General features: G+C 40.8%; 1 protein-coding gene and 3 pseudogenes across 2 annotated transcripts; all 4 read left to right on the forward strand.

Annotated features, from left to right (window-relative positions):
- Positions 1-43,742: 43,742 nt before the first annotated feature.
- Positions 43,743-44,322, forward strand: LOC149177455 (gamma-glutamyl peptidase 1 pseudogene; annotated as a pseudogene). Its single transcript, XR_016258397.1, has 2 exons — positions 43,743-43,820; positions 43,911-44,322. The product of XR_016258397.1 is annotated as a gamma-glutamyl peptidase 1 pseudogene (transcript).
- Positions 44,323-47,329: 3,007 nt separating this feature from the next.
- On the forward strand, positions 47,330-443,674 carry LOC149177456 (gamma-glutamyl peptidase 5-like). Its single transcript, XM_089423412.1, has 5 exons — positions 47,330-47,348; positions 47,440-47,782; positions 189,393-189,548; positions 394,152-394,319; positions 443,240-443,674. Exons 2-5 carry the CDS (start codon positions 47,468-47,470, stop codon positions 443,336-443,338), a joined length of 738 nt encoding a protein of 245 aa, XP_089279538.1. The 5' UTR covers positions 47,330-47,348; positions 47,440-47,467; the 3' UTR covers positions 443,339-443,674.
- On the forward strand, positions 143,459-147,179 carry LOC149177457 (putative sugar phosphate/phosphate translocator At1g12500 pseudogene; annotated as a pseudogene).
- Positions 443,675-503,345: 59,671 nt separating the features above from the next.
- LOC149177458 (lycopene epsilon cyclase, chloroplastic pseudogene) lies at positions 503,346-504,693 on the forward strand (annotated as a pseudogene).
- Positions 504,694-540,198: the final 35,505 nt, after the last annotated feature.

Here is a 540,198-nt window from a genome sequence, read left to right on the forward strand (position 1 = left end):
CAGAATAGAGAATTAGGCTACAGTTCTTTCATAGAGAAAAGACAAGAACCACTCTAATTAATTCTTTTAACACATACTAGGTAACCATTATATCTCTAGAAATACGAATTTCAAAGTAACAATTAACTGTCAGAATTATCATTAACAAAACCTTTAAAACCCTCGGCACTGTTACATACATGAGGAAATGCCTTGTAGCAGAATAATTGTACAATCCGAAGAACTAGAATCATTTGGGTTAAGAAACATTCTATTCATATTCTTGAGGGTTTCGTCACAGTAAGGCAAAGAATTACCCTCATAAACATAATAATTTCTAGGTAATCCACGTTGTTAAACCATGGCCTAACATCTAGGAGAAATCGAGAAATAAGTCGGTGTCGAAAGACCCAGTTGGACCAAAATTTATAAAAAAAAATATAGAGAAACAACTCTTAAAAAACTAGTTCGAACTAGTAATGCCAACAAAATAGTTTTCATTACAACAAGAGGCCATTCAATACAAGAAAAGTGAGCTTAAGAATATTACAAGCTGGAATTACTAGCTTCAACTGAAGATTCAGATGGAATAATTAACCCTCTCATCTAACACTAAACCCCAAGAGGGTATCACAGCTTGAGCGATGCACATTACTCGACAACCAAGCATGGTTGTAATCTGCGAGGCTCGATATACCAAATGGAAAACTTGAACCCCAACATTCATTCCAAATAAGAAAGGGCGATGAAACCCTTCAGCAATACCTAAGCAAGAAATAGAGAAAAATCATAACAGGAAACTTAACAGAGAAAGCAGATAAGCATATTCATTGAGAGTGTAACTCTGTACCTGGTATTGATTAGCCGATTAGTCGCTACCTTCCGGAGATGAGAGCTAGGAAAGGAATTCAGAAAACCTGTAGAAGGGAGCAGAACCCTGAAATTCGTCACAACAGTCAATTATGGAAGCCATAGGAAAGTGGTAAGTGTAAACCCTACCTCGACGAAGGACTTGGAGCTCTAGACTGAAGACGATTACCCCTAACGAAAATGGTAAAATTCCAGGGGAATGTTGGAGCTGGAGACCATCGGGAGAAGTAATTCCACTGTCTGATGTGTATGCTCTCAGGAGTTTCGTGGATGAGGAACTCATATCGAGACCAATACGCACAGCTGTGCAACACTCTGAAAGCTCCAGAACCTTGTTACCGCTAAACCTAGGGGCAACCATAACCTTACGGTTAGAGCTTAAGTTATTTTAGTGCCCAAAGTTGAGTCAAACGAATAACAGTCGAACCATAATGTTGGATGCTCAGAAAATTAAATGACTATAAGTTGAATGGTACTGAAAGATGCTTTAATACTATGTGCTCAAATATTTACATGACAGAAGAATTGTGTGATACCAAAAAGGTTATATCATACAGATATAAAGAAATCAAAATTGCATAAAAATGTTTTTACAAAGTAAAAAGGAAAAGAAATGTTCCTTTATTATGAGTCTACACCATTTTGGTGTGTAAAGTAATAAATTGACTATATTATATTTTATTTTGTTTTTGTCTTTTGTTTTGTTTTTTACTTAGGCATATTAACGTGGGTTTGTGACAAGTGGTATCAGAGTGCTCAGGTTGCAAAGTTGATATCTGTAGAGAATGAATGAATAACAACATTTGTGATGTGCACAGAGAAAGAAAAGTAGCCAGCATGAGGAGGACTATATTTACACCACATAGACCCGTGACAAAAATAGGACCAGCATCCTTTCCAGAAGCCAATCCCGAGGTGTGGGTACAATTGGGGGAGGAGCCACACATTACTAACATTGCCATTTTGGAAACTGTAAAAGAGATAAAGGATGAGATGGATAGGTTATGGGCAGACAACGAAAGGATGATGCAGGAACAGGAGAAGATCATGAAGAGTTTTTCTGATAGACAGAATCAATGACAACCAATTCCCAGTCCTGAACACGGAAACATGATTGGCGATCAAGGATTCAGAACTAAGAATCTAGAAACAGAAGGTGACAAAGACAATCAAGAGGAAGAGTCTGACAATGTATTAGATCACAAAACATAGAAACAACAGAAAATTGAGTTACAAGGAGAATTTCGGAAAATAAAACCTCCCCTCTTTGATGGTGAATAAGAGGAGGCTTCTGAAGCCTGGCTTATCAATATGAATAAGTATTTTTAGTTGTATGAATGCAATCACAATCTAAAGGCTCACTTAGCCATGTTTCAGTTGCAAGGAAAAACCACCTTATGGTGGGAGGAGGTGAAAACGGTAAGTGGAGTAAATGAGCAGAACATAACTTGGGAAAATTTTCAAAAGTATTTTAAGGAGAAATATTTTACGATGAGAAGGCAAAAAAGTTTCATGACCTTCGACTGGGTCAGTTGTCTATGGATGAATTCATAACGAAATTCACATCCTTGCTACGATATGTCCCCTACATACGGGAAGAAAAAGAAAAAGTGCAAAGATTTATCAGCAGTTTGTCATTGTTCATGAAAGAACGTCTCGAATTTGACAATCCAAAGACCATGGATGAAGTTATACGAAAGGCTCGTCTATGCTATCAAAAAAATAGGCAAAAGGGAGATGGAGGAAAGAGATGGACTAATAAAAAGGGAATTAAGTTTACCTCTAGCAGCAAAGGAAATAAGACTATTGTCAACAAAGGACCCCATAAAGGTCAACCAAACAAAAATATGAACATAAATCAGCCTAGATTCAAATTTCCAAGTGAGTCCAAGACAAATGAGCAATATGGTAGGAGTGAAGTGGAAATAGCAGCTAGACCTCCAGTACAGTGTTGGGGATGTGGAGGACCACACTATGTCAAAAATTGTTTGTATAGTAAGGGAGTTGATCAAGTTGCGTAGATTCAAGAAGCATCAACTGTGGGAGAAGTGGCAAGGAGTATTCCTAAAATCAACGTTGCCCTTGAAGATCATCAGGCAAAATACCAACCAACAATGGTGGAATTCAAAGGTAAGATCTTTGACCGAACTATATCTATTTTGATTGATCCAGGAGCTACTTTGAGTTATATTAGTCCCAAAGTGGTTGAACAATGTTGCTTACAAGATGTCAAGTTTAAGAACCCTTGGTTAGTACAACTCACCACGGGAGAAAAGAGAAGGGTGTTGGCTAAGGTCAGTAATTTCCCTTTAAAGCTAGCAGGTCAGCCTATTATGGAATACTTGAATGTCTTACCTTTAGGATCATACAATTTCCTAATAAGTGTTATAGCTCCAAATCTCACTCTTATGGTTTGTGATGCTGCACTCATGGCCTAGGGCAACCCCTCCTTCCAGACCTGGTCCAAAAATTTAAAAAACAGTGTTTTATTCCCTATACGCGACATTGCCCTGAGTTAAACGCGTGTACACGCGGGTCTGTTATACCCAACCCGCGTGTATCTATTAAAACACTTAAAAAATATTAAATTCCTCTTTTTCGGGCGGAGATCGCGGGTTTTACCTGCTGGATCACCTGTTATTGCCCGTGGCCCAACTGTTCTCAACTAACTCCTAACTAAAAAACTACTTTGGAGAGGGTATAAAAAGACATCAAAGGGAAGGCCAAGGGGGGAGAAGAGAGCAAGATCATTATGCTGAGATTTTTCCCTTAGACCAGGTCTGAAGTCCTTGGTGTTTTCTGCACTTCCCCCATCTTGCATAGGAAACCCTTGTTTCCATGTGTCTTGGTGATCATCCATCCTTGATATCATCATTTGAGTAGGACTTGGAAGGAGCTCTTGTCGGAGGCTTGAGGCTGGAACGAATCCGGGAGGAAGCTTTGCTTGGAGCCTGCTGAAGGTGTTCAGGTGATATCTTTCCGATATATGTACTTTATTTGCCTTTATTTATAAAGAAACACGTCTTTGTTCCCGAAACAATCTTTCTTTATGCTTATGAGATTCTTGTCTTGAATTCTTATGCAAGTGGTTACTTAAAGATTTTTTATAACTAACTTTATGGCATAAAGATGATTTATACATAAGTATCTATACATGTACTGTTGTGTTCTTTGATTTGTTTGTCTTGCAGGTCGAAGGGGTACTTTCCCTTCAACCAATAAGTATGGTCTGGTTGGAGAAACGTTGGTCCCTCATTAACTGTAAAGACAAAACTATTAACTACATGGATGAAGAAGGAATAAGGAAGGAAATTTAGGGTATACTAAGACCATTGAAATTAAGACCAGTAACAACCTCTCAATTAGAAAATTGTATCAGAAAAGGATGTCAAATTTATGCAATATAGGTAAGGTATACTAATTCAAAGGAAAAATCTATTTCTTTAGAAAATATGCCTGTGGTATTGTTATCACCCCAAGAAACTCTTCTAGGTTGTATATCAGAGATGCTCGAGAACATTACAAACTCAACAAAAATGTTGGATAAATGGTGGATGAATGAAAGAAATGCTGCATATTCAAGCCAGATAACCACTTCTACTGTGTTTGACCCCAGACATGGGTGAACACCCCAAGACTACAAGGCTTTAAACCACCAATTACTTACAGTTTGAGGATAAGGTGATAATGGAGAAGACTCACCACACCAACAGATGCATAGGACCCTGTGATGGCCGGCTGCAACCAATTAATAGGTTTGTAAATCTGTTTTCTAATACACAGACAGGGTGACAGCTCTCTGGCATTAAAATAACAGAAACCTATAAACAAATTCAATGATACATGCTAAATCCTAACACAGAGGTGGGATGACAGCACCTCTAATGCTAAACATTAAGAGAACATGAATAAATGCAAAACAGGCACAGCCTGGAACAAGAAGAAGTGAACAGTGAGCAATTAAAAACAAAAGAAGCTTGCATTAGCTGAAAATGAAGACCAGACGTTGTAGGTATCACAGCAGTTACAATCTCCGGAAATTGAACCTTACAGCAAAATAACACTCATCAACCTATTACATCGTGTTTCTGGGTATATATAGAATCTGTTTACAAGAATTGCTCTACTGCTAAGCGTGGAGGGGTCATAATGGACCACCAACCACATTTACAGTTAGATATGGGTCTCTGATAACAGTTTGATTGTTTTTAATGGACAAAAATGACATTTACTAGTACTTTGCTATCCCTCCTGAACAGGTGAAGTATGATTTGAATGCATTTCCATAACTGCTAAATGGTTGAATTGCTCGAGGGTGTCCTTTATGTCCTTCCACCATTTTGTCTTTAAATGCAGATGGTTGCAGATTAAATGCGCTGAGTATTTAACCATGAGCTCCTTTTTTCTTCGGGTGCACAGGACTGTTATAAACATGAAAATTACATTGGAAACTGGCAGGAGGCAATGAAAGACACGGAGGCGGATTAAACAGCAAAACAAATCCCAGTCGTCGGATGATAAAAATCAACGGCGGAAATTCCGCAAGAGGAGATATCGGGCAGGTAGGCGAAAATGAGGATCGTGGGTCGTCCGATCGCGGGATGGATGATCGGACGGCTATCGGACAGCGGAGGTGAACACATGTTAACGAACGAGGAACCATACCGGAAGAGCGGTAAGCGGTTTCCCCGCACCTCTTTAGGGGCAAAGGCGATTTCCGTATGAGGGCAAGCGATGCAATGAAATAATGACACGTGGCTGGCGGGAAACCACTTCCCCACGGGTTATATAACGTGCAGGTTCACAGAGTAGGGGAAACGTTGATCATTGGATCTGCGGGAGACGATCGGACAGTCACGGAATTAAAGCATGTGCTTCGGCGTTGATATGACAGTTAAAGCCGCGGGTTATTATTTTTTTTATTATATGCGCGGTTATAAGTGTTATCGGGGTTTATAAAGGGTTTTGAACGTATTATGAGGGTTTTATTAGAATTATAAACAAAAAGCGTCGAGAAGCCAATTTAAAGGTTTATGCGGGGCTTTAAAGGTTTTAAACAAAAAGAAGCCTGAGAGCCCGAAAAAGGGTTTATGAGGGGTTTTGAGACAAAAACAGGGATAAAGGGGTTTAAAGGGAAATAAGGGGAACTTATGGGGAAGGAGGAAATGGAGGTGGCGGGAGCTATAAGGGAATAATGCAAATGAAGGGGAAGGATAAAATAAACAACTGCAAACCCTCTGCAACCCAAACCAGCACTGTCTGACCTGATTTAATCCATCAAATGTTGCAAACTGTAGCAGAGCTAACACTGGCTCCTTCTAGGGATGAGATCCTCCCTGTGAGGTCTCAAGAACCTGCAAACCATTGCCTTTCCAGCTGAAAACAAATTAGCCAAAATTCCTAGTGTTCCATTGGGCATGGAGTCTACTGCATCTATACTAAAACTGATAAAAACACAATATTTACAACCTTTAAGGCCAAAGACCTTAAACAACATAAACTTTCAAAAACCGCCCATTAACTGGGCCATCAAAAACTGTCTCTCCTCCCATACTTTTTAGTATGAAGGTGTTGTTCCCTTGAACCTGTGAAATGATGAAAGGCCCTGTCCAGAAAGCATCAAATTTCCCATGGTTGCCTTTCTTTTCCTTTAGTGCATCCCATTTCAAAACCAAGTCTCCAACCTGAAAATTATTTGTTTTTGCCTTCTTGTCAAAGGTTTCCTTGATCCTTTTCTAATGTGCTGCAGCCTTTTCAACCAGCTGTTCTCTAATCTGATGTATTTATGCTAAATCAATGATCCTCTTTGCCATTTCCTCTTCCTCATCCTGCTCTGTTTGAAGGAATTTTGCCACAGGGAGAGTTAGCTGAATTGGAAATACAACATCAGTGCCATATACCAGCTTGAAAGGAGAATTTCCTATGGATTTTTTAATGGTCACTCTGTCAGCCCACAATGCATACTTGAGCTTTGAATCCCAATTCTTTTTATTGTCTTCTAATAGATTTTTAATTATCCTTATCAGACTCTTATTAGAGGATTCTGCCAGACCATTTCCTTGAGGATAATGTGAGGTGGAATGAACAAGTTTAATACCCATTGAATCACACATTTCCACCAATTCTTTTGCCCTGAAGGCCGCTGCATTATCTGTTATTAATTTATGTGGACAACCAAATCTGCTGAAGATATTTTATGTCAAAAACTTCATAACCACATTATGATCATCCTTCCTTGTAGGGACTGCTTCATTCCACTTTGTGAAATAATCAGTGGCTACTAATATCCACTTGTGCTGGCCACTGGAATGTGGATTAATTTCTCCAATAAAATCCAAGCTCCACTGCTGAAAAGGTCATTTTGCCTGAATTGGTTTTAGGGGCAGGGATTTCAACTGTTTTTTTCCTTCAAATCTTTGGCACCTGTCACAAGATTTAACAAAAGCAAACACATCAGAAAATAAAGTGGGCCAATAGTACCCAGCTCTGAGAATTTTATGCGCAGTAGTCTTCCAATAATGGTGCCCTCCACACATGCTGTTATGAAACTACTGCATAACTTCTTTTGATTGTTCCTTGTCCAGACACCTTAAAAATATTCCAGATGGATCCCTCTAGTAAAGTAGATTTTCATTGATGCAATACTCTGCTGCCCTAAGTTTCAAAGTTCTGGCTTGACTTTGAGTAAGTTCTGAAGGGATTTCTAGCTTCAACAAGAAATTAATTATTGTAGAATACCAACCACACAAAGCTAGATTCTCGGCCACTAACTGTTTTTTCTCTGTTTTAGCTACTTCCTCTCCTGCCTGACTATTTTCTGCAATTGTGCATAAGAAATCAATATGTAAAGATCTACAATTTTCTTCAGCTAATAGCTTGGCAAGCCCCTAACCTCTGACCAACTTGGTGGGCTTCAGCTCAATATTAAATTCTATCATTTTTGCAATCCATTTTGCCCTTCTTCCATCAACATCAGGTTGTGTCAAGACATCTTTAATTGTAGCAGAGGGTACATATGCAATTATTTTGGAATGAAGGATATAAACTCTAAAAGCTTTCAAGGATTTGATCAGAGCATATGCCTGTTTTTCTATAATATCATACCTTAGTTCAGCATCCCTCAAGTTCTTGCTGAAAAATGTTACTGGATGTTCTGAATCTTCTTCATATTACTGCAATAAAATTGTTGTAATGGTGTCTTCAGAGGCAAAAGAAAATATGTGGAACTCCTTGCTGTAGTCTAGACTTCTTAATGTGGGAGCCTCCATAATAGCCTTTTTAATAGACTCAAATGATTTTCTTGCTGTATGAGTCCATTTGATTTCTGCCCCTTTCTTCAACATGGAGGTAATATGCTTCACATATTCAGAAAAATTTGGAATAAACTTCCTTACAAAATTTATTTTGCCCAAAAAAGACTGAATATCCTTCTTTGATCTAGGGACAAACAAAGTCTGAATTTCTTTGACTCTTTCTGGGTCAATCTGAACACCTGCAGCAGACACAATATGTCCTAACAGCTTGCCTTCATTTAAAGCAAATTGAGATTTTTTGGGATTGACTGATATTCCAAACCTCCTGCACTTCAAGAACACTTTTTTCAAATGCTGCAAATGATTTTGATGGCTGCTGGAATAAACTGTTATATCATCAAGGTAGATAAGCACAAATTTGTCCTTCTCTCCCACAAATGCTATATCCATAGCTCTCTGAAAGGTGGCTCCAACATTCATCAATCCAAAAGGCATTTTGGCATACATAAAAGTGCCCCAAGGAGTGGTAAATGCAGTCTTTTCTTGATCATCTAGGTGCATAGCAATCTGATTAAAGCCTGAAAATCCATCCAAGAAAGACATTACTTTAGCTCCTGAGACTTTTTGTAGCAAATGCTCCATCTTTGGCAAAGGATAGTTGTCTTTCTTTGAGCATTTGTTCAAATTTCAGAAATCGACACATAGTCTGATTTCACCACTCTTCTTCCTCACCACCACTAGATTGGCTACCCATTTTGAATTTCTGAGAGGTACTATGATCTTGGCAGCTAGCAACTTTTTAATTTCTTTTTCAATCAGTGGAAGAAGCATAGGATTTATTGGTCTCAGCTTCTGTTTGAAAGGAATGGTGTCTTTCTCCAGAGGGATTTTATGCTGAATTATGTTCTTATCATACGTTTTCAGGTCACTATACTCCCAGGCAAACACATCAGCAAATTGCCTCATTAAATTGCAGTATTGAGCACTTTGATCAGTAGACAAATGAGTGGACAAATTCACATACCTAGGCTAACCCGGACTTCCTATATCATGCTTACAGACTGCAGATTGGTCATCTTTTTGGGCAGCTTTGTAAGGCACTTCATTCTGGTCAAACAGTCTTTCAAGAGGAATTAGACCCTTAGGAATATGGTTACTAGGAAGCTGGACAATGTTGTTTTTACCAATTTTATTTCTAAGCTGGGACTGGGGATTTTCTAACAAGATTTCATTCTCTTGGTCAATTTGCATTTTGGAAAACTCATCAATGACCTGAAGGAACCTATTCAATTCATCATCATCTTCAAAAACTTTCCAATGGTGGACATTATCGGGCAAGGATGGTCTATACTTCATTTGGACTTCATAAACTAGTTTGGGAGGCATGGGAGGCATAAATAGACTGGCAGAAACAACAAGGGAATCAGCAAGCTGATTTTGACCTCTAGGAATATATGAAATACAAAAATAATCAGAGGAATCTTTGATTCTCCATACCTCGTCTTTGTGTTCTTTCAACCTTGGGTGCTTTGCTTGAAATGTTTTATTGACTTGCTGAATAATCAAATCAGCATCTCCAAACACTTTCAGATTCTTGATTCCTCTATCTTTTGCTACATTAAGGCCCAATAGCAAAGCTTCATATTCTTCTATGTTGTTTGTGACTTGAAAAACCAGCTTAAAAGATAGCTGAATGCTTTCTTGTTGTGGAGATACTAGCACCACCCCTGCTCCTGCAGTCTCCCTGGAACATGCTCCATCAAAGAACATTTCCCAAATCTGACTTCCTTGCTCTTTCTTGGCCTGAACTATTGGTTTTCTGAGCTGCATTTTGGCCTTCTGAGACTCTTCTATTTGGAGAATGCATGCTCCAAAATCAGTGTCCACTGCATAAATGGGATGATTTGTAGGATTCTTCTCATCACTAATGATGTATGCCAACTGTGTTTCTCTGTACAATCTCCTGCTTTCTCCTCCAAACACTGGGACAGTGGCATAAGATAAGTCATTCTGTAATGTCCCAGCCAGTCTCTTAATCCACCCTCTGGACAGCAGCATGCCAAACTTAGGAGGGACATCTGCTACCACAATATCCATCATCATACTCTTCCTGGGCAGCTGAGTTAAGGTAATAGCCAGGCCTTTGATCAATCCTAGGCACTTCACTTTCCTTGAATCAAAAGAGAATAAATCATGATCAGGTCTAGTGATATCAAGGCCTAACTCTTCCATGACAGCTTTAGGCATCAAATTGTGGCTGGCCCCTGTGTCTAGCACGAAATTGTGGATGATTTTGTCATGAATGGTAAATGAGACATAAAAAGATGGAGAATTATTATCAACAGGTTCAATCATAGTGCTGAGCACAATGGCAGGCTTGTCATCTTGCAAATTAACAGAGTCAGTGGAGGTTTGTGTGGTTTCTAGTTCAAGGGCTTCAAGGATAGGCTTTCTAAATACTTCACTCTTTACCAACTCTACCAGAGGCACAAAGATTTTCAATTTCTGGACTTCTGACTCAAAGCTGAAAGAAGAAGATGATTTATCAAAACTTTTTACCTCTTGAACTGGAGATTTGAGGATGACTGGATCAGTTGCTGGTCTTTTCTGCTTGATATTTTGTGGTTTTATTTGGAGAACAGCTCTTTGTGCAGAATTTTCTTTGACATTCTTTGCATTTGACCTCATGTTATATCTCTGTTGTTGTTCAGTAGTTTGTAGAACAACTCCTCTGTCCCATTCTTGATTGTCTTGTTCCTGCAGCAATGATTGTTCATACTCAGCCAATGTAAAAAATGCAGCACTGCCTTTATCTTCCATGCAGTGAATTTCATCCTCATCTTCTTCAAATTGTTCTTCCTCCATAACTACATTTTGGAAAGGAGCTTTAACTTTCTGTTCTTCTTTTGATTCTTCACCCCTTTACATAATTTGTAACTGCTCATTTGCTCTTCTAAATGGAATAGGATTTCTTGGAACAAATGAGTTCTGTTGCCTTATTTTCCCTGAATTCCGCTCAACTTTTAGCTTAGAAATTTCAGCAGCCAATGACTCTATCATCTTAGTCATTTTGTCTAATTTAGGCTCTAAAGATGATGTAGAAGAAGTAGAAGCCTGACCTCTCTACCTCCTGTCAGCCTGATTTTTTAACTTCTCTGCAGCCATAGTATTAGACTCTACTTCTAGTGCTGCATCCTGCATATCAGCTAGAGTAGCACATTTTCTTTCTCTCAATAACAAGCAGAAATCAGAGTCAAAAGCATTGGCATAAGTGAGTTTGGCAGAGGTAGGAGTAGGCTTTACCTCAGCTGGTATCTTACTATACATTCGATTGAATCTTTAATTAAAATCAAGCAAAGATTCACCATTTTCCCTCTTCATATTATCAAACTCAGTATGATAATACAGCAAGTCTTTTTTTATCTCCCCATTGCTTCAAAAATGCATCATCTAATGCTTCAATATCTGTTATTGATCTCTGGGGTAATTCTCTAAACCACTTCCTAGCCTCTTCATCAAGGCTCTAGAAAAAAGCTCTCATCCACACATCATTTTCACTTATGTCTAAATTATCAGCATAACTGTAAAAAGCTTCTAGGTGTTCTTCTGCTGTTACTCCCTCTGTGCCAGTGAATTTAGGCATATATTTTTGATATTCTCCCACAGGCATAGGATTTAAAGGCACAGGCAATACCAATGGTCCATATCTGGCAGCTACAATTCTTTCTATCCTCGTAGGTGCTTGCTGTCCTGCCATGATTGGAATATTTGGAAGAATACTAGCAGATTGAATGGTAGGGAGTAATGTGATGGATGGCAGAGATAAAGGGATGTTTTGGACTGAATGGGAAGCTTTCTTTGGACTGAGATTCAAAGGGGAACTAACTACACAAGGGGCTGAACTAATCTCTGAAGGTTTTTCCTTATTAACAGTGTTGTGCTCTAAATCTTCAAACTGTAAATCTTCAGCAACAACTTTATCTTTCAGAGATGAATAAGATTTCTTAGGCTTACCTGATCTTGATGCCCCTTTCTGTGATGCTTTCTTCGATTTGACAGTCTTCTCAGGTTCAGGCACTGATTCAGCAGGTGATTTCTGAGGATTTCTTCGAGTATGTCTCACAAACTGAGCCAGAACTTCAATGTGGAGTCGCCAAAGGATGGTCTTCCTCCAATGGAGTCGCCAGATAGATGATTACAACCAAAAACTATGTTCAAACCTTGTCTATCATCAAAGCTTGAAGTTGTGTCATTCTCCCAGGGAAGCTGAACTTCTATTCTCCTCTCCCCGGCAACGGCGCCAATTAATGTTATCACCCCAAGAAACTCTCCTAGGTTGTATATCGAAGATGCTCGGGAACATTACAAACTCAACAAAAATGTTGGATAAATGGTGGATGAATGAAAGAAATGCTGCATATTCAAGCCAGATAACCACTTCTACTGTGCTTGACCCCAGACATGGGTGAACACCCCAGACTACAACGCTTTAGACCACCAATTACTCACAGTTTGAGGATAAGGTGATAATGGAGAAGACTCACCACACCAGCAGATGCAAAGGACCTTGTGATGGCCGGCTGCAACCAGTTAATAGGTCTGTAAATCTGTTTTCTAATACACAAATAGGATGATAGCTCTATGGCATTAAAATAATAGAAACCTATAAACAAATTCAATGATACATGCTAAATCCTAACACAGAGGTGGGATGATAGCCCCTCTAATGCTAAACATTAACAACACATGAATAAATGCAAAACAGGCACAGCCTGGAACAAGAAGAAGAAGTGGACAGTGAGCAATTAACAACAAAAGAAGCTTGCATTAGCTGAAAATGAAGACCAGACGCTGCAGGTATCACAACAATTACAATCTCCAGAAATTGAACCTTACAGCAAAATAACATTCATCAACCTATTACATCGTGTTTCTGGGGATATATAGAATCTGTTTACAAGAATTTCTCTGATGCTAAGCATGGAGGGGTCATAATGGACCACCAACCACATTTACAGTTAGATATGGGTCTCTGATAATAGTTTCATTGTTTTTAATGGACAAAAATGACATTTACTGGTACTTTGTTGTTCCTCCTGAACAAGTGAAGTTTGATTTGAATGCATTTCCATAACTACTAAATGGTTGAACTGCTCGAGGGTGTCCTTTCTGTCCTTCAGCCATTCTGTCTTTAAATGCAGTTGGTTGCAGATTAAATGCGCTGAGTATTTAACCATGAGCTCCTTTTTTCTTCGGGTGCACAGGACTGTTATAAACATGAAAATTACATTGGAAACTGGCGGGATGCGATGAAAGACACGGAGGCAGATTAAACAGCGGAACAAATCCCAGTCGTCGGATGATAAAAATCAACGGCAGAGATTGCGCAGGAGGAGATGTCGGGCGGGTAGGCAAAAAGGAGGATCGCGGGCCGTCCGATCGCGGGATGGATGATCGGACGGCTATCGAGCGGCGGAGGTGAACACGAGTTAACGAGCGGGGAACCGTACCGGAAGAGCGGTAATTGTTTTCCCCGCACCGCTTTACGGGCAAGGGCAGTTTCCGTATGAGGGCAAGTGATGCAATGAAATAATGACACGTGGCTGGCAGGAAACCACTTCCCCGCAGGTTATATAACGTGCAGGTTCATGGAGCAGGGGAAGCGTCGATCGTTGGATCTGCGGGAGATGATCAGACAATCACGGAATTAAAGCATGTGCTTCAGGGTTGATATGACAGTTAAAGCCGCGAGTTATGATTTTTTTATTATATGTGCGGTTATAAGTGTTATCGGGTTTTATAATGGGTTTTGAACGTATTATAAGGGTTTTATTAGAATTATAAACAAAAAGCGTCGAGAAGCCATTTTAAAGGTTTATGTAGGGCTTTAAAGGTTTTAAACGAAAAGAAGCCCGGGAGCCTGAAAAAGGGTTTATGAGGGGTTTTGAGACAAAAACATGGATAAAGGGGTTTAAAGGGAAATAAGGGGAACTTATGGGGTAGGAGAAAACAGAGGTGGCGGGAGATATAAGGGAATAATGCAAATGAAGGGGAAGGATAAAATAAACAGCTGCAAACCCTCTACAACCCAAACTAGCACTGTCTGACCTGACTTAATCCATCAAATGTTGCAAACTATAGCAAAGCTAATAGGTACAAAACTTTCTGGACGTATTTCCTGAAGAAATTTTGGGACTGCCTCCAAATAGGGATATAGATTTTACCATTGAGTTGATCCCGAGAGTTGCCCTAGTATCCCGAGCTCCTTATCGCATGAGAGTTCCAGAATTAACAGAATTAAAAATGCAGCTATAGGAACTTCTTGATAAAAAATATATCTACCCAAGTGTATCACCTTGGGGAGCTCCGGTGCTTTTCGTTAAGAAGAAGGATGGAACCTTGCGAATGTGCATGGATTATCGGCAACTACATAAATTGACAATCAAGAATAAATACCCTTTGCCTCATATTGATGAATTGTTTGACCAAGTGAAGGGAGTGACTGTGTTTTCAAAGATTGACCTTCGCTCGGGTTACTATCAGATTAGAGTAAAGGAAGAATATTATCCAAAACAACCTTTAGAACTTGCTATGGGCATTACGAGTTCGTTGTATTACCCTTCGGGCTAACTAATTCTCCCACGACCTTTATCTGTCTAATGAATAATGTTTTTCATCAATATTTGGATAAGTTTGTATTGATTTGTATTGATGATATATTAATCTACTCTTAGAATATATAAGAACACAAATAGCACCTATGTATTGTCCTGCAAACCTTGAGGGAGCATTAGTTGTATGCCAAGTATAGCAAATGTGATTTCTTTAAAGAGAAAATCTAGTATCTAGGACATATTATCACCAGGGATGGAATTGTTGTGGATCCAGAGAAAATAAAAACTATAATGGAATGGCCACTGCCAAAGAACGTGGCTGATATAAGATCATTGATGGGTCTGGCTGGACACTATAGGCGATTTTTTGAAGGCTTTTCCCGGGTGGCATGTCCCATTACCTCGCAAAAGACAGGAAAAAGTTTTAATTGGACCATGGATTGTCAAAGGAGTTTTGACTAGCTTAAACATTTACTTACCACCGCACCCATTTTGAGCATTGCAAACCCGAATAAAGATTATGTGGTTTGTACATATGCCAGCAAGGAAGGTGTAGGCGACGTACTAATTCAGGAGGGAAAAGTTATCGCCTATGAGTCTCAGAAACTTAAGGAGCATGAACAAAAGTATTCGACCTATGATTTGGAGCTAACAATAGTAATTCACGCATTAAAGATGTGGCAACACTACTTGATGGGTAAGAAATTATTATTAATGACAGATCATCATAGTTTAACTAACTATTTTAAGCAACCCACTCTGAATGTTAGGCAAGCCCATTGGGTCGCCTTCCTGAGTGAATTTGACTTTGAAATCAAGCACTTGAAAGGAAAGGAGAACCAAGTCACAGATGCCTTAAGTCGGAAAGTAAATTGTATTTATGAAGTCTCTTTTAGTGAAGTGCATACCACTTTTAAAGAGCAGATTAAAGAAGTAGCAATACAAGATCCTGAATATAAATTTTTATGGAAGCAAGCTAAAAATCTGAATAGTAATGAACAACAACTGGGGTATGAGGTAAATCAAGAAGGTATACTGATTTATAGAGGAAGAATGTATGTGCCTAACCAGAAAAATATTAAACAATTGATTTTAGATGAATATCATAAAATTCCTTATGCAGGCCATCCCGAATATCAGAAATTAATCACTGCACTCATAAAGGAATATTTCTGGCCTGGTATGAAGAAAGAAGTAGCTGAATATTTGGCTCATTGTTTGGAGTGTCAACAAGTGAAATAAGAACACCAGCACCCAGCTGGACTACTCCACCCATTGCCTATTTCGAAATGGAAGTGGGAAACTATTGCCATCGACTTTATTGCAGTACTACCTAAGTCTAAAAACCATAATGACTCAATAATGGTGGTAATGGATAAGTTAAGCAAGTCTTCTCACTTCATACCAGTATAGTCTACTTTCAAGGTTGTTCAAATTGCTAACATATTCATGAAAACTATTTTTAGATTATACGAAATACAAAAGGTTATAATTTTCAACCATGATGTAAAATTTACATCAGTTTTTTGGAAAGCATTCTTTGGAGGTTTAGGCACACAACTACATTTTATCACTTCCTATCACCCTCAGACAAGCGAGCAGACTGAGTGAGTGAATCAATAGTGGAAGATATGTTGCGAGCTTATGTAATGCAACAACCATCTAAATGGGAGGATTATATACATTTAGTGGAGTTTGCTTACAACAATAGATACCATACGTCTTTACAAATGAGTCTGTTTGAAGCATTATACGGACGCAAGTACAGGACATCCTTGAGTTGGGGCGACCTAGAAGACAAATTAATGCTGGGACCTGACATTTTAAAAGAAATGGAAGATACGGTTTAAAAAGTACGCTCCAATTTAAAGACCGCTCAGGACTGACAAAAGAATTTTGTTGACCGGAAGAGAAGTTTTCGGGAATTTCAAGTTGGAGATCATGTTTACGTTCGTGTGCAAGCCAAGAAGAGTACCCTACAATGGGGTGGGTGTGCTAAATTAGCACCCCGATTTTGTGGTCCTTTCCAAATCCTGGCTCGAATTGGACCGGTGGCTTATCAACTTGCTTTTCCCAGCCACATATGTGTGCATAATGTTTTTCATGTTTCTGTGTTAAAAATATATATACATGATCCTAACCATATAATCAATTGGAAGGATAGACAAGTAATTTAGATGATTCCTAAGGAACATAGTATATTATAAATAAATTGAAAGGGCTAACTAAAATTTCATATTGTGTGTAGGACGAACCGAAAGGCGATTTCTTGGTCGAAACCCTGGGTATACTCGATCGGAGAGAAGTAGTATTGTAGAGACGAGTTATCACCCAAGTTAAAGTGCAACGGCAACACTTTGGGCTAGAGGAGGCCACGTAGGAAGACAAATAGGTTATGAGGGAGGATTTTCCAAATCTATTTGCAGTAGAGAAACATCGGGATGATGTTTAATCTTGGGGGGAATATGTGATGTCCCCAGTAATTGTAAATATTTAATTACTGCAGTTAAACAAACTGAATAATATTATAAGTTATACATTTATTTATTTTGATTAAGCTATACATGAAGTGAATGTCGTAATGATGACAATCATGTATTTCTCACATGTCAGGTAGTTAGGGTAGGCGGTTACCTATCCCTAACTACTTCCTTGAAGATTTATTCTCAAGGAAGAGATCAAGAGGGTATGCGTACCTGAGATCAAGAAAAAGAAAGGTTGAACTGAGAATGAGAATACCGTGCTGATATGTCAGTCCGGTTCATGAAGCTAAATCTGGTTAGGAACAGATAGTTGTGGCATGTTAAGATTGATAGCCTTAAAGAAAATATCCTGCATGTGAGGAACAACTCAGGGGGAAACTCAGGCTGGTATAGCTGGTATCACGGTTGGGAGGAAATTGACAAGTGATTTAAGGTCTGGTATTAAGCAGATGACAAGAATTTATCAAAAATTCAGACAAGTATATACATGTGATGTATACGTAGAAGGTTTACTTTATAGTTGAAAGATTTAATGTACTGGATTGAAATAAAGGCTTGTTGTCTTACTAGAAGATTTATTATTAATACACTGTATAAAGAAAAGATTTACAAATTCATTTAAGAGAATTAAAGCACAATATAAATCCTTTAAAAAGGGATTGCAGAAAATTTAACTGATAAACATAAAAGGAAAGCAAACTCAAGAATTATTCCCTTCAGGGAAAGAGAGTAAAGGAAACTAAAAGCGTGCGATTAGTAATTTTTTTTAACAGAAACAAACCTTACAAAGAATATAGTTTATACAACTTAAATTATTACATTGTAAACATAATCGCAAGAATGAATAGGATTCAAAATAGAGAATTAGGTTATAGTTCTATCACAGAGAAAAGACAAGAACCACTCTAATTACTACTTTTAACACATACTAGGTAACCATTATATCTCTAAACGAATACGAATTGCAAAGTATCAATTAACTGTCAGAATTATCATTAACAAAACCTTTAAAACCCTCGGCACTGTTAATATACAGGAGGAAATTCCTTGTATCAAAATAACTATATAATCCGAAGAACCATAATCATTTGGATTAATAAAAAGTTCGTTCATATTCTCGAGGGTTTCGTCACAGTAAGGCAGGGAATTACCCTCATAAACATAATAATTTCTGGGTAATCCCACGTGGTTAAACCATACCCTAACACCCAGGATAAACTGAGAAATATATCAGTGTCGAAAGACCCAGATAGACCAAAATTTAAAAAAAAATATAGAGAGAGAAACAGCCCTTGAAAGACTAGTCCAAACCAATAATGCCGACAAAATAGTTTTCATTACAACAAGAGTCCATTCAATACAAGAAAAGCGAGCTTAAGAATATTACAAGCTAGAATTACTAGTTTCAAGTGAAGATTCAAATGGAATAATTAACCCCCTCATCTAACACTAAACCCTAAGAGGGTATCAAAGCTTGAGCAACGCACATTACCCGGAAACCAAGCATGGTTGTAGTCTGTAAGGCTCGGCATATCAAATGGCAAACTTCAACCCCAACATTCATTCCAGACAAGAAAGGGCGATGAAAACCTCTAATAGTACCTAAGCAAGAAATATAGCAAAATCTGAATAGGAAACTTAACAGAGAAACTAGATAAGCATATTCATTGAGAGCGTAACTTTATACCTAGGATTGATTAGCCGTTTAGTCGCCACCTTCCGGAGATGAGAGCTAGGCAAGGAATCTGGAAAACCTGTAGAAGGGAGAAGAATCTTGAAATTCGTCACAACAGTCAATTATGGAAGCTAGATGAAAGCGGTAAGTGTAAACCCTATCTGTGCAAAGGACTTGGAGCTTTGGACTGAAGACGATTACCCCAGCTGGAAACGAGAAAATGCCAAGGGAATGTTGCAGTTGGAGACCATAGGGAGACAAGACTCTATTTCCACTAATCGATGTGTACGCCCTTAGGAGTGTTGTGGATGAGGAACTCATACCAAGGCCAAGACGGACAACTGTACAACACTCTGAAAGCTCTGAAACCTTGTTACCGCTAAACCTAGGGGCAACCATAACCTTATAGTTAGAGCTTAAGGTATTTTAATGCCCAAATTTGAGTCAAACGAATAACAGTCGAACCATAATGTTGGATGCTCAGAAAATTAAATGATTGTAAGTTCAATGGTACCAAAAGATACTTTAATACTATGTGCTCAGATATTTACATGACAGAAGAATTATGTGATACCAAAAGGGTTATATCATACAAATATAAAGCAATCAAAATTGCATAATAATGTTTTTTTTTTTTTTTTTTAAACTGAAACGGGTATTTTTATTTATTAGAGGCCAAAGCCAAGCAAGTATTACAAATCACTTTCATTGTTTTCCTCTGTTTTCCTAGAGCTCCTAAGGAATGATTGCCATTTTCGGAGTCTTTGCATTTATGCTGATCATACTTTTTTCAAGATTGCATCCTACATTTGCTAACCTGTCTGCTTCAGTGTTTAAATCTCTGAGGATATGGAAAAGTTGTGCTGATGAGAATTCCTTCATTAATCTGTTTACTCTTGCTAGCTGCTTGTTTAGAACTAGATCTTTGAGGCTTTTCTTGTGTATTAGAGACCTTATCAGCAGTTCTGAATCTCCAAAAACTATAATTTCATTTGTGTTTCCTTTTCTGGTCAGTTGACAAGCTTTTAAAAGACTGAGTGCTTCCACTTGATTGTTGGTTTTTAGCCCAAGTCCCCAACTAAATTCCTCTTTTCTGCCATTCTGAAAGTAAATGACACCTCCTGCTCCTGACCTGCCTGGGTTTCCTTTCGAAGCCCCATCGAAGAAAATTGTACATTTACCTTGTGACTTCCACCAATTTTGAAAATTGTCCGAGTTGTCTCTGTACTGCCAGTTTTCCTTATGGTTTGGGCGGATGATGGCATATGTAGTTGGCATGGGTGTATAACCTTCCAACCACGTCTTTTCTGCATTTTTGAGGTTGATGTCTTTGACACTAGTTTGTCTCAGAGTTTCTAAGAGGAGATCCTTGGCCTGCCTGGCTACTGCTTCTGCCTTTATGTCTTTTTGATTGAAGACAGCTTCATTCCTGGAGAGCCACAACTTCCAACAAACATATTTCGGTGCAGCAATCCATAACTTGTGCCAAAGAGATTTTTCGTTGATGCTGTGGGGGTACCGAGTTTTCCATGTCAAAAACAATTCTGTGATCTGACAGCGTGTTGGGGGACTCACATTCAGCCCTATTAAGAAGCTGTTCCACACTTTCTGTGCATACTCACAGTCAATAAACAAGTGGACTGCAGTTTCTGAAGCGTTCTTGCAGAGGACACAACGATGCGGGCCTGCAAAGTTTCTTTTGCACAAATTGTCTCCGGTCAAGATTTTATTGTGGAATAAGGTCCAACTGAAGAAGTTGATCTTGGGGATGCTGAATTTTTCCCATATCTGTTTCCAAACTGATTCCGGGTACTGTGACTCATGTTTTTCTTGCATTTGAAAGTAGCCTTGTTTGACCGTGTACTCTCCTGTTTTTCCCCATCCCCATTGATCTTCCTCTTCCTTATGCACAGGTGTAAAATCTGTTATTGCCTCTAACAGAATTTTTGACTGTTCTTTTAAGTGGGTTGGGATGATTGGCAACGTCCAGCGCTGCCAGTTGCCATTGAGATCCCACTCTGCTATATCCTCAATTTTCCTTACTCCTTTAGAGATTAACCAGGCTCTCAACTCTGCTATTTCGTTGATGGTTGAGAGAGGGGAGTGATTCATGATTCGTTCTTTCCAAAGGAGCGAATTTTTGCCATTCCCAGGAATTTTGTATAAATGGTTTCAGAAGAATTCGATCCCTCTGCAACACAGCCTCCAGGCCTGCGTTCCTCTTGGAGATTGCGCTGGATTGAAAGATGTGATTGGTTGCTTTTTTAAATATTTGAGGTTCAACAACTGACTAATTGGGTGCGAAGGTTCTGTGATTAATTGCCACAGGAGTTTGCCTCCCAATGCCAGATTTGCATGTTGGGGGTCACGGATCTGAAGTCCGCCTTCAGTTATTGGCCGTTTCACAGTCTCCCATTTGATGAGATGGAAGTGATCTTTGTTTCCTTTCCCTCCGCTCCAGAGAAAGTTTCGAATGATGCTGGATATTTGGTCAGTGATTTGTTTTGGAGCCAGCAGCAGCGAGGCTTGATATATGGGCAGGGCAGAAAGCACGAATCGGATGAGGGTGAGTTTGCCTCCGGTGGTGAGCCAGACTCCGCCCCATGCTGTTATCTTATTTTTGAATTTAGATATCACTTCATCCCACAGTTGATTTCGGTTGGAGCCCCTCGTCAATGGTAAGCCAAGATATTTGATTTTTTCCCACAAAGCATATCCTTTGAACCCCAGAGCGTTGGCAATTCTGTCTGTAGTGTGCTGATCGATATTCCAACTGTATATTGTACTTTTCCTTTCACTGACTAATGCACCGGTGATGTTACAGTACTGTTGAAGAATGGTTTTAAAAGCGCTTGCAATTCTCATGGATGCGCCCCCCAACAGGATTGAATCATCTGCGAATAGCGCATGATTCACCGGAGCTATGCCTTGAACTATCCTTATCCCTGGAATGGTGCCGGCTTGTTTCTCTTGGGTTAGCTTGCGACTTAGAACGTCTGCCATTAAGATGTATAGGAAGGGCGAAAGGGGGCAGCCCTGCCTCAATCCCCTGGTTGCTTGAAAAAATTCCGTTGGTCTGCCATTCACCATTGGGGCGATCCAAACATTTTCTGTACAAGCCTTGATGAGGTTTATGAAATCCTGTTTAAAGCCAAAAGCTGCTAGAACCCTGAACAAAAAGGAGCGATTAACACGATCAAAGGCATTGCACATATCCAATTTAATGATCATACCTTGTTCTTTCCGGGTTAGGCTGGAATGGAGAGCTTCTTGAATCTGGATGACATTGTCCAGAATTTGTCTGCCTTTTACGAATCCTCCTTGTGCCTGAGAGATGAGCTTTGGGAGGAGAGGCTTGATTCTGTTGGCCAGCAGCTTGGCCACAATCTTATAAGATAAGTTGCAGAGAGAAATCGGCCTATATCTGTCAAAGGTCCTTGGGTTTGTTTCCTTGGGAATTAAGGCTAGGAAGGTAGAGTTTATTCCTCCTCCTACTTTTGCCTTCCTCAGGATTCCTCTTACCATTCTGAATAGGTCGTATTTGATGATTTCCCAACAGATTCTGTAGAAGTGAGCTGAGAACCCATCGGGTCCTGGAGCTTTATCCCGTTCCATGGACCAGACTACATTGGTTATCTCCTCATCCGCGACTGGGCTCATCAGAGAGTCATTGTCCTCCTCATTGACTAGGTTTGGGATGGTTGAGAGGAACTCCTCTGCGTCCTACTCATCTCCATTTCTTTCCGCACTTAAAAGATTCTGAAAATGAGTGACAGCTGCTTCTTTGATTTGTGAAAATCCATTATACACATGTCCGGTTGAGCTTGTTATCTCTGCTATGTGGTTACGGGAAACTCGTGCCCTGCATTGTCTATGAAAGTATTTGGTGTTCCTGTCTCCAGATTTGAGCCACAAACTTCTGGACTTTAAACGCCATTATTCTTCTTCAGTTTTGAAACAACAATATGCTTTCCTTTGGGCAGTTTTTTCTATGTCTAAATCTGTGGGAGAGGGATCTTTCTCCTCCATTTCGAATTGGACTCTTTCCAGCTGAAGAAATGCTTCTTTCCTTTGGCTAGTTGGGGTTTGCAAAGATTTTTTAATCCAACCTTTCAGAGCTTTTTTGGTGTTTTTTATTTTTTGTTCCCACACATAACTTGGGGATCCATAAACATCTATCCTCCAGGCCGTTTGAACAGTTTCATAGAATCCGTCTTTGCCTGCCCAGAGAGGGCTGAAGCGAAAAGGAAGAGGGCCGAGATCTTCTTCTTTTTTGATACAAAGTAGAACTGGCTTGTGATCCGATGTAAGCTTAGGGAGGATCTTAGAGAAAACCATTCTATTGTCCAACATTAATGTACTGCTGATGAGAAACCTGTCCAGCCTAGCTGAGATTTGATTTTCTCCTGATCTGTTGTTGGACCAGGTGTATTTGCCTTTTATAGGTTTGAAGTCAACTAAGTCCCACTGTAAAATCAGATTGCCCACAGTGTTGACAAAGGGGTCTCTAGAATATATCCCTCCTCTTTTTTCTTTGGGGTCTAGTATGATATTCAGATCTCCTCCAATGACTATGTTTGAAGGGTTGATCTGCTCTATATAGGCCATTAGTGTCCTCCAACACTCTCTCTTTTCTTCATAGTGGACGGGAACATACAAATTAAAAAGAGCCAAGGAGAGATTGCTTACCGTGTGTCGCAGGTCTGTGTGGATCCAGTGTTGGGTCTCTGTGGATCGTTCCAAGGTGAATGAGCTTTTTGACCAAAACGTGCCTATTCCACCGGCCGATCCCCTTGCACTAACAGCCTTTCCTGAATCAAATTTCCATTTCAACATACTGGTGTTTAGAAGGGTTTCCCCTTCTACTTTGGTCTCTTGGAGCATAAGGATGTCCGCGGACTCCATCTTCAATAAGTCTTTGATAGCCTCTGCCTTGTTGGGATTACCCAAACCCCTACAGTTCCAAGAGATCAACTGCATCATTTACCACTTAAAGGGATAGGCCCTCCTCCTTTGGAGGCCCTAGGCCTGATATTCCTCCCTAGTGTCTTTTCGATGGTAGCTTGACTGCCGAGGGTTTTTTGTCTTTCTGACTCCTCTTCTCTAGTTTCCTTGTTTGATCTTCGTCCAGCCCTTTTTGTTGTCCTTTCATATGTTTCATCATCTGATGATCCCATATTCTCTATGGTTTTCTTCTTTTTTTTTATTATATCTGCGTATGAAGGGGAAGAAAGATTGCTTGGGTTGGGGATTGGGTCATTACCTGGCTCTATGGTTTCAATATTCTCCTGCTGTGGTGGTTCTTCTTCCCCTGCTTCCGGAGGATCTGAAGGAGGCGTGAGGATTTCAAAGGGGTTTTTATCCCCCTCATTGCCTTTTGTTTCACTGCTTCCGGCATTTTGGTTACTTGTGCTTCCATTATCTACTTTGTTCTCTGCCCCTTTAGCCTTGTTTTTGTTGCTCTGTCTACTGAATGTTGTCTTCTTTGCCTGTTTCCATTGATCTTCTTTATCCTTCTCTGTTGTCTCCTCGTTTCTTTTTTTGCAGTATCTTGCAAAGTGCCCGTACTCATGACAGAATCGACACTTGAAAGGCAGTTGTTCGTAATCAAGCTCTTGTATGTGTGTCCAGTTTGCCACCGATAGCTGAATCGCTTCGGGTAATCCTGTTTCCAGATCGACCTCCACGCAGATCCGGGCACAAGAGTATTGATCCTTCCTTGGGGCCTGGTCTATGTATTTTCCAAGTGCGTTTCCTATGGATTGAAGTGAGCTTTGATTCCAGCAATGCAGGGGAAGATGCGGGAGGCGCACCCAAACAGGAACCGCCTTGGGCACGTCTTGCGCTGGATCAAAATCAGTAGACCATTTGTTCAAGTAGAGTCCTTGAGGCCCCATGAAGTATGGCCCGTTTCTGAAAATCAGGCCTCTGTCCTCTGTACTGTCGAACAAGAAAACGAAGAACCCTTTGCCTACAAAATAGATCTTGATTCCTTCATTTACCAAAGGTAGCCAATTCCTTTTAACCCATTCTTCGACTGCTCTCGAGGATGGCCACAACCCGGTGAACTGGCCGATCAGACCTTTTTCTGCTAGATTCAGCGCAGATCTATAGATTTCCTCCTTTGGTAAGGCCACCTTGGGTATATTGTCCAGTTTTTTGACGAATTTTTGCTGCAGGCCTGTGACCTGACGTTTTCCTGTTGCAGATACCAGAGCCTTGAAGGCTTCGATCTCCGGTGGAAAGGGGGGAGGGGCCGCAGGGCCGCCTCCAGGCTCCATGAGGGAAGAGCGCTAGCGGGGTCGCTCAGTAGGCGCGGCTAGGGTTGCAGCGCAGCAGCTTAGAGCGATTCAGCATTTGTAAATGTTTTGAATTAAAATTGCATAATATTTTTACAAAGTAAAAAGAAAAAGAATTTTTCCTTTATTATGAGTCTGCACCATTAGGGTGTGTAAAGTAATAAATTGACTATCGTATATTTTATTTTGTTTTTCTCTTTTGTTTTGTTTTTTGTTTTTACTTAGGCATATTAACGTGGGTTTGTGACAACACATTTTATTCCATCTTTAGCTCATGGGACCAAATAAGAAGGAGAAATTACAATGTCTAGTATGTGTGTGTGTGTGTGTGTGTGTGTGTGTGTGTGTCAATGGATGGTATCCCGGGTGGTTAGGAGGGTTTAATATTAACCTCCCCGCCTGGGTTCCAATCGCAGATGCGACACAATACGTTGTCGTCAGATGATGCAACCATGATGTAAAATGATGATATATGAACCATGTTTCTTCTAGGGGTTGTACCCCTTTTAAATAGATATAGATATAGATATATATATATACATATATATATACATATATATATACATATATATATACATATATATATATATATATATATATATATATATATATATATATATATATATATATATATATATATATATATATATATATATATATATATATATATATATATATATATATAAGCTAATTATTGTAACAAACTATTTATTTAACGTTAAATTTATACTCATCTTAATTTAGGGGTAAATAAATAATCTATGGTAGAATTTTTATGTCAAAAAAATCAAATTAATATGAAGTATTTTGTGTCATCTTAATCACGTGGCAAAGAATTCATATGTAATAAAATATCTAATATAAAAAATTATAATGTTTAGTATATTAAAATAAACAATTAAATTGGTTAGTATCCATGGTTAGTAAAAACTCAAAAAGTAATGGCAATTTTATTGGGGGAATATATATATAGCTAATTATTGTAACAAACTATTTAACGTTAAATTTATACTCATCTTAATTCAGGGGTAAATAAATAATCTATGGTAGAATTTCTATGTAAAAAAATCAAATTAATATGAAGTATCTTGTGTCATCTTAATCACGTGGCAAAGAATTCATATCTAATACAAAAAATTATAATGTTTAGTATATTAAAATAAAAAATTAAATTGGTTAGTTCCATGGTTAGTAAAAGCTCGAAAAGTAATGACAATTTTTTGGGGGGAAAATAAAATATTGATTACTATAAATTTGGAAAAAAATTGATAATTTTTTTTTTAAACAATTTTTAATTTTGAAAATTTGATATTATAAGGAAGTCATCAACCCCACCCTAGAAGATCAAAAGTATCTCTCTGTTTTAACTAGCTCAAAGAAGAAAATTAATATAGCCAAGATTAGAACGAACTCTCATGAGCTCCATAGTGAAACGGGTGGTTGGGCAATTCCTAAAACACCATGGATGGAAAGGTTCTGCCATCTCTGTGAGAATACGAACATCGAGGATGAAAATCACTTCCTCTTAGAGCGCCCCGCGTACAACCACATTAGATCTCAGTTTCAAAATCTGTATTGCAATACTGGCCTTCCTAGCCTTTTACGTTGTGAAAATTATAGTGAGCTCGAGAGGCTTCTCTCCAAGCTTTTTGAGCATAGGAATACAATCTTAAATCAAATTAAATAATTCATTTCTTTAGATCCGATAGACCAAAGTTTGGTCTCAGTAGATGTTAACCACCACCACCATCATCATCATCCACCAATTAAAAATAAATAAAAATTCAAAAAATAATTTTCAATTTAAAAAAAATAAGTTTAATATTTAATTTTACCAAAAATAATAAAAAATTTAATAAACTTTAGAAATAATTTTTTTAAATCTAAAAATTAATTAAAAATCAAAGCATTTTGACCCAAAATAATTACAATTACAATATACCCTTCAAAAATATAATAAATTATTTTATTTAATAAAAATAAAATAAATATTATTTATAAAAATAATAAAGAATTTATATAATAAATTATTTTATTTAACCAGAATAAAATAGATATATTTATAAAAATAAAAATAATAAGGAATTTACATATCCACGATATAAGGATGTGTGTGTCACGATATAATCATATTTGATCGGGAAATGACATCGATATGTTACATCGACTCGTGGACTATATCTAAAAATAATAATAAGGAATTTATATATCCACGATATAGTAAGGATGTGTGTCACGATTTTTATTTTTTATTTTTTTTTATTTTTAAGGGAAATGACATCAATATATTATATTGATGGTGAATTATATCTAGTTTTTTGGATGTTAAAATTTCATTTCATTATATCGGAATTAATCAAATTTATGTAGGAAATTATACATTTTTCTAGAATATATAGACACAAGCCTATCTTTCCTGCAACACAAAAATTTCCATAAATTATTTTTATCATTTATTGATCTCATGTAACCCATGTTAATATATAAATAAACTTGAACTTGTTTATATAATTTTTATAATTGTTATGTATTGTTTTTAATAAGCATTAAAATATTTGCTTTTATTTTATTATGGAGATTTTTAGGTTCAGTAAAGAGGTTTTGTTAGTTGGTGTTCGCTCTTATGAAAGTGCTAAACACTTATTCTTACTATGTCTTTTTTTCTAAGATTGTCTAGGGTTATCTTATTGCACATTTTCGAGTTCCAGATATGTCATTCTTCTCCTAGCTCATCTCTTGTTTTTCCTAGAGGGCCGTTGGAAAGGAAACAACAAAACTCTCCCTTTCTTTACTTTTTGGGAGATTTGAAAATCGAGGAACCAAATGATATTTGACAATATTGCTCCACTCTTATATAGAGTTTGTTCACACATTATTGTTTGGTTAGAATCTTCATGCAACTCTGCTCTAGCTACATCTCTGTCCAAGCACAATGAACCATCATTTCAGTTTCCTTTTCCAAAAAGTTTCTTTGATGGGGTTGCCCAAGCCTGAAAGTGTGGATGTGAGTTGTGACTTGGATTAGTCCCCATACCATATACCTACTTCAATGGAACAATGATGCTACTTGTAATCAATGTTGCGAACATCGGCATCGGGATAAAATCGGCAAGCATTCGGAAAACCAAAAAATCGTAAAAATCAGGAAAATATCTGTAAAAATTATTAAAACATCGGCAAAATCAAGATACCATCAAAATATTGGTAAAACTGGCAAACATTTGCTAGGCCAAAAAATCATGATTTCGAGATAAAATCGGGATGTTATCGAGATGTTCGCAACATTGGTTCCAATACTTCCGCTGAATTATTAGCTCTTTGGGGATTGCTACACTTTGCACAACATATTCATATTTGTCATATTGTGATATATGGGAATTGTAAAGTCATTACAGAGACGATAAATGGTCGTATTGTCTTTTCCGGTACCTCCATGTCCAATTGGCTGGAGCGCATCTTTATTTTTATAGAGTCATTAATGCAAATCACATTCTCACATATCTTCAGATATTGGAATGAGCCCACTGACTCCTTATCAAAGAAAGGTTTGAATGTTGCTCGTGGCATTATCCAATACCAATAGAAAGAGGGTAATGTGATCACTGATGAAGGGTTTGTCAATATTGAGTAATTAGAAACTTGGGATGATTATCCCTAGAGCTTTTTTTATTGTGTTATGTGGACCATTTTGTCTATTTTTTGGCAATATTTGCCACCATCTCTCTTTTCATATATACTAGTAAAAATGGTGGTCATTAGTTGTAATCAAATGAAGCATAAGGTTGAAGGCATGTACTTAGCAAGCAATAAAATATTTGAACTTATTTTGGATATATGTCCATGCCATATGTATTGGTATTTTATATAATAGAATCTAGTGTTCTTTTTCTTTGGAAAAAAAAATCGTAGGCCAATATCATTGCTTATCAATACCATATGTAAAAAAAAAAACACAAGTCACTTTATATAATACTTGTTCATATACGGTTTTTTTAAATTATTAATCAATGTAATTAAAAAGACAAACACGATATAACAATTTTGGAGATAAATATCAACTCTTAATTTTTATATATTAACATGAATATTTTATAGAAATTAAATTGTATTATCAACTTAATAATAATTTATAATTATATTAAAATTAAAACCAATTTTTAAATAAACAAACTTATATTTAAATAACTTGTACAATTTCTTCTAATTTCAGATAAAATTGACTTGAAAAGTGCCCGCATAGAAAAACCAACCATCTTCTAATGAATTCGAACATTCTTAACACAATACTTGTAAATTTGTATTCCAAGCATTACAACTGGTGTCCATGTCCTATTTGATGCCTTCAAATCTTTCATGCAACTTGTGATTTTAAGCCTTAGAAGTTGGCCTTTCTAGTTCTTATTGCCGTTAAGCCATACAATAATCTTTACCAATCATTACGCTTTGAAAGGTGATATTCAGTGATCACCACTCTTACTCAAAGGGTGGCACCTTCATAAAATTCGGAAAACTCTCGCAACCACGATGGCTGGCATCCCAAAACGTTTTGTTGTCTTCAAGGCAGGACACGCTACTGAATACATAGAGACCAAATATGGCGGCTATGGAGAAACGCTGGTGAATCTGATCAAGGACCCAGGGGAGGTCTGGGACATCTATGCAGTCATCGATGGGAAATTTCCATCATAGAAGGAATTGGATAGCTACGATGGCTTTGTTATAACTGGTAGCAGTGCTAATGCCCATGACAACAATGAATGGATCCAGAAGCTCTGTGATGTTATCAACTACTTGTATGACAGGCACAAGAAGGTTCTGGGCATCTGTTTTGGAAGGTTCTGGGCATCTGTTTTGGCCACCAGGTGTGCTATATAATACCCTTTTCTCTTAAATTGAATATTCGTGTATTTTTTATACCATTCCTGACCTAATTGCAAGAAGGGCAATTGTCCTTCTCTGTTACATTGAATATTCGTGTATTTTGATACTATTCCTGATCTAACTGCAAGAAGGCCAATTGTCTTGACTTCCTGGTCAGTGTCTTGTGCCTAAAATCTTAACAGTGTGTGATGTGTTTTTTTGAAAGAGAATGTTTCCATGTCTATCCTTTCTTTAAAGAAATTATTGCTCGAAATCTTGTTGTATTCTTTGCATTTCACAGAAAGTATCAGTATAAACCAGTCAGTACTGATCATGGAATTTTACCTCGTGGAGACATTAAGTGAGGTATGCAATAGAAGTAGCCAGCTACAGAATTGATCCCTAGTTGTTCTGCATGGAGTTCAAATCACTCAACCACTTGAGTTAGCTTAATTAAACAATATTAATAATTATCAATATGCAAATGAGATATCTTTTTTGTCCAAAGAAAACCTCATGAAAAACTCTTTGAGTACTTCCCCATAATCCACACTCAACCACTTGAGTTAACTTAATTAAACAATATTAATAAGTATCAATACAAATGAGATAATCCTTTTTGTCGAAGTACAACCTCATGAAAAACTCTTCGAGTACTTCCCCATAATCCATAGATAGTAAATGGCGTAAATTGTCTTCCCTAATTATGGAGCCTAACCCCATGGACATCAAGAGAGTGGAACATGTAACCTCTCCAACTTTAGAGGAGAGATCTCACCTCTAGCTCATGACCACTTGAACTAACCCTCAGAGTTATGTAGATGAGATAATGTGTGTATGTTTTTCTTTTTGTAATTGGGTTACTAGGGTAGGCTTTACCAACACTAGTCTCTAGGGTGGTAAAGCCTAAAAAGCTAGTTGATCTAACTACCACATCCAAGGAAAAAATGTCACAATGCCATTTGATGGGAATAAAAAAGTGCAAAGGTCCAAAATTTAATAGTGCCATCACATTGAATACAATCATGATAGAAATTGACCATTGTAAATGTGTTATCATAAATGGAAATAGGGGCTGAATGAGAAAATTTGCTAGAGGGTTTCAGTGGATAAGAAAAGTGAATCCACTATGTAATGTACCCAATACTTTTTGTGCACTGTGAGGACATGGGGTACCTTTGTTAACTACCCAAATTCAAATCGTCCACTAAGGAGTCGAAGTCATTGTTTTGTTATTAACTATTTACAATGAGCAGGCACAATACTATAGGACTATGCAACATAAAAGTAACCATTTAATTATTCATGAAACCATAATTCATAAATGCAAGTTAACGCAAGCATTTAGATGAACAAACTAGAAAATAAATTGACCTTGACATAGTCATAACATTTCATTGTTAAATTCAACACAATCCATAGATACATTTAGGAATGCTTAGCTGCCTGGAATTGTCCAACAAATAGCTATAGATGAGGGACATTCCACCAAATCATAGGCTCCTTGATGCACCAATTCTCTTTGAAGTAAAGGCCACCATTGAGTTGGAGGTATGAATCCACAAGGAACACACTCTTCCTATGATTGGCTCTAATTTCACTTTTCATAGCCCAATTCCCAGTTTTATAGTTACTAATTGAGCCTACAACAATTCCTAAACCACAAAAATTTTCCATCAACTAGCACAACCCAAGAAATGAGATCCCCTATTTCGCACATGAATCGTTCAGACTATCCCACTTCCCTCTAGGGTGCTATCATGGGGTGGCCAGGAATTTCATTTATGGGATTTTATGAAATTAACTGTAGCAAAATTTCCTTAGTTACAACAAATATAATTTCGTACAACCACAATTCTCTTTAACTTTGTGGCTTTAGATTTCACAATTCGAATTTAATATTCACGCATCAGTTCATTCTTGGGAAATTTCTTCAATTTTCCAAACAAAGAATAGTGCATAGTGTGATTTCTGATTTTTAGCAAGTTCATATCTCTAGTATTGAACAATAGTAATCTTCAACCTTTCCTCCCATACCTTCAAAACCATAATAATCATAATTGTTTTCTTGCATGGTAAAGGTGAAATTTAATTGCATGGCATGTAGGTGCCATGTATCCTTCATGGACTAATCCCTCCATAAGGGTTAATTTACAAGATTTTGTGTTAGCTTCTCGACTAAGTTCCCTTACTTATCCTACTAAACCCCTCTTTCCCCTCTTATGGAGTCATAGCCCCCCTTCTTTTTGTATTTCTCTTTTGTAGTTGATCACGTGCTATTTATTAATATTTAATGTTCAATTACAAATTACATTGTTTGGATTATAGTCATTCATCATGTATATAAACACTGAATTGGGGATCAAAACTAAGGTATTACATTCCTTTCTCCTTAGATTTTGTACTGTCCTTGGTGCACATCACCATTATATACAATTACAACAAAATTTTTCTTACATCAATTTTCAAAATAAATGGATTTGCCTCCCACATTGCATCCTCTAGATATGTTGCTTCATCATTCTTTAGTTGAATTTTCAATTTTGTTCTCTTTTTTGCAAATATGCATAGTTATTGGCTATCTTGTACATAATTCACTTGCATTAGCTTCTACTACCTTGATAACCTCCCAGGTCTTAGCATATTAGCATGTCTATTAATTATCAATACAAACAAGCTTGTTATAGCCAATTTTGTACAATAATATTGTTAATTTTAGGGCTAGATAGTTCTTTGTTGTAGATAATTGCATTTTTAAACATTTTTCACATTATATTCAGTGTTCACCCCATAAGCAAATACATAGAGGGAACATTAACATCAACAATGCAACGAAACAGTAAGGAATATTAGAAGAAAAACATGCACAATAGAGACACCAGGATTTTGATCAGAGACTAGGCAAAAACCCCACAAGGGAGGAAATCCATAATCATCTCTTCTTCTTTTATTAGTCAATCAATATTCAACTAAGATTCAAAGTGCATCTATAATGAGACACAAGTCTTTCAACAACAATCACAATATGCCTCTTAGGGCGAACACTGAATCATATAGGATCCTTATAAGATGGTAGCAGACAAGTCTATCAAGGAGTCCTCCACAAGACCTATGATAGGGCGGCCTCCATATCACTGAAGGTATCATATATCTATGTCATGATCATATCGATATCATTACAATTATAAGTATCATTATCATACTACCATACATCTTTCTCACAAGGTGTTAATTTTAGTTAACAATGGTATATTCTATGCGTTAGCATAATTACTTCAATGTCCTTTAAGCAAGCCAATGACAATTTCCAAATTAGTTTCCAATAGCAATCACATTAACCATAAATCAGATTGATAGTAACTCTAGACAAAACATGAACATTATAATCTATAAGACACACCAAGACAAGAGAACGCCAATTTTGGCTAATGCCAAGGAAAAAACCAAGATGGGGAAAATACTCTTATCAATTTTTTATTATTATATCAAATGTTCAACAAAGAGAGAGAGAGAGTACAATAAAGTCAAAATTGACTTTCCAAATGATGATTAAAGCAGCGCTGTCAAATCTGAAATTTTCTACAGCAATCAATAGCCCTAACCAAAAAGTCAACACTGGTCCAAGAAACAACAAACTGTCCTCTAAGCAGCTCGGTCATACCCAATCAAACTCAACCTTTTGATGTAGTCAAAGTCATCACGAAACACTCATGAAAACAGTGGTCAAACTTGGTCAAACTCTGTGGTCAACTCTATGGTTAGGCATGTTGACCACTAGAGTCTCACCTGATGATTATATGAAGACTCCATGCCTAAGGATGATCCAAAGGATACTTGTACCATCATATATCATCATTCAACAAAGTTTTTTAACTCTACTTCTACCTTCTCATCATATTTCTTGTACCCCAATTCCATACCCTGTGGGGAATTGTAATAAGTGATACTAGTAATGATGAGTTTTTGAGTCTGTAATAGACCTAGGATGTTGGGGCTCGATCATCAAATGAGTACAAATTGGAGTGTTTTTTTAATCTAGTTAATTATCCCTTCTTTTTCAAAGGCGGATAATTTTTTGGGTTTTTTCACTCACTTTTTACCCCAAAACTGGGGTGATGATTTGAAGGTTGAGCCACTAACACATCTTAGTGTCTAGAGTCGATGTATATTACCATACTAAATCACACAAAAAAAAATTTGGAATTTGGTTAGGTCTAGATAGTCATTTTTTAATTTTTTAGATTTCTCATAGATCAAAAATTGCAAATAAAATTGTACTTGTAATGTAATAAGTGATGTCTAGAGAAGTTGTATGGAGTATGAGTAATGCAATTTACACCTCTCACCCTCAACTCTCTATTATGACACACTTTTATGGGTTAAAAATGTGTTTTGAACCCTCAAAACCCACTTTTCTTAAGTTTAGTGGTAAATCTGACAATTAATTAAGCCATAAATTAAATAAATGGAGAAAAATAAATATCCACACATGCTAAATGTTGTGGAAATGAGGTGCAAAATTATGGGAGAGTTAAAGTGATGTGGACTACTAAAATCAAGGAAATGACATGTGCTCAAATAAAATCGAATTTTTGGCATTAAAGGAGAAAGTTGCTTACTAGGAAATTCGAATTTGTGAAGTTAATGCACATTTGGGAAGACTTGGGATAATATTTGGTGGAGATTTTTGTGGAAAATTGTCCCCACATGGGTTACCACCCATATACACTTGTTATTCTATCATAAAATTCGAATTTGGCACATAAGGGAAAAAGAAAATGATGTCCACTTGTCAGAATTCGATTTTTACACTTGGCATTGGAGCTCCATTCAACAAATTTGAATTTCTTTTTGGGATTGTCACCTCATGGCACTTGTTTAATCACTTCTACATTGGGATTGACTCCATTTCCATTTGTCATTGTCATTCTTCATTGGGGTTTGCTCCCAACTCTCTATATAATAGAGCCATGGGCTCTCACATTGTATCATGTAAGACGAGCTATTGTGCTTGAGGAGACTCTGCGGGATTGTATTCACTACTTGCAATATAATACAATAGTCTTAGGCGTAAAACATGATGGTGTTATTCTCCTTTCATGTGTGGTAAATTCTTGACTTATTGTTATGCTTCTATTTATTTCCTCGTGTCATTATTTCTTTCATGTTTGTTTCAAGTTGTATTAGTATGCAGCTATCTCATATTAGCATAAGCATTAATTATTTTATTTAGGAAAAGAAATCTTCTAGTGGGTAATAGATGTATCTCTAGGAATTCTTTCCACTGCACTTATTTAATTTCATGTCGATTTAATGATTTGTGGTGAAGTTTTGTAGATCAATCATTATTTGGTCAAGCTTTTCAAGAATGAGGGGAAATTCTTGGAGGAATCAACCCATTCTTGAAAAATACTCAAGGAGAACCCACATGTTTTGAATTCCAAAGTCTCATCTATATCTTATTTTTGTGTTGCAGGGATTCTTTCAAGTTTCTTAAAGCTTTTATTTCTTTCATCAAAATATCAAACTTGGAAAAATTTAATTTTACGTATTGTACTTCATTTATCAATATCTCGCTATTTCAAAGAGCTAAGTCATGGTTAGTAAAAAAGAAGTGTTTGTTCATAGTCTTTGGCCTAGCCTTTTGTAGATTATTTTTGTAACATACTTTATTGTCATCTTGGTCTAACATTTGATTATTTTTTTGTATCCTTTTGAGCAAGATAGTTTCCATGCTTTGATTTGTAGACTAATTAATCTTGAAAGCATTTATAATACCTTGTGCTAACAATTTAGTGCTTCACTTTTCAAGGTCATTTTGGCTTTCAATTTGAAAACACTTCAATTCATTTTAAGCAAAATACAATTTCATTTTTTAAAGAGAAAATACTTGGAAGGCGCTGATTGTTTATGTATTTCATGCTTATCTTATGATAGTTATTGCTCATATCATTTTTTTGCTTATAAATCTTAAAGAAATAATATATTTAACCCTAACAATTCTCCAAGAAACTCACATCCTTTTTAAATTAAATATTCATTAGGGACCACCCCCCTTAGTTAACCTAGGAGATAGCTCAAACAAAGAGAGTCGGGATTGGTGTGACAACCCCTTCTCTGAGTTTCGTGCCACGAACCACACATTGTGGGGCTGAGGGCTTTTCTCACTGACTTGTAGGTAGGTGTAGGCTACAATGTCAACATCTTTGGTGCCATTGCCGGGGACAAGTCTTCTTGTACCTGGGAGATACGACTAACTTTTGGTTTTTGCATGTTGGATTTTAGAGTTAGATTCTTGTTCAAGTGGCGACTCCACTTATTTCATTTTCTGCAAGGATTTCTGCTTGAATCTTTCTTCTTGTAGATTTCTTGTTAATCTTGGATAGGATCCTCTCTCTGGTATCCATTTGCTCTTTCAGGTTCAAGTGGGCATGACATAATGAATGATTTGTTCTCCCCTTGTGATTTGACTAACATTTCAGGCTATTCGAATTTCATTCCAGATGAAGCCATTGAGGCTATTGAAGAGTTGCCTAGCTTTCCAGGTAACAATGCCATCAGTACTAAAACTCACCTTAGGAATTTCCACCTTTGTGTGAACAAATGGTGCCATGATATTAACTATGGTGATGTTAAAATGAGACTTTTCATTCTTTCATTAGATGGAAATGTAATGGATTGGTTCATAGAAAAAGATGGAGATGAAAAAAGATCAAAGCAAAAGAAAATGAGAATAATAAGGATCTCATCAAGGGGTTGACTCAAATGATTAATGATATGAAACTCTAGCAAGTTCAAATCATTAAGACCATGGAGGTGAATCATGCACAAGCAATAAAGGCCATGGAAGTCAATCATTCTAATCAGATGACCTCTATTCAAAACAAGTTGCTCGCCATGAAGGGAAAACAAGTGCAATTAATCAACACCATGGAAACGAATCATGCCAAGGAAATAAGTGTTATGAAGGCTAATTAGGTCACTTTTCAGAATAAGTTGGATGAAATGGAAAGATTACAGGTACACAAATTCCAACTTACGTTAAATGACGAATGGGAAAAGAACAAAGAAACAAATCATAAACCTCCTAATCCACTGAAGCAATCTTCATCTCATTATGAGGAGGCCCTTTACTCCATTGAAAAACGGCTAATTGATGGAGAATTGGGTAGCAAGGAAATTGAGGGGAATCAGGTTTATACTTATGATATTGATCCATCACCCATGTCAGAGCATAAGCAGAATGGACAAAGGAAAGTCAAAGAAGTATTGGATACTTCGATTTTTCCATTAGAGCATCTTCAAAATCGGACAAAAAGGTCTACTTTGATCATCTCAACATCAACATCACAATCTATTAAGAAGAAAAGAAAAAACGGAAAGGTTCTGGTAAATTTGATGGTCATTTACAACACAGTGTTGGGATTGATCAAAGTCCTCAAATATTCAGAATTGGACAAGGCACATTAGAAAAGTAGCCCATGGATCTGCCTGAAAGTACGCAGGTTCTCAGCATGAACTTCATTAAGGACATCTGATGTTATGGGGCATCTTTTTGTATCATATTTCTAACCTTATACCTTGTCATTTTTGTTTAATTAGTTTTATTTCATGAATAAATCATCATTTATGCTCTTAGAATAAATTTCCATTTCTTCATTTCTGTACTTGATGTCATTTGATGATATTTTGAATGGATACTGCTAATATATGTATTTTGTCGAAGGATGCAGATTCCAGGTTCTTGCAAACTATCACGTTGTATCTAGCGTGCATCCCCATATGGAGCCAAATGTTGACCACTAAAGTGGCACTTGATGATTATATGAAGACTCCATGCCCAAAGATGATCCAGAGGACACTTGTACCATAAGATATCATCATTCAACAGAGTTTTTTTAACTCTAATTTTATCTTCTCATCATCTTTCTTGTACCGAGATTCCACACCCTGCGGGGAATTGTAATAAGTGATACTAGTAATGATGAATTTTTGAGTCTGTAACAGGCCTAGGATGTTGGGGCTCGATCATCAAATGAGTACACCTTGGATTGTTTTTCTTATCTAGTTAATTATCCCTTCTTTTTTAGAGGTGGATAATTTTCTGGGTTTTTTCACTCACTTTTTACTCCAAAGCCAGGGTGACGGTTTGAAGGTTGAGCCCCTAACACATCTTAATGTCTAGAGTCAATGTATACTACCATACTAGATCACACAAAAAAAATCGTGGAATCTGGTTAGGTCTAGGTAGTCATTTTTTAATTTTTTAGATTCCCCACACGTAAAAAAATTGCAAATAAAATTGTACTTCTAATGTAATAAGCAATGTCTAGAGAAGTTCTATGGGTATGAGAAATGAAATTTACACCTCTCACCCTCAACTTTCTATTATGACACACTTTGATGGGTTAAAAATGTGTTTTGAACCCTCAAAACCCACTTTTCCTAAGTTTAGTGGTAAATCTCGCAATTAATTAAGCCATAAATTAAATAAATGGAAAAAAATAAATATCCACACATGCTAAATGTTGTGGAAATGAGGTGAAAAATTATGGAGGAGTTAAAATGAAGCCCCAAAGTGATGTGGGCTCCTAAAATCAAGGAAATGACATGTGCTCAAATAAAATCGAATTTTTGGCATTAAAGGAGAAAGTTATTTACTTGGAAATTTGAATTTGTGAAGTTAATGCACATTTGGGACGATTTGGGAGAATATTTGGTGTAGATTTTTGTGGAAAATTATCCCCACATGGGTTACCACCCATATACACTTGCCATTCTATCATAAAATTCGAATTTAGCACATAAGGGAAGAAGAAAATGATGTCCACTTGCTAGAATTTGATTTTTACACTTGGTATTGGAGCTCCATTCAACAAATTCGAATTTCTCTTTGGGATTGTCACCTCATGCCACTTGTTTAATCACTTCTACATTGAGATTGACTCCAATGCCATTTTCCATAGTTATTCTTCATTGGGATTTGCTCCCAACTCTCTATATGATAGAGGCATGGGCTTTCACATTGTATCATGTAATACGAGCTATTGTGCTTGAGGAGACTTTGCGGGATTGTATTAACTACTTACAATATAATACAACAGTTTTTGGGGTAAAGCGTGATGATATTCTTCTACTTGCATGTGTGGTAAATTCTTCATTTGTTGTTATGCTTCTATTTATTTCTTCATGTTATTATTTCTTTCATGTTTGTTTCAAGTTATATTATTATGTAGCTATCTGATATTAGCATAAGAATTAATTATTTGCTTTACGAAAAGAAATCTTATAGTGAATAATAGATGTATCTTTAGGAATTCTTTCCACTGCACTTATTTAATTTCATGTTGATTTAATGATTTATGGCGAAGTTTTGTAGATGAACCATTATTTGGTCAAGCTTTTCAAGCGTGAAGGGAAATTCTCAGAGGAATCAACCCATTCTCGAAAAATATTCAAGGAGAACTTGCATGTTTTGAATTCCAAATTCTCATCTATATCTTATTTGTGTGTTGCAGGGATTCTTTCAAGTTTCTTGAAGCTTTTATTTCTTGCATCAAAATATCGAACTTGGAAATTTTTTTTTTTTTTTTTTTCCGTATTATACTTCATTTATCAATATTTGGCTATTTCGAAGAGCTAAGTCATGACAAGTCAAAGAGGAGAGTTTGGTCATACTTTTTGGCCTAGCCTTTTGTAGATTATTTTTGTAACATACTTTGTTGTCATATTGGTCTAACATTTGAGTTATTTTTGTATCTTTTTTAGCAAGATAGTTTCCATGCTTTGATTTGTAGACTTATTCATCTTGAAAGTATTTATAATATCATGTGCTAACAATTTAGTGTTTCATTTTTCAAGGTTATTTTGGCTTTCCATTTGAAATCATTTCACTTCATTTTAAGCAAAATGCAATTTCATTTTTTAAAGAGCAAATACATGGGAGGCACTAGTTGTTTATGTATTTCATGTTTATCTTATGATGGTTATTGCTCATATCAATTTTTTGCTTATAAATATTAAATAGATAATCCTATTTAACCCTAGCAATTCTCCTAAAAACTCACATTCTTTTTAAATTAACTTTTCGTTAGGGACCACCCCCCTTAGCTAACCTAGGAGATAGCTCAAACAGAGAGAGTCAGGATTAGAGTGACAAACCCTTCTCTAAGTTTCCTGCCACCAACCACACCTTGTGGGGTTAAAAGCTTTTCTCATTCACTTGTAGGTAGGTGTAAATGAAAAAAATTATAGGTTTTTTCATAATCCAAAATTAAAATAAGTGTAATGTCCAGCGTTGTTGCTTAGTACTTGTTTCTTATGCAAAAAATAATTGATCTTAAATAAATTCATAAATCTAATAACGAAACGCATTTGAATACGAAGAAGGGAAGTACCCAAAGTAATTTATTGATTAGATAACCTTGGAGAAAAATAGAGATAGGTGCATAGATAATTTTGGATGAAATATTAGCTCCAACGTCATTATTTGTTACAAAGGTTAAGAGTTCATTGAAATGTGTTTATGCACATTTTATTTCATCTTTAGCTGATGGAACCAAACAAGAGGGAGAAATTACAATGTCTCACACACACATATATGAGATATAAATAAAATAAATATTAAAAAAAACGCTAATTATTGTAACAAACTATTTATTTAACGTTAAATTTATACTCATCTTAATTCAGGGGCAAATAAATAATCTATAGTAGAATTTCTATGTAAAAAAAAAAATCAAATTAACATGAAGTATCGTGTGTCATCTTAATCACCTGGCAAAGAATTCATATGTAATAAAATATTTAATATAAAAAATTATAATGTTTAGTATATTAAAATAAAAAATTTAGTTACACAAAGGCTTAAGTGGTTGTTTAGAAGATTACTAATTTGTTATTTGTTATTTTTAAGTTATGATTAAAATTATGAAGGCAAAGGAGAAAATCTTATTTATTATAGCGTTGATTTAAATTTTATTTTTTTTATATTCTATCATGATTATTTATTTATTTATTTTTATTATCATAATTTAAAATAGAAGTGTGAAAATATATAAAGGTTTATTGAAGAAAATGATTGAGCCAAGTCCATTCAATTATAAAAAACACCCAGGGAAAAATTTGGAAAAGAAATATGATAATTAATTTATGAGGACACTTCACAATTAGAAGTTTTTTAATTTTTAATTATTTTTTTAAAGCAATTTTTAATTTTAAATATTTGATTTTAAAACACATAAAATTAGTCATCCACTCATTAAAAATTAGAAATTCGAATTTTTAAAATTCAAAAAATAATTTTCAATTCTTAAAAAAGTTTAAAATTAATTTTTTCCAAAACTTTAATAAATTTTAGAGATAGTTCATGAATATAAATTACAATAAGAAGAATTTTTTCAGAAGAAATCACATCGAAGAATATTTGTCAACGCGTTTTAAACCAACTAGTGTGGTTCACCGTAAGGACAAGATGAACCACACTGGTTGGTTTGAAAAGCATCGAAAAATATTCTCTGATGTGATTTCTTCCGAAAAAATTCTTCTTATAATGTAGATATGGATCACAGAAGCCTAAACTCGCTAATAAATTATAATATTCATCAATACAAATGACATCGATATATTACATCGGTATTTGTCAAACTTGTGTAGGAAATTATACACCCTTCCAGAATATACATACACAATCCTATTTTCCTTAAACCACCAAAATTTCCATAAATTATTTTTATCATTTCCTGATTTCGTGTATCCCATGTTAACATATAAATAAACTTTGACTTGTCTATATAATTTTTATAACTGTTTGTATTGTTTTTAATAAAATAATAATTATTTTTTTATAATTAAATTAGTATGATTATATAAATTAAATGGTTGGTAAATATTAATAAATATTAATTTCTAATTAGCATTAAAATATTTGATTTTATTTTATTATGAGATTAAGCATTAAAATATTTTCTTTTATTTTATTATGGAGATTCTTAATTTGTAAATGGCCTTTGTTAGTTGGTTTCGTTCTGTAAACGTGGTCCTGAAAGTATCAAGCACTTATTCCTACTATGTCATTTCTCTAAGGTTGTCTCCAGCTATCTTATTGCACATTTTTGAGTCCTTGCTCTGCCATATGTCCAAAAAAGCATAAATCACTTCATAAGTTCATATGATACTTGTTCATATGCGATTTTTTTAATTAATCAATTAATTAAAAAGACAAACATGATATAACAATTTTGGAGATAAATCTCAACCCTTAATTTCTACAATCCGCTTAACTTCTACAATCTCCCCAAGATTTCAGATAAAATTGAATTGAAAAAGTGCTTAAAAAAACCATCTTCTAATTGAATTCGAACATTCCTAGCACAATACTTTAAAAATTGTATTCCAAACATTCAACTGGTGTCCATGTCCTATACGATGCCTTCAAATCTTTCACGCAACTTGTGATTGAGCAGAGAGACTCATTCTATAATCCAGTATGAGGGAGATGTGTAAGTATGCCACGTCTCCAAAAAGATAATAAAAATATTTTTCGCTAATGTAAACCAAAAACAAAAAAAAACAAAAATTAAATAACCATATAAATAAATAATTAAAAATCACCAAGAGACTCATTCTATAATCCACTATGAGGGACATGTGTAAGTATGCCATGTCCTTAAAAAATAATAAAAATATTTTTAACTAATGTCAACCAAAACAAAAAAAATACAAATTAAATAACCATATAAATAAATAATTAAAAATAAAAGAGAGGCTCATTCTACAATCCAGTATGAGGGACATGTGTAAGTATGTAACATCCTCAAAAAATAATAAAAATATTTGTTACTAATGTCAACCAAAATAAAAATAAAAAATTAAATAACCATATAGATAAACAATTAAAAATTGCCTAGTGGCTCATTCTACAATGCATGTGTAAGTATGTCAAGTCCTCAAAAAATAATAAAAATAATTTTCTTTAACGTCAACCAAAACAAAAGACAAAAATTAAATAACCATATAAATAAACATAAAATTATTTTAGTTAATGCCAATGAAAACAAAAAGACAAAAAATAAAAAACCATATAAATAAATAATTAAAAATATAGGAGGCTCATTTTACAATCCATTATTTCACTTTCATTCTATTTGGTTCTTTGATATATATATATATATATATAACTTAAATAAATTGTTTGAATATCCATATTAATTAATATATTTCAGTATGAATTCTCTCTTTATTATTCGTATATTAGTGTTTATTTAGTAAAATGTTTCAATGCTAAAAAAGTAATTAAAGATAAAATAATGTAGTTATATGTTAATAAGAAAAAAATGTGTAACTCATTCAATTTTTAATATAAAATATTAATAATGATAAAATATTCAAAAACACTATATAAACAATGAAAAATTACTACTATAAATTTATTTTAATCACATATTTACCAAGCACCAAAAAAGATTAAACCTCTTGACAATTTTTTTTCAAGTTTAAAATTTGAATGCTAGGAAATCTATAATTAAAATAAATTTTATTTATTTATTTTTTCTCTCATACATTTAATACATTTAAACTTCTAATGCATAATAATTGTAACAGCATCTTTTGAAAAAAAATCCCTTAAATCACGAGAATCTCATCAAAGCGTTTCGTAGTTAATAAATCACATCAAAGAAAATCTCATCAAAGCGTTTCGAAGTTAATGAGCATTAATCCTTAAAAATAGACCTTTCTAATTCCTAGTACCATCAAGCCATGCAATAATCTTAATCAATCGTCACGCTTTGAAGGCCATGCAATAATCTTAATCATCGTCACGCTTTGAAAGGTGAGATTTAGCGATCACCACTCTTACTCAAAGGGTGGCACCTTCATAGAATTCGGAAAACTCTCCCAACCACGATGGCTGGCATCCCAAAACGTTTTGCTGTCTTCAAAGCAGGACACGCTACTGAATACATAGAGACCAAATATGGTGGCGATGGAGAAATGCTGGCGAATCTGTTCAAGGACCCAGGGGAGGTCTGGGACATCTATGCAGTCATCGATGGGAAATTCCCATCACAGAAGGAATTGGATGGCTACGATGGCTTTGTTATAACTGGTAGCAGTGCGAATGCCCATGACAATAATGAATGGATCCAGAAGCTCTGTGATGTTATCAACTACTTGTATGACAGGCACAAGAAGGTTCTGGGAATCTGTTTTGGCCACCAGGTGTGCTATATAATACCCTTTTCTCTTAAGTTGAATATTCGTGTATCTTTTATACCATTCCTGACCTAATTGCAAGAAGGGCAATTGTCCTTTTCTCGTGTATTTTGATACTATTCCTGATCTAACTGCAAGAAGGCCAATTGTCTTGACTTCCTGGTCAGTGTCTTGTGCCTAATATCTGAACAGTGCGTAATGTGTACTTTTTGGAAGGGAATGCTTCCATGTCTATCTTTTTTCCAAAGAAATTATCGCTCGAAATCTTCTTGTATTCTTTGCATTTCGCAGAAAGTATCAGTATAAACTAGTCAGTACTGATCATGGAATTTGACATCGCGGGGACGTTAAGTGAGGTATGCAACGGAAGTAGCCAACTGCAGGATTGATCCCTAGATTTTCAGGCACTCAACTAAATAATATTACTAAACTAAGTAATATTAATAATTATCAATATGCAAATGAGATAATTTTTCTGCCCAAAGAAAATCCCATGAAAAAATCTTTGAATACTTTCCCATGATCCATAGACGGTAAATGGGGTAAACTGTCTTCCCTAATTATGGAGCCTAACCCCATGGAAATCAAGAGAGTAGAACTTGTAACCTCTCCAACTTTAAAAGAAAAATCTCACTTCTAGCTCATAACCACTCGAACTAACCTTCAGAGTTATGCTGATGAGATAATGTGCGTATGTTTTTTTTTTTTTTTTTCTAATTGGGTTACTAGGGTAGGCTTTACCAGCACTAGTCTCTAGGGTGCTAAAGCCTAAAAAGCTAGCTGATCTAACTACCACATCCAAGACAAAAATGTCGCAATGCCATTTGATGGGAATAAAAAAGTACAAGGTCCAAAATTTAATAGTTCCATTCCACTGAATACAATCATGATAGAAATGGAAATAGGAGCTGAATGAGAAAATTGGCTGGAGGGTTTCAAGGATAAGAAAAGTGAATCCACTCTGTAATGTACCCAATATTTTTTGTGCACTGTGACGACATGGGGTACTTCTGTTAACTACCCAATTTCAAATCATTCACTAAGTAGTCGAAGTCACTGTTTTGTTATTAACTATTTACAATGAGCAGGCATGACACGTTAGGTTTATGCAACATAAAAGTAACTATTCAATTATTCATGAGACCATAATTCATAAATGCAGGTTAACACAAGCATTTAGATGAACAAACTAGAAAATAAATTAACCTTCGCATAGCCATAACATTTCATTGTTAAATTTAACAGAATTCATAGATACATTTAGGAATGCTTATCTGCCTGAAATTGTCTAAAAAATAGCTATAGATGAGGACATTCCACCAAATCATAAGCTTCTTGATGCACCTGCTCTCTTTGCAGTAAAGGCCACCATTGAGCTGGAGCTATGAATCCACAAGGAACACACTCTTCCTATGGCTGGTTCTAATTTCGCTTTTCATATTATAGTTACTAATTACACCTACAACAATTCCTAAACCATAGAAATTTTCCATCAACTAGGACAACCCAACGCTCAGGAATCCTTCAGACTATCCCATTTCCCTCTAGGGTGCCATCATGGGGTGGCCAGGAATTTCATTTATGGGATTTTAGGAAATTAACTGTAGCAAAATTTCCTTAGTCACAACGAAGTAATTTCGTACAACCACAATTCTCTTGAACTTTGTGGCTGTAGCTTTCACAATTCGAATTTAATATTCACGCATCAGTTCATTCTTGGGCAATTTCTTCAATTTTCCAAACAAAGAATAGTTCGCAGGGTGATTTCTGATTTTTGGCAAGTTCATATCTCTAGCATTGAACAACAGTAATCTTCAATCTTTCCTCCCAGACCTTCAAAACCATAATAATCATAATTGTTTGCTTGCATGGTAAAGGTGAAATTTAATTGCATGGCATGTAGGTGCCATGTATCCTTCATGGACTAATCCCTCCATAAGGTTTAATTAAACAATAAACTATAATTAGCTAATAATCAATGACATAATTACGTTTTACAAGACTTAGTGTTAGCTTCTCTACTAAGTTCCCTTAGCCTACTAAACCCCTCTTTCCCCTCTCATGGAGTCATAGCCCCCTTCTTTTTGTCTTTCTCTTTTGTAACTGATCACGTGTTTTTTATTAATATTTAATGTTCAGTTAGAAATTACATTTTTTGGATTATAGCCATTCATCATGTATATAAACATTGAATTTGTCAGGTTCCTTCCTAAATTAATTTGGAACAAGATTAATTTTTGTATTTTGGGGCCAATTTTGGAGATAGTGGGCCCTATTTGATTTTATTAGGAGATTAGACTTAGGAAAAATTATTTTTATTGTGGTTAAGTTTTGTCAGGTTCCTTCCTAAATTAATTTGGAACAAGATTAATTTTTGTATTTTGGGGCCAATTTTGGAGATAGTGGGCCCTATTTGATTTTATTAGGAGATTAGACTTAGGAAAAATTATTTTTATTGTGGTTAAGTTACACATGGGGGCCACCCACGCTAGGGGAATATGCACTCCCTAGTTCGATTTGCATGGAGGTGGTTAAGTGAGGGCCCATGACGAAGGTAAAATTGGAGGGAAAAGTGCTTCACGAAATCTATATAAGGAAGGCACCTCTCCTCATTGGAGGCATCTTTTTGGCATATTGATTTCTCTTTGGTTGCTCGAGTTGCTTAGTTGAGTCACTTGTTGTTTAGCACGAGTTCTTCAAGCGAAGAGCTCACCTTTTATTCGGGGGATTACGAGTGCCACCCTAGGAAGGTTTTCGTCATTCTTCAGGAGGAGGATTTCATTGTGATTTCCAGCAGTTACATTCATCTCTAGGTGGTGCTTATCACTGGAGGATGCAGTAAAGAGGAGGGATAGAAGGTTTATGGACTTTTAGTAAATCTATACTTAAAATATGGAGTATGGACTTTTAGTAAATCTATACTTAAAATATATTTTATTTATTTATTTTTTCTCTCATATTCATCTTTTGAAAAAAATCCCTTAAATCACGAGAATCTCATCAAAGCGTTTCGAAGTTAATGAGCATTAATCCTTAAAAATAGACCTTTCTAATTCCTAGTACCATCAAGCCATGCAATAATCTTAATCAATCGTCACGCTTTGAAGGCCATGCAATAATCTTAATCAGTCGTCACGCTTTGAAAGGTGAGATTTAGCGATCACCACTCTTACTCAAAGGGTGGCACCTCCATAGAATTCGGAAAACTCTCCCAACCACGATGGCTGGCATCCCAAAACGTTTTGCTGTCTTCAAGACAGGACACGCTACTGAATACATAGAGACCAAATATGGTGGCTATGGAGAAATGCTGGCGAATCTGTTCAAGGACCCAGGGGAGGTCTGGGACATCTATGCAGTCATCGATGGGAAATTCCCATCACAGAAGGAATTGGATAGCTACGATGGCTTCGTTATAACTGGTAGCAGCGCTAATGCCCATGACAATAATGAATGGATCCAGAAGCTCTGTGATGTTATCAACTACTTGTATGACAGGCACAAGAAGGTTCTGGGCATCTGTTTTGGCCACCAGGTGTGCTCTATAATACCCTTTTCTCTTAAATTGAATATTCGTGTATCTTTTATACCATTCCTGACCTAATTGCAAGAAGGGCAATTGTCCTTTTCTCGTGTATTTTGATACTATTCCTGATCTAACTGCAAGAAGGCCAATTGTCTTGACTTCCTGGTCAGTGTCTTGTGCCTAATATCTGAACAGTGCGTAATGTGTACTTTTTGGAAGGGAATGCTTCCATGTCTATCTTTTTTCCAAAGAAATTATCGCTCGAAATCTTCTTGTATTCTTTGCATTTCGCAGAAAGTATCAGTATAAACTAGTCAGTACTGATCATGGAATTTGACATCGCGGGGACGTTAAGTGAGGTATGCAACGGAAGTAGCCAACTGCAGGATTGATCCCTAGATTTTCAGGCACTCAACTAAATAATATTACTAAACTAAGTAATATTAATAATTATCAATATGCAAATGAGATAATTTTTCTGCCCAAAGAAAATCCCATGAAAAAATCTTTGAATACTTTCCCATGATCCATAGACGGTAAATGGGGTAAACTGTCTTCCCTAATTATGGAGCCTAACCCCATGGAAATCAAGAGAGTAGAACTTGTAACCTCTCCAACTTTAAAGGAAAAATCTCACTTCTAGCTCATAACCACTCGAACTAACCTTCAGAGTTATGCTGATGAGATAATGTGCGTATGTTTTTTTTTTTTTTCTAATTGGGTTACTAGGGTAGGCTTTACCAGCACTAGTCTCTAGGGTGCTAAAGCCTAAAAAGCTAGCTGATCTAACTACCACATCCAAGACAAAAATGTCGCAATGCCATTTGATGGGAATAAAAAAGTACAAGGTCCAAAATTTAATAGTTCCATTCCACTGAATACAATCATGATAGAAATGGAAATAGGAGCTGAATGAGAAAATTGGCTGGAGGGTTTCAAGGATAAGAAAAGTGAATCCACTCTGTAATGTACCCAATATTTTTTGTGCACTGTGACGACATGGGGTACTTCTGTTAACTACCCAATTTCAAATCATTCACTAAGTAGTCGAAGTCACTGTTTTGTTATTAACTATTTACAATGAGCAGGCATGACACGTTAGGTTTATGCAACATAAAAGTAACTATTCAATTATTCATGAGACCATAATTCATAAATGCAGGTTAACACAAGCATTTAGATGAACAAACTAGAAAATAAATTAACCTTCACATAGCCATAACATTTCATTGTTAAATTCAACAGAATTCATAGATACATTTAGGAATGCTTATCTGCCTGAAATTGTCCAAAAAATAGCTATAGATGAGGACATTCCACCAAATCATAAGCTTCTTGATGCACCTGCTCTCTTTGCAGTAAAGGCCACCATTGAGCTGGAGCTATGAATCCACAAGGAACACACTCTTCCTATGGCTGGTTCTAATTTGGCTTTTCATATTATAGTTACTAATTACACCTACAACAATTCCTAAACCACAGAATTTTTCCATCAACTAGCACAACCCAAGAAATGAGATCCCCGCTTTTGCTCAGGAATCCTTCAGACTATCCCACTTCCCTCTAGGGTGCCATCATGGGGTGGCCAGGAATTTCATTTATGGGATTTTAGGAAATTAACTGAAGCAAAATTTCCTTAGTCAGAACGAAATAATTTCGTACAACCACAATTCTCTTGAACTTTGTGGCTGTAGCTTTCACAATTCGAATTTAATATTCACGCATCAGTTCATTCTTGGGCAATTTCTTCAATTTTCCAAACAAAGAATAGTTTGTAGGGTGATTTCTGATTTTTGGCAAGTTCATATCTCTAGTATTGAACAAAGTAATCTTCAATCTTTCCTCCCAGACCTTCAAAACCATAATAATCATAATTGTTTGCTTGCATGGTAAAGGTGAAATTTAATTGCATGGCATGTAGGTGCCATGTATCCTTCATGGACTAATCCCTCCATAAGGTTTAATTAAACAATAAACTATAATTAGCTAATAATCAATGACATAATTGCGTTTTACAAGACTTTGTGTTAGCTTCTCTACTAAGTTCCCTTCCTTAGCCTACTAAACCCCTCTTTCCCCTCTCATGGAGTCATAGCCCCCCTTCTTTTTGTCTTTCTCTTTTGTAACTGATCACGTGCTTTTTGTTAATATTTAATGTTCAGTTAGAAATTACATTTTTTGGATTATAGCCATTCATCATGTATATAAACACTGAATTTGTCATGTCCCTTCTTAAATTAATTTGGAACAAGATTAATTTCTGTATTTTGGGGCCAATTTTGGAGATATTGGGGCCCATTCGATTTTATTAGGAGATTAGACTTAGGAAAAGTTATTTTTATTGTGGTTAAGTTACACATGGGGGCCACCCACACTAGGGGAATACGCACTCCCTAGTTCGATTTGCATGGAGGTGGTTAAGTGAGGGCCCACGATGGAGGTAAAATTGGAGGGAAAAGTGCTTCACGAAATCTATATAAGGAAGGAAGCTCTCCTCATTTGAGGCATCTTTTTGGCATATTGATTTCTCTTTGGTTGCTCGAGCTGGTTAGTCGAGTCACTTGTTGTTCAACACGAGTTCTTCAAGCGAAGAACTCACCTTTTATTTGGGGGACTACGAGTGCCACCCTAGGAAGGTTTTCGTCATTCTTCAGGAGGAGGATTTCATTGTGATTTCCAGTAGTTGCATTCATCTCTAGGTGGTGCTTATCACTGGAGGATGCAGTAAAGAGGAGGCCGAGTTTGCTTGTGGTGTCTTGCAGTGGAGTTTGGTCGAGAGATTTTCCAGAGAGGAGGCATAGGAGGTTTGTTGTCATTTTGGAGAGTTTGGGAGCTGGAGGAGTGTGCTTCTTTGCAGGGTGACTTTCGCACTTCTTGTGCCAACACAGAGGGAGCACTTGGTGCTCACATGGAGGGTAGAGTATCAATCTTTGAGGCTGGACTTTACCGGTGAGGTTAAGGGAAACATTGGGAGAGGAGATTGCTTCATTTTCGGAGCTTGGAGGAGGTTTTCGTTGGTGTTCCTTGCAGGTTGTATTCTTGAGCAGTTTGGAGGGCGTAGGGCATATTGGATGCTGAATTTGGGAGGTTGGATTCAGGCCAAACCTTTTCTGGGTTTTTGTGGGTTTTGGCCAAAGAGCTTGGGGCTAAAATTTCAGCATTGTTTGGGAACCGGAGACGGGTTTTCTTGTAGTTCCTTCCCAGCAAGCAGTGTAGTTTCTCGGGGACATGCAGAGCATTAGAGGAGTAGTCATTTTCCAGCTTTGAGATTATTTCTTATCACCTGGGTTCTGTCAAGATTTCCCTTAAGGAAAGCCCAGGTGTATTTCTCCATACTATTGTACTTGCTCCATTTCATTAATTAAATTGCTCAGTTCGTTCTTCCTTCTGGAGTTTATTGCGCATTTGCTGATTGTTTTAATTTTCTATGTTATAAATCGATTTTGCTTTACATATTACTGTTTCTTTAAGTTTGGAACATTACTGTGGCATCAAAGCTTAGATTCTGACTCAGCCATGGGAGAACTTTTCTATGTGTGAGAAGGATTGACAGAATATTACTTACAGGGGACAGAGGTACCGGAGCAGGGAAAGGGAGTTGGAGATTACTCCAGACACAGAGGACTGTGGGAAGACTGTGGTAGAAAAAGATATGTGTGAGCCCACGTGTAGGGAAGAGATGGCCTTCGACAGTCTCTTGAAGGATTTGAGTGTTTTGGCAAAAGAGCAGAAGGGGATGCTAAACGAGATCAAGATGCAGATCCGAGAATTTTTAGTTGGAGAGACTTCAGGGGCCTCTCAACAGTTCAATCACCTCTCACCTACTGCACAACGGCCATCCTCGATTGAGCCAACTCGAGCTACTTTACCCTCTTTTATACCTTTGGCACAGGGTGAAACTAGTGGAGGAGAGGATCCATCGTTGATGGGGGAGCATTTCCGGGAGTGGCAGTCCATGGGGGCAGACCTCAAAGAGGCTCTAACGTTCAAAGACTTTTGCAAGCTCAAACAGAATGAAAAGGGGAAGGGCTATGGTACGCAAAATTATGAGTTGCACCGCACTATTGGGAAAATGTATTTTCCCACTTATGATGGCACTACCAAGTGCACAACACGTGCTTGGATAGAGAAGCTGGACACATACTTCCAGCTCAATAGGATGACGGAGGTAGAAGCCATCAAGATGGATACATTGCATTTGGAGGGAGAGGCACACGATTGGTGGTTTCATGGCTTGTCCACTCTGGGGCATGCCAGTGTGACCTCCTATGAGGACTTCACATGGAAAGTGGTAGAGCGTTTTGATCGGAGGGATCCAGAGGCTCACTTTAGGGAATTGACTTAGCTCAGGCAGACAAGACAACCCGAGCATTATATTTCGGAGTTCTTGAAGGTCTCAGTCATGGTGCCAGATTTGTCAGATGCTAGGAGAGTATATACGTTTATGGAGGGGTTGACAAAGCCACTACGGGGACTGGTGAAGTCACACATACCATCTACTCTTCTGGAGGCAGTGACCTATACACGGGACTTGCAGGGGGCCATCCCCAAGGCTCGGGCACCATTTCCTCCACGCACTCCCTACATTTAGAAGGGAGGTGACACTAGAGCACTTGTAGTGTAGAGAGCAGCCCAAGGGCGAGGACAATTGGATGATGAGACCAGGAGGGACCTCAGGAGGAGGAAATTGTGTTTTACATGTCGAGAGCCTTGGGCACCAGGCCATCAATGCATAACGGGCAAGGCCCATTACATTGAGGTCTTCTCTGACAGTGATCAAGAGGACGATGAGGAGTTAGAGCTTGGTGGAGGAGACAATGTGGATGCAACAGGGAGGGCCCCACCACCACCACCACCTTAGGGAGGAGCATCTTTTGCACCAGCCGGGGGAGTCCTAGCTTCTTTGTGCGGGATCCCCAAATTTTTGACCATGAGGATCAGAGGTACGGTGCAAGGGCAGCATGTCTCATTTTTAGTAGACAATGAGGTCACCCACAATTTTATTGATGCTCAGATGGTCCATAGGAGGGGCATCACCACTACAGAGTTCGAGGGGTTTTTAGTCCTAATACTAGGAGACAGGACTATGCAGTGCACTCGATATGTTCCCGCTCTGACAGCGACCATAGGGAACTCTTCAATGATAGACCACTTTTTCATGGTGGATGTACCAGACACCAATGTGGTATTGGGAGTCCAACGGTTGTATTCCCTTGGTTGAGTTACCACCGATTGGAAGTACCTTGTGATGGAGTTTGCTGGGCCGGATGGCAAGCTAGTGGTTCTTCGGGGCATGCATTCGTACCCCCCTCAGACAGTTTCAGCCCACAGGATGGAGGTTGACTTGAGGCATGGAGGCATAGCATGGGTTGTAGAGCTGAGGATTTTAGAGGCTGGAGGGAAGGCCAAGCCACCACATCCAGACATACAGGCAGTACTGGATAGATATTCAGTAGTCTTTGGAGATATAATGTTGGGACAACCACCTGACAGGGGATTCAAGCACACTATAGAGCTAGAGCCTAGTGTGCAGGCAATCATTACTACACCCTATAGGCATCCCAAGACCTATAAGGATGAGATCGAGAGGGCCATCAGGGAGCTATTGGTGTTGGGTCACATTAGACTGAGTCCAGTCTGTTTACTTCTTCAGTTGTGTTGGTGAAGAAGAAGGACAAGACTCTCCGCATGTGTATTGACTACAGGGCCCTCAACAAGAAAACGCTGAAGAAAAAGTATCCCATTCCGCACATTGATGAGTTGATGGACGAACTTAGAGGAGCCAAGTACTTCTCTAAGATAGATTTGCGGTCGGGATATCATCAGATTCAGGTGAGGGAGTAGGACATCCCGAAGACAACTTTTAGATATCATTATGGGCATTTCGAGTTCCTGGTCATTCTTTTTGGTTTGACCAATGCCTTTTGGGTTGAGGAGGTTTGTACTAGTATTCTTTGATGACATTTTGATCTAAAATAGGACATGGGAGGAGCACCTGCAGTACCTAGAGACAGTCTTGCGTGTATTGGAGGAGAAATAGCTCTACGCCAAGATGTCCAAGTGTGAGTTTGGGTTGACAGAGATTCTTTATTTGGGGCACTTCGTAGGCGCAGATGGGGTCATGTAGAGAAGATTCGAGCCATCCTGGATTGGCTAGAGCCTCGAGATGTGACAACGTTGAGGGGATTTCTGGGCATCTGTACCTATTATTGAAAGTTCGTGAAGGGCTTCTCACAGTTGGCAGCACCCCTTACTGTTTTGACTAGGAGGGGGGATTTTGTATGCATATAGGGAGCTCCGGTAGCATTTGATTGCCTCAAGGAGGTGATGAGTTGTTGTCCAGTATTGGCACTTCCGGATTTTTCACAGCCTTTCACAGTGGAGTGCGATGCATCGGGTGTGGGGATTGGAGCAGTCTTGTCCCAAGGAGGGCACCCTATTTCTTTTGAGAGCCGGAAGCTCCTACCACATGAGATGTCGTATTCTATACACGACAAGGAGATGTTGGCCATAATGCATGCATTGTCCAAATTCACACAGTATTTGGTGGGGAATTGGTTTTGGGTGAAGATGGATCACAATAGTCTTCGCCACTTCATGGGGTAGCAGGGCTCAATGATAGGCAGTAGAGATGGGTCAGCAAGGTGCAGGCCTACGATTTTTATATTGAGTATGTGCGGGGGAAGCACAACGTAGTGGCGGATGCACTATCCAGGAGACCAACAGGACTTTCACTCATGAGCATTTGCCATGATTGGAAGGCTCAGTTATTAGTAGATTACTCCAAGGATCGTCGGGCATGCGAGATCTTGGAGGGGAGTTATGTAGATGAGTGCTACAGGGTGATGGATGAGGTCATCTATTACAAAGGGCACATATTTCTGGTTTCAGGATCCCAATTGAGGGAGTGTGTCCTTAGAGTAGCTCATGATTCTCCTTTGTTTGGACACCAGGGGTTCAGGAAGACTTATATGGTAGTGAGAGAGCACTTCACTTGGAAGGGCCTCAAAGGAGACGTGTTGAGGCATGTGCAGGAGTGCGAAGCTTGCCAGAGCAACAAAGGAGAATTGACCCATCCAACAGGATTGTTGTAGCCTTTTCCCATCCCTAATGGAAAATGGGAGAGTATCTCTATGGATTTCATCACTAGAGCTACCACCATGGAGCAGGATCCATAATAGCTTTCATGTGTCATGCCTCACGAGGGTGTTGGGACAGCAGGTTACAAAAGTTGTAGATTTGCCTCCACTTGATGATGAGGGGCATTTGATTTTAGAGTAGGAGGCGATCTTGGAGACTAGGGAGAGGAAGCTCAGAAGTAGGGTCATCAGAGAGTATTTGGTGTGTTGGAAGAGTTTACCAGATGAGGATGCCACTTGGGAAGGGGAGGACTTTCATGTCCCTTCCTAAATTAATTTGGAACAAGATTAATTTTTGTATTTTGGGGCCAATTTTGGAGATAGTGGGGCGCATTTGATTTTATTAGGAGATTAGACTTAGGAAAACTTTTTATTATGGTTAAGTTACACATGGGGGCCACCCACACTAGGGGAATACAAACTCCCTAGTTCGATTTGCATGGAGGTGGTTAAGTGAGGGCCCACGATGGAGGTAAAATTGGAGGGAAAAGTGCTCCACGAAATCTATATAAGGAAGGAAACTCTCCTCATTTGAGGCATCTTTTTGGCATATCAATTTCTCTTTTGTTGCTCGAGTTGCTTAGCCGAGTCACTTGTTGTTCAACACGATTTCTTCAAGTGAAGAGGTCACCCTTTCTTTGGGGCACTTAGAGTGCCACCCTAAGAAGGTTTTATTCATTCTTCAAGAGGAGGATTTCATTGTGATTTCTAGCAGTTGCATTCATCTCTAGGTGGTGCATATTACTTGAGGACACAGTGAAGAGGAGGTTGAGTTTGCTTGTGGTGTCTTGCAGTGAAGTTTGGTTGAGATATTTTCCGGAGAGGAGGCATAGGAGGTTTTCTGTCATTTTGGAGAGTTTTGGAGCTAGAGGAGTGTGCTTCTTTGCAGGGCGACTTTCGCACTTCCTGGGCCAACGCAGATCCTACACTTGTTGCTCATGTGGAGGGTAGAGTTTCAGTCTTTGAGGCTGAACTTTACCGGGTAGGTTAAGGGAAACATTAGGAGAGGAGATTCCTTCATTTTCGGAGCTTGGAGGAGGTTTTCGTTGGTGTTCCTTGCAGGCCGTATTCTTGAGTAGTTTGCAGGGCGTAGGGCATATTGGGGGCCGAATTTGGGAGGTTGGATTCAGGTCAAACAATTTTTGGGTTTTGTGGGTTTTGGCCAAAGAGATTGGTTCTTGCAGTTCCTTTCCAGCGAGCAGTGTAGTTTATGGGGGACATGCAAAGCATTAGAGGAGAAGTGATTTTCCAGCTTTGAGATTATTGTTTATCACCTGGGTTATGTCAAGCTTTCCCTTGAGGCAAGCCCAGGTGCATTTCTCCATACTATTGTACTTGCTCCATTCGATTAATAAAATGGCTCAGCTGGTTCTCACTTCTGGAGTTTATCGAGCATTTGTTGATTGTTTTAATTTTCTGTGTTATAAAGAGATTTTGCTTTGCATATCACTGTTTCTTTAAGTTTGGAACATTACAAAATTGGGGATCGAAACTAAGGTATTACATTCCCCTCTCCTTATATTTTACACAATCCTTGGTGCACATTGTAAAATTTTCTGTTTCCCACCCCGGTTTTCAGTTTCACCTTATTTCTCCCATATAGTTAAATGCCCATTCCCATAGCCATACATTTAACAGACTAAAAAAAATAAATATTGCTGAAAACACAAATTCTGGAAATTTTTCAGAGTGCTGGAAATTGCAGAAATAAAAAATCAGCAATTAAAACAGCCATTAAAACACATTTAAACTCAGTGATTTTTGGTCAACTTGACCCTGGAAAAACCCCCTACAACTCTTGGGGAAAACCAGTTTGAGAGCTCTTCTTTATTTCTGGAAAATGCCTTTTACAGAGAAAATTTTCAGCAAAAACAGAAATTTCCAGCAAGCAAAACTTATCTGTTTTCAGCCCAAACGACAATCTGAAAAATGTTGTAAGAGCTGTACGGACCGTACAGATGTACGGACGTACGGAAGTACGGACCTTACGGACTGTACGGACGGCCGTACGGACTTGTACGGACAGCCCTCGGAAAAAGTGCAGAAAATCGTCTCCTCGATATTCGTGCTGAAAAATAATTTTTCCACTATTTTGCTCACAAAAACTGCCTTTTTCTGCTTGTTCTTTATGCTGTTCGGATTTGCTGAAGTGCTGCCTTGGTGTGTGTGCCAAACTGCTGCCTCTTTCTCCTCCTTGTCCAGAAATCTCCCTTGCTCTCTTGCTCTCCTTCTCCCAATCTGCTCATGAAAGAATGAATGATCTTTTTCCTCCTTTTCCTCCCTTAACCCAACCCTAAATGACTTTTGGGTGATCCCTAAATCCAATGGCTGAAATAGATTTAGATCAATAGCTGAGATTAAATGCTCATTTAAATCTCACTTTCTATTTTTTAATTCACCCCACTTTAATAAAGACCCACTTAGTCATTTATTTCCAAAGTCACTTTTCCTTTCTAATTTTTCATTGACTTTATAAAGTCACTTTAAAATTAGACTTAGTAACTTTATCACTTAAAGTCACTTTTAAATTAGATTTAACTTTATAAAAATTATAAAGTTACTTTAGGAGAAAAATTAAATTCTTTTGGACACTTTTCCCTAGGCCAAAGATCAAAGCCTTAGGGAACCACCTGTCCTCCGGTACCAAATTTCAACACTCCCTCTTACCGAGGAAGGTGTTCCTCACCACACCCATCTTGTCTCTGAAGTAGACATGCTTGCCCCGTGGTAAGGCTTTGGTAAGAATATCTGCAACCTGCTCATCAGTGGAAATATACTCAAGCTTCACAGCTCCCTTCTGAACATAGTCTCTGATGAAATGATATTTGATCCCGATATGCTTTGACCTGTCATGAAATACTGGATTCTCCGTGAGTTTAATGCAACTCTGATTATCACAGTAAATCACTGAAGGTCTCAACGGCTGACCAAATAAGCCAAACAACATCTTGCGAAGCCAGATGGCCTCACAACTAGCTAGACTGGCTGCCATATACTCTGCTTCCGCTGAACTCAGTGCTACTGACTGCTGCTTCCGGCTGAATCATGACACTACTGCTGAACCCAACCCAAAACAACACCCTGAAGTGCTCTTCCTATCAGAAGCACAACCTGCCCAATCAGAATCAGTGTATCCTGCCAATCTCACTCCATCTCCCTGCCTGTAGTCCAGACCATAATCCACTGTCCCCTGCAAGTACCGCAAAATGTGTTTTGCAGCCACCCAGTGAACCTTCCTAGGCTCACACATAAACTGACTCATCGTGTTGACTGCAAAACAGATATCTGGTCTGGTGTTGACCAAATACATCAAGGAACCAATCAGCTGCCTGTACAATGTGGGATCCACCAACTCGGAATCCGAAGCATGAAGCTTCTTCCAGTTGGTGATCATCGGTGTCGACATGGGTCTACAATCCTCCATGTGGAATCTGCTAAGGATGTCCACAATATACTTCCCCTGCCCCAGGAAGAAATGCCCCTCCTCCTGCCACACCTCCAAACCCAAAAAGTAATGCATCAAGCCGATGTCCTTCATCTCAAACTCCGCCGCAAGATCTCTCTTGCAGTGCTCTATGAGTCTCTCTGTACCTGTAATGATCAAGTCATCCACATACAGCACCAGAATGAGAGGCTCCTCACCAATCACAATAAAGTAAAGGTTCGGATCTGCCTCACTCTTTGTGAAACCCATCCCTTGCAAGTATGCATCTATCCTGGAGTACCAAGCTCTGGGAGCTTGCTTCAGGCCATAAAGGGCCTTCTTCAATCTGCACACATGGGACTCCTTCCCATGCACCTCAAAGCCCTGTGGCTGCTCAATGTACACCTCCTCCTGTATGAAGCCATTGAGAAATGCGGTCTTCACATCCATCTGGTGGATCTTCCAACCCATCTCTGCTGCTATCGATATAATGGAGCGGATCGAAGTATATCGAGCCACGGGAGCGAAGGTCTCCTCATAATCAACTCCCTCTACCTGGGAGAACCCTCTAGCCACAAACCTCGCTTTGAATTTCTCAATGCTGCCATCTGCAGCATGCTTTACCTTGTAAAGCCATCTGGAAGTAACCACGGATTTGCCCTCAGGCCTCGGCACCACCTCCCAAACATCATTCTTCATGATAGAAGAATACTCCTCCTGCATGGCCTCTCTCCAGACCTGCTGGCTAGCTGCCTCCTCATAGCTAGAAGGCTCAGAGTCAAGGATGCTGGTAACCATCGCCATATAGCTACAAAACCTCTCAGGTGGTCTACTCTCTCTGACCGGCCTCTTCGGCTCAGCAACAGATGTGGCATCTCTCAAGGTGTCCTGAAGCCACTTGGGCTTCCTCTTCCCTGAGCATGCTTCTCCCATAGGAGAATGAAACTCCTCCTCCTCATCCCCATCAGTAGCCTGAACTCCTGACTGTCTGTCTGCTGTCCTCCTGCCTGCACCTGAACCTGTAGAAGCTGAGGTACTGTGTGAACTGTCCATCAGTGGACTCCCTAGTGAACTGCTCTGTGAGCTGCTCTGCATGCTGCCCGGAGCACCACCCCTCTGGCTCGGCGAGCCACTGCTCACTGATGGACCTGTCATCCTCATAGATGTACCTCCGGATCCTCCTGATCCCTGCCCACTGGATCCCTGCGACTGACTCAACTGCTGCTGAGGGTCTGGCTGATCCAGATACTCTAACTCCCGTGACCTCCTAAAGGCCCTGTCCTCCTCGAACTTCACATCCCGTCTGACAACAACTTTCCTCTGTGCAGGAATGTAAATCCGAAAGGCCTTTGAGGTCTCACTGTAGCCCACAAAGATACCCTTCTCTGCGGTGGGCTCTAGTTTGGTCCTCTCCTCCTTGGGTATATAGGAGTATGTAATGCATCCAAGAATATGAAGATGACCAAGATCAGGCTTCTTCCCAGAGAAAGCCTCCTCCGGAGTCATGTGCCCCAAGGCACGATGCAGACTCCTGTTCTGCAAGTAAACAACTGTGTTGCAGGCCTCTGCCCACAAGAACAATGGCAACCCCTGATCATGTAACATGGCTTTGGCAGCCCCTATGATGGATCTGTTCTTCCTCTCCGCAACCCCGTTCTGCTGGGGGTTGTAAGGAACAGTGAACTCCCTCCTAATGCCTGCCTCCGCACAATAGTCAACAAACTCTCCAAGGGTGTACTCTCCTCCATTGTCCGACCTCAGGGACTTGATCTTTCGACCTGTCTGAGTCTCCACAAGAGCTCTGAATTCCTGAAACCACTTGAAGACCTCACTCTTGGTCTTCAAGAAATAAATCCAGGTCCTCCTGGAGTGATCATCAATGAATAAGACATAGTACTCATATCCACTCAAGGAAACATGAGACATCCGACCGCTCACATCGGAATGAATCAAATCAAGTATCCCCGTCGCTCTGCTGTCACTGCTGGGAAAAGGGGATTTGGCAAACTTGCCCATCGCACAACCTCTGCAAGTATCGAAGTGATCAGTACTGAAATCTGGCACACCTGTGGTGATCTCCCGCAATGTCCTCAAGGCTCCATGATACATGTGTCCCATCCTGCGGTGCCAAATCTCACACAGCTCAGAACTGCTAGCTCTGCTGTCGGTACTACAGCTCAATGCCAAAGGGGGCTGGAATGCAAACTTGTACACCTTTGCATGGCGTACACCTATCACTCTAGCTGAATCAGCTGGAGAGCCCCTGGGATACATCAACACCTGTCCTTCCCTGAACAGTACCTCATATCCTCTGTCCTCCAAAGCTGAGACGGATATGAGGTTCTTCCTCATCCCTGGCACATAAAGAACCTCTGACACCTTCAAGGGAGGTTTGGACTCCCTCTGAAATGTCACTGTCCCCACCCCGACTGCTCTAACAACTCTGTCATCACCGAGTACTATCTCAATATCAGTGCCACTCTCTGAAAGCTCTGAGAAGTACTCCCGGACTCCTGTCATGTGACGTGAAGCCCCACTGTCCACATACCAGATACCTGTAGATGCTCCGCTAATCGAGGGAAAAGCATGCTCCCTCTGAACCTGTGTGGCAGGTGATCCTGCACTAGAGGACTCACATGTAGTGAACGCAAACTCCCGGTCAAAACGACCTGCAAAGTCCTCAATCTCAGCTGAAGCTGCCACATCCTGGTTCTTCCCCTTCTTCTTCTTCTTCTCCGGACACACAACTGCATAGTGTCCCATCTTCTGACAATTCCAACACTTCACTTTGGAATAGTCCTTTTGTGAGTTACCCTGTTTACCTTTACCTTTGCCTTTGCCTCCACCACCGCTTGTGGAAGCCTGCTTCTTCCCTTTGCCTTTCTTGCCTCCTGCCACCAGTGCTACGTCCTCATCCTGCTCAACTGGCTTGGCTGCCCCAAGCTGTCCTTTCCTGATCTCTGTCTGAATACAATCATCCCAAAACCTCTCCCATGTGGGAAGGGTCTCACGTGCACAAACCCCATCAGCAAAGTTCAACCATGAACGGGGGAGGCCATTCACTGCAATACGCACCAATTCAGTGGATGGAATGGCCTCTCCAATCGCTGCCAACTCATCTCTCACATTGGTAATCTTTGTGAGATATCCAGCTGCACTATCATTCCCCATCTTAATGTTCTTCAGCTTCTCCTTCAGGACCATCTTTCGGTTCTCATTGGTACTCTGGTAGAGATTGGACAATGCTGTCCACATCTCATGGGCATTGCTCTTTCCTCTCACATGAGGAATGCAATGGTCTTTGATTCCGTCTAGAATCAGCCTCTTACCCTTGTTGTTCTTTTTATTATAAGCTGCCAACTGAGTAGCATCAGTAGGCACAACAACAGGGTGCTGTGCTGTATGCACCATGATATCCCAGACTTCTGCCTCCTCAAAGATACTCTGCATTCTCTCCTTCCAAACGCTGTAATTTGTATGCCCATCCAACCTATCCTCCACCCTCAATCCCAATGACATCTTGCTGTCCTAAAACTGAAAAATAGCACTGCTGTGGTAAAGATAAACCTGCTGTTTATGAAAAATCAGCTTGCTGGAATTTTCTGAGTGAAAAAATCAGCAGCTGTATTTTTTCTCTTTTGTTGTCCCAAACTGCCCTTCAGCACTCAAGCTCTGATACCATGTAAAATTTTCTGTTTCCCACCCCGGTTTTCAGTTTCACCTTATTTCTCCCATATAGTTAAATGCCCATTCCCATAGCCATACATTTAACAGACTAAAAAAAATAAATATTGCTAAAAACACAAATTCTGGAAATTTTTCAGAGTGCTGGAAATTGCAGAAATAAAAAATCAGCAATTAAAACAGCCATTAAAACACATTTAAACTCAGTGATTTTTGGTCAACTTGACCCTGGAAAAACCCCCTACAACTCTTGGGGAAAACCAGTTTGAGAGCTCTTCTTTATTTCTGGAAAATGCCTTTTACAGAGAAAATTTTCAGCAAATAAATTTCAGCAAAAACAGAAATTTCCAGCAAGCAAAACTTATCTGTTTTCAGCCCAAACGACAATCTGAAAAATGCTGTAAGAGCTGTACGGACCGTACGGATGTACGGACTGTACGGAAGTACGGACCGTACGGACTGTACGGACGGCCGTACGGACTTGTACGGACATCCCTCGGAAAAAGTGCAGAAAATCGTCTCCTCGATATTCGTGCTGAAAAATAATTTTTCCACTATTTTGCTCACAAAACTGCCTTTTTCTGCTTGTTCTTTATGCTGTTCGGATTTGCTGAAGTGCTGCCTTGGTGTGTGTGCCAAATTGCTGCCTCTTTCTCCTCCTTGTCCAGAAATCTCCCTTGCTCTCTTGCTCTCCTTCTCCCAATCTGCTCATGAAAGAATGAATGATCTTTTTCCTCCTTTTCCTCCCTTAACCCAACCCTAAATGACTTTTGGGTGATCCCTAAATCCAATGGCTGAAATAGATTTAGATCAATGGCTGAGATTAAATGCTCATTTAAATCTCACTTTCTATTTTTTAATTCACCTCACTTTAATAAAGACCCACTTAGTCATTTATTTCCAAAGTCACTTTTCCTTTCTAATTTTTCATTGACTTTATAAAGTCACTTTAAAATTAGACTTAGTAACTTTATCACTTAAAGTCACTTTTAAATTAGATTTAACTTTATAAAAATTATAAAGTTACTTTAGGAGAAAAATTAAATTCTTTTGGACACTTTTCCCTAGGCCAAAGATCAAAGCCTTAGGGAACCACCTGTCCTCCGGTACCAAATTTCAACACACATCACCATTATATACAATTACAACAATATTTTTCTTACATCAAATTTCAAAATTTTCAAAATAAATAGATATGCCTCCCACATTCCATCCTCTAGCTTTGTTGCTTCATCATTCTTTAGTTGCATTTTCAATTTTGTTCTCTTTTTTTGCTAATATGCATAGCTATTGGCTATCTTATACATAATGCACTTGCATTAGCTTCCACTACCTTGATAACCTCCCAAGTCTTAGCATATTAGCATGTCTATTGATTATCAATACAAACAAGCTTGTTATAGCCAATTTTGTACAATAATATTGTTAATTTTAGGGCTAGATATTTCTTCATTGTAGATAATTGCATTTTAAAACATTTTCAACAATTTTCACATTATATTCAATGTTCACCCCATACCATCATAAGCAATTATATAGAGAGAACATTAACATCAACAATGCAGTGTAGCAGTAATGAATATTAGAAGAAAAACATTCACAATAGAGACACCAGGATTTTGGTCAAAGACCAGGGAAAAACCTCACAAGGGGGAAAATCCATAATCATTTCTTCTTTTATTAGTCAATCAATATTCAACTGAGATACAAAGTGCATCTATAATGAGACACAAGTCTTTCAACAACAATCACAATAGACCTCTTAGGGCGAACACTAGATCATATAGGATCCTCATAAGATGGAAGCATACAAATCTATCAAGGAGTCCTCCACTTTGATAGGGCGGCCTCCATATCATTGAAGGTAGCGTATATCTCTGTCATGATCATATTGCTATCATCACAATTATAAGTATTACTATAATATAGGATCCTCATAAGATGGAAGCATACAAATCTATCAAGGAGTCCTCCACTTTGATAGGGCGGCCTCCATATCACTGAATGTAGCATATATCTTTGTCATGATCATATTGCTATCATCACAATTATAAGTATCACTATCATACTGCCATACATCTCTATCACAAGGTGTTAATTTTAGTTAACAATGGTATGTTCTATACTTAGCACAATTACTTCAATGTCCTTTAAGCAACCCAATGAAAATTTCCAAATTAGTTTCCAATAGCAATCACATTGACCATAATTCACATTGACAGTAAGTGTAGATAGAACATGAACAATATAATGCAAAATATGGGCCAAGACAAGAGAACACTAGATTTGGCTAATGCCAGGGAAAAACCCCAAGATGGGGAAACCCCTTCAATCAAATTTTCTTATTATTATATCAAATGTTCAACACAGAGAGAGTACAATAAAGTCAAAATTGAATTTCCAAATGATGATTAAAGCAAACCTGTCAAATCTGAAAATTTCTGTAGCAGTGAATAGCCCTAACCAGAAAGTCAATGGTGGTCAAAGCAACAAGAAAGTGTCCTCTAAGTATCTTGTTCATACCCAATCAAACATGGCCTTTTAATATGGTCAAAGTCAACCCAAAACAGTGATGAAGACAATGGTCAAACTTGGTCAAACTATGTGGTCAACTCTGTGATTGGTCTGTGGTCAAAGTCAACAGAATGTCTCAGTTCCTATGCCAATAAATGTGGCTTTCCAAAAACGAAATTCTGACCCAAAAATCATAGTCAAATGTGATCAAAATACCCTTGGTCAACGTTGGTCAAACCTGAAACAAAGTCTAAAATTTTGTCCTTGTAATTCGTCCTTCTGCTGCGACACGTGTGAGAAAAAGAGATGCCCAATAAGTTGTACAAACCACTCAGATGAGGAGAGAGACGAATGTGGGAGTTGAGATGATGCCAAATGGGATTTGAGGTCTCTCATATTTATACAAGTCATTGAGGGTGAAGTGACATGTCTCTTGGGCTTCATGAGCCTACATGATGATGTGGTTGACCTTGACAATTTGCACGTGTGTGGGCATAAATTCAAAAACACATTTTTTCTTATCCAAATTGGATGATCTTTAGGTTGATTTTGATCCTCTCGAAAAGAGGAATTCAATGCAATAATCATCTCCATCAAATGAGTTGTCTAAAGTTGAATTTGTCCCTAGTTTCCAATTTTAACGCTTCCTCTCAACAAGGGAGAATTCCACCTGCCAATCCATCCATCATCATGCCATCCTGTCATCATGTACCATATTTGCATCTCGTCTCAACTCTACTGAACACTGATATAGATAATGAAGAAGAATCGATTGAGAGCGAGTCACAAGATCTTACCACTCTCCACTGACAAAAGTCAGTCTAGGGGTAGAACCCCAATCAGACTTGATCCCATATCAAGTTGTTGAACACCATGCATTCTAGACATAGGGAGTACGACAATACACGATGCGTCCATCTATAGTGCTATGGTCCCTATCCACTATTCCCAACTCATTGGCCAGATGAGAGGTACTTCCCATGAGTCCTAGACAACATGGTTAGGATGTAAGTTGGGGCATCTGCAGGAGAAGGTGAACCACTCATCATATGCATATATCATCAATTGTATGGGAAGGTGAACCACTCACCCTACACACGTGTCATCAATCGTAGGGGAAGGTGAACCACTCACCCTACACACATGTCAACCATCATGGTGTATCATAGGGGAAGGTGAACCACTCACCCTATGGTCGCTCGTAGCTCTAAGAAGTACTCCAAGCCCCCAAGAGCTCCCAGAGTTCAATGTCCAATTCAAGTGGGTCCCTCAAGGGAGGGTCCTTCCATGACTTCAAGTTTCTCTCAGAAGGCTAAGAATTTTACCTTCCCCATGGGCTTCGTGAGAATGTCAGCAATCTGCTCATTAGTCCCGATGTGTTGGAGCCTTATTGCTTCTCGTTGTACCATATGCCAGATAAAGTGGTCCCTGACATCAATGTGCTTGGAGCGGTTGCGGAACACGAGATTCTCTGAAAGGTGAATCCCACTTTGGTTATCGCAATATCTCACGGTGGTATCCAGCACGTGCTCAAATAACTCACTGAAGAGCTTCCTCAACCATATAGCTTCATAACAGGCCATACTAGCTGCAATATATTCGGCCTTGGTGGTGCTTAGAGAAACTGATTTGATTCGAATTTAAAAAGGAACACAACAAATTACAGATATAACCATAAATATAGAGATGCAACAGAAACCCTTCATTTCATTAATATCAAATATTGAAATATGCTTACAAACATAATGGAAATAAGACTAGCTCGGGCGATGGTAGCTTATCTCTGAGAAGAGATGTGGTGGCTACATGCCTTTGAACTTTGTTACAATGAGGCTCGAAGGGCTATTTATTATTGATAAACAATGGAAAACCCTAAACATCCAAAACCCTAACCCTAGGAGATGAAGCGCCAAAACTATGAGGCTCATTTGGGTAAATTGGTACATCAATTTACTGGGGTCGTAACTTTGGTATACGATCTTTGTTTGACGCGCACAATACCTCGTTAGAAAGATCTATCCGAGGACTACAACTTTGGACCGACCAAAACTGATCAACAACCTATGTCAGCCCCGATTTTCCCAAAAAAACATCGTTTAGAGCCTCAAAATGGTTACGGAAGTTCAAGACCTCAAAAACTGCCAAAAATAGTAAATTGTGCTACAATTAAGGAAATTGAAAAAATGAAAGAGACAGTGGTGGGGGTCCTAGTTGAATAGGCGGGTGGCCACCAACATCCACCTAGATCATTTCTCTCCCCTTAGGAAGAAATGGTCCCCATTGTGTTGAGTGTCTCCATGAGATGGGGAAACTTCTGCTGAACTTGGTCCTTGATGAGCCACTTTCCTTGGTGTAGGATTTGGCTAGCTTTGACAACTCGATATAGTTGGATCTTCTGTTGGCGAGTGTTCTTGACCTGTGTGTCCATAATCCGATCAGTTGTGGCTTGTTCCATGTAGTCTAAGTTTAACTCTGTTGGTATGAGCTGTTCTGCAATGCCTGATGTGTCCAGTAATGGTGGGAAGTATGGTCGAAGGCGGTCCACACTAAACACTGGGTGTAGGCCAAGGAATGGGGGAATGCTGAGCTCAAAAGAGTTGTCTCCCACAACCTTGGTAATGGTGCAAGTACCATATCAGAGTGGTCTAAGCTTCCGATGGGCTCTGGTAAGGCGTTCTTTCTGCAAATGCAACCAAACTTTGTCGCCCACCTGAAACTTTTTTGGCACTCGACGTTGATCATGTCGTTGCTTGTACTTGGCATTTTCCATAATGGAGCGACGATATATCAGTTTGTTGGGTAGAGGTGCTCCGACAGTCAGATCGAACGGATGCTTGACCTGACAGTGCAAGGGTACCCCTGTGGGTCAGGAGAAGATGTTCCTGTATTCTTCCACGACCGTATCCACCTGCTTCTACTGTGTGGAGAAACCCTTCCCGGGGGCCATGGATGTGGCTAGGCTCTTCCCCTTCCTTTGCGGGTGAACTAGAAAGAAAATAAATTTCTTAGTCTAGGAGATGATCTTACTGCATTGCTTAGTAGAGATCAAAGAGGTGGCAGTACGTGGAGCTACCTCTGGTATCCTATATAACGCATTACCCAAAGAATTAATAACAGAGCGAGGTTTCGACTCATATACAACATGTTGCTTCCATAAGTATGGTTGTCCTAATAATATATCACAAATGTCAAGAGGAGCAACATCACACAATACCTCATCGGTGAAGGGCTTGATGTTGTAGGGAATGTGACGGTGCTGGCTGACTCGGAGATCTCATCCTTGGTGAAGCCACTCGATGTTGTACAGTTGCAGGTATGGTGTGGTTGATAGGCCCAACCGCTTCACGACCTCTGCTGAAATGAGGTTCTTTTGGCTCCCACTATCGACAATGAATTGCAGTGGTGAACCTTTCACCCACATCTGTGAGTGGAGGAGACGCTCCCCCTCCTCTGGATATTTCGGCTCATTCTTTTGGATCTTGGTGGTGGAAATAGTGGTGTTGGGCTCCACATCAATAATTTGCTTCCCTTTGTCATTCCTCTTGCTGGGTTTTGACTCGGAGTCGGAAGGTGCATCTGATTCTGAAGCCTTCAACTCGGCCACCAGAGACCGCTTGGCCCCACACTCACTTGTGTTGTGAGTGGGGCTCTTATGGAACTCACACCACTTTCCTGTGTCCTTCTTCGACTTCATGGTGTTGTTCTTTTCTTGCGGCTTCGACGGGTTGTCTTGCGTCACCCCGCCTTGGCTTTTTCCTTTGTTCTCTGGTTTGGGGACGCCTTTCCCTTGCTTCAGATTCATAGATCCGAAGTCTCGCTTTTTCAGTTTAAACTTTTTCTCAATCTTGATAGTGTATCGGTACGCCGTGCTGAGCGAGGAGATGTCCAGGAACTCCATCTCATCCTCGATGTACCTGTGTAGGTTGCCGCGGTACTTGAGTACCAAATGTTTCTCAGAATCCTTGATACCCAAATTTGTGCGAAGGGTATGAAAAACATTTGTAAACTTCGGGACGTCTTAGTCCCTTCCCTGCCGCAGCGTGGTCCACTTTATCTATTTATCCTCATAGCTCTCGACAGGGTAGTACTGCTCCTTGATGGCATCCTGGAACGAATCCCAAGTGGGTGCTGCCAAGAATAGTGAGGGCGTACTTTCCCATCAGTACTTGACGTGGGGGGTGGCTTTGAGAAGAGCAAAAGTAATCGTTTCCCGACTTGAAAAATCATGAATAGAAAAATATCCTTCTAGCAGATTTAACCAATTATCTACGGCGTCCGCATCTATCTGACCCTCAAATATGGGAATGTCAAAGTTAACTTGTACCTTAAAGGGTGTGGTGCTTCCAGAGTAGCTGTTGGAAGTAGATGTGGCGCCCTTGGGTAGTCGTTGAAGGATCTGGGCAAAGTTGTCCTTCATCGCATCCTTTGTCGCTCGAGGGCTTCTTCAAGCAAGATTTTGAAAGGATCTCCTGCCCTCTCATCTTTTTTTTCCTTCCCCCATGGGAGGCCGTCGGGATTTGCGACGCTAGTTTTGCAAAGGTTCGACTAGATCAAGCCCTAACTCTTTATATCTCGATCACGTTGGGGGCATGCAAAGAAAAGCCGAGAAAGAGCAAAAAAATTTTGATACCATTTATCTGAATTTAAACAGGAACGCAACAAATTACAGATATAACCATAAATACAGAGATGCAACAGAAATAACACTTCATTTCATTAATATCAAATACTGAAATATGCTTACAAACATAATGGAAATAAGACTAGCTCGGGCGATGGTAGCTTATCTCTAAGAAGAGATGTGGCGGCTACATGCCTCTGAATTGTGTTACAATGAGGCTCGAAGGCCTATTTATTATTGAGAAATAATGGAAAACCCTAAACATCCAAAACCCTAACCCTAGGAGATGAAGCGCCAAAACTATGGGCCCCGTTTGGTTAAATTGGTACATCAATTTTCCGGGGTCGTAACTTTGGCATACAATCTCCGTTTGATGCGCACAATACCTCGTTAGAAAGATCTATCTGAGGACTACAACTTTTGACCGACCAACACTAGTGCACAACCTTTGTTGGCCCCAATTTTCCCAAAAAATGTCGTTTAGGGACTCAAAACGACTCCGGAAGTTCAGGACTCGAAAAACTGCCAAAAATAGTAAATTGTGCTACAATTAAGGAAACTGAAAAACTGAAAGAGACAGTGGTGGGGGTCCCATTGGAATAGGTGGGTGACCACCAACATCCACCTGGATCACGATTTCTGCTTCTTGCTCATCCAAGAAATCGAAGTGGACCCCAATGAGAAGCAACATCCAAATGTGCTCTTTCGATCCACCACACTGCCAGTGACTGCCCAGTCAACATCAGAATATTCATGAAGCCTCAAATTCCCGGCAGTGTATCTCAGCCCATAGTTGATTGTGCTATGGAGATATCTCAAGAGATTCTTAGAAGCAATCCAATGTATGTGATGAGGCTCAACCATAAATTGACTCAAAGTGTTCACAGCTAAGTATATGTCTGGACGAGAGTTTACCAAGAACATCAAGCCCCCCACAAGTTGTCGATACTGAGAAGGGTTTTCTAATTCGGGCCCTGTAACACTTCCACATAGCTTCTTGAAGTTGAGTTCCATCGGAGTAGACATAGACTTTCAATCCACCATCCCACATCTCTCTAGCAACTTCACAATGTATTTTCCTTGAGAAAGGAAAATCTCGCCTAGCTTTTTCCAGACCTCTAGGCCTAGGAAGTAGTGCATTAGTCCTAGGTCCTTCATCTCGAACTCAGAATTCAACTCCCTCTTGCATTGATAAATGAGAGGGTCCACACCAATAAAAAAGAGATCATCAACATAAAGGACCAAAATGAGAGGCATGTCCTTTTCAAACTTGAAGTATAGGTTAAGATCATCATAGCTCCTTGTAGATCCCAACTTCACGAGATAACTGTCAATCCTCTCATTCCAAGCCCTAGGGGCTTGCTTCAACTCATAAAGAGCTTTTTTCAACCTACATACATGTGTCCTTCGATCTTGTACTTCGAACCCCTGAGGTTGTTTCAAGTAGACTTCCTCCTTAAGCGAGCCATGTAAGAAAGAAGTCTTAACGTCCATTTGATGTAGGATCCATCCTTGATTGGCAGCTAGAGCAATAATAGATCGGATAGTGGTATATCGTGCAACCGGTGCAATTATCTTGTCATAGTCCACTCCTTCTTTTTGAGAGAAACCTCAAGCAATGAACCTGGACTTATATTTTTCAGTACTCCCATAAGCTCCATGTTTACTTTTGTAAAGCCATTTAGAAGTGACCACAGACTTGTCCTTGGGTCTAGGCACCACGTCCAAGATATCATTGTTCATGATCGATTTGTATTCCTCATTCATCGCATCCTTCCATACTTGGTGCTTTACGGCTTCTTCGAACGTGCATGGTTCAGGTTGAACAATAGTACTCATAGCAAACAAATATCCTTGGTACTTGTTCGGCTTCTTACTGTCACGAAATGTCCCCCTTGGAGCAATATGTCTTTCAGCATCTTCGAGAGTATCTTTGAGCCATAGAGGTTGTTTCCTTAAGGTAGAGGAATCACCAGGAGGTGGATCAATAGGATCAATCAGACCATCAATATCAGGCATAAGTTCATCTGTTGGAGGTTAATCCTGTTTTTCGGTAGCATCATCATTGTCCTTCCTTGGGATGGGGAGATCTTTGGCTTTCCCAAGGGCAATATCTTCATGAAAGGTGACATCATGCTTACTTCCACATCTCTTTTATCAGGCACATAGATTCTATATGCTTTCAATTTTTCACTGTAGCCAACAAATATACCTTTCTTCTCGGATGCTTCCAACTTGTTCCTTTTCTCTTTAGGCACATGAAAATACACGGGGCAACCAAATATTCTAAAATGACAAACATCAGGTTTCTTACCAGTGAATATCTCCTCGGGTGTCTTGAAATCCAATGCTTGATGCAGGCTCCTATTTTGAACATGCATGACAGCGTTGGTAGCTTCTCCCCATAAGAACTTCGGTAGACCTTGATCATGGAGCATGGCACGAGTGGCTTCCATGATTGTTCGATTCTTCCTTTTAACAATTCAGTTTTGCTCAAGAGTGTATGGAACAGTTGTCTCCCTCTTAATGCCAACCTCTCTGCAAAAGTCATTGAATTCATTTGATTCATATTCGGTTCCATTGTCGGTCTTCAATATCTTGATCTTCTTCCTTGTTTGATTTTCCACCAATGCTTTGAAAGAATGGAACCATTTGAACACTTCATCTTTCATTTTCAAGAAATAGATCCATGTTTTGCGAGAGTAGTCATCCACAAAGATTGCATAATATGAGTATCCTCCTAATGATGTTATGGGCAACATACCAGACAAGTCAGAATGGACCAATTGAAGAATATCGGTTGTCTTGCTTTCACTAGAAGGGAATGGTCCCTTAGTGTGTTTCCCAGCTATGCAACCTTGACAAACACCTTCATGATTCATGTTGAACTCGGGCATACCTGTGACCATCTTCCTTACCCTAGGTAAGGCTTTGTAATGTAAGTGGGAAAATCTTTGGTGCCATAGCTTAGATTGAAGAGAAGTATTGCTCGCCAAAGCTCCCAAAGGGATTCCTCCAACTTGATAGAGACCATCAACTCTAAATCCAAGAGTAAATGCATCTTTAGGGTTTCTTTGCCAAATATGTACCTTTCCATCAATGAATGCTACCTTGAAGCTTTTATCTTCCATCACAGAAATAGACACCAAGTTCTTCTTCAAATCGGGGACATACAACACTTCTTGTAGATGAATGGTTTGACCTTGATTCAAGTGAAGAGTGACAGTACCTATCCCTTTCATGGGGTAGGTGGCATTATCTCCAAGTATGATCTTCAAATTAGTCTTCTTTTCAACCAAATTTGAGAGGGCCTCCTTGTACCCAGTGAAGTGCCTTGAGGCTCCACTATCAATCAACCAATGATCCAAAGTATTCGGAGGAGAGGCAGTAGATAGAGTGGAAATAAGATAAAATTCATCTTGTTTTTCTACAACATTACTTTCATCATACTTGGCATTTCTTGTCCTTTTGGGAGGTCGACCATTTCCATTTCAAGTAGCGGGAGCATTCCTCTTTCCTTTGTTGTTGAACCTGTTGTTCCTTTGATTTCCATTGCCTTTGAAATTGTTGTTGTTGTTGTTGTCTTCATCCCTTGGAGAATTCTTCTTGTGAGGGAATTCTCTAGCCTAGTGACTGAACTTGTTGCGATTGTAGCACCTTCTTTTTCTTCCTTCTTTGAATCCCTTCTTGAATCCCTGACCTTTTTCTTTGGATCAACATTATTCTTCCTCTTTGCATGAGCAGATAAGGCAATAGGTTCATTTCCATTTGAGGGGTTATCTCTCTCCATCATCCTTGTCTCCTCTTGAGTGCATCTAGCCAAAAACTCATCGAAACCAAGTATCCTGTCATTGTTGAAAATAGTGGTGACAAATACATCCCAAGGTCTTGTGAGACTTCCAAGTGCAATGAGAGTGAGCTCCCTATCAACAATAACTTCTCCAATAAATAGTAGGTCATTCTTGATTTGTGTTATTCTCATGAAGTAGGATTGGACAAACTCCCGTTTATTCATCTTGATATCCTTCAACTTGTTTCTATGAAAGAGGATTTGATTTTCATTGTTCACTTTGAACATCCCAACCATCTTATCATACATCTCCTTAGATGTTCCCAAATCAGAAATATAGGCAACCAAATGCTTTTGAATGAAGTCAATGATAATTTTCTTAGCTTTGACCTCACCTTTCTTATACTTTGTCTTAGCAACAGCCGATGCATTTGAAGGAGGCTCCACCACTTTTCCCTACACATAGTCCATTGCATCATGCTCTTCCAAACTCAAGTCCAAAGTAATTTTCCATGCTTGATAGTCAGATTTGTCATTGAGCTTGTCCTCAGTCTTGAAGTAGGATGTAGAAGCCATGGAGACTTGTCCAATAGTCTTGTCCAACAAATCTCTCTTAGTGATTTCTTTTCTCTCTCTTGCTTGGGCTTTGTCTTCACTTGGGCTCTAATGCCATGTTAATTTTAGTTAACAATGGTATGTTTTATACTTAGCACAATTACTTCAATGTCCTTTAAGCAACCCAATCACAATTTCCAAAATAGTCTCCAATAGCGATCACATTAACCATAAATCACATTGATAGTAACTATAGATAGAACATGAACAGTATAATGTAGAAGATAGGCCAAGGCAAGAGAACACCAAATTTGGCTAATGCTAGGGAAAAAATCCAAGATGGGGAAAACCCTTTGATCAATTCTTCTTATTATTATATCAAATGTTCAACAGAGAGAGAGAGTACAATAAAGTCAAAATTGACTTGTCAAATGATGATTAACGCAGCCCTATATGGAATGCAGTTCCTAAGACCTATGTGAAATGCAAAGATCTTGGTTAAATTTAAATAAAATACCTTATCTAAGTAAGACCTTTGATCTTTATCTATATTGAGCCTAAACTCTGTAGTAAGTGGCAGAGAGAAGTCAATGTGAAGCACACGAAGGTGTGATTAACGGTCCCTCTCCTTGAAATATAACATACCCAGTGCCTCTGGCATTGCAAAGACTGTGGCTTTGATGACTGCAAGGTCACCATTTTAAATACTAGAAAGACTAGACTTCTCAAGCAAAGATGAAAATGTGTTCCTATCTCTCTATCAACCAAGCTTATGCTTGGAGGTAAGTTTTAAAATGCAATACTAGCTTAGGATGATATGCAAGGTAACATGAGTGATTTCTTTCTAAAGTGAGAATGTTGATGATTCAAATACTTTGATTATGGTTAATGGTAGGTACTTATTAAAAATGTTTAAAAGACAATCTCAACTATATAAGTGCCAATGGGTGCCAACCAAGAATAATGAAGATGAAAATTACTCAATCAATTTTCTTAGGGACAATTACCAATGAGAGATATTTAATTAATGAACCAGGAGTACTTAGATAAATTCCAATGTTCTTCCAATGGTGTACTAAACAAGAATCACAAAACCACCAACAATCAAAGTTCTTGCTTGCTTAGATACTAAGCCAATGAAACTCTTGCAAATGTTCTTAATCAAAATCCTTCAATAATTAATTTCCAAGCTAGACTTTAGGTGCCAAATATAGGTTGTCAACCAACAAGGATTTACAATCTGTTTTGATTAGATGGCAAACTAGAGCATAAGCAATTACCCAAACAAAAATTATATGCCAATGTCAATTATCTCAAAGGAAACAATTGGACTTTAAAAAATGCCCTTAGTATATCTCAATACCAAATGCCAATTAGATGTTGCAAACGAAGATAACAACATTGCTTATTCACTTAGATCTAATCAGCTATTAGATTCTGAGTCCAAATGCCAATGTAATATTATCCTTTAATTATTAGAGCTATACTAAGATTTCTCAACCGTATATCTTTTATCCGGTGCTAATAGCCTTATGAGTTATTCAGAGGACATGCAACAAACTTTGTATTTCAGACTTCAAAATGGCATAAGTGAATCCTTTTAGGACAGCAACAAACTACTCATGTTTCAGAGACCAAAGAGCAGTGAATTAGTTTTGGATTTATAACTGCAGTGAGAGCACTTTAAGATAATAGTTTGCCAAAACACTTTAGATGTTAATTTCAATGTATATATGTTTGCTTAGAAAAAAAAATCCCTCTATCAAATCAACTTAGCCACTGTGAAATTTCTGAAACTAACAGTATTATATCAGACCATGAAATGCATGCATGACAGTGATTAAAATCAAGATCTTAAACGGGCTATGTCAAATTTATCCACTTAACACATTGGTGCATGAAGAGATTTAAGAAGGGCCTTTTTTAGATTAATTTCCTTATATTTTGTTCACTGTTAAGGACTGATTTGCTTGCTGAAGGTAATCAGTGAGGAGATTGAAGTTTAGAAATCAGAACCTTGAGGCCCAAGGCCTAGGATGGTGGTAGAAACTTGCCCACGAAATTTTCTGAGGCTTGAGATACCTGCAAACACACAATTTACCCAAAGTTCACTAGAAACAATTGAAATATTGACTCAGAAAATTATGAGATTACCACAGTAATAAATGAAGTCCAAGGTAGGGCTTGGAAGTCATGTTAGGGCTTGGTAAAGGCTGCGTTGACCTTCTAAGGAGCAGCATTGAGGGATAAGGCAGCTGGGGAGAGCCTAAGGCTCACGGCCATCTGGGGCAAGGAGGAAAGAACCTGTGGAAGGCTGCGGCAGAGGTATGGGAGGCAGCTGGGAGGTGGATAGGGCTCACGGCAGGCTGGTAAGGGTTGTGGGGGAGAAATAGGCCCAACGACCAAGTTTAGGAGCCTACTACAGCCTATGGCTGGCCTGGAAAGGTAGTATGACAGCCTTGGGAGGAAGGATTAGGGCCACAACAGGGATTAAAAAGGGTTTTCAGGGGCAATGAAGCAGACGGCTAGGCATGAGGGCTATCCTTGGCTTGAAAGACCAAAATTTTCACCACAAACCCTTGCCAAAAAATTAAATTTTACTTCAGATTTAAATATTTGCCTCCAAACGATCACAAAAAATTCTTAAAATTTGATTTTTACTCCAGAAATTGAGCATTGAGTTTGGAGGTGTAGTAGAGAGTGGATCTTTCCTTCCTAGGCCTAGATCCACCTTTGGAAATCCTCTTAAAATTTCCCAAGGGCTGAAACCCTTGATATTTCTTCATATTTAGCTTTTTAATCCACCTGCAAAACAAAATTTTTGAAAACCCAGATCCCAACATATACAAAAAGTAATAATAAATCCCAAATCCAGAAAAAATCTAGCTGTAAACAAAGGTTAGAAAATTATTTACAAAAAAAATATTGTCAGATCTACACAAATAATATATAGATTTACTGGATCCGATTATGAGTACAACTCCGCTCTCAGATCAGTAGAAACAAGCTCTTATTAGCCGTATCTATCAAATAAGTGCAATATTATTGGAGATAAGAGATAAATGAGTAAAATAATGATTTTTTAATTTTAGGCCTTGATCAAGATTTTTGCAAAACAATCGTTAGGTGGACTTTAAAATTTAACAGTGTGACCTTAAATCTCTTGACTTGGAAGTTGGCTGGTCCAACCGAAAACTTCTCCTCATGCCCAAGATCTGAATCCTGATTAGATCTCTGCACACTTAAGATTAAATTTTTAGCTTCAAAAAGTTCATATACACATTAAAAGCTTCAAGATCTAGAGATACCTGCTAGATCAATCAAGTTAGAATGTTTTTCTAAAACCCAATACCTAATGCAATATACCTGTGAAAATAGATAATCCAACTGATGACTAATGAAACAAAAAAATTATAAAATTTAATTCAATAGAGCATTTAGGCACATGATTCAGAAAAAATATTACCAGTAGACAGAAGAGGAACACCACCATGAATAAATCCCAAAGTCTTTTCTATTAATTCTAGAAAAATATTACAATAGCAGAGCTTGACTCAGAGCTTTCTCAAAAAAAATTATGTAACTTGAGAAGCAAATGACTCCTAATTTATAGATAAATTCTCCAAACGGCTAGTTGGCTTGATCCTCGTCAAAATAATCTCGACCGTTGATAGATATTTGATCATCTTTTAATATTCACTGTAAAAAATCTTTATTTTTGAGGAATTCTTGAATTTCTCATTTAATCCATTTTTTATTAGTTCAAAATTAATTATTTTGAGCTAATTTCCTCAAAACATGGACTTTGACTTAAACACCAAGGCCTAAGGGTCCAGTTTTTCTCGAAATTTTCAATATTCCCTTGGTGGGGGACCTTCAAAAATAAATTTCTTTAAGATCCACGAATTTTTCCACCTAGAGAATTTAATTTCTCTAGGATTTTCATTTTGAGTCTAATTAATTAAATTTATGGCTTAAGATTTCAATTTATTTTTGCCAGAGAATTTAATTAATTGACACGAGGGGATTAATAATTTTTTCCACCCTCTAATATTTTAGCCATGGTTTCTAAGTATGAGGGACCATGCACGAAAATATTTTTTACATCAAAATATTACAATTTCGACTCTCAAAGGGGGCTTACCCATTTAATTTCGACTCTCAAAAGGGGCTTACCCATTTTTTTTAGACTCTCAATTTATTACCCAATTCTACGACTCAATATGATCTAGTAGACCAAGTGTTTTGTAATACAATAATTTAGTCAGTTAGCTTAAATTATTCCCAAATCACTTTTACAAAGACTCGACTAAAAACACTAGAACTCACCTAAGACTTTGACAAATTCCACCGTAGCTTTGGGGTGAGACTGGAGGGAAAAACTCTGTCGATCATCCGTGTTTAGAAAAACACAGATGAATCAGTGAGACAAAAACCCTTATAGGATGAAATTCATCACCAAAATAATAGACTTACCTAGGTTGTTACTTACATATATGGTCTTACTAGCATCATTTACATTAAAATTATCCAGAATGGGTTTACAACTTTGACAAACTGACGATTGATGATGATGAATCTAGGATAATCTGAGTGCTCGAACATGATGGAATTCCTTTGCAAAAATGTGTATTGCTATAGGGTAGTTGACACAAAGTGGTCAACAAGCCCTAGAGGCTTCCTTCCTTAGGTCGCAGGCCTAAAGGCCTTCCCTTTACCTTTGTCGCAGGCCCGATGGCCTTGTTTCCTTGAGCTGTGGGCTCTTTTCCCTTGCCGCTGCCTCTTGTGCCCTCTACCTTTGAGCTGCAGGTCCTTAGGGCCTCTAATTCCTTGACGACATCCCTATAGCAGTCTTCTTTGCCTTAACGTGGCCTTAATAGGCCTCCCTCCTCTCATTGCAGGCCTACAAGGCCTCTCTTCCTCCTTTGCTACCCTCTTGTAGCCCTAGCCTATTCCTTTAGCCCTCATCTGTGTCATCCCTTGGCTTGCATTGGTATTTTTACCTTTAACATTTGTTTTGCAGGTGATTCAAGGAGATTTTGGAGCTAACTTTGTGTTTGAAGAAGGAATTTTCATTGGAAGCCTAGTCACTCATCTACAAGGCCATTTGGACACTTGGTTTTCCTCTCTATCTCTCATTCTCATCACTGTTTTCATATATATTTCTGAAGCATTTTATGACAGTGTTATGTTAATGACATAAACACATCTCAAAAAATCTTAAACTCTCTAATATTTCACTTAAGGCTACAAACATTAGTCTTGTGGTTCTATTGATTGCATATAAGTGAAGTTTGAAAAACTGTGGGTAAATTTGAAGGTCTGATATAAACACCTACAGGAATCTTAAGTTACCTACAATAGTGACAAAAACAAATGACAGTGACTTAATAAGTAGTTTACAGTCATCTCTCTTCATTTGGAATATCATTTGCATTTATTAAGCTTGGATTACTTGGCTTCTCTTGTCATTTTTTGGAGGACTGTTGTGTAAATTTGAAGCCTGATATATGTATCATATGATTTGATATAAACATAATAGTGGTGTGAAAAGTAGTGGGCAGTCATTTCTTTCTATTGGGCATTCAATCCTAGCATATTTCGCATCTTGAGTAAGTGTCGTCTTGTATGATTGGATGTTTCTCTTACTGCTGTAATCATTAATCTCTTGGCTGCCATCTCTTGCATCCATTGCACTTTGCATACATTGCATTCTTCCATAAGCATTTCATAGTTTGCACCCTCATCTAATTGGAAAATATAAATAAGAACATAAGTGCTCTAAAAGGCTAATTGAATTGATAAGGTTGGCTTATTGATCTAAAGAATAATATTTTGGATTAATGCTCTCCTCTCATTGATAGCTAGCATTATTGTGACGTTGGTGTTTGAAGAAAATTCTTACTTTTCATTGCTATCTCATTGCTAAAGAATTGGTTATTGGATAAGTGGTCATATTGCTTTTGAAAGTACTAACATTGTATTTGAAAGTGAGCATCATATCTCAATTTACAATCTTGCAAATCATTTCACTTTTAAAAGAACTTGTCTAACCATTACATTGAGATAAGGGTAATCTTGAAATTTAAAGAATTGCTAATTTTGGTATCTTATTAAACATTGGCACCCTAATATTGTTAAGAAGAGCACTTTATATCTATTTTCATTTCATGAGCAATTGTCCATTGTGATATTGGTAATCTTGATAACATTTTTTGGCACCATCTATTTGGTTCATTGAGCACTTTCTTTTGGTGAAGATTGTCATTGTAAATTGTTAAGTATTTCTCTTCATTGCTCTAAATTGAATCTACTTAAAACATTTAACAACTTCACCTTAAGGATAATCACTCATATTTTGCATCCACATTCTAGGATTAGCCTTGCATTAATTAACTTACCTCCAAGCATAAGCTTGGTTGAAAGACTCTAAGACCACCTTTTTCATCTAGCTTGCGAAGTCTAGACCCTCTTTTGTGGTTAATATGGTGACCTTGCAGTGGTCAGAGCTGTAATATCTACAGCGCCTGAGGCATCGGGTGGTTAGAACTCCAGGGAAGGTATCATTAATATAGCCTTTGGTGTCTTTCTTTGGGTTTCTCTTCAGAGCCTACATTAGAGACTAGTTTCAAAACAACTAAGAGGAAGGATTCATTTATATCGGCATCTAACTTGAAATTTATCAAGATCCTGCATTTCACATTCTTGGATTAGCTTTGCATTAATTAACTTACCTCCAAGCATAAGTTTGGTTGAAAGACTCCGAGACCACCTTTTTCATCTAACTTGCGAAGTCTAGACCCTCTTTTGTGGTTAACAAGGTGACCTTTCAATGGTCAGAGCCACAATATTTGCATTGCCAGAGTTTTAATTTTAGGTATGTTCTATGCTTAGAGCAATTTATTTCAATTTTCACAGTTAGCTCAATATCTTTTCCAGATTAGCAATCACATCAACATTAAAGTAAATCGCAGATAGAACATACACATAGATCACAGAAGACAAGCAAAGACAAGAGGATACAAGATGTGGCGCTAGCTAGGTACAAAACCCAATGTGGGGAAACCCTTAAACTTACCTCAGAAATACACTATCCATACAACCCTTCCACGTTGTCTAGGGCAGCCTCCTAACCACGGTTCCAAGCCTCCTTCTCCATGCAGATTTCAGAGCTATACTTAGAGATATATTGCCACACATGGATGCGTAGAGTTGTCATAGGTTAGGGCTTGCTAGGATTGCGGCTAGGACTGCTAAGACCTCCTCCATAGCTGCGTAGATCCTCCTTCTTAGGACTGCGTTAGGGCTTGTAGAGACTGCGTCTAGGGCTTCATACTAGGGCTCCTTTACCTTCTGCGTTTTAGGGCTTCCTCTCTTATATTTCTCTTCCACTAAAACCCAGAACAAGTGGAGAGAAATCAAGAGTGCAGTGTGTGTAAAATGACTTTCAAGTGATCTCTTTTTATACTAAAACGTTGAGCACATGTGGAGTTTATTTGGTTGCTTGCCGACCTTGACGAATTGTCTATTAACATAAATAAATTCATAACTCCATGAATACTTATCGGAATCGGATGATATTTAGATCAATACTACACCTCTCGATGAGAGGGATCCAAGAAAAATATCAGCTACCATAGATAAGATGACCCACGTGGATTTTGGCCCTAGTTTCCAGTTTTAACACACCCTCTCAACTAGGGAGAACTCCATTTGCTGATCCATCTGCCATATTGTACTATCTCCGCCATCAGTGCCTTGCACTGTTCTACTGACCATGAAAAAGAAGAATTGATCGAGAATGTCTCATACCATCCTCTATTGACCCAAAGTCAGTTCCATATGAAGAGAGTGTGTCATACCACGTAATCACTCTTACTGACCTGAAGTCAGTTTCATTGATCCCAGATCAATATCATAAGAGAGTGTCTCAAAGCACTCATACTGATCCCAGATCAATGGAGGTCATCCTAGCATAGGGAGTACGGTAGATACAACAATGCGTCCATCCATAGTACTACTATGGTCCCTAACCCCATTTCCCTTCTCATTGGCCGGATGAGAGGTACTTCCCATGAGTCCTGTTGTAACATGATTAGTTTTGATAATTTAAATTTTTTTGATATAATAGGTTTTAGTAGTTTAGAAATAATAAATGGGTCAGAAAGAGTAAATGCGCCCTCAAAATCTAAATTTAAGTTTCATTCGCTGGTTGATTTAGTTAATCATGCATTTAAACATGATTAAATGATGTAATAAAGTAAATTCAAACATGGTTTACAAACAGATGAGAATGGATTTTAAGAAACTGAAAGAGGTTTTTGTTTCTAACATCCTCTTTTACAAAATCTCTCTCAGTTTTCTAACAACTGTTATGATTTGGGAGATGCTAATGATTCTTTAAAGGCATATTTTCTAGAAATTTCCTGTTTTAGTCACCGTTTTGCAGAGCATATTGTGGATAATCAGAAATGAATTATGGTAAACTGGAGGAGGTTTTTGTTCCTCATATTCTATTCTACAAAAACCTCTTTCAGTTTTGTAACAGAGGTTATGATTTGGGAGATATGTATGACTCTTTGTAGGTATGTTTTCCCGGATTTTCCTGTTTTTAGCCAGTATTTTCAAATGAGGTTTCCGAGCAGGTGGAAATGAATTTTCAAAAACTGAAAGAGGTTTTTGTTGCCAACATCATCACTTACAAAAACCTCTCAGTTTTCTAACGTCTATTATGGTTTGGAAGAAACAAAGGTATTACAGGACCCTATTTTTCAAAAATTTGGGAGGAAAAAGCTCAAAAACAGTTAGTGACTTGGAGGCCACCTCATCAAATATGAGTTGTAAACAAATTCGAATTGCTCTTCTTTAGCAATAGAAATCCTCAAGGATAGTACCAGAACTCTTCAAATAGTTTTAGTTACCTTTATTTGTTTTCTATTTTTGTAATACAGTTTTCAGATATTTGTAATAGCTCTTGATATTTTTATCAAGATATTTTGTAATAAATTGTATAAATACTTCATCAATTGAAGTAATATGGGTTGGCTTTTGATGCCAAGGCTCTTAAACTATGTAATAGCTTCTCTTGTAGAATTATAATGAAAGCCTTCTAGCTCCAGTTATGACAGAATTTTGTGTTTCTCATATGCCTTTCTAGTGTTTTCATAACTTGTTTCTACATATGTTCAAAGCAATTGTAGGAAGGTCTGGGTAAGGTAGATTAAGTCTTAATCTCTCTGTAATTCTCTGCAAAATCATAACCCTTAGAAAGAGAGTAGCTTATTGGACTGTTTGTCCAAGATAACTCCTCTTTGATTGGTTTTTGCTTTATGTTTTTTGATAGCCATTAAAAAAGATTAGCTTATTAGACTATCTGTCTGAAATAGCTCCTCTTGGAATCAGTTTCACTTTGGCCTTCTGTTACCTTTGAATATGTTTTTGTTGGGCTGTAGAAATCTTCTACATGCATCTAAATTTCCCTAGTTGTTAAGTAGTCAGTCTGACTGCTCAATTATTAGGAATCCCCTTACATTCTTCTACCATAATTCTTGAAAAAGCTAAGTCATTCTGTCAGGCTGGAAGTTGACACTTTTAGAAGGGACCCTGTGAGAGAGGCCTTTAATCATGATTAGGGATTATCATTGATCGCCAACCATCCCCATTAAAACCATAAATCTGGCCATTGTGCTTCAAAGGTTGTTGTTCAGTGACAGGTGAACAACGTTAAACAAAGCCTCGTAACAACTGAGGGAGCCCCCTTTGGTTCAAGGGCTAGCTTGAACCTAAAGGCTGGTTGAGTTGGTTTCCTAGCGTAGTTTTTGCAACCAAGGACTGCCTACGGGAAATAGGTACAACATTTGGTGCCGTTGTCGGGGAGCAAAGTAACGAAGATATCTTTCTCCGGGGAATGATAAAGATTAGATCTATTCCTTGCTGGTGAACAAGGAGTAGGCATTTATTATTGGTTGCATTTCTTTCACCTAGTGACTCCACTTTGTCATATGGCGATTCCACTGGGTAATCGATCCCATTGTTTCGAAATTTCAGCTGCCTTTACTGCTATGCAAGGTTCATTGATACTTGTAATCAACAATATATGTCTCTCCCTCTCAGCCATGGTCAGAAATCTAAAATGTCTACAGAGGATGCAACTTTTAAAGTACACCTGTGAGTATAAGTTTCCCATGGGATTTCATGTTCATATTGTATATATTATTCGGATTTTTAGCTGCTACCAACGTGGTTTATCAATAAATCCACTCTGCACTTGGTTACATTGGAAATCAGATTACACTTAAATAGTGTAAAGTTTTTCAGTTCAATTAGATAGAGGTGTGGGGATTGAATAGATATTCTGAGTTTTAGTATGCAGTAGATCAGCGTGTTCATTGTTTATGAGTGGTGTGATTTGAAGAGTATATGATAGATCAGCTTATATTTTCAGTCTCTAGAAATTTTCAGTTTTCAGATTTCAGTATGAAAGAGTATCTGAATTAGTGCAGGCATATGGTTGCATTTTACAGTTGTAGGTTGCAATGTGCAGTAGAAGAATATTCAAATGACAACACTGATCCATGGGGATTGGTTATATTTCTATATAAGATGGAAAATCAGTGGTTGATGGTTTTATGGTATGACTCCATGCCCAACATTAAAGGCAACTGGTCTACTAGTTCTCTGCATCCCACAGGGGGAAGTAGTCTCCATTGGAGCTGATCTTGTAACATAATTAGTTTTGATAATTTAAATTTTTTGATATAATAGGTTTTAGTAGTTTAGAAATAATAAATGGGTCTAAAAGAGTAAATGCGCCCTCAAAATGTAAATTTAAGTTTCATTAGTTGGTTGATTTAGTTAATCATGCATTTAAACATGATTAAATGATGTAATAAAGTAAATTCAAACATGGTTTACAAACAGATGAGAATGGATTTTCAGAAACTGAAAGAGGTTTTTGTTTCTAACATCCTCTTTTACAAAAACCTCTCTCAGTTTTCTAACAGTTGTTATGATTTGGGAGATGCTAATGATTCTTTAAAGACATATTTTCTAGAAATTTCCTGTTTCAGTCACCTTTTTGCAGAGCATATTGTGGATAATCAGAAATGAATTATGGTAAACTGGAGGAGGCTTTTGTTCCTCAGATTCTATTCTACAAAAACCTATTTTAGTTTTGTAACAGAGGTTAGGATTTGGGAGATACGTATGACTCTTTGCAGGCATGTTTTCCCGGATTTTCCTGTTTTTAGTCAGTATTTTCAAATGAGGTTTCCAAGCAGGTGGAAATGAATTTTCAAAAAATGAAAGAGGTTTTTGTTGCCAACATCATCACTTACAAAAACCTCTCTCCGTTTTCTAACATCTATTATGATTTGGAAGAAATAAAGGTATTACAAGACCCTATTTTTCAGAAATTCGGGAGGACAAAGCTAAAAAACAGTGAGTGACTTGGAGGCCACCTCATCAAATATGAGTTGTAAACAAATTCGAATTGCTCTTCTTTAGCAATAGAAATCCTCAAGGATAGTACCAGAACTCTTCAAATAGCTTTAGTTACCTTTATTTGTTTTCTATATTTGTAATACAGTTTTCAGATATTTGTAATAGCTCTTGATATTTTTATCAAGATATTTTGTAGTAAGTTGTATAAATACTTCATCAATTGAAGTAATATGGGTTGGATTTTGATGCCAAGGCTCTTAAACTATGTAATAACTTCTCTTGTAGAATTCTAATGAAAGCCTTCTGGCTCCAATTATGACAAAATTTTGTGTTTCTCGTATGTCTTTCTAGTGTTTTCATAACTTGTTTCTACATATGTTCAAAGCAATTGTAGGAAGGTCTGGGTAAGGTAGATTAAGTTTTAATATCTCTGTAATTCTCTGCAAAATCATAACCCTTAGAAAGAGATTATCTTATTGGATTTTTTGTCCAAGATAACTCCTCTTTGACTGGTTTTTTCTTTATGTTTTCTGATAGCCATTAAAAGAGATTAGCTTATTAGACTATCTGTCTGAAATAGCTCCTCTTGGAATCGGTTTCACTTTGGCCTTCTGTTACCTTTGAATATGTTTTTGTTGGGCTGTAGAAATCTTCTACACGCATCTAAATTTCCCTAGTTGTTAAGTAGTCAGTCTGACTGCTCAATTATTAGGAATCCCCTTACATTCTTCTACCATAATTCTTGAAAAAGCTAAGTCATTCTGTCAGGCTAGAAGCTGACACTTTCAGAAGGGACCCTGTGAGAGAGGCCTTTAATCATGATTAGGGATTATCATTGATCGCCAACCATCCCCATTAAAACCATAAATCTGGCCATTGTGCTTCAAAGGCTGTTGTTCAGTGATAGGTGAACAACGTTAAACAAAGCCTCGTAACAATTGAGGGAGCCCCCTCTGGTTCAAGGGCCAACTTGAACCTAAAGGTTGGTTGAGTTGGTTTCTTGGTGTAGTTTTTGCAGCCAAGGACTGCCTACGGGAAATAGGTACAACAAGTCCCAGACTGCATAGGTAGGATGCCTCGACAAGAGAACCACTCATCCTATCCCTAAGTCGCCATGGGGTATCACAGGGGAAGGCTGAGCCATTCACCCTGTACACAACGCACCATTAGGGGAGGGTGAGTCGCCCTATGGTCACTTGTTGCTCCAAGAAGTACCCCAAGCCCCTCAGAGCTCCCAGAGCTCAATGCATGCATCATGCAGGACCCTCATAAGAAGGTCTCTCAACGACTCCAAGTCGTTTGGGAAAGTCACAAATTTGACCTTTCCCCAGGGCTTTGACAGAATGTCTGCGACCTGTACATCAGTCTCAATGCGATGGAGCCTCCTCGCTCATCGACGTACCATATCCCAGATAAGGTAGTATCTGATGTCTATATGCTGGAGAAATCATAGAATACGAGATTCCTCAACAATCAAATCCCCCCCAGTTGACACAGAAGATCATGGTGGTATCCATCATGTGTACAAATAGCTCACTGAAGAGCTTCCACAACCAGGTAGCTTCATACGAGATCATACTCGTAGCTATGTATTCGGTCTCAGCGGTGCTTATAGTGTTAAGTTATGGTATGTTCTATGCTTATAACAATTTACTTCTTTTTCTTATTATATTCCACCGATTAGCAATCACATGTACATAAAGTAAAGTGCAGATAGAACATTAAACGATCGACAGAAAACAAGCCAAGACAAGAGACACAAGATGTGGCGGCTAGCCAGGGACAAACCCCACAATGTGTGGGGAAACCCTTTGATCAATTCTTCTTTTATCTTCAATAATTCAGCAGAGAGAAATAGTACAATAAATCTGATTCATATCAGCAGTAGCAAACCCTAGATCAGTAGCATCAGCATTAGCGGCTTCATTATCAAACTAGGGCAGACCATATCTCACAAACCGACAGTCGGATTGACTTCATTCCACCACCAAAAGTTTCGGCTTTCAAAGGAAGTTTAGATGAACCTATAGCGCAGTTCAGATGAGGAGATCTTCTAGGCCACGCAAGTCAATCTTTACTTCTGCAGTTGCAGCTTCAAATTCAACAGCTTCTGGCTTCACATGTGTGAGAGAGAGAGACCCATTTCAGCGCAGTAGAGAAGAGACTCATATCTGCGCAGTGGAGAGAGAGAGATGTCATGAGATGAGTGAGTCCAAATGAGGAAAAGTCCTCTTATATTTATACACAACATTGGTGGGTGAATAGATGCGACTGTTGGGCTTCTGAGCCTACATGAGTTGTAGGTCGGCTTGATAATAATTCCATAATCAAAATAAATTCATATCTCCATGAATACTTATCGGAATTGGATGATCTTTATATCAATCCTACACCTCTCGACGAGAGGAATCTAATAAAAATATTATTAGCCATGAATAAGATGACCCACATGAAGTTTTGCCCTGGTTGCCAATTTTAACACTCCCTCTCAACCATGGAGAACTTCATCTGCAATCTGTCTATTGGTCGTTACTATTCATCCATCAAATGCACTGCCTTGTACAGCCTGACCCTTGCCCTGCTTTGCTCTATTTTTCCTGTTCTGCTTTGTCTTGTTGTGCCCTGCGCTGATCTGTACTGTTTTGTTTTGTTCTGCTCTGCTCTTGCATTGTTCTGTTCTACTCTGCTTTTGTCCGAATTATGAAGAACAAGAAATGATCGAGGATGTATCATACTGACTCAAAGTCAGTCTCAGAGTATGTACCACTGGTCCGAGACCAGTCTCAACCAACCCAAAGTCAGCGTCATAGTGAGTACAACTCCAATGGTCCCAGACCAATATCATCCTCCACTGACTCAAAGTCAGTCTCAGAGTATGTACCACTGATCCCAGACCAGTCTCAACCGACCCGAAGTCAGCGTCATAGTATGGTACAACTCCTACCACTGGTCCCAGACGAGTATCATTGATCCCAGATTAATGGAGGTCATCCTAGCGTAGGGAGTACGGTAGTTACAACGATGCGTCCATCGGTACTACTATGGTCCCTAACTTCATTTCCCTGCTCATTGATCAGATAAGAGGTACTTCCCATGAGTCCCAGACTGCATGGGTAGGATGCCTCGACAGGAGAACTAATCAATCTTGTCCTCACAGGAGAACACATCAATCCTGCTACAATTTCCATGGAGAACACATCAATCCAGGCCTCACAGGAGAACACATCAATCCTGCTACAATTGCCATGGAGAACACATCAATCCAGGCTGCCATGGAGAACACATCAATCCAGGCCTCACAGGAGAACACATCAATCCTGCTACAATGTCGCCACGGGGTGTACATGTATACCACCAGGGGATAGTGAATAATCCTGTGGTCATATGCTGCTCCAAGAAGCACCCCGCACCCCCCTGGAGCTCTCAGAGCTCAATGCATCATACATGACTTTCATTGGAGGGTCTTTGAACAACTCCAAGTTGTTCACGGAAAGTCAGAAATTTTACTTTCCCAAGGGGTTTTGTCAGAATGTCAGCGACCTGTTCATCTGTACCGATATGATGGAGCCTTATAGCTCCCCGTTGCACCATATCTCGAATATAATGGTATCTGATATCAATATGCTTGGAGCGATCATGGAATACGGGATTCTCTGAAAAACGAATCCCACTTTGGTTGTCACAAAGGATCACAGTGGTATCCAATGTGAATCCAAACAACTCACTGAAGAGCTTTCGCAACCAAACTGCCTCACAAGAAGCCATGCTAGCAGCAATATACTCTGCTTCGGCGGTGCTCAAAGCCACCGACTTTTGTTTCCTGCTCATCCAGGATATCGAAGCAGATCCCAAGGAGAAACAACACCCGGAAGTGCTCTTACGGTCCTCCACATTGCCTGCCCAGTCAGCATCTGTGTATCCAAATAGTCTCACATCTCTGGCAATGTATCTTAACCCATAAGTGATAGTGCCACGAAGATATCTCAGCAGATTCTTGGCACCAATCCAGTGTATGTGGTGGGGTTCAACCATATGCTGGCTCAACGTGTTGACTACAAAGCATATATCTGGACGGGAGTTCACTAAGAACATTAATGCTCCGACGAGTTGCCAATACTCGGTAGAATTTCGTAAAATAGGTCCAGCAGCACTACCGCTTAACTTCTTGAAGTCAAGCTCCATCGGAGTAGTTACAGGCTTGCAGTCCACCATTCCGAATCTTTCCAATATCTTCACCACATATTTTCCTTGAGATAGGAAAATTTCTCCTGGATTTTGCCACACTTCAAGTCCTAGGAAGTAGTGCATCAGTCCTAGGTCTTTCATTTCAAATTCAGAGGCCAGCTCCCTCTTACATTTGTGAATGAGAGGGTCTGCACCTGTTAGAAAGAGGTCATCCACATACAACACTAGTATGAGAGGCTTGTCATCTTCAACCTTAAAGTAAAGGTTAGGATCGGCTTCACTCCTAGTGAATCGCAGCTTCATCAAGTAGCTATCGATCCTCTCATACCATGCTCGGGGTGCTTGCTTCAGCCCATAGAGAGCTTTCTTCAACCTGCATACATGAGATTTTCGATCATAAATCTCAAATCCTTCGAGTTGCTCCACGTAGACCTCTTCTTTGATCGAGCCATGCAAGAACGCAGTCTTGACATCCATCTGATGTAGGTTCCATCCTTGTGAAGCGGCAAGGGCTATGATCGAGCGGATGGTCGTATATCTGGCAACAGGTGCAAATATCTCATCATAGTCTATACCTTCCTTTTGGGAGAAACCTCGAGCAACAAAACGAGCCTTATACATTTCCGTGCTTCCATCTGCTGCATGTTTTATCTTGTAAAGCCATTTGGAAGTAACAACAGTCTTGTCCTGGGGTCTGGGAACTACTTCCCAAACATCATTCTTTATGATAGACTCATATTCTTCAGTCATAACATCCTTCCATACTGGATGCTTGACGGCATCTGAGAATGACGAAGGCTCATTTTGTATGATCGTGCTCATGATGGTCAGGTATCCTTGATACCTATTAGGTTTCTTACTTTCACGAAAGGTTCCTCTGGGTGCAGCATGTCCTTCAGCATCATCAAGTAACCCCTTAAGCCATGAAGGCCTCTTTCTAGAAGAGGAAGGCTCATATGGAGGAGGATCAATCGGATCCAAGGGTTCTTCTACATCAGGCATTGATTCATCATCCTTTTCTTTCGGTTCCCTGGTGTCGGCTTCTTGAGAGCTCCTCAAAGTCGGAAGATTGATCACCTTGCTGAGAGCCATATCTTCGTCAAAGGTGACATCATGACTAATTATGACTTCCCTTTGACCGGCTACATAGATTCTATAGCCTTTAGTATTTTCACCATAGTCCACGAAAATTCCCTTCTTTCCAGATGCTCCCAATTTATTTCTTTTCTCTTTCGGCACATGAAAGTATACAGGGCTTCCAAAAATTTTAAAATGAGAAACATCAGGTTTCTTACCGATGAATTTTTCTTCAGGAGGCTTGGAACCCAATGCTTGATGAGGGCATCGATTTTGTACATATACGGCAGTGTTTGCAGCTTCAGCCCATAGAAACTTAGGAAGACTTTGATCATGTAGCATGGCCCGGACAACTTCCATAATTGTGCGGTTCTTCCTTTTTGCCACACCATTTTGTTCAGGAGTATATGGTGTAGTAGTCTCCCTCTTGATGCCAGCCTCTTTACAAAAATCATGGAACTCATTAGATTCATATTCAGTCCCATTGTCAGTTCTTAAGATCTTGATATTCTTTTCGGTTTGATTCTCGATTAGGGCTTTGAAGTGTCGGAACCAAGGGAACACTTCATCCTTCTTTTTCAAGAAGTATATCCAGGTCTTTCGAGAATGGTCATCTGTAAAAGTGAGATAATATGAGTATCCTCCCAAGGAGTTCATAGGCATCATACCTGATATGTCTGAGTGAACTAATTGTAATATATCAGAGGTCTTGCTTTGACTTGAAGGGAATGGTCCCCTTTTGAGCTTTCCTTCGGCACATCCTGGACATACACCTTCTTTCTCTACTTGGAATTCAGGCATCCCTGTTACCATCTGTCTTACATCGGGTAGAGCTTTGTAATGAAGGTGGGCAAACCTCTGATGCCAAAGTTCGGACTGAAGCGTTGTGTCACAAGACATGACACCTAGCGGACTTCCACCGACTTGATATAAAGAATCAACTCGAAACCCAAGAGTGAAAGCATCTTTAACATTATTTTTCCATATGCGTACCTTACCATCGCTGAAGGTTACCTAATAGCCTTTGTCTTCCATTGCCGAGATGGATACCAGGTTCTTTTTGAGATCAGGTACATATAATACATCTTGTAAGTGAATCGTATTACCTTGATTCAGTTTAAGAGAAACATTGCCTACACCTTTCACTAGGTATTTCATGTCATCTCCAAGGACAATTTCCAGGTTAGTTTCTTTCTCTACCAGATTATAGAGTACTTCTTTGTAACTAGTGAAGTGTCTTGAGGCACCACTATCAATGAGCCAAATTCCCAATGAGTCCGAAGGAGCGGAGGTAGATAGAGAAGTTCGTAGATAATATTCAGCCTGCTTATCGTCAACAGTGTTAGATTCATACCTGGAATTTCTAGCTTTCTTGAATGGTTGCCCTCTTCCTTGATTTCCCGCATTCCTTTTTCCTTTGTTGTTGAATTTTCCATTCCTTCGATTACCATGAGAGGGATTTTGATCATCGTCACGGTGAGAGTCCTTTCTATCAGGGCATTCCCTTGCATAGTGACCTGATTTATTGCAAATGAAACATCGTCCTTTTCTTCCACCCTTAAATCCAGCCTTTCTTTTTGTTTTAGACCCAAAATTATTTCTTTTCTTAGCATGAGAAGAAAAAGCAGCAGGAGGACCTTTAGGCAAGGGCATTTCCTGCTCTTCTACCCTTGTTTGTTCTTGAATGCATCTAGCCATTAATTCCTCGAAACTAGGAATTACATTATTGTTCAGAAGAGTAGTCCTGAACACATACCATTCAGATGGTAATCCTCCGAGAGTTGTGAGTGCCATTTCTCTGTCAGTAATGGTTTCCCCAATAGATAGGAGATCGTTCTTGATCTCGGTGATTCTTAAGAAGTATGCTTGCATACTTTCATCTTTACCCTTCTTGATTTCCCTCAACTTATTTCTAAGAAACAAAACTTGATTTGCATCATTAACTTTAAATAAACTCACCAGTCTGTCGTATATTTCCTTGGAGGTGTCTAGATCAGAGATGTAGGCCACCAAGCGCTTGTCGATAGAGTCCCGGATGATCTTCTTTGTTTTGACTTCTCCATTTTTCCATTTGTTCCAGGCAGCAGCAGATGCATTTGATGAAGGCTCAACAATATTGCCTCTTACATGGTCCAGCACTCCTTGATCTTCAAGGGTTAGATCGATAAACATCTTCCATCCGTGATAGTCAGCTTTCTCACGGAGCTTGTCTTCGGCAGGAAAGAGTGTTGAGGACCCCATAGTTCTTTTAGGATAGCCTTGCCAATCTTCTCTTCAATGATTGCTCTTGCTCTTGCTCGGGCTTTGTCTTCACCTCAGCTCTGATACCATGTTAAGTTATGGTATGTTCTATGCTTATAACAGTTTACTTCTTTTTCTTATTATATTCCACCGATTAGCAATCACATGTACATAAAGTAAAGTGCAGATAGAACATTAAACAATCGACAGAAAACAAGCTAAGACAAGAGACACAAGATGTGGCGGCTAGCCAGGGACAAACCCCACAATGTGTGGGGAAACCCTTTGATCAAATCTTCTTTTATCTTCAATAATTCAGCAGAGAGAAATAGTACAATAAATCTGATTCATATCAGCAGTAGCAAACCCTAGATCAGTAGCATCAGCATTAGCGGCTTCATTATCAAACTAGGGCAGACCATATCTCACAAACCGACAGTCGGATTGACTTCATTCCACCACCAAAAGTTTCGGCTTTCAAAGGAGGTTCAGATGAACCTACAGCGCAGTTCAGATGAGGAGATCTTCTAGGCCACGCAAGTCAATCTTTACTTCTGCAGTTGCAGCTTCAAATTCAACAGCTTCCGGCTTCACATGTGTGAGAGAGAGAGACCCATTTCAGCGCAGTAGAGAAGAGACTCATATCTGCGCAGTAGAGAGAGAGAGATGTCATGAGATGAGTGAGTCCAAATGAGGAAAAGTCCTCTTATATTTATACACAACGTTGGTGGGTGAATAGATGCGACTGTTGGGCTTCTGAGCCTACATGAGTTGTAGGTCGGCTTGATAATAATTCCATAAAAATAAATTCATATCTCCATGAATACTTATCGGAATTGGATGATCTTTATATCAATCCTACACCTCTCGACGAGAGGAATCTAATAAAAATATTATTAGCCATGAATAAGATGACCCACATGAAGTTTTTCCCTGGTTGCCAATTTTAACATATAGCAACCGACGTTTGCTCATCCAGGATATCGAGAAGAACTCAAAGAGAATCAACACTCAGAATTGTTGACACCTAATCATAGGGATTGGGTGATCAATTGTAAATAATGTAAATAATTAATAAAAGAAAATGAAGAGTCATCGGGAGATGAAACTCAATGGTCACTCCCTCATGTATATAACTATGAACAACCACAATGAATAAACAAAATCTCATTTGAGGAGTTACCTCTTGACCTGACATGGTATCAGCGCCAACTCCATTTTTGGCATTGCAATCTGCCATTGTAACTCCCTTCTACCATTTTTCAGAAATTTGTCTTGCATTTCCTATAGTCTGCCATATTCTTCATATCAGTTCTCTGCCCTCCAGGTGATAATCTTGTGTAACGCTCCCAGCCAGTGTCTCTTGCTTACCAAATAGGTGCTCTCACTATTTGCAGCGTCTCTTGTAGCTCCATACCTCCCCTTGCATCTCCCATACCATAACACAGCCTCTGTTGCCTCTCTTGGCTGTATTGCATCTCAGAACCCAACGTTCCGTAGGGTCCCTTAAACCAGTAAAATTCTTGCATCACTGGATGTATTTTGGTTCTTTTGGCAGTTCAGGGGGTTTAGTTTGGTATTCAAGGGTGTATAATAATTGATCCTGTATGAATTAAATGATTCGAGTAATTTCTTACAGCGATTTCATTATGCATTCAGCTAATATGTATTTTTAAGTGTTGCCAGCATTCCGGTTGCTCATACCACTTTGCTTACATTTCTCCCTGTATATCAGCCACGTTTGCAACATTTATCCCTATTTTCAAACCAATAACGCCCAGATTCCACATCAAAACTTTTTATGTATTAGATCCATTTGTTATCGTTTTTTTCAATAAACAATAACAAACCAATAACGCCCAGATTTGAAATACGTTGCTGAGTATGTGGTATCAGTATGATGCTCCCTCCCATACACACGTAGGTTGCTGGAATACGCTGCACTACCTGTAAATGTTGCGCTGCTATATTCTTCTCCCCTCGTGTTCCCACCACTCGCTGCTCCATACAAATGCCCTGACTCTCCTTTAGATACACCCTCTGCCAGATATATCACCTCCCCCATAAAATATCTTTGCCCATATATTAAAGTGATTTTTTTTTTTCTAGTTTCACACTAGAACTGCATTTTTTTAACACTAGAGGTGAAATTTACACAGATTTTTAAAATGCATTCATTGATATCTATTGTGGGAGTGGTTCTCACCGGCAAGGAGAACTATCCAGAATGGTCGCGGAAAATCAAACACTCTCATTTTTAATGAGCTGTGGAAAGGAGTGTGTGTTGGAGATGGAGACAAAGAACCAGAACAACCTACCTCAGACAACGAATTCGCCATTTGGGAAAATAAGAATAGCAAGGCTTATGCCTTGATTTCAGCATCAGTAAATGAAGAGGTGAGTTGCCACATTTCGCCATTTTCAAATGCTTTCGAAGCCTTACAAAAATTGAAGGAACTCTATAACTCACACTTTGCACTTGAAGTTGTTCAACTCATGATTAAATTGTTCAGTCTTGAATTACAAAATGATGATCCTCTTGCTCTTGCATCAGAAGTAAAATCTATTATGCATGATATCAAAGTCACTAATGTTGAACTAGACATTCCTCTGATAGCTTTTGTCAAGGCACTTTATCCCACTTACTCAAATTATCTTGAGTCATTGCAAGCAAATGGAAATCTCAAAGAAATCACCTTCGACTCCCTTGTGAAAAAAATTGCTGAAAGAGAGAAATCTTTTGGGAAGAAGATAGCTCCTCGGTCTTCTGAAGACACTGTGTGTCTTGCACATAGAGAGAAGAATCTTGCTCAAGATTCTTCCAGAGGAAGAGGTGGTTGAAGAGGAAGAGGAAGAAGAAATTTCAGAGGCAGGGGGGGCAGACACTCTCAAGGAGAAAAGTCAGATTTGCATTGCATACGTTGCAAAAGAGATGGATCACATGATGCATCCACATGCAAGTTTCCTTGGGACATAATTGAGCAGGAAAGAAACCAACCCAAAGGTAAAAATAATGACAAAGAGAAAGGTAAAGCCCCTGAATCCGCTCACTATGTTGTGGCACATTGTAATATTGGAGTAAATGAAGACTTATTTAATGCTTCACTGGTTTCTTGGAAAAATGACTGGTTGCTTGATTCAGGAGCAACTTGCTACATGACCTTTAGAAGAGATTTTTTTTGAACAATTTACTGACAATATTGATGGAGCAGTATACTTTGCAGACAAATTAAAACTCAAGCCATCAGGGCTTGGCACATTCAACCTTAAATTGCCTGGTCTTCCAGACTTTCTTTTGCATCATGTTTTATATCTCCCACACCTGAGGAGAAACTTGTTATGCTTGGTCCACATCCGCCAGCAAGGACACTCTATTCACATGTTTGATGGCAAGGTTGAGGTACGAAAAGCATCAGACCACTCACTTGTCATGACGAGGATAGAAGAAGAAAGGCTTCTCAAGCTGTAGGGTACCTCTGCTCGTGCACAAAATTTCTCATACAATTATCATTGTGATGAAGGTACATTTCCATCAAGTTTATTATGGAATGCTAGATTTGGACACTTGACTTATGACAACCTCTGCTTGTTGAAGAAAAATGGTGTTACTGGTTTGCCTACAATTCCTAGGAAACTTAAGCAATGTGATGCTTGCATTCTTGGAAAGCATAGCAAACAGTGTTTTCATGATTCACATTCCAGAGCACATAGAAAACTTGAACTCATTCATTCAAATTTATGTGGTCCAATGATTGTTCCTTCCGCAAATGGAAATAAATATATGATGACATTTATTGATGACTACACCAGAATGTATTGGGTTTATTTATTGAAGAACAAATCTGATGCTTTTCAAACATTCAAGAACTTTCATACATGGATTGAAAATGATGCACAATCTCATATTGGCTCTATTCACATTGATAATGGAAAAGAACACTTCAAATGAATTTGAAAACTATCTTCGCCAACATGGGATCAAACATCAAACAATTGTGCCTTATAGTCCCCAACAGAATGGAGTAGCTGAAAGAATGAATAGGACAATCTTAAATATGGTTCGCTCCATGATGTTTTTAAGAATGTAAAATTGATGTTTTGGGCTGATGCAGTTCTATGTGCTGTATATGTAAAGAATAGATGTCCATCTAATGCATTTAGAAACAAGACTCCTTATGAAATGTGGTATGGGCACATTCCTTCGGTAAAGCATCTTAGGGTCTTTGGTTCCACATGTTATGCCTTGATACCAAAGGTACATAGAAACAAACTTGGTGCAAAGGAGTCGTAAGTGTATCTTCTTGGGGTATTCAAACACCTCCAAAGCATACCGTCTCTATGATGAAGTCAATAAAAAGTTTGTTATATCTAGAGATGTAATCTTTCTTGAATCATCCAACACTGACAATGTTGTTGAGCGACAACTTGATTGCTTGGATAGATTCGCAAATGCAAAATCATTTCAAGAATTTGATAATCAGATTCCACATCTTGATGGGGGGATTCCTATACTGGATCAACTTGTGGAATCTTCTTCTGAAGCACTTTCTCCCCCGCATGAAACTCCAACAACCGATGATACTTTTTGTGATGTGATTGACAAAATTGGGAGACTCAATCTTGATTCAGTCCCAACTCAATCAACTGAGCAGCTTGGACCATCTCAGAAAGGTCCCCCAAAGTCGCTGACAAAGACACTTGAAAGTGTTCATCCTGATGAGGTTGGAAAGACAGGAACTAGAAATTCAACTCGGCAAAATGGAGGTGATGTAGATGACTCTGATTCACTTGTTGATATGGATGTTTCTTATGATTGTGAATTGAATTTGTCTACATATTTTGAACCAACTCCCTTCAAAGAAGCGACTTATCATGATGGATGGAAAGAAGCAAAACAAAATGAGTATGATGTCATGATAAAGAATGGCACTTGGAGGCTGGTTGATCCTCCATTGGGAACCAAACTAATCGGCTGCAAGTGGGTCTACAAGAACAAGTATAAAGCTGATGGCTCACTTGACAAGCACAAAGCCAGGCTTATGGCAAAAAGTTTTGCACAGAAGGAAGGGGTCGATTATGAGGATACTTTTGCCCCCACAACAAAATGGGCTACCATCCGGACACTCTTTGCCCTAGCAACTCAGAACGGTTGGAAAGTCCATCAAATGGATGTAAAAACTGCTTTCTTGAATGGAGATCTAAAAGAGAATGTTTTTATGTCCCAGTCTGAAGGATTTGTTGTGAAAGGATATGAACATAAAGTATGCAAACTTGTGAAATCCTTGTATGGCCTCAAACAAGCACCACGAGCTTGGTATGAAAAACTAACTGAGCATCCTTTGAAACTCAATTTCAAACATTATGATCTTGATGATGCAACTTTGTTTGTCAAGAAAGTTGGCAAAACAATTGTATATCTTGTAGTATATGTAGATGATCTTTTGATGACAGGGAACAATGAGAGCTACATTGCATGCATAAAGAAGGAATTGAGGAAAGGTTTTGAAATCACTGATTTGGGCTATGTTCATTACTATTTTGGTATTGAAGTAACTCAACATTAGAATTCCATATTCCTTTCTCAAAAGAATTACATTGGAGATCTGTTGAACAGGTTTGGCATGGCTGAATGCAATCCTCTAACTACTCCAATGGAAAGCTCACATCCATTCAAGGAAAAGAATTTGAGGATGCAACAAAGTATAGAAAACTTGTAGGAAGTCTCAACTACCTGACTACTACTAGACCAAACATTTCATTTATTGTTGGAATCCTCTCCAGGTTTATGCAAAAGCCTTGTGATGGACATTGGTCTGTTGTAAAAAGAGTTCTAAAGTACTTGAAAGGAACTCAAGACTTTGGACTCAAGTATACACAGGTGGGCGACTTCAGCTTGATTGGATACTTTGATTCAGACTTTGATGGAGACAAAGAAACTGGGGTATCTACTTCTGATTATGCTATGAGTCTTGGATCAGTAGTTGTCTCCTGGAGATCATGCAAACAATCAGTTCCAATAGATTCAACAATAGAGGCAGAATATGTGGCAGCAGCTGAGGCAACAAAAGAAATTGTGTGGCTCAAGAAAATTTTGGAAGATTTGCAGGTAAAACAAGTACATTCGACTCCACTCATGATTGACAATACCTCTGCAATAAAGTTGGCCAAGAACCCAAAGTTCCATGATCGAACGAAGCACGTCAATACAAAATATCATTTGATTCGACATCATGTTGAGGCCAAAACAATCTATCTTCGCCATTGTTCCACTAATGAGCAGATTGCAGACATCTTCACCAAAGCACTTGGAAGAGAAAAACTTGAAAGATTCAAAACGATGCGTGGACTCACCAACATCCCTTCAGATTAAGGGGGGGAATGTCGACACCTAATCATAGGAATTGGGTGATCAATTGTAAATAATGTAAATAATTAATAAGAGAAAATGAAGAGTCATCGGGAGATGAAACTCAACAGTAACTCCCTCATGTATATAACTATGAACAACCACAATGAATAAATAGAATCTCATTTGAGGAGTTACCTCCTGGCCTGACAAGAAGTGCTCTTGAGATCCTCCACATTGCCTGCCCAGTCAGCATTCGAATAATCAAGCAGCTTCATATTTTCAGCAGTGTATCTCAATCCATGAGAGATTGTGCCTTGAAGATGTCTGAGAAGATTCTTGTCACCAATCTAGTGAGGCTCAACCATATATGAGCTCGCCATACTAACTGCAAAACATATATCCAGACGAGAGTTCACCAAGAACATCAATGCTAGTATGACTTTGTGAAACTCAGAGGCATTTCCCAAATCAGGTTTGGTATCCCTATCACATAACTTCTGAAATTTATGCTCCATCGAGGTAGTCGTGGGCTTGCTGCTCACCATTCTAAATCCGGAATCCAACTCCCTCTTACTTTTGCAAATGAGAGGGTCTGCACCTGTCAGAAAGAGGTCGTCCTCAGAAGGTGCCGGTATTTGAGGTCTATCATCCACAAGCTTCGAGCAATGGTTTGGATCGGCTTCACTCCTAGTGAATATCAACTTCATCAGACAACTATCAATCCTCTCATATTAAGCCCGGGGTGTTTTGCTTCAAGCCATAGAGGGCTTTCTTCCACCTGCATACATGAGATTCCCGATCATGAATCTCAAACAACTCGGGTTGTTCCAAACCTGTGGACTTGCTACATGAGGGGAATGGTCCCCTTGTAAGATTTTCCTTCGGTACATCTCGGACATGTACCTTCATGCTCTTCTTGAATTCAGGCATCCCTATCATCATCTAACTGACATCGGGTAGGGTCCCATAATAAGTAGACCTCCGGTGCTATAGATGAGATGTGACCACTGACATGGTCCCCAATGGACCATCCTGCAACTTGATACAAACTGCCAACCTTGAACTCAAAAGCATCTTTGAAAATTCCACTTTCAAACACATACCTTTCCATCGATGAATGACACCCTGTAACCTTTGACTTCCATTGCCAAAATGGACACCAGGTTCTTCTTGCGATCAGGTACATAAAAGAGATTCTTGTAAATGAATCGAGTTACCCTCATTCACTTGAGGTGTAACATTCCCTACACTGTTTCTGGGATAGGTGGCCTTGACTCCAAGTATAAGCTCACGATTGCTTCCATCTCTACTAGATTAGAGAGAGCACCCTTCTATCCGATGAAGTGCCTTGAAGCACTACAATCAATAAGCCAGATTCCCAAAGAGTCTGAAGGAGAGGGCCAATACAAGATAACAATTCTTATCTTATTAGAAGCAACATTTGATTATTCATACATGGGGTTCCTTGCTTTCTTTGAAGAGTCGGCTATTTCCTTGATGACCTGCATTCCTTCGATCATTGAAGATGTCCCTGGAATGATTGTTATCATCATCAAGTGATGTGTCCCTACCTTTCGAACACCCCTTCACATAATGGCCGAACTTATTATAAGCAAGGCATCTGCCTTTCTTTCCACCCTTAGATCCAGACTTCCCATTGAAGTGATCTTAAGGTAGACCATCAGAAGCTTCCACTGCGCATTCTGATATTGTTCTCTGCTTCGACTTCACCCTTGGTGAATTTGAAGAGGGATGAGGAATCCATTAATCCTTTTGTCCTTTCCCAACTGTCTTTGGTGATTGCTATTTCACTCTTGCTCGAGCTTTGTCTTCACCTCACCTTTGATACCATGTTAATTTTAGGTATGTTCTATGCTTAGAGAAATTTATTTCAATTTTCACAGTTAGCTCAATATCTTTTCCAGATTAGCAATCACATCAGCATTAAAGTAAATTGCAGATAGAACATAAACATAGATTGCAGAAGACAAGCCAAGACAAGAGGACACAAGATGTGGCGCTAGCCAGGGACAAACCCCAATGTGGGGAAACCCTTAAACTTACCTCAGAAATACGCTGTCCATACAACCCATCCATGCTGTCTAGGGCAGCCTCCTAACCACAGTTCCAAGCCTCCTTCTCCACGCAAATTTCAGAGCTATACTTAAAGATATATTGCCACACATGGATGCGTAGAGTTGTCATAGGTTAGGGCTTGCTAGGGTTGCGGCTAGGGCTGCTAAGACCTCCTCCATAGCTGCATAGATCCTCCTTCTTAGGACTGCGTTAGGGCTTGTAGAGACGGTGTCTAGGGCTTCATACTAGGGCTCCTTTACCTTCTATGTTTTAGGGCTTCCTCTCTTAGATTTATCTTCCACTAAAACCCAGAACAAGTGGAGAGAAATCAAGAGTGAAGTGTGTGTAAAATGATTCTCAAGTCATCTCCTTTTATACTAGAACGTTAAGCACATGTGGGGTTTATTTGGTTGCTAGTCGACCTTGACAAATTGTCTATTAACACAAATAAATTCATAACTCCATGAATACTTATCAAAATCGGATGATATTTAAATCAATCTTACACCTTTCGATGAGAGGTATCCAAGAAAAATATCAGCTGCCATAGATAAGATGACCCACATGGAGTTTGGCCCTAGTTGCCAATTTTAACAGAGAGGCATCGGGTGGTTAGAACTCCAGGAAGGTATTGTTAATATAGCCTTTGTTGTCTTTCTTTGGGTTTCTCTCCACAAGCTACACTAGAGACTAGTTTCAAAACGATTGAGAGGAAGGATTCATTTAGATAGGCATCTAACTTGAAATTTATCAAGATCCTGCATTTCACTTAGTTTTATGTGTCACATTTTACATAGGATAGTGAGAATCCTAAGCAGCCACTGTTCATCGAGTGACTGGGTAAATAATTTACATCAAGCAAGTATTTTGATTCCATTAGGGCACTGGTCTCTCAAATAATGTAATCTAATTGTGCTAATAACTGAACTTGCTAATCATAATTAACCAAGTTGCCAGGCCATTTAGTTGTGTCTCTTGAACTTGTCGGTTGTTGATAGGTCTTTCATCCTCACATTTCATAGGGACTATCCTCCATAAGATACTGTAGGGAGATAGCTAGAACGAAGAGGGCAGGGATTAGAGTGACAACCCTCGCTCTGAGTCATTGTCGCAATCACTCATACAATTTGGGCAACAACATTTTTCTGGTGCCATTGTCGGGGATAGTTTTATCTTGTTCTCGATGCTTTAACGACATTTTATCCATCTTTCATCATTTTGTACATCGTTCATCTTTTCATTTAAGCCAACAATGCCTCATTTTTCGGCTCTTTGACATATTTTCTTCTCATCCATCATTTTCTTATCCACACCATCACAACATTCTCTGGTTTCTATTTGCACCTGAACATTTGGGTTAGTTTCCTATTTGGGTGGTGACTCCATTGATTCATCACAAGAGCATATAGTAGAAGAAATCCTGGATTCCTGGTAGCTTGGTTAGCCCCGCTCTCGATCCTGAAAAGGCTCTAAGAGATTGATTAAACAAATTACATTCTAGTAAGCATTTAATATTTCTCGGATAGGAGGCTCTCCCTCATATTTGTGAAAATTCCACAACCGGAACATATTGTGTTGATTTTTGTGTAGCTTGGGAAGTACTCAAAGCCCTAGGGTTCAGGGATTGGAGGGCAAAGCGCCACAAGAGTCACTTGTGGGCTTGGAACCTAAGCTTGGAGTTTTGCACCCATCAGGATTTGGGCCAAAAGCATGAGCACATTTTGACATGTGATGGATGAGTATGATAGGTCTTGGTGAGACGAATCTAACGCAACGAGAATCATCCGATTCCGAGTTGTATAAATGGAGTTTTGAATTTTTGAAGGTTATGTTGGGTTTTGCACATGATGGTCTAGGTCGGCCTAAGGTTAGGAAGGCCTAATGACAGATGTTCAAGGCCCTAGAACATGATGTTTTGGAGCCCCTCTCTTTAGCATAAATAGAGGGTGAATATGAGAGCATTCTCTCATCCAATTGCAACATTTTCTCTAGAGAAGGACTCGGTGGAGGACAGGAAAACCTATGTGCTAGCCGCAAAAAGAGGAGGACACGTGCAGGTAGGCTAAAGGGATTGTTTTAGGGCTAGAACAGGGGTCCGAGTATTATTAGAGGAGGCTGAGGGAGACTGTTGGTAGGCCAAGCCCTTGAGGGCTAAAATGCTGCTAGTTTGAAGTTGATTAGGCACTGTTTTGGGGACTGGTTGCTATAGGTGTATTGTTGTGTTAGGCCACAGGCCATAGCACCACAACTGCGCTGCGTAGGAGGTGATCAAGGCTTGACGTCCATCCTAGGTTGCAGCGTGGCTAAGGAGGAGTCCTTCAAGGGTGTGTTGCAACCCTTTAGTGGACTGTTTGGGGACTGTCAAGGGAGTTTAGGGCTGCAACAAGTGCCCTAACCAGAACAACAACCAACAACAATATGCAAACAAAATTCTATGCAGTGTTTTGGAGGAGCATTGGGTCATTGTAGTGACCAGACTTTGATCGGTTGATGAGTAACTGTAGGAGGCCTTAGGCGCTGTTTGGAGGAGCCTAACGTGGATTGTTGGGAAGCCTACCAGACAGCCAAGGTGACAGCAAGCAAATCAGTCTAGAAGAGATGAGAGGTATGTATTAATGATGAGTTTGATGCTAGGGATGTAGTTTTTACACGTGTTGTATGACTGTGGCAGCTAGAAGAAAGGGTTCCTTAGTAGGCAGATGCTATAGTAGGAAGCACACATTCCTAGGCAAGAGGACAGTAGCAGAAGGAGTTGCAGATAGGTTAATGGTGTCCTAAGTAAGGACATATTATGTGCCTAGATTTGTGCAATAGCTCCTCTATAGTTGAACAAAGGGCGGTTGATGAGAAGTCTGTGGACGGCCATATGTAAGTGTCTCCTAGGTGTGAGGATGCCCTAGCTAGGTGCAGATGCTACATTGTGGACTTGGTTACTCATGGATTGTTGGAGGTCAGTGTGAGAGTGGACCAAGTGTGAATGTGGATTGGGCACTTATGGTCTGCTGGAGGACAACGTGATAATGTCCAAGTTGGAGCCCAGTGAGCAACACCTTGATGAACAAAGGTAGTTGCAAGAGACACAGTTGTTGAGCTCAAGGGTTTGATCGACCAGGAGTAGTTTGTGGATCCCGAGACTTGTGTGTGGAGAAGGAATTCTACAACATATGATGGACAATCCTCCTAGCCTGTGTTCATTGTGGGAGATGGACATCTTGCAGTGATAGGTAGCAGCCCTCCGTGCCCTATGTTGGTCTTCATCGGTGCAGCATAGGAAGATCATAGTGGGCTGAAGTCCCTAAGTAGTTGAGGAGAAACAATGGGTAGATTGAGAGTTGTTCACAAGTGAAGCTGTGAACAACTCGACAAGAGTATCAATGTGTTGTGTCCTTGACGGACTAAGGCACAACTAGAGATCAGATTGACATCCGAGGTTTAGTGGCTAGATGGAATTGGAGCATTGATAGAGGTAGGAGCTGTAGATCGGGAGCCGAAGGACCGGGCAGGTACAGGGTACGACTGAGGGGCGCTGAGAGAGTCGACTTCATTAGCCAGATGGTCAAAGTATCTTGTTGAGGGCAGATTGGTTGTTGATGGACTGACACCAAGCCCCAGTTTTGTATCTTGTACTAGTGGATGTATGAGGGTCATTATCCTTGGTACGAGAGCCCTAGACTGTTGTATTATATGTTGTTTAATATAACGAAGTTGGGTTGAAAATTGTAAAAGGTTGTCTATATTATGTGCATGTTTGATTTACGGCTATTTATATTCCGCTATGCAAAGTAGTATCATTGAGATTCTTGGTTTGGTAGCATCAGAGATTTTAAGATTCTAACCTAGACCCAAGATCGTGGAAATTCAACATGGTATCAGAGGGTATCTGAGCTACTTTGAGGGGAAGTGAATTAGAGTGTGCATAATGAAGCAACTCAGAGGGAGTTGTGGGTGTCTAGATCATGGAGCAGAGGGTTCAGTTCAAGACATGGATATGTGGTCTTGAATGGCTTGGCAGTGAGATTGGCTGGGAGTTCTGGTGGATTGGTGGTGAGCCTGGAGAACAACAGTTTGTTGTAGGGAAGATTGTTGATCATTGATTTTTGTTGACTTGCTATGGATGGTTGGGACAGCTCGAGGGTTTCTTTGGCTTGGATGAGATTAGGTTGATCAAGATGGCTTCATGTGATCGACTGGATATAGGCAGGCTAGAATCTTCATTGAATCGTGATGTTGTATATCCGAGATTGGTGGGATTTGCACAAGTGGTATTTGATCTAGGAGGATGAGTGCTTGCAGGACTGAGCCAGTGGAGATCGTGTAGGCTCAGAGGGAGTCTAGCCTCAGAGGGAGTAGCCCTATGGAGGTTCAGGACCATTAGGTTTGGATGTGATGAGGCGGAGGCACTACCGAGATTGTCGGGTTCATTCTACAGGGTATGTTGTAGTGATGGATGCCATATGGGCTAGTGTCGTCGGATGATGATGGTTACTTCCTAGTCTTGGAAGTACCTTCTTCGCTAAGAGGGAGTGTTGATTTTTGTGTAGCTTGGGAGGTACTCCAAGCCCTAGGGTTCGTGGATTGGAAGGCAAAGCGCCACAAGAGTCACTTGTGGGCTTGGAACCCAAGCTTGGGGGTTTTCACCCATTGGGATTTGGGCCAAAACCATGAGTACATTTCGACATGTGATGGATGTGGATGATATATCTCAGTGAGACGAATCTAACTCAACGAGAATCATCTGATTCTGAGTTGTAGAAATGGAGTCATGAATTTTTTAAGGTTATGTTGGGTTTTGCACATGATGGTCTAGGTCAGCCTAAGGTTAGGAAGGCCTAATAACAGTTGTTCAAGGCCCTAGAACATGACATTTTGGAGCTCCTCTCTTTAGTATAAATAGAGGGTGAATATGAGAGCATTGTCTCATCTAATTGTGCAACAGTTTCTCTAGAGAAGGACTCGGTGGGGGAAGGGACAACCTATGCCCTAGCCGCAGCAAGAGGAGGACACCTACAAGAAGGTCGAAGGGACTCTTTTAGGGCTAGAACAAGGGTCCGAGTATTGTTGGAGGAGGCCGAGGGAGACTGTTGGTAGGCTGAGCCCTTAAGGGCTAAAACGCTGCTAGTTTGAAGTTGATTATGCACTGTTTTGGGGACCGGTTGCTATAGGTGTCTTGTTGTGTTAGGCCGCAGGCCATAATACCACAGTGGGGTTGTGTAGGAGTTGATCAAGGCTTGATTTCCGTCCTAGCTTGCAGTGTGGCTAAGGAGGAGTCCGTCAAGGGTGTGTCACAACCCTCTAATGGACTGTCAAGGGAGTTTAGGGCTGCAACAAGTGCCCTAACCAGAACATCAACCAAAAACAATATGAAAATAGAATTATGAGCAGTGTTTTGGAGTAGTGTTGGTTCATTGTAGTGACCAGACTTGGATTGGTTGATGAGCAATTGTAGGAGGCCTTAGAAGCTGTTTGGAGGAGCCTAACGTGGACTGTTGGGAATCCTACCAGGCAGCCAAGGTGACATCAGGCACATCAATCCAGAAGAGATGAGAGGCATGTATTAATGATGAGTTTGATGTTAGGGATGTAGTGTTTACACGTGTTGGATGACTGTGGTAGCTAGAAGAAAGGGTTCCTCAGTAGGCAGATGCTACAGTCGGAAGCACACATTCCTAGGCAAGAGGAAAACAATAGAAGGAGTTGCAGATGGACTCTTGTATGATGGGTTGATGGTGTCCTAAGTAAGGACATATTGATGTGCCTAGATTTGTGCAATAGCTCCTCTATTGCAGAAAAAAGGGTGGTTGATGAGAAGTCTATGTGCAACCGTGTGTAAGGGTCTCATAGGTGTGAGGATTCCCTAGCTAGATGCAGATGCTACAACGTGGACTTATTCACTTGTGGGCTGTTGGAGGGTAGTGTGAGAGTGGACTAAGTGTGAATGTGGATTGGGCACTTATGGTCTGTTGGAGGACAATGTGATAGTGTCCAAGTTGGAGCCCAGTGAGAAACTCCTTGATGGACAAAGGTAGTTGCGAGAGAGGAAGTTGTTGAGCTCAAGAGTCTAATCAATGAGGAGTAGTTTGTGGAGCCCGAGACTCATGTGTGGAGAAGGACTTCTACAACAAATGATGCACAGTCCTCCTAGCTCGTGTTCATTGTGAGAGATGGACATCTTGCAGTGATAGGTGGCAGCCTTCCGTGCCCTATGTTGGTCTTCATCGGTGCAGCACAGGAAGACCATGGTGGGCTAAAGTCCCTAAGTAGCTGAGGAGCAACAATGGGCAGATTGAGAGTTGTTCACAATTGGAGCTGTGAAAAACTCGACAAGAGTCTTGATTTGTTGTGCCCTTGACAGACGAAGGCACAACTAGAGAGTAGATTGACAACCGAGGTTCAGTGGCCAAATGGACTTGCAGCATTGATAGAGGCAGGAGCTACAGATCAGGTGCTGAAGGACTGGGTAGGTACAGTGTACGACCGAGGGGAGCTGAGAGAGTAAGCCAGATGGTTAGAGTATCTTGTTGAGGGCAGATTGGTTGTCGATGGACTGATACCAAGCCCCAATTTTGTATCTTGTACTAGTGGATGTATGAGGGCCATTATCCTTGGTACGAGAGCTCTAGACTATTGTATTATATGTTGTTTAATATAAAGAAGTAGGGTTGAAAATTCTAAAAAGTGTCTATATTCTGTGCATGTGTGATTGACTGTTGTTTATATTCTGTTGTGCAAAGTAGTATCGTTAAGATTCTTGGTTTGGTGGTGTCAGAGATTTTAAGATTCTAACCTAGACCCAAGATCGTGGAAATTCAACATATTGCAACAAATGGAAATTATTCTCCTATTTTTTTTTTATTTAACAATTTATTTATTGTTTCCTACAGCAAATACTGAATAACTCGCACTGCAACCTACACGAATAAAACTGCGAAAGAATAAACGCTGAAAGAAATGATAGCACACACACATAAAATAACACAATTATTTTTGGACAAATGTCCCCGGAAAAACCCACAGTTATTTTTGGACAAGTGTCCCTAGAAAAACCCAACTTGGGAAAACCGATGCAGCAGCTGAGGGTTTTAATATTAAGCAGCAGAATAATTTGAGTACAACTCGATGCCGAATCTGGCAATCCTGCAGAGAAATATTGGCAAAAATCTAGAGAGAAATTTTCCTCACCCCACAGGTAATCTCTCAGCACAATTTGCCTTCAGAATTTCGGCCTTCTAAGGCTCTGTGACAACCTGGATGGATGGCTTGCCTCAGATTAGACTCTGATGAAGTCGTTCTTCCTTCACTAAAAATACGCTTCTCCGACACTCTGTGACTCCTTCCCGGCTTCTGGAACTGAAAACGTCAATCTCTCCCAACAAATTGACTTTGCCTCTAGAGGCTATTGTGTTGCTCTGTGTCAGCCTCTTTGTGGCTCTTCTGCGTCTCTGCAAATTCACTCACTGGATCTGGAATCCTTCCTCCAGCTTCATTGTCTCTGCCCCTCTCTCACTGTTTCAATCTCTCTATCTCTCTCTCCAGCAATTGACTACTGCTACTCTGGAATTCGATATGCTAAGAAATTGAACTACTGAAGTGTGTATCTGTTAACTTTCGGTATGTTCTATGCTAGAGCAATTTATTTAAATTTTCACAGTTAGCAATCACATCAGCATTATGATAAACTGCAGATAGAACATAAATATAAAACGCAGAAGACAAGCCAAGACAAGAGGACACAAGAGATGGCGCGAGCCAGGGACAAACCCTACAATGTGTGGGGAAACCCTTTGATCAAATCTTCTTTTATCTTCAAAATTCAGCAGAGAGAGAGAGAGTACATTTGCAACAGAAGTCAACACTTTGACTTTATCTAGATCTAAGCATAGATCATCTCCTATAACGATGAGATCAGTTGAAGACATTCTGCTTCAACTGATACCTATCATCGCGCTGCATCTCGTCCTTATATTGCCCCATGCTGCTGTCCAGGTCCATGATCTTTCTCAGACTAATGTGCATCATTATCATGCTGCTGCCCCTGCTAATGTATCATACTACTGCCCATGCACATGATCTCATAGTGCTACCCACCATGCTGTTGCCTCTGCCTTCTAGTTGCTTCATCATGCTGCAACAATGCATCATCATGCTGCTCATGATCTCATACATCACGATGTCCATGATCTACATCACACTGCCCATACATCATTGTGTCATCTAATTGGCAAACACAATGAGAAATCTGGGCCACTTCAATGAAATGCAAAATTGTTTTATCTTCTAGGCTACATGTGAATACAATATTGTCTCCTATTGAAAGCTTGCTACTAACTCTGTGATTTGGAAACTTGTTATGGGACTTGTTTTATCTCTGGTATTGTGGTCAAGGAGGAATAGTAAGCTACTACAGTGACATATTTCGACGCTGTTGGACAAGTGATATCTTCGGCCTGTTCAAGTGCTTCCACAATATCATTTCTTGGCTCCTTGCACAATGATACATTTCGCCTCTTGTAGGGTGATAACACAGTGATACACTCGACCTTTTTCTTAACAGTAAAGAGACTGTTCTTGACAAAGCTATTACAACAGTAACATCCAGCCTACACAGTACTATTGACATATTTGGCAGTGGATAGATAGATACAACAATAGATATATGTGACAGTCACCTTGAAAGTTACCTTGCAGTCTTTTCTATATGATGAGTTGCCTCTACGAAAAGTTCTGGGCATAAGAAATAAGTGCCTTATGAAACAACGTATCATGTTGAACTGCGTGTATGACTCTTCATAACTGTATAAACCCTTTATTAACAGCGTGTTAATAAGTCTTTATCAAAACTGCGGCTCACCTTAGTTACGTGGCACCCTTGCACTTAACTGCGGCCTTGCCTTTCCATCACTGCGGCTTTCTGCAGCTTGATTGTGGCTCTCTCCATATCACAGCAGCTGTGGTTACCCTTTATGACAACGGCTTCTTATATCACTATGGCTACCATGTGGACAGCGGCTAAGTGCTCCAGTTGTGCGTGTATAGACTACATTCCACATATGACTGCGGCTCTTCGTAGCTGTGTTTCTTTTGACATGCGTTCTTCTGCGTATACATGACATCGTTGAGTTTCCACGACCGTTATACTGTGTATACATAACAGCGTTGACCATGGCTGCGTTATTCTGCGTATACATGACATCGTATGAATGTTTCCGTCATTTCACATAGGGTCTTACTACGGCTTCATAAACTGTGTATAAAAGTTTCCATGGACAGCGTATAAGGTCCAGCGTATAAGATTTGTTTTCATCCTCATAAGCCTGCGGCTGGCTAGGGCATTACAGCAATTAGGGCATCAAAGCAGTTAGGGCACCATAGGCCAGCGTAATCCATAGTGTATCTCCTTCTCCAAAAACCCAAGACGTGGAGAGGAGATCACTTGAAGTGAGTTGCCAAATGACTTCAAATCCTCTTCTATTTATACTAACTTGTAGGGGTTGAATAGACACGTCGGTTGGGCTTCTAGAGCCTACATAAGTGTTGGTCGGCTTGATAATAATTACATAAACAAAATAAATTCATATCTCCATAAATACTTATCGGAATCGGATGATCTTTGGATCAATCCTACACCTCTCGACAAGAGGGATCCAATAAAAATATCAGCTGCCATAAATAAGCTGACCCACATGGAGTTTGGCCCTAGTTGCCAATTTAACACTCCCTCTCAACTAGGGAGAACTCCATCCGCTGATCCATATGTACGACTGTACTATCTCTGCCATTAGTGCCTTGCACTACTCTGCCTAGCCCTGCTGGCTCTACTCATCTCTGCTGGCTTTGCTCTGCTCTGCTCAGCTCTACTGGCTTTGCTCTGCTCTGCTCTGCTCATCTCCGTTGAACTATGAAGAAGAAGAATTGATCGAGAATGAGTCATATCATTCTCCACTGACCTGAAGTCAGTCTCAGAGTGCATACCACTAGTCCCAGACCAGTCTCAACTGACCCGAAGTCAGCTTCATAGTAATTACCACTCCTACCACTGGTCCCAGACCAGTATCGCAGTCTCAAAGAGTGTACCACTGGTCCCAGACCAATCTCAACCGACCCGAAGTCAGCGTCATAATATGTATCACTCTCACTGGTCCCAGACCAGTACTACACTGACACGAAGTCAGTCTCGGAGTATGTACCACTGGTCCCAGACCAGTCTCAGCCGACCCGAAGTCAGCGTCATAGCATGTACAACTCCTACCACTGGTCCCAGACCAGTATCATTGATCCCAGATCAATGGAGGACATCCTAGCGTAGGGAGTATGGTAGATACAACGATGCGTCCATCGGTACTACTATGGTCCCTAACTTCATTTCCCTGCTCATTGATCAGATGAGAGGTACTTCCCATGAGTCCCAGACTGCATGGGTAGGATGCCTCTACAGGAGAACTTAATCAATCTTGTCCTCACAGGAGAACACATCAATCCTGCTACAATCGCCATGGAGAACACATCAATCCAGGCTGCCATGGAGAACACATCAATCCAGGCCTCACAGGAGAACACATCAATCCTGCTACAATCACCATGGAGAACACTTCAATCCAGGCCTCACAGGAGAACACATCAATCCTGCTACAATCGCCATGGAGAACACTTCAATCCAGGCCTCACAGGAGAACACATCAATCCTACTACAATCGCCATGGAGAACACATCAATCTAGGCCTCACAGGAGAACACATCAATCCTGCTACAATCGCCATGGAGAACACATCAATCCAGGCCTCACAGAAGGCCATGCTATCAGCAATGTATTATGATCAGAGTCACCGACTTCTGCTTCCTGCTCATCCAGGATATCGAGGCAGATTCCAAAGAGAAACAGCACTGGGAAGTGCTCTAGTGATCCTCCATACTGCCTGCCCACTCATCATTCGAATAATCATGTGGTTTCATATTTCCGGCAGTGTATCTCAATTCATGAGATTGTGCCCTGAAGATATCTTAGAAGATTCTTGGCACCAATCTAGTGAGGCTCAACCAAATATGAGCTCACCATGCTAACTGCAACACAGATGTCCAGACGGAGGTTCTCCAAGAACATCAACGCGAATGAGTTTATGAAACTCAGAGGCATTTCCCAAATCTGGTCCAACATCATTACCATATAACTTCTGAAAGTTAAGATCCTTGAGGCAGTCACAAGCTTGCATCTTATCTTCCCACATTCAGAATCCAACTCCCTCTGTCTCCTATAAATGAGAGGGTCTGCACTTGTCAGACATAGGTGCCGGTACGAGAGGTTTATCATCCACAACCTTCGAGTAATGGTTTGGATCGGTTTCACTCCTAGTGAATCTCAGGTGCATTAGACAGCTATCAATCCTCTCATATTATGCCTGAGGTGTTTTTCTTCAAGCTATAGAGGGGTTTCTTCCACCTGTATACATGAGATTCCTTGATCATGATTCTCAAACTCCTCGGGTTGTTCCAAACCTGTGAACTTGCTGCATGAGGGGAATGGTACCCTTATAATATTTTCCTTTGGTACATTTCAGACACGTACCTTCATGCTTCCTTTTGAATTCAGGCATCCTAGTCACCATTTGACTCACAGACCTCTAGAGTTGAGTCAATGGACATGGTCCCCAGTGGACTTCCTGCAACTTGATACAACCCTGAACTCAAAAACGTCTTTAAAAGATCTATTTTCAAACACGTACCTTTCCATCGATAAGTGCCACCCTGCAACCTTTGACTTCCATTTCCGAGATGGACATCAGGTTCGATCAGGTACATAAAAGAGATTTTGGGGTTCCTTGCTTTCGTGGAAGAGTCGACCATTTCCTTGATGACCTGCATTATCAGTCATTCTTTTGATCATTGAAGATGTCCTAGGAATGATTGTTATCTTCATCAAGAGATGTGTCTCAGCCATTCGGACACTCCTTCGCATAACGGCCGAACTTATTTCAACAAGGCATCCGCCTTTCCTTCCACCCTTAGATCCGAACTTCCCAATGAAGTGATCTTAAGATGGACCATCATAATCTTCCGCTGCGCCATTCTGATAACATTCTCTGCTTTGACTTCACCCTAGGTGAATTATGAGGAACCCATTGATCCTTCTGTCTTGTCCCAACTGTCTTCGGTGATTGCTCTTTCACTCTTGCTTGGGCATTGTCTTCACCTCAGCTCTGATACCATGTTAACTTTCGGTATGTTCTATGCTAGAGCAATTTATTTAAATTTTCACAGTTAGCAATCACATCAGCATTATGATAAACTGCAGATAGAACATAAATATAAAACGCAGAAGACAAGCCAAGACAAGAGGACACAAGATATGGCGCGAGCCAGGGACAAACCCCACAATGTGTGGGGAAACCCTTTGATCAAATCTTCTTTTATCTTCAAAATTCAGCAGAGAGAGAGAGAGTACATTTGCAACAGAAGTCAACACTTTGACTTTATCTAGATCTAAGCATAGATCATCTCCTATAACGATGAGATCAGTTGAAGACATTCTGCTTCAACTGATACCTATCATCGCGCTGCATCTCGTCCTTATATTGCCCCATGCTGTTGTCCAGGTCCATGATCTTTCTCAGACTAATGTGCATCATTATCATGCTGCTGCCCCTGCTAATGTATCATACTACTGCCCATGCACATGATCTCATAGTGCTGCCCACCATGCTGTTGCCTCTGCCTTCTAGTTGCTTCATCATGCTGCAACAATGCATCATCATGCTGCTCATGATCTCATACATCACGATGTCCATGATCTACATCACACTGCCCATACATCATTGTGTCATCTAATTGGCAAACACAATGAGAAATCTGGGCCACTTCAATGAAATGCAAAATTGTTTTATCTTCTAGGCTACATGTGAATACAATATTGTCTCCTATTGAATGCTTGCTACTAACTCTGTGATTTGGAAACTTGTTATGGGACTTGTTTTATCTCTGGTATTGTGGTCAAGGAGGAATAGTAAGCTACTACAGTGACATATTTCGATGCTGTTGGACAAGTGATATCTTCGGCCTGTTCAAGTGCTTCCACAATATCATTTCTTGGCTCCTTGCACAATGATACATTTCACCTCTTGTAGGGTGATAACACAGTGATATACTCGACATTTTTCTTAACAGTAAAGAGACTGTTATTGACAAAGCTATTACAACAGTAACATCCAGCCTACACAGTACTATTGACATATTTGGCAGTGGATAGATAGATACAACAATAGATATATGTGACAGTCACCTTGAAAGTTACCTTGCAGTCTTTGCTATATGATGAGTTGCCTCTACGAAAAGTTCTGGGCATAAGAAATAAGTGCCTTATGAAACAGCGTATCATGTTGAACTGCGTGTATGACGCTTCATAACTGTATAAACCCTTTATTAACAGCGTGTTAATAAGTCTTTATCAAAACTGTGGCTCACCTTAGTTACGTGGCACCCTTGCACTTAACTGCGGCCTTGCCTTTCCATCACTGCGGCTTTCTGCGGCTTGATTGTGGCTCTCTCCATATCACAGCAGCTATGGTTACCCTTTATGACAACAACTTCTTATATCACTATGGCTACCATGTGGACAGCGGCTAAGTGCTCCAGCTGTGTGTGTATAGACTACGTTCCACATATGACTGCGGCTCTTCGTAGCTGCGTTGCTTTTGACATGCGTTCTTCTGCGTATACATGACATCGTTGAGTTTCCACGACCGTTATACTGCGTATACATAATAGCGTTGACCATGGCTGCGTTATTCTACGTATACATGACATCGTATGAATGTTTCCGTCATTTCACATAGGGTCTTACTACGGCTTCATAAACTGTGTATAAAAGTTTCCATGGACAGCGTATAAGGTTTGTTTTCATCCTCATAAGCCTGCGGCTGGCTAGGGCATTACAGCAATTAGGGCATCAAAGCAGTTAGGGCACCATAGGCCAGCGTAATCCATAGTGTATCTCCTTCTCCAAAAACCCAAGACGTGGAGAGGAGATCACTTGAAGTGAGTTGCCAAATGACTTCAAATCCTCTTCTATTTATACTAACTTGTAGGGGTTGAATAGACACATCGGTTGGGCTTCTAGAGCCTACATAAGTGCTGGTCGGCTTGATAATAATTACATAAACAAAATAAATTCATATCTCCATAAATACTTATCGGAATCGGATGATCTTTGGATCAATCCTACACCTCTCGACGAGAGGGATCCAATAAAAATATCAGCTGCCATAAATAAGCTGACCCACATGGAGTTTGGCCCTAGTTGCCAATTTAACAATATCTCCATAACCACATCGACCTCCTCTTATAATCCTCTGTTGGAGCACCAACGACCAAGATTAAAACATAATCGATGGCTAGGATCGTCTCTGGAGTGATCCGTGTGAGTTTCTAGATCATTCACGCCTTGACTTAATTAATACTCATTAATTAACCATATTCCCTAAGTTTAGACTTAGGAAATATTTAAAAACTAGTTAATAATCTAATGAAGTCATTTTTAGGCGAATTTCCAGAAACCATTTATGGGTTTTGGAGATCTCATGTATTTTAGCTTCTCCACAAAATTTTGTGGCTAGAACACATCTGATGCTGCAAAAACTAACAATATCCACTTGCTATTCCTTGATCCCATTAATCAAGACATCATGGATCTTTTTGCTCCATGCAACTTTTCCAATGTTCAGGAATATCCTCGTGCTCTTCCAGATTCCAGTTTTGATAAGATACCCATGTTTCAGGGGAACAATGTGATCAATGTAGAAACCCATCTCAGAAAGTTCACAACCTTCTTGGTAAAACATGCTAACAAAGTTGCATATAATATGAAGATGACGCATTGCAATGGTTCTTGGATAAGCCTGACAATTATTTCGATTTTCTACAAGCCATCATCAATGCATTTAAAGATAAATATGGGGATAAGAGAGAGGGAAGATATTTATTCAAAACTTTCAACAATATTAAGAAAAATGAAAATGAGATAGTGGAAGAATTCAATCAAAGGTTCAATGGCATTGTCAAAGAAATGATCCAAGACTTTAAGTCTCCTGACAAATCCTTGTTAGAGCAGTATCTTGAAGCATTTATTATTGATACCTCTTATGAGATAAGACGTACTAAACCAACCAATTTAGCTGTTGCTCAAGCCATAGCTGAAGAATTGGAAAAAGATAAGAAAGGTGTTGGTAAGTCTGAAATTCCTGGTTTTGAAAGAGTTCCGGTAATGATAATAATAATGCATGGCCGAGAAGGAATCCTACCATTGAGCAGAGACCGCCCCATCCGCTTGAATCCACCAATGTTTTCGATCAACCTATTCCTTTCTACAGACCTTGCAAAGGATTCCATGATGAAAACTCATGTGCCATTGCTAGAATAATCCTAAATGAGGGAACTAGTGAACAGATAAATAATATCAATCAAAATTCTCCAAAGGAAAGTCGTTGCACATATATGATCCTTTCATCTTTCACCATCAATAAGTTCAGTGATGAAAAAGATCCTATCACGTAGATGTATGGTAAAACACCATATTAAGAGCAAATTTTGGAAATTGTTAAAAGTAAAGGTTACACTTATCAAAAGGAAGGCAAAGATCAAAATCAAAATAAGCAATAGGTTGCGTCTAAGATATATCAATCAGGGCTAAAAATTGATTGGGATGGATAAAAAATGATAAAATCTCAGTCCTGGTCTTGGAACTTGTGAAGATTCCATCTCAAAGAGCTACATTCTTCAAGGCCTTAGGCATATCTTAGTAGGAGAAATCTGATGTGCACCATAAAGATGAAGAAATTGTTGATATGAAAAATGAAGATATTTAGCATTTCTTCTTGACCCTTGAAGTCAATGATCACTTGCTTCAAAAATGTATGCTGGATTCAGGGGCCTCAACTAATGTCATGACTAAGAAAGTTACGGATCAGTTGAATCTGAGAATCTCTAGGTCCTATCATAATATTTTCTCAATGGATTTGAAGAAGATTGAGGTCTTGGGTATAATCAAGGATTTGCAAGTGGATCTAGATAATTACCCATACATAATAATCACCATGGACATTGTTGATATAGATGTGTTGGATGTATGGGGATTGCTTTTATCTAGGAAGTTTGCACATGATCTGGGAGGATGTATTCAGTTGGATTTATGATATGCTACTATCCCTGTGGCAACAATTGGTATGGTCAGATTATACAGGGAAGTTGAAAGAAGATATCATGTTGAGAATTCGAAGAGGCCAGACAATGAAGAAGTTGAACCACAGGGGCATCCTTTAGAATATAATGTGGTGGTACCCGATTTCTTTCATCCTGTCCATCAGTTTCCTTCATCTCATCTCACAAGTAGGAAAAGGAAAAGAAACAGATATAAAAAGACCATGCAACATGACATTAAGATCTTGTATCAACTGAAAAGAATTAGGATTCAGCAAGGAACATTTGACAAGTAGCCTATGGACCTTCTTAAAATCAAACAAGTGTTCCAGATTGTGCCACATGGATGACATCTGATGCCATAGGACATCCTTTGCATTGTATTTCTAATCACAGACTCTTAGATAGAATTTTTATTTATTTATTTTTAATTATTTCACGCATTTATATTTTATGTCTTTTTTTTTGTTAAGCTTGGCAGGACCTTCTTTTTCTATTTATAAAACACAAGTTTACACCACATATATGAGATAGGTGGCCTCAACTTGCCCAGTGGGAAACCAAGTCTGTTGGCCACCTATCCTCGTTATAAGCCATCCAAAAACAATATAGTATCAGTCGATCTAACCAAGCTATATACGTATCAGTATCATGATAAGAGTCTATGTGTCTATCTATCATAAGCATGCATCAGTAAAAGTAAATGCTACCCGCAAGAAACAAAAAACATCCAAGAAACTAACTAATCTTGTTGTTCTTCTGAGGCAGACTCCACTGGGGCCGGGTCTTTGGCTGAGTCTCCAGGCATGTCAGCAAGCTCAATAATGCAAGGGATGTGCCTTTGGATTCGGTCAAGGCGAATGTCCTGCTTACACAGCTGAAATTGGATTGTCTGCAAGTCTTTTTTGTAATTGGGCATGTCCTGGAGGGTCATAGCCATCCCCACTGACATTTGCTCCATTGCCTTCCCCATGAGGCTCTTCATGAGCTAGTACAGATAGAGCATCTGTTTAAACTGGGTGAGTCTGCCCCTGGTATTCCCAGGATCCAGGATTACAGCCCGCCAATTCTCCATTTCCTCTTCGAACTCATCCTCTTGTTTTATCTTCTCCTCCCATTCGTCCAAAATCTTACGGATGCCTACATCCGTTCCTTCCTTGTAAGCTGTCGCTGCTTCGCTGATGAGGCGTTCTACAGGCTTCCTCCCACGCCTAGGTTCTGAAGTGCTCGGGTCTGCGGCTCGAGTTGACTCCCTCCCCCTTCTGCCGTGTCCTCTTCCATGTGCAGGTCAGGCCATCTCTTCTCTATTCTGTGCCTATTCACACACAAGATGAATTAGCTCTCGGGACATGGTCTCATGCCTCTCTGGATTGATGCAGGTTCCCCTCCCCTCACGCTTCCCATCACAATTGCCTCTGCCCAGGTACCCCTCTGCCCCAAGATGCAGTGCCTCTCCTCTGCCTGGTGTAGCTGTGCCACTCTTCTGCCACTCACTTTTCTTTCTCACCTGCCTTGCGATAGCCTCACCACCCCCATGGTTTTGCCAATGCTCTCGCCTACTCACAGGGGTGGTGTCATAGTGCTAGACCCAATTTACGCTTACGGCTCTCACAGCCAGCCCATCAAGCTAGGTTACCGTCACTCCCAATCGCATTGCCTTCCCTCGCCCCTCTGCCCAGTGCTGCTGCCTCACACCTCTGCCCAGAAGAGCTACCTCACTTCTCTGCTCCTCCTGTGGCCATTGCGCATGCTTAGCCTCAGTCTCCCCACCCTCATTGGTATACCAACTATCTCATTTGCTCACAGGAGGGTTCTCTAGATCCCAGCCCCAGTTTTCTCTCATGGCTCTCGCCTCCGGCCCAAACGCGATCACCATCCCCCCTAGCTTACGCTGGTCTCCCGACCATCCCCCCAATTTCCCTCCCCTGTCATCTCCCGCACCCCCCAGCCATGAATTAACATAGTTACCATAGTAATGGGCTTGTAAGGCCAGGATACATACCCGGAAACGCTTCGCAGAGGTCGTTGCTGGTAGCTCCACAGTCTTGTGCCCTCGCTCCTCCCTCCTCCCATAATCTCGACTATACTCCTCTCTCTGTCCCGACTTCTTTCATAATCCCATTCCACCTTGCTTTGTCGCATCACTCGTCTTGCCTTAACCGCCTAACCTCCTTCTCTGTCCTTGTCCTGCCTGCCACTTCTCCCATCTCTTCTATCAGGTATAATGCGGGAGGCCACCGCACCCATCACCATGAGCATGTGGGGGGTAGTGGGTGGTACCCTTCCCTTAAACGTCATAACTACCATGTCTAACCAGCGTCCTCTCCTGCCTCGAGCACGCACCCCAATTGGGGGTATTGTTGTTTGGATTCTCAGTTTCCTGGCTGTTTTGGGAATCTTGTCGAAGGATGTCCTCCAGGGCTTTAAGTCTATCATCCCTGGGCTGAATTGGCCATAATTGTTCCATTGGTCCATGTTGCTGATTGCAGCCCCAGTTGGCCAAGAAATCTGTTGCTTTGTTCCCTTCCCTTCTTACATGTCTAATTATTAGATAATTGAACTTGTGTATGAGCTCCCCTATCTCCTGGATAAGGCGAGTTGTCCTCCAAATTTGGCTTAGTTTGTCCCATGACGTGCCATTGTTAAGTTTCCTCATGGTGTTTATGACCAAGTTGGAGTCTCCTTCCACCTCCACATTTCTGTATCCCAATCTTACAGCTATTCGAAGCCCCTGTCCAGCTGCTGTGAATTCTGCTTCATTGTTACTTGCGATTCCACATGAGTCTACATATATGAGCCACGTGTTTGCTTGGTTATCTCTAAATATGCCACCTAATATTGCTACTCCCGAGTTCCCTTTTGAGGCCCTATCAAAATTCATCTTGATGAATCCTTCTCCGGGTAAAGTGAAATGCATTGGGGAATCGATATTCATCCTTCTCGCTTTCCAGGCATTAGGGGCTATCATTTCCATGGTTAAGTTAAGACGACGAAGTATTCTTGCTTCATGAGGAGGGACTTGCCAGTCTTCTGGACTCCATTGTTTTGCTAGAATCGTTTCCTTGATATTTTTTACTAATCCTTCCCACACCTGATCTTGTGTTGAGGTTTTGTTTTTGAAAATTCTGCAATTCCGTTCTTTCTAGATGGCCCAGAGGTTGAATCCCAGGGCCAGTCCCCACGCTCGATTCAGGACAAGGCTTGAGAAGATGTTGTTGCACCATATCAGGATTGTTTCCTTTATGCTTTGACAGTTCCTATCCATCCTTCCGAAGACTCCTTGTATTTGGCCCCACTTCTGGTTCGCAAACGGGCATGAGTTCATCATGTGCTCTATGTCCTCTCTATCTTGCCAGCACATCCAGCAGAAGGACGGGCCTTGCATTCCTTTCTTCTGTAACTAGTCCCAGGTAAGGATTCTCCCTTTACAAACTAGCCAGAGGAAATGTGCTACCTTAGGCCACCATCCTCCCTTCCATATTTTTTTCCAGAGCAGTGCTTGGCCATCTTGTTCTTGTTCTGCTTTTAGCTCGTAAGCTTCTTTGATGGTGAAGGTTCCTTTTGTTGAGTGTCCCCATCTCAGGATGTCCAGGCCCGTTCTAATCGTTATTTGTCTTGTTCTCATTTCTTTGTCGAACTCTGTCCCTTGCTCTGTCTCTATACCCTGACCCCATTCTTCTATCTTTTTCCATTTTCTCCAGTTTCCGGTCCCTTGCCCTTCGGTCCAAAATTGTTCTACATATTGAATGTTTCTGTCATTGGTGAATCGATAAATATCTCAGAGGTCTTGCTTGTCTATCAGTCTTTCTCTTTGCTGCCATGAATCCTGCTAGAATCTAGCTGTTCTTCCATTTCGAATTTCCCAGAAAGCATGCTGGGCAATGAGATCACGGTTTTGTCTTGCTAAGTTCCATATGGATGAGCCCTTGGGCAGATCTTTGTACTGAAGGATTTCCTCTGTTCTCTCTGGCATATTATACTTTCTTGTCCAAATTTGTTTCCATAGATCCCCTCCTCCCCCTAGCCATCTCCACCAAAGTTTTGCTCCCATTACTTGATTTAAGGTATAGGGGTCTCGTAGGCCGAGCCCTCCTTCCATCTTTTTCTTTGTCAATCCCTGCCAGGACATAAGAGCCCATTTTTTCTTCTGTTGTGCCCCTCCCCATAGGAATTTTTTAAAGATATCCACCATTTTGGTACATGTTAGTGTCAGTCTTTCCAGCCTTCCTCCAGTGATCAAATGTGCTCTTACAAAGTGATTTTGAAGGGTCAAGGTCAAATTTTGTCATTTCAGTGAGTCTTCAAGCAAAATTTGGTCACTAGGCATTAGGTCTAGGGTTTGTTTTCACTCTTTTCAAAGTTGTCCAAATGGCAGTCCATGTCATCATTCAGCTGAGTGTATCATGATTCAGAGGGTTGTCATCATCATGTCAAGTTCCATAGGGTCATTTTACAGCTTATCCATGCTTCAGTTGCGCCTAGGTAAGGTCATTTCCCTCTCCTAGGGTTTTGAAGGCAATTTCTCTTGGATGGTCAAATCATCGGCAAAACTTGTATCCTGATGTTCATACACCTTCCCCTATCCTTAAAGTACCTTATCAAATGCTTCCTATCACTGAGATTCCCCAAATTCCTCATTTTCGCACAAACCCTAGTTTCTAGCTACAACCTGGCAATTTTCTAGGTTTGGCCTGTGTTTTGCCCTTTTGGGCCCCTTCCCCTCGCTCAATTTCTGAGATTCCACTTTCCCCTGATTCCTAACATCCCTCCCCACTCCCAAAAATTTCCCCAAGAATTTAGAAGCCCCCTATCCCCTTCATTTCGCTTCATTTCCACGAAATTCCTTGTTTCACACATCGGGATCAGTTTCACTCAAAAGATGTTTCAGAGCAATCAAAGATGAATTTGGGAAAACTGAGAGAGGTTTTTGTCCACAACAGGCCAAGGAAGAAAAACCTCCTTCACTTTTTTCACAGGTGTCATGGTTTTAAAGAAATGTTAAAAATACAATCGCCAGATCCAAGGAGGTTGGCCAAGGCACTAAAACGACGAAAAAGGCCCGATCCACTCCAAATTTTGGCCAAAGCCTCTTTGACTAAGCATGGTACTTGATTGGGGACTCCCAGCCCAAATTTCAAGAAATTTGGAGAAAATTTTGTCATTTGTGAATTTTTTGTGCCAAACACAGGTTTTCTTCCCCAACAAGTCGCGCGCCGCGCGCGACCTATTCGATGGGCAACTCCATTTCGGGAAAACTCAGCATTTTTGGATTTGTCATGCAAAGATACACCTGATCCGCAATTACCAAGAGATTTCATCAAGTTTTGAGTCTCCAGAAGGTCAAAATTGACACACAGGAAGCAGTCTTGGAAGATTGCAATTTTGGAGGGGCAAATGACTACCAAATTCAGAAATTCCACTTGGGTTGGAAAGTATACATCCAGACCTTTCCAACAAGCCTGCTTTTGCCTCATTTGGACACCTAGAAGTGCCTCAAAAGCAGCTCCAAAGTTGCGCGACCTGTTCAGGATTAGGGCGCGACCTGTTGGGCAGTTTTTCACAGAAATCCACCTACAGCTCATCAAAACGCAGTTTTGACTGGATTTGACTTTTTTGAGTGAATTTTTATCCTCCTTGTTGTAAATGATGTAACTTTATGATATTTTGACACTTATTTATCTCTTCTAGAAGATTCATTCATGTGATAGGCAAAAATTTAATGAATGAATTGGTTTCCTAGTTTATAGAGGCAAGTTGTTTTGACTGCCTAGTTTTTAGTGCTCAGTTTAGAATTGGTTGAAACAGCTCCTAGGATAGTGAGCTCGACCCCTAGAGGCAAGGAAAGATGTTAGATTGCCTATATTATGTACTTTCTTGGTCATTTTCATGGTTGGACTCTTGAGGGAGAAAGCTCTATTGTATTACTCATTGTATCTCTGCAATTTTGGCAAAGGAAGAAAGACCAGGGTTTTGCAGTCCTTTTTGGGATTCCTGTGGTTATATGTATTGATGGTGTGTTTCTCTTTGTACTTGTAAGTTTGTTATGTGAATCATCTCCTTACTTTTCCTTCTGCAAATTAGGCAAATGAAGTGTTAAAGTAGAATTCATGATTGCCATGCTCTGCTTTTAAGTTTGCTTAATATTTATGTTTTCATCTGTCTAAAGAGAACTCTTGAAGGTTTCTTGCTCTCTTTAGCCCCTCACCGGTCATTCCTATCCATTCACTTAATTCAAAGGCATCAATACAGTCTCCTACCTTGCCCCAAAGAACCCCCTGCAAAAACTGCGTCCAATCCCCGCACCCAAAATTGCCTTTCCCCGATTTTCCACCAAAAATCCTAAAACTTCCCAATTCAAACCCTTTTATCAGTTTACTAGCCTAAAATCAGTGTTTCCTTATTGGTTATCTCGCCCGTTGAAGATCTTTACCGAGATAGACCGGAGAGAGCCCTCTCCTGCCCCGTAGGGCTAGCTACGAGGCTAAGTGGTTTGATGTTGCCTTGGAGTTTACCTTTTCAGCCTGAGGTGAAATTTCAAGCGCTAATAGTACAGACCCCCTTGGGGGCAGCGATACCTGACAGCTGGTAGATAGGAATTGATTGCAGTATTGCTTTTAGGAGGACTGTTCTGCCTGCTAGATTTAGGGATCGGAAGGCCCAGTTTCCCAACCTTCCCTGAATCTTTTGGATAGTTTGTTTCCATCCTACCAATTTTAGGGGGTTTTCCGAAAGGGGCATTCCCAGGTACTTCGTGGGGAGGTTACTTGTGTTGAATCCCATAATCCTGGCCAAATAGGATTTTACATTCCCTTGGGTATTGAAGAAGGTACAATATTTTTCGTTGTTGATTTGGGTTCCAGAGGCTTGCATAAAGGTGTTTAGGATTTCTTTCATTCTTTAGGCTTCTCTGAGAGAAACTTGGCAGAAGAGCATGATATCATCCACGAATTGTTGGTGTGTTATTGCAAGGTCATTCCCCCAGATCCTTAAGCCTTTGATTCTGGACTCCTGGGCTTCCTTCTTGATGTATCTGCCCAATCCCTCAGCAACAATAATAAACAGGAAAGGAGACAAGGGATCCCCTTGTCTCATACCCCGAGTGGGATTGAATGTACTGGTAGGGGTCCCGTTTAGAAGGATAGAAAATACATGGGTGGATATCATAGCGCTTATCTAGTTAATCCATCTAGGGTTAAAACCATAAGCCCTAAGGATACTCCTTAGGTACTCCCAGCTCAACCGATCATAGGCCTTTGAGAGATCCAACTTCACTAACATGCCTGCGACCTTCTTGACCTTGAGGGAATGGACCACTTCTTGGGAGGTGACCAGTCCGTCTAGGATTTGCCTCCCTTCAACAAAGCCTGTTTGTTCTGGGGAGATAATGTTAGGGAGAAGCGGCTTTAGTCATTTGACGATCAGAGTGGCTATAATTTTATAGATGACATTGCACAAGGCAATGGGTCTGAATCCTTGCGGGTCTTCCGAATTTGAGGTTTTAGGAATGAGAGTAATAAAAGTGGAGTTAAGTTTAGGGCATACCTTTTGATTTCGTCTTGATTCCTCCACAACCTCCAGGATGTCTTTTCCCATGAACGGCCAAGTGGCTTGGAAAAATTCAGCTGTGAACCCGTCCGGGCCTGGGGCCTTATTCTTTTTCATTCCTTTAACAATTTCTTCCACTTCCTCGAGCATTGCTGCTCTCATCAAGGCTAGATTCTGCTCTTGAGTGACCTTCTGGGGAATGTGCTGGGAGATTCTTTGCGTTGCTTCCGTTCTATCTTCTTGAGGTTTTGTTAGGAGATCTCTGAAGTGGTTTACGAGGATTCCCTCCATCTCCTCATGTTGCGTACTACGGTTCCCCTCATCATCTTTGAGTGAGAATATTCTGTTGCTCTGACGATGTTGGATCATGGCCTTGTGGAAGAACCAGGTGTTCCTCTCCCCTTCTCTTAACCAATTCACTCTCGACTTTTGTTTCCACAGAATCTCCTCTTGCTTGCGCCTTTCCTCCAGCTGACTGATGATTCGTCCCTCTTCTACTGCTGTCTCATCTGATCTCCCTTCCCATATTATTTTTTGTTGCACTTCCATCATCTTTTGATTTAATTGTTGTTGATCCTTCATAATGTGTCCGAAGTCTTCTTTGTTCCATTTCCTTTTTTTTTATTTCTTTGAGTTTTAGTTGGAACGTATGCATATAGTTCCTCCCCTGTTGTTCGCTCTGCATCCACCATAGCTCGATTTTTTTGATGAGGCTAGGGTCTCTGAGCCAAAAGGCTTCAAACCTGAAGGGGCGGTTTTTCGGGTTGGCTTTCAGGTCCACTTCCAGCCGGATCAGCCAGTGGTCTGAGCCCATTCCAGGAAGAATTGATGCTTCGACAAATATATCTCTACTCATTACTTGTTCCGAGATCAGGAATCTATCTAATCTGGATGCAATTTGGTGATTCCCTCCTCTTCTATTGTTCCAGGTGTGCACCTCGTTTATAGTTTGGATGTCGACTAGTCTTTGCTCTGCTATAGTGTCCCCAAAGAGTTCCATATCCATGTCCATTCTCCTCATGCCACCTCTTTTTTCCGCCAGTGAGGTGATCATGTTAAAATCCCCTCCCACCACCCATAAGTCCTCCGGGTACAGGCTTCTCATTTTTACTAGGTTCTGTAGAAAAGCCCTCCTTTCTCCTGGTATATGGGGACCGTATACTCCTATGAGTAACACCCAGTCGTTGGATCCAATGACCCTGAATCTCCCAGAGAGGATTCGTGGAATGCTAACCCAGTCTTCGAACCATATTTCTCCTGGGTTCCAAATAATGGCCAATCCTCCCGCGCTGCCATTTGCGTCCTGTCCTATGACTTGGTACTGGGGTTTATGGTTTTCCATAATCTCTTTCAACTTTTTTTTGTTGATTTTCGTTTCCTGTAGGATCATAATACTAGGTCTATCCTTTTTCAATCTCTCTTTGAGGTATCTCTGTTTGCCTCTGCTATTGAGGCCTCTTATATTCTAGGTTGTAATGATCATTTCAACAATTTTGGGGGTTGTTGGAATACCTCTGATAATGGCACCACTCTCCCTGAGTTTACTAATAGTTCCCCTACCATCTGTATGGACTCATTCATGGGTCTTCTTCCCCTTTTCTTTCCCCCTTTCCCAGTCCTCTTGGATCTTGCCCTTGTCCGCCTTGGGATCCTAAGTGTTCTGGTTGGACTATTATAGCCGATCCCTATTTTATCTTGTATTGCTGAAAGGTTTCTTTATAGAGTTGCTTTTGGTCCTCTGGGATGAAGCGTTCGTCCAGGTGTCTCCACTCCTGTAGCAGTCGTTTCATCACTTGCTCCTCCACACTAAAGTCTTCTTTCTGGGGGTCAATCTCCATTGGATTTTGCTCCACCATTTGCATGTTATTCTCCTCTCTTTATTTTTCATTTACTTCTTGTCTCTTTGGTTTACTGCCCTCATTTTCTTTCTGCTGAGTATCTGCCGTCTCCTTAGTGGCTTCCCCGCTCATCTCCCCCATCTCATCCGTTTGAAGGGTAGCAAATCTATTGAGGTTTTGTTGCTCTACCTCGTTTTGGTGCGCCTTTTGTGTCCCTGCTGGTTTCTGATTTCTTCTCCTTCTGTGCACTTCCTGGAAACTGTCTCCATCCTCTTTTCCGGTCGCCTCTCCTGTCTTCTTTCCTTGCGTTTGGTTGTCTGGGTTGTTTAGTGGGCAAGCTCGGTACAGGTGCCCGTATTCATGACATCTCCTACATCTGAAGGGGATATGCTCGTAATCCAGGGTTTGCTGCCATACCTCATCATGGTATTCAAGTTCTATGCAGTCCAGTGTTGAAAATATCGGTATCGGCAAAATATCGGCGAGGGTCCAGAAAATATCTTATCGGCAATATCGGCGAAAATATCGGCAAATATCGGCAAGCATAAAAAATATTTTTTTCAAATTTTTAAATATAGCCGATATTTTGCCGATATTTTCAAAACAGAAAATATCGCGATATTTTCTCGGCGATATATCGTTTTGCCGAAAATATCGCAATATTTCCGAATATCGCCGATATATCGCCGATATTATCAACAGTGATGCAGTCTGGCAACGACTTTGTGATATTCATGTAAACACAGATTCTTGCATAGGAAGTGTTGACCACTACGTGTCAACGACCCATAGCAGTACACCCCGTTTTTCGTAAAAGGGATAGCGCCTAATCGATGTGTTCCTGCCATCCAGCGGTCATCGTTAGCTTGAGGATCATGTTATAATGTAAACCCATTCTGCATGTGTATAATGTAAATAATCTCACTAAATCTGTGTCGTGTATGTAATCACCTAGGTAAACCTACTTTTCTAGTGATGATCTACATTCCGAGAGGTTTTTTGTTTCACAGATCCATTCTCGGATGGTCCGCAGAGTTTTCCTTCAGCCTTACCCCAAAGCCGGAGTGGATTTTGTCACTGCGATCTTAGGGGAGTCCTATTGTTATAGATCGAGTCTTTGTAAAAGTGGTTTGGGAATAATCCTAACTATTTGGTTAGGTTATTTTATTACAAATTGCTTAGTCTGTTGGATTATATTTGTGTCGCAGAAATGGGTAGTCTGTGAGGGTCTATTTCAAATGGGTTTTCCCCCTTGAGATGTAAATAATATAAAAATCATGATGTAAAGTGTCTTGAGGGTTAGAAAAATAATTTATCCCCTCATAGATTAACTAATTAAATTTTCGGACCAAAATTGATTAAAATCCTAAGCCAGAAATTTAATTGATTATAGGTCCTAGATAAATTTAAATTTTCCGAAGGCAAAATTCGTGGTTCCTTTAAAAATTTTAAAGAGGTCCAAGGACTAAGGTTAATTGATTATTTTGCTAAATTTTAAGCCTTTGGTCTCTGGGGTTATGTCAAAGTCAAAATTTTGAGGAAATTAATTAAAAAATTTAATTTTTGAATTAATTAAAAGGCAGTTAATTGAAAAATTCGAAATTTCCTCAATAATTTAAAATTTCGACGGATGAGATTAAAAGAAATTTTGATCCTCATCAACGGTCGAGATTGCTTTGACGAGGATCACTCGAACTAGCCGTTGGAAGATTTATCTTTAAATAGGAGGTCATTTGTTAGTTGAGATGATCCGATCTCTGGATCGTGTACTAAGCTCTCAAGCTCTCTTGTATACTTTTTTGAATTAATGCAAAAGTCTTTGGGGTTTCAACATGCTGTAGTGTTCCTCTTCACGAATTTATGGTAACATTGTTTTAATTTCTATTTAATATTATGTGAAAACTATCAATCAATAGCTCTCTTAGAATAATCTGAATACAGGTATCTTATTCAGTTTGTTGGATCTAGGGTAACATCTTTTATTTTGATTAAAGTAGCAGGTATCTCCATTTTTTCAGAATTTTATTATTGTTCTATTTCTCTACTTGACTTGATGGTTGATCTAGTGTTTGCAGAAGATCTCTCAGGTTCTCATTGAGCGTTTGGGGATAGTTCTTGGTTGGACCAACCAACTCTAAACACATATTTTCCGAAAAGTCTACTTCATATAAGCCTCAGGATTTATCTAACGATAATCTTTTTTTTGCAGGGTGTTTTTGGGCTAGTACTTCTCTAAAATTTCAAAATCTTTTAAATATTTTGTGGAAATTTTGATAGATCTGGCTATTAAGAGCCTTAGATTATCAGATCTGGGAGCGGAGTTGAACTCATACTCCTCAGATTTGATAGATCTGTAAATTATTTGTATAGATCTGTAAATTATTTGTATAGATCTGTTATTTACTTGTGTAGATTTGAAATTTTGTAACATAATTTTGAATTTTAACACTTGGGTTTTTGGGATTTTCTCTATTTTTGTACATATTGGGTATTGGGTTTTTCTCTTTTCACTTGTGCAGAAATAGATCTGAGAAATCAGCCAAGAAAATCTTCAGACTGAGCTAGATCTAGACCCTGGAGGGCAAGATCTGGGCTCAAAGATTGTTTGCAGGATTAGATCTGAGAAATTAGCCAAGAAAATTTTCAGATCTGAGCTAGATCTAGACCCTAGAGGGCAAAATCTGGGCTCAAAGATTGTTTGCAGGAATAGATCTGAGAAATCAGCCAAGTAAATCTTCAGATCTGAGCTAGATCTAGACCCTAGAGGGCAAGATCTGGGCTCAAAGATTGTTTGCAGGAATAGATATGAGAAATCAACCAAGTAAATCTTCAGATCTGAGATTTTTCAAGCAGATCTGGGGGTTTTGAGACAGATCTAGGTCTTGGAGGGCAATATCTTATCCCAAATCTTTTTACAAGGCCAGCCATTAAAGATTTTGCAATAAATCTGAAGATCTGAAGCAAAATAATTTTTTTCAGAACAAGGGTTTCAAGTTTTGGGGCTCCTAAGCCCAGATCTGCATTCTCCTAGCCCAACGCTAGTTCTATTGGGCCTAGTGTTAGCTCTCATTGGCCCTAGATTCCCTTGCTCCATTTCTGATTTGAATATTTGATTTTCTGAAGCTAATCATTGGTGGGTTTTTGCAGAAAATTTGGTAAAAGTTTGTGTTTCAGATATTTAAATTTTTTTGGCAACTTGGGCAAGTGATTTTCAAGGCCTAGGACCCAAGGGTTTGATCTCTAAACCATCTTTTTCCTCGCTGTTTGCTACAACAGTGATATACCTTTCTAATAGTGGTGAAAAACACATCTAAGTGGTTTGAAATTAACTAAAAAATTGTTAAATACATTAATAAGTCATTTAGATTTGATGTGTATCAAGAATTTGACCTAGATCTACATTTTGGGTCACTGTTATCTCTGAATAATTCTGTTTCTGAAGTCTGAAATATAACAGTGGAAAAATTTCATGTGGGTTAGCCTAAAATCAGTTCCTAAGTTGTCTAATACATTAAAGAATTAATTTCTTGAGTTGGGCATTCATCATTAGGCTTATTTCATGTTTTAATTGCTGGCTGTAATAAGTATATCAGATTTGATATAATTCCAGAAATCACATCACAACAAGCTGAAAATTTTTGATAATTCATGTGGGCAAGTTTGGAAAAATTTCGGTAAATTTTTGGCATAAAGATATCATTGATAGCTTACTGTTTTCATTGTCATATTGCTGTTGTCATAAAGTTTTTCTTACTATTGTCTTAAAAATTAATTTTTGAAAATTGAGTACTCTGTCATAGAATTGTGATAAAATGCATATCCTTTGTTTCATAAACTGAGTATTTTTTTTGAACATCTGTTGACATCAATATCGAATTGCAAAGTTGTTTTTTTTTCTCTTTGAGCTAAATTGTATCAAGAAGATTTGAAATAAGTTGGTGTTTTAACTATAGTATCTTCAAAAGTTTATTTTCTAAGTCTTCATCTAAAAAAAGACGAGCATTTCATTTGGGTAATTGAGGGCTTTTGCGGCATAAGTGTTTTCCCATTCTCGAGTCTAACTTCATCTCATCTTCCGGTGCATTTGCATATAACTTAACTTTGCATAGATAAAATTTACTTTGAAGCATAAGTTTGGTCGATAGACAAATAGATCTCCATCCGTCTTTTTTTGAGAAGCTTGTTTTAATAGTACTTAAAACGGTGACCTTGCAGTTGTCAAAGCCACAATTCTCTGTAGCGCCAGAGGCACTGGGTATGTTAGAATTTCAGGAGAGGTATCGTTAATCACACCTTAGTGTGCTTCTCCTGATCTTCTCTCTGCCAATTACTACGAAATCAGGCTCAACACAGAAAGGATTGAAGGGTTCACATTTAAATAGGCATTTAACTAAAATTAACCAAGATTCTTGCATCTCACATTAGTTTTAGGATCTGCATTTCATATAAAATAGTCATTCATCTAAGCAGTGGTTGGTATGTTGCCAGGAAACGTGGGTGCAGGGACGGGGACAAGGACGGGGACGGCATTTTTGGAAACAGGGTGCGTGGGTTCGTCGGGTAATATAATAATATTAAATTTTAAATTTTTATAGGGCATATAACCATAACATGGGATGTCCCCCAACTTTAAATTTTGCATCATGCAAACATCAGGTAGCAAGCCAAGGAGCATCTCGAGCTGTTCAGGACATTTCTGTACCTCCCCCCCCCCCGCCCCCCCCCCCCCCCCCCCCCGACAAATCCTGAATCCTAGATATAGGAGTTGCAAATAAAGTATGGAGCTTCTTGAAAAAAAATGTTAGCAATGGGTACTAATGCTAGTTTTAACTTTAACCTGCTTGCAATGAATACTCGGCAAATCCAAGTGTATCTTGAGGTAAAATTTGTTGACAATAGAACAGGATGGTTTTCCTGCTGTTGATACAAATGGCTATTGCTGTTAAGCCTAATTTTAACTACGATATATTGCCAGAAGACATGTCCCCAAAATTTGGACAAATCCCTCAGACCATAGGATGTGTTCCTCAATCCCAGGTATGCATCCTCCTACAACATGGCATAGAGAAAAATATGCTTAACAGAAATAGTCATTCACATCAATAGCAGGAAAACCATCCTGATGTGTTTCCAACAAAACATTATCTTGTGATACCCTACACACCACCATATTGGGTAAAAATGTAAAACTAGCATGTGTACCCCAAATGCCAACATTTTTTTCAAGAAGTTCCAAACCATAGCAGACAAGACTCTAGATACTAAAATGACAAGAAAAGTTTACAAAACTTTGAGAATTATCAAGCCTGTTTCAGACTCTCAGATATCTAGTGGGCTATGCCTGTCCATGAATGCACGTGAGAGACCAATAATATACAAGAAGGCAATGAAACAATCACAAAAGAACCTACACTCAAAATTCCATTCTGGAAAGAAGGAAAAGACTCACTAAGGATACCAAGGGGTGCAAAATTCTAGATGCGAGGAATAGCAGTTACTGAGGAATACGGTTCATCTATTCTTACTATTACAGATAATGCATTTACCAGATTGACTCAAGGTCTATTTCCTAGTGTCATGGAACACTGTGTTTTGATGATGGCTTTTGGTCTTGTTCCCATGGAACTGTAGTTGCATCTGGCTTAATCAATATGAAAGGGCTGCCCTGTGCGCGATTAGGAAGAAGTTTCCTTTCTTTCTCCGCTGGGTTATGTTTCAAAATTATAACCATCAGCTATCGGCATGTTGAAGGGATCACACAACTTTCAAGCAGAGCCCATTTTTCTGCAGGATTGTCCATAGGCATTGTTGCAGGTAACACCCCTTCATACAGAAGCCAGTTTTCCACAGAAGAATGGTGGTTGTTCAGTGACTCAGGGCCTCTCTGTGCAGTCACAAGTAGTATCAGCATTATAACATATCCTTTCAGAATTCAAGTATATCTTCTCACTGGAAAGCAAAACAACCTCACTTCAGAAACAACAAACAGTGTAGATTAGGGTGAAATTTGTGATCTATGATCTTCCTGATATATGTCATTCCCTTTCTAATCTTGATGACATTTTACAGGTCTGTATGAGCAGAAAGAATTCTCTCAGTGCTTAATCATTTTGAATTTTTATGGCTTCTCATGTTGGTCCCCATGTGAGTATCAGTTAATACTGCTTTCAAATTGTATAAAACAGATAGACAGGAGGACTGAACACAGAAGGTCTACATAAACCAGTTTTGCAGTGCTTCCTTTTGCTATTCATAAACAACTTGCACTGTGGGAATGTACTACCTGCAAGGTTGCGTTGTTTGTTTCATGAAAGGCTGGCCGCTAAATGGCATTGGGAGCCCAGTTGTTTACTTTCCAAGTTAGTCATTCCTATCAGATTTACTTTGGCTAAATATCGTAAGTTAACACCCCATCTTTTGTGTCATATGAAGTTGAAGTTGAATATTTAGAGTAATAATATTCTCCAAGCTTGTTTCTTTTGTTCAGCAAAATAGATTTCTAAGTTTATTGTTCTTTGTGTCACTGGCCCATAGTAAGGTTGCTTATTTAAATAATTTATTCAAATTATCATTTCTGTTATTAAACAAAAAATATTGTATAGCCCAGAATTGGGCCCACTGGAGTTCATTCCCCTGTTAGGTCAACATAAAACCTTTGTTGCATAGATCAATGGGCCATGCAACATTGGGCATATCATTTTTTAAATTTCAATAAAAAAAAATTATTTGAAAATTAAATTTTTAATATAGTTTTTTTATGAAGAACCCAAAGAACCCGAAGAACCCAAAGAACCCAACCCGAAGAACCCGAAGAACCCAAGAACCCAAGCACACGAAGAACCCGAAGAACCCGAAGAACCGAAGAACCCGAAGAACCCAAGAACCCGTTAAAGGAAAAGAACCCAAATTTTTTTTTTGAAGAACCCGGTTCTTCATGGAAGAACCCGGTTCTTCTGGGTTCGTCTGGGAAGAACCCGTACCCGAATCCGGTACTTGGGTGCAGGAACCCGGGACGGGTTCGAGAACCCCACCCCCGGGTGCGGGTACCCATGCAACACAGAGTGGTTGTTAATCGATTATTTGGTCGTAATTTCCCTAGCAAGATCGTTGACTCCATAAGGCACTGGTATCAATCGTTTAAAATCTAATCAAATCCTATAAGTCTTGCTAAATCTTAATCAAGTACTTGATCGCTTCACTGTGTCTCCAGAATTGTCTGGTTCCTAACTAGTTCTTCATTCCACTTTTCCATAGGGTCTACCCCCCTTACCCTATTGTAGGGAGATAACTTAAACGGAGAGATTGGGGATCAGGGTGACAATCCCCGATCTGAGCCGTTGTCTTGGTGCCTATACATTCTATGCGACAACAGGAAGTGTTGATCGAGTTGCGTATTCCTTCTAGTATTTCTGGGTCCCAGAAGTCCATTGGGAGGCCGAAGAGTTGAACCCAGATGGGTGCCGCCAGCATTTTCTCCTGATCTGGGTTATAACACTCCTCCCAGTGTCACATGAACATGCCTGCATTGTTGAAGAAATATGGTCCATCTTCAAAGATCCTCTCCTTGTCTTCTAGGTTAGAAAAAATAACCGAGAAGAACCCTTTCGCCCCCAACTTGAGGTCGATATGCCCCTTTGGCTGCCATCGTTGCTGAATCCATTTTATCAGTTCCTTCTCAGTTGGCCATGCCCCTATAAACTTACAAATCAGGGCATGGTCCTTCATATATCCTTTGTACTCCTCCAGCTTGTTATTAGGTATTACGAATCTGGGTTTTTTGGATGCTCTGGGCAAGCATTTTCCTCCCAGCCCAGCCTGCCATTTCGCTCCCAGTACAGGTAGACCCTTTCCGCGTTTCCCGTTTCCACCAGCTGATCCCTGGAGGCTCGTCTCACCTGCGGCGACACTTCAGTAGGAGGGGATCTCTCCCCCCTTCCGTCCCACTCATTCCTCTGTCAGTCTGTTCCTTTGTCGTTTGTCTCTTCCCTTTTGTTGTTCATGGAGGTGCAGAACCATCAGGCGATACTCGCGAGCCCGAACCTGAGCCCAAGCCCCAACCGTTCCTGCTTCCAGTGTTTGTAGGTCTGTCAGGTGCTGCTCGTGAGTGCAAACCCTAGCCACTCTCCATCCTTATGCTCTCCTCCGATCATTCCATTCTGAAATATTACAGTATTTTATGTCTTTTCATTTCATATGTTAGAATAGGATTATTATTCCAACATATGTTTTATGTATACATGATGATTTTGATTTTGAGTGGATATCTATTTGATGTACTTTTGTTTTCTTGGATACAAGATTTTGGATTCTCACATTCCTTCAGTGAAAAAACGTGTTCCCATGTGGAGCCAGATGTTGACCACACTTTGTCAACAGTCCGAGAAAGTAGTGTGCAAGGAAGTGGATTTTTTTTCAAAGATCAAAGTCATCAGACATCATGAATTCATCGTTGTAAACCCAATGTTTGCAAAGTCTATTGTAAATGATGCTAGTCTGACTATTTAATTATGTAACAACACCTAGGTAAGCCTATGATTTTGGCAAAGGATTTCATTGTAGGAATTTTTTTAACCTCCCCAAATTATGTGTGTTTGTAAATACGCATAATCAGTAGAGTTTTTCTTCTAGCTATAACCCCAAAGCTAGGGTGGATTTCATTGACAAGGTCTTAGGTGAGTCTTAGTGTTTATCGAGTCTATTGTAAAAGTGTGTTTAAGAACAATTCTAGTGCATGGTCCTTCATAATCAGAACACCATGGCTAAATTAGTTTATTATAAACACACTTGTATTCATACTAGATCATATTGTGTTGCAAAATTGGGTAATGTCTTGAGGGTCTAGTCTAAATGTGTATTTCCCCTTCTAAGGGCTGAATTAATTGTAATATTTTGATGTAAAAATATTTTAGTGCATGGTCCCTCCAATAAAAACCATGGCTAAAATATTTGAGAGTGAAAAAATAATTAAATCCCCTCTACAGTCAATTAATTTTTTTGGAAAAATTAAATAAAAATCCTAAGCCATGAAATTAATTAATTTTGAGTCAAAAAATAATTATAGAGAAAATAATTTCTCTCTAAGTGGAAAATAATAAAAAATTCGTCGTTCAAAAGGAAGTCAATTTTTGGAGGTCCTCCACCAAGGGAAAAATGGATATTTTAGGAAAATTTGAGCCCTTTGACCTTGGTGGTTAAGTCAAAATCAAACTTAAGAAATGGTTTTTAAGAGAAATTAGAATTTTTCTTCAAAAATAAAAGTTCGATGGTGGAGATTAAAAGATCATGTTATTTTCGATGGTTGAGATTAATTTTACAAGGATCAAGCCAAGTAGCTGTTAGTTTCCACTTAGAGGGGCTTTCTATATATAAAGAAATTATCTAGCTTCTATTTCCCATCTTTGGGTGGAGTAATTTTCTATTGATGTACTGAGCTTCTGCTTTGCTAGAATTATTTTTCTCATAATAGAAAGATTTTGGTGTTTTAGTTCATGGTGTTTTATCTGCTAATCTGTGGTGTGTGCTAGTTTATGTGTTTATATTGTATTGAATATTACAAACTGTTATTTCATTTGTTGGTGATAAGAACATTCTGTTGGTACTGTTACCCACCACTTCATGGGTGATATCCCTAGGAGGAATTTTTCTCCATGATGAACCTCAGCCGGCAGCCAACAACCCCTTGTAGCCTCCTACTAGCTCGTTGTGCCATTTCTCTGCCCCCTGAGCTAGCCATGTGGTCCCTCGCCCACCTGTATTGATTGTATGTTTGAAGGTGGGCCTCCTGAATCTAAAGGTATGTCTTGTCATTTGGTAATTGAGTATTGGGTTTACTTATCATGGATACTTCTAAGTATGGATTGATGGGGGGATTTGGCGGAAAGGGTGGGCTCAGTTTGTGCTCTTGTCCCCTTGATCTCTTTTGGATGCTATCCTTGGATCTTAGTTCTGTGGGATCTCCTTTATTGACCATTTGGTTCTAGGGTGGCACTACTTGGGAAACCCCGACTTTGGGTGCGTGGTCCTGCTCCTTTCTCCGCATATATTACTCCCTTTCCACTCACTATACCCCATTCATCATTTCTCCCACTTGGGTCCACATTTCCATTCTGGGTCCACATAGGGCTAGCCTCCCTATCCCCTTGCCCCCACCTTGGGTCAAGCCTGGAATGATGCCCCAGAGGTTGAAGTAGCTAAAAGAAGGAGAAAAAAGAATAATTGGCCACATTTAACAGGATATTGTACCACAAAATGCAAAAGATGGCCGGGCCAAAATAATTAGCACGTGGGCAAAATCCAATACATGAGCTCTACCCCAATCCATGGTCATCACCTTGGTTAAATAGGCCCTAGATGAACCTCTTTTATCATTCAGGAACCCATGATTGTCCCAACCCCTGGAGGACAATGAACTGCCTTACTTAAAATGGGGTAATCATTGTTATATCTTACACATCATGCTCTTTTCCTTTGAGCCCCAAGCAGTTCATTAAAAAAATTCATAAAAGGCAAAAGACATATAAAGAGGGGTTGAAAAATCAAAGCCAGGGCACCTCATGTACCACGATGGCTCCCTCCTACACAATACGTACCCAGGTGTGGGCTTCCCCTTATGCCCCAATATGTGGTCCAAGATTTCCCCTCTCATTCCCTACTCCATTCAACTTATTTATCACTTGCCATCCCCATTAGAGGGATGTACATTGGACATACTATCCCCTTTAAGGGCTAAAAGCACCTAATAACATACTTGGTTAACCCCATTTGGAGCTTGGAGAAACTAGCACATGCCAAAGCCCACTATGGAAGGGCATGCCATTATGAAGTGCCCACTTTGTTATCCATGATTTGTAAACTATTTTACCCGATTATTTTAATGATTGGTTGTACTGGAAGCCTAAGGGACGCATTGGATCTTATGTAATATTAAGTGAAAATGATCTAATCCATTGATTAGAATCTAATCTGGGTCGTTGATTGATCAACAAATGGATTATAAGAAGAGGCTTGATGGACATTTGGAAGATACATCGGGTGAGAGGATCAAAGATCGATTTTCTCAAGGGAGCAGTGCAACAGTTGTCAGAGAAGGTGATCAAGGAGATTTCTTGCAGTGAAGGTGATGAGCCCCAAAAATGGACAATTATTTGGGCTTATTCAACCTCCTAATTTGACTTAATCCACCATTCTCATTAGTTTATTGCATGTTTTTGATTATATTTATGTTAATAGAGTGAATTTGGTTAGTCATTATGCCAACAAGTCTAATGGGTGCTTTGTGTAGCCTTTTTGGTCAACTTGGAGACAAAATTGAAGGTCTTAATGAGCACTTGGCAGCCAAATTCGTGGGAGAACAAGCTAGAGGATTTGTAGGAAGGTGTTCCCTTCATTTATGGGCCCTTACCTCAAATTCTCCACCATCAGCTCGGAGTTCAAGGGCCACCGAATCAATCAGCACAAGGGCAGCCAAGCAAGTCAAGTAGGACTGCTGTTAACTCCAAGTTTTGGGCAGCCGAGTCCCTAAAGTTTAGGAGGACTGTTGGGTCCTCAATTTGTATAGATAAGAAGGCTTAGGGCCTCATTTTGGTTAGCCAGTGGATGTTAGCTAGTTAGCCAGTAGATAGTAGCTAGTAGTTAGTCATTTCATAGCCTTGTTGTAGTCATTTTGTAATTCGATTTGTATGCAATAGATTAGCTTTGCTTTCAGCTCATTCTCAAGCTCTCCTTGTGGACAGTTTTGATGTAACTCTTCATTCTTGATTAATAAAGATGAATTCAGCTTTGCACAAGCTCTAAATCTCTCTTGGGAGGCTGTAGCTCTTGGGGTTGGGCCCATCTCAAGCGCCCAGTACCTCCCCTGTTTATCTTTATGTGTGTTTGCTGCGTTCTTAAAATAAAATCTGCTCTTTAGATCTTGCTTTGTTATTTTGGTTGTTTTTGTTGGTTAAAGTAGCTTTTTATGTTTGGGAATCGATTGGTAGGAGTTTGTCATGCATTTAGATCTTTCGGAATGTTCTTGCTCACGTGATGTACATAGTTCTCTTTCCAAACGAGGCTGTTGTTTATTCATTTCATTGACAGTTAGATTAAGTTAGCTAGGACTTAGTTTGTTTGCAAGAATTCATTGATTCGGTTGAATGTGCATTGTGCAGGGCATCTCTATCACTCACTCACATGGTCAAGCTTCATCAGAGCCATCTGATTCATCCCATATCTAGGCTTCTCGCTTCACACCCATCCTCTTGCCCACGTAACCCTACCTTCTTCTCCATTGTTGTCTCAACTACCTTAAAGCCAAATCAGCCTTCCACATATCATCTCACCACTCCATCCATCAGTTCCTGGGTCACTTCAGACCCCCATCCTACCTCCATAACCATCCATGCATCTTCCATCAATCACCCATCCTCAAAAATCCCATTTCGAAACATCCTGTAGAAGAATTACAGAACATCCTGTAGAAACCCCTGCAGACTTCCTGTAGAAGTTCATAAACACGGTTGCATGGCATCCAGACTTTGTGAAACTCTCGGAAAGAATGTTAGGGATCCCTTAGACCCTCTCTGTACCTTCCTGACCTCTTCCATGCATTTCTCCTCCTTGATCCACCTCTGCACAGTGAAAAGCCAGTTAAAAGCACATGCATGATAATTCTAATAACTTAATCAAAAATACAAAAAGATGTTTTCTTCAGATAGTGATAACTTAGACACATGCATTTTACCTTCCTCGAAGTAATGGCATCTCTTTTCGTAGTTTGCATTCTCTCCTTTGCATCAGTAGGACTAGCTGGTAGAATTAGGGTTTGCGTTTCTTTTTGGCTTTCAGTTTCTTTTCGCAATTAGATTAGCTTCTTTCGAGTTAGCTTTCATCCATCAATTAAAAAGCTTTTTCTAAGAGCTCATAGAAGTTGGCTTAAGCTCCTAGCGGACTTGTGCCAGCTGACCAAGTGACAGCTGTGGCAAGAGCTAGTACTTGTGCATACAGCACCGTCGCTTCCAAGTTTGTTACGAACTACCGGGTTGATAAAATTAAAGAAGGGAGCTCCAGGCGTTGTAGCATTATTGCTACAATACTGGAGCCCATCATCTTTTTGGCGCCGTTGCCGGGGAAGTGTCAGAGTATTGGTGATTGTCGCTTTTCTTCTATTTTCCACTACAATCTTCTGCTAAGTAGTTTATTTCATTTCCATTATGCAATTTCGTTTATGCAAAAGTAGATTAGGATTTCCCGCTTTCATAGATTAGCATTTCTCGCTTTCATAGATTAGCATTTCAATTCTGCAATTTCATTTCTGCAAGCGTAGATTAGCATTTCAATTCTGCAAGCGTAGCCTAGCATTTCATTCCTGCAATTTCATTTGAGCAAAATAGATTAGTCATTTCCTGCTTTCATTTCAATTCCGCATTTTCATTTTAGCAAGGTAGTTAGTTATAGTTCAATCTATTTCAGTTTTGCAGGTAGAAGTAGAAAAAAGAAAAAAATCAACCAAAAAGATTTCATTTCATGCCTTGTAGGAGTAGAGATAAGTTAGAAAAATGATTGCACAACACCCCCACTGCTTCACACAACCAACATTCTCTCTTCGTCGATGGCTGTGATTAAAGAACCCCTGGGTGGACATCAAGGCATATTTAAAGAACCTCTAGGGAAGAAGAAGAAGAAGAAACCATTCCTCTGGAGCAAATGGCTACAAGCAGAAATGTTGGGAGCAGTACCTTGTCCCAACACGAATTTGCAAATCAGCTGGAAGATTTCAAGAGTGATATGAGGCAGTTTCTTGCCATGCAACTGGATACCTTGCGGATCCAAAAGAAGCAAGAAGAAGCCAAGAGGGCTTTGGCCATTTTTTGTACTAGGTGCACTAGAAAGCATCCTAGGAACGAATGTCCATTGTACTCCATAGAAGTGTGTTTTGTATGTGAAGAATACCATCCCACAGATCAATGCCTTTCCTTACCCAGAATCAAAGCTGCATATCAGAGAGCCAAAGGAGCCATTAAATCGCTCTATCATATGAACCAAAGGAAGCCGCCTGGACCTGAATCTTACCAGCAGGAACTGCAAGGGACACCTGAGACCTATTATGACCCCTACCAAGCCACTTTCATGCCTTCTTGGGGTCCCCATGCTCATCCTTCCTGGTTCACACCTCCTCCTTGTTCCTTCACAGATCCATATTATGCCCTACCAGTTGCTCATTCATTTCACTCTTATGCTCAGCCACAGCCTCAATGGAATGCACCTTATCAGGAGTGGAGGCCCCAGTACAACTCTCATCCCGCTCATTTTCCTCCACCACCTGCTCATCCACAACCATCGCCTCTTGCTCCACCAAGGCAACTCCAAATGCCTGCCCAACCACAATGCCATCCTCCTCCATCTCAATTACACACCTCCACTCAACTACCCGTACCACCATTTCCAAAACCATACAATGGAGCAGCTCAACCCAATTGCAAAGCTGAGGCACAACATATCCAAATGACTCCTCTTGAGCTCAATGATCTTCACCATGGCTCAGGAAAAGCATTGCAAAAAAGAGATCATCTTGAAAGCATTGAAGGATCACATCCGGAAAAACAAGATTCAAAAGAGGAGATCAAAGAACCATGGGCTGCACTTGATGAAGAGAATAGATCAGAATCAAAGATCGAGAGAGTTTCCTCATGGTTACCATCAAATCCTCCATGTACTCAAGAGAAAGATCAACAAAAAGAGGAAGATGAGAAAGTCATGTTAGAAGGTGACATGAAACATGATCCAGATCAACAAAAGAACCAAGGATATCAGAGCTATATTGAGACATGGTTCCAGACAGTCACTAAATTGCAGCAGTACTCTCTTCCTCAGCTATGTTTGATCCCTTCAAGGTCAGATCATTTGGTCTCTGAGATCTGGATACCTATCCAAGCATGCATTTCGAGCCTCCACATCATTTTGTCTCTAATCTCGATGTGCACATGGCTCCATTGGAAGTATTCTTATACTTGAGAACGATTTTGTTTTTCAAGTAGGGTAGGGTAGAAAAAAGAAAAAAAAAGAAAAAAAAAAAGAAAAAAAAGAAAAAGAAAAAAAATGAAAAAAGAGGAAAATAGAAATCTAAGGTGAAAACCTCCTCGGAGGCGCCTTAGATTGGCTCATTGATTTAAAACCTCCATGAGGCGGTCAATGGGTTGGAAAAAAAAGAGAAAAGAGAATAAGATCTTTGGGTGAAAACCTCCCTTGGAGGCGCCCAGGGCAGGCAATTAGGGTGAAAACCTCCATGAGGCGCCCTAGTTGTTTTTCAAAAAAAAAAAAGAGAAAAAGAAAAAGAAAAAGAAAACTAATTCCATTGGCTAATTGCAGGTTGCAAGAAGGACGTTTCATGACAGGAGGAGCACTCAAATCAAGGTTAAAGGAATTTTTCTTGTGCCTTCTACAGGAAGCTCTGTATTTCTACAGGAAACATCCTGTAGAACCTTTGGACGAGCCAAATCCAATTTCAAAAGTGAATCTAATGGTGGGAATCTGTTGATTAGACCTGCAAGCACTTGTGTGGCCATCCCTTGCCTTTCTCCATCATTTTTTCCACCTCCTTGTGCTTCTCATTGTGCTTCTACAGGAACTTCCTGTAGAAATTGTGGGAAACTAGACATGGATTTCAAAAAGTGGTTTGGCGCACATGGTAGCTTCCTCAAGGGTTCAGAAGTCCTCATGCAATCTTCCAAATCCTCCTCCATCATCTCCATACCTGCATCACAGCCCAAGCTCAGTTTTTCCTTCCATGCAAACATTTGCAAAAAGCCTTGAGGCAAAAATCCATAGAACAAAATTTGTTTTTGCCATAACTTGAAAACCATGCATCCATTTGACAAACCGTTTTATGGGGAATTGTACAAGGGTGATGGCAACATGCTTGAGCAGTTTCAGCCAATTCTGGTGCACGGTTTCCAAGAAATCAGCCTCCATCACCATCAGCCATTTTTGCATTTTCTCCATAACCGTGCATCCGTTTCAAAACCTGTTTCATGGGGATATGCATATGAGTGATGGTAACCTACCCAAGCAGTTTCAGCCGATTCCGATGCACGGTTTCCGAGAAATCGATCTCTGAAATCTTCAGCCATTTTCCATTTTTCTCGAAATCCGTGCATCCATTGATCACGATTTTGCTATGGGAGATGCATCATGATGATAGAAACATGCTCAGCAAGTTTCAGATCAATCCGCTTTACCGTTTGGGAGCAATGGCGAAAACAAGTTCTGGTTCTGTGACATTGCAGCAGCAGCAGCTTGAACGTGCAGATCTGAACGTGGAAACAAATGCATGCAGCTTAGATCTGGTCAGAGGACACCTGCACAAGGAAAAGCAATCAAAAATCATCAGCCAAGCCCTCATGCAACCAAAGGATCCAAGCATGCAGCAGCAGAACATGAGCATGCAGCAGCAAAAAGCTTCACAAGCAGCCGTTTGACTTTAGGTACGTGACTAAACCTTGTTCATCTATTGCATGAATCTAGTCTAAGCATTGCATGAACGAATGGAATGGTGAAATTAAGCCATGAATGTAGCAAGACACCCAGTTCTCTAGCACTCACGAGAAAATCACGCAGCATGCGTGGATAGTCATTCACGTGGAAGTTGAGAAACACAGGCAATGGAAGATTTGTTGAACTTCAGTGCACAGGGCATCAATTGATTAACAAATAGAAGAAGACATGCAGTTCATGATAGCACAACAGTTCATATGGGCCAGCACACGTTTTTGCCACCTCACTCCACCAAAAATCACGCAGAATTAATGAGCGCTCAGCCGAAACTCATAGACTGTTGTTAACTTGCACTTGCATCATGTTCAACTGAAGTATACATCCTCTGCTTCCTCAAAATGATTAACCTATCATCCTTCGCTGATTGTTTTGGCCTGTTCAAAATTCTCCAGCATACCAAGATCGTGCAGAGGCGCAGAGACATCCTATGGAATCCGGCTAGCATTCTACAGGAAGACGTTTTACAGGAAAATACAGCAGAGTCTTCCAGGGCAGAGTAAGCTGCTTGGTTTTCAGGCGGAACTGGGGTGGAGCTCTCTGATGAGATTTGTGTTTGCGCTCGCTTCTCATACACCTCAATCTCAATCTGAAGCTGTTCCCAATAGGAACTGATCTCTCTTTCATCTCTCAGCTCGAGGAGGCTAAAAAGATCACCAAGTTGCAGAGTTGGGGGAGGCTTATAATAACGAGACATCCACATCTGTTTTGGGTCCATCTGAGTCCTACACAGTATAGACAAGTACCCAGACGGTGCTCAGGTCTGGAAACCAATTGGGTCTTCCGAATATTGATCAGATCTGATTTTTCAAGCCCTCTTCAGCTATGGCCGAAACACAAACATGGACGAGGCGGGGCAGTAATCCAAAGCTTGAACAAGAAGTTATTGACATACCTCCAACTCCAACAGGAGAAGGAAAATATGGTGCATTTCCTGTGTCCCAGACTATTACAACAGCTCTCATTATTGCAGCTTGGTACTCTTCCAATATTGGTGTGCTATTGCTTAACAAATGCCTACTTAGTTTTTTGGATGCAGATACCCAATATTCCTCATGATGTTGCACATGTGTGCCTGTTCATTTTATGGTTTTCTGGCAATTTCATGGTTAGAGATTGTACCAATACAGTTCATCGTCTCCAGGAGACAGTTTCTTGAGATATTGGCACTGAGCTTCATTTTCTCCTTCTCGGTTGTTTGTGGCAATATTTCTCTGCGCTATTTGCCAGTCTCCTTCAATCAAACTATTGGGGCAACAACTCCCTTCTTCACAGCAATATTTTGCATTTATAATAACATGTAAGAGGGAGTCTTCTGTGGTTTATATGGCCTTGGTGCCTGTGGTATTTGGCATTGTTATTGCAAGCAACAGTGAGCCATTATTCCACCTTTTTGGTTTTTTGGTTTGCCTAGGATCAACTGCTGCCAGAGCATTGAAATCAGTTGTTCAGGGGCTCCTGCTTACCTCTGAGGCAGAGAAGCTTCACTCTATGAATTTGCTCATGTACATGGCACCAATTGCTGCGCTGTTATTGCTTCCTGTTACTCTTTTTGTGGAGGGTAATGTATTAGCTATTGCTATTGAAAAAGCCAGAGAAAACACCTTTATCATATTCCTATTGCTTGGAAACATGACCATGGCTTATCTTGTGAATTTAACCAACTTCCTTGTTACAAAACATACGAGTGCCCTCACGTTGCAGGTTTTAGGAAATGCCAAGGCCACTATTTCTTCCATATGATTGCATATACTGGCACACTCATAACAAGGCTGAGAATTCACTAGGAAAAGTAGCAGGCAGTGGGAAGAAGAAAAGAAGCATGGTTTCATGACAGTTAGAGGACTGTTTCTACAGGAAGCCAGCGAACTGTTTCTACAGGAAGTTTGAAAAGAGGGAAGCCAAAGGAGAAATCGGCCGAGATTTTAGCCAAGGAGGCCACCAGGGCCATCAAAGATGAGGAGAGAGATTGGTTGCTCAAAGGATGAGCAACACTTTCAGTAGGGGGGTGATGATGAGCCCCAAAAATGGACAATTATTTGGGCTCATTCAACCTCCTAATTTGTCTTAATCCACCATTCTCATTAGTTTATTGCATGTTTTTTATTATATTTATGTTAATAGAGTGAATTTGGTTAGTCATTATGCCAACAAGTCTAATGGGTGCTTTGTGTAGCCTTTTTGGTCAACTTGGAGACAAAATTGAAGGTCTTAATGAGCACTTGGCAGCCAAATTCGTGGGAGAACAAGCTAGAGGATTTGTAGGAAGGTGTCCACTTCATTTATGGGCCCTTACCTCGAATTCTCCACCATCATCTCGGAGTTCAAGGGCCACCGAATCAATCAGCACAAGGGCAGCCAAGCAAGTCAAGTAGGACTGCTGTTAACTCCATGTTTTGGGCAGCCGAGTCCCTAAAGTTTAGGAGGACTGTTGGGTCCTCAATTTGTATAAATAAGAAGGCTTAGGGCCTCATTTTGGTTAGCCAGTAGATAGTAGCTAGTAGTTAGTCATTTCATAGCCTTGTTGTAGTCATTTTGTAATTCGATTTGTATGCAATAGATTAGCTTTGCTTTCAGCTCATTCTCAAGCTCTCCTTGTGGACAGTTTTGATGTAACTCTTCATTCTTGATTAATAAAGATGAGTTCAGCTTTGCACTAGCTCTAAATCTCTCTTGGGAGGCTGTAGCTCTTGGGGTTGGGCCCATCTCAAGCGCCCAGTACCTCCCCTGTTTATCTTTATGTGTGTTTGCTGCGTTCTTAAAATAAAATCTGCTCTTTAGATCTTGCTTTGTTATTTTGGTTGTTTTTGTTGGTTAAAGTAGCTTTTTATGTTTGGGAATCGATTGGTAGGAGTTTGTCATGCATTTAGATCTTTCGGAATGTTCTTGCTCACGTGATGTACATAGTTCTCTTTCCAAACGAGGCTGTTGTTTATTCATTTCATTGACAGTTAGATTAAGTTAGCTAGGACTTAGTTTGTTTGCAAGAATTCATTGATTCGGTTGAATGTGCATTGTGCAGGGCATCTCTATCACTCACTCACATGGTCAAGCTTCATCAGAGCCATCTGATTCATCCCATATCTAGGCTTCTCGCTTCACACCCATCCTCTTGCCCACGTAACCCTACCTTCTTCTCCATTGTTGTCTCAACTACCTTAAAGCCAAATCAGCCTTCCACATATCATCTCACCACTCCATCCATCAGTTCCTGGGTCACTTCAGACCCCCATCCTACCTCCATAACCATCCATGCATCTTCCATCAATCACCCATCCTCAAAAATCCCATTTCGAAACATCCTGTAGAAGAATTACAGAACATCCTGTAGAAACCCCTGCAGACTTCCTGTAGAAGTTCATAAACACGGTTGCATGGCATCCAGACTTTGTGAAACTCTCGGAAAGAATGTTAGGGATCCCTTAGACCCTCTCTGTACCTTCCTGACCTCTTCCATGCATTTCTCCTCCTTGATCCACCTCTGCACAGTGAAAATCCAGTTAAAAGCACATGCATGATAATTTGAATAACTTAATCAAAAATACAAAAAGATGTTTTCTTCAGATAGTGATAACTTAGACACATGCATTTTACCTTCCTAGAAGTAATGGCATCTCATTTCGTAGATTGCATTCTCTCCTTTGCATCAGTAGGACTAGCTGGTAGAATTAGGGTTTGCTAGGGTTTGCGTTTCTTTTTGGCTTTCAGTTTCTTTTCGCAATTAGATTAGCTTCTTTCGAGTTAGCTTTCATCCATCAATTAAAAAGCTTCTTCTAAGAGCTCATAGAAGTTGGCTTAAGCTCCTAGCAGACTTGTGCCAGCTGACCAAGTGACAGCTGCGGCAAGAGCTAGTACTTGTGCATACAGCATCGTCGCTTCCAAGTTTGTTACGAACTACCGGGTTGATAAAATTAAAGAAGGGAGCTCCAGGAGTTGTAGCATTATTGCTACAATACTGGAGCCCACCAGAAGGGCAGGGATAATTTTCTAGAGGAATTTTTCCTGATACGGAGAGTTCAAGGCAGACAGGGCAAAGAGTAGTTCAGAGAGTCAACGTTGGGTCACGCAGAGGCAGCGTAGAGCTAGGCTTTAGCAACGCAAAGCTTTAGAGGCATCCCGTATTTCTGTTGGGGAACAGTCGGGATCTAGTGCCGGAGGCTAGAGGGTCGAAGTTTCCAGCGAGCAGAGGATCAAGAGGAGGTGCAACACAATCCCAGTAGTAGTGACGCAGTAATTGTGTGGGTGTTGTTGGAAAATAAAAAAGGCAGTAAAGATTTTTTCGGTCTTGATAATTACTTGTGATGTTTCTTATTATTACAATTCTTTATATTTCCTTTCTTTTGTTCATCAAGCAATTACCAAAAGCAGTAGTACATAAAACAATGGACACAAGATGTACGCACATGCCAGGGAAAACCCCCTCGAGTTGAAAACCCACTCAAAGTAATTCTTCCTTTCAATAGTATTCTTTGAGACTCTTCACCCTAGACCTTGACCAGACCTTCCCTCCACACCAAGTCAGCCTCTAGAAGATTGATCTCTTTCCAGCAACTTCGACTATGCAGCAACTTGCGGCAACTCACAGCTTCCGGTAGTAGTCCACCTTATGAGACTTCGTTCTCCCAATTTAGAGCACAAAACAGAGAGATACCACCACCAAAATTTCGATTTTCCTTGACTCCTTAGACTCACCCAAACTTGCATTCACTTCGGCTTCCCGACAACAGACTTTCCCGGCTTCCTACTACACACTTTTGCCTGGCAAACAGATTTTTGCACTTCTGCCCATAAGACAGAGAATGATAAGTGATACACCAAATGAATTCGTTGTCCTTCCTTTTATAGGCTTCTTGTGGGGTAGAATGGCTCCTTAGGCTGACATGGTATGGAGGTTCCATAATTCACAATTGACTCAATACTAAACCAAAAGCCCAAGAAGGGTCTCTTTAAATGTACAATAATTCTATAGACTCAAAATAAATCCTAGAAGTCCTCAATGGGGACTTTGACCTAAAACATGGTGACCTAAGCATGAAACCCATGCTTTAATAAGTCACAACAATAATAATAAAAGTTCTTTTCTTTATTCTTTTGACAAGTACATTACATAATGACTCAAGTACATTATTGAAGACCGAACATAGTTACTTTTTCCAACACTCCCTCTTAACTAGGGAGGTATTCATGCTTTAATAAGTCACAACAATAATAATAAAAATTATTTTCTTTATTCTTTTGACAAGTACATTACATAATGACTCAAGTACATTATTGAAGACTGAACGTAGTTACTTTTTCCAACACTCCCTCTTAACTAGGGAGGTATTCATAATGTACATATTATAATGGAATATCTCAAACTATATGAACATGAAGAACTTTAGGCATCGCAATGCCATGGACTAGATTCCTGACTAGGGCAATCTATCCAACCAGTCACTCAACAATTTAGGCACCGCACTACCATGGCCTAGATTCCAGACCAGGGTAATCTATCCAACCAGCCACAAAACAATTTAGGCACTACAATTCCATGGACTATATTCTTGACAAGGGAAATCTATCCAAATGGGACTAAGTTGGACTCAAGTTTTCACCTTTGGGTACCATCAGGCTTACTTCCTAACCACCAACCCAAAAATCCAGGTGTGTAATAGAGCTCAATAATCAACACCACCTTTCCAACATCGGGGACTCAGACATCAAGACAAAGTGTCATCCAGATGTCTCCCCAGGCAATGCTTCACTCGCAAAGCCTCAATACCCCTTGATCCAGAAGATCAAGAATAACCAATCTCTCCCAATCAAACTGATTGGTAACCAACATGCTTTCCTTAGAGAGATTCATATGTACAAACACAATCCCAATCTTTCACATGTACATAATCAAATACAAACTTCCGGGGTCTTACAGAAAACAGAGGTTGCTTCTCATTTTTCATAGTAGGACTATCAACTGAACCTTTGAGAGAATATTCCTTGATCATATGTTTCCCTTCTTACTTCAGATGCAACAACATATTCTTCAATCGGATCCCGCTTTCCTTTGTTCAGCAACACGACAAAATGCATTCTCCAATTTCCTTTTCCTTCTCATGGCCTTCACTCAGACTTACGACTGTTAGTTCTGGTCTAGTGCATGTCACATGGAGTAGAGAACCATATTTGTCACTCCCTCTAAACCAGGAAGCACCTCTTTATCCAGACTCCCTCTTAATATTAGGGTGATCTCTTCTATTCATGCTTCCTCCGGGAGATCAACTTCTTCCTTTTCAACATTGGAGAATATTTCGTGGCTTCCAACCATTTCATCAGAGTTATTATCATCCCCATCATGCTTATCACATCAATGAACATCTTCACCAAGTTGAAGATTGTGTACCAACACAACTTGCTTGTCACATCGAGCATCTTCATTAAGTTGAAGATTGGGTACCTGCACAACTTGCTTGTCATATCGAGCATCTTCACCAATTTGAAGATTTTGTACCTAGATAGCTTAGCTAGCAAGTACAACCAAAACTATAGAAGCATGATGTTAGCCATATAAGAATCACGTAAGCATTTCATATATATATCAATGTTCCACCAAGACTTCGGGACGGGGAGATGCGGGTGCAGGGAGGCGCAGAAGGGGGACATGTGGGAGTACCCTCAAATTTTAGAGAAATTTAGGGGGGATAGGGGGACGTCCGGGTATATAATATTTTTTCTTTTTTAATATATATATATATATATATATTTCAAATTCATATTCAATAATGAAAGCATAAATACAATGATACATACATAATTGAATTAAATAATGAAATACATTGATCCATACTCATCATCCTTACTAATACATATCCATAGACCACGAGTTTCAATAATAAAATACTCTGATCCATATTCATCTTTCATTATTGACCATTCTAGAATCTACATTGATTTAAAAATTAAATTCATCATTCATCATTATAGATACTAAATTGATTTAAAATTAAAATTCATCATTCTAGAATCTAATTAGTACTAAGCAAAATAGACTATAATAGATACTGAAATCTGAAGACTGGAATAGTAAATTGATATAACTAATACTCGAAAACAATGGAGTGATGAGTATAAAAGTCACTCTAAAGTACATAGAGGGCTTGGTGCTCTTGATTAAATACTAATTCCATATCCTTGTACATGACAAAATGCAATGGAAACATTGCAATCCTGAATTCCTGAAAAACTGTTAAGTCTGCTGGATTTTGAGTGAGATCTAAAATTCTACTTTCTCCATATGAAATCCAATGAGGTCAGAACCACTCTCAAACATCCTGAGTCATTTCATGGTAATGTTAAAAATTTAAGTAAAAGTCTTATTCTCCTTTATCTTTCATTTTCATTTTAAGAATTTAACATTACCATGAATTGCATAGCATTAGTAGGGAAATATGGTCAAATACTAGGTTTCCCCTGTCATAAATAATTATTTACAGGCAAATTTAAGGGGGGGACGCATAGTCCATTTTGAGGGGGGACGCCTAGGCATCCCCCTTTTGGGGAGTCGCACCCCCTACACTGGAGAAATTTCCCCCCTGCATCTCCCCACGTCTCCCCAAAAGGGGGACGTGGGGAAATGTTTCCCCAGATGTCCCCTCGTACCGGGTGCGTGGGGTGCGCGCACCCGACCCTCGAGGATGCGTCCCCATGGAACACTGATATATATCAGATACCAAGACTTAAAACAAGAGACATATACTCTTCAACATCTTGTTAAGGACTTTATACACTGTAGACTTCTTCATAACATCATTCATTCCATGCAGGGTTTCAATGTGGCTTCCAAAGGTATAACATAACTTACTACAACATATAACAAACCCTAGAAACCATTCACACAAATATGGATCTACAAACCATCTAAAAACCTTCCAAAATACATGTGTTAGACTTCTCACTAGGGATTCATACAAATCCTACATTTCAAAAGAATCAATCAATGTCAATCACAACATAGTCATTAACCTGACTAGCTTCCACTAGGGTTAGTTCCAAACCCCTAAATTTTCAATCAACCATCAATCAGTCACTAACATGACCAACTACTACTAAGGTTAGTTGCAAACCTTAGATTTCCAAGCAACCATCATACTCAACCGAAAATTCAAATTTCAACAATTTCTTCACAAATCTCAAATTATCATATATTCAACATACATCAGAGATTTTTACTTCGACTAAGGTTAGACTCCAAAACCCTAGAATTCCATTTACAAATTCAACAATCTTATACAAATCTCAAATCATCATATTCTAGAGATTTTACTTTGACTAAGGTTTAATTCCAAAACCTTAGATTTCCAATCTCAACAATCATTACATGCATAAATCTCAGATTGTTATATTTCACACTAGACAATGTCACTACTAGGGTTTAACTACCAAACCCTAGATTTTCATTTTCCAACAATCATCTAATAAATTTCAGATTGTTATGTCACACGTACTACACAACTTTTAACTTCATTAGGGTTTAGCTATAACACCCTAGATTTCCAAACATCAACATCCTAGAATTTCAGACAGGGATTTCATTAAATCCTAAGACTCATGACCATCAATGACTAGGTCATCACATATATCTAAGAATTCATAACTATGCATAAGCATATCATATGTCAATAACATATATACATCTAACCTATACCAAGCTAGGGATTCGGCCAAAAATGACATATCTCTATATGCATAGATTTCATCACCATTCAAATACATTTCATATCATGAGATAGTCAAACCCAACTTCACAAATATCAATAAGAGTTAGACACACCAACATATTGATTATACTAGGGATTGATTAGACAACACATGCATACCAAGTAAATCAATTCTAAGACAATATAAGGGTCTTTCTTACACATTCCACCAAAACCTAATGAGCTAGGGTTCCAATGTAGAACACACATTCCACCAAACCCCAATGAGCTAGGGTTCCAATGTAGAACACACATTCCACCAAAACCCAATGAGTTAGGGTTCCAATGTAGAACACACATTCCACCAAACCCCAATGAGCTAGGGTTCCAATGTAGAAACATAGCAAACCCTATATTACCAAAACTTCAAAGGTTCCAGTATTTTAGATCTTATCATTCCATCCTAACAAGTTAGGATTTCCTGATCATACCAAAAACCCAAACATGAAATCATCAATAAAGACTTCAACTAGCATTTCACAATATCTCTAATTAGTTTAGGGTTTTAGACATTCACAACAGAATACCCTTCAGTTAGGGTTTTCCAGAACCTGTTTAGGGTTCTACCAATTCAGATAAGAGTGGGGTGGGTAGATTTATCAAAAGATGAATCACCCAAACAAGAATCACTAGGATTCAATACTGCTAGTCATAACAAGGTTAGTAATAGATCATCAAATGAATAATCAATCAATGAATTCAAAGCATACCTTTGTTTCTTGACTAACCTTATCTTGAGAGATCCTCCTTCTTGCGGATGTTTTCCCTAATCAAGACAATAGAGGGAGAATGGTGATTAGTATTAACATAATTAGAACTAAATGAATGCATGAGCCCAAAACTGAAAAGACATGAGATACTTATTTTTTTTCAGAACAATCTCATCAATGGGCAAGAGATCATACTTGAGTCTAGCTATCTTCACAAAGAAGGTTTCCATTGTATCTTCTTTAGTCATCTTCGTAGTCCTCAACTCATTCTTCAAACTTGCTACTTGACCAATGTTCTTAATAGTGAACAACTTCGACAAGGCTTCATACATCTCCTTTTACCAAATCTAGCACTTTGTTCTTCTCGAGGATTAGGTCAATCCTCTTCTTCCAAGATCTGAAGTTAGATGCTCCTTCAAGCTTGTTCTCACCCTTGATAGAGTTAGAAATCCTCTTCGAATATAATAGATTCCTTCCTTGAGATAGTGCCTATGAATGGATTTGCCTTTTTCTTCTTTCTTCACCAAAGCTCTGATACCATGTTGGAAAATCAGAAAGGCAGTAAATATTTTCTCGATCTTGATAATTACTTGTGATGTTTCTTATTATTATGATTCTTTATATCTTCTTTCTTTAGTTCATCAAGCAATTACCAAAAGGAGCAGTACATAAAACAATGGACACAAGATGTAGGCACATGCTAGGGAAAAACCCCCTTGAGGGGAAAACCAAGTCAAAGTAATTCTTCCTTTCAATAGCATTCTTTGAGACTCTTCACCCTAGACCTTGACCAGACCTTCCCTCCACACCAAGTCAGCCTCCAGAAGATTGATCTCTTTCCAGCAACTTTGACTATGCAACAACTTGCGACAGTGCATGGATTCCAGCAATAGTCCACCTTGGGAGACTTTGTTCTCCCAATCCAAAGCACAAAACAGAGGGAGAAAACCACCAAAATTTCGATTTTCCTTGACTCCTTAGACTCCCCCAAACTCGCATTCACTTCGGCTTCCCGACAACAAACTTTCCCAGCTTCCTACTTCGCACTTTTGCTCGACAAACAAATTTTCGCACTTCTGCCCAGAAGAGAGAGAATGAGAAGTGATGCACCAAATGAGTTCGTAGTCCTTCCTTTTATAGGCTTCTTGTGGGGTAGAATGGGTCCTTAGGCTGACTTGATCTTCTCTTAGGCTGACATGGTGCGGAGGATCCATAATTCATATTTGACTCAATACTAAACTGATTTACATGATTCAAAAGCCCAAGAAGGGTCTCTTTAAATGTACAATAATTCTATAGACTCAGAATAAATCCTAGAAGTTCTCAATGGGGACTTTGACCTAAAACATGGTGACCCAAGCATGAAACCCATGCCTTAATAAGTCACAACAATAATAATAAAAATTATTTTCTTTATTCTTTTGATAAGTACACTACATAATGACTCAAGTACATTATTGAAGACTGAACATAGTTACTTTTTCCAATAGGTGTGATGCAGTACTGCGTAGATACTGTGCAAAGACAACGAAAGGCTCATCTCCAGCGCAAATCAAAATTATTTTCTTTATTCTTTTGATAAGTACACTACATAATGACTCAAGTACATTATTGAGGACCGAACATAGTTACTTTTTCCAATAGGTGTGATGCAGTATTGCGTAGATACTGTGCAGAGACAACGAAAGGCTCATCTCCAGCGCAAATTAGTTCCTGATTTCCCAGTGACAGGGTGAGATTGTCTCACTATCTTTTGCCTAGTTAGATCTCTCTATAGGATTGCCAGTGTGGGAATCCGAAGAATTGTACTTAGAAATTACTGCATAATAATACAAACCCTCATTTGTTGCACCGGTTTTCCCGCATTGGGTTTTTCCAGGGACATTTGTCCAAAAACAACGTTGTCACTTGTGTGTGCTATTTATTTCTTGCTTAGTTCTTGTTTCCACATATTATTTAAGTTGTGAAGGCTGCAATTGTATTTATTTCGATGTTTACCATATAATACTGTAAACAACTTGATTCAGTAGGAGAAATATAATCAGTTACTGTAGTTGTGATTCGGGGTTTGCCTGTAAAGAGCAGGGAGACTTAGCTGTGGTGACAATGGGCTAAGCCTCCACCGTTGCCCTTAACCTAGTAGTTGCCCTCTTAGGAACCCCTTTTAGGTCTCCTGCTAGTTTGAGTGGTAACATTTCTGGCGCCGTTGCCGGGGACATGAAACGTGTGTTTTTTTCCCCATACGACATATTGACATATCATTATTGGCGACTCCATTGGAAGAACGAAGCCCTAGTTCTTCATTGAACTTTAAGGTCGATGCTTGTAGGGTGAAGCAAGCATTTTTCTAGGCATCTTTAATTTCACCCTGGCGACTCCTACATATGTTTCATGTATACCTCAAATAGGTTGTCATTCTTTCATAAATTTCCCGCTTTGGACATTGCTAGCATCCCTGGACATCCTAATCATGTCGCGGGAAGGATGCTACGTGGGATGCTCGTGTTTGATGGTGATCCACTCTCTGCAATTAACCACGTAGAAATATTTAATGCACATGCTTCAAAAGAGAAGGTTGTCCACCAAGATGTCCTTATGTTATTAATCATGGGATTGCTTCAAAAGAGAAGGTTGTCCACCAAGATGTCCTTATGTTATTATTCATGGGATCTCTCGGTGGTCATAACTCATGGCTTCATGATCATGAACCTAGGAGCATTTCATCTATTGAAGAGTTCGTTGATGGCTTTCTTAGACATTTTCAAGTACACCCTGCATTAAGCATCCAAGAGGAAGCCCTCATCGAACATCATCAAGACATTAAGAATCTAGGTAATGAGCAAGAAGACAGGTCCTCCTTGGGTCTGCATGATGAAAATGATGATTTTGAGGACACATGCACTAGGAAGAATGAATTTATGGAAATTGAAATTGAGACCAACCTTACCTTTCTCAAGGAGATTACTCCCGATGAATCCTCTTTTGAAAATCTTGAGAGAGATGATCCCATTATCCCTTCGAAAGATGACATTGAAGATTATCTCCGCATTGAAAAGGAGAACTAGGAAATTATTGGTCCTCAATTTGATTGTGCTCCCATTTACGACACCGACAAGGAGTATGATGATGAGATTGGTCTTCCCTTCCCCTTAGGCACTATTTATGATGACATACCTATTGATACCCTTGGGAAGGAGAATCTTCATTTTTCTTTGCATAGAGAGGGGCATTTGGAAGTGATCAATTTGTTGAAATTTCTAAGTCTAACACGTCATAAATCCCTACTGCATTATTTGGTTTATTTTCTCCTACTTGTTTTTTTCATTAACAAGTTATTTATAAATATAAATACCGAAAATAAACACAAATGCAACATTAACACATATATAGATCAACAACTAAAATAATTGAGACAAACACATAGGGACATTGTTATTTTTGGACAATCGTCCCCAGAAAAACCCAATGCGGGGAAACCAGTTCAACAGATATGAGGGTTTTATTAGTATGCAGTTTCTGAATACAACTAGGGTGCTAGAAATGGCTCACCCAACGGAGAATGCCCTCGACAGTAGTATCTCTCCTCAGAGATAGATATTCCGGCTGATCAGTCACTGGATGAATGATCCCACAGCAACTGGGGAAGCTCCTTAGCTGGACAATGAAAGCTACTCCAAGCTTCTTTACTACTCTGCATCACTCTACAGGTACTGCATCACTTTGCAGGTACTGCGTCACCCTTCCCAGCTCTAGTCTGCCCCACGAAAAATCTCCAAGGCTGCCTCTTGGCCCTGTGTCAGCTCTGATAGCCTTTGCGCAGCTACTGATGCCTCTGCGTCAGCCTCTTGGCTCTTTGCGTCAGCCCTTTGGCCCTCTGCGTCACCCATGCTGGCCTCCTCAGCCTTTGCGTAAGTCCCAGCTGCCTCTGCATCAGCCTTCCTAGGGTTTGCGTTGTCTCTTTGCCACTATCTTTGCCTCTATACTATGTATTCTCGGCCTCATGTTGAACTGCCCCTCGCTGCAACATATCACTGGTTCGATTCTCTTGGCAAACCCCGCTCCAGAAAATCGAACTCACTGATCAATTTGGTGTATCTCCAACTGACGCTCAAGCTTCTTCTTATGCTTTTCCTGTTGCGTCTTCAACGGCCGAGATTAAGTCCCTAATCAACGACTAAGATTAGATTTTGGCTTGATCCTCGTCTCTTGGAACCCTCTAACCCAAAATTATATCAATACACATTAATATTTTAATTTTCCTAAGTTTATACATAGGACACCATTAAAAATATTAATTATTTTAATATCTCCTCATCCGGGCAGAATTTCTCCAAATGATTTCTGGGTTTTGGGGATCTCATGTGCTTTAGCCTCTCTACTATTTTTCATGGCTAGAGCACATCCGATGCTACCACAAATCAACGCTCCCTCTTAGCGAGGATTGTGCTCTAGTAATGCTTCACCATGGAAACATCACACTGATCCTCAACACCGGTACCTGTGCTGATGCTGGGCCTGATGCCCTACATCTACTGCACTGTTGCTTCTTGTATTGCTGCCCATGACACTGCCACTATCACTGCTACATCTATACTGCAACTCCCTCTCAATATGTTGCCTATGCTGCCCCTAGCACTGCCATTGCTAATTGTTGCATTGCAACTTAGTGACCGAGAAGTAAGTAACTGACTTCTCCCAAATACTGACATCCCGGTCAGTTTGGAAGCCTCGTGATGCTGAAGCTGCCTTTGTTGCTATCCTATGTTCCCTCTGCTGCCACTGTGCTCCCTCTACTGCCTCTCGCACTACTGCAACCTCCACTGCGCTACCTCAGATTTCTACACTCAAGCACTACCTTGCTACTCAACTACACTTTGCTCCATCCGACCTCTGTCATCTTGCTACTGTCGTTAAGGGCTCCTGTAGCTGGGTATGATCCAAGAGTTTGGGCACCTCATGGATCTTGCCCCTAGTATGTAGTCATCTTGACTACAACTCGATGTCTCCCCACCTCTTCTCCAGAGGTGCATGAGCACTCGTGACATAATCGTCATCAGTCTTGACCTCTTTCTCTGCCTTAGCTAGAGTTGCCTTAAAGTCGGAAGCTTCTTCCTTGTTTTTCTTCCTGGGACACTGGGATGCATAATGTCCCAGCTCCCCATAGTGGAAGCACTTCACCTTGGAGATGCCCTTCTCTTTCCTCTTCCCTTGCCGTCCCGCAGATGCTAGAGCCGCATCCTCCTCCTCTTTCTTGGTTCGACCTCCCTTGCCACTACTCCCTGCCTTGGTCATCCGCCAGATCTCTTCTCGGCGAAAAGCTTCCCACATCTCCTCCCATCCTGGAAGAGTAGCCCTACCCAAAATACTTTGGACATACGTCTTCCACTCCTTGGAGATTGCATTCAGGGCAGTCCTAACCATAAATTCTGAATCTGGTGTAGACCCCACAGAAGTGAGCTGGTTGCGAATCTCCTGCAACCTAAGAAGGAATGGATCTATCTTCTCTCCCTTCTGCATCTGATACGACCACAACTGATTCTCCAATAGCATCTTCTGCTGCACAGAAGTGCCCTGATACAAGGTCTTCAAAGTATCCCACATCTCCTTTGTTGTGTTCTTTTCAGCAATATGTGGTATGACATGATCTTTGACCCCATCTAGGATCATGCACTTTGCCCTTGCCATTGCATCCTCATACTTCTCATTCTCAGCTGGGTCGACTGGGATAGCCATGGTTCTCAAGGAAAAGTCCTTGATGCGATGTTGATCCAGGACTGCCAGGATCCTGTTCTTCCACATGACAAAGTTGGAAGCCCCGTCCAACTTGTCCTGATCCCTCATTCCGTTCACTGCCATTTCAACTCCTCTTCTGGACTCCCTCTGAGTTTCGACTTCCCTCCTGGAAATCTCCCTCTAAGTCCTGATTTCCGTCCCCGAAATCCTCTGGCCAGCTGTAGAACCGCTCGTCTCCAATCCTCCTTGCAGCTGCAACTCAGATCTGGATTTCTTGGCTAGAAATACGTCAAGGTAACGACTCCCTCTACCTTGGTTCCGTCTCCTTAGGTACTATTTTATTATGACATAAACAACGCCCCACCAGCTTCTCAATCACAATCTGCCCACAGCTCCCCAAGCCCCGACAATTGAAGAAACTGAGCCTTTCAGCCTCTGCGCAATCCCGACAACGGCAGAATCTGCTCCTCCTGGCCACAACGTCGATCCTTCCTGGCCGAGAAAGATGATCGGGAATTGCGTAGGTCTGTTCTGCCCCTCTGCCTCTGCGTTGACCCTCCTCCTGGCACAAAATGATGATGCAAGCCCTCTGTGTCACTTCTTCTCTACTGCTTCTGCTCTAGAACAATGTTGTCTCTTGGGACAGCTGCTACTGTTGCAAATTTCTGATTACTGCTGGTGCCTTCAGTCCTCCTGTGATCTACAATGCTCTGATACCATGTTGAAATTTCTAAACTTGACACGTGAGAAATCCCTACTGCATTATCTGGTTATTTTCTCCTACTTGTTCTTTTCATTAACAAGTTATTTATAAATATAAATACCGAAAATAAACACAAATGCAACCTTAACACATATACAGATCAGAAACTGAAATAACTGAGACAAACACACAAGGGACACTGTTATTTTTGGACAATCGTCCCTGGAAAAACCCAATGCGGGAAAATTGGTGCAGCAGATATGAGGGTTTTATTATTATGCAGTTTTTGAATACAACTAGGGTGCCAGAAATGGCTCACCCAATAGAGAATGCCCTCGGCAGTAGTACCTCTCCTCGGAGATAGATATTCCGGCTGATCAGTCACCGGATGAACGATCCCACAACAACTATGGTAGCTCCTTAGCTGGACAACGAAAGCTTCTCCAAGCTTCTCTACTGCTCTGCGTCACTTTGCAGGGATTGTGTCGCGCTTCCCTACACCAGTCTGCCCCATGAAAAATCTCCAGCACTGCCTCTTGGCCCCGTGTCAGCTCTGCTAGCCTCTGCGCAACCTCTTGGCTCTTTGCGTCAGCCTCTTGGCTCTCTGTGTCAGCCCTCTGGCCCTTTGCGTCACCCACGCTGGCCTCCTCAGCCTCTACGTAAGTCCCAACCGCCTATGCGCCATCCTTCCTAGGCTCTACACGGTCTCTCTAGCACTATCTCTACCTCTCTGCTATGTATTCTCGGCCTCGTGCCGAACTGCCCCTCGCTACAACAGATCACTGGTTTGATTATTTCAGAAAACCCCGCTCCAGAAAATCGAACTGACTGATCAATTTGGTGTATCTCCAACTGACCCTCAAGCCTCTTCTTATACTTTTATTGTTGAGTCTTCAACAGTCGAGATTAAGTCCCTAATCAACGTTTAATATTAGATTTGGCTTGATCCTCATCTCTTGGAACCTTCTAACCCAAAATTATATTAATACACATTAATATTTTAATTTTCCTAAGTTTATACTTAGGACCCCATTAAAAATATTAATTATTTTAATATCTCCTCATTCGGGCAAAATTTCTCCAAAATATTTCTGGGTTTTGGAGATCTCATGTGCTTTAGCCTCTCCACCAATTTTCATGGCTAAAGCACATCCAATGCTACCACAAATCAACACAATTTTCCTTTTAGGAGAGCCCTGATTGTTGAAATTGATAAGGCTCCCACTTCTCCTGAGTATGATTCTATGTTCAAATCACTTGTGCCTTTAGATTATGATTTTAGGAAGGCACAACCCATTGAATACAATATTTTTTTCTCACTCTTTCCTATTGGTCTTCACCCTGAGTCTTCGTCAAGTGATTCCTTCACCCTTGGTCATATGATGTCAAGTAACTGTGAGCCCTTTCCCCCGCCCGAGTATAGCGTCAAGGAAAATCCCTTCATTGATTATACTTTACCTCCTTGGACACACCCTCAGGGTTCCGATCACTCCATAGTGTCCCTTCTCCAGTGTAATCATCATATGCAACTTGTGTTTCTCCATCTCATCGACCCCCCTTTCCTACTAATCACAACTTGATGAAGGCCATAAATCATGACATAAAGGAAAATGTTGGAAGTAACATGCTAGAGGTTTCCATCCATCAAAATTTTATGAGCTTGGTTGTTGACATCTTTATATTTTGGTTGCAAGAGAAGATCTCATGGACTATATTACATCCTTTTCTTACCTCTTCTCACATAATCATCCATGTGTGGACATCATATTTTCCCACGCCCCGCCCGCAACATCCTCCATGTGTTTGGGTTTGTGTTTGCTTTGGGGATCGTTGCATGAGTAATCATATAGGTAGACATATTTATATTGGCTTGACGATATGTTGGTTGCATTGGCTTTATGATTACACTTAATAATAGCTTTGTCATATGCATGTTGGGGTAAGATGCATTGCATGATGATTTTTTCATTAGAACTAACAACATATGATGTTTCTCATGATAGATTAGATTGCATTTAGGTTTTAAAAAAAATTGCAAATTTTATTTTTTGTTGGTTTATGGGCTAACATTAAGCATGGGTGATCATAAGACACCGTGTAAAAATATGCTGCCCCGTGGCTTTGATCTTTGACATGTGCAGGGAATAGGTCTACAATGACCAAGAGATTGTTGGAGTTCTCTTGACCTCCCGTTCAAGCAGCCTCATCCACTTCGAGAGATCATGTCCCAGTTGGAGCCAGATGTTACCCTTCGCCTCGTGGGTGATATCCCCAGGAGAAAATTTTCTCCATGATGAACCTTAGTCGGAAGCCAGCAACCCCTTGTAGCCTCCTAGTAGCTCGTTGTGCCATTTCTTTGCCACTTGAGCCAACCATGTGGTCCCTCACTCACCTGTATTGATGGTATGTTTGAAGGTGGGCCTCCCGAATCTAAAGCTATGTCTTGTCATTTGGTAATTGAGTATTGGGTTTACTTATCATGGATACTTCTAGGTATGGATTGATGGGGGGATTTGGAGGAAAGGGTGGGCTTAGTTTGTGCTCTTGTCCCCTTGATCTCTTTTGGATGTTACCCTTGGATCTTAGTCCCGTGGAATCTCCTTTATTGACCATTTGGTTCTAGGGTGGTACTATTTGGGAAACCTCGACTTTGGGTGCGTGGTCTTGCTCCTTTATCTGCATATATTACTCCCTTTCCACTCACTATACCCCATTCATCATTTCTCCCACCTGGGTCCACATTTCCATTCTGGGTCCACATAGGGCCAACCTCCCTATCCCCTTGCCCCCACCTTGGGTCAGGCCTGGAATGATGCCTCGAAGGTTGAAGTAGCTAAAAGAAAAAGAAAAAAGCATAATTGTCCACATTTAATAGGAATTGTACCACAAAATGCGAAAGATCATCGGGACAAAATAATTAGCATGTTAACAAAAACCAATACATGAGCTCTACCCCAATCCATGGTCATCACCCTGGTTCCATAGGGCCCTAGATGAGCCTCCTTTATCATTCAGGAACCCACGATTGTCCCAACCCTTGCAGGGAAATGAACCGCCCTACCTAAAAGGGGGTAATTGTTGATTTGGGGTAGCATTGGATTTTGGTGGAGAGGCTAAAGCATATGAGATCTCCAATACCCAGAAATGGTTTGGTCATAATCTAACTAGTTTGGGAGACATTAAAATAATTAATATTTTTAATGGAGTCCCTAAGTCTAAACTTAGGGAAAATAAAATATTAATGTGAATTAATATAAAACTGAGTTAGAATGGTCCAAAAGTCATGGATCAAGCCAGATCTAATCTTAAGCCGTTGATTAGAAACTTAATCTCGACCGTTGAATTGTCAACGAGAAAAGTATAAGAGGAGGCTTGAGGGTTACTTGGAGAATACACTGAGTTGATCAAGAATTCAATTTTTTTGGGGTAGGGCTTGCTGAGGAAATCGAAGGAGTGATCAGAGTTGCAGTTGAGGGGCAGTGAATACAGAAGTAAAGAGGTAGAGAGGGTACCGGGAGCATCAGTGCAGAAGCCGAGAGAGGCTTGACGTAGAGCCAGCTAGAAGTCACGCAGAAGCAGCCAGAGGCCATGCAGAGGCAGCGAGGAGCTGCACAGTGCCAGAGAGAGCCAGCGTGGGTGACGCAGAGGCTCCAAAGGCTGACGCAGAGCGCCCAGAGGCTGATGTAGGGCTAGTTGGGTTGACGCTGGGCAGAGAGGCTGACGCAGACCCTAGAGGCTAACGCTGTGAGATTTTGTGGGGCAGATTGGAGCTGAGAGCTGTGGGATTGTTCATCTAGGGTTTTTAGCTAGAATATCTGTCTCTGACTAAGAGGTACTACTGCCAAGAGCATTCTCTGTTGGGTGAGCCATTTCTGGCACCCAGATTGTATTCTGAAACTGCTTAATAATAAAACCCTCAGATCGTTGCACCGGTTTTCCTGCATTGGGTTTTTCTGGGGACATTAGTCCAAAAATAACAGTGTCACTTGTGTTCTTGTTTTTCCTTCAGTTGATGATCTGTATGTGTTGAGCATGTACTTGTATTTCATTTCACTATTTACATGGTAAATAACTTGTTAATTAATAGAACAAGTAGGAAGAAATAAATCAGAAAGTACATGAAGGATTTCTAACATTTAGACTTAGAAATTCCAACTGTAATCACTACTATACCTTACACATCATGCACTTATCCTTTGAGCCTCGAGCAGTTAATTAAAGAAAACTCATAAAAGACAAAAGACATATGAAGAAGGGTTGAAAAATAAAGGCTACGGCACCTCATGTACCACGATTGCTCCCTCATACACATTACACACCCAGGTATGGGCTTCCCCTTATCTAGCTACCCCTATGCCCCAATATGTGGCCCAGATTGCCCCTCTCATTCCCTACTCCATTCTACTTATTTATCACTTGCCACCCCCATTAGAGGGATGTACCTTGGACATACTATCCCCTTCAAGCGTTGAAACCACCTAATAGCGTACCTGGTTAACCCCCTTTGGAGCTTGGAGACACTAGCACATGCCAAAGCCCACTACGGAAAGGCATGCAATTATGAAGTGCTCACTTTTTTATCTATGATTTGTAAACTCTTTTACCCGATTATTTTAATGACTAGTTGTACTGGAAGCATAGGGGATGCATTGGATCTTATGCAAGATTTCAAGTGGTTTCCATTTGGGTTTGGTTTCCCTATACAGGATCCTAACCCCCATAGGTATACATTGGCAGATATATCGTGTGCATCAAATGCCATTGGCCTCTACAGCAGCAGGCAACACTCCACGGATCTTCATTGATGCTCAGAGACTACTAGCGATCCGCTTTTGGGATGATGGTGATATGCTTGGTATCTTATGCCCAGTAGGCCCCCATAGGAGCCGCACACTCTTGGCAGGTGTCTCGGGACTTGTACGATTCCATGGCAGCATTCATTCCACCACTTGGACCCTTGTAGAGGATCTACAGGCATCTTTGATTCATATGGAAACCCATGGGGTCATTTATGTGCCCTCAGACACACTGGGAACCCCACAGGTCTACTACTTGGAGAACAAGGGGTCACCCTCGTGTCCATCATATTCTGAGGAATTTATTCCTCATTATGGCACTTTAGGACCTTATTAGGCCTTTGGAGGGCCCCATGACTTGTACTTACTATTTTTTTTGTTAAGCTTGGTAGGTCCTCTTTTTTTCTATTCATTTATAGGCAAATTTACACCACATAGATTGGCTAGGTGGCCTCAACTTGCCCATTGGGAAACCAAGTCTGTTGGCCACCTATCCGCATTGTATGCCATCCAAAAACAGTAAAGTTTTAGTCTTTCTAGCCAAGCTATATATGTCTTTGTTTCATGACCATACTCTAGATTTCTATCTATACATATACTTGCAAGACGAAAAGTAAATGCTATCCGCATAGAAAACAAAAATAAACATGGGTGATTATCTAGTCCTTCTGCTCCTCCGAGGCCGATTCCACTGGCGCAGGGTCCTTGACATTTGATCCAGGCATCTCAGACAGTTCCAGGATACATGGAATATGTCTCTCAATTCTGTCCAGCCTAATGTCTTGCTTATGGAGCTGAAATTGAATTTTCTGGAAGTCCTGTTTGTAGCTCGGCATACCTTGAAGAGAAACAACCATGCCCACTGAGATCTGTTCCATAGCTTTGCCCATCAGGCTTTTCATCAGCTAGTAGAGATACAGGGTTTGCTTGAATTGCGTTATCCTGCCTCGAGTGTTACCTGGGTCCGGGACAAGGGTCCTCCAGTTTTCCATGTCCTCCTCAGTCTCGCTGCCTTGCTTAACTTCCTCTTCCCATTCCTCTAAGATTTTTCAGATGCCTTCATCAGTACCCTCGCGATATGCCTTAGCAGCTTCACGGATAAGATGATCTACCGATTTTCTCCCCCACGAGGCTTGGACGTGCTCGGGTCCTTTTCATTTCTAGGCACCTATCCCCGTCTTCCACATCCACGACCTTTCGCGGGTCGAGCCATGGCGAAGGTGCCCAAAACCTGTTCACAGCAACAATTTGTTAACCAACAACTATTTAACATAGTATGGCATTGCTCCCATCCCTGAGTTGAGTTACCGATGCAATCCGCCTCACCATGCTCCTCCCCTTGCCCCTTGCTATCAGTACCCAGGCTGTCATGGTCAGAGATCCACTCCCCAGAAGGGGCCGACCTCCGTCCACCAGCAGTGAGCCCTCGTCTCCACACCCATCTCCTCACAACCACGATTAGGTTGTCTTCCCCTTGCCTAGGCCAAGCTAGCGAGCTCTGCCACTTCCCAACGGGAGGCCAGACATGAATTGCAGACCCATTCCCCTCTGCCCAAGATACCAATGCAAAGCCTTTGACAGTTTCGTGCCCGGTTTCCCACCCGAGAGTCCTAGTTGTTCCCTCTCCACGAAAAGTTCTAGCTATACCCCAACAATTGAAATGGCTTTGACAGTAGGGGCCTGCTCCTAGACAACATCTTAACTGACCCCTACTTCCCTTAGCATTTGGTGTGTAGCCTCTCCCTACATAACCTCTTCTGTCATCCCCGCTCAGTCCTCGACCCTCAGAACCTAGGGACCTAAAGCAAAACAACACAAGGCCAATACAAAAAGAGGCAGAGGCGATCGGATGTGCTCTAGCCAAGAAAATTGGTGGATAGGCTAAAGCACATGAGATCTCCAAGACCCAGAAATGGTTTGGACAGATTGTACCTGGTTTGGGAGATATTAAAATAACTAATATTTTTAATGGAGTTCCTAAGTCTAAACTTAGGAAAAATAAAATATTAATGGGTATTAATATAAAACTGGGTTAGAAGGTTCCAAAGGTCATGGATGAAGCCAAATCTAATCTTTAGCCGTTGATTAGAGATTTAATCTCGGTCGTTGAAGGACCAACGAGAAAAGTATAAGAAGAGGCTTGAGGGTCAGTTGGAGTATACACCAGAGTGATCAGTGATTCGATTTGCTAGAGCGGGGTTTCTTAGCAAAGTCGAATCAGTGATCAGCAACGAGGGGTAGTGAGTACTAGATAGAGAGGCACAGATAGTACCGAGAGACCAGTGCAGAGGCAGAGAGTGAGACGCAACAGCCAGAGCAGGCCACACAGAGCCCAACAGAGATAGCACAAAGGCTAGAGGGCCTTCGTCATCCACGCAGAGGGTCCCAGAGGCTGCGTAGTGCCTCAGAGGGCTAACGCAGAGAGTTCTGAGGCTGACGCAGAGGCCAGAAGGGCTAGCGCAATGCTTCAAAGTTGCTGGAGAGGGTTTCGTGGGATGGGTTTTCTGAATACCTATTTTCGAATAGAGAGGTATTATTGCCGATTATTTTTCTCTGTCGGGTGAGCCAATTTGGCACCCAAGTTGTACTCAAGGATATACTGCATAATAATATACCCTTAGAATAGCTGCATCGGTCTTCCTGCATTGGGTTTTTCCGTGGACATTTGTCCAAAAATATCAGCGTCACTTGTGTGTTTTTTTTCTTTTAGTTGTTGATCTATAGATGTTGTGACTGTATTGTGTTTATTTTGGGATTTAAATATTTTAAATATATTGTTCATAATTTACAAGTACAAGAAATAAACCAACAGAATACAAATTAATTTTCTAGCAGATAGACTTAGAAAATTCAACAGGGGAGGCCAACATTCACCTTAAAATGCCCAATGTTTGCCTTTTTACCACCTTTGACTTGGAACTTTGCACCTTAAATCTTACTATCCCCATGATTTAGCTAGAAGGGGTTGATTTTGCTTGTGTGGGCTTGAGAACTCCACCATTGATCTTTCTTTTGGCTTTGAGAGGCATGTAGAGGTGATAGAAATCTTTATGGTCCACAATGCACATGCAATATCCAATATGGCACATGTGACACTGATTTTCTTTGTCACCCTCATACTTAGAATAGATGCCCACATCCCCATTTTGAGATGAGATTCACCTTGAAATATCTTCCTTTTGGCAAAATTTCAATGTGGCAGGTCACATATGCCTTTTGTTGATCAAAATGTGCCCTTGTTGATTTTTGGAGTGGGGACCCTATGCATTGGGATTTGTGAAGTGCATTGGGAAACATGAAGGTGCCCAGAATCAGAATAAAAACAACCATGTCTCCAATCTGCCCTGCTCATCAAAATGCAAATGAAAGTGAAAATTTTACTATAGGTACCCCTGCTAGGAGGACGGGTAACACAGCCTAGGGGATCATCCTAGGCATGCCATATCATCACATGGTCTCAAGTCATCCAATGTCCTTAGGGCATCCAAATTTTAGTGCCCTTTCACTCTTGATGTCAAGCTCAAAAGTGGACAGCTCCCTTCTTCATGCTTGTATGCTCAACAATTTGGTTAAGATGGCCAATGTTTTGTTTGAGAAGGCTAATGTTGTGCTTGGAGAGGCCAACATTCACCTTAAAATTCCCAATGTTTACCTTTTTACCACCTTTAACTTGGAACTTTGCACTTTACACCTTATCATCCCCATGATTTAGCTACAAGGGGTTGATTTTGCTTGCATGGGCTTCAGAACTCTAGCATTGATCCTTCTTTTGGCTTTGGGAGACATGCAGAGGTGATAGAAGTCTTTATTGTTCACATGCAATGTCCAACATGGTACATGCATCACTGATTTGCTTTTTCACCCTCATACTTACAATATAGATGCCCACGTCCCCCTTTTGAGATGAGATTCACCTTGTAATATATTCCTTTTGGCAAAATTTCAATGTAGCATGTCAAGTAGGACTTTTGCTGATCACAATGAGCCCTTGTTGAGTTTTGGAGTGGGGACCTTATGCATTGGGATCCATGAAGTGCCTCGGGAAACATGAAGGTGCTCAAATTCAGAATAAAAACAACCATGTCTCCAATCTGCCCTGCTTATCAAAATGCAAATGAAAGTGAAAATTTTACTATAGGTACCCCTGCTAGGAGGAGTGGTAACATAGCCTAGGGGATCATCCTAGGCATGCCATATCATCACATGGTCTCAAGTCATCCAATGTCCTTATGGCATCCTCTACAAGCAAGTTGGCCTCAGCAGGGGGCAAAAACCCTCAATATTCTCCAAAGGATGGCCAAAAGCCCCAATATCCTCCAAATCACCTCTAAGTGAGTGTCAAGGCCTCATCATGTATGTGATAATAGCTCAGTAGGTCCTCCAAAGGACTGAGATGGTGTCCAATTGTAGCATATGCCATGGGCTCCATGGTCCATGAGTAACCACCTTTCACCATGGGAAAGGAAACCAATGCAACGAGTAAGGTGAGTCATGACATGCAAAAGCCACTTTGTAGATCCTATATAGTGTACATTTCCAACTTAATAATCAACTTCAAATGGATAAGAGTTGCCACATTTAAATATGGGAGATGTTACCCCTCAAGTCAGCAGGGGTACATACAAAATTTGGCAGAATTTTATTACTGCCATTGTATGCCCAAGGTCACAAGTCAAAGCATTGTATCAACCATGTGAAGTTTTGTATTAGGTATCCCAGGCCTGTGTGTTTTTTTCAATGTTTTTATTTTGTTGTCGTGGTCAGACCATGGCTGGGCCATTACAGTACACTTTGGGTGAAAATTGTTTGTTGTTACAAAATTACAGCTATCTAGGGCTGCATACTGTTTCTGGGATATTGCTGTTATCTGTATCTTAAAACTCATAAAATAAAAATATTAAAAATAGTTCTTTATCTCAGCGCTATTGCAGTCATTGTGTCACATATTTCTGGGCTGATTTTATTGCTGTTTTAGTGCTAATTTACTTCGAATATATCTCTGGTTAACTGTTGTTATACTGATTTAATGTTACACAAACTTAATGTTTTATTTTCACTAGTATATAGTTGCCTTTTCCAGGGATAAACTTAGTGGCAACAATTTTTCTATTTGTTGATTTGTTGGTGTTTGGGGTATTCTTTATCTTATCCTACTGGTTTGTAACCAGTTTTTCTTTCCCACTCATTACCTCTCTTGAAACAACCCCAAACCACCTTAGCCTCACCTTTCCATGCCTTCTTAAGTGGCAGATTTGTAGGTAACTTTAGGAGGCCCTTGACTGTTGAAATGCTGAGAGGGGGGGTGAATCAGTGTTTTATTCAATTGTTATTATAAATGCCAGTTAAGATTCTTCACAATTAAAGACCAGAAAGAAAATAAAAGGAATTTTATTAAAAATAGATGAGGACACCAATCCTTTTTACAATGCTCCAACTTGTAAAATCAATTTTTAGGGCTCCAACCCTAAGGAGACCAATCCTTGTTCTCAAGTGGTTTTAGGGCTCCAACACTAAGGACTCCAATCCTTGTTCTCAGGTGATTTTAGGGCTCCAACCCTAAGGATTCCAATCCTTCATCTAATTGATTGTGATGTTGGAGGCTGCTTCAACATATGCCTCCTCAATCTTCAATGCCACAACTTCAAAAAAGAATTCTGAGCTATCTCACCACTGCTCAGATTTCACAATTATACCAATCAGTGATTGCAGGGTTTGAGGAGAGGACAGATCAATATCAACACAGGCTACCGAAACAAAAAGAAAGCATCATCACAGGTTTATCGAATCACTGAACTTTGATTAGCCCAGGTCTCATCACTGAACACCGATTATCTCAAGTTATCGAATCACTGAATCTTCAATTAGCCCAAGTCTGATCACTGAACACCGATTATCGAATCACTAAAAACAACATCATCACAGGTTATTGATTTTCCTGAAGAGGTGAAATCGTTGTTCATATATCTGTGTTCTGGTTTGCAAAAATGTTAACACAGTGAGCATTGTTCTCCACAGATCAGCGAGTAAAAATAGGTCCGAGTAGTGTAGATTCCGTCTTCATTTTGGTCCCTATTAAGTTCACGAGTTGTGAACTTTTTTCTTCACCTCGTTTCTGTTATCCGATCCATCTCTCCACGTCTTCATCAACGCATCAGATCACATATATATATGCACACAACCTCAAAAAGGGATGTCATCATCAAATGAAAGCTGACCTGTAGCTAAAAAGCTGACATTTAAAAATAATACTTCTTGCTGTGGAGTAGTGGGAGATAAGAAGGTTTTTGATTTAATAGATCAAGGGTTAGATAAGTGTTATGGAAAAAAAAGCTTTTAAGGAGTATAAGTGTGGTGATTATATGGAGGAAAATTTTAAGGATTTTAAATTGGAAGAAGTTTAGATTTTAATGGTTTTAGGAATTTTATAAAAGGTTTTCAATATATATCAAAAGCTTAGGGTTTCATTACAAAATTAGGACTGGGATTAGGATTAGAACAAGGATTAGGGTTAGGGTTTGTAGGTATGAACTTAGGGTTAGGGTTTCATGAATAGGACAAAAGGTTAGGACTAGAAAGAATTAGGACAAGGGTTATGGTTAGAGATAGGTCTTAGGATTAGGGGCATTTTATTGATATCAATGACAACTCTCAACAATCTCCCCCTTTGTCATTGATGGAAATAGTCTTCATCTTTCGATGTTCTCTCCCCCTTTGACATCAATGGCAACTTCTTCATATTATGCTCCCCCTGTCATGGTGCTTCTCACCCTATCAAGTTGCTCCTTTTTCTTCTATCAATGTGCTGCTTCAATGTGGTGCAAGAGAGATGACCCCCATCTTTTGACGAAGGTATTCAAATGCTTCTCGTGGTAGGGATTTTGTGAAGCTTCTCACCCTGTCATGGTGCTCCTTTTTCTTCTGTCAATGTGCTGCTTCAATGTGGTGGAAGAGAGATGACCCCCATCTTTTGATGAAGGTATTCAAAAGCTTCTCGTGGTAGGGATTTTGTGAAAATATCCGCAATTTGTTCCTTTGTATTGACATATTCCAATCTGACCATTTGTTATGCTACTTGTTCTCGGAAGAAATGGTATTTGATTGGGATATGTTTTGTCTTTGAATGCATCATTTGATTCTTTGACAGACTGACGGTGTTGGTGTTGTCACAATAGATTGTGATTGGTTGATTTGTTTCTATGTTGACATCTTTTAGTACTTCATCCATAATATTTGTGTACAACAATTTGCAACATCGTTGTATTCGGCTTTAGTTGTGGACAAAGATATAGATGATTGCTTTTTGCTGAGCCAATCAGCATCGGTGTATGGTGTCTGTTGTCGCGCGGATTGACACGACAACGCTCAGATCGGGGGCTGTCACTCTGATCCCCGGTCTCTCCGTTTAAGCCTGTCTCCCAAGGCTAAGGGGAGTAGACCCTGCGAGATGATGAAGGCCAACTGCCAAAGAGTTGGGCTGGGAGACGAGATGCACTAAAATGATTTTATTAATTTGATGGACCAGTGCCTTAAAAGATTATTATTGCAATGATTACTTGTTAAATGATAAGAAAGATGAACCGTGAACAACAATCATTTGTCATCAGCTAAATCACAATGCTCTTAGAATGATATCCGGCAACTGAAAATTTTGAAAAGATGAATGTTTTAAAACACCACGAATCATAAACCATTAACCAGATATCAGGTTCGCATCTCGGAAAAAAAAATTAGATCTTCAACAAAGATATAGCATGAAAACCACTGAAACTTGGCAAAATAAAATTTCCGCAATATTTTTATAATTTTTTCAAATTTTTTTTTTAAATAAAAAAATAAAAATCTAAAAAGTAAAAAAAAAACTAAACTAAGCCTAAAAATTTTATAAATCTCCCTTTTTTATTTTTATTTTTTTTTGTATTTCCATATAATAAAAGTCTATAAAAAAAACAAAACAATTAAAATCTAAAAATTTAAAATAAAATTTAACAAAAGTCTAACAACGATTTTTTTATTTTTCCATTTTATATATATTTTAAAATCCTAAAACTCTAAAACTAAACTAAGCGTATCTAAAATTAAACTCTAACTAGAAATTAAAATCTAAACGCTAAAGCTAACATCTAACAATACATTCTATGGTCATAACACACACACAGGCTTAAAAAAAAAATCGAAAAATTTATCCTTCGCACGCTAACAAAGATACGCTTTGACGCATGCAACCTACAGGTCCGTAAGCCAAATAAAATATCGTGATTCCTCAGATAGCTACAGGAAACGACTGCCAAAACAATGGAATGAGTTGGACGTGAGCAGAGAGGGGGCAATGGCCAGCGGGTGGTTTCGATGGCGGAGTTAAACACAGTCGGCCACACTTCATTTTTCATTTAATTTGCAGGCGAGACGAGCAGCTTTGGAGCGGAAAAAGAATGCGACAGTACTGAGGGCTCGGCTTTTTAAAGACTGGACGGAGGAAAACAAGAGACCGAGGGCAGAAGAAAGAGCGGATTGAGATTTCCAACAGTTACCAATCCTCCTGCGCTTGCCCACGCCCTTATCGAAATGCCTGCGCAATTTTTTAATTTTTTTTTTTTTGAAAGACTGGACGGAGGAAAACAAGAGACCGAGGGCAGAAGAAAGAGCGGATTGAGATTTCCAACAGTTACCAATCCTCCTGCGCTTGCCCACGCCCTTATCGAAATGCCTGCGCAATTTTTTAATTTTTTATATTTTTGAAGACTGGTTTGCGTGCAGATGATTTATGGCAAAACGAATTAGGAGCATCGGGTTGTGAATCGTGGGACTGGGCAGCGGAAATATGGTGAATGACTTCGATGAAAACCCGTCAGTAAAAAAAAAGCGTGAAGGGTTGAGTATGTCACGAGAGAGGTTGAAATGATGGAAGCATGGAGCTGCGTGGGTACAGTGGCATGGAATGACTGCTTATTAAACAGAAATGAAAACTTATGCATACACTTACCTGATCTCGTTGAAACCAGAGAATAGCTGCTTTCGTAATAGCGTGAATATAACAGCTCGGTCAACACCCTTTGCTGGTGCCCATATGCATTCCAAAATAAAAAATTTAACTACGCCGCCCTCAGAAATAATGCAGCTCTCCACAAAATTTATATCGGAAATTCCCGGCTCGAAATTTGCTTGATGACACCCCGAAAACTTCACAATCACATGCACCTGTAACCTGCAAAGGAAGGAAAGTTCTTATGAAAACTGCATAAAACAAAACTTTAAAACCTTAGATCAGAAAATTTTGAAACCCTAAGACAGCTGATTAATGTACAAATTTTTGGCCCCTTGACAGCCAGATTTGACAATAATTTGTAGTAATGTTTTCAATATATCAGAAATTTTGAACTTCACTGTGAACAGAAAGAAAATCTCTCAATGTAAAACAGAAAAGAAAACTTTGAATGATTAACCCAGGGAACAATCAGCTGGGCTCTGCACAGAAAAGCCTGTGGGAGTCGCCTGGTTCAGCCCAGAACTTCCCCAAACGCCCACAAATATCCTTTACTTAAGATTTCCTGCACACCTCAAGCAAACATCAGTAAAGAGGGCAAGAAATGTTGCTAGATTTCAAGAAATAATGAAGATACCTGCCATTATTCCAGAAAACCCTACAACATTCAAACCCTAGCACGTGAGCAAGATACCTGTAATCACAATACTCTGAAAACCAGCTACTTTTTACTGCTGAAAACTGAAATATGCAGAAAAAACAAACATCTCACAACAATTCCAGAGAGTAACACCAGCCAGTTTTGAACCCCAAAGTCTTCTTTTATTAATCAGAAATCAGATTACAAGAGAGCTTTCAGTACAGACTCACAGATCAGATGATTTGGAATGACCCCCTAAGACCCTATATAAAAGAAATGATCCTAACGGCTAGTTCGAGTGATCCATGTAGAAATGATCTCGACCGTTGATGAGGATCAAGACATCTCTTGATCTCATCCGTCGATTTATTAACTTAAAATATTATTATTTTATTAGTTAGGGTTTTTGCTTCATTTTTTAATTTTTTATTATTTTATTATTTTTATTCATTTTTTTAATTTTTTAATTCATTTTAAAATGGATCACTGAACTAAGCTTTTCGGAAACATCACCTAGGACCTAGGACTTAGGACTCATGAGGGGATTTAAAACATTTCTCGACCCTCAGGACACATTACATCATGACTTTTACAAAGTTACATCTTAAGGGACAAACCCATTTAATACAGACCCTCACAAAACACCCAGTTCTGCGACACAACTATAATCTAGCAGATTTAACACACTAGGATTTTCCTAAAGTTCTAATGACAAAATCCATCCCGGCTTTAGGGTCAGGTTTGAAGGAAAACTCTGCCGATCCATGGATTGGTGAGACGAAAAACCTTCCGGGACATAGATTATCATAGAAAGTTAGGTCCACCTAGGCAGCTTTACATACATGACTCTGATCTGCTTAGATTATTTACAATTCATATATGCAGACTGGGTTTACAACTAAAATGACCAAGCTGCTGATGATGGCAGGATGGCACGGACGTGCTGATCAGGTGCTGCTTCTTTCTGTCAAGAAAAACGGGGTGCACTGCATGGGTAGTTGACCAGTAGGGGTCAACAGTGTCAAAGTAAGAGTTGTGCTTTTGGGATACCATAGGCCAAAATTAGGAGTCAATTTCAAAAATCTGAGAATTATTTTTACAGCAATCAAATGGTATTCCTTAGGAGTTGATTGAAATCTTGCCACCATTCCTACTGCTTGCATAATATCTGGTCATGAAGCAGTTAATGTAGAAATTTACAGGGTAAGTTCCACAGAAAGAATACCAAAAGGACACCGCTCACAACCAGATCTCAAATCAATACACCAGTATTTTTGACGTGGTTAAAACCCTCAGAGTGCAAGGAGGGAAACAGTCCACGGCCTGTCCCAACGTGGGTACTACAGGCAATTTATTAATCAAAGAATGAAAATTTACATAAGCTTCTCTCATGCACGGATTACCCGAACAATGACCCTCCATGCGCTTTAAATAGAACTCATGGACCAATCGGGTGTCAAGCCACGGATCAAGTGTCGGTAATACCGAGGTGAGAGTGAACCGTCAGATCACTACATATCGTGACCGTCGGATTGTAAGTTACAAAATGTACAACGGTAAAGAAACACACTTTACCTAACTCTAACCTAACTCTATACTAGACCAAGTTGAACTTAACTATATCCTATGTGTCGGAATATCCTAACATCCCCCCTTAAGCACAACTTGGGATAGGATTGAAGGATTTACAAATATTACACAATAGGAGAAGGAAGGAGGCACTAGAGCCTATCCCCCCTTAGTGACAACTTCCTGAACTCCAAGCATATATCGAAGTTTAGTGAACTTCGCCTCTGTGAGAGCCTTTGTGAAGATGTCTGCAACCTGATCATCTGTTGGACAATATTGCACTTCAAGAACATGGTCATGAATGAGCTTTCTGATGAAGTGCATGTGTAGTTCAATGTGTTTGCTGCGCTGATGCTGGACTGGATCTTTGCATAGCTGAATGGCACTTTGATTATCACACCAAAGTGTGGTTGGATGCTGCTGCTCAAAGCCAAACTCTGATAGGATCTGACGAAGCCACAAGGCTTCCTTACTAGCTTCCACGGCACCACGATACTCTGCTTCTGCTGACGAAAGAGAAATGGCAGCCTGTTTCTTACAAGCCCATGTAATAGGTCCTGAACCAAGAGTGAAGACATAACCGGCAGTAGACTTCCGATCATCAGGGTCACCAGCCCAATCAGAATCAGTGAAACCAACTAACAGAGGAGCTGCTTTGGCACTGTAATGAATCCCAAACTGTACTGTACCTCGAACATAACGAAGTATTCTTTTAGCTGCTTTCCAATGACTTTCACGGGGGTTTTGCATAAAACGAGCAACAAGGCCAACAACAAAGGAAAGATCAGGACGAGTATGGGTTAAATACAAGAGTTTTCCAACAAGTTGACGGTATAAGGTAGCATCAACTTCAGGAGAAGTACAAGAGACTGAAAGTTTGACTCCAGACTGAAAGGGAGAAGGGGCTGGCTTACAGTCTTCCATGTGAAAATGACGAAGAATATCACAAGCATACTTGGACTGGGAAAGGAAAATACCCTCCTGGGATTGCAAGACTTGAAGACCGAGAAAATAGTGTAAGTGTCCTAAGTCTGTCATTTCAAATTTCTTTTTAAGGCTGGACTTCACATGGTTTATAAGGTTGGGATCACTACCAGTAAGAATAAGATCATCAACATAAAGAACAAGGATGATAAGAGAGTTGCCCACTTTCTTGGTGTAGACAGTATTGTCAGAATGACACCTAGAAAAGCCAGATTCTAAAAGAAAGCTATCCATTTTGGCATACCAAGCCCGAGGAGCTTGCTTGAGGCCATAAAGGGATTTCTTAAGTCGACAAACAAGGCTGGAGTCTGTTTGTATGAAGCCAATGGGTTGTTCCATATAGATTTCTTCCTGCAAGTCCCCATGCAAGAAGGCAGATTTAACATCCATCTGATGGACTTCCCATTTTAAAGAGGCAGCAAGGGAAAGAACAAGGCGGATAGAGTTCATTTTGGCAACAGGGGAGAAGGTTTCAGTGTAGTCAATGCCTTCAACCTGTGAAAAGCCCTTAGCAACGAGACGAGCTTTATGTTTATCAACTTTCCCATCTGGTCCATACTTGGTTCTGTAAACCCATTTACATCTAACAAGTTTGCGTCCCTTTGGTAGAGGAACAAGATCCCATGTATCATTTGTCATCAATGAATGATATTCTTCATTCATAGCTGCTTCCCAATGTGGATGGCCTGAAGCTTCTGCAAAAGTGTCAGGATCATGATTTACTGGAGCTTGAGCCAGTAAAGAAGAGGCTCTTTCAAACTGAGAACGTGTACGTCGCTGATCTGTAGGATCACCGGCAAGATCACCTGCTGCATCCCGAGTAGCACGGACCCATCTTGGAAGTTGAGGATCCTGAGAAGGTGGGGGAGGATTATCATCCTCGCTTTCATCATCTGAAGAAGAAATGTTTTCAAAGATAGAAGAGATAGGAAGAGGTGGCACATCCGCCGGACTAGGCTCGCAGGCCGATTTATTTTCATCAAATTTTACATCTCTTCTAATGATAACATTTTTGGACTTAAATGGAATAAGTCTATAACCTTTTACATCTTCAGAATATCCAACAAAAGTACATTTCTCACTCTTAGGTTCTAAAGCTTTATGCTTTTCATCTGGAATATGGGCCCATGCTTCACTTCCAAACACACGAAAGTGACTTACATCTGGTTTAATGGAACTCCAAGCTTCTTCTGGAGTGATATTCTCTAGAACCTTAGTAGGAGTGCGATTGATTATATAATTTGCACAATTAATTGCTTCGGCCCAAAAACTAAGACTGAGTCCTTTAGATTGCAGCATACAATTAGCCATTTCCTTTAAGGTGCGATTTTTCCTTTCAGCTACACCATTTTGTTGTGGAGTGTATGGAACAGTATGTTGCATTTGAATTCCATTTTCGGTGCAAAAGTTGATGAATGTGTTTTTAACATATTCTCCACCATTATCAGTTCTTAGCTTAAGAATTTGATGTCCAGATTGTTTTTCAACAAAGGCTTTGAAGGCCAAAAAGGTGTTAAATACTTCGCTCTTGAGTTTTAAGAAGTATACCCAAGTGCGTCTGGAGAAATCATCAATGAAAGTTAAGAAGTACTTGCAGCCAGAGAATGAAGCAACAGGAAGAGGACCACATAAATCACTGTGCACAAGCTGTAAAGGGGCTGAGGCGTGCCAAGAGGCACGTTTGTCAAAACTGTCCCGATGATGTTTTCCGAGTACACATCCGGAACAAACACCATCTCTGCAAGATACCATAGGAAGACCTGTCACCATATTTTCTTTACATAGATGCTGAAGGGAGCGATAGTTTAAGTGACCAAATCGCTCATGCCAAAGTTTGCTCACTTCATCATTATGAGCAACAAATACTGAGGGAAGATTGGATGACCCAAAGTTGTGAAACTTATACAACCTTTTGGAATCATCAGCAAGACCAGTAGCTAGAATCTGTTTAGGATCTTTTAGATCCTTGATTACAACATCATGAGGTGAAAATTCAACAATTTTACCTTCACCTGAATGAGTTATCTGATAGACAGATAGAAGGTTGCAGGATAAGGTTGGAACACATAATACATCATTAAACTGACCATTGTCTAGATGAACAGTTCCAGTCCCTACAACATTAAGAGATCTATCATCACCAATATATATATTTTTGGTGTTACAATCATTTAAAGAAGAAAACATGGCTTGGTTTTTGGCCATGTGACAAGAGGCTCCAGAATCAATGAGCCACTCATGAGAATGAGAAGAAGAAGAAGATACATTTAATGCATAACCAGACTGAGATGATTGACAATGACATGCAGAAAGTGCCATTCCGGAAGTTGAAGTTGAAGTAGGCTCCACATGGATGTTATGTTTCTTCATTGCGGCTTCCAAGGCTTCCATCTTCTTAAAGCATTTAGATTCTAAGTGGCCATCTCGATTACAAAAGTTACAATGTCTATCAGTCTTCTTCCATTTGTTTTTATTGGTCTTATCATTTTGCTGAAATGATCTTTCATTTTGAGGCTGAGATGGTTTAGGACCATTCTTTTGAGGATATGACTTCTTAGGATTCTTTGAATTTGGTTGCTGCTGGGCGGCTAACGCTTTCGTGGAAGAGTTTCCAAGATTAAGAAGACCAAGGTGTAAGAGTTTTTCTTGTTCTCTTATTAAGGAATCACAAAAGGAGTCAAAGGAAGGGGCCTTGTAGTCTTGTCCTTGACAAATGAAAGCTTCCCTTGTAGAATGGAAAGTGGAAACAAATACAGAGTAGGCTGGTCCCAACTTAGTAAGGATGGAATAAATAAGGTTACCATCTTCTTTCTTAACTTTAACACCTTCCAAGAGATATCTAAGGGTCTTGAATTTGGACAAGAAATCTTCAATGCAAGAAAAATTATTAGGATCCAAAGTAAGCAGCTCATTTTCAAGTTGATGGGCTCTAATTTCATTTTTAATCCCAAAAACTTTAGCAAGTTTTTCTAATGCTTCATGAGGAGTCTCAAGTTCTGCAATGTGGAATCTAAGATCAGGAGAAATAGACATCCCTATCAAACCACGTGCTTGATCTTGTCTATTTTCCCATTTTGCCGCCTTGTCTTCATCTTTTGGTTTCTTCTCTTGGTCTGTGGCTATTCTGTAGAGACCTTTACTTCTAAGTAAATCTCCATGTAGGCTACCCATTGGAAGTAGTTAGTGCTGTCAAGAATGACTTGGCATGGACTTTCCATTTTTAAAAAAAACTGAAGCTGAAGATGCTGAAAGTAAGTGTTCCAATGGATAGATCTCGAAAAAATAGGCGGTTTTAAAAAAAACGGCTCTGAAAAAGGCTTTCGGATGAAGAAGTTATGGCTTTTTGAAAAAAAATTGTTGACGTTGCCGGCAAAGTGCGCGAATGTGCGGGAATGAAAAAATCCGCCCCCACAAAATGGAGACTTGAACCCAAGACCTCTACTCTCTTAAAATAGCTTTGAACCAATTGATCTATACAAAAAATTTGAGAGAGAGAGAGAGAGAGAGAGAGGGGGGGGGGGCCTTGGTTTGCGTGCTTGCCTTGAGAAAGCTCTTTTTCCCTACAAAACACAAAACACAAAACCCAACACGAATATGCAAAGAAAAACGAACCTTGCGGCTCGAAGTTAGCTTTAGCCAAAAAACTAGAAATTAAAAAAAAAAAACTCAAAGTTAGCTTTAGCCGAAAAACTAAATATTTTTCTCAATGTTTTTGATTTTCCGAGATCACACTAAGGTGCAGGGAAAAGAGCATACGCATGAGAAAAATCCTTCCTTTCTGTTTCTGATTTGCCCAGATCGCACAGAGTCGCAGGGCAAAGAGCATACGCAGAAATGAAAGGTATAGATCCGGTTAAAAAAAAAGGCTAAATAAACTGAGACCGAAATAAGCAGAGAGAAAATAACAGTAAACTGCAAAAAAAAAACACTGTATACCTCCCGATCTGAAAAATGACGCAGCTAGGGCTACCGGAAACCTTTTCGCGTGAAACGAAAGGGGTTCCTCACTGGAACAGATGCTCCGAACGCAACAGAGCAGTCCTCTCGGCCCGAAAGCAGTCAGAAACAGCAGATCTAGGAAACGACAGCCGCATGCAGTTCTACCGGCTTCAGATTTGGATCACCAACGGACGCGGCCCTCAAATAGCTCTGATACCATGTAGGAATTTACAGGGTAAGTTCCACAGAAAGAATACCAAAAGGACACCGCTCACAACCAGATCTCAAATCAATACACCAGTATTTTTGACGTGGTTAAAACCCTCAGAGTGCAAGGAGGGAAACAGTCCACGGCCTGTCCCAACGTGGGTACTACAGGCAATTTATTAATCAAAGAATGAAAATTTACATAAGCTTCTCTCATGCACGGATTACCCGAACAATGACCCTCCATGCGCTTTAAATAGAACTCATGGACCAATCGGGTGTCAAGCCACGGATCAAGTGTCGGTAATACCGAGGTGAGAGTGAACCATCGGATCACTACATATCGTGACCGTCGGATTGTAAGTTACAAAATGTACAACGGTAAAGAAACACACTTTACCTAACTCTAACCTAACTCTATACTAGACCAAGTTGAACTTAACTATATCCTATGTGTCGGAATATCCTAACAGTTAAGTCTAGAAGAGATCCAATTATTGATTTGTAAAGAGTTGCGTCTACCGAAGGGGATTCATCATCTTTGCTTAATTTACAATTTGTAGTCATTGGTGTGCTCATAATAACACATTATTCCATCCCATATCTTTTAAGCATGTCTCTAAGATATTTAGTTTGGGATATGAACATGCCTGCTTTAGTTTCAGTTACCTGTAGTCCAAGGAAATAAGATAATTCACCAATCATAGACATTTCAAATTCCTTAGACATGTTTTGAGCAAATTCATGACTCATCTCATCATTATTGTTGGCGAAAATCAGATCATCAACATATACAAGGGTGATTAGTAGTCTTTCCTTGTCTATCTTCATGTAGAGATTACTCCCAACCACCCCCTTTTTGAAGCCTTGTTGTTGTAGATAATGATCCAATCTTGCGTACCAAGCTCTAGGAGCTTGTTTTAATCCATATAATGCCTTTTTTAATTTGCAAACAAAATATTTTCCTTCTGCTAGATCGAAACTTTCTGATTGTTCCATGTAAACTTCTTCTTTTAGATCACCATTTAGAAATGTTGATTTCATGTCCATTTGATAAACTTTGAAACCTTTTGAACAAGCAAATGACAAAAACATTCTTATAGCTTCCAATCAAGCCACAGGGGCAAAAGTTTTCTCAAAGTCAATTCCTTCAATTTGTGAGTATCCTTTGCATACTAGCCTTGCCTTATTTCTAATGATCTGTCCATCTTCATTCATTTTGTTTTTGAACACCCACTTGGTTCCAATAATATTTTTATCCTTTGGACGAAGTACTAGTTCCCATGTTTCATTCTTTTCGATTTGATACATTTCTTCTTCCATAGCTTTTATCTAATGAGGGTCCTTACTAGCTTGGGCAAAGTTTTCTGGTTCTATCATAGATAGTAGGGAAACATCACCCTTTTTTGGTGTATTTGTCATCCTTCTTCAGGTTTGTATTCCATCATCTACATCACCAATAATCTGTTCTTCTGGATGATGTTTTTGAACGAATTTTACTTTTGATGGAGTTTGAGATGGTTCTTTTTGACTTTCCTGATCCTTTTCTTCCTTTGTAGTATCTTCTTCAGATTCTCCAAGAATAGGATCTTCTTCAAGGATTTCAATTTCCTTTTCTGGAAGTGCTTCGTCAATCTTTACATCAATACTTTCTACCACCTTCCGCAATCGATTATTGTAGCATTTGTATGCTTTGCTCCTTGTAGAATATCCAAGAAATATTCCTTCATCAACACGAGAATCGAACTTGCCTGGTGAGTTATCATTGATCTTCATAAAGCATTTACTTCCAAAAATTCTAAAATATTTTACTGAAGCAGGTCTTCCTTTCCATAATTCATATAGAGTCTTATCATTATTTGTTCAGAGTTGAGCTCTATTTAAGGTATACACTGCTGCTCCAACTGCTTCTTTCCAAACTTTGGCCTACAAATTGGCTGCAAGCAACATCGTTCTTGCCATTTCGTGTACAGTTCTGTTTCTTCTTTCAATTACTCCATTTTGTTGAGGTGTTCTTTCACATAATTCATTGAATTCTTTGAGGTAAATTATAATCTGCCTGTTTTAAGACTTGATTTTTGATTCTTTTTCATTTTCCACAAGAGCTTTGAAATTCTTAAAACATTTGAGTTCTTTTGATTTAATTTTTATAAAAAATACCCACATCATTCTAGTATAGTCATCGATAAATAGAGCAAAGTACCTTTCACCTTGTAGAGCTAGAGTTTTGGTTGGTCAACGTAAATCTGCATGTATGATCTCCAAAGGCTTTGATGTTGAGAATTCCTTGTTCTTGAAGCAGGTCCTAGTTTGCTTGCCATGTTGACATGGGCCACAAACAACTTGTTCAAGTTTTAAAATTTTTGAAATGTCTCTTACTGCATTTGTTTTGTTGATTTTAGCCAAATTGTCAAAATTTAGATGTCCCAATTGCTTGTGCCATAACCAATTTTCATCTGTTTGACTCATGTAGCATTTTTCTTCTTGAAATTTACTTAAAATATATATGTTATCTGGTGTTCTTACTCCTTTTCCCACAAGTTCTCCTTAAGAGGATTTTCTTATCTCACAATCCTTAGTACAGAAAATAACATTATGTCCTTGGTCACAAATTTGGCTAACGCTCAGAAGATTGTGCTTGAGCCCTTCTACTAGTAGTGCATTTTGTGCTTTGCCTTTTCCATTAACAAGAGCCACTGTCCCTTTTCCAACAATCTTAGCAGATCCACTTCCAAAGGATACATTTCCATCCTTTTTATTTAATGAGATAAACTTCTTTTGGTCACCTATCATATGTCTTGAACATCCACTATCTACAAACCATTGATTTTCATCACTTTGTGCACATAAAGCTAGACCACATTTATCTGTAGTGGATTCCCCTTTTTTTAATTCTTTCCTTTTTGACATAAGTGGACAATTTTGTGCATGATGATCTAAATTATTGTATTTGAAACTTTCTAGACCATACTTAGACAAAGGATCAAATGAATTATAGGTCTTGATTTGACCTTGCTCTTTTGAACTAAGCAGCTTATTTTGATAATTGGTCTTATATCTTCTTGAGCTATTTTCCTTATAAGCCTTGCAATGCTTAGCTGATGACCAAAATTTTTACACTAGAAACAATAACCAAGAAAGATAGTTTGATACTTGTTTGGATAGCCTTGGCTTGATGTAGTATTCCTTCCTGGAGATAGATTCCTTGGATTGTTGTAGGTGGATCTTTGTTCTAGGTGAAACAACTTCTCTTCTTTTGGATAATTGCAAAGGATGTCAACATAGATTTTTTGAATTTCTTTATTGGCATTCTCCTTTGAATTTGATGACTCACCTTTGAAACCGAGTCTAGTCTTATCATGTTGAGGTCTTTGAGTATGAGGATAATATCAAGAGTTTGAGAACTTTGCAAACTCTTATTAACCTGATTCAATTCTTTCTTTAGTGAGACAATTTCAGCTTCAAGTTTCTCATACATTTCTTCTCTTTCTTTTAGTTTGTAACTTTGTTGTTCAAAATCTCTTCCTTCCTTATTGATTCTTCCTTTTCAATTTTGAGAGAAATGACCACCTTCCTTAATTTTTCATTTTCTTAACAACAATAATTAGTAATTCACCCATATTTCCTTCTTCTTCTCCTTTGGATTCATCATCATTTGTAAATGCCATAAATAATCCTTCACTACTTCCAGCATAGGCACATTCTTCATCAGACTCATCACATTCCACTTGCCATTGGATTCCTAAACCCTACTAGGGACACTTCCCTTGTGTGGGAAACTTCTCCTATGCTAAATAGAGGGGTGAAACCTCTAGGTGATAGTGGGGGTTCCTTCCATGTTACACCCATATCAACCTAGTGAGGCTTTGCAATAGGGTGCTAGATTGTGTGATAACAATAACCATCCTCAAAACCATATTTAGTATATAATTGGATTACCATTGTTGTCAGAACTAACCATAATTATAGCATAGTGTTCTGTTATAAGATGTTGTAATGATACTTGAGTTGACATTAGCTTTTAATATACAGTGATGTCTGGTATGCTCTCTGTTCATTCACAACATGGAGGATGTTACTTGACAGATTCATATAATTGATAGATGATACAAGAAGTCAATGCTTGAGTATGATCTCTTCTACCTGAAGAACTCAACAGTTATACCCTTTTAAAATGCTATAGTTCTTTCTAAATTGATTTGGCACAAGAATATATAAATGACACCCTGTATCATGGGGATTTTGTTAAAGATTCCATTCTCGCTATGATTCCTTTTCATATGCCATATTAAAATCAACAAGGCCAAGTAGCTTCACTAGAACCTTCTGCTTGTGGATGGACAATTCAGCTTCCTACTTCATTACATTCGTTGCCATCCGTTCTCATGGAGTAGCTCAACCAGTAGATTTGTTGAAAGTTGAAACTGTCTTCCTTAGAGTGGTGACATTGTATATGCTGCCTCCATGAACAGACACCCTCGGCACAAGAGTCAGTTCAACTTGCCAGCATCCATGATCCTACACATGAACACCCAGGAAAATTGTTGAAGTTTCTAAGTTTACTTAATTTAGAAACCCTTCATGCACTTTTTCTGATTTATTCCTACCTACTTGTTAATTTTTCTTTAACAAGTTATTTACAAAGTAAAAACTAAAAATAAACACTAGTGCATGCTCAACATATTACAGATCAACAACTAAAAGAAACAAGAACAAACACACCACATGACACCATTATTTTTGGACCAATGTCGTTAGAAAAACCCAATGCGGGAAAACCGGTGTAGCTATCTGAGGGTTTCCTTATTAAGCAATATCAAGTACAATCTGGGTGCCGTAACTGGCCTACCCAACAGAGAATTTCCTTAGCAGTTATACCTCACAGTTTGAGAGAAATCTCATGGTTGAAACCCCGGAAAACCCTTCTGGCAGCTCCTCAGCACAAAACTGCTCTTGCAACCCCAACGTCTGCCCAATCTGGACTGCGTCAGCTCCTCTCTATCTCATGCTGGCCCTGTGTCAGCCTTTCTTGGCCTGTGTCAGCCCTAGGAGGCCTTGCGTCAGCTCTGGGAGCCTCTGCGTCAGCAACGCTGGCCCCTCTGGTGCTCTGCGCAACACTTGGTTGCCTTTGCGTGGCCTTGCGTGAGCCCTTGCTGGCTCTGCGTCACTCTCCTTGGCTGCTGTGCTGCTCTCCCAACACAATCTCTGCCTTATATGTTTCTCTGTACTCAATGCCCCTCAGCTACTCTTCCGATCACTGATTCTATCTCTCTTAGCAAACCCTGCTCTAGAGAATAGAATGACTGATCATCTGGTGTGGTCTCCAAGTGACCCTCAAGCCTCCTCTTATACTTTTCCTGTTGACGATTCAATGGCCGAGATTAAGTCCCTAATCAACGGCTAAGATTAGATCTGGCTTGATCCATGCCTTTTGGACCACTCTAACACAGATTCACATTAATACACATTAATATTTTATTTTCCCTAAGTTTAGACATAGGGACTCCATTAAAAATATTAATTATTTTAATATCTCATGGTCTGTTTAGAATCTGCCCAAACCCTTTTTGGGTATTGGAGATATCATGTGCCCCAACCTCTCCAGCAAATTTCGTGGCTAGATCACATCCGATGCTACCCCAAATCAACACTCCCTCTTAGCGAGGACTGTGCTCTAGCAATACTCCTCATTGATTATTACTCTGATCATCCGACTCGGTACTTGTGTTGATGCTAGGCCTTCTTGCCCAACATCCTCTGCACTGCTGCCCATGGTTCTGCCACTGCCATTGCTGCATCTGTACGACAGCTCCCTCTGCATCCGTGTTGTTGCTGGTCCTTCCTCCCAGCATTGCATCTGCATTGCACCTCCTCTCATCATGTTGCATCGTGCTTCCCATTGCTGTATTGCAACTTAGTTATTGAGAAGTAAGTAATTGTTCTCCCAACTGACCCCCCTGTTGGACTAGAAACACCCACTGATGCTGAAGCTCCCTTTGCTGCTGACAAGTGCTCCCTCTCTTTGACCTCTGCGCTACTGCAACAACTCCCTGCATCTCACACCGTTGCACACCTCTCTGTGCCTTCCTGCACTGGTGCAACTCTCTTGTGCCTCTCACACTGCTGCAGTGTGCTAGCTCTACGTTGACTTGGGACTCCTGCACCGTAGGTCTCTCTGCCGCTCCATCTGCATCCGTCTCTGCCCACCCAGCCCGTCCTGCTACTCCTCGTCGGGGCTCCCGTATCAAGGTCTAATCCAAGAGGCTGGGTACCTCAACGATCCTGCCCCTCATCGCCTGTAGTCCACCTGACTATAGCTCGATGTCTCCCCACTTGCGCTCAAGTGGTGTGTGTGCACTCATGGCACAATCATTGTTTGTCAAAACTTCTTTCTCTGCCCGTGCTGGCGCTCCTTAGTCTCGGAAGACTCTCCCTTACTCTTCTTCCTTGGGCACTAGGTCGCATAGTGACCCATCTCCCCACAGTGGAAGCACTTTATCTTGGAGAGATCTTTCTTCTTTCGCTTCTCCTACTTTCCCTTAGATGCTAGGGCCCAATCTTCCTCCTCCTACTTGACCTTGATCCCTTTGTTGCTGCTACCTGTCTTTGACTGCCGTCTGATCTCTTCCTGGCGAAAAGCTGCCCACATCTTGTCCTAGGGTAGGAGAGTCCCTCTGCCTAGGATGCTCTGGACAAACACTTCCCACTCTTCTGAGACAATATTCAGGGCTGTCCTCACCATAAGCTCCCGATCCGGTGTCGCTCCTATAGCAGTCAACTGATATCGGATCTCATTCAGTCCTCTGAGGAAGGAGTCAATCGTTTGACCCTTCTTCATCTGATACGACCTCTTTTGGTTCTCGAGCAGCATTCTTCTATGCACAGATGTATGCTGGTACAGGTTCTTGAGAGCCTTCCACATCTCAACTGTCGTTTCCTTCTCGGCTATATGTGGTACGACATGATCCTTGACCCCGTTAAGGATAATACACTTGGCCCTTGCCATCGCCTCTTCGTACTTGTCATTGTCATTTGGGTCGATTGGGATCGCTATTGTCTTCAAGGCAAAGTTCTTGACACGATTCCTGTCAAGCGCTGATAAGATTCTAGCCTTCCAGACTGCGAATTTCGATGCTCCGTCCAGTCTATCCTGGTCTCTTACCCTGTGAAGTGCCATGATGCTCCTCTACTTCCCTCCTGGAAGTTCTCTGTTCGACTCCTCTGAGTCTCTACTTCCCGTCTAGAAGTTCTCTTCTGGACTCCCTCTGAGTCCTGATTTCTCTCTTGGAAATCCTCCTGCCGCTTGTAGAGATGCCACCTACTCTGATTGTCTTGTGCAACTGCATTGCTGATCCAGGCTCCTCGGCTAGAAACCCCCGGTAACAACTCCTCTGGCCCTGCTCTGTCAGGTACTGTTTTGACTACAATACCTCACCAACTCCACTCTGCAATATTCCTGTAGCCTTCTAGACCCCAGTAACTGCCTTTCTGTGAACTGCATCAACCGTTCTTTGCCTCACGCTGGCTCTACGTCACCCTGGATGGGTCTGCGTCAGCCCTAGGATGCCCTGTGTTAGCCCTCTGGCCCTCTGCGTCAACAATGCTGTCCTCTTTGAGGCTCTGCGTAGTTCTTGGCTTCTTCTGCATGGCTATGACTGGCTCTGCGTCACACTTCCTTGGCTTCTACGTTGCTAGAAACAAAGTCTTTCACCTCGGGACAACTGTTTTTTGCTGCTATTGCTCTGCTCGGCTGATGTCTCTTAGTCCTCCTGTGATCTGCAATCACCCTCTGATACCATGTTGAAGTTTCTAAGTTTACTTAATTTAGAAACCCTTCATGCACTTTTTCTGATTTATTCCTACCTACTTGTTAATTTTTCTTTAACAAGTTATTTACAAAGTAAATACTGAAAATAAACACTAGTGCATGCTCAACATATTACAAATCAGCAACTAAAAGAAACAAGAACAAACACACCACATGACACCATTATTTTTGGACCAATGTCCCTAGAAAAACCCAATGCGGGAAAATCGATGTAGCTATCTGAGGGTTTTCTTATTAAGCAATATCAGAGTACAATCTGGGTGTCGTAACTGGCCTACCCAACAGAGAATTTCCTTAGCAGCTATACCTCACAATTTGAGAGAAATCTCCTGGCTGAAACCCCGGAAAACCCTTCCGGCAGCTCCTTAGCACAAAACTGCTCCTGCAACCCCAGCGTCTACCCAATCTGGACTGCGTTAGCCCCTCTCTGTCTCACGTTGGCCCTGCATTAGCCTTTCTTGGCCTGTGTCAGCCCCAGGAGGCCCTGCGTCAGCTCTGGGAGCCTCTGCGTCAGCTACGCTGGCCCCTCTGGTGCTCTGTGCAGCACTTGGCTGCCTCTGCGTGGCCCTGCGTGAGCCCTTGTTGGCTCTGCGTCACTCTCCTTGGCTGTTGCACTGCTCTCCCGGCACAATCTTTGCCTTCTCTGTTTCTCTGTACTCAATGCCCCTTAGCTTCTCTCCCTATCACTGATTCTATTTCTCTTAGCAAACCTTGCTCTAGAGAATAGAATCACTGATCATCTGGTGTGATCTCCAAGTGACCCTCAAGCCTCCTCTTATACTTTTCCTGTTGATGATTCAACATACGAGATTAAGTCCCTAATCAACGGCTAAGATTAGATCTGGCTTGATCCATGTCTTTTGGACCTCTCTAACACAGATTCATATTAATACACATTAATATTTTATTTTTCCTAAGTTTAGACTTAGGGACTCCATTAAAAATATTAATTATTTTAATATCTCATGATCTGTTTAGAATCTACCCAAACCCTTTCTGGGTATTGGAGATCTCATGTGCCCCAACCTCTCCACGAAATTTCGTGGCTAGAGCACATCCAATGCTACCCCAAATCAACAAAAATCTATCAATGGGGTCTGAGTGATGCTTTGGGGACAAATAAATTTGTTTTTAGGTGAGGGAAAGATGTTAGGGTTTTGACTACCTTAAGAAGTTGACTTGTCTAGGTCTGTCTTTTCAGTATACCGTATGTCTGGTCAGCTTAGTCAATATAATTGGCTAGTCAACATACTGCGTTGGTTATGTATCGACTTTGTAACTGCATTGCAAGTATCGATATCCCATCATAAATATGTGAGCTTTGCTGATAACAAAGAGAAGCCTCTGTTGTGTATATTGTAAATATTCTACTATTAATAGTCTTCCTTTCTTGTATCAAATTTCAATTACCTGTCTGGCTGATGTTATTTGAGTTATCATGTCTATTTGTTCTTTTTCTTTTTGCTGGTAGATAACAGCAAGATTAGTCCGTCTGAGGTTGGATTTGTGTGAAACTTAAATCAGCAGGCTGTAATTAAATGTGAAAATTATAAGCTTCACAGGTGGCCGTGAAACATTGCTGTTTTATGACAATTCTGCTTTTGAGCAGGTTTTAAGTCGTGCTTTAGGTGGGAAAACTGGAAAAGCTTCAGTAGGGTGGGAGCTTGGCTTGAAAGACATTCATCTCAATAATGATCTACTCAGCAGATTCTATGGTATGGAGCTACCTCCAGTGCTGAAAGCAATAAAGTCACATCAAGATCAGGTTGATCTGCACCTTCACCACTTTTCCCCTTACTTTTGCAACATGACTTAGAAGAGATTTGAGATTTTTTTTAATCTAATATTTTAAATAAGTGTACACATTTAATTAGAAGTAATATCTGGAATGATCTGCACCTTCACCACTTTTCCCCTTACTTTTGCAACATGACTTAGAAGAGATTTGAGATTTTTTTTAATCTAAAATTTCAAATAAGTGTACACATTTAATTAGAAGTAATATCTGGAATCAAAGAGAACACAGAATAATGTGTGACAAATACAGCTCCTGCATTGCATTTTAGATTTATGGTTCTGGAAACTATCTATTTTTTATAATGCTTTGCTAACTATGCCAAGGAATTATCTCCATCATTCAAAATTCCATACTGCATTGTGTATGATGAAACAGGGCTTCTATGAGCCAATTTTGTGTGGAGAGGTGTCAGCAGTGACTTCTTGACCACAGTGCTGATTTTTTTTTTTCAAATTAATGCACATATGGTTTCTGAAAAGCTTAGCTAACTTATAATCCAGTGATCTATGCTCGGCAGGATTTGAACCCAGGTCATTAGTGTGGTGGCACTGTATCTTAATCGGTAGACCACAACCAAATGGATATCCATTGCCTATTCTTGATGTCATAGTTCCATATATCTGTGCATATACTGACAAGTTATGCTGCATTATTGCGGTGTCAGAATACTAGTTCTTCCTTTATTTTTCTTTTAAACTTCCCTCAAAATTGCAATTGCCAAAGATTTTTGGTTCAAATTTTGGGGTGCATTAAGGTTAAAGAAACGTTCATGCTGAGTCTTCATGTGTCATTGATAGTAAGAGTGCACAAAAATCGTTGATACAAAGCATTCAATGATTTGTCTCTACATCACTTGAATAATGATATGTGAAGCTTGATTTCATATATCTAGATTTATTCTATCTGCTTCATTGGGAGTTGTTGTCACCCAAAATGTACACCTAAGGTGCAAACGCTCAGAGCAGGGGCTGTCACCTATTCCCTACTCACTTCGTTTAAGCTCTCTCCTAGACAAGCTATGGGGGGTAGTCCCTAAAGATAAATGGAAAAGGAAAACTTGTTGGAACAACAAGTTCTAGGAGACTAAGGGCAAGGCAATTACCTCTCTAGACAACTTGATTTAAAGTTAATTGGCAAGTATGATTATCAGTGAGCAATGTGAGTGTTAAAGATAGATTTAATTAGATCAATGAGACACTTAAAATGATAAAGAGTGAGAGACCAGTGCCTTAATAACAATGCTCAAAATATGAATTAAAGTACTTGCACAATAATAAACTATATCTCAAGTTATAAGATAAGCAATGCTGCAAGACAAGGTTAGTACAAGAGATCAAGAGATTAAAACAATTAGATATATGAGCAATAAGAGATAAGCTTGCAATATAAATAAGACTTGTACTTCAAGTAAAGATGATATTCAAGAGACAATAAACTTGAAAATGACAAGTACAACAATGTAAGACTTGCAAGTATGAAATGAGCTCACAATCCAATTTACAATAATCAATTGAAAATGCAAGATGAATGAATGCAAGATCTACCTATGTGTGATGCAAGATCTTGGTTAATTTTAATTATATGCCTATTCTAAGGTGAATATCTTTTTTTCAATTATCGAAGCAAATTTTAGAACAAGGTTGTTGGGAGAAGTGCTGGGGAAGGAGGCTAAGGCCTCATTAACAATACCTACCCAGGGCTTCTACCAACCCAAGCTTCCATTCCTACAAGAGACTTGGCCACAAGAGACTGCAAGGTCACTCGTTTTAACCATTGTTTAATGGTCAAGCTTCTCAAATTAAATAATGAAGAAGGTTGTCCTATCTTTCTATCGACCAAGCTTATGCTTCGAGGTAAATTTTGTGAATGCAAATTTAGATCTACGATGCAATTGTAAATGCTTCAATCAGATTCAATCACAACAAGATGCTTCAGTAAGGAAAAAGCCTAATCCACTTATAATTTCTGAAAATGTGGAGACCTAAATTTCTTTTGCAGCAATTGATTAAGTTTCTTCTATTTGTTAAATAACTGAACAAATTATTAAATAATGAATTCATACAGGTGGATATTATTAATAAATTATGTGGAATGACCTGTTAAAGAGTTTTTAAACCCAATGTTTCGAACTTCTAAGTGAGACCGTCATCAGGGGAACGCCTAATGTTTTGAGAAGATTAATGAATTGGAGCTAATGATTTATATGTATATGTATTTAAGTGAGATAATTTTTAATGAGAAATGACTTGCTCGGCTAAGTTAAATAATATTATAATTATTATGATATGTAAATATGTATATAATTTTTTTAATATTTAATACATTTCTTAAATATTTCATTTGAAAATTAATGGGAAAATTGTTATTTACTGTGTTCTACGGTAAATATCGAAACCAATACACTACAACCTCCACTAATTAAATTATACGCGGAAACAACAACTAAGCAAGAAGAAATACAAAACACACAATGGACACCATTGTTTTTGGACAAATGTCTCCAGAAAAACCCAATGCAGGAAAACTAGTGCAACAACTGAGGGTTTGTATTATTATGCAGTAGTTTTTGAATACAATCTTTGGATGCCTGACTGACTATCCAATACAGAGAATCTGACTGACAGAGAGATGAGTGAGATATACCTCACACTATCACTGGAGATCCAATAATGATCTAGCCACTGAATGGCTAGCCCCTAGCTGCCTCTTCGTAGTTTCTGCGCAATCACTGCATTGCTCTGCGTCACAGCTGGAGGAGACTGTGTCACTCCTTCTGGTTGCTCGATTTGCCTCTGGAACTTCAACTTTCTTCCCTTCCGTTCTCACACCCCACTTCTGGCTCTAGAACTAAACTATCTAGCAATTTAGAATATCCTCTCAGGCTCTGCGTTGCCTTTGCATGCCTCTACGCTGCCTAGCGTGGCCTTTGTACTACCTCTTCTGGATCTCTCTTTTCCCTCTGCAATGTATCCTCGGATCAAGAAATCTTTCTTCGGAAACTATCCCTGCCCCTCACTACAAGAAATCACCTCGATCTCACTCCGACAACTGCTGCAATGCTCTCTTGATAAATTCGATCTTGGATCTCTCACTCGATGTGTCTTGCAAATGCCCATCAAGCCTCTTCTTATAATCCTCTCGTTGATCAATCAATGACATAGATTAGATTCTAATTAATGGCTTAGATCATTTTGGGTTGATCCTCGTCTTCTTTTAGAAGTTTCACTTATTTTAATTTCCTAAGTTTAGACTTAGGCACCCATTAAAAATAATTGATTATTTTAATAAAACTGTCTTCGGGTGGAATTTCCCAAAACTATTTTTGGGTATTCTGGAATACACGTGTCCTAGCCTGTGAAAATTTGGAAGACCTAGATTTCTACTGCAGCAATTGATTAAGTTTCTTCTATTTGTTAAATAACTAAACAAATTATTTACTGTGTTCTATGGTAAATATCGAAACCAATACACTGCAGCCTCCACTAATTAAACTATATGCGGAAACAAGAACTGAGCAAGAAGTAATACACAACACATAATGGACACTGTTATTTGGACAAATGTCCCCGAAAAAACCCAATGCAGGAAAACTGGTGCAACAACTGAGGGTTTGTATTATTATGCAGTAGTTTAAGATTACAATCTTTGGATGCCTTACTGGCTATCTAATACAGAGAATCTGACTGGCAGAGAGATGAGTGAGATATACCTCACACTATCACTGGTGATCCAAGACTGATCCAGCCACTGAATGGCTAGCCCCTAACTTCCTCTACGCAGTTTCTGTGCAATCACTGCACTGCTCTGCTCTGTGTCACAGCTGGTGGAGACTGCGTCACTCTTGGTTGATCGATTTGCCTCTAGAACTTCGACATCTGCCCTTTCGGTCTCACACCCTGAATTTTGGCTCTAGAACTCAACTTTCCAGCAAATTTCGAATCTCCTCTAAGGGTCTTCACTGCCTTAGCGTGGCTCTACGCTGCCCAAGGTGGCTCTCTCTCTACCTTCTCTGTAATGTATCCCCAGATCAGGAAACCTTCCTCTAGAAACTATCCTTGCCCCTCGTTGCAACAAATCACCTCGATCTTACTCCGGCAACTGCTGTGCTGCTCTCTTGAGAAATTCGATCTCTGATCTCTCACTCAATGTGTTTTCCAAATGCCCATCAAGCCTCTTCTTATAATCTCCTCGTTGAGTAATCAATGGTCCAAATTAGATTCTAAATTTCTAATCAATGCCTCAAATCATTTTGGCTTGATCCTCGTCTTCTTTTAGAAGTTTCACCCCTAGTTCAATTAATACCCTTTAATTATTTTAATTTCCTAAGTTTAGACTGAGGCAACCATTACAAATAATTAATTATTTTAATAAAACTATCTCCAGGTGGAATTTCCCAAAACGATTTCTGGGTATTTTGGAATACATGTGTCCTAGCCTCTATGCAAATTTTGAGGCTTAGAGCACATTCGATGCTACTAGAAATCAACACTCCCTCTTAGCAAGGAATGTGCTCTAGTAATGCAACCTATTGAAGCATCACCCTGAATCTGTAACATCTCCTTCTGTGCTGCTGATATCTAACATCATTTCCCACCAACTAATGAGCAAATGTTGCATTTGTGCTACTGCTAGGCTCGCCACTGCCAACACTACATCTACACTGCAACCCTCACAAATGCTGCATCTGTGCTGTTGTTGGCCCTGCCATTGCCAACACTGCATTTGCACTGCAATCCTCTCCAACTGCTAGTGTTGCTACAACAACAATGGAAAAACATCCAAAAATACTGAACAAGTGTTCAGCATGATGCATCTGTTGCTGGAGTTCTGATTGCTGCTAGTCTCTGCGCTGACCCTTTGAAGCCTCTGTGTCGCTGCTGACTCTACACTGTGCCAACTGCACTATTGCCAACTCCGCTCTACGTTGCTCAGTCTATGGTGCTCCAAGCCACTGCTACTGTCACTCCTGCACTCCTTTGCGCCAACTAACACTGGTCCATTTTGATACTTATGATATGGGCTCCCATAGCAAGGTATTGATCCAAGAGGTGGACCCCTAAAGGATCCTGCCCATCTGTAGTTCTTTCGAACTATACTACTAGATCACCCCACCTCTCCCCTGGAGGTATATGGGCAATCATGGGAAACTCCTCCTCTTCGATCTTCGTGGTTGTTGCCCGTGAATCATGTTTCTCATCCTTGTCCTTCTTCTTGAGAGGACATTGTTAATCGTAGTGACAAAATTCACCACACCGAAAACTTTTGATCTTTGAGACGTCCTTTTGCCGTCTCCGCTGCTCCTGTTGCCCCTTTGATGCAAGGGCTGCATTCTCTTTCTCCTCCTTGGGCTTTGTCCCACTACTGCTGCTGCTATCAAGTTTGCACTTGACCAAGTTTCGCCTCATCTCTTCCTCCTGAAGAGCGGCCCACATCCCTTCCCAATTCGACAATTTCTCTTTGCCCAGGATACTCTAGACAAGCACTTTCCATTCTTTCCAGACTGAGTTTAGGGCCAACCTCACCATCTCGGTAGCTTGAGGCCCTGATCCTACAGTTGCCAACAAGTCTTAGACCTCTCGAAGCTTCGATAGGAACATATCAATGCGTTCCCCCTTCTGCAGCCTTGCGGATCTCATTTTCTCCTCCAAGTACATCTTTCGTTACTTGAAATCTCTGATATAACCTAGCCAAGGCATCCCACATCTCTTTGGCTATCCCTTCTTCAGTAATGTGACATACAACATGATCCTTCACTCCATCGAGGATCAACTGCTTGGCCTTCGCCATTTCAGCTTGTACTTCTTGAGTGGATCTGGATCTGCAGGTTCAACTACCACATTATCGATGTAGGCTTTCAAATTATGCTCATCCAGAAGGTAGGAGATCCTAGCTTTCCAAATCACATAGTTGGATGCTCTATCCAACTAATCTTGATCTCTTAGCCCATTAGCTGCCATCCCTCCCAACAAAAAAGTCGCACTGCCTCCTCTCTCCTCTTCATAGCTGCTTGGATGGCCTACACGCTCCCTACTGGAGTTAGTAGATCTGCTCCTCTCTACTGCTGCTTAGGGATTGAAAATTCGAATTCCTTGGCTAAGAATTCTCTGAGGAAGAAATTCCTTGAAAAGTGTCTCCTTCCTTCTTGTGACGTTTTTCTGCCCTAGAAACTACTGTACAAAACTGTGTCTCACCTGAAGACTGCTCTACGTTGCTCCCTCTATCTCTGACAAATCTCGATGTGGAAATCTTACCTCTTTGTTAACTCACTCGGATAGAGATTTTCCTTGTGAATCTTGCCCTCCGGTCCTGGACTGCGCAATCCCTCTAGGGATTCGATTTGCTACCTATGCAGCACTTCGATCTCCCTCCTTCTCTTCAACGCTTGGCTCTTCTGGTCTACTCTCTTGCTTCACCCGTGCTCTGATACCATGTGAAAATTTGGAAGACCCAAATTTCTTCTGCAACAATGATTAAGTTTCTTCTATTTGTTAAATAACTGAACAAATTATTTACTGTGTTCTACGGTAAATATCGAAACCAATAGACTACAACCTCCACTAATTAAATTATATGTGAAAACAAGAAATGAGCAGGAAGAAATCCACAACACACAATGGACACTGTTATTTTTGGACAAATGTCCTTGGAAAAACCTAATGCGGGAAAATCGGTGCAACAGCTGAGGGTTTGTATTAGTATGTAGTAGTTTTTGAATACAATCTTTGGATATCTTACTGGCTATCCAATACAAAGAATCTGACTGGCAGAGAGATGCGTGAGATATACCTCACACTATCACTGGTGATCCAAGATTGATCCAGCCAGTGAATGGCTAGACCCTAGCTGCCTTTGCAAAGTTTCTGTGCAATCACTACGCTGCTCTGTGTCACAGTTGGTGGAGACTGCGTCACTCCTGGCTGATCGATTTGCGTTTGGAACTTCGACTTCTGCCTTTTCGGTCTCACACCCCGGCTTCTGGTTCTAGAACTCGACTTTCCAACAAATTTCGGATCTCCTCTAAGGCTCTGCACTGCCTCAACATGGCTCTATGCTGCCCAACGTGGCTCTGCGCTACCTCTTATGGATCTTTCTCTGCCTTCTCTGCAATGTATCCTCGGATTAGTAAACCTTCCTTCGGAAACTATCCCTCCCCCTCACTGCAAGAAATCACCTCGATCTTACACCAGCAACTGCTGCACTGCTCTCTTGAGATTTTTGATCTCTGATCTCTCACTCAATGTGTTTTCCAAATGCCCATCAAGCCTCTTCTTATAATTTCCTCGTTGATTAATCAACAACCTAGATTAGATTCTAATCAATGGCTCAGATCATTTTGGCTTGATCCTCGTCTTCTTTTGGAAGTTTCTTCCCTAGTTCAATTAATACCCTTTAATTATTTTAATTTCCTAAGTTTAGACTTAGGCACCCATTAAAAAGAATTAATTATTTTAATAAAACTGTCTCCGGGTGGAAATTCCCAAAACGATTTCTAGGTATTCTGGAATACATGTGTCCTAGCCTCCCTGCAAATTTTGAGACTTATAGCATGTCTGATGCTACCAAAAATCAACATAGCCTCCCTGCAAATTTTGAGGCTAAGAGCACATCCGATGCTCCAGAAATCAACACTCCCTCTAAGCAAGGAATGTGCTCTAGTAATGCAACTTGTTGAAGCATCACCCTGAATCTGTAACATCTCCCTCTACGCTGCTGATGTTTGAAATCTCTGCCCAACAACTACTGCGCAAAGGCTGCATTTGTGCTGCTACTGGCCCTGCCACTGCCATCCCTGCATTTGCACAACAACCCTTGCAAATGCTGCATCTGTGTTGCTGCTGGCCTTGTCACTGCCAACACTGCATCTGCACTGCAATCCCCTCCAAGTGTTGCTGCTGCTACAACAACAACGAAAAATCATCCAAAATATTGAACCAAAGGCGTTTAGCATGATGCATCTGTTGCTGGAGTTTTGACTGCTGCTAGTCTCTGTGCTGACCCTCTGAAGTCTCTACATAGTTGTTGACTCTGCACTATTCCAACTTCACTGTAGCCAACTCTGCTCTGCGCTTCTCAGTCTCTGGCGCTCCTAGCCATTTCAATTGTCACTCCGACACTCCTCTACACCAACTGACACTGGTCCATCTTGCTACTTCTAATATGGGCTCCCATCTTGCTACTTCTAATATGGGCTCCCGTAGCAAGGTATTGATCCAAGAGGTGGACTCCTCAAGGATCCTGCCCATCTGCAGTTCTTTCGAACTATAGTACTAGATCACCCCACCTATCCCTTGGAGGTATATGGGCAATCATGGCAAACTCCTCCTCCTCGATCCTTGTATTTGTAGCCTGTGGATCATGTTTCTTGTCCTTGTCCTTATGCTTGAGAGGACACTGCGTAGTGTTTTGACCAAATTCATCACACCGGAAACATTTGATCTTCGAGACGTCCTTCTTTCGCCTCTGCTGCTCCTGTTGCCCCTTTGATGCAAGGGATGCATTCTCTTCCTCCTCCTTGGGCTTCATCCCGCTGCTGCTGCTGCTATCAAGTTTTCACTTGACCAAGTCTCACCTCTTCTCTTCCTGCTGAAGAGCGGCCCACATCCCTTCCCTATCGCGTAATTTCTTTTTTCCCAGGATGCTCTAGACAAATACTTTCCATTCTTTTGAGACTTGAGTGTAGGGCCAACCTCACCATCTCTATAGGCTGAGGTGATGATCGTACAACGACCAACTGATCTTGGACTTCCTGAAGCTTCGATAGGAACAGATCAATGCACTCCCCCTTTTGCATCCTTGCGGATCTTAGTTTCTCCTCCAAGTACATCTTCTGCTGCTCAAAAGATCCCTGATACAACGTAGCCAAGGCATCCCACATCTCCTTGGCAGTCACTTTGTCAACAATGTGACATACAACATGATCCTTGACTCCATCGAGGATCAACTGCTTGGTGGATTTGAATCTGTAGGTTCAGCTACAACATTATCGACGTAGGCTTTGAGATTATGCTCATCTGAAAGGTAGGAGATCCTAGCCTTCCATATCACATAGTTGGATGGTCCATCGAACCGATCTTGATGTCTCATCCCATTAGCTGCCATCTCTGCCAACAAAATGTCAAACTGCCTCCTCTCTCCTCTATGCAGTTGCTGGCTTGCTCTACGCACTCCCTACTGGAGTAAGCAGATCTGCACCTGGCTACTGTTGCTCTACAGGAGAAATCGAATTCCCTAGCTAGGAATTCTTTGAGGAAGAAATTCGCTCAAAAGTGTCTCCTTCCTTCTTTTGACGTTTTTATGCCCCAAAAATGCCGCAGAAAAGTGTGTCTCACCTGAAAAATCTCTGTGTTGAAGCTTCTGCTGCGCTGCTCTCTCTGCTGCTAGCAAATCTCGATATGGAAATATTACCTCTCTGTCAACTCACTCAGAGAGAGATCTTCCTTGAGAATCTTGCCCTCCTGGCCTGAACTGTGCAATCCCTTTGGGGATTCGATCTGCTGCCTACGCAACACTTCAATCTCCCTCCTTCTCTTCAACGCTGGGCTCTTCTGGTTTGCTCTCTTGCTTCACCTGCACTCTGATACCATGTGAAAATTTGGAGACCCAAATTTCTACTGCAACAACTGATTAAGTTTCTTCTATTTGTTAAATAACTGAACAAGTTATTTACTGTGTTCTATATTGAAACCAATACACTGTAGCCTCCACTAATTAAATTATATGCCAAAACACGAACTGAGCAAGAAGAAATACACAACACACAATGGACACCGTTGTTTTTGGACAAATGTCCTTGGAAAAACCCAATGCGGGAAAACCAGTGCAACAACTGATGGTTTGTATTATTATGCAATAGCTTTTGAATACAATCTTTGGATGCCTGACTAGCTATCCAATATAGAGAATCTGATTGATAGAGAGGTGAGTGAGATATATGTTGATTTTTGGTAGCATTGGATGTGCTCTAGCTCCGAAATATTGTGGAGGAGGTAGAATACATAAGATATCCAAGATCTAGAAATCGTTTGGAGAAATTCCACCTAGATTGTGAGTTATTAAAATAATTAATATTTTTAATGGGGTTCCTAAGTCTAAACTTAGGAAAATAAAAATATTAATGGGTATTAATAAAACTATGGGTGAGGAGATTCTAAGAGACGAGGATCAAGTCTGTTTTAATCTTATCTGTTGATTAGGGACTTAATCTCGGCCGCTGATTCAACAAGAGGAAAAGTATAAGAGGAGGCTTGAGGGTCAGTTGGAGATACACCAAGTGATCAGTTAGTTCGATTTTTCTGGGGCGAGGTTTGCTGAGAAAATTGAATAGGTGATCTGAGTTACAGTGAGAGGGTAAGAAGTAAAGATTTGGATCGGAAAGGAGTTCAGAGCCAAAGAGTACCAGGCAGAGAGGCAGCAGTAGCATTAGAGAGGCAGCGCAGAGGCCTACGCAGCCCAGGAAGGGGCTCACACAGTGCTGATGCAGGCCAAGAGGGTCTCTTGCAGTGGCAGTGCAGGATATTCGTCAGAAGTTCGAGATTTTGCTGGAGAAGCGAGGTTCTGAGTCAGTAGAGCTGAACAATAGTGTTCCTCCAGCAAATAGATCTAGCAGAAGGGGTGACGCAGTCTCCTAAATGCAAGATGTTGGCCCAAGCAGTGATTACGCAGGGATTTCGCAGTGTTTGTCGGAGTCAGGCCACTTAGTGGATCAGTTGTGACTTGAAATACGAGGTAAACCCTCGTATGTATATCTTGCTGCTGTGATTTCTTTGAAAGGTTATCTGGTGTGAGAGGCAACCTGTTGTACTCAGATTCTGCTTGCTTAATAATACAAACCCTCTATCTGTTGCATCGATTTTTCCGCATTGGGTTTTTCCAGGGACGTGTTGTCGAAAAATAATGATGTCCGTTGTGTGTTTGTCTCATCTATTGTTTCAATTTATGATCTGTATGTCAGTATAGTCTATAATAGTGTTTACATCACTGTTTATCTAATTAAATAACTTGTTGAATGAAATAACAAGTAGGAGATGTTAAATCAGTAATTGTAGTAGGATTTTTGTTTCTAAAGATTCAAAAATTTTCACATGGTATCAGAGCATTGCAAATCATAGGACACTGAAGCCATCAACGGGGAGATCCAACAAAACTGTTGCAGAGAAGCAACTGTCCTGAGTGGCAACGCTGTTTCAGAGATAGAGGAGCAGCTGAAGGAGTGACGTAGAGCCTGACGCAGAGCCTCACGTAGTGCCTGCGTCATCATTTTGAGCCAGTGGAGGGTGATGCAGTACCGGAGAGGAGACTGCGTCAGTTCTCTAGGTCAGCGCAGAGCGGGAGAGGCTCAGGTCAGTCAGTTGCCAGGGCAGGAGAAGCAGTGCAGATTCGATCTATGGTGCTGGTGGGACGTTGTTGCTGTTGGTGCAAAACAATGTCTGAGGAGACAAAGCTGAGGTAGAGGGAGTCACTACCTTAGCAGATTTCTTGCCAAAGAAATCTAGATCTGGGTTGCTAAGCAGCAACAAAGGAGGATTGGAGAGGAGTGATTCGACATTTGGCGGGAGGATTTCCATGAAGGAAATCAGGACTCAGAGGGAGTCTGGAAAGAACTTGTTCCTTAGAGGATTTCTAGCGCCAAAGAAATCCAGATCCGAGTCTTGCTGGGGCAGCAGTAAGAGAGGGAGAAGAGAACCTGTTCTACACTTGTTTGAGCAGAGATGGCAGTCAATGGACTGAGGGATCAGGACAGATTGGATGGAGCATCCAACTTTGTCATCTGGAAGGCCAAGATCCTGGTAGTCTTGGACAAGAATCGCATCAAGGATTATGCCTTGAAAGTGGTGGTTGTACCAGTCGATGTTGATCCTCTCAAGAAATACGAGGAGGCTCAAGCAAAGGCGAAGTGCATGATCCTGGACAGGGTCAAGGATCATGTGATCCCACATATTGTTGAAAAGGAAACAACAAGGGAAATGTGGGAGGCCTTGACCACCTTGTATGAGGGAACTTTCATCTAATGGAAGATGTTGCTTGAGAAGCAGTTGAGACAGTATCATATGCAGAAGGGAGAAGAAATCGATCCCTTCCTTCTCAGGTTGCAAGGGATTCAAGACCAGCTGACTTTCGTGGGGTGTACACCAGATCTTGAGTTCATGGTCAAGACTGCCCTGAATGCAGTCACTGAAGAGTGGGATACCTCTGTCTAGAGAACCTTGGGCAAGGCTTCTCTCCCCAGTTGGGAGGAGATGTGGGCAACTCTTCGAGAGGAAGAGATCAGGCGGTTAACCAAGGCAAGAAGTAGCGGTAAAGGAGTTAGAGTCAAGAAGGAGAAAGAGGAGGATGCAACTCTCTCATTAGCGAGACAACTAGGGCAGCATAAGAGGAAAAAGAAAGACAACCAAAGTCAGATGCTTCAGGTGTGGGGAACTAGGACATTTTGCCACTTAGTGCCCTCGAAAGAAGGGCAAGGAAGTGAAGTTTGACTCAAAGGCTGCTCTAGCGAAAGCTGACAAGGAGGATGATGACGAGGATTGTGCCATGAGTGCTCATGCACCTCTGGAGAGGAGGTGGGGCGACATAGAGATGTAGTCGGGAGGACTACACAGGGGTAAGCTCCTTGAGGTGCCCAAACTCTTGGATCACATACGACTAGGGAGCCCTTATAGACAGTAGCAGAATGACGAGAGTCAGTTGGTGCGAGGAATGATGGAGCAACAATGGCAGAGCTAGAGTGCCAGAGTCTGAAGCAGCGCAGTGGAGATTGCAGCAGTGCGAGAGGCATAAAGAAGATTGCAGCAGCGCAGTAGTAGCAGAGGGTCAGTATAGATTAGCAATATAGGTAGCTTCAGCATCACGGGGTATCCAAACTGACTAGCATGTCAGCTTTGGGTGACTATTCAGTTGCTTACTTCCCAACAACTGAGTTGCAGTGCAACAATTAGCAGTGGCAGTGTTATAGGCAGCTTGATGCAACATTTTGAGAGGGAGCTGTAGTACAAATGTAGTAGTGACAATGGTAGTGTCATGGGAAGCAGTACAAGATGCAGCAGTGCAATGGGTGAAGGACAGCAGGGCAAGCATCTGCAACACAGAGGACCGATGTTGTGGATCAGTGTGATGCTTCTATTGGGAAGTATTGCTAGATCACATTCTTCGCTAAGAGGGAGTATTGATTTTGGGTAGCATCGGATGTGCTCTAGCTCCGAAATTTTGTGGAAGAGCTAGAATACATAAGATCTCCAAGACCTAGAAATCTGTTGAAGTTTCTAAGTTTACTTAGTTAGAAACCCTCCATGCACTTTGCCTGATTTATTCCTACCTACTTGTTATTTTCCTTAACAAGTTATTTACAATGTAAATACTGAAAATAAACACTAGTGCATGCTCAACACATTACAAATCAACAGCTAAAAGAAATAGAAACAAACACACCATATGACACCATTATTTTACGACTAATGTCCTTGGAAAAACCCAATGTGGGAAAACTGGTGCAGCTATTTGAGGGTTTTCTTATTAAGCAATATCAGAGTACAATCTGGGTGCCGAAACTGGCCTACCCAATAAAGAATTTCCTTGGCAGTAATACCTCTCAGTTTCTGACAAATCTCTTGGTTGAAACCCCGGATAATCCTTCCGACAGCTACTCAGCACCAATCTGCCCCATAAACCCTAGTGTTAGCCTCTCTCTAGACTGTGTCAGCCCCTCTCTGCCTCACGTTGGCCCTACGTCACCTCGGATGGGTCTGCGTTAGCCCTGGGAGGCCCTGCGTCAGCCCTCTGGCCCTATGCGTCAGCGACGCTGGCCTCTCTGAGGCTTTGCGCAGCTCCCGGCTACCTCTGCGTGGCCCTGCGTGAGCCATGGCTGGGTCTGCATCACTCTCCTTGGCTACTGCGCTGCTCTCCCGGCATTATCTCTGCCTCTTTGTCTCTCTGTACTCAAATTCCCCTCAGCTGCATCTCCCAATCACTAATTCTATCTCTCTTAGCAAACCCCGCTCTAGAGAATAGAATGACTGATCACACTGGTGTATTCTCCAAGTGACCCTCAAGCCTCTTCTTATACTTTTCCTGTTAACATATTAACGACCGAGATTAAGTACCTAATCAACGGCTATGATTAGATCTGGGTTGATCCATGTCTTTTGGACCATTCTAACACAATTTCATGTTAATACACATTAATATTTTATTTTCCCTAAGTTTAGACTTAGGGACTCCATTAAAAATATTAATTATTTTAATATTTCCTGAACTATTTAGAATCTGCCCAAACCCTTTCTGGGTATTGGAGATCTCATGTGCCCCAAACTCTCCACCAAATTTCGTGGCTAGAGCACATCTGATGCTACCCCAAATCAATACTCCCTCTTAGTGAGGACTGTGCTCTAGCAATACTCCTCACTGAGTATTACTTTGATCATCCGGCATCAGTACCTGTGCTGATGCTAGGCCTTCCTGCCCAACATCCTCTGCATTGCTGCATCCTGTACTGCTGCCCATGGTTCTACAACTGCCACTACTGCATCTGTACAACAACTCCCTCTGCATCTGTGCTATTGCTGGTCCTTTCTCCCAACACTGCATCTGCATTGCACCTCCTCCCTTCATGTTGCATCATGCTGCACTGCAACTCAGTTATTGAGAAGTAAGTAACTTATCTCCCAATCTGACCTCCCTGTTGGGCTAGAGACCCTTTGATCTCCCAATATGACCTCCTTGTTGGGCTAGAGACCCTCCTAATGCTGAAGCTCCCTCTGCCACTGACAAGTGCTCCCTCTCTAACCTCTGCGCTGCTGTAACAACTCCCTGCATCTTGCACCGTTGCACCTCTCTCTGTGCCATCCTGCACTGGTGTAACACTCTCGTGCCTCTCGCACTTTTGCAGCTTGCTAGCCTCGCGCTGTATTAGGACTCCTGCACTGTAGCTCTCTCTGCCGCTCCATTTGCATCCATCTCTACCCGACTCAGCCAGTCCTGCTACTCCTCTTCGAGGCTCCCGTAGCAAGGCCTAATCCAAGAGGTTGGGTGCCTCGAGGATCCTGCCCCTCATCGCCTATAGTTCGCCTGACTATAGCTTGATGTCTCCCCATTTCTTCTCAAGTGGTGCATGTGCACTCATGGCACAATCATCGTCTGTCAAAACTTCCTTCTCTGCCCGTGCTGGCGCTGCCTTAGTCTCGAAAGACTCTCCCTTACTCTTCTTCCTTGGACACTGGGTCGCATAATGACCCAGCTCCCCACAGTGGAAGCACTTGATCTTGGAGAGATCTTTCTTCTTCCACTTCTCTTGCTTTCCCTCAGATGCTAGGGCCACATCTTCCTCCTCCTGCTTGACTTTGATCCCCTTGTTGCTGCTACTCGTCTTTGATTGCCGTCTGATCTCTTCTTGGCGAAGAGCTGCCCACATCTCGTCCGAAGGTGAGAGAGTCCCTCTGCCCAGTATACTCTGGACAAATACCTCCTAGTCTTCTGAGATTGCATTTAGGGCTGTCCTGACTCCTAACCATCAACTCCTTATCTGGTATCGCCTCTATAGCAATCAATTGATCTCGGATCTCATTCTGTCTTTCGAGGAAGGTGTCAATCTGGTTCTCCCTTCTTCATTTGATACGACCTCTACTGATTCTGACTTCTTGAGAGCCTCCCACATCTCAAATGTCGTTTCCTTCTCGGATATGTGTGGTACTAAATGATCCTTGACCCCGTCAAGGATGATGCTCTTGGCCCTCTTCATTGCCTTATCGTACTTGTCATTATCATTGGGGTCGACTTGGATAGCTATTACCTTCAAGGCGAAGTTCTTGACACGATTCCTGTCAAGTACGGATAAGATTCTGGCCTTCCAGACTAGGAAGTTTGACGCTTCGTCTAGTCTATCCTGGTCTCTTACTCTGTGTAGTGCCATGATGCTCCTCTACTTCCCTCTTGGAAGTTCTCTGTTTGAATCCTCTAAGTCTCTACTTCCCGTCTGGAATTTCTCTTTTGGACTCCCTCTGAGTCTTGATTTCCCTCCTGGAAATCCTTCTGCCGCTGTCGAGATGCCCCCTACTCTGATCGTCTTATGCAACTGCACCACTGATCTGGGTTCCTCGGCTAAAAACCCTCGGTAGAAACTCCTCTGGCCTTGCTTTATCAGGTACTGTTCTGACTACAGTACCTCACTAGCTCCACTCTGCAATATTCCTGCAGCCTTCTAAACCCTAGCAACCTGAAGGTGAGAGCTCCTAGGCTCTGCGCAATCTCGGCACCGGCAACCTGGCCTCCTTAGCCAACTGCGTCAGCCTTCCCAGCCACTGCATGGATTTGCGTGAGGCTCCCTTTGCCTCCTTAGCTTTTGCGTTGCCTCTTTTCAGCTCACCCTTCATGACGCAAGCACTGCGTCACCCTTCCCTTGTCGCTGCTCTGCTAGAAACAACTTTTGTCACCTCGAGATCGCTGTTTTCTACTGTTATTGCTCCACTCAGCTAATGTCTTTAGTCCTCCTGTGATCTGCAATCACCCTTTGATACCATGTTGAAATTTTTAAGTTTACTTAGTTAGAAAACCTCCATGCACTTTATTTAATTTATTCCTACCTAGTTATTTTCCTTAACAAGTTATTTACAATGTAAATACTGAAAATAAACACTAGTGCATGCCCAACATATTACAAATCAACAACTAAAAGAAACAGAAACAAACACACCATATGGCACCATTATTTTTGGACTAATGTCCCCGGAAAAACCCAATGTGGGAAAACCGGTGTAGCTATCTGAGTGTTTTCTTATTAAGCAATCTCAGAGTACAATCTGGGTGCCGAAACTGGCCTACCCAACAGAGAATTTCCTTGGCAGCAATACCTCTCAGTTTCTGACAAATCTCCTGGCTGAAACCCTGGATAATCCTTCCGACAGCTACTTAGCACCAATCTGTCCCAGAAACCCCAGCGTCAGCCCCTCTCTGCCTCATGTTGGCCCTGCGTTACCCCGGATGGGTCTGCGTCAGCCCTGGGAGGCCCTGTGTCAGCCCTCTGGACCTCTGCGTCAGCAACGCTAGCCTCTCTGAGGCGTTGTGCAGCTCTCGGTTGCGTCTGCGTGGCCCTGCGTGAGCCCTGGCTGGCTCTGCATCACTCTCCTTGGCTACTGCGCTGCTCTCCCGACACTATCTCTGCCTCTCTATCTCTCTGTACTCAAATTCCCCTCAGCTGCATCTCTCCATCACTAATTCTATCTTTCTTAGCAAACCCCGCTCTAGAGAATAGAATGACTGATCACTCTGGTGTATTCTTCAAGTGACCCTCAAGCCTCTTCTTATACTTTTCCTGTTGACATATCAACGGTCGAGATTAAGTCCCTAATCAACGACTAATATTAGATCTGGCTTGATCTATGTCTTTTGGACCATTCTAGCACAATTTCATATTAATACACATTAATATTTTATTTTCCCTAAGTTTAGACTTCGAGACTCCATTAAAAATGTTAATTATTTTAATATCTCCCGAACTGTTTAGAATCTGCCCAAACTCTTTCTGGGTATTGGAGATCTCATGTGCCCCAACCTCTCCACCAAATTTTGTGGCTAGAGCACATCTGATGCTACCCCATATCAACAAAATCGTTTGGAGAAATTCCACCCGATTGTGAGTTATTAAAATAATTAATATTTTTAATGGGGTTCCCAAGTCTAAACTTAGGAAAATAAAAATATTAATGGGTATTAATAAAAATATGGGTGAAGAGATTCTAAGAGACGAGGATCAAGTTTGTTTTAATCTTATCTGTTGAATAGGGACTTAATCTCAACCGTTGATTCAACAAGAGGAAAAGTATAAGAAGAGGCTTGAGGGTCAGTTGGAGATACACCAAGTGATCAGTTAGTTCGATTTTTCTGGGGCGAGGTTTGCTGAGAAAATCGAATAGGTGATCTGAGTTGCAGTGAGAGGGTAAGAAGTAGAGATTTGGATCAGAAAAGAGTTCAGAGCCAAAGAGTACCAGGCAGAGAGGCAACAGTAGCATTAGAGAGGCAACACAGAGGCCTATGCAGCCCAGGAAGTGGCTCACGCAGTGCTGACGCAGGCCAAGAGGGTCTCTTGCAGTGGTAGTGCAGGATATTCGTCAGAAGTTTGAGATTTTGCTTTCGAAGTGAGGTTTTGAGTTGGGAGAGCTGAACAACAGTCTTCCTCCAGCAAATTGATCCAGCAAAAGGGGTGACGCAGTCTCCTAGAGGCAAGATGCTGGCCCAAGCAGTGATTGTGCTGGGATTTCGCAGTGTTTGCCGGAGTCAGGCCACTCAGTGGATCAGTTGTGACTTGAAGAATGAGGTGAACCCTCGTATGTATTTCTTGCTGCCGTGATTTCTCTGAAAGGTTAGCTGGTGTGGGAGGTAACTTGTTGTACTCAAGTTTTGCTTGCTTAATAATATAAATCCTCTATCTCCTGCACCGGTTTTCTCGCATTGGGTTTTTCCGAGGACGTGTTGTCAAAAAATAATGGTGTCCGTTGTGTGTTTGTCTCATCTATTGTTTCATTTTATGATTTGTATGTCAGTGTAGTTTGCAGTAGTGTTTACATCACTGTTTATCTAATTAAATAACTTGTTGAATGAAATAACAAGTAGGAGATGTTAAACTAGTAACTGCAGTAGGATTTCTGTTTGTAAAGATTCATAAATTTTCACAATATACCTCACACTATCACTGGAGATCCAATACTGATCCAGCCATTGAATGGCTAGCCCCTAGTTGCCCCTCACTGCAAGGAATCACCTCGATCTCACTCCCAAAACTGCTGCGCTACTCTCTTAAGAAATTCGATCTCCGATCTCTCACTCGATGTGGCTTCCAAACATAGGCTCTAGTACCTCCTTCCTTCTCCTATTGTGTCATATTTGTACATCCTTCAATCCTATCCCATGTTTTTCTTAAGGGGGGATGCTAGGATATTCCGACACATAGGAAATAGTTAAGTATAACTTGGTCTAGTGTCGAGTTAGGTAAAGTGTGTTTCTTTACTATGTACTTTTGTAACTTACAATCCGACGGTCACGATATGTTCTAGACATGAAGTGATCTGACGGTTCATTCTCTCCTCGGTATTACCGACACTTGATCCGTGGCTTAACACCCAATTGGTCCATAATCTCTATTTAAAGAGCATGGAGGTTCATTTGTAGGGTAACCGTTCATGAGAGAAGCTTATGTATTTTTTCATTATTTTATCAATAAATTCCTTGAAGTGGCTGCGATGGCTCAGACCGTGGACTATTTCCCTCTTTGAGGGTTTTAACCACGTCAACAATACTGGTGTATTGATCTGTGATCTGTTTGTGAGCGGTGTCCTTTGTTGTTATGTCTGAGGAACTTACCCTGTAAATTCCTACATGGTATCAGAGTTATTTGAGGGCCACATCCATTGGTGATCCAAATCTGAAGCTGGTAGAACTGCATCCGATTGTCGTTTCCTAGATCTACTGTTAGTGACTACTTTCAGGCTGAGAGGACTGCTCTATTGTGTTAGGAGCATTTTTTCTAGTGAGGAACCCCTTTCGTTTGACGTGAAAAGGTTTTCGGTAGCCCTAGCTACGTCATTTTTAAGATCTGGAGGTATACAATGTTTATTTGTAGTTTTTAGTTATTTTCTCTCTATTTATTTCGGTTTATTTAGCTCTTTGTTTTTTAATTACCGGATCTATACTTTTCATATCTGCGTATGCTCTTTGCCTCGCGACTTTGTGTGATCTGGGCAAATCAAAAATAGAAAGGAAGGATTTTTCTCATGCATATGCTTTTTTCCACAACCCCTTAATGTGATCTCGGAAAATCAAAAACATTGAGGAAAATATTTAGTTTCTGGCTAAAGCTAACTTCAAGCCGAAAGGTTTGTTTTTTTTTGTATGTCTATGTTGGGTTTTGTGTTTTTTGTTTTGTAGGCAAAAAAAGAGCTTGCTCAAGTAAGCACGCACCCCAAAGCTTCAGTGACTAAAAAAAAAAACCCTTCCTCTTTTCCAAAAATTACTAACCTTTTAATCTAGCTCACTTGGTCCAAAGCTACTTTATGAGAGTAGAGGTCTTGAGTTCAAGTCTCTATTTTTGTTGAGCTAATTAGATTAAGTTTGGAAAGGGGGCGGATTTTTTTAAATATATCATTATCGTTCATTTCCGCACATTCCCACACTTCGTCGGCATCTTCAACAACTTTTCTTCAAAAAGCCATAACTTCTTCATCCAGAAGCCGTTTTTTTTGAATCAGCCTAATTTTTCGAGATCTTTCCATTGTAACACTTAATTTCAACATCTATAGCTTCAGTTTCTGTTAAAATGGAAAGTCCATGCCAAGTTCTTCTTAACAGCACCAACTACTTCCAATGGTGGTCCTACATTGTGGATTTGCTTAGAAGTAAAGGTCTTTACAGAATAGCCTTAGGCTAATAAACCAAACCGTAAGATGAAGATAAGGCAACCAAATGGGAAAATAGGCAAGATCAAGCATGTGGGTTGATAGGGATGTCTATTTCTCCAGACCTTAGATTCCATATTGCAGAACTTGATACTCCTAGTGAAGCAATGAAACAGATCACTAAAGTTTTTGGAATTAAAAATGAACTTAGAGCCCATCAACTCGAAAATGAGTTGCTTACATTGGACCCCAATAATTTTTCTTCCATTGAAGATTTTTTTTCCAAGTTCAAGACCCTTAGACTTCTCTTGGAAGGTGTTAAGGTTAAGAAAGAAGATGGTAACCTTATCTATTCCGTTCTTACTAAGTTGGGACCAGCCTATTCTATGTTTGTTTCCACCTTCCATTCTACAATAGAAGCCTTCATTTCTCAAGGAAAAGACTACAAGTCCCCTTCCTTTGATGCCTTTTGTGATTCTTTAATAAGAGAACAAGAAAAACTCTTACATCTTGGTCTTCTTAATCTTGGAAACTCTTCTAAGAAAGCCTTAGCCGCTTAGCAGCAACCAAATTCAAAGAATCCTAAGAAGTCGTATCCTAAAAAGAATGGTCCTAAACCAAACAAGGGTCCCAAGCAATTTCAGTCTCAAAATGAAAAATCATTTCAACAAAATGATAAGGAAAATGAAAACAAAGGGAAGAAGACTGATAGACATTGCCACTTTTGTTATCGAGATGGCTACTTAGAATCCAAATGCTTTAAGAAGATGGAAGCCTTGGAAGCAACAATGAAGAAGCATAACATCCATTTGGAGCACTCTTCAACTTCAACTTCATCTTCAGGAATAGCACTTTTTGCATGTGGTTGTCAAACATCTCGGTTTGGATATGCACTAAATGTATCTTTTTCTTCTAATTCTCATGAGTGGCTCATTGATTCTGGAGCTTCTTATCACATGGCCAAAAACAAAGCCATGTTTTCTTATTTAAATGATTGTAACACCAAAAATATATATGTTGGTGATGATAGATCTCTTAGTGTTGTAGGGACTGGAACTGTTCATATAGACAATGGTCAATTTAATGATGTATTATGTGTTCCAATCTTATCCTGCAACCTTCTATCTGTATATCAGATAACTCATTCAGGTGAAGGTAAAATCGTTGAATTTTCACCTCACGATGTTGTAATTAAGGAACTAAGAGATCCTAGACAAATTTTAGCTACTGGCATTGCTGATGATTTTACAAGGTTGTATAAGTTTAACAACTTTGGGTCATCAAATCTTCCCTCGGTATTTGTTGCTTATAATGATGAAGTGAGAAAACTTAGCATGAGCGATTTGGTAACTTAAACTATCACTCCCTTCAGAATCTATGTAAAGAAAATATGGTGACAGGTCTTCCAATGGTATCCTGCAGAGATGGTGTTTGTTTCGAATGTGTACTTGGAAAACATCATCAGGATAGTTTTGAAAAACGTGCCTCTTGGCACGCCTCAACCCCTTTACAACTTGTGCATGGTGATTTATGTGGTCCACTTCCAGTTGTTTCATTCTCTAGCTACAAGTATTTCTTAACTTTCATAGATGATTTCTCCAGACGCACTTGGGTATACTTCTTAAAACTCAAGAGTGAAGTATTTAACATGTTCTTGGCCTTTAAGGCCTTTGTTGAAAAACAATCTGGACATCAAACTCTTAAGCTAAGATCTGATAATGGCAGAGAATATGTTAACAACAAATTCATCAACTTTTGCACTGAGAATGGAATTCAAATGAAACATACTGTTCCATATACTCCACAACAAAATGGTGTAGCTGAAAGGAAGAATCGCACCTTAAAGGAAATGGCTAATTGTATGCTTCAATCTAAAGGACTTAGTCTTAATTTTTGGGCAGAAGTAATTAATTGTGCAAATTACATAATAAATCGCACTCTACTAAGGTTTTAAAGAATATCACTCTAGAAGAAACATGGAGCTCAATTAAACCAGATGTAAGTCACTTTCGTGTTTTTGGAAGTGAAGCATGGGCCCATATTCCAGATGAGAAACATAAAGCTTTAGAACCTAAGAGTGAAAAATGTATTTTGTTGGATATTCTGAAGATGTCAAAGGATACAGACTTATTCCACTTAAGTCCAAAAATGTTATCATTAGAAGAGATGTAAAGTTTGCTGAAAATATATCGGCCTACGATCCTAGTCTGGCGGATGTGCCACCTCTCTCTATCCCTTCTACTTCTGAAAATTTATCTTCTTTAGATGATGACAACGAGGATGACAATCCTCCCCCACCTTCTCAGGATCCTCCTTCAGCTCCTCAGCTTCCAAAATGGGTTCGTGCTACTCGGGATGCAGCAGGTGCTCTTGCCGGTGATCCTACAGATCAATGCAGCAGGTGCTCCTGCCGGTGATCCTACAGATCAATGCAGCAGGTGCTCTTGCCGGTGATCCTACAGATCAACGACGTACACGTTCTCAGTTCGATAGAGCCTCTTCTTTACTGGCTCAAGCTTCAACTAATTATGATCCAGACACCTTTGCAGAAGCTTCAGGCCATCTAGATTGGGACGCAGCTATGAATGAAGAATATTGTTCATTATTGGCAAATGATACATGGGATATTGTTCCTCTTCCAAAGGGGCGAAAACTTGTTAGATGCAAATGAGCTTACATAACCAAGTATGGCCCAGATGGAAAAGTTGATAAACATAAAGCTCGTCTTGTTGCTAAGGGTTTTTCAGAAGTTGAAGGCATTGACTATACTGAAACCTTCTCCCCTATTGCCAAAATGAACTCTATCCGCCTTGTTCTTTCCCTTGATGCCTCTTTCAAATGGGAAGTCCATTAGATGGATGTTAAATCTGCCTTCTTACATGGAGACTTGCATGAAGAAATCTATATGGAACAACCTACTGGCTTTATACAAATAGACTCCAGCCTTGTATGTCGGCTTAAGAAATCCCTTTATGGTCTCAAGCAAGCCCCTTTATGGGATGCAATTAAATTAGATGTTAGAAACAATAGCTCGAATGCCTTTAGTTATAGTGCTTATTAAGATGTCTTCACTTATGCTATATTATGACAATTAAAGCGAGTGAGAATTATATGACAAAGACACAATAGAAAGATGAGTGAGAATTATATGACAAAGACACAATAGAAAGATGACAAATGAGATTGCTAACTGTGATAAGAAAAAAAACTACCACCAATCTACCATGTAAATGATATTAGAGACAAGAGAAAGTGACAATGAAATCCAAGTTGCTGAAAGAAAGCAAGGAAGAGGGGTTAGTAATAATATCCAAAACTAAAGCAAAGAGAAGCTAAGCTAAGAGGTGAGAGGTCCTCCCTTTCAAATAAGGAGGGGGGTACCAAGGAATTGAATCCCAGGCTCCCTTCAAGAACAAGGTCACTTTTATTATTATTACAATGAAGAAGAAACCCTTTAGATAGTGAGAAGGGCTCTTCCAAAACCTTGAGGAGATTACAAAGATGATTAGAACCCTACAACAACCAATTCCTCCTCAAGCTTCAATATATCAAAGAAGAGGTCACAAGTCAATAGATGATGAACTTTAATGGCAAACGATTTGCTACCAAGCATCTAGAAACCCATGACCTTGATAAGTATAACCCTCAAAGCTCATGACCTTGCAAAGGAAAGGCTAGAAAAGATTTTAATAATTTTTTTATGATAAATTTGTAAAATTTTCAAGCTTTTAACCTCCTGAAAAATTTTGATAACTCTCCAATGAATATGCTTCAAATCGGAGAGGCTTTTTAGCCCTGTTTAAGCCCTTAGCTAGACGAAAGAGGCCTTTAAGGCCTTGTGGCTACTCTCCAAAAATGATCTCCAAAGATCAACCCCAAAAGGCTAGCTCCTAGCCAAAAAATCGATGGATAAACCCTTCAAAAATGTGAACGATTTCTCTGCAAACAACCAAGGGTTAGTCACTTAATATCTGAAGAAAAATGAGGCCCTAAAGGCCTTGTGGCTAGGCCAAAAATGAGCCAATAGGTCAGAAAATAGCCCAAATAAACATAAATGAAACCTTGAGTCCAAAAAATATGTATATCTGATCTCCAAAAAGTGGAAGCCAAATCAGATTTGCAAGAGAAAAAAATTGAGAAACAATTCAAAAATTATTTACAAAAATTCTAAGTAGAAACCCTTGAAAATAAAATCAATTTTGATGTGAGGAAGGTGTGAAAATTCCAAAACTCAGAAATATACTGCAACAACTGATAATATGTCTTCTATTTGTTAAATTAATTAAACAAACTCTTTGCAGTTTCCTATGGCTAATATTGAAACATATACACTGCAGCCTTCACAAAACAAATACTGGGGGAAATAAATGTTGGAAAATTAGAGAATTATAGCACACATAAAGATATTGACACAGTTATTTTAAATTATAGCACACATAAAGATATTGACACAGTTATTTTTGGACAATTGTCCCCCGGAAAAACCCAATGTGGGAAAACCGGTGCAAGAGATGAGGGTTTATTTATTAATTCTTTAGCTGTAAAAATGTATAAGAATTCAGACAACAGAAAAGAGGAAAAATACTGAGAGAAATTTAGTATCAAATTTCTCACCCTCCATAGCGACTTCCTGACCTTGAGATGGACCCTCTGCCCATACACTGGTGTCTCCGCGTCACCCTCTATGCAGTGACTACGCAGTGCTCTAGTGAACTACGTCTCTCCTCATGCTGTCTCTTGTTGAATTTGTCCTGCACTTCCCGGACCACTGCTGATACCCTCTCTCTCCCCCCTGCAACTCACCCTCTGGCTCTATCTCCTCTACTAAACTTTAGCCACTGAGAAAATCGATCTGTCTGGGCAACTGATTAACTGCATTGGTGTGTTCTCCATCTACCCATCAACTTCTTATAATCTTCTGTTGGAACACCAATGACCATGATTAAAACATATCGACGACCCAGATTATTTCCTTGTCGATCCGTGTGAGTTTCTAGAACATTCAAACCATGACTTAATTAATTCCCTTTAATTGATCATATTTCCTAAGTGTAGACTTAGAAAACATTAAAAATGATTAATTATTTTAATTAAGTCGTCTCTAGGTGGAATTTCCAAAAACAATTTCTGGGTTTTGGAGATGTCATGTATTCTACTCCACAAAATTTTGTGGCTAGAACACATCCGATGCTACAAAAACTAACACTCCCTCTTAGCGAGGAACGTGGTTTAGCGCTGCGACCCACTGAAGCAACACCCTGCCCCTGCATCATCTCTTGTCACGCTGCTGATGTCTGGTTGCTATTGCCCATCAACTATTGTGCAACTCTGATAACTGTTGCATCTGTTTTGATGGTAATGCTGCCATACTATTTCCAACACTGCATTTTCACTACAACTCCCTCTCATCTGCTGTTGTTGCAACTGATAATTCCTCTATTTCTACTACTGAAACGGGTTCTCCACCATACCCATCTATTCCCTGAACTAGATGAACTTAACTCTCTCTAGAGATTTCGTGAGTATGTCTGCTACCTGATCTCCTGTGGGAACATATTGCAGTTGGACTACCCCATGATGAACGCAGTCTCTGATGAAATGACATCTGATATCAATGTGCTTCGACCTATCATAAGATACTGGATTCTTAGAGAGTTTTAAGCAACTATGGTTATCATAGTAAACACTGGTCGCTCCTATCTTTTTCTTGAACAGACTCACAAGCAACTTCTTAAGCCATATAGCTTCACACGTAGCTGTGCTGGTTGCCATATATTCATCTTTTGCTGAGCTCAGTGCTCTTGAATTCTGCTTCCTGATGCACCAAGAAACCATCCCTGATCCAACACTGAAGCAATACTCGGAGGTACTTATCCTGTCCATTGAACTACCTGCCCAATCTACATCTGTGAATTTGCATAATTCGACGTCATCCCCTCGAGTATATTTCAACCCATATCCGACTGTTCCACGCACATATCTAAGAATGTGCCTAGCTGCTGCCTAATGTACCCTTTTCGGTTTTACCATGAACTAGCGAAGGGTATTGTCAGCGAAACAAATGTCTGTCCTAGCATTAACCAGATACACGAGTGATCCAATGAGTTGTCTGTACAAGGTGGGGTCGACTTCCTTGTCCCCTGATGCTTCTATCTTCTTCCAATTGGTGATCATGGGCGTCGTCATGGGTCGACAATCTTGCATTCTGAATCCCTTCAGAATATCTGTAGCATATCTCCCTTGGCCAAGGAACATCTCCCCATTCTTTTGCCATACCTCCAATCCTAGAAAATAGTGCATCAACCCCATATCCTTCATGTCGAATTCTACTTCAAGGTTCCTTTTGCAGTCCTTTATGAGCCCTAATGATCCTGTTAAAAACAGGTCATCTACATACAAAACCAGAATGAGAGGCTCATTCTCCACGATCAAATAGTAGATATTGAGATCTTCATCACTCTTGATGAATCCCAACTGTTGCAAATAACTGTCAATCCGACCATACCATGCCCTGGGTGCCTGTTTGAGCCCATATAGGGCTTTCTTCAACTTGCATACATGAGTGTGCTTCTCATGAGTTTCGAAGCCTTCAGGTTTCTCTATATACACCTCTTCTTCTATCACCCCATTCAAGAATGTTGTTTTGACGTCCATCTGGTGAATCTCCCATCCCATTTGCGTTGCTAGAGATATAATAGATCTAATAGAGGTATATCTAACAACTGGGGCGAAGGTCTCCTCATAGTCTATCCCTTCCTTCTGTGCTTACTTCTTCGCCACGAATCTAGCCTTGTACTTACACTGCCATTTGCAACTTACTTGATCTTGTAGATCCATTTGGAACCTACAACTGATCTGTCTTCTGGTCTAGGCACTACCTCCCAAACATCATTTGTCATGATAGAACTGTATTCTTCTACCATGGAATCCACCCACACCTGATGTTGTGCGGCTTCCTGAAAGCTGGAGGGTTTTGTAACCTGAGCTACCAAAGCTTGATATCTGTCAAGCTATCTACGTTGTCTCTTGTCTGTCCTAGGAGCTCCGACAAACTCCTCTGCGTCCCTCAAGGTCTAACGCACTTCCCTACTGGATCTACCACTGGTGGTGGGAGGTTCAATTAGTTCCTCCACCTGTTCTGGTTGCTCTGTCTGTTGAGAACTCCTTGGATCTCCTACCCCTGAAGAGATATTGGTGCTGGTCATCGTACTCGATCCCTGTGACTATCCTCCTACTTCTTGTCCTTGTTGTTGGACTAATGGAACTTCTACTAATTGATCACCTGCAGACATTTCTCGAGATCTTCTGAAAGCTCTATCTTCCATGAAATTTACATCTCGCCTCACTACAATCTTCCTGCTGCTAGGAATGTAGATCTTGTATGCCTTTGAGGTCTTGCTATACCCTACGAGAAACCCTTTCTCTGCAGTCTGGTCCAATTTACTGCACTTTTCATCTGGTATGTGGCAGTAATCCACACTTCCGAATATTCTCAAATGACTTACTTCAGGCTTCTTTCCTGTAAAGAACCCCTATGGCGTTTTCTTCCCCAATGCTCTATGGGGTGTCCTGTTTTGAATTTACACCGCTGTGTTGCATGCCTCTGCCCATAATAATCTAGGCAAATCCTGGTCATACAACATAGCCTTTTCATCCCCAACTATTGTTCCGTCCTTTCGCTCCTCTACTCCATTCTATTGAGGATTATATGGAGTTGTCCATTCTCTTTTGATGCCTGCCATCACGCAGAAGTCTGTGATGTCTTTATTCGTGTATTCTCCACCATTATCTAAACGTAGCACCTTGATCTTTTTCCCTGTCATGTTCTCTACGAGAGCCTTGAACTCTCTGAACCGATCAAAGACCTCATCTTTGGTCTTTAAGAAATAGATCCAGGGCTTCCTGGAATCATCATCAATAAAGGTGACGAAATACTCGCCACTGCGAAGAGCTCTAGTGGACATACGATTGCAAATATCTGAGTGTATTAATCCCAACACACGATTTTCTCTGTTGTCACTTATAGGAAATGCTTCCTTTGCATACATCCTAAGTACGCAACCTCTACACACATCATCGTGCTCTGTGCTAAGAACTAGAACTCCCCTTACTGTTTCTCTGAGAATCTTAAGTGCTCCATGGTGTAAATGTCCCATCCTCCTGTGCCATAGTTCGTTCAATTCCTTCCCACTACTATTATCACTACCTTTTAGTTCCATTGGAGAATCGAGCTGCAACCTGTATAACCTGTTGCTCCGAGCTCCAATATGTCTCACCTTCTTCTAGCTACAGTGTTTGACATACAATTTCTTCCATACGAAGTGTACATCGTACCGCACGTCCTGTAACTGAGACACTAGGTTCATACCCAATCCTAGCACATGCAGTACATTAGTAGCGTGTTGACGGTGTTGGAAATCCGTCAACCAAGGGGATCTCCCCGATATGAAGTCCCAATTAGACCTCACATTGTTTGGTGTAGGAGTCCCATCTAGTATAAAGGCCCAGTTGCCAAATCCTCAAATATTTTCCTTGTTTCTAGCTGTTAGCACGTGAGAGTGATGTAATGGTATCTTTGAACAACAAGGTGAGTGTGCAACGCAACTGTGTCTAGGTTCTCCTACTGCAAAAGTGGGGGAGAAAAGTGAGACTCTAAGTGAGAGGTAATAGTACCACCCAGGAAGAGACGCACGCAAACCAGAAATACCTGTTCAACATCCACTAGAATAGTCCACAACGGATGCGATAGTCGTTACAACCAATGAACAAGGAAAGATCCGTCTACCATCCAGCGGAGTAGTCCACAGAGGACGTGACGGTCGTTACAACAGATGAGTGAGGAAAGGTTTGTCTAGTATGCTGCGGAATAGTCCACGAGGATGAGACAACAATAACAACCATTACAACACGATCCCAACAAGATAAGCACTAAAACAATTGAAATAGTTCAAATATCTTAGTACATGTGAAAACAGACATGAAATACAAATGCTCACAGAATAGTCTTACAAACATCCATAAGTTATGCATTGAAAAGTGTTGGCCTGAAAAGGCTTCTGTAATTAAGCAAAAGTTCCGAGAAACATATTTACATTGTACATCACTAGCCCCAATAGTGGGACATTGGAGCCACTCCTTGCTCCTCAAAGCACTGACTGATCTCTCTAATGCTTGCGGGAGGAGCCATGGTGAAAATTCCTTTGCTCATACAATGAGGGGATATATATTACCAAGGGGTGATGCTTGACCCTTGTGACTTTTTGCCTACCCTCATGACTGTTCAACTTCTATGACCTTTTAACAAACATGACTCATCATATTCATGTGTGTCCATTGGACTTCCTCTTTACATTACATTCGATTTACAATAGACATGCCTCATAATAGTGATGTGGCCTTTGACAACTCATGACATGACTTGACATGACACTGCTGACATGGACTAGATTGTTGAGGCGGCAATGTCAAGCCATTGTTGCTGCTGAGTGATAGGTTTGTTCTTGGATGTTCTTTCTCTTATCCTTCGCATAGCTTGATGGTGTGGGGTCTTCAATGATATTCGGTCTTGGGAGGTGGTTGCAAACTTGTGTCCTTTGCTTTCTCTTGATAGGTTCATCTGTCGGTTCAGCTACAAGTGAGTCTCTAGGCATGCTTCCCTCCTACTTTTCCTTCTTCATCATCTCTCCATGACTTGAGAGTGTACCAGTTCTTGCAATTCACTCATGACGGGAAGACATCATTTCAAAAACTCCCTACTCTAGGATGGTGCATGGACCGAGCTTGGGACAAGTCAGGCTAGGATATAGGGCTCAGTGATTGCGCATTGTGCAGTTCCAATTGGCAGGGAGAGAGCTTGATCACTGAGACTGCGTAGAGCGCAACTCAGGCTTGATTGAGGAACTTTTGAGCACAGTCCTCACTGAGGAGAAAAATTGCGCAGTGGCCACTGGGAGACAAGATTGCGCAGTTCAAGTCAGTAGTGGCTGGTGCAAGGTGAGGCCAAGGGAGGTCAGTTCTGTGCAGTTTTCAGAGGCAAGGAGGACTGGGTAGCAGAGAGGCCTGGAAGCCAAAATTGCACAGTTCTTGAGGACAGTGAGCTTCGGCTGAGGGAAGACACTGGAGGAAACCTCTGCACAATTCTGAAGGCCAAGGTAGGTTGGGATCTCTATGCACTGTGGGATTCCAATAGGAAAGGGAAAAGCTCGAGGATTGAAAGTGCGAAATGCCCAGTTCAAGTCGGATTGGAAGGAACTGCTGTGCAACTCTGAGAGTCAAGGAAGGTTGCTGAACTTTAGAATTTGCGCAGTGAAACTGCCCTGGAGGAAAGTGACTACGAATTGTGTAGTTCCAGTCAGCAAGGTCACATCATTGAGGGTTGAGACTGCGCAGTGCACAGCTCAGTCGGGGCCTAGTGAAACTGAGTTGTCTGGTCGGGAAGATTTCCGAAAATTGCTAAGTGTGAGGAAAAATATGGACTTGTGATGAACTCAAAATATGATCACACACTTAGCATACTTTGACGACACGACAACCACAAACCATCGGAACTACAAGCAAAGCATTACCCTCTGAGTGACTGCTTCACAACAAGAAACGACAAGTGCGACAATTGTTCAATAGTGCTCATGTAATGACCCATTTCGATCTATAAGCAAAAGAGTATTAGCATGCATACGATAGCTACATATGCACACATCGCATGCCTTGCACTAGTATACTTGTTAGGAAAATATTTAATTAAATGAAAAGGGACTAAATACTAAATTATTGAGAAAAGAGATTCGACACTCAAATATACATTATTAAATACTTTGTACTTATCAGGTTGTTAAATAAAATTCGCAATTCCAATCCTTGTAATGTAAATGTTGACCATTATAGAGTTGAGTTATAAGTTATATTATTGTTAATATATATATATATATATATATATATATATATATATATATATGTTAAAGTTTTAAATTAATGTAACAAAATTTGATATGAATATAATTATTGATTTTATTATTATAAATTAAACTTTATAAAAGTCAAAAAAATCATTTAAATTTAACTACGTCAATCATATCAAGCTAAAAACATACCCTCATCTCCCATTACATATGAAAGCCTTACCTGTCAAATAAAATTGAATAAAATCTAAATGAAGGTGGTGGAAGAAGGCAGTGACTGCCTGAGAAGAGTATTTATCCCAAGCACGCTGAGGTAGAAGGGGAGATTTTTCTGGGAAGTAAAAGAATAATTAGAGTGGGAGATTGAATTCTGAGCTGGGTATCCGAATCAAAATTTCAGGACTGAGCAATTATTCTTGAGGCTTTTGGGCATGGGGGACCAAAATACTCTAATTAAGAAGTATTTTGGAGCTGAGTACCAAGGCTGTGCTCAGCTTGGCTGGGAGGATTTAGTCATTTGGTATCGGAAGTAATTGGAGTTACATCAGAAAGGAATTGACATCAAACTCGGGAACCAGGTACGAAAATGTGAATTAAATTGATGAATTATGCATACTCTGTAATTGACTTTAATTGTGTAAATTCTGTAGAATTTAATGATTTAAATTATGTTGGTCTTTACAACTCAAGACTTTGTGTATAAGTGTGGTAGGTGTTTACATGGCTAAGACAACTCATATACACAAAGACCAACCTTCGATATCACCAGAAAAGGTTTGCAAACATGACATAACAGCCAAACATGCCAAAAGACGACAATTGATCCAACAAGCGAAAGGGAGCAAGACACTTAGAGGAAACACATGGAATGACTTTCAGTGCTTGCAACTATGCATGTCATTGAAGACATAATGATATAACAATGATAAGCGGTCCTTCATGCCTCACTAAGAGGTGTATTTCAAAAGATGTACTTTGTTTTCCATATCTACCCTCCAAAGGGTTATGCATCAGATGGAGTCTTCATGTGGTCCCGATCTTCTATCATACCCGGTTCCTTGGTTTTCTTATATGATAACCATCTTTTCTCCTTAGCTCCGTGAGTGTCATTTAGCATGTCCTTCTTGTTAATCTCCTTCGTCATCTTTTCATAGCTTGGAAGAATCCCTGTATCTGTAATCTACTCATGACAAGACGATATTAGTCTAATAAACCCCTAGTCTAAGACGCTGCACTTGGGTTCATAACTGGGACGAGACTAAGTGACAGGCCAGGGGAGAAGGCCTAGTGGCTGCACAATTATGCAATTCAAGCAACCAAGGGTCAAGTTTGATCACTGAGACTGCGCAATGCGCAACTTAAGCCAGACTGATGGAAATTTCTGCACAGTGTTCACTGAGGGAAATAATTGCGCAGTGGCCACTAAGAGACAAAATTGTGTAGTTTAAGCGGGTAGTGGGTGCTGCGGGGTAAGGCCCTGGGAGGAAAAGTCTGCGCAGTTTCAGGAAGCAAGGGGGACTGGGCAACTGAGATGCTTGAGGGACAAAAACTGCGCAGTTTTTGGAGACAGTGGGTTCCAGTTGAGGGAAGGACACTAGAGGAAGCCACTGCGCAGTTTTGGATGCCAAGGGAGGTTGGGCTTTCTACGCATTGCACAATTCTAGCAGGCAAGGAAAAATCTTGAGGGTTGTAGATGCGAAGTGCACAGTTTAGGAAGGTTGGATGAGGTTAGGTTGCTAGGAATACTCTGGAATTTGGCTAAGTGTGGGATCAGTACAACCGATGAGAACAATGATAGAACTTGACTACGATCACACACTTGAACACTTAATGATACAACATAGACCATCTAGAAGATATGAAAACATAATTCGCTTAATGCAACAACCTTTGTGGCAGCTTACGACAAGTGCGGCTCCGATCATAGACTTTGTGAGGATAATGGCGACACCTGTGTAATAGTGTGTAAAACTTTGGAAATGAGTGCAAAACATGTCTATGTGATGAGAACAACCCATTTTCACAAAGATTCCCCGTTGAAGCAAAACAAGCTTCCCTTTGCTGTTGCATGACAAGCGATAATCCCCATGCCCGAAAATGACACGAACTATATAAAGATAAAAGTGTGAATGATTCTTAAGATTGAAGAAGGGAGCTTGAAATCATCAACTTACCAATAAGTGACTAAGGAACGATTGATCACAGGATCCACAATAGGCTCCAAAATTCAAGTGTAGGCCAAAATTTTGGAGGGTGTTGCAGCCGCTACAACACTTGGTGACACACTGGTAGAATCCAACTTCTCTTTTTTGGTTAACTCCTTTCGTGTAGGGCCTTGGTTCTTCAGGGAGTGTTGATTCATTGTGCAGATTAGCTTGGTATTCCCACTTACCCCACGAATAGACATGGTCCCCTCTATACCTTCTCAGTTGAACACAACATAATATTCAACATAATCACAATGTTTCGATTTGGGAAGGGTAGTGTAGCTCGCGAGCTTAATATTTTCAGAGTATAAGTTTTCATTTCTGGTGTTGCTCCGTTGCCAGCAGGCCTAGACAATACCCTGATGGAATCATGCAGGAACACAAAAATTGCTCCACTGTGAGCAAGCCTGGATAGTACCCCGGCGGAGTTGTTTGCTTCACCTCTCTGTGTAGGAAGCCTTTCTCTTCTTTCGCCTTTATTTATTTATTTAAAGAACTGTGCATTGACAGTTATTTATTTTGGGGCAGAATAGGGGTCCCGACTTATTGATAGCAGGAGAGGTTGTTCCTTCAGAGAAGCATATAAGGACCTCTTATTTAGGTTTTCTCATTAAGATTTTTCCCCTTGTCTATTTCGACTAGTTGGATAAGCTTGAGAACACCAAAGTAGAAAAACTGAGTATAGGCATGAGGTTTCCGGACTAGACGTGGGTTCATGGTTGGACCAAAACTCTCTCTACGAATGAATCTTATTTTCCGTCGGAACTTCTTCGACCAAAAGATACAACCAATTACAAGGAAGACAGACACAATACTGGACAAATGTTGAAGTGTCACAAGGCTCTTTATAGTTCGGCCACACACATACTAAGAAGCCAAAACAGGTCCAGGCACAACACTTATTCGCGTGTAGAAAGAAAAAAGAAAACTCAACAAGAAAGGAAAACAAGATGAGAAGAAAGAAACACACAACAAGGAAACAAAACTAGAAGACAAGAAAAAAATGGCTATAGCAAACATGATGTAGAGTAAGAATAAGGAAATGATGATAGACTATGGAAAACGACTGCAAGAAAGGGAAAGCTAACAGCTAGAAGGTCAGGATTATGTGTAATGAAATTTGCAGTGAAGCCACCATAGTCGTTCTCGACTTGCATCCACAAAGATATGATCAATTAAAACAGATGAAAGACTATGGAAAATGAGTGTAGAATGAGTGGAAGAAAGGGAAGGCTAACGATGAAGCTAATCCTACTCTTAACCTAATAGCTAGAAGGTCGGGATTATGTGTAATGAAATTTCTAGTGAAGCCACTGTAGTCGTTCTTGACTTGCATCCACAAAAATATGATCAATTAAAACAGATGTAAAGTGATGTGCAACATAAGATACAAAAACTTGAAAAACTTGCACAAGAAAAGGAAGGTCTTGCCTGTGGGTGGAAAGGTGTGTCACACCAACTGCTCTTATCCAATTCACATGCTTACCTTTTCGATGAATACCATTTTTCAACAAACCTTGAAATATTCTTGCGGATATGTCTTCATCTACACTGAGCTCCTTGGCAAGCGTGAGGAAAGATCGAAACTTGTTGTTTGCTACAGAGCTTGCCAGGTAAGATTGTTCCAGCCATTCAACGATTGGATCATAAAATTCATGATGGCCCTCTTGAAAACCTCGTGATCTTTGAAAATATGAATTTTTGATTCGAGAAGCGGGATCACGATGGGAATCTTGTAAGGGAAAATAGATATGATCATTCTCGGCATTCATGCCAAGACAGTGAGAACCTGCCATAACCATCAGTGAAGGCTAAAGTGCCTCACCTGCTTGACAAAAATCTGAATAAAGAGATGTTGAATAATGAATATCAAAGAGTGTGAAACAAATGTCATTGGATTTGCTGATGGGAAAATGATAAGTTGAATGATAGTCACCAAAGGCAGAGAAATGGTTAGATGAGCTGATTGAAGCATCAGATTCCTAGTTTAAAATAAACAAAGAAAAATCAATTTGAACAACTGCGAATGCTCTGAACAATCGAATCAAGTTCCTTGCGAGTCAGACATGACAAACTACCTTCCTGCAACTGGTGACAAATTGTACAAGGATCGTAGTCATCAAAAGAGTCTAAAAAGTATGTTAGCACTACGAATGCATGAGACCAGTTGAGACACAGTGAATGGAGAAGAATTTGATTCGTGTGACAACTTGTGCATTCATTATCACTCAAGGAGATTTTGGGTTTGATGAGAGGAAATATTTGCAATATAATATTCGCAAGAAGACCAAGGAGCTGACCATTAAGGGATAAATTCAATAAGTATGATTCTTGCAGGCAAAGATAGTCCTTGAGATGATTAACTTCACAATTCCATGACTTTATGAGAGATGGACATTCCCAACCCGAGTTTGATGTGAGAGATTTGCATGAAGACGAATGAACTGTAACAAATTCTTGAATTCGGTCAAAAGTAAAATCTTGAAAATTTAAAAGATCACACTCGGAATACCAAACATTTTTCACGCGGAAATCCACATCGAGTGAAACCATGCAGATAGACAGATTGTGCGAGAGAAACCAAATATGATTTAGTTCGGGGGGCTTACCAGAGTCGCGAGATCTTGACATAACCATCAATGGAAGTTGAAGTGCCTCAACTCCCTGGCAAGTCCCAAAACTTTCCAGGATTGTAGAATCACATTTTGAAGCTTGAACCAGATCATGCATGGTTTGAGGATAGTTGTTGTTGCTGATTTCAAAACTGCTCACTGGATGGCAGCCATCTTTGTCACAAGTCTCACTGGACTTTTCAACTTCAACATTCAGATTAGTCAATTGGAGAGTCTCTTCTGACAACACATTCTAAGATAATTAATTGGTGAGCTCTCATGAGCAAGCTGATTTGGAGAGTTTTCTTTATGCAAAAGAAAAGATGATAAGGGGTGGGGAGAGTTCTCCGTGCTTTGATTGTTTTCAATTTCCTCATGGACAACCTCACCTCCTTGTGTCAATCGAGGGGATAACTCATCGAATGATGAAACTGAAGAGCATGGAGTATCTCCATTGCAAGTGGATGCTTTGCAAATGGTAGGACACAAGGGATAGTGAGGTGAAGGGGAAGTTTCGATATGAACATCTTCTTTGACCGAAGCAGATTCTAGATCTAAATTAAAATATTCATGAGAAACCAGAAGATCATATGATGTGCTTGGGCATTCGTCACGACATACGGAAATAGAGTTATCATCATTGGAATGATTACTGCCCAAGGCTGGGGGTTGATTGAAAGAATTTATTGTATTGGATTTTCCACCGAGATTACTAGGTTGAGAATCGTTCAGAAATGGAAACTCATTGTTTTGACGCGGAAGATTTCAAAACAGAGAGGAAAAATTGAAAGTGTCCTCACCTTTATGCTCCTTTTCTTGCATAATGTGATTGCCTTGTACCTTATCACAATTTGAGCCAGCAACGTGAGAATCAAGAGAATGGGAGGAACTAGCTAGTGAAGCAAATTGATCAAGCGGGTCATGGTAAAAAGAGCCAGGATGTGAAGAAGATAGAGGACAACATAACTCTGGATCAACCTTGAGATTAGAGTTGTTGTTAGTCTTAGGTATGTTCTATGCTAGAGGAGTTATTTCAATTTTCACAGTTAGCTCATTATCTTTTCCAGATTAGCAATCACATTAGCATTAAAGTAAACTGCAGACAGAACATAAATATAAATCACAGAAGACAAGCCAAGACAAGAGGACACAAGATGTGGCGCTAGCCAGGGAAAAACCCCACAATGTGGGGAAACCCTTGATCAATTCTTCTTTTATGTTCTTCAAAGTTCAGCAGAGAAAGTGAGAGAGATAGTACATTTACAATAAAAGTCAACGCTTTGACTTTTGATATCTACAGAGATCAGTTGAAGACATATTGCTTCAACTGATTCTCTAAGGTGACTTATTCACCTATCATAGTGTTGCATCTCGTCCATTTGCTGCACCTTACTGTGTAGCACCATCATGCTACATCATGCCGCTCATGATCACTATGCTGCCCATACATCATGTTGCCCATGCATCTCATACATCATGCTGCCCATTCATCATGTTGCCCATGATATCATCTATCATGCTGTTGAGACTGTGTCCTTTCACTAGTCTGCCAAGGATCTCTTGACCATCATCGAAACCTATTTTGATATCAGAGTTATGCCAGGACTTCTAACATAATCTTTATTGAGCCGAGAGAATAGATCTACCACAACTGTTCATTGTGTTTGGGCTGCTACAAGGATGCTTCAATCAAAATCACCATCAAACCGAGATTGAGATTGTAGGATGCTAATGTTGTTCCTTTGAAAAGAGTAGAGACATCTTTTATGCCATGGCTGTCCATCCATCCACGGTTCTTTCCATTCCATCTATCCGAGATAAAGGTTGACTGCACCTAATAATCATTCAAGGTGCACTCGATGCCTTTAGACCCCAAGGTGCCCTAATACAATTACGAATTTGTTTCTTATATATATGCGAAAATTCCAGAGAGAAGATGTAAGGTTTGTTCCTTCTTTGCAGATCCCTGCACCTGTACTTTACGAAAGATTCAGAGATAAAAACATGAGATCTGTTCCTCCCTTTATGCGAGGTCTGTCCCTCCTGTATAGCGTACACCTGCACCTAACATTCATGCGGAATTTCAGAGAGGAATGCAAAGTTCTTCTTATCTTCTTTGACTATGTAAACATGACTCCTTTTACTGTGGATTGACCTGCTTATTTGAACAACGTATAATTATTTCCTGATCTGCATGTAAATGTCTCTATGAACAACGTGTAAGGAGTCTCTATGCTCAACATATAAAACTTCTTTGGACAACGTATTAGGGCCTGCGTATAAGGGTTTCTTGCACAACGTATTAGAGTCTCCTTAATGTGGATAGGGCCTTTCCTTTGGCTGTGTATGAGGCCTCCTTTACTGCGGCTAGGGCAACAGACAGCAGTTAGGGCATCACTTGAAGACTAGTGTATCACTCATGGTGTCTCTCTCCTTCACCAAAAGCCAGACGTGGAGAGGAGGAGACTACACATGAAAAGTTGTGTCTTCCAAATGATTTCAAGTCCTCTATATTTATACTAAAAACGTAGATGATGAATAGACACGACTATTGGGCTTTTGAGCCTACTCAAGTTGCAGGTCGGCTTGATGATAATTTCATAATCAAAATAAATTCATATCTCCATAAATACTTATCGGAATCGGATGATCTTTAGATCAATCCTACACCTCTCGATGAGAGGGATCCAATAAAAATATCAGCTGCCATTAATAAGATGACCCACATGGAGTTTGGCCCTAGTTGCCAATTTTAACAGCTGTGAATGGTGACATCCTCTTGCAGAATGGAGGAGTGAGTCTTCATTGTCAGGCCAGGCAGTAACTCCACAAAACAAAAACTGATTCGTATTATTCATTCAATCAGGTAGGTCTATTATATACACATTGGAGAGACTGTTCAGTTCATCTCCCGATGACTGTTCACTTTTTTCATTTATTTATTTACAATAATTCACCCAATCACAAGGATTAGGTGTCAACATTCCCCCCTTAATCTGAAGGGATGTTGGTGAGTCCAAGCATCGTTCTGAATCTTTCAAGCTTTTCTCTTCCAAGCGCTTTGGTGTAGATGTCTACAATTTGCTCATTTGTGGAACAATGACGGAGATGGATTGTTTTGGCCTCAACATGATGTCGGATCAGATGATACTTAGTATTGATGTGCTTTGTTCGATCATGGAACTTTGGGTTCTTGGCCAACTTTATTGCAGAGGTGTTGTCAATCATGAGTGGAGTTGATTGTACTTGTTTTACCTGCAAATCTTCAAGAATTTTCATGAGCCACACAATTTCTTTTGTTGCTTCAGCTGCTGCCACGTATTCTGCTTTTGTTGTGGAATCTGCTGGAACTGATTGTTTGCGTGATCTCCAGGAGATAGCCCCTGATCCAAGACTCATAGCATATCCTGAAGTAGATACTCCAGTTTCTTTGTCTCCATCGAAGTCTGAATCAGAGTATCCGATCAAACTGAAGTCGTCCACCTGTGCATATTTGATTCCAAAGTCTTGAGTTCCCTTCAAGTACCTTAGAACTCTTTTTGCAGCAGACCAATGTCCCTCACAAGGCTTTTGCATAAACCTGGAGAGGATTCCAACAACAAACGAAATGTCTGGTCTGGTAGTAGTAAGGTAGTTGAGACTTCCTACAAGCTGTTTATACTTTGTTGCATCCTCAAATTCTTTACCTTCAATAGATGTGAGCTTTAAGTTTTGTTCCATTGTAGTGAGAGGATTGCACTCTGTCATGCCAAACCTGTTCAACAGATCTCCATTGTATTTCTTTTGAGAAAGAAATATGGACTTTGGATGTTGGGTTACTTCAATGCCAAGATAGTAATGAACATAGCCCAAATCAGTCATTTCAAAACTTTTTCCCAATTCCTTCTTTATGGATGCAATGTAGCTTTCATTGTTCCCTGTCATCAAAAGATCATCTACATATACCACAAGATATACAACTGTTTTGCCAACTTTCTTGACAAATAAAGTTGCATCATCAAGATCAAAATGTTTGAAATTGAGTTTCAGAAGATGCTTAGTTAGTTTTTCATACCAGGCTCGCGGTGCTTGTTTGAGGCCATACAAGGACTTCACAAGTTTGCATACTTTATGTTCATGTCCTTTCATAGCAAATCCTTCAGGCTGGGACATAAAAACATTCTCTTTTAGATCTCCATTCAAGAAAGCAGTTTTTACATCCATTTGATGGACTTTCCAACCGTTCTGAGCTGCTAGTGCAAAGAGTGTCTAGATGGTAGCCCATTTTGCTGTGGGGGAAAAAGTCTCCTCATAATCGACCCCTTCCTTCTGTGCAAAACCTTTTGCCACAAGCCTAGCTTTGTGCTTGTCAAGTGAGCCATCAACTTTATACTTGTTCTTGTAGACCCACTTGCAGCCAATTGGTTTGGTTCCAAATGGAGGATTAACCAGCTTCCAAGTGCCGTTCTTTATGAGGGCATCGTACTCCTTTTGCATTGCTTCTTTCCATTCATCATGAGAAGCAGCTTCTTTGAAGGAAGTTGGTTCAAAGTCTGTAGACAAGTTCAATTCACAATCATAAGAAACATCCATATCAACAGGGGAATTAGAGTCATCTACATCACCTCCATTTTGTCGGTTTGAATTTCTAGTTCCCATTTTTCCAATTTCATCAGGATGAACACTTTCAAGTGTCTTTGTCAGCCACTTTGGGGGACCTTTCTGAGATGGTCCAGGCTGCTCTGTTGATTGAGTTGGGACTGAATCAAGATTGAGTCTCCCAATTCTATCAATTACATCACTTAAAGCATCATCCGTTGTTGGAGTTTCATGCGGGGGAGAGTGTTCTTCAGAAGAATATTCCACATGTTGATCTAGTATAGGAATCCCCCTTCAAGATGTGGAATCTGATTATCAAATTCTTGAAATGATTTTGTTTTTGCGAATCTATCCAAGCGATCAAGTTGCCGCTCAACAACATTGTCAGATTTGGATGATTCAAGAAAAATTACATCTCTAGATACAACAAACTTTTTATTTACTTCATCATAGAGGCGGTATGCTTTGGAGGTGTTTGAATACCCCAGGAAGATACACTTACGACTTCTAGCACCAAGTTTGTTTCTATGTACCTTAGGTATCAAAGCATAACAGGTGGAACCAAAGACCCTGAGATGTTTTACCGAAGGAACATGTCCATACCACATTTCATAAGGAGTCTTGTTTCTTATAGCATTAGATGGACATCTATTCTTTATATATGCAACACATAGAACAGCGTCAGCCCAAAACATTATCTTTACATTTTTGAAGAAAAGCATGGATCGTACCATATTCAAGATTTTTCTATTCATTCTTTCAGCTACACCATTCTGTTGGGGATTATAAGGCACAGTTGTTTGATGTTTGATCCCATGTTGGCGAAGATAGTTTTCAAATTCATTTGATGTATATTCTTTTCCATTATCAGTGCGAATAGACCCAATATGAGACTGTGCATCATTTTCAATCCATTTATGAAAATTCTTAAATGTTTGAAAAGCATCAGATTTGTTCTTCAATAAATAAACCCAACACATTCAGGTGTAGTCATCAATAAACGTCATGATATATTTATTTCCATTTGCAGAACGAACAGGCATTCGACCACATAAATCTGAATGAATGAGTTCAAGTTTCCTATGTGCTCTTGAATGTGAATCATGAAAATACTGTTTGCTATGCTTTCCTAGAGTGCAAGTATCACATTGCTTAAGTTTTCTAGGAATTGTAGGCAAACCAACAACACCATTTTTCTTCAATAAGCGGAGATTGTCATAGTTCAAATGTCCAAATCTAGCATGCCATAATAAACTTGATGGAAGTGTACCTTCTTCATGATGAGAATTGTATGAGAAATGTTGTGCATGAGCAGATGTTCCTTGCAGTTTGAGAAGCCTTTCTTCTTCTATTCCCCTCATGACAAGTGAGTGGTCAGATGCTTTTCTTACCTCAAGCTTGCCATCAAACATATGAATGGAGTGACCTTGCTGGTGGATGTGGACCAAGGACAACAAGTTTCTCTTGAGCTGTGGGAGATATAGAATATGATCCAGAAGAAAGTCTGGAAGACCAGACAGTTTAAGCCTGATTGTGCCAAGCCCTGATGGCTTGATTTTTGATTGATCTGCAAAGTATACTGCTCCATCAACATTGTCAGTAAAATCTTCAAAAAAATCTTTTCTATGAGTCATGTGACAAGTTGCTCCTGAATCAAGCAACCAATCATTTTTCCATGAAGCAAGTGAAGCATTAAACAAATCTTCATTTACTCCAATGTTACATTGTGCCTCAACATAGTGAGCAGATTCAGGTGCTTTACCTCTGTCTGCCATAGTTTTACCTTTTTGTTGGTTTCTTTTCTGCTTAATTTTGTCCCATGGTAGCTTGCATGTAGAGGCATCATGTGATCCATTTCTTTTGCAGCGAATGCAGTGCAAATCTGCCTTTTCTTCTTGAGGGTGTCTGCCCCCCCTGCCTCTGAAATATCTTCCTCTTTCTCTAGAATGCATACTGTAACAAAAATTATTTCTGCTGATAGAAAAATATTTCTGCCAATATACAGTAAAAATTGTACTCAAAAGGGTATTCTCAAAAGATTTCAAATCTCTTCCTCATATACCAATATGTACATCAATACCTCACGCTACAACTTTATGCAACATATTTTCTCCAAATGTATTTTCTTCAAATGCCTCCAATATAAATGCGTCCATTATTACATTCAAATATTACATGGTATGGAAAATATGTATAAGCATGGGCAGAGTAATCCATTGTATCCACTAATTTTGAGCTTTCAATACATAACAAATTATTTGCAATATCTCAAATTTTCAATATTCTCTGACCAATCAACGAATATTATATCAAATACCAATCAATACGCTCATCGAGGTATGGACCGGCCAGATCTATATACAAAGAAGAGGCCGAGCTGATTGGCTTCCTGCGTGAAGGCTTTGAAGACTCCAGAGAACCAAAATATTCCAGCAATTCGAACGAAATCTGATGGCACTTTAAACTGGGGAGTAATTCTTGACAAACCGTCCCAAAAAATCGAACGCTCAGAGCACCAACATAACTTCCCTTTAACTTATTAAACAAATAAAACAACGCTGGGGTGCGCCGAAGCTAAAACAACAATGTCTATTCAAATTCGAAACAACGCTGGGGTGATGCTGCTTAAACTATTCAAATTCGAAACAACAATAAACTAATCAAATACTGTCTGTTGTTACGCTACAAAGTAAGCTTGAGGTTTTGCAACGCTGACGGTTTCTGGTTCTCTACGCATCAGCATCATACCTAGTCATCTCCACGCATGAAAAGGTCAGCACATCTCCACGTATCTCAGGTATTATCACCACAATAGCCAAGCATATCAGATTTATTAACAAAACATGAGCAGGCATATCATGTTGTCTCAAATATGCAGTGCGCAGTGTTAATATCTCTCAGGTGTATTAACAACAACAGTGTTTTCATTGAAAAAGAAACTATATGCGTATAACAACGTTCAAATATATGAAACTTCCATCGTTCAAGCATATGAGACTGATACCATGTCCAGCGTTCAAACAACTTTCAATTATTACCATGTCCAGCGTTCAAACAACGTTCAATTATTACCATGACCAACGTTCAAACAACGTTCAATTATTACTATGACCAGTGTTCAAACAACGTTCAATTATTGCAACCACTTTCAATGACCAGCGTTCAATTATTACTATGACCATCGCCTTGATACATAATCCAGCACAGAGATATCATGTCAAGCAGAGAGCGCAGGTATAAGGAAAGCGCAAACGTTCCCATGTCATATGAATGTCAGACAGAGAGTGTAGGGATGGTAGACAGAAGCAGGTAATCAGTTACTGAATTATATGGGGAGCAGTGGAGCAGACCAGGAGTTACAAGGACATAAAGGCTAAAAAAAGGAGTTGGCTCTGATACCATGTCAGGCCAGGCAGTAACTCCACAAAACAAAAACTGATTCGTATTATTCATTCAATCAGGTAGGTCTGTTATATACAGATTGGAGAGACTGTTCAGTTCATCTCCCGATGACTGTTCACATTTCTCATTTATTTATTTACAATAATTCATCCAATCACAAGGATTAGGTGTCAACATTCATTGTAGCCTTCATGAGCCATTCTGGAATTTCCTCCATTAAAGCGGGAGAAGAATGAGAATATGGACTGGAGATTTGATTCGCAAATTTCCCAGTTTTACAATCACTGCAAGGAGGCACCCACATTGGGACTGAAAAGGGAGGAGGATAAGGAACAAAAGGGGTAATAAGCTCCTCCTATGAAATTTGAGGTGCCTCATGATTCGCAAGAGTTGGGGAAGAAGGGAAAACAAGAGGTTCAGGCTCACCGTATAAGGAGACATGAACCAAGTGCTCAAACTCTTGTTTCAAGAAATGCGAGTTCAATTTTTTTCAGGAATTTCGCAATAGAGGTGAAGGAACCGATCAGAAAAATCCTCAATTGATTCATCAGGCTTCATTCTTAAACGAAAGATTCTTTCACAAACATCTTGGTGGTTATACTTATCGAAAGCTTTATACAACATATTGCCAAGCTGATCGAATGAATGGATAGAAGAAATGGGTAATGTATGACACCATTGACTAACACGACCTTCAAATGTGAGGGTGAGTAGTATAGCCATGACATATTTGGAACATATTCCATGACAAAAACAAAGCTGGACAACTTGAAACAGATGTTCACGAAAAGTTGATTCACCCTCACCATCGAACTTAAATTCGGACAGGTCATGAATAACTTCCGCAGGGATGGTACAATTAAGCTCTTTAGAAAAACATCCTGGGATTATGATTTGGGGAAGAGCCATTTTAAATAAGAGATTCAAACTACGGGCACAACCTGTCGTCTGGCCCTCCTTCTAGTGCCATTTTGTTGACGGTGCTAGAAATCCGTCAACCAAGGGGATCTCCCTGATATGAAGTCCCAATTAGACCTCACATCGTTTGGTGTAGGAGTCCCATCCGGTATAAAGGCTCGATTGCCAAATCCTCAAAGATCTACCTTGGCTCTAGCTGTCAGCACGGGAGAGTGATGCAATGGTATCTTCGAACAACAAGGTGAGTGTGCAACGCAACTATGTCTAGGTTCTCTTATTGCAAAAGGGGGGGAGAAAAGTGTGCCTCTAGGTGAGAGGTAATACTACCACCGAGGAAGAGACACGCAAACTTGAAAGACTTGTCCAACATTCAACGGAATAGTCCACAACAGATGTGACGGTTGTTACAGCCAATGAACAAGGAAAGATTCGTCTACCATCCAGCGGAGTAGTCCACAACGGATGTGACGGTCGTTACAACCGATGAGTAAGGAAAGGTCTATCTAGTATTATATGGAATAGTCCACGAGGATGAGACAACAGTAGCAACCATTACAACATGAACCCAATAAGATAAGCACTAAAACAACCGAAATAATTCAACTATTTTAGTACATGTGAAAACGAACATGAAATACAAATGCTTACAGAATAGTCTTACAAACATCCATAAGTCATGCATGGAAAAGTGTTGGCTTGAAAAGGCTTTTGTAATTAAGCAAAAGTTCCAAGACACATATTTACATTGTACATCACTAGCCCCAGTAGTGGGACATTGGAGCCACTCCTTTCTCCTCAAAGAACTGACTGACCTCTCTAATGCTTTGTGGGAGGAGCCAAGGTGAAAATTCCTTTGCTCATACAATGAGGGGGTATATATAACCAAGGGGTGATGCTTGACCCTTCTGACTCTTTTCTTACCCTCATGATTGTTCAGCTTCATATGACTTTTCAACTGACATGACTCTTCATATTCATGTGTGTCCATTGGACTTCCACATTACATCACATTCAATTTACAATATACATGGCTCATAATAGTGATGTGGCCTTTGAAAACTCATGACACGACTTGACATGACACTGCTGGTAATGTTAAGACATTGTTGCTCCTGAGTGATAGATGTATTCTTAGATGTGATTTCTCTTCTCCTTCGCATAGCTTGATGGTGTGGGGTCTTCAATGATATTCAGTCTTGGGAGGTGGTTGCAAACTTGTGTCCTTTTCTTTCTCTCGATAGGTTCATCTGTTGATTCAGCTACAAGTGAGTCTCTAGGCATGCTTCCCTCCTACTTTTCCTTCATCATCTCGCCATGACTTGAGAGTGTACCTGTTCCTGCAATTCACTCATGATGGGATGACATCAATCCGAAAACTCCCTACTCTAAGATGGTGCATTATCATCCATGGACTGAGCTTGGGACAAGTCATAGGCTGGGAGACAAGGCTCAGTGACTGCGCATTGCGCAATTCCAATTGGTAGGGAGAGAGCTTGATCACTGAGACTGCGCAGAGTGCAGCTCAGGCTTGACTGAGGAACTTTTGAGCACAATCCTCACTGAGGAGAAAAATTGCGTAGTGGCCACTGGGAGACAGGATTGCGCAGTTCAAGTCAGTAGTGGCTAGTGCAAGGTGAAGCCAAGGGAGGTCAGTTTTGCGTAGTTTTCAAAGGCAAGGAGGATTGGGCAGTAGAGAGGCCTAGAAGCCAAAACTGTGCAGTTCTTGAGGATAGTGAGCTCCAACTGAGGGAGGACACTGGGGACACCTCTGCGCAGTTCTGGAGGTCGGGATGTTGGGTTCTCTACACATTGTAGGATTCCAACAGGCAAGGGAAAAGCTTGAGTACTGAAAGTGTGAAATGCACAATTCAAGATGGACTAGAAGGAACTGGTGCACAATTCTGGGAGTTAAGGAAGGTTGCTGAAGTTTGGACTTTGCGCAGTGCAACTGCCCTGAAAGACAATGACTGCGCATTGCGTAGTTCCAGTCGGCAAGGTCACATCATTGAGGGATGAGACTGCACAATGCGCAACTCAGTAGGGGCCCAGTTAAGTTGAGTTGCTCTGTCGGGAAGATTTCCGAAAATGGATAAGTGTGAGGAAAAAGATGGACTTGTGATGAACTCAAACTATGATCACACACTTAGCATACTTCGACGACACGACAACCATAGACCATCGGAACAACAAGAAAAGCATTACCCTCTGAGTGATTGTCTCACAACAAGAAACGACAAGTGTGACACTTGGGATAGACTTTAGGACAACTGTGACGACACTTGTGCGACAGTGCTCAAGACTTTTTGTATGAGTGCGATAGGTGCTTACATGGCTAAGACAACTTGTATACACAAAGACCAACCTTCGATGTCACTAGAAAAGGTTCGCAAACATAGCATAACAACCAAACATGCCAAAATACGACAATTGATCCAACAAGTGAAAGGGACCAAGACACTTAGAAGCAACACATGGAATGAATTTTAGTGCTTGCAACCATGCATATCATTAAAGACATAATGATATAAAAACGATAAGCAGTCCTTCATGCTACACTAAGAGGTGTATTTCAAAAGATGTGCTTTGTTTTCCATACCTACCCTCCAAAGGGTTATGCATCAGATGGAGTCTTCATGCGGTCTCGATCTTCTATCATACCCGGGTTCCTTGGTCTTCTTATCTGATAACCATCTTTTCTCCTCAGCTCCTTGACTGTCAACTAGCATGTCCTCCTTCTTAATCTCCTTCTTCAACATCTTATCATAGCTTGGAAGAATTCCTGTATCTGTAATCTACTCATGACAAGATGATATCAGTCTAATAAATCCCTAGTCTAAGATGCTGCACTTGGGTTCATAAAATGGGTCGGGACTGAGTGACAGGCCAGGGGAGAAGGACCAATGACTACACAATTGCGCAGTTCAAGTAGCCAAGGGTCAAGCTTGATCACTGAGATTGCGCAATGCGCAGCTCAGGCCAGACTAATGGAAATTTTTGCATAGTCCTCATTGAGGGAAAGAATTGCGTAGTGGCCACTGAGAGAAAAAATTGCGCAGTTTAAGCAGGCAGTGGCTGCTGCGGGATAAGGCCCTGGGAGGACAAATATGCAGAGTTTCAGGAGGCAAGGGGGACTAGGTAGCGGAGATGATTGAGGGACAAAACTGTGCAGTTTCTGGAGACAGTGGGTTCTGATTGAGGTAAGTACACTAGAGGAAGCCACTGCGCGGTTTTTTATGCCAAGGGAGGTTGGGCTTTCTGTGTGTTGCGCAGTTCCAGCAGGCAAGCAAAAAGCTTGAGGGTTGTAGATGCAAAGTGCGCAGTTTAGGAAGGCTGGATGAGGCTAGGTTGTTAGGAATACTCCAGAATTTGGCTAAGTGTGGGATCAGTGGAGCCGATGTGAACAGTGATAGAACTTGACTATGATCACACACTTGAACACTTAATGATACAACATAGACCATCCAGAACATATGAAAACATACTTTGCTTAATGCAACAACCTTTGTGGTAGCTTATGACAAGTGTGGCTCCGATGATAGACTTTGTGAGGATAATGGTGACACTTGTGTAATAGTGCATGAAACTTTGGAAATGAGTGCGAAACATGTCTATGTGATGAGAACAACCCATTTTCACAAAGATTTCCCCTTGAAGCAAAACAAACTTCCCTTTGCATGACAAGCGATAATCCCCATGCCCGAAGATGACACATATTATATAAAGATAAAAGCGTGAACAACTCTTAAGATCGAAGAAGGGAGCTTGAAATCATCAACTTACCAATAAGTGACTAAGGAATGATCGATCACAAGATCCATAGTAGGCTCCAAAATTCAAGTGTAGGCCAAAATTTTGGAGGGTGTTGCAGCCGCTACAACATAGCGTTGGTGCTAGTTCCTGTTTCTGTCTGAAATTCTATGGTGCCTCTTCCTATCAGAGTACATTTATTTGTGTTGCCCATAGTGATTTGGAAGTCCATCTGCTCCTCCTGATAGCTAGAGAAATATTCTCTAACTCCTGTCATATGAGCTGAGGCTCCACTATCAATATACCAAACACCAGATGATGTCAAACCTGATAAGCATGCAAACTCATCCTCCAACCTAGAAGATAATTCTGAGGCTTCTTGGCTGTTGATTCTATCCATGATTTTATGTGATATTTCTCCTTTCCTTCTTAACATTGATTTTGCTGCTGCAAAATACTACATCCCAGCTAGAGATCTACTCTACAAAAAAATACTGTTGCTCCCTCTTCCTTTGGAAATCTTTGATCTGGAAATTATAATTTCTCTATCGATTCTCTCACAGAAATGGAATTTTCCTCAAAACTGACCGTCTTGTCCAAAGGGGACTGCGCAACCTCTGGGATTTCGAGCAGTTGCTTACACAGTGCTACGAAACTCCTTCTCCTTCTCTCCAACTAAGCTCTCCGACTTTTGCTTGTGCTCTGATACCATGTGAAAACTCTGAAACCTAGGATTCTACTTCAACAACAAATAATATTTCTTCTATTTGTTAAATTAATTAAACAAACTATTTGCAGTTTCCTATGACAAATATTGGAAAATTATACATTGCAACCTTAACAAAAAAAATATTGTGGAAAATAAACGCTGGAAAATTATAGAAATTATAGCACACACATAAAGATATTGACACAACTATTTTTGGACAATTGTCCCTGAAAAAACCCAATTCGAGAAAATCGGTAAAGCAGATAAGGGTTTCTTTATTAATTCTTCAGCAGTAATTCAAATACAAGAATTCAGACAATAGAATAAACACTGAGAGAAATTTAGTATCAAATTTCTTACTCTCCACAACGACTTCCTAACCCCGAGATGAACCCTCTGCCCATACACTGGTGTCTCTGTGTCACCCTCTGCACAGTGACTACACAATGCTCTCGTGAACTGCATCTCTCCTCACGCTGTCTCTTCATGAATTCGTCTTGCACTTCCCGGACCACTGCTGATAACCTCTATCTCTCCCCTGCAACTCACCATCTCGCTCTATCTCCTCTGTTGAAATTAAACCACTGAGAAAATTGATCTACTTGGGCAACTAAGTGACTGCACTGGTGTGTTCTCCATCTAACCACCGACTTATTCTTATAATCTTCTATTGGAGCACCAATGACCAAGATTAAAACATAATCGATGGCCCAAATTATTTCCGTGTCGATTCGTGTGAGTTTATAGAACATTCACACCATGACTTAATTAATTCCCTTTAATTAATTCTATTTCCTAAGTTCAGACTTAGGAAACATTAAAAAAACGATTAATTATTTTAATTAAGTCGTCTCTGGATGGAATTTCTAGAAACGATTTCTGGGTTTTGGAGATCTCATGTATTCTAGCCTCTCCACAAAATTTCGTGGCTAGAACACATCTGATGCTACAAAAGCTAACAGAAGGGTCTCAAAACCCTTATGACTGCTCCAAAATACTTTTTGGTGAGATCCAAGGCACAAAAAATATGAAATCTTCCTTTTGAAGGGCCTAGAGATGGCCTATATTCTTGCGGCCCTGAAGAGAGAGGGCTAAGATGCTAGACGACTCATGATCGTTGAACTTAAACCCTAGCCGCTAGGCTAGGTGAAGGTACAACCTAAAAAAAATTTGTTTCTCTTTGATTCGTTGGGCTAATCCACCTGCAAACAAAATAAAAAATAAAACCCTTGTCCCTCTCTTCAGATCTACAAGAGAACAAAAGAAAAACCCCAATCGATATATACAAGATGGACAAATATATACAAGGGTTAGAGGAAAAATATATACAAGATAAATTTACAAAAGCTAGATCAAGGAATGAGGGTTCCTTGATCAGCAAACAATGGCTCTTATTAGCATATCTATCCAATGCAAGCACAAATAAATAGAGATAGATAAGTGAGATAAAATTTTAGATGAGCAATAGCCAAGAAACCCTTGCCAAATATATTTGTTAGATAAGCCTTGAAATCAAACAAAGTGGGCTCTTCAATCTCTATGTCTTGGGAGTTGGCTGGTCCAACCAAAGACTTCCCCTAACGCCCAAGATTTGAATCATTGAAGATCTTTACACACTTAAAATTAAATTATTAGATCACAGGGGTTAGATAACAAAATAAACCAAAAGATCTAGAGATACTTGCTAGATCGATTAAATTTAAAATGCTTCTCTAGCCCAATAACTAATGCAAGATACCTGTGCAAATAGTTAATCCACAACTGGCTAATGAAATAACAATTATTAAAGTTCAAACCCAGTAGAGCATTAAGAACAATATTCAAAAAGAATTTACCATAAAGAATAGAAGAGGAACACCACCATGAATTGACCCTAAAGATTTCTTTGTTATTCCAAAAAAAATATTACAAACCAACAGAGCTTGACTCAGAGCTCGATTACAATTTTTTTCATGATACAAATGAAGAGAAAGAGCCTCCTTATATAGGAAAAATGAGTGTGAGACCCCTCCAAGTAGAAAAAACGGCTAGTTGACTTGATCCATGGCTTGATCCTTCCAAAGAAAATTTGAACCCTTGATTACTGCTGCACAGATCCATAGAAAAATTCAACTTCCTTGATTGATGAGTTGGATGGACCATTTGTTGGCTCTGGGTGGTTTTGGACCACTAAAATATCTTCAAAATAATTTTTCTCAAAATTTCCTCATTCAAAATAACCACTTGGACCAAAAAATTTGATCTCCCTTGAGAAATTATTTTCTTTCTGGCCCAATGAATTTTTTATGGGATTTTTCTACTTTGGAAATTAAACTTTTCTCAACTTTCGATTTGATCCCTTTATTGGAAAGTGCACATTCCCTTTTTAAATATTTTTCCACTTGGAGAGAATTTTATTTCCTCTCATTTTAATTTTTTGACTAATTTCTGGCTAATTATTTTGCCATTGTTGCCAGAAAATAAAAATAACGACTCTAGGCACAACCAAATTCTGAGACACTTTAGACATGATCTAGTATGATAATTTACATGGACTCGATATACTAGGACTTGTTGAACTAAGGCTTTTGTGATCCATATCAAGTTTATGAGAAAAGTTTTTTCGGCATAAATCACATGATAGAACATTTGTTGACACGTTTCAAACCAACGAGTGTGGCTTATCGTCAACTTGTCCTGACGATGAGCCACACTCGTTGGTTCGAAACGCGTCGACAAATGTTTTATCATGTGATTTATGCCGAAAAAACTTTTTTCATAATATTAGGACTTGTTATATTTTTATGGTTGGGTAGCATCAGGCAAGTGTTCTAATCTCAACTTTGGTTAGAGAGGCTAAGAAACACTAGAGCTCCAGAACTCAGAAAAAATTTCAGGAGAAAACGCCTAGAGATGGCTCAATTAAGTCAATTAATCAATAATTAAATATAGTCTAACTTAGGAAAAGTGATTAATTATCATTAATTAATTGAGAAAGGTGAGATTTCTCTAGAAACTCACGTGGATTGACTTAGAGATGATCTTAGCCATTGATGAGGATGTAATCATGGTCGTTGGTTCACCAACAAGAGATTATAAGAGGAGTTCGATGGGGTTGGAGCTACACACACTTGAGAGATCGATTTCCTTGGCAGATTGAGCTATCCAACAACAACAATTGAGCAAAGAAGAGGAGTTCGAGCCAGAGGGGAAGCAGAGTCAGTGAGGGGCAAAGATAGTGATTCCAGAGGAGATTCCAGTTCCAGAGAGGCAACAACAAGTGACAAAAGTATTCCACAGTGAAGTTGCGTAGTAGCTTCAGTGAGTAGTTTGTTTTCGCTGAGAGTGAGGCCGATTAAGCTTCTAGAGGCCGGGAGAATTTTCCAGAGGGAAAGTAGAGTTTGTGAGGGTCAAAGATAGTGATTCCGGAGGAGATTCCAGTTCCAGAGAGGCAGCAACAAGTGACAGAAGTATTCCATAGTGAATCTATGTAGGGGCTGCGCATAGCTTCAGTGAGTAGTTTGATTTAGCTAAGAGGGAGGTCGATTAAGCTTCCAGAGGTTGGGAAATTTTTTCAGAGGGTCGGAGAGTCACTTCCAGGAGCAGAGACAAGAAAGACGACTTTATCATAGGTTGAACAGAGCCACACGTGTTAGGGTCTGCGCAGAAGGCCTGCGTAAGGGTTTGGATGGTCATATTTTCTGAGGTAGCCAGTGTCGGGATTGCTTGTGGAGAGAGAGAATTTTCTCTAATATTTTTGCAAGATATTTGTTGATTGGATAGCCAACTGGGCATCCGTAGATTGTACTCGTATTATTTCAATGTTGCATAATAATAAAACCCTCATCTGCTGCACTAGTTTTCCTACATTGGGTTTTTCAGGGGACAATTGTCCAAAAATAATTGTGTCAATTTTTTGTGTGCGCTCTATATTTCTAAGTTCCAGCATTTTGATTTTCCATAGCGTTTTTATGGTGAAAATTGCAGTTGTGATTTTATTCGTTACTTGCCTTAGCAAATAAATTTCACTTAATTTTTAATCAGTTAGAATAATAATTTCCAGTTGCTGCAATCGAGATTGAAAATTTCACATGGTATCAGACCGATTTTGATGAAATCAAAGGCTCAGAGACAGAGAGGGAGAAATTTTGCAGTTAAGAGGTAGTCTGAGCGAATTTCTTTTAGGTCTGCGCAGAGGCTGGCAAGGCAGTGTGAATTACTGGTCAGGGGTTCAATTTTCTAGTTGCAGGTGGAAGGAAGAGTTTTTTTTTGTTTAGTAGCAGTTCCAACAGGCAGTGGTGAAGCTGGGAAGCAGTTCTAGTGAGCAGATTAGATATTTCGTTGAGCAAATCTGGGCTCATTTGATTAGCAGCAGTGATTGTAGTAGCAGAATCAATGTTGGGTGGAAGAGAAATAACACACATTGAGGGGTCTTTCCCAGAGGGTTTCCAAATTCAGTTTTCTAGAGGAAATCCTTGATTTCCAATTGCACGTGGCAGTAGCAACTAGCAGAACTGTGCATTCCAAGAAGGAGTGCAAGTAGCAAAGCCATCAACAAAGCAGGAAAGGAGGAGGTTCTTGTTTATTTCCCATTTGTGAGTTTTGCAGAAAATGGCCTCAACAGGGCTTCAAGATCAGAATAGGCTAGATGGAGCCTCAAATTATTATATCTCAATAACGAGAATGTCTTTCCTACTAGATGAGCATGGTCTGAAGATGTATGCAGAGAGAGTTGTAGCTATACTTACAGACCCACAACAGCTAAATAACTACGATAAATAGATGGCCAAGGCGAAGCGGTTGATCCTCAATGGAGTTCGAGATCATGTAGTCTCACACATAGCAACCAAGAATATGGTCAAAGAGATGTGGGATTCTCTCGCATCACTCTACCAAAATCCTTCCGAGAATTGGAAGATGTTCCTGAAGGATAAGTTGATAAACTCTAGGATGCCGAAGGGAGAATGATTTACTCCCTACCTTACCAGGATTCAGGATGTCTGGAATGAGCTTGTCGCAGTTGGAGAGACACCTCAAGACGCTGATCTGGTGCGTGTAGCTATTGACAGTTTCACTGAGGAATGGGCTATTTTCGTCCAAGGTATCACTGGACAAGATCAACTACCAAGTTGGGATCTATTCTGGGTAGATTTCACGCAAGAGGAGATGCGACTTGCTCTAGTCAAGAGTAGTCTCAGTGGAAGCAACAAAGGATTGAAGAGTGTGAAGGAGGAGAAGAATGTAACCCTTGCATCGAAGGGAAAGGCAAATAAAGGTCCTCGTTAGCGACAAGGCTCACAGGGAGGTGAAAAGAAGAAGAAGGATATGTCGAAGATTAAGTGCTTTAGATCTAGTGAGTTTGGTCACTACAGTACCCCGTGTCCCAAGAGGAAGAAGGATAAGAAGGAGAAGTTGCAGCAGGCAACAACTTTGGTGGAGATCGAAAATTTGTCTTCTAGTTTGGAGGATGAATTCGCCTTGTATGCAGCTATACCCCCAGGAGAGACGTGGGGAGACATTGAGCTCTAGACTCGAGAGTTGCAGAGATTTGGGCAAGCTCCATGAAGGACTGCATTGGATAGGCAGTTCTTCTTGGATCATTAACCTTGCTATAGGGGCCAACAGTATTTAGTAGCATATGGATCATTGTCAGATGGAGCAGTCAGTTCTTGATGGATAATGCTGAGGGGCGCAGAGCAGTTGCAACGCAAGCATTCTCAATTGACAATGTAGAGTCTGGTAGCAGTCAAGCTCTGAGGAGATAGTTGCAGTTCATAGGACAATTGATTCAATTCTCAATTGCAGTAGTTGCAGCAGTAGCACCAACATGAGATCAGTTGCAGCACGGTGCAGAGTTGGCAGTAGTACAGATGGTACAGTGCAGTGTCAGCAATAATGCAGATGCGGGTTGGTTCAACTCAGAGTAGCAGATGAATCAGAGTTGCGCAGTGGTAGATTGTCATAGTAGTCAGACATCAACAACATTTATGGGAGGATGTTATGAGATCATCTAGAACACCTTCCTCGCTAAGAGGGAGCATTAATTTTTGATGGTTGGGTAGGATCAAACAGGTGTTCTAGTCTTGACTTTGGTTAGAGAGGCTAAGAAACACTAGAGCTCCAGAACCCATAAAAAGTTTTAGGAGAATACTTAAATATTTCCTAAGTCTAACTTAGGAAAAGTGATTAATTAACAATAATTAATTGGGAAAGGTGAGATTTCTCTAGAAACTCACATGGATTGACTTAGAGATGATCTTAGCTGTTGATGAAGATTTAATCATGACTATTGATTCACCAATGAGAAATTATAAGAGGAGGTTGATGGGGTTGGAGCTACACACACTGAGATATCAATTTCCTTGGCAGATCGAGCTATCCAGCAATAGCAGCTCAGCAGGGAAGAGGAGTTCAAGCCAGAGGGGAAGCATAGTCAGTGAGGGGAAGAGAGAATGATTTTGGAGGAGATTCTAGTTTTAGAGAAGCAACAACAAGTCACAAAAGTATTCCACAGTGAAGTTGAATAGGGGGTATGCAGTAGCTTCAATGAGCAGTTTGATTTAGCTGAGAGGGAGGTCGATTCAACTTCCAGAGCCCGGGAAAAATTTCCAGAGGGCTGGAGAGTCACTACCAGCAGCAGAGACAGGCAGGATGACTTGATCAGAGGTTGAATAAAGCCACACATGTGAGGGCCTACAGAGAGGCAAAACTTAAGGCATGCACAAGGGTTTGGACAACCAATTTTTTTGAGGTAGCTAGTGTTGGGATTGCTTGTGGAGAGAGAAAATTTTCTCTCTAATATTTTTGCCAGATATCACTGCATAAAACCCTCATTTGCTGCACCAGTTTTCCCGTATTGGGTTTTTTCGGGGACAATTGTCCAAAAATAACTATGTCAAATTTTTGTGTGTGCTCTATATTTCTCAATTCCAACATTTTTATTTTCCGCAATGTTTTTATGGTGAAAATTGCAGTTGTGATTTTATTCGTTATTTGTCATAGCGAATAAAATGCGCTTATTTTTTAATCAGTTAGAAGAATAATTTCCAGTTGTTGCAACAAAGATTGAAAATTTCATAGGACTCATATCAATTCCCACTCTAGATTTGGGGTATATTTGGGAAAAAAACTCTACTAATTATTTGTAGTTGAAAAACACAAATAATTAGCGGAGAAAAAAAACTCCCTAGCATGAAACTGTTTGGTAAAAAATCATAGGCTCACCTAGATGTGTTACAAGGCTTTGTAGACATACTAGAATCATTTTTACATAATGGTCCACAGGGTTGCAGAATTTGGATTACATTGAATGACCATAAGTTGTATGCTGATGAAATCTGAAGAAAAACTTCTGACTGTTCTGACATTTAACCTATTCATGGGGTAATTGACACTGAATAGTCAACAGGAGCTACTCTTACAAATAACTCGTTAAAACTGTGATAGAAGGTCACGAGATTTTTATCATTGGGATGTTCTGACCTCTTATTTTTATTGGTTTTTATTATTATGAGGCAGACGTATTTTAGGAGAAGCAATTTTACTGAGATATTACTAGTTTGAGCTGGATTACTCTTACTATATCAGTTATTATTTCCTACTGCTTTGTTTTCTGTACTAAAATATTTGGTGAACTATACAAGATGTAACATGATTGGTATTCTGTTAAATTTTTTCCAATTGCTAAACTTCCATGGATTCCTTCTCATGTGTTGGTAGTTTCCTGCAGCAAGGGTTAGCAAAAGACACTATGCTATGGGTTGTTAACAGCCCAACAAATGACTATAAGGATTATAAATTAAAACCATAGAGCCTATTGATTACCCATTAACATGTGTTCATAAAATATGGATTAAAACTAACAAAAAAATATGACAAATATAAAACATGAAACGTGCAAAAGGAACTCCAAATAACCCAAGAGAATGGCCTTTTATTAATAACACTTATGGGAAGATCTCTTGGCTGAAATGTAGCTTGGTGGACCTCCTCCTTGTAAGAATTTGTGGAGGATCCTGTACCTGCAAGCAAATTGTCCCCTTCTCTAAAGGTTAAAAAAGAAAAAATAGAAAATGGTATAAAGCTCAACTAGTGAGAAAAACTCAAATATCGCAAGAGAAAAGGTTGGACAATGAAAATGGTCATGGTTAATGAGAAGGAAAACCTCTCCTATTTATAACAAAATGGTTGCTAGATTTGACGAGGTTAAGTATTATAAAATATTTGTTGCATCAAACCGAGATCTAACTATGTTTGGTATTTTATTATTTTCGTAACTAACTCAAAAGCAATGTTTTATTAAGTTAATTAATGAAAACAATCCATAAATAAATGATTCATTGGATTATTTCCTTTTGATTGGCTAAGATAGAAATAATTCATAAATAAATGATTTATTAAATTATTTTCATGAGAATAAATAAAATGAATGAAAATAATTAGATTATCTTTACATAGGGTTAAATTATGAAAATAACATAAAATTAATGAATTTATGGGTTATTCTCATGTAAATGGGTAAAGTAATGGAAATACTTAAGAAAAGTGGTTCCTCGGGCTATTTACATAGGTGAAAGTGGGTTTTACTATGTAAAACTCATACTAACATGGCATATTTTGATCAACCTAGTAATTTGGGCTAGGAGATCTCTTTTTGTGTGATAATATCATGGATGCACCTTTCTATCAAACAATTCATAACATGCATGGAAAATTTCTATTGATAGGAAGGAATTCTAATTGGCACTTTTACCCACCATTTTGTGGGTAATATCCCTAGGAGATTTTTTTTTTCTCCAAGATGGTCCTCAGCCGGCAGCCAATAGCCAACAGCCCCTTGCAGCCGCCAGCCAGCCCCTTGTGCCATCTTCTCCACCACCTGAGCCAGCCATGTGGTCCCTCGCCCATCTGCCATGATCATATGTTTGAAGGTGGGCCTCTCGAATTTAAAGGTATGCCTTGTCATTTGGAAATTGAGTATTGTAGTTGGCTTATCATGGACATTTCTGAGCATGGATTAATGGGGGAATTCGATAGAAAGAATGGGCTAGGTCTGTGCTTTGGTCCTCTAGACTCCTCTTAGGAATTAACGTTGGATTCTAGTCCCGTGGGATCTCTTTTACTGACCATTTGGTTCCAGGGATGGTATTTCACAGGAAACTCCGATTTTGGTTGCGTGGTCCCTCTCCCTTATCCGCTTATATTACCCTCTTTCCATCCATTATTACCCTATTCATCATTTTTCCCACTTAGGTCCACATTCCTCCATTGGGTCAACATAGGGTTAGCTTGCCCCTTCCCCTTGCCGACACTGGCTTGGAATGAAGCCTGGAGGTTGATGCAACTAAAAAGAAAAGATAAAAGCATATATGGCCACATTGAACAGGAATATGTACCACAAAATGCAAAAAGATGGCCGAGACAAATACATTTAGCACGAGGGAAAAACCCAATACATGAGCTCTACCCCATCATCATGACCATCACCCTCGTTCCTACAGGTTCTATGAGCCTTCTTCATCATATAGGAACTCATGATTGTTCCAACCTCTGGTGGGCGATGAACCACCCCACCTTAAAAGGAGGAATTCCTTGCTATATCTTATACATTAGGCTCTAACTCCTTGAGCCCCGAGTAGTTAATCAACGAAAATCATAAAAAGGCAAAAGGCATATAAAGAAGGGTGGAAAAATCAAGGTTGGGGCACCTCATGTACCACAATTTCTCCCTCCTACACATTCTAAACCCAAGTGTGGGCTTTCCTCTTATTAGCTACCCTTGTACTCTAGCATGTGACCCACGGCTGCCCTTTCTCATTCTCTACTTCGTTTACCTATATGTCACATGCCACCACCTTTTTAAGGATGTACCTTGACTATATTATCCTCTTTAGAAGTAGAAACCACCTAATAGGATTATTGGTTAACCCCATTTAGAGTTTAGGAGACATTGGCACATCTTGAAGCTCATTATGGAAGGGCAGGCCATTATGAAGTCCCCACTTGTGGTCCATGATCAAGTATGCTCATTTACTCGATTTCTCTAATGACTTGTTATATTGTAAGGCTAGGGGATGCATTGGATCTTATGCAGGATTGCAGATGGTTTCCATCTTTGGTTTGGTCTCCCTATACAAAGTCTTAATCTTCCAGAGGGCTACATTGGCACATGTAGGGTGAGCATTGAGAGCCATGGACCTCTACAACAGTAGATTGCACTCCATGGATCTCCACATCCATTCAGAGATTGCTCATGGTTCACTTATTGGATGAGGAGGATGCACCTGATCCATCATGCCCAACCGACCCCAGATCTACACCATACACTTGGCAGATGATCCAGGATTTGCACGATAATGTGGCACCACCTACACCATCATCCTAGCCCTTGCAGGTGATCTACAAGAATCTTTGATTTCTTTGGAGACCCATGAGGACACTTGTGTGCCCCCACATGTCATTTGGAGCACCACAGGTTATTGCAAGGGGCCAACCCCTTGTACACTATTTTTGAGGGTCCTATTCTTCATTGTGGCACCCATGGACCTCATTAAGCCTCTTAGAGGGCCCTAAGACATGCATGGATTATTATTTAACCTCTTGAGAGGCTTACTTTTTCATTTATGAGTTAGTATGGTGGGTTTGTAACCAAAAGTTGAATTATTGGAACATTATTTTATTTTGGGGCTTATGTAGGCCAATGAGGCTAAATTGAACTCCTAAGTTGTGTATAAATACAAAGTTGATTTGGGGTAGCATCGGATGTGCTCTAGCCATGAAAATTGGTGGAGAGTCTAAAGCACGTGAGTTCTCCAAGACCCAAAAATGGTTTGGGCAGATTCTAACCGGTTTGGAGATATTAAAATAATTAATATTTTTAATGGAGTTCCTAAGTCTAAACTTTGGAAAAATAAAATATTAATGGGTATTAATATAAAAATGGGTTAGAAGGGTTCAAAAGTCATGGATCAAGCCAAATATAATCTTAGCCATTGATTAGGGATTTAATCTCGGTCGTTGATGGACCAACGAGAAAAGTATAAGAGGAGGCTTGAGGGTCAGTTGGAGAACACACCAAGTTGATCAAGAATTCGATTTTCTTGGGCAGGGTTTGCTGAGGAAATCGAGTGAGTGATTTGAGTTGCAACTGAGGGGCAGTGAATACATAGTAGAGAGGTAGAGTTAGTACTAGGAGGATCAGTGCAGAGCCGGGAGAGGTTGACATAGAGCCAGCTAGAAGCCACACAGAGGCAACCAGGAGTTACGCAGAGCCAGAGAGGCCAGCGTGTGAGACGTAGAGGGTCTAGGGGCTGACGCAGAGGCTCTAGAAGCTGACGCAAAGGCCAAAGAGGCTGACACAGGGCCTAGAGGAAGCGCTGGGGACAGATTGGGATCTGGAGAGTCGGATAGGGTGACGCAGTCCCTATCAGAGTGACGTAGATCAACAGAAGCTGCATTGTTGCTGTGGGATTGTTCATCCGGTAATTTAGCTGGAATATCTGTCTCCGACTGAGAGGTACTATTGCCGAAGGATTCTCTGTTAGGTGAGCCATTTATGGCACCCAGGTTGTATTCTGAAACTGCATAATAATAAAACCCTCTGAATAGCTGCAATAGTTTTCCCGCATTGGGTTTTTCCAAGGACATTAGTCCAAAAACAACGGTGTCACTTGTGTGCTTGTTTACTTTTAGTTGATGATTTGTATGTGTTGACACTGTAATTGTATTTATTTTCAGTATTTACATGGTAAATAACTTGTTAAGTAATTGAACAAGTAGGAAGAAATAAATCAGATAGTATAGGAAGAATTTCTAACGGGTTAAACTTAGAAATTCCAACATGGTATCAGAGCATGGTTGTAGATCACAGGATAACTGAAGGCATCAGCCGAGCATAGCAGTAGCAATAGAAACAACTGTCCTGAATGACAGAAGTTGTTCGTAGCAGAAAGCTGCTAGGGGTAACGCACAAGGCCTGCGTCATCAATTTGAGCCAGGAGGAGGATCAATGCAGAGGCAGAGAGGAGCAAACCTGACCTACGCAGTGCTCAATCATCTTTCTCAGTCAGGAAGAATCGATGTTGTGGCCAGGATGCATAGATTTTGTCGGTGCGGGTATTGCGTAGAGCCTAGAGGCTCAGTCCTTCAAGTTGTTGGGGTATAGGAGGCTGCGGATGGATTTCCAGAAAGGAAATCGAGACTCAGAGGGAGTCGAACCGAGGAATTCCAGGAGGGAAGTAAAGAGACTCAGAGGAGTCGGAAGAAGAGCAGCATAATGGCCGTGAATGGATTGAGAGACTAGGATAGGTTGAACGGAGCATCTAACTTTGTGGTCTGGAAGGCTAGGATCTTGTTCATTCTAGATAAATATTGCATCAAGGACTTCGCCTTGAAAACAATAGCGATCCTAGTTGACCCAGCTGAAAATGAGAAGTACGAGGAGGCAATGGCCAGTGCAAAGTGCATCATCCTTGATGGGGTCAAGGATCATGTGGTGTCGCATATTTGCCGAGAAGGACACAACAAATGAGATGTGGGATGCCCTGAAGAAATTGTACAAACATACTTCCGTGTAGAGGAAGATGTTACTTGAAAATTAGCTGCAGTCATACCAGATGCAAAAGGGAGAGCAGGTAGATGTCTTCCTCGGTGGATTGAAGGAGATCCGTGACCAGCTAACTTCCATAGGGGCCACGCGAGATCAGGAACTGATGGTGAGGACCGCATTGAATGCAGTCTCAGAGGATTGGGAGGTATTTGTCCAGAGCATACTAGGCAGGACGAGCCTTCCGGATTGGGAATCATTGTGGGTGACTCTTCGTCAAGAAGAGATCAGACCGCTGACCAAGGTGGGGAGTAGCAGTAAAGGGATCAAGATCAAAAAGGAAGAAGAAGAGGATGGGGCTCTAGCATCTGCGGGAAAGCAAGAGAAGCGGAAGAAGAAGGACCTCTCCAAGGTCAACTGCTTCCATTGTGGGGAACTGGGTCATTTTGCGAATCAGTGTCCAAGGAAGAAGAGAAAGGGAGAGGCTTCCGAGACCAAGGCAGTGCCAGCGAGGGCGGAGAAAGAATTCGAGGAGGATGACGACTATGCCATGAGTGCTCATGTGACACTTGAGAAAATGTGGGGAGACATCGAGCTGTAGTCAGACGGACTATAGGCGATGAGGGGCAGGATCCTTGAGTTACCCAACCTCTTGGATTATACCTTGCTACGGGAGCTGCGAAGAGTAGCAGGACTAGCAGATGTCGGTAGAGAAGGATGCAGATGAAGCGACAGAGAATGCTATAGTGCAGGAGTCCCGGGATAGTAGGCTGCAACAATGCGAGAACCACGGGAGTGTTGCACCTGTTATCACTCAGGTTGTCCTTAAGCTCCGGAAAAGGATACGGCCGAGGTAACCACAGACCAACTTTGGACTGCAGGTTCTAGCCAACCTGCAATCAGAGAGGGCTCTCTCTTTTAGATTTAGCTTTGTTGAAAAGGATTTTAGGTTAGGTTTTGAGTTCAGAGGGTTTTTGTTTTGTTTTTGGTGGGAAAATTGATGTTTTCAGGCAGAGAGGCAAGGCATAGTCTGGAAGTTTCAAACCATTGGGTGTGGAGTCGAGGAGGAGAACTTCTGGTGCATTTCTTCGGTCACAAGAGAGGGAAAACGGAGCAAGATAGCTGCGCATGAAACAATATTTCAGGTTTAAATGATGGAAATAATGCCAAGTAATGAGAGGCAATTAAGAATCTCTCAATCAGCTTAACAGATGGGGGTAACAGAGCTCTACCTAGGGGCAGTAAAGAATCCCTAGATAATTGGCAAACACAGGTGAATCGGGGTAAATATGAGCCCGGGGGAATTCACATTCATAACCAATTCATTCAGAGGAAAACATAAAGAAACAACAGAAATTGAGCATAGAGTGTACTTAAACAAATTCTAAGCTATTCTTTCTTTCTGCTATTTAGATAGTGGTAAACAATAAACAGAGGTAAGATGCACTTATTGTTTCAGACTGCAGCACAAGAATTCCATCTTCATATCTCCAAAAACATTCATTTCCAACAGACGGTTTGCTCTCCAAGCTTTCAGCAATCTTTGATTATAGAAAAAACCCAGGTATACAATGCGAGTCTCTAGTGAAAATTCTCAATTTTCCAACCCTTAAAACAGTGCAGAGGGTGGTATATATAGGGAAAACTCTTCTACAAGTGCTTTTATTACAACTTGACCTAAACAGGTCTGAAAGAAAGATGATTACTTAACCTAATCCTATCCAGAAATAAATGCAAAAAAATATCTCGGGCTGCGCTCAGGGCTGCCGTATCAAAATTGAGTAAATGATGTAGTCCTTGGCGGCTTGGTACAGTGTTTTCTGCAATAAATGTGTATGGGTTTCTGCTTCTCTGCTCTCTGTCTACATTTAAAGCTTTAACTGTGATTTGAGGGCAAGGATGGGCTTACGCCTCTTGATTTGACTTTCTGGGGGGCTCATCAATGTTCAGGTGCTTCGAGCCCCTAAAAAATCTTGACTGATACTCTTTGGCTCTTCTTCTTCCTCTGATACTCTTTGACAATAAACTGGGCCGCTGTTTTCCTTTGCTGTGGGTCTAATCACAAATTAATGGCCGTTGTTCGGCCTCTGTTTCCTCTAGAACTGTCTTCTGCTCCTTTCGGCAAGCTTCGCGAAGAAAAATGGGTCATTCGGCGCCTTTCTGGCTTGCTGGGGGCTGCAAAATGAAAAGATTCCCCATTCAGGCCTAATTTATCCAGCGATGAGCGATTTGCGCAAATCGCTCATCAAAAACTGCCTCAGAAACTGATTCCGGGGCTCCGGAGTGCGATTTTCGCCCTTCGCGCCAAAAAAGTGATGATGACGTCAGCATGACGTCAGCGATGGGACCTCGTACGGCGGGTGATGTCAGCGATGACATCAGCATGATGACGTGGCAGGATGACGTCAGCATGATGATGTCATCACATACGGAGGTGACGTGGTAGTACGACGGCTCTGAAGATGTGGCAGGACACGTGGCAGGTGACTCGGCGGTACAGTGGCAGGAGGGCCACGCAGGCGGATGACGTGTCATGGTGACTGGGCAGGGGGGTGACACAGGCAGGTGACGTCACCAGGCAGGGGGCGGTTTCTAGTTTTGGGGCGCACCGCCTTTGGGCATGAGCGGTTTTGTCAGAGGGGGCTCCGCCATAGCCCAGGAGGTGACGCGTGGCGGGAGTACGGCGGCAATACCGCCCATCTCCCGGACGCTAACCTTCGGGCGGTTCGGAGATGGGACGGCCCGCCAACCGTCGATCTGGGCGCAGGGCGATCGGACGGCTGGCGGCGATGGTGAGGCGGCGGGGGTATACGGGCGGGGAATATGCGCAGAATATTCCAAATTTAATAACGCGCGTAGGTGGTTTAAACTTAGGGAAAGTGGGTTATGGGGTTTAAAATGGGCGGGTTACGATATTTATAGTTAGGGCGTAGGGAAAAGGGGTAGAACATGGGTTTTTTGCGCGCGGGTTTAACAATTTATGCCCGAAACTTAGGATAAGGGGGCAAAAAGTGGGTTTTTGAGGGTTTTAGGGCTAGGGAAGAGGCTGTTAGCATGACCAGGTGTCATCTAACCCCTGTTATGACTCGAATGGGCTAAAAACAGCCCTAGATGGACCATTTTTTCCCGGACTTATAAAAAATATGGCTATATTGCCAGGGAGGGGATATTTACATAGGGGAGTTTTATATACATTCTTTTAGTAGGGGAAAGGGGAAGACTGATAGGGAGTTATATAGTAGAGTTAGTGGTTAATATGGTGATGATAAACAGGCGCTAAGGTCAGGGACCTTAGGCTAATTTTGGGGAAAAGAATTTGGAAAGAAATAAAATCCTTGAGTGAAGCAGATCTTCACCAAGGCAACTGATATGGATGATGATGAAACTAAGAGGAATCAAGCAGATCTTGACCTCTTTGGGAAGTTAGTAAGTGACTTAGGGAATTAGAAGAAGGGGGAGTTAGTGATGTCCACCTTTGAGCTCCTTTGAATGAAAACTGCCTGCACTGTGATCCGGAAAAATATACACTTAGTAACACAAAATTGATCATAAGTCATCTTTCTGCAACCTCTCAGCTACCTACCCAGCCTACTCACCTAACATTTTTTTCTTCTTTTTTTGGTTTGGGTGCACTTAGACTTGCAGACCCAAATTTACAATTTTTCTTTTTAATGTTTCCTATCTAGCCCTACACTTATTTCTGCCAGGGCGCAGATTAAACAGTTGGGTCCCTTTGATTCTCTACCTATCTACAAATCTGCCAAGATTAAACTGTTTGGTCAGATGCATTCTCTATATTCTAAAACAGGAAATTGAAACCTAGGGAGACCAAGATTAGACTGTTTGGACCTCCCTTAAATTAAAACTCTTCAAAACTGGAACAACTCATCAAAATTGGAATCAACAGTGGCATTTGGACTAACAGACTTCATGGCTTTCTTCTTTGGTCTCTTCTGGAAATATGGAACACTGCAGCTTGCAAAGTATGACATATTTGGCATGTAAAATGTCAATCATGAAAGATGAAACCCTGTTGCAACAGGAGGCTAACAGCACCAGTGCAGGATGGCACAAAGAGGTGTGCAAAGGTGCGAGATGCATGGATTTGTTGCAGCAGCACAAAGGTCAGTAGAGGGAGCACTTGTTAGCGGCAGAGGGAGCTTCAACATCGGGAGAGTCTCTAGCCTGACAGGGATGTCAGAGTTGGGTGGATTAGTTACTTCCTTCTCAGTAACTGGGTTGCAGTGCAACAGTTAGCAGTGGTAGTGCTATGGGCAACACGATGCAATGTGAGGAGAAGGGGATGCAGTGCAGATGCAGTGCTGGGTATATGGACCAGCAGCAACACAAATGCAGAGGGAGCTATCGTACAGATGCAGCAGTGGCAGTGGCAGGGCCATGGGCAGCAGTACAGGATGCAATAGTGTAGAAGATGTTGGGCAGGAAGGCCTAGCATTAGCACATAGACCAGTGCTGGATAATCAGGGTGATACTCAGTGTGGAGTATTACTAGAGCACAGTGCTTACTAAGAGGGAGTGTTGATTTGGGGTAGCATCGGATTTGTTGTAGCCATGAAAATTGGTGGAGAGGCTAAAGCACATGAGATCTCCAAGACCCATAAATGGTTTGGGCAGATTCTAACCGGTTTGGGAGATATTAAAATAATTAATATTTTTAATGGAGTTCCTAAGTCTAAACTTAGAAAAAATAAAATATTAATGGGTATTAATATAAAACTCGGTTAGAAGGGTCCAAAAGTCATGGATCAAGCCAAATCTAAACTTAGCTTTTGATTAGGGATTTAATCTCGGTTGTTGATGGACCAACGAGAAAAGTATAAGAGGAGGTTTGAGGGTCAGCTAGACAACACACCAAGATGATCAAGAATTCAATTTTTTGGGGCAAGGTTTGCTGACGAAATGGAGTGAGTGATCTAAGTTGCGTTTGAGGGGCAGTGAATACATAGCAGAGAGGCAGAGTTAGTACCAGGAGGATCAGTGCAGAGCTGGGTGAGGTTGATGCAGAGCCAGCTAGAGGCCACACAAAGGTAGCCAGGAGTTGCGCAGAGTCAGAGTGTTAAGTTATGGTATGTTCTATGCTTATAACAATTTACTTCTTTTTCTTATTATATTGCATAGATTAGCAACCACATGTACATAAAGTAAATTGTAGATAGAACATTAAACGATCGACAGAAAACAAGCCAAGACAAGAGACACAAGATGTGGTGGCTAGCCAGGGACAAACCCCACAATGTGTGGGGAAACCCTTTGATCAAATCTTGTTTTATATTCAATAATTTAGTAGAGAGAAATAGTACAATAAATCTGATTTATATCAGCAGTAGCAAACCCTAGATCAGGAGCATCAACATTAGTGGCTTCATCGTCAAACTAGGGTAGATGATATCTCACAAACCGACCGTCGGATCGGCTTGTTTCCACCACCAAAAGTTGCGGCTTTCAGAGGAGGTTCAGATGAACCTACAACGTAGTCTAGATGAGGAGATCTTCTAGTCCACGTAGGTCAAATTTCACTTCTGCAGTTGCAGCTTCAGTTTCAGCAGCTTCCTTCAAACTAGGGCAGTCGATATCTTACAAACCGTCCGTCGGATTGACTTGATTCCACTACCAAAAGTTGTGGCTTTCAGAGGAGGTTCAGATGAACCTACAGCGCAGTCCAGATGAGGATATCTTCTAGTCCACGCAGGTCAAACTTCACTTCTGCAATTGCAGCTTTAGTTTCAGCAGCTTCCTTCAAATTAGGGCAGTTGATATCTTGCAAACCGTCCGTCGGATTGACTTGATTCCACCACCAACAGTTGCGGCTTTCAAAGGAGGTTCAGATGAACCTACAACGCAGTTCAGATGAACCTACAACGCAGTTCAGATGAGGAGATCTTCTAGTCCACGCAGGTCAAACTTCACTTCTGTAGTTGCAGCTTCAGTTTCAGCAGCTTCCGGCTTCACATGTGTGAGGGAGAGACCCTTTTCTGCGCAGTAGAGAAGAGACTCTTTTCTGTGTAGTAGAGAGAGAGAGAGATGTGATAAGATGAGTGAGTGCAAATGAGGAAAAGTCCTCCTGTATTTATACACAATGTTGGTGTTTGAATAGATGCGATTGTTGGGCTTCTGAGCCTACATGAGTTGTAGGTCGGCTTGATAATAATTCCATAATCAAAATAAATTCATATCTCCATGAATACTTATCGGAATCGGATGATCTTTATATCAATCCTACACCTTTCGACGAGAGGAATCTAATAAAAATATTATCAGCCATGAATAAGATGACCCACATGAATTTTTGGCCCTAGTTGCCAATTTAACACTCTCTCTCAACTAGGGAGAACTTCATCTGCAATCTGTCTATCGGTCGTTACTATTCATCCATCAAATGCACTGCCCTGTACAGCCTGACCCTTGCCCTGCTCTGCTCTATTCTGCCTGTTCTGCTTTGTCTTGTTCTGCCCTGTACTGATCTGTACGGCTCTGCTCTGTTATGCGCTGCTCTGCTTTGTTCTGTTCTGCTCTGCTTTTGTCCAAATTATGAAGAAGAAGAAATGATCGAGGATGTATCATACTGACTCAAAGTCAGTCTCAGAGTATGTACCATTGGTCCCAGACTAGTCTCAACCAACCCAAAGTCAGCGTCATAGTGAGTACAACTCCACTAGTCCCAGACCAGTATCATCCTCCACTGACTCAAAGTCAGTCTCAGAGTGCGTACCACTGGTCCCAGACCAGTCTCAATCGACCCGAAGTCAGCTTCGTAGTAAGTAGTAAGTACCACTCCTACCACTGGTCCCAAACCAGTATCGTAGTCTCAGAGAGTGTACCACTGGTCCCAAACCAGTCTCAATCGACCCGAAGTCAGCTTCATAGTAAGTAGTAAGTACCACTCCTACCACTGGTCCCAAACCAGTATCGTAGTCTCAGAGAGTGTACCACTGGTCCCAAACCAGTATCGTAGTCTCAGAGAGTGTACCACTGGTCCCAGACGAGTCTCAACCGACCCGAAGTCAGTCTCACTGGTCCCAGACCAGTGCTGCACTGACACAAAGTCAGTCTCAGAGTATGTACCACTAGTCCCAAACCAGTCTCAACTGACCCGAAGTCAGTGTCATAGTATGGTACAACTCCTACCACTGGTCCCAGACCAGTATCATTGATCCCAGATCAATGGAGGTCATCCTAGTGTAGGGAGTATGGTAGATACGGTGATGCGTCCATCGGTACTACTATGGTCCCTAACTTCATTCCCTGCTCATTAATCAGATGAGAGGTACTTCCCATGAGTCCTAGACTGCATGGGTAGGATGCCTCGACAGGAGAACTAATCAATCCTATTCTCGCAGGAGAACACATCAATCCTGCTACAATCTCCATGGAGAACACATCAATCCAGGCCTCACAGGAGAACACATCAATCCTGTTACAATCGCCATTGAGAACACATCAATTCAGGCCTCACAGGAGAACACATCAATCCTGCTACAATCGCCATGGAGAACACATCAACCCAGGCCTCACAGGAGAACACATCAATCCTATTACAATCACCATGGAGAACACATCAATCCAGGGCTCACAGGAGAACTAATCATCCTGCTACACAGGAGAGCGAATCATCTTGTTTGACAAGAGAGCGAATCATCTTGTCCCACAAGAGAGTGAATCATCTTGTTCCAGTGTGCACCACTAGGGGAGGGTGAGTCACCCTGTGGTCATATGTTGCTCCAATAAGAACCGCAAGCCCTCAGAGCTCTCAGAGCTCAATGTATGCAACATGTAGGACCCTTGTACAAGGATTTCTTAACGACTCCAAGTTGTTTGGGAAAATCACAGATTAGATCTTTCCTCGGGGCTTTGACAAGGTGTATCAACCTGTACGTCATCATAATGCGATGGAGCCTCCTTTCTCATCGACTTAGCATATCCCAGATAATGTTTATCTGTTGGAGCAATTGACGAATACGGGATTCCTCAATAATCAAATCCCACCTCTGGTTGTTACAGAGAATCACAGTGGTATGTGTTCAAACAGCTCACTGAAGAGCTTCCCCAACCAGGCAGCTTCATACGAGATCATACTCGTAGATATGTATCTGGTCTGGGCGGTGCTTATGGCAACTGACTTCTGCTTCCGGCTCATCCATTATATCGAAGCAGAATCCAAAGAGAAACAACACTAAAAGTGCTCCAGTGATCCTCCACGCTACCTGTCTAATCAACATTCGAATAATCATGCAGTTTCATATTTCCAACAGTGTATCTCAATCCATGAGAGATTGTGTCCTGAAGACATCTCAGAAGATTCTTGGCACCAATCTAGTGAAGCTCAACCAAATATGAGCTCACAATGCTAACTGCAAAACATATGTTTGGACGAAGGTTCACCAAGAACATCAACGCGAATGAGTTTTTGAAACTCAGAGGCATTTCCCAAATCTGGTTTGACATCACTACCATATAACTTCTGAAAGTTAAGATCCTCGAGGTAGTCACGGGCTTGCAGTCCATCATACCAAATCTTTTCATAATCTTCACCACATATTTTCCTTGAGATAGGAAAATTTCCCTTGGCTTCTACCACACTTCAAGTCCTTGGTTCTTCTTTTCAAATTCAGAAGCCAACTCCCTCTTACATTTGTGAATGAGAGGGTATGCACCTGTTAGAAAGAGGTCATCCACGTATAGCACCAATTTGAGAGGTTTGTCATCTTCAACCTTAAAGTAAAGGTTAGGATCAACTTCACTCCTAGTGAATCCCAACTTCATCAAGTAGCTATCGATCTCTCATTCCATGCTCGGGGTGCTTGCTTCAGCCCATAGAGAGCCTTCTTCAACCTGCATACATGAGATTTTCAAATCCTTCGGGTTACTCCACATAAACCTCTTCTTTGATCGAACCGTGCAAGAACGCGGTCTCGACATCCATTTGATATAGGTTCCATCCTTGTGAAGCCACAAGGGCTATGATCAAGTGGATGGTCGTATATTTGGCAACAGGTGCAAATATCATAGTCTATACCTTCCTTCTGGGAGAAACCACGAGCAACAAAATGAGCTTTATACTTTTCCGTACTTCCATCTGCTGCATGCTTTATCTTGTAAAGCCATTTTGAAGTAACAATTGTCTTGTCCTGGGGTCTGGGAACTACTTTCTAGACATCATTCTCCATAATGGTCATATAATCCTTCCATACTTGATGCTTGACGACATCTGAGAATGATGAAGGCTCATTTTGTATGATTGTGCTCATGATGGTCAGGTATCCCTGATACCTGTTAGGTTTCTTATTTTGATGGAAGGTTCCTCGGGGAGCAGCATGCCCTTCAACATCATCAAGTATCCCCCTAAGCCATGAAGGCCTCTTCCTGGAAGAGGAAGGCTTAGGTGGATAAATAGGATGCATCGGTTCTTCCAAATCAGGCATTGTTACATCATCTACCCATAGAGACAGCGTCCACAATCGTACAGTTCTTCCTTTCTGCCACACCATTCTGCTTAGGAGTATGTGGTGTAATAGTCTCTCTCTTAATGCTAGCCTCAGATATGCTTGAGTGAACCAACTGTAATATATCGGAGGTCTTGCTTTGGTTTGAGGGGAATGGTCCCCTTTTGAGCTTTCCTTTGGCACATCCTGGACATACACCTTCTTTCTCTACTCGAAATTCGGGCATCCCTATCACCATTTGTCTTACACCGAGTAGAGCTTTATAATGAAGGTGGGCAAACCTCCGATGCCAAAGTTTGGACTAAAGAGATGTATCATAAGACATGACACCTAGCGGACTTCCATCGACCTGATATAATGAATCAACACGAAACCCAAGAGTAAAGGCATCTTTAACATTATTTTTCGATACACGTACCTTGCCATCGCTGAAGGTTACCTTGTAGCCTTTGTCTTCCATTGCCGAGATGGACACTAGGTTCTTTCGGAGGTCAAGTGCATTTAATACATCCTAGAATTTCTAGCCTTCTTGAATGCTTGTCCTCTTCCTTGATTCCCAGCTCTCCTCTTACCTTTGCTATTGAATTTGTCATTCCTTTGATTGCCATCAGAGGGATTTTGATCATCGTCCCAGTGTGAGTCCTTTTTATCAGGGCACTCCCTTGCATAGTGACCTGCTTTATCGCAGATGTAACATCGTCCTTTTCTTCCACCCTTAGGTCCAGCCTTTCCTTTTGATTTAGTCCCGGAATTATTTCTTTTCTTAGCATGAGAAGAAAAGGCAGCAGGAGGACCTTTAGGCATGGGTATTTCTTGCTCTTCTACCCTTGTTTCTTCTTGAATGCATCTAGCCATTAATTCCTTGAAACCAGGAATTATATTATTGTTCAGAAGAGTAGTCCTGAACACATACCATTCGAATGGTAATCCTCCAAGAGTCGTGAGTGCCATTTCCCTATCAGTAATAGTCTCCCCAATATATAGGAGATCGTTCTTGATCTCGGTGATTCTTAAGAAGTATGCTTGCATACTCTCATATTTACCCTTCTTGATTTCTCTCAGCTTATTTCTAAGAAACAAAACTTGATTTGTGTCATTAAGTTTAAATAAACTCACCAGTTTATTGTAGATTTCCTTGGAGGTGTTCAGGTCAGAGATGTAGGCCACCAAGTGCTTGTCGATTGAGTCACGAATGATCTTCTTTGTTTTGACTTCTCCTTTTTTCCATTTGTACCTGGCAGCAACAGATGCATTTGATGGAGGCTCAACAATATTGCCTCTTACATGGTCCAGCACTCCTTGATTTTCTAGGGTTAGATCGATAGACATATTTCATCCGTGATAGTTAGCTTTCTCACGGAGCTTGTCTTCGGCAGGAAAGAGTGTTGAGGACCCCATAGTTCTTTTAGGATAGCCTTGCCAATCTTCCCTTCGGTGATTGCTCTTGCTCTTGCTCGGGCTTTGTCTTCACCTCAGCTCTGTTTCCATGTTAAGTTATGGTATGTTCTATGCTTATAACAGTTTACTTCTTTTTCTTATTATATTCCACAGATTAGCAATCACATGTACATAAAGTAAAGTGTAGATATAACATTAAACAATCGACAGAAAACAAGCCAAGACAAGAGACACAAGATGTGGCGGCTAGCCAGGGACAAACCCCACAATGTGTGGGGAAACCCTTTGATCAAATCTTCTTTTATCTTCAATAATTTAGCAGAGAGAAATAGTACAATAAATCTGATTTATATCAGCAGTAGAAAACCCTAGATCAGTGGCATTAGCATTAACGGCTTCATCGTCAAACTAGGGCAGACGATATCTCACAAACCGACTGTCGGATCGGCTTGATTCCACCACCAAAAGTTGTGGCTTTCAGAGGAGGTTTAGATGAACCTACAACACAGTCCAAATGAGGAGATCTTCTAGTCCATGCAGGTCAAACTTCACTTTTGCAGTTGCGGCTTCAGTTTTAGCAGCTTCCTTCAAACTAGGGCAGTCGATATCTTGCAAACCCTCCGTCGGATTGACTTGATTCCACCACCAAAAGTTGCAGCTTTCAGAGAAGGTTTAGATGAACCTACAACGCAGTCCAGATGAGGAGATTTTCTAGTCCACGCAGATCAAACTTCACTTCTGCAGTTGCAGCTTCAGTTTCAACAACTTCCTTCAAACTAGGGCAGTCGATATCTTGCAAACTGTCCATCGGATTGATTTGATTCCACCACCAAAAGTTGTGGCTTTCAACGGAGGTTTAGATGAACCTACAACGCAATTTAGATGAGGAGATATTCTAGTCCACACAGGTCAAACTTCACTTCTGCAGTTGTAGCTTTGGTTTTAGTAGCTTCCGGCTTCACATGTGTGAGGGAGAGACCATTTTCTGCGCAGTAGAGAAGAGACTCTTTTCTGTGCAGTAGAGAGAGAGAGATGTGATGAGATGAGTGAGTGAAAATGAGGAAAAGTCCTCCTATATTTATACACAACGTTGGTGTTTGAATAGATGCGATTGTTGGGCTTCTGAGCCTACATGAGTTGTAGGTCGGCTTGATAATAATTCCATAATCAAAATAAATTCATATCCCCATGAATACTTATCGGAATCGGATGATCTTTATATCAATCCTACACCTATCGATGAGAGGAATCTAATAAAAATATTATCAGCAATGAATAAGATGACCCACATGAAGTTTTGGGCCTAGTTGCCAATTTAACACAGAGAGGCCAACGTGTGAGACACAAAGGGTCTAGGGGCTAACGTAGAGGCTCTAGAAGCTGATGCAGAGGCCAGAGAGGCTGACGCAGGGCCTAGAGGTAGCGCTAGAGGATTTCGTGGGATAGACTGGGAGCTGTAGAGCCGGATAGAGTGACGCAGTCCCTATCAGAGTGATGCAGAGCAGCAAAAGATGCATTGTTGCTGTGGGATCGTTCATCTGGTGATTTAGCTGGAATATCTGTCTCTGACTGAGAGGTACTACTACCGAGGCATTCTCTGTTGGGTGAGCCATTTTTTTCACCCAGGTTGTATTCTAAAACTGCATAATAGTAAAACCCTCTGAATAGTTGCATCAATTTTCTTGCATTGGGTTTTTCCGGGGACATTAGTCCAAAAAAAATAGTGTCACTTGTGTGCTTGTTTAATTTTAGTTGATGATTTGTATATGTTGATACTGTACTTGTCTTTATTTTCAGTATTTACATGGTAAATAACTTGTTAAGTAATTGAACAAGTAGGAAGAAATAAATCAGATAGTACAAGAAGAATTTCTAATGGGTTAAACTTAGAAATTCCAACATACGAGTGTGATGAGCTCATTTTCTCACCATCCCTTTGGTTTGGATCATTTATCTCTCCTGAAATTTTCGCAATTTTTCTAGAGAATGAACTAGAGATTTATGGATGAATTTTGATATATGGATATTGGCCTATCTTCTCTTGGAGCTTCTCTCTTGTCAATTGTGTATGGTTGGATATAATTTATTACATGTACGTACATGCCTTTTGATGTTATTCTTGTTTACTTTAGTCATATAAGTTGGATTGGGTTTTTCGTTGTTCTAGGGCTAATTTTTGCATGCATTTACTGCTTAAAATTGTGGAATTTGTCTCTATTATAACATCTCTCAATGCATGGGCCATGTAATGTGAGCGAAATCTCCTAGGGGTAATTCTATCAAAGAATTTGACCTTGATAAGCCATTTCCTTTGCACATCGAAGTATCAAAGCTACAAGGTTGCTTCTTCTTGACTTAGAAGGCTAACGAAGTGATCTTTGAGGCCTCCTTGACTGGGAATCAAGAAATTCTACTCATATTCATAATAGACTCCATTCTCCCAAAGATTAAGGCATTGATCTACCAAGGGTGGTCACTAAAATTCATATTATTTTACCTTCTTCCAGGTCTAGCCAAGTTGGGGTACCTAGGGCATCAATTTCCCAACAAGCTAGCCATCCAAGAAGTTCGATCTCCTAGGGTCTCCTGTGCTAGCCTTTCCTCAAGATCTCCTCTAATTTTGAAGCCATTCCTACTATGGAGTTGGGAGAGAAGCCAAGCCCTAGCTCTGAGATCAAATCTTGCCCTTCCATCCCTAAGGTTAGTACCTCAAAAGGTCAAAACAACATCTTCAAGTGAAATTATTTCTTTGATCCTTTCCCCCACCTTGTCTAGGGTAAGAATATCATTAGTTTCTACATACTTTCCTCATACCCTAGATTGGGTCTAATTGGCTCTGTATGGTCCCTCTCCTTTGAAAGATCATTCTTCAAGAACCATCCAGGATACCACTTCTAACAAGGATTTTAGGGATTGGGAAACTCCTTCACAAGTCTTATCCCATAAATCTAACCCTCAAATCCTCTTTTCCTTTCCCCTAGAATACCTAGTACCTTGCTTAGAAAGTAAGCAAACTCCATCTTTCAAAATCTTCTGGGAAAGAGTTTATTTGGGTCATTCATATCCATTGACTCATCCTTCATTGGTGACTCCATACATACCGAGTCTCCTCCCATTGGTGAAAGTTTGTAAATAGAAGGGAGCCTTAGTTGAGGTGACAGTGGGCTAAGTCTCCATTTGGTTCCCTTGGCCTAGCATTTTCTCTTTAGGGATCCCCCTTAGGTCCCTTGCTAGTTTGAGCAGTAACAAGCACCATACTTGCATATTTATAAAGAAGATGAATAAATTTCGCTGTATTCTGTATGCTAAGTCGAGAGAAGCTTATAAGATGCTTTTATATTTCCCTCTCATGTATGGAAACTGTCATCCTTCAAAATAAATGATGATTTTAAGGTTTTCAAAGGCATGACGTGAGCCCTATTGCTGAACAAACTAGTAGACTTAGTAAATAGGCTAAATCTAGAGGGCACAGCAACCCCCTGGGATAGAGGCCTATTGTCGCCACAACCTATGTCCCCTTCTCTTCTCAGATTTTCACTAACGGGAGGAGTCTTAGTATCCCTCACTTGTGATAGGCAAGGAGGCTCATTCATTGGAACGGTTCAATGAAACTATGAGCTTTGGGAGAAACTAAGAAGACTTTCCAAGAAAGACCCCTTGAAACCTAGGGTTGAGAAATTTTATGATATAAGAGTTCATCCAAGGTCAAGGTAGATAAGAGAAAAGGTTGCGAATGATATACTTCAACAAGTACTAAAGTACAAACCTTCAGAGAATCCCCAAGTTGAAGGATGGCTTCTAGGGTTCCCACTTGGTGTGATAGCTAGGGCATCAATTATATTGAAATTCCACCATCAGAATTTGTTCAAAACTCGTGGATGCCTAGAGGAGACACTAAGGAAGAGTCTTGTTTGGATGAAATTAAAAAATTCCTCCTCCCTAAAATTTTGCACCAAGCCCTAGATGGGCCTCCTTATCCTTAAAGGGACGAAAAAAGAGAGGTAAAAGAGGGAAAATAAAGATGATTCGTTGAGTTGAGAGTGATCACCAAGGATTTAGGACCAATGCTTGGCTATTGGGAGGATTGGAGTCAAAATGATCTTGGTTTGGTAACTTTGCTCTTTAAGGAGGCCTAAAGAAGCAGCTTCGCTATTTATGGATGCAACTACATGACAAATTTAAACTTTTACACTTCGATGGCAATTTTTATGGTGTTTTAAGGATGCAAATGCAAATTATCCTCTAGGAACATTCATTCATTCATTATCTTGTGTGTAACACATGAAAAATTTTCCAATAGTTCCAAGGCCTTAAACACTTTTTCATGAATTAGGGCACAATAATAACCATAAAAATAAAATTCCATGCATTAAACATTCAATATTTCATAAATATAGCATTAAAAGGCACTTACAAGACAATGAAGAGCATATCCATCCACCAGAATGGTAAAAATATGCTCCAAGAGAAATAGCGAAATTTTCCAAATTCAAAGTGCATTTATTCCATCCAAATCACTCCACAAAATTGCAAGCCAAAAATCTCGAGTGTGATGATCCAATACAAATGAGGCTCTCCTTTATTTATATGAACCTATTTTGCACAAAACTTGTAGGAACCCGGTGTTTCGGGACGTACACGTACCCAAAAGTCTAAAACTCGGCCGAAACTCGACCATCATGTAATCATATATGAGATTTAATATAGACTTGTTGTTCCTTCTAAATTTTCATCTATGGGTCTTAGTCCCTTTTTTATTGAAAGATAATGTGTTATTCACTTATTTATAATTATATATATATATATATATATATATATATATAGACATATATGACGTTTCGGGTGACGTTTCAACTAATGTTTCCATTTTTGGGAGGTGACATTTATAAACGTACCTATTTCTGAAACTCCAAAACGTTTTGGCGCTTCGTGCAACTTAGATATTGATCCAAAATGGATCCATTTACTCTATAAAGTCTTCAAAAATCATTAAAAGATCAAAACAAATGCATGAGAAGAACCCTTTGAAACATCGAAAAAAACTATCGGGAGGCGAAAAACACAAGAAACAGTGGAAAACAGGCTTATCGGCGGTCAAAGGAGTGACGCACAGTAACCGTCAGATCTGGTCGATCAACAGTCCAGATCTGGTTGGAAAATCGCGATCAGCAAAGGCTATTGGAGGATATCAGCGCATATCATATATGTATTGCGATAGCGATCAGCGGGGCCAACGAGGACCGTCGATCAAGCGCGCAAATCGACGACCCACGTTGCATCGTGACATCGCATCGACAAACCACAATAGAGCGCTCACCAAACGACCCGGGGTTATCGCGATATGCGATTGCGATCAATCGCATCGCAATATCGCAATCAGAGTTACATAGAGGAGCGGGCACACACACACACACACACACAAACACACACACACACACACATATATATATATGTTCGATGTGATTAGCCGGACCCGATGGGAATAAAAATGCTTTCACATAAGATTTGAGATCCGTCGATTGGCATTTTTAATGTAATTCTATGTATTTCGTTTATTAAACGAAATACAAAGAAACAGCATCGATGCGATAAAGCCCGGACCCGAAGGGGTTTGGGAATGAAAATACATAATATTTGAAATCCGTCATAAGCCATTTTTGCGGTATTTTCACAGTTTTAATGTATTTCTAAAATACAAAGGGACAAGCCATTTGCGACATGCGATTGCGACTCACAGGCGGACCTGATAGGAGAATAGGATGCATTTATGAATATTTGAAGTCCGGATGAACAATGTTTTTGGCGGATTTTCACAGTTTTGAATGCATTTCTCCATGTTAACAGAGAACAGCTGATTCATGGATTTCAAAGGCCCGATGCACTCATCCGTTGCAAAATAGGTGGCCACCTCCCCTTAATGCGTTATGCAATGATTGTTTAACGCTAGAAGAGGGATTCGAGCGGATAGAGGCCGGGAGACAGAAAGCCGAGAAGCGGAAATGAACAGGGAGAGCAGATTGGCTTTAAAGCCATAGAAAACAGAAGATAGAGGCAGGCAGTGCTGAGACAGAGCAAAGACAAAGACAGAGAGTGATAGAGAGTTTGTGTACTCAGAGAGGCTTGAGAGATTCAAGCAAAACTCTTGTTGTTGTATCTATTGTGCGTTGAGACTCAAGTTGAGCTCGTACTTTTGTAAAACTCTGTTCTGAAGACATAATAGAAAGGTCACCACTGAAGGCTGGACCAGGAGCTGTAGCCCAGGAGTATTTGGTGAACTCCTTATTAAACTTGCTGTGTTTATATGTGTTTGTCTATTATGATCTTTTGTTGCTTCATTGTCTATGCATTTCGCAATCTTATTGATCCATTTCATAAAGTAACATAGGCATATCCATGCACATGAGTCTGTAATACCTTAATAAATGTCTTAGATCTCATTATCAGATCAAGTGGTGTCAGAGCTTTAGGTTTGTTAAGGTTAGAAAAGCTTGTGTTGGATTGTTGAATGCTAACTAGATCAAAGCTCAAATCAGGAGAAGGAGAACTGGTTGAGACTAACCCAGAAATAGGAAGAGTCTATCCTAGGAGGAAAATGGCAAAAGAAAGTCCCTTGGAATTAGAATCTCAGTTCATGGATAGTTTCATGACCATGAGAACCATGGTAGAAGAGATGTATCGAAAATTTAAGAAAGGTTGAGGCGAAGATACTTCAACCTCCAAACAAGAGAAAGGAACCGAGGAATCTCTTCTAGATGGCCATTCTGAAGGCAAAGGGAAAGGAAAAGAGCCTCCTCTATCCACACCTCCTGATAGCCCTGAAAATAAAAAGAAGAAAACATCTCTGATTAAGTTAGATGTAAAATTTGATTTTCCAATATATGATGGAGAATTAAATGCAGAAAAGCTACATAACTGGATTAGATAGATTGATGTGTATTGCAGGGTGCAGAACATTGATTCCGACAGGAGTAAAATTCAACTGGCCAGCCTTCGCCTTGGAGGAACTGCCTTAATGTGGTGGGAAGGCAGGACACACGCTGATTTGAAGAAGCATGATAAAATTCTTTCTACTTGGAGTGAATTTGTTTCTGCCATTAAAAAACAGTTCTATCCACTAGCTTATATGCAGCAAGCGATGATGAGTTGGCAAACTCTTCGCCAATTAAAGGGGAAAAGTGTACAAAGCTACACCCAAGAATTTAGAAAAAGAGTTTTAATTCTAGGCATTTCTCTAGACTCACCTGAAACTTTGTTGAAGTATATAGGTGGTCTACACAGCTATTTGAGGCACACCATTCTCATGTTTAACCCTACTAGCATAGATGAGGTATCTGTCCAGGCTACACATCTAGAGGCTAGAGGCAAGAATGTGAACCCAGAGATTGGGGGATCATCAAAACCCATTGCAAGCAAGAACAAGGAAAAGAGGAAGCAGAAATGGAAAGAGAGGAAGGCAAATGTTGTACAGAAAGACAAACCTTCATGCACTCACTGCAAGAAGGATGGACATGATGATGAACATTGTTGGTCTTTGCATCTGGAGCTGAAACCCAAGAAGTTCGATGGCAAGAAGAAGAAGGTTGCTGCTGCTATACAGAAAGATTTGGGGTCAGACTCAGGTGATGAAACAACAATCACAGCTACAAGTATAAAAGGTAAAAATTCTGAAGCATCTACTAGTAATTCTACACAAACTATTGATAATGAAGAAAATGAGAGGAAAAGACATGAGCTTTTTCATACTAGAGTTATTTCCAAGCATCAAAAGTTTGATACTTTATTTGATAGTAGCTCACAAGTAAACTTGATTTCTGAAGCAATTGTAAAGAAGTTGGGATTACTAACCACACCTCACAAGAAGCCATATCCATTAGGTTGGGTATGTGATAAAGCAAAGCTACAAGTGACTAGACAATGTAAACTTAGGTTTTCTTTTGGGTTAGCATTTGTAGATGAGGTTGAGTTAGATATTGTTCCCTTGGATATATGTGGAATTGTTTTAGGAAGTCCTTACTTGTATGATAGAAAAGCCATTTTATATAGAGCTGAAAATAAGTATCAACTCGTTAAAGATGGAATAGAATATATTGTAAGAGCTCATAAACTCAAGAATAATTATACTCTCATAAACTCAGGGCAGATGAAAAGAATTGTAAATTCATGCAAGCAATTTTTACTGATGGTTGTAAAGGAAAAGAAACCTGATAAAACCAATGTATTTGAGGGCTGTGATGATAAACAGAAAGCTGATTTAGAAAAAGTTGTTTCAGAATATGATATCCTATTTTAAGAACCTAAAGGTTTGCCACCCAAAAGGGAAATTGTACATGATATTCATTTGCACCAAGATGCTCCATTGCCTAACATCGGAATGTACAAGTTATCCGCTTTAGAGAATGCAGAGATCAAGAAGCAGGTACAGGAGTTGCTCGAGAAAGGGTTCATAAGGCCAAGCACATCACCATGCGGATCAACAATCGTGTTGGTGAGAAAGAAAGATGTTTTGTGGAGGATGTGCATTGATTACAAAGCGCTGAATAAAATAACAATCAAGAATCGTTATCCCCTTCCTCGCCAAGAATGCATGAGACAGTTTCTAGATGTATTAAAGAGCGCACCATGTGTGCTAAAAGCAAGCCCAACAATAGAAAATTAGGCTTGTACACTCCACTTCCAGTCCCTTCTTGTCCTTGGGAAAGTGTTTCCATCGATTTTGTTGGGGGATTTCCAAAATCTAGAAAAGGTCATGACTATTTATATGTTATTGTGGACAGGTTCAACAAAATGTGTATTTTAATACCTTGTAACAAGCAGATTACAGCTGAACAAATAGCGAAGTTGTTCTTTCAGCATGTTTGGGTGCATTTTGGGTTACCCACTTGCATAGTATTTGATCGAGACTCTCGATTTGTTGGGAAGTTTTGGTCAAGTTTGTGGGAATTGATGGACAACAGACTGAAGAAGAGCACAACCTTTCATCCACAAACAGATGGCCAAACAGAGGTGGTCAACAGAATGGTGATCCAGTTGCTCAGGGGTTATTGTAGCAAGCATCCCAAGCTTTGGGGTGAGCATTTATGTTATGTGCAACATGCTTACAACCGTGCTAAGCATTCTTCTACACAGAGATCTCCTTTTGAGACTTGTTTTGGTTTTACACCAAGGTCTCCCTTGGATTTTGTCTTTAGTAAAGACATAGCGGTTGATGGACACAATGATGTGGACAAAGCAACCAAGTTCATTAAACAGATCCAAGAAATTCACCAAGCAGTGCAGGAACAGCTGGAAAAGAGCCAAGCCAAGTACAAGGCAAGGCATGATAAGCATCAGATGGAGCATAGCTTCCAAGTTGGTGATCAAGTTTGGCTGTATATCAGCAAGGACAGAATGCAAGGTGAAGGAAAGAAGCTGAAGCCAATAAGGTATGGGCCTTTCAAGATACTTGAGAAAATTGGTGAGAATGCTTTTTGCCTTGATTTGCTAGCATACATGCACATCTATTCAGTGGTAAACGTAGAAAATTTAAGACTGTTTGAATCTTCATTGATTGAAGATCCTGAAGAGCAAAGTCAATTGCCTTCCATTGATGATCTGTTGCCTGAATATCTCAATGAGTTGCAGGAAGATACAGTTCTGGACAGGAAGGTGAGAACTACGTGCAGAGGGGATATTGAGTACCTCAGAATTGGATTCAAAGGTTCAAAACCCAGCAGTGCAAAATGGATAGGGATATGGCAACTGAGGGAGCTGTATCCTCACTTGATTGATGCTTAAAAACCAACTTTTGGTGGTCCAAAATCCTTTTTTAGTGGGAAGGCGTGATCCAAAATGGATCCATTTACTCTCTAAAGTCTTCAAAAATCGTTAAAAGATCAAAACAAACGCATGGGAAGAACCCTTTGAAACATCAGAAAACACTATCGGGAGGCGAAAAACACAAGAAACAGTGGAAAACAGGCTTATCGGCGGTCAAAGGAGTGATGCACAGTAGCCGTCAGATCTAGCCGATCAACGGTCCAGATCTGATCGACAAACCGCAATCGGCAAAGGCTATCGGAAGATATCGGCACATATCATATATGTATTGCGATAGCGATCAGCGAGGCAACGAGGACCTTATATCAAGCGTGCAGATCGACGACCCACGTTGCATTGCGGCATCGCATCGGCAAACCACGATAGATCACTCACCAAACGGCCCGGGGTTATCGCGATATGCGATTGCGATCAATCGCATCGCGATATCGCAATCGAAGTTACATAGAGGAGCGAGCACACACACACACACACACACGCGCACACACACACACACACACACACACACACATATATATATATATAGCGAGCACACACACACACACACACGCGCACACACACACACACACACACACACACACACACACACATATATATATATATATATGCGCGATGCGATTAGCCGGACCCGATGGGAATATAAACGCTATCGCATAAGATTTGAGATCCGTCGATTGGCATTTTTAATGTAATTCCATGTATTTCGTTTATTAAATGAAATACAAAGAAACAACGCCAATGTGATAAAGCCTGGACCCGAAGGGGTTTGGGAATGAAAATACATAATATTTGAAATTTGTCATAAGCCATTTTTGCGGTATTTTCATAGTTTTAATGTATTTCTAAAATACAAAGGGACAAGCCATTTGCGACATGTGATTGCGACTCATAGGCGGAACCGATAGGAGAATAGGATGCATTTGTGAATATTTGAAGTCCAGATGAACAATGTTTTTGGCATATTTTCACATTTTTAATGCATTTCTCCGTGTTAACAGAGAATGGCCGTTTCAGGGATTTCAAAGGCCCGATGCACTCATCCGTTGCAGAATAGGTGGCCACCTCCCCTTAATGCGTTATGCAATGATTGTTTAACGCTAGAAGAGGGATTCGAGCGGACAGAGGCCGGGAGACAGAAAGCCGAGAAGCGGAAATGAACAGGCAGAGCAGATTGGCTTTAAAGCCATAGAAAACAGAAGACAGAGGCAGGAAGTGCCGAGACAGAGCAAAGATAGAGACAGAGAGTGATAGAGAGAGTCTGTGTACTCAGAGAGGCTTGAGAGATTCAAGCAAAACTCTTGCTGTTGTATCTGTTGTGTGTTGAGACTCAAGTTGAGCTCATACTTTTGTAAAACTCTATTTTGAAGACATAATAGAGAGGTCACCACTGAAGGCTGGACCAGGAGATGTAGCCCAGGAGTATTGGGTGAACTCCTTATTAAACTTGTTGTGTTTATATGTGTTTGTCTATTATGATCTTTTACTGCTTCATTGTCTATGTATTTCGCAATCTTATCGATCCATTGCATAAAGTAACATAGGCATATCCATGCACATGAGTCTGTAATACCTTAATAAATGTCTTAGATCTCATTATCAGATCAGATATGAACCTATACAAGTTCGAATTAGCCTAATGAGCCCCTACGTTTACTTTAATGTGCCAAATAACAATAACTTTGGTGACAAGCCCACAAAATAACTACTAATTTGAATGATAAGCCATCCAAGAGGGCCGAAATAGTGCAAAATGGAGTAGGAAGGGACATTGGAAGGCCTAGACGAGTCTTCAATGTGCCATGATGAAGAAGAGGGCTCCATAAATGATGATCAAGGGGGTGGCCCCTTGATTTCCAAGAAGAACATCATGTGTTGCTCCTGAGTGGTTGTGGGGCACAAGCAATGGTATCATGGGTTTCCATGTGGCTCAATAACAAGTCAGTGCTCCATAAATGAGGTCTAGATGACGACACATGCCCTCCCATGTCTCTCCGAGTGAGACAAAACCTCCTCTACGCCTAGGATCAACTGCCAAGTGTCAGGTGCAAATGTCTGGCCGGCTGGGTAATGTGGTCCAAGTGCATCATCATCTTTGTATGCTTGGGGAACGAACAAGCAATGTGGTGGTGCTAAAGAAGCCCATGGTGTGGAAATCAATGCTCTGCAATGTCGGAGGCCCATGTCTCCCAACACTCACCCTACAAGTGCCATTATGACCCTCTGGAGGGCTTGAATCTTGTATAGGGAGGCCAAGTCTAAGATGAAGACCCACCTGCAATCATGTATAAGGTCCAATGCTCCTCACCTTCCAATACAATTGATCAATAGTATATTTTAGTAAATAAGCTTACTAATGAAGGGCAGAAGTGGACACCTCATAGTGGCATGCCCTTCCAAATGGGCTTTAAAATGTACAAGTGTTACCTTTCTTGACAAGAGAAGTTAATGAAGGACCCTATTAGGCGGTTTCAACCTCTAAGGGCGTGACACGTCTATAGTACATGTATCAAATGGTTGGTGTCATGTGAAATAATGATGGAACGAAGTGGCGGAAAGAGGGAAGGCTATAAGCCATATGCCATGGTACATTGGTAACTATGATAAGGGAAGCCCACACCTTGGGTGTATGAATGCGGGAGGGAGAAATCGTGGTACATGAGTTACCCCGACCTTTGTTTTTCAACCCTTCTTCATATGCCTTTTGATTTTTATTGATTTTTCTTCCTTTTACTGCTCGGGGCTCTAGGGGATAAGAGCATGATGCATATGATGTAGTAGTTATTACCCCCTTAAGTTTGGGCAGTTCATCACCCACCTGGTGTTGGGACAATCATGGGTTCCTTAATGATGCAGGGGGCACTCATAAGGGCCTTAGGAACCAGGGTGATGGCCACAATGATAACGGGTAGTGCTCATGTTTGCTTTTTGCCAATGCGCTAAATTTTTATGTCCCGACCATATTTTGGATTTTGTGGTACATTTGTTTTTTTAAGTGGCCAAATTTTGCTTTTAGCTTTCTTTTAGCTGCATCAACCTTTGGGGCATCGTTCCAGACTCGACCCAAAGTGTGGACAAAGGGAGGGGGAGGCTAACACCTTGTGGACCCATATGGCAAAATGTGGAAAAGGGCCTGTAATTAGTGGAGGGGAGTGAGATATATGGTGTCGAGAAGCGAGAACATGCAACCAACATCAAGGTTTCCCATGTAGTGCCACTCCTAAAGCTAGTAGCCAATAGAGGAGATTCCACGGGATTAGGATACAAGATTAACCCCCAAGTTGAGGTAAGGGAACAAGAGTACAGTCAAAGCCTGTTCTTTCCGTTAGATCCCCCCACTAACCCATGCCCAAATGTGCCCAAGAAAAGCAAACATAAGCACCCAGTTACATAATGAAAAATCATACCTTTGGGGTTGGATGGCCCACCTTTAAACATACAATCATAACAAATGAGCAAGGGCACACAATGACTGGCTCAGATGGTAGAGAATAGTAGCACATCGAGGTGGTTGCAAGGGGTTGTTAGCTACCGACTGAAGACAAATGTAGGAGAAAATTTCCCCTATAGGGGTCACCCACTAGTGGTGGGTAACAAGCCCTATGGAAAGAAGAAAGTATTGTTCTAAAGGCAAAATTTGAAGTGAGGAATTCAAATATTCATATTACAAATGAAAGAAGGATTACATTTATACTAATATTTATTCTTAGGCACTACTACATCACCAAGACGTAACTATGAGAGTCCATCATAATCGTCATTTCAATGGCCAAGCTTTACTACTGCATTTCCTGTCCTTAAGAAATGGTGATAAAGCACTCTATGCTTGCATCAATAGCTATGTGATATTTGAAAGGATGGTGCATAGAGATCCTTGGATGTATATCATGGATGCCAATAATACTTAATGACTTCTTCCAGGGCCATTATTAACATGAAAGGGGTTATGAGTAGTGAAACTTAGTAGCTCCAATTTTGATTTGTCACTGTTGCAGGGTCATAGAGCACATCCCAAGGAAGACTCTTAAAACAGTTATCATGTGGTCTCCTTGAAGTGCGATTGGATTGGCATATTTACTTTCTTTTAGGTTTGTCAACATTGATTGATAAACAACAGTAAAGGAATAATATTCATTGATAAAAGGTAGAAATTGTGCCAGACTCATGCATGGCAGTATCAATATGTAATGGTTGTCTTCATCTTGAGTGTTAGTTTTGAAGTAGTAACGGATGGGTGTTCTAGTCTCTATGGTGTCTAAGAGGCTAAGGAACATGAGATCTCCAAAACCCATAAAAGGTTCTGTGAGAAGAGTCTTAGAAACACCTCAAATAGATTAATTATCCAATAATTAAATATTTCCTAAGTCTAACTTAGGAAAATTGGTTAATTAAATCAGATTAATTGATGGAAACTCCATTTTGCTTTAGATACTTTCAGAAAAGCGAGTTAATGGAGTCAAGATGATATTAGCCATTGATTGAGATGTGATCATGGTCGTTAGTTTCCCAACAGAAGATTGTATGAGTAGGGTCGATGGGGTTTGGAGAACACAACGAGTGAGTTCTGTTGAAGAATCTAGGGAAAATTAGGTTAATAAGATTCTTCTCGCCATGATAACTATTTGTGAGGTATTTTAAACTTTTCTTATTAGCACAATCTTCGCTTGTTATTATTAGAGTGTGTCTTCTTAGTTCATCAAATAGTTACCAAAACAAAGAGACAAGAACACAAGATGTTGGCTTTCTGCTAGGGCCAAAACCTCTCACTCTTTGAGAGGAAAACCCACACAAAATTCTTCTTATAGAGATTCCAATTGACAAATACCAAGACCATGACCCTTGACCTATTTAGCCACTCCAAGACCAAGACACCAATCCTCTTCTTCATCATTGCTGAGATCATCATCACTGCTACAACACTGAGGCCATCACTACTGCACCACCGAGATCTTCATTACTGCTACAACACCATTGTTGCACCTTCACCGAGGTCTTCAACATAACAATGAGATCTCCATATACATGAATGAGAGCTGCACTTAGATCCACAGAGATCATGACTGTTTCACCATAGCTGCACTTTGCTGCACTGAGATCATTGCTGCATCATTGCTACACCATCGAGATCTTCATTAGGATCATGACCTTGAAACTACATCTTCATTATGACTGAGATCACTATGCCGAGGTCATGACTGTGTTCATGAGACAGAGTGCATTTCTGTGGGATCACTAGAATCCTTCTCATCATAATTATGTCGAGACTGTGACTATATCTAGAGAGTAGGTCGAGACAAAGAGTGTCACTTCAAGACCCTCCTCTTCACAAGTATGTCGAGACTGTAATGTTGCTTCAGTGATGACTGTGATCACCAAGACTGGGAGGAGGCCGAAAATATAGTGGACAAACTTATGAAATCCATCCTGTAACTGCCCTCCGAAACATCAGAAGTATCCGAGTTCTTTAGACTGTATTCACTTTAATTTTCCCTAAGATTTCAAAGGCATCCGAGATCCTGAGCCTCATCCAAGATGTCTGAATTCTATGCTCCTATAATGTGGATCTTACACGCCATTTTATAGTGGTCAGTCTTGCACATAAGCGGACATGAGAGTATGAACTGTTGTGTCTCTTTATTTGAGCTGACATGACTGCTTTTTACATTGTTTGGAGACCGACTTCATCAAGAGGGATTGTTCTTGTCTTTGGAGGGCTTCTAGACTTTTCTATAGACTTGTATACATTACACATAGGCTCAAGAAGAGCATGACATTGACTTAAAATAAAGCCTAAGGCTCTCAATGGGATCCACTAACAAATAAACCTCTTTCTTATGAAACCCATGCAACAAGGCATAGAAAAACAATTTTATTTAATCATTTACAAAGATCATGTCATTATGAAGACTGAACCTAGTTACACTTTCTTCAACAAGTTCAAGCAGTTTGACTTACCCAGTTGCAGTGATTCAGGAAGGGCACAATAGAAGCTAGGGAGACACCAACAACGAGGTATCCAACAGAGATTTGGGAGGAATTTTTTCGGAGAAAATTTCCATAGTGATTTCCAGTTTTCTGAGGCAAGAAGGAAATCAATTAATTATGTAGAGAAAGAGGTTGATTTAGCAGTTCAAGTTAGCCAATTTATCCAATGCCAGTTGCGGAAGAGACCACATTTTAGTTGCCAGTTGTGGGAAGTATTTCCCAGGTAGAGCGAGTGGTTCTAGCAGTTGTTTGAGTCAGTTTTACTTGCAGGGACGATTCCCAGAGGATGTACAAATCTCCCAAGACCAGTAGTGCACATTCTAGTCATCCAATGCAAATAGGCTGAGGAAGTGTGAATTGGTTGGGAGAGGCCAAATCCAATTCTAGAGGGCGAGAGTGAGTCTCAAGTTCATTTAGTCAGTGGAGATCAGTGTTGCCAGAGGTTTTCCATTCTACAACAACCAATTATAATTTCTCAAATTGCTGAATAATAATAAAACCCTCCTCTTCTGCACTAGTTTTGCCTTTGGGGGTTTTCCAGGGACTATTGTCCAAAATGACAGTGTCAAAATTATTGTGTGTGCATTATTTTCTTAGTTCTAGTATTTTATTTCCACAGTGTTTTTATTTGTGAAAAATTGCAATGTGAGTTTATCGTTATTTGCCATTAATAAACTTACATAAGACAGATAAACAACATAGTTAGGAGATAAATTTCTAGTTGTTGCAGTTCGTGGAAATTTCACATTGAGCAACAACAGAGATGCACTCAAAGAGGGAGCAAGACTTGTTTCGGGTGCCTATTAATTTTTGCTCGGGGTAGCAACAAACAGGTGTTCTAGTGTCTATGGTGTCTAAGAGGCTAAGGAACACGAGATCTCCAAAACCTAGAAAGGGTTTCGCGAGAAAATATTTGGAGATGCCTCAATTAAATTAATTAGCCAATAATTAAATATTTCCTAAGTTTACCTTAGGAAAATTCGTTAATTAAAGTGAATTAATTGAGGAAGTTCGATTTTTCTCTAAAGACTTCAAAAAAAGTTAAATGACAGAGTCAAGATGATATTGGCCATTGATTGAGATGTGATCATGACCATTGATACTCCAATGGGAGATTATAAGAGCAAGTCGAAGGGTTTGGAGAAGACATAATTATTCACAGAGCATTTCTACTGCCCAATTGCAGTGATTCAACAAGGAAACAGTTGAAGATAGGGAAGCATCAGTGGCGGGGTTTCAGAAGTGAGAATTTTCGGAGAAATTTTCAGGAGGTTTTCCAATGATCTAGAGTCAAGATAGGAGGTCGAGGTTTCTAGTAGAGGAGGCCGATTTAGCTAGTCTGAGTAGCTAGTTTCCCTAGTGTGAGTTGCAGCAGCAACATTTCATTTCTTGTTGCCAGAACAAGTGCCAGAAGGAAGAGAAAATTTCTCCAGGAGGAAAAGGGAGATAGATCGACTTGCAAGGAAGGGTTCCTAAGGCTGTGCGAATTTATCAGAGGTTGCAGTGCGTATTTTAGGGTGGAAGTGTGAGTATCCTAAAGAAAGCCAGATCAATTTGCTGGAGGGAAAAGGGTTTTCCTAGATATTTTCTAGTGAGATAAAATTGTCAGAGCTTTGCCAGAAAGGAAAGTAGTTGTAATTCTCTATTTGTTGAAGATAATAATAAAACCCTCATCTGCTGCACTGGTTTTACCTTTGGGGTTTTTCCAAGGACATTTGTCTAAAAATAACAATGTCATATTTTTATGTGTGTGTGCAATATTTTATTAGTTCCTTATTTTATCTTCCGCAATGTATTTTATTTATGAAGATTGCAATAGTGATTTAATAGTTATTTGCGAAATTAATGATTTAGATTTCAAATAATCTCCAGTAGATAAAAGATTAAATTCTAGTTTATTGCAACCGTGGAGATTTCATAGTGCCTACATTTTCACCTACACTTAGGAGGAATTAGTTGAGGTGCCTTGACCACCTCTCACATTGTCTTTTCCAGCCAACACTTAAATCTCTCATTGCTTTGCTTTCCAACTTGCAAATTGTCATCTCTAGCTAGTGTTTGGAACATAATAAAGGCGCAAGCATGTTGTTTAAAGGTTAACCCAGTCAAAAAGTTCAATATAAGAGTGATCTATGTTTATAATATCTAGGAGAGGTGACTACTAGTGGAAAGTTCATTTATGTTGTTTTCTAAGAGAGAGTGCGCAACATAAAACCTTTGAAACAATTATTACTGCTAGCATAACCACTTGGCACATTATTTGAGGAGGTTTTTATAACAAACTTTGAATTGGTTTGCTTGAAATTCATCCTTCAATAGTTTGTTGAGAGAACACCCTGACTCAGTGACTACCCTTCCTATTTTGGGAAGGTGGTTGGCTTGCATAAATGATGGAGCACTCTTTGGATGGAACACCCCCATAGTAGGCAATTTAGCATTGAAAACTGCTTATGCACTCTTTACTAATTTGCACCTTCAAATGAACATCTAAATTGGGAAGTGACATTTTTATTGTTAAAATTGGAAACTAGGGCCAAATTCCACCTTGGGACAGCTAATTTGATGGATATGCAGATCTATTCATTCGTTAATGCATAAAACTTGAGATTGTATGAACCATCAATGATTGAAGATCCTGAAGAGCAAAGTCAGTTGCCTTCTATTGAGGATCTGTTGCCTGAATATCTCAATGAGTTATAGGAGGACACAGTTCTGTATAGGAAGGTAAGAACTACGTGTCAAGGGGATGTTGAGTACCTGAGAGTGGGACTCAAAGGTTCAAATCCAAGCAGAGCTCGATGGATGGAATTTGGACAAGTGAGGGCGCAGTATCCTCACTTGCTCAAATGATAAAACCAACTTTTGGTGGTCCAAAAGCTTTTTAGTGGGAAGGCATGATCCAAAATGGATCTTGTATACAAAACCTTTAAGTCAAAGTCTTCATTAATTAATAACGCAAATGAAAGAATGGCGGAAAAACCCAAAAATCCAAAGGAAAGCAGAAGTGCAGCAGGAATGCACCAGGGCCGTTGGATCCACGAGATCAACGGATGAGATCAAATCGCATCGGAGCAGGCCAGCAGAGTATATCGGAGGTGGCCCTAAGGGAAATGCGACTGCAATCGGCGACTTAACGTGGACCGTTGATCGAGCGCGCAGATCAACAGCGGAGATTACAATATCGCATCGCAGATTTCCAAAGGGAGGACTTACCGCAGGCCCAGAGACTCAGCGATATGTGATTGCGACTTATCGCATCGCAATATCGCATCGCAACAATGCAAAGGGGTGATGCCGATAGGCCGCGGGTAATGTGATTGTGATTGTGATGGGCCGATGGCGGCGATCGGCGATCGGCGAGTGGATTGGTGGAACAACACAGAGACCCGCGACCCCGCGATATGTGATACGCCGATATCAGCGATCGACGATCGGCGGAGAAATGGGATCGGAACCAAATACAAAGGGATTATGACCCATCGCTGATGCGCCTTGCGACTTGCTATAAAGACCGGACCTGATAGGGATTATGGACGCGATTGGATATTATTTGAAGTCCGATAGAAAGTGTTTTTTTTGGATTTTCTATGTTTTCTGTGTATTTTCCTTTAGAGACCAAAAATGCATTGTTTTAAGGATTTTGTTGGGGGAAGGCCAAACAGCCAGTTCCACCTGTGCCCGCCAGTATTTCGTCCTGTTAGCAGCCTCGTGCCCCCGAGCGTTTCAACAATGAGTGCATGAACGCTCGACGAGAGCCAGAGAGCCCGGGGAAGAAGGGAAACGACCGGAAGCCAGAGAGCCCGAAAAGGGAAATGAACAGACAGCGCTGTTAGGCTTAAAAAGCCATCCAATCACAGAACAGAGATAATCAGAGGGAGAGGTCAGTTGAAGACAGTCACAGAAAGACAGATAGTCGGTCAGATTGAGGCAGATTGAATAGAGGAACAATCAGAGGGAGAGTCTGTGCACTCTTTTAGACTCGAGGTTTTCGAGCAGATCCCTCTTTGATGTTACTGTTGTGTTGAGACTCTATTTTGAGCTCACTCTTGTAATAATCTGTTCTTAAAGACTTAATATAGAGGTCGACACTGAAAGCTGGACCAGGAGATGTAGCCAGGAAGTTTGGTGAAATCCTTGATTATTTGCTGTGTTGATGTGTGTGACTGTTATGTTTTCTAACTGCTCATTGTCTATATTATTCGCAATCTTTTCGATTCGTTGCACTAAGTAATATAGGCATTCCTGCACATGAGTCTGTAATACCTTAATATTGATTTATGATCTCATTTTTAGATCAGACAGCTAATTTGATGGATATGATGATTGCATTGGATTCCTTTTTCGAGAGGTCCAAGATTGATATAACGATCATCTCATTTGGACAAGCAAAAGTGTGATTTTGAATTTATGACCACACATGTGCAAATTGTTTAAGTCGGCCTCAGCTTAATGTAGGCTCAAGAAGCCCAATGGATGTGTCTCTTCACCCACAACGAAATGTATAAATAGAAGAAACCTCACACCTCGTTTGGACATCCATCACTCACACATTCTTTTCTCTCTCTTCAAACTTCAGGACCAACATTGACCAAGGATATTTTGACCTATTTTGACTATGGGTTTGAGCGAAGAATTTCGGTTTCTTTAGGCTGCATTGACTGGCACAAAAATCAAGGATTTTGGAGCTGTTTGACTTGCGTTGAGCGCATGCCTGTTTGACTATAGAGCTAACCGCAGGTTGTCCAAGTTTGACCAGAGTTCTGTGACTGTTTTGGGTTGACTTTGACCATTTCTAGACACCGAATTTGAGTGCCTTTGACTGAGCTTCAAAGGAGGTGTTTCACTGTTGTTTTGACTAAAGTTGACTTTCTGGTTAGGGATGAAGTTTGACTGCAGTTGATTCCAGAATTTGACAGGGATGATTTGACTTTGTATTGGGCTAGTCTATTTGACTTTTGTACTCTCTCTCTGCTGAACTATTGAATAATAATAACAAGATTTAATCAAAGGTATTTCCCCACATTGGGGTTTTTCCCTAGCATCCGCCAAATCAAGTGTCTTCTTGTCTTGGCTTGTCTTCTGCATTTGTTTTATGCTCTATCTGCATTTATTGTCAATATGATTAATGGTTAGTGTGATTTCTAGAAATAATTGGAAATTGTTATTGGGCTGCTAAAGGAACATTGAAGTAAATTGTGCTAAGCATGGAACATACCATTGTTATCTAAAATTAACATGGGATTAAAGGCCAGGTGAAGACAAAGCCCAAGAAAGAGTGAGAAAAGCAATCACTAAGGGAAGTTGCTTGACAAGAATTTGGAGCTAGCCTTAGTGACGACTACATCATACTTCAAATCTGAGGAAAAGCTTAAGGACAAATCCGACTATCATGCATGGAAGATGTCTCTAGATTTGACTTTGGAAGAGAATGATGTTATGGACTATGTCAAAGGAAGAGTGGTGGAGCCTCCTTCAAATGCATCCGCTGTTGCAAAAACAAAGTACAAGAAAGGTGAGGTCCAAGCTAAGAAAATTATTGTAGATTCCATTCACAAGCCTTTGGTTGCCTATATTTCGGATTTGGAAACATCTACGGAGATGTATGACAAGCTCATTGGGATGTTCAAACTAAACAATGCAAATCAAGTCCTCTTTCTCAAGAACAAGTTGAAAGACATCAAGATGGAGAGAGGAGAGTACATTCAATCCTACTTCATGAGGATTATCGAAATCAAGAATGATCTCCAATCTATTGGAGAAGTTGTTGGTGACAGGGAGCTCACTGTTATTGCACTTAGAGGTCTTACAAGAGAATGGGATGTGTTTAACACCACCATCCTCAACAATGATAGGATTCTGAGTTTTGATGAATTATTGGCTAGATACACTCAAGAAGAAATAAGGATGATGGAAAGAGATAAGCCCTCAAATGGAAATAATCCTACCCCTTTCTCCGCTCATGCTAAAGGGAAGAACAATGCTGGTCCAAGAAGACAAGGTCAAGGATTGAAGCCAACATTCAAAGAAGGAAAAAAAGGAAGACACTTCAATTGCAACAGGTTTGGCCACTATGCTAGAGAGTGTCCTCACAAGAAGGATACTCCAAGGGATGATAACAACAACAACCACAACAAGTACAAAGGCAATGGCAATCAAAGGAACAACAAGTTCAACAACAAAGGAAAGAGGAATGCTCCCGCTGCTCGATATGGAAGTGGTCGTCGTCCCAAAAGATCGAGAAACTAATGTTATCTTATTTTTGTCCTCACCACTGCCTCTCCTCCGGATACATTGGATCATTGGTTGATTGATAGTGGTGCCTAAAGGAACTTCATTGGGTACAAGGAGGCCCTCTCAAATTTGATTGAAAAGAAGACAAATTTGGAGATCATATTTGGAGACAAGGACACCTACCCCGTCAAAGGGATAGAGACTGTCACTCTTCACTTAAATCAAGGTCAAACCCTTCATGTACAAGAAGTATTTTATGTACTTGATTTGCAAAAGAACCTGGTATCTATTTCTACGATGGAAAATAAAGGTTTCAAGGTGACATTCGTTGATGGGAAGGTACGTGTTTGGAAAAGGAACCCTGTAATGTTTTTAAATAGGAAATTAAGTGATAAACAAAGCAAGCAAATAGTCCAGCAACCAGAAAAACGAAATACACATCAAGCACTGATGAAGATGTTGGAAATAGAGAACTGCTGAGCCATTTTATTAATTCTTCAAGGGAAAATACAATGATAAAATAGAATGGTGCACTTGGGCTTGTCTCTAAGGACAAGCGTGACAAAACCCAGGTGAGCAAATGCTGATCTGAAGGCTGCCCAAATGCTGCACCAAAATTGATTTGCGTTGCCCAGAAATTGCACTGTCTAGTGGAATCGAAAGGCTGGAATCACTGCTTCCCATTCTTAGAAAATTATAAGGTTTCAACTCCCTTCTCCTTAGCCAAAACCCACCAAAACCCAGGAAGGGTTTGCCTTGGTTTAGACTTCTAAAATTCGACCCCCAAGGAGCCCAACCTCAACTGCAACTGCAAAACTCGACCTACTGGAATGAAGTTGGAAAACCTCAAAAAAACTGCACCAAATCACTAGGCTGAACTCTCATATGAATCTCCTTACTTCCCAACTGTGATTCCGAGCTGTAGCTCTTTCCCTCAAGACCACGTGTTGCCTGGACTGGCCCTCTATGCTTTCCTCCAAGACTGGAATTCAAACTGCCTGTTTGTTGCACTCCCTTGCTCCAAAAATCCACCTGAATGCTGACCCAATGACGTCCTTCGAATTCCTTGATTTCCCCAACTAATAGTTGGCCCAATGAAGCTCCTCCCTCTACTGCGTTCTCTACTTGCTGGCCAGAAATACAGACTTCCTGGTGATGGCTCAATGGATGTGCTGTGAATACCTCGGAGCTCCTAAAGATGCTATGGAACTTCCTTGCTAGGGTGGCACTCGTAGTCCCCTGAAGGTGAGGTTGAATCTCCCACTTGAGAGATTCGTGGCTGAACAACCAGTTGACTCGGCTAAGCAGCAAATAGTCAAGTAAAATTCGATATGCAAGAGTGAATGAATCACCAAGTGAGAGGATCCTCCTCCTTATGACTTCGTGGACCTTCCTTTGCCTCATGTGGGCCCCTCTAACAACTATACAAATTCCCTCCAAGTAATTCGAATTGCCTAGTACGCATTCCCATGTAGGTGTCCCCCAACTTTGACTAGCAAACTAATCTGGTTGTATTTTCTCCAAAGTCCCTAAGTCAAAACTGCTTGGGTCCTTTTCCTTAGAAAAATTGTGCAAAATTGTGCAAAATTGTGTAGAGACAAAGGATGTTACAAATGCTTTTGGGAAGGGACATGACAGTCCTCCCCTCCCAAATGTTGCTTGCCCTTAAACAACTTCAGAGTTGGGTTCTCCAAAATGTGCTCACCCTCCCAGCTGGCATCCTCATCCAGCAAGTTCTTCCAGCGTACCAAGAACTCCCTAATGGTCTTGATCCTCAGCTTCCTCTCCCTCAAAATGGCCTCAAGCTCCAAAACCAAGTGGCACTCATCATCCAATGGGGGTAACTCTACTGCTCCTGTCACCTGTTGTCCCAACACCTTTTTAAGGCATGAGACGTGGAATATAGTGTGAATCCTGCTCCTTGGAGGCAGCTCCAGCTCGTAGGCCACCTCCCCAACTCGCCTAACTACCCTGTATGGCCCATAAAAATGGGGTTGTAGCTTCTCGGCCCCCTTTTGCTTTGACGTGGACTGCCTGTATGATTGTAACTGGAGGTACACCAAATCTGCCTCCTCGAAATGTCTCTCGGTTCGGTGTCGATCTGCGTACACCTTCTGCTGGTTCTGCGCTGTCACTAAGTTAACCTTAAGAGCCTTGAGGATGTATTGGCTCTCTTGGATCCAATCTTTGGCCTTTGGGGCTCGACTGTCTCCAAAAACAACATCAACAAAAGATAATGCATCATAGCCATACAAGGCATGGAAAGGACTCATACCGATGGACATGTGGTGGGTCGTGTTGTAGCAATAGTCGTCCAAATGAAGCCACCAGATCCAAGCCCTCTGCTTCCCAGTCACGTAGTTCCTCAGGTACCCCTCCAGCCACTAATTAACTCACTTGGTCTGGACATCTAACCTGAAAAGATCCTGCCATAAGCCTCCCATGAACCTGCTATCACTGTCACTCACAATGTTCTTAAGAAGCCCGTGTAATCGGAAGATGTCCCTGAAGAACAACTCTGCAACCTGTGAAGTTGAATATCTGGTAGGGAAGGTTAAAAAGTGAGCATACTTGGTCAACCGGTCGACCAATACATAAATGCAGTCCTTGCTCTGTACTGTGGGGAGCCCCGTGATGAAATCCATGAATATACTTTCCCATTTCCCCTCGAATATGGGAAGCGATTGTAATAATCCTGCAGGGTGAATTAGCTCCCCTTTGTTCCTCTGACATGCCTCACACTCCTGTACGTGCTTCAGCACATCCCCCTTGAGGCCCTTCCATGTGAAGCATTCCCTGACTGCCATGTATGTCTTCCTAAACCCCTGGTGCCCTGACAATGGCAAGTCATGTGCTGCCTAGAGCACTCTCTCCCTCAACTGCGAGTTGGGCACCAGAAATATGCGCCACTTGTAGTAGATGACCTCATCCATCACCCGGTAGCGCTCATATGTGTGGGAAGCCTCCAGAATTTTGCATGCCCTCCTATCCTTGGAATACTCCAGCAATAACTGGGCCTTCCAATCATGACAGATGCTCATGAGTGATAGGCCTATGAGTCTCCGGGATAGAGCATCAACCGCCACATTGTGCTTTCCTCGCACATACTTTATGTCGAAGTCATAGGCCTGTACCTTGCTGACCCATCTCTGCTGTCTATTGTTGAGGCTTTGCTGCCCCATGAAGTGACGAAGACTGTTGTGATCATTCTTCACTCGAAACCTGTTACCCACCAAATATTATCGGAACTTGGCTAATGCATGCTTGATGGCCAACATCTCCTTGTCATATATAGAACGTGACCACTCATGGGGTAAGAGCTTCCGACTCTCGAAAGCAATGGGGTGCCCATCCTGAGATAGTACCGCTCCGACTCCCTCCCCGGATGCATCACACTCCACGGTGAAGGGTTGGGAGAAGTTCGGAAGTGCTAAAACTGGACAACTACTCATCACCTCCTTGAGGCGATCGAAAGCTGTCCATGCCCCCATCTATGATGCGAAAGCCCCTCTCTTGGTCAAATTTGTCGGGAGATGCCAACTGCGAAAACCCCTTAACGAACTTCTGGTAATATGTGTCGATACCTAAGAAGCCCCTCATGCTGTCACATCTCTAGGTAGTGGCCAATCACGGATAGCTCATATCTTCTCCTCATGGACCTTCACCCCATCTGCACCAATGATATGCCCCAAGTAGAGCATCTCTATCAGGCCAAACTCACACTTGGACAGCTTGGCATAGAACTATTGCTCTTCCAAAACACACAGCACCTCCTCCAAGTATTAGAGATGCTCCTCCCAAGTCCTATTGTAAATCAAGATATCGTCGAAGAAAACCAGCACAAATCTCCTCAACTGCCTCCGGAACACATGGTTCATACATGACTGAAAAGTAGTCGGGGTGTTGGTCAACCCAAATGGCATGACTAGGAACTCGAAGTGCCCATAATGGCATCGAAAAGCTGTCTTGGGGATGTCTTGATCCCTCACCCTGATCTGGTGGTACCCCGAACGTAGATCTATCTTAGAGAAGTACTCGGTTCCTCTGAGCTCATCCATCAACTCATCGATGCGGGGGATGGGTATCGGTTCTTTAGTGTCTTCCTGTTGAGGGCCCGATAGTCAATGCACATGCGCAAGGTTCCATCCTTCTTCTTCACCAACACTACTGAAGAAGCAAAAAGACTGGAACTTGGCTTGATATGGCCCAATGCCAACAACTCTTTGATGGCCCTCTCAAATCATCCTTATAGGCCTTAGGATGCCTATAAGGGGTAGTGATCATTGTCTGCACACTCGACTCTAGCTCAATGGTGTGCTCGAATCCCCCATCTGGTGGCTGCCCTAGTGGAATATCCCCAAATACCACTGCATACCTATCCAACAAGGCCTATATGTCTGGAGGTGGTGGTTGGGCCTGCCCTCCAACCTTTGAAACCCTCAGCTCCACTGCCCGTGCTATGTCCCCATGTTGCAAATCTGCCTTCGCCCTATGCGCTGAGATTGTCTGGGGATATGAATGCATGCCTCTAAGGACCACCGATTTTCCATCCGGCCCGATGAACTCCATCTCCAGTTTCTTCCAATCCGTAGTGACTCGTCCAAGGGAGTACAACCATTGTACACCCATCACCACGTTGGTGTTTGGCACATCGACCACAAAGAAATGGTCCGTCATAGAGTAGTTCCCCATAACTACTGTCAAAGCGGGCACATACCGAGTGCATGGTACAGTCACCTGGTACCAGGACTAAAAAGCCCTCAAACTCGATTGTGATGAGGCCCCTCCTCTGAACCAATTGGGCATCTATGAATTTGTGGGTAGCCCCACTATCAACTAAGACCGACACCCGATATCCTTGTATAGTGCCTCTGATCCTCAGTGTCCAGAATTTGGGGAACCCGCATAAGGAAGCAAGGACTGCCCCGGATGGGGCAAAGAATGCCCCTCCCTGTGGAGGTGCTGGTGGTGGTCCCCTATCTGCCGGAATCTCACTGTCTCCCATACCACACTCATGCTCCATCTCATCCTCTTGGTCACTGTTTGAAAAGACCTCAATATAATGTGCTTTGCCAGCCGTCCACTGATGGCCTAGTGCCCAAGGCTCCCGACAAGTGAAGCACAACTTCCTCCTCTTGAGGTCCCTTTCGTGTCTCATCATCTAGCTGCCCCTGTCCCTAGGTGATTCTCTAAGGTGGGGGTCTAGTGTCATGCCCCTTCTGGGGAAAAGGGGTCTGTGCAGGAAAAGGTGCTCTGGTCTTGGGGATGCCCCCTGCAAATCTCTGGTGCACATAACTGCTTCCTGCAGCGTGGAGGGTCTGCGTGACTTCACCAGTCCACGCAGGGGCTCGAGTATGCCCTCTACGAAGGTGTATACCCTTCGAGCATCTGATAGGTCCAAAACCATCACTGAAACTCGTAGAAACTCTGAAATGTACTGCTCTGGTTTGCCTGTTTGGCGAAGTTGGGTTAGCTCCCTGAAATGGGCCTCCAGATCCCTCTGGTCAAAGCATTCCACCACCCTCCTAGTGAAATCCTCATATGAAGCCACATAGGCATGCCCCAAGGTGGCCAAACCATGAAACCAGCAGTGGTGGGCTTCCCCCTCCATGTGCAGCATGGCCGTCTTGATGGCTTCCAGCTCTATCATTCGATTGAGTTGGAAATACGTATCCATCTTCTCAACCCAGGCCCAAGCAGTGCCATCAAATGTAGGGTAGTACATCCTCCCTATGGTCCTCTGCAACTCATATCTCTGTGTGCCTTACCCTCCATAGCCCTTGCTCTTCTCATTCTGCTTGAGCTTGCAAAAATATCTAAAAGAGAGTGCTTCCCTGAAGTCTACACTGATAATCTACCATTCTCTAAAGTGTTCTCCCATTTGTGAGGGGTCTTCAGTCCCTGTTGGTTCGATTTGTGCCATTGGCACGAAAGAGGGCAGTGTGGCTCGAGTTGGCTCACTGGTTGATGAGGTTGTGCTGCCCGTGAAGGGTGATCGAATTGCTGAGAGGCTCCAGAAGTTTCCCCAAATACGAATCCCCTTGGGGTGGTTCTCTCCCGGTTTTGCATTTTTATCTCCTCTAGCATCTCTTTCTGCCCCTTTGATAAATCATTCAAAGCCTTAAAAATGCAGTCAAAAGCCATCTCCTCCCTGCTCTTGGGCTCTACCATATCTTCCTTTGATACCACTGCCTCCCCCCTGTCCTCCATGTCTGTAGTGATTTCCAGCTCTCTTTCTCTGCTCTGGTACCTCTGCCTCCTGTATGTAATGTTCTGCTGGTCCCCTTCTCTCATAGGAGAAAATCCGCACAGCTGAGCAAAGACCTATGCTCTGATACCACTGTAATGTTCCTAAATAGAAAATTAAGTGATAAACAAAGCAAGCACACAGTCCAACAATCAGAAAAACGAAATACACATCAAGCACCCATGAAAACGTTGGAAATAGAGAACTGTTGAGCCATTTTATTAATTTTAAGGGAAAATAAAATGATAAAATAGAATGGTGCATCTAGGCTTGTCTCCAAGGACAGTGACAAAAAACAGGTGAGAAAATGTTGATCTAAAGGCTGCCCAACTGCAGCGCCAAAACTGATCTGCGTTGCCCAGGAACTGCAATGTTTGTTGGAATCGAAGGGATGGAATCATTGCTTGCCGTGCTCAGAAAATTATAAGATTTCAGCTCCTTGCTCCTTAGCCAAAACCCACCAAAACCCAGTAAGGGTTTGGCCTGGTTCAAACTTCTGAAATGCGACCGCCAAGGAGCCCAACCTCAACTACAACTGCAAAAATTGGCCTACTGGAATGAAGCTGGAAAACCTCCTAAAAACTGCACCAAATCACTGGGCTGAACTCTCCTATGAATCTCCTTTCTTGTGAACTATAATTCTAGGTTGTAGCTCTTTCCCTCAAGACCCACGTGTTGCCTGAACTGGCCCTCTGTGCTATCCTCCAAGACTGGAATTCGAACTGCCTGTTTACTGCACTCCCTTGCTTCAACACTCCACCTGAATTCTGACCCAATGATGTCGTTCGAATTCCTTGATTTCCCCGGCTAATAGATGGCCCAATGAAGCTCCTCCCTCTATTACGTGTTCTCTACCTGCTGGCCAGAAATACGCACTTCTTGGTGATGGCTAAATGGATGTGCTGTGAATACCTCCCGGAGCTCCTCAAGATGCTATGGAATTGCCTTCCTAGGGTGGCTCTCATAGTCCCCCGAAGGTAAGGTTGAATCTCTCGCTTAAGAGATTCGTGGTTGAACAACCAGTTGACTCGGCTAAGCAGCTCGAGAAAACAGTCAAGTAAAATTCGATATGCAAGAGTGAATGAATCACCAAGTGAGAGGATCCTCCTCCTTATGACTTCGTGGGCCTTCCTTTGCCTCATGTGGGCCCCTCTAACAACTATACAAATTCCCTCCAAGCAATTCGAATTGCCTAGTACGCATTCCCACATGGGTGGCCCCCACCTTCCACTAGCAAACTAATCTGGCTGTATTTTCTCTTAAGTCCCTAAGTCGAAACTTCTTGGGTCCTTTTCCTTGGCAAAATTGTGTAGAGACAAAACCTGTTACAAATATTTTGGGAAGGGACATGAAAAACCCGAAAGATGCATTTATACTTGGATCGAACAATCATAGAAGCTACCTGTGCTATGCTTCATGACCAAGGCCTACCGAAGTTCTTATGGGGAGAAGCTGCCAACACTGTTGTATATGTTCAAAATAGGTGCCTGCATCAAGCATTGGACTTCAAGACACCCAAAGAAGTTTTCACCGGTAAGAACCCTGGCGTTTCTCATTTTAGAATTTTTGGTTGTCCCATATATTTTTATGTGCTGAAAGAGAAAAGAAACAAGCTAGATGCATCTGGGAAGAAAGGAAATTTTTTGGGCTACAGTGAAACTTCAAAAGCATATAGAATAGATGTGCCTGGTCAAAGAGAAGTGGAAATAAGACATGATGTCACCTTCGATGAAGATTCTTCCCTTGGGAAAGTCAGAGACCTTCTTATCCCTAGGAAGGACAATGATGATGATGCAGGAAAAAAGGATGAATCTCTGACAGATGATCTGATGCCCAATGGATCCCATTGATCCACCTCCTAGTGAGCCCTCTACCTCAAGGAAAAGACCTTTGTGGTTCAAAGATACTCTTGAAGATGTTGGAAGACATGTTGCACCAAGGGGGACATTTCGTGAAAGCAAGAAGCCGAACAGGTACCAAGGGTACTTAGCTGCTATGAGTACCATTGTTCAATCTAAGCCATGTACGTTTGAGGAAGTCGTGAAGCACCAAGTTTGGAAGGATGCGATGAATGAGCAATATGAATCTATCATGAAGAATGATGTTTGGGATGTGGTTCCTAGACCCAAGACAAGTCAGTGGTCACTTCAAAATGGCTTTACAAAATCAAACATGGAGCTGATGGGAGTGCTAAAATGTTCAAGGCCAGGTTCGTTGCTTGAGGCTTCTCTCAAAAGGAATGAGTGGACTGTGACGAGATATTTGCACCGATTGCCCGATACACCACTTTTTGATCCATCATTGGTCTTGTTGCCTCTCAAGGATGGAACCTACACCAAATGGATGTCAAACCTGCTTTCTTGCATGGCTTGCTTAAGGAGGAAGTCTATGTAGAGAAACCTGAGGGGTTCGAAGTTCAAGACTGAAAGACACATGTATGCAGGTTGAAGAAAGCCTTCTATGGGTTGAAGCAAGTCCCTAGGGCTTGGTATGAGAGGATTGATAGCTATCTTATGAAGCTGGGTTTTACAAAGAGTGAAGCTCACTCAAACCTATACTTCAAGGTTAAAAAGGACATCCCTCTAATTCTGGTTCTTTATGTGGATGATCTTTCTCTGATAGGTGTAAACCCTCTCATTTATCAATGCAAGAGGGAGTTGACTTCCGACTTTGAGATGAAGGACCTATGTTTGATGCACTACTTCTTAGGCTTGGAGGTCTGGCAAAAGGTAGGTGATATTTTCCTTTCTCAAGGAAAATACATTGTGAAGCTACTCGGAAGAGGTGGGATGGTGGAATGCAAGTCTGTGTCTACTCCGATGGAACTCAATTTCTAGAAGCTATGTGGAAGTGTTGTTGGGCCTGCATTGGCAAATCCTTTCTAGTAACAACAAATTGAGGGTGCCCTGATGTTCTTGGTAAACTCTCATCCAGACATATGCTTTTTTTTAAATACATTGAGGCAATTTATGGTCGAGCCTCATCACATACATTGGATTGCTGCCAAGAATCTCTTGATATATCTCCGTGGCACAATCAACTATGGTTTGAAATACACTGCCGAGAATTTGAGGCTACATGGATATATTGACGCTGATTGGGCTGGAAGTGCGGTGGATCATAAGAGCACGTCTGGGTGTTGCTTCTCTTTGGGGTTTGCTTCAATATCTTGGATGAGAAGGAAGCAAAAATCGTTGCTTTAGGCACCGTCGAGGCCAAATACATTGCTGCTAGTATGGAATGTTGTGAAGTTGTTTGGTTGAGGAAGTTGTTTTGTTTGAGCATGTGCTGGATACCACCGTGATCTTCTGTAACAACCAAAGTGGGATTCTCCTTTCAGAGAATCCCATGTTCCACGACTGCTCCAAGCACATTGATATCAGGTACCACTTTATCTGGGATATGGTACAAGGAGGAGAAATAAGGCTCCATCACATCAGGATGGATGAGCAGATCACAGACATTCTCATGAAGCCGGGAAGGTCAAATTCTTAGGTTTCCGTGAGAGACTTGGAGTCGTGGAAAGACCCTCCTATGAGGGTTCTCGCATGAGTTGGACACTGAGCTCTGGGAGCTTGGGGTACTTCTTGGAGCTATGAGCGACCATACGGTAAGTGGTTCACATTCCCCTAGTGGTATGCTATGTACAGGGTGAGTGGTTCACCTTCCCCTATGATTGGGGACACATGTATGTAGGGTGAGTGGTTCACCTTCCCCTATGATTGACATATGCATAGGATGAGTGGTTCACCTTCTCCTATGGCATATGAGCAGGATGAGTGGCTCACCTTCTCTTGCTGATGCCCCATCATACATCCTACCCATGGAGTCCGGGACTCATGGGAAGTACCTCTCATCCGACCAATGAGTTGGGAAAAGTGGTTAGGGACCATAGCACTACCGATAGACATATCGTGTACTGTTGTACTCCCTATGACTAGGATGCATGGTGTTCAGCAACTTGATCTGGGATCATTTGAGGTTCTACCTCTAGACTGACTTTTGTCATTGGAGAGTGGTAAGGTCTTGTGACTCACTCTCGATCAATTCTTCTTCATTATTACTTCATGGTTCAGTAGAGATGACAAAGATGGTACATGACGACAGGATGACATGATGATGACAAATGGATTGGGAGGTGGAATTCTCCCTAGTTGAGAGTGAGTGTTTAAATTGGCAACTAGGGCCAAATTCCACCTTGGGAAAACTCATTTGATGGACATGATGATTGCACTGGATTCCTCTTGTCGAGAGGTCCAAGATTGATATAAGATCATCTCATTTGGAAAAGGTGCAAATTGTTCCGATCGGCCTCAGCTTAATGTAGGCTCAAGAAGCCCAATGGATGTGTCTCTTCACCCACAATGAAGTGTATAAATAGAAGAGACCTCACACCTCATTTGGACATCCATCACTCACACATTATCCTCTCTCTCTTCATCAGATTAGTTCGTACAACTTGGGCAACCTCTCTCTCTCTCACATGTGTCAAGGAGGACAATTTTCTGGGTAGAAAATTACAATCTGAATTTCAGACTTCTGAACCAGTATTGACTAGCATTGACCAAGGAGATTTTGACCTATTTTGACTGCGGTTTTGAGGGCAAAATTTTGGTTTCTTTATGCTGCATTGACTAGCATAGAAATCGAGGATTTTGGAGTTGTTTGACTTGCATTGACTGTAGAGCTGACCATTGGTTCACCAAGTTTGACCAAAGTTTTTGTGACTATTTTGGGTTGACTTTGACCACTACAAGGGGCTGAATTTGACTTCCTTTGATTGAGCTTCAAAGGAGGTGTTTTACTGTTGTTTTGACTAAAGTTGACTTTCTAGTTAGGGTTGAAGTTTGACAGTAGTTGACTACAGAATTTGACAGGGCTGATTTGACTTTGTATTGGGCTAGTCTATTTGACTTTTGTACTCTCTCTCTGCTAAACTATTGAATAATAATAGGAAGATTTGATCAAAGGGTTTTCCCCACATTGGTGTTTTTCCCTAACATCCGCCAAATCTAGTGTCCTCTTCTCTTGGCTTGTCTTTTGCATTTGTTTTATGTTCTATAATTTGGAGGCCCAAATTTCTACTGCATCAACTGATTAAGTTTCTTCTATTTGTTAAATAACTGAACAATTTATTTATTGTGGTCTACGATAAATATTGAAACCAATACACTGGATCCTCCACTAATTAAATAATATGAGGAAACAAGAACTGAGCAAGAATAAATACACAACACACAATTGATGTCGTTGTTTTTGTACAAATGTCCCTGGAAAAACACAATGTGGGAAAACCGGTGCAACAACTAAGGGTTTGTATTATTATGCAGTAGTTTCTGAATACAATCTTTGGATGCCTTACTGTCTATCCAATACAGAGAATCTAACTGACAGAGAGATGAGTGAGATATAACTCACACTATCACTGGAGATCCAGTATTGATCCAACCACTGAATGGCTAGCCCTTAGCTGCCTCTACGTAGTTTCTGCACAATCATTGTGCTGCTCTGCATCATAGCTGGTGGAGATTGTGTTACTCCTCGCTGATCGATTTGCCTTTGGAACTTCGACTTTCTTCCCTTTCGGTCTCACACCCCCGCTTTCGGCATTAGGTCTCGACTGCCTCAGCAAATTTCGAATTTCCTCTAAGACTCTACGCTACCGAATGCGGCCTTTGCATTGCCTCTTTTGGATCCCTATCTTCCTCCTCTGCAATGTATCCCCGGATCAGGAAATCTTCATCCGGAAACTATCCCTGCCCCTCACTGCAAGAAATCTCCTCGACCACTTCCTCCAACAACTGCTGCGCTTCTCTCTTAAGAAAATTCATCTTCGGTCTCTCACTCGATGTGTCTTTGAAATGCCCATCAAGCTTCTTCTTATAATCCCCTCGTTGATCAATCGACCCAAATTAGATTCTAATCAACGGCTCAGATCATCTTGGCTTGATCCTCGTCTTCTTCTAGAAGTTTCACCCTCAGCTGAATTAATACCCGTTAACTATTCTAATTTACTAAGTTTAGACTTAGGCACCCATTAAAAATAATTAATTATTTTAATAAAACTGTCTCTGGGTGGAATTTCCCAAAATGATTTCTGGGTATTTTGGAATACATGATCTGAAAATCACTTGATCGTGATCTCAGCTAATTAATTAATAAAGGTATTACAGACTCATGTGTTGGTGTACCTATGTTATTTTATGCAATGGATCGATAAAATTGTGAAATACACAGGCAATGGAAAACAGTAAGAGAAACACAACAAGCAAAACAAAAACACAACGAATTAATAAGGAGTTCACCCAATCCTCCTAGGCTACGTCTCCGGTCCAGCTTTCAGTGGTGGCCTTCTTTTATTGTGTCTTTAAACAAAGTTTTTACAATGAGGAGCTCAATTTGAGTCTCCTGAAACAGATGATACTTAGTAGGGTGGTTCTTGGATTCCCCAAGCCACTGGAGTGCACAGACTCTTCCTTACCAAGTCTCGACTTCAACTGGTCTTAATGGGATGAGTCCAATTTGGTACTCAGTTCCCAACAGATATCCTTACAGGGATTGCTTGAACCTCGCAAGCCTGGTTTTGTCTGCTCGATGCTGCCTTAGCTCTGTAGGTCAGCTCGACTCTCTGTTCTTTGCGTCAATTTCTGTTATGTTTCCTCGGTCTCACTGTCTTTCCCCCCCTTTTTTCTTTTGTTATCTTTTCATGGCTTAAAGCCAATCTGTCTCATGACTGTTCGCTTCCTCTACCATCCCTTCGGTTCGCCTGCCTTTGTCCGCTTGGAATTCCCTGCCTTTGCGTCATCGCCACTGTGTAACGTCTCACAGGGAGGTGGCCACTTGTCCCTTCACGAACTGAGCGCCAACTTTCCTCCACGGTTCATTATTTCAGTTACTTCGTGAAATGATTCATCCGCCAACTCAACAGTCAACCCAAACTTCAAACTTTTATGTGCCTCAGCTTATTTCTTCCTCCGAATCTGGTTTCCCATTGGGCGCAATCTCCGCTGTTAGATCTGGGGCCTCCAGATCCTACGGTTATCGCTCTTATCGCGCGGTTGACTTGTTCAGACGTTAGCCCGCGATGAGAGCGGTTTTCTCTCTCATCCGCCGGACACATGTCAATCAACGTATGGAATCGCTCGTTCTCCTGACAAACCCGCTTACTGCCCGAAACGCCTCTGATATTCCGCCGGTTTTGGAGCGCAGGACTCGCCTTCGGTTTTAGCGCTTTTCCCACGGTTTTTGGCTTCCCTTGTGACCGAGTGCTCGGGGCTATTCCATTTCGAGGGGTTTTGCCCAATGATGCGTGATTAGCGCATCAGAAACGGCCTCCATTTTTTTATCTGGATTTCCCATTTGCTAGTTTGCACCACTGCGCGGTCTCCATGGGCCTCAGTCAGCGTGCTTTGACCGAGGTCCTCATTGTTCCGTGCTGGTTACAAATTGCCACTGTCCAGAGGTCTTCCTGATAGCTCATTGTTCACAAGTTTTTGAAGTCTGTCATGATTTGATACAATCATAGAACTCTGATAATTTTCATGGATCCAATTTGGATCATGGCCTTCCCACTGAAAAAGCTTTTGGACCACCAAAAGTTGGTTTTCAAGCATCGACTAAGTGAGGGTACAATTGTCTCACTTGTCCAATCTCTATCCACTTTGCACTACTTAGCTTTGAACCCTTGAGCCCAACTCTGAGGTACTCAACATCTCCCATGCACGTCGTCCTCACCTTCCTGTCCAGAACTGTGTCTTCCTGCAATTCATTAAGATATTCAGGTAGCAGGTCATCAATAGAAGGCAATTGACTCTGCTCTTCGAGATCCTCAATTAGTGAAGGTTCAAACAATCTCAAGCAATCTGCATTCACGACTGAGTAGATGTGCATGTAAGCTGGTAGATCAAGGCGAAAAACATTCTCACCAATTTTCTCAAGTATCCTGAAAGGTCCATACCTGATAGGCTTTAGATTTTTACCTTCACCTTGCATCCTGTCCTTGCTGATATACAACCAGACTTGGTCACCAACTTGGAAACTATGCTCCATCCGATGCTTGTCATGCCTTGCCTTATATTTGGCTTGGCTCTTTTCCAGCTGTTACTGTACTGCTTGGTGAATCTCTTGGATTTGTTCAATGAACCTAGTTGCCCTGTCCACATCGCTGTGTCCCTCAATTGTTATGTCTTTACCAAAGACAAAATCCAATGGAGACCTTGGTGTGAAACCAAAACAGGTCTCAAAAGGAGATCTCTGGGTAGAAGAATGTTTTGCTCGGTTGCAAGCATGCTGCATATAACACAAATGTTCATCCCAAAGCTTAGGATGCTTGTTGCAATATCCCCTGAGTAACTGGATCACTGTCCTGTTAACTACTTCTATCTGGCCATTGGTTTGTGGATGAAAAGCTGTGCTTTTCTTCAATCTGGTCTCCATCAGTTCCCATAGACTTGACCAAAACTTCCCCACAAATCGGGTGTCTTGATCAGATACAATGGAAGTGGGTAATCCAAAATAAACCCATACATGTTGAAAGAACAATTTTGCAGTTTGTTCAGCTGTAATTTGTTTATTACAAGGTATCAAAATACACATTTCGCTGAACCTGTTCACAACAACATACAGATAATCATGACCTTTCCTAGATTTAGGCAGTCCTCCAACAAAATCCATGGAAACACTTTCCCAAGGATGAGAAGGAACTGGTAATGGAGTGTACAAGCCTAGTTTTCTATTGCTGGGCTTGCTTTTAGCACACATAGTACACCCTCTTACATATCTAGAAACTGTCTCGTTCATTTTTGGTCAATAACAAAATCTTTGCATCTGTGCAACTGTTTTACTTACCCCAAAGTGACCTGATATTAGAGAAGTGTGTGCTTCTCGAATTATCTTTACTCTTTCAGTTTGTGGAATGCATAGCTTCCCACAATGATATAGGAGTCAGTCCTTTACATGATAATCCAATTCTTCTATTCATTTGCCTTGACTTAAAGTTGCATATACATCTTTGAAATCTATATCTTGAGCATATTGTTCAATGTAGCTTTCATGTAACACAGGATTATGCTTTAGTAGATGATAATGGGTCTAGATAACATATCTGCAACTTTATTATGTATGCCCTTTTTATATTTGATGACTAAATGAAACTGTTGTAGAAAACTCATCCATCTATAGTGTCTTGATTGCTGCAATTTAGTCTGGGAGTGTAGATATTGAAGTGGTTGATGATCAGTATGTATTACTGTCTCTTTGCCCATTAAGTAATGTTTCCACTTTTTCACGGTCTGTACTAATGCATACAATTCTTTATCATATGTGGGGTAGTTGACTACTACAGAATTAAATATCTTAGAATGATAACATATGGGTTTACCGTGCTGTGTCAACACTACTCCCATGGCATAGTCACTGGCATCCGTTTGGATCTCAAACGGTCTTTGAAGATTAGGAAGTGCCAGTATTGGTGTTGTACTAATCATTTCTTTCAAGGTGTCGAAGGCTATCTGTTGTTTGCCTCCTCACTGAAACACCTTGTTCAATCCTGTTAAAGCATGTAAGGGCGCTGCAATTAAGGAAGAGTTAGAAATGAACTTTCTCCAATATTGTGCTACTCCTAAGAAGCTTCTAACTTCTGTAGCAGATTTGGGGTTAGGCCAGTTTACAATGACTGCCACCTTAGAGGGATCTATCTTCAATTCACCACCCCCTACTATATGTCCCAAATAATTCAAAGATGTTTTGCCAAATTCACATTTTGAGAGTTTAACATAAAGTTTTTCTCTTTTCAAAACATCTAGTGTCTGCTTAACATGCTTTAAATGTTCTTCCCATGTTTTTCTAAATATCAGAATGTCATCCAGATACACAATAACAAAATCATCAAGAAACGGTCTGAGTACATCATTCATTAATGTCATGAAAGTAGCAGGAGCATTAGTTAAGCCAAAAGGCATAACTAGCCACTCATACAATCCCTGCTTTGTTTTGAAAGCAGTCTTCCATGCATCTTGTTCTGCAACTCTGTCCTGATGGCATCCACTATGCAAGTCTAACTTGGAAAAATAAACAGCTTCCTTCAATTGATCTAAGAGATTATCTATGCAAGGAAGGGGATAACGATTTTTTATTGTTATCTTATTCAGTGCTCGGTAATCAATGCACATTCTCCACGAGCCATCTTTCTTTTTCACCAAAACGATTGGTGACCCACATGGTGATGTGCTAGGTCTGATGAACCCTTTCTCGAGCAATTCCTGCACCTGCTTCTTGATTTCTGCATTCTCTAAAGCGGACAACCTGTACATTCCAATGTTAGGCAATGGAGCATCTTGCTGCAAAATAATATCATGCATTATTTCCTTTTTAGGTGGCAGACCTTTAGGTTCTTGAAACAAGATATCATACTCTGAAACAACTCTTTCTAAATCAGCTTGCTGTTTAGCATCACAGCCCTCAAATACATTGGTTTTATCAGGTTTCTTTTCCTTTACAACCATCAGTAAGAATTGTTTGCATGAATTTATCACTCGTTTCATCTGCCCTGAGTTTATGAGAGTGTAATTTTTCTTGAGCTTATGAGCTCTTACAAAGTATTCGATTCCATCTTTAATGAGTAGATACTTGTTTTCAGCTCTATAGAAAATAGCTTTTCTGTCATACAAGTAAGGACTTCCTAAAACAATTCCACATATATCCAAAGGAATTATGTCTAACTCAACCTCATCTACAAATTCTGACCCAAAAAAACTTGAGTTTGCATTGTCTAGTCACTTGTAGTTGTGCTTTATCATTTAACCATCCTAATGGGTATGGTTTCTTGTGAGGTGTAGTCACTAATCCCAATTTCTTTACAATTGCTTCAGAAATTAAATTTACTTGTGAGCCACTATCAAACAAAGTATCAATCTTTTGATGTTTGGAAATGAATCGAATATGGAAAAGCTCATGTCTTTTTCTCTCATTTTCTTCATCAATAGTAGATTGTGCAGAATTACTAGTAGATGCTTCAGAATTATTACCTTTTATACCCGTGGCTGCAATAGTTGTTTCATCTCCCAAGTCTGACACCAATTCTTTCTGAACACTGTAGCAGTCTTCTTCTTCTTGCCCTCGAACTTCTTAGGTCTCAGCTCCGGATGAAAAATCCAACAGTGCTCATCATCATGCCCATCCTTCTTACAGTGAGTGCATGAAGCCTTGCTCTTCTGTGCAGTGTTAGCCTTCCTTGCTTTCCATTTCTGCTTTTTGTTCTCCTTATTCTTGCTTGTAGTGGGTTGGGATGATCCCCCAACTTCTGGACTTCCATTCTTTCCTGTAGCTTCTAGATGAGTAGCTTGTATAGATACCTCATCTATACTAGTGGGATTAAACATGAGGATAGTGTGCCTCATGTAGCTGTGTAGACCACCGATGTACTTCAACAGAGTCTAATGAGATTCCTAGAATCAATGGTCTCTTCCTAAATTCTTGGGTGTAACCTTGTACACTCTGCCCTTTCAATTGTCAAAGAGTTTGCCAGCTCATCATGGCTTGTTGCATGTAGGCCAGTGGATAGAACTGCTTTTTGATTGCAGAAACAAATTCACTCCAGACAGAAATAGTCTTATCACGTCTCTTCATGTCAGCTTGGGTTATGCCTTCCCACCAAACCAAGGCAGTGCCTCCAAGGCGTAGGCTTGCCAACTGAATCTTGCTCTTGTCTGAATCAATACTCTGCACTCTGCAATAAACATCAATTAGTCTAATCCAATTGTCCAACTTTTCTGCATTCAACTCTCCATCATATATAGGTAAATCAAATTTAACATCTAGTTTAATCAAAGATGCCTTCTTTTTATGTTCAGGGCTATTAGGAGGTGTGAGAAAGCTTTCTTCTTTCCCTTTTGCCTTTTGAATGGTCATGGATGAGAGACTCATCTTCTCCTTTGTCTTGTTTGGAGCCTGATGAATCTTCATCTTTGTGTTTTCTAAAGTCCCTATACATTTCCTCTACCATGGACCTTATGGCTAGGAAACTATCTATGAATTGAGGGTTTGGCCCTACAAAACCTTCCTCTGACATTGTCTTTCGAAGATAGACTCTCCCAATCTCAATATTAGTTTCAACCAACTCTCCTTCTCCTAATTTGAGCTTTGATCTAGTTAGCATTCAACAGCTAAATCCAACACAAGCTTGTCTAACCTTAATAGCCTAGGGCTCTGATACCACTTGATCTGAAAATCGCTTGTGCGTGATCTCAGCTAATTAATTAATGAAGGTATTACAGACTCATGTGCTGGTGTGCCTATGTTATTTTATGTAATGGATCGATAAGATTGCGAAATACACAGGCAATGGAAAACAGTAAGAGAAACACAGCAAGCAAAACAGAAAAACAACGAATTAATAAGGAGTTCAACCAATCTTCCTGGGCTACGTCTTCGGTCCAGCTTTCAGTGGTGGCCTTCTTTTATTGTGTCTTTAAACAGAGTTTTTACAATGAGGAGCTCAATTTGAGTCTCCTGAAACAGATGATGTTTAGTGGGGTGGTTTTTGGATTCCCCAAGCCACTAGAGTGCACAGACTCTTCCTTACCAAGTCTCGACCTCAACTGGTCTTAATGGGATGAGTCCAATTTGGTACTCAGTTCCCGACAGATATTCTCACATGGATTGCTTGAACCTCTCAAGCCTGGTTCTATCTGCTCGATGCTGCCTTAGCTCTGCAGGTCAGCTCGACTCTCTGTTATCTGCTTCACTTTCTGTTCTGTTTCCTCAGTCTCATTGTATCTCCCCCATTTTTTTCTTCTGTTGTCTGTTCGTGGCTTAAAGCCAATCTGTCTCATGATTATTCGCTTCCTCTTCTGTCCCTTCGGTTCGCTTGCCTCTGTCCGCTTGGAATTCCCTACCTCTGCATCATCGCCACTGTGTAACATCTCACAGGGAGGTAGCCTCTTGTCCCTTCACGAACTGAGCGCCAGCTTTCCTCGACGGTTCGTTATTTCAGTTACTTTGTGAAATGATTCATCCGCCAACTCAGTGATCAACCCGAACTTCAAACTTTTATGTGCCTCAACTTATTTCTTCCTTCGAATCCGGTTTCCCATTGGGTGCAATCTCCGCTGTTCGATCTCGGGCCTCTAGATCCTATGGTTATCGCTCTTATTGCGCGGTTGACTTGCTCGGACATTAGCCCGCGATGAGAGCGGTTTTCTTTCTCATCCGTCGGACACGCTTCAATCAACATATGGAATCGCTCGTTCTCCTGATAAACTCGCTTACCGCTTGAAACACCTCCGATATTCCGTCGGTTTTGGAGCGCGGGACCTGCGTTCGGTTTTAGCGTTTTTCCCACGGTTTTCTGCTTCCCTTGTAACCGAGCGCTCGGGGTTATTCCATTTTGAGGGGTTTTGCCCAAGGATCGCGCATTAGAAACGACCTCCGTTTTCTGATCTGGATTTCCCATTTGCCAGTTTGCACCACTGCGTGGTCTCCATGGACCTCGGTCAGCGCGCTTTGACTGAGGTCCTCATTGTTCTGTGTTGGTTACAAACTGCCACTGTCCAGAGGTCTTCCTGATAGCTCATTTTTCACAAGTTTTTGAAGTCTGTCATGATTTGATACAGTCATAGAACTCTGATAATTTTCATGGATCCAATTCGGATCAATACATGTGTCTTAGCCTCCCTGCAAATATTAAGGCTAAGAGCACATCCGTTGCTACCATAAATCAACGGTCCCTCTTAGTGAGGAATGTGCTCTAGTAATGCAACCTGCTGAAGCATCACCTTGACTCTGTAACATCTCCCTCTGTGTCGTTGATGTTTTGCATCTCTGCCCACCAACTACTGCACAAATGCTGCATCTGTATTGCTACTGGCCCTGCGATTGCCAACTCTGCATCTGTGCTACTGTTGTCCCTGCCACTACCAACCCTGCATTGCAATCCTCTCCAACTACTATTTCTGCTACAACAACAACGGAAAAACATCCAAAACATTGAACCAACGGTGTCTTATGATGCATCTGTTGATGGAGTTCTAGCTGCTTCTAGTCTCTGCGCTGACCCTCTGGAGTCTCTACATAATTACTAACTCTGCACTGTTCCAACTACATTGCTGCCAACTCTGCTCTGCGCTGCTCAGTCTCTGGTGCTCCTAGCCACTGCAATTGTCACTCCATCACTCCTCTGCACCAACTAACACTAGTCCATTCTGCTACTTCTGATATGGGTTCCTGTAACAAGGTATTGATCCATGAGGTGGACTCCTCAAGGATCCTGCCCATCTGCAGTTCTTTCGAACTACAGTACTAGATCACCCCACCCCTCCCCTGCAGGTATTTGGGCTATCATGGCAAACTCCTCCTCCTCAATCTTCGCGGTTGTAGCCTGCAGATCATGTTGCTCGTCCTTGTCCTTTTTCTTGAGAGGACACTATGTAGCGTAGTGACCAAGTTCACCACACCGGAAACATTTGATCTTTGAGACGTCCTTCTTCCGCCTCCACTGCTTCTGCTACGCCTTTGATGCAAGGGCTGCATTCTCTTCCTCCTCCTTACGCTTCATTCCACTGCTACTGCTTCTATCAAGTTTGCATTTGACCAAGTCTCACCTCATCTCTTCGTGCTGAAGAGTAGCCCACATCCCTTCCCAATCCGACAATTTCTCTCTGTCCAGGATGCTCTGGACAAATACTTGCTATTCTTCTGAGACTGAGTTTAGGGCCAACCTCACCATCTCTATCGGCTAAGGTGATGATCGTACAATTGTCAATTGATCTCGAACTTCCGGAAGCTTCGATAAGAATGGATCAATGCACTCCCCCTTCAGCATCCTCGTGGATCTTAGTTTCTCCTCCAAGTACATCTTACGCTGCTCGGAAGATCCCTGATACAACGTAGCCAAGGCATCCCATATCTCCTTGGCAGTCTCTTTGCCAGCAATGTGACATACAACATGATCCTTCACTCCATCAAGGATCAACCACTTGGCCTTCGCCATTTCAGCCTTGTACTTCTTGAGTGGATCCAGATCTGCATGTTCAACTACCACATTTGTGAAAATTTTGCTGCAGTGATTGATTTATTTCTCCTACTTATTTACAATAATAAGTTATTTACCAATGCTTCAGTAAATATGAAAATAAATTCAGCTGCAGACTTCACAAATTAAGAATTGTAAATTAAATAGGCAAGAGAAACACTAGCATATGAACAGTCACATTGACACACTTGTTTTGGACAATCATCATCGGAAAAACCCAATGCGGGAAAACCGGTGCAGTAGATCCGAGCGTTTCTATTATTGGCAATAAATTTTTGAATACAATCTGGATGCCCTAGAGAAAATCGCAATCCACTCAGAGAAGATAACTGATAGAGAAATAGTGAGAATATTCTCACACAAAATTTGGATATTTTACACTAGCCTCAGCTCCTGGATAACCCACTGCGCAGTCTATGTGAGCCTATGCAATTACTGCGTGGCTTTTGCGTGGAGATTCCATCTGACTACGTCACCCTAGCTGTTGTTGGTTCTGCTGCTGATAAATCAAGATTTCTCCTGCCAACCACCCACAGTGATTCCTAGCACTCATCTCCGCTACCCCCCAGCAATTCTGCGTCAACCTCTACGTCAACCTCCTCCAGTTGTTGCGCTGTCCCTCCTTGGCACTGCGCTGGCTCTTTGATCCTTCATTGTCTTCTCTGAAGTATATTCACTGGAATTGGAAATCACTTGCTTCGAGTACTACCTCTGATCCTCACTACTTGATCACTTGTTTGAATTCCTTAGCAAACCCTGCCCTAGGAATATCGAGCTGACTAATCAACTCTGTGTATCTTGCAAATGAACCCCAAGCCTCCTTCTTATACTTTTGTCGTTGAGACTTCAACAGCTAAGATTAAGTCTCTAATCAATGGCTAAGACTAAATCTTGACTTGATCCACTTTCTAGAACATTCTCACCCATATTTTAATTAATACCCATTAATACTTTAATTTTCCTAAGTTTAGACTTAGGAACCCCATTAAAAATATTAATTATTTTAATAAAATACAATCCAGGTGGAATTTCACCAAACGGTTTTTGGGTTCTTTAGAACTCATGTGCCTTAGCCTCTCCACCAATTTGTATGGCTAGAGCACATCTGATGCTACCAAAAACTAACACTCCCTCTTAGAAAGGAAGGTGCTCTAACAGTAATGTCTAACTGCATGTTGGTCTGTTTCTGAAGCATCTCCTTTTCCGCACTGTTGCTACCACCAACAGTATGTTGCTGCCCATGACACTGCCACTGCCACTGCTAAATCTGTACTACAGCTCTCTCTCAAATGTTGCATCACGCTATTGAAAGGGATTTTCCATCATACCCATCCGCTCCCAAAATTGAACAAACTTTGTTCTTCCTAGAGCCTTGGTGAGTAAATTTGCTACCCGATTTCTTGTGGGAGTATACTCCAATTGTACCGCCCCACGCTGAACATAGTCCTTGATAAAGTGACGCCGAATATCAATGTGTTTGGAGTGATCATGAAACACTGGATTTTCAGAGAGCTTGATACAACTCTGATTATCACAGAAGATTTTTGTCACTTCCATCCTTTTCCTGAATAGATTTACAAGCATTTTCCTGAGCCATATAACTTCACATGTTGCTTTGCTAGCTTCCATATACTTAGCTTCAGCCAAGTTGAGTGTTGTAGACTTCTACTTCTTACTGCACTAAGAGGTCATCCCAGATCCAATATCAAAGTAATACCCAGTGGTACTTTTCCTGTCTGCTGAATTTCCTGTCCAATTTGCATCAACGAATCTACTCAATTCGATATCATCGCCCTTGGTGTATCTTAATCCAAAATTCACTGTTCCTTGCACATACCTGAGAATGTGTTTTGTTGCTGCCCAGTGTGCCCTTTTTGGTTCCACCATGAACTAACTAAGGGTGTTGACAACATAACATATGTTTGGCCTGGTGTTGACCAGATACATAAGCAATCCAATGAGTTGTTTGTATAAGGTGGGGCCCACTTCCTTGTCTCCGAAAGCATCTATTTTCTTCCAATTGGTAATCATAGGCATAGCCATAGGTCGACAATCCTGCATTCTGAATCTTTTTAGAATTTCTGATGCATATCTACCTTGGCCAAGGAAGATCTCAACATCCTGCTCCCAAACTTCCAATCCTAGAAAGTAGTGCATTAGCCCCAAATCCTTCATGTCAAATTCTGTTTCCAGGTTCTTCTTGCAATCCTCTATGAGTCTGGATGATCCTATCAAAAATAGATCATCCACATATAACACCAGAATTAACGGCTCACCTTCTACCAACCGATAATAAAGATTGGGATCGGCATTGCTCTTGATGAATCCAAACTATTGTAAGTAGATGCCAATTCGACCATGCCAAGCTCTAGGTGCTTGTTTCAACCCATACAAGGCTTTCTTCAATCTACACACATGAGTTGTCTTTTCATGTGTTTCGAAACCTTCTGGTTGTTCGATATATACCTCTTCTTCTATAACCCCATTCAAGAATGTTGTCTTGACATCCATTTGGTGAATCTCCCATCCCATTTGTGCTGCAAGGGATATAATGGATCTGATAAAGGTATACTGAGCTACCTAGTGCAAAGGCCTCTTCATAGTCTATTCCTTCCTTTTAAACATATCCTTTTGCTATGAACCTAGCCTTATACTTTTCTACGTTGCCATCTACAGCATACTTGATCTTGTAGATCCATCTCAAATCCACAACTAATCTGTTCTTTGGTCTTGGTACAATTTACCAGACATCATTTGTCATAATAGAATTGTACTCTTCTACCAGGGCATCCACCCATACCTGGTGTTGTGAGGCTTCACGAAAACTAGAAGGTTCTTTGACCTGAGCTACCAATGACTGGTACCTGTCAGGTTGTCTACGTTACCTTTTCTCAGCTCTAGGAGCTCCAATGAATTCCTTTGTGTCCCTCAGAGTCAGTCGTACCTCTCGGCTAGTTCTTCCACTGGTGGTGGGAGGTTCCATCTGTTCCTCTTCCTGTTTTTGTACTTGTTGTGACATGCCTGGCTTCTCTTCTCTTGAGGAGACGCTAGTATTGGTTACAGTGCTTGAACCAGATACCTATCTTCCTGCTAGATTTGATCCCTGTTGCTGGACCAAAGGAACAGCCTCAGCCTGTTCTTCAAAAGGTGTGAAAATTATATCACTGCAACATCTGATTTACTTTTCCTACTTATTCTTCAATAAGTTATTTATGAAATTACTTCAATAAACATTAAAATAAATTCTGCTGCAGATATCAAACCGTAATACAGAAACAAACACATGTACAAGAATCAACACATTGACACAGATATTTTCGACAATAGTCCCCGGAAAAACCCAATGTGGGAAAACCGGTTCAGCAAGGGAGGATTTTATTATTTAGCAATTCTTCAGTACAACTGCATGCCAAACTGGCTTACCCACGAAGAGAAAAATTCTCTAGCACTTATCCTAGTCCCAGTGTCATCTTGGCTGATCTCTGTGTGGCTCCCAGACACTCTGTGTCGGCCCCTGCTTGATTGTGTCAACCTTGGGCCTCTCTGCGTCACCCACGCAGGCCCTCTAGTGACTGCACAGTCTCCTGTTGCCTCTTTGTCTATCTGAAATGCCTTGCGTCTGCCACTCCTACCTTAGCGCTGGTCTCCAGTGGTTGATCCCTTTCTCTGTTCCGTACTTGCTGCCTCCTGATTGCCCACCAGACCATTAGTTCGAATTTCTTAGCTAACCTCGCTCCAGAAATTGAACTGACTGGTCTCCCTCAGTGTGTCCTCCAAGTGACCCTCAAGCCTCCTCTTATACTTTTCTCGTTGCCAAATCAACAGTCGAGATTAAGTCCCTAATCAACGGTTAAGATTAACTCTTGCTTGATCCATGACTATTGGACCCTTCTAACACAGTTTTATATTAATTCACATTGATATTTTATTTTCCTTAAGTTTAGACTTAGGTACTCCATTAAAAATATTAATTATTTTAATATCTCCCAAACTGTTTAGAATCTGCCCAAACCATTTTTGGGTATTGGAGATCTCATGTGCTTTAGCCTCTCCACCAATTTCCGTGGCTAGAGCACATACAATGCTACCCCAAATCAACAAAAGGCATCTCTCGAGATTTCCTGAAAGCTCTGTGTTCCATGAACTTTACATATCGCCTCACTACAATCTTCCTCTTAGAGAGGAAAACCCATGCATAAATTCTTCTTATAGAGATTCCATTGGCGAATACCAAGACCATGACCCTTGACACAATCTGCCTCTCCAAGACCAAGACATCAATCCTCTTCTTCAACGTTGCTGGGATCATCATCCTTGCTGCACCTCTGCCTCACTGAGATCTTCATTACTGTTGACATCATTGCTGCACCATGATTGTCTCTTGGGATTGCCACAAAGGGGATCTCAACTTTTCCATTGAGATCATTACTTATCATTGTTATCATCATAATCTCCTTTATTATCATAACAATTACTTGACATATCTAGAAACCCTCATCACTCTTATGATACTGAAGTTTCTACAGAAATACCATTTTGGATCTCCTTCATAGACAGTAATATTGCTTCTTCTTCTTATGCCGAGACAGTGAGATTGTGATTGTGTCTTATCATTAGATCACCAAGACATATATATACAGATCTGAATCTCACTGTGATATATCCAAGATTCTGTCACAGTCATGCCAAGATTGTTTAGGGCTAGTGTAGGATTCAGAGATCCCTTTCTTCCATCAACAGATAATCATCGTCCTTCCTTTCGTTGAGATATGCACCAACGAGGAGGAGAGCACTACTCTCTATATCACTGTGATCATCACCGAGGCTTTAGGTAATCCGAGAAACTGCAGTCTGCGACAGGAAATACCACCAAGATTCATATGCCAAGACTTGCTCCTTGTCATGCGAGATCAGGTTGTCTTTTATGTCGAGATTATCATGAAGATTAGGTCTATCTCTAGATTATTTCTAGCCTAGACTTCAACTCATTGCTACGTCCTTATCCGAAGTTTCTTTTGCTTCATATATGTGAGATTATGACTGTACCTAAGCCCCAAACGAGATGTAGTCAAACCCTAACCGCGGCTTTGCTCCTCCATACGAAATTTTAGAGCCATTCAAAATTTTTATTGATGATTTTCACTGACCTTAGAAGGGTATTTATAGTGGTCACGTCCATATATTTGAGGCGACATATACTTATGAACCGACATATCCTTTTGCCAAGCCGACATGACATCCATTTATATATTTAATTCATTTTGGAGCCGACATAAGATTTCTTTGTTGTTTTGCTTGCAGATTTCAGTGAACCTGCCTCTGAGGCATTGATCTTGGTCTTGGAGGGATGTTACACACCTTTGAAGACTTGTACATATTTATATAAATTTATGAAGAGTTTCTATACACATGACATGACTCTTTGACACATAAATAAATCCTAAAGATATCAAGAAGTCTTTCACCTAGTGACACTTCTTGCTCATGAAACCCATGTAGCAAGATTACAATAATAATTTATTACATCGTTTACAAAGATCATGTCATTATGAAGACCGAACCTAGTTACATTTTCTTCAACATTCCCTCTTAACTAGGGAGGGATTCATAATGGTACTTGGTCACTCTCAATATGAAGAATTTCTCATATGAAGAATCGGATTTGCAATCCATTTGTTATAGCATCATTTCAACCAACATTGTTTCCATTTAGCAAGGCCTGGACAAACAACTCCATTTCTCACTTAGATTAGAGCATAATGTTGGCGAGACCAATGAATGATAGACACACATCATCATTGTCTCTCTTAGGGTCATACCCACCCGGGTGTTCTCTGAGTATGCCCTACTAGGACTATTATCATCTTGGGTTCCCAGCCCTCAAGAATATCGGTCCTCTTGCCCACTCTTGTCTTGGATGGCCTACCACATCCTCAAAGAGTGTCGGATGCCAGATGATTACACAATCCTCCATTCTTTCTTCCAAACTGAAGACAAGAATGTCGTGTCTAACTCTCCCTCTCAACCAGGGATGAGTTCCAAGTTTCTCTTTACTCAGAAACTTGCTCGAGTTCCTTTTACTTATAGGAACCTCTCAGAGCTCCCTCTTACCCAGGGACTCTATCATCAATGCTTTATAGGGTCTTCTAGTTGACTGACGATCCAAGACTTCGATGTCATCAATTTCTTCACGTGTAGGGTTTAGCCATCCATCACTTTCCTTCGTCATGTCATTCCTTCTTTCCCAGAAAGTATCCTCCTTGGCTTTACATCTGGGGCTTCCTTCATAAGGCCATCTATCTTCACCTTTTCTTCAACAGTGATTTACAAGGTACATAGTTGTGACATCCTTCACAACTCTCCTTACCTTGGCCCTGCACACATACCCAAAATTTTCCAAGAGGTCAGATACCAAAAACAAATTACATATTACCTTTTGGTGATGGCCTTTTTCCAGTGACATCTTCTTGTAGGTATCAACATCCTGCATACATGTTGACTCATCTCCCAATGATATCTGTTATCAAGGGTCTTCATCTTTTCAGACTTCCATCAGAGTCTTTACATCATTTCGGGAGATTTCCTGGTCCAGTCTTCCTGATCTTTTGGATGTTGATTGCCTTCATCAAGGTTGCATACTTCACGATCTCTTCCATCCTCACATATTTCATTCCCAGGAGCTCTTAGAGTTCTTCAATTGTAGTCAACTACCTCATACTTCATATGAGGACATATTATGTTGATTTCATCTAGTTAGACTTATGTCTTTCTGCATCCTTTTAGAGGAGGAGATCCTTTCCCTTTTGATCATGCTTGATCCATTTTATTTGCAACCATATATCATGACATTACAATATCAAATTCAAATACAAATACAATCATACATACCTCATTTCTCCTTCAATTATCTTTCAGTAGTTTCCTTGATTGAAAAGATCTTTAATTCCTTGGTCTGCTTCATTTTTCATGTCATTGAACCATCATCTCATGAGTTCCAAAAGTTGGAATTCCTGACAGGACATTTTCTGCCTTCCCAGACTAGGAGATCCTCCGCTGAGATTTCTATCAAAGATCCTTCAGGATCTGATATATCCTCATCTGGCAAATGCTTCCTTTGACCTAAATGACTTCTTCCTTTCCTTCAATGTACAACAAGATTACCAAGAGCTATGTTCTTCATGATTCCATACGAGCTCTTGTTCCATGATGCCATGATGCATCTTCTTACTATGATCATATCTGAAGAGTCTTCTGATAGGATCCTTTTTGAGAGGGACAACATCTCATTCATAATGGAGATATATTATTCCTTCTTTCTCTGATCTTTCTTCAGCTTCTTCCACCCTTCGAGCGATATGAGTTCCTCTTTGATAGTACTATTATGTCTTGTCAACCTTTCTTCACTTATCTGCACTTATTTGTGTCATATCAACTTGCCTTTCTCTATTTGACATAGAGACCACAGACTGTAGATCGAGGTAACCTTCTTGTTCATGGACATCTGTTACCTTGCTTATTAATATCAATATCAATGATGTTGATTTGGGGTAGCATCAGATGTGCTCTAGCCACAAAATTTGGTGGAGAGGTTGGGGCACATGAGATCTCCAATACCCAGAAAGGGTTTGGGCAAATTCTAAACAGATCAAGAGATATTAAAATAATTAATATTTTTAATGGAGTCCCTAAGCCTAAACTTAGGGAAAATAAAATATTAATGTGTATTAATATGAATCTGTGTTAGAATGGTCCAAAAGACCTGGATCAAGCCAGATCTAATCTTAGCCGTTGATTAGGGACTTAATCTCATCCGTTGAGATGTCAACAGAAAAAGTATAAGAGGAGGCTTGAGGGGCACTTGGAGAACACACTAAGGGAGACCATTCAGTTCAATTTCTGGCGAAGGGTTTGCTCAGAAATTGAATCAGTGGTCTGGAGAGCAGTCAAGAGGCAACAAGTACGGAATAGAGAGACGGGAGATCAATGCAGAAGAGGTAGACGCAAAGCCAGAGGAAGCCATGCAGAGGCAGCAGAGACTACGCAAAGCCAAAAGGGCCTGCGTCATCCGTGCAGAGGCTGCAGGAGTGACGCAAAAGCCCAGAGAGGCTGCGCAGAGCCTTAGTAGGTTGACGCAGAGCGTTTCAGGCTGATGCAGAGGGTTTCAGGCTGTAGTAGAGGTTAGTAGGGCCTACGCTGGGTTTAGGAAAGCGCTGGAAGTCTGTCTATCTGTGGCTAAGCCAGTCTGGCACCCTATTGTACAAGAAAATCGCTGAATAATAAAATCCTCCCTTACTGCACCGGTTTTCCCACATTGGGTTTTTTCAGGACATTAGTCCAAAATAACTGTGTCAATGTCAGCATATTTTTGTTTCTGTATTACAATGTGATATCTGCAGCAGTATTTATTTTAATGTTTGTTGAAGTAATTTCATGAATAACCTATGATGAAATAAGTAGGAAAAGTAAATCAGTTGCTGCAGTGGTAGAATTCTCACAAATGATGATTATTTTCTCATCATTTTTCCCAGATCTCGTAACTGAGATCATGTTAAATATTTCTTCATTCTCCTTTAGATAGTATATCCTCTAGCATTTCATGTATCTCCTTACTTTATAGAATGTTATGAGTTCTCATGACTTTAAAGGAGACCTTGACTTCACTTCTTCATAAGGATTTTGTCAATCCTACTGCAAGAACTTTTGATGACCTATCTAACCCATAGATCTTCTTGCAATGATGAAGTCAATAAACCAAACTTAATTATAGAATAAAAGATACTTATTTGATACATGAAGATGAGATCTTCACGTTGATCATGTTGGCAATTGCTTAGGTAGATGCATTGATGCTTCCTCCAGATAGGATCCTTGCTGAAGCTTATCTTCAAGCCTTCAAAATAATTGACTTGAACATCCGATTCTTGCAGCATTGATTTGAGATTGTTGTCCATGATGTATAGAGACCCATTAGATAGAGTTATCATGGTTGTGTCAACAAACACCTTTATTCTACATCGAGTTCTGTCCATACAACTTACGACTGAAGTGTAGTGAGACTCATTACTATGTTGTAGGTGATCTGATTCTGTATGCCCTTGGGCATCAAGCTTTTGACAATCCGAGTTGTCAAGAAGTTGAAATAATGCCATTGTAAAATCATAGAGATCACTTTGGTATAGATCAAAACTGTTAAAGTCACTGCTATGAATGCTTCACCCTTTGACCGTTGTTCTTAAAACTCTTTGCTGTAGACTTGATGATGTAGACTGCTACTTGAATCTAGGTCTTGTTCTTTTATTGTAGATCCTTCAGCTTGACCTTTGAATGTCTCTTTTCTGCCCCTTTCCTTGACTGCTAAACCACTCGCTCTAATACCATGTTGAAGAATCTAGGGCATGCACAATTAATTTGATTCTTTGTTACATGATAACAATTTGTGAAATATTTAAACAATTGATCTTAGCTTGATAATTCATTCATTATTAGTGTATGTGTTTACTTCATCAAACTGCTACCAAAAACAAAAGAGACAAGAACACAAATGTTTGGCTTTCTGCTAGGGCCAAAACCTCTCCCTCTTGGAGAGGAAAACCCATGCATAAATTCTTCTTATAGAGATTCCATTGACGAATACCAATACCATGACCCGTGACACAATCTGCCTCTCCAAGACCAAGACATCAATCCTCTTTTTCAACGCTGCTGGGATCATCATCCTCGCTGCACGTCTGCCTCACTGAGATCTTCATTACTGTTGACATCATTGTCGCACCATGATTGTCTCTTGGGATTTCCGCAGAGGTGATCTCAAATTTTCCATTGAGATCATTACTTATCATTGTTATCATCATAGTCTCCTTTATTATCATAACAATTACTTGTCATATCTGGAAACCCGCATCACTGTTATGATACTGAAGCTGCTACAAAAATACCATTTTGGATCTCCTTCAGAGATAGTGATACTGCTTCTTCTTCTTATGCCGAGACAGTGAGATTGTGACTGTGTCTTATCATGAGATCACCGAGGCATATATATACAGATCCGAATCTCATTGTGATATATCCAAGATTCTGTCACATTCATGCCGAGACTGTTTAGGGCTAGTGTAGGATTCAAATATCCCTTTCTTCCATCAACAGATAATCATCGTCCTTCCTTTTGTTGAGATATGCACCACCGAGGATGAGAGCACTACTCTCTATATCACTGTGATCATCACCGAGGCTTTAGGTAGTCCGAGATACCTGCTGTCTATGACAGGAATTACCACCAAGATTCATATGCCAAGACTTGCTCCTTGTCATGCGAGATCAGGTTGTCTTTTATGCTGAGATCATCATGAAGATTAGGTCTATGCCGAGAGTGTTTCTAGCCCAGACTTCAACTGATTGTTGCGTCCTTATCCGAAGTTGCTTCTTCTTCATATATGCGAGATTATGACTACACCTAAGCCCCAAACGAGGTGCAGTCTAACCCTAACTGCGGCTCTGCTCCATACGAAATTTTAGAGCCATCGGAAATTTTTCTTGATGATTTTCGTTGACCCTAGATGGGTATTTATAGTGGTCACGTCCATATATTTGAATTTTGAGCCGACGTGTACTTATAAACTGACATGTCCTTTTGCCAAGCCGACATGATATCCATTTAATATTTAATTCATTTTGGAGCCGGCGTAAGATTTCTTTGTTGTTTTGCTTGCAGATTTCGGTGAGCTTGCTTCTGAGGCATTGATCTTGTTATTGGAGGGTTGTTATACACCTTTGAAGACTTGTACATATTTACATAAACCCATGAAGAGTTTCTATACATATGACATGACTCTTTGACACATAAATAAATCCTAAAGACATCAAGAAGTCTTTCACCTAGTGACATTTCTTGCTTATGAAGCCCATGTAGCAAGATTACAATAATAATTTATTACATCATTTACAAGGATCGTGTCATTATGAAGACCGAACCTAGTTACATTTTCTTCAACAGTCCCTCTTAACTACGGAGGTATTCAAAATGGTACTTGGTCATTCTCAATCTGAAGAATTTCTCATAAGAAGAATCAGATTTGCAATCCATTTGTTATAGCATCATTTCAACAAACATTGTTTCCATTTAGCAAGGCCTTGAATAACAGCTCCATCTCTCACTTAGATCATAGCACAATGTTGGAGAGACCAATGAATGATAGACACACATCATCATTGCCTCTCTTAGGGTCATACCCACCCGGGTGTTCTTCGAGTATGCCCTACTAGGACTATTCTCATCTTGGGTCCCAGCCGTCAAGAATATCGGTGTGCTCACTCTTGTCTTGGATGCCTTACCACTTCCTCAAAGAGTTTCGGATGCCAGATGATTACACAATCCTCCCTTCTTTCTTCTAAACTGAAGACAAGAATGTGTCTAACTCTCCCTCTCAACTAGGGACGAGTTCCAAGTTTCTCTTTACTCAGAATCTTGCTCGAGTTCCTTTTACTTATAGGAACCTCTCAGAGCTCCCTCTTACCTAGCGAATCTATCATCGGTGCTTTATAGGGTCTTCTAGTTGATTGACGATCCAAGACTTTGATGTCATCAATTTCTTCACGTGTAGGGCTCAACCATCCATCACTTTCCTCCGTCATGTCATTCCTTCTTTCCCGGAAACTATCCTCCTTGGATTTACATCGGGGGTTTCCTTCATAAGGCCATCTATCTTCACCTTTTCTTCAATGGTGATTTACAAGGTACATAGTTGTCACATCCTTCACAACTCTCCTTACCTTTGCCCTGCACACATACCCAAAATTTTCCAAGAGGTCAGATACCAAAAACAAATTACATATTACCTTTTTGTGATGGCCGTTTTCCAGTGACATATTCTTGTAGGTATCAACATCCTACATACATGTTGACTCATCTCCCAACGATATCTGTTGTCAAGGGTCTTCATCTTTTCAGACTTCCATCAGAGTCTTTACATCATTTCGAGAGATTTCCTGGTCAAGTCTTCTTGATCTTTTGGATGTTGATTGCCTTCATCAAGGTCGCATACTTCACGATCTCTTCCGTCCTCGCATCTTTCATTCCCAGGAGCTCTTAGAGTTCTTCAATTGTTGTCAACTACCTCATACTTCATATGAGGACATATTATTTTGATTTCATCTAGTTAGACTTATGTCTTTCTGCATCCTTTCAGAGGAGGAGATCCTTTCCCTTTTGATCATGCTTGATCCATTTTATCTGCAACCATATATCATGACATTACAATGTCAAATGCAAATAAAAATACAATCATACATACCTCATTTTCGCTTCAAGTATCTTTCAGTAGTTTCCTTGATTGAAATGATCTTCAATACCTTGGTCTGCTTCATTTTTCATGTCATTGAACCATCATCTCATGAGTTCCAAAAGTTTGATTCCTGAGGAGACATTTGCTGCCTTCCCAGAGTACGAGATCCTCTGCTGAGATTTCTATCAGAGATCCTTCAGGATCTAATATATCCTCATCTGGCAAATGTTTCCTTTGAATTGGATGACTTCTTTGTTTGCTTCAATGTACAACGAGATTCCCAAAAACTATGTTCTTCATGATTCCATATGAGCTCTTGTTTCCATGATGCCACGATGCATCTTCTTACTATGATCATATCTGCAGGGACTTCTGATAGGATCCTTTTTGAGAGGGACACCATCTCATTCATGATGGAGATCTATTATTCCCTCTTTCTCTGATCTTTTTTTAGCTTCCTCCACCCTTCGAGCGATATGAGTTCCTGTTCCATAGTACTATTCTCTCTTGTCAACCTTTCTTTACTTATCTGCACTTATTTGTGTCCTATCAACTTGCCTTTCTCTATCTGACATAGAGACCACAAACTGTAAATCGAGGTAACCTTCTTGTTCATAGACATCTATTACCTTGCTTATCAATATCAATATCGATGATGATTATTTTCTCATCATTTTTCCCAGATCTTGTAACTGAGATCTCGTGAAGATATTTCTTCATTCTCCTTTAGATGGTATATCCTCTAGCATTTCATGTATCTCCTTACTTTATAGAATCTTATGAGTTCTCATGGCTTTAAAGGAGACCTTGACTTTACTTCTTCATAAGGATTCTTTCAATCCTACTGCAAGAACTTTTGATGACCTATCTAACCCATAGATCTTCTTGCAATGATGAAGTCAATAAACCAAATTGGATTATAGAATAAAATGATACTTACTTGATACGTGAAGATGAGATCTTCACCTTGATCATGTTGGAAGTTGTTGATGTAGATGCATTGATGCTTCCTCTAGATAGGATCCTTGTTGAAGCTTATCTTCAAGCCTTCAAAATAATTGACTTGAACATCTTATCCTTGCAGCACTGATTTGAGATTGTTGGCCATGATGTGTAGAGACTCATTAGATAGAGTTATCATGGTTGTGTCAACGAACACCTTTATTCTACATCGAGTTCTTTCCATACAACTTATGACTGAAGTGTAGTGAGACTCGTTACTATGTTGTAGGTGATCTGATTAACTGTAGCTTTTGACAGTCCGAGTTGTCAAGAAGTTGAAATAATGCCATTGTAAAATGATAGAGATCACTGTGGTCTAGATCAAAACTGTTAAAAGTCATTGCTATGAATGCTTCATCCTTTGACTGTTATTCTTCAAACTATTTGCTGTAGACTTGATGATGTAGACTACTAATTGAATCTAGGTCTTGTTCTTTGATTGTAGATCCTTCAGCCTGACCTCTGAATGTATCTTTTCTGCCCCTTTCCTTGACTGTTGAACCACTTTCTCTGATACCATGTTGAAGAATCTAAGGGATGCATAATTAAGTTGATTCTTCATTACATGATAACAATTTGTGAAGTATTTAAACAATTTATCTTAGCTTGATATTCCATTCATTATTAGTGTATATGTTTACATCATCAAACTGCTACCAAAAACAAAGGAGACAAGAACACAAATGTTTGGCTTTTTGCCAGGGCCAAAACCTCTCCCTCTTGGAGAGGAAAACCCATGCATAAATTCTTCTTATAGAGATTCCATTGACGAATACCAAGACCATGACCCTTGACACAATCTGCCTCTCCAAGACCAAGACATCAATCCTCTTCTTCAATGTTGTTGGGATGATCATCCTTGCTACACCTCTGCCTCACTGAGATCTTCATTACTGTTGACATCATTGCTGCACCATGATTGTCTCTTGGGATTGCCACAGAGGTGATCTCAACTTTTCCATTGAGACTATTACTTACCATTGTTATCATCATGGTCTCCTTTATTATCATAACAATTACTTGACATATCTGGAAACCCTCATCACTATTATGATACTGAAGCTGCCACAGAAATACCATTTTGGATCTCCTTCATAGAGAGTAATACTACTTCTTCTTATGCCGAGATAGTGAGATTGTGATTGTCTTATCATGAGATCACCAAGACATATATATACAGATCCAAATCTCACTGTGATATATGCAAGATTCTGTCAGTCATGCCGAGATTGTTTAGGGCTAGTCTAGGATTCGGAGATCCCTTTCTTCCATCAATAGATAATCATCAGTCTTCCTTTTGTTGAGATATCTACCATCGAGGAGGAGAGAACTACTCTCTCTATCACTGTGATCATCACAGAGGCTTTAGGTAATCCGAGATACTGCTGTCTGCTACAAGAATTACCAGCAAGATTCATATGTCAAGACTTGCTCCTTGTCATGCGAGATCAGGTTGTCTTTTATGCTGAGATCATCATGAAGATTAGGTCTATGCCGAGAGTTTTTCTAGCCCAGACTTCAAGTCATTGTTGTGTCCTTATTCGAAGTTCCTTTTGCTTCATATATGCGATATTATGACTGCACCTAACCCTAACTACAACTCTGCTCCTCCATACGAAATTTCAGAGCCATCCGAAATTTTTCTTGATGATTTTTGCTGACCCTAGATGGGTATTTATAGTGGTCATGTCCATATATCTGAGGCGATGTGTACTGTCATGACTATATATTTTGGGCGACATGTACTTATGAACCGGCATGTCCTTTTGCCAAGCTGACATGACATCCATTTATATATTTAAGTCATTTTGGAGCCGACATAAGATTTCTTTGTTGTTTTGCTTGCAGATTTCGGTGAGCTTGTTTCTGAGGCATTGATCTTGTCTTGGAGGGTTGTTACACACCTTTGAAGACTTGTACATATTTACATAAACTCATGAAGAGTTTCTATACACATGACATGACTCTTTGACACATAAATAAATCCTAAAGACATCAAGAAAAAGTCTTTCACCTAGTGACACTTCTTGGTCATGAAAGCCATGTAACAAGATTACAATAATAATTTATTACATCATTTACAAAGATCATGTCATTATGAAGACCGAACCTAGTTACATTTTTTCAATACTTAATGGGGTGCATTTCGTTTTGTTACCCATTGTGATTTGGAAGCTCATCTATTCCTCCTGATAGCTTGAGAAATATTCTCGTTCTCTAGTCATATGAGCTGAAGCCCCTTTAGCAATGTACCAAGCCTTTGCTGATGCAGAACTCGATAAGAAAGAAAATTCCTCTTTCAGCTTGGAAGCTAATTCGGAAATATTCTAATCCCTAATGTTCTCCATGCTCTTTTTCTTTGCTACTATATTGCCTGAACCTTGTTTTGATACCATGTGAAAATTTCACTGTAGTGATTGAATTATTTCTCCTACTTATTTACAATAATAAGTTATTTACCAATGCTTCAGTAAATATCAAAATAAATTCAGCTGCAGACTTCACAAATTAAGAACTAAAAATTAAATAGGCAAGAGAAACACCAACATATGAACAATCACATTGACACACTTGTTTTTGGACAATCGTCCCCAGAAAAATCCAATGTAGGAAAATTGGTGCAGTAGATTTGAGGGTTTCTATTATTGGCAGTAAATTTCTGAATACAATCTGGATGCCCCAGAGAAAATGGCAATCCACTCAGAGAAGATAACTGATAGATAAATAGTGAGAATTTTCTCACACTGAATCTGGAGATTTTACACTGGCCTCAACTCCTGGATGATCCACTGCGCAGTCTCTACGTGAGCCTACGCAGTGACTGCGTGGCTTCTGTGTGGAGACTCCCTCTGACTATGTCACCCTAGCTACTGTTGGTTCTGTTGCTGAGAAATCAAGATTTTTCTTGCAAATCACCCATAGTGATTCCTGGCACTCATCTCTGCTATCCCCCAACAATTCTGCGTCAACCTCCTCCAGTTGCTATGCTGCCCCTACTTAGCACTGCGCTAGCTCTTTGATCCTTCACTGTCTTCTCTGAAGTATATTCACTAGAACTGGAAATCACTTGCTTCCAGCACTGCCTCTGATCCTCACTGCTTGATCACTTGTTTGAATTCCTTACCAAACCCTGCCCTAGGAATATCGAGCTGACTGATCAACTCTATGTATCTTGCAAATGAACCCCAACCCTCCTTCTTATACTTTTGTCATTGACACTTCAACGACTGAGATTAAGTCTCTAATCAACGACTAAGATTAAATCTTGACTTGATCCATTTTCTAGAACATTCTCACCCATATTTTAATTAATACCCATTAACACTTTAATTTTCCTAAGTTTAGACTTAGGAACCCCATTAAAAATATTAATTATTTTAATAAAATATAATCCGGGTGGAATTTTACCAAACGGTTTCTGGGTTTTTTTAGAATTCATGTGCCTTAGCCTCTCCACCAATTTTCATTGCTAGAGCACATCCGATGCTACCAAAAACTAACAACATTATCGATGTAGGCTTTGAGATTATGCTCATCCAAAAGGCAGGAGATCCTAGCCTTCCAGATCACATATAATTGGATGCTCTGTCCAACCGATCTTGATCTCTCAGCCCATTAGTTGCCATCTCTGCCAACAAAAACGCGAACTGCCTCCTCTCTCCTTTGTGCTGTTGTTGGCTGGCTCTATGCACTCCCTGCTAGAGTAAGCAGATCTGTACTCGACTTTTGCTGCTCTACAAGAGAAATCGAATTTCTTGGCTAGGAATTCTTGTTGGTTTGGGGTAGCATCAGATGTGCTCTAGCTATGAAAATTGGTGGAGAGGCTAAAGCACATGAGATCTCTAAGACCCAGAAATGGTTTGTACAAATTGTACCCGATTTGAGAGGTATTAAAATAATTAATATTTTTAATGGAGTTCCTAAGTCTAAACATAGGAAAAATAAAATATTAATGGGTATTAATATAAAACTGGGTTAGAAGGTTCCAAAAGTCATGGATCAAGCCAAATCTAATCTTTTCCATTGATTAGAGATGTAATCTCGGCCGTTGATAGTCCAACGAGAAAAGTATAAGAGGAGGCTTGAGGGTCAGTTGCAGAATACACCAGAGTGATCAGTCATTCATTTTGCCAGAGTGGGGTTGCTAAGAAAAAGTGAATCAGTGATCAACAGTGAGGGGTAGTGAGTACTGGGCAAAGAAGCAGAGACAATAATGAGAGACCAACGCAAAAGCAGGGAGAGCAAGAGAAGCAACTAGTTCAGGCCACGCAAAGCCCAACAGAGACAATGCAGAGGCCAGAGGGACTACTTCATCCACACAGAGGCTACTGGAGTGACACAGAGGGTCCCAGACGCTGCTCAGTGCCTCATAGGGTCCTGGCGCTGACGCAGGTCAGCAGGAGGTTGACACAGAGGCCCGAAGGACCAGCGTTGAGCTTCAGTTGTGCTGGAGAGGGTTTCGTGGGACAGGTTTTCTGAATACTTGTTTCTGAATATAGAGGTATTTTTGTCGTGTATTTTTCTCTGTCGGGTGAGCCAGTTAGGCACCCAGTTGTACTCAGAAAGACTGCATAATAATATAACCCTCAGAATAGTTGCAACAGTTTTCCCACATTGGGTTTTTCCGGGGACATTTGTCCAAAAATAACAGTGTCACTTGTGTGCTTGTTTTTTCTTTCAGTTGATGATCTGTAGATGTTGTGACTGTATTGTGTTTATTTGGGTATTAAAATGTCTTAAATAACTTGTTCAGAATTTACAAGTAGAAGAAATAAACCAGCAGAATACAGATTAATTTTCTAATGGATAGACTTAGAAAATTCAGCAATTCTCTAAGGAATAAATTCCCTCAAGTGTCTCCTTCTGACGTTTTTCTCCCCAACAACTACTGCAGAAAACTGTGTCTCACCTGAAAACTATTTGCGTTGAAGCTTTTTCTGCACTGCTCCCTCTGCCACTGCCAAATCTTGATCTGGAAATCTTAGCTCTCTGTCAACTCAGCCAGAGAAAGATCTCTCCTTGAGAATCTTGCTCTCTTGGCTTGGATTGGGCAATCCCTCTGGGGATTCGATCTGCTACCTATGAAGCACTTCGATCTCCCTCGTTCTCTTCAACGCTCGGCTCTTCTGGTCTGCTCTCTTGCTCCACTGTGCTTTGATACCATGTAAAAATTGGAGACCCAAATATCTACTGTAGTGACTGATTAAGTTTCTTCTATTTGTTAAATAATTGAACAAATTATTTACTATGTTCTACAGTAAATATTGAAGCCAATACACTGCAACCTCCACTAATTAAATAATATGCGGAAACAAGAACTGAGCAAGAAGAAATACACAACATACAAGTGGCGGCATTTTTTTTGGACAAATGTCCTCGGAAAAACCCAATGCGGGAAAACTGGTGCAACAACTGAGGGTTTGTATTATTATGCAGTAGTTTCTAAATACAATATTTGGATGCCTTACTATCTATCCAATACAGAGAATATGACTAATAGAGAGATGAGTGAGATATACCTCACACTATCACTCAGTGTTTTAAAAGCCGGCTGGCTCGGAACCGACTCGGCCGAGTTGGTCCGAGCCGGTAAAAAAATTTGCGACTCGGCCATCCAACCGGTTCGGTCGGCTGAGTTAAGACTGACCTGGTCACTTCATGCTGCCAGTAAACCCCAAAAACGCAATTTTTTTATTTTTTTTATGTTTTTTCTGAGTGTGGGGGACTCCAAATGGTTTTATTAATTTCTTTTTTGGTCTTTGGGGTCCATTTCCCTCTCCTAGTATTAATATGCTACTCAAATTTCATGGTAATGTTAAATTCTTAAAGTAAAAGTGACATTCTCCTTAATCTTCATTTTCAGCCTTTTACTTAAATTTTTAACATTACCATGAAATGACTCAGGATGTTTGAGAGTGGTTCCGACCTCATTGGATTTCATATGGAGAAAGTAGAATTTTAGATTTCTTTCAAAATCCAGAAAACTTATCAGTTTTTCAGGATTGGGGGATTACAATGTTTCCGTTGAATTTTGTCATGTATTAGGGTATGGAACTCGTATTTAATCAAGAGCACCAATCCCTCTATGTACCTTGATGTTAGTGACATTGGTTGTCTAACTCCTCCAGGATTTGCTCCCAAACCAGGAGCTTCTGAAAATGTCACTTTCGCTCCCGTTTTCGCTCTCGCTCCCCGCTTTCGCTCCCCGCTTTCGCTCCCCGCTTTTGCTCCCCGCTTTCGCTCCCGCTCCCAAGTAACACTGGGCCAGATGATGTTGGCAACTCTAGCAGTAGCCAGTAGTACTGGTCACAGACTTTTGTTGTAGAGGCCATTTATAGCCTCTTTGGTTATGTGTTTTTGTTTTGATCTCTATATCATCATCGTGTATGTATTGGACAGTGCACTGGGTGCCATTTTGATATAATGGATATATTCATGAGCCTACTTTGATCATATGTTGTCTTCTATCTATATTCTAATGCCGTGTGTTTGGAAACATGAGTGAAAATCTTTAAAATTATGTGTTTTTATAAAAAATAAATATTTAATGTATTTTTTACAATGACCGAGTCATTGAAATCGAGCCGACCGAGTCGACACCGAGTCGGAGTCAGAGTCGGAGTCGACCCTCGACCGAGTCAGAGTCGGAGTCGGAGTTTTAAAACATTGCTATCATTGGAGATCCAATACTGATCCAACCACTGAATGGCTAGCCCCTAGCTGCCCTTGCGCAGTTTCTGTGCAATCATTGCGCTACTCTGTGTCATTCCTTCTGGCTAATCGATTTTCCTCTGTAACTTCGACTTTTTGCCCTTCCGGTCTCACAACTAGGCTTCTAGAACTAGATCTCGACTGCCCCAACAAATTTTGAATCTCCTCTAAGGCTCTACGCTACCTCAACGTGGCCTCTGCGCTGCCTCTTTTGGATCCCTCTTTGCCTCCTCTACAATGTATCCCCGGATCATGAAATCTTCCTTCGGAAACTATCCCTACCCCTCACTATAAGAAATCTCCTCTATCACTTCCTCCGGCAACTGTTGCGCTGCTCTCTTGAGAAAATCGATCTTTGATCTCTCACTCGATGTATTTTCCAAATGCCCATGAAGCTTCTTCTTATAATCCTCTCGTTGATCAATCAACAACTCAGATTAGATTCTAATCAATGGTTCAGATCACCTTGGCTTGATCCTCGTCTTCTTTTAGAAGTTTCACCCTTAGTTGAATTAATACCCTTTAATTATTTTAATTTCCTAAGTTTAGACTTAGGCACCCATTAAAAATAATTAATTATTTTAATAAAATTGTCTCCAGTTGGAATTTCCAAAAACGATTCCTGGGTATTTTGGAATACATATGTCCTATTCTCCCTGCAAATTTTGAGGCTAAGAGCACATCCGATGCTACCATAAATCAACACTATCTGCATTTACTATCAATATGATTAATGGTTAATGTGATTGCTACTGGAAATAATTGGAAATTGTTATTGGGCTGCTAAATTCCCATTGAGGAAAAATTACAAACTACAAAACTTGAACTTTTCCAGTTGAGAAAGATGAACTTCAGCCTAATCTGTATGGCTTGTACGTCCTAAAAACCTCCTGTCTAGGTGCCTGCCCTTTATTTCGACCACAAGTGCAAACTATGCGTGGCCTGTACAGGCTCTTAGATTACGTTGTAGACTTGCTTGTGCATGTGTGAGTCGCTTGAGTACTGTTGCCACAAAATCTAGCAAGCCTTGGAGAGGGGCACCCTCTCATTGGTGATAGTGTAGTTGCGCGCTATCACCACATCCAAAACCCCCTTCTCTTTACAAATTTTCACCAATGAGAGGAGTCTAGGTATGTGAGATCACCTAATGGATATTCTAGGATTAGGGTACAAGGTGACTCAATAAGACCTTCTACAAGAAAGGCACAATTTAGGCTTAGGGCTCCTATTGGAGGCAATTCACTTTCTTTATAGAGGCCTAGGGTTAAGAGCACAAGACCTAGGGCTTGATTGATTGGTTGAGTGTTGGGGTGGCCAAAGGTCAAGGAAAAGAGAAAGGGTTTCCAACAATGATTTTCAACAAGAGAAAGGCTCATGAAACCCTCAAACAAGCCCCTAAGTTGAAGCAAGACTAGACTAGGGTTTTACCTTAGGGAAAACAACTAGGGAAAAGAAATTTATGGACAAGATTGAAGTGGATGCCCACCAAAAGAAGAGATTTTGTGGAAAATACCCTCCTCTTGATGTTTAGGCTCTCCAATCCCACAAATGTACCTTGCCTAGGGATTCACACCAAGCCCTAGTTAGCAAGCTTGGCCTTAAAGGGGACGAATTAGAGAAGGAAGAACTTATGGATAAAAATTGAGATTGATCACCGATAGAGGAGGTCAGTGCCTTTATCCTTGGGAGAATGGAGTCCATGATTTGATTGAACAACCAAAAAGTTGCTAAGGAGGCTGAATTTTTAATGCCTTAACACCAAAAATAACAATTGCTTATGCAATGGATCAAGGAACTTTCATTGAAAAAAATGGATCAAGGAACTTTGTGGGAGGGATAACTAAAGCTCACCACTAGGAAATACATTCACATGTTGTTCATGAGTAATGCATGCAATAGTGATGTCTAGATACCATTCAATAAATTTTCGACAAATTAGGGCACAATAACAAACCCTAGATTCGACATATTCCATACATTAGATATAGAGAAAATAAATATTCAATAATGAGTTCCCTTACAATATAACATGCAAAATATTCCATCCATTGATGCAAGACAATATCTCCAAAGACAAATGATTTTCTCCAATTGTCAAAATGCATTCATAGAAACCAATTACTCCACAAGAGAAGAAGGCCGGATTTACTAAAGGGTTGAAAATCCCAAGTTGTGATACAAATGATCTCTCCCCTACTTATAGGAGGATTCGTAAGGTTTATTTTAGCCTAATGCCCCTAAAAGTCATAAAATAATGTGCTAATAACAAGCTAGGTCACAAGCCGACCTAGTAGCCAATGAATAAACATAACTCTAGCCCACACATGTGAGACATAGGTGAGAGAGTGATCACATCATGCATGCATAAGCCCTTCTAGGGAAAGTGTTGAGGCTTCTTGGTGCCAATATGTGAGTAGAAGCCCTCTAAAATCACCTCCTAAGGGTTTTCCCTTAGGTCTATGTCAATGCTCATTTGCGGGCCCCAATCTTCATTTTGGGGCACAAGAAGTGGTCTCATGGGTCCCCAGGTGGTCAAAATTCTTGTCTCTGCTTTAATATTGGGGGCTTTCAAGGTGGTGTTAGCCCTCCCATGTATCAAGGTGTGAGACCATACTCCTTTGGGCCCTAGATTAGTTAGCAACACCTCATAAAGTGCCAAGGCTGTTAATTTTTCTCAAGTTCTATGCTGGAATAATTAAAAAAATGTAGCATTCAATTTCATTCACCCCAGTAATAGTTAGGTAATTATAGATAGAAAAATAAACAATAATGCACAATAGAAGATAGCCAAGCACAATGAGACAGAGATTTCTGGTCAAAGACCAAGGCAAAACCCCACATGGGTTAAAACCCATAATCAATTCTTCTTCTTCCTCTATATTCAATCAATGCTCAGTTGAGATGCATAGTCCAATTTGTACGTCCATACACAATCAAATTCCACCCTTTGACTTCCAAGTCAACCAAGTCAAATCTAGTCAAATGAGAGAGAGAAAAGTCAACTCTGGTAAAAGATTATACTTTGCGATAGAGGGCTTAATTTCGGCTTGTGGAAGACAGTCAAGCCTTTTTTTAACGGATCGCTGAAATGTTTGGTCAAATGCCACAATCAAACCCTGCGGTCAATGAGGCATAAATTAAGGTAGAACTTCGGTTAAACCAGGGCAACAAGCATCTACAACTTTCGGCCTCCTTCAACAGTGAAAACTTGGTCAAAAAGAACCTCCAATTCTCAGTAAAAGGAGAGAGAGTTGACTTGCGGTCAACCTCAATCAACGTGCAAAAAACAGAGATGAAGATGCGATCAAACATAGTGAAATTCTTTCTGGAATATTCAACCTATTAAGATAGTCCAAGAGCTCGGTCAAAGTAGAGACAAATCCTCCAAGTCAACACTGGTCAAACAAGAGAAGGTAGGTTGGTCAACACAGAAAAGGATCCTTTGACTCCTTCACATGTGTGAGAGATCTCTGTGATTTCAGATTGAACTTGTGATGATGAGATGCTCCAAATGAAGTCCAACGATGGTGTATTTATCTGTGTTTTATGAGGTGGATTTTCACACATGTGGGGTCGACTTTAACTTCTTAGGGTTGAATTGGTCAAAGTCAAAATATGAATTGCCTCCATTAATTTGCTAATTAAAATTATGATCAAAGCTTCCAATTTCAACACTCCCTCTCAGCGAAGGAGGAATTTTTGGCTGCATCATAGGGTCTCATCTCAGATGTACATGTCTCATCATAAGGGAAGTTGATAGTTGCATCATCATCTCATCTCATCTCAGCTAAACAATGATGACTTGATCCATAGAAGAAGAAGAACGATCCACACTAACAATAGGGGAGATCGATTTACCACAACCAAGTCCATTGCAGTCATAAATGACCTTGGTAAAGATCACACACCCTATGTCCACTGGTTGATCCTCACCCGACTTGATCCTCAGTGAACAAGTGGTAAAACACTTGCATCCAATACTTAGGGGAGATCAATTTGCCACAACGAAGTCCATGGCAATCATGCATAACCTTGGTAAAGATCACGCACACCTAAGTTTCCTAACCCACTGGCTAGATGGGTGACAATCATGGCAAGCCTAACCATCTCAATATGGCCCTTGGTCAATAATGAGTCAATGACACCGAGGTGACTTGCGGGTAGGATGCATACTGGGGTATGCACTCACCCAAGTCCATGGCTTCAAGGAGTACCCTCACACCCAAGAGCCTCACTGCTCATCCCCCCACCAAATCCATGGCTAGTTGAAAGACTGGGGAAGAGCATATGCTCAGTGTTCTCAATTAGTTGCGTTCCCTCCTAAGGAGGGATACATTCTCCAACACTCTAAGTTGCTCTTTCAAGAATAAGAATTTCACTTTCAGCAAAGGCTTGGTGAGAATGTCTGCAACCTACTCATTTGTTGAGATGTGTTGGAGCCTCACTGCTCCTCTCAATACCATATATTTGATATAGTGGTACTTGATCTCAATGTGCTTTAATTGTCATGGAACATTGGATTCTCTCAAAGTTTGATCCTACTTTGTTCGCCATAGTATATCACGGTCGTATCTGGCACATGATCAAACAACTTTGCAAAGAGATTCTATAACCACATTGCCTCACAACTAGCCATACTAGTTGTAATATACTCTGCCTCAGCTGTACTGAGAGAGACAGATCTCTGCTTCCTTCTCATCCAAGAAATCATGGCAGATCCCAGGCTAAAGAAACACCCTGATGTTCTCTTCTTGTCAGTAACACTCCTAGCCCAATTTGCATTTGTATACCCGTGTAGTCTCAAATCATCACCGAATGCATATCTTAGTCGATGATGGATCATCCCATGTAGGCATGCAAAGGTTCCACCATGAACTGGCTCAAGGTGTTAATAACAAAACATATATCTAGTCTAGTGTTGACCAGAAACATCAAAGCCCCAATCAGTTGTTAGTACATAGAAGGATCTGCTAGATCTGGTCAAGCGTTTTCACCACATAACTTCTTGAAGTTTACGTCCATCGGTGTGGCCATGGATTTGCAATTCACCATGCCAAATTTGTCCAAGAATTTGACAACATGTTTTCCTTTACTAAGGAAAATCTCTCTAGGTTCCTGCCACGCCTCTAAGCCCAAGAAATAGTGCATCTACGTAAGACCTTTCATCTCAAATTCAGAGGCAAGCTCCCTCTTACACTGGATGATCAGAGGCTCTACTCCTGTCATGAACAAATCATCAACATATAAAACCAAAATCAAAGGCATACCTTGGACAACCTTGAAGTAGAGGCTAGGATCAACATTGCGTCTGTTGAATCCAAGCTTCCTCAGATATCCATCGATCCGAGCATACCAAGCCCTGAGGGATTTCTTCAATCCATAAAGGGATTTCTTCAATTTGCAAACATGTTTTTCCCTGTCATGTTCGTCAAAGCCTTGAGGTTGTTCCAGGTACACTTCTTCCTTGAGTATGCCATGAAGAAAAGTTGTCTTCACATCCATTTGATGAAGACTCCAATCTTGATTAACAACTACAACAATGATAGACTAGATGGTAGTGTATTTGGAAACAAGATCAAATATATCATCATAATCTTCTCCCTCTTTATGGGAGAATCCTCGAGGCATGGACCTCACTTTGAACCAGTGTAGCATGACTCTTATAAGACCCGCGAGTACCTGCGGGTCTTGACGGGTTTTATAGTGAGACGGGTCACTTGCATAGAACCCGCGGTTTCTACCTGTACCCGCCAAAACCTGCATAAAACGCGTCTACCCACATTGAACTTGTGAAGAAGTGCACATGACCTGCATAAGACCCGCATAAGACCTGTGGAGACCCTCAAAATTCGATTTTAAAAAAAATTGTTTTGGGGATCATGTGGAGGGAAAGTGAAAATGGAGGAAAAATGGCGGGAAAATTTTCCCAAGTCTTATACAAGTCTTATACGGGTCGTTCCCAAGTCTTTTACGGGTCACCAAGTCAATAGCCAGACGAGTCTTATATGAGTACGAGTTGTGCAACATTGCTTTGAAATTTTCAACTCTACTATCAACTGCATGTTTGACTTTGTATATCCACTTGGAAGTCACTTGAGACTTCCCCTCAAGTCTTGGACCAACCTGCCATACATCATTTTTCATAATGGACTGGTATTACTCTGTCATGGCATCTCTCCAAACGTGTTCCTTCACTGCTTCTTCATAACTGGTTGGTTCAGATTGTATGATGTTGCTCATCAATGCAGCATATCCCTAATATCTGTGAGGCTGCTTGCTTTCTCTGAAGGTGCCTCTAGGGGTTGAATGTTTCTCTACGTCCTGTAATATATCAGGATCAAAATTTCTTCTATTGAATCCAGGCTTCATCAGATATCCATTGATCAGATCATACCAAGCCTTGAGGGATTGCTTTAATCCATAGAGGGATTTCTTCAATCTGCAAACATGGGTTTCCTAGTCATGTTCCTGAAAGCCCTAAGGTTGTTCCAAGTACATTTCTTCCTTGAGTATGCCATGAAAAAAAATGTCTTCACATCCATCTGATGAAGACTCCAACCCTGATTAGCAGCTAGATCAATGATAGACCAGATGGTAGTGTATCTGGCAACAGGAGCAAATATCTCATCATAATATTCTCCCTCTTTTTGGGAGAATCCTCTAGCCACGAACCTCACTTTGAACTTTTGAATTCTACCATCAACTGCATGTTTAATTTTGTATATCCACTTCGAAGTCACTATAGACTTCCCCTCAGGTCTTGGAATAACCTCCCATGCATCATTTTTCATAATGGACTAATATTCCTCTGTCATGGCATCTCTCCAAACTTTTTCCTTCACTGCTTATACATAACTGGCTAGTTTAGATTTATGATGTTGCTCATCAATGCAGCATATCCCTAATATTTGCGATGTTTCTCGCTTTCCCTGAAGGTTCCTCTAGGGGCTAACTGTTTCTTTGCATCCTATAATGTATCACAAAGCCATAAAGGTCTTTTTCTAGAAGAGGGAAGATCACAAGGAGGAGGATCCAAAGGATCCAAACTTTCCATAGGCTCATTTGGAAGGTCATGCTCTGGCATGGATGACTCTGCATCCACATCCATAATATCATCTCTTCTCTCAGTGCTAGGAGATTCCCTTGCTTTTCCAAGAGCAACATCTTCATCAAAGGTCACATATCAGTTGAACTCATTGTTCCTTTGTCCTAGTACATATTTCCTGTAAGCTTTATAATTTTCACAATAACAAAAAAACATACCTTTATTTCTTGAAGCCTCTAGCTTTGACCTCTTTTCTTTCAGTACATGAATGTAAACAAGACAACCAAATATTCTCAAATGTCCAACTTCTAGTCTCACACCTTTAAATGCTTCTTCAGGACTCTTGTTCCCTAAGACTTGATGAGGGCTTCTATTTTCAATATATATTGCAGTATTTGTTGCTTCTCCCCATAGAAACATGGGAAGATTTTGATCATTAATCATGGTTGTCTGCCTCCAACATGGTCCTGTTCTTCCTGTTATCACCCCAAGAAACTCTCCTAGGTTGTAGCTCGGAGATGCTCGGGACATCACAAACTCAACTTAATGTTGGAAATGGATGAATGGAAGGAATAATGCATATTCAAGCTAGATAACCACTCCTACTTTGCTTGACTCCAGACATGCATGAACACCCCCAGACTAAAAGGCTTTAGACCACCAATTACTCACAATTTAAGGATTGGGTGAATATGGAGAATACTGACCATACCAGCAGATGCAAAGGATCCTGTGATGGCTGGCTGCAACCAGTAGAAAGGTCTGCAAATCTAATTCCCTAGTGCACAGACAGGATGACAGCTCTCTGTCACTAAGTGAAAAGAAACCTGATTAACACCTTCACTGATACATGCAAGATTATAACACAGAGGTAGGATGACAACTCCTCTAATGCTACACATCAAGAGTTCAAGAAAAAAATGCAAATCAAGCACAACCTAGAACAAAAAAGAGGTGGAAAGTGAGCAATTAACAACAAAAGAAGCTTGTACTAGCTGAAAATGCCGACGAGACGTTGCAAGTATCAAAGCAGTTACAGTCTCCAGAAGTTGAACCTTACATCAAAACAACAACCATCAACCCCGATTACATCTCTTTTTTGGGTATATATAGAGGTTGATTACAAAAATGTTCTGCTATCCTAGACGTGGAGGGGTCATAATGGACCACCAACCGCTTTAACTGCCTGGCAGAACTTTTGAGTGCAATTGCTCGCTGTGGTGAACAAAATTGATCTTCTCAGGTACTCTGCTATCCTCTCAGGTGGCTGGAGTGTCGTATGGGATGAAGTCCCATAACTGTTAAATGTGTTTTCCTGTTTGTGCTCTGTCCCTTTCCTTCTCGGCCATATTGTTTCTTGAATGTGGTTGTTGAGGAGGAAATGCACCTGGTACTAAAAACTAGTCACCTTCGTCCTTTCAGGAGCATGGAACGATTAAGAGATGTGAACTGCGTGATGGATGGGTGAGCTGGATGAGGGAGAGAGGTTAGCCATCGGATCGGGAGGATAGACGGTGGAGATGGCCTGGCGAAGGATATCGGAAGAAGCGAAAGCGGAATGAGTGCAGACCATTGGATCTTGGCGGAGCTGATTAGACGGTGGAAGGATGATTGGCTGAATCGCTTTATCGGCGCGACAGGAGTCGTCGAATCGGGTTTTGGATCTTGGGCCTTTACGTATGGTGACGTGCGATTGCGATCAGATCGCATCGCAATATCGCATCGGCAGAAGCAGAGGGGCGCGGCTTTTATACACTCACGGATGCGATTTGCGATCAGATCGCATTGCACAATCGCATCGGTGTAAGCAGAGGGGCGTGGCTTTTATACACTCACGGATGCGATTGCGATAGGACCGATGAAAGGAAAATGAGCGGTGCGAGGGAAGGAGAAAGTAATCGTTATGAGTCTTTCTTGGGTGTGACCATGGACCAAGCTCACTTCCGACCCTTAGAAATCAAAGATATGTAGCAGGGCTAACACTGGCTCCTTCTGGGGATGAGATCCTCCCTGTGAGGTCTCAAGAACTGCAGATCATTGCCTTTCCTGTAAAAACCAATTAGCAAAATTTCCTAGTGTTCCATTGGGCATGGAGTCTAACTGAGCCTATACTAGAGCTGATAAAGCATATATTTACAATTTTAAGGACAAAAGACCTTAAACCACATAAATTTTCAGAAAACGCCCATTGACTGGGCCATCAAAAACTGTTTCTCCTCCCATACTTTGCAGTATGAAGGTATTGTTCCCTTGGATCCGAGAAATAATAAAAGGCCTTGTCCAGAAAGCATCAAACTTGCCATGGTTGCCTCTTTTCTCTTTTAGTGCATCCCACTTCAAAACCAAGTCTCCAACCTGAAAATTATCTGTTTTTGTCCTTCTGTCAAAGGCTTCCTTGATCTTTTTCTGATGCGCCACAAACCTTTCAACCAGTTGTTCTCTGATTTGGTGTACTTCTGCTAAATCAATGATCCTTTTTGCCATGTCTTCTTCCCCATTCTGCTCTCCTTGCAAGAATTTTGCCACAGGGAGAGTTAACTGAATCGGGAATACAGTTTCAGTGCCATATACCAGCCTAAATGGAGAATTCCATGTGGATTTCTTAATGGTCACTTTGTCAGCCCATAGTGCATATTTGAGCTTAGAATCCCAGTTCTTTTTATTGTCTTCCAGCAGCTTTTTAATTATCCTTGTTTCTGCTAGACCATTGCCTTGAGGGTAATATGAGGTGGAATGAACTAGCTTAATGCCCATTGAATCACACATATCCACCAACTCTTTTGCCCTGAAGGTTGCTGCATTGTCTGTGACCAATTTATGTGGACAACCAAATCTGGTGAGGATATGCTCTGCTAAAAACTTCATGACCACATTATGATCAACCTTCCTGGTAGGGATTGCTTCAATCCACTTAGTGAAACAATCAGTAGCAACTAAGATCCATTTGTGCTGGCCACTGGAATGTGGATTGATCTCTCCAATGAAATCCGAGCCCCACTATTGAAAAGGTCCATTTGCATGTATTGGTTTCAAGGGCAGGGACTTCAATTGTTGCTTCCCCTCAAATCTCTGGCACCTATCACAAGATTTAACAAATGAAAACACATCAAAAAATAAGGTGGGCCAATAATACCCAGCTCTGAGGATCTTGTGGGCTATAGTTTTCCAATAATGGTGTCCTCCACACATGCTGGAATGAAACTGCTACATGGCTTCAATGGATTGTTTTTTGTCCAAACACCTCAAAAGAATTCCAGAGGGGTCCCTCCAGTAGAGCAGATTGTCGTGGATACAGTATTTTGCTGCCCTGAGTCTGATAGTTCTGGCTTGTTTTGAACTAAAATCTGGAGGAACCTCTAGCTTCATTAAGAATTGAGCTATGGCAGAGTACCAATTACAAGAAGCTAGATTTTCTGTTAATGACTATTCTTTCCCTGGTTCAGCTGCTTCCTCTTCTTCTGTTTGACCATTTTCTGCAATTGTGCGGCGTGCCCACGAAATCTATGTCCAATGACCTGCAATTTTCTTTAGCCAGTAACTTGGCAAGGCCTTGACCTCTGACCAGCTTGGTGGGCCTCAATTCTATATTAAATTCAATCAACTTTGCAATCCATTTAGCCCTTCTTCCATCAGCATCAGGCTGTGTTAAGACATCTTTTATTGAAGCGGAGGGCACATATGCAATTATCTTGGAATGCAGAATATAAACTCTGAAAGCTTTCAAAGATTTGATAAGACCATATGCTTGTTTTTCCATAATATCATACCTCAGCTCAGCATCCCTTAATATTTTGCTGAAAAATGCCACTGGATGCTCTGAACCTTTTTCATTTGCTTGTAATAGAACTGCTTCAAGGGTATCATTAGAGGAAAAAGAAAATATATGGAACTCCTTGCTGTAATCTGGACTCATTAAAGTGGGAGCTTCCATGATAGCCTTCTTAATGGACTCAAAAGATTTTCATTAAAGTGGGAGCTTCCATGATAGCCTTCTTAATGGACTCAAAAGATTTTCTCGCTGAATCAGTCCACTTAATCTCTGACCCCTTTTTCAACATGGAGGTAATATGCTTTACAAGTTCTACAAAATTTGGGATAAACCTCCTTACAAAATTTATCTTGCCCAGAAAGGACTGGATGTCTTTCTTTGATCTCGGGGCAGACAAGGTCTGTATTGCTCTTACTCTTTCTGGGTCAATTCGGACACCTTCAGCAGAAACAACATGTCCTAACAGCTTGCCCTCCTCTAAAGCAAACTGTGATTTCTTAGGATTGATTGAAATTCCAAACTTTCTGCACTTCAGGAACACTTTCTTTAAATGCTGCAAATGGTCATGATGGCTGCTGGAGTATACTGTTATATCATCAAGGTAAATAAGGACAAACTTGTCCTTCTCCCCCACAAATGCTATATCCATAGCTCTCTGAAAGGTGGCTCCAGCATTCATCAACCCAAAAGGCATCTTGGAATACATAAAAGTGCCCCAAGGAGTGGTGAATGCAGTCTTCTCTTGGTCATCTGGATGCACAACAACCTGGTTATAGCCTGAAAATCCATCCAGGAAAGACATTACTTTGGCTCCTGAGACCTTCTGCAACAAATGCTCCATCTTTGGTAGAGGGTAATTGTCTTTCTTAGAGCATTTGTTCAAGTTTCTGAAATCAACACAGAGTCTGATTTCTCCACTTTTCTTCCTCACTACCACTAAGTTGGCTACCCATTTTGAATATCTGAGAGGGACTATGATTTTGGCAGCCAGTGACCTTTTTTATTTCTTTTTTCAATCAGAGGAAGGAGCAAAGGATTTATGGGTCTTAACTTCTGCTTGAAAGGGATGGTGTCTTTCTCTAAAGGGATTTTATGCTGGATGATCTTTTTGTCATATGTCTTCAGGTCACTATATTCCCAGGCAAAGACATTAGCAAATTGCTTCATTAAATTGCAGTATTCAACACTTTGGGCAACAGATAGATGAGTGGACAGATTTATGTATCTTGGCTGACCTGGACTCCCTATATTATGCTTACAGACTGCAGATTGATCTTCTTTTTGGGCAGCCTTATAAGGCACATCATTTTGGTCAAACAACTTTTCTAATGGAACTAGGCCCTTAGGTATATGATTGCTGGGCAGTTGGACAATGCTATCTTTACCAATTCTATTTCTAAGCTGGGATTTGGGACTTTCTTCCAAGGCTTCATTCTCTTGGTCAATTTGCATTTCGGAAAATTCATCAATGACTTGCAGGAATCTATTCACTTCAGCATCATCCTCAAAAACTTTCCAATGTTGGACATTATCAGGCAAGGATGGTCTATATTTCATTTGGACTTCATAAACTAGTCTGGGAGGCATGGGAGGGATAAACATGCTAGCAGACATAGCAAGGGAATCAGCAAGCTGATTTTTGGCTCTAGGGATATATGAGATACAAAAATTATCAAAAGAATCTCTGAGTCTCCATACCTCATCTCTGTATGCTTTCAGCCTTGGGTGATTTGCTTGAAATGTTTTGTTTACTTGCTGAATGATAAGATCAGCATCTCCAAACACTTTCATGTTCCTGATTCCTTTGTCTTTAGCTGCGTTAAGGCCCAATATCAGAGCTTCATACTTTTCTATATTGTTGGTGACATGGAAAGCCAGCTTGAAAGACAGATGGGTGCTTTCTTGTTCTGGAGATATCAGCACCACCCCTGCACCTGCAGTCTCCCTAGAACATGCTCCATCAAAGAACATCTCCCAAACCTAAGTTCCTTGCTCTCCCTTGGCCTGAACTATTTGTTTCTTGAGCTGCATTGAGGCCTTCTAAGATTCTTCAATTTGGAGAATACAAGCTCCAAAGTCGGTGTCCACAGCATAAATGGGATGATTAGAAGGATTCTTCTCATCACTGATGATGTATGCCAGTTGTGCTTCTCTGTACAATCTCCTGCTTTCTCCTCCAAAAACTGGGACGGTGGCATAAGATAGATCATTCTGCAATGTCCCACCTAGTCTCTTAATCCACCCTCTGGATAGCAGCATGCCAAACTTAGGAGGGACATTTGCCACCACAATATCCATCATCATGCTCTTCATGGGAAACTGAGTTAAGGTAATGGCAAGGTCTTTAATCAACCCTAGACATTTCACCTTTCTTGAATCAAATGAGAATAAATCATGATATGGTCTGGTGATGTCAAGGCCTAACTCTTCCATGACGGCTTTAGGCATCAAATTGTAGTTGGCCCCTGTGTCTAGTAGGCAATTGTGGAGGATTTTGTCATGAATGGTCAAGGAGACATAAAATGATGGAGAATTATTATCAGCAGGTTCGATCATAGGGCTAAGCACGACTGCAGGTTTGTCATCTTGCAAATTGACATAGTTAGTGGAGGTTTGTGTGGCTTTCAGCTCAAGAGCCTCAAGGATAGGCTTCCTAAACACTTCTAACAGAGGCACAGATATTTTTAACTTCTGGACTTTTGATTCAAAGCTGAAAGGGGAAGGAGACTTATCAGGACCTCTTACCTCTTGAGCTAGTGCTTTGAGGATGACTGGATCAGCGACTGGTCTTTTCTGTTTGATATTCTGTGACTCTATCTGGACAACAGCTTTTTGGGCAGGACTCTCCTTGACATTGTTTGCTTTTGACCTCAGGTTATATCTTTGTTGTTCACCAGTCTGCAAAACAGCCTCTCTGTCCCACTCTTGACTGGTTTGGTCCTGCAGTAATGATTCTTCATATGCAGCCAATGTCAAAAAGGTAGCACTACCTTTATCTTCCATGCAATGAATTTCATCCTCTTCTTCAAACTGCTCCTCCTCCATGACTACATTTTGGAAAGGAGCCTTGATCCTTTGTTCTTCATTTGCTTCTTTACCCCTTTGAATGATTTGCAACTGCTCATTTGCTCTTCTGAATGGATTTGGATTTTTTGGAGCAAATGTGTTTTGAAACCTTGTTTTCCCAGAACTCTGCTCAACTTTCAGCTTAGATATCTCAGCAGCCAATGACTCTATCATTTTAGTCATTTTATCTAGTTTAGGTTCTGAAGATGAAGCAGAGGAAGAAGAAGCCTCACCTCTCTGCCTCCTTCTATCAGCATGTGTTTTAAGCTTTTCTGCAACCATGATATTTGATTCCACCTCTAGTGCTACATCTTGCATATCAGCTAGAGTGGCACATCTTCTTTCTCTCAAAAGCAGGCAGAAATCAGAGTTGAAAGCATTGGCATAAGTGAGTTTGGCAGAGGTGGGGGTAGGCTTTACTTCAGCTGGTATCTTACCATACATACATTTAAATCTTTTATTAAAATCAGGCAAATACTCCCCATTCTCCCTCTTTAGGTTTCCAAACTCTGTATGGTAGTAGAGCAGATCTTTTCTATCTCCACATTGCTTCAGGAATGTATCATCCAATGCCTCAATGTCTGTTATGGACCTATGGGGCAATTCTATGAACCATTTCCTAGCCTCTCCATCAAGGCTCTGGACAAAAACTCTCATCTACACGTCATCTGCACTGATATCCAGGTTATCAGCGTTACTATAAAAAGACTCTAGGTGTTCTTCAGTTGTTACTCCCTCTGTACTAGTAAATTTGGGCATATATTTCTGATATTCTCCTGCAGGCATGGCATTCAAAGGAACAGGCAAGACCAGGGGTCCATACCTAGCAGCTATAATTCTTTCCATCTTCGTAGGAGCTTGCTAGCCTGCCATGACTGGGATAGGTGGAAGGCTACTGGCAGATTGAATGGTAGGAAGTAATGAAATAGATGACAGAAATGAGGGAAATTGATGGACTGTATGGGAGGATTTCTTTGGACTGAGATCCAAAGGGGAACTGACTGAACAAGGAGTTGTATGAATCTCTGAAGGTATTTCTTTACTAATAATGCTAGGCTCTAAATCTTCAAACTGTGTATTCTCAGCTGTAATATTTCCTTTCAGAGATGCATAAGATTTCTTGGGCTTACCTGATCCTGATGCTCCTTTCTGTGATGTTTTCTTCTGCTTAGCAATCTTCTCAGGGTCAGGCACTGGGTCAGCTGGTGATTTCTGAGGATTTCTCTGGGTATGCCTCACAAACTGAGCCAGAACTGAAACGTGGAGTCGCCACTGGGTAGGTCCTAAAATAGAGTCGCCATATAGATGATTACAACCAGAAATGTGTCCAGACCTTGTCTATCATCAAAGCATAGAACTGTGTCGTTTTCTCAGGGAAGCTGAGCTTCAATCTCCTTTCCCCGGCAACGACGCCAATCGATGTTATCACCCCAAGAAACTCTCCTAGGTTGTAGCTCGGAGATGCTCGGGACATCACAAACTCAACTTAATGTTGGAAATGGATGAATGGAAGGAATGATGCATATTCAAGCCAGATAACCACTCCTACTTTGCTTGACTCCAGACATGCATGAACACCCCCAGACTACAAGGCTTTAGACCACCAATTACTCACAATTTAAGGATTGGGTGAATATGGAGAATACTGACCACACCAGCAGATGCACAGGACCCTGTGATGGCCAGCTGCAACCAGTAAAAAGGTCTGCAAATCTAATTCCCTAGTGCACAGACAGGATGACAGCTCTCTGTCACTAAGTGAAAAGAAACCTGATTAACACCTTCACTGATACATGCAATATTATAACACAGAGGTAGGATGACAGCTCCTCTAATGCTACACATCAAGAGTTCAAGAAAAAATGCAAATCAAGCACAACCTAGAACAAAAAAGAGGTGGAAAGTGAGCAATTAATAGCAAAAGAAGCTTGTATTAGCTGAAAATGTCGACGAGACGTTGCAAGTATCAAAGCAGTTACAGTCTCCAGAAGTTGAACCTTACATCAAAACAACAACCATCAACCCTGATTACATCTGTTTTTTGGGTATATATAGAGTTTGATTACAAAAATGTTCTGCTATCCTAGACGTGGAGGGGTCATAATGGACCACGAACCGCTTTAACTGCTTGGCAGAACTTCTGAGTGAAATTGCTCACTGTGGTGAACAAAATTGATCTTCTCAGGTACTCTGCTGTCCTCTCAGGTGGCTAGAGTGTCGTATGGGATGAAGTCCCATAACTGTTAAATGCGTTTGCCTGTTCGTGCTCTGCCCCTTTCCTTCTCGGCCATACTATTTCTTGAATGTGGTTGTTGAGGAGGAAATGCACCTGGTACTAAAAACTAATCACCTTCGTCCTTTCAGGAGCATGGAACGGTTAAGAGACGTGGACTTTGTGACGGATGGGTGAGCTGGATGAGGGAGAGAGGTCGGCCATCGGATTGGGAGGATAGATGGTGGAGATGGCCTGGCGAAGGATATCAGAAGAAGCGAGAGCAGAATGAGTGCGGGCCATTGGATCCTGGCGGAGCTGATCAAACGGTGGAAGGATGATCAGGCAAATCGCTTTATCGGGCGCGACGGGAGTCGTCGAATCGGGTTTTGGATCTTGGGCCTTTACGTATGGCAACATGCGATTGTGATAAGATCACATCGCAATATTGCATCGACAGAAGCAGAGGGGCGCGGCTTTTATACACTCACGGATGCGATTTGCGATCAGATCACATCGCACAATCGCATCGGCAGAAGCAGAGGGGCGCGGCTTTTATACACTCACGGATGTGATTGTGATAGGACCAATGAAAGAAAAATGAGCGGTGCGAGGGAAGGAGAAAGTAACCATTATGAGTTTTTCTTGGGGGTGACCATGGACCAAGCTCTCTTCCGGCCCTTAGAAATCAGAGATATGTAGCAGGGCTAACACTTCCTCTCAACAAACCCATTTTGTTGAGGGCTATATGGAACAGTAACCTCCCTCTTAATCCCCGCTTACAAAATTCCTTGAAGTCATTTGAAGTGTATTCTCCTCCATTATTTGTCCTTAGGATCTTGATCTTCTTTCTAGTTTGATTTTCCACTAGAGCTTTGAAGTCCCCAAACATGTTGAAAACTTGATCCTTGGTCTTCAAGAAGAAGACCCAAGTCTTACGAGAGAAGTCATCAATACAGATCACAATGTAAATATCCTCCAAGAGATGTCACTGACATGGGCCCACAAAGGTCAGAATGAATAAGTTGAAGAATCTCATTAGATCTGCTACTACTAAAAAGGATCCCTTGACATTCTTTCCACTAGCACATCCCTGACATACACCTTCATGATCTACCTAAATCTCGGGAATCCCTGAAACCATCCTTCTCAAGATAGGCAAAGCTCTGTAATGAAGGTGAGCAAATCTTTGATGCCAAAGCTCACATTGATTAGTGCTATCATGGACCAATGCTTGAATTGGTCGACCACACATTCTATATAGGCCTTCATTTCTGACACTGAGTGTGAAGGCTTCCTTTAGGCTAGACTTCCATGGCCAAGCAAAGACTTTTCCATTAATGAATGCAACTCTAAACCCTTTGTCTTCCATGGTAGAAATGGAGACAAGATTCTTCTTGAAGCCCGACACATATAATACATCCTACAGATGAATGGTTTGATCAGAATCCAAATGAAAAGAAACAAAGCCAATTCCTTTGACATGATGATTAGAGTTATCACCAAGTATAATGTTCAAATTAGTCTCCCTCTCAACCAATTTTGAGAGGATTTCATGATACCTAGTCAAGTGCCTAGATGCCCCAATATCCACCAGCCAGCGATCAATGTTATCTGATGATGAGATTGAAAGAGAAGAAACAAGAAAATATTTAGATTGAGTATTAGAAACATTATCAGCATACCTTGCATTCTTGGACTTCTTTTGAGGGCGCTGAGTCTCTTCAACGTTTGCACGGGCAACAAGACCTCTTCCTCTCCTTCTATTGTTGAAGTTGTTGTTGGTTCCATTGTTGTTGGTATTGGGGATTTGAGCACTTCTTCTTTCAGGACAATCTCGGGCTGTGTGGCCAAATTTGTCACATCTATAGCATTGGAATTTGGACAAGTCCCTTCTACTATTGTTGAATGCTAGAGTTGTCTTCTTTGACTTCCATTTGGAAGGTCTTCCTCTCCCTTTTCCTTTTCTAGCATTTGCTGCAAAGGCTCTTCTTCTTGTCTCTGCTTGGATTCTTCTTGAGTGCAACAGCCCAAGAGTTCATCAAATGAAGGGATCTCCTTTATGCTACTAATGCTTGTTATGAATGTCTCCCAAGACATGGGGAGTCCACCAAGGATCATCTAAACAAGCTCTTTATCAGGAATGATTTCTTCAATGGAAAGAAGTTGAACTCTTATTTGAGAGATTATCATGAAGTAGCCTGTTATATATTCTGGCTTGAATATCTTGATGTCACAGAGTTAACTCTTCAAGGAAATGATGTGGCTGAGATTATTGACCTCATACATCCCAATCAATTTTTCATACATCTCCTTTGACTTCTTCGGCTTGGACACATAAGTGATGAGATGATCTTTGAGAGAATCAATGATGATTTTCTTGGCCTTGATCTCACCCTTCTTGTACTTGGATTTGACATTGGCATGGGCATTCTCAGGGGGTTCATCCACATACTCCATCACATCATTCTCTTCAAGGGTAAGATCCAATATAGCCCTACATGCTGCAAAGTTGGAGGCATCATTCAAGTTCTCTTCAATCTTAAAGTAGGAAGAAATCATCTTGACCAAGAGAGTTGTTGAAATTTGGGCAACTTCAGGATTAATTTCCCCAAAGGAAATCCCAACTACCCCAAGGAAAACCCATCTTGCCCCAAGGAAGAAATTGAATTGGATAAAAGGAATTTATTATTGATAGATTTAAATCAACATGACACTCTTATTTAATATGACACAAAATTAGGGCAAGCAAAGAAAATATATTTAAATATCACTTTTGAGTAAAATTTGAATTCAAATGTTTCCCTCCAAAATTATAGTCGGATTCACAAATTTTCAAGTCAGCTTGACTCCTATTGATGTTGAGAATGCTATAAGAAGAGGATCGATCCATCTCTAAAAGAAAGAATTTGTCCTCTCACATCTGAGGCTTGTATTCTACAGTGATTCGTATGACTTTGAGGTTGGCATTCTGTGGTTTATATTTCTCCTATGTGGCCCACATTCTTTGAAGGCATATTACAATGGCTTGGTCTCTACATCACATTAATAATGGCTTGATGATATAATCCGTGGCATGCTACATTTACAATGGTTCGATGATATACTCTGTGGCATGCTATGTTTACAATGGCTCGATGATATACTCTTTGGCATGCTACGATTACAATGGCTCGATGATACACTTTGTGACTCGTATTTGGTGACTCACACACTTTGATGGCTTGCATATGTATCACAAAGTCTCTGTCATATATACATATTGATTTCTCTCTATGGTGACATATTAACCTTGCTCTGTAGTGGTACATTGATCTCGCTCAGTGACATATTAACCTTGCTCTGTGGTGGCATATTGATCTTGCTCAACAACATATTAACCTCGCTCTATGGCGACACATTGATCTCGCTCAGTGACATATTAATCTCCCTTTGTGGAGGCACATTGACCTCACTCTATGGTGGCATATTGATCTCGCTCTGTGGTGGCATGGAATCTCTCTATATTTCCTTGGCATCGAATTCTATATAATGGCATCATTATAACATTGGAATTGCACCTATTTCTATGTGGCTTCACTTGACTTTGGTGACATCGTCCTATACTCCTGTAGCTCACATATGCATACTCTCACTGGCTTGATAGTGTGCATTAATACACAAAAGTTCTTCATATAACACTGGCTTCGCTATTATACTTTGTTATGTACAATTCAATATAGGATAGAATACCACAGTGACTTGGATATAACCGTTACCTACATACCCTTGATGTTGTTGAAATATGTAACTAGGTTTGGTCTTCACAATGGCATTGATTTTATGTATTTAATGAAAATAGAAAAATAAATTTATTATTTGTGTTCTTGAGGCATGGGTTTCATGCTCAAGGGAAATGTACTTTTAGGTCAAGCACCCATTGAGTGCTTCTAGGTTTGTCCTAAAGTCAATTGAGTCATTGTCATGTATTGAAGACCCATTTGGGCATGTTATATATTGCAAAGAAAAAATTATTGAGTCAAAATAGAGTCAAATTATCCTCCAAGACCTTGTCATGGCACAAAGATCAAGTCAGACTACATGAAGGGACAAGTTGGCCTCAAGATAGCAATTCGTACCCCTCACAAGCCTATAAATAAGAAGGAATTCAACCTCATTTATATACTCACTCAAGCAAGTTCGATCTCCTTAAGATAGAAGCTAGAAAAGGATGAAAAAGAAGAAAAAGATCAAGATCGAAGTTTTTGGGCCTCTTTCTCTCTCTTTCTCTTGTTAGGGTTTCTACAGTTTCTGGGCTAGACAAAATTCTGAAGCTGCATCGAAGCTGTGAAGTTGCAAGGTCGAAGTTGTGAAGTTGCCTCTAGATCGAAGCTATGAAGTTGCATCAAGGTCGAAGATGTGAAGATACTAGGTCGAAGTTGTTGAAGCTGCTAGGTTGAAGTTGCAGAAGTTGTTGCTAGTGTTGAAGTTGTTGGGAGCGGTGTAAGGAAAGCTCATGAAGAAGGATGACTTGGTCTTGGAGGGTCTTGGTCAAGGGTCATAGGTCTTTGAATTCGTCAATTGAAGTTCTATAAGAATAGAAGATTCTGGTGGGTTTTCCTCTCAGTTGGAAAGGTTTTGGCCCTGGATGATCACCTTTATCTTGTGTCATATTGTCTCATTTTTCTTTATGATTTGGTAGTTGTTTGATGATAGCGAACACTATTAATAATAAAGGAAAGAAGAAGTTAATCAAGTAAAGTAAAAATACATCACAAGCAATTATCAAAGTAAGAGAAATCACCTACACTTGTTGCCCCCTAGATTTCTCAACATGGTATCAGAGCTAAGGTGACTACATCAAGGAAGGGAAACATGAAGAAGGATACTCTAGGGCCAAAGTATAAAGAGATCATCTTGGAAACATCAAGAGCATCAATCATCAAGAAGGACTAACCCTCTCATCATATTGAAAGGGAATAATTAAGAGCATCAAAGAAGACCTCAAAACCCTAGCTCATCCAAAGAAGGGTTCCACACTTGAAGCGTTCTTGGGAAACTCACACATTCTACAATCATTATCACGAGGAAGGAAGAGAGAAGCACTTTTGGGTCTATTTTTCTAGGCTATATTCTCCACACGTGCGAATTATTAAGACATCCTTCTACAATAGCAAGTATCGAATTGCAGCCACCATCAAGGATCAAGTTTTGTGCCAAGAAAGGTCTCCTTTGCAAGCCGAAATAACAAGAAAAAGAAGTCAAGTCAAGAGAAGTAGAAAGGAGGCAAATTTTTCCATCTTCTAGCCACACGTGTGAACTAGGGTTATTGCAGAAAAGGCCGAAATTGCAAAACTGCTACAACAAGCCAAAATTCTGAAGAAGGGCCGAAATTTGAGGTTGTGAAACAAGTTTAACTAGCGTTGTCTTGAAGGAAAAAAAGCAGGAAAATGCTTGTCATCATCATCAAGAAATCAATGTGATATCCCTTTGAGCCAAGGATCACTTTTGAGGAAAGACATCTTCACTAAGAAGACATCTTCTATTATCTATATCATCATCAAAATCAAGAGGCATCAAGTTGAAGATTTCATCATCTAGGAGTATCTTCACTTGACAAGTAAGTATTTTTATATTTATATTTGAATATGTCAAAATGACTTCATATTGCAAGGAAAGCAACAAATTGGTTGGGTCATCGAACTTTCCTTCATGGAAGAAGAGGATAGATTTGATCCTCATAGAAAATGGAGTTGTTGGTCATGTTAAGGGTTTAATTGTTGAACCGCCAAAAGAAGAAGCTCAAGCTCTACAAGACGACGATATCAAAAGAAGAAGGAATAACCTCATACTTTATGAGGGTGTTAGAAACAAGTGACCAACTCCAAGAGTTGGGAGAAATAATGTCTGACAAGGAAATGACTACCATAGTGCTCAATGCACTACCAGAGGAATGGGGCAACTTCACATCAAGCATCTATTGGAAGAAGGAAGCTACTCCATTCAATGAACTATGGTCATTGCGCAAAATCAAAGAAACTAGGTTGAATTCAAAAATCCATGTAGGATCATGCGAGCAAGCTCAAGCATTTGTTGCCATGGCTAGAAGAAAAGGAAAGTTTGGGAAGCTTGGTACTCAGAGAAAGAAGAAGAACATGTCGAAGGTTCAATGCTATGGCTGTCATGAATATGGGCATTACAAGAGAGATTGTCCAAAGCTCAAGAAGGAAAACAACAAAATAGGAAGGGAAGAAGCCCATATCACTAAAGAAGTGGAAGAAGCTGAAAAGAAGAAATCTAAGAAGGAGGAAGTAAAAGATCTCTACTATGATTGAGATGGTCTTCCTCACCTAGTTCTTTTCGAGTTTCTGTTTCAAGTTTTCTATTGTAAAGTATAACTATCATGGTAGGAATCATTAGAAGCATGATAGGATGCATCATGTTAGGAGATGGCATCATAGAAGAATATGATTGAAAGCAAGAACTCGTGACATCATTATAAAGAAGCATGAAAGATAGTTGAAATAGAAGTCTATGGCTATCACTTATTGAATGGTGTAGCTTTAGGTAACCTCTTATGGAAAAAAGAAAGTCATCTAGTATAGAGCTCATCATAATTCATTCAAAAAAGAGAATTTGTAGGATGAGGATGATTAAGATCCTTCGTTGGAATCTTGATCGGAAGGTTCACCTACTGGAAGAAACAAGTGTCTCGCCGAGAACCCATGGAATGATGGTATGCTGTCATAAGAAGTGAAGCAGGTCAAGGTGATTGAAGTTCTTTCAACCAAGGAAGTTGCTAAAGGAAGTCTAGATGACCAAAAGGAAGAAAATGAGGTATGTATGCTTGTATTTTAAGTCTGTCATATAGTTGCAAATAACATGGATGAATGCTCTACCTCAAGAGCATGACCAAAAGAAAGGAGCTCCTCCTTTGGAAGGATGCATAAAGTCATGGTTCACACATTGACTAGATGAAATCAACATAATATGTCCTCATATCAAATATGAGTTGGTTGACAAAGTTGAAGGAACTATGATTGAAGTTCCTAGGAAGAAATGTGTGAATAAAGAAAGGAAGAGATCAAGAAAAAATGCAACTATGGAGAAGGAAATCAACATCCAAGGACTAAAATATTTGACTATGATATCTCCATGGGAAAGATATGAAGATCTTGATAAAGTCTAAAAGAGAAAGAGACCCTTGACATTGTATATCTTTTGGGAGATGTTTCAATATTTATGGAGGATGTTGATGCAAGCAAGGAGATATCATGATGAAAAGACCATCACAAAGGTAATTTTGATTTAATGTTCATTTTCTATTTTTGAACAATATCTGGATGAGCTAATGTAGGGTGTTGTCGCCCAGATTGTACAACACCGCGACAATGCTTCGGATGGGAGTTGTCACTCTGATCCCCGCCCACTCCATTCTCGCTGTCTCGCAACAACAGGCTATGGGGGGTAGTACCTATGGAATGAAGTGAAGGAAAGCAAGTTGAGAATCAACTTACTTGGGAGACACAAATGAGTGGCTTAGCCACTTGGTTGAATTTAAGTAAGATTATTGATTAAATTAGATATTTCTATTATGATACTAGTGCCTTAATGGAGTCACAAATTCTTGCTTCTTATGAATTGAAACCAAATGACCGGATGGACCGTTGCTTGAATGATTGACTAACCTATATGATGTGTGAATCCTAGGACCTATGTGAGATGCAACAATCTTGGTAAATTCTAGTTAAATGCCTAGTCTAAGTGTAACTTTCCTTTAACTATTTTAAAGCTGGGCTCCAAGATACCAAATGCTAACAATAGTCAATCAAAATGCTGATCACAGATTTATGACAGTTTATATCAGCAATACTACTTTTGAAAATTCAGATTTATCAATGTCTTAGCAACAGTGCATAAACTACTTCAAATGATGAAACTTACCCAATACATTGAAACATGAAATTTCCAATTTGACGAGCAATGTAAATTAGCTTCTTTAATACACTTTACAATGGTGTATTTAACAATATTCCAGATCTGATTTTGAAATTACAACAGTACGTAAAGACAGATCAGCAAGATAACACTGCCCAAGATAGATGATGAATATGCCAAAAAATGGTAAAATGCACCAAAACTTGAAAATTTCGATTTTAGGGCTTTTATAGAGTTTGACTCAGCAATTTTCAGAACTAATATGTTTGTTACAACAGTGAGTTAACCACAGATCAGCAAACTAATAAAGCCAAAAATAGATGCCCAATATTTTAAAAAATAGAAAAATTTTACCAAACTAAAAATAAATAAATTTTTGAGTTATTTAGAGGATGTGATTTAGAAATTTCAGAACTGATATGTTATTACAGCAGTGAAACAGTGATAGATCAGCAACCCAACAATGCTTAAGACAAGCCCTAATATTTCAAAAAATAGTAAAATTTTCCGGAAATTGAAAATTTGAGTTTTTGGTTCTTATTAAGTATTTGATTCAGAAATTTCAGAACTGCAGAAAATTTCAGTGATGCAGAAAAATCTAGCAAGCTTAAATGTTAGATCTAGCCCAAAACTCAAATACCCAAGAGGCCAAAATTTTCAAAACTGAAGATTTTGCAATTTTAAATGATTTTGATAATTTAGTTTGTGATTTTAGGGCCTAATTATTAGTAATTTTCTTGCTGTAATAAAACTGCAAAAAACAAGGTTTTAGAGGTCAAACCCTAGGCCCAAGGCCTTGAAGATCCCACCGTTGAAAATCGATGAAACTTTGTATTGGCTTAGGTTGGGCTAACCCCGGTTCGATTCTTTACTGCGCACCAACAAAACCCTTAACCACTGGCCCTTTTGGCAATGACCTGCAAGCAGATCGCAGTCTCACCTGAAGTGACTATGCGAGGATGCAAAACCAAGTGTCTGCAGCCTTGAAGGATATGGAGATGTGGTGTTTATGTGTTTCCTGATACTTAACATTCATACAGTTCTTCGCATCACTTTGCCATATTACACTCATAACTTAAAACATAACATATAAATCCATAAACATTACTGCGCTGTAAATACATGCAACTGCAATACACTAATATGCTACAACAAGTAATAAGCAAATAAACACACGAAGACATAGATTTTAACGTGATTCATCCCAATGTGGGACTATGTCCACAAGAACTATTAATTATAATAAAAATTTTGTACAACAAACAATTCTTGACCTGTGCACTCAATTGCAAGTCATCTGCACACTTAGCTGCAGACCTAGGCCTTTGCGCACTCATCTGCAGAGCCTTTCCTTGCCACCAACCTAAATCACAAATATAAAACCATTCAATACATGATATGGATCATAAGATTATTTTCTTCCTTATTATTCATCCCTATATAGACTATTACATTGAGGGATACATTATCACAATACCATGGTCCATTTACTATGGACTCCCTTAATACAAGCTACTATGGTTCGAAAACCATTCATCTTTTACAAAATTACAAAAGGGAGGGGCTTCGCCCTATCCTGAAGCCCTTGTATTGCGCGGTATAACTAAAATAACTCCGCTGCGCGGTCCACTCCACTACATCTTTTACTACACACTCCGCTCCCCAAAATGCGGAGTCTTCATCAAAATTTAGGCCAAGTTGGGTTGCGCCCAATAGGCCCCCAACACTCACATGTGATCCATCCTGAGTCACTTAGCTACATTGCATCTGATCTTTGTTGCGATGCTGTTGTAGGCCTGGTTGAACTGTTGCAGAGTTTCTGTCATCTTTTTATCCTTGCTACGTACTTCCTCCAACAGTGCTTCTGTTATGTGTTCTGCAACCTTCTATACCAACACTGCCTCCTTCTGTCGAAGCTCTTGAAGCTTCTCATCCACTGTCTGCAATAGCTGAAGGGCCTCATCCTACCAAGGATGAGTCCTTTCTATCAAAGTATGCTCCTCCTTCTTCAGCTCCTCGATCTTCTTTTGTAGAACCTTCGACTCATTAATCTTTGCGAGCTTCTGCGACATTGGCAATGTCTTTGCAGATGCCCGAGCTTCTTCTAACTGTTGCTGCTTCTGGTGCATTTCTTCCTGCAATTTCTATACATTTGGATCTTCCTGCAATGAAGTCCAAATTTGCAAAATTTCATCCAGTAGTTTGCTATAGTTCGCCAATGCTGCGAAGATGCTAACCATTACAATATTTAGGTCAACCTCCCTTTGATCTCTTACTCCTTGTGGCGTAGTTGCTACAACTTCATTTGCAGCTCACTAATCTGCATTTCATATTTGAATTGCTCTTCGACAATTTTGTCCTTGTATTCCTTGACTGCAAGGTTGAGCTTCGCGACCTTGTTTTTTGCTGATTCCTCCTCACAGACATCGATGTCCGGAACTTCCCTGCAAGTGGCTTCGACCACCTCTTTCAATCTCTATTGTTGTAGCTCTGCCTAATCCTTATCCTTGATGGCTTGGTCGAGCTATTTATTTAGCGGAACATGCTCTTGGTCTACGTGAATATTTAACTGTGAGGTGCGCTGTTGGCTCTCCTTTAGCTTATTTACGATGCCTTGGTGTAGGTCATCTAATACTGGAATGGGTAGCACTGCAATGTTCATATTGACATGATCCCAACCTTTTGCTTGCTACTTTACTTTGGCGGAGTCGAATTGTAGAGCTTCGGCAAGTATCTGCATTATCCTCATCCCAAATGTCATCTTTATTGGTCTTTCTGGTTGGAGTCCTTGGCCTATCTGCTCTGGTTGTCTGGATCTTTGCGCCAATATTTTCAATTCTATAATACTCTCCTGCACACTTGTGAGAAGTGCGTCGTAGCGATCTTCTACCTTGTTCCAGGATTTGGCTGTCACCTCCTGGATTTTTTCTCCAATCTGCTCTATGTCCCCTTCAGTAAGGACTACTAGTGTGATATCTTTTGTTTTATTGGCCTTTTGTTTTTTCTTGATTTTTAAGGCAGCTTCCTCTTCTGCCTTTCTCTTCTTCATGACAATTTTTTCTGTTTCTGCCTTTTTTGTTTACATAGTCTATTTATCTCCCTCAGGAGGATCATGCTGCTCTTCATTCTTAGATTCATGTTCTTCTTGCTCCTTATCCTTTCCACTAGCTTCGCCATGCTGCGAAGTGCCCTCCTCTTCTTCTTCTGTTGCGCTGTCCCCTGTTACCTCCAATGGAGTCATCCATTATGTGGGCCATTTCTATATTTGCGCCACAAGATCATCTTCAGTCACCATATATGGCAAGGCATGCCATTTCTTGTTTCCATCGTTGTTCGTCTATATGTAAACTTTATGGAAGTCTGCTTTGAACTTCTCCATAGAGCTATACTACTCATATATGTGAAAATTCCTACTCTCAAGGAACCCCTACTACAACAAAAACTGAATTTGCTTCTCCTACTTGATTTTAATATACATTATCAAGTTATTTTCTGAATACTGAAGTAAATTACTTCTGCAGCCTACACTACTTTAAATTTGATTACATGAAACAAAAAATTGAGCAAAGAACAAGATACATAGGACACAATTATTTTTTGACAAAATAGTCCCCAAAAAACCCAATGCGGGAAAATTGGTGCAACAACTTTAAGGGTTTTCTATTGATAAGCAGTAATTCTGAATACAATGTTGGATGCCCTCTCGACAATCCAGTGACAGAGAAAATATAATGGCAGAAAACTAAGTGAGTTTTACCTCACTTCACCTTGCAGATTCCGGTTGATGTAGCAGCAGAAATGGCTAATCCCGACTATCTCTACGTTGGCCTTGCGTATTCCCCGCGTCAGCCTTACAGGCTCTGCGTCAGCTTCTGTGCTGTCTCTTCTGCCTCTGGAACTTCTGCGTCAACCTCTCTCGACTTTTACGACAGTTCCCCAATAGTTCTGGCTTTCTACGTGAGGGCAACTTCTGCTTTTGCGCTAGCCCTTCTGGCTATGCATCAGGCCTGCGTGGGCCCAGATTGGCCCAATGTCAGTTTTTCTAGCTGCTGCACCGCTTCCGCTAGTATCTCTCTGCCTCTCTATCCAGTACTCTCGAACTAACCCTGCCTCTTTGCTGTAGAATGATCACTTAGTTCGAATTCTTAGCTTCCTAGCCCCAGAAATCAAACTCCAGATCAATTTGTTCTCTCCGTGTGTCTTTCTAAATGAACCCCAAGCCTCCTTCTTATACTTTTTTCATTGAGAATTCAACGGCCAAGATTAAGTCTATAAGCAATGGCTAAGATTAAAACTTGACTTGATCCACCTTCTAGATCATTCTCACCCATATTTTGATTAATACCCATTAATACTTTAAGTTTCCTAAGTTTAGACTTAAGAACCCCATTAAAAATATTAATTATTTTGATAAAATACAATCCGGGTGGAATTTCACCAAACGGTTTCTGGGTTCTTTAGAACTCATGTGCCTTAGCCTCTCCACCAATTTTCATGGCTAGAGCATATTCGATGCTACCAAAAACTAACAGTATAAGATCGGTGATAGTTTGGGATGCTGGTTGACTAACATGTGTAAATCCATGTGATATAGGACGAAAAATATCCTATTTTCTTGTGCACATGATGGCTGGGTAGTAAACCAAAACGAAACATACTTCGCGGCTTTGCAGATATCTATAGGCACTTGAGGAAACTAGGAATCCTCTGGTTCTTTTCATGCCAACATAGCAATAATTAATATGAGCCATGCATAGTGGAACATTGTACCCTTCTCCTGGACTTGGCGATAGTCGTCCAAGAACTCCTTGCATTAGTATTCAGCCCAATTATATTGGACACTGTTGGCACGCTGCGGGGATAGTGTCACTATCGATGCAGGAACTTCATTTATGCAACACTTCCTGAAAATCTTTCCGGCCAATATGTGCGCCGCGAATCGAACTTCCTGGTCACTAATCGATTTTATGTCATAGCCACTTTTTCCTTTAACCAACCAAATTTTTTCTTCATGGTGATCCTCCAAATTAGCATAGAATCTATAGGGATCTTATCCCCCATCCACAAGATTCCATCGTGCACCAGCACGAGTAACTGTCTTACGCACGTTGTGCTCCTCATGCTTCTACCAAAGTTCGGTACATTCAACATATTTAGCAATCCTGAGTGCGCCAGCCCATTCGTCCATTGCTGTGACTCTAATCTTGTCACTCCATTGTTCGAGTAGTGAACTTGCTTTAGGTAGCGCTCTGGTGCGAACTAGGGGTACTTTTTCTATCGTTGAAGTCATAGTCCTCAAATTCAAGCTGTGGAATTTTCCCTGACACTTCTCCCTTGAAGGATACTGCTTCCTGCAACAATGGTGTAATTGTGCCCTACTTCGTGTCTTTGGATTCTTTTATGGGGTTGCCCTGTTTCCTGGGCAGGATGTATGATGGTAGGGGTGATAAAAACACTGCGCCACCTTCCTTTACTTGTATTTCCTCTACTTACTCCTCACTGTCTTTGACTGGTTCTGGCTTTTGATGAGGTTTCGTAGTTTTCCTATCATGTTTCTTCTTACTTCCTTAGTTAGTTTTTCCCTCGGCGATCTTTGTTGTTTTTGTGGTGATGGTGCTGCTACCGCAGCCAATGCTACGGGTGATGCTGCAGGTGTTTCAGTTGTTGCTATGACGGTTGCGTCCATGACTCCTTCTAAGCCTCTCTCATTGAAGATACAAATGTATTCCTTTGTTGACAAGAAATTGATGCAGAAATTCTTTGCAGCTACTTCGCACTATCAACACTCAAGTTCTCAATTCATCAAAGTGTTCGATCTGGGCGGTACGCGACCTTTTATAGCGATTTCGAGTTTCTAACCCCATCATTATATATGATTTTGTCCAAATTGTGTTCATATTTGCTCATTAATTGCATGTCTATCCTTAGATTTTTCCAATCTGTCCTCATAAATGCAATTTTCTGCGTCTTTTTACCTTTTAATGGTCATATTTTTGTTTTCCGACGAACTTCAACATATTGCATAATGTAGCGAACCTCTCATCTTATGTCGCATTTCCTCTGTACTTCGACATACTCGAGACTGAGGCGAAGTAACTTTGTTCGTCGAAGCTCTTTGCAGCATAGTTTATAGTCTATTGCCCACTTTCAACTGCAGGTGGCACTAAGACTTTTCTCCTTTATTCCTTAGTGCGAAGCTGTATGGGTGGACTGTCCCTATACAACTTCAAGCTACTACCATTTACTTTTCCCTGAATTAGTTCTCCATTTAACTTTGGTAACTGCATTGTGCCTCCATTAGTTATATACTTGATAACATATGGGCCTAACTAATGCATTTTGAATTTTCCTAGGAACTTCGCAAACTTACTGTCATAGAGTAGAACAAGGTCTCCTACCTGGAACTTCTTTTGCTTAATATGCATATCATGCCAAGCTTTTTCCCTTGCTTTTTGTACTTGTTGATGGAATCCTGCTATAAATTTGTCTTTTTCCAAAGCAATTAACTGTGACACTCTTTCCTCCATTATGTCATGTTTTGCCATATTTGTAAAAGTTACAATCCTTAGATTAGGGACAATGTATTCCATGGGCTTCACAACTTCTTCCCATAAACCAACCTAAATGGTGTCTGACCTGTCAACTTCTTACATGTAGTCCTGTAAGCCCATAATACTGCTGGAATCCTAAGGTCCCAGTCATCTCTATTCACATTACATACTTTGGTCAATGTATTCTCCAAAGTCTTGTTAAATGCTTCCACAGTTCCATTGGCCTGAGGATGATAAGGAGTGCTCTTCTGATGATACACTTGAAATTCTTCAGTCAATGCTTCAATAGTCTTGTTTAGAAAGTGTTAACCTTGGTCACTCATCAAAATCTTTGGACATCCAAATCTAGACAATATGTATTTGAAGATGAATTTCGCAGCAGTCTTTGCGCTGTAGTCTCTCACTGGTTGTGCTTCGACCCATCTTGTCAATTAATCAATTGCAGTGATTATGTACCTTGCACTAGTCCTCTTTCCTAGTGGGTTGATAGGTCCAACAAAATCAATAGCCCATTTATCAAAAGCCTGCAATGTAACATGTGGTGCTAGTGACATTTCATCTTTTCTTGAAGGTTTTCCTGTTCTTTGGCACATATCACAAGCTTGACAATATTCCTTTGTATCTTTGTGTAGTGTAGGCCACCACAATCATCCTCTCAAAATCTTCTGCGCAATAGCTTTTCTTGCATAATGTCCACTAGCTACGCCCTCATGAGCCTCTGTTAGAATGATTTGCCTTTCATGCTCAGGAACATACCTTCCCAGTATCTCATCTTGTCCCATCTTATATAAGTGTCCTACTATCAATGAAAATCCAGTTGCCTTCACCCCTATTTTTTTCTTCTGCTTTGTAGCATATTCTGAGGGAGCCATTCCTATGCTCAAAAACTAAATAATGTCTGCAAAATGATCATCTGCAACTCTGATTGCAAATAACTGCACATCAGGGAGATTATCTTCTATACTGGTTGGTTCTTCCCTTGTTTCCAATCTTGACAAATGATCAGGTTCTGCATTTAATCTTTCCAGTTTAACAATAATTTCAAAGTCATATTCTTGGAACAATAATAACCATCTGCAAATCTTCCCTTCCAAAACAAGGTTATTGACCAAATACTTTAGTGCATAGTGATCTGTAAACATCTTGAAATGTGAACCCAGCAAATAATTCCTAAACTTTTGCAAGGCATATACCATAGCCAATCCTTCTCTTACTGTGGTTGTATAATTCTTTTATGCTTTAGACAATTTCCTACTTGCAAAAGCTATAGGATGATCAATTTCTCCTGCACCAGGCTGTGCTAGTACCACTCCCAAAGATATACAAGAGGCATCCACATGGACATGAAACTCCTTATTCCAAGCAGGGAATACTAGTATAGGAGCAGCTAACCATATTTTCCTTCAGTATGCCGAGGCTCTTTTGACATTCCTCATCCCATTGAAAGCTTATATCCTTCTTTAATAATTTCTCCATAGGTGCAGTAATCTGAGCATATCCCTTGATAAACTTCCTGTAATATCCTGTATGTCCCAATGTAGTGCGAAGATGTCTCACTATCTTAGGTGGAGGTAGGTTCACAATGATGAAAATTTTCGCAGGGTCCACCATTAATCCTTGCTTGTAAACAATATGTCCCAGCAATATACCAAAGGGTACACAAAATATACACTTCTTTAAGTTTAGAGAGATATGATACTGTCTACATGTATTAAGCATAAGCCTTAGACTTCCAACATGTTTGCTTAGCAACCCAAATACTGCCCAATCATCAAAATATACATCTCAAATTTTATGGATATATTATTTGAAAGATGCAACCACCACTCTTGAAAATATAGCAGGGGCATTCTTCAGTCCAAAAGGCATCATTGTGTATTGATATGAATCCCATTCTGTAGCAAAGGAAGTCCTCTGTCTATCTTCAGGTGCAATTCTAATCTGATAATATCCTGAAAATCCATCTGTAAATAAATAAACTTCCTGACCTCCTACATTATCTAATACTTCATCTGTGAAAGGGGTAGGGAAAGGATCATGTAAGCGTGCAATATTCGACTTCCTGAAGTTAACACAGATTCTGATTTCCCCTTGAGTTTTCTTTTCTTGGACCACTATAGGACTTACCCACTCTGATTCTTCCACAGGTTCAATGACTCCTGCTGCTATCATCTTTATCCAACTCAATTTTTACTTTCTCCTTCTACTTTGGATTCAATCTGTAAGGAATTTGCTTGACTGGCTTCGCATCAGGCTTAAGAGGTATCTTCATAACTCCTAAGTCTCCTACTATACCCTTCATTTCTGAAAACTTAGTGGGAAAGAACTCTTGCTACTCATGAAGCAATTCTGTAACTTTGCTGACTATCTCTTCATCCCAATAATCTCATATGGTTGCAAACTTTGATTCCTCTTCTGATCCTATATTTACCTTCTTTGTCTTCATTGAATTTTTTATATCTGGTATCAATGGCTCAGGTCCATTTACTTCGCAATGTCCTTCTGATTCTGTTATGTCAATGTTGCGAGGATCTTCTTCCTCTTCTACAATGAGGTTATAGCATTTTAGTGCATGTTCTATCTACGCATCCCAATTAGGTTGCTGCCATGTTCTTGGATTTGAATTCTCAAAGATCTTCTTAACTATCTGAAGTGTTGAATATATATATGGACAGTCATCTTCAAAGCTAAATGTCAATATAGACCCATCGACCATATCTTCCCATCTCGCAGTACAATGTCGAGGCTCTGTTTCCAAGTACCAACTCTGAGGAATTGTCTCCAGTGTATGAATGAACCCATGAACCCATTCTGTTGATTTTTGGTAGCATCGGATGTGCTCTAGTCTTGCAATTTGGAGGAGAGGCTAAGGCACATGACATGTCCAAGACCCAAAAATTGTTTTGAGAAATTACACCCGGATGAAGAGTTATTAAAATAATTATTATTTTTAATGGGTTCCTAAGTCTAAACTTAGGAAAATAAAAATATTAATGGGTATTAATAAATATAAAGGTGAGAAGCTTCTAAGAGACGAGGATCAAGTCTGTTTTAATCTTAGCCGTTGATTAGGGACTAAATTTCAATTGTTGATTTCTCAATAGGAAAACTATAAGAGAAGACTTGATGATCATTTGGAGACACACTGGAAGATACTCAGTATCTCAAGGAAAATTGATTCTCAAGTAGAGGAGATTGATTTCAAAGGGAGAGTTGCAAGGTGGAGGAAGAGGAGGGCATCAGCAGCAGTCAGTGACAGAGGAGGAGGTGATGCAGGGACAGTGGGAGACAACGCGGAGAGAGACGTAGTCCAGAGGAGAGATGCAGAGCCTATGTAGGCTGACGCAGAGGGACATAGAGCCATTCAGAGCCACGTTGGGCCATGTAGAATGATGCAAGGGTGACGCAGAAGTTGGAGCAGGGTCTCCAAAGTGTCAGAAGGTATCGAAGGGAAAGTCTCAGGTGTTTTCTTTAAGTTTCTTTGTAAAATCATTCCTTTTAAAAGAAATTGCTGCTGAAGATTAATCATGCTCTCATTAGATGCACCAGTTTTCCCACATAGGGTTTTTCCGGGGACATTTGTCCAAAAATAACTGTGTTGATGTGATTGGTTCTTGTGCATGTATTTTTTCTCTGGGTAATTGTGTGATAACTGCAGTAGAATCTATTTTAATATTTAGTATTTACTAAAGGGATTTCGTAAATAACTTATTGTGAATAATAAGTAGGTGAAATAAATAAGTTGTTGCAGTAGTAGAATTTCAGTTTAGAAATTTTCACATGGTATCAGAGCAGAGATCTGGAAACAGGAGAGGAAAATCGATTATGGTTCAAGAGCATGACGCAGAGGAATCCACTCAAGGGGACTCGCACAAATTTCCAGAAGAATGCACAAGGGACATAAATTACGACTACTATATGTTAACTTCTAGATTGGAAGAATTCGCTTGCTTAGCAAGCACTGCCTCGGAGGTTTGGTATATAGACAGTGGAGCTTCCTGGCATATGACAGGAATCCAAGATTGTTTTTCAGATTATTAGGAAGAAAGAATGAATTTTCAAATCACCATGTGAAATAAGGCAAAGTGTACTCCAGTAGGAAGAGGTACTATAGTTTTTCAAACTGAAGCATGAGAGCGGCTTCGAGCAACCAATGTGCTGCATGTGCCAGGATTGGGGATGAACTTACTTTCCATATCTCAACTTCAAAACAAGGGCTATGACGTTTTCTTTATTAAGGAGAAAGTATATGTCAAACATCCGAGTTGAAAAAAGAAGGTCCAGATTGGAATCATAAATAACAGGTTGTACAGGTTGCAACTAGTATCACCAATGGCACTGATAGGCAGTAATGGAGACAAAGATTTGAATGAACTATGGCTCAGGAGGATGGGACACTTACACCATGGGGCTCTGAGAATTCTCAGGAAACAGTATTAAGAGTTCCGAAACTAAACACTGAACAAGATGATGTATGCAGAGGGTGCGCTCTGGCAAGTATGCCAATGCAACATTTTCCAGAAGTAACAATAGGGCTAAGAGTGTGCTAGGATTGATACACTCAGACATCTGCAGACCAATGTCCACAAAATCTGTTAGTGGTGCTGAATACTTCGTCCCCTTTTGTAATATTCCTAATTAGCCATGGCTAATTGGAATATTCGATTTTGCTCAATTTTTGCCTTCTATAGTTATTTATAAATAAAAAAGTGAGAAAAGGGGACATAACTCACTTTTAGAATAAAGGTCACTTCCTAGTAGCACAATGTTGTGACTTAAAGGAGAGGCAAGGGGGCCAAAGGGGGACGCAGAGATGGAGCCCATGTAGACACTTGGAGGGACTGTGCAGAAGGGAAGAAACACGTGGTAAGAGAGGAATTACGTTGGAGGAGGTGAGCCTTGGGATTGAGAGAGGCAAAGGCTATAAAGGAGAGAGAAGCCCTCTCATTTTGATCATTTGATTATGTGCATTTGAGCTAGTCATTTCGACTTAGAGTACGCTGGCTGTTTAGCTAGTCTGCAGCACTGTTTAGTGCATTGAGTGTCTTCGTTCGGAGATCTCACCCTTAGCCCCAGGGGACTTCGAGTGCCTGCTCGAGCAAGGTATTTCCTTCATCATTTTTGTAGTAGTTCCATCAACATTTTTGGTAGGAGAATTGAGCATCGTGGAGGACTGCGCAACACTGAGAGGGACGACGCAGTTCTTTCTGGCAGGAGTTCTGGATTGAGGGTTGCAGTAGGATTTGTGCTGGGAGATTGAGCAGGGGGTCAGCCTTTGCATATTCGAGGGTTTTGGCAGAAGTTTCAGGTATATTACTGGAGAGTTTCATTCAGTGGCAGTGCAGAGCATTGAGGGACTACGCAGAACCCCAAGGGGGTGATTTTCAGGGGTCGGCCATTTCAGAAAATATTTTTGTGTTTTTCTGGGTTTCTTGAGTAGAGTCTGATTCCAGAGTTTCAACCTTTTCTGAGGAGGGGAACAACCCCAAATCCTTGTTTGATTTCCAGCAACAGTAGTAATACGACAGTTCTCCAGCAGTTGGGACGCAGATTAGAGAGAGGCCATTCCTTTGCTATTCTGATTGTATTTCTTCACTTGCCTTGTACAAGTCGAGGTGTCATCTTTCTAATCACCTCCTGTACTCATTCTATTGCTCGGTATAATAAAATGGCTTAGCATTTCTCTCTGCATTTCTTGAGTATTTGCCTATATTTCACATTTATATTATTATATATTGCACCATTGTCATTTTTATATTTTTGAGCTTCCCAGTTATTATATCATTTGTACATATCTGGATGGAGTTACTGGGGTTTTGGAGAATATCTTTGAATCGGGATATTACAGTGGTATCAGAGCATAGATCTGGCTCAGCCTGTGGAGCTAGCAATCTATGACACTGAGGGAAAAACCCTACATCTGTTACTGAGGTAGGAGATGCAGAGACACTGGGCGTAGGTTGGAGAATACCTACGGAGAGGGAGACTGTGTTCCGGTGGTGGATGCAGAACAGGAGGAGCCTGTGGTGGACGCAAAACAGGAGGAGCCTGTGGTGGACACAGAGCAGAAGGATCCGATGGCAGACGAGGATGGTAAGAGATTTGCAGATATGCTCCTCAAATCAGTGCAGGATCTATCGGGGCAGATTGAGGTGATGGGGCAAAGATTCATGACAGTAGAGGCCAGACAGCGTGAGAGCCCATGGGTTTTTCAGATTGGTGAGGGATCAGGTGCATCCCATCATTTGCCAGAGCAGCGTGATACTGCGCATTAGGTGGCCTCATATGACCCTACACGCTCTACCATGCCCACTTTCTTAGGAGCAGACACGGGGGCCGGAGCCCAGCAGGAGGCAGAGCCTGGTCATATGGGCGATTATTTTGTAGAGAACCAAGCCTATGGGCAGGAGTTCAGGGATGTTGTTTCATTCAGAGACTTTATTCAGCTCCAGCGGGATAGTAGACCTCGCGACCATCACAGAGGGTATCGGCATTACCATGATGGTGACACCCACCGTGCAGCGAGTAGATTCCACTTGCCTACGTTTGATGGTTCATCAAACAATTCAGCAAAGTCTTGCGTGGAGAAGCTGGACATTTATTTCCAGCTTAACCAGATGTCGGAGACAAAGGCCATCAAGGTGGAAACATTGCATTTGGATGGGAAGGCTCAGGATTGGTGGTTTCATGGGATGGTTACACTCGGACACTCCACAGTGACGACATATGCCGAGTTCACCAGGAGATTGATGGAGCGATTTGATCGGAGGGATCCAGAGCAACATTTCGTTGAGCTGGCGAGGCTCAAACAAACAGGGAGCCCAGAGACCTACATTGCAGATTTCTTGAGGGTCTCAGTGATGGTGCCAGATCTATCCATGGCACGGAGGATCTATATGTATGTTGAGGGGTTAGCAAAGCCACTTCGCAGTTTAGTCTGATCCACTAGACCAGCCACACTCCAGGACACCATTAGCAGGGCCCGAGACTTACAGGATGTCTTACCCAGGACCCGGACACCTTACCTCCAGAGACAAACTTTCCAGTCTAAGGAGAAGGATGTGAGGATTCCACCTCCAAAGGGGAATCTAAGATGAGCACAGATTGACGATGATTCTAGGAGGGAGCTGAAGAAGAAGCGGTTGTGCTTCACCTACCAGGAGCCATGGGCACCAGGACACAGATGTGCTGCTGGAAAAGCACATTTTATTGAGGTCTTCTCCGAGAGCAGTGGGAAGAGGAGGATGAGGATGATGTGGAGGCAGGAGATAGTCATGCCGTGCAGGGACCTTTGCCAACTCCACCGCCAGCAACAGGTGGTGCATCTTTTGCACCTACCGGAGGGGCCCTTGCAGCGTTGCGAGGAGTTCCCAAGTATCTGACGCTACGCGTACGGGGGACAGTACGTGGCCAATGAGTATCAGTTTTTGGTTGATAGTGGGGCAACCCACAACTTCATTGATGCACAGATGGTTCAGTGGAGAGCTATACAGACAGAGAGCTTCGATGGGTTTTCAGTCTTGGTCCCAAGAGATCAGACCATGATGTGTGCTCGTTATGTTCCAGAGCTATCAGTGACGATGGGCACCTACACATTGACTGACCACTTTTTCGTGGTCGATAGCCTGGACACCAACATGATACGGGGTGTTCAGTGGCTCATCACTCTAGGGAAGGTCACGATGGATTGGAAGACCCTAGAGATGGAGTGGGATGATGAGAAGACAGGATGGGGACAACACACATATCTGCCTCAGACTGTTTCGGCCCATTGGATGGAGGTAGTCTTCCGAAAGGGAGATGTAGAGTGGGCAATGGAGCTGCGTGCATCAGAGGTAGGGACTACAGGGCAGACGGTGTATCCAGAGGTACAGTCCATAGTGTTTGGGAAGATTTTGCCGGGACAGCCACCGGACCGAGGATTTGAGCACACCATTGAGCTGGAGCAGGGTATATAGGCAGTGATTACTTTCCCCTATAGGCATCCCAAGGCCTATCGGGATGAGATTGAGCGGGCCATTCAGGAGTTGCTGGCTCTTGGGCACATTCGGCCAAGCACGAGTCCTTTTGCTTCTTCCGTGGTGTTGGTGAAGAAGAAGGACGACACATTGAGGATGTGCATTGACTACAAGGCCCTGAATAAGAAGACACTAAAGAACAGGTACCCCATACCCAGGATCGACGAGTTGATGGATGAGTTGAGAGGAGCACGGTTCTTCTCAAATATTGATTTGAGATCTGGGTACCATCAGATTCGCGTGAGGGAGCAGGACATTCCCAAGACCGCCTTTAGGTGTCACTATGGGCACTTTGAGTTCTTGGTGATGCCCTTTGGGCTAACCAACACACCTGCCACATTTCAGTCCTGCATGAATCACATCTTCCGTAGTCACTTGAGGAAGTTTGTGTTGGTATTCTTTGATGACATTCTCATTTACAGCAGGACTTGGGAGGAGCATCTCCAGCACATTGAGATAGTGTTGCATATCTTGCAGGAGCAGCAGTTCTACGCCAAACTCTACAAGTGTGAGTTTGGGTTGACGAAGACGTTGTATTTGGGGCACATCATAGGAGTGGACGGAGTGAGAGTCCACGAGGAGAAGATCAGGGCCATTAGAGAGTGGCCGAAGCCGAGAAACGTGACAGAACTTCGGGGGTTCATTGGCATTTGTACTTACTACCAAAAGTTCGTCAAGAGTTTCTCACAGCTTGTTGCACCCCTGACAGATTTGACGAGGAAGGGGGCTTTCAGTTGGTCGGATACAGTGCAACGAGCCTTTGACAGGCTCAAGGAGGTTATGAGCAGCTGCCCAATGCTTGCATTGCCAGATTTCACGCTGCCATTTGTTTTGGAGTGTGACACGTCGGGAGAGGGGATCGGCGCAGTATTGATGCAGGGAGGTCACCCTATAGCCTATGAGAGCCGGATGCTCCTTCCACACGAGAGGTTGTATTCTATATACGACAAGGAGACGCTGGCCATCATGCATGCATTAGCCAAGTTCCGACAATATTTAGTGGGTAACAGGTTTAGGATGAGGACTGATCACAACAGCCTCAGATTCTTTTTGGAGTAGAAGCAGCTACAAGAGGGGTAGCAGAAGAGGATCAGCAAGATCCAAGCATATGACTTTGACATTGAGTATGTCAAGGGTAAGAACAAAGTGGTAGCAGATGCTCTTTCACATAGACCAGCTACATTGTCTCTTATGAGCTTGGACACAGACTGGAGGGCTCGACTCTTAGTAGAGTACTCCAAGGACAGGTTTGCATGTGAGGTTCTGGATGGGCAGGTGGCAGATGACAGGTACAGGTGGTCGATGAGATCATCTATTACAAGGACTGGATCTTCTTGACTGAGGGGTCTCAGCGCAAGAAAAGATACTACAGGCATCACATGATTCACCTTTCACAGGCCATCAGGGGTTTACCAAAATCTACAGGGCCATTAGAGAGAGGTTCTCATGGAAGGGCCTCAAGGAGGACATACTCCAGCATATCTGGGAGTGCGATGTTTGCCAGAGGAACAAGGGAGAGATGAGCCATCCTGCGGGATTATTGTAGCCTCTTCCCATTCCGGAGGGGAAATGGGAGAGTATTTCGATGGACTTCATCACAGGGTTGCCCATGGAACAAGGCAAGGATTTTATATTTGTCGTTGTTGATCGACTGACAAAGTACGCACATTTTTTTGCCATATCCGCACACTATATAGCAGCACAGGTGGCCGAGCTGTTCTTCAGAGAGATCTTCAGGCTACATGGTCTTCCTAAGACCATCGTCAGTGACAGGGACAGCCGTTTCATGGGCGGGTTTTGGCAGGAGCTTTTCCGGTTGGTGGGGACAGAGTTGACACCGAGTATCAGTTATCACCCACAAACGGACAGGCAGACAGAGATAGTTAACAAGTGGCTGGAGGGCTACTTGCGTAACTATGTTAGTGGGCAGCAACGAGCATGGCTGAAGTGGCTGCATCTGGGGGAGTACTGCTACAACGCTACACATCACATGTCCATTGGTTTGTCACCATTCTATGCCTTATATGGGTATCATCCTTTATCTTTTGCTGATGTGATGTTTGGTGATAGCAAGGCTCCTGGAGCCAAGATTTGGATCCAAGAGAGTCAGGATATCCTCCGAGCTCTCAAGGATAACATGGCTATAGCACAGAACCAGCACAAGCTGTATGCCGACAGGGGTCGGGTGGAGAGATAGTTTGAGGTAAGGGACATGGTCTACCTACGATTTCAGCCATACCGACAGTGGTCACTAAAGCAGAAGGGGGCTGAGAAGCTCAAGCCCCGCTTTTATGGGCCATACAAGGTGATACGCATGATTGGACAGGTTGCATATGAGTTGCAGTTGCCCCAAGGCAGCAAGATTCATAACGTTTTTCATGTATCATGCCTGAAGAAGGCATTGGGGTAGCAGGTGACAGTGACAGATGAGCTACCACCCATGGATGATGAGGGGCATTTGGTGTTGCAGCCGGAGGCTATTATTGATACCAGGGAGAGGTAGTTGCAGAGCAAGACGGTTCGGGAATTCTTGGTGAGGTGGAAGAATTTGCTAGATGAGGATGCCACTTGGGAGAGTGAGAAAATCTTGCAGCATCCATCACTTCAGTTGCTTGAGGAAAAGTAACGTTTTGCCGGGGGAGACTGTAATATTCCTAATTAGCCATGGCTAATTGGAATATTCGATTTTGCTCAATTTTTTCCTTCTATAGTTATTTATAAATAAAAAAGTGAGAAAAGGGGACATAACTCACTTTTAGAATAAAATTCACTTCCTAGTAGCACAACGTTGTGACTTAAAGGGGAGCCAAGGGGGCCAAAGGGGGACGCAGAGATGGAGCCCACGCAGACACTTGGAGGGACTGCGTAGAAGGGAAGAAACACGTGGCAAGAGAGGAATTACGTTGGAGGAGGTGAGCCTTGGGATTGAGAGAGGCAAAGGCTATAAAGGAGAGAGAAGCCCCCTCATTTTGATCATTCCTTTATGTGCATCTGAGCTAGTCATTTTGACTTAGAGCACGCTGGCCATTTAGCTAGTCTGCAACACTGTTTAGTGCGTTGAGTGTCTCCGTTCGAAGATCTCACCCTTAGCCTCGGGGGACTTTGAGTGCCTGCTCGGGCAAGGTATTTCCTTCAGCATTTTTGCAATAGTTCCATCAACATTTTTGGCGGGAGGATTGAGCATCGTGGAGGACTGCGCAACACTGAGAGGGATGACGCAGTTCTTTCTGGCAGGAGTTCTGGATTGAGGGTTGCAGCAGGAATTGTGCTGGGAGATTGAGCAGGCGGTCAGCCCTTGCATATTGGAGGGTTTTGGCAGAGGTTTCAAGTAGATTACTGGAGAGTTTCATTCAGTGGCAGCGTAGAGCATTGAGGGACTGCACAGAACCCCAAGGGGGTGATTTTCGGGGGTCGGCCATTTCAGAAAAGCTTTCTGGGTTTTTCTGGGTTTCTTGAGTAGAGTCTGATTCCAGAGTTTCAGCCTTTTTTGAGGAGGGGAACAGCCCCAAATCCTCGTTTGATTTCCAGTAGCAGCAGTAGCACGACAGTTCTCCAGCAATTGGGACGCAGATTAGAGAGAGGCCATTCCTTTGCTATTCTGAGTGTATTTCTTCACTTGCCTTGTGCAAGTCGAGGTGCCATCTTTCTGATCACCTCCTGTACTCATTCTATTGCTCAGTATAATAAAATGGCTTAGCATTTCTCTCTGCATTTCTTGAGTATCTGCCTATATTTTACGTTTATATTATTATATATTGCACCACTGTCATTTTTATCATTTTGAGCTTCTTGGTTATTATATCATTTGTACGTATTTGGTTGGAGTTACTGGGGTTTTGGAGAATATCTCTGAATCGGGATATTATACCTTCATCAATGACCATTCTAGGAAGACTTGGATCTAATTTCTGAAAACCAAGGATGAGGTTTTCAGTTGATTTAAAGAGTTCAAGGCTCTAGTGGAGAATCTGACGGGAAAGAAGATAAAAGTGTTGCGCTCAGATAATGGTGGAGAGTATGTTGACAAGGAATTCACCAATTTTTGTGCTAAGGAAGGCATCAGAAGAGTGTGGACAACTCCCTACAATCTGGAGCATAATGGAGTAGCAGAAAGGAAGAACAAGACTATTGTGGAAGCAGCTAGGGAAATACTGTATGATTAGGATATCCCTAAATTCTCATGGGAAGAAGCATGCAACACGACAATTTATGTTCAGAACAGGACTCCTTGCAGGGCATTGGGCAAAATCACTTCGTTGAAGGTATTCACCTAGAAGACACCTGAAGTCAGTCATTTCAGGATATTTGGGAGTTTAGGGTATTGCCATATATCCGAAGAGAAGAGAAAGAAATTAGATCAAACTACTGAGAAAGGACATCTTGTGGCATATAGCGAGAATGCTAAGGCATATAGAGTCTATCCTCCAGGGAGTAGGAAGGTAGTAGATCGGCGGGATGTAAAGTTCATGGAGGATAGAGCTTTCAGGAAATCCCGAGAAATGCCTTTCGAGGAGCAGTCGAAAGCTGAACTGTTGGTCAAACCACCTCAACCAGCGGAAACTAGTACTAGAAATTCTCCTGAAGAAAAAGCTTCAGAGCAGGGGCAATCTCAGGAAGAGGAAGAGCTAATAGATGTGCCTACTACCAGTGGAAGAACGAGCTAGGAACTCCGACAGATTCTACGGGATGCAGAAGACTTCATTGGTGACCCAGGAATAGTAAAAGGGAGCGAAGACAGTCAGACAGATACCAGGCCTTAGTAGCCTAGGTTGGGGAACTTTCTAGTTTTCAGGAGTCCGTTCAACGTCAAGTATGGGTGGATGCTATGGTGGAGGAATACAACTCTATAATGGTCAATGATGTCTGAGAAGTGGTACCTAGGCCTCAGGACAAATTAGTGCTAGGTTCGAGATGGATCTACAAGGTCAAATGTGTTGCAGACGACAGTGTGGAGAGGTACAAGCCAAGTTTATGGCTAAGGGGTATGCTCAGAAGGAAGGGATAGACTATGAAGAAACCTTCACCCCAGTAGCCAGGTATAATTCTATTAGAACTGTGATATCTCTCGCAGCACAGATGGGGTGGTAGATTCATCACATGGATGTCAAGACGACATTCTTGAATGGGGTAATAGAAGAGGAAGCATACATAGAACTGTCAGAAGGTTTTGACACACATGAGAAGAAATCTCATGTGTGCAGATTAAAGAAATCCTTGTATGGGCTTAAGTAGACACCTAGGGCATGGTACGGTCGAATTGATGGCTATTTGCAGAAGATGGGGCTCTTCACGAGTGACACAAACCCTAATCTCTACTATTTGGTTGTAGATAATGAGCTTCTAATCCTAGTGTTATATGTGGAAGATCTCTTCCTAACAGGATCATCTAGGCTCATCAAAGACTGCAAGAAGAACCTAGCCACAAAATTCGACATGAAGGATTTGGGGTAGAGGCATTATTTCTTGGGGTTGGAAGTTTGGCATTAGGAGGGTGAGATCTTCCTTGGACAAGGGAGATATGCTACAAAAATCTTGAAGAGATTTAGGATGCAGGACTGTAGACCTATGGCTACTCCAATGATCACCAACTGGAAGAAGATTGATGCATTAGAAGATAAAGACGTTGATCCCACCTTGTACAGACAAATTATAGGGTCCCTAATGTATCTAGTCAATACCAGGCTAGACATTTGTTACGTTGTCAACACCCTTAGTCAGTTCATGGTGGAACCTAAGGCGGCGCATTGGGTAGCAACCAAACATGTTCTCAGGTATATACAAGGAACAGTCAAGCATGGACTATTGTACACCAGAGACAATGACATTAGGCTGAGTGGGTTCACTGACGCAAATTGGGTTGGAAGTTCAGTAGATTGGAAAAGTACAACTAGGTACTGTTTCAACATTGGATCAAGAATGACCACCTGGTGCAGTAGGAAACAAAAATCTGTGGCTTTGAGCTCAGCTGAAGCAGAATATATGGTAGCTAACACAACTTTGTGCGAATCCATATGGCTTAGGAAATTGCTTTTGAGTCTATTCAGGAGAAAGACGGAAGCGACTAGGATCATGTGTGATAATCAGAGTTATATCAAGCTCTTTGAGAATCCAGTATTTCATGATCAGTTGAAGCACATTGATATCAAGTGCCACTTTGTCAGAGACTGTGTCCAACGAGGGGTAGTACAGTTGAGATACACTCCTACAGGAGAACAGGTGGCAGGCATCCTCACCAATGCTCCAGGAATAACAAAGTTTATTTATTTCAGGGAGAATATGGGGATGGTAAAGAATCCATTTTAGTAGCAGAAATGGATAAGTGTCAGGAGTTGCAGTGCAGCAGTTAGCAATGACAGTGCTATGGGCAACATGATGCAGCATGTTGAGAGGGAACTGCAGTATAGGTGTGGCAGTGGCAGTGGCATTGTCATGGGCAGCAGTACAAGAAGCAGCAGTGCAGGGGATGTGAGGCAACAGGCCAAGCATCGACACAGGTACTGATGCGGAAGATCAGTGTGATGTTTCTATATTAAAATATTGCTAGAGCACATTCCTCGCTAAGAGGGAGTATTGATTATTCATAGCATCGGATGTGCTCTAGTCTTGAAATTTGGAGGAGAGGCTAAGGCACATGAGATCTCCATGACCCAGAAATCATTTTGAGAAATTAAACCCAGATGAAGAGTTATTAAAATAATTAATATTTTTAATGGGTACCTAAGTCTAAACTCAGGAAAATAAAAATATTAATGGGTATTAATAAATATAAGGGTGAGAAGCTTCTAAGAGACGAGGATCAAGTCTGTTTTAATCTTAGCCATTGATTAGGGACTTAGTCTCGGCCATTGATTCATCAACAGGAAAAGTATAAGAGAAGACTTGAGGATCATTTGGAGACACACCGGCAGATACTCAGTATCTCAAGGAAAATCGATTCTCAAGTAGAGGAGATTGATTTCAGAGGGAGAGTTGCAGGACGTAGGAAGAGGAGGGCATCAACAACTGGTAGTGACAGAGGAGGAGGTGACACAGGGACAGTGGGAGACAACGCAGAGAGAGACGTAGTCCAGAGGAGAGACGCAAAGCCTATGCACGCTGACACAGAGCCACTTAGAGCCACGCTGGGCCACGCAGAGTGACGCAGGGGTGACGCAGAAGTGGGAGCAGGGTCTCCAAAGTGTTAGAAGGTTTCAAAGGGAAAGTATCAGGCATTTTCTTTCAGTTTCTCTGTAAAATCATTCCTTGTAAGAAATTGTTGTTGAAGATTAATAAAGCCCTCATCTGCTGCACTGGTTTTCCCACATTGGATTTTTCTGGGGACAATTGTCCAAAAATAACTTTGTTGATGTGATTGGTTCTTGTGCATATATTTTTTCTTTGGGTAATTGTGTGATAACTGCAGTAGAATTTATTTTAATATTTACTTAAGGGATTTCGTAAATAACTTATTGTGAATAATATGTAGGTGAAATAAATCAGTTGCTGCAGTGGTAGAATTTCAATTTAGAAATTTTCACACATTCTTGTTGTGGAAATCCTTCCATGCTGTAGTAAATAACTTGATATGCTCTGTGGGATTGGTTTCACCATCATATTTCAACTCCATTTCTGTGTTTATCTAACCATATCTTATCCACATCAACCTTCGACATTCCTGCCAATCTTCTATATTTTTCTTATTTGTACCCCACCATCTAGCAGGAGTAGCTTTTAGGGCTATATCCAAATCTAACAATCTTTGGTATCCTGGAACTTGTTCCTCATAGTCATCAAGAAAAATATTCACATCACCCAGGCCATCATAAGAAGGAAGGTTACATACCTTTGATGCCATGTTGCGAACTGATTTAGTAACTCTTGCACAACGCCATGTATATACTTCATGTTGTCTGTTTTGCCAATTCTCCAATTCTTCTACTAAATATGATCCACAAGAACTGTCATGCTCCCAAGTTATCTTGCCCTCTGCAATAGGGCTAACAAGGTCCTGTTTCCTTGTTGTCAATTGGTAAATATTATTTATATCAATTGCACAGTACTCTTCTCTAACTGGCTCTCTATACCTCGTTCTCTCTGATGGATCCAAGGGAACAATTACCCTCATATTATTCCCTTCAAATATCATTTGTCTCTTTTTTAGATTAATTATAGCCTTGTTATCAAATGCCCAATCAAGTCCAAGCAACACAGGACAGGGGTTACTGTCATCCACAATTTCTATTACTTCAAAGTCATACATATTACTTCAAAGTCAGACGTAGTGCAAACTCCTTCAATGTCTACTGTTGCCCCTGATAGTCTTCCTAAGGGGAAAATCTTCTACTGGTTCGCCATGTTTAGCTGAATAGGTGACCATTGAAGCTTTGGCTTACCCATTAACTCCCATGTCTGCTTCGTCACAACATTAGCTTCAGATCCCAGATCTAAAATAACTTGATCCATCTCATATTCTCCTATTTGCACACTAAGCCTCATTTCTCTTCCTGTTCTCTTTTGTTGATGCAAATTGTTAACTGCACATAACTCACTTCGCGGTATTTTTTTAGATGCACATGAATCTATTAATTCTTGAAGTCCTTCTACAACCTTTTGATCTCTTAATAACTTCATACAAGTTTGCAGAAAAGACCTTAAAACACCTACTTGGCTAGCTGAATCCTAATCTTGTGTCAAAGCTCGTTCATGTGTTGAAGCAAATGCTATGTCACAGCTACTTTTCTGTTACGGCTATGCACTAGATGTCGAAGGTTCGATGTCCATAAAGCTTCGCTTGACTTCCATAAAAACTTCTTTTTCCTTCTAAATATCAAAGACAAGGGCCTTTTCAATAGTCTTTCTAACCCATGTAGTATCAGATTCCTTTTTTATATTTACTTTGTCATCAGTAGTCGCGGCTCCACTTCTAGTAATAATATTGTTTCCAGGATCATCAGTTCTTCTTTTGGTAGTCATCATCTGTATATTCTGTGTCGGTTGTTGGTTCCTCTTTTCTTGCATTTTAGCTATAAGTACTGAACATTCTTCAATTACATGATCAAAAGATTTACAATACTTAGTGTGAAAATTCTATTACTGCAGCGACTGATATATTTTACCTACTTATTTTCCAATAAGTTATTTACGAAATCCCTTCAGTAAATATTAAAATAAATTCTACTGCAAATATCACACCATTATATAGAAACAAATACATGCACAAGAATCAAACACATCAGCACAGTTATTTTTGGACAATTGTCCCCGAAAAAACCCAATGTGGGAAAACTGGTGCAACAGAGGAGGATTTTATTAATCAACTTTTCTTGAGTACAACTAGGGTGCCAAACTGGCTCACCCAATAGAGATAAATCCTCCGACGCTTCTCCTAGGCTCAACATCAGCCCAGCTAGCCTCTGCACAGCTCCCAGACCCTATGCGTTAGCACTCTGCCTCACTGCGTCAGCACTCGGCCTTTCTGCGTTACCCACGCAGGCCCTCCAGTCACTGCACAGTCCAATTGGCTCTGCGTCTTTCTGAGTGGCTTTGCGTTTTCCTCTCTGATCTCTGCGCTAGTCCTCTGGCATTGTCCTTGCCTCTGTATTACGTACTCGCTACCTCTCCCTGCAATCCAGTCTTCTAGTTCGAATTTCTTAGCAAGCTTCACTGCAGAAATCGAACTAACTGGTCTCTCTCAGTATATATCCAACTAACCCTCAAGTCTTCTCTTATACTTTTCCTGTTGATGAATCAACGGCCGAGATTAAGTCCCTAATCAATGACTAAGATTAAAATAGATTTGATTCTTGTCTTTTAGAAGCTTCTCATCCTTATCTTTATTAATACCCATTAATAGTTTTATTTTCCTAAGTTAGACTTAGGAACTCATTAAAAAAATATTAATTATTTTAATAACTCTTCATCCGGATGAACTTTTCCAAAACGATTTCTGGGTCTTGGAGATCTCATGTGCTTTAGCCTTTCCACCAATTTTCATGGCTATAGCACATCCGATGCTACCCAAAATCAACACTCCCTCTTAGCGATGAATGTGCTCTAGTAATGCTCCACCATCGAACATCACCCTAATCATCCTGCACCAGTACCTGTGATGATGCTTGGCCTGTTGCCTAACATCCTCTGAACTGTTGCCTCCTGTACTGCTGCCCATGACTCTACCACTGCCACTGCTACATCTGTACTGCAACTCCCTCTGCATCCGTGTTGTTGCTGGTCCTTCTTCCCAACACTGCATCTGCACTGCAACTCTCTCTCAAATGCTGCATCATGCTGCTCATAGCACTGCAACACCTGATACTTATCCATTTATGTTATTGAAATGGATTCTTTACCATCCCCATATTCTCCCTGAAATAAGTGAACTTGGTTCTTCCAAGGGCCTTAGTGAGGATGTCCGCCACCTGTTCTCCTGTAGGAGTGTAACTCAACTACACAGCTCCTCGTTGGACACAGTCTCTAACAAGGTGACACCGAATATCAATGTGCTTTGATTGATCATGAAATACCAGATTCTCAGAGAGCTTGATGCAGCTCTGATTATCACACACGATCTTGGTCGCTTCCATCCTTTCTCTGAACAGTTTTACAAGCAATTTTCTAAGCCATATGGCTTCGCACGAAGCTGTGCTAGAGGACCTTAGAGGTACGGATTTTTGTTTCCTACTGCACCAGTAGGTCATCCCCAATCCAATGCTGAAGCAGTACCAGAGGTACTTTTCCAATCTACTGAACTTCCAACCCAATTTGCATCAGTAAACCCACTTAGTGTGATATCATTTCTTCTGGTGTATAAGAGTCCATAATCGATTGTTGCCTGTATATATCTAAGAACATGTTTGGCTCCCAGTGCACCCTCTTCGATTCCACCATGCACTGACTGAGGGTGTTGACAGCGTAACAAATGTCTGGCCTAGTATTGACTAGATACATCAGGGACCCTATGAGCTACCTCTATAAGGTGGGATGAACATCCTTGTCTTTTGATGCATCAATTTTCTTCTAGTTGGTGATCATTGGAGTAGCCATAGCCTACAGTCCTGCATCCTGAATCTCTTCAGAATTTCTGTAGCATATCTCCCTTGTCCAAGGAAGATCTCCCCCTTCTGTTGTCAAACTTCCAACCCCAGGAAATAACGCATCTAGTCCAAATCCTTCATGTTGAATTTTGTGGCTAGATACGTCTTGCAGTCCTCGATGAGCCTAGATGATCCTGTCAGGAAGAGATCATCCACATATAATACTAGGATTAGAGGTTCATTCTTTACAACCAGATAGTAGAGATTTGGATCTGCGTCATTCTTGACGAACCCCATCTTCTGCAAGTAGCCATCAATTCAACCATACCATGCTTTAGGTGCCTGTTTGAGCCCATACAAGGCTTTCTTCAATCTACATACATGAGACTTCTTCTCATGTGTCTCAAAGCCTTCTGGCTGTTCAAGGTATACTTCCTCTTCTATCACCCTGTTCAAGAATGTCGTTTTGCCATCCATCTGATGAATCTCCGATCCCGTTTGTGCTGCAAGAGACATCAAGGTTCTAATAGATGTATACTTGGCTACTAGAGCGAAGGTCTCTTCGTAGTCTATTCCTTCCTTCTGAGCATACCCCTTAGCCACAAACCTGGCTTTGTATTTTTCCACACTGTCATCTGCAACATATTTAATCTTGTAGATCCATCTCGAACCTACCACTGATTTGTCCTAAGGCCTAGGAACTACTTCCCAGAGATCGTTCACCATTATAGAGTTGTATTCCTCTACCATCGCATCCATCCAAACTTGATGTTGAGCGGCATCCTGAAAATTGGAAGGCTCCCCATCCTGAGCAAATAAGGCCTTATATCTATCTGGCTTTCTTCGCTCTCTTTTATTGTTTCTCGGTGCACTGATGAAATCTTCTGCATCCCGTAGAATCTGTTGAAGATCCCTACTCGTTCTTCCTTTGGTAGTAGGTGCATCTGTTAGCTCCTCCTCTTCCTGTGATTCTTCTTGTTTTGAAGGAGAATTCTTAGCTTCAGCTGGTTGAACTGGTTTGACCAACGGCTCATCTTTTGACTACTCCTCGGAAGGCATTTCTCGAGATATTCTTAAGGCCCTATCTTCCATGAATTTCACATCTCGTCGAACTACTACCTTCCTGCTCCCTGGAAGATAGATTCTATATGCCTTAGCGTTCTCGTTATATCCCACTAGATATCCTTTCTCTGCAGTTTGATCTAACTTCTTTCTCTTCTCCTCGGGTATACGACAATATGCTAAACTCCCAGATATCCTAAAATGGCTGACTTTAGGTGTCTTCCTGGTGAAGACTTTCTTTAGAGTAATCTTGCCCAATGCCCTATGAGGAGTTATATTCTGGACATACACTGTCGTGCTACATGCTTCTGCCCACAAGAATTTCGGCATATCCTGATCATACATCATGGCCCTAGTTGCTTCTGTGATAGTCCTGTCCTTCTTTTCTGTTGCTCCATTTTGCTCCGAATTGTAAGGAGTTGTCCACTCTCTTCTGATGCCCTCCCTAGCACAAAAATCGGTGAAGTCCTTATCGACATATTCTCCACCATTGTCTGAGCGCAAAACTTTTATTTTCTTCCCTGTCAGATTTTCCACCAGAGCCTTGAACTCTTTGAATCGATAGAAGACCTTGTCCTTGGTTTTCAGAAAATAAATCCAAGTTTTCCTGGAGTGGTCATCAATGAAGGTGACAAAGTATTCAACACCACTAAGAGCTTTAGTGGACATTGGTCCGCAAATATTTGAGTGTATCAATCCTAGTACACTCTTGGCCTTGTTTTTACTTCTAGGAAATGCTGCTTTGGCATACTTGCCTAGAGCACATCCCCTGCATACATCATCGCGTTCTGTCCTATGATCTGGAATTCCTGTTACAGTTTTCTTGAGAATTCTCAGAGCCCCATGGTGAAAATGTCCCATTCTTCTGTGCCATAGTTCATTCAAATTCTTGTCTCCATTACTGCCTATCAGTGCCATTGGTGATTCTAGCTGTAACTTGTACAACCTGTTACTTTTGATTCCGATCTGCACTTTCTTTTTCCAACTCGGGTTTTTGACGTACACTTTATCCTTAATGAAGAAAATGTCATAGCCCTTGATTTGAAGTTGTGATACAGAAAGTAAGTTCATCCCCAGTCCTGGCACATGCAGCACATTGATAGCTTGGAATCGCTCTCCTATTTCTATTTGAAAAACTATGGTACCCTTCCCTACTGGAGTACACTTTGCCTTATTCCCCATGGTGATCTGAAAATTCATCCTTTCTTCCTGATAATCTGAGAAACATTCTCGGATTCTTGTTATATGCCAGGGGGCTCCACTGTCTATATACCATATCTCTAATGATGCAGAGCTTGTAAACAAGCAACCTCTTCTTCCAATCTGGAAGCCAGCATAAAGAAATCGAAATTACTGTCTCTTGTGCAATTTTCTGAAAATCTGCACGAGTATCCTAACGTAGATGCCTCTGCATCATGATATCGACCCATAATTGATTTTCCCTTCCTGTCTCTGATTCTTTGCTCTGATACCATGTGAAAATTCTATTACTGCAGCAACTAATTTATTTTACCTACTTATTTTCCAATAAGTTATTTACGAAATCCCTTCAGTAAATATTAAAATAAATTCTACTACAGATATCACACCATTATACAAAGACAAATACATGCACAAGAATCAAACACATCAACACAGTTATTTTTGGACAATTGTCCCTGGGAAAACCCAATGCGGGAAAATTGGTGCAGCAGAGGAGGATTTTATTAATCAGTTTTTCTTGAGTACAACTAGGGTGCTAAACTGGCTCACCCAACAGAGATAAATCCTCCGACGCTTCTCCTAGGCTCAACGTCAGTCCAACTAGCCTCTGCGCAGCTCCCAGACCCTCTGTGTCAGCACTCTGCCTCACTGCGTCAACACTTGGCCTCTCTGCGTCACCCACGCAAGCCCTCCAGTCATTGCGCAGTCCAGCTGCCTCTGCGTCTTTCTGAGTGGCTCTACGTCTGCCTCTCTGATCTTTGCGCTAGTCCTCCGGCACTGTCCGGGCCTCTTTGTTACATACTCGCTACTTCTTGCTGCAATCTAGTCTTCTAGTTCAAATTTCTCAGCAAGCCTCGCTCCAGAAATCAAACTGACTGGTCTCCCTCAGTATATCTCCAACTGACCCTCAAGTCTTCTCTTATACTTTTCCTGTTGATGAATCAACGGCCGAGATTAAGTCCCTAATCAATGACTAAGATTAAAATAGACTTGATCCCTATATTTTAGAAGCTTCTCATCCTTATCTTTATTAATACCCATTAATATTTTTATTTTCTTAAGTTGAGACTTAGGAACTCATTAAAAAAATATTAATTATTTTAATAACTCTTCATTCGGATGATATTTTCCAAAACGATTTTTGGGTCTTAGAGATCTCATGTGCTTTAGCCTCTCCACCAATTTTCATCGCTAGATCACATCCGATGCTACCTAAAATCAACACTTACATTTCGTAGTAGGGTTCTGACAATCTCTTGCAAAATGACCTGGCCGCAGTTATAACAGATAATCTGTCCACATCCTCAACTAGCTTCGCCACCTCGACCTCATCATTGGTATCCACCTTGACCCTTGCACTGTCCATTATTCTCATGTGTATGCTCTTTTGCTTGCATCCTATAATCATTGACACTGCGAACTGTCATCAGCTCATAAGCTTAGCTGTTATTCTCATCATGTCCTACCGATCTACAAAATTTGCACTATAAGTTCTTTGGGGTATGTACTTATTTTTGTAGTAACAATCTTCTGAGCAATGTTCTCCTCGAGTTTTACATATTTCACAACAAAGGCTAGATCCAGCATTCAAAGGATCCGATGCTCCAGTAGCCATGTAATTTCTGAAGAGAGGGCATTGTTCTTTAGAATGACCTTCTGACTTGCACTTTGTACACCATAGTTCTTCTCTGACTTCCTTGCTTTTCTTCATATCTTGTAACTGCAGAGTCAAATTTTCCAGCTGACTCTAAATCTGCTGCATACCTACATTGGTATCTGCTATAGGCGAGGCTTCTAGTTTCATTGCCAACTCTAGGGCTTCGGCTTGAGTTTCTATCTTCTGTTGCATTAAACGCAATATGATATGTGTCGGCAACGCAATTATGAACCATTCTTTATGCTGCTGCGGAGTTATGTCGAAGCTCACCTGATCCAATAATACTTTAAACCTCTGGTCAAATTCCCAAACATACTCAATAGGCCTTTGTTTGATTTCTTTTAACTCTATAATGCACTGCGATTCTCACTTCGGCTTCTTAAATTCTTTTACCAATGTTGTTTTAATGTCTGCGAATGATCTAATTTGATTACTCGAATACTTCATATACCATGTCAACGCTCAATCTCGAAATGTCATGTTCAATTGCGTTTTCTTTACATTTTCATCATTGACTTGCTTCGTTGTGTTGGAATTTCTAAGTCTAACTGTTAGAAGTCGTTCCTGTACTTTCTGATTTATTTCTTTCTACTTGTTCTGTTAATTAACAAGTTTTTTACCATGTAAATACTGAAAATAAATACAAGTACAGTCTCAACACATACAGATCATCAACTGAAGGAAAAACAAGCACACAAGTGACACCATTATTTTTGGATTAATGTCCCCAGAAATACCCAATGCGGGAAAACCGGTGCAGTTATCTGAGGGTTTTATTATTAAGCTGATTCTCCCGGTACTATCTCTGTCTCTCTGCTACTGCATTCACTGCCCCTCGACTGCAACTCTGATCACTCCTTCGATTTCTTCAGCAAGCCTTGCCCCAGAAAATCGAATTCTTGATCAACTCGATGTGTTATCCAAGTGACCCTCAACCCTCCTCTTATACTTTTTTTCGTTGACAATTCAACGGCTAAGATTAAGTCCCTAATCAACAACTAAGATTAGATCTGGCTTGATTCGTCACGTTTGGACCATTCTAAGTCAGCTTTATATTAATTCACATTAATATTTTATTTTCCCTAAGTTTACACTTAGGGACTTCATTAAAATATTAATTATTTTAATATCTCCCAAACTGGTTAGATTTTGCCCAAACCATTTCTGGTTATTGGAGATCTCATATGCTTTAGCCTCTCCACAAATTTTCGTGGCTATAGCACATCCGATGCTACCCCAAATCAACACTCCCTCTTAGCGAGGATTGTGCTCTAGTAATACTCCTCACTGAGCATCACCCTGATTATCCGGCATCGGTCCCTGTGCTGATGCTAGGCCTGCTGCCCAACATCCTCTGCACTGTTGCATCATGTACTGCTACCCATGGCCCTGCCACTACCACTGCTGCATCTGTACGGCATCTCCCTCTGCATCTGTGCTGCTGTCTGTGGCCCTACCACTGCCACTGCTGCATCTGCACTGCAACCCCTCTCATCATGCTGCCCATAGCACTGCCACTGCTAACTGCTGCACTACAACTCAGTTACTGAGAAGTAAGTAACTGATCTCCCAACTCTAACATCTCTGTCAGGCTAGAAACACTCCTGATGTTGAAGCTCCCTTTGTCACTGACAAGTGCTCTCTCTTTGACCTCTGCGTTGTTGCTACACCTCTGTGCATCTCGCAATGCTGCCTCACGCTGTCTTGGGACTCTTGCACTGTAGCTCCCTCTGTTGCTCCATCCGCATTCGTCTCTACCGACATCCGCCAGTCCTACTACTCCTCTTTGGGGCTCTCGTAGCAAGGTATAATCCAAGAGGTTGGGTACCTCGAGGATCCTGCCCCTTATCGCCTGTACTCCGTCTGACTACAGCTCGATATCTCCCCACTTCCTCATAAGTTGCGCATGAACACTCATGGCACAGTCATCATCTGTCTCCATTTCTTTCTCCGCCCTTGCTGGCGCAACCTTGGTCTCAGAAGCCTCTCCCTTGCTCTTCTTCCTCAGACACTGGCTTGCATAGTGACCCAGTTCCCCACAGTGGAAGCATTTGACCTTGGAGAGGTCCCTTTTCTTCTGTTTCTCATGCTTTCCCTCAAATGTTAGGGCAGCATCCTCCTCTTCCTCCTTCTTGATTCTGACCCCCTTGTCGTTGCTTCCCGCCTTGGTTAGCCTTCTGATCTTTTCTTGACGAAGAGCCGCCCACAGTTCCTCCCAATGGAAGGGTCGACCTGCCTAGTATGCACTGGACAAATACCTCCCAATCCTATGAGACCATGTTCAATGCGGTCCTCACCAACATCTCCTCATTCGGTGTGGCCCCTATGGAAGTCAGTTGATCCCGGATCTCCTTCAATCGACCGAGGAAGGTGTCTATTGATTCTCCGTTATGCATCTGGTATGACCGCCGCTGATTTTCTAGTAGCATCTTCCTCTGCACGAAAGTATGTTGATACAATTTCATCAGGGCCTCCCACATCGCATTTTCCGTGTCCTTCTTGACAATATGTGGTACTACATGGTCCTTGACCTTGTCAAGGATGATGCTCTTGGCCCTCGCCATTGCCTCCTTGTACTTTTCGTTCTTAGCTAGGTCAATTGGGATCACTATCGTGTTCAAGGTGAAGTGCTTGAGATGATTCTTGTCTAGAACGGACAAGATCACGGCCTTCCACACTATGAAGTTTGAGGCTCCGTCTAGTCTATTCTGATCTCTTACCCCATTCACTGCCATTTCGCTGCTCCTATTTTGACTCTTCTGAGTCTCTCTACTTCCCTCCTGGAAGTTCTTGGTGTGACTCCCTCTGAGCCTCGATTTCCCTGTTGGAAACCCCTTTGCCAATGTCGAGATGCCCCCACTCCAATCGTTAGTGCAACTACACCACTGGTCCAGATTTCTTGGCTAGAAATCCTCGGCAACAACTCCCTCCTCCTTGGTCTTTCCTTGTTAGGTACTGTTCTGACCACAGTACCCCACCAGCCTCACTCCGCAACTTACCCACAGCCTCCTATGCCCTAGCAAACTAAAGGTTAGAGCCTCTAGGCTCTACGCAATCGTGGCTCGAACTAATGACGGGGGCACTGCGTCACCCCTTCCTTGCTGCTTTTCCACAACGAATAGCTTCTGTCACTCAGGACATCTATTTCTGTTGCTGCTTCTCTACTCGGCTGATGCCCTCAGTTATCTTGTGATCTGTAACCACGCTCTGATACCATGTTGGAATTTCTAAGTCTAACTGTTAGAAATCCTTCCTGTACTTTCTGATTTATTTCTTCCTACTTGTTCTGTTAATTAACAAGTTATTTACCATGTAAATACTGAAAATAAATACAAGTACAGTCTCAACACATACAGATCATCAACTGAAGGAAAAACAAGCACACAAGTGACACGTTATTTTTGGACTAATGTCCCCGGAAATACCCAATGCGGGAAAACCGGTGTAGTTATCTGAGGGTTTTATTATTAAGCAGTTTTAGAATACAATCTGGGTGCCAGAAATGGCTCACCCAACAGAGAATGCCCTCGGTAGTAGTACCTCTTAGTCGGAGATAGATATCAGCCCCAATTTGCTCCACAAAATCTCCCAGCATCAACCTCTAGGGTCTGGGTCAGCCTGTCTGGACCAGCATCTGCCTAGCATCAGCCTCTCTGGACTCTGCGTCAGCCTCTGGAGCCTCTACATCTCCCATGCTGGCCCTCCTCAGGCTCTATGTAGCTCTTGGCTGTCTCTGCGTGGCCTCTGGCTAGCTCTGCGTGGCCTCTGGCTGGCTCAGCGTCAACCCTCTCCCGGCTTCTGCGCTGATGCTCCCGGTACTATCTCTATCTCTCTGCTACTGCATTCCCTGCCCCTCAGCTGCAACTCTGATCACTCCTTTGATTTCCTCAGCAAGCCCTACCCTAGAAAATCGAATTCTTGATCAACTCAGTGTGTTCTCCAACTGACCCTCAAGCCTCCTCTTATACTTTTTCTCGTTGACAATTCAACAACCGAGATTAAGTCCCTAATCAACGACTAAGATTAGATCTGGCTTGATCCATGACTTTTGGACCATTCCAACTCAGTTTTATATTAATTCACATTAATATTTTATTTTCCCTAAGTTTAGACTTAGGGACTTCAATAAAAATATTAATTATTTTAATATCTCCCAAAATGGTTAGGTTCTGCCCAAACCATATATGGTTATTGGAGATCTCACGTGCTTTAGCCTCTCCACCAATTTTCGTGGCTAGAGCATATCCGATGCTACCCTAAATCAACATGCTGTCCATACTGCTTTACATAAAAACCAAAACTACTTCGGATCCTCTGTTCCAGTCCCTTTAAAAATAGGTAGTTAAATTTCATCAGCCATATTTCTTCTTTGACGGGGGTGGGTTTGAAAATTCCTACACTTTGAAGGAACCCCTATTATAGTAATTATGAATCTACTTCACCTACTTGATTTTTAATATACATTCATCAAGTTATTCTTCTAAATACTGAAGCAAATTACTTCTACAACCTACACTAATTAAATATTTAATCTCATGAAATAGAAAACAGAGCAAAGAACAAGATACATAGGACACTTATTTTTGGACACAATAGTCCCTGGAAAAACCCAATGGAGGAAAACTGGTGCAACAAATCTGAGGGTTTATTATTATGCAGGAGAAATATTTGCATACATATCTAGGATGCTCATCTAGCAATCCTTTACAGAGAGTACTGGCGGAAAATCTGAGTGAGTTTTACCTCACTTCACCCGGCTTAATTCTAGATGATCTGGCACAAGACTGGCTAACCCTAGCTATTTCTGCGTTGGCTCTGCGTCAACCCTGCATCACCTTCTCTACCCTCTGCATTAGCTCTCCCGGTTGTTCCAGAAGTTCCGGTAGTTCCGACAGTTCTGGATTCTACGTGACAGGCAACTTTTCTGCGTCAGCTCTCCTGGCTACTACTCTGCCTCTGCACCATCTCTCCCGGTTTTTCCGACAATTCTCGACATTTTCGGCAGTTCTCGGCAGTTTCGGCTGTTCCGACAGTTCTGGATTCTGTGTGACAGGCAACTTTTCTGCGTCAGCTCTCCCGGCTACTGCGCTACCTCTCTGCAAGCTCTGTCCGCCTCTCTGTCAGTATTCTCTGAAAAGTCCTTCTCCCGGATTCTCACTGCCCCTCAGCTGCAAGATCTCCTCAATTGATTTCCCTCTTGATAACTTCTCACATCAGAAAATCAATTTCCTCAATCTCTGTGTGTGTTTCCAAATGAACCCTAAGCCTCCATTTTATACTTTTCTTGTTGAGTCTGCAACGGCCAAGATTAAGTCTCTAATCAACAACTACAATTAAAACAAGACTTGATCTACCTTCTAGATCATTCTGACCCATATTTTGATTAATACCCAATATTTTAATTTTCCTAAGTTTAGACTTAGGAACCCCATTAAAAATATTAATTATTTTAATAAAATACAATCCGGGTGGAATTTCACCAAACGGTTTCTGGGTTCTTTAGAACTCATGTGCCTCAGCCTCTCCACCAATTTTCAAGGCTAGAGCACTTCTGATTCTACAAAAAACTAACACTCCTTAGCGAGGAAAGTGTTGTAGCAACAATGTCCACTTGCATGCTGCTCCGTTTCTGAAGCAGCTCCTTTCTACACTGTGGCTACCACCAAAACTGTGTTGCTGCTGCTACTGTACTGCTGCCCATGACACTGCCACTGCCGTGCTGCATCTGTACTACATCTCCCTCTCAAACGCTGCATCTGCTATGCTGCTAGCATTGCCACTGCTAACACTACATCCGTACTGCAACTCAGTTGCTGAGAGAAGCAGCTGAAAAACATCCAAAATTAGTTGAACTTAACTATGTTCAACATAATACAATGAATGTTGGTATCTGATTGCTGTTGATTCTGACCCTAAGAATCTTCTGTGCTACTGCTGACTTCTGCATTGTGCCAACTGCGCTGTTGTTACCATGCTCTGCACTAATCAGTGTCTGGTCCCCACCTACTGCATCTATCCTTGAAACACTCCATTGCATCATCTGACACTAAGTCCATCTCGTTATTGCTGAATCTTGGGCTCCCGTAATAAGGAATTGATCCAAGAGGTGGACTCCTCAAGGATCCTGCACACATGTAGTCCTCCCGACTATAGCTCAATATCGCCCCATCTCCCTCCTGGAGATGCATGGGCACTCATGGCATACTCATCCTTGTCAATCTTTGCTGAAGCAACCTTAGGATCATGTTTCTCATCCTTGTCCTTTTTCTTCAAAGGACATTGGGATGCATAGTGCCCCAATTCACCACAACTGAAACATTTCACCTTCGAAATGTCCTTTCGCTTCGACTTCTGTTGTCCCTTCAATGCTATAGTTGCGTTCTCCTCCTCCTCCTTCGTCTCACTGCTGCCACTGAGGTTGACCTTCACTAGGTCCCTCCTTAATTCCTCCTGTTGAAGAGCCATCCCCATCTCCTCCCATGAAGGTAGTGTTTCTCTGCCCAATACGCTTTGAACAAAAACTTGCCATTCATCCAAGGCTCCATTCAGGTCTATCCTCACCATCGCAGTTGGTTGAGGAGTGGACCTCTCTGCAGCAAGCTGGTCTCTAATGTCCTGAAGACGCTGAAGATAGAGGTTCGCCCCTTCTCCTTTCTACATCAAAGTCTACTGCAACTTCTGCTCTAAGTACATATTCCGCTTTTTGGAAGAGCCTTCATACAAACAAGACAAGGCTTCCCACATCTCCCGGGTTGTATCCTTGCCCTGCAAATGTGAGACCACATGATCTCGAACTCCATCGAGAATGAGCCTCTTTGCCTTCCCCTGCTCGACCCTGTATTTCTTCTTTTGATCGTTGTCAGCAGGAACAACTACAACACTATTGACATAGGTCTCGAGATCATGTTCCTCTAGAACAACGATGATTATGGTCTTCCATATGACATAGTTGAAAGCTCCTTCCAACCTATCCTGATCTCTGATCCCATGCGATGCCATCTTACCCAACTGTCGAACTAACTTCTCTAGTCATTGTTTAGAACTGCTCAGTTGCTCAACAAGTGAGAAATTCGAACTTTCTGACGGAAAGTTCCCTGAGGAGAGAATTCCCCTTCTACGTGTCTTTGTTCTTTTCCAACAGATTTCTGCCCTGACAGAAACTACGCCCTTCAAGCACTACGCTGAGGTTCTGTGTCACTCCCTCTGCCTCTTCAAATTCACGAACTGGAAATCGTACCTCTTTGTCATCTCACTCAGAGAGAGATTTCCTCGGATCTACTTCCCGGCAAGGACTGTGCAATCCCTTCAAGGGGATTCGAATTGCTGCCAAGTGCAGCTTTCGACCTCACTGCTCAGCACTGGATCTTCTCTTCTTGTTTCAAAATCAATGCTCTGATACCATGTGAAAATTCCTACAATTTGAAGGAACCCCTACTGCAGCAAATCTAAATCTACTTCACCTACTTGATTTTTAATATACGTTCATTGAGTTATTCTTTTGAATACTAAAGCAAATTACTTCTGCAGCCTACACTAATTAAATATTTGATCTTGTGAAACAGAAAACAGAGAAAAGAACAAGGTACATAGGACAGACTTATTTTTGGACACAATAGTCACCGGAAAAACCCAATCTAGGAAAACCGGTGCAGCAGCTCTGAGGGTTTATTATTATGCAGGAGAAATATCTGAATACATATCTAGGATGCTCATCTAGCAATCCTTTCCGGCAGTTCTAACAATTTCAACAGTTCTAGATTCTGCGTGATAGGCAACTTTTATGTGCCAGCTCTCCCGGCTACTACGTTGCCTCTGCGTTAGCTCTCCTGGCAGTTTCGACAGTTCCGACAATTCCCGACAGTTTCGGCTGTTCCGACAGTTCCTGATAGTTTCGACTGTTCCGGTATTTCTAGATTGTGCGTGACAGGCAACTTTTTTGCGTCAGCTCTCCCGGCTACTGCGCTGCCTCTCTGCAAGCTCTCTCCGCCTCTTTGTCAGTATTCTCCAGAAAGTCCTTCTCCCAAATTCTCACTGCCCCTTAGATGCAAGATATCCCCAATCGTTTTCCCTCCTGAGAACTTCTCACCTCAGAAAATTGATTTTCTCAATCTCTGTGTGTGTGTTTCCAAATGAACTCCAAGCCTCCATTTTTTACTTTTCCTGTTGAGTCTTTAACGGCCGAGATTAAGTATCTAATCATTTTGCCTCTAGAACTTCGACTTTCTGCCCTTCTGGTCTCACACCCTGGTTTCTGGCTCTAGAGCTCGATTCTCCAGCGAATTTTGAATCTCCTCTAAGGCTCTACGTTGCCTCAGTGTGGCTCTACGCTTCCCAGCGTGGTATTTGCGCTGCCTTTTCTGGATCTCTCTCTGCCTCCTCTGCAATGTATCCCCAAATCAGGAAATCTTCCTCCAGAAACTATCCCTGCTCCTCACTGCAAGAAATCACCTCGATCTCACTCCGGAAACAACTGTGCTGCGCTCTTGAGAAATTCGATCTCTGATCTCTCACTCGATGTGTCTTCCAAAATGCCCATCAATCCTCTTGTTATAATCCTCTCGTTGGTCAATCAGTGGCCCAGATTAGATTCTAATCAATGGATTAGATCATTTTGGCTTGATCCTCGTCTTCTTCTAGAAGTTTCAACCCCAGCTTAATTTATACCCTTTAATTATTTTAATTTCCTAAGTTTAGACTTAAGCACCATTTAAAAATAATTAATTATTTTAATAAAACTGTCTTTGGGTGGAATTTCCGAAAACGATTTCTGGGTATTCTGGAATACATGTGTCCTAGCCTCCTTGCAAATTTTGAGGCTAAGAGCACATACGATGCTATCAGAAATCAACACCATGAAATGACTTAGGGTGTTGATAGCGAAACAAATGTCTGGCCTAGTGTTGACCAGATACATGAGCGACCCAATGAGTTGTTTGTACAAGATGGGGTCCACTTCCTTGTCTCCTGATGCATCTATTTTCTTCCAGTTGGTGATCATAGACGTAGCCATGTGCCGACAATCCTGCATTATGGATCTCTTCAGAACCTTTGTAGCATAGCTTCCTTGCCCATCTCCCCATTCTTTTTCCAAACTTCCAACCCTAGAAAATAATGCATCAATCCTATATCCTTCATGTAGAATTTGGCTTCAAGATTCTTCTTGCAGTTCTTTATGAGGCCAAATGACCTTGTTAGAAATAAGTCATCTACATATAATACCAGAATAAGTGGCTCATTCTTCACCATTAGATAGTAGAGATTGGGATCAATATCACTCTTGATGAATCCCAATCGCTGCAAGTAACTATCATTCCGACCATACCATGCTTTGGGTGCCTGCTTGAGTCCATATAGGGCTTTCTTTAACCTGCATACATGAGTTCTCTTTTCATGAGTCTCGAAGCCTTCGGGTTGTTCTATATACACCTCTTTTTCTATCACTCCGTTCAAGAAAGTTGTCTTGACATCCATCTAGTGAATCTCCCATCCCATTTGAGTTGCTAGGGATATAACGGATTAGATAGAGGTATATCTAGCTATTGGGGCGAAGGTCTCCTCATAGTCTATTTCTTCCTTTTGTGCGTATCCTTTGCCACAAACCTATCCTTATACTTCTATACACTGCCATCTGCAGCATACTTGATCTTGTAGATCCACCTTGATCCTACAACTAATCTATCCTCTGTTTTAGGTACCACTTCCCAAACATCATTCGTCATGATAGAACTATACTCTTCTACCATGGAATCCACCCAAACTTGGGGTTGTACGGCTTCCTGAAAACTGGAGGGTTCTTCAACCTGTGCTACCAAGGCTTGGTACCTGTCAGGCTGTCTACGCTGCCTCTTGTCGGTTCTAGGAGCTCCGACAAACTCCTTTGCATCCCTCAACGTCTGTCATACTTCCTTGCTGGTTCTACCACTGGTGGTGGGAGGCTCAATCAAATCCTCCTCCTGTTCCTGTTGTTCCATCTGCTGAGAACTACTTGGATCTCCTACTCCTGAGGAAATACTGGTGCTGGTTACGATACTCGATCCTGATATCTGTCCTCTTGCTTGTCCTTCCTGCTACCCCTGTTGTTGTTGGACTAATGGAACATCTGCTGACTGATCTTCTGCTGGCATCTCTCGAGATTTTCTGAAAGCTCTATCTTCCATGAACTTTGCATCTCGTCTTACTACAATTTTCCTGCTGCTTGGAATGTAGATTTTGTATGCTTTTGAGGTCTCGCTATACCCTACGAGGTACCCCTTTTCTACAGTTTGATCCAACTTACTACGCTTCTCGTCTGGAATGTGACAATATGCCACACTTCCGAATATCTTGAGATGAATCACCTCCGACTTTTTCCCTATGAAGACTGCTTCGGGCGTTTTCTTCCCCAATTCTCTGTGAGGAGTTCTATTCTGGATATACACCGTTGTGTTGCATGCCTCTGCCCATAAGAATCTAGGCAATTCTTGGTCATATAACATAGCCTTTACTGCCTCGACAATTGTTCTATTCTTCCACTCTGCTACTCCATTCTGTTGTGGATTGTATGGAGTTGTCCACTCTCTTTTGATGCCCTCCTTTGCACAAAAATCTATGAAGTTTTTATCTGTATATTCTCCACCATTATCTGAACGCAATACATTTATCTTTTTCCCTGTCATGTTTTCTACGAGAGCCTTAAACTCTCTAAAATGATCAAAGACCTCATCCTTTGTATTTAAGAAATAGATCCAGGTTTTTCTAGAGTGATCATCAATAAAGGTGACAAAGTACTTGCCACCACTAAAATCTTTCATGGACATCGGGCCACCAATATCTGAGTGTATCAATCCCAACACTTCTGGGAAAAACTTCCTTAGCGTATTTCCCTAGTACGCATCCTCTGCATACATCATCATGCTCAGTACTGAGGACTGGAACTTTTGTAACAGTCTCTCTGAGCATGCTCAATGCTCCATGGTGTAAGTGTCCCATTTGTCTGTGCCATAGTTCATTCAGTTCCTTTTCACCATTATGATTACTGCGTATTAGTGCCATTGGAGATTCAAGCTGCAATCTATACAATCTGATGCTTCGAGCTACAATTTGTCTCTTCTTCTTCCAGCTAGGATGTTTGACATACACATTCCTTCTAATGAACTATACATTGTACCCCTTGTCCTGTAATTGGGACACTGAAATCATATTCATTCCTAACCCTGGCACATGCAACACATTAGTGGCTTTTATGTTGGTTCCTGCTTCCGTCTGAAACACTATGGTGCCTCTCCCTACTAGAGTACACTTCGTTCTGTTTCCCATAGTGATCTGGAAGTCCATCTACTCTTCTTGATAGCTAGAGAAGTACTCTTGTACTCCAGTCATGTGAGCTAAAGCCCCACTATCAATATATCAAACACCTGCTGGTGCTGAACTTGAAAAACATGTGAATTCTTCTTCCAATTTGGAAGATAATACATCTTGACTATCCATGTTGTTTCGTGCTATTCTCCTTCTCAACGCTGTAGCTACTACTACAAGACACTGCGTTTTAGCTGGAGGTCTTCTTTGCAAAAGAACCACAGTGGCTCCCTCTGCCTCTGACAACTCTTCGATTTGGAGATTGATTCTCTACCAACTCACTCAGAGAATTAACTTCCCTCGAAATCTTACGTGCCTGGCCCAAGGATTGCGCAATGCTTTTGAGCAACTGCTTACGTGGTGCTACGCTGCTCCCTTTTCTTCTGCACTAGATCTCTCCTTCCTCTTGTCTACGCTCCGATACCATGTGAAAATCTAGGAATCCCAAATCCTACTGCAACAACTAATAATATTTCTTCTATTTGTTGATTTACTATAACAAATTATTTGTAGTTGTCTACGACAAATATCGAAATACATACATTGCAGTCTTCACAAATTTATTACCATGGAAAATAAATGTAAGGAAAATACTAGCACAACAACACATTAACATAGTTATTTTTGGACAATTGTCCCTGGAAAAATCCAATGTGGGAAAACTGGTGCAACAGATGAGGGTTTCTTTTATTATTCTTCAGAAAAATCTCATGTACAATCTATGGATAGCAAAATAGTAGAAGAATCACTGAGAGAGATTTTACAAACAAATTTCTCCACTCCACAGTGAATTTCTGACACCTGAGAGGACTGCTGCCCTCACACTAGCCACACTGTGTCACCCTCTGCGCAGTGATTGCACTGTCCCTGCGTCACTGCCTCTGCGTGGGTGATCTACGCTACCTCTTCCTGTTGTTTCTTGCACTCTCGAATATTGCTGATACCCTCTCTCTCTCACCTGGAACTCACCCTCTGATTCGATTTCCTCTTGCTAAACTTCAACTAGTGAGAAAATTGATCTATTTGGGCAACTGAGTATTGCCCTATTGTGTTTTTCAAATGCCCATCAAAGTCCTTATAATCTTCTTGTTGAATAATCAACGATCCAGATTAAATTCTAATCGATGGCTCAGATCATATTGACTCGATCTCCGTCTTTTTCTAGAAGATCCACACCCAATTTTATTAATTTCCTTTAATTATTTTAATTTCCTAAGTTTAGACTTAGGTATCCATTAAAAATAATTAATTATTTTACTAAAAATGTCTCTAGGTGGAATTTCCCAAAACAATTTCTAGTTATTTTGGAATACATGTGTCCTAGCCTCCCTGCAAATTTTGAGGCTTAGAGCACATCCGATGCTACTACAACTCACATGTGGGAATCAAAGAAGGATCAAACTAGTTGGAGCCACCTAAGCTAATCGTTGGACTGTTGTTTGCTTATATCAAGTCAAATATGGGCAAGTTGGACCGTTTCATGGGACATCAACACATCCTTCAAGGTTTAACAACTGTTTCAAGCATGAATCAAGGGAACATTGGTCATTATTTTCAAGAAATAATAATTTGTGGTATTTTTGTTCCTTCGTTGAATGGATTGATCCACAATTTGAGGGGATCCATTATTTCTCATTGTACATGTGGCTTTGATCACTTTATTTTATCAATTTTAGTTTCTAGAAATAGACTAGATCTAGAATTTCCTTGCTAGATCAAAGGAAATTCCCCAAATAATATTATTTTAATGTCAAGGAAGTTCCTTACCTCCTCTATATAAAGGAAGGACTTCCTCATTTGTAATTCATGGTTGGATAGTGGAAGCATTCTTCTCTTTGTGACTTAATGAAAATATTTCTTGGAGTTTACTGGGGCTTTGAGTTTATTATCTGATGTATTGTTTCGACTTAAGGATTTTCTTTCTTGGTTTTGTTTGCAGTATTTTAAAGGGTTTAAATTTATAAGTGATTCAAGATCACCACAAGGCTTATTGTGATCAATCCATCAAGGCACAATAAGTTACATGGAAGGAGAGATCAAGGTGCTAGACCTCATCTTTTCCTTTTTTGTTGTGAAGTAATCATTGAGCCTCTTTGCTAGGCAAACCCTCAAGGAGGTTCCCTTAGTAAACACTTGGTTTGTTATATGCCATAGTCAATCCTTGGGTGGATGGAAATCCTATTGAAGAATCATTTCTAGTAGGTTTTTGATTTTGTAATTTACCCTAAGTGGTCGAGAGATTACCCATCTTTAGATACTAGTTTTCTGCACCCCCCTCCCCCCTGCCAATTCATTATTATAGGTAACCGATCTATAGAGGGTCATTCTTCATGATATCATCTCATAATTAATATTCCCTTAACTCCAACACCCTTGAATATTGGCACTGATTTGCTTATCCCTCCATCACCAATATTTCCTTTTTCTCTCAAACCTAACTTGATCACTAGGGTTACTTGTGATATCATCTTGCTCCTTGTTGCTTATGCCCTAGTGATTTTTATGGGAGCCCCCCTTGAAGCTGCAGGAGAGTTGGTTTAAAGAGGCAAAGGTAGGGTGCTGAGGTGACAATGGGTGACATATCGAGCTTCCACTTTTGACATATTGACATATGGTGTGAGTTCGAGCTTTCACCATTCTAATGTTCAATTTGGCGGTAACAAGCACAAAGTCCTCTATGTACCTTGATGTTGGTGCCACCGATTATTGAGGTCCTTTGTCATGACCCTTGCAAAAATGTACCCTTCACTTGATCAAAAACACTAAGTAGGCATGTTAAGCTTTTTCTATCTTATATTAATGTTCAGAGGGTGATACTGATGGGGAGGATCCAATTATAGGCAATGATTTTGATGATATGTATTTCTTTGTTATGGTGTGATTTTCTTGGATTCTAGAGGCCATTTAGAGCCTCTTTGTTGTTGTATTTTGGTATGAGCCTCGCCTTATTAAAGAGGGCTGTTGGTCAAACAAGATTGCTACGTCAAAGATAAGAAAAACATACTATTCAAAGCCAATAGATTGATATATTAACGCCATTAAATCAAACCCGAACTCTTCCTTGTCTCCTCCATCAAACATTTTGATATGGACAATCTATGCTGATTTTATTCCTTAAATTGAAATTTCTCTGAATGACATGATAAGTTGTGACCATTTCATAATCCAACAAAAGTATTGCAGCTTTTAGTGGCACACTCCCAAGAATGATGGAAGTTGCATCTTAGGGTTCACAGACAAAAGAATAGTAAGACGAGAGCTATAGTGTGACTTTTTGTTAGCTTTCATAATGTGAGATTGTACTAGTTAATAAGATTTGAGTTGTGTTGTGGATTCAATTATATGGAAACAACATTTAAAGGCACAAGAAGCCATAGACCTTCATTACATGGATGAATCCACATTGTGAAGGGAAACCTGATGGTAGCCCAAGTTTCCATGCTTCCCTCAATTTCAAAAGTTAATTTTTTTTTCTTTTCTGTGAAACATAGTGATATTTAAAGATGTGAGTGTTCAAAATGTTTTAATGTAACATTTACACTTAAAATAGAGTATAAATGGTTGAATGAAATTATAAATGGGTTTAACTATCTTTCCTTGCTTACAGGTTTCTTGTGTTCCTCCAAATGGCATTGTTTTGGGTTATTCTGCGAAGACAGATATTGAAATATTTGCAGTTGGAAACACTGTACTTGGTATTCAGTGCCATCCAGAATTTTCAGAGGATGTCTTGTTGGACATACTAAAGTTTCGCCTTGCACGAGGAATCATTAGTGTATGTGTCACTAACTTGCTTTTGTCTATTTCTATTTCATTGATTTGAGAACATGAAAACCTGACTTCAGCACTAGTATGCATGACTAATATGACATGCTTTTTTGTACCAGCCAAAATAACATGTGAACTTTTTGATTGTATATTTATCCTATTTTATGTGGTTATAAACTTCGAAAATGTTATTTTATGTTCCTGAAAGATGACCAGATATGATCTCCACCTTGCTTTGTCCTCCATGCCTAAGTGATTGTGTTTGAAAGATTGAAGTAGGTCACTGCCACTGTTATAGCCTTTTTAATGTTGTTTATTTCTTCTCAAATGAGGAAAATATTGATAGAATTCCGATAAATATAAACATTGATCAATAAATCCCTGACAAAAGTTATGTAAATGGAAAAATTTTACCATGTTTTTTCCCAGCTGCCCTTTCTTTTGCAGAGTAGATAGATGGGGTGCTGACGGGCTTCCTCTTTATCTAAAATGATGATGCATAACTTATAAGGCTTCCTCTTCAATATCCTTGGGCAGATTACATTTATTATCAGGAACATCTTCCCATTATTTCAGAGATGGCTCCTTACATGCTGCATTAATCAAATGCCGGTTCTCATCTACAGCTCACCATGTAGGTTTTTGAGAGCTTTGCTTCTAGTTTTTCTTTGAAGGGCATGATGTGGCCATATGCCCATAGGCAAATGTAATACCCTGTTTTTGACCCTTTAAATGTATTATATCATCAAATTGCGTATAAATTGTGAATTTGTGGTTATAACGTTGGGAGTTGATCCATGTGAGCTCAAATAAATGACCCCCTCTGTAAATGATGCAAATACACTAGTATTGATTTGTAGTGCATGTTGATTTGTGTAGCTTGGGAGGTACTCCAAGCCCTAGGGTTCAGGGTTTGGAGGGCAAAGCGCCACAAGGGTCACTTGTGGGCTTGGAACCCAAGGATGGGGTTTTGCACCCAATCATGTTTGGGGCATTTCCAGAAGCACATTTCTACATGTGATGGCATGAGACGGTAGAGAGTGGAAAGGAAAATCCAACGCTTCGAGAATCACCGAATTCCAAGTTGTAGAAGTGGAGAAATGAATTTTTGAATTTGACAAGTAATATTGATTTTCAAGTCATGTAGGCTTGAAGTAAATTTCCTCCAATAGATGTGTCTTTTCATCAATTCATTGGAGCCCCTTTATTGGCTATAAATAAAGGGTGGTGACATGTTGTTTTAGCATCCAATTGTGCAACATTTCCTCCAAGAAGGACCCGGTGGAGAGAGATAGCTCTGGTCTAACCGCAGCACAGAAAGGTACATGACAGCGAGGGTTTGGGTGACTGTTTTAAGGGCCAAGACAGGATCCGAGGTGCTGTTCTCAAGTGCGGAAGAGGCAGGAAGCTAGGCCGAGTGCAGGAGGAGAAAAACGCTGCTATTGGAGGACTATTTGGGCACCATTCTTGGAGGCCGAGGCGACAGGACAGCTGTTGTGCTAGGCCGCAGGCCATAGCACACAGCTAGGGACTGCGTGAGGGCTGTCAAAGGTGGACAGTGCCCTAAGAAGGCAGTGTGGTATGGGAGGAAGCTTTCCAAGGTGGGCCGCAGCCCTTAAGGGGCTTGTTTGATCACTGTTAGGTGGAGTTAGGGCTGAAGCACATGCCCTAACCAGGACTGTCACAAACAGCGAAGTCAAAGATAATTTACAGCAGTGTTTTGTGGAGGATCGTTGGTCAAGAGATGACTGGTTTGGATCAGATTGACTTGCAGCCTGTGGGAGCCAATTTGGAGGCTTGTTTGAGCGACCATAAGCCTTCATCGGTGCAGATTCCGCAGTGATTGGATTGGGTGCCATTGATCTGATTGGAGGGCAGTGTGTTGGCTACCCAAAGTAGCCCTAGAGCAGCATACAAGTAGGACGTTGTTTGGTGCATGATTGGGTGAAGTTTGCAGCCTTGTGAGTAGCTCTTTCATGGACAAAGGAGGTTACTAGAAGGCAGATTGGAGCTTGGTAATTAGGCCTACTCAGAGAACAGATTTATGACCCTGTGTACCTGCAGCAGAAGCGACATGCAATAGTGTTAGGAGGCAGCCCTCCTGGAGTCTCGATGTGTTGTCCTTTGAAGGAGTAAGGGGCAGCTAGTGAGCAGTATTGAAGCAAAGGACTGGCAGGACAAGATACAACATAGACGCTACAATGACGTTTGTCATTGTATCTTGTGTACCATAGACTGTTGTATTATTCAAATTTGGTTTAATATAATGAGGATTGGTGATTGTACAATTTTGTTAAAAAGTGTATATTTGTGCATAAGTGATTTATTGCTTTATATTTCCATTGTGCAAAATAGTTTATGGTTGAGATTCTTGGTTTGGTAGCGTCAGTGATTTTAAGACTCTAACCTAGACCCAAGGTCGTGGAAATTCAACATGGTATCAGAGTGTGTCTGAGCTACTTTGGAAGTAAGTAAATCAGAGTTGTGCGCAACGAAGTACAGCGTGAGAGGGAGTTGGTCACATTGTGAGTGAAGGGTTCACTACAATGTCGAAGTTGCAGGCAGGTCTCTGATATGAGGACAGGTTGGAAGGGTTGTCCAACTATACTCCTTGGAAGGAAAGGATCAAGTTGGTCTTGCAGGTCAACAGGATCTGGGATTTTGCCGAGAAAGAGATCAAGAAGCCAACCGACCCTAAGGAGCTGGAAATATGGGATGATTTGGATGCGAGGGCGAGATTGATCATCCTAGATGGTGTGAAGGATGCCCTAATACCTCATTTGTCCGAGAAGAACAATGCACATGAGATGTGGATGGCTCTTCAAAATTTGTTCCAGAATAAGAACGAGAACCAGGTACTGGTATTGGAGGATAAGTTGAAGTCCACGAAGATGATAAAGGGTGAAAGCGTGACCTCGTATCTGATAATATTGTCTCACATCAAAGATGAGCTTGTTGCCATCAATGTGACTATCTCAGACGGAGATATGGTAAGGATTTGAAAGGGTTCATCAAGGAATGGAAACCCTTCATCAAAGGGATCGTTGCCAAGGAGAAGCTGCCAGACTGGGATATGCTATAGGATGACTTCATTCAAGATGAGTTGCGAGACGAGGATTTTCTTCCAAAGAAGTCTTTTGATGATGACGTGGCACTTGTAGCGCAAATGAAGGGTAAGCAAAAGAAGGACTTGAGCAAAGTCAAGTGTTTCAACTGTGGCAAGATGGGTCATTATTGGTCGAGATGTCTGCTGAAGAAGAAGGGAGATGATGAGAAAAGGAAAGGGAAGTAGGCTGTCAATGTTGCCACTTCAACTGAGATAGATGATCTCACCAGGAGATTGGAAGAGGAGGACTTTGCTATGATTTCTCATTTCTTGCAGGGTACTGTCAATGAGGATGGATGGTACGTGGACAGTGGTGTGACGAAGCATATGACAGGGTCACATGAGGTTTTTGAGACTCTAGCTGAATGGGACTCGAAGTTGCACATGGTGTTGGGTGACAAGAGTCAATTGGAGATCCGAGGATTGGGTGTTGTGCCATTCAGGATGGAGACAGGATGTGTGATGCTGGTACAGGATACACTGTTTGTACTAGGACTCAGATATAGCGTGATTTATATCTCGATGATCGAGAGGAAAGGGTTTGAGGTCTTGTTCGAAGATGGGAAGGCAAGACTTAGGCCCGAAGACTCTTAAGTCTGACGGGATTGTTCTCGGAGTTAGAGAGCATGGTCTCTACAGGTTGACGGGCAAGCCTATGGAGCACGGAAAGAAACAGGTGGAGTAGGTCCACGTTCCAAAGAAGCAGGAGCAGGGGCAGGCACAGATGCAGGCTTCAGAGGAGCAGGTACAGGTTCCTGGGAAGAAGGTACACCTTCCCGAGAAGAAGATCTAGGTTCCAAAGACTTAGAGGGAGTCGAGTTCGAGAGGGAGCTTGCAGATTCAGAGGGAGAATTTGTAGCCCAAGAGGAGCGCATGGTCAGTGGGGAGCAAGGGTGCTCCTACAACTGCCAAGAAAGAATCATGGAGAGAGTGGAAGATGTTACAGGATAAGAAGAAGCAGGGTTCTGAAAGCAATGACAACGACAGTTCCGAGAAGGGCGTAGTTCACCATACACGGATTGCTGCGATTATGAGTGGCAAGAGTTGGGCAAGTGTTGCGAGTAGCAATGATGATACCTACATGGGACCATCAATCTTGGATTGAGATATACTATCGAAGATGTGAGACTACATGGATACTCTGATGTTGATTGGGCTGGTAACTCTGCTGACAGAAAGAGAACATCTGGATGTTGCTTTAGCAATGAGATCTACCATGATATCTTGGATGAGCAGAAAACAAAAGTTTGTAGCTCTTAGCATGACTAAAGCTGAGTACATTGCTGCTAGCATGGCTAGATGTGAGGCAATATGGTTGAGGAAGCTATTTGGCGAGTTGTTTGAGCATGTACCAGATACGACAGTAATATACTGTGACAATAAGAGTGAGATTAGACTTTTAAAAAATCTTGTGTTCCATGACAAGTCCAAGCACGTTGAGATTAGGTATCACTATGTCTGGGATATCGTGTAAAGAGGAACAGTGAGATTCCATCATATTTCTATGGATGATCAGATAGCTGACATACTTACCAAGCCTTTACCGAAAGGGAAGTTCTTGGTATTCAAAGAGCAGCTTGGAATGACAGATGTGACCCTTCCTGGTGTTAATTTGGCATTCAGGGAAAAATCCCCTCCATTGGACAACCTTCCTCATGAAGAAAGACCCTCCTAGCCCTTGGAAGAATTTAATTTGGTTAAGGAAAAATATAATTTTATTATGGAAACCCACACGTGCACAAAAGGACTGGTCGGCCCTAAAAGGAAATTAGACACCCTTGGATGGCTATAAATACAAGTCAAGTGACCCTCATTTGGAGATATTCATCAAGCATATTCTTCTCCTCTCTTCTTTGGTTTGGCTCACACATGTTTGAAGTGGTTCGCAGATATTGGTTCGTACATGTTCGAAATTGTAGGGTATGAGCTCACACGTGTGGATTAGGGTTTTGGTTTGCAGTTGCAGGGTTGTCACAGGAAATTTTTGGTTGTAGTCACACACATACAAGCCTCTCCATGTGGACGGAACACTTCATCCGCACACATGATCTCTTGCTTTGTGCAGCCAAAACACTTCAACCGCACACATGATCTCTTGCTCTGTGTGGCCAAGACCTAGGGTTTCTGGTGATAGTTGATCGCAGTCCTGAACAGTTGACCACAGGCTTGAATTTTACTCTGATCAGTATAATTGATGGGCTCATCTCTTGGATATTGTTTGGTTGGTTTTGCTGGATAGTTTTGTTATTGAAGAATTGGATCGTTGTGCTCTCTCTTTGTTGAACATTTTATGACAATCTAATAAGAAGAATTTGAAAGGGTCCCCCCCTTGTGGGGCTTTTCCCTAGTCTTTGACCAAACCTGGTGTCTATTATTGCCTCTTATTTTCCATTGCATTTATTGTTCTATCTACAATTGCTAATGATCATTGGAAGATTAAATTGTTTTGAAAGATTGCTAACTAAAGATGAGAATTGGGCTAAAGTGATTGTAACAATGGTAAAATTAACATGGTATCAGAGAGAAGGTGAAGAAAATCCCAAGGAGACAAGAATAAAGGGCAATCACTCTTGGAAGAAGTTGAAGAATCCTATTAGGGTTTGGTCAAGATGTCTACCTCTTCAAAAAAAATGAGATGTTGGGTAACTCATCTAACTTTGCTGCTTGGAAGATCAGGGTGGAAGTTATACTTGATGATAACGATGTTTTGGAATATGTGCAAGGGAAGGTACCTGAGAATCCGACGAATGCTTCTGTTGCTATAAAATCTAGGTACAAGAAAGGTGATCTCAAAGATAAGAAGATTATTATTGATGGTTTACAAGATCATTTTCTTGTTTATGTTGGTAACTTAAAGGTGTTAGAAAATTAGAAAGGCAGAAATATTTTCTCTATGTTGATAATTACTTGTGATATTCTTATGTTCCTCTTTTATCTTTAGCTCATCAAGAAATTACAAAAACAATAGCACAAAGATCACAGACACTAGATGTAGATGGACAACCTGGGAAAAACCCCTATCTAGGGGAAAACCGAGTCAAAAACTCTTAATAATTTCATGAGATGATCCAAGACTCTTGACCTAGACACAAACTTCCTCCACACCAAGTTAGCACTTTCTTCCTTCTGTAGATGATAACCCTTTCAACAATAACTTCGACCTAGCAGCAACAGAACTTTAATCTAGTAGAACTTCGACCTAGCAATAGCCTAGCAACAACTTCGACCCAACAATTAGCCCAGCAACAACTTCGACCCAACAGTTAGTCCAACAAGATCTTTGACCCAACAATTAGCCCAAAAACAACTTTGACGCAGCAGTTAGTCCAACGACAACTCCAACCCAATAGTTAGCCCAGTAAATCTACACGAGTGAGAGAGAGACAAACCTAGAAACTTCGATCTTCCTTCTTCCAGCGAATCTCCTCCTTCTGCAACTTCGCACTTTTTTTGCTCTTCTTCTTGGATGTCGAACTTGAGTGAGATAGATCTCCAAATGAATTTGAACTGCTCCAATATATAGGCCTCTAGTGAGGTCGAATTACCTTGTTTGAGGCCGACTTGATCTCCTTGAGGCCGACTTGGTGTGGAGGCGACAAATGACTTATTTGACTCAATAATAAATCTTTTTACATGATTCAAAAGCCCAAGAAGGGTCTTGTTGTCGCGCGGATTGACACGACAACGCTCAGACCGGGGGCTGTCACCCTGATCCCCGGTCTCTCCGTTTAAGCCTGTCTCCCACGGCTAAGGGGGGTAGACCCTGCGATATGATGAAGGCCAACTGCCAAACAGTTGGGCTGGGAGACGAGATGCACTAAAATAATTTTATTAATTTGATAGACCAGTGCCTTAAGAGATTGATGTAGAAACGATTACTTGTTAAATGATATAGAAACATGGACCATGAACAACAACCATCTATCATCAGCTAAATCACATGACCAAAACGATATCCAGCAATTGAAAACTTCGAAAAGATGAATGCTTAAAACCACCACGAAAATCGTAAATTATTAACCAGATATCATATTTAATATCTAAAACTTGAAAATTTAGCATCTCAGCATAAAACATATAACGTGAAAGTTCCTGAGACTGACAAAAACAATTTCCCACAAAATTTTTATTTTTCAAATATTTTTTTTTTTTATTTTATTTTTATTTTTTTAAATAAAATTAAAAAAAAACTAAATCTAAGAGCTAAATTCTAAATAAAAACTAAGCTAAAATTTTAAGCTTAAAATCTAAGAAAAAATCAAAATCTAACTAAACTACGCTAAAGATCAAATCAACAAATCGTATTTCTTTTTATTTTTTATATGATTTAAAATTAAATCTAAAACTAATGAAACATAATTAACATAATTCTAAAATTTAAAATCTAACAGAATCAAAATTTAACTGGAATTTAAATCCTAAACATTAAATTAAAATCTAAAAAATTAACAAACCCTAATTCAAAACTTGAATTACACTAACGTATTAACTCAATCATACAATACGCTGAAACAAAAAAAATCAAAACGACGGTGGCATAGCAGCGGGAAACAGTTCAAAATTTACCTTGATGAACCACGTGATCTCCCTCAGCAAAATTCGAAAGGGATTTATGCTATTACCTGAGCAGCGTGACAGTGATTGACGGCAAACAAGGAATCGATGTAAGTTCGCGTATGGCGGCTATGAAGACGGCGGAGGCATATGAGAGTAATCTGAGCATAAGACGGTAACCATGGCAGATACGCCAAAACTTGTGAATAATGCCTACGCAACCACATAGATATCATACGTGCAGATTGAAACTATTCTTGCGGTCATGACCGAAACCACTGAGCGACTATCTCTCGGCCACTGATGATTTAACGTGCTGCAGATGAAGCGGTCCACTGCTTTTGCGATTTAAAGAGTGACAAAAGCCATATTCCTTCATGAAACAAATACACCCTTTGATTCTGCAAATTTTCGTGACCCTGGACAGTTCCTTGATGGCAGACGGCGGATGCAAACGAAATATTGCAATGTCAAAATTTCAGAACATTAAATGCAGAAGACGTGAAAGAAGCCTCCGATGGATGCACAGTGGACTACATTACCACACAAGGCTGCGGATTGCGTGAGAAATCTACGCATGAATAGCTGATGTGTGTGGGTTAATACCCTGTTTCCAGCATAAACGCCGTCTCACCCGAGAATCCCTTCGCTGTTGTGATCTTTGGTGCGTGAAACAGAATCGGGTGTTGATTGAATTTTTCGAGTGGAACCGATACTGCCGGCGAAAAACTGAGATTCGTGCATATATAAACCAGCAACCAAAAAATGCCTCTCGCTAGAATCTGCTGCTTATGCATAGTGTGTCAGCGTATCAACTTTGATGGCAATCCTGCAATAAAAAAAGACAAAACCCTAATCAAAACTGCATAAAGAAAAAAAAAATTGAAACCCTAGAACAGCTAGTAAATGTACAGATTTGGCCCCTTTGACAGCCAGATTTGACAATAATTGCAGTAATTGTTTTCAATATATCAGAAATTTTGAACTTCACTGTGAACAGAAAGAAAATCTCTCAATGTAAAACAGAAAAGAAACTCTTAATGATTAACCCAGGGCACAATCAGCTGGGCTCTGCACAGAAGAGCCTGTGAGAGTCGGCTGGTTTAGCCTAGAACTTCCCCAAACGCCCACCTGTACCCTTTACCTAAAGATCTCCTGCACACCTCAAGCAAACATCAGTAAAGAGGGCAAGAAATGCTGCTAGATTTCAAGGAATAATGGAGATACCTGCCATTATTCCAGAAACCCTACAACATTCAAACCCTAGCACGTGAGCAAGATACCTGTACTCACAATACTCTGAAAACCAGCTATTATTAACTGCTGAAAACTGAAATATGCAGAAAAACAATCATCTCACAGCAATTCCAGAGAGTAACACCAGCCAGTTTTGAACCCCAAAGTCTTTTTATTAACCAGAAAATCAGATTACAAGAGAGCTTTTTCAGTACAGACTCACAGATCAGATGCCTTGAAATGACCCCCTAAGACCCTATATAAAGGAAATGATCCTAACGGCTAGTTCGAGTGATCCATGTAGAAATGATCTCGACCGTTGATGAGGATCAAGACATCTCTTGATCTCATCCGTCGATTTATTAACTTAAAATATTATTATTATTTATTTTTTTTTGACAAGATCGGCTGCTATATATTGATTGAAAAAGGGAATAAGGCATGAAGCCATACATAGTTTGCTTCGAGAGCATTACAAATCCAAGGAGAAAGCATGAGGTTCCTGTCCTTGAATTGATTTCTATAACTTCTAGCTAAAAAACATCTATTGCTACTATAAATTCGGACATACTGGTGGCACCAAAACTTGCATTTACAGCACATAGTTAATCAATGTCAATACGACTGATCTTTCTCGCTGTGGAATCCTCTGGGTTCTGGTCTGCTTCCATTGGCTTTGCACTTGAGGATGATGATTTATCTTTCTGCTTTGCTTCCATGATTTCCCTTAAGATTGACAGCGATTCCTCGGCGTGTATGCATCTATTGCTGAGTCCGTTGAACTGCTCATGAAGTGTATGAACTCGGTGGAGAAACAGGTTCATTTCTGTGCGGTATTTGCTGTGTAAAATTCTGAACTGCTCGTCAAATTTGGCTTCCAGGCTCCGGATCTGTTCAGCGTGCCTGGCTTCCATGTTCTGAACTTGATCTTCCAATACCCTTTGTTGAGCTCTGACCTCTTCGAATTCGGCCTGAAGATCGCGGCAATGAAAGCATTGCTCAGGACGCTCCATCACTACTTGGGCTTGGATTCTCTGAGGGGCGATTTCACTGTGGTGGGCTGCTAACTCCTCTTTGCTGCGGGGGATGTGCTGAACGACAATGGAGAAGAATAAGAAGGGCCGGAAGATGATGCGCAGGGTTGGAGGAGTACTGAAGGTTAGGGAGAATAAACAAAAGGGGGTCGTGCTAACAGCTCTCACTTTCTGAGTGAGAGAAGGGAAATAAAAGAGAGGCTGGATGATAGCGCGCAAACTTGAAGGGGAAATACTGCAGATTAGAGAGAATGAACCAGAGAGGGGCGTACTAAAGGGGCAAGTTTGAAAGATGGAGGACGGCCAGCAGAGGTGAAGTAAATAAAACAGAGATTGTTGAAAGAATGGAGCAGTAGTTCTCGCCTTCCCACTGAAACTATTCCTGAAAAGCACCACGATAAAGATTAGAGAAGAGATAATCAAAGCAAGGAATGGCGATACCAGAGATTGATTTCGTCTTCGACTCTGGACAAGTGCGCCTTCTTCATTCCAGCGAAGCTGCTCTTGCTCATAGCAATGAATGACAAGTCTTTGCTTTCCTCTGCCCGTATTTATGGAACGGAACCAACCATGGCCTGAATGCATTGCAGAAGTCGGATCCTCTGTATTATTAAGATATTTTCCTAAATCTCTAAGTCGATTTGCTGGAGCAGTGCAATTGTTCTTCCGTCCTTCGCTGAGGTGATTGTTTTTTCTCGGGATGTCAGTTATTCTTTGAATCAAGGCCTGAATGAGACTGTTTATGCGTTTCATACTCTCTGTCAAGTGTCCTGGGACTGTTGTAACCATGCCCGTCACACGCTTGCTCGATCTGCGTGCCTGGGCAATGTCAGGGTCGGCCTGCTTCATGGCAGAGGCTGGAAAAATTCTCTGTGATTATGCCTCAATGCACCTTCCGGATGTCCAACTGCGTTATTCGCATGTTTATCCGCTTTCCCATTGAGCGTGCGAAGGATATGGCAGAATCTGATTTTTTCAAAATGTTTGGTGAGGAGGTTGATGCGTTGGATATGTTGCTGAAGATTACTGTTTGGAGATCTCCGGTGATGGTTCATGAGGCCAATGACTATGGAGGAGTCTCCTAAAACTAGAGCTTTTCTAATCCCCATGCTTTTTAATTGCAACAACCCTTGATACAGTGCAAGAGCCTCTGCATTATTATTTGTTTTTTCCCCCAAACTCCATTCGTAGTTGCAGATTTCTTCTCCTAATTCATCAATGATAACACCTCCTGCGCCTGCTCGTCCTGGGTTGGACTTTGAGGCGCCATCAAAGTATAAAATTGGGCAGTTGTTACTCTGGATCCACCTCTTGTAATCCTGGGTTGGTAGTCTAATTTCCCATTCCCTGGTCTGGTGTTGATGCTGTTTGTCAGTTCTCTGAATACTCTGTTGATGACCTGAACGACCTAGAATATGCTTGATCATTAGCCTCTCCTCAACTGAATAGTCTGTTGCTTTAATTTTCCCTGAGTGTTTGGCTGCCATCGTCTCCTGCGCCAAGAGGTGAGCATTGTTGCATGTCTTCCAAACATTGCCCTCTTTGTTTTGAAAGATTTTCTTGTTTCTTGTGAGCCAGATTTTCCATAGAAGGTTGTGAGGTATGATGTCCCAAGTTCTTTTGACTATCTTGCTCCTTTTATCTTTCCAAGGGCAATTCCTTCTCCAATCTTGGATTGTCTCTGCAATGTTTTGCTGAGGTTGCCATGTTATATTGCCGAAGTTGGACATGATGGTCCAGCATTTCTTCGCGAAGATGCAATCAAGGAATAGATGGTGGATGGTTTCCTCCTCAGAGCAACAATTAGGGCAGATTGAAGGTCCATGTATCCCTCTCTTTCTTAGGTTTTCCGAAGTGAGGATTCTGCCCTTTAACAGCAACCATATGAAGAATTTGACCTTGGGGATGGCCTCAGATTTCCATATTGTTCTCCATTGATTCCAGACGGGAGTCTGGTAAGTGTTGTTGCAAATGAATTGATAGCCAGATTTGATGGTATAGCTTGAGCCCGTGGGGTCCCATCTAAACCCATCTGCTGCTCCTTTTTTAATGGGGGCTCTGTTCTGAAGATTTTTATGGAGGGCTTGATAGCTTGATTCCAAGTGTGGGGGAATAACTGGAAAGTCCCAGCTAGTCCAAGCTCCAGTATCAGCATCCCATTTTGAAATTTGGTCCAGCCTCTGAATGCCTTTGCTGTTAAGATAGAGGATGAAGGGAATGGCTTCTTCAACAGTATTTAGAGGTTGGAAACCCATAATTTTATCAGTGGCATAATTTATACTGCTCCCTTCCCCCGGAATCTTTGAGGTGTTTTGAATGAGAGTGGGGATTACTTTCTTACAGAGGTGCCAGATTTTGGTAGAATCTCTATTGGGAATATCAGTTTCAAGGAGTCTTTGTCTATTGTCAGAGAGATATTTGCATTCAATGACCTGTTTCCACCAGGCTTTTGGTTCATTAATTAGCCTCCAAGCCATTTTAATCCCAAATGCGAGATTTAGAATTTTAGGAGCTCTGATTCCCAACCCACCTCTATCTGGAGATTGTATTACACTTTTCCAATTGACCAAATTGAATCTATTTTTTTCTTTTTTCCCTCCTTGCCATAAAAAATTGCGGAGGGCGGTTTCCAGCTTATAGTGAAAAGAAGCAGGAGCTTGATAAAGTGTGAATCGGTATAAAGGTAAGGAGGAGATACCTGATTTGAGCAAAATTAATCTGCCAGCTGGGTTAAGCCATTGAGTTCCCCATTGCTGAACCTTCCTTTTGACTTTGTCTATTATTTCATTCCAGGTGGTGGCTTTTAGAGAGCCCATGGTGACCGGCATCCCAAGGTAGGTGAAGTGGTCCCAGGTTGCTTTGAAGGCAACTCCAAAGATGTTAGCAATACTGTGGGCTGTTTGATTGGAGATGTTCCATCCATAGATGCAACTTTTTTGGAAGTTGACTTCTCCTCCTGAGCACGCCATAAATTGATCGAGGAGGATTTTGAAACGCCTTGCTATAGTAGTGGATGCCCCACCAATAAGCAGAGTGTCGTCAGCAAATTGTGAGTGATTGATATTTTTCACTCCGTTTCCAAACTTGATACCAGAGATGAGGCCAACTCTTCTGTTGTGTTCAAGGGTGCTGCTAAAGGATTCAGCCATCAAGATGAAAAGATAAGGGGAAAGAGGGCAACCTTGCCTTAGCCCTCTTGAGGATTGAAAAGCATCGCAAGGGCGGCCGTTTATGAGAGGCGAGATCCAGGGGCCAGAGATACAAGCGACAATGGTGCTGATGAAGGCAGAATTAAATCCCATTTTCCTCAAGACAGCGAACAAGGAGTGTCTTACTCGATTGAATGCGTTGGCTAAATCTAGCTTAAGAACGAAGCCTTTCTCCTGCCTAGATGTGCTGGAGTGGATAGCTTCTTGAACCAAGGTGATGGTATCATGAATTTGCCTGTTGGACATGAAGCCTCCTTGATTTTCAGATATAAGGGAAGGGAGAAGTGGCTGGAGCCTGGCTGCTATAATTTTTGCAAAGATCTTGTAAGAAGTGTTACACAAAGAAATAGGTCTAAATCTGGAGAAAGAAGTGGGGCGGTTTTCCTTAGGAATGAGGGCGAGAAAAGTTGAATTTGTGAAGCCCCCCATTTTCTTTTTCCTTTGGATTCCTTTCATCATTTTAACAAGATCTTTTTTTATCAAATGCCAATGGTCCCTGTAAAAATTTATTGGGAAACCGTCTGGACCTGGGGACTTGTCTGGTTGTAAAGTCCAGATGGCTTTTCTGATCTCCTCCTCTGTAATTTCACTGTTTAACCTGTCATTCTCCTCAACAGAGATTTTTTCCGGAAGATGCTTAAGGAGGGCCGAATAGTCAGCGTCTCCTTGGTTTTCTGTGAGGAGACATTTGTAATGGAGGAAGGCAGCTCTTTTTATAGATTCTTGGTCATTATGCTGGCTGCCTTGACTATCAGTAATAGTGGTAACATTGTTCCTTGTTTTTTTTGCTGTGGCCTGCTTATGAAAGTATGCCGTATTTTTATCACCTTCCTTTAACCATAATTCTCTTGACTTGATCCTCCATTTGATCTCTTCCGCTCTCTTTATTTGAATTAGCTGTCCCTGAACCTCCCATTCCTTACTTTTCAGCTGATGAGTGAATCCATGGTCCTCAATTTGTTTGTGGATCTCTTCCAAATCCTGCTGTATTTTTTTCCTTATTTTTTCTGGCTCTTGATAGCTAGCTTTTGCCCAATCCTTGAATGCCTTCCTTATGTTTCGAAGTTTTGATTCCCAAATATGATTTGGGGAACCTTCAACGTGTTGCTTCCAAGTTTCTTCTATGATAGCCTCGGCCTCAGCGCTGTCTCTCCACAAGGGATTGTACCTGAACGGAATTGGTCCCAAATGAGCGTGGGAGTCCAGCGTTAAGAGAATGGGGAAGTGATCTGAGGCTGTGGCACTGAGAATTTTGGTGTGGCCTACGGCAAAGGAGGAGAGAAGGGAAACATTGACCAGTATTCTGTCCAACCTTTCCATAATGTTGCCTGGCCCCAATCTTCTGTTGTTCCAAGTATATTTCCTATTTTTTGGAATGATATCCATCAGTTCATGTTTAGCCATTATCATTTCCAGCTGTCTTCTGGAGGGGTCGGGGGTGAAGGTGCCCCCCCTTTTCTCATTCGCATGAAGAATTAAATTGAAGTCTCCAGCAAGAATAACATTTGGGTTCTGCTCCTTGTCTATTTCTTCCTTCAATTCCTTCCAACATTGTTCCTTTTCCCGGTAATGGTTGGGGATATAGACATTATAAATGATGAAGTCACAGCTCTCTTCCTTGTTGATAAGGTTGGTCCTAACCCAGTTTTGATTGAGGACAAAGGATTTGCAGTCCCAGTACTGCTTATTCCACATGGTTGTGATTCCTCCAGAGGCTCCTCTGGAGTTGCTACTGGCCCCTGAGAAATTTTTTTGGGCTTCTATAATTATTTGCATTTCGCTCTGACTTTGCTTGGTTTCCTGTATCAGAACAATTTCAGGTCTTTCTGTTTGAAGAAGATCTCGTAGGGCAGCTGATTTGGAGGGGTGCCCCATACCCCTGCTGTTCCAAGATAAAAGCTTCATCATGAGGCGTTCGAGCGAGGAGGTGCTCGCCTCTCATGTTCTTTACCTACTGTTTCTTTCTCTTGTAAACCTGTAATGAAAGATTCCATAGGAGTTTGGATCCCTAGGGCTATGTCCTTTTGCGTGCTTTCTTCCCGATGCTGCTTGGCTGACTTTCTGCCTGGTCCAGGTTTCTTGTGGATATCACCGGAGGAGCCAAAGTCTTTGGAGGAACTTCTGGTGGTTCTGAGTGGGGGAGGATCAATGACGGGCTGAGAGGGGGTCGAAGAAATCAAGGGGGGCTCAATCAGATTCGGAGATGGCTGATCAGTCTGAGGATCATCAGAGGATAAAATAAGGAAAGGGTTGGAAGAGGAGGGGAAGGAAGAGTCAAGGGAAGGTCCAGGAGGGTTAAAAGATGGAGAGGTGGGGCGAGGAGAGGAGGGTCCCGGTTGTTCAGGAGGTGGATCTTGTTTTGCCTGAGGTGCTGCTTTCTTTTTTTTCACAGTTTCCCACTGATCTCCTTGATCTTCAGAGTCAAGATTAGTATTTTTAGAGCATCTATTGGCAAAATGGCCGTATTCATGACATACCTTACATTTAAATGGAATTTGCTCGTAGTCCAGCTGCTGTATGTAGCTCCAGTCATCCACCTTCAGCTTGATGGCTTCTGGTAGGCCTTTCCCAAGGTCCACTTCTACGCAAATCCTTGCACAAGCTTGCATGTTATCTTTAGGCTCGCTTCTGTCGATGTACTTGCCGACTGCATTCCCTATTGCTTTTACCGAGTCATCTCCCCAGCAGTGCAGGGGGAGATGGGGAAGACGGACCCAAACCGGAACCGCGTTCGGAATATCGAGTTCAGGGTCGAAATCAGGGGTCCATTTGTTCAGATATAACCCTCGAGAGTCCATAAAATAGGGCCCGTTTCTAAATATCAGATCATTATCTGCTTTGGTTTCAAAATGGAAGGTATAATAGCCTTTTCCGCAGAATCGAATCGAAATCTTTCCTTGAGTTTTATCAGACCAGTTCCTTTCCACCCATCTCTGGACTGTCTTTGGTGAGGGCCATAAGCCTGTGAACTGCCCAATGAGCCCTTTTTCTGCTAGAGATAAAGCTGCCATTCGTGGAAGAGAAGGAGGTAACTGAACTTCTTGGAGTGTATCAAGTTTCTTAACAAATTTGGATGTTGCTGGCTTCGGACGGACGGGAGGCAGAGATTTTACCAAATCAGAGAAAGCTTTCTCTGCATCCCCAGATGATGGATCAGAATGGGCCATGGCGGAGGCCAGGCCCCAAAACTGGCCTCGCGGCCCAGGCCAAGGCGAAGCTGCTGCTGCTGCGATTCTCCAAACCCTCGCTCCAGCTCCGCGCGCGCTATAACTTCAAAAAATATTATTATTTTATTAGTTAGGGTTTTTGCTTCATTTTTTTTTTTAATTTTTTAATATTATTTTATTATTTTTATTCATTTTTTAATTTTTTAATTCATTTAACATGGATCACTGAACTAAGCTTTCGGAAACATCACCTAGGACCTAGGACTTAGGACTCATGAGGGGATTTAAAACATTTCTCGACCCTCAGGACACATTACATCATGACTTTTACAATTTACACCTCAAGGGGACAAGCCCACTTAATACAGACCCTCATAAAACACCCAGCTCTGCGACACCACGATAATCTAGCAGATCAACACACTAGGATTCTCCTAAAGTTCTAATGAAAAAATCAATCCCAGCTTTGGGGTTAGGTTTGAAGGAAAACTCTGCCGATCCGTGGATCGGTGAGACGAAAAACCTTCCGGGACGTAGATTATCATCAGAAAGTTAGGTCCACCTAGGCAAAATACATACATGACTCATGTCTGCTAAGATTATTTACAATTAATACATGCAGACTGGGTTTACAATAAAAAAGATCAAGCTGCTGATGATGGCAGGATGACACGGACATACTGCTCAGGCGCTGCCCCTTTTTGCAAAAAAAAAGGGGGGGTACTGCATGGGTAGTTGACCAGTAGTGGTCAACAGGTCTCTTTAAATGGACAATGACTCTAATGACTCGGTATAAATCCTAGAAGTCCTCAATGGGGACTTTGACCTAAAACATGATGACTCAATCATGAAATCCATGCTTTAATAGGTCATAGTAATAATAATAAAAATTTATTTTCCTTTCTTTTGATAAATAAATTTCATTATGACTCAAATACAATTATGAAGACCGAACCTAGTTACATTTTTCAACAAAAGGCATCTAAGGATATGTACGATAAGTTGGTCGGGATGTATGAGGTCAACAACTTGAATCACATCCTCTCTTTGAATGATCAACTCAAAGAAATAAAGATGCACAAAGGAGAATCTGTGCAATCCTATATCATGAGGTTATCTCACATAAGGGATCAATTGCAAACTGTAGGTGAGCAAGTATGTGATAGGGAGTTGGTATTGATCACTCTTCAAGGTATTCCTCTTGTTTGGGAAACCTTCATTGCTATAGTAAGCAACCATAATGTATTCTTGACTTTTGATGATCTCGTTGGTAAATGTACTCAAGAGGAGACCAAGATGACTGATAGAGGGAGAATTCAAAAGCATGAAGAAGGAGATCCCGTTGTATTTGCTACTCAAGTTAAGAAAAGAAAAGGAAGAGAAAGTCCATCTGGTTCAAGAAGGCCTCCTCCTGAATTAATGGACTATATTAAAAAATTAAGGAATATTGAATGCTATAATTACCACAAGTGTGGTCACTATGCCTAAGATTGTCCAAGAAAGAGAGATGCTCCAAGATCTGATAGAAGCTACAACAACAACAGGTGCGATAATAAGAAAAAACCCGATGAGAAAAGGAGAAGCAATGATAGAAGAAGAAGGGATGATAGAAGGAGAAGCAATTCTCTGGATGATCATGAAGAAAGTCCTTGTCCTCAAAAGAAGTCAAGGAACTCCAGGTATGAAAGTAATGTAGCTACTAGTCAATCTGAATATATTCTTATTTCAGCCCTTTCTAGTTCTTCTCCTCCTGATTTGTATTATAGTTGGCTGGTATATAGTGGGGCTTCTAGACACCTCTCCAAGTATAAGGATGTCCTCTCCAATCTAGCTGGGAGGGGGACAGGTTTGAAGCTTATCCTTGGCGACAACTCTACCTATCCAGTGAAAGGTTTTCGTTCTATCAAATTTCATTTGAACTCTAGTGAATCCATCCTTCTTCATGATGTTTAGTTTGTTCCGAAATTAAAGAACTTGGTATCTATTTATGCTTTGGAAGATAAAGGTATGAGAGTAGCCTTCATAAAAGGTAAAGTCCTCACATGGTCTGATAAATCCCGCATGAGGGATGCATTCACATTGGGATCTAGAGTTGAAAGACTCTATAGAGTTAATGGGAGACCTCTACTGACAATGCTCCATGACACTAATTATCAAAGTGAGTTATGGCACCAAAGTGAAAAGAAGTTGAGGGGACCATTCCCCTCTAGCAGCATCAAGTCTAGTGCTAATCCCGAGCTAGATGAAATACAAGTGAAAGAACAAGTTCGGAAGGATACTATGGCCGATGTATATGAATCAATTATGAAGAATGAGATGTTGGGAAAGGCTGTTGTAACTTCAAAATGGCTATATAAGATAAAGCATGAAGAAGATGAAAGCATTGAAAAGTACAAGGAAGAACTATGTGTTGAGAAGCCTCAGAGATTTGAAGGACAGTGTTGAAACATGTAACTAGGTTTGGTCTTCATAATGACATGTGTAATTGTGATTTTATGAAATTGATAAAAGGAAGAAAGATAAAATTATTATTGTAATACTTGTCTCATGGGTTTCATGAGCAAGGAATTTGATTTTTAATTTGACTCCCATTGTGAGTCCTTAGGATTGGTCATAAAGTCAAATTGAGTCTATGTGATGTATGAAGGTTCTTGGGCATGTTATCTCCTAGCAAGTTGGCTTCAAAAGAAATGACAAACAAACACATCGACTCACTGTGGGATAAGTCGGATTATTATGAGACAATAACCACTATAAATAGGTAGCTCGACCTATTTCAGAAGAAAAAATTTCTGGACATCTCATCTTTGAAATTCGGTTGAAGTCTGAAGAAAAGAAGTGCGAGAATCATCTAGAAGAGAGCCTCATAGCTGTAAAATTTTCTGTTTCCCACCCCGGTTTTCAGTTTCACCTTATTTCTCCCATATAGTTAAATGCCCATTCCCATAGCCATACATTTAACAGACTGAAAAAATAAATATTGCTGAAAACACAAATTCTGGAAATTTTTCAGAGTGCTGGAAATTGCAGAAATAAAAAATCAGCAATTAAAACAGCCATAAAAACACATTTAAACTCAGTGATTTTTGGTCAACTTGACCCTGGAAAAACCCCCTACAACTCTTGGGGAAAACCAGTTTGAGAGCTCTTCTTTATTTCTGGAAAATGCCTTTTACAGAGAAAATATTTTTCAGCAAAAATCAGCAAAAACAGAAATTTTCCAGCAAGCAAACTTATCTGTTTTTCCAGCTAACAGACAGTCTGAAAATGGCTGTACGGACTGTACGGACCGTACGGATGTACGGACTGTACGGACGTACGGACCGTACGGACTGTACGGACTGTACGGACGGCCGTACGGACTTGTACGGACAGACCTCGAAATTCGTGCAGAAAATCGCCTCCTCGATATTCGTGCTGAAAATCAATTTTTTCACTGTTTTGCTCACTAAATCTGCCTTTTTCTGCTTGTTCTTTATGCTGTTCAGATTTGCTGAAATGCTGCCTTGGTGTGTGTGCCAAACTGCTGCCTCTTTCTCCTCCTTGTCCAGAAATCTCCCTTGCTCTCTTGCTCTCCTTCTCCCAATCTGCTCATGAAAGAATGAATGATCTTTTTCTCCTTTTCCTCCCTTAACCCAACCCTAAATGACTTTTGGGTGATCCCTAAATCCAATGGCTGAAATAGATTTAGATCAATGGCTGAGATTAAATGCTCATTTAAATCTCACTTTCTATTTTTTAATTCACCCCACTTTAATAAAGACCCACTTAGTCATTTATTTCCAAAGTCACTTTTCCTTTCTAATTTTTCATTGACTTTATAAAGTCACTTTAAAATTAGACTTAGTAACTTTATCACTTAAAGTCACTTTCAAATTAGATTTAACTTTATAAAAAATTATAAAGTTACTTTAGGAGAAAAATTAAATTCTTTTGGACACTTTTCCCTAGGCCAAAGATCAAAGCCTTAGGGAACCACCTGTCCTCCGGTACCAAATTTCAACACTCCCTCTTACCGAGGAAGGTGTTCCTCACCACACCCATCTTGTCTCTGAAGTAGACATGCTTGCCCCGTGGTAAGGCTTTGGTAAGAATATCTGCAACCTGCTCATCAGTGGAAATATACTCAAGCTTTACAGCTCCCTTCTGAACATGGTCTCTGATGAAATGATATCTGATCCCGATATGCTTTGACCTGTCATGAAATACTGGATTCTCCGTGAGTTTAATGCAACTCTGATTATCACAGTAAATCACTGAAGGTCTCAACGGCTGACCAAATAAGCCAAACAACATCTTGCGAAGCCAGATGGCCTCACAACTAGCTAGACTGGCTGCCATATACTCTGCTTCCACTGAACTCAGTGCTACTGACTGCTGCTTCCGGCTGAACCATGACACTACTGCTGAACCCAACCCAAAACAACACCCTGAAGTGCTCTTCCTATCAGAAGCACAACCTGCCCAATCAGAATCAGTGTATCCTGCCAATCTCACTCCATCTCCCTGCCTGTAGTCCAGACCATAATCCACTGTCCCCTGCAAGTACCGCAAAATGTGTTTTGCAGCCACCCAGTGAACCTTCCTAGGCTCACACATAAACTGACTCATCGTGTTGACTGCAAAACAGATATCTGGTCTGGTGTTGACCAAATACATCAAGGAACCAATCAGCTGCCTGTACAATGTGGGATCCACCAACTCGGAATCCGAAGCATGAAGCTTCTTCCAGTTGGTGATCATCGGTGTCGACATGGGTCTACAATCCTCCATGTGGAATCTGCTAAGGATGTCCACAATATACTTCCCCTGCCCCAGGAAGAAATGCCCCTCCTCCTGCCACACCTCCAAACCCAAAAAGTAATGCATCAAGCCGATGTCCTTCATCTCAAACTCCGCTGCAAGATCTCTCTTGCAGTGCTCTATGAGTCTCTCTGCACCTGTAATGATCAAGTCATCCACATACAGCACCAGAATGAGAGGCTCCTCACCAATCACAATAAAGTAAAGGTTCGGATCTGCCTCACTCTTTGTGAAACCCATCCCCTGCAAGTATGCATCTATCCTGGAGTACCAAGCTCTGGGAGCTTGCTTCAGGCCATAAAGGGCCTTCTTCAATCTGCACACATGGGACTCCTTCCCATGCACCTCAAAGCCCTGTGGCTGCTCAATGTACACCTCCTCCTGTATGAAGCCATTGAGAAATGCGGTCTTCACATCCATCTGGTGGATCTTCCAACCCATCTCTGCTGCTATCGATATAATGGAGCGGATCGAAGTATATCGAGCCACGGGAGCGAAGGTCTCCTCATAATCAACTCCCTCTACCTGTGAGAACCCTCTAGCCACAAACCTTGCTTTGAATTTCTCAATGCTGCCATCTGCAGCATGCTTTACCTTGTAAAGCCATCTGGAAGTAACCACGGATTTGCCCTCAGGCCTCGGCACCACCTCCCAAACATCATTCTTCATGATAGAAGAATACTCCTCCTGCATGGCCTCTCTCCAGACCTGCTGGCTAGCTGCCTCCTCATAGCTAGAAGGCTCAGAGTCAAGGATGCTGGTAACCATCGCCATATAGCTACAAAATCTCTCAGGTGGTCTACTCTCTCTGACCGGCCTCTTCGGCTCAGCAACAGATGTGGCATCTCTCAAGGTGTCCTGAAGCCACTTGGGCTTCCTCTTCCCTGAGCATGCTTCTCCCATAGGAGAATGAAACTCCTCCTCCTCATCCCCATCAGTAGCCTGAACTCCTGACTGTCTGTCTGCTGTCCTCCTGCCTGCACCTGAACCTGTAGAAGCTGAGGTACCGTGTGAACTGTCCATCAGTGGACTCCCTAGTGAACTGCTCTGTGAACTGCTCTGTATGCTGCCCGGAGCACCACCCCTCTGGCTCGGCGAGCCACTGCTCACTGATGGACCTGACATCCTCATAGATGTACCTCCGGATCCTCCTGATCCCTGCCCACTGGATCCCTGCGACTGACTCAACTGCTGCTGAGGGTCTGGCTGATCCAGATACTCTAACTCCCGTGACCTCCTAAAGGCCCTGTCCTCCTCGAACTTCACATCCCGTCTGACAACAACTTTCCTCTGTGCAGGAATGTAAATCCGAAAGGCCTTTGAGGTCTCACTGTAGCCCACAAAGATACCCTTCTCTACGGTGGGCTCTAGTTTGGTCCTCTCCTCCTTGGGTATATAGGAGTATGTAATGCATCCAAGGATATGAATATGACCAAGATCAGGCTTCTTCCCAAAGAAAGCCTCCTCCGGAGTCATGTGCCCCAAGGCACGATGCGGACTCCTGTTCTGCAAGTAAACAGCTGTGTTGCAGGCCTCTGCCCACAAGAACAATGGCAACCCCTGATCATATAACATGGCTTTGGCAGCCCCTATGATGGATCTGTTCTTCCTCTCCGCAACCCCGTTCTGCTGGGGGTTGTAAGGAACAGTGAACTCCCTCCTAATGCCTGCCTCTGCACAATAGTCAACAAACTCTCCAAGGGTGTACTCTCCTCCATTGTCCGACCTCAGGGACTTGATCTTTCGACCTGTCTGAGTCTCCACAAGAGCTCTGAACTCCTGAAACCGCTTGAAGACCTCACTCTTGGTCTTCAAGAAATAAATCCAGGTCCTCCTGGAGTGATCATCAATGAATACGACATAGTACTCATATCCACTCAAGGAAACATGAGACATCCGACCGCTCACATCGGAATGAATCAAATCAAGTATCCCCGTCGCTCTGCTGTCACTGCTGGGAAAAGGGGATTTGGCAAACTTGCCCATCGCACAACCTCTGCAAGTATCATGGTGATCAGTACTGAAATCTGGCACACCTGTAGTGATCTCCCGCAATGTCCTCAAGGCTCCATGAGACATGTGCCCCATCCTGCGGTGCCAAATCTCACATAGCTCAGAACTGCTAGCTCTGCTGTCGGTACTACAGCTCAATGCCAAAGGGGGCTGGAATGCAAACTTGTACACCTTTGCATGGCGTACACCTATCACTCTAGCTGAATCAGCTGGAGAGCCCCTGGGATACATCAACACCTGTCCTTCCCTAAACAGTACCTCATATCCTCTGTCCTCCAACGCTGAGACGGATATGAGGTTCTTCCTCATCCCTGGCACATAAAGAACCTCTGACACCTTCAAGGGAGGTTTGGACTCCCTCTGAAATGTCACTGTCCCCACCCCGACTGCTCTAACAACTCTGTCATCACCGAGTACTACCTCAATATCAGTGCCACTCTCTGAAAGCTCTGAGAAGTACTCCCGGACTCCTGTCATGTGACGTGAAGCCCCACTGTCCACATACCAGATACCTGTAGATGCTTCGCTAATCGAGGGAAAAGCATGCTCCCTCTGAACCTGTGTGGCAGGTGATCCTGCACTAGAGGACTCACATGTAGTGAACGCAAACTCCCGGTCAAAACGACCTGCAAAGTCCTCAATCTCAGCTGACGCTGCCACATCCTGGGTCTTCCCCTTCTTCTTCTTCTTCTCCGGACACACAACTGCATAGTGTCCCATCTTCTGACAATTCCAACACTTCACTTTGGAATAGTCCTTTTGTGAGTTACCCTGTTTACCTTTACCTTTGCCTTTGCCTCCACCACCGCTTGTGGAAGCCTGCTTCTTCCCTTTGCCTTTCTTGCCTCCTGCCACCAGTGCTACGTCCTCATCCTGCTCAACTGGCTTGGCTGCCCCAAGCTGTCCTTTCCTGATCTCTGTCTGTATACAATCATCCCAAAACCTCTCCCATGTGGGAAGGGTCTCACGTGCACAAACCCCATCAGCAAAGTTCAACCATGAACGGGGGAGGCCATTCACTGCAATACGCACCAACTCAGTGGATGGAATGGCCTCTCCAATCGCTGCCAACTCATCTCTCACATTGGTAATCTTAGTGAGATATCCAGCTGCACTATCATTCCCCATCTTAATGTTCTTCAGCTTCTCCTTCAGGACCATCTTCCGGTTCTCATTGGTACTCTGGTAGAGATTGGACAATGCTGTCCACATCTCATGGGCATTGCTCTTTCCTCTCACATGAGGAATGCAATGGTCTTTGATTCCGTCTAGAATCAGCCTCTTACCCTTGTTGTTCTTTCTATTATAAGCTGCCAACTGAGTAGCATCAGTAGGCACAACAACAGGGTGCTGTGCTGTATGCACCATGATATCCCAGACTTCTGCCTCCTCAAAGATACTCTGCATTCTCTCCTTCCAAACGCTGTAATTTGTATGCCCATCCAACCTATCCTCCACCCTCAATCCCAATGACATCTTGCTGTCCTAAAACTGAAAAAATAGCACTGCTGTGGTAAAGATAAAACTGCTGTTTATGAAAAATCAGCTTGCTGGAATTTTCTGAGTGAAAAAATCAGCAGCTGTATTTTTTTTCCTTTTGCTGTCCCAAACTGCCCTTCAGCACTCAAGCTCTGATACCATGTAAAATTTTCTGTTTCCCACCCCGGTTTTCAGTTTCACCTTATTTCTCCCATATAGTTAAATGCCCATTCCCATAGCCATACATTTAACAGACTGAAAAAATAAATATTGCTGAAAACACAAATTCTGGAAATTTTTCAGAGTGCTGGAAATTGCAGAAATAAAAAATCAGCAATTAAAACAGCCATAAAAACACATTTAAACTCAGTGATTTTTGGTCAACTTGACCCTGGAAAAACCCCCTACAACTCTTGGGGAAAACCAGTTTGAGAGCTCTTCTTTATTTCTGGAAAATGCCTTTTACAGAGAAAATATTTTTCAGCAAAAATCAGCAAAAACAGAAATTTTCCAGCAAGCAAACTTATCTGTTTTTCCAGCTAACAGACAGTCTGAAAATGGCTGTACGGACTGTACGGACCGTACGGATGTACGGACTGTACGGACGTACGGATGTACGGACCGTACGGACTGTACGGACGGCCGTACGGACTTGTACGGACAGACCTCGAAATTCGTGCAGAAAATCGCCTCCTCGATATTCGTGCTGAAAATCAATTTTTTCACTGTTTTGCTCACTAAATCTGTCTTTTTCTGCTTGTTCTTTATGCTGTTCAGATTTGCTGAAATGCTGCCTTGGTGTGTGTGCCAAACTGCTGCCTCTTTCTCCTCCTTGTCCAGAAATCTCCCTTGCTCTCTTGCTCTCCTTCTCCCAATCTGCTCATGAAAGAATGAATGATCTTTTTCTCCTTTTCCTCCCTTAACCCAACCCTAAATGACTTTTGGGTGATCCCTAAATCCAATGGCTGAAATAGATTTAGATCAATGGCTGAGATTAAATGCTCATTTAAATCTCACTTTCTATTTTTTAATTCACCCCACTTTAATAAAGACCCACTTAGTCATTTATTTCCAAAGTCACTTTTCCTTTCTAATTTTTCATTGACTTTATAAAGTCACTTTAAAATTAGACTTAGTAACTTTATCACTTAAAGTCACTTTCAAATTAGATTTAACTTTATAAAAAATTATAAAGTTACTTTAGGAGAAAAATTAAATTCTTTTGGACACTTTTCCCTAGGCCAAAGATCAAAGCCTTAGGGAACCACCTGTCCTCCGGTACCAAATTTCAACAATAGCCACCGAGAAGAAGGAAGGGAGAATGAAGGTACTACAGGTCTGTTTTTAGCACTGGTTTGCAGACACGCATGCGAAGGTGAGTAGGATCTTCTGCTGCAAGAAAGGCTGAAAATATTGCAGACCTTCAGGGCAACCGAATTCAAGAAAAAGGTTAGACGTGCAGTGCTAAAACAAAGGACCGAAAATCTGAAGTATAGTCGAAGTATAGAGAGGACAAGCAGCTGAATCAGTTGTTGACTTTGGTACAAAAGAAAAGCAGTGAAAAGGAATTTGTGTCTTGGTATTGGAGTGGCAAATAGGTCAAGGATCTTGGTCTTGGTTTTCTTCAATTGAAGTCTCTATAAGAAGAATTTTGTGCGGGTTTTCCTCTCAAGCAGGAGAGGTTTTGGCCTTGGTAGATAGCATACATTCTGTGTCTCTTGTCTCTTTATTGTTTATGCATTGGTAACTGTTTGATGAAAGAAGAACACAATAATAATCAAAAGAGAAGAATCTAATCTAATAGTAAAAAGCATTCACAAGCAGTTATCTCTCAGAGAAATCATTTGTTGCTATGCCCTAGATTTCTCAACAGACAGGACCTGAAGGCTCTCGTTTGCAGAATGAAGAAATCATTATACAGTTTGAAGCAAGCTCTTAGAGCCTGGCATGCCTGCATTAATAATTACCTGATGAAGCTTGGATTCACAAACAACAACGCTGACTCCAACCTCTACTTCAAGATGGTTCAAGTTATGCCTTTGATTTTGATTTTATATGTTGATAATTTATTCTTAACGGTAGTGAGCCTTTGATGATGGAGCGTAAGAGGGAGCTGGCCTCTTGCTTCAAGATGAAAGATCTTGGTTTGAGATATATGTTTGATGAGAAGATTGCAAACGTAGAGCAACTTGGATTGATGGATGTGACCCTTAAGGGTCCCAACTGATCGAGGACACTAACCTATGCTCTTCCCCCCTATCTGAGCTCCCAGGGTAAGGAATTGAGCCTTAGAGCTCATGGGGTTGAGGGACCTCTGGATTTGACAGAGTATACCCCAGTTGGCATTGGTCTTTCCCACCCATCTAGGCAATGGGTGTTGGTTGCTTGAGTTAGGCACAATCCTTATCATTTATGGTAAGTGGCATCTCACTCAAGCTAGAGACGTAGGTGTTCTACCTCTGACTCGTGAGGGTCATGTTGGGAAGATCGATAGAGTTTTCCAGGTTGTAGCATTAGGCTCCCCACTGGAAAATTTTCTCGGGTTGTAGCATTGGGGTCCCCGCTGGCAAAGTTTCCCGGGTTGTAGCATTGGGCTCCCCACTGGCAGAGTTTCCCGGGTTGTAGCATTGGGCTCCCTGTTGGTAGAGATTCCCGGGTAGTAGCATTAGGCTCCCTGCTGGGAGAGATTCTCGGGTAGTAGTGTTGGAATTTCTAAGTCTAACTGTTAGAAATCCTTCATGTACTTTCTGATTTATTTCTTCCTACTTGTTCTGTTTAATTAAAAAGTTATTTACCATGTAAATACTGAAAATAAATACAAGTATATGCTCAACACATTACAAATCATTAACTGAAGGAAAAAAAAGCAAACAAGTGACACAGTTGTTTTTGGACTAATGTCCCTGGAAAAACCCAACGCGGGAAAACCGGTGCAACTATTTGAGGGTTTTATTATTAAGCAATTTCAAAATACAATCTGGGTGCCAAACCGGCTCACCCAACAGAGAATAATCTCGGCAGTAGTACTTCTCAGTCGGAGACAGATATTCCAGCTAAAACCCCGGATGAACACTCCCACAACTCTCAGCGTCACTCTGCCCCACACAATCTCCAGTGTCTACCTCTAGGGACTGCGTCAGCCTCTCTAGCCCAACATCACCCCAACTTGCCCTGCGACAGCCTCTGGAGGCCCCGCGTCAGCCTCTAGAGCCTCTGCGTCACACACGTTGGCTCTCTCTCGAATTGCGCAGCTCCTGGCTGCCTCTGCGTGGGCCCTGACTGGCTCTACATGGCCTCTAGCTGGCTCTGCGTCCCTCTCTCCCGACTTCTGCGCTGATGCTCCTAGTACCCTCTCTGCCTCTCTGCTTCTGTATTCATTGCCCCTCAGCGGCAACTCTAATCACTCCTTCGATTTCCTCAGCAAGCCCTGCCCCAGAAAATCAAATTCTTAATCAACTCGGTGTATTCTCCAAGTGACCCTCAAGCCTCCTCTTATACTTTTCTCGTTGACAATTCAACGACCGAGATTAAGTCCCTAATCAACAGCTAAGATTAACTTTGGCTTGATCCATGACTTTTGGACCCTTCTAACACAGTTTTATATTAATTCACATTAATATTTTATTTTCCCTAAGTTTAGACTTAGGGACTCCATTAAAAATATTAATTATTTTAATATCTCCCAAACTGTTTAGAATCTGCCCAAACCATTTCTGGGTATTGGAGATTTCATGTGCTTTAGCCTCTTCACCAATTTTCGTGGCTAGAGCACATCCGATGCTACCCCAAATCAACACTCCCTCTTAGCGAGGATTGTGCTCTAGTAATACTCTTTACTGAGCATCACCCTGATCATCCAGCATCGGTCCTAGTGTTGATGCTAGGCCCACTGCCCAACATCCTCTATACTGTTGCATCATGTACTGCTACCCATGGCCCTGCCACTGCCACTGCTGCGTCCGTACGGCATCCCCTCTCATCATGCTGCATCGTGCTGCCCATAGCACTACCATTGCTAACTATTTTATTGCAACTCAGTTACTGAGAAGTAACTAATCTCCCAACTTTGACATCTGTGTTAGTCCAGAGACACCCAGAATGTTGAAATTCCTTCTGTCGCTGACAAGTGCTCCCTCTCTAACCTCTGTATTGCTGCAATAACTCCATGCATCTCGCACTACTGCCTCACGTTGTCCTGGGACTCCTGCACTGTAGCTCCCTCTATCGCTCCATCTGCATCTGTCTCTACTGACATCCGCCAGCACTGCTACTCCTCTTCTGAGCTCCTGGGCTCCTCTGTGTCACCCACACTGGCTCTCTCTGGCACTGCGCAATTCCTACTTGCCTCTGCGTGGGCCCTGACTGGCTCTACGTGGCCTCTAGCTGGCTTTGCGTCCCTCTCTCCCAGCGTTTGCATTGATGCTCCCGGTACCCTCTCTACCTCTCTGCGTCTGTATTCACTGCCCCTCAGCTGCAACTCTAATCACTTCTTCAATTTCCTTAGTAAGCCCTGCCCCAGAAAATCGAATTCTTGATCAACTCGGTGTATTCTCCAAGTGACCCTCAAGCCTCCTCTTATACTTTTCTCGTTGACAATTCAACGGCCAAGATTAAGTCCCTAATCAATGGCTAAGATTAACTTTGGCTTGATCCATGACTTTTGGACCCTTCTAACACAGTTTTATATTAGTTCACATTAATATTTTATTTTCCTAAGTTTAGACTTAGGGACTCCATTAAAAATATTAATTATTTTAATATCTCCCAAACTATTTAGAATCTGCCCAAACCATTTCTGGGTATTGGAGATCTCATGCGCTTTAGCCTCTCCACCAATTTTCGTGGCTAGATCACATCCGATGCTACCCCAAATCTACAAGTAGCATTGAGCTCCTCACTAACAGAGATTCCCTAGTAGTAGAATTGGGCTCCCCGTTGGAAGAGATTCCTGGGTAGTAGCATTGGGCTCCCTACTGGCATATATTTTTGGGTGGTAGCTTAGGCTCTTCGATGGATAGAGGGTGATAGCTTGAGCTCCCCTTCGATGCCAAATTCTTCTTCTTTTATATTCGAGAGTGTTCAACATATGACCATATATGAGTAGAGATGAGGAGAGATAAGCAAAGATAAGCAGAATGAGTTGAGATGAGCAGTGACGACATTTGGTGATGATGATATATTTGTGATGGGACATATGTTGTAGTTGGTAATTTCTCCCTAGTTGAGAGGGAGTGTTAATTTGGAAGCTCAGGGATGGCTATAATGTAATATTCCTAATTAGCCATGGTTAGTTGGAATATTTGATTTTGCTCAATTTTGCCTTCTATAGTTATTTATAAATAAAAAGGTGAGAAAAGGGGGACATAACTCACTTTTAGAATAAAGTCACTCCCTAGTAGCACAACGTTGTGACTTAAAAGGGGAGCCAAGGGGGCCAAAGGACCACGTAGAGAAGGGGCCCACGCAGACACTTGGAGGGACTGCGCAGATGGAGAGGAGCACGTGGCAAGAGAGGGGCTACGTTGGAGGAGGTGGGCCTTAGGGTTGAGAGAGGCCAACGCTATAAAGGAGAGAGGAGCCTCCTCATTTTGGCATTTGATTATGTGCATTTGAGCTAGTCACTTCGACTTAGAGCACGTTGGCTGTTTAGCCTGTCTGCAACACTGTTTAGTGCATCGAGTGTCTCCGTTCGGAGATCTCACCCTTAGCCCTAGGGGACTTCGAGTGCCTACTCGGGCAAGGTAATTTTCAGCAGTCTTTTGCAAGAGGATCGATTTTTGGAGTTGAGGAGGAGCTGAGCATCTTGATGACTGCGCAGTCTTGAGAGAGGATGACGCAGTCTTTTTGGGTAGCAGTTCTGGATTGGGGTTTCGTGGAGGATTTGAGCTAGGAGATTGAGCAGGGGATCCGCCCTTGCATATTGGAGGATTTTGGCAGAGTTTCAGGCAGAATCTTGGAGGGTTCTATTCAGTGGTAGCGCAGAGCCTTGAGGAATTGCGTGGATCCTCAAGGGGGTGATTTTCGGGGGTCAGCCATTTTTGGAAAGCTTTCTGGGCTTTTCTGGGTTTATTGAGTAGAGGCTGATTCCAGAGTTTCAGCATTTTTGGAGGAGGGGAACAGCCCCAAATCCTCATTTGATTTTCGCAGCAGCAGCAGCACAGCAGTTCTCTGGCAGCTTGGACGCAGTTCAGAGGGAGGCCATTTCCTTACCATTCTGGGTGTATTTCTTCACTTGCCTTGTGCAAGTCGAGGTGCCATCTTTCTGATCACCTCTTGTACTCTGTCCATTACTTAGAATAATAAAATGGCTTAGCATTTCTCTCTGCATTTCTTGAGTATCTGCTTGTATTCTGTGTTTACATTATTTTATGTTGCATTACTGTTATTTATATCACTTTGAGCTTCCCGACTACTGCATCACTTGTGTGTTATTTGGTTGGAGTTTACTGGGGTTTGGGGAATATCTCTGGAACGGGATATTACAGTGGTATTAGAGCATAGATCTGGCTCAGCCTGTGGAGCTAGCAGTCTATGACACCGAGGGAGAAGCCCTACATCTGTTACAGAGGTAGGAAATACAGAGATCTTGAGCGTAGGTTGGAGAACACCTACGGAGAGGGAGACTGTGTTTGGGTGGTGGACACAGAACAGGAGGAGCCTGGGGTGAACACAGCGCAGGAGGAGCCTGTGGTGGACGCAGAGCAGGAGGATCCGATGGCAGATGAGGACGGGAAGATATTTGCGGACATGCTCCTCAAATCAGTGCAAGATCTGTCGAGGCAGATCGAAGTGATGGGGCAGAGATTCACGACAGTAGAGGCTAGACAACGTGAGAACCCACAGGTTTTCCAGGTTGGTGAGGGATCGGGTACATCCCACCATTTTCCAAAGCAGGGTGCCACTCAGCGTGATACTACTCAGCAGATGGCCTCACATGCCCCTACACGCTCTACCATGCCCACTTTCCTAGGAGCAGACATGGGGGTCGGAGCCCAGCAGGAAGCAAAGTCCGGTCATATGGGCGATTATTTTGCAAAGTACCAGGCCTATGGGCAGGAGTTCAGGGATGCTCTCTCATTCAGAGACTTTGTTCAGCTCCAGTGAGATAGCAGACCCCGCGACCATCACAAAGGATACCGGCATTATCATGATGGAGACACCCACCGCATAGCTAGTAGATTCCACTTGCCTACGTTTGATGGTTCATCAAACAGTTCGGCAAGGTCTTGGGTGGAGAAGCTGGACATTTATTTCCAGCTTAACCAGATGTCAGAGACAGAAGCCATCAAGGTGGCGACATTACATTTGGATGGTGAGGCCTAGCACTGGTGGTTCCATGGGATGGTTACACTCAGATACTCCACAGTGACAACATATGCCCAGTTCACCAGGAGATTGATGGAGAGGTTTGACCGGAGGGATTCAGAACAGCATTTTGTTGACCTAACGAGGCTCAAACAGAGCGGGAGCCCTGAGACCTACATTGTAGACTTCTTGAGGGTTTCAGTGATGGTGCCAGAGCTATCCGCGACATGAAGGATCTACATGTTTGTTGAGGGGTTAGCAGAGCCACTTCGGGGTCTAGTCAGACCCACTAGACCAGCCACGCTCCAGGATGCTATTAGAAGGACCCGAGACTTACAGGATGCCTTACCCAGGACCTGGACACCTTACCCCCAGATACAGGCTTTCCAACCTAAGGGGAAGGATGTGAGGATTCCGCCTCCAAAGTGGAATCCAGGATGTACACAGATTGATGATGACACCAGGAGGGAGCTGAAGAAGAAGCGGTTGTGCTTTACCTGTTAGGAGCCGTGGGCACCAGGACATAGATGTGCTGCTGGCAAAGCACATTTTATTGATGTCTTCTCCGAGAGCAGTGGGGAAGAAGATGAGGAGGAGGATGTGGAGGCAGGAGATAGTCATGCCATGTAGGGTCCTTTGCCACCTCCACCACCAGCAGCAGGAAACTTTTGCACCTACCGGAGGGGCCCTTGCAGCATTGCGAGGAGTTCCCAAGTATTTGACGTTGCGCGTATGGGGGACAGTACATGGCCAGCGAGTATCAATTTTGGTTGACGTGGGGAAACCCACAACTTCATCGATGCATAGATGGTCGAGCGGAGAGGTATACAGATAGAGAGCTTCAATGGATTTTTAGTTTTGGTCCCAGGAGATCAGACCATGGTGTGTGCTCGTTATGTCCCAGAGTTATCAGTGACGATGGGCACCTACACACTGACTGACCATTTTTTCGTGGTCAATATTCCGGACACCAACATGGTATTGGGTGTTCAGTGGCTTATCACTCTAGGGAAGGTCACAACAGATTGGAAGGCCCTAGAGATGGAGTGGGATGATGAGAAGACAGGGAGGCATGAGAAGATACGGGGACAGCACACATATCCGCCTCAAATTGTTTCAGCTCATCAGATGGAGGCAATCTTCCGGAAGGGAGGTGTAGAGTGGGTAGTGGAGCTATGTGCATCCGAGACAGGGACTACAGGGCAGACGATGCACCCAGAGATACAGTCCATCCTTGACCGGTATGCCACAGTGTTTGGGGAGATTCCGTCGGGACAGCCACCGGACCAGGGGTTTGAGCACACCATTGAGCTTGAGCAAGGCACACAGGCAGTGATTACTACCCCCTATAGGCATCCCAAGGCTTATCAGGATGAGATTGAGCAGGCCATTCAGGAGTTGCTGGCTCTTGGGCACATTCGGCCGAGAACGAGTCCTTTTGCTTCTTCCGTGGTGTTGGTAAAGAAGAAGGACGACACATTGAGGGTGTGCATTGACTACAGGGCCCTGAACAAGAAGACCCTAAAGAACAAGTACCCCATACCCAGGATCGATGAGTTGATGGATGAGTTGAGAGGACCAAGGTTCTTCTCAAAGATTGATTTGAGATCTGGGTACCATTAGATTCATGTGAGGGAGCAGGACATTCCCAAGACCGTCTTCAGGTGTCACTATGGGCACTTTGAGTTTTTGGTGATGCCCTTTGGGCTAACCATCACCCCAGCTACATTCCAGTATTGCATGAATCACATCTTCCGCAGTCACTTAAGGAAGCTTGTGTTGGTGTTCTTTGATTATATCCTCATTTACAACAGGACTTGGGAGGAGCATCTCTAGCACATTGAGACAGTATTACGCATCTTGGAGCAAAGTTCTATGCCAAGCTCTCCAAGTGTGAGTTTGGGTTGACTGAGATGCTATACTTGGGACACATCATAGGGGTGGACGGAGTGAGGGTCCACGAGGAGAAGATCAGGGCCATCAGAGATTGGCCGGAGCCGAGGAACGTGACAGAACTTCGAGGATTCATTGGCATTTGTACTTACTACCAGAAGTTCATCAAGATTTTCTCACAGCTTGCTGCACCCCTGACAGATCTGACAAGGAAGTGGGCATTCAGTTGGTCGGATACAGCGCAGTGAGCCTTTGACAGGCTCAAGGAGGTTATGAGCAGCTGCCCAGTGCTTTCATTTCCAGATTTTACGCAGCCATTTGTTTTGGAGTGTGATGCGTCGGGAGAGGGGATCGGTGTAGTGTTGATGCACGGAGGTCACCCTATAGCCTTTGAGAGCCGGAAGCTCCTCCCGCACGAGAGGTTGTATTCTATATACGACAAGGAGATGCTGGCCATCATGCAAGCATTGGCCAAGTTCCGGCATCATTTAGTGGTAACAGGTTCAGGGTGAGGACTGATCACAACAGCTTCAGGTTCTTTTTGGAGCAGAAGCAACTACAGGAGAGACAACAGAAATGGATCAGTAAGATCCAAACGTATCACTTTGACATTGAGTATGTCAAGGGTAAGAAGAACGTGGTAGCAGATGCCCTTACACGTAGACCAGCCACGTTGTCTCTTATGAGCTTGGACACAGACTAGAGGGCTCGACTCTTAGTAGAGTACTCCAAGGACAGATTTGCATGTGAGGTTCTGGATGGGCAGGTCGCGGATGACAAGTACAGGGTGGTCAATGAGATCATCTACTACAGGGACCGGATCTTCTTGACTGAGGGATCTTAGCTCAAGAAGAAGATACTTCAGGCATCACATGATTCACCATTGGCCGGCCATCAGGGGTTTACCAAAACCTATAGGGCCATTAGAGGGAGATTTTCATGGAAGGGCCTCAAGGAGGACGTACTCCAGCATGTCCGGGAGTGCGATGTTTGCCAGAGGAACAAGGGGGAGATGAGCCATCCCGCAGGGTTATTGCAGCCTCTTCCCATTCCGGAGGGGAAATGGGAGTGTATTTTGATGGACTTCATCACAGGGTTGCCCATGGTACAGGGTTGCCCATGGTACAGGGCAAGGATTGCATCTTTGTCGTCGTTGATCGACTGACAAAGTACACACATTTTTTCGCCATATCCGCACACTACACAGCAGTGCAGGTGGCCAAGCTGTTCTTCAGAGAGGTCTTTCGGCTACATGGTCTTCCTAAGACCATCACCAGTGATAGGGACAGTCGTTTCATGGGCGGGTTCTGGCAGGAGCCTTTCTGGTTGGTGGGGACGGAGTTGACACCGAGTACCAATTATCACCCACGAACGGATGGGCAGACAGAGATAGTTAACAAGTGGCTGGAGGGCTACTTGCGTAACTATGTTAGTGGGCAGCGGCGAGCATCACTGAAGTGGCTGCATCTAGGGGAGTACTACTACAACACTACGCATCACATGTCCATTGGTATGTCACCATTCTATGCTTTGTATGGATATCATCCTTTATCTTTTGCTGACGTGATGTTTGGTGCTAGCAAGGCTTCGAGAGACAAGATTTGGATCCAAGAGAGTCAGGATATTCTCCGAGCTCTCAAGGATAATATGGCTACTGCGCAGAACCAACAAAAGCTGTATGCTGACAGGGGTCGGGTGGAGAGACAGTTTGAGGTAGGGGACTTGGTCTACCTACGATTACAGCCATACCGACAGTTGTCACTAAAGCAGAAAGGGGCTGAAAAGCTCAAGCCCCGCTTTTATGGGCCATACAGGGTGATACGCAGGATTGGACAGGTTGCATATGAGTTGGAGCTGCCCCAAGGCAACAAGATTCATAACGATTTTCATGTATCATGCCTGAAGAAGGCATTGGGGCAGCATGTGACAGTGACAGATGAGCTACCACCCACGGATGATGAGGGGCATTTGGTGTTGCAGCCAGAGGCTATTATTGATACCAGGGAGAGGCCGCTGCGGAGCAAGACGGTCCAAGAATTCTTGGTGAGGTGGAAGAATTTACCGAATGAGGATGCCACTTGGGAAAGTGAGAAAATTTTACAGCATCCATCACTTCAGTGGCTTGAGGACAAGCAACATTTTGCTGGGGGAGACTGTAATATTCCTAATTAGCCATGGTTAATCGGAATATTCGATTTTGCTCAATTTTGCCTTCTATAGTTATTTATAAATAAAAAGGTGAGAAAAGGGGGACATAACTCACTTTTAGAATAAAGTCACTCCCTAGTAGCACAACGTTGTGACTTAAAAGGGGAGCCAAGGGGGCCAAAGGACCATGTAGAGAACGCACCCATGCAGAAACTTGGAGGGACTGCGCAGATGGAGAGGAGCACATGGCAAGAGAGGGGCTATGTTGGAGGAGGTGGGCCTTAGGGTTGAGAGAGGCCAATGCTATAAAGGAGAGAGGAGCCTCCTCATTTTGGCATTCGATTATGTGCATTTGAGCTAGTCACTTCGACTTAGAGCACGCTGGTTGTTTAGCCTGTCTGCAGCACTGTTTAGTGCATCGAGTGTCTCCGTTCGGAGATCTCACCCTTAGCCCCGGGGGACTTTGAGTGCCTACTCAGGCAAGGTAATTTTTAGCAGTCTTTTGCAGGAGGATCGATTTTTGGAGTTGAGGAGGAGCTGAGCATTTTGATGACTGTGCAGTCTTGAGAGAGGATGACGCAGTATTTTTGGGTAGCAGTTCTGGATTGGGGTTTTGTGGAGGATTTGAGCTAGGAGATTGAGCAGGGGATCAGCCCTTGCATATTGGAGGATTTTGGCAGAGTTTCGGGCAGAATCTTGGAGGGTTCTATTCAGTGGCAGCGCAGAGCCTTGAGGAATTGCGTGGATCCTCAAGGGGGTGATTTTCGGGGGTCAGCCATTTTTGAAAAGCTTTCTGGGCTTTTCTGGGTTTATTGAGTAGAGGTTGATTCCAGAGTTTCAACATTTTCGGAGGAGTGGAACTGCGCCAAATCCTCATTTGATTTCGCAGCAGTAGCAGCACAGCAGTTCTCCAACAGCTTGGACGCAATTCAGAGGGAGGCCATTTCCTTACCATTCTGGGTGTATTTCTTCACTTGCCTTGTGCAAGTCGAGGTCCTGATCACCTCTTGTACTCTGTCCATTACTCAGAATAATAAAATGGCTTAGCATTTCTCTCTGCATTTCTTGAGTTTCTGCTTGTATTCCGTGTTTACGTTATTTTATGTTGCATTACTGTTATTTATATCACTTTGAGCTTCCCGGCTACTGCATCACTTGTGTGTTATTTGGTTGGAGTTACTGGGGTTTGGGGAATATCTCTGGAACGGGATATTAGATATAAATACAAGTTAAGTGATCCTCATTTGGAGATCATCATCAAGCATCTTCTTCTTCTCTCTTCTTTGGTTTGGCTCGCACATATCTAAAGTTGTTTGTGGATATTGGTTTGTACAGGCCCGAAATTGCAAGGTCTGAAGCTCACACGTGCCAATTAGGGTTTTGGTTTAAAGCCGCAAGGTTGTCACATAAAAAATTTTCGGTTGTAGCTGCACGCATAAAATCCTCTCCATGTGACCGGAATGCTTCAGCCAAACGCATGATATCTTGCTCCATGTGGCCGAGACGTAAAGTTTATGGAGAGAGTTTACCACAAGCTTGAATGTTATTCAGATCAATATAATTGTTGGGCTCATCTCTTGGATATTGTTTGCTTGGTTTTGCTGGATAGTTTTGTTATTGAAGAATTGGATCATTGTACTCTCTCTTTGTTGAACATTTTATGACAATCTAATAAGAAGAAGAATTTGAAAGGGTTTCCCCCTCGTGGGGTTTTTCCCTGGTCTTTGACCAAACTTGGTGTCTCTTATTTGTCTCTTATTGTCCATTGCATTTACTGTTCTATCTACAATTACTATTGATCATTGGAAGATTAAATTGTTTTGAAATATTGCTAACTAAAGATGAGAATTGGGCTAAAGTGATTGTAACAACATAGAACAATGGTAAAATAAACACCTAGAGGGGGCAGTCATGGATGATCAAGAACATTGAGCTATGCTCTTCCCTCTTGTCTGATCTCACAGGTTGGGAATGGAGCCAAGAGATCTCCTGGGGTTGAGGGAACTCTTGACTGTAGGTTGTGCATGATCCTTGTCATGTGTTGACAAGTGGTAATCCCACCCTACCATTAAGTTTGGGACTTGCCAAGAGTATACCCCAGTATGCATCCTACCCACAAGATGGGCTTGTTGGGATTGCCACCCATCTGGCCAATGGGTGTGGTGAGACTTGGTTGTGCGCGATCCTTATCATGTGTTGACAAGTGGTAACCCCCCAAGTAGAGATGAGACTTGGTTATTGTCATGTGTTGACGAAGTCTATGGATGCAGGTGTTCTACCACTTGACTCTTAAGGTGAGACTTGGTTGTGCACGATCCTTGTCATGTGTTGACAAGTCATAACCCCCCCAAGTCTATGTCAAGGTGGGAAGATCAGTGGATATAGGGTGATAGATGAATCTCCCCTATGATGATTCTTCTTCATTAGATTGAGACATCATTGTTCTAGAGCAGAGATGAATAGAGATTAGTAGAGAAAGCATAGATCTTTGTTGTAGAAATAAATTCCTCCCTAGTTGAGAGGGAGTGTTGAAAATTGGTAGCTCAAGGATGAATTTCCTTAAATAAAAACTCATTTCTGACAATTCTGGATTGACTTTCTAAAATTAGAAAGTCATGTCTAGCATTTCAAGTATGACTTTCCAAAAATAGTTAAATCACCTTGCATCAATTGGTAATCACGTATAGTTGATGGAAAATTACTTAACTTATCATTAATCAATCCTTATAGTTCAATTTCAAATTAATTATCAATATTATTATCATTATTATATGATATTATCAAAAGGAAATTCAAGTCCCCTTTCCTTCATGACACTCAATCACTTTGCACCTCTCTCCTTGATGACTCACATAGCAGTATGTTATGTTATTTTTTGGTGGCATTGAAAGTGCTCTAGCCTTGAAAATTGGTGGAGAGGCTAAGGCACATGAGTTCTAAAGAACCCAAAACCGTTTGGTGAAATTCCACACGGATTGTATTTTATTAAAATAATTAATATTTTTAATGGGGTTCCTAAGTCTAAGCTTAGGAAAATTAAAGTATTAATGGGTATTAATCAAAATATGGGTGAGAATGATGTAGAAGGTGGATCAAGTCAAGTTTTAATCTTAGTCGTTGATTAGAGACTTAATCTCGGCCGTTGAAGTCTCAATGAGAAAAGTGTAAGGAGGAGGCTTGGGGTTCATTTAGATGACACGTGGAGAGAACAGATTGATCTGGAGTTCGATTTCTGGGGCTAATAAGATGAGAAATTTGAAATAAGTGATTAGTTGCAGCAGAGGGGCAGGGATAGTTCGGGAGTACTAATAGAGAGGTGGTGAGAAGTTTGTGGAGGTAGCACAGCAGCCAGGAGGATTAACGTTGGGCCAATTTGGGCCCATGCAGGTCTGTCGTAGAGCCAGAAGGACCAGCACAAAAGTAGAAGCTACCCTCCATGCAGAAAGCTGAAACTATCGGGAAACTGCTGGAACAACTAGGAAGGTTGACGTAGTCGGCAGAAGAGACAATGCAAAGCTGACGCAGAGCTTGTAAGGATGAAGCAGGGCCAGCGCAGAGATAGCCAAGGTTAGACAGTTCTGCTGTGGGATCAGTCGGAAACTGCCGGGTGAAGTGAAGTAATCTCACTCAATTTTCCGCCATTATATTTTTTTTGTCACCGGATTGTCGGGAGGGCATCCAACATTATATTTAGAACTACTGCTTAATAATATAAAACCCTCAGAGCTGCTGCACCGGTTTTCCCGCATTGGGTTTTTTCGGGTAATATTTTGTCCAAAAATAATGGTGTCCTATGTATCTTGTTCTTTGCTCAGTTTTCTATTCCATGTAATCAAATTTAAAGTAGTGTAGGTTGCAGAAATAATTTTCTTCAGTATTCAAAAAATAACTTGATAATGTATATTAAAATCAAGTAGGAGAAGTAAATTCAGTTTTGCTGCAGTAGGGGTTCCTTGGACTAGGAATTTTCACATGGTATCAGAGCATTGATTTTGAAACAGGAAGAGCAGATCCAATGCTGAGCAGAGAGGCCAATAGCTGCATTTAGCAGCAATTCGAATCCCCTTGAAGGGATTGTGCAGTCCTTGCCAGGAAGCAGAGATTCCGAGATCTCTATCTGAGAGAGTCGACAGAGGTACGATTTCCAGCTCGTGAGTTTGCAGAGGCAGAGGGAATTGTTGATTTGGGGTAGCATCAGATGTGCTCTAGACATGAAAATTGGTGGAGAGGCTAAAGCGCATGAGATCTCCAAGACCCAGAAATGGTTTGGGCAGATTCTGACTGGTTTGGGAGATATTAAAATAACTAATATTTTTAATGGAGTTCCTAAGTCTAAACTTAGAAAAAATAAATTATTAATGGGTCTTAATATAAAACTGGGTTAGAAGGTTCCAAAAGTCATGGATCAAGCCAAATCTAATCTTAGCCGTTGATTAGAGATTTAATCTCGGTCGTTGATGGACCGACGAGAAAAGTGTAAGAGGAGGCTTGACGGTCAGTTGGAGAATACACCAGAGTGATCAGTCATTTATTTTGCTAGAGCGGGGTTGCTAAGAAAAGTTGAATCGGTGATCAGCAGCAAGGGGCAGTGAGTACAAGGTAGAGAGGCAGGGATAATACCGGGAGACCAGCACAGAAGCGAAGAGAGCGAGAGCAACAGTCATTCCAGGCTACGTAGAGCCCAACAGAGGCAGCGCAAAGCCTAGAGAGACTGCGTCATCTGCGCAGAGGCCAGAGGGGGTGACACAAAGGCTCCAGAGGCTGTGCAATGCCTTAGAAGACTGTCGTAGAGGGTTCTGGGGCTGACGTAGGTCAGCAGGAGGCTGATGCAATGGCCAGAAGGGCCAGCTCTGAGCTTCAGTTGTGCCAGAGAGGGTTTCATGGGACAGGTTTTCTGAATACCTATTTCCGGATATAGAGGTATTGCTGCCGTATATTTTTCTCTGTTGGGTGAGCTGGTTTAGGCACCCAGATGTACTCAGATAAACTGCATAATAATATAACCCTCTGAATAGTTGCACCGGTTTTCTCACATTGGGTTTTTCCAAGGACATTGGTCCAAAATAACGGTGTCACTTGTGTGCTTGTTTTCTTTCAGTTGATGATCTGTAGATGTTGATAATGTACTTGTGTTTATTTTCAGTATTTACATGGTAAATTACTTGTTAATTAATTAAACAAGTAGGTGAAATAAACTAGATAGTACAAGAAGAATTTCTAACGGGTTAGACTTGAAATTCCAACATGGTATCAGAGCATGGTTGCAGATCACAAGAAAACTGAAGGCATTAGCCAAGCAGAGCGTTTGCAGCAGATTCAACTGTCCCAATTGACATAGTTGATCCTTGCAAAAGGCGGCAGAGGAAGGAGTGACGCAGAGGGAGTACGTCATCAATCTGGGCCAAAGAAAGGCCATTGCAGAGGCTAAGGGAGGCAGAATCAGGCTCATGCAGAGGCCAGAAGAGCTGACGCAGTTGGCTGAGGAAGCTAATTTGTTGGTGCTGGGATTGTACGGAGCCAGGTGGCTCAATCCCTCAGTTGCTGAGGCATAGGAGGTTGTAGGTAGTTTGCAGAGCGAAGCTGGTGGGGTACTATGGTCAGAACAGTACCTAACAGGGAAAGACCAAGGTGGAGGGAGTTGCTGCCAAGGCGGATTTCTAGCCAAGGAATCTGGATCAGTGTTGTAGTTGCACAAACGATCAAAGTGGGGAAACTTGATGTTGGCAGAAGGATTTCCAGAAGGGAAATCGAGACTCAGAGGGAGTCGAACCGAGAACTTCCACACAAGAAGTAGAGAGACTCAGAGGAGTCAGAAGAAGAGCAGCGAGATGGTCGTGAATGGTCTGAGAGATCAGGATAGGTTGGACGGAGCCTCCAACTTTGTGGTCTGGAAGGCCAGGATCTTGTCCATTCTAGACAGACATCGCCTCAAGGGCTTCGTCTCGGGAGTGATAGCTATCCCAGTTAACCCGGTAGCTAATGAAAGGTATGAGGAGGTAACGACTAAGGCTAAGTGCATCATCATTGATGTGGTCAAGGATCATGTGGTACCACATATTGCCAAGAAGGAAACGGAAAAGGAGATGTGGGATGCCTTGAAGACATTGTATCAGCATACTTCTGTGCAGAGGAAGGTGCTCCTGGAGAATCAGCTAAGGGCATACTAGATGCATAAGGGAGAGCAGATAAATGTCTTCCTTGGTCGGTTGAAGGAGATTCGTGACCAACTAACTTCCATAGGGGCCACGCCGGATGAGGAATTGATGGTGAGGACTGCACTGAACGCAGTTTTCGAGGATTGGGAGGTATTTGTTTAGAGCATACTGGGTAGGACGAGTCTTCCAAATTGGGAAGAACTGTGGGCGGCTCTTCGTCAAGAAGAGATCAGACGGTTGACCAAGGCGGGGAGTAGTGACAAAGGGGTCAGAATCAAGGAGGAAGAAGAGGATGTGGCTCTAGCATCTGCGAGAAAGCAAGAGAAGAGGAAGAAGAAGGACCTCTCCAAGGTCAAGTGCTTCCATTGTGGGGAACTGGGTCATTTTGCGAACCAGTGTCCTAGGAAGAAGAGTAAGGGAGAGGCTTTTGACTCGAAGGTAGCGCCAACAAAGGCAGAGAAAGAAGTCAAGGAGGATGACGATTGTGCCATGAGTGCTCATGTGCCACTTGAGAAGAAGTGGGGAGACATCGAGCTGTAGTCAGGAAGACTACAGGCGATGAGGGGCAGGATCCTTGAGGTACCCAACCTCTTGGATTATACCTTGCTACGGGAGCCCCGAAGAGGAGTAGCAAGACTGGCGGATGTCGGTAGAGACAGATGTGGATGAAGTGGCAGAGAGTGCTACAGTGCAGGAGTCCCTGGACAGCGTGAGGCTAGCAGGCTACAACAATGCGAGAGGCACGGGAGTGTTGCACCAATGCAGGATGGCACAGAGAGGTGTGCAACGGTGTGAGATGCAGGGAGTTGTTGCAGCAGCGCAGAGGTCAGTAGAGGGAGCACTTGTTAGCGGCAGAGGGAGCTTCAACATCGGAGTGCTTCTAGCCTAACAAGGATGTCAGAAGTTGGATGGATCAGTTACTTGTCAGTAATTGAGTTGTAGTGCAATAGCAGTATGCAGTAGCACGATGCAGCATGATGAGAGGGGATGCAGTGCTGGGAGGATGGACGAGCAACAGTACAGATGCAAAGGGAGCTGCCGTACGGATGCAGCAGTGGAAATGGTAGGGCCATGGGCAGTAGTACAAGATGAAACAATGCAGAGGATGTTGGGAAGGGAGGCCTAGCATCAGCACAGGGACCGATGCCGGATAATCAGGGTGGTGCTCAGTGTGGAGTATTACTAGAGCACATTCCTCGCTAAGAGGGAGTGTTGATTTGGGGTTGCATTAGATGTGCTCTAACCATGAAAATTTGTGGAGAGGCTAAAGCACATGAGATCTCCAAGACCCAGAAATGGTTTGGGCAGATTCTAACCGGTTTGGGAGATATTAAAATAATTAATATTTTTAATGGAGTTCCTAAGTCTAAACTTAGGAAAAATAAATTATTAATGGTTATTGATATAAAACTAGGTTAGAAGGTTCCAAAAGTCATGGATCAAGCCAAATCTAATCTTAGCTGTTGATTAGAGATTTAATCTCGATCGTTGATGGACCAACGAGAAAAGTCTAAGAGGAGGCTTGAGGGTCAGTTGGAGAATACACTAGAGTGATCAGTCGTTCATTTTGCTAGAGCGGGGTTGCTAAGCAAAGTTGAATCAATGATCAGCAGCGAGGGGCAGTGAGTACAAGGTGGAGAGGCAGGGATAATACTGGGAGACCAGCACAGAAGCGGAGAAAGCGAGTGCAACAGTCAGTCCAGGCTATGCAGAGCCCAATAAAGGCAGCACAAAGCCTGGAGAGATTGTGTCATCCACGCAGAGGGCAGAGGGAGTGACACAAAGGCTCGCAGAGGCTGCGCAATGCCTCAGAAGACTGACGCAGGTCAGGAAGAGGCTAATGTAGTGGCCAGAAGGGCTAGCTCTAAGCTTCAGTTGTGCCAGATAGGGTTTCATGGGACAGGTTTTCTGAATACCTGCTTCCGGATATAGAGGTATTGCTGTCGTATATTTTTCTCTGTCGGGTGAGCTGGTTTAGGCACCCAGGTGTACTCAAATAAACTGCATAATAATATAACCCTCTGAATAGCTGCATCGGTTTTCCCACATTGGATTTTTCGTGGGACATTGGTCCAAAATAATGGTGTCACTTGTGTGCTTATTTACTTTCAGTTGATGATCTGTAGATGTTGATACTGCACTTGTGTTTTTTTTCAGTATTTACATGGTAAATAACTTGTTAAGTAATTAAACAAGTAGGTGAAATAAACCAGATAGTACAGGAAGAATTGGGTTAGACTTAGAAATTCCAACAGGAGTGACGCAGAGCCTCAACGCAGTGTTTGAAGGGCGCAATTTTTGTCGGGGCAGAAATCCGCCGGAAAAGAGCGAAGACACAGAAGTGGAATTTTCTCCTCAAAGAACTTTTTGCCAAAATGTTCGAATTTCTCACTTGTTGGGCAGCTAAGCAGTGACTAGAGGAGTCAGTTCGACAGCTGGGTGAGATGGCATTGCATGGGCTGAGAGATCAGTACAGGTTGGAAGGAACTTCCAACTATGTCATATGGAAGACCAAAATCTTAGCTATTCTGGAAGAATACGATCTCGAAGCCTACGTCAAGAGTGTTGTGGTTGTTCCTGCTGACAACGATCAAAAGAATAAGTAAAAGGCCGAGCAGGGGAAGGCGAAGAGGTTCATATTCGATGAAGTTCGAGATCATGTGGTCTCACACTTTCAGCGCAAGGATATAGCTCGAGAGATGTGGGAAGCTTTGTCTTCTTTGTATGAAGGCTCTTTTGAACAATGAAATATGTACCTAGAATAGAAGTTGCAGCGGGCATTGATGCAAAAGGGAGAAGGATTTAACTCCTATCTTCAACGTCTTCAGGAGTCAGAACACTAGAGACCAGAGCACTGTAGTGGGGTCTACTCCTCAGTCTACCGTGATGGTAAGGACGACCTTGAATGGAGTCTCAGATGAATGGCGAGTCTTCATCCAAAGTATATTGGGTAGGGAAAGACTACTTTCATGGGAGGAGATGTGGGAAACTCTTCAACAAGAAGAATTAAGGAGGGACCTAGTTAAGGTCAACCTCAATGGTAGCAGTGGGAGTGGCACGAAGACCAAGGAGGAGGAGGAGAACGCAGCTCTAGCATCGAAGGGACAGCAGAAGCAGAAGCAGAAGAAGGACATTTCGAAGGTGAAATGTTTCAGATGTGGTGTGATGGGCCACTTTGCATCCCAATGTCCTTTGAAGCAAAAGGATAAGGATGAGAAACATGACCCTAATGCTGCTCCAGCAAAGATTAACGAAGATGAGTTTGCCATGTTTGCCCACGCATCCCCAGGAGGGAAATGGGGCGATATTGAACTGTAGTCGGGAGGACTACATGTGGGCAGAATCCTTGAGGAGTCTACCACTTGGATCAATTCCTTGCTACGGGAGCCCGAGATTCAGCAGTAGCGAGATGGACTGCGTTAGATGATGCATTGGATTGTTTGGAGAGACAAATGCACTAGCCTGAGACCAAAGACTGATCAATGTAGAGCAAGGTTGGCAGCAGTTCAGAAGTCAGCAACAACGTAGAAGATTCAAAGGGTCAGAGACTAGTAGTAGTCGGATTCCAACATTCATGGTATTATACTGAACACAGTTAAGTTTAGTTAATTTTGGATATTTTTCAGTTGCTTCTCTCAGCAACTGAGTTGCAGTACGAATGCAGTGTTAGCAATGGTAGTGCTAGCAGCATAGCAGATGCAGCATTTGAGAGGGAGTTGTAGTACAGATGCAGCAATGGCAGTGGCAGTGTCATGGGTAGCAGTACAGTTGCAGCAGCAGCACAGTGTTGGTGGCAACAATAGTGCAGAAAGGAGGTGCTTCAAAGACAGAGCAACATGCAGTTGGACATTGTTGCTAGAGCACTTTCCTCGCTAAGAGGGAGTGCTAGTTTTTGGTAGCATCGGGAGTTCTCTAACCTTGAAAATTGGTGGAAAGGCTAAGGCACATGAGTTCTAAAGAACCCAGAAGCCGTTTGGTGAAATTCCACCCATATTGTATTTTATTAAAATAATTAATATTTTTAATGGGGTTCCTAAGTCTAAACTTAGGAAAATTAAAGTATTAATGGGTATTAATCAAAATATGGGTGAGAATGATCTAGAAGGTGGATCAAGTCAATTTTTAATCTTAGTCATTGATTAGAGACTTAATTTCGGTCGTTGAAGTCTCAACGAGAAAAGTATAAGAAGGAGGCTTGGGGTTCATTTAGAGACACACGGAGAGAATAGATTGATCTGGAGTTCGATTTCTGGGGCTAGGAAGCTGAGAAATTCGAACTAAGTGATCAGTTGCAGCAGAGGGGCAGGGATAGTTCGGGAGTACTGACAAAGAGGCGGAGAGAAGCTTGTGTAGGAAGTGCAGCAACCAGGATGACTAATGCTGGGCCAATCTGGGCCCACGCTGGCCTGACGTAGAGCCAGAAGTGCTAGTGCAAAAGCAGAAGATGCCCTCCACGCAGAAATCTGGAACTGCTGGGGAATTGCCAGAATAGCCAGGAAGGTTGACACAGTAGGCAGAAGAGACAGCGCAAAGCTGACGCAGAGCTTGTAAGGCTGATGCAGGGCCAACGCAGAGATAGTTGGGGTTATCCAGTTCTGTTGTTGGATTAGTTGGAAATTTCCAGGTGAAGTGAAGTAATCTCACTCAGTTTTCCACCATTATATTTTCTCTGTCACTAGATTGCCGAGAGGGCATCCAACATTGTATTCAGAACTACTGCTTAATAATATAACACCCCTCATATCTGCTGCACTGGTTTTCCTGCATTGGGTTTTTCCGGGGACTATTTTGTCCAAAAATAACAGTGTCCTATATATCTTGTTCTTGCTCAATTTTCTGTTTCATGTAATCAAATTTAAAGTAGTGTAGGTTGCAGAAGTAATTTGCTTCAGTATTCAACAAATAACTTGATAATGTATATTAAAGTCAAGTAGGAGAAGTAAATTCAGTTTTGCTGCAGTAGGGGTTCCTTGGACTAGGAATTTTCACACGTTACTCTCCCTCTCTCTTAATGGATACGTTACACTCTCTCTTACACACTCATTAAAGGTATGTCATGAAAGATTCCTCTTACACTCTCATCAATGCATATGTTACACTCTCCTCATTTAAGTCATATGTTTCTCTCCTAAATGGTGACACTCCTTAATGGAATAAGTTACACTTCTCTAAGGCATGTGTTGCCTCTCCTTCATGGCATAAGTTACACTTTGTAAGGCATGTGTTGTCTCTCCTTAATGGCATAAGTTACTCTTCCCAAAAAGGCATGCGTTGAACCTACCTCATGGCATGTGAGTTGTACCTCCTTTATCGCATGAATTCGTTGCACCTCCTATATATATGTGTCTCATATCATCTCACCTTACTACTTGTGCATTGTGAAAAAAGAATTTGAACTTGAGAGAGAGAGAGTTGGAGAGACTTGAAGAAGATTGTGAGAGAGAGACTTGGAGAGTAAGAGCAGGACTTGGTGAGCCAAGGTTGATTCAGTGTTTCAGTGTTGATTTAATTAAAGGGAAGGTTAATTCAGTGTTTTAGTGTTTCAATGTTGATTTAGTTGAAGGGAAGGTTGATTCAGTGTTTGCATCCGCTGCTGCTACCAATGATCTTTATGCTTCAGCTTGTTCAGATTTGGGTGAACTTACTCATTGTCTTGATCTCTCATTGTACTCTATATCTCTGTTGAACAATTGGTATCAAATAGAAAAAGAATCTGGTTGGGTTTTTCCCTGGTCATTGGACGGTGGACCTAAATTCTGTCTCATTTTGTTCTTCATTGTCTTCTATTGTTCATTTGGTTTATGTTCTATCTACAATTGCTTAGTTGATATTGCAGCAGAGAGAAGTTTTGTAATAAGTAATTGTTACAACATATAACATCATAATTGCAACATCTATATGTTGGGACAACTTGAACATTAGGAGGGCCGACTTGATCTTCTAGGAGCCAAAAATTCAAATTTGTAAATTCAAAATTCCCTTTTCTTGAAGCCGACATGAAGAACATGTCTTATATTTGTTATTACATATATTTGGAGAGATAAAAATATTAATTATGAAGACTGACCATAGCTACAAAAATCAGCAAGTTCCATACCCTTATACATGACAGACTCCAATGGAAATGCTGCAATTCCCCCAATTCTGAAATCCTAAAAACTGTTAAGTCTACTAGATTTTGAGTGGGATCTAAAAGTCTACTTTCTCTATATGAAATCCAATGAGTTGGAACCACTCTCAAACATCCTCAGTTAATTAATGATAATGTTAAAAATTTAAGTAAAACTTTTACTTTAAGAATTTAACATTACCATTAATTGCATAGCATTAGTAGGGAACTCATAATTTTTTCTTTTTTTTTAAGAAGTTGCATTCAAAGGGTCCTTGGTAGCATTGTATAAAACCGGCTGGTTCAATACAAAAACTAGCCAGTTCGGTACCAAACTGGCCTTTTCCAGTCCACGGCAGCAGTTCAGACCAGTTTTCCCTTGAAAACAGTTGGACTGGCCATTTCAGTGTAGTCTGGTCCAGTTCTTATAACACTGGTATAGATTCATAGAAACAGCTACTGAAAGGGAATTTAGTAGCTATCTATAGGATCTTGTAAGATGCTTCACCTTAAATTGCCAATGTTCCAAGAGTGAGCATTATAACTGGATAAGCATACTGTATTTGCATTATAATTTGGTTTGAGTAAGTAGATTAACATGGAAGCATGTGATAAAGGAATTTATTTAGATTTCTTGTAAATATGCTCTATATTTTGTTCTATATTCATGGAGGTTCAGTATCAGAGTTTGGACTGACTTATAATCTATTCTTCAGGAGGAGTTTGCCAATGAAGCGATACTGAGTTTTAAAGACAGACAGCCGGACCAGGAAATCCTGAAGAACTTTTGCAAGTTATTCCTCAAAAAGAAGTAATGGACATAACCAGTTATGTTTGCATTTCAATCTTTCACGAGTGAAGTTTTTATACTACATTTTAGGAAATCTTCACCGTAGGGCTGTTTAAGTACTTCAAGTCTACTTAATCTGCCATTCAGTATGTATTCAGAGACATTATCTTAGAGCTGTCTTAAGTCTTGTGTTTCTGATAGTTTTTCATCAACTACATGAATGATTGTTTGGGACATCGCTTGAGGTTGTGGCCCTTGAACTAACACCCGGAAAATATAGTGGCATAAGGGATGTTTTTCTTTGGCTGTTACTAGGATATTCTTTTGGGAAAAATAGCTTTGATAAAATAATTTTCTTAAATTAGTTCATTAGGTACATTAATAGCATGCATTATCTCTGATTTCAGCAATTTGTCCAAATTTAGTCATAACAAAAATTATACAGCAATTTATTAAAAATTAGCCATAACAAAAATTATAATCTTCTACCATATTGTACCTAACTAATAATCCTCTACAGTACTGTACTGAACTAATAGGCCATGCAAACCACTTCTACTGTATTGTACTTAACTAACAGCCATGGAAACCACCTGACATAAAATTTAATTTCTAGAAGTATTTTTTAGTTGTTGCGTCATATCCTTTATTCTTCTTCTGTGAAATACACCATGGCAAATAGAAAAAAATGTATCATCAAGCCTATCAGACTTTAACTAGCATTTTCATCTTTCTGGTGACAAAAGAAGATGGAGAAACAAGTTGTCGACTAATGTAATGCAACTAGATGACTTTTATATTTGTATTGTGGTTCAGAATTAGTTATGACAATCCAATTACCACTGGGAAGAATTGTTTAGAGACATAAGTCAAGTCAAAAAATGAACCATACAATAGTTTAAAAGGGTCTGAAAATTTCAGCGGCTCTCAACAATTGTTTTATCCAATAAACTAATGAATAATACTACTCTAGATAATAGATGGGCCATACAGGACATTGAAGTTGAGTGAACTAGGTGTCAAGTAAATGGAAAGGGCACTCAGCCTTCAAGACCATGATCCTTGATTAGTTGGTACTCAACTAGAGCCCGGCAGTTAAAGAGAGAGATTACTCAGAATTATAGAATGGTCGTCGAATTGTTTAACCTTTTGGGGATTGCAGAGGACCTAAGTTTTTTGGAAGTTTCTGAATTATCAATTATTTTTGTAATCCCTTTTCATTGGAAAGGACTCATCCGAGAAGACATGTGGATGGTCAAATAATATGGCAAAGAAATTTGGAACCTGATTAGGTTTGACAGGGTTTTCGTTATGAAAAGAAGATTTTGAGACACACTTGATGGGGATTCTTCTCCCTTTCACTTGGAGGAAACTAAAGCGTTTAGAGTAAAATTTACAACTCTTGTTTCGATTAGGATTGGAGGATTAGGAAGATTGCAGCCTCTCTGAGATTAGGGAGTATAGCGTTCAGAGTAGAATTGTTAGTTCAGGTTTAACAATAATTAGACATCTTCATAAGGATGCAAAATTTATTGAGATTCAGACTAGGACGGTTATGCCAGCACTCCTCACCTATGTAGGGAGGGTCAGTGTATATAATCATAGTTTTGTTCATTGATATGTACTATTAATGCATTTTTTTGGCAATGTGATTTAAGATGCAGTTTACCTGGGCCTAGAGTATGCCCTAAAACGGTTTTTACTTGGCTAAGAGCTCGTCTTCCTCGGACATAAGGAAACAGGTTAACAGCCCAAGACCCAGAGGCATTTGGCAGGAGTGAAAGCCTGCCCCCTTACGGACCACCAGTGGGTTATTCTAGGTGGCGTGGTTTTCCTTGATTAACGGTGATGAGTCAGCATGCATTCGCAGTTAGCAGCCAGAGATGGTTGTCCTTACTGTTGGTTTGACAACTGAGTTATGATAGGTTTTCCCACCTGTGAAAAAAAAGATGCAGTTTACCTTCTGCATTTTTTTATGATCTTTTTTTTCTTCCTACTATATATATAATGCAATATTTTTTTGCCATGATCAGTGTAATATATTCAAAGATTTATTTATTTATTTATTTATTTTAATCTTATCTTCAAGCTAAATGAAAATAATATTTTAATTATACATATTCATGTATTTTCTTATAGCTATTATAGGTTGTTTACATCATTTATATTTAATTCACATTTTCTTCTTTTCAAAGCCTTTTAGGTTTGGTATGAATTTTGAGGACATCAAAGTTAAAAGAAACAAAGAATACAAGCTAAATTTTATTGTGTTAAGTGTGATTTTATTTTTTATTTTTATTTATTTATCTCTTTAATTATAAATTGTTTTATTAGTATTTTTAGTATAATTTTAAATTTTTAATAAAAATTTTATTTAATTTTTAAAGAAAGATATTATAGTAAGTTTTCATTTGTCTTATTTTGTTATTAGGGAAATTAGAGGTAAAACCAAATTTGTTTTTAGTATCCAAACATAGTGCTTATGGCATTTCAGTGACAGTTAAAAAGCTATACTAGAGACCTAAACACCAAAGTTTATCAATTAGTTGACCAAAAAAAAAAACCTGATTGAGAAGACTAAAAAAACTAAATTGAACAAAACTCATCATTTAGATTTGGAACAATCTGAAGCATCCATAGGAATGGGCTCCTTGTTGCTACCAAGAGAGCATCTAGGGTTCAGTGGGAGGCTAAGATGATCACACCCAAGACACCTATCCAAACTCCTCATGTTGAGTTGCAATTCATCCAACATAAGAAGAATTTCCTCTTTGGCCTCAAAACTGTCAAGTAAGACTTGGCCAAGAAGGAGATTCAAATGCCAGTAGATGTCAATTGTATACATATATTGACTGTAGTGCCCTCTGGTATGCCCAATATCTGACCCCGGTTCGCTATTTCACTCAACATCTCTGTGTCTATGAAGAAACCTCATTCTCTGGCTATGTTGCACTCTACTTGGGAAATTTGTTCTTATATTGTCTACAAGATGTTTGGATAATAGCACTATGTGGAACTTTATGCATGTTGTTGTGCACAGGAGCCTCAAAGCTCACAAAAGTAGGCGACACCTCACTGATTCCTAGCATGTTTGTGAGGCCCCCCTTAGAAGATAAAGTTTCATGAAGTGGACTCCTAGAGGGAGATGTGGAGAGAGAAAACCAGCGAGGAAGGCAAGGGGAGAGCTAGGACCAAGAAGATGGAGGGGCTAAGGACAAGGATGTGGCTGGAGGGGGAGAAGACCAGGAAGTGAGACAAGAATTGAGCATGTTTCCCCTCAAGAGAAAAAGAATTGTAAATTGAGAGCCATTGCAGACAAATAATGTCGTCAGAGGAATAGGGAGAGAAAATCATGTCCCAAATGATGCATAGAGGAAAAAAGCATAAAATAAAGGAAACAACAGTAGAAAGAACAAATAAATTAGGAAGGGGATTCATTATTGAGTGAGGAAGCAAAAGAATGGAATATGATCCCATGGTGAATAATGATGCACTTCCCACAAGGCCTTGAAACCCAAAATTTACATCTCCCTTATGCAAAGGTTGACCTTTGTGCTACAAGAATCACCACGTCTTTGAATGATGAGGATGATGCATAGAAGGTCTGGACAATACTGGGCTTTCTGGTAGCTATAATATTTCAAGAGTGCACTACATTGAAGTGGAAAAATGTCATTTACTCCCTGGCATCAATCATGTACTTCGTGAGGTGAAAACCTGCATCATGGCTAGCCTAATGGTTATGGCCCTTTCGTGAAACCTTCATGAATGCATGTGGTAGATCACGGGGGTGGTGTGTGACCACACTCCCTACCTTGTGTGCTCAGTGGGATGACAACCATGTGCCTGCCCACATGTCCCTTCTCTAACACCCCATCTAGGGAAGAATGGTCTTTTAGGGCTAATCTAGAGCAATTTTGTTTGAGAGTCGAATTAGGGAGGGAAAACCAAGAAGAACTGAATAAGGATGTCTGAGATTTGCAACCTTCATTGGCCAAATGGTTTTCAATCTTGTTTAGTGATCATCTAAGATATAAAGGATTATTGGAATTACATAGAGCTCGCCTATGCTCTCTAGATCAATTTCCAAATTGCAACTTCTTGAAACTTTGATTGGTGCCAAACCATGGAGAATTGTGGCGATCATATTTATGATAATTTGTGAATTACCTTCAATTATAACTTTGGGGAAAAGTTGTCCCTGGGCTACCTAGAGGCTGAATGCAAGGGCTTTGAGTTCCACAATGTTATTACTAGTGTGTCCCATCAGGCCAAAGAAGAGAAAGAGTATCTTCCACTGATGGTCCCAATAGAGTCCTCCATAGTCGAGAATTCCTAGATTACCTTTAGATTCTCCATCGGAATGTAACTTGAAAAAACCCAAAGGGGGAGGTGTCTAGATCGCCAAGATGATGGGGGAAGGGTGCAGGGAGGTATAAAGATGAGGGGCAAGGGTCTAGTACTCAATTTCCATTCCTTGAGGACTTTTGCTTCCATGCCCTTGGCTTACGAGTACTATTTTAACTAATGATGGGAGATGATCATTTCACAAATAGTATCCTTGATTTGGACCTAGATAAGATCGTGATTGAGATACCTATTTTGAAAAATATTCGATTTCTTTCCTTCCATAGAGCCTATAGAATAAATCTAAGGAATATATTCCAAATTCTGTTGCAGAAGATTATTAAAGACCTGTTTTCTCCAATGCTCTATGGTGTGAGCGATGCTGCTCTCATTGCTATTTGAGTCAAACATGAGATCTTCCATGGCTTTCCAAATGGTGACAACATATGGACAACTGTTGAAAAGGTTTTCCAAGTCCTTTGAGGCTGATTGAAACAGATGCAATAGAGAAGGTCCCATGAAGCCTCTTTTGAGGGGTTGGTCCCTAAGTCAACTTTTTTTTTTGACAAGAAGCCATAAGAAGAAGGATATTTTCATTCAAATATTTTGTCTCCAAAATCCAGATAGAATACCAAATATCTTCTTTGGGGAGTTCAAGGAATCTAGCTTCTAGATTATATGCTTCCTTTATGGAGAAACTGCCACTTGATTTGTATCCACAACGAATCTCATGTAGGCTTTGAGAGATTGGGATAAGGTGCAATTGGAGATCTTGCCAAAAATATATCTATACCTACTCTTCTGGTCTTGGGCGCCAAGCTTCCTGAGATATCCACTTCCTACACTAGTGCTGAGAGTTGTCGTGGCCCAGTAGTTTGTTGTTGTGTGCTTATGATAATATTTCATGTTGATTTTTAGCTCCTCAATTTGCTCCAAACTATTAAATTTTGGCAGTTTTTTCCAAGAATTCCCCCCATAAAAGAGTTGATTGACCATCTTGGATTTCCCAAAGTAGTGTTGTTGAATCAGATGCAAGCCCTTTTTAGCAAGATTTCATATGGATGAACCAAATTGAGTTAAGGGCAATCTTATAAGTTGGTTAGAAGGAAAGTTGTTATATTTTCAATTCCATAATAGTTTCCATAGGGCCAATCCCCCCTTGAAGTCATCTCCACCATAATTTCACCCCCAAGACGATGCTCAAAATGTTTGGATCCCTCAAGCCAAGTCCCCCTTTAAGTTTATGACTGCATAGTTTATCTTGGGCTACTAAAACTCATTTCATTTATTTTTTTGATCCTCTCCACAAAAATACTTGTTGAATGTTTCTAATAGAATTGAGAATGAATTTAGGGTCCATCATAGCCAAGAGAAAATAAAATGGAAGGGCTTGAAGAACAAATTTTATAATAACAAGTCTTCCCACTATACTCAGAGAGTAGAAATTCCAACTTGCCAATTTGTTATTAAATTTATTTAACATTTCTGACCATATTTTGGATCATAAATAGCTATCCACTAGAGGGGCTTTGATATATTTAGTAGGGAGTTTACATCTTTGAAATCCCAACAATTTGGCTATATGCATATGAATTGCAAGAGGGGTATTAAGAAAGAAATTATTATATTTAGAATGATTTATACCATACCTAAGGCTCTTGAGAGGTCATCGATAGTTTTATGTAATTCTCAAGCTTCTTGAATCATTGGGACCCCCATGCACATAGTGTCATCGACAACTTTTTGTTGTAAGATGGGTTATCTTCACCATAGAATCTAATGACCTTCACTTTCTATCTTGACACTGCAAATTTAATGGCTCAACCTAAACCTTTAGCAGCTAGAATAAACAAGAATGGAGACATGGGATCTCCTTATTGAATACCATGTGAGGGCCAAAAGATTGTTTTAGGGGATAATTTAAAAGAATAGAGAAGAAAGTTAAAGAGATTAGTGCCTTGATCCAAATGATCGATTTGCCGTAAAACCAAATGTTGAATGAACCTTAAAGAGGTAAAACTAGTTAAGCTTATCCAAGGCTTTTGAGAGATCCTTCTTGAGCAACATCCTAGTATTTTTGGTACTTTTTAAAGACTATATGACTTCATGCACTACCATAATCCCATCCAGAATTTGACGACCTTCCACATATCCAAACTACTTTGGTGACACTAAGAGAGGGACGATAAGTTTTACTTTGTTGACTATAACTTTCATAATTACTTTGTAAGTCACGTTACATAAGGTTATTGGTATGAAACCCTCGAATCATCCACCCTTTCGTTTTTGGAATCTAAGGTGAGAAATGTAGCATCCAAAGTGGGAAGGATTGGTAGAGTGCCTTGATTCCTCAACAATTGGCTAAAGATCTTGACCCACAATTGGCCCCAACGCTATATTTTTTAGCATTGATTTAATCGCAAATTCAACCTCTTCCATAGTGATGCTTCTTAATAAGTCCTTGTTCTGTTCTTGGTAGACCAGGGGTGGAATATGTTGCATTGTGCAGTGAATCACTTCCTCCCTACTCAAGTTTGTATCTGATAATAAATCCTCATGTAAAAAAACTAACTTTGTTTCCATATCCTTGTGGTTGTGGAGTTTAATGCCTTCTAAGTTTTTTAGCGAGGCTATTCTATTATGATGTCAACGTTGAAGCATAGATTTATGAAATAAAGCCATGTTTTGTTCTCCTTCCTTGAGCCATTTTATTCTTGATTCTTTTTCTTCCATAGGATCTCCTCCTCTTTCCTTCTTTCTTCTAACAAGGACAACATATTTTCTTCCTCCTTGATTAGCTATTTTGATCTACCATATTGGATGGCTTCCTATTGTAAGAGGCTAATTTTTTCCTCTAGGTCTTGTTTCAATTCAAGGATATTGCCAAAATTGGTCTTCTTCCACTTTCTGAGTTGGAGTTTGATGTGTTTGAAGTTAGTACATAGTGTATCCTTCAATTCCTTCCACAACATACCACCATTCTTTGAATTTGTTTTGGAAGTTGAGGTGCAAAAGATAGAAGATTTCAAAGAAAAATGGACAGTTTTTGGGTTGGCCTTAATATCTAAATCAAGATTGATGGGCCAATGATCTAGTTTAGTGCAAGGAAGTATTTTTGCTTCCATGTAAATATCTTTTCCCACTAGATATTTAGAGATAAAAAATATATCCAACATGTTACCCACCAAAAGTGGGTGATGCCATAGGATAATTTTTCTCCTAAATTTGTCTTCAGTTGGTAGCCAACAACCCCTGATAGCCACCAGTGTAACCGATATATTATGCCATTTGATCTTCGCTCCCTGAGCCATTCATATATCCCCTCTTCCATCTATCAAGAGCGTATGTTTGTGTTGGAATTTCTAAGTCTAACCTGTTAGAAATTCTTCCTGTACTATCTGGTTTATTTCACCTACTTGTTTAATTACTTGACAAGTTATTTACCATGTAAATACTGAAAATAAACACAAGTACAGTATCAACATCTACAGATCATCAACTGAAAGGAAACAAGCACACAAGTGACACCGTTATTTTTGGACAAATGTCCCCGAAAAAACACAATGTGGGAAAACCGGTGCAGCAATTCAGAGGATTATATTATTATGCAGTTTATCTGAGTACAACTGGGTGCCTAAATTGGCTCACTCGACAGAGAAAAATACACGGCAACAATACCTCTATATTCGGAAATAGGTATTCAGAAAACCTATCCCACGAAACCCTCTCTGGCACAACTGAAGCTCAGCGCTAACTCTTCTGGCCACTACGTCAACCTCCTACGGACCTGCATTAGCCCCATGCCCTCTGCGTCAGCCTGCTGAGGCACTTCACAGCCTCTGGGAGCCTCTGCGTCACTCCCTCTACCCTCTGCGTGGATGACGCAGTCTCTTTGGGCTCTGTGCTACCTCTGTTGGGCTCTGCGTAGGCTGGACTCGCTGCTGCTCTCGCTCTTTCCGCTTTTGTGTTGGTCTCCCAGTATTGTCCCTGCCTCTCTGCCTCGTACTCACTGCCCCTCGCTGCTGATCACTAATTCAACTTTGCTTAGCAACCCCGCTCTAGAAAAATGAATGATTGATCACTTTAGTGTGTTCTCCAACTAACCCTCAAGCCTCTTCTTACACTTTTATCGTTGGTCCATCAACGACTGAGATTAAATCTCTAATCAACGGCTAAGATTAGATTTGGCTTGATCCATGAATTTTGGAACCTTCTAACACAGTTTTGTATTAATACCCATTAATATTTTATTTTTCCTAAGTTTAGACTTAGGAACTCCATTAAAAATATTAACTATTTTAATATCTCCCAAACCAGTTAGAATTTGCCCAAACCATTTCTGGGTCTTGGAGATCTCATGTGCTTTAGCCTCTCCACTAATTTTCATGGCTAGAGCACATCTGATGCTATCCCAAATCAACACTCCCTCTTAGCGAGGACTCTGCTCTAGTAATACTCCACACTGAGCATCACTATGATTATCCGGCACCGGTCCCTGTGCTGATGTTAGGCCTCCCCGCCCAACATCCTCTGCACTATTGCATCCTGTATTGTTGCCCATGGCCCTACCACTGCCACTGCTGCATCTGTACGACAACTCCCTCTGCATCCGTGATGTTGCTGGTTCGTCCTCACAACACTGCATCCCCTCTCATCATGTTGCTTCGTGCTACTGCACTGCAACTCAGTTATTGAGAAGTAAGTAACTGATCCACCCAACTTCTGACAACCTTGTCAGGCTAGAAACACTCCCGATGTTGAAGCTCTCTCTGCTACTAACACTTGCTCCCTCTACTAACCTCTGCATTGCTGCAACAACTCCCTGCATCTCACAACGCTGTGCACCTCTCTGTGTCATCCTGCACTGGTGCAACACTCCCGTGCCTTTTGCACTATTGCAGTTGTTGATTTGGGGTAGCATCAGATGTGCTCTAGCCATGAAAATTGGTGGATAGGCTAAAGCACATGAGACCTCCAAGACCCAGAAATAGTTTGGGCAGATTCTAACCGGTTTGGGAGATATTAAAATAAATAATATTTTTAATGGAGTTCCTAAGTCTAAACTTAGGAAAAATAAAATATTAACGGGGTATTAATATAAAACTGGTTAGAAGGGTCCAAAAGTCATGGATCAAGCCAAATCTAATCTTAGCCATTGATTAGAGATTTAATCTCGGCCGTTGATGGACCAACGAGAAAAGTATGAGAGGAGGCTTGAGGGTCAGTTGGACAACACACCAAGAGAGATCAAGAATTCTATTTTCTGGGGCAGGGTATGCTGAGGAAATCAAGTGAGTGATTTGAGTTGCAGTTGAGGGGTAGTGAATACATAGCGGAGAGGCAGTGCAGAGCTCAGTGAGGTTGACGCAGAGGCAGCTGGAGGCTACGCAAAGGTAGCTAGGAGTTGCGCAGAGCCAGAGAGGCCAGCGTGTGAGATGCTGAGGGTCAAGGGGCTGACACAAAGGCTCCAGAAGCTAACACAGAGGCTAGCAGAGTTGACGCAGGGCCTAGAGGTAGTGCTGGGAGGATTTCGTGGGAGAGACTGGGAGCTGGTGAGCAAGATAGGGTGACGCAGTCCCTATCAGAGTGATGCAGAGCAACAGAAGTTGTAATTGTAGTTGTGGGATCGTTCATCTACTGATTTATCAGCCGGAATATCTGTCTTCGAGTGAGAGGTACTACTGCCGAGGGCATTCTCTGTTGGGTGAGCCATTTCTGGCACCCTGGTTGTATTCTGAAAACTACATAATAATAAAACCCTCGCCATTTCTGGCACCCTGGTTGTATTATGAAAACTGCATAATAATAAAACCCTCGAAATTTCTGGCACCCTGGTTGTATTCTGAAAACTGCATAATAATAAAACCCTCTGAATAGTTGCATTTGTTTTCCCACATTGGGTTTTTCTAGGGACATTAGTCTAAAAATAACAGTGTCACTTGTGTGCTTGTTGACTTTTAGTTGATGTTGATATTGTATTTGTATTTATTTTCAGTATTTACATGGTAAATAACTTGTTAAGTAATTGAACAAGTAGGAAGAAATAAATCAGATAGTATAGGAAGAATTTTTAACGAGTTAAACTTAGAAATTCCAACATGGTATCAGAGTATGGTTGCAGATCACAAGATAATTGAAGGCATCAACGAGCAAAGCAATAGCAGCAGAAACAACTGTCCCGAGTGACAAAAGTTGAGTAGGAAGAAATAAATCAGATAGTATAGGAAGAAGTTTTAACGAGTTAAACTTAGAAATTCCAACATGGTATCAGAGTATGGTTGCAGATCACAAGATAATTGAAGGCATCAACTAGCAGAGCAATAGCAGCAGAAACAACTGTCCCGAGTGACAAAAGTTGTTCATAGTAGGAAGCAGCAAGGAAGGGGTGACGCAGAGGGCCTGCGTCATCAGTTCAAGCCAGAAGGAGGATCAGCGCAGAGGCAGAGAGGAGAAGACCTCACCTACGCAGTGCCCGGTCATCTTTCTCAATGAGGAAGGATCGACACTATGGCCAGGAGGTGCAGATTTTGCTAGTGCCGAGATTACGCAGAGACTAGAGGCTCAGACCTTCGGTTGCTGGGGCATAGGAGGTTGTGGGAAATTTGCGGAGCGAAGTTGGTGGGGTACTGTGGTCAGAACAATACCTAACAGGGTAGGACCAAGGTTGAGGGAGTTGCTGCCGAGGCGGATTTCTAGCCAAGGAATCTAGATCAGTGGTGGAGTTGCACAGACGATCAGAGTGGAGCGACTCGACATTGGCAGAGGGATTTCCAGAAGGGAAATTGAGACTCAGAGGGAGTCAAACCGAGAACTTACAGAAAGGAAGTAGAGAGACTCGGAGGAGTCGAAAGAAGAGTAGCGAGATGGCAGTGAATGGGCTAAGAGATCAGGATAGACTGGACGGAGATTCCAACTTCGTAGTCTGGAAGGCCAGGATCTTGTCCATTCTAGATAGATATCGCATCAAGGAATTCGCCTTGAAAATTATAGCGATTCCAGTTGACCCCGCTGAAAATGGGAAATACGAGGAGGCAATGGCCAGGGTGAAGTGTATCATCCTTGATGGGGTCAAGGATTATGTGGTGTCGCATGTTGCTGAAAAGGATACAACAAATGAGATGTGGGAGGCCCTAAAGAAATTGTACTAGCATACTTCCATGCAGAGGAAGATGATACTTGAAAATCAGTTGCGGTCATACCAAATGCAGAAGGGAGAGCGAGCAAATAGATGTCTTCCTTGGTCGACTGAAGGAGATCCGTGACCAGCTAACTTCCATAGGGGCCACACCAGATCAAGAATTGATGGTGAGGACTTCATTGATGGCAGTTTCAGAGGATTGGGAGGTATTTTTCTAGAGCATACTGGGCAGGACGATCCTCCGGATTGGTAGGAACTGTGGGCAACTCTTCGTCAAGAAGAGATCAGACGGGTGACCAAGGTAGGGAATAACAACAAAGGGGTCAGAATCAAAAAGGAAGAAGAAGAGGATGCAGCTCTAGCATCTGCGGGAAAGCAGGAGAAGAGGAAGAAGATGGACCTCTCCAAGGTCAAGTGCTTCCATTGTGGGGAACTGGGTCATTTTGCGAACCAGTGTCCTAGGAAGAAGAGCAAGGGAGAGGCTTCTGAAACCAAGGCAGCGCCATTGAGGGCGGAGAAAGAAGTCGAGACAGATGACCATTGTGCCATGAGTGCTCATGCGCCACTTGAGAGGAAGTGGGGTGACATCGAGCTATAGTCAGACGGACTACAGGCGATGAGGGGCAGGATCCTTGAGGTACCCAACCTCTTAGATTATACCTTGCTATGGGAGCCCCGAAGAGGAGTAGCAGGACTGGAAAATGTCGGTAGAGACAGATGCGGATGGAGCGACAGAGAGTGCTATAGTGTAGGAGTCCCGGGACAACAGGCTGCAATAGTGCGAGAAGCACGGGAATGTTGCACCAGTGCAGGATGGCATAGAGAGGTGTGCAACGGTGCGAGGTGCATGGAGTTGTTGCAGCAATGCAGAGGTCAGTAGAGGGAGCACTTGTTAGCGGCAAAGGGAGCTTCAACATCGGGAGAGTCTCTAGCCTGACAGGGATGTCAGAGTGGGTGGATCAGTTACTTCTTTCTCAGTAACTGGGTTGCAGTGCAACAGTTAGCAGTGGCATTGCTATGGGTAGCACGATGCAACGTGAGGAGAAGGGGATGCAGTGCTGGGTATATGGACCAGCAACAACACGGATGCAGAGGGAGTTGTCGTACGGATGCAGCAGTGGCAGTGGCGGGCCATGGGCAACAGTGAATGATCCAGCAGTGCAGAGGATGTTGGGCAGGGAGGCCTAGCATCAGCACAGGGACCGATGCTAGATGATCAAGGTGATACTCAGTGAAGAGTCTTACTAGAGCACAATCCTCTCTAAGAGGGAGTGTTGATTTGGGGTAACATCGGATGTGCTCTAGCCATGAAAATTGGTGGAGAGGCTCAAGCACACGAGATCTCCAAGACCTAGAAATGGTTTGGGCAGATTCTAACCGATTTGGGAGATATTAAAATAATTAATATTTTTAATGGAGTTCCTAAGTCTAAACTTAGGAAAAATAAAATATTAATGGGTATTAAAATAAAATTGGGTTAGAATGGTCCAAAAGTCATGGATCAAGACAAATCTAATCTTAGCCGTTGATTAGAGATTTAATCTCGGTCGTTGATGGACCAACGAGAAAAGTATAAGAGGAGGCTTGAGGGTCAGTTGGACAACACACCAAGAGAGATCAAGAATTCGATTTTCTAGGGCAGGCTATGCTGAGGAAATCGAGTGAGTGATCTGAGTTGCAGCTGAGGGGCAGTGAATACATAGCAGAGAGGCAAAGTTACTACCAGAGAGGCAGCACAAAGCCGAGTGAGGTTGACGCAGAGGCAGCCAGGCACTGCATAGAGCCAGAGAGATCAGTGTGTGAGACGCTGAGGGTCTAGGGGGTGACGTAGAGGCTCCAGAAGCTGACACAGAGGCTAGCAGAGCTGACACAGGGCCTAGAGACAGCGTTGGGAGGATTTCGTGGCACAGACTGGGAGTTGGTGAGCTGGGTAGGGTGACGTAGTCCCTATTAGAGTGACGCAGAGCAGTAGAAGCTGCAATTGTTGCTATGGGATCATTCATCCAGTGATTTATCAACCGGAATATCTGTCTCTGAGTGAGAGGTACTACTGCCGAGGGCATTCTCTGTTGGGTGAGCCATTTCTGGCACCCTGGTTGTATTCTGAAAACTACATAATAATAAAACCCTCTAAATAGCTGCATCAGTTTTCCCGCATTGGGTTTTTCCGGGGACATTAGTCCAAAAATAACGGTGCCACTTGTGTGCTTGTTTACTTTCAGTTGATTATCTATAGATGTTGATATTGTACTTGTATTTATTTTCAGTATTTACATGGTAAATAACTTGTTAAGTAATTGAACAAGTAGGAAGAAATAAATAAGATAGTACAGGAAGAATTTCTAACGAGTTAAACTTAGAAATTCCAACAACAGCCTGCTAGCCTCGTGCTGCCTGGGGACTCCTACACTGTAGCACTCTCTGTCGCTCCATCCGCATCCGTCTCTAGCGACATCCACTAGTCCTGCTACTCTCTCTTCGAGGCTCTTGTAGCAAGGTATAATCCAAGAGGTTGGGTACCTCAAGGATCCTGCCCCTCATCGCTTGTAGGCCTCCTGACTACAACTCGATGTCTCCGCACTTCTTCTCAAGTGGCACATGAGCACTCATGGCACAATCGTCATCCTCCTTGACTTCTTTCTCTGCCTTCGCTGGCGCTGCCTTCGAGTCCGAAGGCTCTCCCTTACTCTTCTTCCTAGGACACTGGTTCGCAAAATGACCCAGTTCCCCACAATGGAAGCACTTGACCTTGGAGAGGTCCTTCTTCTTCCTCTTCTCCTGCTTTCCCACAGATGCTAGAGTCACATCCTCTTCTTCATCATTCTTGATCCTGACCCCTTTTTCGCTACTCCCCGCCTTGGTTAGTCGTTTGATCTCTTCTTGACGAAGAGTCGCCCTCACTTCTTCCCAATCCTTGGAAACTACGTTCAGTACGGTCCTCACCATCCATTCCTCATTCGACGTGGCCCCAATGGAAGTTAGCTGGTCACAGATCTCCTTCAACCGACCGAGGAAGACATCTATCTGCTCCCCCTTCTGCATCTGGTATGCCCTTATCTGATTCTCTAGGAGCATCTTCCTCTGCACGGAAGTATGCTAGTACAATGTCTTCAAGGCATCCCACATCTCCTTTGTCGTTTCCTTCTCAGCAATATGTGGTACCACATGATCTTTGACCCCATCAAGGATGATGCACTTAGCCTTAGTCGTTGCCTCCTCATACCTTTCATTAGCTATTAGGTCAAATGGGATAGCTATCACTCTCGAGACGAAGCCCTTGAGGCAATGTCTGTCTAGAATGGACAAGACCCTGGCCTTCCAGACCACAAAGTTAGACATTTTGTCCAGCGTATCCTAATCTCTCAGCCCATTCACGACCATCTCGCTGCTCTTCTTTCCACTCCTTCGAGTCTCTCTACTTCCCTCCTGGAAGTTCTCTGTTCGACTCCTGCTGAGTCTCTCAACTTCCTGTCTGGAAGTTCTCGGTTCGATTCCCTCTGAGTCTAGATTTCCCTTCTGGAAATATTTTTGCCAATGTCAAGTTGCCCCATTCCGATCGGCTATGTAACTGCAACACTGATCCAGATTCCTTGGCTAGAAATCCACCTCGGCAACAACTCCCTCCACCTTGGTCTTGCCCTGTTAGGCATTGTTCTGACCAAAGTACCCCACCAGCTTCGCTCTGCAAACTACCCACAGCCTCCTATGCCCCAACAACTAAAGGATTAAGCCATTTGGCTCTGCGTAATCCCGACACCAGAAAATCAGCTCCCTCAGCCAACTGCATCAGCCCTTCTGGCCTCTGCGTGGCTCTGCGTGAGCCTGATTATGCCTCCTTCAGCCTCTGCACTGGCCTTTCTATGGGCCATGCTGATGACGCAATCCCTCTACATCACTCCTTCCTCTATCGCCTTCTGCAAGGATCAGCTCTGTCATTGGGGACAACTGAATCTGCTACAAATGCTTTACTCGGTTGATGCTTGCAGTTTTCCTATGATCTGTAACCACGCTCTGATACCATGTTGGAATTTTTCAGTCTAACCCATTAGAAATTGTTCTTATACTATTTGGTTTATTTCACCTACTAATTTAATTACTTGACAAGTTATTTACCTTGTAAGCACTGAAAATAAACACAAGTACAGTATCAACATCTATAGATCATCAACTGAAAGAAAACAAGCACACAAGTGACACCGTTATTTTTGGACAAATGTCCCCGGAAAAAACCCAATGCGGGAAAACTAGTGCAACTATTCAGAGGGTTATATTATTATGCAGTTTATCTAAGTACAACTGGGTGCCTAAACCGGCTCACCCGACAGAGAAAAATACATGGCAACAATACGTCTATATTCGGAAACAGGTATTTAGAAAACCTGCCCCATGAAACCCTCTCCGGCACAACTAAAGCTCAGCGCTGGCCCTTCTGGCCACTTCGTCAACCTCCTACTGACCTGCGTCAACCCCAAGACCCTTTGCATCAGCCTTCTGAGGCACTGCGTAGCTTTTTCCCTCTGCGTGGATGATGCAGTCTCTCTAGGCTTTGCGATGCCTTTGCTGGGCTCTGCATAGCCTAGACTGACTACTACTCTCGCTCTCTCTGCTTCTGTGCTGGTCTCCCAGTATTGTCCCTACCTCTCTACCTCGTACTCACTGCCCCTCACTGTTGATCAGTGATTCAACTTTTCTTAGCAACCCCGCTCTAGCAAAATGAATGACTGATCACTTTAGTGTGTTCTCCAACTAACCCTCAAGCCTCTTCTTATACTTTTCTCGTTGGTCCATCAACGACCGAGATTCAATCTCTAATCAATGGCTAAGATTAAATTTGGCTTGATCCATGAATTTTGGAACCTTCTAACCCATTTTTATATTAATACTCGTTAATATTTTATTTTTCCTAAGTTTAGACTTAGGAACTCCATAAAAAATATTAATTATTTTAATATCTTCGAAACTGGTTAGAATATGTTCAAACCATTTCTAGGTCTTGGATATCTCATGTGCTTTAGCCTCTCCACCAATTTTCATGGCTAGAGCACACTCGATGCTACCCCAAATCAACAGTTGAAGATGGTCCATCTAATCCTAAACATATGTTTTTCATTGTGCAATCGAGTGCTTATGCTTGTTTTTCCTTGGGCACTTTGGTCATGGATTATTAGGTGATTTGGAAGGAGGAGGGATTTTGACTTTAGTTTTGTTCCCTCACCTTAAATGGGGATCTAATCCTCAATCCTAGCCCCTTGGGTTCTATCCTATTGGTTTATAGCTTCAGGAAGGGCACTACTTGGGAAACCTCAATTTTGGTAGCGCGGTCCCATTTTCTTATTTCACATTTTTCACTCCCCTCCACACATTACTGTCTCTATCTCATCATCTTCCCTCTCTAGGTCTGCATGACCACTAGTTCCACAAGGCATTGGTACACTCCTTCCCCGTGTCCACATGTTTGGTTGGGCCTGGAAATGTTGCCCCAGAGGTTGATGCAACTAAAAAAAAGTTAAAAGAATATCATGGCCATAAGAAAGACACAAAAGAAAAGAATATTATAAAATGCAAAAGATGGTCAGGACATTATCTTAGCACGTGGGAAAAAGTCAAACATGAGCTCTACCCCTTCATTATGGCCATCAACCTGGTTCCTAGGGACCCATGAGTTCCCCCACATCATTAAGGAACCCATGCACGTCCCAACCCTTGGTGGGTGATGAACTGCCCCACCTTAAGGGGCTAATAATTGCTTATATCATACACAACATGCTCTCATCTCTTGGAGCCCCGAGTAGAAGAAAAATCAAGAAAATAAAAAAGGTAAATGAATAAGGGTGGAAAAATAATGGTCGAGGTAACTCATGTGTCCATGATTGCTCCCTCCTACATCTATACACCTAAATATGTGGACATCTCTCATCATTACCACCCTTGAACCCATGGCATTTGGCTTGAGACCCCTATGTCCCTATCCACCTCATAATTATTCACATGATCCCTATCAATTGAAGGATGGACCTTGAACCTGTCTTCCCCCTTAGGGGTTGGGAACACCAAATAAGGTTGTTTATTAGCCACTCCTACCTAGGGAGGTAACATTATTACATGCTTAAAGCCCGAAATTTGGAAGGGAAGCCCATTATGAAGTCTCATTTGTGCACTTGATTAACAAGATTGGTTCACTTAGATGCACTAATGAATTATTGTACTTGATAATGAGGAAGTGCATTGGATCTTATATGTAATTGGCAGGTGGTTGCATCATGGGCTGGGAAACTTAACTGGGCCCAAGCCATGGGGCTCCATCATGTGTTTGAGCATCAATTCATGCCATGGGCACTCTCAACACCTTTGGTAGCTTGTTCGTTGCCCACATATTCGCGAGATGATGCACTTAGACTAGCATGATCCAATTGGCTTAGCATGATCAAAGCAGTTTATCCAAGGCCCAAAGGAGGTTTGTCTCACCCTTGAGACATGGGAGGGAAAGTACCATCATCAGAGCCCTTATTTGGAGCAGTCTACAAGCTTATCTTTCATCAGGAGACCCATGAGGCCAACATTTGTACCTTAATCCCACTATGGGGCACCACATGATGACTTGCATGGAAAATTAGGGGTCATCCCCTAATTCATCTTTATTAAATCCCTCTCTCTCATCATGGAACTTAGAGGACTCAACGTGGCCCTCAAACAACCCTTCTTCATCATGACATCATCAATCCGGCTTGCTTATGGATGGCTAATTCATAACTTGTGATAGTTACTTGGTTGACTTGTGACCAAGGCTTGTTCTTAGCACATTATTTTATAATTTTGGGGCTCATTAGGCTAATTCAATTTAGAGAGACTCATATAAGTACGTGAGTCTCATGTGTGAGAAATCATCATCATCACTTGGGGATTTTGACCCTCTTAGGCAATTCACTTTTTTTCTCTTGGAATCTTTGGAGCATCTTGGATGCACTATGATATTTGGAGCTTATTTTTTATCTTGTCTTGGAGCTACTTGAATATGGATGGATATATTGCATGACTATTTTGTAAGTTCTCTTGCTGATGAAATCTTTCTTTACAAATTGTCTAATGTATGTAATTGTTGCAACTAGAATAAATGCTATTGTGCCCTAATTTTGTTGAAGATCATTTTGAAAGCTATTTGGTTGGCTCTCGCATATGTTATTCATGGCATAGCATGCAATGAATGTTCCTAGTGATGAAATGTTATTTTTCTTCATGAAGCTCCATATTCTAATAGTAGGTAATTGTTGAAAGGTGGTATCTAGGGCATCATTTTTTAGCCTCCCTGAAGACAAATTTGGCTTATCTAACGCATATAAGATTCCATAAACCCAAGGGAGAAGGAACTGGCCTAAGTTGTTTTGTGATCAACTTCCCTTTCTTCCTTCTTTTCTCCTCCTAAAATTCTGGGCCCTCTTCCCTTGGATGACTAGCTAAGGCATCAAGCGAAATCCTTTAGAGGAGGAATTTTTGGATTTCATTCAGACAAGATTCTTCCTTGAGGTCTTGTCTTGAGGATCTCCAATTTTGGTTGATTTCTCACGGTGACTCATCGATAAATTCTTGTGCCCTAGAAGGGAAACCTAGCTTCTATTTCCTTGGATAGGTGGCTTTCTTGAGGGTTGTATGAGCATTGTATTTAGTGGAATAAACCATAAGAAACCCTTTCTCCTCCCTTTTCTTGACTTGGTGAGTGCCTTGGAAGTATTTCTTCCCACAATTATTCATCAAACCCTAAGTCTAGCACAAGTCCCTCTTGGGTCTTTCAAATAGAGTGAAGAACCTTTTGGAAACATTAAATCATCACATAGAGCTCCTTTAAAAGGTCTTAAATCATCTCCTAGAGTCTTGACCTTAGAAGTATATATTATCATTGCATATCTCAAACCCTAGATCCTAATATTCTCACCCCAAGGTCTTTCTTGAAGAGTGTGTTAGCTTCTTTGAAGCATTGAGCCTTTATTGTGTCTCTCCTTGAATGGGATTTGTGAAATCACTTCATACCTAGTTATTGACATATCCATTTCAAGTGATTTCCTTCCTACCAGGACTCCTCCCATTGGTGAAACTTCATAAAGAGCAAGGGACCTTGACTAATGTGACAATGGGTCATTGTCCCATTGTTGTCACTTAGTCTAGTAGTTGTCCCTTAGGTTTCCATTCCTTAGTCCCTGCTATATTATATGGTAACATTTTTGGGCGTCGTTTCCAGGGAGGAAGCTGGTATCCCTCCTTGGATAATATTTGAAGAGGTGATTGTGAAAATTCGGAATCCCTGAATCACTACTGCAATAACTGATTATATTTCTCCTACTATCAAGTTATTTAGAGTATTATATGGTAAAAATCAAAATAAATACAACTGCATCCTTCACAACTTAAATAATATGTGAAAACAAGAACTGAGCAAGAAAGAAATAGCACACACGAGTGACACCGTTGTTTTTGGACAAATGTCTCAGGAAAAACCCAATGTGGGAAAGCCGATGTAGTAGCTGAGGGTTTGTATTATTATGCAGTAATTTATGGGTACAATTCTTCGGATGCCCAAACTGGAAATCCTATACAGAGATCTAACTGGACAAAAGATAGTGAGATGATCTCACCCTGTCACTGGGAAATCCGGCACTGATCTACATTGGAGATGAGCCTTTCCATTGTCTTTGCGCAATATTGTGTCACACTCACGCAGTTACTGCGTCACTGCTGCTGGTATTGCATTGCTGCTCCTCTTGATCCTATGCTCACTGGAAACTTCGGCCCTCTGGCCTCCCGGTCTCACACCTCAGCTCCGACACTAGATCCTGACTGTTCCCCAACAGAAATACAGACTCCCTTTGAAGCTCTGTGCTGCCACAACATAGATTTACGCCGCCTTTGCATGGCCCATCGTTTCCTCTCAAGACTACTCTCTTCCCTCTCAGCCTTGCACTCTCTAGACTAGGAAAAATTCCTTCGGAAAATTATCCCTGCCCCTCACTTCAAGAAATCTCCTCGATCACCTTCTTCGGAAATTGTTGCGCTAATCTCTTGAGAAAATCAATCTCCGATCTCTCACCCGATGTGTCTTCCAAATGCCCATCAATCCTCTTGTTGATGAATCAATGTCCCAAATTAGATTATAATCAATGGATTAGATAATTTTGGCTTGATCCTCGTCTTATTCTAGAAGCTTCACCCCTAGATTAATTAATACCCTTTAATTATTTTAATTTCCTAAGTTTAGACTTAGGCATCCATTAAAAATAATTAATTATTTTAATAAAATTGTCTCCGAGTGGAATTTCCCAAAACAATTTCTAGGTATTCTAGAATACATGTGTCTTAGCCTCCCTGCAAATTTTGAGGCTTAGATCACATCCGGTGCTACCATAAATCAACACTCCCTCTTAGCGAGGAATGTGCTCTAGTAATGCAACCTGCTGAAGTATCACCCTGACTTTGTAACATCTCCCTCTGCGTTGTTGATGTCTGACATCATTGCCCACCAACTACTACGCAAAACTTTCATACGTGTTGCTGCTGACTTTGCATGTTGCTACCAACTGCATCTGCACTGCAACGAAAAAACATCCAAAATACTAAACTAAAGGTGTTCAACATGATGCATCTGTTGTTGGAGTTCTGACTGCTACTAGTCTTTGCATTGACCCTCTAAAGACTCTGTGTAGATGTTGACTCTACATTGTGCCAACTACACTACTGCCAACTCTGCTATGCGTTGTTCAGTGTCTAGCATTCTTTGCCACTGCAACTGTCACTCCAAAACTCCTCTACACCAACTGACAACTCTCCATCCTGTTACTTCTTATATGGGCTCCCATAGCAAGGTATTGATCCATGAGGTGGACTCCTCAATGGACCCTTCCCATCTGCAATTCTTTCGAACTACAGTACTAGATCACCCCACCTCTCCCCTAAAGGTATCTAGGAAACCATGGCAAACTCCTCCTCCTCAATCTTTGCGGTTGCCTGCGGATCATGTTTCTCGTCCTTGTCCTTCTTCTTGAGAGGACACTGCGTAGCGTAGTGACCAAATTCTCCACACCGAAAACATTTGATCTTAGAGACGTCCTTCTTTTGCCTCCGCTACTCCTGCTAACCCTTTGATGCAAGGGTTGCATTCTCCTCCTCCTCCTTGGGCTTTGTCCCACTGTTGATGCTGCTATCAAGATTGCACTTGACTAAGACTTGCCTCATCTCTTCCTGTTGAAGAGCGGCCCACATCCCTTCCCAATCCAACAATTTCTCTCTGCCCAGGATGCTCTGGAAAAATACTTTCCATTATTTTGTGACTGAATTCAGGGCCAACCTGACCATCTCTGTAGATTGAGGTGATGATCCTACAACTTCCAACTGATCTCAGAATTTCTGAAGCTTCAATAGGAACGGATCAATGTGTTCCCCCTTCTGCATCCTTGCGATTCTCAGTTTCTCCTCCAAGTACATCTTCCATTGCTCGAAAGATCCTTGATACAAAATAGCCAAGGCACCCCACATTTCTTTGGTTGTCCCTTTGCCAAAAATGTGACATACAACATGATCCCTCACTTTGTCGAGGATTAATCAATTGCCCTCCACCATCTCAGCCTTGTACTTCTTGAGTGGATCTGCATCTACGGGTACAACTACCACACTATCGACGTAGGATTTGAGATCATGCTCATCTAGAAGGCAGGAGATCCTAGCCTCAGATCACATAGTTGGATGCTCCGTCCAACTGATCTTGATCTCTCAGCCCATTAGCTACCATCTTTGCCAAAAAGTCGAACTGCCTCATCTCTCCTCTGCGTTGCTGCTAGGTTGGCCTACACACTCCCTGCTGGAGTTAGTAGATCTGCTCCTCTCTACTGCTGCTCAGCAATTGAGAAATCAAATTCCTTGGCTTGGAATTCTCTGAGGAAGAAATTCCCTCAAAAAGTGTCTCCTTCCTTCTTCTGATGTTTTTTTCCCCAACAACTGCTGCAGAAAACTGCATCTCATCTGAAGACTTCTCTGTGTTGAAGCTTCTGCTACGCTACTCCCTCTGTCGCTGAAATATCTCGATCTGGAAATCTTACCTCTCTGTCAACTCACTCAGAGAAATATTTTCCTTGAGAATCTTTCCCTCTTGGCCTGGACTGCGCAATCCCTCTGGGGATTCGTGTTAAGAAATTTACGGCAGAGAGATAAATTATTACAGATATTTACTAAGATTTACATAGAGGAATAATAAAATAACCAGTAACAATACACATAAATATTATACACATAATATTTATCTAGCAAAACCCCAAATCCAGGGAAAAACCCAACCCAATGAGATCTCATTAGCATTGGCCAAAACCTTGGCCAATCCAGCCAAGTGAGCCTTCACCACTCACCTTCAGGCCTCTCTTACAATGAAGCATTCCTAGCCTTTTATAGGCTCCATTTCATGCAATACCACAGACCATAATACCATGGGTACACTATACCATGTGCCCAAAACCACTACTATTTAACCAAGTCAACCTTGACTCAAACCCCGAGTCAATTTTACCTAACAACTCCCCCCTTAAACTTGACTTGGGGTTCCTTGACTAAATCTGGCGAAAACCTGCGAAGTGACATAATCCTGCTCACTCTAGCCCTTACCCCCTTCAAAGTTTTTACCCAGGATTTGTTAACCCGACATCCCCTTATTACCTAGGTCTAACCCAGACTTTATCGGTAATTACACAGGGGTACGCATGTCTTACCACGTCTTACAACAGTATGCCCATTTAAGTGAAAATTAAAAATTTCACTCCATTATAATTTTTTTTTTTGTTTACCATTGTTGTTGTCTTTGTACATATGACATCAATGTCCATATAAAAAGAACCCATCCACCGAATTACATGGGTCACCAACAGTTGTAACCGCCAGTTATCTAGGCGTTCTTTTCAGGTACATAATTCATCAATTAATTAATCCACGTGCACATATCCTACTCATCCATTGGATTTCTCATGACCCAATAGTGTGCAACTTTGCTTCACAATCTATGGCTTTTGATCCATATTTGCAAGCAAAACTTAATTATCTCTCTATCTACCAGGCCAATACAAACCCTTGGCAACAAAAAACGTCCTTCTGAAGCCAACTTAGCTCTGATACCAGTTGTTAAGAAATTTACGGCAAAGAGATAAATTATTACTAAGATTTACAGAGAGGAATAATAAAATAACCAGCAACAATACACATAAATATTATACACATAATATTTATCCAGGAAAAACCCAATCCAATGAGATCTCATTAGCATTGGCCAAAACCCTGGCCAATCTGACCAAGTGAGCCTTCACCACTCACCTCCAGGCCTCTCTTACAACGAAGTATTCCTAGCCTTTTATAGGCTCCATTTCATGCAATACCACGAACCATAATACCATGGGTACACTATACCATGTGCCCAAAACCACTACTATTTAACCAGGTCAACCTTGACTCAAACCCTGAGTCAATTTTACCTAACAATTTGATCTGTTGCCTACGCAACACTTCGATTTCCCTCCTTCTCTTCAATGCTCGACTCTTCTGGTCTTCTTTCTTGCTTCACCTATGCTCTGATACCATGTGAAAATTCAGAATCCCCGAATAATGACTGCAACAACTGATGATATTTCTCCTACTATCAAGTTATTTACAGTATAATACGGTAAACATCGAAATAAATACAATTGCAGCCTTCACAACTTAAATAATATGCGGAAACAAGAACCGAGCAAGAAAGAAATAGCACACACAAGTGACACTGTTGTTTTTGGAAAAATGTCCTCAGAAAAACCCAATGTGGGAAAACTGTTGCAACAACTGAGAGTTTGTATTATTATGCAGTAATTTTTTAGTACAATTCTTCGGATGCCCAAACTGGCAATCCTATACAGAGATCTAACTGGACAAAAGATAGTGAGATGATCTCACCCTGTCACTGGGAAATCCGGCACTGATCTGCACTCAAGATGAGCCTTTGCTTTGTCTCTACGCAGTATTGCATCACACCCACGCAGTTACTGTGTCACTATTGCTAGGACTGCGCTGCTCCTCCTCTCGATCCTCTGCTCACTAGAAACTTCGACCCTCTAGCCTCCTGGTCTCACACCCCAGCTTCGGCACTAGATCTCGATTGTTCCCCAGCAGAAATACAGACTCCCTCTGAAGATTTGCGCTACCACAACATAGCTTTACGTGGCCTAGAGATGCCTCTCTGGACTACTCTCTGCCCTCTGAGCCTTGCACTCTCCAGATCAGTAAAACTTCCTCCATAAAATTATCCCTGCCCCTCACTACAAGAAATCTCCTCGATCACCTTCTCTGGCAACTTTTGCGCTACTCTCTTGAGAAAATTGATCTCTGATATCTCACCCAATGTGTCTTCCAAATGCCCATCAAGCCTCTTCCTATAATCCTCTCGTTGATCAATCAATGGTGTAGATTAGATTCTAATCAATGGCTTAGATCATTTTTGGCTTGATCCTCATCTTCTTCTAGAATTTTCACCCCCAGTTTAATTAATACCCTTTAATTATTTTAATTTCCTAAGTTTAGACTTAGGCATCCATTAAAAATAATTAATTATTTTAATAAAATTGTCTCCTGGTGGAATTTCCCAAAACGATTTCTGGGTATTCTGGAATACATGTGTCCTAGCCTCCCTGCAAATTTTGAGGCTTAGATCACATCCGATGCCACCATAAATCAACAGTGATTCCTTTGATGATAATATAGATCTTCTTCTAGTGACTCCATTGGAAGAATAAAGCCCTTGTTCTTCACTAAACCTCAAAGTCAATGCTTGTGAGGTGAAGCAAGCATCTCTCAAGGAACCTTGAATTCACCTTGGTGACTCTGCAATTAGTTGTTACGCAAAGATTAAAGAAATGGCTCATTGTGTTACTACCTATCATAAGCAAGAAGAGGAGTATTTTGATTTCATCCATAAACATCTCGATGAGTACAAGGAAGATTGCAGGAATTTTGTTGAAAGATGCACAAATAAACCCTACCTACTCTATTTGTGCAGTAAAGGAAGAAATGAGATATGTGAGATGCGACTCCAATACAAGAAGAATCCTTATGTTGAGTTATATTGGAACATTACTTACAAACATTGGGAGGTTGACATCTTGTGTAATCTTGTGCAAGAGATACATGGTGACTCACATCAATACCAAGAAGAGGGCTATTTCCTCGCCACCAAGATGAAAGTCCTGAAAAAACCACAAGTAGTGAAGACCATGGTTCCCAAGAGGAATGTATGGAAGAATTTGGGGTTGTAGATTCAGGAACTGAATATGAAAGTAGCAAAGTGAAAGCTTCGTGGAAGCCCAGGTCCATGACGATGAACCTAATGAAGTTGGGACTCTTAATGAAGATGGGATGTTGAATGATGTACTTCATAAAGGTCTATAAAATGTGGACATTGTTGCTTCCCCTGACATTGACATTAGTGATTAATTGCACATTGAAGTAGGAAAGTGGGGAATCACAAGCCATTATTTTTACAAGGACCCTAGCTATGATACTGATGATGATATCAATAATAACCTTGTCTTTCCCTGCCCTCCTTCTGATCTTGGAGGTGTATTTGAGTCATCCATGGACTCGTCTTATCATTCCTCGATGTGAAATCATTAATGATGATGATCCTAGGTCATTTCCCTCTTATGAATATAATCATGAGGAAAATCAACCTTTTGTTGTGGTCCTCCATGCCAGCCATCCCTTCATCCTTCTCATTATACTCCTAAGGACCCCATAAAGCATTACACCAATAAAGAGACCTTTGGGAAGGAGTGTTTGAGCTTGGTCATTAACTAATCCATGTTTAGGGTTGAGGGAATCATCAGATTGGTCATGCCTAATTCATGTTCTTACTCTTGTTCCATCGCCCCTTCGCATGATTTATGATCATCTTATATTTCCACTTCCCACCCTTGTGACCTAACATTTGAGTGCCATGATTATCATGTTTACTCTCAAATGTATATTATAATTGATCATAGGTGTAGGAAATATGATCTTTGATCTAATGATATGTTGGTTACATTGAATATGTGACTATACTTAGCATTTTCATATTGTAGCATGCATGGTAGACTAGGATGCATTGCATATTGATTTTGCATAGCTATTATCATCATATCATGTTCTTATGCTAGAATAGGTTCATTTACATTAGATTTTCATAATAGAATAGAATTTTGTTTCCTATAGAGTTTTATTATTTAATGAAAACATGGGCGATAAAATGTATGCCCAGAACATATGCTTCCAACATTATCTGTGATGTGTAGGATACAGGACTACGGTCCCAAAGTATTTTTGGTGTTCTCATGACCTCCCATTCGAGTACATGGTTCGTGCACTGTACAATGAGCTCATGTCTCAATTGGAGCCGGCTGTTACCCACCAAAAGAGGGTGACCCAATAGGAGAATTGTTCTCCTAGATTTGTCTTCAGCCGGTAGCCAACAACCCCTAATAGCCACAAGTGTAGTCGATATATTGTGCCATTTGATCTTCGCTCCTTGAGTCAGTCATATGTCTTCTCACCCATCTGTCGAGAGAGTATGTTTGAAGATGGGCCATCCAATCCTAAAGGTATGTTTTTCATTGTGCAATTGGGTCCTTAAGTTTGTTTTTCCTTGGTCACTTTGGGTATGGATTATTGGGTGACTTGGAAGGAGGAGGGGTTTTGATTGTAGTTTTGTTCCCTCACCTTAAATGGGGGGTTAATCCTCAATCCTAGTCCTGTGGGACCTCCCCTATTGGATTATAGCTTCAGGAAGGACACTACTTGGGAAACCCCAATTTTGGTAGTGCAGTCCCATTTTCCCATTTCACACATTTTTCACTCCCCTCTGCACATTACAAGCCCTATTTCATCATCTTCCTTCTCTAGGTCCACATGATCACTGGGTCCACAAGGCACTGGTACACCCCCTCCCCTTGTCCACATGTTTGGTTGGGCCTGGAAATGTTGCCCCAGAGGTTGATGCAACTAAAAAAAAATTAAAAGCATATCTTGGCCGCAAGCAAGAAACACAAGAAGAATATTATAAAATGCAAAAGATGGTTAGGACATTATATTAGTGCATGGGAAAAAACCAAACATGAGCTCTACCCCTTCATTATGGTCATCATCCTAGTTCCTAGGACCCCATGAGTGCCCCCACATCATTAAGGAACCCATGCACGTCCCAACCCCTGGTGGGTGATGAACTGCCCCACCTAAAGGGGGTAATAAATACTTATATCATACACAACATGTTCTCATCTCCTGGAGACCTGAGCAATAATGCAAATAAAAATCAAGAAAAGGCAAAAGGAAAATGAAGAAGGGTGGAAATACAAAGGCCAGGGTAACTCATGTATCCACAATTGATCCCTCCTACATCTATACACCTAAATATGTGGACATCCCTCATCATTATTCAAATTATCCCTATCAATTGAAGGATGGACTTTGGACCTATCTTCCCCCTTAGGGGTTGGGAACACCTAATAGGGTTGCTTAATAGCCACTCCTACCTAGGGAGGTTACACTATTACATGCTTAAAGCCCTAAATTTGGAAGGGAAGCCCATTATGAAGCCTCATTTGTGCCCTTAATTAACAAGATTGGTTCACTTAGATTCACTAATGAATTATTTTACCTGTTGGTGAGGAAGCACATTGGATCATATATGTAATTGGCATGTGGTTTCATCATGGGTTAGGCAACTTAATTGGGGCCCAAGCCCACCAGAGGATCATATTGACATTCATAGGGGGTGCGTTGATACCCATGGGACTCCATCATGTGTTTGAGCATCAGTTCATGCCATGGGCACTCTCAACACCTTCGACGGCTTGTTCGTTGCCCACATTATTCGTGATATGATGCACTTGGACCAACATGACCCAACCGACTTAGCATGATTAGGGTAGTTGATCCAATGCCCAGAGGAGGTTTGTCTCACCCTTGAGACATGGGAGGCAGGCACCAACGTCAGAGCCCTCATTTGGAGTAGTCTACAAGCTTATCTTTCATTAGGATATCCATGAGACCAACATTTTTTCCCCAAGCCCACTATGGGGCACCACATGATGAATTGCATGGAAAATTAGGGTCCATCCTCTAATTCATCTTTATTAGAGCCCTCTCTCATCATGGCACTTAGATGACTCAATGTGTCCCTCCAACAAGCCTTCTTCATCATGATGTCATCAATTCGACTAGCTTATGGATGACTAATTCATAACTTGTGATAGCTACTTGGTCAGCTTATGACCAAGACTTGTTCTTAGCACATTATTTTATAATTTTGGGGGCTCATTAGGCTAATTCGATTTGGAGAGACTCATATAAATAGAAGTGAGTCTCATTTTTTAGAATTCATCATCACTTAGGATTTTCATCCCTCTTAGGAAATTCACATTTTTTCTCTTGGAATCTTTGGAGTATCTTGGATGCACTATGATATTTGGAGCTGATTTTTTATCTTGTCTTGGAGCTACTTCTTGAATCTATATGGATTTATTGCATGATTATTTTGTAAGTTCTCTTGTTGATGAAATATTTCTTTGCAAATTGTCTAATGTATGTAATTGTTGCAACTAGAAGAAATGCTATTGTGCCCTAATTTTGTTGAAGATAATTTTGAAAGCTATTTGGTTGGCTCTTGCATATGTTATTCATGGTATAACATGCAATGAATGTTCCTAGCAATGACATGTTCTTTTTCTTCATGAAATTCCATATTCTAATAGTAGGTAATTGTTGAAAGGTGGTAACTAGGGCATCTTGTTTTAGCCTCCTTGAAGAAAAATTTGGCTTATCTAATGCATCTAGGACTCCATAAACCCAAGGGAGAAGGCAATGGCCTAAATCATTTGGTGTTCAACTTCCCTTTCTTCTTTTCTCCTCCCAAAATTTCAGCCCCTCTTTCCTTGGATGACTAGCTAGGGCATCAAGAGAAATCCTTTAGAGGAGGAATTTTTGGATTATGTTTTAACAAGATTCTTCCTTGAGGTCTTTTCTTGAGGATCTCCAATTTTGGTTGACTTCTCATAGTGACTCATCCCTAAATTATTGTGCCCTAAGTATTCCTTGGAAGGGAAACCTAGCTTGTATTTCCTTGGACAGGTGGAATAAACCATAAGAAACCCTTTCTCCTCCCTTTCCTTGACGTGGTGAGTGCCTTGGAAGTATTTCTTCCCATAATTATTCATTAAACCATAGGTGTAGCGCAAGTATTTCTTCGATCTTTCAAAGAGAGTGAAGAACCTTTTGGAAGCATTAAATCCTCACATAGAGCTCCTTTGAAAGGTTTTACATCGTCTCCTAGAGTCTTGACCTTAGAAGTACATATTACCATTGTATAGCTCAAACCTTGGGTCCCGATCTTCTCCCCCCAAGGTCTTTCTTGGAGAGTGTGTAAGCTTCTTTGAAGCATTGAGCCTTATTGTGTCTCTCCTTGAATGGGCTTTGTGAAATCACTTCATACATAGTTATTGATATATCCATTTCAAGTGATTTCCTTCCTACTGGGACTCCTCCCATCGGTGAAAGTCCATAAAGAGCAGGGGACCTTGACTGGGGTGACAGTGGGTCATTGTCCCATTGTTTTCACTTAGTCTAGTATTTGTCTCTTAGGTTTCCCTTCCTTAGGGCCCTGCTAAATTGTGTGGTAACACATCCTAGACGCAGTTTGTTGGGCTTCACCCCGTGGTTGTTCCTAGTGTGAATCCCATTGATAGTGTCTAAATCAAGAGCTATCTAGATTGCATCTGCTCCACGAAAAGTTTTCCCTCTACTTCCAATCTTCGCATTCTACCCTTCTTTTTGAAAAAAGACTTAATGAGATTAAAATCTCCCCCCAAAATCCATTAATAGTTTTCTAGCATGGGTTGTATCTATTTGATATAATTCAAAAAAAAAAAATCCTTCTCTTTCGAGTGTAAGGTTGTACACATAGGAGAGGATGCATATTTATTCTAACCCAATGAGATGAAAATTTACTATTAAATTTATCTGAGATGAAAACGAGTTTAGAATTGCAACTTAATGTTCCAAAATAAGGCTAGACATCCCGCTTGTCCCTGGGCATCTATGGCAACAGAGTGACAACCCCTCCCAAATTTGGAAGCTATCACATCAATAAAATCACTAGAATTTTTAGCTTATTGTATCATCAGGAATGTAGGTTGATTTGTCCTCCACCTGTTTTTAAGGAGCATTTGCTTCCCTTTTTAGTTAAGGCCCCTTATATTCCAAGAGAGGATTTTCATTTAGAGAGAGAATTGGTGGAGGGAAAGACCTTTGATATCAACTTTATTCTACTTGAGTTAACCAACATTTCTCCTAGCTCTTTTAAAATTTATTGATTTCTCTATATCCCCTTCTTCTTTTCTAATTTTGAGTACCTTTGAGAGCATGAGTCTGAATACCTCAATGGGAAATTAATGTATTCATACCCGAGGACCCTTTTTATACTTGGAAGCAAGATTTGAGATATGCTTTGCTTAATATTTTGACCTAGTATTACATAATGAAATTGAAGTCATTGCCTTTGCAATATTTTGCAATTCTCGATAGATCAATTGCCTCTAGATCCATACCCTCCACCTCCCCAATTTTTGCATCATTTTCTAGTTTGACCATGATGATTTCTTGAATGATTGGTTCAAGGAGTTATTTCGAGTTGTTAGAGAGGCCAATGGACCCTTTTGAAGATCTCGAGGAAGTTATTTCTCTTCCATGTCAAGATACGAAGATTTAGAAGGAAACAACGAAGGAGGGAGTTGATTCCCAGAAGTCTATGTTAGACAATGGGTCAAAACTGTTGTTGGTTCTAGGATTATGGCTAGAGTGTGGAGGCAGAGAGACATGCTGAGAACATTTGCGAGATGGAGGCTTGGTGAATCCATTTGGGTCTTTATTTTCGTATTGATCTAATGGAGAGGTTAAGGCTATAAGAAAGTAGTTTCTAAAAATGTTCCCATACTCATAATATCTTCTACATTTGTAGGGGATGTGCTCATAGTCGAGGGTTTATTTTGAGATGTTATGATGATAGTATATATTTATTGATTTAGGTAGTGGTTCGACTATATTAAAAAAACACATATTTTGGCATAGGAAATGTATCGTTCTTTCTTGGTGGCTTATAATATTTTGACGAAGTTTCCTATTGAATTTCCAATCCCTTCCAAAGTCTCTTCTTTCTAGAATTCCATTGGCAAGGAGTACATTGGAATCCATATTGGAGGTACTTTTAAATGTTCCTTATCTAAAATGAATTGATCCATCCAGAATTTGAGATACAGGCCCATCGAGTTGAAAATGTAGGGACCATTTTAAAAAAGGTGTAGTTTGTCTTCTAGATTGGAAAAAACCACAATGAAAAAAATCCTTGGCTCCTAGTTCAAGCTTTGAATCCATAGGTGAGGGATTTTTCCTAGGGCTAGATACCCAAAAATTTCCCAATCAGTGCATGATCCTTCAAGTATTGGATGTATTGCCCTATTTTAGAAGATTTAACCTTGAATTTGGGGTCAACAATGTCTTTTGGAAAACGTATCCCCAGTGTGCATTATTGTCACTGCGTTTTGGCGTGGTTTGAGGTCGTGTGAGCTTCTTCCCCTAATTTTACCTTGGAGGGAGCTCAAGGGATTTCATATATGAAGTTGGATGCATGATTAACCAAATGGTTGTCACATTAGATAACAAGACTATAGGAGGGAGCACCACTCCCCCCTGTGGTGCCTACCATGTGCCGAATGGGTCAGAAACCTCTGCAAATTGCGGTTGATAGCTAGGGTTTTGAAATTTTACAAAGAATTCAATTAGTTTCTTGGTATTTTTACATTGTATTTAGAAGAAAAGAAATAAAAAAAATAAGTTTGAGAGTTGAATTTAACCATCATTGAAATTTTCCTTATGAAAGTTTTTGAAAATGTAATAATCCTAGAAACAATTAATGATATTAAGAAACATTGTTATCATGTAAAAGCTCCTACGTAAATTTTGTAGTTTTTGAAAAACAACAACAAAACATTCTTGCATGTGTAATTATAGTTTCCAACTCAATAATTTAGTAAATGTGACTCAAACGACACCTGACAGTGGATGGGCCTTGGTCAATGTTGTCCACAAGGGATGATGTAGAAGATATTAAATATTGGGTGCAGAAAGATGGGTCCATGTGTACACCTACAGTCCTCAATGGGGGTGAACCTTAATAGAATGATAGTAACAAAGGGCTTGATTTCCATGCCAAGACGAAGATTGGTGCGAGGGTTAGTGGTCATAGACTGTAGACCCATTCCTACCACTTGGCCCTTCAAGACCACGATGTGGCGCTGTAATATTCCGAATTAGCCATGACTAATTGGAATATTCGATTTTGTTCAATTTTTGCCTTCTATAGTTATTTGCAAATAAAAAGTGAGGAAGGGGGACATAACTCACTCTTAGAATAAAAAGTCACTTCCTAGTAGCACAACGTTGTGAGTTAAAGGGGAGCCAAGGGGGCCAAAGGGGGACGCAGAAATGGAGCCCACGCAGACACATGGAGGAACTGCGCAGGAGGGAAGAAACACGTGGCACGAGGGGAATCACACAGGAGGAGGTGAGCCTTGGGATTGAGAGAGGTAAAGGCTATAAAAGAGAGAGGAGCCCCCTCATTTTGATCATTTCGGTTATGAGCATTTGTGATAGTCATTTCGACTTAGAGCACGTTCGCTGTTTAGCTAGTTTGTAGCACTGTTTAGTGCATTAAGTGTCTTCGTTCGGAGATCTCACCCTTAGCCCCAAGGGACTTTGAGTGCCCGCTCGGGCAAGGTATTGGAATTCCAGCAGTAGTTTCATCAGCACTTCAGCAACAGTTTCATCAGCGTTTTGGAGGACTGTGCAGCACTGAGAGGAGGACGCAGTTATTTCTGGCAGGAGTCTGGGTTGAGGGTTTGTAGGAGGAATTGTGCTGAGAGGTAGAGTAGGAGATCAGCTCTTGCATATTGGAGAGTTTTGGCAGGAGTTTTAGGCAGTTTTTTGGAGGGTTTCATTCAGTGGCAGCGCAGACCATTGAGGGACTACCAGAACCCCAAGGGGGTGATTTTCGAGGGTCGGTCGTTTCAGAAAATCTTTCTAGGCTTTTCTGGGTTTCTTGAGTAGATTCTGATTCCAAAGTTTCAGCCTTTTCTGAGGAGGGGAGCAGCCCCAAATCCTCATTTGATTTCTAGCAGCAGCAACAGCACAACATTTCTCTAGCAGCTTGGACACAGTTCAGAGAGGGACCATTCCTTGCTATTCTGAGTGTATATCTTCACTTGCCTAGTGCAAGTCGAGGTGCCATCTTTCCGATCACCTCCTATACTCATTCTATTACTCAGTATAATAAAATGGCTCAACATTCTCTATGCATTTCTTGAGTATTTGCTTATGGTTATATTGTTATACGTTGCATCATTGTTATTTGTATCTCTTGAGAATTCTCAGTTATTATACCACTTGTGTGTTCTCGTATACTCTTAGACAGAGTCTGGAAAGGGCCATTTACCCTCCGATCTCGTCCTCTTTTCAGAGGCGACCTATCTGGTAAATGCCCTCCCAGTCCATCTCTGGTTGGAGTTTGCTTGTATTTGATGAATATTCCTGATAAGGGATATTATAGTGGTATCAGAGCATAGATCTGGCTCAACTTTTGGAGCTAGCAATCTATGACACCAGGGGAAAAACCCTACATTTGTTACAGAGGTCGAAGATACAGAGATACTGGGCGTAGGTTGGAGAACACTTAAGGAGAGGGAGACTGTGTTCCGGTGGTGGACGCAGAACAGGAGGAGCCTGTGTTGGACGCAGAGTAGGAGGCTCCGATGGCAGATGATTACGTGAAAATATTTGCGGATATGCTCCTCAAATCAGTACAGGACCTGTCGAGACAGATTAAGGTGATGGGGCAGAGATTCATGGTAGTAGAGGCTAGACAGCGTGAGAGCCCATGGGTTTTTCAGGTTGGTGAGGGATCAGACGCATCCCACCATTTGCCAGAACAGTGTGATACTGCGCAGCAGGTGGCCTCACATGTCCCTACACACTCTACCATGCCCACTTTATTAGGAGCAGACACAGGGGCCATAGCCCCGCAGGAGGTAGAGCCCGAACACATGGGTGATTATTTTGCAGAGTACCAGGCCTATGGGCAAGAGTTCAGGGAAGCTCTCTCATTCAGAGATTTTGTTCAGCTCCAACGGGATAGCAGACCCCACGACCATCACAGAGGGTACCGGCATTACCATGATGGTGACACCCACCAGGCAGTGAGTAGATTCCACTTGCCTACGTTTGATGGTTCATCAAATAGTTCAGCAAAGTCTTGGGTGGAGAAGCTGGACATTTATTTCCAGCGTAACCAGATGTCGGAGGCAGAGGCCATCAAGGTGGCAACATTGTATTTGGATGGTGAAGCCTAAGATTGGTGGTTTCATGGGATGGTTACACTAGGGCACTCCACAATGACGACATATGCCGAGTTTACCAGGAGACTGATGGAGCGATTTGATCGGAGGGATCCAGAGCAACATTTTGTTGAGCTGACGAGGCTCAAACATACAGGGAGCCCAGAGACCTACATTGCATATTTCTTGAGGGTCTCTGTGATGGTGCCAGACCTATCCGCGACACGGAGGGTCTATATGTATATTGAGGGGTTAGCAGAGCCACTTTGGGGTTTAGTCCGATCCACTAGACCAGCCACACTCCAGGACGCTATCAGCAGGACCCGAGACTTACAGGATGTCTTACCCAGGACCCGGACACCTTACCCCCAGAGATGGACTTTTTAGTTTAAGGGGAAGGATGTGAGGATTCCTCCTCCAAAGGGGAATCCAGGACGAGTACAGCTCGACGACGATGCTAGGAGGGAGTTGAAGAAGAGACGGTTATGCTTCACCTCTTAGGAGCCATGGGCACCGGGACATAGATGTGCTATTGGTAAAGCACATTTTATTGAGGTCTTCTCCGAGAGCAATGGAGAAGAGGATGACGAAGATGATGTGGAGGTAGGAGATAGCCATTCCGTACAGGGTCCTTTGCCACCTCCACTGCCAACAGCAGGTGGTGCATCTTTTGCACCCACCAGAGGGGCCCTTGCAGCATTGCGAGGAGTTCCCAAGTATCTGACGCTACACGTACGAGGGACAGTACGTGGCCAGCGAGTATCAGTTTTGGTTGACAGTGGGGTGACCCACAACTTCATCGATGCACAGATGGTTGAGCGGAGAGGTATACAGACAGAGAGCTTCGATGGGTTTTCAGTCTTGGTCCCAGGAGATCAGACCATGACATGTGCTCGTTATGTTCCAGAGCTTTCAGTGACAATGGGCACCTACACATTGACTGACCACTTTTCATGGTCGATATTTCAGACACCAACATGATACTGGATGTTCAGTGGCTTATCACTCCAGGGAAGGTCACGACAGATTGGAAGACCCTAGAGATGGAGTGGGATGATGAGAAGACAGGGAGGCATGAGAAGACATGGGGACATCACACATATCTGCCTCAAACTGTTTCGGCTCATTGAATGGAGGCAGTCTTCCGAAAGGGAGACATAGAGTGGGCAGTGGAGCTGCGTGTATCAGAGGCAGGGACTACAGGGCAAATGTTACATCCAGAGATACAGTCTATCCTTGATCGGTATGCCATAGTGTTTGGGGAGATTCCACCAGGATAGCCACTGGATCGGGGGTTTGAGCACACCATCGAGCTTAAGCAGGGCATACAGGCCACGATTACCACCCCCTTTAGGCACCCCAAAGCCTATCGAGATGAGATTGAGCAGGCTATCCGGGAGTTGCTGGCTCTTGGGCATATCCGACCAAACACGAGTCCGTTTGCTTCTTCTGTGGTGTTGGTGAAGAAGAAGGACGGTACATTGAGGATGTGCATTGACTACAGGGCCCTGAACAAGAAGACCCTGAAGAATAGGTACCCCATACCCAGGATCGATGAGTTGAGAGGGGCATGTTTCTTATCAAAGATTGATTTGAGATCTGGGTACCATCAGATTCGCGTGAGGGAGCAGGACATTCCCAATACCGCCTTCAGGTGTCACTATGGGCACTTTGAGTTCTTGGTGATGCCTTTTGGGCTAACCAACGCCCCAGCTACATTTCAGTCCTGCATGAATCACATCTTCCGTAGTCACTTGAGGAAGTTTGGGTTGGTATTCTTCGATGATATTCTCATTTATAGCAGGACTTGGGAGGAGCATCTCCAGCACATTGAGACAGTATTGCGTATCTTACAGGAGCAACAGTTCTATGCCAAACTCTCCAAGTGTGAGTTTGGGTTGACGGAGATGTTGTATCTAGGACACATCATAGGGGTGGACGGAGTAAGGGTCCACAAGGAGAAGATCAGGGCCATCAGAGAATGGCTGGAGCCGAGAAACGTGATGGAACTTCGAGGATTCATTGGCATTTGTACTTACTACCGGAAGTTCGTCGAGAGTTTCTCACAGCTTGCTGCACCCCTGATAGATTTGATGAGGAAATGGGCTTTCAGTTGGTCGGATACAGCGCAGCGAGCCTTTGACAGACTCAAGGAGGTTATGAGCAGCTGCCGAATGCTTCCATTTCCAGATTTCACGCAGCCATTTGTTTTGGAGTGTGATGCATCGGGAGAGGGGATCGGCGCAGTATTGATGCAGGGAGGTCATCCTATAGCCTTTGAGAGCCGGAAGCTTCTTCCGCATGAGAGGTTGTATTCCATATACGACAAGGAGATGTTAGCCATCATGCATGCATTGGCTAAGTACCGACAGTATTTGGTGGGTAATAGGTTTAGGGTGAGGATTGATCACAATAACCTCAAGTTCTTTTTGGAGCAGAAGTAACTACAGGAGAGGCAGCATAAGTGGATCAGTAAGATCCAATCATATGACTTTGACATTGAGTATGTCAAGGGTAAGAACAACGTGGTAGCAGATGCCCTTTCACGTAGACCAGCCACGTTGTCTCTTATGAGCTTAGATACAGATTGCAGGGCTCGAATCTTAGTAGAGTACTCCAAGGACAGGTTTGCATGTGAGGCTCTGGATGGGCAGGTGGCAGATAACAGGTACAGGGTGATCGATGAGATCATCTATTATAGAGACCGAATCTTCTTGACTGAGGGGTCTCAGCTCAAGAAGAAGATACTCAAGGCATCACATGATTCACCTTTGGCAGGACATCAGGGGTTTACCAAAACCTACAAGGCCATTAGAAAGAGGTTCTCATGAAAGGGCCTCAAGGAGGACGTACTCTAGCACATCAGGGAGTGCGATGTTTGCCAGAGGAACAAGGGAGAGATGAGCCATCCCGCGGGTTTATTGCAACCTCTTCCCATTCCGGAGGGGAAATGGGAGAGTATTTCGATGGACTTCATCACAGGGTTGCCCATGTTACAAGGCAAGGATTGTATCTTTGTCATCGTTGATCGACTGACAAAGTACGCACATTTTTTTGCCATATTCGCACACTATACAGCAGCACAGGTGGCCGAGCTGTTCTTCAGGGAGATCTTCAGGCTACATGGTCTTCCTAAGACCATCGTCAGTGATAGGGGCAGTTGTTTCATGGGCGGGTTTTAGCAGGAGCTTTTTCAGTTGGTGGGGACAGAGTTGACACCGAGTACCAGTTATCACCCACATATGGATGGGCAGACAGAGATAGTTAACTATGTCAGTGGGCAGCAGCGAGCATGGCTGAAGTGGCTGCATCTGGGGGAGTATTGCTACAATACTTCACATCATATGTCCATTGGTATGTCACCATTCTATGCCTTATATGGGTATCATCCTTTATCTTTTGTTGACGTGATGTTTGGTGATAACAGGGCTCTTAGAGCCAAGATTTGGATCCAAGAGGGTCAGGATATCCTTCGAGCTCTCAAGGATAACATGGCTACAACGCAGAACCAGCAAAAGCTGTATGCCGATAGGGGTCGGGTGGAGAGGCAGTTCGAGGTAGGGACATGATCTACCTACGATTATAGCCATACCGACAGTCGTCATTGAAGCAGAAGGGGGTTGAGAAGCTCAAGCCGCGCTTTTATGGGCCATACAGGGTGATACGCAGGATTGGACAGGTTGCTTATGAGTTGGAGCTGCCCCAAGGCAGCAAGATTCATAACATTTTTCATGTATCATGCCTGAAGAAGGCATTGGGGTAGCTGGTGACAGTGACAGATGAGCTACCACCCATGGATGATGAGGGGCATTTGGTATTGCAGCTGGAGGCTATTATTGATACCAGGGAGAGGCCGCTGCGGAGTAGGATGGTTCAGGAATTCTTGGTGAGGTGGAAGAATTTGTCGGATGAGGATGCCACTTGGGAGAGTGAGAAGATCTTACAGCATCCATCACTTCAGTTGCTTGAGGACAAGCAACATTTTGCCGGGGGAAACTGTCATATTCCTAATTAGCCATGGCTAATTGGAATATTCGATTTTGTTCAATTTTTGTCTTCTATAGTTATTTGTAAATAAAAAGTGAGGAAGGGGGACATAACTCACTTTTAGAATAAAAAGTCACTTCCTAGTAGCATAACGTTGTGACTTAAAGGGGAGGCAAGGGGGCCAAAGGGGGACACAGAAATGGAGCCCACGTAGACACATGGAGGAACTGCGCAGGAGGGAAGAAACACGTGGCAAGAGGGGAATCACGCAGGAGGAGGTGAGCCTTGGGATTGAGAGAGGCAAAGGCTATAAAAGAGAGAGGAGCCCCCTCATTTTGATCATTCCGGTTATGAGCATTTGTGATAGTCATTTCGACTTAGAGCACGCTAGTTGTTTAGCTAGTCTGTAGCACTGTTTAGTGCATTGAGTGTCTCCGTTCGGAGATCTCACCCTTAGCCCTGGGGGACTTCGAGTGCCTACTCGGGCAAGGTATTTCCATTGGCATTCCAGCAGTAGTTTCATCAGCATTTCAGCAGCAGTTTCATCAGCATTTTGGAGGACTGCGTAGCACTGAGAGGAGGACGCAGTTCTTTCTGGCAGGAGTCTGGGTTGAGGTTTTGCAGGAGGAATTGTGCTGAGAGTTAGAGCAGGAGATCAGCTCTTGCATATTGGAGAGTTTTGGCAGGAGTTTCAAGCAGTTTTTTGGAGGGTTTCATTCAGTGGCAGCGCAGAGCATTAAGGGACTGCACAGAACCCCAAGGGGGTGATTTTCGGGGGTTGGCCATTTCAGAAAATCTTTTTGGGCTTTTCTAGGTTTCTTGAGTAGAGTCTGATTCCAGAGTTTCAGCCTTTTCTGAGGAGGGGAGCAACCCCAAATCCCCATTTGATTTCTAGCAGCAGCAACAACACAACATTTCTCCAGTAGCTTGGACGCAGTTCAGAGAGGGACCATTCCTTGCTATTCTGAGTGTATTTATTCACTTGCCTGGTGCAAGTCAAGGTCCCATCTTCTCGATCACCTCTTTTACTCATTATATTACTCAGTATAATAAAATGGCTTAGCATTCTCTCTGCATTTCTTGAGTATTTTCTTATGGTTATATTGTTATACATTGCATCATTGTTATTTGTATCTCTTGAGCATTCTCGGCTATTATACCACTTGTGTGTTCTCGTATACTCTTAGACAGATCTGGAAAGGTCCAGGTAGCCTCTGGATCTCGTCCTCTTTTCAGAGGCGACCTATCTGGTAAATGCCCTCCCAGTCCATCTTTGGTTGGATTTTGCTTGTATTTGAGGAATATTCCTGATAAGGGATATTACAGGTGCTTGTTGGAAACCAAGTTCCCAGGCCTCTCCAACGAGTCCCACCATTATAAATGCAAACAAATGATAGGTTTTATGGGGATATACGATAACACATTTCACCTCAAGGTTTCTCACGCAGTTGAAATGGCTTGTATCTTGTTGGATCAATTGGTGGACCTTCCCAGAACTCCTGACATCACAATCGTTGAGCTCATTGATGAGCACATGATGTCTGGGTGGTTTGGAGGTTTTGAAGGGTGTTCTGGGCATGCCAAATGTCCCTTCTATGACCCTGTAATCACTGGTTACATTCCTCAGGTGCTAGTATTTGTATTTTCACCAGACCCTTATAGCTGCATGGAGGTATCTTGTGGGTGGTGAAGCATTTATATTACTAGATGATATATTTGTACTTGGGGTCCCAGTCTTTGTTTCTCTTACTGGTGGTAACCCATGCCTTAGCTTGTATCTGGTCTTGGGTCACTCCTCTAGTCTATTTTCTATATGCACCTCGACTCTCATGGCTCCTCGACAATGCATTCCAAGTCATAGAGGAGGAATATCAAGTTCCTCCTCCTCTTGAAATTGGCTCTTATGATGGGAATTTGTGGTGAATTATTTCAAATCTATCCCTCCCAAAGTAGGAGAGATATTCGCCTCCTGGATTTGAAATAATTTGGTGAAAGGTCATATTTTTCCAACTCAGAGGGCATTGGAAATCGGTTAAATTGGATACCTGATCTAGGGAAATTCAGGAAACGCCACCCACATTTCCTACACTCTATAAATTTGCATCAACAACTAGAGACCTTGTTCTGCATGGTTCTCCGGGACAAGCAAGTCAACAACTACAAATTGTTTGTAGGTCAGGAAGACATCAAAAGGATTCTTCACAACCTTCAATTCATCCTTGATGACATTGGGACCAGACTCACAAGAGTGGAGAAATTTGTAGTCTCCGGATCAGACACTGAGTCCATTGAGGACCAAGATGCCCTGCTGTTATTAATGCCCCACCTTTGACCGTTGCACCACCGGTAGCTACCTCTCCAAAAGGAAATTTATCGTCATTATCACCAGTTATCATCTCCAACTAGTCTCCAGTGAACGAGCTACTCTTGCAGTGACATCGTGATGGTATGGTTTCCTTGGTTTCTCTCACACCCTTGGATCTTACTTGAGGCCTTCAAAGGCTTCTGGTTTTGTTTCTAAGCTATTGCAACCACTTTTTGGCACTAATCCTATTAGGGTTTCACTACTTGTTTTATAGTTTGTTCTACTTGTTTCTTGCTCACAGTCACTAATCATGTAATCATGTAATTCCTGAATGTTAGTGGTGACTACAACTGAAAAGAAATGTAAATGTGTCTCTGATAAGACATGTAATTTTTTGTTTTTGAGTGAACTTGATATGAGGGATTGGTCTCCTCATTGTGTTATCAATGTAATACTTTTTTTAATAGAAATCACTTGCAAAAATTTATGAAAAAAAAATTTTTTTTTTTTAAATTTTAATAAATTTATTTTGATATGTGGATATTTTTTTTCTAGTCAAACAAAAAACAATATTAAAAGATTAAAATAAAATAATATTTAAAAATTCAAATCAATATTCAAAAAAAAATTCTTATATAGAGCAACTCATGCTCAAACTTACGACATGGTGATATTTTTTAAAAATGCCACGGTGGGCAAAGCTACCACTTTCACTCCCAAATGAGAGATGAAATGTTCATGGCACTATGAATGTTATTAGATCTTTTTATAAGAATTCTACATACAACATAGGTAGAAATACAAACACCTTTCTCTAATTACAATGAACATAAATGTGGATAATCCATTCTTTGGGCACACAAAGTTTTGTTTTGAATTACAAAAAGTTATGAAAGTTGCAAATTAGACCAGTTGAAAATATACACTTAAAATCTTCACAAATTATGTAAAGAAATTTAATAAGGAATTAAAATATTGTCTAGTATTTAATATTTCACAATAACATGACAAGTTGAACACATGAATGACGAGAAGAGATTAATAAACTTCTTCAAAGTAATGTCGATTTTTTTTTGGGTTAACATAGACCTCAAAGGCTCTTGAGAAGTTTGTGACAAGTCCTAGCAAGAAAATTTGGAAGAAATACCATGTTTGGTGAAGTTTTGTAAAATTGTAGTGGTTATGGTGTTTAGAGGCACTTTACAATTTACTATGGGGAGATATTGTAGTGAAGTGTCGACTCAAATAAAAAGGTAATAAAAGTAATAATATGAATAACAAGTCAGCTTAATTTCGAGGTATTATTACACATTAAATACAAATACATTTACACACACAAATATAAATTCAAAATCAAATCAAGCAATTAAATTGGCTAAGGAAATTGCCAAAGGGAATAATGGAAGGCAGTTTCTAAGAAAGGTGTGTAATTTTTTTTTATTGTTTACCAATATTTCAATATGGGCCTTAGATAAAATATTTGAATACCTATGATAAGTAATATATTACAATATCACCTTCATATATATTTCTAAAAATATAAGTGAAAAAAAAAATAGAGAAGTGAAAGAAAAATATTTTGACAATGACCATAAATAAAATATTTCGTTCCCCTTTAAGTAAAAATGATTTTATATCAACTTGATCTTGAGAGAAAAAAAATTCAATTACTAGTATGAGAGAAATGTGTCTCATTTAATTTTTATTGTAGAGTTCATATGTGGCATTTACTAAATATTAATAATAAAAAAAAATCAAATTGTGTCATACATAAACTCTCTCTCTCTCTCTCTCTCTCTCTAGAGAGAGATAGAGAGAGAGAGCATTTTAATATTTCATTGTCATCTATGTATACTATATAAAACAATTCAAAAAAAATTATGGTTAAAACATTTTATTAGTTGATAGATAGATTCGGGGTTAAGATGGATTTACATTGTATATAACCATAGCTAATAAAATGAAATTTGTTGTGAAAATTATTTTCCTAGAAGTGGAAGATGAAAATATTCTCTTTATTGTCGTGTCAACATATAGCTTAATGACATTTCTCAAAGACAATGGAGGGAAAATATATTATTAGATCCCATTTGTTAATTTCAAAAGGTGGGGTTTCATGCTTTTGGTATGTATGCACATTCCACTTGCTAATTTCAAAGGAGTCTGGCGTACTTTTACTACCCATCCATACTCTTTTACCTTTTGGGTTGTTTCAAAATTGTTTATACAATGTTGGGGGTGATTCATGTGATGTGAGATGAATGGTGAAATCCCTAGCCCCTTAGTTATAACTTAGGCCTTTTGTTTAATGACATTTTGAGAACTTTATGTAGTGGTTGGTTGAACTTGGACTTGGTGCTAGAGTAACACAATACTTGAAGAGGTAATTATCTTATGTGGTGATTTCATAGGAAGTAGATTACCTTGGAAGATGATCATTGGGCACTAGGAGGGAGGGTTCTTGGCCCTACCAACATTGGGACCACTTGGCATGCCATAGGAGGATGATTATTTTACTTAAGGATGCTTGGGTTGAGTGTGCATTACTTGGGGTTGTTTGTGAACTTGAACACATGTTGAGGATTATTGGAGTGTTGGATGCTTGACTTGGAAAGTGAGGAGCCATCTGATGAGGAGTGTTTAACACTCGGGGCCCATGTTTGGAGAGAGCATCATTTGAGGAGTCATCTCTTGACATATGTGCACCTTGGAAAGAGAGTGTTTCAATTGGAGACCTTATCTTGAGGATTATATTAGGTTTCTTATGGACTTAGTCCACTTTAGTATTGTTGGCTTCCCTCTCCTATTCTATATAAAGGGAAACTAGATCCTTTAGTGATAGAAAGAGAGTTGAAAGAGTTCATTATATTGTTATATCTTGAACTTGTCTCGAGTCTTTGTACTTGTGTTAATGAAGGAGGAAGGTGCTAGGGTTTGTGAGATGCAAATCCTTGAGGAGATTTTAATTACCAAGGTTGATCCTTGTGTGAAAAGGACCTAGGATTTGTGTCAAATAAGTCCTAGGGAAGACTCAAAGTGCTTTTCTTGGAGAGTTTGTGTAAAGAAAGGCTTGGAGAATATCAAAGGTAAACTTGTTAGTGTTGATGCTAGCTTGTTGTTGAGCCTTTGGAATGGTTAGGAGTAGATTGATTTGATTTATTGCTAGGATATATATTTATTGGTTAAGATTTATTGTTGATGGTGGATGCTCTAGCTAGGGTTTGGGTGCATTGGAGGTTCCTAGCTTGTGATAAACTTGAATAGAAATCTTGTACCATTGTGTAATATGTACTTGCACTTCATTCTTATATGTGTGTATGTGTGCATATTGTTGTCCAAACTTTCATATTTGTAGATTTGATTTTCAACTTACATACTCATGGTGCTTGGGTACTATGTTGATTTAATATAACAATGAATAGACTTTGTTGAATTATTTTTACAAATAAATAGAAGTTAAGAGGTGTGTGTGTGTGTGTGTGTGTGTGTGTGTGTGTGTGTGTGTGTGTGTGTGTGTGTGTGTGTGTGTGTGTGAGAGAGAGAGAGAGAGAGAGAGAGAGAAGTTTACTTTGTACTATGTTTATTTAACATAACAACGAGTAGATTTTGTTGAATGATTTTTATAAATAAATTGAAATTAAGAGGACTGATTTGTGTCTTAAAAAAAATGATGTTTATAAATTAATTTTAGATATGTTAATTTGGGTATTGTCTCCTTGGGGTTGGAAACTAATTTTGTTAAAGTACATTGTTTTAATGTTTATTTTATTGGGAATGTGTTATATATTTAGGTGTGTAGAAATGATATATATTTTACTCTAATTTATATTCCACATCCAAACATAACACTAAAATTTAATAAGAAATACATTTGGGAAACCTTGAGTAAATGAGATGAAATTTCTGAATTTGCTTTAAGCATAAAGTCTTGAAATTTCCACATACATCACTAGTTAATTTGAAAGGAGAGTGTTTTATTTTGAATTAGATTTTTCCTAAAACAAGTATCTTGACTTATGTGATGAGCCTTCTAGAATAAAAGGATTTTCCCACATCCTCTTGCAATCTTGTGGTTTTTCTTTTTCTTTTCATACTTTGTTGTTATTAATCTCAGGGAGACTTATAATACTTTAGCCCTATATTGAGGATTAATGGTTATTTATATATTCTAGTCATGATTAGAAAAAGTTCTACATGATTGGATGTGAATCTCATTTTTATAATTTTATTCAAATTTCTTTCTTGTAACTTTGTTCTAATATTTTCTTTCATAAATATATTAAACTTATAAAAAATGTTATGAAATAATGTTCTTATTACGCTCTAACCCTCATCTTTTCTTTTATAAATATGTTAAACTTATAAAGAAAATTATGAGATAGTGTCCTTATTACACTCTAACCCTCATCTCATCTTAGTGGTCACTTAAACAATATTATAATAATCATCTTATATTAGAAATATATTAACATTTTTTTAATATCAAACTCCCTTCTATGTTGATTATTAACATTTTTTTAATATCAAACTCCTTTCTATATTGATTACCATGTAAAATGAGACATTGTCCTTATTACACTCTAACCCTCATTTTAATGGTCACTTAAATAGTATTAAAATAATCATCTTATATTACAAATACTTGTGATCAATTATTACTTATATTAACATCTTTTTAATATCAAACTGCCTTGTATGTTGATTACCACGTAGGATGGGATAACTTATAAGTATTTCCATTTGCTTGATACCTAATGTGATGCATCTCTTCTTCATTTTAATAATGAAACAAGATATAATCAATTGTACATATTTATTTGCTATCTTTGGTCATGTATTCAACTAAAAATTAAAATACAATTATATTTGTATATATTAAGTGTAGGGTATAAGAGACCCATCCAAGGGTAGTAAGTACTATTTTTGGGAAGACGAATCAACTCGCACATATCGAAGAGATGACACTGGGGAAGAAATAGGAAGGTTGAGTGCTCGACCTAGCCCTAGCCCAACCCTTTACGTGTCATCTCAATGGGGCTAACCAACCCTTTTGATCTTACTAGTGGGCTTTCCTGAGACCAACCCCAACGACCGGTTCATGATGAATTGTCACTACCCATTTCTCGACATCCTTAAGGCACAACTTTTGGGAATGAGGAGACATCAATAAATAGATCGACTAAGGGCTCAGCTGGCTGATAGAGAGGATCATATTACTGCACTCATAATGAAACAAGATATAATTAATTGTACATATTTATATACTATCTTTGGTCATGGATTCAATTAAATATTAAAATATAATTATATTTGTATATACAAGTGTAGGTTTTGTTTTTGGTTGTTTTGTTTGTAGCTTAATATTTTATTTCAAATTTTAGAATAGTATTATAGCATGTTGATTCAGATTGGATCATTATATTGTTTGTTATCCATATCGATGGATTCAGAGTGGAAAAAGTGGAGGAATCAACTCACGGGACTGTTTTTACCAGCGGGACCTAGTTAGGCGAAACGGGGTCTGAAACCTTCCAGGAGTGTTTTGAAGCATCAAACAATGTTTTTTGGGGGTAAAAATTTGCCACTTTATCCCCGCACCATTTCAAGCTATTCTACACACACAAATATTTCCAATGGTGCAAGAAGCATGTCAATCGGAATCCATATGCAAAAGTTATGCCACTCAGAAGTTGACCTTCCCGTTTTCACACCTATAGTTCGAGAGGATGCCACGTCAACCCCCATTATTGATGGAAAAGGGGCTAGCGACGTGATTATGATGTAAAAGACTCTAGAATAGTCTATATTGTAATGCTATTTAAGAGTTGATGTAGTCAAACTTAACCACTAGTAGGTTATCGGGCTATGTTATAACTGAGCCACTATGAGGAAGAGATATTCCATTCTTTCGAGAGCATTTTGTTCCATAGATGAGAAAATATAGCCAAGAGAACACAAAGAGGATTTGTGCAATGTAGCAGCCCACGGGCCACATACATTACTTCTTTATACCTGCAACCATATTTCCGGACATAGAAAGAGAGCGAAGCGACCTCATCTTCCAACTGGGTTTTCTCCAGAAATGGTTTTCCAAAGAGCATATCTTGTGTCTTATGTGTGTGTGAACTTATTTTGTCGTTCTCTACGTTTCTGCATAATTTCTATTCGCATGCATGCACTAATTACGGTTAAGTTTACAGATCTTAAAGTTTAATAAAACTGCAATTGTGTAGAATCTTAGATTTTTAATATAATATTATGAGATCTGTTGTGATGAACTATCCAGTGGAATATCCATGGAAGTTTATGGATCACCTGTAATCCCTCCCTCGTTGTGTATAGATAACATATTTTAATATTTGGTTTGTAGGGTCTTAATATGTGAATTTTTTTGGGAATATAATAGATATGATTTAATTTCAAAAAATGCTATATAGAAAATAGAATAATGTAAATATTATTAATTTTTTTTAGTATTAAAGGAAGTTTAAATCATTTATTTATTTATCTTTCCGAAACTTAAATTGAAGGTAGATAGAGATTAATCTATACATTGGATGTAAAAATGATTAGTTAAAAGAACGATCTATTTAAAAGTAGGATATTATCACCAGGTTTGCGCAATAACTTGGTTCAATTTGAATGTCCATAAATGACTACCGTCCCCAATCCCTCTCATAAAATTTGAGCCTAAAAATTAATAGGAACTAAACCAATTTTATTTAAGATTTAAACAATATCTTCAATTAAAGCATTCCATTCCATATTAAAATGAAGTGAATTTGTACAGTCTAAGCCAAAAATTAAAAGTAAGATTTACTTTAATGACATAGGCACAATGTTTACCATTTTCAAGACTTGAACCCAAGGCCCTTGGGTGAAAATCAGGTACATTAACTAGATTAGAGAATAAAGGTGCCTAATACTACATATAAAATGTGTGAAACCCTAAAATAACATGCAATATAGACTTCATAATCTATAATGTTGTTAGTAGGATGATATTGCACTGGCTAGGAATCGAACATGGTTTTGTACCATTGCAGGGTACTATTTATTGAGAAATATGGATCCTTACAATTTAGATCAGATTTCTTTTTCTTTGATAATTGTTTGTGAAATTTTGTTGGATTCTTATTAATTTTATTGTGTTCTTCTTCATCAAACAATTATCAAACATACAAAGCATGAAGATCACAGGAAAAATAATGAATATAAGATATAGGTTGCAAGCCAGGGAAAAACCCCTCCAAGGGGAAAACCTAGAAAAAATCACTTATTATAGAATTAGGTAAAAGTGAGATGTCCAAGACCCATGACCATAGAAATGCTTCAACCCTCTAGATGCCAATTCACTTCCTCCTTTCTTCTTCATTTTCATGCTTCGTCCCTTCTCTTCTTCATTATTCTTTTTTGTGATATTTCAAATCTATTCATGCAAATTGTGTGTCCAAAATGAGTTCCAACTTCCTTCTATTTATACTTGTCCAGAAGTTCAAGACATGTCCTTTGGGGCAAGGTCGACTTGACAGGTAGGCTGACTTGGCATCTATAGGAAGTTTTGACCCAAATTACAATTAGAAAAATTAATTTTCCTTTTTTCTTTACAATAGGCCCAAATAAGACTTTGACTCTTTGACTCAATAAATCCTAGAAGCATGAAGAACATGCTTATCTAAAATAATAATTTGATTTGAGCATGAAACCCATGCTTGAATTTTTTTATTTATTTTTCTTTCTTTTGATCTTTACATGAAATATACAATGATATAAGTACAATGAAAATTATGAAGACCAAACCTAGTTACAACTTTCAACACACCCTCTTAACTAGTGAGGTATTCACAATTACACAACAAGGTACAAGGATATTTTAAAATTGAAATATTCTCATAAGAAGAGTCATATTAATAAGCCATCTTAAGCATCATGACCAACATTTTTATCAAGGCCTTGACTAACAATCTTTATCTCTCTACTAGATTAGAGCACAATGTCGGGGAGGCAATGACTATAAACACCATCATCATTGCCTCACATAGCACATACCCCATCTGGATGTTCACTAGGTATGTCCTTTTAGGATTACTCTTGTCTTAGATTAACCTATCCTCAAAGAGTATCCTCTTCAACCACTCTTATCTTGGATACCCTGTCTAATCTTCAAAGAGTGTCGGTCCACGGGACTACTTCCTATCTTAGATTCCAAATCCTCAAGGAGTATTGGTCCCTAGATGCTTATCGAATCCTCCATTCCTCCTACTAGTGCCTTCACTAAGACTTACGACTATTAGTCCTAGTCTAATTCATGACACATGGAGAATATGGTGTCCCTCTTCACTCCCTTTCAATCATAGAGGTAATCCTTGCTCCCTCGTAATTAGGGAGACTTCAATCATAATATTTGATTATTTCGTACATCAGCTGCATGTTCTGTCATGGAGATCTTTAATTAGTAGTTACAGGGTTCCTTCTTCTTACATCTTTTGAGCTTCAACCTTCTTGGATGTTGTGGATCCAAACTTCTATCTTCTTGACAGGGTCCTTGCCATCAACCCTCCTTATCACTTTCCATCAATGCTCATTTGTATTGCCTTATTGTTAATTTTATGGTATGTTCTATGCTTAAAGCATTTTACTTATCTTTCTTGTGATTATCCACATATTAGCAATCACATGTACATAAGTAAAGTGTAGATAGAACATTAAATGATCAACAGAAAACAAGCCAAGACAAGAGACACAAGATGTGGCGGCTAGCCAAGGACAAACCCCAATATGGGGAAACCCTTTGATCAAATCTTCTTTTATCTTCAATAATTCAGCAGAGAGAAATAGTACATAAATCTGATTTACATCAGCAGCAGCAAACCCTAGATCAGCGGCATCAGCCGGCATCATCATCATCGGCTTCACCGGCATCATCGGCATCACGACATCATCGGCATCATGACATCATCAACATCACTACATCATCGGCTTCATCAGCATCGGCTTCACCGGCATCATCGGCTTCATCGACATCGGCTTCACCGGCATCGGCTTCACCGGCATCATCGGCTTCACCGGCATCGGCATCATCGGCATCACCGGCATCATCGGCATCACCAACATCACCAGCATCATCGGCTTCACCGACATCATTGGCATCACCGGCATCATCGGCTTCACCGGCATCATCGGCATCATCGACATCACCGGCATCATCGGCATCACTAGCATCATTGGCTTCACCGGCATCATCTTAGGATCTCTCCTCCTACTAAAACCCAAAGATAAGTAAAGAGAGGAAGAGATCCAAGTGTGTGTATAAATGACTTGAAGTCCTCTTCTATTTATACTAAAATGTAGAGGTTGAATAGACATGATGTTTGGGCTTCTTAAGCGTACATAAGTTGTAGGTTGGCTTGATAATAATTCCATAATCAAAATAAATTCATATCTCCATGAATACTTATCGAAATCAGATGATCTTTAGATCAATCCTACACCTCTCGACGAGAAGAATCTAATAAAAATATTATCAGCCATGAATAAGATGACCCACATGAAGTTTGACCCTAGTTGCCAATTTTAACACTCCCTCTCAACTAGGGAGAACTTCATCTACAATCTGTCTATCATTCGCTACTAATCATTCATCAAATGCACTACCCTGTACAGCCTGACCCTTGCCCTGCTCTATTCTGTCTATTCTGATTTGTCTTGTTCTGCCCTGTACTGATCTATATTGCTCTACTCTGTTCTGCTCTACTCTACTTTGTTCTGTTCTGCTCTGCTTTTTTCCGAATTATGAAGAAGAAGAAATGATCGAGGATGTATCATATTGACTCAAAGTCAGTCTCAGAGTATGTACCACTGGTCCCAAACCAGTCTCAACCAACCCGAAGTCATCGTCATAGTGAGTAAAACTCCTACCACTGGTCCCAAACCAGTATCATCCTCCACTAACTCAAAGTCAGTCTCAGAGTGTGTACCACTGGTCCTAAACTAGTCTAAACTAACCCGAAGTTAGCGTTATAGTAGGTACCACTCCTACCACTGGTCCCAGACCAGTATCGCAGTCTCAGAGAGTGTACCACTGGTCCCAAACTAGTCTCAACCGAATCGAAGTCAGCGTCATAGTATGTACCACTCTTACTAGTCCCAAACCAGTCTCAACCGACCCGAAGTCAGCGTCATAGTATGTACCACTCTGACTGGTCCCAGACCACTACTGCACTGACCAGAGGTCAGTCTCAGAGTATGTACCACTGGTCCTAGACTAGTCTCAATCGACCCAAAGTCAGTGTCATAGTAGGTACAACTACCACTGGTCCTAGACCAGTATCGCAGTCTCAAAGAGTGTACCACTGGTCCCAGACCAGTCTCAACCGACCCGAAGTCAGCGTCATAGTATGTACCACTCTCAGTAGTCCCAGCCCATTACTGCACTGACCATAGGTCAGTCCCAGAGTATGTACCACTGGTCCCAGACCAGTCTCAACCAACCTAAAGTCAGCGTCATAGTAGGTACAACTCCTACCACTGGTCCTAGACCAGTATCATTGATCCCATATCAATGAAGTTCATCTTAGCATAGGGAGTACGGTAGATACAGTGATGCGTTCATCGGTACTACTATGGTCCCTATCCTCATTTCCCTGCTCATTGATCAGATGAGAGGTACTTCCCATGAGTCCCAGACTACATGGGTAGGATGCCTCGACACGAGAACTTAATTAATCCAGTCCTCATAGGAGAACTAATCATCCTGCTACACAATCGCCATGGAGAACACATCATCCAAGCCTCACAGGAGAGCTAATAATCCTGCTACATAATCGTCATGGAGAACACATCATCCAGACCTCACAGGAGAACTAATCATCCTGCTACATAGTCGTCATGGAGAACACATCATCCAGACCTGACAGGAGAACTAATCATCCTGCTACACAATTGTCATGGAATCCAGACCTCACAGGAGAACTAATCATCCTGCTACACAGGAGAGCGAATCATCCTGTCCCACAAGAGAGTGAATCATCTTGTTCCACAAGAGAGCAAATCATCTTGTTCACAGTGCGCACCACCAGGGGAGGGTGAGTCACCCTGTGGTCGTATGTTGCTCCAGTAAGAACCGCAAGCCCCCAGAGCTCAATGTATGCAACATGCAGGACCCTTTTACAAGGGTCTCTCGATGACTCCAAGTCGTTCGGGAAAATCACAAATTTGATCTTTCCCCGGGGCTCTGACCTGTACATCATCTCAGTGCGATGGAGCCTCCTTGCTCATCGACTTACCATATCCCAGATAAGGCAGTATCTGATGTCTATCTGCTGGAGCAATCATTGAATACGAGATTCCTCAATAATCGAATCCCACCTCTGGTTGTCACAGAGAATCATAGTGGTATTCATCATGTGTACTCACTGAAGAGTTTCCACAACCAGGCAACTTCATACAAGGTCATACTCATAGTTATGTATCTGGTCTCGACGGTACTTATAACAACCAATTTCTGCTTCCTGCTCATCCATGATATCGAAGCAGAATCCAAAGAGAACCAGCACTGAGAAGTGCTCTAGTGATCCTCCACAATGCCTGCCCAGTCAACATTCGAATAATCATGCAGTTTTCGTATTTCCGACAGTGTATCTCAATCCATGAGAGATTGTGCCCCGAAGATATCTCAGAGGATTCTTGGCACCAATCTAGTGAGGCTCAACCAAATATGAGCTCACCATGCTAACTACAAAACATATGTCCGGATGGAAGTTCACCAAGAACATCAACATGATTGAGTTTATGAAACTCAGAGGCATTTCCCAAATCCTATCCGACATCACTACCATATAACTTCTGAAAATTAATATCCTTGAGGTAGTCACAGGCTTGCAGTTTATAATTCCACATTCGGAATCCAACTCCCTCTTACTTTTGCAAATGAGAGGGTTTGCACCTGTCAGAAATAGGTCATCCTTATGAGGTGCTAGTATGAGAGGTCTATCATCCACAACCTTCAGGTAATGGTTTGGATCGGTTTCACTCCTAGTGAATCTCAACTTCATCAAATAGCTATCAATCCTCTCATACTATGCCCGGGGTGTTTTTCTTAAAGCCGTAGAGGGCTTTCTTCCACCTGTATACATGAGATTCCCGTTCATGAATGTCAAACTCCATGGGTTGTTCCAAACCTATGGACCTGCTACATGAGGGGAATGGTCCCCTTGTAAGATTTTCCTTCGGTATATCTTAGACATGTACCTTCATGCTCTTTTTGAATTCAGGCATCCCTATCACCATCTGACTCACAGACCTCTAGTGCTGTGTCCATGGACATGGTCCCCACTGGTTCCTGCAACTTGATACAACCTTGAACTGAAAAACATCTTTGAAAAAATCTATTTTCAAACACGTACCTTTCCATCGATGAGTGCCACCTTGTAACCTTTGACTTCCATTGCTGAAATGGACACCAGGTTCTTCTCGCGATCAGGTACATAAAATAGATTCTGTAAATGAATTGAGTTACCTTCATTCAATTGAGGGGTAACATTCCCTACACCCTTAGATCTGAACTTCCCAATGAAGTGATCTTTAAGTAGGCCATCAGAAACTTCCGCTGCACCATTATGATAATATTCTCTACTTCCACTTCACCCTCGGTGAATTTGAACCCATTGATCCTTTTTGTCTTGTCCCAACTGTTGTCTGCGATTGCTCTTTCACTCTTGCTTGGGCATTGTCTTCACCTCAGCTCTGATACCATGTTAACTTTATGGTATGTTTTATGCTTAGAGCAGTTTACTTATCTTTCTTATTATTATCCACATATTAGCAATCACATGTACATAAGTAAAGTGTATATAGAACATTAAACGATCAACAGAAAACAAGCCAAGACAAGAGACACAAGATGTGGCAGCTAGCCAGGGACAAACCCCAATATGGGGAAACCGTTTGACCAAATCTTATTTTATCTTCAATAATTCAACAGAGAGAAATAGTACATAAATCTGATTTACATCAGCAGCAGCAAACCCTAGATCAACGGCATCAGCATCATCGGCATCAACATCATCGTTATTAGCGGCATCAGTATCATCGGCATCAGTCGGCATCATTATCATCGGCATCAACGACATCATTGGCTTCACCAGCATCATCGGCTTCACCAACATCATCAGCATCACCGGCATCATCGGCTTCACCGACATCATCAACTTCACCGGCATCATCAACATCACCGGCATCATCGTCTTCACCGACATCATCAGCTTCATCGGCATCATTGGCATCATCGAAATCATCGGCTTCACCGACATCACTGGCTTCATCGACATTGGCATCACTGGCATCATCGGCATCACCGACACCATTGGCTTCACTGGCATCATCGGCTTCATCGGCATCATCACCGACGTCATCAGCTTCACCAGCATCATTGGCTTCACCGGCATCATCGGCTTCACCGGCATAATCGGCTTCACCGACACCGGCATCATCAGCTTCACCAACATCATCGGCTTCACCGGCATCATCGACATCACCGGCATCATTGGCTTCACCAGCATCATCGGAATCACAGGCATCGTCGGCATCATCGAAATCATCGACTTCACCGGCATCATCTTAGGATCTCTCCTCCTACTAAAACCCAAAGACAAGTAAAGAGAGGAAGAGATCCAAGTGTGTGTAGAAATGACTTGAAGTCCTCTTCTATTTATACTAAAACGTAGAGGTTGAATAGACATGACGTTTGGGCTTCTTGAGCCTACATAAGTTGTAGGTCGGCTTGATAATAATTCCATAATCAAAATAAATTCATATCTCCATGAATACTTATCGGAATTGGATGATCTTTAGATCAATCCTACACTTCTCGACAAGAGGAATATAATAAAAATATTATCAGCCATGAATAAGATGACCCACATGAAGTTTGGCCCCAGTTGCCAATTTTAACACTTATCTACCTTTTGTAGTGTACATATTACATTTTTCTGCAAATCATGGTGGCCTTTCTCGCCAAGATGCCAAATTTTCCTGCTTACTTCCTCTAAGGTCAATATTCCTTTGCATGATTTATTATTGCAACAAAGTTCTACTTCATGCTCTTTTGATCATAAATCTAGAACCAATCAACAAGCTTCAATGTTGTAATCATCAAGATCTTTATAGCTCTGTCTTTCCACAATGCTCACCATTATCAAGGAGTCATCATCAAGCATGAGTCTTGCTTTGCTTTGTTCTTCCATCCTTCTCATCTTGCTTCCACAATTTTGCACCTGCAATTCCAGCAAATAAAACCAAGTAAAAAATATACAAAGACAAGAGCATGATGTCAATGTTGTCAATCTAGGGTTTCTAAGATTGCTCAAAAGTGTACTTCTATGGTTCTAGTTACAAACCCTATATATTCCTGGATCTAACCCTTATTAGGGCTTTTATTTTAGCAGAAAACATCCAGCCCTAGGGTTTTGACTTCAAGCCCTAGATTTTATTTTAATTCAACCCTTGTTAGGGTTTTAACTTATACCCTAGATTATCCTTTCAAAACAAGGGTTTAAGGATCATTTTAGCCCTACAAACCCTAGATACCATTTCCAAAGAGCTAGGGTTTTCTTAGAGGGAACAACCAGTTAGGTTTAGGGTTTTTGATCCTAGGGTTAATTCAATCTAGGGTTCAAAAAACCTAAATACCAAGAGTCTTCAAGACTTCATAGGTTTTCAAGTCCTACAAACCATAAATTCTCAAGATCTATCCTAATGACCCTCTATGCAAACCCTCAAAACATAATATGCACATAGAAATCATACATACCTTTTTCAACCTTACCTTATGTCCCTCTTGCAAATACCTTGTTTTGTTTCTCTAGTTGTCATGTATTAACTTCATTTGAAGAAGATTGTTCTCCAAGGAAATGCTTCACAAAGTATTGATCTCATAATCTAAAGCATTGTAAAAGTATTTTCATATTACTATCACTTGCACTGTTGATTCAAGCTTAGAGATAACTATAGAGAGCTTGTCACAAGAAATCACTGCTATGAATTGTGTCTTCTGCCATATTTGCAACTTTAACTCTTCAATTTTGCTATATATGCTCCATGAAACTCAAACTACAACTAAATCAAGATACAAGTTGTGCCTTCAATAAATAAATTGATATCTTTGTCATCGATCATGTTTCAATCCTTTGATAGCAAGTGTATTGAGCTCAAGATTTCACAATTTATGGAACCCTCAGATGCATTGTGCTTAATCATGTCATGTTTGAAGAATGTAATTTCTTTAATGATTAATATCAACATGTATATATGAGAGCATATGTCAGCCATCAAATATAGAGAGTATGAAAGCCATCAACGTGCCACAAAGTGAGCCATCATAGATGTACTGTAGGAACTGAGCCACTGAGTCACATATGAGAAATATAAATCATAAAAGGTCGAACTTAGAGTCATACGAATCAAGCTTCAGTGTGAGCCATATGTTATCTTAATAAGATCCTTGTTATCTAACTATCATCAAGTTGTTACTTCCTTACTGTATCATAGATTATTTTCACATGTCGAACCATACAGATGCTAACCATAATTTGACGAGCCATATAGTATATATGAAGAGGTTTGATGCCATCCATTGATAAATAAATCGATTCACAGAGGATTTTATACAAGCCACTGAAAAAGTGAGTTTGCATAGACAACCTTCATCGATAGGTCAACTTTGTCGTTATGATAGGTTATTTATGTATAGATTTGTTGATAGTACACTAAAAACCTCTGTTCAAACTTCAAATGTGTTATACAGAATCAAATGTGATCTTCAGACAATGTGAGTTGTGTAAAGTCATTGATATTACTATAGGAGTGCCATAGAGTGATGTCACAGAGATGATGCCATTTTCCATAGAGCCAATGCCATTTATCTATGTCATTGTGATATGTTCTGTGAGGTAGAGTATTTTTACCAATCATTGCTACTGTATATGACTGAAGCTTACATAATATAAATGAGCCATAGATAACATATACAAGCCATGCGTTTATTGTAGAATATGAGCCACAAAATATAGATGAGATGACTATAGAAGACAAACCATGCGATCAGTATAATAAACACAGATGCGACCAATTGTAACGAGCCACTATAACATGCCATTGTAATGAGTCACATTGCAATGAGCCACATATAAATGCGATAATAAATGCATATTACTACCATAGAGATGGAGCGAGTGAGCTACATAAGAGATTTCCTCAGAGTCATGATAGTGTGTGATCCATGGAATCACCGAGTTACAAAATGAGCTTCAAAATTATGGTGTGAACCACTGTCTTTAGAAATACGATCCACGACAATAGTTTGAGCCAATACATATGAGCCACACAGAGTGTAACAAAGAACGAACCTCAAAGAATATAGTCAAACCACCGAATTATTTATAGAGAGATATGCGACCCATAGAAGTATAGCGTATCACTTTGGAATATATGTGCGAGCCTTACAACAATTTATTCAAATCACTGTAATAGAATGTGAGCTCAATGAGATTGTTGTGAGAATCTCTGCGATGTAGATGTAATATACAGATAAAAGCTATGTTGCACGGGGACTCGTCCCCCCAAAAATACTCACATACCCTGCGTCCCCGCGTTTTGGGGACTTTTGGACTCTTAGGAAACGTCCCCAAACTATTGGGGACTCCAATGGGGACTTGCTAGTCGTCCCCAAGACGTTCCAGACAGATTTCAGGGATGCTTTTGGTAGATTTCAAGGATTTTCAGGGCAGATTTCAGGGATGTTTTGAGAAGTTTTTAGGGATAATCCAAGCACAAAGCTTCAGTTTTGACAATCATGGACATTGATGATTGAACAATATGATCATTTTTCCCATTTATTTTTTTTGGAATGCATTGAATCTATTTTTTTTTGTACAAGTTGCAACTCAAAATATGGGTTTTGTTTGATGGGTTTCATTTTGGATTTCTAGTGATTTAGATATTGGGTTTTCAATGGTAAAATTACAAAAAGCACCCTCCATGTCAAGAAAACAGAAAATACAACATTTTAAAAGGATGATCCTTGTGGTTATTTTTCTTGTTCTTTCTTAGGATCATCTTAGCTTTTACATATTGTATGTGGGTTTCGAGGACTTATTCAAGTTCAATGCTTCCATCATCCCAACCCCAAGCATTGTGAAAGCAATCATATAGTTGTGAATGAGATTGAGTACTAGATGTTTAAATAAATTCCTATTCAATCCCCTTCTTAATTTGAAATATGAATTTAATATCATTAGAAAACCAAATTATTTTATAGTGCTTTTCAACACAACTATACAAGTTTGCAAAACCTATTGAAAAGGGAATGCCTTTTGCGTTTAACATAGTCATCATTAACAAGAAATATGAGGAAAAAAAAAACTAATATAAAGAAAGTTCTCCTTGATAGATTGTTCATGGACCTTATTACAAATTTAAAGTAGTTACACTTAAGTTTCCTAACGCTAAAGCTCATGTCTAGTGGCCAATAATGGATTGTCACTCAACCCCTTTTCAAATTGTTTGACATTTTAATTGGAGAGTGTAAGGGTTGTGCATAGTACTAGCGTGAAACAACTACAAATGTTAATATTGAATTATATATATATATATATATATATATATATATATATATATATATATATGTCGTCCCCAACCCCTCGTCCCCTGAAAATTTGGGGGTGCGCTCTAGCTATTCTAGGGACTCATCCCCCCATCCCCACCGTTCCCCCATCCCCAAAACCAATGCAACATAGGATAAAAGTGAATCTTAAGTTTGATGCCACTATTGATTACGATCACAGGAAACCATGTTGTTGTACCTCTACAACACTAACCGAATTTTTGGCCTAACACCAAATTTTTGGGTCCCCCTTTGCTTGTTTAGGTCCTGGGGTTCTATGCTTATAGTTTTGAATCGGTGAAATATTGCATTGACATGGTTGTTATCAAACCTTATTGTTGTTCTTGTTTTAGTGACACATATGACTTTTGATCCTAATACAATGACCTTATTAGCACATTAGGGTTATGCTCCTCAAACCTTTATTTTTCTACAACATGCATTGTAAGAGAGTAAAATGAATTTTGTGTTAAAGGCCATGGCATTACTCAAGCTGCATTAGTGTTATGAAGCCATTATATCTCCCATACATCTTTAAAACCATAGATTTTCATGATTAAAGATCGTGCCTTGATTTGAATTAATCTTCACCCTCTAGGATGCATTTTCATGAAAAATCTATGACGCATGCATTACACTATAGCATTGTCAGGTGAGGAATAACATTACATACCTACCCTACTCCATTCCTATCAATGAGGGTTTGAAATATTTGCGCTCATTCAAAAGAGTTCTGGGACTGCTTCTCCATACATGTTCATCTAGGTTGAATGAATTAGAAATTAAGAAGTTGTCAAAATTACAATGATGCACACCTTTTTGTATGTCCAGGGTTTGCAATTCCGCAATTGGACCATAAGACTTATCATTATTAGAAGCAATTCTTAATAATGCTGCTAGCACTGGCTTACCCATGTTTCTTAATGTTACATTTGGAAGATCTTATATTCTTGGATTCATACTTGAGCTTATTTTAACAATGTGGCTGACAGATACATTTTATATCAGTTATCATAAGAGTTCTTTGCAATGGTTGAAAGGGATTTGTTTTATTTTATGAAAAGTTATAGGTGCTATGTGGCATTTTATTCGGTCACGGTATCACTTTGGAGTCATATCTGATGATGTCATGCAATGTCACATTATCAAAGAGGTTGTTGGTGGAAGTTGCAACCACTTAGACTTGGAAATGAACTGTTGGACTTGGTAGTCATGAGATGTGGTCCAACAGGATTGTCACTAACAACAAAATCAGCTAAGTGAGGCCTGACTGTGGGTCTCGTTGGGCCTGACATGCCATTTACTAATAACTATGGTGTGTGGGAGGATGAATTTGAAGCTCTCGATTATGAAAAATTTATAGGGCATGTTTGGAAAGACACAACTGTGTAGTTAAAAGGAACAAACCCCTTTTAATTGGAAGGTCCTATGGTCGTGTGAGTCGAAATCCCCTTCGTGAAAGAACTATTAAAATATTTGGCTATTTTCAGGTGTTGAAGCTGGAGTTCTAATTTTCAATTCCAAAGTTGGGAAGATTACTGAAGCAAACAATGGTCATAGTGTTCTCTTTTGTAAAATTGGAGTGGCAGTTACTTGCAGGCTTGTTAATGTTGCATCAGGGGTAACATCTGGAAATTTTTGCAATATGAGCTAGATGGTCCACCAGTGGGTGTGCATAATGCATATGGCATGGAGGTCGAAGTTGAAAACTCTCATGACCCTGAAATAATAGTTTTCATGGATTATTGAGATTACATGAACCAAAATAACACATAATATGATTTGTAGTTACCAACATCTCTTTATGCCATGCCATTATCACCAACATGCATTTTTTTTCTTTTTGAGGAAACGTGTCTAGCTTCACACCTTGCAATTCCATTTGAACCATTGAAGAAGAGACTACATGCACACCTAAAAAAGTTGGGAGTACAAATTTCACATTTATATGAGGAGGAATGGTCTTAAATTCCTTTTGGTGGGTCATTTCCAAACACAAGACAGAAGCATTTTCGCTTTGGTGTTGTAGCAAGCATGGTTCACCCAATCACTGGCTATTATGTTATCCTCTCTTTGTTAGAGGATCCATCATACACAACAACTATTGCAAGTTATCTGAAGGATGAAGATGGTGATGGAGCGATAATTCCATATCAACTAAGCACAAAAGATGTAGCATCGAGAGCATGGGAAACTCTTTGGCCTCACGAGCGAAAGCGACAATGGATACTCTTTATTTTTTTGGCTTGAAATTATTTTGTAGTTGAATATCGATGGGACAAAAATGTTCTTTGAAACATTTTTCCAGCTTCCTGAGTGGATGTGGAGAATATTCCCTGGGGCAAGGATTTCTTCTATTAATCTTATTTGGTTTGCATTGGTCATGTTTATCATGGCTCGAAATTACATGTGTTATTATTTAATAAAACATTTGATGTCAGATCTAAGTGGAGAAAAATTGATGCAAACATATGCGACCTAATTGGGGAATTGGAAATGTGACTGGTTCCAAGTTGCAATAAGGAAATGCGACCATTTCCAAGTTGCAACAAGGAAATGTGACTAGTTTTCAGGTCGCAACAAGAAAATGCGACTGGGATATCTTGGTGATCCTTCAATTCTTAAAGATGCATAATCGCACCTGAGACAATCAATGATTCATGCGACCTGCCCTGTTTTGCGACCTAGCGACCTAACCATTCCTCAAACCCTGAGTCGCTAGTCACAAAATCACAATTGTATGAATTAGTGATTTATGTGACTCACTCAAATCTCCGACCTCGTGACCTCCTTTCTACCTGTGACCTACTTCCACAAAACCTCAACACCAGTCATGCTAGGTGATTTATTTTCTTAGTTACATTAGTGTTGAAATTCTCACTCTAATTGTGATATGGAGGTGAGATCTATGAATCCATGATCCTCCAGCCCCTATTACAATAAGCACTAAGTTATGGAATGCAAACCAAATAAAGTCTCCAAGTGCATCTGCAATCATTACGTTGCTATCATGTCCTACAACTGGCAATAAGAACTAGAGATGCAACCTCATTAGAATGTCAAGAAACTAATTCAAGCTATGTGAAATGATCCTAGTGGCTATCATTCAGCAACATGTTTGGAGGATGAATAAGATAAATTGTCCATTTATCCAGTGTTTTGCAATACCAACACAATTTTATATTGCTAAGGAATCATTTTTTACTCTCGGAGTAGCTTCATTTGATGGGTTAGGACAGAGTGTAAACTCTATAAAGAATTGAAAGAAAGATAGTTTGTCATCATCTTTTATCATTAATTGACAACCTACACTCCATTTAATTATGCCAATTGTAGCACCTACAATGCATATTTTTGATGACCATAAAATGAACGTGCCATACAAGCTAATAGAAAATCTAAAATTGCCACCAACAAATGCTTATCACAAACTGAAACATACATTAGAAGAGAATAATAACTTGTACATGGTAGGTCTTAGTCATAGTTTTATAAACCGGAACTGGTGACCGGACCGGTCCACCTAATAAACTGAGTTTCAAACAGGAAAATGAACTGTTTTAAAAAAAAATACATTAAATAATTATTTTTTAATGAAAAAAACTATTTGTTAGATTTAAAACCATGATTCTAAGCCAATAGAGACAAAATATGCAAAGTTTTCTCATTTATATACCATGTAAAGGTGAATATATCAAAATGGCATTGAGTGCAATACATATCATCGACAAAATACATAAGCAATGAGTCTCTAAATGGCCTATAAAGTCAAAAAAATGTTATATTTGGACTCAAGAATATTTCCAACAAGAACATAGTTTGAGGCATTATCAGTGATGACCTGCACAACATTCTGCTCCTCCACTTCTTGAATAATGTCATCCAAAAGATCAAATAGAAGGGTTGCATCCTTCACCTTATCAAATGCATCAACTAATCTCAAAAACATGGTTCCTTGAGGGCAAGAAATAAGGAAATTAATGATAGTGTGGTTCTTTCCATCAGTGCATCCATCTGACATGATGGAACAACTTGTTTTGAGCCATGAATCTCTATACTCAGTCGAATACTCATCAATGGAAGAAATATCTTTTTGTAAAAGAGCGCCCCTCAAGTCATGCATACTAGGGCCTTTGAAGCCCTTTCCTATATCTATAACAGAGTCCCACATAGCTTGGTAATAAGGTGCGTGAGCAGCATTAAATGGGATATCTGCATCATACCACCATCTAACAATGTATTGATTATTTGCATTGTTTTCTGTTAAAAATATGCAATTGCAGTCAAAATACACTTTGGACTACTCATTTTATGGAGATGATGGTTTCATTGAATTCCTCTTTTCGAGAGGACCAAAATCGACCTAAAGATCACCTCATTTGGACAAGCGGAAGTTGAGTTGTCAATTATTTTATTCATACATATATTCTGGATCAGGTCAGCCCTATGCACATGTACCAATGGGCAGGTCAAGTGGACCCTCATGGAATCCTATAAATAGAAGATACCTCAAGCTCATTTGGACACATTAACCAAGCTCTCTTCTCCTCTTCTATTTTGTCTTGGCTCGCACAAGTCTGACAGAAGAAGCTCGCTTAAGGGTTCGAAACTATAGGATGAAGCTCACACTGAACTAGGGTTTTCTGTTTCTTGAACGCTGGCACGGAAATGGGCATTTTAGTACCTAGACACTGGCACACAAGACTATGAGAACGACTAGGGACCCTTGAATGTTGACACGAAGTCTTCATGAGAGCGACCAGGAGTCTGGGTCAGTTTGGTCCTTGGTCGCTCGCACAAAATGGTATGGGAACAACTGAGCTCCCTTATTCGCTATCATGTAGTTCATAAAGAGCGGTCTAGTCTATCATAGTCACTCTCACAACTCCTCCTCCTTGCATCCGAGACTCCAAGATGTGATTTCAGTATTCTAAATATTTCGCTCAGTGACAAAAGTGTTTGACAGCAGGCTACAGGTAGTGACAATACATTACAGTTATCTGAATCAGAGTTTTGATGTTTAGATGCATTTCATGGATATTCTAGTTTCTGTGAAGATATGGATCATTGTACTCAATTTTTCTTAATCATTTGATGACAATATATTAAAAGAAGATTTGCAAGGGTTTTCCCCATAGTGGGTTTTGCCCTGGTCTCCGACCAATCCTAGTGTCTCTATGTGTGCATGCTTTTCTTCTATTGTTCCTTTATGTTCTGTTGCATTGATGACGATGTTATTGTTCTTTCTACATAGTTTCATATGTTGATGAATAACGATGTTAATCTGAATAATGTTATAATGCTATGGGGTTAACTTAATGTGTTAATGGAGAAATGCAATTATCAAAGAAAAGAACAATATATCCCTATGAAAAATTAACATGGTTTCAGAGCTCGGCTGAAGAAAAGCCATAGAGATCACCCCCATGGAGACACTTTTGATGGAAACTGGAAGAGGATGGTGGAGACCTAAAAGAATCCTAGGGTATGAAGGAAACCCTAGGTAGTTAGTGCATAAGGATTTAATGGTTAGGGTTTGAGAGAAACTATGGTTTATGGAAAAGACTTGAGATTTGATGTATGAAACTATAGTATGGTCTATGTGAAGATGCTCAAGCACTTGGGATAGATTTGATGAAGCCCTAGATGGCCAGTTGTTGATAAATTTGATTGAAGGAAACATCTTATGTGGACTATGGATAGTGATGACTCTTGAACGCTGGTTCAAGAGGGAGAGGATCACCTCTCATTAAAGATAATTACTCCTTAACTTATAATGTTTATTTGTGTCTTTACTCTTGTTTAGACTTATGGATCTGATTATTATGATTATTGTTTTGATCATTGCTTATACTTCCTGCATATGTATTTGAGTATATGGATGTATCTAACCTCCTTGATGAAAAGGTGACAAGCACTATAAACTATCTATGAGAAGGTGCATAGGTATTTGAACATTACAAGGTATGAAATGTATATTATTTCAATGTTATGTTTCAATTATAACATTGGATGACTAGGTAAGCCTTATAGTATGTTGAGAATGTCTCCTTCGCAAATGGCTCATGCTTGTATATGAAAGATATTTGGATTTATGTTTCCTATGATGAAATGGTGCACCTGGTATTGAATATTTTGATCATGATGATCTTCTTGATTCTATGAGGTTACTTATTGTTGATCTTGGATATAGTGGCATAACTTGATGTTTGGCTAACATCTATTGTTCTTGGAGATCCTGATTCTGTGAAGTAGGCTAGTACCTTGACTCTAGTAAATGATACTCTTGACACTTGACATGCATAAGACATTATGGATCTCTTATAAAAGGTTACCTCATTGATATTGATAATTCTTGTGATAAGTATGATGAAAGTATGTTGACTTCCTATGACTTGTATTATAGGAATAACTTGATTGATATTGTATGGATGATGACAACCTGTTGGCATGATAATAGATGGTGTCATGAATCTATGAAAGCCCTACCTGTCATCTGGTTCAAAGAATTGACATTGAGATATTGATGACTTTTGATACTAGTATTGATCTCGCTTCTAAACTTTGATGAGATGATTTAATTGCACAATAAGGATTTATGAAGGGCTGATGGTTTGGCAAAGTGTTATGGTTGCAATGAGCATTGCATGAAGCAAGCTCCCCTGATCTAGATATATCTACATTGACAATCATCTGATGAATCCAGGATGATGTGTTGATCCAAGCCTTTACCTCAGAAGTGTTCCAAGGTATGCCTTTAATTTTTATTTTGGATTTTATATACTGACGATATACTATTGTTAGGTAAAGAACCTCTGATGATATAAGTAAGAGGGAGATGGATTTTGAATCTCATAATAATGTATCATGGCATGATGAATCGATTTTTGAACTTGGTAAAATACAATCTATATTGTGAAGCTATTGAAGAAGCATTGAAAAATTGGAAATGCAAATCCTTGGACACTTCAATTTGAAGTTCAAGATGTTGTTGAAGTTGACATGGCACTCGACAGCTGATTGAATCATTGATGTTCTGTTTTGAACATCCATCTGTATATATATGATGTGCATAGAACCTGAACAAGTTCATGATTGAGCCGCTTCATACACATTGTCGCCAAGAATCCTTTGAGATGTTTGCATGCTATGATCTATTCTTGGTCTGGGATATTCTTCCTATGACATGCCACTGTATGGATATGTTGATATTGATTATTGATGAGACGAACACATATGAGTGTTGTCTTAGTTGCTAGCATGACTAGCTATGAGCAAGATAAGAAGCTCCTTAGGGAGTTGTCTGAGTATGACCTAGATATGACATGGATACATTACGATAATAAAAGGTGGGATCTGATTGGAAAACAATCCCATATATATATAGTTGGGACTGTGATACTCTCATGTATTGAGATAGTGCAGCTATACGAGACAAGCTTAGGCTTGTGGTTGGCACCTCCTTGAGAGGAAGGATGATTATGGTATCATTTTGTGATTTATATGATTATTTATGCTCTAACATGATATTTGATTTGATGTCCTGTATAAATAAGACATAGTTGCTACTGATAGATGATGATTACTTGATGCAAGTACAATGACATGAGTATGATGAGAGCAGTGTTGATCGAGGACACTGAGCCATACTCTTCCCCCTTGTTGAGCTCCCAAGGTATGGAATTGAGATAGAAGGCTCCTGGGGTTGAGTAAAGTCTAGACAATAGGGTGTTACCCCTATCTATTACCCATAGGGTTGGAGTAATAGCTCACCCTATCTTGGTCTTTTTAGAGTATACCCCAGTTGGCATCATACCCACAAGCTGGGCTTGTTGGGATTATCCCTCTCTGTCTAGCGAACAATTGAGGAAGCTTGGGGACGTGAGATCCTTACCTTCGGTAAGTCAGGTTTTTCACCCAAGATAGGATTATGATGCAGGTGTTCTACCACTTGACTATTCAGGGTCATTGATGGGAAGATCAGTAGGCAATAGGATGGATTGAGTAGTAGCTCCCCTATATCAACTATTGCTCGATATGGGGTCATAGTAGTAGCTCCCCCATGATATTGCGAGATGAGTAGTAGCTCGTTGATATGGTTCCAGGTTGAGATGTGCTCCCTGATGATATGTTGTCCGATGATGATGAGGGTTGTAGATTTGACTCCTCGCCGATATTTCTGAGTAGTAGCCTGATGATATCTCCAGGTAGTAGCCCGATGGTATTTCCGGGTAGTAGCCTGATGACATTTCCAGGTATTATCCTGATGACTTATTTCCATGTAGTAGCCTATTGACATATTTTTGGGTAGTAGCCTGTTGACATATTTTCAGGTAGTATCTCACTTACAGATATTCCGGGTAGTAGTCCGCTGATAGATATTTCAGGTAGTACCCTGCTGATACAGATTCTAGGTTGTGGCATGTTGAATAGAGGGTGGTAGCTTAAGCTCCCCTACAGTGGCAAATTCTTCTTCTTCTAGATTTGAGAATATCTATCATATGAGAAAGAAAAATGTAAGGACCATATCTAGACTATATACATACATACATACATACATACATATATATATATATATATATATATATATATATTTTACTAATCAGCAAATACAACCAGAAAGAAACTTATCATAACATTTTCATACTTTTGACTAAGATCAATAGTAATGAAACACATATGTACCGTTCACCAGAAGGCGAGACTCCACTTGCTCTGCAGTTGCTGGTATTCACTTGTAGTTGATCACTTCCACGAGTGAACGATGATGCACTTGATCCGAATGTGAAGACCCACCGGTTAACCTCCCAGCCTACTCCTTGGGTACTCTTCTTCCCCGCGGACCCCCGAGCTGCAATGGGGTTGTACAATGGAGGAAAGCACTAGCTGGTAGAGGAGAGCACACCTTGGCTCAAGAGTCCCCTCTCTAAAATCCTCTACCTCACCAAACTCACTATAGCTTCGTAATCACTGCTCTGAAATCATCTCATCCATCCAACCATAGGGTTCCCAAAAATCCCTTCTCCTATGGCTTGCCCCTTCTTTTATAGGAGTCCTCATAGGTGACACTTGCCATGTCATGCATAATTAATTATATTTTTTTTTTATAATTCAATAGCTTGATTATTCACCCACCCATGTGTCATTCTCACATCAAGGGTCTCCCAAAATTATTTACTTCAATTTTTATTTAAAACTAATATTTTCCTCACCTCAACAAGATTCCTATTTCTTCTCCTAGATGTCTTTTATTCCCCCCCTTTTATTCCTTAATTTGTGTTCATTACTTGAAGTCAATTAATGAGTCAAGATTTTATCCCCAATCTACTCCCTAATTTAACTCAAGTTATCTCCTAGATGGATACTCTTATGTTGGTTGTTGACACATGGAGCTTCTCTAAATTTCTCTAAATTTAATTTATTATTCTCATTTTAATTCACCTTCCTCTTTTCTTAATTAGGTTTAAATTAGTTTAGGATTAATCTTTATCCTTACCATTATGTTTGTCTTTCCCTTTTTTTCTAATCAAACCACATAATCTTCCTAGTATTTTCCAAAATGGGAAGGGTAGAGTTTTTAAGGTACTCTATTTTAATTCTTCCTATGATCCTCCTTATTCCAAGTTTTATTTTTGATTTAATTACATTGGTTTCCAATCATCATTTACCCTTGATGTAAATTTACCTAGTTTTCATTCCTTGCTTATATTTATTTACTATTATTTATTTTTGATTATTCCAAGGATGCCAAGATTGGTTGTGCCCTTCAAGAACTTCCCTAGAAGTTCCAAGGGTGCCACACCTAATAGCTTATTTGTGATGTCAAGGGTGCCAGTTTGGTTGTGCCCTTCAAGAACTTCCCAAGAAGCTCCAAGGGTGCCACACCTAATAGTTTATTTGTGATGTCAAGGGTGCCAGTTTGGTTGTGACCTTCAAGAACTTCCCTAGAAGTTCCAAGGGTGCCACACCTAATAGTTTATTTGTGATGCCAAGGGTGCCAAGTTGGTCGTGCCCTTCAAGAAATTCCCCTGAAGTTCCAAGGGTGCCACATCACTTGCCCTTCAAGCATCCATTGATTACGAGGGGAAAGTATAATGCAACGTCATAGACCACTATCATCTCTTATGTTGCCTGCTATAGTGAGACTAATGGTGTCGGGGATCAAGGAATCCGCCTTGATGCGCGCCCCCCGGTAAAGTCCTCATGAGCGACCTAACTTTGGAACCTGCCCTCATGGCATCGTGATCTTCAAGGCGAAGGTGTTTCAACCCTTCCAGCCCAAGTCACGGCGAGAGTGCTAGTGGGTGAGATCAGGGACTCTGTCCCACCCCTCCCATGTAGTTCCATCCACTTGTAAAACCCCATCACCCATATGTGAGTCATTCGGTCAAGCAATTAATCTGTGCCTGCAACCATTAATATATCATCAGAATATAGTTAAACATATATGGCAGATTCCAAGATCGACTTAGACTTTCAAATATAAATTAATATAAATTTTCATCAAACCAGTTGTCATCGACATGTCATATGCAAGTGCCTCTGATGGTGTCTTTCCATACTCAATCATCATCAGTAACAAGGTTTCTCAATGTTAGTCAATTATCATACTAGCATCATTAACAATTCCTGGTCATTCACATCATTGTCCATTGTAAGTCTGAACTAAAGGAAGTAGGTAACATAGGGGACACATCCCTCATGGCTATCATCAATAATCATCAATGGAAACATACATATTCATTAAGCTATCAACATCGTAACATCGTAGAAATATACCTATCCATAAAATTTATCCTCATTATGTTTTTATTAGAGCGCATACATATTCTTTACTACCCTCATCATAATTTCAAATAGAGACCAACTTAACTATTTAATATTGCAATCATCAGAATACTGATAGATAAGATACATAACCATTCATGCTACCATAATATCAATGGAAAGCCTTCATAAACATCACAACCATGAATATCTCAATCGCTAATAATAGTGTCATGGGTCCAGATCCTCAATCTGAGGTCCTCGAAGAAAAAGTGTCTAAGATAATGTCGTATTAGGGTTAGGAAACAGAGTGGGCACTACATACAACCCCCTCTTAATAATGGACTTTGTCCCGAAGTCCTTAGAACATAAAGGATAAATGGTGACACATAATCTTAGGAACCCTTCCTGAAACTCTTGCCAACCTTCTCCTGGGCAGGTTAAAATTTTCCCAAGGTATCTATAATACGAATTCCGTTATAACTGGAGGACTATATCTGGGGAACATTGCAATCCACTTTTTGTATAAATGTACAAAACATACATTATAGATATTATTAAAATTAATAGTTAAAGGAAGCGTCATACATAAACTTTTCCAACAAAACCATCATAATCAAAATCACAACTAATTAAAGCAACAATTAATAACACCCACCTTCCTTCAAATGAAAAATTGACTAATTTAGGAGAAATCTCTCTAGTTTTATTCATTCAATCATGCAATTAAGATAGCAATAATTTTGTATTAACTCAAATTCATAGGGGATGCCTATGCCTTTTTCATAGGAGGAACTACCCACCTTAAGCTTGGACTTCAATATTTGTAATGGTCAATAATAATTGTGCTAATTATTGTTGATATTTCACCTATGACGTAATCCACCTTTGTTTACCATGTTCTAAATCTTCAATTTTGTTAGGAACTACAATCAGTACTTTGAACTAGTCACAATAGATGCATTTGAAGAACTTGGTTGTGGAGTGGTTGTATGTAGAGAATTAACACTAGATGAAAGTTTTTATATGTGTTCCTTTAAATCAATTATATATTTCTTTAGTTTGTTGTGATTCTTGAGTTCTATTTTTTATAAAAGCTCTAATATGAGTGATTTTAGATCACTTTTACTTTTCTCTAGTTTTCATGATTCTTGGCTTAGATTTTCTCTTCAACTTATCATGGTTCTAATCAATCAATGATATGTTTGTATTGAGTATCTACCACTTGCATGTCTCTAATTTGTCCATTCTAAATTGGCCTTTGGAGAAGAAATTTTAAATTTTGTAGTTTAATTATTGGTAGTTGAGTGAATGAGGTCTTCCATACTTAATTTTATGGTTTTGTCGTTCCTCAATTTTCTTAACAAAGCATAAACATTTTTTTTCTAAATATTCAAATTGCTCATATAATGATACAAAAATGGCAACACAAGGTTGAGTTGCAACTATGTGTTGTGACGAATGGACAACAATATGATATGGCAACTATATGACATAGAAATCACATCTATTGTACAAACATGGAATGATGTTGGTGTATGCGTTGCAGAGTGATACAACAATTCCAATGCACGGCAATTACATAGAGAACTTGGCAATATAATTTTTTAAATGTCAAGCCTAATTTTTCTAATTTTTTTTTTCTCTTTTGCAATCAATTTTGCTTGAAATCCAATAGGAATTTGTTGGAATTACAAGTTATAGTATGTATAGATTGAGCACCCCAAAGGGTTTTTCAAGGTAATAAATCCATTTATGTATTCAAAAATGCATTGAAGTAAAAATCACAATCTTGCAAAAAATTGCATCCCTAGATCCTCATGAAAGAAACCAAAATATAAACAATTAAACTATGCATTTTTAAACAACAACGAATGAAAATAGTATATAAAAATCAACTAACAATATGGAAAAGAATATTTTTGTGTGATCACAGTGACAAGTATGGTAGAAATGACAAGTTCAATATCTCAAACTATCTTTGATTCCAATGGAGCATAAAATTCCATGATAAATTTCCTCCATGATATAAAGACAAAAATATAATAATACAAAAATGTTGAATGAATAAATTAATAATGATGACATTTATTGTGAATGACCCTCATGCATATTATGAATAACCTTTATGCATATTATTTAGGAAGATATTTTTTAATTATTATTATTATTTATTATATTTATTTAAATATTATTATTATTATTTATTAGGTTTAGTTAGTTGATATTTATAGAAAAAAATATGAAAGAAGAATTTAATATACAAATATAATCACAAAAATGTTATATAAAGAATTATAAAGAAATACTAAATTTAGGATACATATATATATATATATATATATATATATATATATATATATATATATATATATATATATATATATATATATGGATTTTCACATATCCACATTAGCATAAGTTGCCATTAGGGATGATCGCTTTATATATCTTTATCTTTACTGGTTCATCTTTGATTTTGGAATGATGGGATAAATTATGTGAAAATAATTGAACATTGACTCTTTAGTACCATATATTATCAATTTTTTATGTTATATAGCATGGTTGTTCTACCATCAAGACATGATTGATTGATGTTTTTCTAGAGCTCTAACCTAATATCGAACATCTTTAGCAAATTCCAATCCGACTCATCCACCAGTCCTAAAGATTCCTCTTATTTCCTCCATATATGGATGCTTACGCTCTCCCATCTCACTATTGCTAATATGTTGTTCTCTGATATCCATTTAGCCAGCCTTTCATTAAACAGCTACACGATACGAAAATCTATGTCAATTACCCGGTATAAGCAGAATTCAATCATTTTATAATATTAACCCATTGCTCTACTTTGCATAGTTGGTAAATCGACCTGTTAAGCTTACTTTGAGGGCGTTTGTCCTCTAATTCATTTTCCTAGACACAATCATTACTAGATCATGTACTATCTGGACATGCATAACCACATTGTTATGGCTTCATATTACAATTATCAGCAGTACCTCAGAGTGTAGAATTGAACAACAGTAACATATGGGGCAATCTTTGTAAAATGAAAAGTATAATTACCAATCAGTAGTGCATTCATCCGTAATGAGTCAGCTTCCTTGTGAAAACATAGTCAATGTTGTCGTTATACTGATCAAGCTTGTTTATCTTCTCTATGCATACTTTCATCCTTTCTAAAAGAGCAGGCATGGATGCAGCATTGGCAGCAAGTCTAGACTTGAGCACCACTATCTGCATTGTCGTATCCCGTTCTTCTTCTTCTTCTTTCAACAATTTGGATATCCCTAGTCTCTTTTGCAAACTCTCTTCTGCTATAACAGAACTAAGTTAAAACGAAAGTTTTTCACTCTTGAAATATAACCAAAGATACAGATCACAGGTTCGGATCACCTCAAACACTATCACAAAAGAAGCCCATTGATGTAGTGGAAAAGCAATCACACTGTGACAGAAGAATTGAAGGTAAAAAGTGGATAGATCCACAAAGGCTTCTCTGACCAAACGACATTGTTAGACAAAATGTAATAACTAAGTTGCAAATTTCATCACTAGAACCAACATTGATAACCAGGATAAGAAACCCACAGCAAAGTTTTACTGGAAGCATAACCACATAGGCGACATAGATGAATTCATGCGTGAAAGGGAAGAATTAGTGACATGTGTACTTGGGTTATCAAAATAACAATTAATCCATTCCTATGTAAATGAATAAAGCCACACATCTAGAACACGTTAAAAATGCATGGTATTAAATCTATGGAAAGGCTTGACATAGGGCAAGAGCTATGCAAGTTAAGTTCAAAAGATTTCCATTCCAAAAATTTGATCAGGTTTTTTTTCAAAATGGAAACTTAACTAGACCATATATCTAAGAAGAGAATAATTACAATTTGGAAGCCTTGTGAAAAAGGGAAGTTAGTTGTTGATATTGTGCGGATAAGTGCTCACAAGAGCATAAACTTAAAAATAAAAATAATATAGATATGAAGCTAAAAGAGAATTGGACACCTTGCTTAGCAGCTTTGATGGAGGAAACTTAAGAGAAGGAAAATTACTATCATAGATGAGGTACGAATTGGGTTTTAGGTTATAGATGTTCATTTAATCACTTATATCATTGAAAAATTATAAATGCAAAGGAAGAAGAGTTTCCACTAACAAAGACATGTTATAATTTGATGGAGCTTCATTGGAGATGTTATTACAAACAACCACGTGTAGTGGGAAAACTTATAAGGAGGGTATCAAAATCAGGCATGGGAACATCCAGAAACACGCATTTCAGCCTTAATCTTAGAGAATCTAAAGTTCCAGCAAAGATCTTAGAGGCCCTCATAGAAATTTCATCTGCCAACTCTAGAAAAGGCACTAGAAAGTTGGAGGCAATCCTGAGAGAGGACTGTGAGAAGTGATGCCAAAAAAAAAAAAACTGAACACCATCGAGAATGACTTTCAGTTGATGGTTTCATTCAATTCAATAATTCCGAACACTCCTAATTTTATCTTATGGATCTTATATAAGCCCACAAATCACCTAATACCTTGAATAAATTTGGAGACTACTGTTTTGTTTGGTTATACTAGAAATATTTTGCATGCTTATTTTGTCTACAATCCAGTTGAGGCAACAAGAAAAGCATGCCCTTTTTGCATTATGTACAGCTGCCTTATGCTCTGCTCCCCTGGATCAAAAGCATGCACCTTAGAAGAGATGAATTTTTCACTCTTTGAATTCATCTAAGAATCCAGCACATAATGGGTTTAACACAACCCTGGAAAAGTGGATTTATCCTCTGATTGAAATTGGGCAGAAGAAACTTGTGGGTCTAAAGTTGCAGGCCTCGTGGAAACCAATAAAACCTCCAGTTTATCCATGAACCACAAGAGACTTCAAAACTGCACCAAACGGCTTAAACCTTTACAAGCATCAGAATCTATCTTCTGGAAATACAATACAAAAACACGAATATTCCCGCACAATACCATAAGGGAGCTTTGGAGAAGCAGAGCAAATGTAAGCTACACTAAAACAAAAAATCTTTAGAATCTTCGGTCATGCAGAGCTCTTCACATCTATCCAACGCCTAAAACACCCTCCGATTTGAATCTTGGACCTATGGCTTCAAACAGCAGTGGGGCAGAACTAAAGAAAGAGCAAATCGCCCCCAGATTTGATCCTTGACACCTACGGCTGCCAAGAATTACAACAAAAGATGCCAAAAACTTCCCAAAAATGAGTTATACCAAAAACCTTTCTCGATTCGAACCCAAGACCTGGAGTTTCTAATAATAAGCAAAACCGGGCGTGGGACAAAGAATAAGAACCTTCTGCGGACTCCAACCTTGGAAACTCGAAATGGGTTGATGAGTCTAATGAATTTAAGGCGATTTGGATTTGCAATTGCAGCAAATCGTGGAGCTTTCGAGCCGACTAGGGTTGGGGTTCGCTGAGAATCCTCTGCTTTTAAATCCGATGCCGATGGCATCCAGAAGTTGCGCCCCCCCTGCAATGTTAAGCCGATTTAGGCAATGAATTGATGAAAGCGTTATAAGAAGAATCCAGATCAAATAACAACTGATGGGCCTGCTGTTTGGTTAATTCCTCCGATGCCCCCATGTTCTTCAACCTCGAAATCCATTCTCTGGCTTTCAATTTACCCTCAAAGTCCGGTGGAAGTTGAGGAACCCTACTCAGGGCCGACAAAAGATCCGAAAGCGCGGGGTATAGTATCTGAAACAAAATCTCGGATGTATATTTAATAGTGTAAACATGTATTGATATGATTCAGGATTGACCGAACTCATTTTTTTTTCTAGTCCTATGTGCTTTACCGTAATTCGAATATCTAGTATTATAATACGAGCCTTTGGCATTTAGTGGAATGTTCATCATTAAAACAAATTTCTTTATTGGAATTGATTCAATATCATTAATTTAATATAAATTAAAGAAGGCAATAAGTGTTTGTTTGACTTCAATTTTCTATATTAATGTTTTGTCCATTTCTTATTTTTATTGTTTTTAAATAATAAATACACCATATTCAATAGTATAATAACATAAATGTTCTTAAAAATAAATATTTGTCGACAACTATTATGAAGCTTTCTATATTATGTTATCCCTACTACATTAAATATTGGCATGTTCCCTATTTTATAACTATCAAGCAGCTGGAAACCATTCCAAAATTTTTACATATGTGCTCTGTCTCTAGCCCATGTAGGCTCAGTGCTGCAACCTAGGCTCTGATACCAAGTGTAAGGACCATATCTAGACTATATACATATATTTTTTTTTTTACTAATCAACAAATACAACTAGAAAAGAAACTTATCATAACATTTTCATACTTTTAACTAAGATCAATAGTAATGAAACACATATGTACCGTTCACCAGAAGGCGAGACTCCACTTGCTCTGCAATTGCTGGTATTCACTTGTAGCTGGTCACTTCCGCGAGTGAACGATGACGCACTTGATCCGAATGCGAAGACCCACCGGTTAACCTCCCAGCCTACTCCTTGGGTACTCTTCTTCCCCGCGGACCCCCGAGCTGCAATGGGGTTGTACAATGGAGGAAAGCACTAGCTGGTAGAGGAGAGCACACCTTGGCTCAAGAGTCCCCTCTCTAAAATCCTCTACCTCACCAAACTCACTATAGCTTCGTAATCACTGCTCTGAAATCATCTCATCCATCCAACCATAGGGTTCCCAAAAATCCCTTCTCCTATGGCTTGCCCCTTCTTTTATAGGAGTCCTCATAGGTGACACTTGTCATGTCATGCATAATTAATTATATTTTTTTTTTATAATTCAATAGCTTGATTATTCACCCACCCATGTGTCATTCTCACATCAAGGGTCTCCCAAAATTATTTACTTAAATTTTTATTTAAAACTAATATTTTCCTCACCTCAACAAGATTCCTATTTCTTCTCCTAGATGTCTCTTTATTCCCCCCCTTTTATTCCTTAATTTGTGTTCATTACTTGAAGTCAATTAATGAGTCAAGATTTTATCCCCAATCTACTCCCTAATTTAACTCAGGTTATCTCCTAGATGGATATTCTTATGTTGGTTGTTAACACATGGAGCTTCTCTACATTTCTCTAAATTTAATTTATTACTCTCATTTTAATTCACCTTCCTCTTTTCTTAATTAGGTTTAAATTATTTTAGGATTAATCTTTATCCTTACCATTATGTTTGTCTTTCCCTTTTTTCCTAATTAAACCACATAATCTTCCTAGTATTTTCCAAAATGGGAAGGGTAGAGTTTTTAAGGTACTCTATTTTAGTTCTTCCTATGATCCTCCTTATTCCAAGTTTTATTTTTGATTCAATTACATTGGTTTCCAATCATCATTTACCCTTGATGTAAATTTACCTAGTTTTCATTCCTTGCTTATATTTATTTATTATTATTTATTTTTAATGATTCCAAGGATGCCAAGATTGGTTGTGCCCTTCAATAACTTCCCTAGAAGTTCCAAGGGTGCCACACCTAATAGCTTATTTGTGATGTCAAGGGTGCGAGTTTGGTTGTGCCCTTCAAGAACTTCCCTAGAAGCTCCAAGGGTGCCACACCTAATAGTTTATTTGTGATGTCAAGGGTGCCAGTTTGGTTGTGCCCTTCAAGAACTTCCCTAGAAGTTCCAAGAGTGCCACACCTAATAGTTTATTTGTGATGCCAAGGGTGCCACACCACTTGCCCTTCAAGCATCCAGTGATTACGAGGGGAAAGTATAATGCAACGTCATAGACCACTATCATCTCTTATGTTGCCTGCTATAATGAGACTAATGGTGTCGGGGATCAAGGAATCCGCCTTGATGTGTGCCCCCTAGTAAAGTCCTCATGAGCGACCCAACTTTGGAACCTGCCCTCATGGCATCGTGATCTTCAAGGCGAAGGTGTTTCAACCCTTCCAGCCCAAGTCACGGCGGGAGTGCTAGTGGGTGAGATCAGGGACTCTGTCCCACCCCTCCCATGTAGTTCCATCCACTTGTACAACCCCATCACCCATATTTGAGTCATTCGGTCAAGCAACTAATTTGTGCCTGCAACCATTAATATATCATCAGAATATAGTTAAACATATATGGCAGATTCCAAGATCGACTTAGACTTTCAAAGATAAATTAATATAAATTTTCATCAAACCAGGTGTCATCGACAGGTCATATGCGAGTGCCTCTGATGGTGTCCTACCATACTCAATCATCATCAGTAACAAGGTTTCTCAATGTTAGTCAATTATCATACTAGCATCATTAACAATTCCTGGTCATTCACATCACTGTCCATTGTAAGTCTGAACTAAAGGAAATAGGTAACATAGGGGACACATCCCTCATGGCTATCATCAATAATAATCAATGGAAACATACATATTCATTAAGCTATCAACATCATAACATCGTAGAAATATACCTATCCATAAAATTTATCCTCATTATGTTTTTATTAGAGCGCATACATATTCTTTACTACCCTCATCATAATTTCAAATAGAGACCAACTTAACTATTTAATACTGCAATCATCAGAATACTGATAGATAAGATACATAACCATTCATGCTACCATAATATCAATGTAAAACCTCCATAAACATCACAACCATGAATATCTCAATCGCTAATAATAGTGTCATGGGTCCAGATCTTCAATCTGAGGTCCTCGAAGAAAAAGTGTCTAACATAATGTCGTATTAGGGTTAGGAAACAGAGTGGGCACTACATACACCGCCTCTTAACAATGGAATTCGTCCCGAAGTCCTTAGAACATAAAGGAGAAATGACGACACATAATCTTAGGAACCCTTCCTGAAACTCTTGCCAACCTTCTGGTGGGTAGGTTAAAATTTTCCCAAGGTATCTATAATACGAATTCCGTTATAACTGGAGGACTATATCTGGGGAACATTGCAATCCACTTTTTGTATAAATGTTAAAAACATACATTATAGATATTATTAAAATTAATAGTTAAAGGAAGCGTCATACATAAACATTTCCAACAAAATCATCATAAACAAAATCATAACTAATTAAAGCAACAATTGATAACACCCACCTTCCTTCAAATGACAAATTGACTAATTTAGGAGAAATCTCTCTAGTTTTATTCATTCAATCATGCAATTAAGATAGCAATAATTTTGTATTAACTCAAATTCATAGGGGATGCCTATGCCTTTTTCATAGGAGGAACTACCCACCTTAAGCTTGGACTTCAATATTTGTAATGGTCAATAATAATTGTGTTAATTATTGTTGATATTTCACCTATGACGTAATCCACCTTTGTTTACCATGTTCTAAATCTTCAATTTTGTTAGGAACTACAATCAGTACTTTGAACTAGTCACAATAGATGCATTTGAAGAACTTGGTTGTGGAGTGGTTGTATGTAGAGAATTAACACTAGATGAAAGTTTTTATATGTGTTCCTTTAAATCAATTATATATTTCTTTAGTTTGTTGTGATTCTTGAGTTCTATTTTTTATAAAAGCTCTAATATGAGTGATTTTAGATCACTTTTATTTTTCTTTAGTTGTCATGATTCTTGGCTTAGATTTTCTATTCAACTTATCATGATTCTAATCAATCAATGATATGTTTGTATTGAGTATCTACCACTTGCATGTCTCTAATTTGTCCATTCTAAATTGGCCTTTGGAGAAGAAATTTTAAATTTTGTAGTTTAATTATTGGTAGTTGAGTGAATGAGGTCTTCCATACTTAATTGTATGGTTTTGTCGTTCCTCAATTTTCTTAACAAAGCATAAACATTTTTTTTCTAAATATTCAAATTGCTCATATAATGATACAAAAATGGCAACACAAGGTTGAGTTGCAACTATGTGTTGTGACGAATGGACAACAATATGATATGGCAACTATATGACATAGAAATCACATCTATTGTACAAACATGGAATGATGTTGGTGTATGCGTTGCAGAGTGATACAACAATTCCAATGCACGACAATTACATAGAGAACTTGGCAACATAATTTTTTAAATGTCAAGCCTAATTCTTCTAATTTTTTTGCTCTTTTGCAATCAATTTTGCTTGAAATCCAATAGGAATTTGTTGGAATTACAAGTTATAGTATGTATAGATTGAGCACCCCAAAGGGGTTTTCAAGGTAATAAATCCATTTAAGAATTCAAAAATGCATTGAAGTAAAAATCACAATCTTGCCAAAAATTGCATCCCTAGATCCTCATGAAAGAAACCAAAATCTAAACAATTAAACTATGCATTTTTAAACAACAACGAATGAAAATAGTATATAAAAATCAACTAACAATATGGAAAAGAATATTTTTGTGTGATCACAGTGACAAGTATGGTAGAAATGACAAGTTCAATATCTCAAACTATCTTTGATACCAATGGAGCATAAAAGTCCTTGATAAATTTCCTCCATGATATAAAGACAAAAATATAATAATATAAAAATGTTGAATGAATAAATTAATACTGATGACATTTATTGTGAATGACCCTCATGCATATTATGAATAACCTTTATGCACATTATTTAGGAAGATATTTTTTAATTATTATTATTAATTATTATATTTATTTAATTATTATTATTATTATTATTATTATTATTATTTAGTAGGTTTATTTAGTTGATATTTATAGAAAAAAATATGAAAGAAGAATTTAATATACAAATATAATCTCAAAAATGTTATATAAAGAATTACAAAGAAATACTAAATTTAGAATACATATATATATATATATATATATATATATATATATATATATATATATATATATGGATTTTCACATATCCACATTAGCATAAGTTGCCATTAGGGATGATCGCTTTATATATCTTTATCTTTAGTGGTTCATCTTTGATTTTGGAATGATGGGATAAATTATGTGAAAATAATTGAACATTGACTCTTTAGTACCATATATTATCAATTGTTTATGTTATATAGCATGGTTGTTCTACCATCAAGACATGATTGATTGATGTTTTTCTAGAGCTCTAACCTAATATCTAACATCTTTAGCAAATTCCAGTCCGACTCATCCACCAGTCCTAAAGATTCCTCTTATTTCCTCCATATATGGATGCTTACGCTCTCCCATCTCACTATTGCTAATGTGTTGTTCTCTGATATCCATTTAGCCAGCCTTTCATTAAACAGCTACACAATGCGAAAATCGATGTCAATTACCCAGTATAAGCAGAATTCAATCATTTTATAATATTAACCCATTTCTTTACTTTGCCTAGTTGGTAAATCGACCTGTTAAGCTTACTTTGAGGGCGTTTGTCCTCTAATTCATTTTCCTAGACACAATCATTACTCGATCATGTACTATCTGGGCATGCATAACCACATTGTTATGGCTTCATATTACAATTATCAGCAGTACCTCAGAGTGTAGAATTGAACAACAGTGACATATGGGGTAATCTTTGTAAAATGAAAAGTATAATTACCAATCAGTAGTGCATTCATCCGTAATGAGTCAACTTCCTTGTGAAAACATAGTCAATGTTGTCGTTATACTGATCAAGCTTGTTTATCTTCTCTATGCATACTTTCATCCTTTCTAAAAGAGCAGGCATGGATGCAGCATTGGCAACAAGTCTAGACTTGAGCACCACTATCTGCATTGTCGTATCGCGTTCTTAGATATCCCTAGTCTCTTTTGCAAACTCTCTTCTGCTATAACAGAACTAATTTAAAACGAAAGTTTTTCACTCTTGAAATATAACCAAAGATACAGATCACAGGTTCGGATCGCCTCAAACACTATCACAAAAGAAGCCCATTGATGTAGTGGAAAAGCAATCACACTGTGACAGAAGAATCGAAGGTAAAAAGTGGATAGATCCACAAAGGCTTCTCTGACCAAACGACATTGTTAGACAAAATGTAATAACTAAGTTGCAAATTTCATCACTAGAACCAACATTGATAACCAGGATAAGAAACCCACAGCAAAGTTTTACTGGAAGCATAACCACATAGGCGACATAGATGAATTCATGCGTGAAAGGGAAGCATTAGTGACATGTGTACTTGGGTTATCAAAATAACAATTAATCCATTCCTATGTAAATGAATAAAACCACACATCTAGAACACGTTAAAAATGCATGGTATTAAATCTATGGAAAGGCTTGACATAGGGCAAGAGCTATGCAAGTTAAGTTCAAAAGATTCCCATTCCAAAAATTTGATCAGGTTTTTTTTCAAAATGGAAAATTAACTAGACCATATATCTAAGAAGAGAATAATTACAATTTGGAAGCCTTGTGAAAAAGGGAAGTTAGTTGTTGATATTGTGGGGATAAGTGCTCACAAGATCATAAACTTAATAATAAAAATAATATAGATATGAAGCTAAAAGAGAATTGGACACCTTGCTTAGTAGCTTTGATGGAGGAAACTTAAGAGAAGGAAAATTACTATCATAGATGAGGTACAAATTGGGTTTTAGGTTATAGATGTGCATTTAATCACTTATATCATTGAAAAATTATAAATGCAAAGGAAGAAGAGTTTCCACTAACAAAGACATGTTATAATTTGATGGAGCTTCATTGGAGATGTTATTACAAACAACCACGTGTAGTGGGAAAACTTATAAAAGGAGGGTATCAAAATCAGGCATGGGAACATCCAGAAACACGCATTTCAGCCTCAAGCTTAGAGAAGCTAAAGTTCCAGCAAAGATCTTAGAGGCCCTCATAGAAATTTCATCTGCCGACTCTAGAAAAGGCACCAGAAAGTTGGAGGGAATCCCGAGAGAGGACTGTGAGAAGTGATGCCAAAAAAAAAAATGAACACCATCGAGAATGACTTTCAGTTGATGGTTTCATTCAATTCAATAATTCCGAACACTCCTAATTTTATCTTATGGATCTTATATAAGCCCACAAATCACCTAGTACCTTGAATAAATTTTGAGACTACTGTTTTGTTTGGTTATACTAGAAATATTTTGCATGCTTATTTTGTCTACAATCCAGTTGAGGCAACAAGAAAAGCATGCCTTTTTTGCATTATGTACAGCTGCCTTATGCTCTGCTCCCCTGGATCAAAAGCATGCACCCTAGAAGAGATGAATTTTTCACTCTTGGAATTCATCTAAGAATCCAGGACATAATGGGTTTAACATAGCCCTGGAAAAGTGGATTTATCCTCTGATTGAAATTGGGCAGAAGAAACTTGTGGGTCTAAAGTTGCAGGCCTTGTGGAAACCAATAAAGCCTCCAGTTTATCCATGAACCACAAGAGACTTCAAAACTGCACCAAACGGATTAAACCTTTACAAGTAGCAGAATCTATCTTCTGGAAATACAATACAAAAACACGAATATTCCCGCACAATACCACAAGGGAGCTTTGGAGAAGCAGAGCAAATGTAAGCTACACTAAAACACAAAATCTTCAGAATCTTCGGTCATGCAGAGCTCTTCACATCTATCCAACACCTAAAATGCCCTCCGATTTGAATCTTGGACCTATGGCTTCAAATAGCAGTGGGGCAGAACTAAAGAAAGAGCAAATTGCCCCCATATTTGATCCTTGACACCTACGGCTGCCAAGAATTACAGCAAAAGATGCCAAAAACTTCCCAAAAACGAGTTATACCAAAAACCTTTCTCGATTCGAACCCGAGACCTGGAGTTTCTAATAATAAGCAAAACCTGGGCGTGGGACAAAGAATAAGAACCTTCTGCGGACTCCAACCTTGGAAGCTCGTGTAGAAATTTCTCATTTCCCACCCCGGTTTTCAGTTTCTCCTTATTTCTCCCATATAGTTAAATGCCCTTTCCCATAACCATACATTCAACAAGCTGGAAAAAATAAATATTGCTGAAAACACAAATTCTGGAAATTTTACAGAATGCTGGAAATTTCAGAAATAAAAATCAGCAGTAATAAACAACCATTAAAACACATTTAAACACTGAGATTTTTGGTCAATGTGACCCTGGAAAAACCCCCTACAACTCTTGGGGAAACCAGTTTGAGAGCTCTTCTTTATTTATGGAAAATGCCTTTTTACAGTAGGAGAAATGTTCAGCAAACAAAAATCAACAAACAGACTTTTACAACTTATCTCAGCCTTGCTGAAACACCGTTGCTGTTACACCGCGGCTGTTGCTGTTACATCGCTGCTGTTGCTGTTACACCGCGGCTATTGCTGTTACACCACGACTGTTGCTGTTACTCCACTTTCAGCTTTGCTGTTACTCCGCTTTCAGCTTTGCTGTTACACCGCTTTCAGCTTTGCTGTTACTCCGCTTTCAGCTTTGCTGTTACACCGCTTTCAGCTTTGTTGTTACTCCGCTTTCAGCTTTGCTATTACACCGCCCAGAAATCTCCCTTGCTCTCTTGCTCTCCCTCTCTCAATCTGCTCATGAAAGAATTAATGATCTTTTCCTTCCTTAACCCAACCCTAAGTGACTTTTGGGTGATCCCTAAATCCAATGGCTGAAATAGATTTAGATCAATGGCTGAGATTAAATGCTCATTTAAATCTCACTTTCTATTTTTTAATTCACCCCACTTTAATAAAGACCCACTTAGTCATTTATTTTCAAAGTCACTTTTCCTTTCTAATTTTTAATTGACTTTATAAAAGTCACTTTAAAATTAGACTTGTAACTTTATCACTTAAAGTCACTTTTAAATTAGATTTAACTTTATAAAAATTATAAAGTTACTTTAGGAGAAAAATTAAATTCTTTTGGACACTTTTCCCTAGGCCAAAGATCAAAGCCTAAGGGAACCACCTGTCCTCCGGTACCAAATTTCAACACTCCCTCTTACCGAGGAAGGTGTTCCTCACCACACCCATCTTGTCTCTGAAGTAGACATGCTTGCCCCGTGGTAAGGCTTTGGTAAGAAAATCTGCAACTTGCTCATCAGTGGAAATATACTCAAGCTTCACAGCTCCCTTCTGAACATAGTCTCTGATGAAATGATATCTGATCCCGATATGCTTTGACCTGTCATGAAATACTGGATTCTCCGTGAGTTTAATGCAACTCTGATTATCACAGTAAATCACTGAAGGTCTCAACGGCTGACCAAATAAGCCAAACAACATCTTGCGAAGCCAGATGGCCTCACAACTAGCTAGACTGGCTGCCATATACTCTGCTTCCGCTGAACTCAGTGCTACTGAGTGTTGCTTCCGGCTGAACCATGACACTACTGCTGAACCCAACCCAAAACAACACCCTGAAGTGCTCTTCCTATCAGAAGCACAACCTGCCCAATCAGAATCAGTGTGTCCTGCCAATCTCACTCCATCTCCCTGCCTGTAGTCTAGACCATAATCCACTGTCCCCTGCAAGTACCGCAAAATGTGTTTTGCAGCCACCCAGTGAACCTTCCTAGGCTCACACATAAACTGACTCATCGTGTTGACTGCAAAACAGATATCTGGTCTAGTGTTGACCAAATACATCAAGAACCAATCAGCTGCCTGTACAATGTGGGATCCACCAACTCGGAATCTGAAGCATGAAGCTTCTTCCAGTTGGTGATCATCGGTGTCGACATGGGTCTACAATCCTCCATGTGGAATCTGCTAAGGATGTCCACAATATACTTCCCCTGCCCCAGGAAGAAATGCCCCTCCTCCTGCCACACCTCCAAACCCAAAAAGTAATGCATGAAGCCGATGTCCTTCATCTCAAACTCCGCCGCAAGATCTCTCTTGCAGTGCTCTATGAGTCTCTCTGCACCTGTAATGACCAAGTCATCCACATACAGCACCAGAATGAGAGGCTCCTCACCAATCACAATAAAGTAAAGGTTCGGATCTGCCTCACTCTTTGTGAAACCCATCCCTTGCAAATATGTATCTATCCTGGAGTACCAAGCTCTGGGAGCTTGCTTTAGGCCATAAAGGGCCTTCTTCAATCTGCACACATGGGACTCCTTCCCATGCACCTAAAAACCCTATGGCTGCTCAATGTACACCTCCTCCTGTATGAAGCCATTGAGAAATGCGGTCTTCACATCCATCTGGTGGATCTTCCAACCCATCTCTGCTGCTATTGATATAATGGAGTGTATCGAAGTATATCGAGCCACATGAGCGAAGGTCTCCTCATAATCAACTCCCTCTACCTGGGAGAACCCTCTAGCCACAAACCTTGCTTTGAATTTCTCAATGCAGCCATCTGCAGCATGCTTTACCTTGTAAAGCCATCTGGAAGTAACCACGGATTTTCCCTCAGGCCTCTGCACCACCTCCCAAACATCATTCTTCATGATAGAAGAATACTCCTCCCGCATGGCCTCTCTCCAGACCTGCTGGCTAGCTGCCTCCTCATAGCTAGAAGGCTCAGAGTCAAGGATGCTGGTAACCATCGCCATATAACTACAAAACCTCTCAGGTGGTCTACTCTCTCTAACCGGCCTCTTCGGCTCAGCAACAGATGTGGCATCTCTCAAGGTGTCCTGAAGCCACTTGGGCTTCCTCTTCCCTGAGCATGCTTCTCCCATAGGAGAATGAAACTCCTCCTCCTCATCACCATCAGTAGCCTGAACTCCTGACTGTCTGTCTGCTGTCCTCCTGCCTTCACCTGAACCTGTAGAAGCTGAGGTACCGTGTGAACTGTCCATCAATGGACTCCCTAGTGAACTGCTCTGCATGCTGCCCGGAGTACCACCCCTCTGGTTCAACGAGCCACTACTCACTGATGGACCTGACATCCTCATAGATGTACCTCCGGATCCTCCTGATCCCTGCCCACTGGATCCCTGCGACTGACTCAACTGCTGCTGAGGGTCTGGCTGATCCAGATACTCTAACTCCCGTGACCTCCTAAAGGCCCTGTCCTCCTCGAACTTCACATCTCGTCTGACAACAACTCTCCTCTGTGCAGGAATGTAAATCTGAAAGGCCTTTGAGGTCTCACTGTAGCCCACAAAGATACCCTTCTCTGCGGTGGGCTCTAGTTTGGTCCTCTTCTCCTTGGGTATATAGGAGTATGCAATGCATCCAAAGATATGAAGATGACCAAGATCAGGCTTCTTCCCAGAGAAATCCTCCTCCGGAGTCATGTGCCCCAAGGCACGATGCAGACTCCTGTTCTGCAAGTAAACAGCTGTGTTGCAGGTCTCTGCCCATAAGAACAATGGCAACCCCTGATCATGTAACATGGCTTTGGCAGCCCCTATGATGGATCTGTTCTTCCTCTCCGCAACCCCGTTCTGTTGGGGGTTGTAAGGAACAGTGAACTCCCTCTTAATGCCTGCCTCCGCACAATAGTCAACAAACTCTCCAAGGGTGTACTCTCCTCCATTGTCCGACCTCAGGGACTTGATCTTCCGACCTGTCTGTGTCTCCACAAGAGCTCTGAACTCCTGAAACCGCTTGAAGACCTCACTCTTGGTCTTCAGAAAATAAATCCAAGTCCTCCTGGAGTGATCATCAATGAATAAAACATAGTACTCACATCCACTCAAGGAAACATGAGACATCTGACCGCTCACATCGGAATGAATCAAATCAAGTATCCCAGTCGCTCTGCTATCACTGCTGGGAAAAGGGGATTTGGCAAACTTGCCCATCGCACAACCTCTGCAAGTATCAAAGTGATCAGTACTGAAATCTGGCACACCTGTAGTGATCTCCCGCAATGTCCTCAAGGCTCCATGATACATATGTGCCATCCTGCGGTGCCAAATCTCACACAGCTCAGAACTGCTAGCTCTGCTGTCGGTACTACTGCTCAATGCCAAAAGGGGCTGGAATGCAAACTTGTACACCTTTGCATGGCGTACACCTATCACTCTAGCTGAATCAGCTGGAGTGCCCCTGGGATACATCAACACCTGTCCTCCCCTGAACAGTACCTCATATCCTCTGTCCTCCAAAGCTGAGACGGATATGATGTTCTTCCTCATCCCTGGCACATAAAGAACCTCTGACACCTTCAAGGGAGGTTTGGACTCCCTCTGAAATGTCACTGTCCCCACCCCGACTGCTCTAACAACTCTGTCATCACCGAGTACTACCTCAATATCAGTGCCACTCTCTGAAAGCTCTGAGAAATACTCACGGACTCCTGTCATATGACATGAAGCCCCACTGTCCACATACCAGATACCTGAAGATGCTCCACTAGTCGAGGGAAAAGCATGCTCCCTCTGAACCTGTGTGGCAGGTGATCCTGCACTAGAGGACTCACATGTAGTGAACGCAAACTCCCGGTCAAAACGACCTGAAAAGTCCTCAATCTCTGCTGAAGCTGCCACGTCCTGGTTCTTCCCCTTCTTCTTCTTCTTCTCCGGACACACAACTGCATAGTGTCCCATCTTCTGACAATTCCAACACTTCACCTTGGAATAGTCCTTTTGTGTGTTCCCCTGTTTACCTTTACCTTTGCCTTTGCCCCCACCACCGCTTGTGGAAGCCTGCTTCTTCCCTTTGCCTTTCTTGCCTCCTGCCACCAGTGCTACGTCCTCATCCTGCTCAACTGGCTTGGCTGCCCCAAGCTGTCCTTTCCTGATCTCTGTCTGAATACAATCATCCCAAAACCTCTCCCATGTGGGAAGGGTCTCACGTGCACAAACCCCATCAGAAAAGTTCAACCATGAACGGGGGAGGCCATTCACTGCAATCCGCACCAACCCAGTGGGTGGAATGGCCTCTCCAATCGCTGCCAACTCATCTCTCACATTGGTAATCTTTGTGAGATATCCAGCTGCACTATCATTCCCCATCTTAATGTTCTTCAGCTTCTCCTTCAGGACCATCTTCCGGTTCTCATTGGTACTCTGGTAGAGATTGGACAATGCTGTCCACATCTCCTGGGCATTTCTCTTTCCTCTCACATGAGGAATGCAATGTTCTTTGATTCCGTCTAGAATCAGCCTCTTACCCTTGTTGTTCTTTTTATTATAAGCAGCCAACTGAGTAGCATCAGTAGGCACAACAACAGGGTTCTGTGTTGTATGCACCATGATATCCCAGACTTCTGCCTCCTCAAAGATACTCTGCAATCTCTCCTTCCAAACGCTGTAATTTGTATGCCCATCCAACCTATCCTCCACCCTCAATCCCAATGACATCCTGCTGTCCTAAAACTGAAAAATAGCACTGCTGTGGTAAAGATAAAACTGTTGTCTATGAAAAATCAGCGTGCTGGAATTTTCTGAGTGAAAAATCAGCAACTGTAATTTTTCTTTTGCTGTCCCAAATTGCCCTTCAGCACTCAAGCTCTGATACCATGTAGAAATTTCTCATTTCCCACCCCGGTTTTCAGTTTCTCCTTATTTCTCCCATATAGTTAAATGCCCTTTCCCATAACCATACATTCAACAAGCTGGAAAAAATAAATATTGCTGAAAACACAAATTCTGGAAATTTTACAGAATGCTGGAAATTTCAGAAATAAAAATCAGCAGTAATAAACAGCCATTAAAACACATTTAAACACTGAGATTTTTGGTCAATGTGACCCTGGAAAAACCCCCTACAACTCTTGGGGAAAACCAGTTTGAGAGCTCTTCTTTATTTCTGGAAAATGCCTTTTTACAGTAGGAGAAATGTTCAGCAAACAAAAATCAACAAACAGACTTTTACAACTTATCTCAGCCTTGCTGAAACACCGTTGCTGTTACACTGCGGCTGTTGTTGTTACACCGCTGCTGTTGCTGTTACACCGCGGCTGTTGCTGTTACACCGCGACTGTTGCTGTTACTCCGCTTTCAAATTTGCTGTTACTCCGCTTTTAGCTTTGCCGTTACACCGCCCAGAAATCTCCCTTGCTCTCTTGCTCTCCTTATCTCAATCTGCTCATGAAAGAATTAATGATCTTTTCCTCATTTTCCTCCCTTAACCCAACCCTAAGTGACTTTTGGGTGATCCCTAAATCCAATGGCTGAAATAGATTTAGATCAATGGCTGAGATTAAATGCTCATTTAAATCTCACTTTCTATTTTTTAATTCACCCCACTTTAATAAAGACTCACTTAGTCATTTATTTCCAAAGTCACTTTTCCTTTCTAATTTTTCATTGACTTTATAAAAGTCACTTTAAAATTAGACTTAGTAACTTTATCACTTAAAGTCACTTTTAAATTAGATTTAACTTTATAAAAATTATAAAGTAACTTTAGGAGAAAAATTAAATTCATTTGGACACTTTTCCCTAGGCCAAAGATCAAAGCCTAAGGGAACCACCTGTCCTCCGGTACCAAATTTCAACAGCTCGAAATGGGTCGACGAGTCTAATGAATTTAAGGCGATTTGGATTTGCAATTGCAGCAAATCGTGGAGCTTCCGAGACGACTGGGGTTGGGGTTCGTTGAGAATCCTCTTCTTTTAAATCTGATGACGATGGCATCCAGAAGTTGCGCCCCCCCTACAATGTTAAGCCGATTTAGGCAATGAATTGATGAAAGCGTTATAAGAAGAATCCAGATCAAATAACAACTGATGGGCCTGCTGTTCGGTTAACTCCTCCGATGCCCTCCTGTTCTTCAACCTCGAAATCCATTCTCTGGCTTTCACTTTACCCTCAAAGTCTGGTGGAAGCTGAGGAACCCTACTCAGGGCCGACAAAAGATCCGAAAGCGCTGGGTATAGTATCTGAAACAAAATCTCGGATGTATATTTAATAGTGTAAACATGTATTGATATGATTTAGGATTGACCGAACTCATTTTTTTTCTAGTCCTATGTGCTTTACTGTAATTCGAATATCTAGTATTATAATACGAGCCTTTGGCATTTAGTGGAATGTTCATCATTAAAACAAATTTCTTTATTGGAATTGATTCAATATCATAAATTTAATATAAATTAAAGAAGGCAATAAGTGTTTGTTTGACTTCAATTTTCTATATTAATGTTTTGTCCATTTCTTATTTTTATTGTTTTTAAATAATAAATACACCATATTCAATAGTATCATAACATAAATGTTCTTAAAAATAAATATTTGTCGACAACTATTATGAAGCTTTCTATATTATGTTATCCCTACTACATTAAATATTGGCATGTTCCCTATTTGATAACTATCAAGCAGCTGGCAACCATTCCAAAATTTTTGCACATGTGCTCTGTCTCTAGCCCATGTAGGCTCAGTGCTGCAACCTAGGCTCTGATACCAAGTGTAAGGACCATATCTAGACTATATATATATATATATATATATATATCAACAAATACAACCAGAAAAGAAACTTATCATAACATTTTCATACTTTTAACTAAGATCAATAGTAATGAAACACATATGTACCGTTCACCAGAAGGCGAGACTCCACTTGCTCTGCAGTTGTTGGTATTCACTTGTAGCTGGTCACTTCCGCGAGTGAACGATGACGCACTTGATCCGAATGCGAAGACCCACCGGTTAACCTCCCAACCTACTCCTTGGGTACTCTTCTTCCCCGCGGACCCCCGAGCTGCAATGAGGTTGTACAATGGAGGAAAGCAATCGCTGGTAGAGGAGAGCACACCTTGGCTCAAGAGTCCCCTCTCTAAAATCCTCTACCTCACCAAACTCACTATAGCTTCGTAATCACTGCTCTGACATCATCTCATCCATCCAACCATAGGGTTCCCAAAAATCCTTTCTCCCATGGCTTGCCCCTTCTTTTATAGGAGTCCTCATAGGTGACACTTGTCATGTCATGCATAATTAATTATATTTTTTTTTTTTATAATTCAATAGCTTGATTATTCACCCACCCATGTGTCATTCTCACATCAAACGTCTCCCAAAATTATTTACTTAAATTTTTATTTAAAACTAATATTTTACTCACCTCAACAAGATTCCTATTTCTTCTCCTAGATGTCTCTTTATTCCCCCCCTTTTATTCCTTAATTTGTGTTCATTACTTGAAGTCAATTAATGAGTCAAGATTTTATCCCCAATCTACTCCCTAATTTAACTCAAGTTATCTCCTAGATGGATATTCTTATGTTGGTTGTTGACACATGGAGCTTCTCTACATTTCTCTAAATTTAATTTATTATTCTCATTGTAATTCACCTTCCTCTTTTCTTAATTAGGTTTAAATTAGTTTAGGATTAATCTTTATCCTTACCATTATGTTTGTCTTTCCCTTTTTTCCTAATTAAACCACATAATCTTCCTAGTATTTTCCAAAATGGGAAGGGTAGAGTTTTTAAGGTACTCTATTTTAATTCTTCCTATGATCCTCCTTATTCCAAGTTTTATTTTTGATTTAATTACATTGGTTTCCAATCATCATTTACCCTTGATGTAAATTTACCTAGTTTTCATTCCTTGCTTATATTTATTTATTATTATTTATTTTTAATGATTCCAAGGATGCCAAGATTGGTTGTGCCCTTCAAGAACTTTCCTAGAAGTTCCAAGGGTGCCACACCTAATAGCTTATTTGTGATGTCAAGGGTGCGAGTTTGGTTGTGCCCTTCAAGAACTTCCCTAGAAGCTCCAAGGGTGCCACACCTAATAGTTTATTTGTGATGTCAAGGGTGCCAGTTTGGTTGTGCCCTTCAAGAACTTCCCTAGAAGTTCCAAGGGTGCCACACCTAATAGTTTATTTGTGATGCTAAGGGTACCAAGTTGGTCGTGCCCTTCAAGAAATTCCCCTGAAGTTCCAAGGGTGCCACACCACTTGCCCTTCAAGCATCCAGTGATTACGAGGGGAAAGTATAATGCAATGTCATAGACCACGATCATCTCTTATGTTGCCTGCTATAGTGAGATTAATGGTGTCGGGGATCTAGGAATCCGCCTTGATGCGCGTCCCCCGGTAAAGTCCTCATGAGCGACCCAAATTTGGAACCTGCCCTCATGGCATCGTGATCTTCAAGGAGAAGGTGTTTCAACCCTTCCAGCCCATGTCATAGTGGGAGTGCTAGTGGGTGAGATCAGGGACTCTGTCCCACCCCTCCCATGTAGTTCCATCCACTTGTACAACCCCATCACCCATATGTGAGTCATTCGGTCAAGAAACTAATCTGTGCCTTCAACCATTAATATATCATCAGAATATAGTTAAACATATATGGCAGATTCCAAGATCGACTTAGACTTTCAAAGATAAATTAATATAAATTTTCATCAAACCAGGTGTCATCGACATGTCATATGCGAGTGCCTCTGATGGTGTCCTGCCATACTCAATCATCATCAGTAACAAGGTTTCTCTATGTTAGTCAATTATCATACTAGCATCATTAACAATTCCTGGTCATTCACATCATTGTCCATTGTAAGTTTGAACTAAAGGAAGTAGGTAACATAGGGGACACATCCCTCATGGCTATCATCAATAATCATCAATGGAAACATACATATTCATTAAGCTATCAACATCGTAACATCGTAGAAATATACCTATCCATAAAATTTATCTTCATTATGTTTTTAGTAGAGCGCATACATATTCTTTACTACCCTCATCATAATTTCAAATAGAGACCAACTTAACTATTTAATATTGCAATCATCAGAATACTGATAGATAAGATACATAACCATTCATGCTACCATAATATCAATGGAAAGCCTTCATAAACATCACAACCATGAATATCTCAATCGCTAATAATAGTGTCATGGGTCCAGATCCTCAATCTGAGGTCCTCGAAGAAAAAGTGTCTAAGATAATGTCGTATTAGGGTCAGGAAACAGAGTGGGCACTACATACACCCCCTCTTAACAATGGACTTCGTCCCGAAGTCCTTAGAACATAAAGGAGAAACGGCGACACATAATCTTAGGAACCCTTCCTGAAACTCTTGCCAACCTTCTGGTGGGCAATTTAAAATTTTCCCAAGGTATCTATAATACGAATTCCGTTATAACTGAAGGACTATATCTGGGGAACATTGCAATCCACTTTTTGTATGTATGTACAAAACATACATTATAGATATTATTAAAATTAATATTTAAAGGAAGCGTCATACATAAACTTTTCCAACAAAATCATCATAATCAAAATCACAACTAATTAAAGCAACAATTAATAACACCCACCTTCCTTCAAATGACAAATTGACTAATTTAGGAGAAATCTCTCTAGTTTTATTCATTCAATCATGCAATTAAGATAGCAATAATTTTGTATTAACTCAAATTCATAGGGGATGCCTATGCCTTTTTCATAGGAGGAACTACCCACCTTAAGCTTGGACTTCAATATTTGTAATGGTCAATAATAATTGTGTTAATTATTGTTGATATTTCACCTATGACGTAATCCACCTTTGTTTACCATGTTCTAAATCTTCAATTTTGTTAGGAACTACAATCAGTACTTTGAACTAGTCACAATAGATGCATTTGAAGAACTTGGTTGTGGAGTGGTTGTATGTAGAGAATTAACACTAGATGAAAGTTTTTATATGTGTTCCTTTAAATCAATTATATATTTCTTTAGTTTGTTGTGATTCTTGAGTTCTATTTTTTATAAAAGCTCTAATATGAGTGATTTTAGATCACTTTTATTTTTCTCTAGTTTTCATGATTCTTGGCTTTGATTTTCTCTTCAACTTATCATGATTCTAATCAATAAATGATATGTTTGTATTGAGTATCTACCACTTGCATGTCTCTAATTTGTCCATTCTAAATTGGCCTTTGGAGAAGAAATTTTAAATTTTGTAGTTTAATTATTGGTAGTTGAGTGAATGAGGTCTTCCATACTTAATTGTATGGTTTTGTCGTTCCTCATTTTTCTTAACAAAGCATAAACATTTTTTTTCTAAATATTCAAATTTCTCATATAATGATACAAAAATGGCAACACAAGGTTGAGTTGCAACTATGTGTTGTGACGAATGGATATTCTAGTTGTTGTGAATATATGGATCATTTTACTCTCTTGTTTTGAATCATTTGATGACAATCTATTCGAATAATATTTGCAAGGGTTTTCCCCATAGTGGGTTTTTCCCTAGTATCCGTCCAATCCTAGTGTCTATATGTGTGCATGTTTTTCTTCTATTGTTCCTTTATGTTTTGTTGCATTGATGATGATGTTATTGTTCTTTCTACATAGTTGCATATGTTGATGAATAATGATGTTAATCTGAATAATGTTATGATGCTATGCGGTGAACTTAATGTGTTAATGGAGAAATGAAATTATCAAAGCAAAGAACAATATAGCCCTATGAAAAATTAACATTTTCTAATGTTGATCCAATGTGAGTTGACGGCTTGGCTGGGAGGAAGTGGGATTAGAAGAGGCAATGTTGGTAGAGGATGAGAAATATCTCTGGATTCTTGTTCTCTTTGCTCCTTTTGATTGTTGGCCAAAATAATGAGGAACATAGTGAAAGGGGTCATTGGTGCAAGGGATAGAAGAGGAGCCTTGAATCTCATAACTTTCACAGCTTCTAATAATTCCCTCTTCCTTGCAATGTCATCTTGGATGGCCTTCTCCCTAGCCTTATTCTCTTCAAACTTTTCAAACTTGGAAAGGTATTCTGCCCTAATAGGACCTAACACTTCATTTGGTGCTTCACATGGCTTTACTTGGCCTCTTATCCCAACCAAGTGTTGTTTCAATCTGAGAATACCCCCACCTCCAATAGGTTTATGGCATAATTTGCATATCATTTTTCCATCAATCAAATCACAATGAACCCATGCAGTGTCCTTGGATTTTGGAGCCATGTCAGCTTGAAATAATTAAAATTTGCAAAGAAATTTGTCATTTAAAAAAAAAATTGCAACTAAGAAACATGGAAAACCAAAGCTAAATTTAGGGAAAAAATGCACATGTAGCCTACAAATTTGGATAGCATAGAACTAGATATTTGATAGTATAGAACTAGATATTTGATAGCATAGATGATAGAACACATAAAAAAATTAATACATGGACAATAGTCAAATGAGGAAATTTTCAAGTGAAAATCCTTACTTGGAAATGAAAACTAGCTTCCTTAGCCTCCTCTTGAAGATGCCAACTCCACTGAAAGCTCCAAACTATCTCCAAAATAGCTCCAACTCCAACTCCAAGCCTCCAAGATGACTATTCCAGCAAAAAATCAACACTCTCCAAGCTCCCAATCAAACTCACAAAAACTCCAAATGAGATGTGTGAGACAAATGAGAGGGACAAGCTTCTTTTAAAGGCTTGGAGATGTTGTTTTTGGATGGAAACAACGCTTATTTTCTCTCCAAAACACCCTAGAAGCTTCCTAAATTGTGTTGCGTGGGTCCTCCGCGGCCTTGGCAGCTAACCGACCATTTTAGGATGGAACAGACCGATTTGACCATAAACTGGTCGGTTCCGCCCTAAACCGGCCAGTTAGCACTGGTTTTTGTGGTTTCTGGGCAAAGGGAGGGGTCAAACCCAATTTTTCTACTGGTTTGACCTGGTTGGCTGGTGAACTGACTGGTTTGATTGGTTACCGGTTCAAACCGGCCAGTTTTTAAAACACTGGTCTTAGTGGGTGTACCCAACTATTAGGAATGTCTGTTTTGCGATCATTTACCAGGATTTTCATGAAATTCCAAGCTATTGGCGAACAAAATAAGTGCGTTGAGACTACCTTAGCAAAGTTTAAAATGACACTTAGCAATGCTACATATCAACTTAATGTGAGTTCCTTACTAAGGTTATCTTTTAGCTCTATCTTTAGGTCTACAACTGTCTTCATGTATATGTTGGTGCAATGTGTCCCCTCCACCATAGATGTTGCACATATACACAGAAGGATACTTGGAAGAATATATTATCTTGATGATGAAGAGGATATGGCAGTCAAACAAGTAACTAAAATGAGGGTCTACCAAGCCCCAATGTCAAACTCCTATATGTTAAACATATTTGCGATGTGAAGTTCAAAATTATGAATAAAACAATAATGCTAGAGCCCTTTCACTATTATGGTGTTCAAATAATATATGTTGGTAGAACAAATATTCAACTTTTCTAATGGAAAATCTACATTAAATGAAGCTTGTATGTTATTCAAAGATCTAAACCCCTGCTGACTATATTTCTTCAATAGATATATGGAGTTGTCTTGTAGAAGAAGTCATGTCATAACTGGTATAGCAAAGGCTAGGGAACATGAACTTATATTGTAAGGCTTTTAGTAGTTTTTGAATCCTTTAGTTTGAGATAGACCGTAGGTACCATACATAGGGGAAAACATTTTTCCTATCTATATTTGACGATTAGCTCACAGT

The sequence above is a fragment of the Pinus tabuliformis genome, chromosome 4_1, assembly GCF_031772625.1.
Source record: "Pinus tabuliformis cultivar Carrire ecotype Pingquan chromosome 4_1, CPIR1, whole genome shotgun sequence".
In the NCBI taxonomy this organism is placed as follows: domain Eukaryota; kingdom Viridiplantae; phylum Streptophyta; class Pinopsida; order Pinales; family Pinaceae; genus Pinus; species Pinus tabuliformis.

Coding starts and splice junctions, on each gene's coding strand:
- LOC149177456 (XM_089423412.1), top strand. CDS start 47,468: ATGGCTGGCATCCCAAAACGTTTTGCTGTCTTCAAGACAGGACACGCT. Junction 189,549..394,151: donor TAAAGTCACATCAAGATCAG/GTTGATCTGCAC, acceptor CCTTGCTTACAG/GTTTCTTGTGTTCCTCCAAA. Junction 394,320..443,239: donor TTGCACGAGGAATCATTAGT/GTATGTGTCACT, acceptor TCTATTCTTCAG/GAGGAGTTTGCCAATGAAGC.